Here is a 534,707-nt window from a genome sequence, read left to right as displayed (position 1 = left end):
TTTTTCATAGCCCTCCTGTCAGCTCGAGTTGTGTTTTGTCATAAAAGTGTGTTTTTCCTCAGCATTTGTCACCTGCAATTTGTAAGTTCTGTTCTGCCATGCACGGCCTTTTTACTCATTATTTTTCCATTCAGGTTTTTTGGCTTTTCTTTATTTTTCATGGCCTTTCTAGGCTTTGGGCAGCCAGCCTGCTAATTTTTTCCACTATTGAGTTGTTTGATTTTGCTGCGGCTATTTTTCCCAACAGAAAGAAACCAGTGGCTTTCTGAGTTGACCCAGTGCAATAGGACCATGTCCATTACAGACACCCATAACTGATGCCTGCAATGTCTTGGACATAATCAGGATTCGTCCTCTTGTAAACTCTGCAAATGTCAAGGAGAAGCATCAAAGGTCATAAGATGCAGCGAAAGAGGATTTTCAGCACTGCAAAGTTTGATCCATCGACATCGGCTTCAGTCTCCATGGCTTTGGGATCTGCATTGGACACTGGGGACACATCAACATCAAGAAGGCCTCAACTTCCCTTGACATGAGATGTCAGTAGAGACTGTCAGGATTGGGCATCCTCCAATTTCCTCACCATCCCGTAAGGAAGAGGAAGTATTTATATTCGTCAGCACCAAGGGATGCTGTTGCAAATCGTTGAACCAGAAACTTATAATGAAAATCCGTGATCCCTCTGGTACCACTAAAATGATGAAATACAAATAACCAGAAAATGAAAGTCATCAAAAAATAGTACATAAATAGTGAAATATGAGAAGCCCTCAGATATTGCTCTTGCCCATAACGCGGTGCATAAACACATAACTGTCAATTGGGTGTATTGTTTGCTTTTCTTTCATCAGGCTATTCTCCAAACAAGTGCAAAGTGCAATTACTACTACCAGTCATACCACTAATCATTTCTATAGCACTACCAACACTGTACACATTATATACAAGTATTTTCTCTGTCCCTAGTGGGCTCACATTCTAAGTTCCAGTCAACATTATAATCTTAAAGAATCTTTCCAAATTCTTTCAAATTGTAAATATTGATAATAAAGAGTTCACTTATTTGTTGCAATCACAAAGCCTCAGCTGCAATATGTGGAGAAATAAAAAGGCAACTCCCCTAAATAAACACCCAACACTTTGAGTTTCATCATGGTGATTTCTTCAGGGAGTCGAGTGAGTATCCTCTCTCCGATAGACATCAGCTGTATAGGCTCCAACTGGAAGTAACTTTCTTTTAAATGGCTCCAGGCAAAGAAAACATCTCCTAAAAATGACATCATCACATTTTATTAGTATACCGACAAAACTCAAATGAGAGAGAGAAAAAAATGTTTAAATAGAAAATATATAAGCACAGATGTTACTGAGAACAGCAATAACAAACTCAAAACATAATTCATGGAATTCAAAAAAAAAATCCCACCACCCTGACCCTAAGCATTTAAATGATGGAATTCTCATTACCATGTCTCCGTCCCTTTTGTTCCATGTAAACCACATTGAACCTACTAACAGGTGAGAAAATGTGGGATACAAATGCAATAAATAAATAAACCCTGAGGAGAAACAGATCTTGAAAAACATGTTGTCCTTGAAGGCAATGTGCCTCCAAGGGTGCAGTATTAGTATGCAAACGACTCTTATGTTCCACTAAACATGTCTTCATTCTTCTACTAGTGTGTCCAACATAAGACTGCAAGGGCATTGGATGACATAAACCACATAAGAGGAAGCACAATCTGTAGAATGATGTAAAGAATAAATATTCAATGTCCCAGGATTTTTCCATTCACTACAAATAAAGGTTAAAATTGACATTGGCCACAGGGGCGATGCCCCCTAGATTGACTAGGAACTTCTGGCTGAGTTACTGTGACCGAATGTAGCATGTGATCTCTTACATTGCGCTCCCGGTTATAGGTAATAATACATAGATGATGTTGAAACACTGATTGAAAAGTCAGCATTTGCCAGTGTTAAAAAATCAGATGAGCAATCTGAGGAGCCATAGTTGAATAACTTAAGACACATATAAAATTGTCCAAAAGTAAGAAAGATCTCTGAGCGTACCAAGCCCATTTATACACACGATGAATAATTGCATATGGATATCCCCATTTCAGCAATGTAGTGGTCAGGATGCAAAACGTTGAGCCAAGGCAAAGGTGCACAGGCATCGTTTCCTCTTGAAGCATGGCAGGCACTGAGTGCCTCAAGACACTGAAATCACAGGCGCCCTTAAATCGCCTCCAGTATGAAGGTAGCTTGCCTTCCATGGCATTGGACAGGGCACGATAGCCTCTGAGAAACCAAGACCTACCCCTGATATACCCTTCTTTGTGTGGTTAGAAGCTGTGGCACCAAAACTGGAAAGTGGTTCACCCCATCCTGGAGGCCCACACACTGCCTGCGGAATGTTATGTATTATTAGGAAAGGAATGGAAAACAAAAATGAGGACGTTATAATGCCTTTGTATCACTCTATGGTGTGACTGCATCTCAAATATTGTGTGCAATTCTGGTCACTGCATCTCAAAACAGATACAGTGGAATTAGAAAAGGTACAGAGAAGGGTGATGAAAATGATAAAGGGGATGTGACAATTTCCCTATGAGGAAAGGCTAAAGTGACTAGGGCTCTTCAACTTGGAGAAAAGACGGCTGGGGGAGATATGATAGAGGTCTATAAAATAATGAATGGAGAGAAATGGGTAGATGTGAATTGCTTGTTTACTCTTTCGAAAAATGCTAGCACTAGGGGGAACGCAATGAGGCTACAAAGTAGAAAATTTAAAACTAATTGGAGAAAATATTTCTTCACTCAACGTGTAATTAAACTCTGGAATTCATTGCCAGAGAATGTAGTATGAACAGTTAGCTTAGTGGAGTTAAAAAAAAAAAAAAAAGGGTTGGATAGCTTCCTAAAATAAAAAGTCCATAAGCCATTATTAAGATGGACTTGGGGGGGGGGGGGGGGGATTCACTGCTTAGTTCTAGGATAAGCAGCATAGAATGTATTGTACTGTTTTGGGATCTTACCAGGTACTTGTAACCTGGATTGGCCACTGTTTGAAACAGGATGCTGGGCTTGATGAACCTTTGGTCTGTCCTAGTATGGCAATAGTTATGTACTTATGTTGATAATGCAGCAACGCTTAGGCCTCGGGGTATTTGGGTTGGTGCACACTGTGCAGTGTCTATCTCTAGCCCATTGAAGGAAGAAGCTTCCCTTACACAAGGGATCCTTGGTGCCTCGTGGCCGAGGCACAGGCCTGACCATGGTGTTCAGTTGTTCCAAACAGGCAGAGATGTCTCTGGGGAGACCTTCTACAAGTCAGATTCAGAGCACTGCTGGGCATCTGAGGAGGCACCAGAGGTCTTCTCAGAAGGTAGTCCCTTGGTTTTGCTTCAGATTTCTCCTCAGTACATGAGAGGCGAAAGTCTCCCTCTGAGGAGCTCTCCTTTTTTGTATTTTGTAAGGGAGGTGGTCAAGTGTATCTCATTTGGAAACTGAGGATTAGCTCAAGGCTAAGACATTGAACATCCTCCAGGTTGATGATCCCCCAAAGGAGGCTGTGACAGAATCCATGATCTCATACAGATGAAAATGTGAGATACCACCTAGGCGAAAGTCTCCCTCTGAGGAACTCTCCTTCTTTATGTTTTGTAAAGGAGGTGGTCAAGTGTATCTCATTTGGAAACTGAGGATTAGCTCAAGGCTAAGACATTGGACATCCTCCAGGTTGATGATCCCCCAAAGGAGGCTGTGACAGAATCCATAATCTCATGCAGATGAAAATGTGAGAGACCCCCCCCCCCCCCCCCCCACCCTCTCCATACAGCAGTTCAAGAAGGTTGACTCTATAAAAATCCAGAAAACTCCAGGATTCAAGAAGCTTCAGTTTTTGCACCATTCTATAGTGCTTGAATCTGCTCTCAAAAGGACCCAGAATATGAGGCCTCACTTCTTCGGGCCCCCACAAGAGGAGAGGTGAGGACCTTGGAGTCTTTTGGGAAAAGGTGTTTCAGAATGCAATGCTTACATCCTGCATAGCTTCTTACCAGCTCTTAATGTGCCTGCACTTGTAGAACGCTGTGTACAGTGTAGCAGAGTTCACTGGCACTCTCCTCTGGAAGAAGGTTTAAAAGCTCCATCAGCTAGTAGCCAAAGAACAAGAATGCAGAAAATACATGATCAAGGTGTCCGATGATATTTCAATATGGCACCCAGGGCTTCCCTTTCCCTTTTTTCTCTGCCTCAACCTCTATATCCTGGTTTTTGAGTGTTCAGGATGATTGTTCTTTCAACTTTCCAGTCCCAAGATTGTAGTTGTTTTAGTTTTGTAAATTGTCTTGTTCTGCTGGTTAGTAAAGGCAGTATAGCAAGTTTAAATTATAAATTATCTGTAGATTCACCTGTCTGCAGGCATCTGATCTCCATCTAGATGTACAAGAGACGCTGGTGGACATTCTATGCCATGGAGATCATCACGGAAACCACGGACCTTATCAAGAAGCACTAGGATTTGATCAGATCACTCTCCAGTCCCCACTCCCAATTTGGACAGCTCATCCAGGAGGTATTTTGGCAGAGGGCAAAAGAGGTCCTATTACTCTTACTCTCCCACTCTTCCCAGATGATTCAGGGACTTGGCTGTTGCCCAGCAGAGGACCCCAGCTGGCTCCCCCAGTCAAAACAAGGGGTGAGTTTTTGACTGTCTTCAGGAGCGCATGGCCTCAATCTCAGTAACTGTCCTAGGCGATTTACTGGTAGGAGGCAACAGAATTTTTTTACAGACAAGATGGACCTTTATAACCTGGACAAGTTACAGTCTACAGTTGGAAAGGATTCAACCAGTTTGTCCTCTAAGAGCATGAGAGTTAAGCTTTCAGCATCAGGAATTGCTTACCAAGGCACCTCCCTTCCCTCTTATAGGTGAGTGAGGTCGAACCTGTTCCACCAGGGGAAAGAGAGAGGAGATTTTACACCAAGCACTTCCTGGTCACAAGGGATTGGGGGGGGGGGGGGGGAGATTTCAGACCATCCTAGACCTGAGGGCCTTGAACAAACATGGATGGTTTCCTTGGGCACTCTGCTTCCCCATGGCTTAGAGAATAGATTAGCAATTCTCTCTGGAATTGAAGGATGCTTTTACCCACATACAGGTACATCCAAGCCACAGGAAGTATCTGAGATTCTGAGCAGGGGAAACCTCTACCAGTATTGTGTACTGCCAGTTGGCCTTGCATTAGTGCCCATGGTATTCACAAACTGGCTGATGTTCAGCCGGCAGCTAGTGTTTGTATGTCCGCTGCCGGTTGTATTCCTGGATATTCAGTGTCAGACCATGTCTGGGCACTGGCATTGAATATCTAGTTCTGGGTTCGCTGCTAAAGCTTATGTAGTTAAGTGCAGTATTCAGCTCTTGACCGCATAAGCTGAACCACTTAAAGATAGAACTGCTATTTATGCAGCCCAATATAAGCAGTTGTCTTTTGCAGTCAGGGGCTCAATATCAGCATTTAAATACATGTGCAAACTCTGCCCTCAAGTTAGCCAGTTTCGGTGCAGATGCTAACCGCGAATATTCTTTAGCACTAACCGGTTAAGTGCTGCTGAATATCAGCAGTTAGGTGGCCCTAGGTGATTGAAGCAGGCAGGAGCCTCTCCTGCCTGATTAAATTGCTTTGAATATTGACCAGAAAGTGTTTAGCAGTTGTCACAATATCTCTGTACAGGCTGTTTCCCTACTTAGATGATTGATCAGTCAAGAAAATATCAGAAGAACGGATGAAAGAATTACTGTGCATGATAATTCAGGTGCTAGAACTACTAGGGTTCATCATAAAGCATCCCAAATCCCAACTTGGCTCAAAATTGGAGCTCATAGGAACCCTGCTAGATGCAACTCATAGAATGTCTGACTTCATTAGTTGCAAAAAAGCAGCAGAATTAGCAGGTGTGAGCTCAGCAGATGTTGAGGATACTAGGCCACATGGCCTCCACTGTCTACACACCTCCCACGGCACACCTCAATTTAAGGTAAACTAAATAGGCCCTGTGTTCCTAGTGGTAGCAGGCCAAAGGGAACCTGTAGGATGGTAATAATCTCTCATGGCTCCTCTCAAGGAGAGTCTCTCTTGGTGGTTAGTTCACACTGATCTGACGGGTTTCCCTTCCAGATGCCTCAAATTCAGAAGACATTGATACATCCAACCTGGGATGGGGAGCTTATGGGTGGACTCCACACCCTGGTCTGTGGTCTGCTCAGGAGAAACATTGCCAGATAAAACTTTGGAGCTATGGGCAATCTAGAGTGTGCCAAGGGATTTCAGCAATTGGTTGGCAAACCAAATTATTCTATTTCAGACAGCTTGGTAGTGATGTACTAAGTCAATAAGCAAAGTGGCATGGGTTGTACCTCATGTCAGGAAGTGGTCAGGATGTGGAAATGGGTCATATTCCAAAGGATGTTGCTCAGGACCTCTTACCTGCTGGGAAAAGACAACTGTCCTGGGGAGGCTGAGTTGGGTCTTGCAACCTCGCAAATGGTTTCTGGACATGGGTATAGCCCAGATCTTTCCAGAATGGGGCACCCCTTACATTAGAGCTTTATGCCACTCACTTCAACAAGAAAGTTACTCAGTTCTGCTCCAGACTAGGATCTCATGGCAGATGTTTCAGATGCCTTCCTCCTGCACTGGGGGAAGAGTCTTAATTATGCATATCCTCCTATACTTCTCATAGCGAAAACTCTCCTGAAACTCAATTAGGATCAAGGAACCATAATTCTGATCTCAACTTACTGTCTGAGGCAGCTCTGGTTCCCACTTCTGGAGCTCGCCTGCAAAGATCCGTGGAGACTTGACTGCTTCCCAACTCTCATCACACAGGACAGGAGATCCCTTCTGCATCCTGAACTCCAGTCCATAGCCCTTATGGCTTGGATGTTGAGAGGGTAGTAGTGGATTCAATGAATCTGCAGGAGAGTCTCTCTCAAGTCCTGCTGACGTCCAGGCGAAATTTTACTAGGAGGTCTTATGGATTCAGGTGAAAGAGGTTTGCCATCTAGTGTGAGGGCAAAGCCCCGGATCCTTTTTCCTGTCCTACACAAAAAAACTACTTGAATACCTTCTACATCTTTCAGCCAAGTCTCAAGATCAGCTCTGTTAGGGTTCATCTCAGTGAAGTAGGTGCCTACTGTCATCACATAGAAGGTAAATCCATCTCTGTTGAGCCCTTTAGTTGTTTGATTGCGTGTGTTGAAGCCTCCTGTTAAACCCCCAGCAGTGTAATGGGATCTCAACATCATTCTAACCCAGCTCATGAAAACTGCTTTTGAGCTTCTGGACACTTGCCAACTGAAATACCTGACCTGGAAGGTCCTATTTTTTGTGGCAGTCACTTTAGCCTGCAGGGTCAGTGAGCGCCAGATTCTAGTAGCTGATCCACCTTACACTAAGATTTTCAGCAACAGAGTGGTCTTGTGCACCCATTCTAAATTTCTAAGGTGGTGTCGGAGTTAATCTTCACCAGCTAATTGTTCCACAAACATTTTTTCCAAATCTCATGCCCACAGAGTTTGAAAGCACAATGCACACTTTGGACTGCAGGAGAGCCTTGGCCTTATTTCTGGCTGGACTAAAGCCCATAGAAGATCCACCCATCTTTTTGTTTTGTTTGACCCAAACAGGGTAGGGGTTTTCATCAGCAATTGCGCTCTTTCAAATTGGCTAACGGACTGCATTTCCCTTTACATATGTTCAGGCTTGACTGATTTTGGAGAGTTATGTCACTGCTCATAATGTCAGAGCCCTGGCAGTGTTGATTGTCCAGGAAATCATCCTCCATAGAGGAGATTTGCAGGGCTGCAGCATGGACTTCAATATACACATTCACATCTTACTAATGTTTGGAACATGACTCCTGATATGACAGTCGGTCAGATGTTCCTTCAGAATCTATTTGGGGTGTAGAATCCAATTCCACCGCCTAGGCCTATTTCTTTCTATTCCAGGCTGGCTAAAAAAATAAATAAATATGAGAATAAATATTGTTTCAGAACTCCATAGGCCCTAATTGTTGCAGGCTGTGTTAGGGTTCTTTAATTTTGTTTAAGGCAGCCTAGGTATCTAGGGATTCAATCTGTAAGAATATATCATCCTGCTTTTCCTTGGAGAAAACAAAGTTACTTGTAGCAGGTGTTCTCTGAGGGCAGCAGATATATATTCTTGCATATATATAAGCTATAAGCTGTACATATTAAACTGATCAGGTCCTTCAAACCACAGCAGGTGGAAAAACGTATACATGCATGGTGCAATGTTCCAAAAAGCTTCCAGAAAATGAGCTGGAAGCATTCCTGTGTGAGTTCCATTGGATGACACCACCCATCCTGCTGCCCTTGGAGAAAACCTGCTAGAGGTGGATGACATTCTCTGCAGATGTGGCAACACAGCAGTTCTAGGAGTAAGGAGGTGACACAGATAAGATTTAAGTGTGAATTATAGTTTTGTTGTTTGGTGTAGTAGCTCAAGTAAGTGATGGCCTTTGCGTTAAGCAATCAATTCTTAAATGACAAATGGTAACTTAAATGACAAATGGTAAGGGATACCAAGGATAAGGGCGCACTGTGCAGGTCTTTTGTTGTCTGTTTATACTAGTTAAAAACCTTAGTGTGCTGGAATGCTATGTGGAAGCTTGTGGTTTCTCCCACTACATACTTAGCATCCATTCTGTGTATGCCTAGAAACTTATGCTCATTAACTCTGTTGATAGATTTCTTTTGTTTGTTTGACTTGGTACTGTCCTCTTTTTTTATTCTTCCCCCTGTGTCTTATATTCCTGTTTTTAAGTTATTACAGTGATGCTCCTCAGCCAAGGATCACATAACCAGTTTCCCTATAGAGTATTCAGTTGGTTTCCAAGCTTATCTCCTAGTTATCAGTGTTGAGCAATTACTGAGAAGGGGTGGGGGCAGCTTATGAGTACTGCTTCGGTGGTTTCCACAACCCCAGCTGACCTAGAGAGCAGATTCTTGGTCCAGAAATCAAACTCATGTCACAATGCATGACAGTGCATCTCCCTACTACCACTCAGCCATTGGACTGGCTCAGGTAGTTTCCTTTAATTTGTTTCAAAGTGCACTGCAGAACCTAATAGAATTGTTACTACTACTACTAAACAAAGGAGTACATCAATATTGTATATAGGATTGTGTTCTTTAGCCAGTTTAAGATAGCACCTTTGTCACCGTACTATAACAGTCATGCCTATTTGAAAATATATTTAATGAACCAAATTTAATGGCATTGTTCCTTTCAGACCACACCACCTTGATGCAGAGGAAGTCAAGCATATAAGAAAGCAAAGGTGTTGCCCATAAGAGCATTACTTATCATTCCAGCATATCCACTCCATTGAGAATAAAATACATTTTTAACAAGTTGCATAATATACTTAGTGTAGGACAAAGCTGCACAGCTCCTCCCAATGGCTGAAAACAGTAAAACTAAAATTAATAATAAATAGATTGTAATGAAGATCCACAAAGGAACAGAAGGAATTAAATTTTTATTTAGCTTACCACCACAATTGAAGCTAGCTTTCAAGAGTTATAAGATCAATGCAAAATGAGAAATCTGAGCATACAAAACACTATACAAGGAAATTGTAGGCTGAGATGCAGCTTGAAGAATTGACTTTTGAAGTTGCAAAGCATAACTTCTAGTCACAAGTATATTAAGTCAGCCAGTAAAGCGATCCAACCTATAACTTGTTGGTTCACCTTTAGGTTTGTGTATTCAAGTGCAGGATCAAGATTAATCACATTGCTTCTAAAATTAAATAATATTTATATGAAAAATGTGGCCAAGGCTGATGTGCAAGAAACACAGGTTCAAGGACTAGCAGAGATCGGGCATACTGCAGAAGTGATGTTCTCAGTCCTGAGAGGGAGGGAGAAAAGAAAGACCATTGAATTCTGATACTGAGGATGTGTCAAATAATTCCCTCCAGTCCTTTTAACCAGTGAGAGCATGTGCCATCTATGTATGCCATGTAGACGAGGGAGGTGCACAAAAGCCTGAAAAATGTTAGCTAAAACTTTTAGGGCCCTGTTTACTAAACCACGTTATAGGCACGTTAGCGTTTTTAAAGCGCATTAACCATGTATGCGCCTATAATATCCCTCTAGGCGCCTACACGGCTAGCACACGTTAATTGTAGGTGTGTTAAAAATGCTAACATGCCAAAGGGGCCTTAATTTGAAATTGTTTTTTATCTTTTCACATAATGCTGCAGGTTTCGTAGCCTCTGGAAAGCAACTCTTTAAGACAAAGCTGAACTAAATTCAATTCAATAATGAAGGATGTGAGCCAGCAAAATGGTTACTCATCCTTTTTCATAACAAGTTAATGTTTTCAGTGACCAATTAGATCTTGTACAGTTTATCTACCCTTTTTTTACCTCCTTTTTCTCCAAATTTCTGAGGTTTTTAAAAATTTTATTTCAGTTGCTTTACATATTCATTTTTCTTTCACATAATGGCTCTTTAGCAAGAATTTACACATTAGAAATAGAAAATTCTGCAGATGTTCATAAATATGATGAGTTTGCATAATCAGGTCTCAGGAGACAACCTGCATGCTACCCAGATCCCTGCTATTTCTCTTTCACAGGATACATGTTAGTGTAAGAAAACTGTGGAACAAATTGCTAAAAATATCCTGGATATAAGTTCTGACATGAGAGTTTGAGCTCCTTCCATTTCAGTACATGACATCAGACTATGAATTTAAAATGTCCTACCATCAACAAACATAAAACATGACCATTTTTACATGTTTTAAAAATATTCATTTTTATTATTCAGTTGCTGTCTCACAACATTAATTTTCAGAATTCCAAAACAACTGCTTGTGGTATAATAGCCATGTTGCCCTGCAGGGGTATCTGGCTGTGAAATTCAAACATGTATCTTGTTAACCATTTTCTTTCAATAATATTTTTATGGTCCATGCAGATGTTTATGACTTTCAGTCACTCCCACCCTAGCCTCAACCCACCTTATCCCTTATCTAGCTTTTTTATACAGTCTTCCCAATACATATGTTCTTCAATCAAGTGACAATCTTGTAATCTTGCTGTTTAGTATTCATTTTGTCCTAGTACAGCTGTTCTCACCTATTACTATCAAGCATCATGACTTTCATTCAGTTAATTCAGTGCAGTAGCTGTTTTGCTCTAGTCCTAAGGAGACCATCGGGAGGGCTGTGGCTTGTGTCATCTGTCTGCAATGAAGGAGGATCTCGCCAAACTCTAAAGGGAATTGGATGCAATTAAAGGAGCATCCAGGATTATACAGCATCCAGGCAATTACTCTCACTGTCATAGAAAATAAAACAAACCAGGAATAAACTCAGATCACAAACTGTGACAGAGAGGTGGTATCCACCCTCTCAATTGTTGCTCTTTTAAGATTCTTTTATTGTATTAGAGCACTGTGATGCTCATGATATAAAATCTGAGGGGGGCCAGAAATAAAGAGAAACACTTGCTGCAAAAGACACTTTCAAAGTGCTGGCAATATATCTTAAACCAGAAAATTCTTACTGCTAGGAGACTCCATTATTAGGGGCATTAACTTGGGTGCACAATCCATGGACCCCACAACAAAGTGAAATGCCTTCTAGGATTCACAGCAGAAAAACAAACCAAATACTGAGTGTGACAAGAGAAGAGTAAAGATTCTAAAATAGATGTTGTAATCCACTGGGGACAAATGGCCTGGCCAAAAATAGTACACCTGTATCAGAGAGATTTTCAGGAGTTGGGCAAGGGGCTAAACCCCTTGGTAAGGACTGTAGCTTCTTTTGAAGTGCTACCTATGTATGGAAAGGAAGCGGAAAGGCCTGTGTCATACAGAGAATTTCAAGTGGCTCAAAACCTGGTGTCAGCAAGAATGTTTTAGATATATATTAGAAGATGGGGCAATATATGGAAGAAAAAAGGTTGTAATGTAACGTGTTACGTTTATCTGTGACAGGAAAGAGGATCCTTAGAAATTTGAATATATTTATAGGCATTTAAAGTAGAGATTGGGGGTGGCACATTCGAACAGGTGCGCTCAGGATGTCACCCCCAGCATAAGCATGATAGGAATAAGGAAAATGACAAAATAACCCATCTTAGCAACTTTATCAGCATCAAAATAGAAGAGGATAGGTAAAACACTATACAGGAAAGCCAATAAAATATAACTAGAAAGCAATGAGTACAAGTGCTCACAGCATTAGCAACAAAGTTCCAGATCTACAAGCCCTAATGCTAGAAGCAGACTTAGATATTCTCCGAGGACAAGCAGGCTGCTTGTTCTCACGTATGGGTGACGTCCACGGCATACCAGGTCTGGAAAACCTTCCTAGCAACAAAGGTTGCTAAAGCCTTCGGTTGTACGTACCGCGCATGCGTGGCCATCTTCCCACCCGTAGCGTGAGAGTCGCGCTTCAGTCTTCTTTTTCCACGGTCAAGAGCGGCTGTTTACGGCGGTTCTGTGCCCCAGAAAAGAAGAGCCTTCGTTTTTAGTCGGCTTTTTGCCGGTTTTTTCTTCTTCATCGTGCTCGTGCACGAGCTCTTTAGTTTTTCTTTAAAAAAGAGTTTTTCCCTTAGTTTCTTAGTTTTTTGCCCACAAGTTTCCTTTCGTCATCATGTGCGGCTGTTTGGGCCGCCCGTACAATTTTTCCCCCTTTTTTTGTGCTCGTCCTTTGGCACCATCGCGAATTTTGATTTCACCGCCACTATTTTTCCATCGATGACATCGAGGCTCACCAGCGGCTTCAAGAACTGTACTCTGTGCAACCGGGCAATCTCAGGCACCAACCCTCACGCGTGGTGTATCCAGTGCCTTGGGCCCGACCATCGCCCAGACGCATGTAAGTTGTGTCTTAGCCTTAAAAAGCGGACACAAGCATTGAGACAAGCTCAGCGGGAACACCTGTTTGGAGCTTTGCCCGGTACTTTGACGTCGGCAGCGGTACTGAGGTCGGCGGCGGTGTCGATATCGGCACTGGAGAGTGCATCGATTTCGGGAACGCAGGTATTGGCTTTCCAGAGACCATCACATGCTGGCAGCAGTGAACCATCGAGTGGGTCTCCACCTGCCTTGAGGGCTCCTGTGGTACAGGCCCATTGGGACCGACCCCTTTCGGACCCGACCCCGAGGAGGCGTGTCGGTACCGAGCAGTACCAGTGACGTGCCTCGAGCGAAGGCAAAGAAGCACCGTCATCGGTCCCATTCTCGTCACGATACCGAGAGCTCCGGGGCGTTGAGGGAATCGGCCCCCCATGAAGCGTTGATGCCGGGAGGATCGCTCACCCTCTATACAAGAGGTGTCGATGCGCCGGTCTCTGGACAGCCCGGTACCGCCTATTTCTTCTCGGCAGATTCTAGCATCGACTCCTGTACCAACGCCACAGCTTTTCTCGACAGACAGTATTGACGAGCGCCTCAGTGCCATTCTTCCAGGGATCCTGGAAAGGCTGCTGCGATCGTCTGTTCCGGTACTGAAGGTGCTTACGCCGACAGTACCGTCAATAGATGCGGCGGCTGGCTCCCCGCCTGTGGTGAGGCCCTCGACGTCAGTGCCGCCTGTGGCATCGGCCTCGGCTGCCCCCCGGGTTGACTCAACGTCGATGGAGGGAGCTTCATTGCAGCCGGCACGGGAGTCAACTTCTCGGCATCGCCATCGAGGACATAGCTCCTCTGCGTCGAGACAGGCTCGGCTTCGGACCGCAGTCAGGGAACTCCTGTCCGATACCGAAGGGGAGGCAGAGGAGGACCCAAAATATTTCTCTTCTGAGGAGTCTTGTGGCCTTCCCTCTGATCCTACTCCTTGGCCGGAGAGAAAGCTTTCTCCCCCGGAGAGTTTGTCTTTCTCGTCCTTTGGCCAGGAAATGTCTATGGCCATTCCCTTTCCGGTGGTAACTGAGGATGAGCCCAGGACTGAGATGTTCGAGGTCCTGGACTATCCTTCACCACCTAAGGAGTCATCCACTGTTCCTATAAATAATGTCCTTAAGCAGACACTGTTGAGGAATTGGATGAAACCACTATCTAACCCCACCATTCCTAAGAAGGTTGAGTCCCAGTATAGGATTCACGGGGACCCAGAGTTAATGAAGGCCCAGTTGCCTCATGACTCGGGGGTTGTGGATTCTGCTCTCAAGAGAGCCAAAAGTACGAGAGACGGGAGACTCGGACTTTGGACTCTTTTGGGAAGAAGGCTTACCAGTCAGCTATGCTCATTTCCAAAATCCAGTCCTACCAGCTCTACACGAGCATTCACTTGCGGAGTAATGTGAAGCAACAGGCGGACCTGGTCGATCAGCTCCCTTCGGAGCAGGCTAAGCCTTTTCAGGAGGTGGTCAGGCAGCTGAAGGTGTGTCATAAATTCCTGTCCAGGGGTACTTACGATTCTTTTGATGTGGCGTCCAGAGCTGCTGCTCAGGGTATAGTGATGCACAGACTCTCATGGCTGTGTGCCTCTGACTTAGACAATCGAGTCCAGCAGCGGCTTGTGGATGCTTCTTGCCGGGGGGGATAATATTTTTAGCGAGAAAGTCGAAAAGGTGGTAGAGCAGCTCCACCAGCGGGACACCGCTTTCGACAAACTCTCCCGCTGGGCACCTTCAGCATCTACCTCATCAGGTAGACGTTTTTACGGGGGTAGGAGGAATGCTCCCTATGCTTACAATAAGCGTAGGTACAATCCACCTTCCCGCCAGCCTGCTTAGGCTCAACCCCAGCACGCTTGTTCACGTCAATAGCGTGCACCTCGTCAGGCCCCTGCAGCACCCCAGCAAAACCAAGGGACGGGCTTTTGACTGGCTCCAGGCGAGCATAGCCGCAATAAAAGTGTCCGTGCCGGACAATCTACCGGTCGGGGGAGGTTAAAATTTTTTCACCAAAGGTGGCCTCTTGTAACCTCCGATCGGTGGGTTCTCCAAATAGTCCGGCGGGGATACTCCTCAATTTGATCTCCAAACCTCCAAATTCCCCACCGGGAGCTCAGTCCTTCAGCTTCCAGCACAGGCAGGTCCTTGCAGAGGAACTCTCCGCCCTTCTCAGCGCCAATGCGGTCGAGCCCGTACCACCGGGGCAAGAAGGGCTGGGATTCTATTCCAGGTACTTCCTTGTGCAAAAGAAAACAGGGGGGATGCGTCCCATCCTAGACATAAGGGCCCTGAACAAATATCTGATTCGATAAAAGTTCAGGATGCTTTCCCTGGGCACCCTTCTTCCCATGATTCAGAAAAACGACTGGCTATGCTCCCTGGACTTGAAGGATGCGTATATTCACATCCCGATACTGCCAGCTCACAGGCAGTATCTTCGATTCCGTCTGGGAACACAGCACTTTCAGTATTGTGTGCTGCCCTTTGGGCTCGCCTCTGCGCCCCGGGTGTTCACCAAATGCCTGGCGGTCATTGCAGCGTCGCTACACAGGCTGGGAGTGCATGTGTTCCCTTATCTCGAAGATTGGCTGGTGAAGAACACCTCGGAGGCAGGAGCTCTACAGTCCATGCAGATGACTCTCGAACTCCTGGAGCTACTCGGGTTTGTTATAAATTACCCAGAGTCCCATCTCCTTCCAGTTCAATGACTAGAATTCATAGGAGCTCTGCTGGTTTCTCAGACAGCGCGGGCCTATCTTTCCGACACGAGGGCGGACAACCTTCTGTCCCTGGTTTCTTGGCCAGAGCGTCTCAGCAGATCACAGCTCGGAAGATGTTGAGACTTCTGGGCCATATGGCCTCCACAGTTCATGTTACTCCCATGGCACGCCTTCACATGAGATCTGCTCAGTGGACCCTAGCTTCCCAGTGGTATGAAGCTGCAGGGGATCTAGAAGATGCAATCCTGTTGTCCACCGCTTTTCACAACTCCCTTCAATGGTGGACAGTTCGATCCAATTTGACCTTGGGACGTCCCTTCCAAATTCCTCAGCCTCAAAAAGTGCTGACTACGGATGCATCTCTCCTGGGGTGGGGAGCTCATGTGGATGGGCTCCACACTCAGGGAGCTTGGTCCCTTCAGGAATCAGGTCTTCAGATCGATCTCCTGGAGTTGTGAGCGATCTGGAACGCTCTAAAGGCTTTCAGAGATCGACTGTCCAATCAAATTGTTCAAATTCAGACAGACAACCAGGTTGCCATGTACTATGTCAACAAGCAGGGGGACACCGGATCTCGCCCCCTGTGCCGGGAAGCTGTCCAGATGTGGCTTTGGGCCCGCCGTCACGGAATGTTTCTCCAGGCCCACGTATCTGGCAGGCGTAAACAACAGTCTGGCCGACAGGTTGAGCAGGATAATGCAACCTCACGAGTGATCTCTCAACAGGGCAGTTGTCCGCAAGATCTTCCGAGCGTGGGGCACCCCCTCGGTGGATCTTTTTCCCACTCAGATCAATCACAAGGTCCCTCAGTTCAGTTCCAGAGTTCAGGCCTAAGACAGGCTAACCTCGGATGCCTTTCTCCTACATTGAGGGTCAGGCCTTCTGTATGTGTATCCTCCCATACTTCTGGTGGGGAAGACTTTGCTGAAACTACAGCAAGACTACGGAACCATGATTCTGATTGCGCCCTTTTGGCTGCATCAGATTTGGTTCCCTCTTCTTCTGGAGTTGTCCTCCGAAGAACCGTGGAGATTGGAGTGTTTTCCAACCCTCATCACTCAGAACGAGGGGGCGCTTCTGCATCCCAACCTCCAGGCTCTGGCTCTCATGGCCTGGATGTGGAGGGCGTAGATTTCGCCTTGGGTCTTTCTGAGGGTGTCTCCCGAGTCTTGCTCGCTTCCAGGAAAGATTCCACGAAGAGGTGTTACACTTTTAAATGGAGGAGGTTTGCCATCTGGTGTGATAGCAAGGCCCTAGATTCTCGCTCTTGTCCTACACAGACCCTGCTTGAATACCTTCTGCACTTGTCAGAGTCTGGTCTCAAGACCAACTCCATAAGGGTTCATCTTAGTGCTATTAGTACTTTCCATTATCGTGTAGAGGGTAAGCCTATCTCTGGACAGCCTTTAGTTCGATTCATGAGAGGTTTGCTTTTGTCAAAGCCCCCTGTCAAACCTCCACCAGCGTCATGGGATCTCAACATTGTCCTCACTCAGCTGATGAAACCTCCTTTTGAGCCACAGGATTCCTGCCATATGAAGTACTTGACCTGGAAGTTCATTTTCTTGGTGGCTGTTACGTCAGCTCGTAGAGTCAGTGAGCTTCAAGCCTTGGTAGCCCATGCTCCTTATACTAAATTTCATCATAACAGAGTAGTCCTCCGTACACACCCTAAGTTCTTGCCGAAGGTGGTGTTGGAGTTCCATTTTAACCAGTCAATTGTCTTGGCAACATTCTTTCCCCATCTTCATACCCGCCCTGCTGAATGTCAGTTGCCTACATTGGACTGCAAGAGAGCATTGGCCTTCTATGTGGAGCGGACAAGCCCCTTCAGACAGTCTGACCAACTGTTTGTTTCTTTCGACCCCAACAGAAGGGGAGTGGCTGTCGGGAAACGCACCATTTCCAATTGGCTAGCAGATTGCATTTCCTTGACTTACGCCCAAGCTGGGCTGACTCTCGAGGGTCATGTCACGGCTCATAGTGTTAGAGCCATGGCAGCGTCAGTGGCCCACTTGAAGTCAGCCACTATTGAAGAGATTTGCAAGGCTGCGATGTGGTCATCAGTCCACACATTCACATCTCATTACTGCCTTCAGCAGGATAGCCAACGCGACAGTCGGTTTGGGCAGTCGGTGCTGCAGAATCTGTTTGGGGTTTAGAATCCAACTCCACCCTCCTAGGCCCATTTTTATTTTGTTCCAGGCTGCACTCTCAGATGTTTCTTCGTAGGTCAATTTTTTGTTCTGTCCTCGCCGTTGCAAGGCTCAATTGACCCTGTTTGTTGTTTTGAGTGAGCCTGGGGGCTAGGGATACCCATATGTGAGAACAAGCAGCCTGCTTGTCCTCGGAGAAAGCAAAGTTACATACCTGTAGCAGGTATTCTCCGAGGACAGCAGGCTGATTGTTCTCACCAACCCTCCTGCCTCCCCTTTGGAGTTGTTCTTTTCTTTGTTTTTGCTTCATAAGTTGACTGAAGCGGGATTCTCGTGCTACGGGCGGGAAGATGGCCGCGCATGGGCGGTGCACGCACTTGCGCGCTCGAAGGCTTTAGCAACCTTTGTTGCTAGGAAGATTTTCCGGACCTGGGGCTGCCATGGACGTCACCCATATGTGAGAACAATCAGCCTGCTGTCCTCGAAGAATACCTGCTACAGGTAAGTAACTTTGCTTTATTGCTATTTATAGAGACTTGGTTCAATGGGTCCCATGAATGGAATACAGCCACACTAGGCTATAATCTCATCAGGAGGGATAGAGGTGCCTGAAAATTTGGAGGAGTAGCCCTTTATGTGAAACCATATAATGATTGGGGAAAGGAGGAAGCAATATGGATCACCTTGAAGGGGGGGGGGGGGAGGGAATGATGGAACTTCCATCTTGAGAATGAAGGGGGGGGGGGGGGAGTGCTGTTGCTAGAAGATTTCAACCTGCCATAGAAGCTGACCTAAACTTTTTTCAAAGTTTTGGCTAAAACCAAAACTGCAGCCAAAACTTACATGGATTTGGCTGGACTAAAGTTTGGAGGTGTGAATGCAAACCAATGAGGTCCACTGGGGATTCTTAGAGCTTGCAGTCGTCAGCCCTCTGCTAAACCCCTAGTACCAGAAGCTGACAACTAGGAGAGCTGTTTTAACAAGAACTTCTCAACAAGTCTGGCATGTTAGGTTCCCAAGTCAATGCAGATGTAGTGAAATATCTTCTGAGAGAGGAACTTTGTGAGCGCTGAAAACATAAATCATGCTGGGTGATATTAAAAATTACATAAGCGAGCAGGAGAGGCTCCTACCTGCTTAAATTGCTTGTCTGTGGTAACCACCTATAATCAGTGGCACATAACCGGTTGGCGCCACTGAATATTCTTGGTTAGTGACTATGCCAGAGCCGCTTAACTTGTGAGCGTTCAGGGAGGTGAAATTGGCACTTACATGGTTAAGTGCCAATATTCAGCCCTTGACTGCATAAAATAACCGCTTAAATTGGGCCACAGAAATAGCAATCCTATCTTTTAAGCGGTTCAACTTACATAGTCAAGGGCTGAATATTGCACTTAACTGCATAAGCTTTAGCAACCAACCTAAAACCGGATATTCAGTGCTGGTGCCCAGACATGGCCCAGCATTAAATGTCCGTGAATTCAGCCAGCAGTGGATCTATCTGAATATTGGCTGGATGATTATCAGCATTTTATGCTTACCCAAACTGCATAAGTAACAAGAGAAAGCAGCATTGAGAAGTTTCCTGCTTTGTATTTAGTTATAAAACTTATTAAGGTCAACCATGCTATAGATTCTTCTTACAATAGGGTAGAGGGAGTCCAGACACTGGTCTTACAGCCATTATACCTGCCTGATGCACAATTCTGAATAAAAAAAAAAGCCCATTGATGTTACTGAATGTGAGGACTATATGCAGCATCATCTTCATACCTAACAGATCCTGGAAATTCCTTAGAATTATCCAAATAGTATCCAAGACAGAAATACATAATTTAAATAATGAAAGCAAACCTCCAAGCAAAATAACCTCTGCACACATGGACCTCACATAATGAAATCTGAAACCAAAAGTCATAGTGCTTTTACAATGGCTGACTTTGTGCCACATTTTGAGTGATAGCTGATATCATATCTCCACAAAGAGGCTTAATTCCTTAGGTGCTTATCCCAGATTTACAAATTTCTTGCTAAACTTTTATATCATAAGCATTTATTTGGAGCACTCTTACCATATAAACTACTAGGCAAGATCATAACTATATTACATTAAATCACATTACATGTGCACAAAAAAAGAATGCCCCCCCCCCCCCAAGACTGTTTTACAATCCCTGGTGGTCTAGCGGTGTGGTCAGGGCAGGAGTGATCCCCAGACATTCTTGCCTATGTCAGTTCTACTCTCAAAATGGCCGCTTTGACCTCTTGCAGCAGTCTCGCAAGATTGCCACTAGAGATTATGGCAGCCATTTTGAGAGCAGAGACAGTATGGGCAGGAATGACTGGGGATCACTCTTGCCCTGACTACACCCCTAGACCACCAGGGATTGTAAGATAGGCCCAAGAGGGGGGATCTATAGGTGGGGGGAGGCAACTCCTGTTCAGAGCAAAGGGGGAGGGAGGTAGGACAAAGCACAAATTTTCTGCTTCCATCAGAAATGCACAGTTTTAACCAAAACTGTGACCATAATTAAGTACATAAGTATTACCATACTGGGACATACCGAAGATCCATCAAGCCCAGCATCCTGTTTCCAACAGTGGCCAATCTAAACCTTTTTTTAAACCCCACTAAGCTAAATGCTTTTACTACATTCTCTGGCAACGAATTCCAGAGTTTAATTACACGTTGAGTGAAGAAATATTTTCTCTGATTCGTTTTAAATTTAGTACTTTGTAGCTTCATTGCGTGCCACCTAGTCCTAGTATTTTTGGAAAGAGTAAACAAACGATTCATGTCCACTTGTTCCATTCCACTCATTATTTTATAGACCTCTATCATATCTCCCCTCAGCCATCTTTTCTCCTAGTCACTTTAGCCTTTCATCATAGGGAATTCATCCCATCTCCTTTATTATTTTTGTTGCCCTTCTCTGTACCTTTTCTAATTCCACTATATCTTTTTTGAGATGTGGTGATCAGAATTGCACACAGTATTCAAGGTGCGGTTGCACCATGGAGTGATACAAAGGCATTATAACATCCTCATTTTTGTTTTCCATTCCTTTCCTAGAATACCTAACTTTGTATTTGTATTCTTAGCTGCTGCTGCACATTGAGCAGAGTGTTTCAACGTATCATCAACGATAACACCTAGATTCAGCAAAAACCAAAACCAGGCAGAAAAAGGATTCTGGGCCAAAAGGCACTATAACTGAAACCAAAATTGGTCAGCTTCTAACCTGCCAGGTGTGGATTGGATTGTTCCATCTGCAAAATCGGAAAGAAGTACAGAGATTATGTATGCCTGGCACCAAAACAAAGCAGGACTTATAGGCACTCTCGCTTGAGTGCCACACTGCAGACAGCATCTTTTGGGCGCCCAATTGAGATGTGTCTAAAAGTCCTTCCCCCTCCCCTGTCCTGACTGCAGTCTGAGTTGTGGGCCATCTGAGCCAGCAGAGGCACAGTGCTCCATGCAAGGCGGTTCTCAAAACATGAGATGTTAGCTGCCCCAAGCAGTGCTTGTGTGAGAGGATAGAACATCCAACATTACCCCCCTCACAGGCACTGCCTGGGACAGCTATGATCTCCTTTTTAACAGCAGTCCTCAGAGCAGAAGGGAGATCATAGCTGCCACAGGCAGTGCCTATGAGGGAGGATGTTGCTTGTTCCATCCTCTCAGGGCACTGCCTGGGGCAGCTATGATCTCCCTTATGCTCCGAGGACTGCACCACCCATAGCACTGTGCTTCTACCGGCCCAGATCACGGTCAATATGGGCAATGGGAGAGGACTTTTAGATGTTGCCTGTTTAGGTGCCCAGAATTTATGGGTGCCAATACAGCAGTGCTGAAAAGTCATGGTTCCCATTTCAAGATGCTCTGCTCAGGCAAATGTTGATGGAATCCATGAGGGAAGGGGCATTGCTGAATGTAGTTCTCACAAATGGTTAGGACAGCTGGTGTAGTTGGTGATTCGATCATTAAGCATGTAAATAACTGGATGGCTGGTGGATGTGAGGATCGCCTGATCACTTATCTGCCTGGTGCGATGGTGGTGTACCTCACACATCATCTAGACAGGATTTTAGTGCTAGGGAGGAGCCAGCTGTCTTGGTACATGTGGGTACCAATGATAAAGGAATATATGGGAGGAAGGTTTTGGAAGCCAAATTTAGGCTCTTAAGTAGAAAGCTGAAATTCAGATCCTCCAAGGTAGCATTTTTGGAAACGCTCCCGTTTCATGCATAGGATCCAAGAGGCAGGCAGAACTTTGAAGTCTCAATGCATGGTTGAGACAATGGTACAGAGTTGAGGGATTTAGATTTGTTAGGAACTGGGCAACATTCTGAGAAAGGGGGAGCCTATTCAAAAAGGATGGACTGCACCTTAACCAGGATGGAACCAGACTGCTGGCACTAACTGTAGCATCAGGGCATGCTAGGGAGATAAAATTCCTTGACAAAATCAAGGACTGCTTTATGGAGCAGCTGGTACAGGAGCTGACGAGAGAAGGAAAAATTCTAGACCTAGTCCTTAGTGGAGCACATGATCTGGTGAGGGAGGTAATGGTGCTGGGGCCGCTTGATAACAGTGATCATAATATGATCATCAGATTGATATTAGATTTGAAGTAAGTATACACAGGAAATTCAATACATTAAATTTTATCTTTAAAAAAGGAGACTATGGTAAAATGAGAAGAATGGTGAAAAAATCTTACAGGAGCTGCTGCGAGGGTCAAAAATTTATATCTGGCATGGATACTGTTCAAAAACACCATCCTGGAAGCTTAGGATAAGGTAGTATTGTAGCTGTGTTAATAAATGTTTATAAATAGAACATAGAAATACGGTAATCTTTTTATTGGACTAATTTTAATACATTTTGACTAACTTTCAGAGAACAAAATCCAAATCCTCAGGTCAGGATTGGATACTGTAACAACACTATACTGTATTGACCTGAGGAAGGAGGTTTTGGCCTCTGAAAGCTAAATGTATTAGTCCAATAAAATGGTATTATTTTATTTTCTATATTTGTTTTATTTCTATTTGTTAATTTGTAAAGTGGTGATTGGTACTTGTTAGTTTTTTCAAATTTACATCTGCTGTCTTTATATTTTGCACGGTACTAGGGGACATTTTCTGTTTCTGTGGCGTTGCATTGTATGCAGAGTCTGGCATTGGGGGTTCAGTTTAATTTTTGTCTAAATAGAAAGTTTATGATTACTTATTCTATAGTGGATTAGGGTGTATCTGTGTTTGTGAAAAAGACATGGCTTTCAGTTGGCATTGACTGTGCAGGATCGACGATCTGTACTATTCTGTCTGGTTTTGTTTTACAATAGGTGAATTGATGTTCTAGTGCTCACTGTACTGTTTAAGATGCTTTCCTTTTCCTTGTGTGACTTGTAGAACTTTACTGTTCATGGTATGGTAAAATTGCTCTATGGGTCCTCAGTGTTTTGTATTCTCGGTATGCCAAGTACTGGATATTGGAGGGGGGTGTTAAAAAATGACCGGCCCCGGGTGTCTACCCTAGGTATGCCACTACTTAACTGATTCAGTCTTTCCTGAAGAGGTGCCATAGATTGCCAATGCGCATGTGTAATGTTTACAAGATGGCTGAATAGGAAGAAGATTTTGAGACCCTTCAGCTATGGTCCGCTATAAATTTGATAAAATTTGCTGCTTGGTGAGTTCTTATGTGATAAAAAATTTTTCTTTGAAAATTGATGTATGTAGTGTTGTGCGTATGATGTTAATACTCTATGCACAGGTAGACAGCTCCTGAGGACGCCCTGGAGGCGAAACACAAATTTGTGTTGAGCTGGAAAATATCTCTAACAACGGAAGACATTGGAGATATCTGAAAGATTGAGAGTATTGTTTGGATTGAAGGTGCTGCATATAAGTCATGATCTTCGGATCAATGATGTAAAAGAGAGAGATATTTACGTTGAATATAATCATTGGAAGTACATTATCCTAGCCAACTAAAGAACTGGTTTGTTATAGTTAAAATGACATTTGAACCTAGATTCGGCTATGGGCTGAAATTGAAAGGACTATTTTATTTTAATTATTTTCTAAGGGGAAGTTCAATGCACTTTTTATATGTTTAAATGTAATAAAGTTGTGATTTATATGCAGTGCGCTTTTCTAGCAAAAAAGGTGCTGGTACTCAAATGCCAGGCCGCCCTTCAGGGGTGGGGTGATCACTGAGGGGCCCACCCCACAATAGCCAAGCCCTCTGCAACCAGTCACAGAATCTATGACAAGGCAGAATTGGTGTGTAGAGTGTGAGCTCTTTCATTAAAACTTGGGGACCATGGGTCATTTTTAGCAGACAGTGGAAAAGGTGCCGGTACTCAGTACCCCCTCAAAAAAAGCCCTGTTTATATGTGAATTGACTACGGACTAAATTTAATTATATAGAACTTCTTATATATTTTGAATTACAAATGAGGAAGTTGTTAATGTTTAGATTTCTAATATATATATATATTGGGGTTTATTGTAATAAATTCATGCTAGAGCCAGTGTCCACAAGCCTAGTTACGAGTCTGATTCACAGTTACTGGGGTGTGATACTGTTGCAGAAACCCATCTGCTTCCTTGCTTGACGAATGACCAGTAACTTTTTATTCTGCAGCTACTGCATAGGCCTCTTCCATGGGGCTGAACTGCCCACGAAAGCTGCCTGTTTCGGTGCAGGAACTTGAATGCTCTTTAGTGCAACCTGCTTTGAAATGTCCAGTATACCCACCCTGATAACAAGGACGTTCATGCCTGGAGTTTTTAGGTTTGGGGGGGAAAACTGGAAGGTTTGCTGACTGTTTTTGAGGTTGCAGGAATGTTCGACTTAGGGTCCTGACTGCCCTTAGATCCTTGCTATTGTGGATACAGATGGCTTCACTTCACCAGCCAGTGTCAGTTAGCCACAAAGATGTCAACCAACTCAGCTGCCTTCTCCAGAGTACAGAGCTGGTAATCTTGAATATGCTCCCTCACCTCTGGATGACAGCGCTTCAGAAACTGCTCTAGGACCATCAGGTTTTGGCAGTTCTCCAGGGTGTTAATCTGTCGTCCATTAAGCCACAGATGGTGCTGGTATCTTAGCTGGATCCCAAACTTGCTGTGGGTATCACCCCCTTTTGCAAAGTCCAAAACTTTAGTCTGTAGGTTTCCACACCTGCCAAGACTCCCACATTCAGCAGGAGACTCCCGTTTGGCGGTCATCTCCCGCACTCCTGCCAAAGCAGGAAAGTCTCCCACTGAGACACTACAGCAGTAAAACAACTCCTCCCTCCCACTCAGCTCCCCCTTCCACTCAGTATTCATTTCCTGGCCACTGCTGCTTCTCCTGTTGGGCAGCAGTGACTGCGACAAGGAAAAAGCAAGCAAGTGTGGGTCCGCAGCAGCCTTCAGGCATGCGCTGTCGGCTCTGCCACTCCTCTGTCTGCCCCTGGAGCAGGAAGTTGACGTCAACTTCCTGCTCCAGGGACAGAGAGAGGACAGCAGAGCAACAGCCTATGCCTGAAGGCTGCTGCCGCCCCGCGCCTGTTTTTTCTTTGTGTGTTAGCTGTTTTTTTTTTTGTTTGTTTTTTTGTCGTCGCTGCTGCCCAACAGGAGAAGCAGCAGTGGCCAGGAAATAGATATCCGGTGGAAGGGGGAGCGGGAGGCAGGAGGTTGAATGGAGAGAGTGGAAAGATGGGGAGAGAAGGAGGGGTCATGAAAAAGGGCTGGAGAGAGAGAGAGAAGGATGGGGAGAAAGGGGGGATCCTGGAAGGAAGAGGTAGGGATAGAAACAGGAGAGACATTGAAGAATGGGGAGAGAGAGGACATGAATGGAAAAGGGTAGAGAGAGAGAGACACGATGGAAGGATCGGGAGAGGGGGCTAGACGGATGGAAGGATGAGGAGAGAAAGGGAAGACGCTGGACAGGATAGGGAGAGAGAGGGGAGATGGATGAAAGGATGCAGAGAGAAAGGGAGAAACTGGAAGGATATGGAGAGAGAGAGGGGACACTGAACAGAAATGGGTAGAGAGATAGACACTGGATAGAAGTGAGAGAGAGACACACACACAGTAGATGGAAGGATCGGGAGAGAAAGAGGGAAGACGCTGGATGGAAGGGTAGGGAGAAAAAGAGAGGAGACACTGGATGGAAGGATGCAGAAAGAAAGAGGGGAGACACTGGAAGGATGGGGAGAAAAAGAGGGGAGCTGCTGGATGGAAAGGGGGAGAGGACAGGACAGAGTTGTGAAAGACTGGAGAATAAGAGGAAGGGTCATGGGGAGAACAAGGGTGAGGAAAAGATGAAAAGCCATAGGTAGATGAAGTAAAAAGAGGAAAATTAAAGAATGGTTAGTAAGAATGAATTAAATCTGGACAGAGAGAGAGAGTCAGAAAAATATTGAAGAAAACAAAGAAAAAGGAGAGAAAAATGACAAATGGACAGGAAACCCTGGCAAGAAAGTTAAGAGAAGAAGAAGGACATCAGAATCAAGAGACTGGGAGCAACACAATTAAAAAAAAGTAAATGGCCAGACAACAGAGGTACAGAAAATAATTTTATTTTTAATTTAGTATAAAGTAATGTAGTAGCTGTGTTAATAAAGGTTATTAAATGTAAATAAAACAAAATGGAAAATAAGGTGATACCTTCACTGATTTTAAAACATTTTTGATTAGCTTTCAAAGACCAGTACTTCCTTCCTCAGGTCAGGAGAGGATACCATAACAGCATTATACTGATCTGACCTGAGGCAGGAGGTTTTGGCCTCTGAAAGCTAATTAAAAAGGGTATTAGGCTATTAAATAAAATATTTTTTGAAATGGCTGTGGGTTTAAGGTGTACCAGGGGCGGAGCCATGTAGAGTGGGTGGAGCTAATGCAAAGTGGGATGGGGCTGAGGTGTACTAAAATCTCCCTCTCAAAAATTGGGACCCCTTGGCAGCTCTGGGTTTCAAGGGTAATGGCTTAACGGTTCAACAAAGCTTTGCACACCTCCTCAAACTGGGAGCATGTCTCTATGGACAGTCCTTGGAATGCCTCAAGTGCTTGACCAGTGAACCTTTCCTTCCAAATTGTGCACCCAGTCTTTCTTGGGAATCTTCTCAAAGGCAGTTGGATAGCCATCAGTGTCACCTCGGTTATCATCAAACTGAGCAAAAACATTGTGCCCGATCCGGGTAGTGGACTCTGCCTCTGGCCTCAGCACACAGGATGGACTGGAGCTTTGGATATGAGCCACTTCATCTCCATCTTCACTTTCTGTAGCTGGAATTCACACTCCTCATGCTGCTCTTCCCGCTCCTCTCATCACTGTTGCTCTACCATGGGTTTCTGCCAGGTACTTGTGATCTGGCTTGGCCACTGTTGGAAACAGAATACTGGGCTAGATGGACCACGGTCTGACCCGGTATGGCTACTCTTTTGTTCTTATGTTAATCTGCTGGATTTCAGCTGGTGAGGCATCCGGCCCTGGTAGCTCATGGGCCTCTGCCCACAGGGAGTCTGGTCTCCCCCCAGTAGAACTCATAACAGGCATGACCTGCAGCTCCTCACTGAGGTCATCTGGTTGCTGTCATGTTAGATCAGGCATATCTGGTGTCTGACGGCCGCTGCTAGTCGCCATCAGCATGCAGCTAATCTCCTAACACTACCCAAAAATACTGAATGGATAAAGGGACCCTGTTGTGGCACTCATTCACTCTGTTCTGTGTCTGGAAGTTGCAGATGAAAAAAAATAAAGCTCTTAACCACTCTGCCACCAAAAAAGAAAGTGTCACATAATGCCTGAGCATTACCCCTAGCACCCACCTGGGGTTAACTCTGTGGCCACCTGAAGGGTCCTACCCAGCACTGCCGAGGCCTACCTACACATGTGCCTATGCTGGCATACCCTCCACCTGCCTGCTGGGTCTTGCTTGCCTCTGGATGAATCTTCCACCCGCAAGTTATTTCCCCAGTGGTTTCTAGGGGCACTGGGGCCACAATCCTAGGGGTGCCCAGGAAACCACTCACAAACCAAGAATACAAACTGCCAGGATTCTTAGTCAGTCCAGGACAACAGAGCTAATAAACTAATAGGTTTATTATCAAAACTACAACAGTGAATGGTAAAAGTGGTAAACAGCAAACAGACACAGGTAAAATAACAGACTCAGTATTAAAGCTAACTAAACACCTTTTCACTACCTAAGTAGTACCTGGGGAGATAAGAAAAAGAAACTCTCACAGGAATTGAACAGGACCTTAGTGCAGAGGTCTATTCCCTCCACACGTCTAAATCTGAGACTAAGATGTAGCACATTCTGGGCTAGGTCTTTGGCTTCAGGGCACAGAGCATTAGCAGTGAGGATGTTTGACCAATGGCACTGCAGGTTACTTTTCCCCTCAGGGGTTTTCCTCTTTTCTTTGGGAAAAGATAAGTTACAAAGAAAACAGACCTCTGCTACAGCTTTAATACATAGAGCAGACACCACCTGCTGGCCAAACAAGGGAAATACACTGAAAGAAAGAATGGTGTCTTAGGGCAACATTACAAATCACAAGCATGAAATTCCCCTGTTTTCCCACTGTTGTGTCTTATTTATTTATTGTGTACATTTGATATACTGCACAAAGGCCTACACTGGTCCCACGCCTGAGCTCTGGCCATGAATGCACCCATATATGCGCATTGGGGGCACTGCCTCAAAGTTTTAAAGTGACAGTACTCTATAACACTGTTACGTCCTCTCCTTCTTGCCCTGGTCATCTAATGCCTTGACTATTGTAGTTCTCTCTTTGCTGGTTTTCCCCTTCATAGCATCAAATGCTTACAGTTAATTCAGTTCACTGCAGTCAAACTCTTACCCGATGCCCACTGGTTTGATCATGTCCCCCCTCTGCTATGGAAAGAACATTGGCTCCCCATCTCAGCCCAAATTAAATTTAAAATACTCTTATTGGTCTATAAATCCAGGTTCCCTGCTGCCCCCTTATCCTAACAGTCTTTTCATCTATTACTCCCTTCTTCACTGCCTCAGCTCCACTGATAACAAATCTCACTCTGCCACCACCCTCACTCCTCCGCTTCAACAGTACTTGTGAGTCTGCCTTTAGCTACCTTGGACTCAGACTATGGAACGACCTTCCATGCCACATTCAAGATCAACCAATAGAAATCAAACAAAATAAAACATGGAAAAGAAAATAAGATGATACCTTTTTTATTGGACATAACTTAATACATTTCTTGATTAGCTTTCGAAGGTTGCCCTTCTTCGTCAGATCGGAAATAAGCAAATGTGCTAGCTGACAGTGTATATAAGTGAAAACATTCAAGCATTACTATGACAGGGTGGGAGGATGGGGGTGGGTCGGAGGTATGCATGGGGACATCAAAGCATATCATTGATATTCTAACAGGATATTCTAACACCCAACAGAAAGGACTTAACAAGGATCTGGGGTTCCTAGCCCATTATAAACCATAAAACTGTATGTCTCTGTTGATCACCCCACCCCTCACCTATCCACACCCATCCTGTTAGAATATCAATGATATGCTGTGATGTCCCCATGCATACCTCCTACCCACTCCCACCCTGTCAGACTGTCATAGTAATGCTTGAATGTTTTCACTTATATACACTGTCAGCTAGCACATTTGCTTATTTCCGATCTGACGAAGAAGGGCAACCTTCGAAAGCTAATCAAGAAATGTATTAAGTTATGTCCAATAAAAAAGGTATCATCTTATTTTCTTTTCCATGTTTTATTTAGTTTGATTTCTGTTGATAACCTTAAGAGTGGACTAACACGGCTACCACACTCCTCTACTTAAGATCAACCAACAATTTCCACCTTCAAGCATGTGATTAAGACGCGCCTCTTAGACTTTATTACCTCCTTCCCTCCATCATTGCTTCTTCCTCTTGCATGCTCTTATACTCCCCTTTATCTATCTACCTGTGCCATTGCTTCCCTTTCCTTAAATAGACTTCTATTGTGTAAACCGCTTTAATACCTATTTGAAGACCCTTAGCGGTATATCAATTTTGGTGAAATAAATAAGCAAGCCAACAAGAACAGCATTACAGTAATCAATACAAGGTATAAAAGGAGCCTGGCTCAGGGAAGATGAATCTGTGGTGAGGGTGGCAAATATAACAGATGCTGAGCAAAATGCAGAGCTTAGAAATCTGTGAACCAAAGGAAAGAGGAACAAAACTATATCAAAATATTGGAAGAACTGAAAGGTGTGGAGTTGATCCTGAGAGGGCAAGGGATGGAAGACTTGGTGGAAAAGAAAAGAGCTTCAGTTTCTGAGGCAGTCAAGGGAAGAAACTGTGCGTAAGTACTTAAGTATTGCAGTACTGGGACAGACCAAAAGTCCATCAAGCCCAGCACCCTGTTTCCAACAGTGGCCAATCCTGGCAATGCCTGGCAAGATCCCAAAAAAGTACAAAACATTTTATACTGCTAATCCCAGAAACAGTGGATTTCCCCCAAATCCAATTTAATAATGGTCTATGGACTTTTCCTTTAGGAAGCCGCCCAAACCTTTTAAAAACTCTGCTAAGCTAACTGCCTTTACCACATTCTCTGACAACGAATTCCAGAGTTTAATTACACGTTGAGTGAAGAAGCTACCAATGAAACAAGAATAGAAAGATGTGGAAACGAGGAGGCGGATCTTTTTATTTTCTGTGTAGATCTTTTTATTTTCTGTGTAGATATTTCTATGAGCTTTACATAGTTATGTGACAGACTGAAGCTTGAAACATGTCCCATTTGGAAATAATACACTTCAGAATTTTTGGACTGTACGTTTGTGGGGAACAGGAAGCACGTGACAGCCTATGAATTCTTGAAATCAGTTTGCAGTACTTGTTATAAAAAGTGTTGCTATACTGAAGGGCCACTTAGTAGGAATCTCATGCAGGGCCAGCATGCTGAAGTAACTGAGACTTCCATTGTTTTCTGAGTGCAGAATCCCAGTCAAATACTCAGTGTTATCATGCCAGGTTTGAACTGGTTTCTCAGAGACTTCTGGATGATGCATTAATCTATATAAAAGTCTAAAAATAATTGAGGGGAGTAAATTAATGCAAGCAAATGCTACCAAGAGAATGGGGCAGCTCATTTTGTTTCCTATCTATAGTTCCTGAAAAACAGTTGCCTTCACCCTCTACCCATCTCCACTGCTGTACCAACCATTAAGTGGCTGTTAAGTTCAGGGATGCTGGTATTGCAGCAGCCCCCCCCCCCCCCCCACCTCCTCATATGGTTTACAAGAAGTCAGTGGTGAGAAGGTCAGACAGTCTGCTCACATTCACTCCAGGAGAACCGCCACCTGAAACTGAACATGGCCAAGACCGAGCTTATTGTCTTCCCACCCAAACCCACTTCTCCTCTCCCTCTACTCTCTATCTCAGTTGATAACACACTCATCGTCCCCGTCTCATCTGCCCGCAACCTCAGAGTCATCTTCGATTCCTCCCTCTCCTTCTCTGTGCGTATCCAGCAGATAGCCAAGACCTGTCGCTTCTTCCTCTATAACATTAGCAAAATTCGCCCTTTGCTCTCTGAGCACACCACCCGAACTCTCATTCACTCTCACCTTGACTACTGCAACCTACTCCTCACTGGCCTCCCACTTTGCCATCTATCCCCCCTTCAGTACGTTCAGAACTCTGCTGCACGTCTTATCTTCCGCCTGGACCGATATACTCATATCACCCCTCTCCTCAAATCACTTCACTGGCTTCCGTTCAGGTACCGCATACAGTTCAAGCTTCTCCTACTAACCTACAAATGCACTCAATCTGCAGCCCCTCCTTACCTCTTTACCCTCATCTCCCCTTACGTTCCTACCCGTAACCTCCGCTCTCAAGACAAATCCCTCCTTTCAGTACCCTTCTCCACCACTGCCAACTCCAGGCTCCGCCCCATGCTTGGAATAAACTCCCTGAGCCCATACGCCAGGCCCCCTCCCTGCCCATCTTCAAATCCTTGCTCAAAGCCCACCTCTTCAATGTCGCCTTCGGCACCTAACCACTATACCTCTATTCAAAAAATCTAGACTGCCCCAACTTGACATTTTGTCCTTTAGATTGTAAGCTCCTTTGAGCAGGGACTATCCTTTTTTGTTAAACTGTACAGCGCTGCGTAACCCTAGTAGCGCTGTAGAAATGTTAAGTAGTAGTAGTAGAGAAAAGGGTTAAGTGAACTTGCAATGATCACCACTGCCTGCCTCAGCAAGCAACATTGATCAGCTTCACTTTTTTCTCCTGTTAACTTCTTTTTAATTTCTATCCATTCTCTTTTTTCCTATCTCTTTCAATGCAGTTCAGGAAACTTTCTTGGCAAACAAATTTGTACTTGTTTTGACAAAGTAATATACCGACTTGTGAAAAGCTAAAAATAGTTCCTGGGGTCTGTTGATATTCAGCATGGTGTCTGTTCTAGTGGTTGTTTCTTTAGGGATTAGGACTCACTGAGATTTTCCTGCTTGTTTGATGTGACATCTTTTATTTGTCAGCTGTGAGAAATGTAAATTTCTCATGTCTTTTGCATTTGATTGTTACATTTCTATTTCTCCAGCATTGCACTGCATGCAGAGTTTGGCTACTTGGGATTTCCAGTTAAGTTTTTGGCTGCATATTTCTAAATATTGATCAGATTCTTCTGAACTTTGTAAGGATCCATGTTTTGTGTGGGTGTCGGAGGTGAAGTTGTTTTTTAGAATATAGGTTTTAATATGGATCGATAACAATCCAGCTTTCTTTGTTTTCCACATTGCTCCTCCAAATAGATGTATTGGTCAAAAACATCAAACCAAAATTGAGATGTGGGGCCACTGTGTAGCAGCTACAGACTGAGTTAAAATCTTTGCTATAATTGCAATTCTTCACTGCACTAAGGATGAACAAAAGGGATGCTCTGACCCCTGTACAAAAGAGAGACTGAACTGGGATTACAACATTCCATGTTTCACCGAATCTCAGCAACCCAAGGGCGTTTTTGATTATCAAAGGAAATTTGCACATCAAAGAATCAGGCAGTTGATACACTGGCAAAGACAAGGAGATCTTTGATCTTTCAGACCTGACTTTAATGAAGCCTACAAAGACCTTTACTTTCAGTCCTACTGCACCATCTGATGACTGGTTGCTGAATAGCATCTGGCTTATTCTAAAAACCAGAACATTTGGCAACCACCAGTGACCTCTAGTGATTATTGGAATGCATTGGAAGTGATATTGATTTGCATAATAGTGTTTTCATACCACTCACATGTGTTTATATTCTAAGCCTAATGATTTGAACAGGGAAAACCTTATTCAAATGTTTGTGGTCTTGGCAAGTCACTTAACCTTCTATTGCCTCATATACAAACTCAGATTTTGAGTCCTTCAGAGACAGGGAAATACCTACTGTGTCTGAATGTAATACATTTTGTGCAAAATCCAACTTTAATACGTGTTATGCACTGTGGTGGTCTCCAGGAACCACTATCAGATCTGCCTAACCTTGCAAAGTGTATAGGGAGGTTGTATATTATTATGGCTATGCCAGCCATGGTACTGATAATTCCTTCCCCATAAAACATGTTCAGAGAAACCACTCTTTCTGCTTCAAACAAGGCCAAGTTTTTTTTTCAAAATAAAACTCAGACTTAAGCAGTGGAGTTAGCTCAGCAGTATCCAGGATAATACATTCACCAGCAGGTAGTCTTCTTCTCTTTATGGACATGATATTCACCCACTTCTGGAATAGCTTTTTAAGGTCGGGTTACCCTTCTGGGCTGCCATGCCTCATGTCAACTTCTGCTCTTGTGGGGCCTTTACAGAAGCATAGAGGAAGGCTCCTTTACTCTCTCTCTCTGGGAATCCTCCTCATTGCCTTAGGCAGAAACAAATACAGGCTTCCTCTTGCCTTGGTATTTCAAACCACAGTCCAAGATTAACTTTAAGCACTACTCCTACTCTCAGTGTATCTTGCCCAACAAACAAATATCTCAACACATTTCAGGGAATACTCAACTCTGGTCCAGTTGGTACTTTGGGGTCCTCACTGCCCGGAATAGGTAGCCCACTTGCACTCTCACTGGCCAGCTCTTAGGGAGTTCCCTCCTCCTTTCTCTCTCTGTATCTCTTTTTCTGTTTGTCTGAAGAAACCCTTTTTCTAGGGCTGAAGACTGCCAGGTGCTTTCCAAACCCGCCTTTCTGTCTCAGGGAGATAACATCATCAGCCCTATTCTATGGGGAACAGGGCTAGACTACAATTCCCAGAAGACCTAGCGTCATTCCCAAGGCTCTAGCTACTGTCGCGTTCTGAAAATCTATTCACCCCTCCCCCATTGATTCCAGACATACAGCTTTCTCCTTTAACATGAGCACTCCCTTGCTGCTGTCCCAGGCAGAAACCCTTGTACCTGGGCTCTGGTCGGCTAGCCCCAATTTCCGTTCACCACGTGACTGCTCCTGTGACCCCTTAGGTGTCACAATATATTATACATTTTTTTTCTTCCAGCAACACCCCATTACTTTTGCTGGGAAGGAGCAAGAATGTGGAATTAATTATGAAGAACAGCAAAGGGAGCTAGATCCAGGGGTGTAGCCAGACACCCAATTTTGGGTGGGCCTGGGTCCAAGATGGGTGGGCAGAAGAACTCTGCCCTGGGCCACAAGTGATTTGGTCTCTCCCTTTCTCGCCTGCATACCATATGGTCTCTCAAACATCCCCCTCCCCCCATACCTTTTAAATAGCAGTTTTTCACTGGAAGCGAGCAGATAATAATACACACCGCTCATGTTGGCCCCACAGCCTTCCCTCTGATGTAACTTCCTGTTTTCGAATAGGCGGGAATACATTAGAGGGAAGGCTGGTATGCAGGAAGGACAGTTGTTGGGAATTTTCGGCTGGTGGGGCTTGGGGAACCCTGCCAGACACTTCATAAGTGTGCTACTACTGGGTGAGCCTGAGTCCAAAGTGGGTGGGCCTGGGCCCACCCAGGCCCACCCTTGGCTACGCCACTGGCTAGATCTGGTCATCAGCAGTGGAGCAAAAACTAGTAGAACCTCAAAGACAACGGATGAAGAGTGTGGTGGTAGAAAGCTGGAGCATAAGTGGACTACACCCATAAAAGACAGTCTCTTCTCTACACAGTTTGCAGTCTAGTCAAGATTCACAGACACATGAGAGCTGTTAATGACAGAACCGAGGACAGGAACTGTAGCTCCTCTATCTCTCCCCACATTCCCTCAAACGTTGTGAGGTTTTTCAGCTGTAGCAAGTTCTAGAGGTTCTGGAAATAGTAGTGTAGTTCTTTTACAAAGCTATTTTGAACGCCTGTAGTTTCTGCGATGGCCACAGCAATGACCACAAAATCCATCCCTTTCCATGGAATTCCTTCTGTGAAGAAGGAGGGTGCCAAATGTATTTAGTCCAATAAAAAGATATCACATTATTTTTTTTGTTTGTATTTGTTAATTTTAAATGTAGTGATTGGACTGTCAGCTTTTGGAAATTGCAGCAGTTTTGTACAGTACACCTAAGCAAGACTACTGCCATCCTACTATGCCTCCCTGGCAGTAATTTTAGATTTGGCGGACACCCATAATGCCTGGAAGATTTATTTATTTTCCTCCCGTGCATGTCATTTCCAGCAGTAACTGGCACTTGGTGTGCGCTGACCGGTCACCGCACGTGTATTGTGTGAGTCTTTACCTCTAGATCAATGAGTGGCGTGAACTACTACTACTACTTAGCATTTCTATAGCGCTGCCAGAGTTACGCAGCGCTGTACAAGTTTAAACATGGGGAAGGACTCAGGCCACTTATGGATGTGTGCCAGTTTCAGTTTTAACGCATGCCCTTTTCCTGTCCCATTTAAAAAAAAAAGCTCTTTTTTTTGCAAATGAGTTAAAAACTGCCACTTTTGGGGAGGAAGTGACGTCACCAGACCGCATGGACGCTTGAGAGTGAAGCTCCCGCGATCCCACGGAGAAAACGAGCGATAAACCGGAGTTCACCGGGGCTGGAGAGTCAAAAAACGGCTAGGGGAGTGCCCAAAAAGCAGAGCAATAGCACCATATGAGCGCAGCTCGAAAATCAGCGGACCTCTCGCGATTTGCTTTCTCCGGTGGTGCGGTAGCGGCTAAAAACAAAATGGCGGAGGTTCGGAAACCGAGAGACTCGGTAAACGGAGAAAAATCCAAACTTTCAGAGCAACAGGTGGAACAGCCGAACGATAAGATATCAGATGGGGGAGAGTCTCCAAATATACAAACCTGGCTGCAAGATATTAGCGCGGACTTGAAAGCCCTACGGGCCGAAGTGGCGACGCTGGGAACTGACTTACGAGGAGAGATACGGGAGTTGGGCTTGCGTCTTGAGGATACAGAGTCCCAGGTAGAAGTCCATAGCGAAACGCTGGGAGCACTGGATCACCAAATTTCGGAGATGCAGGGTGAGCAACAACAACTACTGGACAAACTTGAGGACTTAGAAAATAGGGGCCGCCGCAGCAATCTAAGATTTCGTGGCATCCCGGAAACCCCTACTTATCAAAATTGTGAACAAGTAATCCAAAAAGTAGTTTGTGAATTGCTTTCGGCAAGCGGAGAAGTCATGGAGCCGAAATCGGTGCATTTAGACCGAGTGCACAGGGCGCTGGGTACTGGGCGCAATAATACACCTAAGGACATTATTGCTTGTTTCTCCAACTACAAGTTAAAGGAAAAGGTGTTAAATATGGCGCGCCAGACTCAGGAATTTAAGTGGGACTCATATGCCGTTGAAATATATCAAGACTTGGCAGCAGCTACTCTCAGACGCAGAGGAGAACTGAAGCCCTTCACCAGACACCTGAGAGACCTTAAAATACAATACAGATGGAAACATCCGTTTGCACTAGTCTTTTACAAAGATGGGAAACAACACCAAGTAAGATCAATTTCTGAGGCCCGAGTGATTTGCCCGGAGGCTGTGGAGCCAGAAGCCCGGACAGAGGCCGGCCCGAACAGAAAGATCAACCAACGCTCTCTCCCACCAAAATGGCAGAGAGTAGGAAAAGGCCAGAAAAGGCTACAACGTCAACGATCTACTACACAGATTACATGAACTAACTAAAACTCAGGTGGTGAGACTGTTACTTTTATCACAAATATTGTTAATGTTGGTTTCAGATACTGCACATGTTAAGCAACTCTCCAGCCTTGAACGCAAGGCAGTTTGAGATATGTGTTACTTAAGGGATACGTGGGAAGCAGAAAAGCGGTTCCTTCCTCACACTTAAACACTTACTGGTATATACAGGGGTGTTCTGTAAGAAATTGGGGTTGATGTGGGAGGGGGGAGGGTTATATATGGGGGAGAAGGGGATGGGAGGGAAGGGAATTGGTATGAAGCAAGATGACCATAAGCAGAGGGATGATGTCCAGTGTGTAAACAGGGGCTTAAAATGGCACCTAAAACATTAAGTACTAATGGGAGACATTAAGTGTATGCTACTCAATGCACGAGGGCTAAATGTGCCTAGGAAGCGGCAATTGCTGTTTAGAGAGATGCAGAGGCTCAAAATAGATATAGGTCTGGTACAGGAGACTCACCTTAAAGCCCGATATGAATATCTGTGCAAACATAAGCAATATCCTTCTATATACTTTGCTTCTAGTATTGACAACACGAAAAGTAAAGGAGTGCTGATAGCATTCCACGGGTCTAAACCCTGGGAGGTCAAGAAGGTGGTTAAAGATAAGGGGGGGAGGTATTTGTTAATTGTTTTTGCACTGGCAGGCAGAGTATATACTTTGATAAATGTATATGGTCCCAACACAAACCAAGGAGATTTCTTTGCAGAGCTAGATAAGGTACTCACGAGAAATATCGAAGGGTCCCTACTGATAGGAGGGGATTTTAATCTTACCCTCAATCCAACATTAGACAATACTTCTACTGACACAAACTATGCCAGACAAGATAGGCGGAAATTCCATGACTTTATAACACGCTGGCAATTAATAGACTACTGGAGACGCGAGAACCCTACACAGCGTGCTTACACTCACTTTTCTGCAGTACACCACTCCTCATCCAGAATTGATATGTGGCTAGGTGATACCTCAATGTTGAATATAGTGGGGGACCATCTTATCAATCCATGCACTTGGTCGGATCATTCCACAGTGCTTTTACAGCTTAAGGGACAGGGACATGTCAGACGGCAACATAATTGGCGCTTAGATGACGCCTTGCTCACTGACCCCAATATTGTTAACCAGTTGGAGCAACACATTAAAGATTATATTTTTTTCAACGACAACGGGGAGGTCTCCCCTACTACTGTTTGGGAGGGTTTTAAGGCAGTGGTGCGAGGTCACCTGATAGCCCTGCGGTCTCAGGCGTGGAAGACACGCTGTGCCAAGGAGACCGAGTTACGCCAGCAGTTAGCACAGACAGAGGCGCTTATGCAACAGGAGACTGTTCAGAACACCTCGAGCACTAGGCTGCGGGTGACTGACCTCCGCAACCAATTACACGAATTAGAATTAGCAGATGTGGCAGAAAAACTACTAAGAGCGCGCCAATCGCACTTTGAATTTGGCAATAAGCCTAGCAGGCTCTTGGCCCATAAACTAAAACAACAGGTTAGCAGGAATATGATAGGGGGTATACGAGACGCAGGGGGAACTGTGCACTCTGACCATGAATTTCTTGAATTGGCGTTCAGGGAATATTACATGGAGCTATATAGATCAGAATCTGAAGGTGGGATGGAAGAGGTTACAAATTTTCTGGCAGGCATTGAGCTACCTAGGCTCCCTGAGGTCCTAGTCAACACCCTAGGGGCCCCTATTCTGTTAGAAGAGGTGGAGCAGACGATTAAAGGTTTATCCCCTAATAAGGCCCCGGGTCCTGACGGATATACGAACAAATTCTATAAAATGTTTGGGAAATTAATAGCTCCCCTTTTAGTCAAGGTCTTCAATTCGATAGATGAGACTACGGGCCTGCCACCGACATGGAACTTGGCGACGATCACGGTCCTGCCTAAACCGGGCAAGGATCCTCAACTATGCAGCTCATACAGGCCTATTTCACTATTAGGAGTAGACTATAAGATATTTTCAAAAATTATGGCCACTAGACTGCAGAAATATCTCCCAATGCTCATACATGAAGATCAGGCAGGGTTTGTGCAAAATCGCCAGACCTTTGATAATATAAGGCGTACTTTACAAGTGATACAAGGGGCACAAATAACTAAAACCCCGCTATGTATATTATCCCTAGACGCAGAAAAAGCTTTTGATCGGGTCAGCTGGCCATTTCTTTTTGCGATTCTGGAGAAGGCTGGTATAGGAGGGCGATTCGCAGAGTGGCTGCAAATAATATATAAGACCCCAACAGCAGCGGTACGGATAAACGGGACTTTAACTCGCCCCTTTTCCCTTTATAGAGGTACTAGACAAGGATGTGCGCTATCCCCCTTGCTGTTTGCTCTGGTGATGGAGCCGCTGGCAGCCAGGATTAGAGCAAACTTGAACATACAGGGCCTAAAGGGAGGTGGGATTGAAACCAAAATACTCCTGTTTGCAGATGACATCCTGTTAATCCTCAAGGATCCCCTGACAGCTTTTCCAATTATTGGGGAAGAAATCTTAGCCTATGGGGCAGTCTCAGGATTTAAAATTAATTTCAATAAATCAGAGGCACTTGATATACAATTACCCAGTGCGCAGTTAGAGTTGCTGAAGGCACAGTTCCCATATAAATGGGCTCGTAAATACATTAGATACCTAGGGGTTAATATACCTCGTCAATTAGAAGATATTTTTGACACCAATTTTCCTCATAAAATGCGAGAGATCTTTCAGGAACTGGAGAGGTGGGAGGGCTTGACCCTGTCATGGGCGGGTAGGGTTAATGCCATTAAAATGATAGTTCTCCCAAAGCTGTTATACCTGTTTATGGCCCTACCTATTGCCATACCAGATACCTTTTTCAGGGGCTTACAGGGTAGAGTGTTCTCGTTTGTCTGGAGGAGGAGGCCACCACGGGTTAGACGAGAGGTGATGTACCAATTTAGAGACAGAGGAGGGATGGGGGTTCCTTCCTTTTATACATACTATATAGCTGCACACCTGCGAATTTTGGCTATCTGGCTGAGGGACGCAGGAAAAATTTGGACATGTATAGAACAGAGCTGGCTGGAACCCTATCCGCTCAGAGCAGTACCATGGTTGCCAAAGCACACACTCAGAGAGCTTACCAAAAGGAGTCCCCCAATTCTCCAGTGGCCATTACATACTTGGTGTAAGACACGGGAGCAATTCTTCCCAGAGCGGAAATACTTTAAACACTCATTTCTTAGATTTGCCCCTCAGTTTGGACCCGGAGTAGTGGACTTGGCATATAGAGACTGGGAGGACATGGGTCTTTGTGAATTGGGGCAGATGTGTGAGGAAGGTCAGGTCCCTTCCTTCCAAGACCTATGTCAGGAGCATGAGCTTTCCCCTCTGCAAGCTTTTCAGTATTACCAGGCACGAGACTTTATCCGTCGCAGAGCCATGGAGGAGCTTAGTCTAACAGAAACACAACTGGAGAAGGGATTGATGGGTGGTGGAGGAAGGGGGGGTATCTCCAGAATATACAAAGCGTTGTTGGCCCGCACCCACCCGGTAGAATTCTACACACAAAGATGGGAGCGAGCAATGGAGAACACATACGAGCCATTACAATGGGCTAGAGCGTTTAGGTCCCTGCTTAGAGTGTCAATATCCAGTGCAATGGTAGAAAATGGGCACAAGATATTATATAGTTGGTATTATACGCCCAGCCGCTTGTTCAAGATATACCACTCGGGATCAGCTCTATGTTGGCGGGACTGTGGTGAGGTAGGGGATATGCAGCACATATGGTGGTCTTGTGTACATGCCCGCCGATACTGGGAAAAAATTGTGGACTTTGTGCATTTGGTAACTGCTACAAAATACCAGCTGAAAATAGACTATTGTCTCCTTCATTTTCGCCCGCCAGAGGCCAAAAAACATATTCACCAATTTGCTACGCAGGTATTTGTCGCTGGCAAGCTGGTGCTGGCGGCATCATGGAAGCGACCTCGGCTACCAGAATTATCGGCCGTGTTGGAAAGACTGAAACACATCCAACTGATGTCGAAGCTCACTGCACTACGCAATGGACATATAATACAACATCAGAGAATATGGGACTTGTACAATACCTGGTCATCTGCTAACGCAAGCCAATAAAGACACATAGTACTTAGCTCAAGAGGGGAAGGGGGAGGGGAGGGTGGGAGAGTCGGGGGACCTGGGACATGGTTAATACTTATTGTTAATAATTATAGCAGTTAAGCTTTCAGAAGAGTTATTCAGTTACAAATACCTGTTGATGACATTTGTTTGATGGTATTGACTCTGTATGGCAATGAAAAATGACTAAATAAAAATAAAGCTGAAAAAAAAAAAAAACTGCCACTTTTTACCATGGCTTAATAGAAGGACCCCTGAATGTGTAGGATTGATCTGTAATAATCCAGCTCGTTTAGTGTTTCCAAAAGGTGAATTGATGCTCTAACACCTACTGCAATATTAACAGTGTTTCATTTTCCTAGGTAGGCCCATGTTGTGTGATTCCTGGAAGTTAGTGGTCTAATTGTAAGGTAGAGTTGCTCTATTGGTCCCGAGTGACCTTTTATAGGGTTTTGTATTATTTCATGGTATGCCTGGTACTGGATTTTGGATTTGGATTTAGCTCACACCTTTCACAATAGTAGCTGAAGGTGAGTTACTTACATTCACGTACAGTAGGTATTTTTCTGACCCTGGAGGGTTTCCCTTGTTCTCAACTTGTGCTCTAACCATTAGGTACAGGTAATACATATTCCAAATATGTTTGGTAGGCCAACAATAAACTAAAGGCCAGCAGATCTGAAACTTGGTGGCCATTTGGCAACTTACCAAAGTATGTGATAGGCAAATAATTTTATGTTTGCGAGTAACCACAGGATTTCTGTTACAGTGCTGCTTGAACATCACTGTTCACGTGTCCAACAGGAAGATGCCGGACTGGGGACTAGGATTGTCTGTATTTCCAGAATACTGAAAACATTGTTCTGTTTAATATGTTGTATTATGTTGGTGTGCAGTATGTTGATTTTTTGGTACGTAAATTCCTGGAATGTATTCCATATGCATAATACCATCTGTAATAGATATACTAAGGGTAGATAGCTGGTGCATATGCACCAATAACACCGTGAAGGGGTTCTTCACTGCTGTGTTAAAAACTGCCCCTTTCTTGCTGATATAGGTGCTGCCCTCTCCCCGAGGATTTTAGCTAGCCCTGCCCCACTCCCACCCTAGACCCAGTGGCGTAGCAAGGGCGGGGCGGTGGGGGCGGTCCGCCTCGGATGTCAATGGGTGGGGGGGTGCATCTGTCCACCCCCCCCCCCGGTGCAGCGCCTCCCCCCGACACGGTCCCCACCTGTCTACGAGCTCCATCCATCTGCAGCGCTGCTGTAAAAATCGCTTCGTCGGCCCTTCCCTCACTCACTGTATCCTGCCCTTGAGGAAATAGGAAGTTACGTCAGAGGGCGGGACACAGTGAGTGAGGGAAGGGCCGATGAAGCGATTTTTACAGCAGCGCTGCAGATGGATGGAGCTCGTAGACAGGTGGGGACCGTGTCGGGGTGGCGCTATGCCGGTGGGGGGGGTGTCGTGTTGGTCTGCACCCGGGGGGGTGCAGCGGCGATCTGCCCTGGGTGGCAGCCGCCCCCGCTACGCCACTGCCTAGACCAACCCCACTCCCACCCTAGACCAGCCCCACTATAGGTTCCCCAACTGATTGCCTATGAATTCTGCTATCTGTAGATTTTTCAACCCTTACCCATATAGGGGTGGGCTGAAAATCTATCTAATTGCTCTGCCACTGTATAACAGAGGGATGGAGTTAGGCTGCATCAAGAGTGGCCACCCAAACTTGTTTAGTGGTGATATTCAGGCATGATACAGATAGGTTATGGTGCTTATTTTAGAAACCCCATTCAACATTTTTATGTCCAAGACCAGCAAATAGATGTCTATCATGCATAAACATCCAATTTTACAAAACCGGGATATGATTGTCTAAAACTGAAGAATGTCCAAATGGCAGAAGGGGCATGTGTTGAGTGGACCCAAAAAATAGACGTTTGTTATCCATTTCAGAAGGGGAATGAATATGTTCAAAAAGATGGATATTGAGAGTTTTTTATTTATTTATGTATTATTTTTTTTTTGTTACATTTGTACCCCGCGCCTGCTACCTGGCTTGTCTAGCTTTCAAAAAAGTGCTTCTATTGAACAGTGCTCCACTGGAGGCATTAGGGAAGGTCACCTCCATCACCCAGTGGTTGGTGTCCCCCCCCCCCCCCCCAAAAAAAAGCATAATTGTCAGCTTTTGGAGAAATATATGTCTGAGGCCCTTTTAGTAAAGCTTAGCACACGATAATAGGATTAGTGAGTGCTAAATATGTTAAGAAGCCCATTTTATGTATGCTAATTCTTTTCCAGCACATAAACGTTTATGTTTCCATTTCATAACGTAGATGTTCATATGCTGCAACAGAGTCATTTATATTCCTGTGATGCCCCATTGATAGTTTACAGAAGACAAGCCGACAGTGAAACCGACAAAATCCCAAAGGTTAAATAAAAACTCATCAAGCAGTGCATCAGAGATCCACACAGGTGGCAGAACTGACATGTAGCAAGCAGCTTTTCATCCACAAACATTGGCTCACACTTTTAAGCCCTTCCTGTCATGGGGTCATAGTGCAATAGATCAAAAATGCTAAAAAAAATATATGTTCGGCAAATAGTATTTATTTATTGCATTTGTATCCCACATTTTCCCACCTATTTGCAGGCTCAATGTGGCTTACATAGTTTTGTTATGACATTGTCATTCCAGGATATCAGATACAATTAGTGATGTGCAGAGATTAAGTAAGGGAAGAAAGAAGGTAGTGATTAGGGGATTGGTATAGAAGGTGGACTTTCATAACTGGGTGGGTTGGTGAAGTGGATTAGTGAGGCTATAGGTTCTCTTTGTAGGCCTTGTTGAAGAAATATGTCTTCAGAGCTTTGCGAAAGTTAGTTATTTCGTCGATTGTTTTCAGGTCTGTAGGTAGTGCATTCCATAACTGCGTGCTCACGTAAGAGAAGGTAGTATCTGGTATCTTCACCAGTTAATAGAGAACAAATGGCTACCATTTGAATCCTTAATTTCCAAGTTCATTGGAACACATTGGAATGCATATGCACTCCAGTTAGAGCACACAACATTTTTTTTTAGTTCCCATGGGGCCCTTTTACTAAGCCGCGTGAGCGTCTCGCCAAAATGGAGTTACCGCCTGGTTACCACGTGGCTGTTGCGGTAATTTTATTTTTGGCGTGCGTCCGATACGCACAGCTGAAAAATAATTTTTATTTTCAGACACGTGTATTGGACGCGTGCCAAGGTATTTGACCACGCGTAGGTCATTACTACCCGGTTATCGCATGAGACTTTACTGCTAGGTCAATGGCTGGTGGTAAGGTCACAGACCCAAAATGGACGTGCAGCAATTTTGATTTTGCAGCACGTCCATTTTCGGCAAAAATTTTAAAAGGACTTTTTTTTACAGGCGCGCTGAAATATGGATTGGTGCGCGCCCAAAACCCGCGCCTACACCACCGCAAGCCATTTTTCAGCGCACCTTAGTAAAAGGACACCTAAGTCCTAAGAGCATTTTTTAGAATGCCATTTGAAATGTTTGTATGGTTTTAAAAATGAAGATTTTGTTAGGATTGTTTTTAATGTTATGTGTGAGTGTCTTAAGAATTGTGTGTAATTGTTGTAAGGTTTGGGGTTGGGTTTTTTTTTTTAGTATTTATGAGCACCCTCATCCAACCTCACTCAGGGGCCCTTTCCAAAGTGTCGGTAAGCCCAACGTGGCCTTACCAAACGCTAACCCGGAACCTGGCGGTAGTTCTGCCTTGAGCGTGCACAATTTCTGTTTATGTTAAGTGCTGTTGTCTCTTCATCTGGCGCTGATATATAGAGTCTGACTTGAATATAAGAAGCGAGCACAAATGCTTTGAATGTTGAATTGAATTAAAATATCAAACATATATATCAGTAAGCAAAAAGCAATAAGGAGTTTTTTTCCCCGATGATAGAAGCTTATGGCAAAAGAGTCCTGCCATTGTAAACCTAGAATTTGTGCAAATCCAAAAGGTTTCTGAGGGACAGTGGCGTTCCTAGCCTGGATGGCACCCGGGGCGGATCGCCGATGCGCCCCCCCCCCTGTCGACTCCGAGTTCGCTAACTTCGCTTGTTCGCTGCAGCTCCCTCTGCCCTGGAACAGGAAGTAACCTGTTCCGGGGCAGAGGGAGCTGCAGCGAACGAGCGAAGTTAGCAAACTCGGAGCAGGTGCGCGCCGCAGCACCCCCCCCAGCGGCGTGCACCCGGGGCGGATCACCCCCACTGCCACCCCCCCTTGGTATGCCACTGCTGAGGGATTTTCTCCTTGCAAAATATCACATGAGTTTGGACAGCTCAGTATTGATTAGTGTTGAAACGTGTTTGTATAGATTTACCTAACCATTACACTACTCACTACTGCACAATTTTGCATAGTGTTGATCCCTTACCACCACCTCAATGGGTAGTGGTAAGTGCTCACCCCGCATGGTCACGCATTAAGAGTAATCTTACCACATGGCCATATTTTTAGGGGCTTTTCACCCATTGTGGTAAAACAGTCCCCACTGCTATTGCAGGGCCCTTTTTCCCACAGCTTAGTAAAAGGACCCCTCAAAGAACTGTAAATTAAAGTATTAAAAGTAGGTACTATTGAAAACAACAAACCCCAACAATCCCCCTCCCCAGTTCCCCCCAGCAAACAGTACAATAGGTGGTCCATAAAACTCTGAACTTGCACCCAACTATGCACCCACCTGCCCTCCACTGAACCCCTCCACCCCCACCCGAGGACTAGGAAACACCCGAACAACCTATGAAATCATGGAACATTTATTTAAGACATGGCTACGAGCTCTAAGAGATGTATATATATGCACCCAACACCTCAAGAAACTGTTTTTGTTGCTTTGGGGAAAGATGGGCCCCTTGAGATTTCCATAGCCTGATTCTCTAGTATCAGATGGACGGTGGATAGGACTGCAACCAATGGTTGAGAATGCACTTCTTCCCCAGGATACAGGACTAGCTCACAAAAAGCTTTTCCTCAAGTGATCTCCCTTCCAGGCTGGTGACTAAGCTAAGCAGTAACCCAGTTGCGTTGGCCCAAAACTGATTAGAGAAAAGAAAAAAAATAACAGCCCAAAAGGTCTTAATCAGATGACATTGCCACAGACCCTGGAAAAAGGAATTCTCTGCCAACTTAATTTAAGGCAACTGGAGGTATCTACACTGACCACAAAAAAGTCTGTTTTGAGAAAAATAGGCTCTATGCACAGTCCTAAATTGACTTGCCTGCAACTCTGTATTATAGACCAGCTGAGGGATCCCTCGAATGGACGCCAAGAATATCTCAAGCCTAACAGGCCATCCCAGATTTTGTTTCCACCATCCTGCTACATCATCAAAGTCTAAAACAGGAGAGTGTTTGGCAAGCTCCTTATGGAACCAGGAAATTGAGACCCAGCCAAAGGAGTTCCCTTCTAGAAACTCTTGAAGGTGAACATCATAGCTCAATGCCAAATGTTGTTTAGACAAAGTAGACAAATAATGAGAATGTTGAAGATAAGCAAGTCACATCATTGCTGCAGATCCTTAAAGGTTCAAAATGACCCATCCTCCTTAACCAGATGCTCCAATAAGAAAACACCCTTGCTGTCCCATTGCCCAAAAGCCCCATTATCTATCTCAGGAGAGAACTCTGCATTGCCACCTATCAGTAGTAAAATGTTTCAAGAGTGCTCCTGCCACCACACAGAGAGAGAATCTTTCTCCCCAAATGCGCCGAAATAACACTCTTTGACAGAGCTGAATTGGAATTTTCACCAGTTTGGCATGGAGAAGATAGTTAAGGTACCAAGGTTAAAAATACTCTCTCTCCAAAATCAGATCAGTAAAGGTTATGAACCCAAGAGCCAATCCCAGAGATGACGTAAGAGACAAGCTTGATTATATATATATTTTTTATATCTGGTACCCTCATTCCTCCTTGGCCCCAAGAACCCAAAAGAGATCGCCATTGAAGTTTGGGTTTCTTTCCTCCCCAGAAAAACCTCACCAAAAGCTTGCCTAAGGTATGAAGGTCATGATGAAAGAAGTGGAGTGGCAAGGCCTGGAGAACATATAACCAGTGTGGAAAAAGCACCATACGATATAAATTCATCCTCCCTAACAACGATAAAGGTAAGGAATGCCACTGCTCCAATTGCATTTTCATGTCCTGCAGCAGTTTGTCCACACCGAGCCTACAGAGAAGAGCTGGGCCCAGAGACAACTGAATACCAAGGCAAGGGAAAGATGTCTGTGCCTACCGTAGAGGGAAGATCACAACACAACACAATGAGTCAGAGCTTGCTAAAACCTCAGACTTGGTTAAATTAAGTTGAAATCCTGAGAAGTCTCCATGCTCATGAAGACTTTCCATAAGAATTGGTAATGACGAACAGGGTTCCATGATAAGAACTAATAAATTCTGCAAAGGCCGCCGTTTTAAAATCAGTAGATGCAATCCGAACCCCTCGAATCTCCATATTATTTTGAATTTCCTGAATGAGAGGGTCAAGCATCAGTACAAAAATTAGGGAAGAGAGGGGACAGCCCTGATTGTACCCCGACTAATACTAAAAAGGGCAGAGAGAATACTGTTAGCACTAACCCTGGCCTATGGGTCCATATATAAGGCTCGGACCATCTGAACAAAAAAAAAAAAACTCTTGAATACCATATGCCTCCAGTATGCATCAGAGAAACCCCCACTCCACCCTGTCAAAAGCTTTTTCAGTATCAAAGCTGATCAATAAGGTGGGGGTACCGCCCAACTGCAGCGGCTAGGGTGCTGCCAATATACATCTCATATTCTTAGAGATTACCCGGACAAAAGTGAACCCAACTTGTGGTTCTGCAAGCAAAGAAGGAAGAATCCTAGACAACCGATTGGTCATGATTTTTGCCAGAAACTTCATTTCATAGTTTAACAAGGAGATGGGATGGTACAACTCCAGCCTATCTGAGAGCTTATCAGGTATCAATAAAACTATAATCAAACAGAATGCTAGAAATCATTAGGAAAGGAAACTAGAATAAAACAGAATATCATAATGCCTCTGTATCACTCCATGGTGAAACCACGTCTTGAGTATTGTGTACAATTCTGGTCACCACATCTCAAAAAAGATGCAATAGAACTGGAAAAGGTTCAAAGAAGGGCAACCAAAATGGCTGAGGGGTCAGAATAGCTCTCATATGATTTGTATACACTGCTTCCATTATATGCAAATTTCTTTCATGCATATTCATTGTGGATATCCTGAAAACCTGACTTTGCAAGGGGTACTCCAGGACTGGAATTGGGAAACACTGGTCTAGAGGACACTCTATGAAGTTACATACCGTGTTTCCCCAAAAATAAGACACTGTCTTATATTAATTTTTGCCCCCCAAAATGCACTAGGTCTTATTTTCAGGGGCTGTCTTATTTTACATCAGGGTTGGATCGGGGTTGGCCCGCCCGCCCTCCGTCGCTCCCGGAACTAACCTTAAATGTCTCCTTTCACCTTCGCAGCAAGCAGCAGCAGGGCAGGCCACTCCTTCCTTCCGTGTCCCGCCCTCGCCTGATGTAACGTCCGTGAGGGTGGGGCACAGAAGGAAGGAGAGGTCTGCCCTGCTGCTGCTTGCTGCTAGGTCTTACTTTCGGGGGAGGCCTTATATCTAGCAATTCAGGAAATCCTCTACTAGGTCTTATTTTCGGAGGATGTCTTACTTTCGGGGAAACAGGGTAGTAGCATATTTAAAACAAATAGGAGAAAATATTTTTTCACTCAATGTATAGTTAAACTCTGGAACTCATTGTCGGAGCAAGTGGTAAAAGCAGTTAATGTAGCTGTGTTTAAAAAAGGTTTGGACAAATTCCTGGAGGAAAAGTCCATAAACCATTATTACGGTAGACCTGGGGAAAGCTACTACTTATCCCTGAGCTTAAGTAACCTGGAATCTTGCTACTTTTTGGAACTCTGCCAGATACTGTCCTGGCCACTGTTAGAACAGGATATTGGACAAGATGGACCCTTGGTGTGACCCAGTATGACAACTCTTATATTCTTGGAAAACAAAAGGGCAGACGATCTGCAAACTCCAAGGTGGAAAAATGACAAAGCAGATCGATATAAGACAAACAATAGTTTATTATTGTAAACCTAATGTACAGATCAGCCCGACTCAGGCCATGTTTCGCCCAGCTTCAGGGGCTACACAATGATCTTTTACTGCCAAAATATGGTGAATATGTATTGATGAAAACAAATGTACAGAAAACTGCAACCATTGGTCTTCTAAAATATGTTGAAAAAGCTCGATTGAATAAACGAAAAGGAGTGGTAACATGAATGCCGTTCAAACACTCTCTTCACTCCGATAGCGCCAAAAAAGACCAATGGTTGCAGTTTTCTGTACATTTGTTTTCATCAATACATATTCACCATATTTTGGCAGTAAAAGATCATTGTGTAGCCCCTGAAGCAGCCCTGTTGGGCGAAACACGGCCTGTGTCGGGCTGATCTGTACATTAGAATTACAATAATAAACTATTGTTTGTCTTATATCGATCTGCTTTGTCATTTTTCCAACTCTTATATTCTTATCTTCTGTTATGACTTGCCTCTAGTGAAACGATGTTGCCTCCTCGGGTCCTGCAATCCAGTGGATTTCAGAAACCTCACTATTCTCTGTTTTAGAAGCATTTCAATTAATTTACTCACCAAAGAAGTCAGACCAGGGGTTTAGCCAGACATCCAATTTTGGGGGGCTTGAACCTCAAGTGGGTGGGCACGGACATCTCTCCCCCCCCCCCCCCCCCACACACACACTCCCCAGGTGATCCGGCATCGTTTAACTTCACTCCCCCCCCCAACCCTCCTGTACTTTTTAAATCCTTCAGTGCTGGACCGGCAGTGAGCAGCAACTTATACTGGCTTCTCACACCAGCCCTCCCTCTGATGCAGCTTCCTGATCTCCCATTTGTAACATCTATATATATAAAACTCACCCTCAACGTTCTATTGGCTGCTGATGTCACTGAAGCCCAGGTTCGTATGTTCGAAGCTCTGAAGCCTCGAAAATCACAGTCTCTGGGCCCTGCCCTCGCGTCAAACGTTATGACGTAGAGGGCGGAGGCGGAGCAATTCACCGCCCTCGCGTCAAACGTTATGACGTTGAGGGCGGAGGCGGAGCAATTCACCCACATCGACGACGGGTAGGGGGGGGGGCCACAGGAAAGCCTTGCTAGTGCCCGTTTCATTGGCTCCAGAAATGGGCCTTTTTTTTACTAGTAAGAACATAATATGCCATAATACAATTTGTATATGTTTGGTCCCACATTCTGGAACAGGCTCCCTAACCATCTCTGGCTTGAATAATCTTATCAAACCTTTCTTGGACACATTTGGTCCAGAGTAAACCATTACCTATGGCTGTAGGACCTAGGACATACAGCAGGTATATCATTTTTAATTGATCTTTCCTTTATATGATATTGTTGGGGTTTTTTTACTAGCATTTTAGATTTTATTTGTAAACTATGATGACATACCATCTGAGGCTATATCAAGTTTTAAATAAACTGTAAATACGAAGCCCAGTATGGCCCTATGCTGTGTGGGTTCCATCACCAATTACTTTTAGACGACCCCGCAAAACGGATGCCCCAATAAACATCTGGCATATTAAAATCACCTATTACTAGTACTTTCCCTTTCATGGCTGTATTTTGAATGTCTTCAATTAAATCTCTGCCAACTACTTCTGCCTGTGAAGGGGAAGAAATACCCAGCTTAAAATGAACTGTACACATGGAAGGTGAAAGTAACTGATGTAGGGACAATGGAAAATCTTTTAACTTGATGACAGGGCCAAATAAACCAAGCTCTGTCCCTGCCTCCATCTCCCTGGCTACTAATGCTGTGTGGGGCAAAGATTTGGTAGGCCCATAGCCCCTGTGGCCTACCACTTTCCACTGTCTATGAACTGATGCAATGATAAGAGGAACTGATTTAAATTAGAAATTAAACTTGGTCAAACAAACGTTTTGCTAATATGACATTAAGGAAATCTGTTTCAGACCCATACTAAGCAGGGTATAGACATGTACGCAAAAGCCTCATGAAATTGGCACTGACTAATGTAAAGGTAGTTGGCCAAGAAGTGATAATTGTGGACAAGATGAACACCAGGTAAGGGCTGCATGGAAGCCACAGGTAGTCAGGCAGGTATGTAGTGGACAGGAGACGTATTTGTAAAAACAAGCTTCCTTCCGTAAACTACTGAAGACTCACCTGTTTGAAAAAACTTACGGAAAGAGCCAAAACACATAGAGTCCACACTCACTGTTCATCAATGCAACATACATCCACTTCTGATCCCTCATCCCGTAATCCAGTCAATCATACATTTATTCACGGAACTATGTACACCATATGTCTTTGTGTCTAACACTGCCCTTTTAGCTTCCCATTGTCTCCTTCCAATGTTTCTATGTTGATGTCCCATTGTTATATTCCTAATGATATTCGAATGTCTCGCATAACTCTGTACAATGTAATCCATAACCAAGTTGTAACAAATGTATTTCCATTATTCATATCTTATTGTAAGCCACACTGAGCCCGCAAAAAGGTGGGAAAATGTGGGATACAAATGCAATAAATAAATAAATAAATAAATATTAATACAGATCATCCAGGCCAGAGCTTCAAGGTGCCAGGAAAATTTGTGTCCATGAGAGAGGAAGCAAGAACAGATGAAATGAAATGAAAGCTCATCTGAGATGCCTATTTATGATTAGGATAACAAATCTGCAAAGCAGCCAGTTTACTTAGCTAAGTAAGCATTTAAAAAAAAAAATGTGAGCACCAACATCTCTGCAGGAACAAAACAAACGTCAGAATGAAGAAAGGAATTTTAACGATTTTGCTTGCCACAAACTTCTGCCAGGTGCATGAGCGAAGCAGCAGCCCATCAATATTTTATTTTCAGAGAACAATTATAGGTATGTAATCATCTAAACAGCTGAGGCAACAGATGTGGAGTGAGAAGAGGGAAACTGACAGTCACATAGGGGTAATAATGATCTGGGTGGGTACCCTTGCAATTACATTGAACCCAGTGTATGGGGTTCAGATCAATTGACAGATAATGAATAATTGGACCCATCTAGTTTGCTCAATTTTACTCCTTAGTACAGTGCAAAAACTGCAGCTGGTGTCTGGGAAAGGGGGAGCCTATTCCAAAAGGATGGACTCCACCTTAACCGGAATGGAACCAGGCTGCTGGCACTAACTTTTAAAAAGGGAAGAGAGAGAGAGAGAGAGAGAGAACAGCTTTCAACTAAAATGTGTGTGTGTGGGGTGGGGGGGGGGGGAAGCACATGATTTGGTGTGGAGTATTTATTTTATTTGTTGCATTTGTACGCCACATTTTACCACTTATTTGCAGGCTCAATGTGGCTTACATAGTACCATCAAAGGCGTTTGCCCAGTCTGTTGATATCAAGTACAAGGTTAAAAAGTGATCATATGAGGTATATGTGGAGGATCGGGACGGATGAAGATTGTGTGTTGTCCAGTACGGTCAAAGTCATGCTGTATTGCTGGGTGACGAGGTTTACGTGGGGTCGTTGGGATAGGCCTATCCTTGAGGATACTATTGAAACAGGACATTTAGGGAATCCCAATAGAAAGGTTTCAACAATGGTGGAAGAAAGGCAAGAGAGAGCAGGGTAAAGGGTGCACATTATCCCCATCAACTTGTAAGCAGCTTGTATATACGTACAAGGAAAAAACACAGTTTGAAGTGTATGTATACAAAAGCTAGAAGCCTAAAATATAAGATGGGAGAGTTAGAGTATATAGCTCTAAATGAGGAGGTAGATAAAATAGGCATCTCAGAGACTTGGTGGAAGGAAGACAATCAATGGGACACTGTTAACAAGGTACAAATTATATCATAATGATAGAGGGGGATCAAATTGGAGGGGGTGGGGTTGTGCTATATGTTGAAGGGGGAATTGAGTCAAACAAAATAAACATTCTACAGGAAACAGCAGTGTGGAATCAATATGGATAGGAATTCTTGTAGGGCTGTACTACCATCTGCCAGGACAGAATGAACAGACAGATGAAGAAATATTTACAGAAATTAGGAAAGCTGGCAAGCTGGGCAACAGTATAATAATGGGTGATTTCAATTACCCCACACTTAAAGAATCTGTGGAGTTGAAAATCACAATTCACCAACAAACCTCCACACTCTTATTTAATATCTCAAGAAGGGTCATGTAGAGCAATACTATCAAGGATATCAAAAAGTGGAGAAAAAAGACTTCAGAAACGATGAGACACACATCCACTTGTAAGGCAAACCTTCATATATGTGGGTGGCTCTCCCCAATCATTAGTCATAAAAAAAATTCCATCTTGTTATCAATTTCCTACAAAATGACTAAAACACTTTTAGAGATACAGAATTTTAAATTTGGAAAACTTCAAAAATATAATAACTTCTGGTTAAATAAGAAGTACTTATCTTGGGAGCGATAGACTGTGTTCTTGGAATCAGCTTCACTAATCCTGACAGGAGTTCCCTGTTTCACCACCATAGGCTGCTTCTGAGGAAATACTTTTTTACATAACCTCCTTCCAAGATATCAACTCCATTCAAGATAGTTTGCCGTCAAAGACTTTCAAAAATCAAACTTTTCGTGCATGACTTCTCACAAAATGGCGACGGGCTTCTTCAAAAATGATAACAAGGTGGAGGTTTTTTTATGACTAATGATTGGGGAGAGCCACCCACATATATGAAGGTTTGCCTTATAAGTGGATATGTGTCTCGTTGTTTCTGAAGTCTTTTTTTCTCCACTTTTTGATATCCTTGATAGTATTGCTCTGCATGACCCTTCTTCAGATACAGAATAAGAGTGTGGAGGTTTGTTGGTGAATTGTGATTTCAATTATCCCAATATTGACTGGGTAAATGTTACATCATGGAGCACTAGGGAGATACATTCTTAGAGGTATTAATTGACTGCTTCTTAGAGCGACTGGTTCAAGAACCGACAAAAGGTGGAGCCATTTTAAATCTAGTCCTTAGCGGAGTGCAGGGCATAGTATGAGAGGTAATTTATTTTTATTTATTTATTTTTTGTTACATTTGTACCCCGCGCTTTCCCACTCATGGCAGGCTCAATGCGGCTTGGTGTTGGATCTGCTGGATAACAGTGATCATAACATGATCAAGTATGAGCTACTATCTGGAGTGAAGCCACAAAGGAAATCTACTGTAGAAGCATTTAATTTTCGAAAAGGCGACTATAATAAAATGAGGAAATGGTTAAAAAGAAACTAAAAGGGTTGGATGTAAAGGTTAGGGCATTATTTAAAAACACCATCTTGGAAGCCTAGACCAGATGCATTCCACATAGTTACAAAGGTGGAAAGAAGAAAAAAACGACAGCCAGCATAGTTAAAAGGTGAAGTACAAGAGGCTATTAGAGCCAAAAGAATGTCTTTCAAAGAATGGAAAAAGGACCCAAATGAAGAAAATAAGAAGCAACATAAACATTGTCAAGTTAGATGCAAAGCATTGATAAAGACGTTAAAAGAAAATTCAATTCAGATCTTACATACTGCTAATATCCCCTGTTCAGGGTCAAGTGGGACGCATGTTGGATACAATATTATAGGTAGAACATTGGTTGAATACAATCTTATATAGCCTGGATGGACCGTATAGGTCTTTATCTGCCGTCATCTATTATGTCATGTTACTACAGAGTGTGAGAGTAGTAAATGATAGTCCTGTGGACAGTTAAGGGACATTCTTTTTACGACTTTGTAATTCTTTATATTGTTACTGTGTAAGCCGCATTGAGCCTGCCATGTGTGGGAAAGCGTGGGGCACAAATGTAATAAATAAAGAAAGAAGTAGTGGTTGTTAGGTAGCAGCCTTTGGGAAGAGAAAAGCTTTTTTTTTTTTTTTAATTATTTCTTTATTCATGTATTTCCATATATCATCACAATACGTGAATATGCAATCGGCATTTATACAAAAGGCAAAAATAAAGAGAAATATCATTAACAGCCTTTCTGTCCACAAGTTTAGAAAATTTTGGAATCCAAGAATTTAGAATTTAAAGTAAAACATATAGCAATAATTACGGACTAGTGGTTGCAACCTCTGGTTCAGACCCCAGCCTGCATTTAGGGAGGGCACACAACATTCAATTCCACTCTAGCATCTAGAAATTGTTTTAACTGTTTTGGGTCTACAAATTGAAACTGTTTACCCTCAAGCATTACATTACAATAACAAGGAAAATGTAATATAAAAGTTGCTCCCAGTGCCACCACCCTAGGGCGGAGTTCCAAAAAGGCCCTCCGTCTCGTCTGTGTAGGCCTTGAGAGATCAGGAAAAATACGAATTTTTGAGCCCAAAAACAGATTTTCTAAGTGTCTCAAGGAAAGCCTTAATACGGCATTCCTATCAGGCTCCAGCACAAAAGTAACAAGCAGAGTCAACCTCTGAGTAATTATCTTCAATGAACTTTCAAGGAAAGAAGTAAGATCCATTCCTTCCCCTGCTATCGGGGGATTTTCTTCCACCACTCCACCACTCCTGATGTAATAAGCCCGAGTAAGGGGAGGCAGTGAGTCCTTATCCATTCCAAGAATATCAATCATATATTTTTTAACCATGTCCAAAGGGGAAATTAAAGGCGATTTGGGAAAATTAAGAAACCTGAGGTTTAAACTTCTAGTCTGGTTTTCTAGGTACTCCAATCTTTTATGTAGGAAATTATTATCCTTAACCAAAGCCGTTTCTACAGATCCCATTTCTTGAATTTTAATATTCACAGTCTCCAAATCTAAGGTTTGCTGTGCAGTCTTTTGCGCCTGAAGCAGGGCAGCCTCAGAAAGAGTCTTTATGTCAGAAGTATTCATTTTTAAAGTAGTTTGCATAGAAGTGTGAATGCTGTAAACCATATCCCATAGTGACTCTAATGTCACAGTTGCTGGTCTATTCACACCACTAATGGCTAGAGAAGGGTGAGGTTGATCTTCAACACAAGCAAGTTTAGAAACTATATCCTGAGGCAATACCTTTGAAGCTGATTGTAGCAATAGTTCTCAGCTTTGAGATTCAGCCTCCGTTACTGCAGACACTCCCTCAAACAGGTGGGGCTGAGACGCTTCCTTCCCTCCAGGCTGGGGTGGAGCAACTCGTTCCACGGGGCTCAGGGAAGCCCTGTTTCCATTCTCAATCGACACCGAAGTGCCGAGAGTTGCAGAGGGGGTCGAAAAGCCCTGAGGACCTGGTTGCTGTCTGAAAAATTGCAAAGTTGTCTGCCTCGTGGCTGAAGAAGTCACAGGAGCTGAGGGATGTTCCTTCACTTTTCCCCTCCGTTTCCCCATGCTTAATGAGGCGACAGAGGTGCTGTAGAGGACCTACAAACAGAGCAACTTCCAGGAGCTAACACAGGTGCGTCCATTCACAACGCCATCTTGGAATGTCCCAAGCTTTTAACCTTTCCCGGAAATTGAGGTAGTTAGTCTCTGATCTAATGGCAAGAGGGAGTGAGTTCCATAATGAGATTCCTAATACAGGGAAGAATGAGCTACAGATCTTCTGAAATCGGATTTCCTTATAGAACAGTGGTGCTAAAATCAACTGTTCTTTCAGTCTGCTGGAATGAACGATACAAACAGATGATATATTAATCAACAATTCAGATGTGACACCTTGTAGAATTTGAAAAACTACATTTTAAACCTAATTTTTTTCAGCTATGGGTAGCCAATGTAGTTTACCAAGATATGATGAAACGCTTGTACATCTATTCAGTTTGAAATTAGTCTTGTCATTGGGTTCTGTATGATCTGCAGGTTTTTTTTTTTCTGATATTGGCGCTTAATACCAAAAAATAAGACATTACAATAGTCCAGATGTGGTAGGATCAGCATTTGGACAAGCAGCACAAAGGCTTTTTGATCAAAGAATGACCTAACTAGACATAGTTGTCTCATTTTAAACAGTGTTTTCCTCCATAATTGGTTAATATGGGAGGAAAATGTTAGGGAAGAGTCAAGCTAGGTTCTGATTCTGCTGCAAAGGTTCAATCATTGGATAGAGTTATTGGTTGGGACCTCAACTCCTTGATTCCAGAACCATAGTATCTTAGTCTTTTGTGCATTCAGTTTTAGTTTATTTGCCAAAGCCCAGGTCTGAATAACATTCATCCCAGTTGATACAGATTGGATTAGATCCCGATGTGAAGATGTCAGCAGTAGGAGGAGCATGATGTCAGCATATGATAACAGTGGCTCACCTAATCCCAGGTGTATTGAGCTGAAGGAAGACATAAAGAAGTTAAATAAAATAGGAGAAAGCGGGGATCCCTGGGGGACAGGTTTGAGGGACCAATAGTTGGAAAGTTCTTTGTTTTGTTTAACAGAATAACTTCGATTTGAAAGGAATTCATTGAACCACTTAAAGACAGGTCCTGTTCTGATTCAGTCGTTCAAGTAGTAGTATGTGATCCATTGTATCAAATGCTGCTGAAATGTCAAACTGAAGTAATAGAACCTGATTCCCCTTATCAGTGGCGTACCAAGGGGAGGGCAGTGAGTGCGGTCCGCCCCAGGTGCACGCCGCTGGGGGGGTGCTGCGCGCCTGTCGGCTCCACTCGTACCGTGCTCCCTCTGCCCCAGAGCAGGTTACTTCCTGTTCTGGGGCAGAGGGAGCATGGAATGAGTGAAGCCGACAGGCGTGCGGCACCCCCCCAGCAGGTAAAAATGCACCCGGGGGGGTGTCCTTTCGCCGGGGGGGGAGGTGTCCTTTTGCCGGGGGGGGGGGGTCACTGCACCTGGGGGGGGGGGGGCGCATCAGCGATCTGCCCCGGGTGTCAGCCCTAGGAACGCCACTGCCCCTTATGCAGATATTGTTTGACATATGTAGTTAGAACTAGGAGCAGGGTTTCGGTACTGTGTTCAGTTCTGAATCTGAATTGGGACCAGTGTAAAGTAGAAACTTTGTCCAAATATTTGGAAAATTGTTTGCTAACATAGGATTCCAGCATTTTCGTAAAGAGGGGTATTCTAGCCACCAGGCGATAGTTTGCTGTAGAGGTTATATCTAACCCATAACCCTTCAATAGGGGTGTAAGAACAATTTTGCCCACATCTAAAGGAAGAGAACCTGATTCTAGTAGCTCATTAAGGCAATCTGTTAGCCATTGAACAACCTCAGCTGGAATGGCTTGGAACAGGAATTCCAGACAATGATCAAGGAAGCAATGCAAATGTGAACATTTCAGTAACAGTGATTTGACGTCTTCAATTGATAATGATTGAAAAACATCCCATATCTGATCTGCTTTAATTCCCTGAACTGGGCAAGAGCCAGAGCCTTCTCCCGAATCAGAGACTTTTTCCATTGCTGGATTACTTTTAGCTAGGTCAGACCTGATTTGATTGATCTTGTTCACGAAATAGTCAGCTAGTTCTTGAGCAGAGGGACATGCTTGATGTATATTATTGACAGAGTTGGTAGAGGTTAGACTTCTAACTAAGGTGAATATTTTTTTTTTATTGTCAAGGATATCTTGGCCTACTAAGCTGCTGTAGTATTTTTGATTGGGAATCAGCTATCTTCAGTTTATAGTGACGAAAGGCGAGTTTTCAGTTGGATTTATCAGCAGTAGCTTTGCTTTTTCTCAATTGTTTTTCACGGCATCGACAGTCCACTTTCAGCTGAGATAGCTCTTCAGAGAACCAAGAAGATTTTTGAACTGCCTTGACCTTTTTGGTAGTAATTGGAGCAATTTTATCCAACACAGATTTTTAGTGTCCCAAACAGATTTTACTGATTCTTGCATAGGGGTTCTGGTGGTAAAGGAGGCTTTTATCTCGGTCCAGAAACTGGACTCATTGATTTTCCCACTGAAGGATATCAGCTTAAAAGGTTGATGCTTGGATAGACTAGACAGACGGATATCAATAGTAGAGTCTAGTTGGAAGTGATCAGACCAAGGAATAGGCTTCCACTCAAATGAGCTAATCAAGCTAGTGGGATAGGAAGTAAGGAAGTCCAAAGCATGACCTTGTTCATGAGTTGCACCTTCTGCAAACATGGTGAGTTCACTCATCTTCAAGAACAATTTAAAGTTATGAACATTGGTATTAGCTTCGTTCTCTAAGAGAAACTTGCCACAGAGGCAAAAACTCACAGTAACAACTTTTTCAGGTACATCAGAAACACAAAGCTTGCCATTAGATTATGAAGGAGTATGGCTTGGAACAGGAAGGGGCACTCAGGGAGGACAAGGCCATAGTGGAGAGACTGAATGAATTCTTTGCTTTGGTCTTTAAGGAAGAAGATGTAAGAGATCTTCCTGTATCAGAAATGATTTTCAAGGGTGACGATGTGGAGGAAATGAAGGAAATCTCGGTGAACCTAGAAGATGTATTGAACTAAATCCACAAATTAAAAAGTAGTATATCACCTGGTCTGGATGGCATGCATCCAAGGGTACTGAAAGAACTCAAACATGAAATTGCTGATCTGCTTTTAGTAATTTGTAACCTGTCATTAAAATCATCCATAGTACCTGATTTCTTAGCGGATATTGTGAACTGCTTAGAACTTTGTAGTTATAGCAGTAAACAAATACCACTGTTATGTTATGATATGTCACCCATTTCTCTGCACATAAATAAAGTGATTTTTCTTTTCACATTTAAACCTCTGTGTGTTTGTGGTTTTTCAAGGCTCTAGGCCTGCTCTCGCTCACTATACTACAGTTACCTTAAGGAATACGAGGGCCCATAGGGTGCTGGTTGCCTCACCAGGAGCCCTTCTTAAACATTGGCACTATGATTCATACTCGAGACTGGCTTCTGTGACAAATATTTCCTCATCTGGACTTCATATGAAAGCAGTTTCTGCCTCTGAGGAATAGTTTACACCAAAAAAAGGAATCCACTTACTGCTGTGACTGTACTGTTAAGAATTAACCCTTTGTGCATCTCTCCATTAGTAACTTCCAGAGTCACATGGAAGAGGCTAGTGAGTCAAAAATGTAATGCTTTGACCTACTGAACATGTACATGATCTCAGGAGCCAACTTTTCACAATGATTGGGGGTGCTAAACCCAATGGAAATCACCCCTCCCTGGAGGCAATAAAAGAGTTTGCTCAATATTGGCGGGGGTGCTACAGCACCCACAACACCTACATGCATGGCATTTGCTGATCTAGCTACCCCGGGAACAGAAGAAAATCTCTCCAGATAACAGTTGTTTTTTCTGTACAGCAATACATTTTCCAAGTATACTTCAGCTGTATAATGTGTGGTTATTTGCCTTCCTACTTTTATACTAAAAGCAGGTAGTAGGTAACAGGTATTGCTAGGGTGCTCCTCCATGGTTCCTGCTGCCCTTAGCACAAAGGAAGATAATCCCTCACCACTACTACTACTACTACTATTTAGCATTTCTATAGCGCTACAAGGCGTACGCAGCGCTGCCCAAACATAGAAGAAAGACAGTCCCTGCTCAAAGAACTTACAATCTAATAGACAAAAAATAAATAAAGTAAGCAAATCAAATCAATTAATGTGAACGGGAAGGAAGAGAGGAGGGTAGGTGGAGGTGAGTGGTTACAAGTGGTTACGAGTCAAAAGCAATGTTAAAGAGGTGGGCTTTCAGTCTAGATTTAAAGGTGGCCAAGGATGGGGCAAGACGTAGGGGCTCAGGAAGTTTATTCCAGGCGTAGGGGGGAGTGGCCTAGTGGTTAGGGTGGTGGACTTTGGTCCTGAGGAACTGAGTTCAATTCCCACTTCAGGCACAGGCAACTCCTTGTGACTCTGGGCAAGTCACTTAACCCTCCATTGCCCCATGTAAGCCGCATTGAGCCTGCCATGAGTGGGAAAGCGCAGGGTACAAATGTAACAAAAAAAAAAAAAAAGGCGTGAAGTCTGGAGTTGGCAGTAGTGGAGAAGGGAACAGATAAGAAGAATTTATCCATGGAGCAGAGTGCACGGGAAGGGGTGTAGGGAAGGACGAGTGTGGAGAGATACTGGGGAGCAGCAGAGTGAGTACATTTATAGGTTAGTAGAAGAAGTTTGAACAGGATGCGAAAACGGATAGGGAGCCAGTGAAGGGTCTTGAGGAGAGGGGTAGTATGAGTAAAGCGACCCTGGCGGAAGATGAGACGGGCAGCAGAGTTTTGAACCCACAATAGTTGTGGGGGAACCTGATAGACTGAGAATCAATAATCTAGTGTAATACAGCTGCAGGTTGTGCTTTTGTGGACTTCTCTGACACTGAAGACTGCCCAAGCTATAGAGTTCATTCTTTCTGCCTGGGATCCCCCCCGACCCTGGCGGAAGATGAGACGGGCAGCAGAGTTTTGAACCCACAATAGTTGTGGGGGAACCTGATAGACTGAGAATTAATAATCTAGTGTAATACAGCTGCAGGCTGTGCTTTTGTGGACTTCTCTGACACTGAAGACTGCCCAAGCTATAGAGTTCATTCTTTCTGCCTGGGATCCCCCCCCCCCGACCCTGGCGGAAGATGAGACGGGCAGCAGAGTTTTGAACCCACAATAGTTGTGGGGGAACCTGATAGACTGAGAATCAATAATCTAGTGTAATACAGCTGCAGGCTGTGCTTTTGTGGACTTCTCTGACACTGAAGACTGCCCAAGCTATAGAGTTCATTCTTTCTGCCTGGGATCCCCCCCCCCCCCCCCCCCCCCCCCCCACTCACTTTCTGTTAGTGACTGAAGGGCTCTTAAACTGTAGTTTGCAGAAATTCTCTACTTGCCACAGTAGTTCCAACACTAATCAGCTTCCAAGAAGCGATTCTCTAGTCCTGAGCGTGTAGAAATCCCCTGTCATTCCAAAAGAAACTAGCACTGCAGTCAGGAGGAAGGAAGGTAGGATCACACAGCGAGCCAGCCAGCGAGAGGAGAGCGAATGTGAGATACTGGAAAATCTGCCTGCATCAGCAGCATTGCAGTGGCAGGCTGCATGCAGGTCAGTTGCTGGCTGTACATTGAGACAGGCTACTGGGGAACAGGAGAGAGACGCTTAAAGACCCTGGAATGCAAATAGCCATGGCCACTCTCCATGTCAGCAGCAGCAGCAGGCATCAATTAAGGAGAATGATTTGACTTCCCATCGCTGGCAGGCTGCATTGACGGACCAGGAAGGGAAGGAAAGGGACAAGCAGAGCTCTGGCCAGGATTCCTGCCCTAGAAGCATGTCAGGAAAGGATGTAGCCGTGTAGACACCAACAGCATCCCCAGACTTGAGCTCGGGGGGCCGCTGCATCCAGGGATATCGTAGCTGGGGGGGGGGAAAGAATTCTTGGACATCAGCCACAAGCCACAGTCATCGTCTTTTCAGGACAGATGCTCTCTACTAAGTCGTCTTAGCATTATTGTGCTTTTTTTGGTCCGTCCTCCCTCCTACGGTTCCCTGGTCTCCAGGTGAAGGTGGGGAGAGGAAGGACACTGACTGCAGCTGGCCAGAGGGGACTGCGCTGGGTGAAACTGCGGCTCCTCGTCTGCTATGGCTCAGGCAGCCAAGCAACTGAAGAAAATCAAAGACATCGAGGCTCAGGCCATCCAAGATCAGAAAGAGAAGGAAGAATCGAAGAAAAAACGGCGGAGTCGCTCACGGGATCGCAAAAAGAAGGTAAGAAGCTGCAGCCTAAGGCTGTGGAAGGGACTGTGCAGTTGCCTTGAAAGGCTGCCCCAGGTCTTGCAAAAGTCCTGATGTTTTGCCAGGTTCATTCTTTACCTGCATGATTTTGAAAAACTCATTGAGCTATCCGTTTCAGTCATGTTTGATGCTGCTATTTAAGCATGCACCTGCTAGACTCGAGCAATGTAAGATCCCATTGCAGCAACCAGGAGATAGATGAATACCACAATGATATAATATACCTCCCCCATACTAAACGTAAGTACCTCCTCCTCCCCCTTCCAGCCTACACGTGCCTTAATCTTTTTTTTCATCCAGGTAATATGTTTCTTCCTCTTTCGCAGATATATATATACCTCAGGCTCACACAGTTCCCATCCTAGGGAGGGGTACCTCAGACCATTGACAGCCCATGTTCAAACCTGAGCCAAGTTCCTGATCGGTCTAAGCTTCTTTCCCTTTAGAATTCACACCAGTCGTATAATTCCTCGGTGCTTTGATTGAATCGGGAGCAAGTGGGGTTCATCATTTTGTTTGGGGGGGAGGGGGTTGGGTAGGAGAGTGCAGAAAACTTTGGTTGTTTTTTTTTGTATGTTTCATTTCATTTTGTAATAGCATGGGCTGTTACAAAACCAAAAGAAATGATAACGAGATTACTTGACCCTAGCTGGGAAGAGGGGGAACAAAATAATATAATAAACCTCTGCAGGGTCCTTGATGTTGAGCAAACTGGTGATTGGGGCCATGGCCCTTCCAGCCCACTCCCTTCTGCTATCTATGGTTTGTTCCTTTTGGGGGGTCAGCTGTTCTCTCCCCCTTTTTGGAGTTCCAGTCAAGAAAAACCCAGCCTGTGTGATTCCATCAGCCTTTTATTTGCAAAATCTGGGATTTGTGTCCTTTGTTATATCTCTTTCTCCCCCCCCCCCCCCCCCCCCCCCCCCCCAGCTCAGCCTTTGCAGTGAAGAAGGCCACATACTGCAGCTCCTTCTGGAACCTGGCAAACACAGACTAGTCTAGCCACTAGGTGCTACTGTTGGACAATAACTGAGAATCTCCCCCCCCCCCCCCTCCCCGGGCTGTTAAAGCCATCTCTGCATCACTACCAGCCCAGGGCACAGACCATCTGACCCAGGAATGGACCAAAACAGAGCCACTGAGCCTGTCCAGCTCAACCTTCTTGTTTACACAGTTCATTAAAAAGAAAAGTGGAGGGCACACAAAAAGCCCAAATGGGCTGGCAATTGAGAGGAACAATTTCTCTATGTTCCAAAAAAACCTGTTCCTGACCTATAGTGTTTGACGAGCAACATAATTGTCAAGTTGTTCGGTGAGAGGAACTCCGAGCAGTCGGCAGAAAGACGGGCAATAGCAGTGTGCTTGTGTCCCAGGGAGGACAGGGTGGCACTTTTGGTGTTGCCCTCTGCAGGCGTTCAGGGTTAGGGATGCTTTGGCTCTCCTGTTCTTACCCAGCTGACCGCTGCATGTGCATTGCTGTCTCACTGCTCTAGTTCCTGCCCAGGGCCTTGCCGATGCGGTAAGCGGGGTAAGCACCGCAGGGGGGCGCCATCCTCTGGGGGGCGCCGCCGCTGCGTGCTTACCTTGCCCCTCCCGCTCCCATGTAGGAACTGCCCGCCCTCTTCTCCCCCCCAAGATTTCTTTCCTTTTTTTTTCTTTTAAGTTTACCTTCCTCCGGCAGCGCAGCGTCAGTGAAGGAGGCGGCGCTCCCAGTCCCGACGTCTCTAGCCTTCCATTCGTTCGCTCAGTGTCCCGCCTTCTTCTGACGTCATCCTGTTCCTGCCCCAGCCTCATGGGGATCATCCTTTGCAGGATGGTATCTGGATACCTCTGTACCAAAAAAGTGCTACTTCTAGAAGAAAGTGAAAACAAGGCCATTGAGACCTTTTACAAGAATATCTACCCACTCTAGAGTGCAAAATTTCTCAAATTCAGATGGTGTGGGGTATCACAGCATAGGATACTGCTGTGCCCCGAATTTCACTTTCAAGGTATGCATGGAAACAAAGGTGATACTTTCTAATGGACTAAATACATTTTTCGACAAGTTCTCAGGCATTAACATTCCTTCATCAGGTCCATCCAGAAAAGGAATGTAAATTCCTGAAAGCTAGCCACGAAATGTATTACATTAGCCCAATAAAAAAGTGCCGCCTTCTATTTTATCTTATCTTTCTTTTTCTGTGAGTGTGAGTGAATTAACATGACAGCCACACTCCTTTAAAACTTATAAATTCTGAAATTCTCTAACAGGACAACAGCAAAACCAAAATTCCGTTTCTTAAATATTGGTAGCTAGTAGAATTGCTTTCATTGGGAGATATTTTCACACTTGTTCCCAAGGAAGATCCTTAAAATGGTGTTACTGAGTTCGATTCCCGGCACAGGCAGCTCCTTGTGACTCTGGGCAAGTCACTTCTCTCCATTGCCCCATGTAAGCTGCATTGAGCCTGCCATGAGTGGGAAAGCGCGGGGTACAAATGTAACAAAAATAAAATAGATACTATTGGAGATTCTACATGGAATGTTGCTACTATTGGAGATTCTACACGGAATGTTGCTATTCCACTAGCAACATTCCATGTAGAAGCCTGCGCGGCCACGTTGGTGATCTGCAAGGGCCGACTTCTACATGGAATGTTGCTAGTGGAATAGCAACACCAGATGCTCTGCTGCTATGCATAGGGAACCAGTGCATTATCCATCTTAAATTGGATTGGATCAAGCGCCTTATCAAGAAGAAAAAATTGGCACAGCATTGAAAAAAATATTCGGCAATACTGGGCAAGATAAGTGAATCAGTTCTATGTTTTTTGATACGTTCAATAAGTTTTTAAGTCTGAAAAAGACGCTGATATATTGTAATTATAATTAAAACAAAAAAAGAAAATATAAAAATTGAGGGTTTTGAGTCGGTGATGACTTTTTCTTTGAGCTATATAATGAACACCTATGTGTGAAAATAGCCATAGCAGTTGAGACTTTTCCCTCATTTGCAATAAAATCTCTGCTATAGGTGTTATTAGATTAGCTAGTGGAATAGCAACATTCCATGTAGAATCTCAAATAGTAGCACCACTGGAGGGAGGAGTGGCCTAGTGGTTAGGGTGGTGGACTTTGGTCCTGAGGAACTGAGTTCAATTCCCACTTCAGGCACAGGCAGCTCCTTGTGACTCTGGGCAAGTCACTTAACCCTTCATTGCCCCATGTAAGCTGCATTGAGCCTGCCATGAGTGGGAAAGCGTGGGGTACAAATGTAACAAAAATAAAAAAATAAAATAAATTCCATGCAAGAAGTCCCTGTATTTATGTGTGTTTTGGGGGTGGGGGGCAAGAGCACCAGGGGCTCAAGGATCCTCCACCCAGGACCTGCCAAACAGGTTCATCTCTCCATGGTGGTCTTACAGCAGCAGTGAGAAAAAGAAAGTTAGTGCAGGGCTTTTGTGCCAGCATACACAGAAGCCTAGCTGAAGCCTTCCCCCTGCAGGGGGTCCTAAGTAACAGGAAGCACATGCAGGAGAAAGGGGGGGGGGGGGAGGCATAATAGGGCCTTGGAGAGCACGCCCTAAATCACAAGCCCTGCACTGCTCATTGGCACTGAAAGATCATCCTGTGAATTCATTTTGAACTACAAATGAAAAGGCAGAAGCAAAATTCCTACTACTACTACTTATCGTTTCTATAGCGCTACTAGACGTACGCAGCGCTGTGCACTTGAACATGAAGAGACAGTCCCTGCTCGACAGAGCTTACAATCTAATTAGGACAGATAAACAGGACAAACAAGAGATGAGGACAAAGAGTAGCAAGATTCCGGAGTCCTAAACAATAGCAAGATTCTGGAATCCCAAAGACTACTACTACTACTCATCATTTCTATAGCGCTACTAGACATACGCAGCGCTGTACACTTGAACATGTAGAGACAGTCCCTGCTCGACAGAGCTTACAATCTAATTCCCCCAAAATAAAATATAATGGCACAAGTTCAAATTCGAGTCCCCCAAGCAAAAATTGTGGAGAGGCCCCTTGCCAGTCAGGTTTTCAGGATATCCACAATGAATATGCGTGAACTTGATTTACGTACACTGCCTCCATTATATGCAAATCTCTTTCATGCATATTCATTGTGGATATCCTGAAAACCTGACTGGCAAGGGGTACTCCAGGACCGGACTTGGAAAACACTGCTGTAGATATTCCTCTGTCCCCAGAAAGCGTACAATCTAAGTTTGTACTTCAGGCAACAGACAATGAAGTGAGTGGCTGAAAGTCACAAGGGACGCTGACAGGATTTGAACCCTGGCTTCCTGTTCCTCTAACCATTAGGCTTAAAATATGTGAATTATCAACATACTATACAAATATATATAAACCCAACACAATGGTGGAGGAGTAGCCTAGTGGTTAGAGCACCAGTCTTGCTTTCTAGAGGTGGCCAGTTCAAATCCCACTGCTGTTCCTTGTGATCTTGGGCAAGTCACTTAACCCTCCATTGCCTCAGATACAAAATTAGATTGAGAGCCCTCCTGGGACAGAGAAATATCCAATGTACTGAAAAAGGTGTGAGCAAAATCTAAATAAATAAATAAAGATTCTAGCATTCTAAAGAATAACAAGATTCCATGCAGAATTTCAAAGTGTAGCAACATTCCATGTAGAACCCCAAAGAGTAACAAGATTCTTTGGGGTGGAGGAGTGGCCTAGTGGTTAGAGCACTGGTCTTGCAATCCAGAGGTGGCCAGTTCAAATCCCAATACTACTCCTTGTGATCTTGGGCAAGTCACTTAACCCTCCATTGCCTCAGGTACAAACTTAAGATTGTGAGCCCTCCTGGGACAGAGAAATATCCAGTGTACCTGAATGTAACTCACCTTGAGCTACTACTGAAAAAGGTGTGAGCAAAATCTAAATAAATAAAATGTAAACATTTTCTAAGGAAGATGAATTAAAACCTGTAGCAGTAGTTCTAGAAACTGTTTTTAATTTTGTAAAAAAATGTTGTTATTGTCCTTTTTTTTTTAAATTTTATTTTTAATTACATATTCTTAATAGTACATTCATAATTAACAAATGCAAGAAATTAGAAAATCATTACAAGGCAAAAACATATTTCCCAAATAGGGAGGTTTTTAAACTTTTATAACATTGACCACAATTGTTGGAGACAAGATATAGGAAATTATAAAAAAGAAAAAGAAGTTATTGTCCTTTAAAGCAGTGCTCCCCAAACATGTCCTGGGAACATCAGAGTCAGTTGGGCTTTCAGGGTATCCAGAATAAATAGGCATGAGATCAACCTGCATACCTTGAATCTCCAGTGCATGCAACTCATGCATGTGGTCCCTCCCTGTTACAGGTTTGGGAAGTCCTGCTTTAAAGTAATTGTTTTTATCAAAGGAACAGCTAACACAGGAGTTGACTGTGGCTGTCCTTCTCGACAGGACAGCTTGGCTCAGACGTTTTTTTTATTTTATTCACAGAGGCATTGGACATTTATACATCTTGTATAAGTTAAAACTAAACTCTGACCCCTGAGGCAGGCGTTACTTAACGCTGAAACACGGCCCGTGTCGGGTCAGTTTTCAATAAAATACTCCTGTTGTCCCAACCTTGAAGGCCCAGTGTTGCTTTTTTTTTTGGTCGTGCATTTTTATAAAGATCCATTATGGCATATACAGCAGGCTTTACACATAGTAAAGGCCTTATAAAATTACCCCCTTACCTAGATTCGAACCATTCTGATATGCTTTTCTGGACTGCTTCTGCTCTATCTTTATCAAAATTCTGGTGCACTACTTATCTTCCCCCAGCATTGCTACACTCACATTTTTATTTTTGTTACATTTGTACCCCGCACTTTCCCCACTCATGGCAGGCTCAATGCGGCTTACATGGGGCAATGGAGGATTAAGTGACTTGCCCAGAATCACAAGGAGCTGCCTGTGCTGGGAATTGAACTCAGTTCCTCAGGACCAAAGTCCACCACCCTAACCACTAGGCAACTCCTCCACTGTTGCTACTATTTGAGATTCTACATGGAATGTTGCTATTTCACCAATGTGGCCGCACAGGCTTCTGCTTCTGTGAGTCTGACGTCCTGCATGTACGTGCAGGACGTCAGACTCACAGAAACAGAAGCCTGCGCAGCCTTCTACATGGAATGTTGCTAGTGGAATAGCAACATTCCATGTAGAATCTCCAATAGTATCTATTTTATTTTTGTTACATTTGTACCCCGCGCTTTCCCCACTCATGGCAGGCTCAATGCGGCTTACATGGGGCAATGGAGGGTTAAGTGACTTGCCCAGAGTCACAAGGAGCTGCCTGTGCCTGAAGTGGGAATCAAACTCAGTTCCTCAGGACCAGAGTCCACCACCCTAACCACTAGGCCACTCCTCCACTCTTAACCCCTATCCTCTATCCATTACCACACACAGTTCAAACTCCTCTTACTGACTTACAAGTGCTTTCATTTTGCAGCTCCTCAGTACCTCTCCTCTCTTATGTCTTCCTACACCCTTCCCCAGGAACTCCATTCATCAGGTAAGCTATTCTTGTTTATAGCCTTCTGTCAACTCCAAACTCCATTCCTTCCATCTTGCTGTTCTGTTCGCCTGAAACGCACTTCTCTCTGGCCCTATTCAAACCCAGACTAAAATCCTACTTTCTGAGGCTGGTTTTCATTCTTAACCCCTATCCACCCACCTATTCTATACCATGTTATTTTAATCATTCCCAAAATAAATGTTCTCCCTAATCCCTTCTTGGTCTTGTTTGCTTGCATAAATGTATGTTTTGGCCTAGTGGCCATAGGTAAAGCAAGGGTTAAATGAGAAAGTATTACAAGAAAAGAAAATAGTTAGAATTAGACCTGTTAATGTAGCTTTTGTATTTAGATATGTCAAGGTTACTGCAGTGTCAAGATAAATGTGATTAATAGGATAGGAGTGATATCCTCTCCTGCTCAAGGATCAAAGCAAACTAGATTAGATTAAATAAAAATTAAAACAGTATAAAGTAAACTACAGCTGTGTCTGTTTGGAAATATATAAATAACAAACCTTTTCTTGGTGTCTTCAGAGACTGCATGGGACTTTGCCTGTGGTATGTTGACATACAATAAAGTTGAATCATGCAACTGACACTAGACACTTTAAATTTATATCTAACTAGTAAAAAAGGCCCGTTTTCGGTATGAAATGAAACGGGCACTAGCAAGGTTATCCCTCTCTCCCTCCCTCGCTGTCTCCCTCTGTCCCCTCCAAGTCCCACGGCCCCCTTTCTTCCCTTCCGATTTTCAGGCCCTCCCTCCCTCCTTCTCTCTCCCTCACTCCCTCTCTCTCCCCTTCCCTCTGTCCCTCCCCCGAGTTCCAGCCCCCCCTCCTCTCTGTCTCACAGACACGTCCTTGCGATGCCTCCACCCACGGCCCTCCCCTCCCCGACACTGGCCCCACCCATCCCCCCACTGCTACCCTCCCCTCCTCCTCTTACCGGGGTCCCGGCGGCAGCAGTGAAGAGCCTTGTAAGTCTGCTGCCTTCCCTTCTCTTTGCTCTCAGCTCTGACTCTGGTCCCGTCCTCATTTCCTGTTTCCGCAAGGGCAGGACCAGAGTCAGAGCTGAGAGCTAAGAGAAGGGAAGGCAGCAGACTCGTGAGGCTCTTCACTGCTGCCACCGGGACCCCGGTAAGAGGGGGGGGAGGGGAGGGTAGCAGAGGGGGTTGGCGATTTTGGAGGGGGGGCGACGTTCACGTAGGGACGTCTCTGCCCGTTCCCGCTGTTCTTCAACGCGCGTCTCTCACTGGGATCGTAACCCCCTGCTGACGTCAGGCAAGCAGGGTTCTACTGCTGGCCAGTGACATCAGCAGGTGGTTACAATCCCAGTGAGACACTTTAGAATGTTCACATAGCAAATTATTATATTACATTAACATTTGTTTTGAATAGATTGTAGGCTCTGTCGAACAGGGGCGGTCTCTTAAGTGTTTGTGTACAGTGCTGTGTACATCATTCAGTGCTATAGAAATGATGAGTAGTAGTATATTCTCTTGGGAACATAGTCTGCTGAATTAGATACAGTATTCCAGATAAGTCTCACCAGCACCCTGTATGGAGGCATTATTTCCATTTTTTTTCTGTTCTTGATACATTTCCATCTGCCATGTTGCAGTATGTTACTACCTTGAGATCATCCTATATACCACAGAAAGCCAGTATATCATAGTAACGTGTAGTAACATAGTAGATGATGGCAGAGAAAAATCTGTACGGTCCATCCAGTCTGCCCAACAAGATAAACTCATATGTGCTACTTTATGTGTATACTTGACCTTGATTTGTATCTGCCATTTTCAAGGCACAGACCATAGAAGTCTGCCCAGCACTAGCCCCGCCTCCCACCACCGGCTCTGCCACCCAATCTCCGCTAAGCCTCTGAGGATCCATTCCTTCTGAACAGGATTCCTTTAAGTTTATCCCAAGCATTTTTGAACTCCGTTACCTTTTTCATCTCCACCACCTCCCGCGGGAGGGCATTCCAAGTATCCACCACTCATGAACGTCCTGAGGCATGACTCCAGTTTGGTGCACAGCAGTGCCTTCACCTTATCATTCATTCATATGTTGGCTTTCTCTGCCCCAAATTCACAACTCAGCACTATTATTGCATTAGATTAAATTTTCCACATTATTGACAACTACTCAAGCTTCCTTTTTTTCCCCTCTCTGCGCTTCCTAATTTCTTTTGTACTCTTGAGTGTATCCATTCTGTTGGAGATCTCAATATCATTTGCAAAAACATGGACCTTTCTCTCTAATCCAATGCACAATTTCACTTATGAAAATAATGAATAAAACTGGCCCTAATAATCATCCACTTTTACGCATGCAGCAGGGGAAGATCTAGTGTAGAATGTTTAGGTTCTGTGCTAAACACTCTGGGGTCGATATTCAGCATGGTTTAAGTGGGCAGCAGTGATGTAGTTGGGGGGGGGGGTGGGCTGGGGCCCCTTTCAATCTCACAGCACCAGATGCATTGCAGGCGGGGGTCATGTCCCGCCAGCCAAAGAGATTCATCGCTGGAGCCCCCGCCCATGTTTGCTTGAGCAGCAGGAAGTCGGCAAGATGCTTCGGCCACCGATGCTGGCACTTCTGCACATGCTCAGTTCACGTATTAAACTGAGCGTGTGCAGAAGTATCGGTGTCGGAGGCTAGAGCACCCGCCAGCTTCCTCCCTGCTCAGGCAGCAGCTCCAGCAGCCAATCTCTTTGGCCGGCAGGGCTTGCACATCCCCCACCAGCAAAAGTATTATGTGTTGGTGGTGGCAGTTGGGAGGGAGGGGAAAAAAATGCTTGGCCTCCCCCCGGTCTACCCCGGGCCCTGCTTGCTTAAACCGTGCTGAGCAGGCCACCTGGCACTTAACCGGCTAGTGCTGCTGAATATCAAATCTGCCAGGGCAGTTTGGGGCAAAGTCAGTTAAGGAGCCAGCAGTTATACAGGCACCAGCCATATTCAATGCCTGTGCCTGCATAGCTAAGTGGACAGAAAGGACCACAAAAAAAGCTGCCCTATCTTTACCCACTTAGCCATGAGGTTGCCAGCATTGAATATTGACCGCTACCTGCATAGCTTCTGGGTCTGTGCCTGGCACCGGCTAGTCAATGCCAATGCCTGGGCATGGCCCAGAATTAACTATCTGGGTTTACTTCTGCCTATAGCTGTCAGCTTCTTAAAAAACGCTGATTGCCATAGGCTAAATATTGGCCCCTCCCTTGTTAGTTGTGTCTGTCTGGATCTACAGCTCTTATTCTAATAGGATGCTGCTAGTGCCGTACCAAGTACTGTTTGAGCACTGTGACCCTAATGGGTGCAAATATGGAGGAGGGGGTGCAAACATTGCTCCCAGTCCACCATCTCCTCTCATTTGGTGGTAGCAAAGAAAGTCACACAGAGTGCAACTCCATACGCCAAGCCCCCTCCCTACCCATCTTCAAATCCTTACTCAAAGCCCACCTCTTCAATGTTGTTTTTGGCACCTAACCTTTTACCTTTCAGGAAATCTAGACTGCCCCAGTTTGACGACCCCTGCTTGTCTGATTGTACATTTGTCCTTTAGATTGTAAGCTCTTTGAGCAGGGACTATCTTTCTATGTTAAATTGTACAGCGCTGCGTAACCCTAGTAGCGCTTTAGAAATGTTAAATAGTAGTAGTAGTAGTAGTAACTCCAGAACAGTACAGTCCTGGGTGCTGGTTTGTAAGAATCTGCTGACTCCACTGAATATTCTGGACTTTTTTTTCTAGTGACAAAGGATGAGATCCTGCTGCTGTTGATGTGTGCAAAGAGCAGGAGAGTGTACAGTTCTTGATCAGAGAGTCAGTCTGGCACAATTACCCAGCACTCAGAGGGCAGGGCCGTACTTAGAAATCAAAGCAACACTTTCGCTTACATCTATGACCGCTGCGGGTCGCATAAATGTGGAACTCTTCATGCAAAATGACTGTCATTCTGTTTGGGAGCAAATAAAACTGAGATCCCTGAATCGAAATGGACTCTTCTAGCGAATACATGCTATCACGTGTTCGCTTATTTTTCCAGTATTGCCATACATTAAGATGGAGGAGGAGGAGTTTATAGGCTCATTTTTTACCTATTCCATCAGTCAAAGTGCAGAGGTTTCAGTTCCACAAGCAATCGGGGGATGTACTGAGAGCATTGTCACCTCTACAGCTGAGCCGTGCGGAATCACAGAGCCTTGTAAATGTGGCGAATTCCTAAAAACATGCTAGTCTGTGGGGTACAAAATGAAGCACTTCAGCACTTTTCTCCTTGCTGAGTCAAATCTGACCCTTGCAACAGCACAGGAAAAGGCTTTGGTAGCTGAAATGGTGCTGAGGCACACATAAGAAATCTGGATAACAGCAACTTTGTCACCACAGTAAGAAAGTCACTCAGCAGCTAACCCAAGCGGCTTTGTTTCTAAAGTCAGTCAATGCTTCATATGTAGATTTAAAGGGGTAGTTTCATTTTTTGAAAAATAAATAAAACAAAATTTGCAGACCAAATCTCAGTGGTGAGAAGCATGGGGAAAAAAATGAGGAATCTGATTCTCAAACTAATATGCTTAATGCAGAAAACGTGTGGTGAGATTGGGAAGCTATATCACATTCAGACTGAGTAGACTATGGAACTACATAAATTGGAAGAGTTACAACCGTCCATATCAGTGGCCATGAAAGCTCACTCTCAATCTGGGGGTCTCAGTTTTCAGTGAAGACTCTTTCAAGGAGTTGTTTTCTATTCATAATCCTCCCAAGTTGTCCATCCCATAGCGCAGCCTCCCTGATCACAACAGACAGAACATTGAGTTCACGGGAAGCTAGGTTGTATGTGCTTGGTATGACTCTTCAGGAGTTGCTGCCATTCACAGTCTAGAACCTCTTAGGAAGAACCTGGTAGCATATCTTTAGGAATTAGTATCCAAGGCATCCATATTGTCATGATGGAAATCTCAAGTGCATCTTGAGCTTTACAACGGGCCAATGACATCGCTCCACCTAGACCCAGCCGTTCCATTCACATCAAGGCTAGGAATATGCTTTTTTTGTAATGTGCTAAGACCAAGGTACAGTATGAACATCTCATAGCACAGGACATATTAAAACCAGTTAGACATGAAAATGGGTCACACCATTGGTACAAGTGCTAAAGCAACATAAGAATGTGTGGATCTGTGGAGATTATAAGTGCACTGCTGGATGGAAAGCCTTTATAAAACCTTGTAAAACCTGACCTTGCACAAGTCTTCCAGCAACTGATTGTGCATGCAGTTACTATTATACTATGGTTGAATTTATGTTGTCGTGTTTGCTGTGTCTATGCTGGTGAGCTCTCTTTATTTTTATTATATGCTCCCTGTAGGTGTCTCTTTACTGTCAGTTTTTGGTGCAGCCTTTATATTGTCATTGTTCTTTTCCTATTTTCTCTGGTTTTAATATTACTTTGTTGGTATATACAGTACATAATAACCAGGGCTGGTCTTAGGCATGGGCGACCGAACAGGGACTCGCTCTCACAGGGGCCCCGCGGCCAGTCGTGTCCAGGCCATTGTGTTGCGATTGAAGTTGAACTCCGCTGCCTCACCCTCCACTCCTACTGCAAGTTTTGCTGTTTGACTCTGTGCATATCTTCTTCTGCCAGGTTCCCTGGCCCGCCAGCCACCTCGACACCTCGCCACCTCACCCCATTCTACTACTACTTAGCATTTCTATAGTGCTGCCAGGGTTACGCAGCGCTGTACAAGTTTAACATGGGGAAGGACCGTCCCTGCTCAAAAGAGCTTACAATCTAAAGGTTACAAACTATGTAGTCAGTGTAGGTATCATGAGTGGGGAAGGTGGTTATGCGCCAAAAGCAAGGGAGAAGAGATGGGCTTTGAGTAAGGACTTGAAGATGGGCAGGGAGGGCGCATGACGTATGGGCTCGGGAAGGCTGTTCCAGGCATATGGTGATGCGAGGCAGAAGGGGCGGCCACCACAATGTCTGCGGTTTCTTTTCTGCCAGCCAGGCAGATTCCCCAGACAGCACAGTCACTTGTCGGTCCTGACGCTCACCTGGTCCACTGACGCCGGAACTTCTGTTTGCCGTGGCCCACCCCCTTCTGATGTAACTTCCTTCTTCCTCAAGGGCGGGCCGCGGCAGAGAAGTTCCATCTAGGCAGCATCATTTCAGCAGAACAGGACTGAATCCTGAAGAGTAAGTACTAACTTTGGGAGTGGGGGGGGGGGGGGGTTGAAGAACAGAGCACAAGAAGCCTTTTTTTTACACAAAACTGGTTATGCAAATGTCTTTATTTGAAATTTCATAAATAAAAAATTTAAATAAAAATCTTGTCAATGGTGGCTGGGCTAGGGTAGGGGCCCCACCAAACCGGTCTGCACAGAGCCAAGGCGGGAGCCCCACCAAACTGATCTGCACAGGGCCCCGCACTTGCTAAGACCAGCCCTGATAATAACATAGTATATGATGGTAGATGAAGGCTGGCATGAGTCATCTAAGGATGGGGACAGTGGGAAACCCATGAGAATCCATGGGGATGGGACAAAAAGGGGATGGATCAAAAGTGAATGGGAAGTGGAGGAGATAGATTGGAAGTGAATGGAAATGGGAATTGGAATGGGAAGGGGACCAGGTTTATGTCCCAGTGCACACCTCAACTTGGAAACTTGACACCAACACCTCAGCTTAAAAAAAAAATTGAAAAGAGGAGCTCACCTTGATGAAAACTGGTGCATATATTCAGCAATTCTGGCAACAAAGGAGACCACTGATAAACTGGTGAGAATCATAACTACTGGCGTTGCCGGAGTGGAGGAGTGGCCTAGTGATTAGGGTGGTGGACTTTGGTCCTGAGGAACTGAGTTCAATTCCCACTTCAGGCACAGGCAGCTCCTTGTGACTCTGGGCAAGTCACTTAACCCTCCATTGCCCCATGTAAGCTGCATTGAGCCTGCCATGAGTGGGAAAGTGTGGGGTACAAATGTAACAAAAAAATAAATCAAAGCCCACTCCAGCCTACCCAAATCCATGTTACCATGTTATCATTTGCAGGACAAAGACTGTAAAAGTCTGCCTGGCACTGTCCTCATGTTCCAAATTACTGGAAATTCTGTCAAAGCTCTCTCCATCCCATCCTAAACTGGATTGCTATATGAGGGACTCAGACTGTACAAGCCATACCAGCACCGGCTTTAGTTGATGTAGCCAGAGTCACCATCTAAGCACCATTTGACATGCAACCCTTTAAGTTTTGTTTTTTATATCATTCATTTTCCAATTAGAGATCCTCTGTGTCATTGAAGAGGTCGGACAGCGGAGCCACCAGAACTTCTCCGAGTTCCTTGAGCACCCTCGCCTTGTCTACTTTTAGTTTAGCCAGCTCCTTACGAAACACAGTCTTCTGAGAATCGGTCTCTGTCTACCATACATCCATCCTCATTAGCATTTGTTCTCTGCAGTCCCGCCCCCGGTCTTTCATCCCTGAACACAGAACAGAAATATTTGTTAAGCAGCTCAGCTTTACCCTTATCATCCTCTACATACTCCTCCCCCTCAGCCTTGAGCCTCACAATGCTATTATGGCACTTCCTCCTGTCACTTACATATCTAAAATATGTCTTGTCCCCCAATTTTACTGTATCAGCTATTTTTTCTTCCATTTGCTTCTTCGCATTCCTGACAGCTTTTCCAACTTCTCATAGCTTTTTCGGCTATTTTTGCCTGTCCTCCTCTTTCTGAGTCATCTTGTAACATACGAAGGCTAACCTTCTTTCCCTTACCTTTTCAGCTACTACGTTTGAGAACCAGAGCAGCCTTCTTTTCCTCTTACTTTTATGTCATTTGCTAACAAAGGTTTATTGCCTTTAAGATAGCTCCTTTCAATCTCACCCACAGCTGTTCTGCTTCCTTCAGCTGTTCACATCCAATTAACTCTCTTTCTTGAGAAATTCCTCCATCTTGTCAAAGTTAGTTCTTTTGAAATCTAGGACCTTAAATTTCGAGTGAGCTCTCTCCTCCTTTGTCTTAATATTGAAATATGCCGTACTAGATGCCAAATAATCTCCCATCTTAACATCACAAACATTCTCCCCATTTGTGAGCACCAGATCTAGAATAGCTCCATCTCGTGTCAGTTCCATTACCCACTGCTGAACCAATTCTTCCTGTAGAGAATCCAAGATCTCTTTGCTTCTTGTCGACCTTGCAGCAGGGACGCTTCAATAGACATCCAGCATGTTAAAAATCACTTATCAGTAGTACTTGAGTGGATCAGTAGCCTGGTGGTTAGTGCAGTAGATTTTGATCCTGGGGAACTGGGTTCAATTCCCACTATAGCTTCTTGTGACTCTGGGCAAGTCACTTAACCCCCCACGCCCCAGGCACAAATAAGTACCTGTATATACTATGTAAACTGCTTTGAATGTAGTTGCAAAAATCACATAAAGTGGTATATCAAGTCCTATTTCCCTTTCCTAGCTATTTTGTGGATGTCTTCAATTAAGTCTCTGTCCCATTTGTTCTGACTGTGAAGGTGGCCTGTATATTACACCAATGCAAATACCTTTAACCCAGAGCGCTTCTTCCTTACCCTGTATGTCCTGCACTTCTGCCACTTTAATATTATTCTTAACATATAATTTATTTTATGTATTTATTTATTGCATTTGTATCCCACATTTTCCCACCTCTTTGCAGGCTTACAATGCATCATAGATAGTGGAAATGAGAAGAGAATAGACATTTGGTATTACAGAAGGATTTTGGGTTGCATGGTAATGGAATACATGATAGTGATATAATAGAAGGCATTCTTAACATTTCTAGATAAAGCTAATCCTCCTCCTTTTTTTCCTATCCTGTCCTTCCTGAATAGATTATAGCCAGGTATAGCTATATCCCAGTCGTGGCTCTCCGTGAACCATGTCTCCATGCCCACCACTAAGTTCAAGTCAGCTTCAATCACTGTAGCCTCTAGGTCTGTAAATTTGTTACCCATACTATGGGGAATTGGTGTACAAGGATCTCCAGATGTTACTCTTTTTACCCTTTTCTATAAGGGTATTTCATGTCTTACCTTCCGGAGGGTTTTTAATGACTTTGGGGCTTTTCTCATCCATCCCCAGCAAATTTAGTTAAAAGCCATCTTTAATACATTAGCCAGTCTGTTACTGAAGACACGTTGTCCCTTCCTTGAAAGGTTTTAAAAAGGTTTGGACAAGTTCCTGGAGGAAAGGTCCATAGTCTGTTATTGAGATGGACATGGGGGAAGCCACTGCTTGCCCTGGGATCAGTAGCATGGATCTTGCTACTATTTTGGATTCTGTCAGGTATTTGTGACCTGAATTGGCCACTGCTAGATGGACCATTGGTCTGACCCAGTATGGTTCTTCTTATGTAACAAATTACGAGAAGAAAAGTCCATAAACTGTTATTAAGGTAGATCTGGGGAAAACCACTACTTATCTCTGGGGATAAGTAACATGGAATCTTGCTACTTTTTGGGATCTTGCCTGATATTTGTGACCTGGATTGGCCATCGTTGGATTCTGTGCTAGATGGACTTTTGTCTGACCTGGTAAGGCAAGTCTTCAGGGCTGGTCTTAGCAAGTGCGGGGCCCTATGCAGACCAATTTGGTGGGACAATGCAAATGTCTTATAATTTTTATCTTACTTTTGCATATTATCCTTTGAATCAAGCATGATATATGTTTTTATGATATATGTGTTGTATTTTTGTTTTGTTTTAGACCCCTGAAGAAGGCCTCCTTGGCCGAAACACGGACCGTGTAGGGTCTTAATAAATGAATTTGGCTTTTTTACATTTGTGATTTTAGTTTGGTCTTTCTGTACATCTTCCGTTCTTGTTGTTTTCTGACCAATTTGGTGGGGCCCCACCCTAGCCCCGCCCCACCCTAGCTCCACCCCATTGATAAGATTATTCCATTTTTGAAAATTTTTTTTATTTATGAAATTTCAAATAAAGACTTTATTTTAAGTCGCACTTGCACCAGCGATGGTTCACCTCCTGCACAAATGAACCACCAGATCATCACTTTAATGTAAGGTTCCATTCGCAAATCAACAAGAGTAAGACCACTTTAATTTAACAAGGTTACTAATTCCTTATAAGCAAAGCTATCATACCTTCTTTGAATGGCAGGTTTAGAGGCTGGAGGAGGGGCTATTGTCTGAAATCAGGATGACACAGCTCAGGCGAGAATCATGACTGTAGCCCGCCTGCGGCCTTGCTGCCTGAGACAGACTAGCTCTCTTGGAGCTGGCTTCTCCTTTGCTGCAACACTGCACTACATGAGCTGATGTACTTTTTAAATGCCATGGTTACCCTACCTGAACTTGTGCCACCCTAGGCAACTGGCAACTGCCTAGCTCACTTAGTGGTTGGGCTAGCCCGCCCTGTTCAGGTGCAGGTATAGATTTTTTTTCCCCTAAACAACAGAATTTCTGCCTTACATTACATACATTCAGTTTTAGTATGTTAACCAATCACTGATCACCTGAAGGCAAAGTTGTTTTTCTTTAAATTTCGTACCCAAAGTACAACAAATCTCATTCTCAATATCATCAGCTATCAATCATTATTCATACCTTGCCTTTGATGAATGGCACTGGCACTGTGGCACAAACTTGCTCCAGGCTGAGGCGGCAGGCGCTCCACGACCACTTGACTTTCTTTATTTTAAGTCGCACGGCACTGCTGCTGGCACCAGCGATGGCTGCTCACCTCCGACCTCGCTCCAGCTCCTTTTCCCTTCCCGCTCATGACTCCCGCCCGCCCTCGCGGAAACAGGAAGTACCTCATCATCAGAAGGCGGGACATTGAGCGGGAAGGCAGAAGGGAAAGGCTGGGGTGAGCGGAGCTGTCGTGCCTGGCTGCAACTGTCTGTCGGGTCAGGGCCGGGCTGTCGCTACTCGCTGCAAGTTGCAACTGTCGTCATCGTTGTCCTAGGACTGGGAGGCGGGAGCTGTTGGCGGGCTCAGCGGGGGGGGGGGGCGGAGGCGGGAGCGGAGCGAGTGATCATGATGCGGTCTGGAGTGACAAGCGAGCAGTGGGATCATGATGCGGTTGCGGTCCGAGTGAGCGGGAGTCGGAGAAGCAGAGTTGAGGCATGCCGCGCGGGGCCCTATGCGGCCGCCTTGGTTGCCTCTGCCTAAGACCGGCCCTGCAAGTCTTCTTATGTTCTTCTGTAATGCTCACTACTCTGAAATGTCAGCATTTTCTTTCTCTCATCCAGCTGTCACATCTGTATTTGAGAAGATTTCATCCTCACCAGTGTCATCCTTTCTCTGCTTTTATTCTCTTAGCCAGAGATAGCAATCCCAAACCTAGCCCTCCATTGCAGTGTTTTTTTAAAAATCTTATATTATTTAGTAATCTTATTGTTGATTTTAAGTCTTTTTAATTTTTATGTAATAAATTGTGGATGTTACCTGTACAGCACTTAAAATGATTTACATCAGTTTTGCAGTTTTAAGTCCAATTTATAAATAGCCTTTGTGCAGCTTCCTTCGGGTGCTGGTGCCCAGCTTTGAGGAAACTTAGTGTCCTGGCATGTTGGATTCTTAATAGCCCTGCGAAGCCCCCCCTGAAAATTCTTTTTTATAACTGATGTTAAATCTTAAATCCTTGCTTTCCTTAATTAACGCCTTGTAAACTTTAACTATGACTCTTATTTAGCTTGTCTGTACATAAGTACATAAGTAATGCCATACTGGGAAAAGACCAAAGGTCCATCGAGCCCAGCATCCTGTCCCCGACAGCGGCCAATCCAGGTCAAGGGCACCTGGCAAGCTACCCAAATGTACAAACATTTTATACAAGTTATTCCCGAAATTGTGGATTTTTCCCAAGACCATTTAGTAGCGGTCTATGGACTTGTCCTTTAGGAAACCGTCCAACCCCTTTTTAAACTCTGCCAAGCTAACCGCCTTCACTACGTTCTCCGGCAACGAATTCCAGAGTTTAATTACATGTTGGGTGAAGAAACATTTTCTCCTATTTGTTTTAAATTTACTACACTGTAGTTTCATCGCATGCCCCCTAGTCCTAGTATTTTTAGAAAGCGTGAACAGACGCTTCACATCCACCTGTTCCACTCCACTCATTATTTTATATACCTCTATCATGTCTGTATCTTGATATGATTGATATGATTGTAAACGCCACAGAGCAGGGATGGTCTATTATAATGTATTTATAGTACTGTATGTGTCCAATACCACTGTAGAAACTTTAAGTAGTATTAATAGTCCTTTTCTTGCTTGCTGCTTTGTATATTCACATATAGGTACCTGACTGTATGAATTACTTATATACACCTATCTTCATCCTGCCTCTGTGCTCTTGTATATTTATTTATTTATTAGGATTTATTTACTGCCTTTTGGTAGGAATTCACTCATGGTGGTGTACAGCAAGAATAAGTCAAACATAAGCAATAGACAATTAGGGATCCTTTTACAAAGGTGCACCAGCGATCCTAGAACATGCATTAAATATGCATGTGTTAAACGCTAAAGGCGCCCATATATTCCTGTGGGTGTCTTTAGCAATCAGGGCATGCCAAAAATGCTAGCACACCTTTGCAAAAGGACCCCTTACAGCAGTGAAAATATTCATGTATATGCTGGAAGAGAGGTGGGAGAGAAGGGGATATGATAGAGACGTTTAAATACCTCAGTGGCGTTTAATGTACAGGAGGTGAGTCTCTTTCAAATGAAGGAAACTTACTACTACTACTAGTCATTTCTATAGCACTACTAGACGTACGCAGCGCTGTACACTTGAACATGATGAGACAGTCCCTTACAATCTAATTAGGAAAGACAAACAGGACAAACAAGAGATAAGGGAATATTAAAGTGAGGATGCGGAAAAGCTTTTAATAGAGTAGCATGGTCATTTATGTTTAAAGTTCTTGAGACATATGGAATTCAGGGTAGCTTTTTTGATGCGATCTGTGCTCTGTATCATGACCTGAGGGCAAGGCTCTGGAATGAAAGGGCATAAGATGAAGTTAAGAGGAAATAGGCTTAGGAGGAATCTGAGAAAATTGGTGGATATGTGGAATGGCCTCCCGGTGGAGGTTTTGGAGATGAAGACTGTGCCACAATTTAAGATAGCGTAGGACAGACACGTGGGATCTCTTAGGAAAAGGAGTTAGTGGTTACTGGGGATGGGCAGACTGGATGGGCCATTCGGCCCTTATCTGCTGTCATGTTTCTGTGTTTCATCCCATGCCTTTTTGAATTCTGCCAGTTTTTTTTTCCAGCTGCATTAATCACATAGTTGACACCTTAGCTCTACTAAGCTACTGTCATCTATGTGATTGATAATGCAGCTAATATGAAAGCATCATTTCAAGATGAGGTCTGGATAGATTGCATAGGTCATAATCTCAACCTTCTACTCTCTCATGGAATCCAGCCATCAAAAACTGAAGTTGATCTGAATGACCTCCCCAGTGAGGTAAGCAAGCTTATAACATTTATTTTTGTTACATTTGTACCCCACACTTTCCCACTCAAGGCAGGCTCTATGGGGCAGGCAATGGAGGGTTAAGTGACTTGCCCAGAGTCACAAGGAGCTGCCTGTGCCAGGAATCAAACTCAGTTCCTCAGGACCAAAGTCCACCACCCTAACCACTAGGCCACTCCTCCACATTGTGCAAGTAGTGGTTATGCTGACTAAAAGTGAACAAACGTCAACTATTCATTGAAGAAAATGCTCAAGCAGTGCATGTCAACTCGGTGGAACAGTGTTTTACTAACATTGAAATCTGTGCCAGAGAATATGGAGGAGCTGCATGCAATTGCCACTGAACCAGGCCCAAACAAGCAGTTCCTGACCAAATTGTGCGCAACTGATGACCCTGAAAAAAAGGGGGAATGAAGGGATATATTTGGGGAATTACATTAACCTGCGCTGTATGGTTTAAGGATGTGCTCAGAACATAAAGACCAGATATTTACCTTTAAAATGTTTATTTATAATACAGGTAATGCAATAATATTAAAAAGACAGGTTTTAGGGATTTTACACAAGGGAAATGTGCCACAAGATAAATATTGTTAGAGAGTCTGAATTATTAATTAGGCTGTATTAATAGTAACTCACTTTGATGGAAGCTGCTGGTTGGAGTGGTGAAGGAGGTCCTTGTTGGAAATAAAGTCTTTTTATTGCAGAGTTGTTACTGGAGCCTGGAGAAAGTCTTATCTTAGATGTGTGTGAAGTCCAGCAAGGCCCAGGGATTCAGTGAAGGTCCAGAGAGGTGCACATCATTCAACAGGCAGGGTCCAGGGAGAAGAGAGGAAAGGAAGAAGCATCACGACTGACTGTGAATGTTCCAGGGTTTTATAATTTCTTGTTGGACCATAGGCTGAAGTCAGGTGGGGTGTATTTGATCCAATGAAAACTCAGAGGTAGCTGAAAACTAGTGCCATCTAGTTTTGAGATGGAGCATGGTGACTGGTCACATGTTTAAATGACATCATAAAAGTTCCTGGCTGGCTATCTGCTGTGATATACACCCAGAAGGTATTTGACAGGATTAAAAGAGTCATTGTCGAGTAGATGGGCCTTCTTTTATCAGATGGTCTGGAAGATTCGCTGTCTTTTGTTAACTCCAGTGTCTGTGATTGCTGTCAATATGCAGATTTTTGTTCTTTGGAGATGTGGCAATTGACTTTTTAAGTATCTACCCGGCTAGCCTTTGTTACACTGGTATCAGTGGTCATCAGGGGGATAGTGAAGGTTGGCCCATTTTTCTGATACTGCTCAAAGAAGCCTTTGCAACTATATATATATATCTTCCAGCAAAATCAATAATTCTGACAATAAAACTCATATCATGCTACACATTAAGTTCTAAGTTGTGGGACAATCTAGAGTATAGAACTTATCAAACCCCTTGCTGGTAGAAGTTGTGGTGGTGTTGGAATCATTTGACAGGGCTCCAAAAGAACTGTCGACAAATACTAAGCCTTCACTACATCTGGTGGTCCCAATAAAATATTAGTTAAAATGGCACCTGACAATTGCAAGCTCAGACTGCCATGTGATAGCATCCAGAATCATCTTGCAGATCACCTGGATCGCTATTTTACAGTGACAAAGACACACTTGGCAGCAATATAGTTGGATCCAAGGCTGAAGGGTTGTTTAGATCTGATGACAGTTGAAGGGCAGAACAGTGCCATAAACAGACTGTGATTACTGACTGCAGGTCAAGCTGTAGTCGAGGTGTAGCCAATTGCTGAACTGCCAATAAAATTTCCAAAACGAGAAGAATTTTTTTTTGGGGGGGGAGACTTGAAGAGCCAGGAAACAGTTCAATGATTGATAAAGTGGATACATACATATCGAGCTTGGACAAGGAATTCTGCTTGTCTCTTACTACTTACTGGCAGCAGAAGTCCCATGAGTGGCTGAAACTGTTGCCTGTTCCCTGCTTGCAACTCCCACCACCAGCAACGTTCTTTTTCAGTTACAGGAGAGGAGTGTGGTAGCCGTGTTAGTCCACTCTTAAGGTTATCAATAGAAATCAAACAAAATAAAACATGGAAAAGAAAATAAGATGATACCTTTTTTATTGGACATAACTTAATACATTTCTTGATTAGCTTTCGAAGGTTGCCCTTCTTCCCAACAGAAAGGACTTAACAAGGATCTGGGGTTCCTAGCCCATTATAAACCATAAAGCTGTATGTCTCTGTTGATCACCCTCCCCTCACCTATCCACACCCACCCTGTTAGAATATCAATGATATGCTTTGATGTCCCCATGCATACTTCCTACCCACCCCCCTCCTCCCACCCTGTCAGACTGTCATAGTAATGCTTGAATGTTTTCACTTATATACACTGTCAGCTAGCACATTTGCTTATTTCCGTTCTGACAAAGAAGGGCAACCTTCGAAAGCTAATCAAGAAATGTATTAAGTTATGTCCAATAAAAAAGGTATCATCTTATTTTCTTTTCCATGTTTTATTTTGTTTGATTTCTATCAGTTACAGGATAAACAGTTGAACATAGAACAAACTGAACTCTGGCTCTATAGATGGTTTGTCATTTTTACATAGTTTGAAATGATTTGTGTTCTCACAGTCCATAATAATAAAACTGTTTTTCATGCATATTTAATTAAGTTTTACTACTACTACTACTACTTAACATTTCTAGAGCGCTACAAGGGTTACGCAGCGCTGTACAAATTAACGAATAAGGACGGTCCCTGCTCAGAAGAGCTTACAATCTAAAAGAACTCTCTTTCCCCCTCATCCACCAGGAAAAGTGCATTCTTTTTTGTTGCCCCATACTTATGGGAACAGCTTACCTTTATTTGTGGTGAATTATCCCTGAAAAGCTTTGTTGGGGTTAAAAACAAAGCTCTTGCAACAAGCCTATTCCACCTAAATCCAAGCACTGCCCTTAACTCTAGTTGTTCTACTGTATTTACTCATTTTACTTTAGTTGTCTTATTGTTCGCTATTGAATTTTTATTTTATGTTCGGAGCGAATGGGTTTTCTTTCCCATTTGATTGGAGTTCTTTGCCTTTATGCTTTAGTCTGTAAACTGCTTTGGCCTACTGAAGTCAGATTGAATGGTATAGTAAATCATGAATAAATAAAGAAATAAATTTTATAACAGGGTACCTAAATTTAGGTGCCATATATGCACTGAAATATATAGAATACTAGCATTTACAGGGATGGTGAATGTACAATTATGCATGTAAGTGATAGCACAGCACACAGCTCTATTCTAGAAAGTATTTACAAAAATACTTTAGCATATAAATGCAAGGGGGAGGAGTATGGGAAAAAGCACAGGATACTGTAAGTTATGCGCTAGACTAGAGTGCTGCATTTAGGGTCTTTTTTTTAATCAAACCTCATTAGCAGTCCCTGATGCGGTAACGCAGGCAAAGCCCAGTCACTTTGAATGAGCTTCATCGGCATCGCTGCACAGGAACCGCTAGTACAGCTTGATAAAACAGGCCCTTAGGCATGCGTGTTTATGTCAGCCAGGCTGTGGGCACGCTTAAATGTAGGTACATTGATGCCAACTTATGCTGGTATACTATAACATCATGGCAGCAAAAGTGCTGTTGTAAAAATTGGTGTTCAGGATCATTGGAGCCAACTTTTCAAAATGATTGGGAGATGCTAAACCCAACAGAAATTATCCTTCCCTGGACACACTGAAGGAGATTTGCTCAATAGTGGGGGTGCTCAAGCACCCATGGCACCCACAGAGCTGGCTCCTATGCTCAGGACATGGCATCAACACACCTAACTGGAGGCACCCACTTGTAGAATTGCCTTCTATACTTTTATTATATCTTCGTGGCTTATAGGGAACCTCTGTCTTTATTCTACATCCTGATGTTGCTTTTCAGTTTCCCTCCTTGCAAATTCATTTATGTCCTCTAGTTCTAGAGCCTCTCCTTAATGGGGAAAGGTGATATTTGCAGGCTCATTTTCGAAAGAGAAGGATGTCCATCTTTTGACATAAATCGGAAGATGGACATCCTTCTCCCAGAGACGTCCAAATCGGTATAATCGAAAGCTGATTTTGGACATCTCCAACTGCAGTCCATCGCAAGGGCGTCCAAATTTCAAGGGGGCGTGTCGGAGGTGTAGCGAAGGCGGGACTTGGACGTGCCTAACACTTGGACGTCTTTGACCCATAATCGAAAAAAGCAAGGACGTCCTTGACAAACACTTGGACGTTTTCACCCGGACGTGTTTTTTTTTACGAATAAGGCACAAAAAGGTGTCCAAAATGACCAGATGACCACCTGAGGGAATCAGGGATGACCTCCCGTTACTCCCCCAGTGGTCACTAACCCCCTCCCACATCAAGAAACATCTTTAAAAATATGTCGTGCCAGTCTTTATGCCAGCCTCAGATGCCATACTCAGGTCCGTGACAGCGCATGCAGGTCCCAGGAGCAGTTTTAGTGGGTACTGCAATGCACTTCAGACAGGTGGACCCAGGCCCATACCCTCCCCCTACCTGTTATATTTGTGGAGGAAACAGCAAGCTCTCCAAAACCCACCACAAACCCACTGTACCTATATATAGGTGCTCTCCTTCACCCGTAAGGGCTATGGTAGTGGTGTAGAGTTGTGGGCAGTGGGTTTTGGGGGGCTCAGCACACAAGGTAAGAGAGCTATGTTCCTGGGAGCATTTTATGAAGTCCACTGCAGTGCCCCCTAGGGTGCCTGGTTGGTGTCCTGGCATGTCAGGGGGAACAGTGCACTACAAATGCTGGCTCCTCCCATGACCAAATGGCTTGCATTTGGCCGGTTTTGACATGGATGTCTTTAGTTTCGAAAAGTGCCAAAAGTCAAAGACGTCCATGTCTAGGGACGTCCAAATTTAAGGATTTGGACATCTCTGACAGTATTTTCGAAACGAAAGATGGATGTCCATCTTTTTTCGAAAATACGGGTTTCCCTGCCCCTGGATTTGGACGTTTTGTAAAGACGTCCAAATCGCAACTTGGACGTTTCTTTCGAAAATGCCCCTCTTTGTTCCTCAATATCTTTCAAGAATATAAATGTTTGTATAACATCTTCACTGTCTCTATTAAAGTCCAAGTATCTTGTCATATATCTGGTGCAAACCCCATGCCACCATTTTCATCACTTTCCTGTGAACAACTTTGAGACTTTTTATGTCCATGGCAAGATTTGGCCTCCAAAACTGAACACAGTATTCCAAATGTGGTCTCACCAATTACTTTATTTAATTTTTATTACACTTATAACCCACTAAGCGGGTAACAGTAAAAACATACACTGTAAAAATACAAACAGACACATATAACAACATAATAGTATAAACCTGCCATCCTCACCCCACTTCATATCAAACATAAATTTGTACAAAAAGGTATTTTTTTTTAGCTTTTTCTTAAATTCACCTAAAGATGATAAGCGCAAATTGCTGGGTAATTTGTTCCGTAGTAGAGGCCCAATGGAGATTGCACTATCGCAGATATCAGCTCTGCAGATATTAGAAAAATGAACTGTTGTCAATGATGGAAGCACCAATTGCCTTGTCTCCACTGATCTCAAGGAGCGGGCCAGGTCATAGAATTTCAGGGCTTGCTTAAAATATTGTGGAGCTACACTGGTCAGAGTTTGAAAAAAATAAGCATCAACAATTTAAATTGTGCCTTAAACCACACTGTAAAGCTTTCATTGAGCAACTGACTTGGTCAGTTCTGTCTAAGCCTACTATCAATTGCACTGCAGCATGTTCTATCACCTGTAAAGCCCTGCAGTATAACTGAGACATTATCACCTTCTTTAATCTGTTGGTTATGTCCCTCTCTATGCAGCCAAGCATCCTTCTGGCCTTGGCCACTGCCTTGTCACAATGTTTCACTATCACCCGGACGTCTATTTCCTGGTCCATGGTCATCAGCCTCTCACCACTTATCACATAACTGCTTCTTTGTATTTCTGCACCCCAAATGCATCACCCTACATTTCTTCCAGTCATTAGCCCAAGCTTCTAATTTTTGTTGATCACTTCTCATGCATTCTACTCTCGCTTCGGTGTCCATTCTATTGACAATCTTTATGCCATCCACAGGAAGGCATATTTTTCTTTCTAACCCTTTGGCAATATCATTTACAAATATTTTGAACAGTATTAGCCCCAGAACAGATCCTGAACCTCCACTACTCACCTTTTATTCCTTTAAGCAAATTCCATTTACCACCACCCTCTGCCACCTATCAGTCAACCAATTTCTAATCCAATTTACCATCTCTGGTCCCATCTGCAGCTGTTCAGCTTATTCATGAACCTCCTATATGGAACAGTTTCAAAGCCTTTGCTGAAATCTAAGTATACCACATCCAGCTCGTACCCTTTTGTGAACCAGTCAAAGAAATCAATCAAGATTTGTTTGACATGATTTGTCTTTGATACAGTCAACTTATCCTTTCCTTCAGCAACATCTCCATTCCCATTCCCACCAATGAGGTAAGGCTCACCAATCTGTAGTTTCCCTCCTCTTTTCTGTTACTGATTTTATGAAGAGGGACCACAGCCTTTCTCCAATCCTGTGACACTTCTGTGGTCTTCAAGGATCTATCAAAAACATTCTTTAGAGGACCCAGCAAACCTCTCTAAGCTCCCTTGGTATCCTTGCATATCATCTGGTCCCATCCATGTTCAGTTTAACAAGTTGATCAATGAATACTTTAATCTGTGAATGATATGGTATCTGTGCCATCCCCATATGTATTTTTGTCAATCTTCTACATACGTGTCAGGCTTCCTGTGAAACCACTGGGTTAGTGAGCTCTTGGGCCCCTGCCGAGGAACATCAGCGTTAGGAGAATCACCCAAAACACAAGACAAGGCAGACCTCTGACAGAAAACCGCTGGACTTCACCTGCACTTGACAACCCTTCCCCAGGTGTTGAGCCCATGGGTGCAGGCAGCCGGCAGGACTTACCAGACAGGGCAGGAACAGGATACCAACAAGGAGACAAGCCGGGTCCTGGGCGGGCAACAGCCAGTAGCATAAACCAAGAGATAAGCCGGGTCTTGGGCAGGCGGCAGACAGTAGAATAAACTAGGAGATAAGCCGGGTCTTGGGCAGACAGCAGACAGTAGAGTAAACCAGGAGATAAGCAGGGTCAAAGCTGAAACCGGAAAATAGTACAGACGCACTGCAACAACTCTCGCCGAGGGAAACTCCTCTGAGGACCTCTGTTGCAAGGCAAACTAGAAAGCATCCAGGTGGTTAATGAAGGCAAAGTACAAGGGAGGTCACCAGGTACGGGTGCTGCTCAGTTCCAAAACCTCCCAAGACAGACCGGAGGGCTGGAAGATCCAGACCGGAGTACCTTCTGGAACATGGGAAACAGCCAGCAGTCAATCCATAGCAGCCACCAGGTCTAGCCACCAGGTGGCGAGATGAATGAGAGCATGAAACATGGGCCAAATCGTAACAATACCTTCAACAGGTTTTTCTTTTGTGAGTAGAAATAATTTTTGAGGAATTCTGCTTTTCCCTTATCACTATCTACATACTGTTTCTCAATAATGTTGAGTTACTCTGGCCTTCCTTCTTTTGCCAATATACCTGAAAAGTCTTGTCACCTCACGTTACATCTTTTGCCATTTATTCTTCTGCCTGTGCTTTTGCTTTCCTGATTTCTTTCATCATCTCTCTCTGCTTTATGTGGTATTCTTTTTTGTATTCCTCTTTTTATGAACTTCTGTATTTTGTGAACAATACCTTTTTTCCCTTTATTTGTGCACTCACTTCATTGGAGAACCATATATAGGCATCCTTTTCCTCTTCCTTTTAATTATTTTCCTTACATAAAGATCTGTTGCCCTTTTTATAGCCCCTTTCAGTTTAACCCACTGTCCTTCCACTTCCTTTATCTACTCCCATCCTGCCAGCAGCTCCTTCAAGTACCTCTATGGATAGAAAACGAACTTGCATACGTACTTGTCTTAAAGGTGTTTTCATTGGAACTGTGTTTTAACCTGTGCCATGGTTAATCTGGTGACATTGAATCTGGTGTCTGTTTTCATTAGAATTGTGTGTTGAATCTACACTGCCAGAGACTTAATTCAATCAATTTTGGTTACATAGCATCTGGTGATTCATAGCTCTGGAGGAGGGGCAATTTTGTTTTGAGCTGGGTAGTAGAACCTAAGTTTACCTTGTGAGCTGGGAGCTGCGATGGGCATTTTCAGACTTGGTTTGATTGGTAACACAAATACATGAAGACGATAAAGTGGGATTGACCACAGCAACACTAAAAGTAACATTTATCTTACAACCTGATAGAGACTGGATACTCAAATAATATTTTCTTCATAGAGAACAAAATTTCCTGGACTGTAAAATAAAAATGTATCCAGACGTCTCAAAGACTACACAAAAGAAAAGACAAGAGTTCCTTAAATTACGCCCGAAAGCTTTGCAATTGGGCGCTTTATTTTGGTTGAATTTTCCCTGCAAATGTGTCCTAAAGTTAAACTCTTATCAAATACGTATTTTTTGATTCTAAACAGTTACTCTTTTTTGGAAGTTAAACTAGCTGAATCACCTATGCTACAACCAAGGAATATAACAACTTCAGCTCCGTAATAAGTACTACTATCACTGGGCCTTCTTCTCATTCGCCTTTTTCTGTAACAGAAGATATTATTCTATGTTATTTCAAGTTTTCCTTAAGTATTATGTAATGCCTCCAAGTTATGGACTAAAGATGAGTAATAGATCAATCTTGAAACAACTTTATAATTGTTAATTTTCCTTAGAATTTATTTTGACTTAAAATCGTCTTTTCTCTTTCAAGAATTGTACTTGAAGTAAATTGTAAATTCAATAAATAAAAATTAAAAAAAAAGGTTTGGACGGCTTCCTAAAGGAAAAGTCCATAGACCATTATTAAATGGACTTGGGGAAAATCCACTATTTCTGGGATAAGCAGTATAAAATGTTTTGTACTTTTTGGGATCTTGCCAGGTATTTGTGACCTGCATTGGCCACGGTTGGAAACAGGATGTTGGGCTTGATGGACCTTTGATCTTTCCCAGTATGGCAATACTTATGTACTTGTGCTTATCTCTTCAGTGCTCAAATTTTGAGTTTTGGAGTTTGGTTCCATAACTGGCTCCGTTTAGATGTGCAGTTTTGCAAAGTCGCCACTAGTTACATGTACAGGTTCCGAGTATTGCTGCTCATTTTAAAGTTTTTTTAAATTAAAATGTCTGTTTCCACTGTGCATGCCACCAAATATACATATTTTTTCTGCAAACTTATATGTATTTTACAAAAGATTCGATGTTCAGCAAGCTTTTTGTTGCAAAATTAACAACCTGAATTTGGACTATCCTTTTCCGATCTAAACAACCTATATGAAAATTGGGCTTCAATTGCCTGAAAATAGTTTTGATATTACAGAGCTGCTCTTGATGCACCTCCTGCTTAAAACCCAAAAAGTAAGAAGGATTGTGAGGTTCTGCTTTCACAGTCCGTATATTCATACTGGAAATCCAGATCAAGCAAGCTTTTGCCCTTCTTCTCCATGGGAGGTTTCTGTTCTCCCTGAGCTTCCGTTAGGACACTTGCATTAGTTTGGCAGATGCGCAGCTCCCAGGGGGAGGGGAGGGAATAAGGTATACACATGGGTGGACCATGGGCGGATCCCACATTTAACTTATAGAATATTTAACTTATAGAAATGCAACATGTACATGTTAACTTTTTTTTTTTGCATTTTCAATATTGCATCAATAAAGATTGAATCAGGATATTGAGCTAATACCGATAAACAGTACAACTAAAGAAATAAGAAGAGTTTAGCACATATAGTCCACACTAGAGGGGGAGACAAGAATCCCAACTTTCTGAGGAAGCAGAAAATCATAAGAAAATAGTATACAAATAACTCAGCATTGAACATCCAATAATCATAACAACCCAGAAAAACTAAGGAGACTCAGTCTCCAGTAGTAACAGTTCCTTTGCCTTCAAGAAAAAACTGCAATTGAGATGCTTCCTAGAATACATAGGTATGACTATCTAATTGAACAATACACTTACAACTGAAACTTAGCACCCACATACAGAACTCTTTGATGAAGGCTCAAGAACTGCTGACATCTGGCTTGGGTGGATTTGGCCACATCGGGAAATATTGAAACTTTAACCTCAAAAAAGTTTAAGTCTTTAGTCTTAAAATAAAGTCACAATAAAGCTTCTTTGTCTTGCTTAAAGACAAAAGTCACCAATATGTTTGTTCTCAGTACAAGCTCCTCTTCTGATTTCTCCAAAATATCTGTTGAGGTTCAAACTGTCTGAAGAAACGACCACCACAGATGACTCTGTCTCAGGAGTAGTAGATTGTTTGTTTTTTGTGGACTGGCAAATAATTTATTTTATGCAATGGAGGAAGCACCTCAGTAAAATATTTAAACACCTCTTGAAGGTATTTATAAAAAAAATTCTTTAGGTGTCAATGACAAAAGCTGAGGAAAATTTAACAAGCGGAGATTTAAAAATCTAGTATAATTCTCAAAGTTCTAAATTTTTCTCTGAAATAGCAGTTGATCATGCATAAGAGAAACTTGAGAGTTCTTAACCTGAGATACTTGGCCTATTAGGTCTTCCAGCTTCCCTCCATAAATTTTCAGAGTCTCATCAAGCTGCTGAACCTTAGTATCATTTTCAGCCACCACTGGAAGCACTGAGGAGCATACCTTCTGCTCCGCTCATTCTGCCTTGCCTCACCCTATGCCTAGAACAATCTTCCTCAACCCCTAGGCCAAGCCCCCTCCCTACCCATCTTCAAATCTCTGCTTAAAACTCACCTCTTCAATGCTGCTTTCGGCACCTAACCTTTCGAGAAATATAGTATGCCCTATCAGATCGACTCTACACTTGTCTTTTAGATTGAACACTTGTCTCTAGATTTACACCTGTCTTTTAGATTGTACACTTGTCTTTAGATTGTACACCTGTCTTTTAGATTGTAAGCTCCTTGAGCAGGGACTGTCCTTCCATTTAAAATTGTACAGCGCTGCGTAACCCTAGTAGCGCTTTAGAAATGTTAAGTAGTAGTAGTAGTAGTAGTACCTTACAGATGGATTCCAACCCAACCCAACCCAGATGGAATCAAGAGTCACCTCCACTGGCTTATTTTGGGGATGGATCATCAACTTCCTCCCTGGAACCTCCTTAGATCCTCCAGTTGCTGCCATCACTGAAGTCTGGCTCAGAGATGGTAAAGGTTCCAGTATAGAGGGCTAAGCCTGCCCTCATGCAGAAACTGAAAGCGATGTTGAGAATCCTGATGCTGACAGCGTCTCAAGCATTACCGTATTCCGGAGCACCAGAGGAATCACTGAGCCTATTGGGCTGAGCGACGCCTCACTCTGTAGTGCAGGGCTCTTCCTCCCTCCCTACCCTCCCTGAACTGAGTGATTTCCTTGTGCCGCAAAGGAAGACCAATGGTGCTGGAGGGAGTCTGAAGCTTGCCTTTCCATTTCGGCATTCCAGAAAAGCAGTAAGTACAATTATTAAGAGGAAAAAAACCGGAGTGCTGATGCAGGGCCACCAAGAGACTGAGCCGGGCCAGGGGCAGGCTGCCGCCCTCCCAGGATAGCCACTATTGCCACCCCCCTCTCAACTACAAATACCTTGGCTGACGGGGATCCCGAGGCCCCGCCAGCAGAAGTCTTCCTCCAGCGCCGTTCTTCACGCTGCCGCAATTGCCTGCCCTGCCCCTGCTTTTTCTCTCGTGTCACGCATGCTCGGTTTCAAAACCGAGCATGTGCAGCCTGAGGGAAAAAGCAGCCATTTGGCAGGCAATGCGTCAGAGTGAAGAGCAGCGCTGGAGGAAGACCTCTTCTGCTGGCGGGGCCTGGGGTGGATCCTCACCAGTCAAACCAGATGCTCTGGCCCGAAGCCCTGCTGTGTCCACTCCTCCCCAGCCTCTAAGGGGGGGGGGGCCCAGTGCCGGAGTTTTCTTCAGAGTAGCCTAGTGGTTAGTGCAGTGGACTTTGATCCTGGGGAACTAAGTTCAGTTCCCACTGCAGCTCCTTGTGACTCTGGACAAGTCACTTAAACCTCCATTGCCCCTGGTACAAAATAAGTACCTGAATATATGTAAACCGCTTTGAATGTAGTTGCAAAAACCTCAGAAAAGCAATACATCAAGTCCCAATTCCCTTCCCCTCCCCCCCCCTCAGGAGCAGGAGCTAGAGAGAGAGAGAGACCCTGGTGTCGAGGCCAGGCCTGGGGAATTTTGCCCCTCTGTCCCCCCCCTCTCAGCGGGAGCTCAGCTCACACCATCCTACCAACCGCCATCTTTCTCCCCCTCCAACCATACTTGCTAACATTTATGTCTGCCTTTTACATTGTATGATAGCGCCAAAATGTTTGCTGAAAATGTCAACTTATGCTCTATTCTATAAGGGAATCTGAGCACCCAGATGCTGTTACAGAATTTATGCTCAGTGCATTGCAGTTTAGCACCACATTTGGGTGACCTGTATAGAATTGATCCTTATGGTTCCCTGGCCTGGTATGAATAAGCTTCCTGAATGGTTGCTCAGGACAAGTGGGCAGCTGCAATACTGCATTTTACCTGTGTTTTAGTTCATGTCCAGTCCTGACAGCCTTATGTACTCACAGGCAATTAGCAGAAGGAGAATTTTCTATTTCTATTGTGACAGATTAGTCTTCCTGCTGTTCCTGGTTCACAATGTTTGCTTCGCTGAACAATTTAACAAAAGAGAAATAAATGGCCCACCTGATTTGATTAGTGGCATTGGAATGACTTTCTCACTACGCACATTCAAAGCTAAGCAGAAGCCAAACGAGTCTCATTAAAATGGATGTTGCACCTGATAAAAGACATCCCCCAGAATCAAATCGGTGTCTAGTGCAGCTGCTCAATGAACAATGCACCGTGCAGCAGAAACAGATTGACAAAAACATCTGTATTGAACATAAAAGGACAGAGCAAGTCGCTTTATCTCCCTCCCTCCAGTTCTTGCTTCCCTCCTCCCCTTCCACGAGGTAATACATTTGGCCAGGTACAGAAAAGGATTTTTCCCCATTTAATATCTATGGGAAAAAGTCCAGCACCAGTGGCCCCTTTTCTTCTTTGCTCCACATTAGTGACTTCCCAATCAAAATGATTTTTGAGCTTCTAATTTAAGACTGTTCACCTGAGGGGTACGAGTGGGGACAGGGGGCAGAAGAGGTGCTGATCATGAATGACATGTAATTAGGATTTTGAAGTCAGTCCAGGATTTATCAGACAATGGACGAGACTGAAAGTTGATTTGATAAATTTTTATGTGCATAGAGTTTTATGAGCTTTAAAGTCAATGGAGAGAATGGCGAGCGAAGATGAATGAAGTGCTGTGAAATGGTTTTTCTAGGATACCGCAGTGTGTTGCTTTTTCTTTGGTCTCAGGTTTCCAGCTGACTCCAGATTTGCTTCACAGGTTGATACAGAGACCGATGCAGGCTGGGACTTGTAGTGCTGGTTTCTCCATTGCAGTCCCTAAGAAAAGGAAGTCTACAAGCCCTTGCATGCAAATGGGGGAAATGCAGAACTGGATCAACGTACCCCACAAATCTGGAGCCAGGTGGCAGTTTGGGTTCTTTTTTTGTTTGTTTGTTTTTGTCTCTGGAATAGCAGTGTGATTTCCTTTAATTCATGCCCAACATTAACAGGCCAGTTATAGGTGATACTTGTTACTGAACAAACTGCTAATCAAACATATAAATGACAAGTGACCATACTCACTTGCAAATGCTCAGTACAGACTTCCCTCTCTGTCCCGCCCTCGCGTCAAGACGTCATGACGTCAGAGGGCAGAACAGAGAGGGAAATGGAGTCGAATTGTCTGATGCCACCGCTGCTGCCTGGAAAGGAACATCGCGTGAAACAACCTCCACCCTCCCCCCCATCCCCGCCACCACTCCCACCCCCCTCCGTATCGGGCCCACTGCACTGACCTGACAGCGCCTCTCACCTCCGTGTGGAAGCGCTGCAGGCAGCAGCAGAGCGATCTGCTGCTGCCTGTAGCGTTTCACACGGAGTTGAGAGGTGCTGTCAGGTCAGTGCAGGGGGCCCGGTACGGAGGGGGAAGGGAGCGGCGGCGATGAGGGTAGTTGGACATGGGGGGAGGGCAGGTGGGAGAGGCCATGGTTGCTGGACTTGGGGTGAGAGCAGGGCACAGAGGAGGGCTGCTGGGGAGGGGGGAGGCCAAGGGAAAGAGGAGGGTCACTGGATGGGGGGGGGGGGGGATTGGTGGACGGGGTGAGGCCAGGGGAGAGAGGAGGGCTGCAATACTTGCCCGTTTTTATGGGCTTAATGGCTAGTCTTTTAGAAAATGTTGCTGGCGAAGCAAAGCCCCTTTGATCATATTCCAGTGGTTTCCAAACCTGATCCTGGAGGCACCCCAGCCAGTCAGGTTTTCAGGATATCCACAATGAATATTCATGAGAGAGATTTGCATAACAAGGAGGCAGTACATGCAAATCTCTCTCATGAATATTCATTGTGGATATCCAGAACACCTGACAGGCTGGGGTGCCTCCAGGACCAGGTTTGGGAACCACTGGCATATTCATTGGTGGTTGAATGACAGCACTATGTGTCTCTCACAAACGTCTCAAAAACTATTTAGAGTTAGTCCATTGGGCAGCAGCATCTGTAACTTGCTGATTTTCAACTCTGCAGTGTTCTGGAAAATAAAAATGTATTAATCATTTGCATAAACCAGGTTTAATTAGAAGGTTACAGAAATGTATTTGTGTGGATGTTCCTAATTAAAACATGCGGGCCTATATTCAAAGGGAGTTATGTCTTGACCATGGATGAGGCAACACACAATTCTACTAAACGACTGAATATTTTCTAGATAAAAAGGGGCCAGGGAGGAGTGGACGTCGTGCTGGGAGTTATCCAAATAATGGTGATCCTGATAAATCCGCTCAAAATCTATCTAAATAGCTCCAGCATGGTCAACGACCAGCACATATATTCAGCAGCTCTAAATATCTGGTAGCAACACTGAATATACGTATTAAGTGCCAACGCTCAACTTAGGGGCGTACTTATTTACCTGGGCTACCGTTAAAACGTGTTATTTTACTTTTAACCCAGCTTATTAGTAACAAGGTCCCATTGCATAACATGCTAAAACAGCATGAGTTAGTGATGAAATAGCACAACCTAACAGTAGCCCAAAGTATTATTATTATTATTCACCCTTCGGAGGGGGGAGGGATTTATCAAAATGTTATTTAACTGTTAACTCCAGTTATTAGTAACTAGGTTTCATTGCATAAAATGGGGCTTTGGTAAAATGGCAAGTGTTAATGGTAAAATAAGCCATCTTAATCGTAGCCCACATTGATAACTTCCCCCCTCAATCTCCTAACTGTGCCATTTGAGATCTGGCCCAGAAGATCATTAGATAGGATCAGAGGCATAGCTACAGGAGGGCCTCAGGGGCCCAAGAAAGTGAGAGAATGGACCAGAGAGGGTGAGAAATCCTAGACCCACAGTGAGGGAAGTGGGAAGTGGAGGAAAAGAGAGAGCAGACCAGGAGATGTAGGGAAAGAAATGTAAGACACTGGACCTATGGAGGGAGGGAGGGAGAAAAAAATGGTGGACTGCAAGGTGGGGCCAAGGGAAAGATGCTGGCCTAGGGTGGGGAATATGTAGGAGGGGAGGAGAAAAGGGATACACTGGACAAGGGATGGGACAGGGACACAGAGAAAAGATGCTGGCATGCAGAGAGCAAAGGAACAGGGACACAGAGGGGTGATGCTTGACATGGAGGGTTAGGGACACTGAGAAGGTAGATGAGGAACATGTGAGGAGGAGAAATGCTGAATAGGACAAATAAGGGATTCAGGAGTGGCCTAGTGGTTAGGGTGGTGGACTCTGGTCCTGGGGAATTGAGGAACTGAGTTTGATTCCCACCTCAGGCCCAGGCAGCTCCTTGTGACTCTGGGCAAGTCACTTAACCCTCCATTGCCCCATGTAAGCTGCATTGAGCCTGCCGTGAGTGGGAAAGCACGGGGTACAAATGTAACTAAAGAAAAAAGATGGGTGGTAGACATGGAGTGAGAAGACATGTCAAGTGGACAGGAAATTCTGGGAAGAGAATTAAAAATAAAAAGCAGAAAAGAAACACTGGGACCAAAGCAAATGAAAAAAAATAATTCTCAGAGAACAAAGTTAATAAAAATATTTTATTTTCTTATTAATTGGAATATGTCAGCTTTGGCAAATGTGCATCTCTGATATCTTGCATATCAGTTTCTATATCTCTAGTATTGCTGTATACACGGAGTCTGACTTGTTGAGGTTTCCAGTTTTAGGCCTTTATATCCCTATTACTGATGTGTGGTACTTTGTTTCATAGTTGTTCAGGGTCTGTTGGTGTTTTGCCCATGTGACAAAGGTGCGATTTTCTCCTAGCATGTAGTTTCCAATGAGGTATTCTGCTTAGTAGGGATCTGTAGCTGTCTGACTTGAACTGGAAGTATATTTGTACTCCAGGTTGCTGCCCTTTTATGGGTAGAATTAGTGCTATTTCAGTCCTGGACATTAATGCTGCTTTATTATGACAGGTTTCATTGTATAGTCTGTCAATAGAAATCAAACAAAATAAAACATGGAAAAGAAAATAAGATGATACCTTTTTTATTGGACATAACTTAATACATTTCTTAGCTTTCGAAGGTTGCCCTTCTTTGTCAGATCAGAAATAAGCAAATGTGCTAGCTGACAGTGTATATAAGTGAAAACATTCAAGCATTACTATGACAGTATGACAGGGTGGGCCTCAGTCCTTTGGGAATGATGTCATTCTTCTTGCAGATTGTCAGAAAGTAAAGATGACTGTTCACTTTTGTTTCTTTTTCCAAAAGTTTGTTCATTTGCTTTTTCATGCGGCTGTATGCGGTATCTTCCATCTTAAGTAGAGGACTGTGGTAGCCGTGTTAGTCCACTCTTAAGGTTATCAATAGAAATCAAACAAAATAAAACATGGAAAAGAAAATAAGATGATACCTTTTTTATTGGACATAACTTAATACATTTCTTGATTAGCTTTCGAAGGTTGCCCTTCTTCGTCTGGAATGTGTTTTGTTGTTTGCAGGATTTGGTTACTGGAGCTCTGTTCCTGTTATGTAAAGTTTGTGAAGTAATCATAGAACATAGGTACATGTGACCGTTTTTTTTTTCTTTTGAGATGGCAATCCTAGTGCAGGCGGTTGGTTATAGAGGGGCGGGGCGGTGAAGGGTACTACAGTAAGTGTGGCAAGGGACTCGTGTCCATTTACTCACTTATACGCTAGTATGCTGTCTAACTGCTATTCGGCAAATACCCGCCTAACGTACAAGACACATCTTTGCAGAATACATTTAAATACTGTGACTAGAGACACTCCAGCCAATATTCAGCTCTGTTTAACTGGCCAGGAGTGGCTCCTGGCCAGTTAAATAGAATTTAGCCAGCTAACCACTAAAATTCAGCAGGAAAGAACTAGTTATCTCAGCTGAATATCCGCAGTTAGTGAATAGCAGCTAATCATCAATACTTTGTGATATAGCCGGCTATCTGCAAATATTCAAGCACTGGCCAGCTAAATTTAGCGGGCAAATCGGACCCCCTAAATAGCAGTCCTATCTTTGGCCACTATAAACTTAACTGGCCAGTGCTGAATATTCACTTAGCCTGTTAAGTTTGAGCCAGCCAAAACAAAAAACAAACAAACCAGATGTTCAATCCCGGTCACCGGAAATGGCCTGGCGTTGAATATCCAGGGTCAGCGCCTATCGCAACGCTTATGCAGGCTGCCTCCTGCGGTCTGAATGTTGGGCCCACTGTGTCCCACAAGGTTTTAACATTTCATGGGCATCCAGATAATTTATTTGTGGGTTTTATTTTGGGGTAGAAAGTGATCTTGCATTTTGCTTCCTACAGTAGACAATGCATTTTTATTTTTTTTTTCCTCATGTGCTGTACTGCTTATAGAGAATGTGATTTTCTCAGGGTTTCCTTTTCCAATTTTTGGTCCTTTGTTCTGTAATTGGTGAGGATTGGTCTGTGCTATGTGCGTGACTGAAGTAAGAGATTTAAAAATGTCAGCGTTTCCAAAGTTTCTATTAGGAAATCAATCAGAAAGTTCACTCTAAGGTGTTATTTGGTATACTCCTAAATACTAGTCACACCTAATACGCCTCTCCGGATGACTAGCCAAGGTCTTTCCGTTGACCCAACCGTAAAAACATGATAATGCTGTAATCTGTACCTTAAGAGAAGCAAGTGCTAAGCCGTTCTCAAAATCCTAATGTAAACGCGAATGAAGCATCATGAGAATCATTTTGGCAAAGTAACCTATCAACCACGCCCTTTCAAGAGCCAAGCGTAAGACAAAATTGAGCCAATCTGAAAGAACTACGGACCCTGGGATCAGAAGGCTGGGAAACTCTGGAAGCTTCAAGCAGAATGTCCACTAGAAGACGCCCCCTCCAAAATGTTATGTCTGGCTACACCCCTGGATAGTATATGCCTGCTTATTTTCGAAGGAGATCGCCGGCCATCTTCCGACACAAATCAGGAGATGGCTGGCGATCTCCTGAACCCGGCCTAATCGGTATAATCGAAAGCCGATTTTGGCCGGCACCAACTGCTTTCCGTCAAGGAGCCGGCCAAACTTCAAGGGGGTGTTTTGACAGGGTACGGAAGGCAGTACGGGGGTGTGGTTACAAGATGGCCGGCTTCGCCCGATAATGGAAAAATCAAAGCCGGCTCTGACGAGCATTTCGCCGGCTTCACTTGGTCCCTTTTTTTTCAGGACCAAGCTTCAAAAAGGTGTCCCAACTGACCAGATGACCACCGGAGGGAATCGGGGATCACCTCCCCTTACTCCCCCAGTGGTCACCAACCCCCCCCCCCCCCAAAATTATTTTTTTGCTAGCCTCTATGCCAGCCTGAAATGTCATACCCAGCTTCCTGACAGCAGTATGCAGGTCCCTGGAGCAGTTTTTAGTGGGTGCTGTGCACTTCAGGCAGGTGGACCCAGGCCCATCCCCCCTACTTGTTACACTTGTGGTGTTAAATGGGACCCCTCCAACCCCCCCCCCCCAAAACCCACTGTACCCACATGTAGGTGCCCCCTTCATCCCTTAGGGCTATGGTAGTTGTGTAGAGTTGTGGAGAATGGGTTTTGGAGGGGATTTGGGGGGCTCAGCACCCAAGGTAAGGGAGCCATGCACCTGGGAGCAATTTTTGAAGTCCACTGCAGTGCCCCCTAGGGTGCCCGGTTGGTGTCCTGGCATGTCAAGGGGGCCAGTGCACTACAAATGCTGGCTCCTCCCACGACCATAGGGCGTGCATTTGGCCGGGTTTGAGATCGCCAGCATTAGTTTCCATTATCGCCGGAAACTGATGCCGGCCATCTCTAAAGCTGGTGCAAATGCTGAGATTTGGCCAGCTCTGACCGTATTATCGAAACGAAAGATAGCCGGCTATCTTATTTTGATAATACGGTCGGGGTGCCGCTTTACGGCGCCGGCCATATAGATGGTCGGCCATATAGATGGCCGACGCTGTTCGATTATGCCCCTCATAGTGAGTCAGATCCAGATCAAATCCTTGTCTCCAACCGTGGCTAGTCTTTCCCACAGTGCGTTTCTAGAGGTGAACTCTCCCAAGTTTACTTGACTAATAATTTTTTTTAATGTATTTATCTCCAAAGAACTTGACCAAACCTCTTTTGCACCTTGCGTTATTAGGGCCCCTTTTACTAAGCCGCGTATGCGTCTACGCATGCCAAAATGGATTTATTTATTTATTATATTTGTATCCCGCACTTTCCCACTAAAAGCATGCTCAATGCGGCTTACATAGTAATAGGTAACAGAATTTTGTTATGTAAAGTAGGAAATTAAGCATAGCATAATAGAAGGATGGATGGGTAGTAAATGGATGGGTAGGTAGGTAGAGACAGGTGACAGAGAGAGGAGGGTAAGATGGGAGATAGATTCTGCGTCAATGTCGTTTTCTCTTACCACCCGACTACCGTGTGGCTCTTGCAGTAATTTCATTTTTGGGGGTGCGTCCGCTACGCGTGTCTAAAAAATATTTTTTTTTATTTTCTGGCACACGTAGCGGATGCACACAGGTCATTACCGCACAAATTCTTTACCGCTAGCTCTAGGCTGCCGGTAAGGTCTGAGACCCAAAATGGACGCGCGGCAATTTTGATTTTGGCACACGTCCATTTTCAGGGGGGGAGGGGGGTGGGAAGAGGCCTTTCTTACAGGCGCGCTGAAAAATAATTCTGCGTGCGCCCATAACCCGCGCCTACACTACCGCAGGCCACTTTTTACCGCGGCTTAGTAAAAGGACCCCTTAGTTTCCTTGGCCATGCTGTGTGAAAAGACAGCTTTCTACAATTTTTTTCAGTCTGCTGTTAATAGCCTTCTGGGCTCAGGAAGGAATGTTTTAACCAGGTGCTGGACTTGGTATAATGTCTCAGAAGTGCACAGTTCATCATGGGAGGTATTTAAGTTATGATCTTTAAATTTTTCTAGTCCTGCAGTTCCTCTGCATTTGTGGGATCACAGGAATCATCTGTCGAGCCTTTGTGATCATCATTAGTGACACCTGTCTTCGAGAAGTCAAATCAATATTGCGGTGTGTAATGCACTGAGGCTTGGGACTCAAACACTGAGCTCAGAGAGGCTGAGGAGAGTAGCAGAGGGCGCCAGTGGCAAAGGGATTCTATTTTTAGAGCATCATTATTTGATGGAAGAAAACCGTGAACCGCACTCTCAGGAAAACAAAGGATAAAAGGAAAAGCTATTTCCTGTTTTTAATGTGGTGATGGTACTACTCTAGTCCTCCCTCTCCCCCCCCCCCCCCCCCAAAAAAAAATAATTTGGTTATACAAGTACCTTGCATGCAAGTACCTTCTGTCTGTACAGTATTAATATGTTACTAGTGTGCTGGGAGCCTGTGAGTAGCATTGATGCGTCCTTGTTTTAAGCATATACCATATGCAATAGAAACATATGTACTGTATCTAGAATGTGGCATGGCAAGGTATTCATACAAACAACTGTGTCTATCTATCTATCTATCTATCTATCTATCTATCTATCTATGTTACATGCCAGTGCTTTGATTCCAAAGAACTTTAGAATGTTCCATATATAATAAATCTTTTTATCTATAATTTTTTTTTGCGTATAGAGTGCCCTCTTATCAGGTATTTGCAGTAGCCTATTTTTGGAGCTACTGCTAGGATAAGGCACCTATCTTGGATATATAAATATTCTGTTTATTTGGATTTTGCTCACACCTTTTTCAAGATGAGCTACATTCAAGTATGCTAGGCATTTCATGGTCCCTGAAGGGCCCACAATTTAATGTTGTATCTGAGGAAATGGAGTGCTAAGGGGTCCTTATACTAAGCTGCAGGAAAAAGGGCCCCGTGGTAGCGTCAGGGGCCATTTTTCCTATGTGCCAGGGTCCTTTTTACCGCAGCCGGTGATTCCCAATTACCGCCGGGTTACTGCTGCGCTAGAAAAAAATTACAATTTTTTTGGAGTGCTGGATATGGCGTACGCGCCACTTGGATCTACCACAGATTTAGTGTGACTTGCCCAAATTTACAGGGTGCGGCATTGGGATTTGAACCTTACACCCAGTTGCCTATCAAGGTTAGGGTTAATTTTAAGCTAGCATGTATGATCTTTAAAGTTTTTGAGGGAACAAGTCCAGAATATCTGATAATCCCTTTTCTTATAGAAACTAAAAGCCTATTTATTTAGAAAATACCTACTATAGTTTTTATTGCTGTTATGTAGATGTTTGACTATGTTTTACTTCGTTTATTAAATAAATGTTGTTACTATCTATAGCTGGTTTGCAGCTATTTATTGTGATCCACTTTGGGCCCTTTTAAGGGAGTTGAAGGATAATAAGTGCCATATAACATAATATATAACATATAATATAACATAACATAACCCCTGGATATCAAGCCAAGTGCTCTAACTACTAGGCATCTTCCACTCTGAAAAATGCAGTTGAGGTCCAGGATATAGGAACAGTGGGGGCAATATTCAGTCTGCAGTGGTCAGCGATTTTATAGACACTGACTGCTGCGGGCTGAATTAGGCCCGGATACTTAGTGCTGTCCAGGAACTGGCACTGAATATCTGGGTGATTGAACGTGCCCAGAAATTATTTAGGTACAGCCGGTACCCCAGATAGCTAACCAGACATAGGGGCCCTTTTACTAAGATGCGGTAGGCCTAATGCGGGCCTACTGTGCGGTAAAAGGGCACTACTGCGGGATGAATTTGAAGCATCTCGTGGTAGTTTGGCCAGCAGCATGCGCTACTCCAGTAAAAAATATTTTTTTGCCCTAGGAGGTGTGCCTGTGCTAATTGGGTAGCGCAGACATGTTGCCTTGTGATAGCCAATTAGCACAGGAGTAGCGCAGGAGCCTGTACCACCTCCTAAATACAGTAGGTGGCGGTAATGGTGACGCACCAATGGGGAAATTAGCACATGACCATTTAAAAAATACCTGACTGTGGCCATTCTTCAGCCACGTTAGTAGAAGGTGGTCATAGCGCACGGCAAACCCATGCGCTAGTCACAGCTCTGGCCACTTTCTAGCATGCCTTAGCAAAAGGGACCCCAAAGTTAGGACAGCATTATACAAAGTCCAACATGCACAGTTACCTGTCCGGATATCGACACTGATTATCTTTCATACCCGATAATGTGATGTTATAATTTCAACAGTAAAAGTAAGAAAACAGGTAACCTGAAAGTTGAAAAACAAAAAAACAGCCCAAAAGAGATTTTGTTTTTCCTTGTTATAGCAAACCGGACGGAGAAAAGACATCAAACCAAGTATGTAAGAAAGGCATAGGGTTTGAAATGACTGGGTCTATAAGAGGCCCCATGGCTTTGTTACACACTTGGTATGATGTTTTTTCTTTCTCTGGTTTGCTATAACGAAGACAAAAATCTCTTCTGAACTGTTTTTTTGTTTTTCAACTTTGAGGTTACCTGTTTTTCTGACTTTTCCTGTTGTTATTATTTAGAGTAATATATATGTTCCCCTTTTTTTCTTTTTTGTAGCTGGATAATTTCCCACTCTGCCCCCCCCCCCAGACCACCCTGGCACTAACTGGATAGGGGGCAAATCTATAATGGGGCAGTTAGATATAGGTGCCCCAATGAAGCACAGGGAGCACCTAATCTATAATAGCATCTGGGCACCCAGGTTCAATTATAGAATACTAGTGTAGCCCGGCATCGGTGCATCTAAATGTATTTACGCCCACTCAAACCGGGTCTATGGCAGGCGTTAGTGGGCACGCCTAAATGCAGCAAGGAGCATGTGTAAATAACAGTATTCTATAAATTGCAAAAGTGAGAGACACACCCATGCTAAGCTCATTTGCATGCCCCCCCTCGAAGGTTACACACCATGGACTGGATTCTATATATGGCACCTGAAAAATCTGTGTGGTAAAATTTATGCCTAAGTGTATTTATTTAGATTTTGCTCATATCTTTTTCAGTAGTAGCTCAAGGTGAGTTACATTCAGGTACTCTGGATATTTCTCTGTTGCAGGAGGGCTCACAATCTAAGTTTGTACCTGAGGCAATGGAGGGTTAAGTGATTTGCCCAAGATCACAAGGAGTAGCATTGGGATTTGAACTGGCCACCTCTGGATTGCAAGACCAGTGCTCTAACCACTAGGCCACTCCTCCACCCCAAAGAATCTTGTTACTCTTTGGGGTTCTACATGGAATGTTGCTACACTTTGAAATTCTGCATGGAATCTTGTTCTTTAGAATTCTAGAATCTTTATTTATTTATTTAGATTTTCCTCACACCTTTTTCAGTAGTAGCTCAAGATCACAAGGAGCAACAGCGAGATTTGAACCAGCCACCTCTGGATTGCAAGACCGGTGCTCTAACCACTAGGCCACTCCTCCACTCCTAGTTTGGTGCTTAGTTTTAGGCATGGTATGTAGAATACGCCTAGCTGAGATCACAGTGCCTAAAACTACGCACATCCATTTACACCAACAGATATGTGGTGTAAATGCTGCTGCATAGATTTAGGTGCACTGGGCCATATTCCATAACAGTGCACATAAATTTTGGAATGCCCATGAAATGCCCAGTTCCCTGGCCATAACCACGCCCCTTTTGGCTGCGCACATTAGAATTTAGGCACAGTGCGTTACAGAATAAGCTTAGCAAGTTATGTGTGTAAATTCTAATTATTGCCAATTAGTGCTCATTATTGCTTATTAAATGCTGTCAATAACACTGATTGGCTTGTTAAGTCAATTAAGTTATGCGCATTGTTACAGAATATGCTTGGATTTTGGCACAGAGTGATAGGCTTGCTATATAGAATCCTGGGGTATGCCACTTACATCGTCACTGAATAACACTTAGGACACTTGTGCATGCAAGTGGAAAGACAGGATAGCCCTCAGTCGAGTCCAATATCGTAGACATGAAGAATCCTGGGAAAGATTCTGGAAGGCAGGGGAATTCAAGGAAGAGGAATGCAGAAAGACATACCGACTCAAGCCTGGATTCCTGAGTATCATTGTTCTCTGTCCTAATATTCAGAACTATCCTTTCATTACGCTTGCCAAAGTCTGAAACCATGGTCTAGTACTAGCGAGACCTGATTGTCTTGGAAAGACACTCCTCTACGACATCCTTTGCTGCTGCGTTCACGGGACAGGCTCCTGTCTGCTTTCCCGTTTCTGGGAGCTGAAGCTGCTGATGCAATCAATGCCAATGCAATCAGAAGGTAACGTTCCTTGACTTCCTTTGATCACAGCCTGCAGCTTTATGACTGTCAGGAAAGGTGGAATTCATCCTCCTCATTTGAGGAAACATATTTCTTCTGTGTACATGCCCATCTTCATACAGACAGTAGAACTGCTGTCTTGGTTGTTTCCAGAATGAAGACAATCACATTTTACTTCCTTTATGTGCGCAAGACGCATGAAACTGTGGGCACGCAGTTAAAGAATGCAAATATTCAACAGCACCGTCTGGTCCAGTGTCCATTGAATACTGGAGGTTGGGAAAGCCAGCATGATTTAACCAGAAGGAGCCTCTCTAACTTATGTCAGGGGGTGATAGGTACTCGATGACAGGTGTATTTAGAAAGTTCTGCCACTGTTCCAGGCTTTAGTTTTTCTCATTTTAGCTTTTCTTCAGGATGGGCTGGAAAACACAGATGTATTCTGTAATAATGCTGACTCTGGGATAAACTTCCTTTTGAGCTTAGAAGTTAATTGAATCTGCTGGCTTTTCATAAGAAATTAAAAGCCAATTATTTGCAGGATAATGTGTTTTCTCAGGGGTAGTGCCTCCAAATGGGTTCGTTTTGTGCATACCATGAACCTCACTCCTAAGCTAGGGTATTTGATCTCAATTTCTCAAACTTAATGCCAATGCTCACCGTAGTACTTGTGCGTTGCCAAAGAGAACATTCATAGGATGTAATATGTATAAGCAACTTATCAAGGTGTGTTTGGAAACGGCTTTTAATTGAGCTTGTGACACTCAGCATGATGAGAAATATTTCAGTATCTTCTGCCACATTTTCTTGGTGTGTTCTGCATTTTGTTTGGTGCTATTTACAGGTTGAGCTATTTAAGATCATATTTCCAATACAAAAATAGAGGTCAGAGGAGACGGGATCCTTTTACTAAGCTGCGCTGAAAAGTGGCCTGCGCTGTTGTAGGTGCTTGTATTGGACGCACGCAGGTCCATTTTTCAGCACGCCTGCAAAAAAGGCCCTTTTTTTGGTTGAAAATGGACATGCAGCCAAATAAAAATTGACGCGCGTCTATTTCGGGCCTGAGACCTTACCACCACCCATTCACTTAGCGGTAAGGTCTCGCATGTTAACCGGGCAGTAATTGGCAGCGCACGTTACCGCCCTGTTAGCGCCATGCACCGGAAAGTAAAATTTATTTTCTAGCACATGTAGTGGGCTCATGTAAAAAATGAAATTACTGCCCGGTTGGGGGGAGAGGTAAAAAGGGAATGGAGGGGTTGGGGGGGGGGGGAGGGGGGGAAGGAGGGATAAAAGGGTTTGAAGGAAACTGTTAAGATAAAAGATAAGTTGTAATTTGTTCAGAGACAGAGGCTCTATGTTGTACTTGAGATGATGTTTCAATAAAATTTATAAGTTAAAAAAAAAGAAATCACTGCCCGGGCCAGGCGGTAGCCAGGAGGTAGTTCTGAATTGGCACGCATTGGGCGTGTGTAGGCACCTACGTGGCTTAGTAAAAGGGCCCCTCTAATAGTCTTACATACATTCTTCTTAATCACCAGCTTTTATCACCTTGGCTTGAATTATAGTGCTAAATTGAGCACCGGAGTACGCTCAAAAAGGGAGAAAAAAGCCTCAGAACCTTTGTTCCACCCTAAATCCACCTGTTAAAGTGGCAGCGTTATAGGGTATTTTTAAGATCATCGGCAAAAAACCTACAAACAAAAAGCATTAAAACTTGGTGCAATGCCAATCTTCACTGGTAACCCAATAAACATGACTTAAAAATTAAAAAAAAAACAACTTAGCTTTTTCAAATTCAGGTTTAGGAAATTTCATTCTGTGATCATATTTCACCAGGTTGTTCATTGCTTTGCTTACTGCTTCACGTGCGTTAATCAGTTCAAGAATATATTCTGCATACTTGCTAAGTCTCACATTTCATGGGTCATCTCTTAATTTTTAGGAGCTGGAATGCATCAGCTTTCGGAAAAGTGGATCTTGCTATTTTTGTATTTTGTAGCATACAGAAAGAAACACATTTCTGTTTCTCATTTATTGGTACTGCACTGCTCATAGAGTCTGGCTTCCTTAGATGTTTGCATTTAATTTTTGTCTTTCTGTTTCTTTCTAACTTATGATCTCTTATTCTGTATTGGATGAGGTCTGTCCTTGCTCTACATGTAGTTCCTGCTTAGGGACCTGCAACGGTTCAGCTTCTCTAGTTTCCCAGTAGTACTGTAGCTGTATTGGTACTCTGGTATAATATTTACAATGTTGTCCTGCATCCTAAGACAGGGAAAGTGACTGATAGGGAATCTAAGGTAAAAGAAGAGTTATGAGAGGGAGAATTGGAGAGATGGTTATCTGGTGTCACCAGGTAAGTAAGGTATTTTCTTGAATGACCATGGGATTGAGGTGGGGCAAAAGGTGCAGCCAGAGGGTGGAATGAGAGGGGCTGGGGATGGAGTGGGGCAGGGCTAGGGGGCATATGCTAAAATCTTTCTCTTAAAAATTAACATAAGAACATAAGAATAGCCATACTGGGTCAGACAGATGGTCTGTCTTAGGCCAGTATCTTTCTTCCAATAGTGGTCAATCCAGTTCACAAGTACCTGGCAGAATCCCAGATAGTAGCAAGATTCCATGCTACTGATCCCAGAGATAAATAATGACTTACCCCATGTCTATCTTAATAGCAGATTATGCAGCTCACGCTTTCTTTGGGACGTAAGGAGCCTGCGCCCTTGTAGCGTTTGTCAACTTTCAGAAATATCTTTTCACTAAGTATGAGGAATATAGTACTAATAATGATCAGCATATGGACACCCCTGGTTCATTTTGGGAAGCGGGCATAGCAGTGCTGCAGGGAGAGATTCTTTTGTATTTACATCATCGCAAAAAGCAGCTCAATCGTAGCATTCTGCTAAAACTTTCACTAGAAAGAATAGGGAGCAGTTCTTTCAGCTGCAGTTTCAGCAGCGTTTATTTAAATATGGCAACAGGATGGGCGCCTGTTTGGCCTGTTTGTTGCGGGCAGAAGTGGGCTCTCACTTTATCTCCTTTATTAGGGACCCAAGTGGCAGGCCCATAGCCGATAACTCCTTCATTTGTAAAATCCAATTATTACAAAACGCTATACCAGGTTTTGGTTGGCTCCTCAGACACTTTCTTTCAACATCTGCATTTACTTAAGTTAACAGCAGAAGACTTAGAGTTACTGAATGCCCCCCCCCCCCCCTTCATGGGAGGAAAATACTACATGCTATTAAGATCATGGCCTCTTTAAAAAGCCAGGGCCCTGATGGGCTCTCGCTTGAATTTTATAAATTCCTGGTCCTACAGGTCACACCAACACTCTTGGCAGTGTATACAAAGGTCATGCAGAAAGGTGTCTTCCCAGAAACCCTGAAGGGGGCGCTGGTGGTCCCTATTTTAAAGCCAGAGTGGGTCTCTCAATTCACTCTCAATCTTCTTATAGGCCGATTTCCCTACTAAATGTGGACATCGAGCTCTATGCCAAGGTTTTGGCTTTGGAAATTGTCCCCTGTTTAGTGGGTCAGCACCAGGCTGACTTTGTGAAAGGGCGCAATGCAGTGGCCAGTATGCGCTGTCTATTGTGTGTTATGGAGGTGGCACAAATTCATCAGAAACCAGCAATGTTGGTGGATTTTGATACTGAGAAAGCCTTTGATACGATTGCCTGGCACTACCTTTGGGGGGGAGGTTACAACCTTTTGGGTTTGTTGACCCAATCCTATCAATGAACCAATTACTTTATCAGGATCCAGGGGTCCAATGGATTACTTTCTCCCAGGTTTGCTATGCAAAAGGGTACATGACAAGGTTGTCCCTTGTCCCCCACTTTGTTCATTTTAGGCATAGAGTTCCTGGCCCTTAAATTAGCAGGTGACCCAGTGGGCACAGGTATTAGGGTGGGTCAGTGAGAATTCGAATTGGCCTTGTTTGCTGATGATTTATTAGTATCACTTATGGATCCACAACGAGCTCTACCATGAGTCTTGACCATCCTGGAGGAGTATGGTTTCCTCTCAGGCTTGTGGATTAATTGGGACATGTTGGAGGCATTACCCTTCCTCTGGAATTTGGCTAAGACCTGGCCTGGGCCTTTTCCACTCTGATGGGCAGGGAATACATTGAAATATCTAGGATTACAATTGACCATAGACGTCACCCATTTATATTCACGTAACATTCCTACTCATAAGAAAATCACTAGTTCTTTATGTACAAAGTAGGCACCTTTGTCTCTATCCTTAGAAGGTAGAATCCAGCTCCTGAAAATGAACCTTTTACCAAAAGGGATTTACACTTGACAGCATTTTCCACTTATTCTCAAACCAAAGGACTTGCGCAATTGGAATGGGCTGATTAGCAAGTGTATATGGGGGTGGAGAAATGACCCCCATATCTCTCTCTGCTAATTGAACTTTTTCCGACAGGAGGGAGGATTGGGACTTCCGGATTTATGAGCTTATAATATTGCCTGCCACCTCCATTATGCTAGCGATTGCATTTATCATACCAGTGAGTTTTGTGATGTGGCATTTGAACATGAAATTGGGGCTCCTTATCACTTGGCTTATGTTCTTTGGCTGGTGCGGTGTGCTGGACTTGGGGTCAGTTTTGTAAGCGATTTGGCCTCCATGCCCATTGCTCCAAATATCTACCTATTGGTTTCAATGCCGATTTCTCTCCGGGTCAATGCCTGGGGAGTTTTCAGGCATGGGCGGAGCGGGGTATGGAGCTCATTCAACGTGGTGGAAGAAGAGCCCAAAATGTTATTGTTGGAGGCTCTCAAACAGGCTTATTCTTGCTCTCTTTGGATTGGTACTCGTATAGATAATTTCATCATCATGTCCAGACTTTATTTCAAGTAACTAAATTACTGTTAGAGAACTGAAGAGACCATTCAATTCTAAATATCAAAAACTCTTCGATGTCTTAAATCAACTCTGAGTACTTGATTTTCAACAGAGTCCAAGGAGTATGATCAAAGAAAAGTCCATAAGCCATTATTAAAATGGATTTGGGGAAAATCCACTGCTTATTTCTAGGATAAGCAGCATAAAATGTATCGTACTGTTTTGGGATCTTGCCAGGTAGTTATAACCTGGATTGGCCACTGTTGGAAACAGGATGCTGGACTTGATGGACCTTCAGTCTATCCCAGTACGGCAATACTTGTGTACTTATGCACCCTTGGTCGCCCTTCTTTAAACCTTTTCTAGTTCTGCTATACCTTCTTTGAGATATCAAATCACTTCACTGGCTTCCGATCAGGTACTGCATACAGTTCAAGCTTCTCCTCCTAACCTGCAAATGCACTCGATCTGCAGCCCCTCCCTACCTCTCTACCCTCATCTCCCCTTACGTTCCTACCCGTAACCTCCGCTCTCAAGGCAAATCCCTCCTTTCAGTACCCTTCTCCACCACCGCCAACTCCATGCTCCGCCCTTTCTGCCTCGCCTCACCCCATGCTTGGAATAATCTCCCTGAGCCCATACGCCAGGCCCCTGCCCATCTTCAAATCCCTGCTAAAAGCCCATCTCTTCAATGTCGCCTTCGGCACCTAACCACTATTCAAGAAATCTAGACTACCCCAACTTGTCATTTCGTCCTTTAGATTGTAAGCTCCTTTGAGCAGGGACTGCCCCCCTTTTTTGTTAAATTGTACAGCGCTGCGTAACCCTAGTAGCGCTATAGAAATGTCAAGTAGTAGTAATAGTAGTAGTAGTAGATACGGTGACCCCTTGGAATCTCTGTATTTTGTGTAATGTGCATTTGTTTATGTTAATACTGAATTTGTTTTCTTTTTATTGTAAACTGTATTAAATTATTTTTCAGAGGTTGTGATATGTAAACCTTCCAATACATTTTTTAAAAACCCAGATAAATAAGGTTCAGGTTTTGGCTATCCCTTGATACAGGGGCTCTGCAGAGAGATTCCCTTTCGGCATACCCAGATATTTCTCTTTTTGTTTAACGGACTGAACCACATCTACCCTCTGTTAGGAGCAGTTATTCCAGCCTGGGATCTGAATTTAGTGCTAAAAACATTGGTAGTGCCTCAGTTCAAGCTGTTTTTGGTTGCAGTCTGTTCTGTATGAAGAAGTTCAGAACAATAGCCTGTCTCCTGCAGGGAGCCTTTTTTGAGGGTGGGGGGGGGGGGGGAGAGGTAGTTATTTGGACAATTCCATCTTTTCTTCCCAAGGTGGTATCTCCCTTTCTTATCAACTGGTGGGGTCTCTCTCCCATCATTCTACAGGTAGGATTCACTTGGGAATTCCAAGGAATTTCATCTGTTGAACATTCACAGGGCTCTAGTTACTAAGAGATTACTAATCCTTGAAGAAGACATGCCACTTCATTGTGTTTGGGGGTCAAAGGAAAAGAGGTGAGTACACAATATCTCATTGGATCGAGGAGGTTATTGGATCAGCTTGTGTCTCTAGGGGTTGGGAATTCCAAAAGCTCTTTGGGCTCACTCAACCCAGTCACAAACTTCTTCATGATTGGAATTGATACTTATCCCATTCCCACCTGTGAAAAATTTGCAGTGTAGCCACTTGGTTGTCTCTGCATTCATTTAGCTAGCCTTACTACCTGAATGTACAAGCCAAGGAGGGTGTTCCGAGAATGGGACTTGCAAGGTCCTACCTGATATAAATAGAAGGTTGGGTATGTCCCGTTGATCTAAATTGGTCTGATGGAAGAATAAAAAAAGAAAAATATAGTCTTGCATGATGATTTTCTTTCCTTGAGTCTAACCAGACTAGTCCAGAACCCTATTTGCTCAGTCTGTTTGCTATAGATAAGGTATAGTTGTTTTGTTCTAGTTCCTTATGTGCCATTGTTGAGCCTCACTTTCGGTTTGGAAGACCAGAAGTACGAGTTACAGCTCACAAGTCCTTAATTCAAGCAGGGGAAGGATCAACACATATTTTAACTTGCATTTTTATAGGACTTTTCTGTGATGATCATGATTGTTGAGTTTAATTATCAAAATCTTGGGGTGGGGGGGAGGGACTGAAAACCAGTGAGGAGTGTAAGGCTGAAGATTTGCCTAGGGTGCCCACTACACTTGCATCAGCTCTGACAGGGACTGAGAGTAGGAGGAGACCTGGGGATCAAAGGCAGTTATAGGGATTCAAAGAAGGTTCAGGGATTATCGTGGGGGAGGAGTGTGGGAGGAGGGACAGAACCATAAGGGTCTTGCTTGAAGAAGCTTGGGGGACAGGATGAATGTTCAGTTATGGTCTTTGCTAGAAGTGGCAACCCTACACCAAGAGTCACTGTATGAAATTATGTGAAAGAAAGCCAGAGAAGCATTCTAGTTACCTTAGATCAGGGATAGGCAATTCCAGTCCTCAAGAGCCCCAGGCCAGTCAGGTTTTCAGGACATCCACAATAAATATGTAGGCGATAAATTTGCATACCAAGGAGGCAGTTCATACAAATCTATCTCCCGCATATGCATTGTGGATATCCTGAAAACCTTGACCTGCCTGGGGTTCTTGAGGATAGGAACTGCCTTCCCTGCCTTAGATGGACCTTAAGATCCTTATGTGCTATCAGGCTCTAGGTTTGCTCCATTAATTCCTGCATGCCACTAGACATGTCTTTGCAAACAAGTTATGATAGAACATGATCAACCAAGAATGGATCTCTTCCTTCGGAACTACAAGAAACAGGATGCTGGGCTCAGTAGGTTACAAGTCAGGTCAGCACAGCACTTTTTATGCTGTATCATTTCGTCACTTTTTCTATAATTTCTTTTGCTGAACTGACTTACTTTTTTTTTTTTTTTTTACTGATTCTTTTCCGTATGCGGACTTGGGTCTTAATATGCTGGCAAAGCAGGGAACAAGAACAGTGTGTCTACAATTCCCACACTGCATCCATAGGAATCATTTTCCGCTGCTAAGGTATTTTTGTGCACTCAGTAAATAGACTGAGTAGTGATCATAGATCGTCAGTTGATCAGAATTTCTTATATAATTCTAATTAGATCTTGTATGTATTTCATAGGTCGGATATGAATGAGGAATCAGGGCAGGACAAATACCTTCCATATTATCACATCATTGGGTCGGTGATATTTACTATGTCACCCTTCTATGATCAGCTTAGGCAGCTTACAGTCTCTGGACAGAAACTGGGGGAAGGTTTCTGTCCTGAGCTGCCTCCCCCCCCCCAAAAAAAATGTCAGTCCTGCAAATCATACAAAGGAAAGTATAGCATGCAGAAGGGATACGCATGAAGTGATGATGGAAAGAAGAGAGAGGCAGACAGATGGGATGAAAGGAAAGACAAGAACTTGGCTTCCACTGATTTTTTTTTTTTCTGCAAACGGCAGCTGATGTTTGGTTTTTTGCTCCAGATCTGCACTGCTGCTCTGCAGAATGTTACATTATTAATGGAACAGTGGCTGGACTCCTCCCCCTCTGAATGCAGCAAAAGGGTTTAAAACTTCCAAACTGCATTCGGTTATCTGGCCCAGCTCTGGGACTCCTCTGCAGTCTGGCGGAATCAGGATCTGCACCTGATCGCTAGCTGACAAGCAGTTAGAATTCTTCTGTGTCTTCCAAAACCCTTCAGATATTTAGTTAATACACTTGCTTAAATGCCAGGTTTTCCCTACATTAGCAGGGTAGCTTTAAATAGTTAATCTGACTGTTATTTTTGTTCATGTTAATGAGAACTGTAAGTGTATCTAACAATCCTGGAATCAATTCCTTCTGCAGAATTAATGCAGAAATAAACTCCCCGATACTCAGCTTGTGGCAGTCGGTGTTTTTGTAGCCACCATGGACTTTTTCATATTCCTTTATTTTCAGCACCAGAATCCAGATACCGGCCAGTGCTGAATATTCGCATATAACTTGAGCACTGCTCCTTATCCGGTTACCAGCGATATCCAGGTACTGGTCTGAATAAGCAACTGGACAAAATTAGGACAACCTTTTTCCTTTCCTAATTTTATACAGGCAGTTTCCCAGTTAACGGACTGAACATTGCTGCTGACTGGGCGCCAGAAGCTTAAAAGTCCCTGTTAAATAGTGCGTGCATTTATATCCCCTGGTGAACTTACCGACTTTGAAACAGCGATCGATGCTCAAAGGAAATCACATGCAAATGAGATGCGTGGAAATTCTGCCAGCAGCTCAGTAGAGAAAGCGTCTAGCACATGCGCAGAACAGTCTCTCATTAAGCGTTAATATTCTGCACATGGTCAGGAAAAAAGGCAACAACCGCGTAAAAGACCTGCTTCAAGTGATATCATATAGAGTGGTGGGAGGGGGGAACAGAGGGTTGGGGCTGGAGAGTTCCCATGGGAGCATAGGCAGTATGAGTTAAAGCATAACACAAAGGAAGAGAGGGTGGAGAAACCTTTCCCTCTCTAGCCTGTATGTATGACCCAAGGAATATGGAGGAAGACCTGAAGACAGAACTTGCAGGAGAACCACTCAGGAGAGAAATGAGAGATGTTGAAATGGAATTCCTGGATCTGAAACATTTAACAGACAACTTGTCACGAATTGTGTGGCCAGGCCAAGACTGCTGTAGTAAACTCAGCAATAACAGAAAGAGGTGATAGAGTATCTGATACCCTAGGTCAACCTTCAACTGTGCCCCTTCTGTGTCCCCCTCCCTCTCTGTCTTGGTCCAGCATCTCCCCTTCATTTCTCTGCCTTCCCTTCTTTTCTCTCTCTCTCTCTCCCCCCCCCCCCCAAGGTGTCCAGTATCTCCTCTTTCCCTCCCTACCCTCCTTCAGGTGGACAGCATTTTCCCATGCCCCCTGAGGTGATTGAAATCTCCCTTTCCCTGCCTAGATGTCCAGTATCTCCTCTTCCCCTCCCTACACCCCCTCAGGTGGTCAGCATCTTCCCTTGTCCCCCAAGGTGGACAAAATCTCCTCTTCTCCCTCCTCTCCCTAGCTGTCCAGCGTCTCATCTCCTATTCCCTAGCCCATCCATGCCTAGCATCTCCTTTCTCTTCTTTTTCTCCTACCCCTGCCACTAAGCTAGGCCAAGACTGCTCCAGTAAACTCAGTGCAGTGCAGGCCCACAATCAAGTGCTGACACAAACTTCCTGTGAGAGGGAGTGCGAAAAGACAGGGCTTGAGTGGGAGTGGGATGTGGTTGTGTCACACATCTCTGTATTATGTTTTGCATCTCTAACTTTTGGCTGTTATGTTGCTGTACTGTTTGCACTTTCTGAATAAACAGAGTTTAGAAAAAAAAAAAACCCTGCTCACTGCTGGCCCAGAGCTGTGCTGTCGGCCCTCAAATCCCTTACTGTAACTTACTGTATTCTGTAATTTTCATGTGTAAGTGAGATAGCACTTAAATAATTGGGGTTAGCCACATTGGCAGAGCATGGGAAGAATATGGCTGTCACTTACACATGCAGCTTACAGAATGCAGTAAGTTACGTGCGCTCTTGCCGCATTTAAGTTCCCGCAGTTGCACCAGGTTGGTGTAACTGCAGGTTCGTAAGTGAAGGGCACACTGAGACCAGGTTAAGCTGTTATTCTATAACAGTATCTGGGCACCCAGTTACTGCTATAGAATAGTGCTCATTAGAACATAAGAACAGCCATGCTGGGTCAGAACAATGGTCCATCTAGCCCAGTATCCTGTTTCCAACAGGGCCAATCCAGGTCACAAGTACCTGGCAGAAACCCAATTAGTAGCAACATTCTATGCTACCAATCCCAGGGACAGCAGTGGCTTCCCCCATTTCTATCTCCATAGCAGACTATGGACTTTTCCTTCAGAAACTTGTCTAAACCTTTTTAAACCCAGATACGCTAACCACTGTTACCACATCCTCTGGAAATGAGTTCCAGAGCTGAACTATAGAATTGCCTCCATTCTGTTTCTATGGCATTAAGAATACAGACATGATGCTTAGTTGTAGGATGTTAGGGAGAACGCCAAAGTCAGTCAAGACCTGTGGTATTGCAGTAGGCAGTAAAAATGGATAGAATAGAAGGGTTCTGAAATCTTTTCCTTATAATCTGTGTCTTAACACCCCTTTTCCAACTAATAGTGTATCAAGTGCAGGAATGTACTGAGCCAGAATCATGCCGTGTACAACATACCTCTTTGACAGAGCCACACAAACTCAAAGAATCACGAGGGTGTACTTTACCTACAAGGAGCTTGGGCAGTTGTAAAATAGCCCATTTATCCAATGAAATGGCTTTTGGAAATTGTCCTCCTTTTGTGTGTATATAAATTCTATGGAACAGAAATGGTCTCATGTAAATATATGCTACTTATGTCTAGAATAAGTACATAAGTATTGCCTCACTGGGACAGACCAAAGGTCCATCAAGCCCAGCATCCTGTTTCCAACAGTGGCCAATCCAGGTTATAACTACCTGGCAAGATCCCAAAACAATACAATACATTTTATGCTGCTTATCCTAGAAATAAGCAGTGGATTTTCCCCAAATCCATTTTAATAATGGCTTATGGACTTTTCTTTGATCATACTCCTTGGACTCTGTTGAAAATCAAGTACTCAGAGTTGATTTAAGACATCGAAGAGTTTTTTTATATTTAGAATTGAATGGTCTCTTCAGTTCTCTAACAGTAATTTAGTTACTTGAAATAAAGTCTGGACATGATGATAAAATTATCTATACGAGTACCAATTCAAAGAGAGCAAAGAAGAAGCCTGTGTTACGATTCTGACCATGTTTCCGGCTCTCAGTCATCTCGCTACCTAGTGGCCAGACCTGGTGGCTGCATTGAACTGGCTGGTTTGTCACCCGTTCCAGATTTCAGCACTGTCTGGCCCAGATCTTCCGGGCTGCCAGACTTGCTTGCTTTGGTTGAACCTACACAGCACCAGTAGTTGCCTGGTGATTGGAATAGAAATGGTCTCTTATGTAAATATATGCTACTTATGTCTAGAATAAGTACATAAGTATTGCCACACTGGGACAGATCAAAGGTCCATCAAGCCCAGCATCCTGTTTCCAACAGTGGCCAATCCAGGTCACAAAAACCTGGCAAGATCCCCTTAAATTTCAATACATTTTATGCTGCTTATCCCAGAAATAAGCAGTGGATTTTCCCCAAGTCATTTTTATAATGGTCTATGGCAAAATAGTAGTATAAATAGAGTGTGAGTGTGTGTGTACTATGTGTGTGTATGTATGTGTATATATCTATATAGATATATACATACAATTTTCAATTTAGATTCAGACCAAAATATTCGACAGAGACCATTTTAATCTATTTGTGTGACAGCAGTAGAGCTCGTTTAGACTGTGGGATGAGATATCTAATGGTTACTTTAGATATTACTGCAGAGGAACAGGGGGAGTGGCCAAGATGGCAGCACGATTCTAGTGAGCTGAGACTGATGTTTGTTGCTGCTCTACTTTTCCACTGTGAATTTGTCTTTTTAATGCCTTACACCAAGAGAAAGGGGGTAGTGAAGGCTTCAAGATTTCCCCAGGGTTCAGGACTGTCTACTGTCTTGTTTATATTGATCTGACTAGTACATAAATTTGTGCACACAAGGTCAGTTGCACACATAACTTAATGTAGTAATGAGCCAATTTTTGCATGTGTAACTGCCTTTGGTCAGTATTCTATGAACTGTATGCTGAAAATCCAGAGCATGTAACATCAAGGGGCGTGGAACTGGGAGGGGCATGTGTGGAGGGTGGATCGGAGGTGTGTCAGGCAGCTGCACACATGCATTATAGAATACTAGCATTTACACGCCTAACTGCCTACAGTTAGGCACGAGCATTTACATCAACACTAGTATTCTCTAACAACAGTTGTGCACAGAATTGCCATTGTAGAATACGCACTTAGCGTGCAAAATCCTGGCACCTAACTTGAGGTGATCTACAGAAAATTACCCCATTTATGCAGATGACCTTCAGGTTTTTTCCCTGATCAAGGGATTTTCAGGTGCAATTGAGTTTTTAAAATTGTGTCTATCTGCTATCAAATCTTGGATGACAGCCAACAGACAAATTAAGTATGTCTAAAACAGAAATTTGTTCTTATCAGGACAAAATGAATCTTGTTTGATGTTAGAATCCCTTTCGTTAGAGAAGTGCGGTACTTAGGAGTGATATTACACTCTGTTTTATATTTTCATGCACATTTGAACATGGTTATGAAAAGTATTGTTAAACTAAAGGTACTCAGAAAGCTGCAAGACAAGCTATCATTGAAGAGTTTTAGGATGGTAATTCAGACTATGGTTACACCATATTTTGACTATTGTAAATAGTTATTTTGGGGGTTGCCTTGACAGATCTTTGCAGGTAGCTCAGAATGCCACAGCTCAATTGTTTGTTAAATGGTCTATCTAAGTTTCAGCATATTGCACCAATATTGCAGAAACTGGATTGGCTGCCTGTTCAATGCTATGTTCATTTTAAAGTATTGATGCTCATTTATAGAGCCATTAATACTGATGTTCCTCTATCATTAGATGCTACCCTACGTTTTCATTGTCCATCTCATACATTACACTCATCAACAAACTACTGATGGATATTACCTCCTTCCACCATTTTAGCCTGGAGGAATATCAATTGAATATGTTTTATGTTGCAAGTTCAAGTTTATGGAACTCTTTCTCATTTGACTTGCAAAGTACTGCCAGTTTTCTTCGGTTTCGGAAATGATTAAAGTCCCACTTGTTTGCCGCTTACTGCAGCTTAGTAAAAGGTCCTCAGTGTTTTTAAAAAGCCGGTTGTGGTATTTAAATATTTGAAGAATACAAAGGAGAGGGAATCCAATAGCACAAAAGCAAATAGACAAAAAAGCACAAGATGCCTTCAAGAATGGGGGCGTCTCAACTTTATTGGTCAATAGAGTGAAGTTGAGATGCCCCCATTCTTGAAGGTTTCTTTTGCTTTTTTGTCTATTTGTATTTAAGTACTTTACATAGATTTAACGCTGTTATCCATAGAAGTGGTGATGCTGAGAAGTTCTGATATGTGGGAGCCGAGCTGGCACTAAAGAAGTTTTGAGGGGATGGTCCTTGAAACAACCCTGGGAGACGAAATATGATCGTGTCGGATGATTTATCCCGCATCTGACTTATGCTCTGCTCAAGATAAGAGCACATTATAAGATATTTATAGTTAAAGTCTGCTTCAACACAAGATTTATATGAAAACGATATTATCTATGGGGAAATTTTAGAGGTTTAGAAACTAATATACAAATTTAGTATAAATTGACGTTTGAACCTCTTGAGAACCGATGACGAAGTGGGTGCAGTAAATCCTTACATTGAAAATTATCTATATGTAAGGTGCACCACTGAGGTTTTCGGGCCTCAGTTAAATTTTGAGTGGGACAAGACGGATGTTACGAGTACTGATTAAGCTTTTCCCACTTTATTTGATAGCCTATTTTTGAGTATTGTTACAGGAATATACGTATACAACAGTGATCACCACTGCTATACGGATAGGCAGAGATATTCATCTATACATCTAAGTGGTTTAATTTAGTGCAGCCTTTTTTCCCCAAAATTAAACTGCATAGCTATACAGATATCAGAAATATCACTCACGCTCTGCCCTCTTTCTATCCAGATAATACCAGAGCAGTTTATAAAATTTTCAATGGCACTATCTGGAGAGTTCTGCTGAAAATTGACAGAGCATTTATACATTTTGTGGCTGCTGCTAAAGATATAAGCCTTGAATCTCCAGTGATCCATGATGTCATCCACAAACAGCATCTTGACATTTTAGGAATAAGTGAAAACTGGCTAGATGAAAACGGGGGTTTACCACTGGCTGAACTATGTCCAACAGGTTTAAACATCCAACATCAACCAAGACCAGGAAGACGGGGTAGAGGGGTAGCAGCCCTGATTTGGGATACAATTAAACTGCACAGAATCACCATTCCCCAGTGCAGAGGTGAGATAGCCATGTTAGTCCACTTTTAAAGGTAATCAATAGAAATCAAACAAATAAAACATGGAAAAGAAAATAAGATGATACCTTTTTTATTGGACATAACTTAATACATTTCTTGATTAGCTTTCGAAGGTTGCCCTTCTTCGTCAGATCGGAAATAAGCAAATGTGGTAGATGACAGTATATATAAGCCATCTACCACATTTGCCTATCTCTGATCTGACGAAGAAGAGCAACCTTCGAAAGCTAATCAAGAAATGTATTAAGTTATGTCCAATAAAAAAGGTATCATCTTATTTTCTTTTCCATGTTTTATTTTGTTTGATTTCTATTGATTACCTTTAAAAGTGGACTAACACGGCTATCACACCGCTCTACTTTCATATGAGGAAAGGCTATAGAGGTTAGGGCTCTTCAGCTTGAAAAGAGATAGCTGAGGGGAGATATGATTGAGGTTTACAAAATCCTGAGTGGTGTAGAACGAGTAGAAGTGAATTCATTTTTTATGCTTTCAAAAAGTACAAAGACCAGGGGGACACTCAATGAGGCTACATGGAAATACTTTTAAACAAATAGATGGAAATATTTTTTCACTCAATTAATAGTTAAACTCTGGAACTTGTTGCCGAAGGATGTGGTAGCAGTGGTTATCATATCTGGGTTTTAAAAAGGTTTGGACAAGTTCCTGGAAGAAATCCATAGACTGCTTTTGAGATAGATATGAGGAAGCCACTGCTTGCCCTGGGATTGGTAGCATAGAATCTTGCTACTATTTGGGTTTCTACCAGGTACTTGTGACTGGATTGGCCACTGTTGGAAACAAGATACTGGGCTAGATGGGCCATTGGTCTGACCCAGCATGGCTATTCTTATGTTCTTAAGTTCTCTTAAAAGTTGACTCTTTTGGTATAGATTTGAAATAAAGTAAAAACATTTAGATCTTCTCAAACTGAAAATGAACAAACTGATTAGTGATGAGGCTGCTGTGATTAAAGTTAATGGGTTTTTTTCATTGAAAATTGGAGACTTTAGAAAATGTAGCTTTGAAGAAAACACTTTGCCTTATTAATTTTCAAAGATTGTTAAGATTTCTCCTAAGGAGCTCTTTAAAAATATTGTTTGAAAATTTCCTCGGAAGCTATTCTGCCTTTGGTATCTGCTTCTAATATTCCATCCTCTAGGATGGCTCAGCAAAATGAAAGACAATTGGACATATCTCAGATAGATTCAAAAAGTCTGGACTTAACTGATATGTTAGAATCCTCTGCTAGGATGATTGGGAAAGCTATGATGGTGGTCACTTTTCTTTTTTGAACTGGATAGGAAATTGATACTTAGGGATATTTCTACTACAGGGTGCTGGGAAATGGACTTAGCACATGCTAACATGGCACTTTTCCATACACTAAGCCCATTTCTAGCGCACCTAATATATAGGCATTTTCAATTATTTTTTTTCAGGTCACGCGGTGTTTGCATTACTTGAAAAAAACCAACAAAGAAGCATTTACTGCTTCCTATTTAGAAGGTGCATGTTAAGCCAGCATTAACCACTTAGCGTATCCACATTAGCGTGCGCTATCTGACTAACACTTCCCCGCCCATTCCTTGCCCATGTCACGGCTCCAGAAAAAAATAATCAGAAAAAAAATAAGTAACATGCGCTTAGCATGCACTAAACAGTTATTTACCAAAAAATGCTTTAATGTGTCTCGTAGTAAGTGTTTTCAAGCAGGCTTGCAGGCTTATTTTCGAAAGAGAAGGGCGCCCATCTTTCGACACAAATTGGGAGATGGGCGTCCTTCTCCCAGGGTCGCCAAAATCGGCATAATCGAAAGCCAATTTTGGGCGTTCTCAACTGCTTTCCGTCATGGGGATGACCAAAGTACACGGGGGCGTGTCGGAAGCATAGCGAAAGCGGAACTGGGGCGTGCTTAACACATGGGCATCCTTGTCCGATAATGGATAAATCTCTGTTCTGTGGATAAATCTCTCTTGTCTGTCCCCTTCTCCTCTACTGCTAATTCCAGACTCCGTTCCTTTTATCTCGCTGCACCTCATGCCTGGAATAGACTTCCCGAGCCTGTACGTCTAGCCCCGTCTTTGGCCGTTTTCAAATCCAGGCTAAAAGCCCACCTCTTTAACGCTGCTTTTGACTCCTAACCACTACTCACTGGCCCTGTACCCTTTTATCCCCACCTCTTTAATTCCCTTACCTCTTAGTTATTCTGTCTGTTTGCCTGTCCTATTTAGATTGTGAGCTCTTTGAGCAGGGACTGTCTTTTCATGTACAGTGTACAGCACTGCGTATGCCTTGTAGCACTATAGAAGTGATAAGTAGTAGTAGTAGAAAAAAGAAGGGCGTCCCTGACGAACACTTGGCCAACTTTACTTGGTCCTTTTTCTTTACGACCAAGCCACAAAAAGGTGCCCTAAATGACCAGATGCCCACCGGAGGGAATCGGGGATGACCCCCCCCCTCCTACTCCCCCAGTGGTCACTAACCCCCTCCCACCCTAAAAACATATTTTAAAAATATTTTTTCCAGCCTCTATGCCAGCCTCAAACATCATACCCAGCTTCATGACAGCAGTATGCAGGTACCTGGAGCAGTTTTAGTGGGTACTGCAGTGCACTTCAGGCAGGCGGACCCAGGCCCATCTCCACCTACCTGTTAAACTTGTGGTGGTAAATGTGACCCCTCTAAAACCCACCAGAAACCCACTTGACCCACATCTAAGTGCCCCCCTTCATCCCTAAGGGCTTTGATAGTGGTGTACAGTTGTGGGGAGTGGGTTTTGGGGGGGGGGGATGTTGGGGGACTCAGTACACAAGGTAAGGGAGCTATGTACCTGGGAGCTTTTTCTGAAGTCAACTGCAGTGCCCCCTAGGGTGCCCGGTTGGTGTTCTGGCATGTCAGGGGGACCAGTGTACTTTGAATGCTGGCTCCTACCACAACCAAAGTGCTTGGATTTGGTCGTTTCTGAGATGGGTGTCCTCAGTTTCCATTATCGCCGAAAATCGGGGACCACCATCTCTAGGGATGACCATTTCTAAGGTTAACCTAAATGTTGAGATTTGGGCGTCCCCGACCGTATTATCAAAACGAAAGATGGCTGCCCATCTTGTTTCGATAATACAAGTTTCCCCGCCCCTTCACGGGGACGTCCTGCGAGGACGCCCTCAGGAAAATTTGGGCGCCCCGTTCGATTATGCCCCTCCACGTGTACATTACGGCTTAATTCCCTACCTCTTAGGGGCCCTTTTACTAAACTACATTAAGCACTAATGCATTCATAACGCAGGGAACAAGGCTTACTGCAAAATGAGTTAAAACATTTTGCAGTCATTTGCCTGTTTTCTTGAAAGACTGATGATTGGAGTTACCGCTATAGTTGAAGCTACATTGTTTTGCTGAGGTCTCTTTTCTTCTTCCTCCTTTCCTTTCCTTGCTTTATGTGACAGCAGTATATTTATGTTTCTATGCATGTGGCCAATGTAATACAAATACTGGTTAAAATGAGAAAAATAATACTCACAAGAGTACTAATAGCAGTCATTAAAATGACAGGGTAATAATTTGGGTATAGTTTCTAGTACTGTTTTGGATTGCCCCTGTCACAGCATACAGGACTAGCACCCCAGCTCTATAAGCCAGTGCCGCTGCTTCAAGGTCTGTTCAGCCCCTGTCCTCCAAGGCAGCTGGAGGGAAGGATAAGACTGGAGCAGACAAGAAATACTTTCTAACCCAGCCCTTTCCTTCCTGTAATGTCCCAGGGTTTGATGCCAGGGCCACCGAGAGACAGAGCCGGGCTTGGGGCAGGGCTGCCGCTGCTGGACCCCTCCCCCCACACACATACACACACTCGGGATGCAGCTGCTGGGTCCAACTCAGAATGCAGCCTCCGCTGCTGCCCCTCACTCACTTTCGGGCCGCCACCAGATCCCGGCACCAGTCCCCCCCCCCTGGAAGCCGGGAAGGAGAAGATGCACTGACGTGGGGGGCCCCCTGGCCTCCAAGGGGGGGCCCAGCGCCACAGTCTGTCTCTCATCTGCCCCAGTGTGCCAGGACCAGTTCCCAATAGAAGCAGGAGAAAGACATTCCCTGAGGCCCAGTGCTGGGCCCCCCTTGGAGGCCATCCCATAGAATTTAGCCCCCCTGCCCCCCTCTCTCGGCAGCCCTATCTGATGCAGAGGGGAAAAGTTGCTAATACTTAGTACCAAAAAATCCCTGAGCATGCCTCATTTTAAAATTATTGCTTGCGAGTACCACAGGCACATACTGCTTGACGTGTAACTCAGGGGTCCTTTTACTAAGCTGTGGCAAAAGGGGGCCTGTGCTAGCATCAGCGCAGTTTTTTGACGCGTGTTGAGGCCCCCTTTTACTGCAGCGGGTAAAAGGCAGTCTTTTTTTTCCTGAAAAGAATTGGCTGTGTGGCCATTTCCGGGGGGGGGGGGGGGGTGCACTTACTGCCACAAGGGCTCCCATGCAAATCTGGCGGTAACTGGGCAGTGCATGACTCTGCCCGATTATCACCAGATAAGTAATGGCACTACAAAATAGAAAATATTTTTGTAGCACCAGTAATGGTTCATGCTTCTTGGGGGTGGGAACCACTACCCAGCTCCTGGTTGGTTAAATAGCACTAGATATCGGCCGACATGTCTATAACTCTACTAGACATACACAGTGGCGTATAGATGCACATGAAAGACAGTTCCTGCTCTATAGAACTTATGGTCTAGTCAAGACATACAAAGTAATTAAAATGTTGAAAGCTCATTTTGGGGTACGCGGTGTAAATATACATCGGCATCATTTTTCAGGCCGTTGGCAACTTTATTCCTGGATATTCAAGGATGGGCCACGTCCAGGAACCGGCGCTGAATATCCAGGAATACATGGCCAGCTAATATTCAGCAATATTCAGCACTTAACTGCATAAATGCCAACTCCACCCCTGGACCTGGCGCTAACCAGGTAACTGCTGCTTAAATATCTGCATATCCTGGCCATTTACATCACTTTGAATATCGGCCCAATATACTTATCATGAGGAATATGGTTAAAATTGAGACGGTTGCAATTTGGAAGAACCAATGTTAAGATCTGAGAGCAACGTTTAAAAGGTGCGGATTTTAAACACTGGCTGCTGCAAGCTTTTTATACCTGGATATATCCATCTTGAGTAGAGAGGTGTGGTAGCCGTGTTAGTCCACTTTTAAAGGTAATCAATAGAAATAAAACATGGAAAAGAAAATAAGATGATACCTTTTATATTGGACATAACTTAATACATTTCTTGATTAGCTTTCGAAGGTTGCCCTTCTTTGTCAGATCGGAAAAAAAGAAAAGAATGGCACACATCCTTGCAATATATCCAGCTGCAAACTATGCCAAAATATCTCACAGGACCCCACTGTCATTCACAAAGGAAAAATATTCAACATTAAGGAATCTTTCACATGCTCATCTTCCAATGTGGTAAATATCATTCAATGTAAAAAATGCGATGAAGGCTGCTACATTGGAGAAACAAGTCAGATGCTAAAGAAGAGATTTGATTTACATAGACACCATATGAAAAATGCCAGTACCAACACAGATGTCACACCTGTGGGACAGCACTTTACAAAACCAGAACACTGTATCAGTGATTTCATGGTAAGGATCCTGAAAGGGAACTGTAAAACAATACAGGAACGTAAGACCTTTGAAGTCAGAATGATTAAATATTTTGACACCAACCAGACAGGACTTAACAAAGATCTGGGTTTTCTAGCCCATTATAAAGCATAAAATTGTATTGCTTTGTAAATTATATTGCTCTGTCACCTTCCTGTCTCCCTGACTTACACCTATCCACCCCCATCTTGTTAGACTGTCATTGAAATGCTGTGATGTTTCACTCATATATACTGTCATCTACCAACATTTGCTTATATCCGATCTGATGAAGAAGGGCAACCTTCGAAAGCTAATCAAGAAATGTATTAAGTTATGTCCAATAAAAAAGGTATCTTATTTTCTTTTCCATGTTTTATTTTGTTTCATTTCTATGGATATATCCAGATATCAGCATTGAATATTGGAGTATAATTCAGCCTCCAAGACTTAGCCAAGTACCAGCGATTATTCAGACCAGTACCCAAATAACTACCTGAATAATTAGGGCAACCATTTTGCTTCCTTTCCGCAATATTTTGTGGATTCTTTGCTCATGTATGAACCACAATGGGATTTATGTTCTGTGGCAAAGAAACAGCTAGATGTATGTGCCTGTCTGTCGTTTATCAGAAACAAGGAATCATGCTTTATTGGTAGCGGGGGGGGGGGGGGGGGGGGGGAGGGAATCTTGTGGAATCACCTGACGTGTTATTTAACACTTTGTACAGATAATCAACAATTCAAGAAATTGTTTGAAATTTTTTTTTATTTTGTAAAACTGTTTATTGATGGGTGAAGATTAGCAGCTCTTTCTAGTATGATTATGGCGCTTAAGATTTATGAGTTTATATGTCTGTTAATGTCTGATGGATGTATTTTATATTCTGAATGCTTTGATTTTAAAGCGGGATATAAAACCATGAAATAACATAAATACATTTGGATAACTACCTGCTTAGCAGATTGAATATTGCTGCTAACCACGTAACTCCCAGCTTCACTTAGACCGCCCCCAGACTGCCCTGGCACTGTCCAGATAATGCTGATGCAGTCTGAGTGGATTTTTAGTGGCACAGTCTGGGTAAGTCCTGCTGCTACCTGGATAAATCCTGCTGAATATTGGGTACGCATGTTTTTAGACAGGGTTTGAACAGGCCAGAGAGGGAAGGTGCAAAGTCAGGAGCTGGCATTGAAGGAGAAGGGTGCCGGTGCAGATAAGAGCAGCTTGCCTGATAAACAGAAGTCACAAGGAGGGGTGTAGGGAGAGATAACAGAGAAGAAGTAATGGGAAGATGCAGAGTGAAGACACTTGTAGAAGAAGCTTGAACTGTATTTATGTGGAAGAGCATGAGGAGTCAATGCGGTGACATGAGAGGGAGGGTCACAGGATCAATATTCTGGTGGTGACAGAGACAGCACCAGGGCCACTGAGAAGGGTGGCAAGATTCCCCGGGCCTAACCGCCAAGGGGGGCTCGGTGCCAGAAGGTTCTGCTTCCTCGGTCTGTCTCTCTCCTGCTCCTTTGCGTTGGGACCCGTGTGATTGTGTTAATGCGCTAACCCGGTTCCTGGCACACAGGAGCAGGAGAGTGACAGATCGAGGGAGAAGCAGACACAGGGAGGGATGGTGGCGGCTGCGCAAGCCCTGTTCCGGGCCTGGCTCTGTCTCTCAGCTGGCCCTGGACAGCACTGCACCAGTACAGATACCACTGGTTTATGCAAGCTGGCAGCATTTTAGTACTTCTTAAGGGTGGGATTTCAAGGCACTTTAGCTGGCTAGACCCAACATTTACATCTCTCTCCACCTGATTTTTCTAGATGGCTATATTTAGATGCTCAAAAATGGCTGGTTTCAGGTTGAGGAGAGGTTACATGACTAATGCTGATTTTCACTGCTAGCCAGCCAGTGGTGTGCTGGTAAATTTTTAACAACAGGCTCTCTCCCCGGTCCACCTCGGCGCCCCCCCCCCCCCCCCCGCCCACCTCGGCACCCCCGTCCACCTCGGCGCCCCCCCCGTCCACCACTGCACCCCCCACCCACATCTGCACCCCCCCCCAAAAAAATTGCAGAGCTGGCTGTACCCGGGGGGGGGGGGGGGGGGGCGGCCAACACATTACTCTCTCCAGGAAAATAAAATTAAATGATCCCAGGTTCCAATCTAATTCATGTTTAATATGGGATAAAATGCCATAAATAAGTAAATAAACATAAACTTTTAACATTCAGCACCTGATTCTCAAAGTGGACATATTCCAAACACTATAATGAAAATAAAATTATTTTTTTTCTACCTTTGTTGTCTGGTGACTTTGTTTCTCTGATCATGCTGGTCCAGTATCTGATTCTGCTGCTCTCTATCTGTTCCTTTGGCTCCGTTTCCAGGGCTTCCTTTCCATTTATTTCTTTTCTTTCCTCCTTTCTTCTTCATTTCTGGTCCTCCGCATACTTGACTGTAGAATGGATCCAGCTTCTGCCTATTTTCTCCATCCATGTGCAGGTTCTCTCCTCACTTCCTTTTCCCTCATCTAATCTCCTTCCTCTATCTTCCCTCCATGTCCAGAATTTCTCTTGCTCTCCCCGCCATCCATGTCCTGAAACTCTCCTCTCTCCTCTGCCCCCCCCTGCCCATCCATGCCCAGCAATTCTCTCCCCTGCCTCCCTCTGCCCATCCAAGCCCAGCAATTCTTTCCTCTGCCCATCCATGCCCAGCAATTCTCTCCCCTGCCCCCCTCTGCCCATCCATGCCCAGCAGTTCTCCTCCCTCCCCTGCCCTCCCGCTCCTATCCAGGTCTAGCGATGTCCTTCGCCCCCCCCCATCCTCCCCTGCCGCTCCATCCGTCAGTTTCAATTACCTGCCTCCAAGCGCCGCATTATTTAAGGCCTGCCTGCTGCCCGTCTCCAGCTGCCTTCCCTGCTTGCTTCTCAGGAGTTCGGTTCGCGCCCTTAGTCCCGCCGCGGGAAAAGGAAATGACGTCAGAATGACGTCAGAAGGCGGGACTAAGAGGGTGAACCGAACTCCTGAGAAGCAAGCAGGGAAGGCAGCTGGAGACGGGCAGCAGGGCTTTAAATAAGGCGGCGCTTCGAGGCAGGTATTTGAAACTGACGGAGGGAGCGGCAGGGGAGGATGGGGGAGCGAAGGACATCGCTACACATGGATGGGAGCGGGAGGGGAGGTAAGCATGGCGCCCTCCTGCCATGCTTCTCCTGCAATGGAGCCGGCTCGCCCCGTACAACAACCGGCTCGCAAGAGCTGTCAAAATTTAACAAGTGGCTCTTGCAAGCTGGCTCCAGCACACCACTGTACCCAGCTAACTCTGGGCTACGTTGAGTGCAGTGGCTTAAATCTAGCCAGCTAGTCTGCAGCTGAAAATTCACTTCAGTTAAACTGGCTAACAGACAGCTGACCAAGTCAGATACTCCAAGCGGCTTTGAAAATCCACCCCTTAAATAATAATGGAATATGCACAGGTCACATATAGGGCTAGATTCTGTTTACGGTGTTGAAAAAAATGAGCACTAAATGCTATTCTGCAAATGACACTCCGAGTCGGGCGCCGTTTATACAATAGCGTTCGGTGCTGGGATCTGCGCTGAATTTTAGGTGCAAGGATTTATATCAACTGAATCCTGGTGTAAATCCTCACACCTAAATTAGGCGCAGGTCTGCCATTTTCTGTAACACTGGGTGTAAATTCATGGAACAGCCCGGTCCCACCCTTCCATGGCCATGCCCCCTTTTTGGATTTGTGCACCGGTTCCCAAACTGTGTACTGCAGCGAACTCTCAGGGGTGCTGCAGCACATCGCTCCCTACTTTCCCCTCACACAGGTCCGGCATCTGCCACTTCCTGCTTCTTCTACTACTACTACTACTTAACATTTCTAGAGCGCTACTAGGGTTACGCAGCGCTGTACAAATTAAACAAAGAAGGACGGTCCCTTCCCCTGCTGCCGCTGCAGTGTACATAACAGGGGGGTCCAGAGCCGAGGTGAGGGGGCACATTTTAGCCCCCCCCCGGCGCCGCCGCCCCCCGGCGCCATTGCCGCCACCCCCCCCCCCCCGCCGCCAGAACCACATCCAACTGTCGCCCGACCCTCTCGACCCCTCCGCCCGCTGTCGCTTACCTGTGCTGGCGGGGGACCCCAACCCCCGCCAGCCGAAGCCGTCGTCCTTCGTTCGTTTGTTCTTTCTGAGTCTGACTCGTCTCTGACGTCCTGCACACATCCTGCACGTTGTGTATGTGCAGGACATCAGAGACGTGTCACACTCAGAAAGAACAAAACGAAGGACGACGGCTTCGGCTGGCGGGGGTTGGGGTCCCCCGCCAGCACAGGTAGGCGACGGCAGGTTGGCGGCGGGCGGGGGGGTTGCGAAGGCCGTTGGTAGGGGGGTCCAGGGCCAAATCTACGGGGGCCCTGGCCCCCATGGCCCCATTACAGATACGCCCCTGGTACATAAGTACATAAGTATTGCCATACTGGGAAAGACCAAAGGTCCATTGAGCCCAGCATCCTGTTTCCAACAGTGGCCAATGCAGGTCACAAATGCCCAGCAAGATCCCAAAAATGTACAAAACATTATATACTGCTTATCCCAGAAATAGTGGATTTTCCCCAAGTCCATTTAATAACGGTCTATGGACTTATCCTTTAGGAAGCCGTCCAAACCTTTTTAAAACTCCGCTAAGTTAACCGCCTTTACCACATTCTCTGTCAACGAATTCCAAAGTTTAATTACACGTTGAGTGAAGAAAAATTTTCTCTGATTCGTTTTAAATTTACTACATTGTAGCTTCATCGCATGCCCCCTAGTCCTAGTATTTTTGGAAAGCGTGTGCTTGAAGTTTACATTTTCAGGCCATCTGCGATTCACACAGGCATTGCGGGGACTTCCCTCTGCCACGTCTGGCCCTCACAACAGGAAGTTGCATCAGAGAGGGCCAGATGCGGCAAACTGTGAAGGTCCTGGAGTGCCTATGTGAATTGCGGATGTCCAGAAAATGTAAGCTGCAAGCACTGCAGCGGCGGCGGGGGGAAAGTGAAGGAAGCGACAGCAATCCTAGAACTGCAGTAAGGAAGGTAGCGAGCGATATTGGATTTGGGGAAGGCAGAGGGCTGCAGAGAAAGGGTGACCTATGTGGCTGGGGTGGTGCGGAGACCCATGTGGTCAGGGGTGCCATGGAGACCCATGTGGCTGGGGGGCGCTGTGAACCAAAAAAGTTTAAGAACCCCTGGATTTGTGTATAAAACTTTACGTGTGCATCTGTATAGAATAACGACTGTAAAGATGTGCATGTGAATTCTAATTATTGCCAATTACCACCAATAATTATTAGCACCCAATTATTGGTGCAAATTGGCTCAATAAGCAATTAAATTGCGCATGCAAATTTCAGAAGGATAGTGTACCGAGTCTCCAGCAAAACAGAAGGAAGAAAACTTGAACGTGCTTGTTGCTGTGTCTGCTCGCCGGGGAAGCTTGTGGTGCATATGGCAGAGCCTTCAGCACACCATGCTTTTCCCACCTCCATTGGCACGCCGAAGCAATGCCATGGAAACGGAACTACAGCAGTCACAGCTCTCAAACTGTAGCTGTGCTAATACCTTGTTCTTCTGGTGCTGTCTAAACACACGCGCTCAATCGCAAAAGGAAATTCAGCCAACAGCTGCAGACACTTATTTCCCTTAGTAACCATGGATAGAAAAGTCAAGAATGTGGCATTCAGAGAGAACAGATTGCTCTGAGTAAGAAGAATGAGGAGACAATTGTAAGGCACATCTCAGCAAGGCTTTAAAATCTGGAGAAAGACCTGTGCAGCCACTTCCAGGATGGAGAATCCAGCACTCTCTCTTGCTCGCTGCATGGCAGCTTGTGGCAGAGAGGAGGACTTTGAGTGAATGGCAATATTATTACAGGAAGGGGAAAGATTAGTTGTCTCAGTAGACACTGTTGAGAAGATAGCAAACGTTTTTACCTGTGCAGATGATGTCCGGCGGTCAGAGAGCTTGCCTTCCAGGATACTGCAGACTTCTTTATAGTCTGACTAGTAAAACATGCCCGTTTCTTGCGCAAATGAAACGGGCGCTAGCACGGTTTCCTTCTGAACCTCCCCCCTCCCTACTCACCCCTTCGGCATTCTGAAGGCACTGACCGCCATTGTTGCGGACCTCGGCACACCACCTTCAATCTGCTGTTTCGTTGGTTGTGAAGCCACTGACGCCATTGCTCCGCCCTCGACGTCATAATGTTTGACGCGAGGGCGGGGCCCCAACACAGTGGTTTTGGTGGCTTCACCATCACGAAGGCTTCGAAGCGGAAGGAAGTGCCCGGAGGACCTGACAGTGACGTCAGTGTCCTCAGAACGTTGAGGGTGAGTTTTATTATATAGGATGAGTCCTATATTACTATTGATTATTAACAGAGAGGACCTTTTACTAAGCTGTGGTAAAAATAGACCTTAGTGTGCCCTTACACAGGTCTTTCACGCATGCTAAGGTCATATTGACCACAGCCTTAAATACCCGAATTTTTCTATTTTTTGCATTAATGTTTCCCCCCCCCCCCCCCCCCCCACCACCACCACCACCACCACCACCATCTCGGGCTCTGGTCCCTTCCCTCCGTGAGGTCTGGCTACACCCCTGCTATAGGTAACAGTTTATTTTATTTACACTGATTAGTCAGTCTTACAAAAGCTCAAAATAATTTACAAATAGCTTTAAGTAGAGGAGTGTGGTAGCCGTGTTAGTCCACTCTTAAGGTTATCAATAGAAATCAAACAAAATAAAACATGGAAAAGAAAATAAGATGATACCTTTTTTATTGGACATAACTTAATACATTTCTTGATTAGCTTTCGAAGGTTGCCCTTCTTCCTCAGATCGGAAATAAGCAAATGTGCTAGCTGACAGTGCATATAAGTGAAAACATTCAAGCATTACTATGACAGTAAAATAGATACCATTGGAGATTCTACATGGAATGTTGCTACTATTGGAGATTCTACATGGAATGTTGCTATTCCACTATCAACATTCCATGTAGAAGGCTGCGCAGGCTTCTGTTTCTGTGAGTCTGACGTCCTGCACGTACGTGCAGGACGTCAGACTCACAGAAGCAGAAGCCTGCGCGGCCACATTGGTGATCCGCAAGGGCCGACTTCTACGTGGAATGTTGCTAGTGGAATAGCAACATTCCATGTAGAATCTATAGAAATCAAACAAAATAAAACATGGAAAAGAAAATAAGATGATACCTTTTTTATTGGACATAACTTAATACATTTCTTGATTAGCTTTCGAAGGTTGCCCTTCTTCGTCAGATCGGAAACACTTGCTTATTTCCGATCTGACGAAGAAGGGCAACCTTCGAAAGCTAATCAAGAAATAGCTTTTAAAATTGCTAAAATATAGCTTAAAATAAATGACCCCATGTTAATTACCAAACTGTCAAAACATAAAGCAAATTGTACAGCACGTAGCTTAGTCAAACATACTGAATCATAAATTATGTCAAGCCCAATGCCTAACATGATCAAACATATTAAATAAAGCACCATGCAAAACTGAAAGTGGACAAAGCCGTGGGGCTGGATGAGATACATTCCAGGATACTGAGAGAGCGCAGAGAGGTTCAGTTGGGTCCTCTTAAAGGTTTAATAAATCCTTAGAGATGGGAGAGGTTTTGAGGGATTGGAGACGATTGGAAGCAGTACATGCAAATCAATCTCATGCATATTCATGGGGGACATCTTGAAAACCTGACTGGGTTGAGGCCCTCAAGGACCATGGTTGCCCAACCCTGTCCTGGAGGAAAGGAGGAATAGGAGAGATTTGATACAGACATTTACATTCACGAAAGGTATTAATGTACAAACAAATCTTTTTCAGAGATGGGGAAGCTGTAGAACTAGAGGACATAAACTGGGGTCGCAGGGTAGTAAACTTAGGAGTAACAGCAGAAAAATGTTTTCACAGAGAGCATGGTGGATGCCTGGAATATCCTCCCAGTGGAGGTGGTAGGACATAAACAACGACAGAATTCAAAAACATGTGGTATAAACACCGAGGATTCCTAGATAGAAAGAGGGTGGAAACAAAGCAAAGCTTAAATGACCTCACATTTAACAGAGCATAGAGTGGTGTGACCTGCAAGGAGCAGCAGGTACAACTCTGGCCCCCTTGATGGGCAGACTGGATAGACCCCTTATCTGCCATCAGTTACTGTGTTACTATATTATAAAAACAAAACATAATATGCAAAATATGATTATTGCATAAATATCAAATAATCAAAAACAATTTTTTTGACTGCATAGAGCAGTTACTATAGAAACTTTGAAAATATAATTCTGCTCTAATTATCAGATACTAGTTCCGCACTTGAGCCAGCAGTCACAATTTGTTGTTAATAATTAGCCTCATTAGCCCAGGGTACCTTATAATTAGGAAACCAACTGTACTACTACTACTTATCATTTCTATAGCGCTACTAGACGTACGCAGCGCTGTACACTTGAACATGAAGAGACAGTCCTTGCTCGACAGAGCTTACAATCTAATTAGGACAGACAAACAGGACAAACAAGAGATAAGGGAATATTAAAGTGAGGATGATAAAATAAGGGTTCTGAACAAGTGAATAAGGGTTAGGAGTTAAAAGCAGCATAAAAAGGTGGGCTTTTAGCTTAGATTTTAAGACGGCCAGAGATGGAGCTTGACGTACCAGCTCAGGAAGTCTATTCCAGGCATATGGTGCAGCAGGGTAAAAGGAACGGAGTCTGGAGTTAGCGGTGGAGGAGAAGGGTGCAGATAAGAGAGATTTACCCAGTGCACGGAGTTCCCGGGGAGGAATGTAGGGAGAGATGAGAGTGGAGAGGTACTGAGGAGCTGCAGAGTGAATGCACTTATAGGTCAATAAGTGGAGTTTGAACTGTATGTGGAAACGGATAGGAAGCCAGTGAAGTGACTTGAGGAGAGGGCTAATATGAGCATAATGACCCTGGTGGAATATTAGTCGTGCAGCAGAATTTTGAACAGATTGAAGAGGAGAGAGATGGCTAAGTGGGAGACCTGTGAGAAGCAAGTTGCAATAGTCTAAGCGAGAGGTGAAAAGAGCTTGGATGAGGGTTCTGGTAGTGTGCACAGAAAGGAAAGGGCGAATTTTGCTGATATTATAGAGAAAGAAACGACAGGTTTTTAGCAGTCTGTTGAATATGTGCAGAGAAGGAGAGGGAAGAGTCGAAGATGACCTCAAGGTTACGAGCTGATGAGACAGGAAGGATGAGAGTGTTATCCACAGAAATAGAGAATGGGGGAGGAGGAGAGGTTGGTTTAGGGGAAAAGATAAGAAGCTCAGTCTTGGTCATGTTTAGTTTCAGATGGCGCTGAGACATCCAGGCAGCGATGTCAGATAGGCTATCATCATTGGCTCCACCACCAACCAAAAAAATCATATCATATAATAACAATAATATTGCAATGCAGTGGCGTAGGAAGGGGGGGGCGGGAGGGGCGGTCCGCCCCGGGTGCACGCGCTCAGGGGGTGCCGGCCCCGCTGGCTCCCTGCTCCCTCTGCCCCGGAACAGGTTACTTCCTGTTCCGGGGCAGAGAGAGCAGGGAACCAGCGGGGCCGACGCAGTTCCGAGTAACGTGCACTCGGGGCGGATCGGCCCTCCCGCAAGTAAGAATGCGGTCCGGGGGGGGGGTTCGCTCCGGAGGGGGGTGCACCGCAGAGGAGGGGGGGGGGGTCGTGCCGTGCTGCACCCGGGGGGGGGGTGCGTAGCGGCGACCCGCCCCGGGTGTCATTAGCCCTCGCTACGGCACTGTTGCAATGAAAAGTCAGCTCATGAATTATTATACAGGGGCCCATTCTAGGACTCAGATAACCAATAACCTCCTAAACTACATACTCTATAGTCAGGATCCTAACCTACCCAAGTGAGCCAAAGGTCAGAAATGCTACAACTTCAAATTTCTGTACCTCTGCTAGGTTAAATGCCTGACACACTGCTGCTCTTATTACTTAGTTGAAAGGAAGTATGGGGGCAGATGCTGGGGGTAGGAGTGGGATATGGAGAGGGAAGATGCTGAGAAAGAAGCATTTGTGGAGAGAATTAAGAGGTTGGGAGGGAGGGGAATAGATGCTGTGAAAAGAGCAGAGACAGAGAGAGTGAATACTGGGAACAGAAGCAGGGGCAGAGGCTGGGAAGGGGAGAGGCATGGGGAATAGATACTGGAGAAGAAGACATGAGAGCAACATGAGGATAGCGGGCGAGCAAGGGCTCAGAGCTAAGTGTGGAGATCAGGGAAGGCACAGAGATTTGGTGGGAGAACACAAGAGCACAGATTCTGAGATTGCGAAAGGGATTGGGAAGAGCCTAGGAGAGTGGGGATTCAGGGATTAAGTGGGGGAGAGTGGAGATTCCGGGATTAGGAGGACAGTGGGAAGTAAGTGATTTGGAAGGAGGTTTGAGTAGAAGTGTATTGGATGGGTTGCGGGATATGAGACTATGTAAACAAAGTTGAGGAGGGACAGGGAAATAGTATGAATGACCTGAAGGGATTAGGGAGGATTTGGAAGGCAGTAGAAAGGGGCAGGAGACTACTGAGTGAATGGTTGATAGAGGAAAAGGATGGGTCCTTGAAGGAGGCAAATGAAAGTGGAAATGAAGAAGATAAAAAGGGACCTGCGAGTCTGGATAGAGGGTAACAGACAGAAGAAAGGAGATGCTGGCAGGGGAGAGAATGAGTGATTAAAGGAACTAAGAGGCAGAGGAAGGAAGATCTGATGGAGGGGTGAGTACAGTGGGTGGCAATGGGGAACATAAGAGAGGGTGAAAGAGAGGAATAGAAGATTTGGGGAGGAGTAAAAGGGGGAATGAGAGAACTGGAGAAGTGAGAATGGGAGATGGAAAGCTCGAAAGTAGGTGAAAATTTTTAAAAATTGTAAAAGAAGGGGAGAAGTAGTAAAATTTACCTGAAGGTGAGAGAAATGGAGAAAAGAAAGGATAAAAGGGAAGAATCATTATCAGAGAGAGAGATGTAGGGGATGAAGGAAGAAGACAGGGAGAGAGAAGAAACAGAAAATGGAAAATATAACCCAGAAAAGGACTTAGGAAAAGAATGACAAAGGGAAAGTGGGAAAAGGAGTCCAAGAACAGCTCAATCAAAATAAGTAAATAAATAAATAAAATTAGATAACAAAGGTACAAAAAAGGCATTTTATTTTCAGGTTTTAGTCATTGGAGTACATCAGCTTTGAGGATGTACATTTCTCATATCTTTGTATTTTGTCTCAGTAAGAAAAGAAATGCTTTTCTTTCTTTCTCTAGTGTTAGACTATGTACAGAGCCTGACTCAGGGACAAGGTCTCCAAATGGATTAGTTTTGTGCATAGTACAACAATAACGAACCTCATTCTTAAGCCAGAGTATCATGTGACGAGTGATCTCAGTATCTCAAATGCATTGCTAATGCTCACCGTATGACTTTTGAAGGTTTCCAGTTCAGTTGTCTGCATGTATCAATTTCTAATGTGTAGTCCCTTGTTTCGTATTTAGTTAGGGTCTGTCTGAGTCTGAGAGATCTGCTTGTGTGATCACGCTTATGTTCTTAAGAGTTCTGTTAGCCTGTAAGTTTGTCTTAATCCTGCTTCTCTTTTTTTCTCATTTGAACGTGTGTTGATAGACTTTGGCCAGGTCTAATACTTGCAGTACTGTGTGAGTGCTGGGAATTAGGGCTGTTTTGGTATGGCATATTTTCTATATAGGTACCATGTATTTTTTGCAGAATTCAGAAATTGCTTTGGTTGTCGCCACAGCAGTGCATATAAACATATGTCAACATAAAAATAACAGTTTAACCTTAACATACTGTACTTTGAATATCTTTTTATTAGTATGTTGTCGTTGAGTGCCTTTCAAGTTAGTGTCAACTCATGGTGAACTAAGTCTGGTCTTCAGTTAGGTGGCTAATCATTGAAAGAGTGGCATCCATAGCTGTTGTATCGATCCATTAAATTGCTGGTCTTCTTGTTTTGCATTGATGCTCATCCTTGTCAAGTATGATGGCTTTTCTCTAAAGATTTTTCTCTTTGTATGATTTGTCCAAAATATGAAGGTCAAAATCTTGTCATTTGAGCTTCCAAATAAAGTTAGGTTTGAAGTCCTCCAGTACCAATTCTCTCAACATAACAAGAACAAATTCACCGCCATTAACACACCAAATCTGAACCTTCCAATTTCGGACACCCTAAATATTCTTGGAGTTACCATCGATCGACACCTAACACTCGAGAGCCACGCGAAAAACACAACCAAGAAGATGTTCCACTCCATGTGGAAATTAAAAAGAGTAAGACCTTTCTTCCCAAGGACTGTTTTCCATAACCTGGTACAATCAATGGTGCTCAGCCATCTAGACTACTGCAATGCACTCTATGCCGGCTGTAAAGAGCAAATAATCAAGAAACTTCAGACAGCCCAGAACACTGCAGCGAGACTCATATTCGGTAAAACAAAATATGAAAGTGCTAAACCCCTATGGCTCCCACTTAATGAACCCATCACGTTCAAAATATGCTCCCTAGTTCACAAAATCATTCACAGAGATGCACTAGCCTACATGTCAGACCTGATAGACTTACCACCCAGGAATGCCAAAAGATCATCCTGCACATTCCTTAATCTGCACTTCCCTAACTGCAAAGGGCTGAAATACAAACCTTTACCTACTTGAGCACACAGTTATGGAATGCATTGCCGCACAACTTAAAAACGATTTACGAATTAACAAACTTCCGCAAACTACTGAAGACCCACCTCTTTAACAAGGCATACCACAAAGATCAACCAATGTGATTATACACAACTCCTCCACATATATTCAGAACTGTCTTACAATATCTGCTTGTTATACCACTATCATGTTTTATCATTATCACGTTGCCCAAGATCCTTCTGTAACACTAAATGTCTATTTCTAATATATTTCCACCATTCATGATGATTGTAAGCCACATTGAGCCTGCAAAAAGGTGGGAAAATGTGGGATACAAATGCAATAAATAAATAAATACATTTGTTCTTTGGGCAGTCCACCATATACGCAATACTCTTGTCTAGCACAATAATTCAAAAGCGTCAATTTTCTTTCTGCCCTGCTTCTTCACTGTCCAACTTTGCATCCATTATTCAGTTGAAAATACCATGGCTTGGACAAGTCAAACCCTTGTGTGCTATTTTAAAATATCCAGTTATATTCTCCTGTTTCATTTAAATGCAGAGTATATATTCATATTAATGCCAAATTTAAATTTCACAAAGTTATTAGTATGTATGTGGGGGTGGAGGTGGGGCACAAGGCAGGAAGTTCACCTAGAATGCCTAATACTCTTACACTGACCCTGTTCAGAAAACTATTCCAAAGGAGTGAGGCTGTCACTGAAAATACTCTATTTCTTGGCCATTGTAAATGGGCCTTTTGAGTGAACATCACAATCTTTGCACCAGTTGGTAAAGTACCTCACTGCAGTGGGGGGGCTGGCACCCGGGGCGGATCGCCGATGCGCCCCGCCCCCCGGGTGCAGCCCCCCCCCCGGGTGCAGCCCCCCCGATGCAGCGCGGACCCCCCCCCGGCAAAAGGACACCCCTGTGAAGGAACTCCCCCCCGCCGGGTGCACGTCGCTGGGGGGGGGTGCCGCGCGCGCCTGTCCTCCGTTGTTCCATGCTTCTTCTCTGCCCCGGAACAGGAAGTAACCTGTTCCGGGGCAGAGAAGAAGCATGGAACAACGGAGGACAGGCGCGCGTGGCAACCCCCCAGCGGCGTGCACCCGGGGCGGACCGCACCCACCGCCCCCCCCCCCAGGAACGCCACTGCCTCACTGTATGCTGAATACATTGGACCCAGTCCATTCATCACTTCAAAAACCAACAGTAAAGTTTTAAATTTACAGCAGAAATCCACTGGTAATCAATAAAACCTTTTTAGTAAGGATGAGGCATGATTTCTGTGACTGAGTCTCCCTATTATCCTGACTGCCATATTTGCCAAATGGTTTGAGGAAGGTTGATATATACCAAGTTCAGGGGTCCTTTGACTAAGGTGCGCCAAAAAATGGCCAGTGCTGGTGTAGACACATGTATTGGACATGTGCAGGTCCATTTTTCAGCGCACATGCAAAAAAGGCCCTTTTTTTTGGCCAAAAATGGACATGCAGCAAAATAAAAATTGGCTCACATCCATTTTGGGCCTGAGACCTTACCACCACCCATTGACCTAGCGGTAAGGTCTCACGTGTTAACTGGGCGGTAATGGTCTACACACATACAATGCCGATTACCGCCCGGTTAGCACCACGCACCGGTAAATTTCCAGAGCACTTAGTGGATGCGCATAAAAAATGAAATTACTGCCCAGGCCACGGGGTAGCCAGGTGGTAGTTCAAAACTGATGCACGTAGGACACACGGATGCACGTACACGGCTTAGTAACAGGGCCCCTCAGTGTTCCCTCTAAGCTGTGCAGGAGTCCTCAACCTACATTCCTGCCAGTGGCGATGCTGTTTCAGTATCAAATTTTCAATTGCAAGGGGTGGGCCTGCCTGCCTGTAGTGACTGAAAACACAGTATTGAAGCATCACCTCCAACTGGGAGGAATGCAGTTGGAAAACTCCCACAGAGCTTAGAGGAAACATTGATCAAGTTTAAGTTTTCCAGACATTTTTTTTATACCTTCCATAGAAATAATTCAGTAATTCAGTCTTGATAATACTGAAGCCTGGGTTACAGCTGCAAGATATTTCAAAATCAGATACTATTCCAGTTGGCATACCGTACAAAGATACCCAGAAATAGACTTAACTAACTCAGATTTGAATATCAAGTGATTAAACTGTAATCAAACCAAATACCAAGATTTTGCATTGACTTGCACAGAGGTATCATATTACACACAAGCTGTTCATCATGATTTGAAAATCTGAATGTACTACCTCATTCCTAATCCACAACATTTCTGTTTTGTTAATGGTTAAGTTTATGGTCCCTGATCTATTTTTTTTTTTTTTGTTACATTTGTACCCCGTGCTTTCCCCACTCATGGCAGGCTCAATGCAGCTTACATGGGGCAATGGAGGGTTAAGTGACTTGCCCAGAGTCACAAGGAGCTGCCTGTGCCTGAAGTGGGAATCGAACTCAGTTCCTCAGGACCAAAATCCACCACCCTAACCACTAGGCAACTCCTCCACTGTTGCTACTATTTGAGATTCTACATGGAATGTTGCTATTTCACCAATGTGGCCGCGCAGGCTTCTGCTTCTGTGAGTCTGACGTCCTGCACGTACGTGCAGGACGTCAGACTCACAGAAACAGAAGCCTGCGCAGCCTTCTACATGGAATGTTGCTAGTGGAATAGGAACATTCCATGTAGAATCTCCAATAGTATCTATTTTATTTTTGTTACATTTGTACCCCGCACTTTCCCCACTCATGGCAGGCTCAATGCGGCTTACATGGGGCAATGGAGGGTTAAGTGACTTGCCCAGAGTCACAAGGAGCTGCCTGTGCCTGAAGTGGGAATCGAACTCAGTTCCTCAGGACCAAAGTCCACCACCCTAACCACTAGGCCACTCCTCCACATCACCTTCATCACCACTGTCTATTAATCCCCACTTAACTTCTGGAAGGAAAAACTGAAAATCATCAGCAAAACGAGAACGGTATTCCAATTCTGCCAATCTAATAAGCTTGCACAGTGGTGCCATATATAGAGCCTTGTAAATTATTCACATCCTTGTACATTTTTCACAGTCTGCTGTCTAAAGAATAGAGTACAAAACGCATTAAAGCAGGAGTTTGTTTCAGTGACGTACACAAAATACTTTACAACTTCAACATGAAAAATCAATTATAGAAACGTTCAAAAAGTAAATAGCAATAAAAACAAAAAGTGTCAACCACATAAGACTTGACTCACTACTTGGTGGAAACCTGTTTTGCAGCAATAATAGCCATTAGTCATTTAGCTAAATGTCTACCATCTTTGTACAGTGGGATGGTGCAGTGTTTTATTTATTTATTAGGATTTATTTGCCGCCTTTTGGAAGGAATTCACTCAAGGCGGTGTACAGTAAGAATAAATCAAACATGAGAAACAGACAATTACAGCAGTAAAAATATTCAAATAACAATACAAAGTATGGCATAGTATATACTACTTACAATGTCAACAGAATACGTAATAGAAGATTTTAATAGACAGTGTAGGGTAGAAGCAAAGATGGAACATATAGATAGGTAAGAGAGTAAGAGGAGTTAGAAAATAAGGCGACTAATTTAGAGAAAGGTGCCCATGAGGTCAGAGAGATGGTTAAATATTTTTTATTATTTTAATATTTGCCCATTCTTCTCAGCAGAATAGCTCAAGATTTTTCAAGTGGACTGAAAATCATCCGTGTATACTGCAGTTCTTCAAATCTTGCCACAGATTTTGTATTGAACTCAGTTCTGGGCTTTGTCTGGGCCACTCCAGGACATTCACTTTCTTGCTTTGTGCTTAGGATACTGTCCCACTTGAAAGGAGAGTCTCCTCCCCAGTCCCAAGTCTAAGGCACACTGAAACACGATCCGTCTGTGCTCCAGGCCACCCATCTTTCCCTGGGTCCTCAAAGCTTCCCTGTCCCCACTGCTGCAAAGCATTCTCACAACATAATGCTGCTCAGGGGCGTAGCTAGGTGGGGCCACGGGGGCATGGGCCCCCACAGATTAAGCTCTGGCCCCCTCTACTTTTGACACCCCCCCCCCAGCCACTGACCCCACCACTTTGGACTCCCGCCGGCACTGACCCTCCCCCATTGCCGCTGCCGGGTACCTTTACCGGTGGGGGTCCCCAACCCCGCCAGCCAAAGTCTTCTTCAGCGCCGGTCAACTCGGCGCCTTCGTTGATGATCTGTTTCTGACTCCTGACGTCCTGCATGCATGTCCTGCATGGGGCTACATACAGGATGTGCACGCAGTACGTCGGAGTTAGAAACAGATCATCAGCGAAGGCGCCGGAGTCGACCGGCACTAAAGAAGACTTTGGCTGGGGGGGTTGGGGACACCCATCAGCAAAGGTACCTGGCGGCGGCGGCGACGACGGGGGAGGGTTGACAGCGGTGGGGGAGGGGCTGTGGCGGTGGCAGTGGGGGGTCAGCAACTGAGGAAAGTGGGCTAAACTGTGCCCCCCCACCTCGAGCTCTGGACCCCCCTCCCAGCATGCTTTCCTGTGGAGATGGCATTAGCCAACACATGTGCTGTTTGTTTTATGCCACCACGTATATCAGTTAGCATTAACAGCATGAAGTTTCTCTGTGGTCTCATCATACCACAACATCTTTTTTCCAAATGTGTGTAGTATCCCCCAGGTGTAAACACTATGCAACACATCATATGAGATTTCCTCAGCAGTGGCTTCCTTCTTGCCACTCTCCCATGTTTGTGGAATAATTCTGGTAATAAACAGAAATAAAGAAAATACAGTAATACCTCGGCTTTCTTTGACTTCGGTTATCGTCGATTTTTTTCCACGAAAAATTTGTCTAAGATTTCGTTGGCATGCCCACGTGACCTCGCTGCTAATTTTGCGAAAACAAAGAGCGACCCACGCGTTCTCCTGCACAGTGTGGCGTTGTTTCTTGTTGTGTGAGCATCACCCCGCGCGTCTAGCCAAACAATTCCATTGCTTACCAGTGTTTTTGTGCTTTTTTTTTTTATTGATTGCGAGTGCTAATACACAGTGTTACTAGGCACGGCGAAGGTGCGAGTTCGGACAAGTCTAGGGGAGAAAAATTTGTGTCTCAATTCACTGCCAGGACATAAGCCTATGCAAGATAGGCCAACTCTTTTGTTGTGTGGTAATGCTAGTGGTGATTGTAAAGTGAAGCCCTTACTGGTGTACCATTCATAAGAGAGAGTTTGAAGGGTTTGAGCCTTCCCCTGATGACCCTACACGTGTGGTGCAGTCAATTGTTGATTTGGGGAAGTCCATGGGTTTGGAGATGAGAACCATGTTAAATGTTCATTTATTCTTTACATTAGTCTTTTATATTCATTTTATATTAATTTCTTATTGTTTTTTGTATCAAACACTATATTTATTCTCTATGAAATGTGTTTTTGGTATGTATTTTGGAGTGTCTAGAACGAATTAATTGGATTTACATTGATTCATATGGAAATAATTGCCTCGGTTTTCATCAGTTTCGGATTTCACCAATTGTTTTGGACGGACTGTCGACTAAAACCAAGGTATCACTTTAAGATGATACCTGAACAATCCTGAAATTGTTGATCAGTCACCACTTTTCCCCAGTCTCATTCACAGACTTCTGCAGTTCTTTTAATGTAATCTAGGCCTTTCAGTGACTCTTCTTCAGCAGCTTTCTTAAACCAGGGCTACTAACTTTAGAGGGACAATTTGACTGAGGCAGTGTTTTGCCAGTGCCAGACTGTTCCCATTTTACAATGATCGACCTGACAGTGCCCCAAGGGATAGTCAAACACGATGACATTTTATAATAGTCTTCCACCAGAGTTCTTTTGGCAGTTTAGTGCTCAGCATGTTTAGACCTTTGCTTCAGGTTTATTCAGTACAACAGAAACAACTTGATTCTTCATCCTGGAATATTCAAATCAGCTCAGCTGATTTTTCCTGGTGCCCGAATTTGCACACCATTTACTGAATCTAGTCCTAAATTCCCAGCATTATACATATAATGTCAGCAAATTTTTTAAAAATGGCATTATGGGCTAGATTCTATATATTGTGCCTCAATTTCCTCGTGGAAATCAAAGCGTATTCTAAAAAGTATGTTTTAGTTTACGCATACGTTATAGGATAAGTCAAGTGCTGCTTTGTGCGACTAAATTTAGTCACGGTCAATTACGCCAACTAAAACCTGGTGTAAATCTCGATCCATAAATTAGGCATGGAGTGAGTGTATTCTGTAACAATGCGCATAGATTTTAGAAACGTCCATGACCCGCCCATTCCACTCCCATAAGCATAACCACTTTTCAAGTATATGACTTAGAATTTACACACACCACATTACAGAATACGCTTAGCGAGTTGTGCGTATAAATCTTAATGCCAATTAGTGTAGATAATTGATTGGTAACATCCAATTAACAGCATTGGTTAGCTAGTTAACCAGTTATGAGCATTGTTACAGAATACGCTTTGATTTCCACGCAGAAATTAAGGCGCCATATATCGACTCCCGGGGTTTATGCTCAATGCCATGCCGAATGTATAAGTGTCTTTCAAAAATTGAGCTAACCATCTTTTCTTTTGAATTATTTCTTTTCAAATGCCTCAGAAATGGAATAGTTTTATCTATCAGTTTTCCATTTTTAGCTGTTTTGCGGCTATAAATTTTTATCACAGATACTGACTCTTCATTGTACACAGTATGGACTTTGCTCCTGGCAGCTCTAACAATTTTAAATTAGATCATCTGGACACTTTCAACAGCTTGCCAGCCTGCTTGACCCCCCTCAGGCAACCTTGGCTTGTTCCTTTCCACCTGTACCAAAAAGTATAGTTTTCCCAGGAGACACTGGCCAAGAACTTTCCGGCTGTTAGAACAGAAGGATTCTGGGCTTACCGTACGCTCATAGACAATCAGGAACATTACCTTTCAAAAATCAAAGATTATGGAAGGTCACAGTAGTTTGTTAAAGTGTCATCTTAAATTGTACAGTCAGTAGAAAAGCTGAAATGTTTGCTGCATTTAATGATCATTTAAGAGCGCCATTCTCTTCAAGAACAGTGATAGACTTTGTAGGAATCTGTTAAGCGCTTGGTGGGAAGGGTACAAAGGTGTAGCTGACAATTCTCACAAATCTTTTACTTATTTAACAGACGCACTGCAGGAGCTGAAAGTGGATTGTATAATCAATATTAAACGGTGCTGATGTGATGAACTGGCAACACTTTGCTACAAGCCCGTTATGTGCTCGCAAATGGCAGTAATGCTCTCTTATAATCCTGGGTGCCTGACACAGCTGCAGTCCTGAGGTAGCTCTTACAAATATCTCTTTCACCCAAAGGCTGCGGTACAAGTGCAGCTTCTTCTCTATACTCTTGTGTGTCTCTGATTACAAATTGTAATCCTTGACCTCCACGTCTTCTAGATAGTACTTTGGTAAGCAAAAGAGGTCGAATAAGGTGCATGTGTCTTTAAGGAATGGTGGATATAAATTGTGAGACTCATAGTAGGTTGCATCTTCTATTTTTTTGTGGTTGCTTTTTTGCTTGCTAGTGCATAAACTAGAGAAGGTACAAGTTTGATCCTAGGCCTATGGCTTTTCTTTTTCTGATGAACCCCTGGGAGGACATTTGAGACACCAGAAGGAAGCAGCCTGTGTTGGCAGTCTCATCATTTATCTCGTTATTAACCTTGAGGAATTAGAGCTGATTTTTCTGATGGGACTGTACTGGATGTGTCAGGAGATTAATTCATTGTGTTGAAGGGAGTTATGTGCTGCTGTTATACTGTGCTGCTGCCTGCCTAAATTAAAGGGTATCAACAAATTTCCTGTTATTAGTGACAACAAAAAGTTCCTACAGAATGGTGATGCCAAATTGGGGGGAGAGGTTGATGATATGCTCCAAGGGGGGAGAAGTGTTAGGGGAGAGGTATATATTTAACTCATCTATTGGATGTGTTTCTTGTCCTTCTCCGCTCTTCCTGGGGTGTGCTGGGACTCAGAGGGGAGGGGCTAGGCACAAGACAGTGGACCCCTAGGGCTTGGAATCATGGACCAACAAAAACCTAATGTGAGGAGATTGAACCCAGGGTTCCAATCCCACTGCTGCTCTATGTGACCTTGGTAAAGTCACTTAACCTTCCATTGCCTTAGGTAGATTGTAAGCCTTTCAGGAACAGGGAAATATCTAGTGTTCTTATGTAATTCACCTTGATGTACTACTGAAAAGGTATGAACTAAATCCAAATAAAAAATATTTTTTAAAAACTTTGACAAATTATTCAATGTATGAGTAATACTTACTTTATAAAAACTTGATGACACACTTTACCAAAAATTCCAAAATGTGATACAAATTCAAATATAGCAAAATGCAAAAACGGCATAATACTAATAACATTCAGATAAAATTGTGAATAAGAGCTAGACTAGTTTAACAGAGAGTCAGCCTCGTGGAGAAGCTGGTCTTGGTCCAGAAAGGAACATGTTGGATAGTCCTTGCTCAGGTGTGTATCCCAACCTGCTAGGAAACTGGATCAGGGTCTTCTAGGGAAGAGAAAATCAGAGAATCTGGTTCCTTCAATCTTAAGATTCAAGAACTGAATTGTATCCAGAATAATTTGGATTGATTTGTGATTTGTGCAGCTGGATTTTTTTTTTGTTACATTTGTACCCCGCGCTTTCCCACTCATGGCAGGCTCAATGCGGCTTACATGGGGCAATGGAGGGTTAAGTGACTTGCCCAGAGTCACAATTGGTTTTCCCAATAACTTTTGAATACCCAAACCTATGTCATTGTGTATTTTTCTACTTTCTGACCCTCTGCTTATAAAGTAGTGTTGGCAAAAGCCACAGATTTGGGTCCCTGAAAGAGTGCTTCATCCTATCCAGCAATGACTCTAGGAACATGGAGTGCAAAATGACCACTTATACTCCCACTTAGACCCTATTCCACAGAAAGGGGCAAGACCAGTCTTAGCAATTGCTGTGCAGACCAGTTCAGTGGCCCCCCCCTGCTCACGCAACACGCCCCCTGCCCACCCGTGCTCACCACCATAAGCCGTAATTTATCAGTTTAAAAGGAGGTTTAGAGCTCTCGGAATCCTACCTCACCCCATACCTTGATATGCATCCACCACATTTCAGTAGACAGCGGCAGCGATTTTCATATCCTGTCAGCTGCTGAGTCCAGAGCCTTCTCGTTGCTGCATCCTGTCCTTGTAGAAGCAGGAAGTGACATCAAAAGGGGGCAGGACACAGCAGTGAGGAGGCTCTGTACTGAAATGTGGATGCATATTAAGGTACGGAACAGGGAGGTATTCTGAGACAGGAGAACAGATGTGCCAGAGATTTGGGGCCCCTAGGAATGTGTATCAGCAAAGCTGTAAGGGTGTGCATTCATTATTGTGTATCTGCTTCGTTCATGTGCCGTGAAAAATGTTGTGCTTGCTAAATTGATTTTAACACATTAACCTACAAATTAACGTGTATTGTCTATTAGCACACATTTAGCATCTCTCGATATAAAACGCACCTCCAACGTTCTAATGAAGCCTCCACAAGTCCCAATGTTCTAAATCCATGGTGGTGTAGATTAAAATTTGCCCATGAGTGTTTGCCCCACCCTTGCGTCAAATATGATGACGTCGAGGGTGGAGCAATGGCACTCAACCAATCGCATCACTACGCCCTTGACGTCATCACGTTTGACGCGAGGGCGGGGCAGACAACGATCTACACCACTATACAAACATTGGAACTTTCGGAGGCTTCAAAAGAACGCTGGAGGTGCGTTTTAAATAGAGAGAAGAGAGATGAGGAAAACCGATAGGTGACTGAAGGGGGGGCAGGGGAGAGAGCACAATCGCTGAGTGGATGCAGAGGAGGAAGATGGGGGGGGCAGGGGCACAGCACAATCGCTGGGTGGCTGCAAGGGGGGCAGGGAAGAGAGCAGATTCGCTGGGTGGCTGCAAGGGGGGCAGGGGAGACAGCAGAATCGCTGAGGGGGGGCAGGGGACAGACCAGAATCGCTGGATGGCTGAAGGGGGGGCAAGGGAAACAACAGAATCGATGGGTGGCTGTAGGGGGGGGCAGGGAAGAGAACAGATTTACTGGGTGACTGGGGGGGGCAGAAGAGAGAGCAGAAACGCTGGGTGGCTGCAGGGGGCAGGGGGAGACAGCAGAATCGCACACACTCTCTGCCTCATACACACACTATCTGTCTCACAGACACTCTCTCTGTCACACACACACACTCGCACGGTGCTGCAAACCACGCAGAGGGGGGGGGGGGGTAGAGGCAGGGAGACCTGAAACTACAGGGGGGGGGGAAGGGGGAGGGGGTCCTCAGACCTCAAAGGGGGGAGGGGGTCCAGAGACCACAGAGGGAGGGGGAGGTATCTCTGTCACACACACACACACACTCTCTATGTCACACACACTCACAGTCAGTGTCTTTCTCTCTCTCACACAGTCTCTCACACTATGTCTCACACTGAATCACATTCACTCTCTATGTGTCACACAGTCGGTCTCACACACACTCTCGGTCTCACACACTCGCTCAAATACACTCTCTTGGACTCACAGAGAGTCTGTGTATTGCACACATACTCTCGCACACTCTCTCTTACACACACTCTCTCTCACAGAGAACATCGAATGAACCAAAAAAAAAGTCTGAACACTGGGGAAAGGGTCCAAATTAACCCCACATTATTGGCTTCTACACATCTCTAGCAAACAGGTTCAGGCCATGTACTCCACAAACATTAGCAAAGCCTTGATTGGTTGGGGGTGGGTGCGTAGGAGCCAACTTTACAAAATGATTGAGGATGCTCAGCAGCACAAATTACCAATTCCTTATACAGGAAATTAAAGCATAAACATAGTAAGTTGTGAACATGTCTGGTCAGGCTGTCTTTAAATGAAGAGCACAGCAGGTGGTGCACATACAGGGAGGACTTGTAGATAAAGGAAGTGCTAGAGTGGATGAGTAGCCTAATGGTTAGTATAGTAGACCTTGATCCTGGGGAACTGGGTTCAATGCCCACTGCAGCTTCTTGTGACTCTGGGCAAGTCATTTAACCCTCCATTGCCCCAGGTATAAATAAGTACCTGTATATACTATGCAAACCACTTTGAAGGTAGTTGCAAAAACCACAGAAAGGTGGTAAATTTATTGATTTATTTGTTGCATTTGTATCCCACATTTTCCCACCTATTTGCAGGCTCACAAGTGGCTTACATTGTTCCGTCATGGCGATCACCATTTCCGGAGTGAGAGACACAAAACATAGTAACATAGTAAATGACGGCAGAAAAAGACCTGCATGGTCCATCCAGTCTGCCCAACAAGACAAACTCATATGTGCTACTTTTTGTGTATACCCTACTTTGATTTGTACCTGTCCTTTTCAGGGCACAGACCGTATAAGTCTGTCCAGCACTATCCCCGCCTCCCAACCACCAGCCCCCGCCTCCCACCACTGGCTCTGGCACAGACCGTATAAGTCTGCCCAGCACTATCCTCGCCTCCCACCACCGGCTGGCTCTGCCACCCAATCTCGGCTAAGCTCCTTAGGATCCATTCCTTCTGAATAGGATTCCTTTATGTTTATCATTTCCACCACCTCCCGCGGGAGGGCATTCCAAGCATCCACTACTCTCTCCATGAAAAAGTACTTCCTGACATTTTTCTTGAGTCTGCCCCCCTTCAATCTCATTTCATGTCCTCTTGTTCTACTGCCTTCGCACCTCCGGAAAAGGTTCGTTTGCGGATTAATACTTTTCAAATATTTGAACGTCTGTATCATATCACCCCTGTTTCTCCTTTCTTCCAGAGTATACATGTTCAGGTCATCAAGTCTCTCCTCATACGTCTTGTAACGCAAATCCCTTACCATTCTCGTAGCTTTTCTTTGCACCGCTTCAATTCTTTTTACATCCTTCGCAAGGTACGGCCTCCAAAGCTGAACACAATACTCTAGGTGGGGCCTCACCAACGACTTATACAGGGGCATCAACACCTCCTTTCTTCTGCTGGTCAAGTGGTATTATATTAGAGATCATGAATGGCAAAGTAGATTAAACAGTCAAGTATATAAAGAGTTCATATTCGGAATTAGAGATAGAGTGGTATTGCGTTAGAGTTCATTCGTGGTAGAGTAGACTTTGGTAGTCAAGTATAGAGAGTTGGGATTTTTTCTAGTTCAGGCTTGAGTTTCGTTGTCTGGTAGTTAGGCTGTATCATTGTGGTATGCCTTTTTGAACAGGCTGGTCTTCAGTGATCTCCGAAAGTTAGTAAGGTCGCGGATTTTTCTCACTGCAAGTGGTAATGCATTCCATAGCTGCGTGCTTATATAGGGGAAGCTGGATGCATATGTTAATTTATATTTTAGACCTTTGCAGCTAGGATAGCGGAGATTCAGGAATGTGCATGCTGATCTTTTAGTGTTCCTGGGTGGTAAGTCTATGAGGTCTGACGTGTAGACTGGGGCCTCTCCATAAATGATTTTATGAACTAGAGTGCAGATTTTGAACGTAATACGTTCTTTTAGGGGTTTAGCACTTTCATATTTCGTTTTTCCAAATATGAGTCTGGCTGCTGTGTTTTGGGCTGTTTGGAGCTTCTTGATGATTTGTTCTTTACATCCGGCATAGAGTGCATTGCAGTAATCTAGGTGACTTAGCACCATTGATTGTACCAGGTTGCGAAATATTTCCCTTGGGAAGAAAGGTTTTACTCTTTTGAGTTTCCACATTGCTTGGAGCATTTTCTTTGTTGTATTTTTCGCATGGCTCTCTAGTATATCAAGTCCCATTTCCCTTTCTTTATTTGAGATTCTTCATGGAATGTTGCTACTAATTCAGATTCTACATAGAATGTTGCTAGTGGAGGAGTAGCCTAGTGGTTAGTGCAGCGGACTTTGATCCTGGGGAACTGGGTTCAATTCCCACTGCAGCTCTCTGTGACTCTGGGCAAGTCACTTAACCCTCCCTTGCTCTAGGTACAAATAAGTACCTCTTTATACTATATAAACTGCTTAATGTAGAAAGCTCAAAGTTGACTGCCTTCGTTGGTGCCCAGACTCATTGTGTAGTTTCATCTGACTCATAAGTGCCCTACCCTATCTGCCAATATTCAGTGATACTTATCTAGATAGTGCCACTCAGTATTCTTACAGACCACCTTGGCACTATCCAGACAGCAACGGGGTGGAGAGTGGGTGTTCTGCCTCGGTCTAATCTATCTGCATAGCTATAAGGATAAGCAAGCCAGCAGAAAGGCTGTCCTGGATTAAACTGTGTAGCTACACAGACTGCAACTGAATATCATCACTGTCCACAGAATTAGCAGCGGTCACCACTCTCCAGGTCTATTCGGAGCTCCTCACTATCCAGATAGTAGTGCAGGATGTTTGAATATTAACCTGAGTGTTGTTAAAGCAACCAAGTAAGTCTAAAATCTCTCTTGTTAGGACAAGATCAATGGATCCAGCAGAGATCAATAAAAGTGATCAATTGCTTGCAAACTGATGAGAGGCTCAGCAAGCCTTTCGGTTTGGCAGTTGCCCAAAAGAAAGCAGAAACCTGCACCATAAGCAGCAATTAAGAAGTGATTTGCATTTGGGCCAGGTTGCTGGGATTGGGCCAGTGTGTGCAAATTCCTGGAGGTGGAGACTATGAGGAAGCAAGTGAAACGCTTTCTGCTTCCCTCCAGCAGTAGAATGAGACCAACAAGGATGAGAAGGATTCAGGGGACATAAAGGAAAAATGTTCTGCTGGGAAAACTGCTTCTGTATGAGATATGAGACAGGCTTCATTTAACTTTCACTTATTGGGTTTCAATTGCATATTCTATTACATTTGAAATGGAAAAGAAGAAGCAACTTCATAGCTCTGCAGGCAAAGCGACCAAGGAGACAGAGAGAGAAACAGAAGAACACCAACAATGCAAATCTGAATGGAGATACGAAAGTTGCACTCCAGCAACAGTATCTTGAGACCCAATATCAGCTACAACATTGGGGTCTCATTCAACTGCTTATCCTCCAAATCTATTGCCTTCCATTATCTGCCAGCGTACCTACATTAGACAAATAGGTGTCAAGTTATTGCTTTTAAGGTTGCTTCGGGGCTGAGAAGGGTTGAGTCACTCAGATTGAGCTAAGCAAGGCTGAGAAGCACTAGGGTTACCATATAGCTCCAGAAAAAGGAGGGCATATTGAGCCAGTCTGGGTTTTACTTCCATTCCATCAATGGAAGCAAAATGGATCAATGTGTCCTCCTTTTTATGGAGCCATATGGTAACCCTAAGAAGTACCCAGAAATCAGGAGCTGTACTGAGCTAGATAGAAGCCTGCATCTGGAACTGACAAGCAGCAAGAGCTGGAACAGAACTGGAGTCACGACTTCTGATCTGGGAGACAGAGGCCCAGATCTGGAACTTATAGGTAGTAAGAACTGGCACATAATTGGAGTCGAACAACTGCAAGCCTAGCACTGGATTCAGCAGATGGTTCAGAAGCTGGAGCAAGGGCTGGAAGTGAACCAGACCTGGACTTGGAGTTGGAGCTGGGTTTTCAGGATATCCACAATGATTATGCATGAGAGAAATTTACAGGCAATGGAGACAATGCATGCAAATCTTTATTCTGAATATTCATTTTGAATATCTTGAAAACATGACTGGCTAAAAAATGCCAGGTCATATATATGGTGGATATGTTGAACAGCTTTCCAGACGGGGTGGTGGAACAAGGAGAGTATCTGAATTTAAGAAGGCATGGGAGAAGCACAGAGGATCTCTGAGGGAGAGGAAGGGATTGTAGAGCTGAACAGCTGGTATGGAGGAACACACTGGAAAGGTCATAAGAATATATGCATTGCCATACTGGGACAGACTGAAGGTACATCAAGCTCATTATCTTGTTTCCAACAGTGGCCAATCTAGGTCACAGGTACCTCGCAAGATCCCAAGATCCCAATACAGTAAAACAGATTTTATGATGCTTATCCTAGAAATAAGCAGTGGATTTTCCCAAGTCCATCTTAATACTACTACTACTACTACTACTATTTAGCATTTCTATAGCGCTACAAGGCGTACGCAGCGCTGCACAAACATAGAAGAAAGACAGTCCCTGTTCAAAGAGCTTACAATCTAATAGACAAAAAATAAAGTAAGCAAATCAAATCAATTAATGTGTACAGGAAGGAGGAGAGGAGGGTAGGTGGAGGCGAGTGGTTACAAGTCAAAAGCAATGTTAAAGAGGTGGGCTTTAATAGCTTATGGATTTTTGTTTTAGAAAATTAGCCAAACTTTTTAAAACCCTGCTAAGCTAACTGCTTTTACCACATTCTCTGGCAATGAATTCCAGTGATTAATTACATGTCGAGTGAAGAAATATCTTTTACAGTTTGTTTTAAATGTACTACTTAGCAGCTTCATTGGGTGCCCCCTAGTCCTAGTATTTTTCAAAAGAGTAAACAAGTGATTCATGACTACCCGTTCCACTCCACTCAGTACTTTATAGACCTCTATCATTTCTTTCCTCAGCCGTTTATTCTCCAAGCTAAAGAGCCTTGGTCACTTTAGCCTTTCCTCATAGAGAAATCATCCCATCCTCTTTATCATTTTCGTTGCCTTTCTCTGCACCTTTTCTAATTCTGCTATATCTTTTTTGAGATGCGTCGACCAGAATTGCACACAGTATTCGAGGTGCGGTCACACCATGGAGCGATACAAAAGCATTATAACATTCTCATTTTTGTTTTCCATTCCTTTCCTAATAATTCCTAACATTCTATTTGCTGTCTTAGCCACCACTGCACACTGAGCAGAGGGTTTCAACACATCATCAACGATGACATCTAAGTCCTTTTACAGTTTACAGTTTATTAAGACTTTCTATACCGCCCTTACTGACAAGCAGAACAGGGTGGTGAACAATGTATAAATTTTAAAAAGGTGAGTTTACTAGAAACCAGAAGAAAGGAACTACAATCAACATAGGATAGTAAAGCATTCATACAAAACAAAAATAATGGATATCAAGTAACAACAAAGAAAAAAAATAAGAGTTAAAAAATGAAAATACATTTCCAGGAGATAAGAGAGTGCTCATGATTCAAAAACTATGCTTGAATAACCAAGTTTATAGGGTTCTTTTAAAATCTTGGATGCCAGTAATATCCCTAATATCCTGTGGTATGTTGTTCCATGAGTCAGGGGCGGTAAAATAAAAAGCGTGGTGCCTTGTTGACTCAAGATGCGCTTGTTTTGGTCCAGGAAGGACTAATCTATAGTCATTTTTTTATTGCAATACTCTTTCTGGAGTATATGGGATTGTACGAGTGGCCAAATAATCCGGAATGTCCATCTTAAATGCTTTGAATGTAAGTAGTAACAACTTGTAAGTAATGCTTTGCTCAACTGGTAGCCCAATGCTTTTCTCTCAACAAAGGAGTAACGTGACTCCTAATGTGGAACCTTCCAGCTCATTTTCGAAAGTGATCGCCGGCCATCTTCCGACACAAATCAGAAGATGGCCGGCGATCTCCTGAAACCGGTCAAATCGGTATAATCGAAATCTGATTTTGGCCGGCTTCAACTGCTTTCCATCGCGGAGCCGGTGAAATTTCAAGGGGGCGTGTCGGTAGGGTAGTGAAGGCGGGATGGGGGCGTGCTGACGAGATGGCTGGCTTCGCCCGATAATGGAAAAAAAAAGCCAGGCTTGATGAGCATTTCACCGGCTTTACTTTCCCTTTTTTTTCATGACCAAACTTCAAAAAGGAGCCCAACTGACCAAATGACCATCCGAGGGAATCAGGGATGACCTCCCCTTACTCCCCCAGTGGTCACCAATCCCCTCCCACCCAAAAAAAAATCCAAATGCTCGGGACATCCTAAATCAAAATTATTTTTGCATGGCTTTTTCAGTAGTACCAGTGGAATTTGAACTGGACACCTCTGGACTACAAGACCAGTGCTCTAACCACTTGGCCACAGCTCCACTTACTTGGTTGATCTGTGAGTGGCTGAAAGAGACTCCTGTCTGTGATTGGCTGAGAGCAACCTGAAGGGGCATAATCAAAAGGGAGGGACATCCAAGCAAATGGAGCTGTGGCCAAGTGGTTAGGGGACCAGGCATATGATCCAGAGGTGGCTGGTTCAAATCCCCCTGGTACTACTGAAAAAGCCTAAGCACTTGGATTTTTTCCCACTTTTTTTGAAGCAGGCAATCTGTAAACCTGGGGATGTCAACATTTGGCCTAAATGTTGAGATTTAGCCGGCCCCAACCGTATTATCGCAAGAAAAGAAGGCCGGACATCTTTTTCAATAATACGGTTGGCACCGCCCCTTTGCAGAGCCGGCCCCGTTCAATTATGCCCCTCCTTGTATCATGTAGCTATAGTTTGGGTTCCTCTTTCCCACATGCATCACTTTGCACTTGCTCACATTAAACATCATCTGCCATTTGGATGCCCAGTCTCCCAGGGGCTGATGCACAGCGGCTTCTGTTAAATATGGGTGCAGCGGTAAAAATTACCGAGTCCCAAACAGTGACCAATGCACAAAGAGGATCGCATGCAAATAAGATGCATGGATCCCCCTTTGTGCATCTGTCGCTGTTTGGGATTCCAAGCTCTCAAATGCATTTGACAGCTTGCTTGCCGAGAATTCCTGGTGGTCTGGTGGACCTTCTCCAGGGTGCCCCCTCCTCCCACCCCCCCCCCAAATATTTTTAAAATGTTCCCTGGTGGTCCAGTGTACCACAACCAATTCCCCCCACACACCCCTCCTGCCCTCCATGCAAAATTGCCATGGTGGTTCAGTGGACTAGGCCCCCTCGCAGACCTGACCCCTCATCCCCCCCCCCCCCAGACCCAACTTACTTCCTGCACCTCATCCCTGACCAACAAACATATACCTGGTGGTCTAGTGACCCAACCCTCGCCCCCGTACCTGAACAAGTTGGAGGTAGGAGGGCAGGAGCAGCACCTCCTCACTCATGCCTCGTGCCCACCTGTAACAAAATGGTGGTGCCCAGCCCCTGCCCAGTGCATTCTGGGATGCACTGTACAGGGCTAAGCACCATATAAGGAGTTTTTCTCCTTATATGGTGTTTAGTCCAGCCCAGTGCATCCCAGAATGCACCGGGCAGAGGCTGAGCACTGCTATTTTGTTTCGGACGGACAGGAGGGAGGAGGTGTTGCTCCTGCCCTCCTGCCTCCAACTTGTTCAGGTACAGGGGGGTTGGGTTCAGGAGGGGATCAGGTCACTAGACCACCAGATATATGTTTGTTGGTATGGGAGGGGGTTCGGGATGGGAGTCAGGACTGGGAGGATTGCGTCTGGGAGGGAGGTTCAGTCCATTGGACCACCAGGGCGATTTTGCATGGGGGGCTAGATGTAGTAGATTGGTGAGGCAAGATTTCCCTTCTCTATATGTTGGCTTTGTCTCATTAATCCATGCTTATTTATTTATTAGGATTTATTTACCTCCTTTTTGAAAGAATTCACTCAAGGCAGTGTACAGTAAGAATAAATCAAACATAATTAATAGACAATTACAGCAGTAAAAATGTTCAAATAATAATAAAAAGTACAGCACAGTACACTACGTACAATGTCAATACAGTATGTAATAGAACATTTTACTTGACAGCATAGGGTATAAGCAAAGAAGGAGCATATAGATAGGTAAGAGAATAAGAGGAGTTGGAAAATAAGGTGACTGATTTGAAGAAAGTTGCACATGAGGTCAAAGAGATGATAAAATATTATCTCAGCTAGGGTAGAAGTGGATAAACATGTCCTGCTGCAATATGTGCAGCCTGTGTATATGTGTATGTGCTTATGTATATGCTCTGTAATTTTGTTCTTCATGATAGTCTACAATTCTACCTGGCACCGATTTCAGACTCACCGGTCTATAGTTTCCCAGATCACCTCTGGAACCAGCGTTACACTGGCCACCCTCTTTTAATTATCATTTTCTATGTTTCTAAATTTTAACCAAGCCCCTATCAATCCCTGATGCCTAAGGATGTGGTCTTAATGTTTGATATACTAAGCTTCTCTAATTATGCCATCAGCAGGTCCATTGGTTAGGACTCCTGTCGTAATCAGAAAGAAGTAGGGAGATTGTGGATGCCTGTCAAAGTGCCTTGCTCAGACAAATGGTGACGGAACCCACAAGGGAAGGGTCAATGCTGGATCTAGTGCTCACGAATGGAGGAAGTGTTTCTAATATCTGAGTGGGGGCCCACCTATGTAATAGTGATCATCACACGATATGGTTTGATATAAGGGTGAAGGTGGAGTGTGGACGCACAAAACTAAAAGTACTGGATTTCAGATGTACTGATTTTGATAAAATGGGGGAATACCTGAAAAAGGAGCTGTTGGAGTGGGAAGGCGTAGAAGAAGTGAAACATCAGTGGTCAGCTGAAAGCTGCTATAAATATGATGACTGATCTTTACGCGAGGAAAGTAAACAAAAACAAGAGAAACAGGAAGCCTATATGGTTCTCCAACCAAGTAGCTGAAAAAATTAGAGCAAAAGAGGCGGTTGGCTGCCGAAGGAATATCTGGGAATGGCGTGGATACTGCACCGTTTACGGAAGAAAGAGTTTATAAAAAGCTGGAGAATCTGAAGGTGGACAAAGCTATGGGGCCAGATGGGATACATCACAGGATACTGAGGGAGTTCAGGGAGGTCCTGGCAGGACCTCTTAAAGATTTATTTAATAGATCTTTAGAGACGGGAGAGGTTCTGCGAGATTGGAGATGAGCAGATGTGGTCCCTCTTTACAAAAGTGGAGACAGGGAAGAAGTGGGAAACAACAGACCGGTAAGTCTCACATCGATGGTAGAAAAAGTAATGGAATCGCTGCTGAAAGAAAGGATAGTTAACTTTCTAGAAGACAACTGGTTACAGGACCTGAGGCAACATGGCTTTACCAAAGAAAAATCCTGCCAAACGAATCTCATTGACGTCTTTGACTGGGTGGCAAAAGAAATGGATGAAGGCAATGCGCTAGATGTAATCTACTTGGATTTCAGCAAAGCTTTGATACGGTCCCCCACAGAAGACTCGTGAATAAGCTGAAAGGGCTGAACTTAGGACCAAAAGTAGTGAACTGAATAGAAAACTGGTTGACCGACAGGTGGCAGAGGGTGGTGGTAAATGGTATCTGCTTGGAGGAGAGGGTGGTGAGCAGTGGGGTTCCTCAGGGGTCGGTGCTGGGGCCCATTTTGTTTAATATATTTCTGAGAGATATTGTTGAAGGGTTGGAAGGAAAGGTTTGCCTTTTTGCAGATGACACGAAGATAGCCAATAGATTGGATACTCTGGAGGGAGTAGAAATGATGAGAAGGGATCTCCAAAAGTTAGAATAATGGTCAAGGGTCTGGCAGTTAAAATTGAATAAATTCAATAAATTTCTGGAAGAAATCAAAATAACATCCTGAGTCTAACTATTATCCAATACTATAGCTCAGAACTTACCCAATTACCAATAAACTCAAACTAACCTCAAATTAACCTCACAAAGTGATAAAATTAATGTGCTCAGTCCATACCCATTCCAACCATTATATCCCCAAAAGGAATATGTGGCAGTGTCACAGGTGGAACCATCATAGCACATTAGGAGTTCCGCCTCCTTGAGTAACATAAATATGCAATGTGCCATGTATAATGAATATTGATGAGCATTGGTATAAATGAGTATATTTAAAATCAATTTCAATATATATCTTTGTATACATGTGCACATAGGGTTTGGGGATAAAACTAATTAGAATTGATTACTATCAGAGTAGCCATGGTAGGCTTTGCTGTATGTACATACACAACTTAAGGAGGCGGAACTCCTAATGTGCTATGATGGTTCCACCTGTGACACTGCCACATATTCCTTTTGGGGATATAATGGTTGGAATGGGTATAGACTGAGCACATTAATATTATCACTTTGTGAGGTTAATTTGAGGTTAGTTTGAGTTTATTGGTAATTGGGTAAGTTCTGAGTTAAAATTTAATGGCAAGAAGTGCAGAGTGATGCATTTGGGGTGTAGAAACCCAAAAGAGAGATACCGAATAGGAGGGAAGAGATTAGTAAGCTTGACTCAGGAGACAGACCTTGGGGTGTTGGTGTCGGAGGATATGAAGGTGAAGAAACAAAGTGACAAGGTGGCGGCCGTGGCCAGAAGAATGCTAGGCTGCATAGAGAGGGGTATAACCAGCAGAAGAAAGGAGGTGTTGATGCCCCTCTACAAGTCGTTGGTGAGGCCCTACTTGGAGTATTATGTTCAGTTTTGGAGGCCGTATCTTGCTAAAGATGTAAAAAGACTGGAAGCGGTACAAAGAAAAGCTACGAAAATGGTATGGGATTTGCGTTGCAAACCATACGAAGAGAGACTTGCCAACCTGAACATGTATACCTTGGAGAAACGGGGTGACATGATACAGACGTTCAAATATTTGAAAGGTATTAATCTGCAAATGAATCTTTTCCGGAGACGGGAAGGTGGTAGAACAAGAGGACATGAATTGAAGTTGAAGGGGAGCAGACTCAGGAGTAATGTCAGGAAGTATTTTTTCACGGAGAGGGTGGTAAAGACATGGAATGCCCTCCAGCAGGAGGTGGTGGAGATGAAAACAGTAATGGAATTCAAACATGCGTAGGATAAACACAAAGGAATCATGTTTAGAAGGAATGGATCTATGGAATCTTAGCAGAGATTGGGTGGCAATGCCGGTATTTGGAGAGAAAAACCAGTGCAGGGCGGACTTCTATGGTTTGTGCCCTGATCGTGACTGGATAGATTTGAATGGGCTGGAGTGTAAATTTTAAGGGTCTTCGACGTTATCTTCAGAATTCTTAGTACAGGAACAGTGCTGGGCAGACTTTTACGGTCTGTGCCTGAGAAAGGCAGGGACAAATCAAACTCGGGTATATATATGAAGTATTACATACCATATAAAATGAGTTTATCTTGTTGGGCAGACTGGATGGACCATTTAGGTCTTTATCTGCTGTCATTTACTATGTTACTATCAGGCTTATTTTCAAAAGAGAAGGGCGGCCATCTTTCGACACAAATCGGAAGATGGGCGTCCTTCTCCCAGGGTTGCCCAAATCAGCATAATCAAAAGCCGATTTTGGGTGCCCTCAACTGCTTTCCGTCGTGGGGACAACCAAAGTTCACAGGGGCGTGTCAGAAGCATAGCGAAGGCTGGACGGAGGCATGCTTAACACATGGGCGTCCTCAGCCAATAATGGAAAAAAGAACGGCGTCCCTGACGAACACTTGGCAAACTTTACTTGGTCCATTTTTTCTTACGACCAAGCCTCAAAAAGGTGCCTGAACTGACCAGATGACATATGGAGGGAATCGGGGATGACCTCCCCCTACTCCCCACATTGGTCACTAACCCCCTCCCACCCTAAAAAAAACCTTTTTAAATATTTTTTGCCAGCCTCTATGCCCGCCTCAAATGTCATACCCAGCTCCCTGACAACAGTATTCAGGCCCTGGAGCAGTTTTAGTGGGTGCAGTGCACTTCAGGCAGACGGACCCAGGCCCATCCCCCCCCTACTTGTTACACTTGTGGTGGTAAATGTGAGCCCTTCAAAACTCACCAGAAACCCACTGTACCCACATGTAGGTGCCCCCTTCACCCCTTAGAGCTATGGTAGTGATGTACAGTTGTGGGTAGTGGGTTTGGGGGGGCTCAGCACCCAAGGTAAGGGAGCTATGCACCTGGGAGCAATTTCTGAAGTCCACTGCAGTTCCCCCTAGGGTGCCTAGTTGGTGTCCTGGCATGTCAGGGGGACCAGTGCACTACGAATGCTGGCTCCTTCCACGACCAAAGGACTTGGATTTGGTTGTTTCTGAGATGGGCATCCCTGGTTTCCGTTATCGCCAAAAACCGGGGACGACCCTCTCTAAGGTCGACCTAAACATTGAGATTTGGGCGTCCCCGACCGTATTATCAAAATGAAAGATGGACGCCCATCTTGTTTTGATAATATGGGTTTCCCCGCCCCTTCGCTGGGACGTCCTGTGAGGACGTCCTCAGGAAAACTTGGGCACCCCTTTCGATTATGCCCCTCTAAGTAAACTCCCAGACCAACCCTGTTTCATGCCCCCGACATGGTGTTGCCCTATCAATAGGTCCATCCCTACAAACAGGAATGCATAAGTTCAAATCTGACATCATCAGAATTAACAACATTCAGAAACCAGTAGGGGAACATTTCAGGTGCTTTTCACTAATCTTAGGATTGCTGTATTATGAGAAAGGAATTTAAAGGGACAATCCACCAGGCAACTGAGCTGTGGCTCATAAGTTAAAAATGTGTTACTTCCACTGCTTTTTGGTAACTGATAGGTTAGAAACCATTACCCTGGGCCTGAATAAGCCTAGAGCCCTCATGACTCACTACAAATGTTAATTTACTTAACTGTACTAACATTATCACCTCAGTGATTTCCTGACCCACTACAAGTGTTAATTAGGTTAACAGGGCTGATTATCTTGTCCTTTCCATGCACTGCTGAACTATGCCAAGATAATAATGCCATCTTGGAACAATAATGACAGAAGCAGTGGGCACTTTATTAACTAAACAGTTTACTGAGGCATGACCTTCTAAGGGCCAGAGTTCACTTCAGAAGCAATGACTGTAGAGGATTTTTTTATTATTTTTATTTTAACTCCTTTAGAGGTAATATCTTGTGTTTGCACTTAGATAGGAAAGAGATTTCCATCTGTATGAGCAAATTTCTTCACAAGGTTGATGGATTTCCACTTTATACAGCTGAATCTGGTGTCTTCCACATTAAAAACATTAAAAGGGATAGCCGTGTTTATCTAGCATAATTAAAATGACAGAAGCAGTACTTCTGGTAATGTGCAGATGCGTGTAACAGTGTGCCCTCTTTTCTGTGCTTAACCTCTTATTTTATTTATTTATTAAATCATTTATATTCTGCACTATCACCTCAGTTCTAGGCAGATTACAGAATGTTTAGCGCGCCCACAATTATAGCGCACGCTAAAAACGTGAGTGTGCCTTAGTAAAAGACATCCCTAATAAGCAAGCAACAGAACATTCAAGTAACATAGATATGATGTTATTGTTTTTCTATCTAGCTGAGGGGCCAAGTGCAGATATATAGATTTAAACATATTCTCAAGTTCACCTGTCAACACAAAACAACCTCTTTTGGCAAATAACTAAGGTGTATCCTGATCTTAGTGCTGAAACCATGAGAATGAGGAGGGATTTGTAGAAATACAAACAGGTTTTGGCAGAGAGGCGTCTGCAAGCTGGAATCTGGAACCCTGAGAGATGAGTGATAACAGTAGAGGGTAAGTGCCACTTTCTGCATACTGTCAAGGATATTGAGGCATTTGAAAAATCATTAGACTGCACTCAGACCATGAAAGGACCCCATCTGGACTTCCGGAGGAGGGCAGTCACTATGTTTGTTGATTAACACAGGATCCAGATTTCAGAAGCAACATCAGAGTCGACGGCAGAGGTCTCTAGAACCCATTGGGGAGCTGTCTACTGTCCATCAACACTCCACCCCTGCTAAACTTCAGATTCAGTCAGTTGGAATGAGAGTTCCAAAGCTTTGCATACCAACTCTCCAGCTAGGAGGAATGGTGAATGTATGAACATAAGAGTAGCCATACTGGGTCAGACCAATGGTCTATCTAGCCCAGTATCCTGTTTTCCAAACAGTGGCCAAGCCAGGTCACAAGCACTTGTCAGAAACCCAAATCGTGGCAACACTCCATGCTACCAATCCCAGGGCAAGCAGTTACTTCCCACGTCTGTCTGAATAGCAGACTATGGACTTTCCCTTCAGGAATTTGTCCAAACCTTTTTAAATCCCAGATACACTAACCAATGTTACCACATCCTCCAGCAAAGAGTTCCAGAGCTTAACTATTCATTGAGTGAAAAAAATATTCCTTCCTATTTGTTTTAAAAGTATTTCCATGTAACTTCCTTGAGTGTCCCCCTAGTCTTTGTATTTTTGGAATGAGTAAAAAATCAATGTACTTCTACTCGTTCTATACCACTCAGTATTTTTTAGACCTCAATCATATCTCCCCTCATCCATCTCTTTTCCAAGCTGAAGAGCCCTAACCTCTTTAGCCTTTCCTCATACGAAAGGAGTTCCATCCCCTTTATCATTTTGGTCAGCTCGTATGCTTCCCCAGGGTCTCTTAGTGGAGATCCTCATGATGAAGATGACCACAGCCAGAAGGGCCCCCTTTATAGGGGTGCAGAGACCACTGCAAACTGAACCGTTGGATTCGGACTGTTAACAGAGTGCATTAAATTGAGGGAGTTGGTGTGTGTGGGGGGGGGGGGGGGGGGGGGCAGTATTTTTTGAAAATAGGTGGAGAAGGGGCCAATGTAGAATGTTTAGAAAAATGTTTAAAAAACAGAGAAGCATGAACTATGAAAGTACCTCTGATGTTATGGCAGAGATACTTAACAACGAGATTGTTGTTGAAGTTCTGACTGTAAAATCCTTGTAATATCTAAATAAAACGTGAAAATCACTTTATACATTTGCATGTAACAACCACCATATGGAATATATTTAAACATAAGTGGAATTGCAGTGCGCTGTCTCTGTATGAAAAGGAGGTTAAAACAAAACGTTGCAAGAAAACCAAAATAGGACACATTGAGGGGCATTTTCAAAAGGGATGTCCTTGCATAACGGCAAAATCCAGGGGCGGGGAAACCCGTATTTTTGAAACAAGATGGACGTCCATCTTTCATTTCGAAAATACCGTCAGGGACATCCAAATCCTTAAATTTGGATGTCCCTAGATTTGGTCGTCACTAGACATGGACGTTTCTGACTTTCGGCGATTTTCGAAACCAAAGACGTCCATGTCAAAAACGACCAAATGCAAGCCATTTGGTCATGGGAGGAGCCAGCATTTGTACTGCACTGGTCCCCCTGACATGCCAGGACACCAACCGGGACTTCATAAATTGCTCCCAGGAACATAGCTCCCTTACCTTGTGTGCTGAGCCTCCCAACTCCCCCCCAAAACCCACTACCCAGAACTGTACACCACTATCATATCCCTTACGGGTTAAGGGGGGCACCTATATATGGGTACAGTGGGCTTGTGGAGGGTTTTGGAGAGCTCGCTGTTTCTTCCACAAATGTAACAGGTGGGGGGGGGGGGGGGTATGGGCCTAGGTCTGCCTGTCTGAAGTACACTGCAGTACCCACTAAAACTGCTCCAGGGACCTGCATGCGCTGTCATGGACCTGAGTACGACATCTGAGGCTGGCATAGAGGCTGGCACAACATATTTTGAAAGATGTTTTTTTAGGGTGGGAGGGGGTTAGTGACCACTGGGGGAGTAACGGGAGGTCATCCCTGATTCTCTCCGGTGGTCATCTGGTCATTTCGGGCACCTTTTTGTACCATAGTCAAAAGAAAAACAGGTCCAGGTGAAAACGATTATGGGTCAAGGATGTCCAAGTGTTAGGCACGCTAAAGTCCCGCCTTCGCTACGCCTCCAAAACGCCCCCTTGACCTTTGGCCATCCTTGCGACGGTGTGCAGTTGGAGACGTGCTAAATCGGGTTTCGATTATACTCCCTGGGAGAAGGACGTCCATCTTACGAATTACGTTGAAAGATGGACGTCCTTCTCTTTTGAAAATGAGCCCCACTATGGAACAGTGTCTGTGACGTGGAGAGAGATGCAGTGATGCGACTGATGTGCTGAAGAGAACATATTTTTTTAAAATAAAGAAATAAATAATTAATAAAGTGTGTGATACAACCAACTGGAAAAAGTATGTGGACATAATAAAAGAACGTGAAAAGTGAAGTAGGGGGATATAATGCGGCAATGAACAGTTGACAGTGTATAGTGTGCTTACGTTATAGAATTTTAAAAATGGCGCCAAAGGACCGTTTCTAAAAGTCCAAGGAATGCAGTCTGTAAACAAAGTTTGTGCATGTGGAGGGGCATTTTTGATATGACGTCTAAGTCTGACTTTGGACGTTTTGCAAAAAATGTCCAAAATCTGAATAGCAAATAAGATCATTTTCAAAAAAGAAAAACGTCTATCTTTTGTTTTCAAAAATAGAAGGTTTTGTGATTTGAATGTTTTATTTTTTGGTTCATTTTTGAAAAAAAAAAGTCCAAGTACAAAACGAACAAAATGAAGCCATTGGGATGTAGGAGGAGCCAGCATTTTTAGTACACTGGTCCCCCTGACATCCCAGAAAAGCAATAGGGCACCCTAGAGGGCACTGCAGTGGACTTCATAAAATGCTAAGCAGACCAAGGGTGGACCCCCTTGTTTTCTGCTTCATAAAATGCTCCCAGGTACACATCTGACCATTGCTCCCTTACCTTGTCTGCTGAGCCCCCCCAAACACCACCCCCCATAACCCACTACCCACAACTGTACACCACTACCATAGCCCTTACGGGTGAAGGGGGCACCTTTCTGTGGTTACAGTGGGTTTCTGGTGAGTCTTGGAGGGGTCACAGTTTCCTCCACAAGTGTAACAGAAATGTTAAATAGTAGTAGTAGTAGTAGTAACAGGTAGGGGGAGGTAGAAGCCTGGGTCTACCTGGCTGCAGTCACTGCACCCACCACTAGATTACTCCAGGGACCTGCATGCTGTTCTGATGGACCTGAGTATAACTTCTGAGGCTGGCACAGAGGCCAGCAAGTAATGTTTTTCATCACATTTTTGGGGGGTGGGAGGAGGTTGGTGACCACTGGGGAAATAAGGGGAGGTCATCCCTGGTTATTTAGGACACCTATTTGTGCCTTATTCGTTATAAAAACAGGTCTAGCTCAAAACATCTTAGTTTTAGTCCTGGATGTTTTTGTTTTCCTCCATTATGGCTGAATAAGTCTCAGGAATGCCCAAGTCCCACCCTGAACATGCCCCTGATAAGCCCCCTTGAGATTTGGACGCACTTCTGATGGACTTCAAAGAAAAATGGCTAAAAATTGGTTTCGAAAATACTGATTTAGACGTTTTTGTGAGAAAAACATCCAAATGCTGCTTTATGCCACTTTTTAGACATTTTTCTGTTTTGAAAATGAGCCCAATATGCACAAACACAGTGCCGGTGAAAGACCAGTAAAGCATAGAGATTAACAGATGTGTATCTGAACGTGATGAAAGAGGCTAAAGAACGCTGTGAGGACCTGCATCTAGCAAACTGCTTGAAAAAAATATCGGTGTGCTTAAAATTAAAACTAGACGTCCATAAAGTACTTACCCTCAACGGGACAAAAGCGCTAAAAAGCAGTGGCCGTCCAAACGGCGAGAATCAGCAGCACTGTGGCATTAGTTTTTTCCTTACTTTTATTCACTGGCATCGCTTGTTCCTTACCTTCACTTATTGCCATCAGTTTCATGCAGTGCCTTTCACCACATATTGGGTGGCTTGCCAAATCACGCTTCCTATCACTCCATTTTCACAGATGTTTATGAAATTCTTCTAACAATGGCTATATGCACAATCTTTGTTCACAGTCTGCATTCCCTGGACTTCCTTACTTCACTTTTCAGCTGAGGGGAGATATGATAGAGGCATATAAAATAATGAGTGGAGTGGAATGGGTAGACATGAATTGCTTGTTCACTGTTTTCAAAATTACTAGGACTAGAGGTACGCAATGAAGCTACAAAGTAGTAAATTTAATACAAATCGGAGAATATATTTGTTCACTCAGCGTGTAATTAAACTCTGAAATTCATTGCCAGAGAATATGGTAAAAGCAGTTAGCTTAGCGGGATTTAAAAAAAGGTTTGGCTAGCTTCCTAAAAGAAAAGTCCATAAGTCATTATTAAAATGGATTTGGGAAAATCCACTGCTTGGTTCTAGGATAAACAGCATAATATGTATTGTATTGTTTTGGGATCTTACCAGGTGCTTGTGACCTGGATTGGCCACTGTTGGAAACAGGATACTGAGCTTGATGGACGTTCGGTCTGTCCCAGTACGGCAACACTTATGTACTTCCAGGGGCATTAGGGTCAGGAACAGCTAGCATTAGACATGGAGGGCCCCAGGGAAGAAACTGAGGAGGGGGATCCCAAACCTACCATTAGGCCAGGGGTTCTCAATCTAGTCCTTGAGACACACCCAGCCATTCAGATTTTCAGAATACTTACATCAATATGGATGAGAGAGATTTGCATGCACTCAGTGCCGTAGCGAGGGCGGCTGACACATGGGGCGGGTCGCCACTGCGCACTCCCCCTCGTCTTGCACCCCCCCTCCGGCGCGCACCCTCCACCCCCCCCCCCCCCGGAGCGCATTGTTACTTACTTTAGAAGCGAGGGGCGGGCGGGAGGGCCGATCCGCCCCCGAGTCCACGTCGCTGGGAGCTGCGTCGGCTCTATTGGTTCCTTGTTCTCTCTGCCCTGGAACAGGAAGTAACCTGTTCCGGGGCAGAGGGAGCAAGGAACCAACGGAGACGACACCCCCCCAGCGGCGTCCACCCTGGGTGGACCGCCCCACCGCCCCCCTTCCTACGCCACTGCATGCACTACCTGAAAACCTGACTGGTTGGGTGTGTCCCAAGGACTAGGCTGAAAACCCCTACTTTAGGCTATCAAGGATTAAAATGAAAAACATTTATTTGTTATTTTGAATTTCTGAAGAAGCAGCGAAACAGATGGGTCCCTATACTGTCGAGAAATTGAGAGATATATTTTGAGAATTATACTTTGAGAGAAGACACATAAACCCGGTTGGGGATCAAAGTAAATTGAAGATTAGAACATTTTTGGACTGTTCACCATTGACAGCAACAGTGCAAATAACGTAGTTTTCATCTCCACTCAAAGCTAAGTAAAACAAGTCGTGGGTCTTGCTCTGTGAGTAACTGTGAGATGTACATTAAGAAATGACAGATTTAAGTGGTTGATGATTGAAGTAAATTAAAGTTCTAGATAGATCTAAACACTATACTATCTAGTATATGAGTAAAACAATACATGTTTGTACTCCCACCGAAAAGTTGAATATAAAAAATGGTGTGGTTCCTGTTCTGACATCTTCTTAATATTTTAACACTGATATGGGTTTTTCAATTTCAAAACTAGCATATATGGTTGATATTTTGAGCACTTCAATTTGTTATAGTCACTACCCCTCTCCCGTTTTTTACTGCAGACTTTTTCTTCCTATATCATGTACCGACTTTATCATAACCTTACTCTGTAAGCCACATTGAGCCTGCAAAAAGGTGGAATAATGTGGGGTACAAATGCAATAAATAATAATAATATATTAAAATACTTAGGGAGTTTTTATTCTGTAGGTGTTTTCGGGAGGTGGAGGAGCCTATGATGTTAGCCATTACAGTTGGTGTCCTAATTTAAAGGTACCCTTTTTGAGGCTATGTTTTTTTTTTTTTTATATAGAATTGATATAAGTGCCAAATTAACAACTGAAATTCAGGGTATTAGTTTACAATTAATAAGTAGTATACCATGCCATACTTTGTATTGTCGTTTGAATATTTTTTATTGCTCTAATTGCCTACTGCTCATGTTTGATCTATTCTTACTGTACACCGCCTTGAGTGAATTCCTTCAAAAAGGCGGTAAATAAATCCTAATAAATAAATACATAGGTAAAGAATTCCACAACACAGGCCTATAAACTGCAAAGAGGTGCACTGCAGTCTAACAGTCCCAGTCACACGGAGCAAAAACTGTTGTAATGATCTCACCCTTTTGTGGGTTGAGAAGGAGGGGAGTCCCTATTGGAATCCTCAAAGGGGACCCCCTTGAAAATACCGAGGCATAAAAGGTTGCCTACTTCCTCCTCTACACTTTATGTATCTGGTAAAGTAGACTTTTAACTTTGAAAGTTCATGCCTCAGTAAATCTGTGTACATAGAAACATAGAAAAATGAGGGATACAGTCTTCATGTCCACCATCGACCGGAAGGCTGTTCCACAATTTCACCATCTTTTCCATGAAGAAATATTTCCTCAGGTGATTCCTGAGTCTGTCCCCTTTCACCTTCATCCTATGCCCCCTCATTCCAGAGCTTCCTTTCAATTGAAAGAGACTCACTTCCTGTGCATTTATGCCATGGAGGTTTGTATTATATCTCACGTGGGACCATCCTGTAAGCCTTCTTGGGGGGGTCAGCATCATACCAACACAGTAACTCACGATGGACTGTCCAAAAAAAAAGCTCATAAGTCCACATTCTTTATGATCCATTCAAAATAATATTTAGCAAGGTTAAGAAAGGAGAATGTGAATTTAATTTCCATTTAAAATTTATCATAAACTTAGATTACTTTGAATTGTGCCTGCATTTAGATCAAATTTACAATATTTTGACTCTGTCCCAGCTTGGGCAGCTTCGCAAATGCAAGGCGTTTCCCTGGAGGAGGGAAAATTCCCTTGTTGACTGCTGCTGGGTCTTCTGTGCAGCTGTGAACTTTCCCATTGGTGGAGGTTCACTAATCTCCAGTCCCCAGACTGGACTCTTCTCCTGTGCACACAAACATCGCAGAGTAAGATATAGGAGTTACTGCGCCTGATAAAGGTCCTGTGTACTCAGCTCTCCTCAAAACTTTCAGCAATACAGCCACTACAGATTCAGCTGTGCTTGTTGTGACCTGACTGAACAATTCCAGATGCAGGATGCTGTGTGGAAAAGTAAGTTCTTTGTTGAATGTGTAAATGCTGGGAATAAAGGGGTAGAGGAAAGGAAAATGGACATTTTATGAAATAAACCAAGTTGCAACAGTTGTCAAACCATGAGCTCTGTGCTTGTGGTATGTGTATTTGGACTGTGTATATATATATATTGTGTTGTGGTGTGCACATACAAGCATGGAAGCATGTACATGAATGCCTTGTGTCACGGTGCAAGAATATTAGTCATGTCAGTAATACCTGAATGTACTTGGAGTAGAGGAGTGGCCTAATTGTTAAGAGGATCAGGCTGAGAATCAGGAGAACCTGGTTCAAATCCTGCTGCTGCTGCTCCTCCTTGTGATCTTGGGCAAGTCACTGAACTCTCTATTGCTTCAGGTATATAAACTCAGACTACGAGCACTCCAGGGTCAGGATAATTCCTGCTTCAATAGTTTTGGGCTTGCAGGCAGTATATAAGAAATAAAAATCTTTAGCTGACTGCGATAGCCCACATTTCCAATCTCTCCTCTCTAGGAATGAATGTAAATAAAGACACAGCTGGCAAACACTGCAGAGTCCTGGGGAAACACCAGCCCCTGCTCTATTGCAGGTATGTGCAGCCAGCATCAGGCCTCAGCACTTTTCTTTTGTGTATTTCACCTGCCAATACTTGTGACCTGGATTGGCCACTGCTGGAAGCAGAATACTGGGCCAGGCAGACCCAGTATGGCTATTCTTATGTTTTTATGTTCTTACATAATGTCACCCCCTGTCTGTTGTAAGACTTTACACAGTATCAAAATGCCTCTGATATGTAGTCGCGTCAGCCGAGGAACTAACTGTGTTCAGCTCACAAGAGACAGAGTGAACATAAAATAAAACATCATCCTTAAAAGATAATACCGGATGAATGCATAAAGGTGAATATGAATTCCTGTGAATGGAATCAATTTGATTTCTTTTGTGTATTTCACCTGCCAGTACTTGTGACCTGGATTGGCCACTGCTGGAAGCAGGATACTGGGCCAGGCAACCCCAGTATGGCTATTCTTATGTTTTTATGCTCTTGCATAACATTACATGTTTATCTACTGAGGGCTGAAATGTCTATACTGTTGTTTTTTTCCTAGCGAAAGTTTCACATCTCCAGTCCTTCTCAAACCTGCTTGCAAAATGTTAAGTGTTTCTAGGGCTATAAATCAAATGTCTGGATTATTTTATGCAGAAAAAAGTGTTGTTCTCTTCTGATAATCAAGGACGTTTCCAGAACATACTAGTTCAGTTCTTAAAGAAAAGCCTTAAGTCTAGGAAGATTCCACTTTTCACTGCTGTACCCCAGGATCCGAGGGCTTTTTTTTTTTAATAACTTTATTTTTGTTTGAAGCCAAACAACCTACATTGTGAGATGTAATATAGCATCTCGACATCTTACATTACAGCCAGTATCCAAATAGTTACATAGCATGCCTTCATGCATTTTAACTACTTATTTTTATCTCTCATTTCTCCTCCCTTCTTCCTCTTCCAGCTAAGAGGTGACCCAGTGCGTTTTTTTCTAGCAAAAAAGGTGCCAGTACTCAAATGCTAGGCCACTCTTCAGGAGTGGGGTGTTCACTGAGGGACCAGTCCCATAATAGCCAGGCCCCCTGCAACCAGTCACAGAATCTATGACAAGACTGAATTGGTGTGTAGAGCCTGAGCTCTTTCATTAAAACATTGAAAGCAATGGAAGTAAAACCCAGACTGGCTCAATCTGTCCTTCTTTTTCTGGAGCCATATGGTAACCCTACCCATGGGTCAATTTTAGCAGACAATGGAAAAAGCTGTGGGTGCTCAGTACCTCCAAGTACCCCTTCAAAAAAACCTGATTGTACCAATAGTTCAGTGGCAAAAAGGGAAGGAAAAAAGTCTGCCTGTTTCCGGTGTGAGGAGATTCCTCTTTCACTACTCCACTCTGTTGCTTTGCCTGTTCGATAAAAGCTTTATTTTATTAGTAGATTCTTGATATGCCCCCTTTCTGTGGTACAACAAAGCGGTTTACATATAGATACTTTCTCTATCCCTGTTTGGGTTCACAATCTATGCTTTGTACCTGGGGCAGTAAAGGGTTCAGGGCCTCTTTTACTAAACTGCTCTAGCGATTCTTAGCACGGCAGATGTGTGGGCTGCATCGCATTTGCCACATGGGAATCGCTAGCGCAGGTTACTACAAGTGGCCCCAAGTCAGTGTTTCCCACATCCAGTCCTGGAGTACCTCTTGCTGGTCGGATTTTCAGGATACCCACAATGAATATGCATGAAAGAGATTTGCATATAATGGAGGCAGCGTATGTAAATGAAGTTCATGCATATTCATTGTGGATATCCTGAAAACCTGACTGACAAGGGGTACTCTAGGACTGGACTTGGGAAACACTGCCCTAAGTGACTTGCCCAGGGTCACAAGGAGCCACTGCTTCTTATCCCACTATAATAACCATTAGGCTACTCCTCCACCCTCCTAGGGTACATAAGTACATAAGTAATGCCACACTGGGAAAAGACCAAGTCCATCGAGCCCAGCATCCTGTCCACGACAGCGGCCAATCCAGGCCAAGGGCACCTGGCGAGCTTCCCAAACGTACAAACATTCTATACATGTTATTCCTGGAATTGTGGATTTTTCCCAAGTCCATTTAGCAGTGGTTTATGGACTTGTCCTTTAGAAAACCGTCTAACCCCTTTTTAAACTCTGCTAAGCTAACCGCCTTCACCACGTTCTCCGGCAATGAATTCCAGAGTTTAATTATGCATTGGGTGAAGAAAAATTTTCTCCGATTTGTTTTAAATTTACTACACTGTAGTTTCATCGCATGCCCCCTAGTCCTAGTATTTTTGGAAAGCATGAACAGACGCTTCACATCCACCTGTTCCACTCCACTCAATATTTTGTATACCTCTATCATGTCTCCCCTCAGCCGTCTCTTCTCCAAGCTGAAAAGCCCTAGCCTCCTTAGTCTTTCTTCATAGGGAAGTCGTCCCATCCCCGCTATCATTTTAGTCGCCCTTCGCTGCACCTTTTCCAATTGTACTATATCTTTCTTGAGATGCGGCGACCAGAATTGAGCACAGTACTCAAGGTGCGGTCGCACCATGGAGCGATACAACGGCATTATAACATCCCTGGATATAGGACCCTTGTAAATGGCACCTGATGAGAAACTGGCATAGCATAGCTGGGGCTTCGTCCAGGTTATTCTGCCTTGCATTAATTTATAGGTCCATTTGCAGACATCAGTTTTCGTAGGAGTCTTTCATACATCAGCAAAAGATGCTATGGAAATAACTGTATTGTGCTCTGTACATTTAGAAGCAAAGGCATCTGGGTGACAGTGGCAGTCGCACAAGGCCTTGCGCTTCCAGGGGTCCCGTGGCGCTCACTCCTCCTCCCTGCTATTGCCACAATCTGACTCTTTCCTTTCCTTCCCCGAGCCATAGGGTACCCTCCTGGCACATACCTGAAGCCACCCTGGTGGTCTAGTGGAGTCTTCGGGGCAGGAAAGATCCCCAGTCTTTCCTGCCCGCTGCCGACTCTAACCCCCTTGCTGCCACATCGCTCTTTAAAAATGGCTACTGAGATTTTCAGAGCTAGGTGGGACAGGGACGGGGGGAGGGCACTGAACTGGTCTGCACAGGGCCCCGCAATTGCTAAGGTTGGCCCTGGGCACCTGTATGTGATAACTTGACCAAAACATTTTTAGCAGTAAATACTACTACTACTACTACTTATCATTTCTATAGCACTACTAGATGTACGCAGCGCTGTACACTTGAACATGAAGAGACAGTCCCTGCTCAACAGAGCTTACAATCTAATTAGGACAAACAGGACAAATAAGAGATAAGGGAATATTAAAGTGAGGATGATAAAATAAGGGTTCTGAACAAGGGTTAGTAGTTAAAAGCAGCATCAAAAAGGTGGGCTTTTAGTTCAGATTTGAAGACGGCCAGAGATGGAGCTTGACGTACCGGCTCAGGAAGTCTATTCCAGGCATATGGTGCAGCAAGATAAAAGGAATGGAGTCTGGAGTTAGCGGTGGAGGAGATGGGTGCAGATAAGAGAGATTTACCCAGTGAACGGAGTTCCCGGGGAGGAGTGTAGGAAGAGATGAGAGTGGAGAGGTACTGAGGAGCTGCAGAGTGAATGCACTTATAAGTCAATAAGAGGAGTTTGAACTGTATGCGGAAACAGATTTGTTGAATGTTATCTAGAAATGAATGTGTTCTGTTAGCCAATGCCATTTTATATCAATTATTCTCAAAAAGTAGATCAGTCATTGGCAAATAGTTTTATAATACATACTAGTACTTTTTTTAACTTAAAGAGTAGACATTTTATTGTTTCGAGTGAGTGCATAGTACAAGACGGCACATCATGTGCACACAGGATCGAGCTTTCTTTGTGACGGCACCCAGATCATGGAATTCATACCGGCAAGGTTCAGTTTCAGGCTGATTATGTGATGTACAGAAAAGGCATTTAGACATGGATTTTCCAGCAGATTTATGTTATATGAATGGGGGGGCCCCTGTATCGCTCCTCACCTTGAGTATTGTGTTCAATTCTGATCGCTGTATCTCAAAAAGGATATAGTAGAATTAGAAAAAGTTCAAAGAACGACCAAAATGATTAAAGGGATGGAACTCCTTTCATATGAGGAAAGGCTCAAAAGGTTAGGGCTCATCAGCTTGAAAAAGAGATGGCTGAGGGGAGATATGATTGAGTTCTACAAAATCCTGAGTGGTGTAGAACGGGTAAAAGTGAATTGATTTTTCACTCTTTCAAAAAGTAAAAAGACCAGGGGACACTCAAAAAAATTACATGGAAATACTTTTGAAACAAATAGGAAGAAATATTTTTTCACTCAAAAAATAGTTAAACTCTGGACCTCACTGCCAGAGGATATGGTAACAGTGGTTACCGTATCTGGGTTTGAAAAAGGTTTGTACAAATTCCTGGAGGAAAAGTCCATAGTCTGCTATTGAGTTAGACATGGGGAAGCCACTGCTTGCCATGAGATTTCTAGCATGGACTGTTGCTACTACTTGGGTTTCTGTCAGGTACTTGTGACCTGCATTGACCACTGTTGGAAGCAGGATACTGGGCTAGATGGACCATTGGTCTGACCTAGTATGGCTATTCTTATTATTATTTATTTATTACATTTGTACCCCGCTCTTTCCCACATACAGCATCTTACATGGTAAAGAATACAGTAAAAACAAGGAAATGTAGGAACAGTATTATAAATTGTGATGATCATAACTACTTACATTATGAAAGGCATTACAAAGGACATGTGAAAAGAACGTAATGAACTAGAATAGGGAAGGTAGACAAGGATATGATAGGTGAAAGGGAAGGAGAATGGGAGGGAAATGGTAAAGGATGGAGGGAAGAAGATGAGGGATTGAGTATAACATTGTTATGTTCTTATGGGGGGTTGAAAGGAAAGAATTATGAAACCTTTTTTTTTATTGTTGTGCTTGACATTTTGAGTGTTATCCACTTTTCACTAAGGGGCTAAGGGTAGCTCCAGACCTACTACTTTTATAAAGCAGTAGAAAAAACAGGACAGTAAAAAATTAAGGCTCTTGGTGGGAAAAAGAAAAACTAGTTTACATCACTCGGGTATCATTATGATAAATACCTTCATATGGTGACCCTCTAAAATGAAGTATATATAGAGGGGCATAATCGAATGGCGCTGGCCAAATTGATGGGCGGCCATCTTCGGGGCCGGCTCCGTGAAGGGGAGGAGCCAAGCCAAATCGCTCGCCAGGGTTAGATAAGATGGCCGACTCCGATTTTCAGCCATAATGGAAACCGGAGCCGGCCATCTCAAATCCGGCAAAATGTAAGGCATTTGGGCGTGGGAGGAGCCAGCATTTCTAGTGCACTGGCCCCCCTGACATGCCAGGACACCAACCGGGCACCCTAGGGGGCACTTAAAAAAATTAATAAAAAAAACAAAATTAGCTTCCAGGTGCATAGCACCCTTCCCTTGTGTGCTGAGCCCCCCAAAACCTCCCCAAAACCCACTGCTCACAACTCTACACTATTACCATAGCCCTAAGGGGTGAAGGGGGGCACCTACATGTCGGTACAGTGGATTTGGGGGTTTTTTGGAGTGCTCCAGCACAAGTGTAACAGGTAGGGGGGATGGGCCTTGGTCCACCTGCCTCAAGTGCACTGCACCCACTACAAACTGCTCCAGGGACCTGCATATTGCTGTCAGGGAGCTGGGTATGACATCTGAGGCTGGCATACAGGCTTGCAAAAAATGTCTGATTTGTTTTGTGTGTGTGTGGGAGGGGATTGGTGACCACTGGGGGAGTAAGGGGAGGTGATCCCCGCTTCCTTCCGGTGGTCATCTGGTCAGTTGGGGCACTTTTTTGGGACTTGGACCTAAAAAAAGGGTCCGAATAAAACGGACCAAATTCTCCTGACGGCCGGCTTTCTTTTTTCCATTACCGGGCGAAGCCGGCCATCTCAACACACGCCCCCGTCCCGCCTTCGCTACCATGCTGACACGCCCCCTTTCAACTTTCGCCGGCCCCGCGACGGAACGCAGTTGAAGCCGCCCAAAATCGGCTTTCGATTATGCCGATTTGGGCGGATTCAGGAGATCGCCGCCTATCTCTCAATTTGTGTCGGAAGATGAGCGGCGATCACTTTCGAAAATCAGCTGGATAGTATAACAACTAAGCAAAAGAACAAGAGGAAAAAAAAAAAAGATAAAACTCAAAATCCAAGAGGGAGTCCTTGTTTTGGGTCCTTAGACTTAACTAGGATTCCGTTCAGGGGTTCTCAACCCAGTCCTCCGGATACACCCAGCCAGCCTGGTTTTCAAGATATTCACAATGGGCCCAATATTCAAAGGATTTATGCTCCTAACTTTTGGGCCCTTTTACTAAGCTGCGGTAAAGGGGCCCTGCGCTAGTGGCAGCGTGTGCTTTTGCCGCACACCAGGTCCCCTTTTACCACAGCGGGTAAAAAGACTGAAAAAAAAAATAGCTGTGCGGTAAGTTCGCACTTGTCGTGCAGCCATTTTGGGGGAAGCACTTACCATCACCCATTGAGTTGGTGGTAAGGGCTCCAGCACTAACCCGGTGGTTACTGCCGGGTAACCCCCCCCCCCCCCCCGGAAATATTTAAAAAATATTTCCACTAGCGCCTCAAATGGCATGCACTGGGGGGGGGGGGGTGGAACTAATACCAGCACCTGTGTTGGGCTGGCGGTACTTCTGGGTTAAACAAGATATCTGGACAAATGGGAGATTCTATGAATAGAGTATCGGCATATCAAACTATGACACTATTATTCCCCCGCTCTGACGTTTCAGAGGAAAAAGGCCTCAAGAAGCTAGGCTCTTAAATTTGTGCCCTAATTTCAGCCAGACTTAAGAGCTGGCTACGCGGTGAGATAACTTTTACCGCGTGGCCATGTGGCAGGGAGCCCTTACTGCCACCCAATTGAGGTGGTGATAAGGAATCCCACGTTAACACGGCAGTAACCGGGCAGCGCGCAACGATGCCCGATGACCACCGGGTTGGCGTCGTGCAAGCCATTTCCGGGGTTTTCATTTTCCCCCAGAAATGGCGTGCACTTGGGGTGGAATTACCTCCGGCAGCCACGTTGGGCTGGCAGTAGCCCGGAAGAGCAAGCGGTAAGCCCGCATTGGGCTTACCACTGCTCTGTCAAAGGGCCCTTAGTGCGTGCTAAATCTGTTAGTGCACCTTAGTAAGAGGACCCCTCAGGAACATACATTTAGGAGCTCAACTATTTTGAATATTGAAGTCTATGAATATGCATAAGATAAACTTGCATGCACTTCCTCCATTGTATGCAAATCTATCTCATGCATATTCATTGTAGGTATCCTGAAAATCTGACTGGTTTATCTATTGTCAAGTGCTCTGCATCTGAAGAGAAAAACAAATTCAAAATCTCTGTCTTTTTTATCTCCTAGAGGGAGGTACAAAGGGGGAAGTCACTCTCCTCCTTAAGATGGTGAAAAAACAGGATTTTCTTTCAGTCAGAATATCAATAGAAATCAAACAAAATAAAACATGGAAAAGAAAATAAGATGATACCTTTTTTATTGGACATAACTTAATACATTTCTTGACCAGGACACTGTACCAGTGACTTCACAGTGAGAATCCTGAAAGGTAACTTTAAAACCATACAAGAATGTAAGACCTTTGAAGTCAGAATGATTGAATATTTTAACACCCAACAGAAAGGACTTAACAAGGATCTGGGGTTCCTAGCCCATTATAAACCATAAAGCTGTATGTCTCTGTTGATCACCCCACCCCTCACTTATCCACACCCATCCTGTTAGAATATCAATGATATGCTTTGATGTCCCCATGCATACCTCCTACCCACTCCCACCCTGTCAGACTGTCATAGTAATGCTTGAATGTTTTCACTTATATACACTGTCAGCTAGCACATTTGCTTATTTCCGATCTGACGAAGAAGGGCAACCTTCGAAAGCTAATCAAGAAATGTATTAAGTTATGTCCAATAAAAAAGGTATCATCTTAATTTCTTTTCCATGTTTTATTTTGTTTGATTTCTATAGATTCTACATGGAATGTTGCTATTCCACTAGCAACATTCCATGTAGAAGTCGGCCCTTGCAGATCACCAATGTGGCCGCGCAGGCTTCTGCTTCTGTGAGTCTGACGTCCTGCACGTACGTGCAGGACGTCAGACTCACAGAAACAGAAGCCTGCGCAGCCTTCTACATGGAATGTTGCTAGTGGAATAGCAACATTCCATGTAGAATCTCCAATAGTAGCAACATTCCATGTAGAATCTCCAATGGTATCTATTTTACTGTCATAGTAATGCTTGAATGTTTTCACTTATATACACTGTCAGCTAGCACATTTGCTTATTTCCGATCTGACGAAGAAGGGCAACCTTCGAAAGCTAATCAAGAAATGTATTAAGTTATGTCCAATAAAAAAGGTATCATCTTATTTTCTTTTCCATGTTTTATTTTGTTTGATTTCTATTGATAACCTTAAGAGTGGACTAACACGGCTACCACACTCCTCTACTTAAGATGGAAGATACTAGTCAGAATATCAAACTGCTCCCGCCAGTGTGTTCAGCCTGCACCGGGGAGACCTGTCTCTCACACCAGGGTATTGTGATCACTCACTGAGCTGGGATGCACCTCTTCAGTCTCCATCATCTTCCTGAGGGAAGCAAAATAAATAAAATCTCTGATGCAGCTTGACTACTCTGGTACCAATGTTGTGCCATTAAGGGATTCAGTGAATTCCCAGCCCTACTGCCGTGTTTGTTTGGGGTTTTTTTTTTTTAACCTTCATTGCAGTAGCAGCAGACTGGTTTAAGTGGAACAGCTGCTACAAGGGGCACATGCAGGCCAGGGAGAGTTATTTCATGCCTTTGCTCCTCATGCTATTGTGTCACACTGTCATTATTCATGGCACTGAGCAGAGTTCCGCAGCATGCCTGCTGTGTTGTGAAAAGGCCAGAGGTACAGAATCACTAGGCTTCCCTGTCTCTGAACCACAAGTCACCGTACTTGCGATGCTGGGCTATAATCCACCAGGGCTGCTCTATTCTACTTGCCACTATCCGCCTGAAGCCTATCTGCCTATTCATTGTAGGAGCACCAGTGCAGAGAAAACAGAGAAGGGTCAGAGAGATGTAATTGAGTTGTGACTCATGCATTTGATGTATTGCCTTTCCATGGTTCAACCAAAATGGTGTACATATTATAGACAGATGCTTTCTCTGTCCATAATGAGCTCATAATTTAAGTTTTTTTTTTTTTTTTTACGTGGGCAGTGGAGGTTAAACAACTTGCCCAGAGTACAAGGAGCTGCGATACGAACTGAACCTAGCTTCCCTGGTTCTCACAGACCTACCTGCCAAGTCTCCCGCTTTGGCAGGTTATCTCCCACACGCCTGCCAAAGCAAGAAATTCTCCCGCTGAGCCACTACCACCGCTACCGCTTCTCTGGATGAGCAGCAGCTGCGGGAAAACAATATAAAGCAGGTGCAGGGCCCCAGTCTTCAGGTATGCGCTGACAGCTCTGCCGGTCCCCTGCCCCCTCTGATGTCAGCTTCCTGTTCCAGGGCAGGAGACTGGCAGAGCTGACAGTGCACGCCTGAAGACTGGGGCCCCGTGCCTGCTTTTTATTGCTTTACTACTGCTGCTGCTCATTGGGAGAAGCAGCAGTGGCCTGCAGGAAACAGAAGACACCGCATGGAGGGAAGGAGGAGGGGGATGAGAAGAGGGGAGATGCTGGGTGGAAGAGGGTTAGAGACAGAAGATGAGTGGAAAGATGGGGAGAGAAAGAGGGGACATGCTGGCTGGAAAAGGGCTGGAAAGAGAAGATGCTGATGGAGAGAGAAAGAAGGGAGATGCTGGAAGGATGGTGACAGAAAGAGGGGAAGTACTGGATGAAAGGAGGGAGAGAAAGAAAGAAAGAAGGGAAACACTGAAAGGATGGGGACAGAAAGAGGTGAGATGTTGGATGGAAGGGTAAGAAGAGAAAGATAAGAGAAGCTGGATGGAAAGGTAGAGAGAGAAATGAATTAAATCTGGACAGATAGGCAGAAAAATAAATTGAAAAAAATTGAAAGAAAAAAAGAGGAGAGAAAAATTACAAATGGACAAGAAACCCTGGCAAGAGAGTTAAGAGAAGATGAAGGAAAGCAGAAATCAGTGTCTGGGACCAACCCAACTAGAAAAAGAAAATCGCCAGACATCAAAGGTACAAAAATTATTTTTTAATTTAGGATGAAGTAATGTTGTAGCTGTGTTAATAAAGTTTGATAATGTAAATAAAACACAAAATGGAAAATAAGGTTACACTTTTATATTGGACTAATTTTAATTCATTTTTGATTAGCTTTCAGAGACCAACACTTCCTTCCTCAGGTCAGGAGAGGACACCATAACAGCAGTATACTGCCCTGACCTGGCCTGAAGCAGGAGGTTTGGGCCTCTGAAAGCTAATCAAACAATGTATTAAGCTAGGCCAATAAAAAGGTAAATTTCATTTCCAAGTGCCTGAACTGAGCTTACACAGGAGTGCCAGCATTGTCAAATTCCACATAGCCAAATAGCACAGTAGGTTGGGGGGGGGGGGGGGCAGGGGAGACGAGGTGGAGTTGGCAGGACTGGGGCATGTACTAAAATCTCCCTCTCAAAAACTGTGCCCCCTTGGCAGCTCTGCTCTCAGTCCACTGTACTAACCATTAGGCCACTCTTAATAAGAGAGAGGAGATGATGGGGGAGGTTGAGGGTACAGAGGGGAGAGTTTGGAGTAGCAAGAGCGGAAGGGGCAGGATGGGAAGAGAGAATGGAATGGGGGTATAGTAAAAGGAGAGGGAGGATGGGCAGAATGGAATGAGAAAAGTAAGTATGGTGACAGAGTGAAGGAAGTTTGGGGCACAAGAAAGAAACACAGAAGGGATGGGGCAAAGAGGGGAGTATGGAGTAGGTTTCAGGATAAAGTGGGGCAAAAGGAAAGGAAGAGACAGGAGTGGGGGCGAGAGGATGGGGAAGGGAGGAGGTACGGGAAGAGCAAGATAAGAGAGAGCAAAGTGTGAGATGAAAAGATGGAAGTCAAGAGTGAGAAAAATGCAAGAAGTGAGAGAAAGAGAGGAGGAAGCTGCTAAGCATAATATGCAAGAAGAAAAGAAGATTGGGAAGGACTATGGGAGTGGGAGATGGTATGTTGGGTACTTGAGCTCCTCTTGTTGCACTTGCCTTATTTGGTAGATTGACTTATGTGGTACATTGAGGTGTAGTGTTAGGGGTCAGGTGCTGCCATTTTAGACAATGGTGGCTCTGGAGGCAGGAGCGAGTGAGCATTGCTCCTCCCTTGAAACCTGTGGAGGTGGGTGAGAAGGGTCCAGGTGCCAAACACAATACAAATGACCTCTCCATGTATACAATGAATAGGTTTGCTCAAAATTAGGGGTGCTCAGCATCCAGTGGCACCCAGAGAGCTAACTCCTAGGCCCGGGTCCTGAGAAAAGGACCATGGAAGGGACGAAATTTCCACTAGACCGCCAGGGATTTTGTTTTGGGTGTTTAGGGGGAGAGAGGGTCCACTTCAGATGACCCTTGCTTTGCTCCTGGCTGCATCTTTATGCCAGCCCCGAGCTCGCGAAAAGGTTCAGCAGAGCTGCCAGGTTGCCCATTGCAGGAGGGAGACTTTTTGACAGTCTTGGATTTCTACCCAACTTCATCCTGGTGTATTATGGGACCAACCACACAGGGTGGAGGAACACACTATCCCTACATGCATCAGCAAGATAGAGTACAGGAATCATGGTCTACAAATACTACGCTGTTTTGGGATATAAGTTTATAACCAGGGCTGGCCAAAAACTCTCCTTCCTGGAATGGGTAACTTGGCAGCTCTGGTTCAGTGCCGGGAAAAGCGTAAACAACTGAGCTAGGTATTAGTGCAGTTTAACATCAGGAAGCAATTTTGAAATCAGCAATTTATATGTGTTTTGCATGCCCAATGCTCTATGTTTTAGTGCTGTTGTTTTAAGCTGATTTTCCCACACTATCTTTTTCCTACATTGGGGATGGGGGGGGATACGATTAGCATGGGGAAACCAAGAGTAAACCATCTTGCTAATGGCTAGCACAACTTACTACATCAGCCCTGTGCTCAACTTATCTTCGTTAATCTTTAAAAGTAATTTTAATAGCGTGCAGGAAAAAAGGACAGGGGACATGAAATATGTTTGATTATAAAACAAATAGATCGATCCTTGACATTGGATTCATGATATACTGTACTTTCTACAGCCTTCTGCTGTCAGTCCTGATGAGTTGTTATTACCTTAACATGCTCTCTGCTCAACAATTCGAACACCCCAGTGAGAAACCTCTGCTAATTAACTCTAAATGATTCTAATCTAAGCTCCACTGGCAGAGATGCCAAGATACTCAGTTTCGGGCTGGAGATTTTGGGACAGTCCTGGATTTCTGCCCACCTCATCCTGGTGCATTACCATTATGGGACTTGCAGCAATGATTTCAATGGGCAGGATCAGGCACTACAAACTGTTTGGGATGTAAGTTTAAAACCATGAAACTATAAACTGGTGAGCCTGGCGTTAGTGCCGGGCAAAATGGTAGAGACAATTATAAAGAACAAAATTACAGCGCATATATGTAAGCATGGATTAATGAGACAAAGCCAACATAGATTTAGTCAAGGGAAATCTTGCCTCACCAATCTACTACATTTCTTTGAAGGCGTGAATAAACACGTGGATAAAGGTCAGCCGGTCGATATTGTGTATCTGGATTTTCAAAAGACTCCTGAAGAAATTAGAAAGTCATGGGACAGGAGTAATTGTGGATTAAAAACTGTTTAAAAGACAGAAAACAGAGAATAGAGTTAAATGGTCAGTATTCTCAATGGAGAATGGGTAGACAGTGGAGTTCCCTGGGGGGTCTGTGCTGGGACTGCTGCTTTTTAACATATTTACAAATTATCTGGAGATGGGAATGACTAGTGAGGTATTTAAATTTGCTGATGACACAAAGTTATTCAACTTGTTAAACCACAAGAGGATTGTGAAAAATTGCATGAGCCACTGGGGGACTGGGCATCCAAACGGCAGATGATGATACATTGAAACCCTCTGCTCAGTGTGCAGCGGCATCTAAGAAAGCAAATAGGAATTATTAGGAAAGGAATGAAAAACAAAAATGAAAATGTTATAATGCCTTTGTATTGCTCCATGGTGCAATCACACCTTAACCACTGTGTGCAATTCTGGTCACCGCAAACGATAAAGGGGATGGGATGACTTCCCTATGAGGAAAGGCTAAAGTTTGGACAAGAGACGGCTGAAGGGAGATATGACGAGGTCTATAAAATACTGAGTGGAGTGGAACAGGTAGACATGAATTGCTTCTTTACTCTTTTTCCAAAAATACTAAGACTAGGGGACACGCAATGAAGCTATTAAGTAGTACATTCAAAACAAATTGAAGAAAATATTTTTTCACTCAACGTGTAATTAAACTCTAGAATTCATTGCCAGAGAATGCAGTAAAAGCAGTTAGCTTAGCAGGGTTTAAAAAAGGTTTGGCTAATTTCCTAAAAGACAAGTCCAAAAGCTATTCTTAAGACAGACTTGGGAAAATCCACTGCTCATTTCTAGGATAAGCAGCATAAAATCTATTTTACTGTGCTGGGATCTTGCCAGGCATTTGTGACCTGGATTGGCTGGCCACTGTTGGAAACAGAATACTGGGCTTGATGGACCTTCACCTGTATGGCAACGCTTATGTTCTTATGATCAGGACTGGCCAAAAAGTCTCCAACTGGACCTGGGTAACTTGGCATCTCTGTACTGGACAGTGATGACCTCTTCTGTGGGAATTTCCAGCTTCTAGTATATATCATCAGATTAAAAGTTTCTTTCTGGTAGCTCTGCAGTCACATTTGAAGATCCTTGAGAAATCAAACTCATAGTTTTTGGCAGTCTTGATGGCATCTCAGAACAGATTACTGATACTAGTAGTTCCAATATTCTACAGTTTTGATCTTCCGAATCATATTAAATATGTGCTTTTTGGAGTGAATGACCCCTGAGGCAGACAGGTGTTTTCAGTCGAAACATGGCCCCGTTTCGGGTCTGTTGAATGAGTGTGCCTAATAAAGATTTGTACTCTACCCATTTGGCTGCAGGTGTCTACTTGGTTCACCCCTACTTCTTGGTTCGACTGTTGTACACGTAGCGGCAGGGGAGGCCCAACCATTAGGCCACCTGAGGCGGGGGCCTCAGGCAGCATGCATTAGGAGCGGCATCTCGGGAGGGGGGCAGCTTCGCAGCATTTTACCTGATCACGGCGACTTTCTAAACCCGGCAGCGATTCCCATACGCTGCCCTGCTGCCGCTGGCACCCGCCTCTTCCCTTTACTGCGGCCATCTGAAGTAACTTCCTGTTTCGTTCAGGCAGCTGCAGTACAGGGAAGAGGTGGGTGGCAGCAGCAGGGCAGCGTATGGGAATCGCTGCTGCTGCTGCCAGGCTTGGAAGGTCGCCGTAACCAGGTAAAACACCGGGGGGGGGGGGGGGGGGGGCCGCATGCAAGCTCCACCTCGGGCGACATCTTGCCTTGGACCGGCTCTGCACGTAGGGGTTCCTTTTCCTTTTTGGTTTTGCTAAACTTGTGCTGTACAATATCTGAGTTATGTTCATAACGAATATGCAGAAATAGAGGTCAGTAATAAAAAAAAGACATAAAATGATGCTTTTTAATTGGTCTAGGACAGGAATCCTCAACCCAGTCCTTGGGACACACCCAGCCAGTCAGGTTTTCAGAATATCCATAATAAATATGCATGAGATAAATTTGCATACACTACTTTTATTGTTTGCAGATCTATCTCATGCAATTCATTGTAGGTATCCTGATAACCTGCCTGGCTAGGGCTGTCCCGCAGACTGAGTTGAGAACCATTGGTCTAACAGTGGTTCTCAACCAGTGTGTCCCCAAGAGATGGGAGGTTTGTCACAAAAAAATATGGTATAGACAGCAAGCCTGTGTCTCCTTTACAACCATCATTACCTGCAAGCTGGGAAGACCAGCAATCTTAAGAGTCAGGTTCTTGAGATCCCCATAACTGATCCCTATTTCTGCTTCCCCACTACCCTCAGTAATAACTGTCGCAGGTCTGCTGTCCATAGATTCCGTTTAAGAAGCATATTTGCAGGTTTTTGTGTTGCTTCACAGTACATGGCAGTGGAGGGATTTTGTGTTGCAGTTACTGAGGTGACACTAGAATTTGAATGTATATTTGTTTTGTTGTATGTCAAATGAGAAATCGGGGACTGATGTGTTGCATACACCTTTTTGATATGGGATAGGCAAATTCATACCAAAATTACAGTTAAACAATGCAGTTTAGAAATACTTTGTTCAGCTGTGAATTTATTAACGTTGTCTATCAGGTGTGTCACAACAGAAAAAGGTTGAGAACCACTGGTCTAACAATATGTTTTTGATAACACTTCCATTCTCAGGTCAAAGCAAAAGATATTAGTACCTGAACATGCAAGTGAATCTCAGATTGTATTACAATGATGGTGGGGAAAAAGATGACTAGACATTAAAATTGTCTGGTACTTAGTCAACAAGTCCTTGTGTGTTGGTTTTGAAGTGCTTTGAGCTTTTTTTTTTTTTTACATTTGTACCCTGTGCTTTCCCACTCATGGCAGGCTCAATGCGGTTTACATGGGGCAATGGAGGGTTAAGTGACTTGCCCAGAGTCACAAGGAGCTGCCTGTGCTTAAAGTGGGAATCGAACTCAGTTCCTCAAGACCAAAGTCCACCACCCTAACCACTATAGGACACTCCTCCACTGTTGCTACTATTTGAGATTCTACATGGAATGTTGCTATTCCACTAGCAACATTCCATGTAGAAGTCGGCCCTTGCCGATCACCAATGTGGCCGCACAGGCTTCTGCTTCTGTGAGTCTGACGTCCTGCACGTCAGACTCACAGAGACAGAATCCTGCGCAGCCTTCTACATGGAATGTTGCTAGTGGAATAGCAACATTCCATGTAGAATCTCCAACAGTATCTATTTTTTTTTGTTGTTACATTTGTACCCTGCGCTTTCCCACTCATGGCAGGCTCAATGCGACTTACATGGGGCAATGGAGGGTTAAGTGACTTGCCCAGAGTCACAAGGAGCTGCCTGTGCCTGAAGTGGGAATTGAACTCAGTTCCTCAAGACCAAAGTCCACCACCCTAACCACTAGGACACTCCTCCACTCCAAGTTTAACTTCAGACTGAATAATACGCAGTATTGTCCTCAGCTTCTTTTCTCTGAGCTATGAGCAGAGATCTGGCCTTTCTTGGCTTTTTGGTTGAGATGAGAACTTGAACAATATTTGGGGGGGGGGGGGGGAGATTACCATTCTACTACCAACCCCTTTAGGTACAGAATGATGTGCCAGCCAGTGCCAAAACAAGATTAAACCTTCTGCAAAATAATTTTTCTGTTAGTTCTTTAAAAAGGCAACACCATTTACCAAAACTCTCCAGTCATAGAATGGTGTTCAGTAGAATGTTGTAGGAAAATGTCTCTGCTTATATACAGTATATTATGAGTGTATTATTCAGTGTGTGCAATTCGAGCCTTGCAGGTCCCAATGGAATACACTAGTGGCTTGAATCAGTGCTGCAGGCCACTTTGAAGCGCTGAGTCCTGAGTATCACATAAAGCTTGCTTATTAGCTATGGGGGTGACTAGGTTTTAGGCTGGCTCTGGGCTCCCACCTCTCTAAGAAGCTTCAGTAAGCAGGCAACACCTGCTCAGTGGTGAACACCCTCCAAATGGGGAGTTGGGAGGGCTCTTCCATTTCTTATCTGCAAAGAGGCCAGTCGGGGTTTATTTGATAACTGGAAGAAGGATAAGAGCTCAGAAGCCTTTCTGACCCTGCAGTTGTGTTAGCAGCTAGCAGGTCACGTGTAGAAGTGTTAAGAAGCAGCCCATATTGTCATGTTTTTCTGTCCTGTGTAATGATGAAGTGAATTTGTTGCTCTGCAGCCCATAGTACCAGGGTCAGACAAAGTGACACCTTCCAAACTGCAAAGTGATCATTGCATGTATGAACGATTCATTGGTATACACTAAAAAGAAGATTGGGACTAGAGACCCTCCCATCTGCTGTTTCCAAATCTCATCCTTGGTAATCTGAAGGATATGAGAGCTGCTATGGATATTTTTATTTCTAAAGTTGCATGTGAGGAGTTGGGTTGTGTATGTATGTGCATTTTGTGTGTGTGTGTGTGTGTGTGTGTGCGTGCACATGTGCGCAAGTTTCTATGAAAGGTACTCCTATCTGAGCAGAGCATATGACCCATGTACTTCTGCTTCTGCCACCACTGTGACAATGATCAACCCCTCCCTGATGCAACTTTGAGCAAGTAGCTGTGCACAAGGTAAAACAATGGAGTCTACCTATGTGTGTGTGAATATTTGTGTAAAGATTTGTGCATAGTTGAGGTATCAAGAATATATGCCCCCACCACACACACACACACCCTCAATACTGGTAATCTACCCAGCTTCTAATTTAATCTTCCTACCCGAGGTGGCAGGGATAGCAATGAAAGGATGGTGCTGTTACATGGCTGCTGTCAGGCTGTGTCTCTGAACACTGCATGGTTCTGATAATCTAGGGACCACACCCACTTCCAAGAACTACACAGGATTGATAACTGTGTGAGGCTGCAGATGCAGACCTAGTTGACGGTGTAATTTCTGTGAATATCATTTCTTGCAACATCTCACGCCCACTCCACAGAGCACACAACCTCCAGGAAATGCTGGTGTAGCTAGACTGGAGGATTATGAAGGCAAAATGATTCCCCTGTGGGGTGAGAACAGGTGTTAATGCTTCTCTAGAGACCATGCTTTCCCTCTTTCGAGAGGATCATATTTATCAAGTCCAGTCAATACGTGGACCAGAGTGTGATTCAGATCCTTTACGCAAACCTGCTACTGTCAGTCTTTAACACAGCTCCATGGAGGAGACATTTCAGACACAGATGTCACATTTCAGGACTGGGATTGGAATGATCCTAATGAAACAGAAGATTTTCTGGCCCTTGCTCAGGTGACACTGTGAGTCTGACCCCTGTTCTGTGTGACTTGAGCAGGCACAAGCTCTTTCGGTCTGTTTCTTCTTCTCGTTTTGGGAGGTTTTAATTTTACTATCCATTTTTGTTTATATTATTTTGTGGTATTACTGTCCATTTTCGTGAATATTGTTTATATTATTTTATGGTGTTTTTTATTAGATTGGTATGCTTGTATAGAGTATGTACTGTTGTGATCTGCGTAATTATAATATGCATAATATAAATATAGATAAAATTTCCTTTTCACCCTTGTACTTCTCTGCCTCAGGTGTTAGACCTCAATGAAAGACACACAGAAACGCAGAAAACAGTGGTAGAAAAGGACCGTCTTGGCGCTCCCAGTCTGCCCTTTTGTACCTACCTGCTGGTTCTGTCACAGGTCTTACTAGTTTATTAGGCCCCTCAACCTCACCCATGAGAGAGAATAGTGAAGATCTTATGTTGACATGAGACACAGCAGGATATGATTTTCTGCACCATAGGGCAGGAGCGATTGGGTATCGTTTCTGCTCCTGAAGACCTTACTGTGCCCTGGGGTAAAGGGGTAAGTAGGGAGACCTAGAGCTTTGTTCTGGGATTGAAGGAGAGAGGAGTTTTGATGGGGGAAGGCCAAAGGAAAGATGAGATTTTACCCTGTTGTTTATGGCATTAGTGTGGCATATTGGTGATACTCAGGTGCATGCAGGAAAATAATCTTTTGGCTATTTTAACTGGAAGACATCCTAACTGAATTAGGCCTCTGGCCATATGAGGGAGTCTATACAGCTGGTGCTGGACCTTAGCTACCTATAGGCAAAGGAAACATACCTCAACTTAATAAAGGTGTAACCTAATGGTTAGTGCAGTAGGCTTTGATCCTGGCAACCTGGGTTCAGTTTCCACTGCAGCTCCTTGTGACCTTGGACAAGTCACTTAACCCTCAATTGCCCAAGGTACAAAAACTTAGATTGTGAGCCCTCTAGGGACAGAGAAAGTACCTGCATTTAATGTGTACAGAGCTGCGTATGTCTAGTAGCACTATAGAAATGATCAGTAGTAGTAATCTAAGCAAAATAATCAATACAGTAGTCCTTACCAGGGCTGTGCAAAAATATTAGGTGCCTAAGCAAACCTTTAATCTTGTGCCTCCCAAACCCTCTCCCCTGCAACCCAGCATCTTCCTGCCCCCCTCCCCCCAATGGATTGGCGATCTCTTCTCTTTCCTGTATCCTGTGTCCCCCTTTCCTAGTGGTCCTGCATCTCCCCCTTTTCTTCCATGTGTCTTGACACTGTGGCCACAATGGGTGGAACAGTGGGAACAAGCAGGCAAGCTGGCAGCTAAACAAGGAAACACAGGCTGTCAGCGCAGGGCACATGTTGAAGAACGTCATGCCCCTGCCCATTCCATAACAGGAAGTCTGCATCAGAGTGGGCGGGGACACAGCCAGACTTCAGCACACACATGTGCTGAGGCCCAGCGCCCCCTTGTGGCTTAGGTGCCAGATTGACTGCGCTTTCCTGCTGTTCCACCAGCTGCTGATTGAGTGGAGTAATTGGATACTTACCTGGGCTGCCTGCTATTTTGCCATCCTTCTAAATCTTGGCACATTAGGCCAGTGTTTCTCAACCAAGCCCTCAGGGCACACCTAGCCAGTCAGGGTTTCAGGATATTCACAATAAATATGCATAATATAGATTTGCATGCCAAGGAAGCAATGTATGCATATCTGTCTCATGCACATTCATTTGAATATCCTGAAAATCTGACTGGCTGGGTGTGCCCCAAGGACTAGGTTGAGATGCACTGTTCTAGGTAACTACTTAATTCACCTAGTAGAAGCACTGCGCTGGTCCTTACTCTCTGGTTCATGGCTGTCGCAAATCAGCTGCTTGATTTTTTTCCTAGCAGCGGTATAAAAATTTCAGGGCCAAGCTGATGTTAATTCAGCACAATTCCAAACTCATCTAGATTCGGGAAACAAGTGGACCCCAAACTCTTTGATTTTTGCAGGCTTGAAACTGGGATGAGTTGGCAAACTATCTAGCCCCTCATTTTCAGCAGTTGTCACACTGAAAGAAGAGGGACAGTGAGCTAAGGGGGCAGGCACCCTTTGCGTTCTTCTCTGCCTTTTCTGCATTCAGTTCCAGCAGTTCAGAGATGTGAGACATAGGACCTGCACCAGTAAGACCTTGACAATAAAAAATAAAAAAGTATGTCTGGAAAATGCAAATATTTGTAACTTGAAATTTCATATAGTGTTACACTGTCTAGTTCACTCTGTGTGGTCTGTCGTATGGGGGTGATCATATCTGATGATTTTAAGGTGGCCAAACAGGTAGAAAATATGATGGTCAAAGCCAGAAGGATAATCAGGTGCATAGGGAGAGGATTGGCCAGCTGGAAAAACGAGGTGATAATGCCCTTGTATAAGTCTCTGGTTAGGCTCCATTTAGAATGCTGTGCGCAATTCTGGAGATCCATCTACAAAAAGATATAAACAGGATAGAGTCGGTCCAGAGGGCGGCTACAGAATTGGCCAGTTGTCTCTGTCATAGAGCGTATGAGGACAGACTTACAGACCTCAATAGGTATACCCTGGAAGAAAGGCGGGAGAGAGAGGATATGATTGAGACATTTAAATATCTCCGGGCCATTAAAGTACAGGAGCTGAGCCTTTTTCAAATGAAGGAAAACTCTGGAATGAGAGGGCATAGGATGAAGTTAAGACATTGTAGGCTCAGGAGTAATCTAAAGAAAAACTTTTTCACACATTGGCCTAGGTTTAAACGCAAGAAGAAGAAGTACCTGTTTTGATTTAAACCTGCGGCGGTGCTGGTGGCTGTGCAGAGAAAGTGCACAGCGGTGAGCACACTCTCACCGCTATGACAGCTGAGCCAGCGAGGCAGGCCTTTGGCACCCTGAGCCAGTACCTCATCTGATTCATGTCTTGAGCCGGCCCTGCTGGAGTGCTCCGACTTTTGCCAATATCGTAGGAATTACATCGAACTAGTGCTGTCAGGGTGTGATCATGGGCCTGTTGTAGAGAAAGCAAGCTGGTGCTGTTCTGAAGGACTGATATTCATGGCTATTGTATGAAATGTGTTTTTCATTTATTTATTTATTTTGTCCAAGACGTTTTCTTGGATTTTAATAATATAAGGTAGAACTTTACAAGAAATGGACACAGAACCGAAAAAGAAAACATCAACAGAGACATAAGGATCCTTTTACTAAAGTGCGCTAATGGATTTCACACGCACTAACAATTAACTAAATGCTAAAAAGCCCATAGGAATAAAATGGACTGCTTAGGTTGTAGCGTATGCTAATCGTTAGTGCTTGCTTAATCCATTAGCACACCTTATTAAAAGGAGCCCACAGACTATTTTTTTGAATAATGAAAAATTGCAAGATAATAACGTAGACATTCAGAGGGCATTCGAGTGTTAATGATATTTTTTGACATCATGGATAGCACCAGTCAGAACAGTTTCTAAGTTGGACCATCTCTTCTATTTACATAAAGTAATTCCAAGTTTATCTGCAAGAGACATTTCACATTTAAAAATTTGCTACCAGAAATGGACATTTTAAAAATGATTATTTTTCCAATTAGGTAAAGTCATCTTTAATGCAATTGTAATTGTGTGGAGGGAGTAATTCTTACATAGTAACATAGTAGGTGACGGCAGAAAAAGACCTGTACGGTCCATCCAGTCTGCCCAACAAGATAAACTCATATGTGCTACTTTATATGTATACCTGACCTTGATTTGTATCTGCCATTTTCAGGACACAGACCCTAGAAGTCTGCCCAGTACTAGCCACGCCTCCCAACCACTAGCCCCACCTCCTAACCACCGGTGCAGCCACCCAATCTCCGCTAAGCTTCTGAGGATCCATTCCTTCTGAACAGGATTCCTTTATGTTTATCCCACGCATTTTTGAATTCCGTTACCGTTTTCATCTCCACCACCTCCCTCGGGAGGGCATTCCAAGTATCCACCACTCTCTCCGTGAAAAAAATACTTCCTGACATTTTTCTTGAGTCTGCCCCCCTTCAATCTCATTTCATGTCCTCTCGTTCTACCGCCGTCCCCTCTCCGGAAAAGGTTCATTTGCGGATTAATACCTTTCAAATATTTGAACATCTGTATCATATCACCCCTGTTTCTCCTTTCCTCCAGGGTATCTGCAAGTCTCTCCTCATACGTAAGGTGTGTTTTTACTAAGCTGTAGTAAGCGCTAGTGCATGCTCACCACAACTTAAAATGACTTACTGTGGGACACGGTCAGGCGTCCTGCACTAAGGGGCAGTGGCATAGCAATGGGTGGGCCCGGGTGGGCAAAGACCCACCCACTTTGGACTCAGACCAACACAGCAGTGGTACAGCAGTGATGTGGCTGGTGGGGGATCACCAAGCCCTGCCAGCTGGAGATTTCCGGCATCTCTTCTTCTACATCATCGGGATCACTTAACTCCACTCTCTTAACCCCCCCCCCCCCCTTTTACCTTTAAATCCTTTAGTTCTTCACTGGCAGCAAGCAGCAACACATCCCCACTGCTCACACCGGCTCCGATCCTTCCCTCTGATGCAACTTCCTGCTTGTGGGACCAGGAAGTTGCATCAGAGGAAAGGCTTAGAGCTGGTGCAAGCAAGGGTAATGAGTTGCTGTTCGCTGCTGACGAAGACCTAAAGAATTTAAAGGTACCGGGAGGGTGGGGGAGTATAGTTAAGTGACCCTCCAGATTGCCTGAGGGGAGAAAGAAATGTTGGGGGGGGGGGGGCAGGGTTGTCATGCCAACGCATTTTGGGCTCAGGCCCACCCAAAATTGGGTGTCTGACTATGCCCCTGCTAAGGGGCCCTTTTACAAAGCGGCAGTAAACCCAACACAGGCTTACCGTGTGCTAATCTGGAGCTACCACCGGCCCAGCATGGACACCAGCGGTATTTCCGGCCCCAGCATGTGCCATTTCCCGCGCTGGGGAAAATAGGGCTGTAATTTTTAGCGTGGTGCTAACCCAGCGGTAACTGGACAGTGCTGCATGTTACTTGGTTACCGCCGGGTTAGCATGGGGACCCTTACCACCACCTCAGTGGGTGGTGGTAAATGCTCCTCCTCGCATGGCCACATGGTAAACGCAACCTTACCGTATGGCCATAGCTATTTTCAGCCTCTTTTACCCACTGCAGTAAAAAGGGCTGCCACGTGCGGCAAAAATGGCCCCATCCGCTAGTGCAGGGCCCTTTTTACCGCAGCTTGGTAAAAGGACCCCTTAGGTCCTAATCTGCGCATGCTACCCTCATACTAAAAAATATTTTTCAGTTTTGCGCAGAGGGGGCATGTCTAGGGACAGAGAGTACAAAAACCAACAAAGAGTGGAGAAACAGGATCCACTTCGTGGATAAAAATAAAAAAAACAGCAAAAAAAGTAGCGAGATCAACCTGACACTCCCAAGACACCGTGGGTACGAGTAATAAAATGTTTAATTAGATGAGAATTAAAAATGACCACACGGAGCCGTGTTTCGGCGAAAAACGCCTGCTTCAGGAGTCTACAAGTCCAGAGAGGTATACAATTATAATACATTCAAATAAATAGAACCTAGAACAGTCATATAAATAGCAGTACACAAAAATGTATAAAACTTAGAACAATCTGTATGGGGGGGGAGGGGGGTTTACATGTGAGATGTATTTGCTTTGTTGTTGGATGACATTTCTATGCTTCTGTGTTGTTTCTCAAAACCTAATAAAGACTTCTATAAATTAAAAAAAACAAAAAACAAACTTAGAACAATCGTATAAATGGTAATGACTTGACTTGTAGACTCCTGAAGCAGGCGCTTTTCGCCGAAACACGGCTCCGTGTCGAGTCTTTTTTCATTCTTATCTAATTAAACACTTTATTACTCGTACCCACGGTGTCTTGGGAGTGTCGTGTTGATCTCGCTACTTTTTAGGGACAGAGAGTAGACATTTCTGCACTAACCCGTTAGCACAGCTACATTACCGCGCAATAGCATGATAGAGGTATATAAAATATTGAGTGGAGTGGAACAGGTGGATGTGAAGTGTCTGTTCACGCTTTCCAAAAATGCTAGGACTAGGGGGCATGCGTTGAAACTACAGTGTAGTAAATTTAAAGCAAATCGGAGAAAAGTTTTCTTCACCCAACGCATAATTAAACTCTGGAATTCGTTGCCGGAGAACGTGGTGAAGGCGGTTAGCTTAGCAGAGTTTAAAAAGGGGTTAGACGGTTTCCTAAAGGACAAGTCCATAAACCACTACTAAATGGACTTGGGAAAAATCCACAATTCCAGGAATAACATGTATAGAATGTTTGTACGTTTGGGAAGCTCGCCAGGTGCCCTTGGCCTGGATTGGCCGCTGTCGTGGACAGGATGCTGGGCTCGGTGGCCCTTTGGTCTTTTCCCAGTGTGGCATTACTTATGTACTGTGTGAGCCCTTACCACCTACAAAACAGGGGACGGTAAATGCGGTCATTTTTTTAAATGGCTGTGTACCAATACAAAAAAAGGGAAAATCAGCCATTTTACTGCGAAAGTAAAAATGGCCTTAGCGTGTGGGAAAAACCCACCTATGTGCGCACAAAAAGCACTTTATACCACAGCTTAGTAAAAGAACCCCTAAGAGCATTGCCTCTTGAGTACCTTAATACTTCTTACATTTGGCAGCAGTTTCTCTTTTCCTGGAGGCAGCCTGGTGTTGCATATTCTGCCTGTACAGTAATGGACAGAAAATGAACAAATTCCATTAAGAGCCTGGCGAGAGCAGTGCACTCCCTGGTACACTAGCATTGAGAAGCTGGTATTTTTAGCCAGTGTAAATTACAGAAGCCAGGCAGGAAAGTGTGACTCGGGTGTGGAGCTTGGATTTCAACTGGGATTGCCGGGCTATGGCAGCAAAACAGATCAGGTCCGGTCTGAGCGGCGTGAGTATATAACACGCTTTGTTTGTGTCTAATGAAGGCTTCCTATAGCTGCAGGGTCTGAATCCTGACTGAATTTCAGTCACTTCTGCTGAAGCCCCTGTATTTTTTGTTTTCCAGTTTAAACTTTGTAGCTCAGTTTTATTTATAGATTATAGAAGCTGACTGTCCTGACCTCTGTAACTTCGAAGGGGTTTATGCAAAAGGTCTTGTACTAGACAGGAAATCAATACACAGGGCAGTTATAGGAGATGCTAATGTAGGAAGAGGTAGCAGTGGTGCTTGTTGTTGATGGAGGTGCTACTGGGTGGTGCTCATGATACTAGTGGTGGTATTTACTGCTGGTTCTGTCACTGGAGCTGGTTTCTGCAGACACCCATAGTGTTGCTTCTATCGGTGTTGCTGCCAGTTATACCACTTGTAGTGGTTATGCAGACGCCGGTAGGCAGGGCTGGTGTTAGACATTCAGGAGCAGAAACCGGGGAGGAGCCCCGAAAGCTGGTCTTTAGCCTATGCCTCCTTCAGCATGAGGCAAGCTGGTGGCCCCCTATGATATGGGGACCCAGGGCAGTTGCCCTGTTTGCCTCCCCCTAACGCTGGCCCTGCTGGTACATTGTTTCTTGTTGTTTTGCTGGTGCTAGTGTTGATATTGGTGGTCGTATTGGTCTTTCGGAGGCTGGTAGTGCTTGTGCTGTGGTGTTGATGATGCTGGTTGTGGTTCTGCTGCTAATTATACCGTAATTTTACTGTAGATGGTTATGCAAATGCTAGTAGTGTTTGTTTGTTTGTTTGTTTTTGTGTTGATGTTGCTCAGCGTCAGCATACCCTTTAGGCAAACTACGTGGCTACCTAGGGTTGGATCTTCTGGGGCAGCAAAAAGAGGCTGCACCAAAAGCAAAATATATTCTGACCAGCTGCACAAATTCAGAGAACCACCAACCTGTGCTTTTAACGCTTTAATATTTAAAAGTGTGAAGTCCAATTATGGGTCTTTACAGGATCATTTTGGGAGGGATAATGGGAAGGAATCCTGTTCAGAAGGAATAGATCCTCAGAAGCTTAGCCGAGATTGGGTGGCAGAGCCGGTGGGGGGAGGCGGGGCTGGTGGTTGGGAGGCGGGGCTAGTGCTGGGCAAGACTTCTACAGTCTGTGCCCTGAAAATGGCAGATACAAATCAAGGTAAGGTATACACAAAAAGTAGCACACATGAATTTATCTTGTTGGGCAGACTGCATGGAACGTGCAGGTCTTTTTCTGCCGTCATCTACTATGTTACTATAATAGGGAAGTCATGATTGTTGAATTTAATTATGAGAATCTTGTGGAAGTAGTGCTAGGAACCTGAAAGGTAATGGGGGAGAGGGGAGTAAGCGAAAACCGGAGGGTTTAGCTAGGGTACCTAGTGCCTTTACACCAGCCTGGTATGCTGATATCCGTGGGATTTGGGGATTTTTACTGGTGGTGGTGCACTTGCTGCTGAAAATATTGGTGATGTTCATTGGAATGTAAGATGTGTCATGCTAGATCAGACCAAAGGTTCATTGGGACCAGTGCAGAATTCTAGAGAGTAGATGCAGCGGCGTACCGAGGGCGGGGCGGTGGGGGTGGTCCGCCCTGGGTGCACGCTGCAGGGGGGTGCAGGGAGCAGCTGCGCGGCTGTTGGCTCCTTCCTTGCTCCTTCTGATGTTACTTCCTGTTCCGGGGCAGAGGGAGCAGGGAACTGGCGGAGCTGACAGCCGCGCAGCTGTTCTCAGCACCCGAGGAGGTAAGAACAATGCACTGGGTGGGGGGGGGGGGGGGTTTGAGGCGATGCACCATGGGGATGACGCTGCACCCAGGGGGAAGGGACGCTGCACACAGGAGGAGTGCGCAGTGGCGACCAAGGAACACCACTGAGTACATGCATTCCTCATTTAACAGCCATGGATAAGTGCTGACTTCCTCGAGTCTATCTGATTATTTATTTATTTATTGGGGTTTTAGTAACCGCCTTTATGAAGAGATTCACCCAAAGCAGTGTACAGCAGGTACAGTTTAACATAAAACTTACAATTTTGTTAACAACATAACAATAGTAAAATAACCAAGAATAAACATAAATGAGGTAAACTTGAAAACAGGAAATTGAACTATTGTGAAACAGTATCAAAAATATACACATTTAACAGCATTGGAATTCAAATATCAGAGATATATTACAATGTTAGCATAATACTAATGATCCACCTAATAAGCATGCATTAGAACATTCAACTAAAGATTTTCTACAATACGGCCTACCATATAGGCAAGGGACCAAGAGCAGATATGTGATGGGAACAAGATGTGTGGTGCAGAGTCAGTTGGGATAATTTGACGGTTAGCTAAACTCAAGGCACGTTCTTTGTATAGTTAAGCAAAAGACAAGGAATTGATCTAAGCTCCAGTGTGTGTAGCAAGCTAGTGCAGGTACAGAATGCGTGTATAGTCAGTCACCCTACGTATTAAAGGCCTACCAAATCTTCTTCCAGGAACTTGTCCAAACCCATTTTAAACTTAATTCATTGTACTACAGTGTCCAGAACATGGCGTATGAGTGGTTTTCTTCTTTTTTTAAGAGGCCACTTGTAATGTGTTAGGTGGGGTTCTGCAATTTGAAGTCAGGTGCACCCCAGGGATCACTGCTACCTCCCATCTTTTTTAATGTATATGTGAGCCTTTTGGCATATCTCAGGGGGTCTTTTACTAAGGCGCACTCACGTTTTTAGCGCACGCTAAAAATAGGTACGCGGTAAACATTAGAGACGTCAATGCATTCCTACGGGCGTCTAACATTTAGTGCGTGCCCAATTTTAGCGCGCGCTAAAAACATGAGCGCGCCTTAGTAAAAGACCTCCTAGGTGAGGAGGCACATCGTCCCCCAGATTATATAAAATTGTGCGCAGATCTCAGATTGGTGCCCAAACTAATTAGTTAATGGGCTCCAATGATTTAATTATTGGAGCTAACAAGCATTTAATTGACACTAATTATTATATTATCTTTTCCATGAGAATTTTATTGTGTTTTTGTAAATACAAAAGGAAGGAAAATACATGAAAATGCAGATGCTGTTCTGTAACAGTGGGCCCCTAAATTGGATTGTGTGCAACTCATAAGGGGGCATGGCTGTGGGAGGGGCATGGGTGGGTCACGGACGTTCACAAAAGACGTGCGTGTTGTTACAGAATAGCGGGGATCCAAACCCAATTTGCATGCCAGGATTTACACCAGGTTTCAGTTCGCGTAAGTCCCTCATGCCCAAAGTTGCTGTTTTATCAAGAGTGCTCAACCCGACACGCCCTTTATAGAATACTAGTAAAAAAGGCCCGTTTCTGGCTGAAATGAAACGGGCGCTAGCAAGGTTTTGCGCGGAGTGTGTATGTTTGAGAGAGTGTCTGTGAGAGTGACTGTGTGAGAGTGAGAATGTGCAAGTGTGTGTGTGTGAGTGACAGAGAGAGCGTGTGTGTATGTGAGAATGAGTGTGTGCGAGTGCTTATGTGAGACAGTGAGTGTCCTTCCCTGTCCCCCCTGTCAGGTGTCAGGACTGGGGGGACTGTGGACAGTCAAGAAGGCAGCCCCTACCAAAATAATGAAAGCAAGACTATTTGTATAATAATCACTGCATTCCAGAGAACAAAATGGAGCAAGTTCCCACATGCTATCTTTTGCTTTCTGTATTCAGTAGCTGACAGGCTTGCTAGACTGACCTAAGTGGCTGCAGCTGCAATACACTGAAAAGAAAGCAAGGAAACCTATGAGACGTAGATACGGCCGTCCCCTTGGCCTCTTGACGCTCCTCCCTTCTTCTATTTGACTTCCCTCTGATAGGTCCGTCATTCGGTGTGACGCTCCTCCCTTTTCCTGTTTCAGTTCCCTTTGATAGGTCAGAGCGGTGCAGCAGTGACACTCCTCCCTTCTCTGATAGGTCAGGGCGGGGCAGAGATGTAGTGTGCTTAAAAATGGTTACAGAGCTTCGAACATATGAACTGTTGAAGCCTCAGAGTGTGCTTTAGAACGTTGAGGGTGCTTTTTATGTGCAGATGGGGCGTGGCCTACGGCCCAGATGGGCGTGGCTGAGACTGAGGGTGAGTAGTCCGAATAGCCTAGCCTACCAGGAGGACAGGAGTTCAGGACAGATGGAGTGAGCTTCAGAACGTCTGAGGGGGATTTTATTTATATAGATGCTGAGCAGCAAATTTTATTGGAATCATTTATATAATCTGGCTTTATATGCAGATGATATTCAATTGCACTGCAAATTAAGGAAAGAGCAAGATAAAGCGGTGTGTCGACTGAGTGCTTGTTTGGAAAAGCAGAGTCATGGCTTACCGCCAATAAATTGAATCATACTAAATTGAAATGTTACGGCTTAGAAGAGCAGAGATAACTTATTTTTGTCCTCAGAATTGTTTGGGGTTCTCAAATTGGAGGTCTTGTTTGATTTTTTATTTGGGTTTGTCCTTTCGGAAAGGTCCCTTTCATTAAAGCTAAGGCTTCTTTCAAGCTTTGTGCCTTCATCTGTCCAATGCTACATGGTTTGGCTTCTGATTATATGCTTATAACAAATCAATAAGCTGAAAAAACTATTATATTTTCAAATCAAGTACTTGATTTTTTAAAAAACAAGTTCAAGATATTTGAAAAAGATACAGTGCACGATATACATACAAAATAAATAAATAAAAAATTCACCTTTTGGAGGTTTTTTTTTAGACCAGTGATAAGATCGGAGTCCAGTATGTGCTGGCACTAAAGATATTATACTTGCTGCCAAGCCGAGACTTTGAGGTCTTTTTCCTCCAAGTAGTTATAAAGTTCAAGAGTACCTGGAACATAATATTGAATGGAAATGAATACACGAAAGATTTGAAAATATAATGGTTTTTTCAGCTTATTGATTTGTTATAAACCTTTAGTTTTTGCTGAAATATAGTCTTAGTGTAAGTCTTGACTATATGCACCATCTTGTAGAATTACCCTCACGTAATGCCCTTCCTGGCACTAGGCGTTACCTTAGACTCTACCCTCCAAATTGTAAAAATATTACCTACAAATCAGTACTTTCAGCACACTTCTGTATATCTTGGCACTAAACGCTGGAACTCTCTCCCCAAATTATTATTATTATTTATTGCATTTGTATCCCACATTATCCCACCTATTTGCAGGCTCAATGTGGCTTACATAGTTTTGTTAACACAGTTAATCCTGGATGTCAAGTACAGTTATTATTGTGCAGAGATTAATTAAGGGAAGAAAGTAGAGAGAAGAAGAAGGAATTTATTAAGTATAGTAGAAGGTGAGTTTTCAAAAGTGGATTAGTGAGGTTCTGGGTTTTCATTGTATGCTTTGTTGAAGAAATATGTCTTGAGGGATTTGCAGAAGATAGTTGTTTCGTTGATTGTTTTCAGGTCTCTAGGTAGTGCGTTCCATAACTTCGTGCTCATGTAAGAGAAGGTGGTAGCATGCATCAGCTTGTATTTTAGTCCTTTGCAGCTGGGGAAGTGCAGGTTGAGAAATTTGCAAGATGATTTTGTGGCGTTTCTGGGAGGTAGGTCCACGAGGTTTAGCATGTAGATTGGGGCGTCTGCGTGAATGATTTTGTGTACCATCGTACAGATCTTGAATGCAGACTCCATCATAACTACATGCAATTCCATAAGATGCTTAAAACTTATGCCTTTAGGGTGCAGATTAAGATTAATCCAAGATGGCGACGTGAACGGTTGTGAGGCTCAGTAGCTCCCGAGAATCAACATTGCTCTTGTGAGAGGATCACTTACCCGACTTCGCGATGGGTAAGAGAAAGGGGAAGATGGCGGTTCCTTCCTCCACGGTACCGCCTCCGTTACCCACCTCCCGCCAGATGACTATGGAGAACTTTGGTGTTCGAGCCCTTGGAGAGCGGGTGCCCACTTCGGCGAACTCGGCCATTTTGGGCCTTGAGTGCAGCATAGAAGGAGCGACATTGAGCCCTCCTTCCCACACTGCTCCTCCGCGACCCGGAGACGATTTGCTGAACATGGGGTCACAGCTTCCCGAGGATGAAAACCCGGTGTTGGCTGTGGAAGGAGGACCTATGGGCACCTCGACCCCGGGAAAGGAAACATCTATGCTGGATATTGTTCCATCAACCCGGGAGATCATAGCAGTGAGTACCGGAGGAATTGTAAGACCTTCAGTGGTGTCGTTAGACACACTATGGGACGCCATACAAGGTGTGAATAGTACCTTATTATTAATGAATGCCTCAGGTAAAGGTGAAATACTTGAGATAAAAAAGTCTAATAAGGGTTTATCTGAACAAACTCAAGAACAGAACGTGAAAATTATTAAAATGTCAGGAGAAATTGAAGAACTAAAAAACTTAACCACGATTTTGATTAAAGAAAGAGAAATCCAAGAAAGAAAACTGAAATATCTGGAAAATAATGGACGCAGGAATAATTTAAGGTTTCTGAATTTCCCTAAGTCGCCTCTTATTTCCTCTTTGGACATGCTTAAGAAATATTTTTGTGACGTACTGGGAATACCCGTTGAGGGATATCCCCCCATAACGAGGGCCCAGTACATAACTGGGATAACTAAGGTGCCTAAAGAACAACCTCAGCCTGCTCCTAATCCTGATCTAAACTTGACAGAATTCTTGGAGAGTTCTCTTGAATTAATAACTGAAAGAAGAACACTACTAGTCACCTTCGCTCTTGAACCTGATAGAAACAATATTCTTCGCTCATACTTTCGCCATATTAATGATTTTTTCTTGGGGCAAAAGATACAGGTTTTTCCTGATATGGCGCGAAACACACAAAAAAGGAGAAAAGAATTCTTGATGTATAAATCAAGAGTTCTTAAATTAGGTGGAACATTCATTCTAAAATTTCCTTGTAAATGTTATATCTCCTTTGCAAAAGTGAATTTTGTGTTCTTTAAACCCAAGAAATTATTGGAGTTCATTGAATTAAAAGAATAAGATGTTTCACCTGTAGAGACTCCCATAGTTAATGCTGTTTAAGCCGGCTGTGATCATCTGTTTTTCCCTTCCGTTTGTAATAGTTATACTATGTTATTGTATTACTTAGTAGAAATTTCTTAGTATCTTGATCTATTTCTTCTTATTGAGGACAAATAATAATGTTTATTTCAAGATTATATCAGTTTGATATAATGTATTATACTGTTATTATAATTTCTGATATTTCGAATACATTTATGTTGGTGGATATAAATGTAAAAATTTAATAAATAAAAAAATTTAAAAAAAACAAACCTTATGCCTTTACAAATTCATATAAAAAAATCTGTGTATTTCAGGTCTAATTAACATGTTGCTTATCCCGTCTTTTCGCCTATAAGTATCCCTCCCGTCTTCTCTCTCAGATCCAATGCCCCTGCATTGTGGTGCTGCTCACGGTTCTGTCCTTTCTCCGTTGCTCTTTAATGTTTTTCTTAGCCCCCTGGCATCTCTTATCCAGGAGTTATACGTGAAATGCCATATTTATGCTGATGATTCTCTCTTAGTTTCCCCCAGAATCCTCAATGCGGTTTCCTCTTGGCTTGTTTCTCACCGTCTCCACCTGAATCAACAGAAAACTTCAGCAATCTGGCTCCCTGGTCATTGCTCTGCACCTTCTTGTATTCCTACCATTGATGGTGTTCCCATCTGCTTAGTTGATACTATGATATATCTTGGAGTTCTCTTCGATAATGCGCTAACTTTTTCTACTCATATTTCTGTAACTGCCAGGAAATGTTTCAGCTCTTTGTGTCTGAATCACTCCCTCTGTTCTCACTAACAGGAGCTGTGCCACTTTGCTTTATGCACTGGTTGCTACTAAACTACTGGATCATTGCAATGTGATATATGCTGATGTCTCTCTTCATAAATTGCAGACAGTACAGAACACTTCCATTCGCATTCTTTCACACATTTGTCGTTATGATCATGTAACACCATTCTTGAAAGAAAATCATTGGCTTCTTATCCATGTACTGGATAATTTATAAGCTTCTGACCATTACTTTTAAAGCCTTATGCTTGGGTTCTCCTCCATATCTAGCCAATCATATTACTCCCTACTGTCCTGCATGTGAGCTTCATTCCACATTTCTTAATTATTATTTATATTTTGCTCACACCTTTTTCAGTAGTAGCTAAAGGTGAGTTACATTCAGGTACCCTGGATATTTCTCTGTCCCAGGAGGGCTCACAATCTAAGTTTGTACCTGAGGCAAAGGAGGGTTAAGTGACTTGCCCAAGATCACAAGGAGCAGCAGCGGGATTTGAACCAGCCACCTCTGGATTTTAAGATCAGTCCTCTAACCACTAGGCCAGTGCTCCACTCCATTTGATTTCTGTCCATCAGCACCATTTGTTCACTGTGCCCGTCTTAGCTCCACACATGCTTCTAAATTCTTCTGTTTGGCCCCCTTCTTCTGGAATTCTTTACCCCCTCCTTTGAAGACTGAGTTCTCGTTATCTTGTTTTCTCTGGTGTTTCCTTAACTCTTAACTTATTATTTTCTCCTCTAGGTGCCAGGTATTGGCAGGCAGTTGGCTGTCTCTGTTCCTCTGCCCATCTTAATCTATTCTCTCTCTTTTTGGTGCTAATCTGTTTTATTTCCTCTGTCCTATTGATATTGGCGTTCCTTTCATACTCTGGTTTTTGTACACTGCTTTGATTTTTTGTGAAAGGCGGTATATATGGAGGGGCATAATCGAACAGGGCGCCCAAGGTTTCCTGAGGGTGTCCTCGCAGGACGGCCCCGTGAAGGGGTGGGGAAACCCATATCGAAACAAGATGGGCGTCCATCTTTCGTTTCGATAATACGGTTGAGGATGCCCAAATCTCAACATTTAGGTCGACATTAGAGATGGTCGACCTAAATGTTGAGATGGTCGACCTTAGAGATGGTCGTCCTCGATTTTCAGTGATAATGGAAACCGAGGACGCCCATCTCAGAAACGACCAAATCCAAGCCATTTGGTCATGGGAGGAGCCAGCATTTGTAGTGCATTCGTCCCCCTCACATGCCAGGACACCAACCGGGCACCCTAGGAGGTTCTGCAGTGGACTTCAGAAATTGTTCCCAGGTGCATAGCTCCCTTACCTTGGGTGCTGAGCCCCCCAACCCCCCCCCCCAAACCCACTCCCCACAACTATACACCACTACCATAGCACTAAGGGGTGAAGGAGGGCACCTAGATGTGGGTACAGTAGGTTTCTGGTGGGTTTTGGAGGGCTCATATTTACCACCACAAGTGTAACAGGTGTGTGTGTGGGGGGGGGGGGGGGTGGGCCTGGGTCCATCTGCCTGACGTGCACTGCACCCACTAAAACTGCTCCAGGGACCTGCATACTGCTGCGATGGACCTGAGTATGACATTTGAGGCTGGCATAGAGGCTGGCAAAAAATATTTTTAAAGTTTTTTTTTTAGGGTGGGAGGGGGTTAGTGACCACTGGGAGAGTAAGGGGAGATCATCCCCGATTCCCTCCGGTGGTCTTTTGGTCAGTTTGGGCACCTTTTCGAGGCTTGGTTGCAAGAAAAAATAGACCAAGTAATGTCGGCCAAATGCTTGTCAGGGACGCCTTAAAATCGGCCAAGGACGCCCATGTGTTAAGCATGCTCCAGTCCCGCCTTCGCTATGCTTCCGACACGCCTCCGTGAACTTTGGTCGTCCCCGCGACGGAAAGCAGTTGAGGACACCCAAAATCGGCTTCCGATTATGCTGATTTGGGTGACTCTGAGAGAAGGACACCCATCTCCCGATTTGTGTCAGAAAATGGGCGCCCTTCTCTTTCGAAAGTAAGCCTGCAAGTCTCCAATAAACATAAACATATAATATGATTATCAATCTGAACATTGCTACTTATGTTAGTTCCCTACTGCTAATTCCCTATTAATGATCTTACTGTACTTCAATTGCTCTTAATTTAATTGTAAGCCACATTGAACTTGAGTTTTCCTGGGATAATGTGGGATATAAATGACATAACTAAATAAATGTGTGAGCCCAAGTTCTTTTCATGGGTGAGCCCAAGAATATGGAATGCCCTCCTGCATAAATTAAAACTGGAAGGGAGTATTATCCTGTTTCATAAGCCTGAACAGATTTTTACTGGAAGTTAATTTTTATTTCCTGTGTTTAAATTTGCATTTGCATTTATTTGCATTTGCATTTATTCATTTAATCGCATTTTTATGTTGGCCAGTTGAAAACTGCTTTGTAGCAGCTCTGTGGGAAAAGTGATATAAGCCTGTAAATAAGCAAAAATAAATAAATGTTATGCTAGTGAGTGAAAAATACTTTGCCAATTTGTTGATTTACAAGTGTTAATTTCATGGCCATCCCCCTGTCTTGGTACTGTTTGAATAGATAAGTAACCATTCCCTGTTTATCCCTGTTTCATCCAACACAGGCAGCCATATTCCCACTCAGTTGCCTATTCTTAAAGATAAAGAAACTTAACCTGTTTAAACTATCTTTATAGGTGAGCTGTTCCATCCTCTATATCATTTCGGATACCCTTCTAGGCACCTCTTTTAGTTTTTCTAAATAAGAACATAAGAATAGCCATACTGGGACAGACCAATGGTCCATCTAGCCCAGTATCCTGCTTCCAACAGTGGCCAATCCAGGTCACAAGTACCTGGCAGAAACCCAAATTCAGTAGTAGCAACATTCCATGCTACCAATCTCAGGGCAAGCAGTGGCATCCCTGTGTCTATCTTTTTGTAATGGGGCAACCAAAACTGGGCACAGTAATCAAGGTGTGGTTGCACCAAGGACCAATTAAAATGCATCGTGATATTTCCTGTTTTTATTCTCCATTATTCTCATTCTACTTACTTCAAGATCCTTTTCCTGGTTAGTGAATCGTGATGTGAAACCTAGCACTGAGTACTATAATTAGGATTATTTTTCCCTCTGTGCATCCCTTTACACCTCTCCATATTAATTTTATCTGTTCTTTAGACACCCGGTCTGACAAGGTTTTCCTGCAACTTTTCACAATCTGCTTGTGTTTTAACAACTCTGACTCATCGAGGATGCTGTGATACCTTGTAATGCTGATGATACTGGTGGTGATCATGTTCGTATTACTACTACTACTACTACTATTATTTATCATTTCTAGAGTGCTACTAGACATACGTGATGCTGTACAAATATACATACGACACAGTCCTTTCTCCATAGAGCTTACAATGTATTCAAGATAGACACACAGGACAAATAAGAGAATGAGGGAGTTTCATTTATTATAGGAAATGGTTAAGAACAACAGTTAGTGCAGGCTTGCCTACTGTCCGCCAATGTACTGTACTGGAAAACAAAAAATATTTTCCAGCTGTGGGATTAGCTTGCAGTGAGCGGGAAATTACCACAGGATGCCTTAGCACATCCTGTGGTAATATCCGTTTAGCACACAGTAGGCCCACGGTAGGCCTACTGCGCCTTAGTAAAAGGGCCCCATAGTTAGGATAGAAAAAAGTCTGAATATAACCGGTACCAGGAAAAGTACCACTTTAAACCTGGATGTCCAGCACCAGTATCTGGGTATGGTCCAGCACTGAAGATCCAGGATTTAAAAAAAAACAACCCCCCCCCCCCCCCCCCCCCCCCCCGTAGCAGTTATCATTTCAAAAAATACTGATCAACGCAAGCTGAATATTGCCCTCTCACGTTTATGGGTCAAAAGCGGGGCCAGATTTATGTGTATTGTGGTCCCTAAGCTGTAACATTTAAGAGGCCTCCCTCAATTAAGTAGGAAGTAACTTTTAGGGTTGATAGTTTTCCATGCTACTGAAGTATGAGGCTCCTTATAGTGTAAGACCCTAAACTGCAGCTTGTCTAGTTTAAATGAAAATCTGACCTTGCTTCAACAGTTTGGATATTTCCAGATTTTTGTGAAAGACACAACAGAGACTTAGGTTGTTTTTACAGATGTGTCAAGAAGTTATATCTTAAGGTGTTGAGCTTTTATTTTATTTTAATTTTTTTTTTGCGATCCTGCTAAGTGTCTGATTACATTTTCTGATGATGGATATACTTTGCTTGAACCTACGCTCTTAGGTCATTTCTACTCATAGATGAGAAGTTTTCAGAATAATGTAACAGTCCCAGTGTTGGGAGATATTTAATTGGCTGTTGGTAGGTGAGTTTGACCTCAGACATTTTGCTTTAATTGATTGAACATTTTTCCTTTTCTGTGTTTTGTATCATTTTTCCCCAATCACTGTTGGTTCTCTTCCTATTTTGGAGGCCTTGATTGATGAGGGATGCATACTGTATATTCTGGTGATTAGTCACCAGTGATACATATAAAGGAAAAAAGCATATATAATAAAATCAGTTACATCACTGGTGAAAATTAAAATAACAGCAAGGCCCTACTGGGCCCAGCCTCGAAGGGAGGCCCAACGCAGACAAGACTTCCGGTGGCAGGCAGACAGGCACATAGGCAGAAGATTCTGCTCCCTTGGTCTGTCTCTCTCCTGCTCCTGTGTGCCAGGACCTGGGTTATTGCTGTAATGCGTTAATGCAGCTCTGCCACTACAGTTTCTTCTTCTGCCTCATCCCACCTCCTCCTGTATGAAGTACTTCCTGTTTCTGCATAGATGGGAGGGGACGCGGTATAAGAAGGACCTGTGGTGGCAGAGCTGTGTTAATGAGATATCCCGGGTCCCAGCACACAGGAGCAGGAGAAAGACAAAGTGGGGGAGAGAGCAGATGCAGTAAATGACTGGGGGGAGGGGCTGCAGCAGTGGGGAGGCAACAGCGTCAGTGATGATGGCGGTGGTCTAGTGGGGGCAGCGGCCCAGGTGGGGGGCTGCCTTGATCTGGGCCTGACTATCCAGTTCATTTTCAAAAGAGAAAGACGCCCATATTCCGACCCAAATCGGGAGATGGGCGTCTTTCTCCCTTGGGCGCCCAAATCGGTATAATCGAAAGCCGATTTTGGGCGCCTCCAACTGCAATCTGTCACGGGAATGGACAAAGTTGACGGAGGAGTGTCGGAGGCTTGGTGAAGGCGGGACTGGGGCATGGTTATTGGCCGAGCAGAGATAGGCTCCTTCAGCCAATAATTGAAAAAAATGGGCGTTTTTAGCGAGAATTTAGGTCACTGCTTTTTTTTCATGAACAAGTCCCAAAAAAGTGCCCTAAATGACCAGATGACCACTGGAGGGAATCAGGGATGACCACCCCTGACTCCCCTAGTGGTCACTAACCCCCTCCCACCAAAAAAAAAAAAAAAAAAAACTTTAACAACTTTTTTTGCCAGCCTGTATGCCAGCCTCAAATGCCATACCCAGCTCCATGACAGCAGTATGCAGGTCCCTGGAGCAGTTGTTAGTGGGTGCAGTAGACTTCAGCCAGGTGGACCCAGGCCCATCCCCCCCACCTGTTACACTTGTGCTGCTAAATGGGAGCCCTCCAAACCACCCCCAAAACCCACAGTACCCACATCTTGGTGCCCCCCTTCAGCCATAAGTGCTATGGTAATGGTGTAGAGTTGTGGGCAGTGGGTTTGGGGGGGATTTAGGGGGGCTCAGCACCCAAGGGAAGGGAGCTATGGACTTGGGAGGTATTATACTTTTTGTTTTAATTGTTACAAGTGCCCCCTAGGTTGCCCGGTTGGTGTCCTGGCATGTGAGGGGGACCAGTGCACTACGAATCCTGGCCCCTCCCACGACCAAATGCCTTGGATTTGTTTGTTTTTGAGCTGGGCGCCTTCAGCTCCCATTATCGCTGAAAAGCAAAACTGCCCAGCTCAAATCCGCACAAATCCGATGCATTTGCCTGGCACAAACCGTATTATCGAAAAAAAAAGATGGGCGCCCATCTTTTTCGAAAATACGGTCTGTCCTGCCCCTTCACGTACCCGTTCTTGGAGATAGACGCCCATGGAGATGGGTGGTCACGTTCGATTATGCCCCTCTATGTTTCTCAGTGTCCCTGGGCCCTACCTCAGACCCACCCCAATCTCCTGGAAAGATCTATCACAGGCAAGCATCATTGATTTAGGAATTCTCACAGGGGTGACCATAGTACTGAAATATGAGCCATCTCATCACTGTGCTTAGTCATGGCAGATTTATTATAATGAACCAAGCGCAGGGGCCCATTTACTAAGCTGATGAAAGTTCTAACGCATGCTTGCTGTGGCTTGAAATGGCTTACTGTGGGATGCCCTCAGGCATCCAGGCATTAAGTTCCTAATTGGCGCGTGCTAATCACACGCTAAAAAATGTTTTTACATTTTTGTTGGAGGGGGCATGTCAGAGGGGGTGAAGAATAGGCATTCTTGCTCTAATCAGTTAGCACGTCCACATTACTGTGCATTAACTGGTTAGCACAGGATTACCACATGTGCCCTTACTGCCTACAAAATAGGTGTCGGTAAGCGCTCAAGTGGTCATTTTGTTTAATGGTCGCGTGCTAATGGCAACATTAGCCCATGCAATTAATTCAAAAATAGAAAAATCGACCATTTTACTGCTGTGGTAAAAATGGCCTTAGCATGAGGGGAAAACCTGTGCAAGGGTGTGCTAAGGCCAATTTTTACCGCAGCTTAGTAAAAGGACCCTATAGTGTTCTCCACCGTAAGTTCTCATTAAGTAATTCAAAATGCTTCCAATGTTGCACCATCAACCTGAGTGCAACAGAAATCATACTAGTCAGTAGCTTGTGTTCCAGTTTGCCCAGGGATTTAGAAGGAGCCAGAGCCTTCGACATCCAAATTAAATCCCTATACATTAAGGCAAAATGAGCTGCATTGTAGATCATATCTGTGTCCAGTATGGTTCTAAATTAATACAATATTATAACAAATGCAAAAATGTACTGGGCTCCAACCCACAAGACCAACATTTATCACTACTCCTAGCATCTATCGCTTGACTTTACTTCAGTGTTCAGCCCATGGCAGTCAAATTTTTGTTAAGACATCAACCACCGTGGATAAAATAACAACCAGATATTCTGTGCTTGTAGCCAGATAATGGCCTGCCAAATTCAGTGCACACTGGTAGTGCTATTCGGTGAGCAGCGATATTTAGACCAGTGCCCAGATAGCTGACTGGATAAAGTTAGGACCACTGCCAGGGGTGTGCTGGTAAATTTCTAACAACGGGCTCTCTCTCCGGGCATAGCCGGCCCTGAAATGTGTGTGTGTGTGGGGGGGGGGGGGGGGAATACATGTCTCTCTCTCCCCTCCCTTGTGCAGGCACGCTAGGCATACCTTTGCCGAGCCCCACCAGCCAATAAATGGACTGCCACCATTCTCTGCTGCTTGTTTCTGGCTCTGAGCAGCATGATGGAACCTTCTTGCGCTTGCATGAAAAGTCCCAGCCTGATGCTCAGAGTCAGAAACAAGGAGCAGGGAGCAGCAGCAGTCTATTTACTTGGCTGGTGGGGCCAGCATCACTAAAAGCAAAGTAAAAGAGAATTCAGGAGGGGGCCCAAGCCCACATTTTGGGAGTCAGTTGTTAAAGTAGCCATGGGGAGGCCTACTTTAACAACCGGCTCCCAAAATTCTTAAAAACTTAACAAAGGGCTCTCGCGAGCCCACTGACCACTGCACTGTCTGAGCTGAACAGGAGTCCTCCACCTCTGTCCAGCCAGTGGATGGTGCAGTTTCATTATCACATTTTCAATACTGAGGGACAGGGAAGTTCTGCAGGACTCATCTCTAGCCATTGAAAACACAATATTCAGATGGCACCAACCACTGGCAGCAGTGCAGTTTGAGGGCTCCTGCTCAACTTAGAGGGAACAGTGCTTAGGACAGCCTCTTAACTTTATCTGGTTGGCTATCTGGTTAGGGGTCTCAATGTCGGACCTACCTAGATAAGCTCCAACTCCATCCACGGACTTCCTCGGCACTGTCCAGAGAGTACTAGGGTGGTCAGAGGACATTTTAAGCAGCACTGTCCAGTTAGTGCTACTGAATATCTCTTGTGCCAGCACATATCTGGTTATCAGCACCTACTGACTGGAGAAGTTCCTTTGACTACTGGCCATTAAGTTTGTTATAGCAAAAAATATCAACCATAGTTCTTAGTCAGGGCCGATCTTAGCAATTGTGGAGCCCTGTGCAGACCAGTTCAGTGGGCCCCCCCCCCCCCCGCCCACGCCCCCAACCCCCCACCCGCACCCACCACCACCATAAGCCATAATTTATCAGTTTAAAAGGAGGTTTAGAGCTCTCGGAACCCCATCTCACCCCATACCTTGATATGCATCCACCACGTTTCAGTAGACAGCGGCAGACAGAGTCAGGGATTTTCATATCCTGTCAGCTGATGAGCTCAGACCTCCTCGTTGCTGCATCCCGCCCTTGCAGAAGCAGGAAGTGACATCAAAAGGGGGCGGGACGCAGCAGTGCGGAGGCTCTGGGCTCGGCAGCTGACGGGATATGAAAATCGCTGCCGCTGCCTGATGCTCTCTACTGAAATGTGAATGCACATTAAGGTACGGAGCAGGGAGGTATTCCGAGACAGGAGGACAGACATGCCAGTGAAGTGGGGCACCTAGGAGCGCGAGGCCCTGTGCAACCGTCCCTGTCGCCCCTGCCTAAGACTGGCCCTGTTCTTAGTTCTGGCATAGTTGAAGCTGCTGTTATTGACTTAGTGTGGAGGCAGAGAGCAGTGTTGGGATGATGGGATGATTCCTGATGAATTTCATTCTTTAATTTGCTTCTCAAATGGCAAAAGAACAAAAAGGTTGAAACAAAATTGCAACTTGATTTTTTCCTTCTTTCAAAGCCGTTCACGTGAAGAGTTTTTTTAATAGAAAAGTCATTTTCCTACAAAGCTATTCAATTATGGGTTACTTTATCTCTTTCTTTAAAGACATCTGGCTCATATTGCTTATTTCACAAATTGTTAAAAACCAATCTTTTTCAGAGATTTCTAAATTGTGTTTGACTGACTTTTTGCTCTTTTTTTCTAATTTTATTTGTTAACTGCTTTGGGTCCATTAAAATGCATGAAGCCCAAATTTCAACTCACTTTAATAAAAGGGCCCAACTATCTGTTGAGGTTATTGAGGTTTGAAATATATTTTAACATCTTGATACTTAAATATTTACCAGGAAAAATAAACCTCCCATTTGCAATACACCTGGCATAAGTAACAAAATCTGTCGCCTTTTCTTAGTAGGCTTCATAACATCTGGCTACAGCCTAACTTTACAATTCATAAACATGGAATCCTGAGCTCTAAAATGTTTTTTTAAATTATCCAGTCTGTCAGGATCAGGTTCATAGGTTATCAGTAAGGTCAGTGTTCCCACTGAGTTCATTTCTGATTGATCCAAATATTCCATCAACGCCAAACTATCCATCATGAACTGAGGATGGGCTATGCTCGTCACTTACCATCTTCTTAGCTTGAGGCGAATAATGTGCCCTAGACCAGTGGTTCCCAAACCTGGTCCTGGAGGCACCACAATGAATATCCATGAGAAATATTTGCATGCTCAGGCACAATCCTCCCGCGCTTTTACCCTGTGATCAGAGATAATAGCGTGCATAAATTTGCATGCTATTATCTCTGATCATAGGGGTGGTAAAAGCCCACGTTGTTCCAGCACTATTTTTAGAGCATTGTTTGGAACAGCTTGGGGGTTTTGATAATCTGGGCATTAATTCTGTTGAGCTTCCCTGAATGTTTCTTCCAGTGGCGTACCAAGGGGGGGCGGTGGGGGCGGTCCGCCGCTGGGGGGGTGCCGCGCGCCTGTTGTCTCCGAGTCTGCTTGTTCCCTCCCTGCTGCTCCCTCTGCGCGGAACAGGTTACTTCCTGTTCCGGGGCAGAGAGAGCAGCAGGGAACGAGTGGACTCGGAGCTGACAGGCGCGCGGCACCCCCCCCCCCCCTCCTAAGCAGGTAAAAATGCACCCGGGGGGGTCGTGCTGCACCCGTGGGGGGGGGGTATAATTTCGCCGGGGGGGGTCGCACTGGACCCCTGGGGGGGGGGGCTGTAATTTCGCCTGGGGGGGGCGCATCAGCGATCCGCCCCGGGTGTCAGCCAGCCTAGGAACGCCACTGGTTTCTTCCACATTGACACCCAGACTCTCCTGCTGAAAAACTCTCTCCTCTTTCACTCTAGTATCACTAATAGAATAGAGGACAGAGAATCCAACTTCTTTCTCCCCCACCATCCACTCCCTATCCTTCCAGACTTCTGTTCTACTCCACCTGACCCCTCCTCTTCAATAAAATACCAAAAAGTCACTGCACATGGGAAGATCCCTTCTAATCCACTCTGCACAACTGCTATTTTAACACCCCCATATAATGGGATTTTCTTGTGCCCTCAAAGGTGAGACACTGTTTTAGTAAAGTAGATCTGCAGGTACCTGGTCTTTATATACGTTAGCTCACTGGAGTCTCAGGGCCAGATGCACTAAACCTAACGAGCCCATAACTTGCGTTTTAAACTGGTTCCAGCCAGTTTAAAACGCAAGTAGTTTACCGGGGGCATGCACTAAGGGCATTTTCCCTGCCACGGTAGCAGGCAACGAAAACGGAATGCAAATTATTCAAAAGCTATTATAATGAGCTGCACTACCGTTGTAGCCCATTATAATGAGATGCACTACCGTTTTTCCGATTCCCGTACCGTAGTAACCCTAACGGGAGGTCTGCACCTCTCGTTAGGGCTCCTGTGAGGGAATCGAAAAGGAAAAGGGCCCCCCAAAAAAGGTAAAAAAGAAAAAAAAAAGCAGGGAGCGCTTGTGAGGGGCGTCCTTTATGGATGTACTCTCCCTGCGCTTGTGAGAGACGTCTTTTTTTTTCGCCGTTTTTCGCTCTGCCGGCGCTCGTGTTTTTTTCCCCCTTCTATTTTGTCTTCGCCGCGCCATTTACCCCTCCACAGCAAAATGTTTCTATTTTTCTGGTTGCCGGAGAATCAGGACATCACTTTCGATTATGCACCTCTTCCTGGTCTCCAGCCAATCAGAGCGCGTTTCGCTGACAACAGCCAGCTAAACCCGCTTTGATTGGCTGAAGAGACCAGGAAGAGGTGCATAATCGAAAGGGACATCCCGATTTTCCGACTGGCAACCGAGGAAAATAGCAAATGCAAGTGAGCTACAACGAGTAGCTCATTTGCATTCCCTATCGTTGATGCATTCCCATTCCCTACCGATTCGCTATGGAATCGGTAGGGAACAGGATTTATCGACGACTTTAGTGCATCTACTACTACTACTACTACTTAGCATTTCTATAGCGCTGCCATCTGGCTCTCAATGCAGAAAGACAATATTTTGCTCTGGGTTTACTTCTATTTTTTTTTCTCTTCCACAGGCAGATGCAGTAACCAGTTTCCTGCGGGCTGCAAGATCTGGAAATTTGGACAAAGCCTTAGATCACCTTAGGAATGGGGTAGATATTAACACCTGTAACCAGGTCAGTGAAGCACATCTCTGCTTTTTAGCGGGTCATACAGAAACTCTGCTTGTATCTCTCTGTGAAAGGAGCGATGAAGTTCTCATTGCTGTAATATCACATTCCAGTGCTGGGCTTTTGGGAGAATTGTCTTAGGCAGTGATGGACTGTCTGCGCTGGATGACTCACTGGAGAGCTCAGAGATGACTGCAGAGATACAGAACCTATCATTCTAACATCATGCATTTCCGCCTAATTCTATAAACTCTCGCACATAGTGTTACGCTTAGCATGCAATGTTGCATGTGCAAGTTATAGAATCTAACTATTTAAATGAGAGGTGACCGACTCACCCGCAAATGCGCAGTAGAGAGCAGCTGTCATCAACGTTCCACGCATGCGTTGGACTCACGGAACAGCTGTCAAGGGGAGAGCAACAGCAAACAAGCACCCCTCGCACACAACCGCAGACTCCAGCAAATAGGAAGGGGGAGGAGAGCCTGGAACACATGGAAGGGGAGGGAAGGAGGGGGGCGTGCAAATCTGAGCACCAGACTTCAGGGACGGAGGGGAGGAGCCCTGGAAGATAACTCGCTGCGGAGCAGGACACTTAAGGGGACAGCAACACAGCAGACAAGCACTCCTCCCACAAAACCGCAGAGTCCAGCACGCCGTGAAGGGTAAGTGCACACACGACCTCTGCATTCAACATCTACCGGCAGACAAAAACAGAGAACCCACGGCGCTCTTTCCCCCACGTCCAAAGCAAATACAAAAGTTTAAAATAATGTTGACTCTCTATGATGCGGAGGAGGTCAAAATCACGAAGCGCGAGCACAGCACACAAATCACGCACACAGAATTCCACCACACACACCCCTCCCCCCTTTACCTCACCAAGCCGCGTTCGCACCTGCTACCAACGGACTGCCACACAGGGGAAACACTGAAGGACCCACAAGACACACAGAGACAGGGAAGAAGGCTGCAGACCGTTTATCCAAAGATTATTACTCTAATAAACAACACATTTAAAACATCTTTCACCTACACTGTGTTGTTCAACAGGGATGTAACGGTGAGACTCATAACCCACTGTTTTTCAAATTTTGAATAAAAAACAAACACATACTAAAAAACCTAACAACACAGCTCAGCTGCACTGATTTATGCCCACTCATCATTAACGCCTCTCAACATTGCGTACAGGCAACAAACACACACCCCACTGCTACTTCAAATAACAAATATGCCACGCAGAAAAATAGAAACCACAGGAAATGACCAGGCAGCTCATGAGTTACAATTGAAGAGGAGGAAAGCGCAAAGGGATAGAATTAGACGTGAAAATAGAACACAAAAGCAAACACATGCAGAGAAGGAAAGGCTACGCAATTACAGAATAAATCGCAGTGAAGAACAAAGACATGAAGAAAGACACAGACGTAAACAATCCAGAATTAACAAACGCTTAATGGACCTTCAGATGTCAACACACAAAGCTTTAGCAAAATTACACGAGTTTCAGGAAAGTAATATCACCAGTAGCAACCTTGGCCATTTTAGCGAAAGATGTGAACATTGTAATGCAAAACATTTAAAAAATGAGAGACCAACAGATAAGAAGTTTAATGTCTGTTGTAATAAAGGATCTATACAGTTACCACCTATAAGTACAACTGAATACATTATGAAGTTGATGACTGCACAAGATCCTGATTCAAAAACATTTATGCAAAATATAAGATCATATAATAGTGCTTTAGCATTTGTATCAGTGGGAGCAAATATTAATGTACCAAGAGGTTTTGGTCCATATTGTACAGACATCAGAACAAGGAAAATTGATTCAAGGATCAAATTCTATTTACACAAAAAACATAGTATATAAAAGTGTACTGTAGATATCAACTCACAAATGTTGCTTACACTCTTTCATTACATTTTTGAAAACAAAAAACTCGCCCATTTTAACGGGCTTAACGGCTAGTAGTTAATAATTAGCTGGAGACCACATGATGCCGTGAGCGAGGCAGGACGTGTCTTTGACCTGCTCATAGGCCTCCTGTGGAATCTACCTGCATCCTTGCTAGTTACTGGCATTGCTGGCTTCAGACTTGACTACAAAACTCTCTTAGTTGCATGGAAAAGTTTGCTATGAAATCTAGAGAAAGCAGGTCCACCAAATCAGCTAAAAAAGACAAAGATCAAGGGAAGCCGAGGGAAGACAAGATGGCGGAGGTGTCACCCGGATCCATGGCATGGTTGGTTTCAGACCTCACAGCAGCGGTGTGTGCGCTTGAGCTGCGTTTGGAGAAACTGTCGGGATAAATTACATCTTTGGAGAAATTGATTGCAGAGATAAATACCCACACTGGTGAGCTGGAGACCCGTGTCTTCACGGTGGGGGACGACTCACAGGCCTGCCAGGCTGAACTCTTCACTCTTCATGAGCAAGTAGAAGTGCAAGCAGATAAGTTGGAAGACCTAAAATATAGGTCCCTTCGCGGCAACCTTCGTATATTGGGCATCCCAGAAAGTATTCTGGAATATTGCCTGTTGCCCCACTTTTCTGATGTGCGAGGGATTGGGGACTGCACACCTAGGATCGAAAATGTGCAGCCTCCCATAGTAATTGTTAAGTTTCACAATTATATTCACAAAGTGGAGGTTTTGAAGGCCTACAAAGCTATTTGGGATCAACTCACCCATGATGGAGAGCCTGTGCATCTCTTTCAAGACTACTTAGCTGTGTTGATGGAAAAAGGCCACAAATTCCACCCACTATGTTCTAAACTAGTGTTAAATATATGTTTCTTTACCTAGCATTACTTAAGATTTACAATGATGGCAGATGGCAGTTGTATGACTCGCACTCACGGGCTCAAGATTTTGTCAACAATTGCACAACGTCTTTGTCCTCGAGCTCATGAGTGGAGTGGGGATAATGGCGCACAGGACCTTGCTACCTTTAGGTGCAGAATCACCAATTATAGATATTTTTCTGTTTAGTGGTTAGTACTGTGTACTTGGTTTTCTCACTGTTATTTTCACATTTGCATTGGACAGGTTCTGATGCTCACATTTTGTCATCTTAGCGGGTGGGGTTCACAAGGGTGCTTCTTAGCACATAAATGTGGACTTACACCAATCCGGAGTGTTGTTATCCTGTGATATGGCTTTTCGTGATTTGGGGGTGTAAACTGGGGGGTGGGAAGAAGATGGGCGGTTGCTGATACAGAACAGTATTTTTGTTTCCTGGATGTTTCCATTTCTGGGTTTTTTTTTTATTACATTTGTACCCCGCACTTTCCCACTCATGGCAGGCTCAATGCAGCTTACATATTATATACAGGTACTTATTTGTACCTGGGGCAATGGAGGGTTAAGTGACTTGCCCAGAGTCACAAGGAGCTGCCTGTGCCTGAAATAGGAATCAAACTCAGTTCCTCAGTTCCCCAGGACCAGAGTCCACCACCCTAACCACTAGGCCACTCCTGTAGCTAGGATGCTGGAAGGAACTTGATTACGGGTGCAGAGGGGTGGGAGTGTTCTGGATGTGTTGTTGAGGGATATTTTGGTCCTCAGGGAGGCTGGGTTCCTGGGGCCTCATATTATATGGATGGTATCTGAAGAACTAGCCATTATCCTCCAGATTCTATATAGCACGACATAAGTTGCATATGCAAATCCAGTCATATTCTGGATTTGCACGCACAACTTAATTAGTTAACAAGCCAATCAGCACCAACAAATGCCACGTAACAAGCAATTATTAACAATAATTGACATAATTTACGTGCAAAACTGTCTAAGTGTATTCTATAACATGATGCGTGGCCATGGGTGTGGAATGGGTGGGTTGTGTGCATTTCTAAAATCTGTGCACGTTGTTATAGAATGCACCTGGTTTGTGCATGATTTAGGCGTTGGCATTTACACCAAGTTTTACTTGGCATAACTGCCCGTGACTAAATTTAATCGTGTGGATGGGTACTCAACGTATTCTATAAACCACATGGAAATTTAGGCTTATTCTATAAAGTACACCTAGGCATATTATAGAATACGCCTAGGCATATTTAATTTTGGTGCCAGTTTTTTAGGTGAGATATATAGAATCTAGTGCTATATGTATTCCCTTATGAGTCTCCTGCATAACAGACTGCTTTCTTGGAATATAGGAGTATTACTTCTTCTATAAAGAGAGCCAAGATTTTGACTACCTTCCGTCACCTTAAACTCTGGCGTGGTTGGGCGGGGGAGGCTTTCTTTGTATCCTCTGGTGGGTGACAAGGAGGAGTGGCACCTTTGGTAAGGAAATCATTGCAATATCAGGGGACAGTGTTGGCCAAAGCACCTGATGGTCGCTATCTGCGTTTGCGACTCAACCTTCAAGGTCGAGAGTTAATACTATTAGTGCTTTATGGGCCCAATATTTATGATGTACACTTTTTTTTACAAACTTGATTCAATTATGTACACCATATGTAGAGCACTCTCATTTTGTGATGGAGGATTTTAATGTTGTTGCAGATTCTAACATAGACAAGTCCACCTTTCCCCGTACTCTTGGGGATAGAGGCAAGGGCATGCCTTTGGTGTGTCAAGTGTTGCGATAAGTTGACCCCAGCACTTATTAAATCTGAAGGCCAGAGATAATATGCACCTGACACAGGTTCATGGGTCCTTCTCAAGGTTGGACTATATCCTGAGATCAGCCACTTTTTCCCGTAATATATTAGATGCTGGTATTGGTTCTATAGTAATATCCAATCATGCTCCCTCCCATTTGGGTATATGCACTGGCTGAGCCTTAATACCAGTTTTGGAGAAGTTGGAGATTTCCATCATACCTAGCTCAAGACGAAGCGTTTCAATCCTATTGAATTCAAGAATGGGAGGAGCAACACATAGAGAACCCCTCTCCCCTTATTTTGGGAAACAGCTAAATCAGTCCCCTGAGGCGACATCATCTATTACTAGTGCCAGAAACAAGAAATCACACAAGGCATAATGACTCTGGAGAGGACGTTACATAAAGCTAAAGGAACCTATTCCTGACATCTGACCCTCGCTAATAGGGAGACTTACCTGACTACGCAAGCAGCCCTGAATACCCTGCTTCATGCTTGCACCCACAAAATGCTGCTCTATCGAAAATATCACCTTTGTAGGTTTGGGAACAAGCCAGGCAAATTATTGGCTCAATTAACCAAGACATGGGGTGGGAGGCAGCAGGTGTTATCTTTAAAATGCCCCGATGGTGCAGTGGAGATAGCCCAGCTGTTCCTTGAATTTTATAGCAACATGTACAGGGCTGATGTTGAGTTCTCCGAGAGCAGTTCTTGGAACATCTACAGCAGCCTGGTGTTCCAAGGCTTTCAGAGGATGCTGTTGCTAACCTTAATAGCCTTTTACAGGCCAAACAGTTTCAATCTGCGATAAAAAAGCTTAAAATAATTTTACTACTCTGGGGCAGGGAGGCTTTTTGACTGAATTTTCTAAACTACTGAACATTCAGCGTTGTGGGCCTCTATTAGCTTATTGTAATGTGGTGAAAGCCAAGGAGAAATTACTCCACTATGCCAATGAGGCTTTGATCACCCTGTTGTTGAAGCCAGGGAAGCGGAGGAGGGGAGCATTTAGACTCATACCATCCCATTTCAATGATAAACATAGATGTGAAGCTTCTCTCCCTTGTACTAGCAGATAGGTTATCTGGTTATTTACCATCTGTAATTGGGGGGGGGGGGGGGGGAGGAGGGAATCAAGCTGGCTTTGTTAAGGGCCGGCTATCTGTCATCAATGTTTGTAAAGTCCTTTTGGCCTTGGCAAATATGGTATTCTTGTTATTCTGGCTTTGTTGGTTAGTTTATATGCTGCCAAGGCTTTTGATAGAGCCAGCTAGCCCTTCCTTTTTTATACCCTATCTCATGTCAGAATTACGGGGTGGTTTTGAAAGGCTATAAAAACATTGTATGCATACCCTCGAGCTTTTTTGCTGGTGAGTGGAGTTTGCATGGAGTCCTTCACAAGTGAAAAAGGTACAAGGCAAAGGTGATCCCTTCCCCCTTTTATATGTTCTAACATTAGAGCCTTTGTTAAGCACCTTGAGGGGCACAGAGGGCGTGGCAGGTCTTCATTTGGGCCAAAACTATTAGCGATTGCAGATGACTTGCTTTTAATCCTCACTCAACTGCAGCGATCACTCCCATTGGCGATTGGATCGATAGAGGAATATGGCTTTTTGTCTGAAGTTGCCTTAAATTTGGACAAGTCTCTAGCTCTTCCAACCCTTCCTTTAATTCGGATAAGTGGGCCTTTCCCATTTCAGTGGGCAGAGGTCATCTTAAATATCTGGGAGTATTAATTCCCTCAGATCCTCTTGTCCTCGACTTCATGAATGTTCATCTGTTGTTGTCTGATACTGAATCCAAGTTGCAAGTGTGGCAGGCATACCCGCTTTCCTTAATGGACAGGGTTAAGCTGATTATATCCTGTTGGTTATGTTTTTCAAATGCTACAACTATATTTAAAAGTCAAAGATGAAAGTTTTTGCACAGAATGATACAGGTATTTTTATGTCAACGGAAATAACCTCTCCTCTCTATGAAAACGATTATGCTACTGAGGGACAAAGGAGGACTGTGGGTTACAGCATGCAACACATCAACAACTGGTTTCGGGGCACTTCTTACTTTTCCAGTACCTCTATAGAACTGTCAATATTACGAAAAACTCATTTTAACTTTTACCTACATGCAGACCCTACGCACCTCCCTATATTATATTCTGAACAAACCATTATGTTCAGCTTGGAAGTGGATTTGTAAATTTCATCACATTGATGCTTTCGTGACTCCCCTGTTACCGATTTGAAATAATTCAAACTTTCAGCTGGGGGGTGGACTCCCCCATTTCTCTGGCACAGGAAAGAAGGTGCTTGCAATATTTGCAGGAAGCTTTATCGGGAGGAGAAGCCTAATGGTTAGTGCAGCGGACTGAGATCCTGGGGAGCTGGGTTCAATTTCCACTGCAGCTCCTTGTGATCCTGGGCAAGTCACTTAAACCTCCATTGCCCCAGGTAAAGAAAACTTAGATTGTGAGCCCACTAGGGACAGAAAAAGTACCTGCGTATAATATGTACAGTGTTGCACACATCTAGTAGCGCTGTAGAAATGATGATTAATAGTAGTAGGTAACCTGAAAGCCTTTGCTACTCTCTGTGAGGAGTTTGACCTCTTGCATTGAGAGGTCTGTGCTTATATGTAGCTCCAGCATTTATGTGACCACTCTGCACTCCGGAGCTCTAACCTTGGAGATTCAGGAGACACTTTCTACCTCATTTACCTTGGGATCTCAATTAAAAGTTCCCTTAAAATTTCATCATCAGCATCTGAAGGATTAAACTCCTATGTTTGGATTTACTAGACTGGAGCAGGCTTGGGTGTTGGACTTGGGTGTGCCTATATGTGAGGACCTGCTATTGGCTGGCATCAAGCAAGTCTGCTCCATCTCGGACTATATGTCTCTGTGGGAAATGAAATATAAAATCAATATGTGTCTCTGTATTTCACCAAAGCGGGTGCAGTTGCTTGGACTTTGTCCCACTACATCTTGTTCTAAATATGGATTTCTGGATGCCTCTTTGGGCCATCTGTTTTGGAAGTGCTCATTTATACAGCCATTTTGGCATCATTTAATAACTTTTGTATCCAATATCTGGTCTGTACAGATTCGCGTTACTCCAACGTTCCTTCTGGATTCTGTATCTTCACCTTTTCTGCGGAGAAAGGGGGACCTTTCATTTCTCAAGTGGACTGTGTTGATGGCATTGAAATCGATTTTGATTTTATGGATATCCAAGGATGCTCCAACAAAACATCAGTGGCAGTTGTAAATGATATCAGTGCTTACTATGGAATACCGGACTTTCGGATATGGCCTCAGCTGTACGGCTGCAATTTCAGGCAATATGGGAGACCTTCTGGAACACTCTTACCCCAGCAGCGCGGAGCAGAATTCTCAATTGTTGATTCATATGATGTGATTTCCTGTAAAACTGGCTTGGAACACCTAAGGAGGTTTTTTTTAGTGGGGGGAGGGGGGGAATTGGGGGAGGGGGAATTTAGTAGGGTTTGAGGATTAGAGGTGGGCAGTGGGAGGGGGGAAGATATCAGGATTAGGAATAGTTTCTGGAGGAGATCCTTGTACGAAGTCTTTGTTTATGATCTTGATATTTTTGTTGTATTTTTGGAATATGTTAATAAAAATTATTTTACAATAATTAGCTGCTAATTGGTGCTAACAACCAATTATTGACTATAATTGGTACTAATTAGCAGTTGGGATGCTAGAAATTGAGCATTCAAAATCCATACCATGCAACTGGAAGGGGAGTGTGAACCTCTGAGGGGAATGGGCAGGTCAGGGGTGAGCCTAACACTTAACATGTGGATTATAGAATCAGTTACAGCTAGAGTGGAGGAGTAGCCTAGTGGTTAGTGCAGTGGACTTTGATCCTGGGAAACTGAGTTTGAGTCCCACTGCAGCTCCTTGTGACTCTGGACAAGTCACTTAACCCTCCATTGCCCCTGGTACAAAATAAGTATCTGAATATATGTAAACCACTTTGAATGTAGTTGCAAAAACCGCAGAAAGGTGGTATATCAAGTCTCATTTCCCTTTCCTTATTTGAGATTCTAAATGGAATGTTGAGATTCTGTTGCTACTATTGGAGATTCTACATGGAATGTTGCTATTCAACTAGCAACATTCCATTTAGAAGCCTGCCCTTGCAGATCAGCAACGCAGCTGTGCAGGCTTCTGTTTCTGTGAGTCTGACGTGCCGTCAGACTCACAGAAACAGAAGCTTGCGTGGCCGCATTGCTGATCTGCAAGGGCAGGCTTCTACATGGAATATTGCTAGTGAGAGAGTAGCCTAGTGGTTAGTGCAGTGGACTTTGATCCTGGGGAACTGAGTTCAAGTCCCACTGCAGCTCCTTGTGACTCTGGACAAGTCACTTAACCCTCCATTGCCCCTGGTACAAAATAAGTACCTGAATATATGTAAACCACTTTGAATGTAGTTGCAAAAACCTCAGAAAGGCGGTCTATCAAATTCCATTTTCCTTTCCCTTTCAGCTGGTATAAGTTAGGCACATAAGTGCATAATAGCAATTTAACACTTAGTTGCTGATGTAGAATCTGTGCTTAGTCCGCAGCATCCTAGCACCTAACCTTGGGCACCTTGTGAAAATTACCCCCTTAGAGGCCAGATGAATATTGCTGTCTTTGGAAGTCATTTTATAAGGCACTGGAATGCGTAAAACATTCTTTTGTGTGCTTAGCTGGGCTGTTATAAAATTGTACAAAGTAGATGCACGGTTTCATAGCACTGCCTCTAGGCATTCTCAGCTGTGAAGAACAGGTGGACTGCGGGTGGGAGACTTATGCATGTGTTTTGTAAAATACACTTATAGCCAATGTTCCCTTGCTCATACATTTTAGGAGTGTCACTCACAGATTTTACATGGTTGCTCACAAAAATATTTTGTGCCATATACAGAAATGCATTGCTACTACTGGTGCTCAGAAATTGTCAGTTTTTAAAACTTGCTGCTCACACACACACACAAAAAATTGCACACACCAGGCCACTCCTTAGAGGAAACATTGCTCATGTCTCCCTAATTCTAAACATGTAAAGTTGTGCATGAAAGTCATAGAATACGAGTGTAACTTGATTGATTAACAATCTGCTAATTGGTGTTAAAAACAATTAGTCTCACACATACACACACACACACACACACACACACAAGGAGTGACACAGGCTAGGACATGTTTATCCACTGCTACCCTAGCTGAGATAATATTTAACCATCTCTCTGACCTCATGTGCACCTTTCTTTAAATTAGTCCCCTTATTTTCTAACTCCTCTTACTCTTTTACCTATCTGTGTTCCACCTTGGCTTATACCCTACGCTGTCTATTAAAATGTTTTATTACGTATCATTGTAAGTAGTATACTATGCCATGCTTTGTATTGTTATTTGAATAGTTTTACTGCTGTAATTATCTATTGCTCATGCTTGATTTATTCTTACTGTACACTGCCTTGAGTGAATTCCTTCAAAAAGGCGGTAGATAAATCCTAATAAATAAATTATTGGCTGCAATTGGTATAAATTGGTACTAATAAGCAGTTATGTGCAGAACTGCCTAAGGGGTTCTTTTACTAAGGTGGGCTAATGGATTTAATGTGCGCTGAATGATAAGATGCGCATTATATTCCTATGGGCGTCTTATTTAGCACATGCTACATCTTAACACTTCTTAGTATAAGGGGCCCCTAAATCCGGGATTCTATAACCTGTGCAAACAGAATCCAAAATGTAAGTGTAAGGGGGGCATGGACCTGGGAGGGGCATGGGTTGGGCAGAGGCATGTCAGGCAGTTACACACATGCATTATAGAATACTAGCATTTATGCACCTAATTGCCTACAGTTAGGCACGAATTAAGGAAATAATCCCAGCAACCTCACCATAAGTAATTCATGTCACCATCGGTCACAAACATTCTTAAAGATTATATAGGGGTCTTCAGGTATCACAGCACAGATTCTGCATTTCCATAGCACCAGAAATGGTGCAAGCTCGAGGCGGAACTACTACCAGCGGCCATGTTGGGCAGACTCAGGAGTAATGTCGGAAGTATTTTTTCATGGAGAGGGTGGTGGATACATGGAATGCCCTTCCACGGGAGGTGGTGGAGATGAAAACGGTAATGGAATTCAAACATGCATGGGATAAACACAAAGGAATCCTTTTTAGAAAGAATGGATCTATGGAATCTTAGCGGACATTGGGTGGCAACGCCGGTATTTGGAGAACAAAACCAGTGCAGGGCGGACTTCTACGGTCTGTGCCCTGAGAAAGGCAGGGACAAACTCGGATATACATATAAAGTATTACATACCATGTAAAATGAGTTTATCTTGTTGGGCATACTGGATGGACCGTTCAGGTCTTTATCTGCCGTCATTTACTATGTTAGGGGGCAGAGAGTGGGTGTTCCTGTGCTAACGAGCATGTGGTAATGTAGCTGCACTGACTAGTTAGCACAGAAATACCGAATGAGCCCTTACCGCCTGCAAAATGAGTGGCAGTAAGGGCTCATGTGGTAAGTTTTTTTCGTGGTTGCTCGCTAAGAGCCATTTTTACAGCTGCAAGAAAAATGGCCTTAGCAGATGTGAAAACCCCACATAAGGGTGCGCTAAAGCCACTTTTTTACCACAGCTTAGTAAAAGGACCCCATAGAGATTTACTCAGCAGCAAAGGGGTCCTTTTACTAAGCCATGCTAAAAAAGTGGCTGGCAGTCGTTTTAGCGTGTGGGTTTCCTGCGCACTTTGGCCACTTTTTTTTACTGCGGCCGTAAAAACCTTTGCTTTCAGTGGAGGCAGTAAATGGCCTTGCGCTTATAAAAACATTGGCATGCGGGCATTTACTACCTGAGCACTTGTTGCATCCTATTTAGTAGGCGGTAAGGGCTCACAGTCTTCACGCGGTAATCAGGTGGTGCGCAGCAACAACCGTATGCTGCCCATTAACGCTGGGCATGCCCCACCCCCCATGCTAGAAAATAACATTTATTTTCTGGGCGCGTGAAACGTCGCATGCTGAACACAGTACTAGCACAGGGGGCCTGGAGGTAGTGCTATTTCCTGCGCACTACCCGCGCCTGTAGCCCTACCGCCCTTTATTAAAAGGCCCCATAATTCAAATCCTGCCATTACCTGCAGCTCTGGAATTCTTTCACTACTGCCAGCCCTTTTCAAAAATCTCTCTAAAATATAAATATCAATTTGATTTGAATCAATCCTGAAGCAGTGATGAGACAGGATCTACTACTGTGGGGAAGAAATCTGCATTATGAATATGTGTCCGTTAAGCCTTAAAACTTTGGGGAAATGGAGATTTGGGTTTTCCCGGCTGTCTCGTGAGCAGCCATCCGCTAACCTGAGGAATTCAGGCTTTTATAAATTTGCACGTATGCCTCTGAAATCTCAGTGCTAGATGCACTGATACATTCCTGCAGATCTCTGTGGACCAGATCTCTTGCTGAGGACTTAGGAAGTGAGAAGCTCTGAGCTGTGCTGGGTAGGCAGCACGATGCATGTGCAGTTTCCGTGACCTCTGAGAATCGGCCTGATAGGAATGTGTCAGCATCCCTGCACGGCAGCCACTGAGAAATCTCAAAAAAAAAAAAAAAAGCACCGAGAGACTTTTACCAATCTTTAGAAAAGAAGAACTGTGCCAGCCAGCATCCTCTCCCTCGCTGCAGGTTCGTGTGCAGTGTTTCATCATTTCGCCATGGTTAGCTGGCACATTTTGGTATCCTTCCTGGAGAATATCAGACTTGTGGGAAAGGTCCAACCTCACATGTCCTGTATAAAATAAGGAGGGATATATGTGGTCAGACCTGTCCCACAGGCCTTGTATTCTTATATAGACATGGAAACCTTAACATGCCATCTGATCTTCAGTGTCTCTTCGGAAGTGTTCTTAACCGATAACAGCACAAACTGCACAACCAGGCCTCGGCGGCATCTCCACCCTCTTCATCACATTCCCTTTTCTGGAGGAAGAGACGTAAGGAAGGAGGAAATCCATGAGGCAGGGCCATAGCTTCTCAGCCAGGAATTCAGCCAAAGTTAGGCAGGCTGAGGGCCAAAGATCTACCTCAGACAATTAGAAGATATTTCTATAAGTGGGCAGCTCCATTTAGATACCCTATTGCCATGCGGTGAGAGTCTATGCTATACCAGTAACAGGGTGCCCAGATTTCATTAACGGGCTCATTTTCAAAAGAGAAGGACGCCCATCTTTCGACACAAATCGGAAGATGGGTGTCCTTCTCACAGAAACGTCCAAATAGGTATAATCGAAAGCCGATTTTGGACGTCCCCAACTGCTTTCCGTCGCAGGGACGGCCAAAGTTCACAGGGGCGTGTTGGAGGTGTAGCGAAGGCGGGACTTGGGCGTGCCTAACACTTGGACGTCCTTCAACCATAATCGAAAAAAGAGGGACGTCCCTGACGAACACTTGGATGACTTTACCTGATCGTGTTTTTCTTACGACAAAGGCACAAAAAGGTGTCCGAAATGACCAGATGACCACCGGAGGGAATTGGGGATGACCTCCCCTTACCCCCCCAGTGGTCAGTAACCCCCTCCCACCCTCAAACAATATTTCAAAATATTGATTGCCATCCTCAATGCCAGCCTCAGATGTCATACTCAGGTCCATGACAGCAGTATGCAGGTCCCTGGAGCAGTTTTAGTGGGTGCAGTGCACTTCAGGCAGGCGGACCCAGGCCCATACCCCCTACCTGTTACGTTTGTGGAGGAAACAGCGAGCCCTCCAAAACCCACCACAAACCCACCACAAACCCACTGTACCCACATCTAGGTGTCCCCCTTCACCCGTAAGGGCTATGGTAGTGATGTACAGTTGTGGGTAGTGGTTTTTGGGAGGCTCAGCACACAAGGTAAGGGAGCTATGTATCTGGGAGCAATTTATGAAGTCTAGTACAGTGCCCCCTAGGGTGCCCGATTGGTGTCCTGGCATGTCAGAGGGACCAGTGCACTACAAATGCTGGCTCCTCCCATGACCAAATGGCTTGCATTTGGTCGTTTCTGAGATGGATGTCCTTGGTTTCGAAAATCGCTGAAAATCAGAAACATCCATGTCTAGGGATGACTATCTCTAAGGACGATCAAATTTCAGGATTTGGACGTCCCTGACCGTATTATCGAAACAAAATATGGACGTCCATCTTGTTTCGAAAATACGGTTTCCCCGCCCATGGGCCAGGAGGTTTTGTGAGGACATTCTAATCAAAACTTGGACGCCCCTTTCGAAAATGCCCCTCCACGAATACTAGTGTAGCCTGCTACCGATGTGCCTTATAATTAGGCACTCTCACTTCATTTTTATTCATGTTTAAGAATAAGGGAGGATAAAGACCTCATACGACTGGGGCAAACGTCATAAAGAAAGGGATTACTGAATCAGCGAATCCACATGCACACAGTTAAAAATAGTAATTGTAGGTCAAAAAAACTCCTTTTACCTTAATATGCAATCCAAAATAAAATGTGCTGTTAAAAAATGAAAAAGTGTCTAATATTCCTCAAAATCTTCACACTGGTGCCATACAACAAACTTATCTTTGTGGTAATCATATCCCAGTGGATGGTCGCTCAGTCTCAACAGGATGAAGTGAATAACAGTGTGGTCCCGACGGACCCGTTTCGCTTCCAGCTTCTTCTGGAGACCTCACTGTACTCCGAATTAACGGATTGTTTTCTCAACTGTGAGACAGCAAGCTAACTATTTTTAACTGTGTACATGTGGATTCGCTGATTCAGTGATCCCTTTCTTTATGACGTTTGCCGCAGTCTTATGAGGTCGTTTTCCTCCCGTATTCTTAAACATGAATAAAAATTAAGTGAGAGTTTTTGAATCGAGATTCACTGTGTTATGGAGGTTACCTTACAGGTTTGAGTAGTGAATCAGATCTATGTTCGATCCTTACGTTTAGGTAGCCATAGTTACATAGGCCATAACGGTGTGTGTAACTTGCCGCAAGGCCCTTTTACAAAGCCCAGCCGAAATCTGGGCTTAGAATGTCTTTTAACATAGGATTTTCCTATGTGCTAAGCCCGATGAGATGTAACACAGCATATTTTGTAGGCTTTTGTTTTTGTTCTTTTACTGATTGTGCACTAATGTTTCCATAAAGCACATTTTATCAGCAAAAAATTTATGCGGGAGCATTTATTGCCTCCTATATAGAAGGAGCTAAGTGTTCCCGTGTTCAGTTTTCATTATTATTTAATGCAGGCTAATATGAACGCTATAGTTGAATAACTCTCCCACGCCCATGCCACACCACGACCCCTCCAAAACTATTTGTTTGTAAATAACGCAGGCTTAGCGTGCATTAATAGGCAAATTACTTTTTTTTCGTGATAAGTGCGCATTAGCGCTTAACGTGGCTTTGTAAAAGGGCCCTTAAATTCTGTAAGTTGTGTGTGTAAGTGGCAGCCCTGCTTATGTCCCTCCCATGTAAACACCCTCTTGCATTTCTTGCAGTTCCAGGCTGGAGATTTTTTGGCCAGTCCTTGTTTGAAAGCACAACAGGATTTGTAGCGCCTGCCCATTGAAATCAGTCTTGCATGTCCAATAATGTACCATGGGGATGGGGAGGTCAGAAATCCAGGGCTGGCCAAAAATCTCCAGCCTGGAACTGTGCAACTTGGCATCTCTAGTTCATGCACTATTCCACTTAGGTGTGCCTTTAGAAAATAGCACTTTTATTAGCTCTTTTACAAAGCGACGGTAAGTCCATTGTGGGCTTACCACGCGCCAATCTGGAGTTACCACTGGCCCAACGCAGGCACCAGCAGTAGTTCCACCCCCAGCGCACGGCACTTCCAGCACTAGCAGAAATATTCGAAAAACATTTCTACAGGCGCTAACTCAGCGGTAATCGGGCAGCCTCACGTGCTATCTGGTTACTGCTGGGTTAGCTTGGGAGCTCTTATCGCCACCTCAATGGGTGGCGGTAAGTGCTCCCCTCCCCCCCCTCCCGCATGGCCACACAGTAAGTGAAATGTTACCTCATGGTTATTTCTTTCTTCAGCCTTTTTACCTGCTGCAGCAAAAAGAGCCTCAGCACATGACAAAAATGGCTCCCACCACCAGTGGCGTAGCTACGTGGGGCCACAGGGGCCTGGGCCCCCGTAGATTTGGCCCTGGACCCCCCCTGCCGATGACCCTCTTGAGGGTTGGTGGCAGGAGGGGGGATCGAGAGGGGCGGCGGCAGGGGGAGGGTCAAAGTTGGTGGTGGTGCTGGGGGGGGGGGTCGGCAATGGCGGGGGGGGGGGGGGGCGGCGGCACCGGGGGGGGGGGGCTAAAATGTGCCCCCTCACCTCGGGCTCTGGATCCCCCTCCTGCCGAAGTCTGGCTTTGCCCCTGCCCACCACTAGCGCAGGGCCCCTTTTACTGCTGCTTGGTAAAAGGACCCCTCAGTCAATTTGCTGCCACTTGTGTACCTAACTTCCACATTTCTGTACTTTTATGCAAGTGGAGTATAACTGGAAGTACTGTGTTATAGAATTTCCTTTCTAAGGGTTATTTTATCAACTTTTTCACAAAGATAAACTCTGTTTTACCTGCAAAAAAAAGGCTTTTATAAAATTACCCCCAGGGTTCTGCGCATATGAACTAGGCAGGAAAGCGTTCACGCATACTGCTATGTGATGCTAGTGTAGGTGTGTTTGAGGGAGGTGTTTGGCTGCAGAAGAGGCAGAATTGCAAAGTGTTCATATTTTATAAAATATGTGTGGATATTTAAAACAAGTTCAAACAGGTTTGGGATCTTGCATCTTGACCTGGATTGGCCACTGTTGGAAACAGGATGCTGGGATTGATGGAACTTCGGTCTGTCCCAGTATGGCAATACTTATGTACTTATGTAGGTTTAAATGTTGGTTGTCGATTTTTACCCACGATTGATGCAGGTTTTGTTTGACTCTTTTAAAAATATACATAAGGGATCACGTGATGCTATGCACAGGAGCAGACGCTAGACGAATTGCTCCTGCCTTCTCCTCAGGAATCGCGTTGAAAAACTCACCCTAAAATCGCCTATTTGATTGTTATCGGCAAGAGGAAGCCTTTGGAAGCGACAGAGGACTTATATATTATCGACTCAGTAGCTAATGGCGACTAAATCAACCAGAAAAGAGAAAGATAAGAGTCAGCTGGTTGAGGACAAGATGGCGGCGCCGGCGAGCCCGGGAACTTCAGCGGTTGGATCCGCATGGGCCGCCGAGATAGTAGGCGAAGTCACTCAAGCCCTGGAAGCTATTTTGGAGAAAAAACTCAGCTCATTGGACACTAAACTAGAATCGCTACATAGCAGTGTAAATCAAATTCAGCTAGATATGGTGACTTATCAACAGCGAGCCAGTGATACTGAAGATCCCGTTGGTGCTTTAGAATTAGAAGTAAATCAGAGGGGAAAGATGGTGACCTGAAGCTCGTACACTCAATGGCCCAGCTGTCCTCTGAAGTTCAGTTTTTGTTCACTTGAAATTTCCTCTCTGCATTACAGTTGCCTTAACAGAGGAAGGGGACAATGGGGGGTCAGCCGCCGATGACCAGTGTTTTGTCCCCTGTGCAGCAAGTGTGGGACCGCTGTGTGACGAGCTGCCCATAGATGACTGGGTTGATGAGTCCTTTGATTAGCGCCGACGAAGGAGCGTCAATGCTCTTGGACCTGGAAACAACTTCATCGCTCAAAAATCATTTAACCACCATGCCCAAAGGGGTGGAGGAGTGTATGCTGAAACGGAAGTCGTTTACAGCTGAACCTGTGTCGGCGGTGCTACTCCTAAACCCTTAAGAGTTATCAGCTTGGAGTTTTTGGCTCCCGTGGAGGTTGCATTGAATGTCATCTGGAGGGTGCTCCAGGACCTGACGGTGGTAGAGAAAGACTTTGCTTCAGATATGGTCTTGTTAATGAGCCACATCGATAATCTAATCAAATCCTTTGAGAATATACAGCAAATGAAGTTTTACTGAAGTAGGAAATGGTTAAGATTTGAAAATGATAAACGACCAGAAAAATTTGAACAAAATGAATATTGTTACAGATGATTAATATCTAGATTGTTGTTTTCCCAGAGTTCCGGGTATGACTCCTAATGTTTTTTTCCTCTGAAATGATTCCTCTTAATATATTAATTCAAAAGGAGTGGAGCCTATGAGACTGGGATTACTTTAATCAGCGGGAATTGGATTGGAGATTCAAGGGTTTGTATTGTTAAACAATTTCTGGTTTTAAAAGGGAAAAAAATGAAATCAGGTGTATTACTTTCACTAATATTGGACAATAAGTATGTTTCCAATGAAATTGACGGGCTATGCACCGTTATGGTCTTGAAGAAATCAACCAGATGATCAATGTGGAATAATGATTTAGATAAATATTAACTGGGGATAATCGGGTTAATACCACGTTTTATTTGTTTGGTGTTGTTTAAATTGATCTCCTTGTCTTGTTTCACTCTCCCTATTTATTTTGTGGTCTAAGAAAGAGAAAGATTGTATAAAATCCATTTATCTTGTTGAGATTGTTTTCTTCTAATATTGTTTTAATGTACAATCATCTCTGTTTTACTATTTTGCAAGTGATCCTTGTAAAATGAAAAAAAATTATAAATAAATGATTAAAAACAAAACAAAAAAAAAACCACTCGCCTCATATGAAGAAAAACTTGAGGATTTAGAAAACAGATCAAGACGAAATAATCTTCGTATGGTTGGTCTGGCAGAGGGGCAAGGAGATCGAGACTTAAGTAGATACTTGGAAACATGGCTAGCAGAGGAACTTGAACTACCGGAGTCTCTGGGCCCGCTGAAAATTGAAAGAGCCCACCGTTTAGGCCAAAAGCAGACGGCGGAAGGCAGACCACGAGTGGTCATATGCAAAATTCTAAACTTTGCCCATAAAAATGCGATTTTACAGGCCTTAAGGAATGGAAAAGAGCTGCACAGTGGGAATCGCAAAGTGTTATGCTTTCAAGATTACTCGGCAGCAGTGGCAGCACAAAGGAAAAAGTTTTCGCCAGTCTGTTCTGAACTCGTCAGCCGGAAAGTTAAATTTGCACTGCTATACCCGGCGAAATTGAGAGTTAATCACCACTCGGGAATAAAACTGTTTGACTCAGTGGACGAAGCAAAACTTTTTGTACAACAGATGGAAATTGGACAATAATGTGGCGACATGCTGTGACGCTATAAAATCTGAGACTGAGAATTATTTGCAGGGGGATTGACCACGGATAATAGACGCATCAAGGAATCATATAAAGCTTGCATATAGCTTTTTACGATATGTCCCATTGGGGAAACTAAGTGGGAAGAGAGATTCAATATGTGAGACTGTACTAAATAACTAATGAGAAGATCGCAGAGACCAGGTATATGACATTGCTGATAAACGATGCTGGAACCTGGACTAATTTAACAAACCTCAATAATTGAAGACGGCATTACTACTCATCAACCTGGTAAAAATAGACAGAAGTAAAAGTGAACTGTTTACCACTGCTTCATGTATCGTATAATGAAGGGGAGATAACCTACTAGATAGAGACTGATACGAGATAATCAGAGGAGAAAAGATAGATAATTCAATTGATAAGAAAGATTAAACTCGGTAAAGAAATGTGTGATAGAATGGATAAGATAGCATGATGGAAACATAGATTAATATGGTTAGATGAGGAATGAAAATCAGTAATGTTGAAGTGTCAACGGGTGAGTAACCATATAGAGGACAATTATTATGAGGGGAGGAGGGGTGTCGGAAGTGATCCATTTCCTTAGGGAACAGAAGGGGTAAAGAGGGGGAACTGGGAGGGAACGGGAGGAGGGAGGATATTGGGCTAAGAAAGGGGAGGGGTGGGTGGGGATTAACTCAATTTGTACTAAATGTGCGACTATCACAACTTGTAGGAGACCGGTACTCACGAGAGAGAGGTTGGAGGCTGGGCTGGCCTCTCTCAAAAAGAGAAGATGAACCTGATACAGATTGGCGGGACTCTGGAGGGTAAAAAATTAAGGTAGCCTCATGGAACGTAGGAGGTATACACTCCCCTATTAAGCGCTCCAAGATTTTGCGACAGCTTAAACGTCTTGGAACAGATATAGCGCTGTTACAAGAAACGCACTTATCAGATGTTGAGCACACCAAATTGGCTAAGTGGTGGGTTGCTGTAACACTAGGGGGCGCTGTGCTTATGACAACACAAAAGCCACCAGACACAATATGCGGTATATCGCTTTTATTGGTGATACATATGTGAACACATACACCAAGATACTTACAGCACCCGCAATTCAGTCAGCATCTGGGAAGACCACTAGGGAAGCACTAGCTCTTCCTCAGAGATTGCGGGGACATACTCTTCACTGAACAAGGCGTCCCTTACGTTCAGGCAAGCTTCTAAAGAAGGTCCGTGCTCCACCCTCTTTTATAGTGTGAAACAGAGGTGCCTTTCCCAGACTTGCACAAGCTGGCATCCCTTAAACAACCAGCCTGTTTCCCATAACAGAGAATAACTCTCCCAGACCTGCACAGGTTGAAGGTGCCTTTCCTAGAGGTGAAGGTGCCTTTCCCAGAGGTGCTGGCATCCCTTAAACAACTAGCCTGTTTCCCTGTTTCCCATAACAGAGAATATCAACACATAATTACAGCCAAAACATTCCACTCATTCCATCCCCAGCTGACTTTCAATCCCATGTATTACAGTTGCGGACTGTGTGGCAACGGCGGCCTTGGGCCGGAAAGGGGGGGTGGCAATACTTTTTAGAAAAGGAATAGCTGTCCAGGTGCACAAAATGATAAAAGATCCGGAAGGCTGGTTTGTACACTGCATTGCCACATTAAATAGACAAAAAATAATTTTGGGTAGTATTTATGCTCCTAACACGCTAGATTTAAAATTTTATAAAAGATTGCTTAGGCAGATCACTCAACTAGAGCCATTGCCCATATTGCTGGGAGGCGATTTTAATATGACTTGGGACCCAGTACTGGATAGATCACATCCCCCGGCCGATTTAAGGCGGATTAGTACTAGAGGATTGCCGGATCTATGTACAACACTCGGGCTAATAGATATTTGGAGGACACTGCACCCACTAGACAAAGAATATACACATCAATCTAGAGCACATGGCACCTCTGCCAGAATTGACTATTTGCTAGCTTCCCACACACTAGTAACAGATATTACTGAGGCACATATAGATCCTTGTGTTATATCGGATCATTCAGTGATTAGAATGTGCTGGACTGGGGGAGGGGAAGAAGAGAAGTTAAATAGTTGGACGTTTCCGGCATACTTGTTCAGAGACACACGATTTGGGGAATACTTACAAGCTAAATGGACTGAATATAAGTACTTTAACGAGGGCACGGTTGCTAGCTCCACCAACTTCTGGGAAGCTGCGAAAGCAGTATTAAGAGGGGAAATAATAAGCTATGTGGCAAAATATAAACGTGCGAGAGACAGGGAAATTGTGCGGCTTGAAAAGCGACTAGTTAAGTTGAATAGACAATATAGTCTAACCCCATGTAATAAGATTAGACAAGAGGTGATGGAATTACAAACAACTTTGAACTCCCTGATACATGATAGAGAACTGAAATCTCAAGCCTATTATCGCTTTCAATTATATAAGCATGGAAATAAAGAAGGCAAATTTCTGGCTAGACTCATCCAAAAATATAACAGCTATTAAAAACAAAGAGGGGAAATATCTTCATACTAATAGAGAGATTAGATCAGCGTTCCAGACATATTATCAAAGCCTTTATAAGGCGTCGGATCAAGAGGGACTTCCGGGTGAGCTATTTTTAGATGGGGTTCAGACCCCTAAATTACAAGCTAGAGATAGCACTCAACTGAATGCAAAAATTAGTGTCGATGAGGTGACATGGGTAATAGCTCAAAGCAAAATGGGTAAGGCCCCTGGTCCGGATGGATATAAAGCAGAATTTTATAAGCTGATGGGTGACTCGGTGGTCCCTACATTGGTTAAAGTGTTTAATGAATGGATGGAGAATGGTAGGATGCCAGACCAATTAAATTTGGCTAGGATAGTTGTGTTTCCTAAGCCTAAAAGGGATGAAAAACTGGTAACCTCCTATAGACCTATTTCATTAATTAACCAAGAAGCAAAATTATTTGCAAAAATTCTAGCAAATAGATTGGGGCGAGTGCTACCTCATCTTATTCATACAGCTCAGGTAGGATTTGTACAAGGTAGATCTGTTTCCAAAAATCTGAGGAGTATTCTGGCAGCATTGGAAGGATTGGGCCACTCCCATGCACAGGCATTAATGATAAGTTTCGACGCTGAGAAAGCATTTGATAGAGTGGAGTGGCCCTTTCTGTACTCTGTGCTGGAAAGATATGGATTTCAGGGTAGATTCGTGCAGGCGATCAGGGCACTGTATCACCTACCTAGAGCACAGGTGATGGTAAATGGAAATATATCGGGGGAGATCCAGATTAGTAGAGGTACTAGACAAGGGTGTCCACTGTCACCTCTACTTTTTGCACTGCAATTAGACCCTTTAATTAGAGACATATATGATTGTGCGGCGATTCCTGGGGTACAACTTAAAAATCAAGAATTTAAGCTTGCCGCGTTCGCGGATGACCTATTGATGGTTATAACGAAACCGAAGGAGACCCTGCACAATCTACTAGAGATAATTCAAGAATATGGAGACTACTCGGGCTTTAAATTAAACATAGACAAATCTGAAGCTCTTGAGATAAACTTAGACATTCAATCTAATTGGCCGGAAGGATTTCCTTTGAAACAAACAAACAAGTCCTTTACATATCTAGGGATTCAGTTACCGGCTAATTTGAAGGAGCTTTATACTTTAAATGTCACAAACCTGTTGGAACAGACAACTCAACAGTTAGATTCATGGGGCACTCTAACATTATCTTTAATGGGGAGGATTAGTCTTATTAAAATGGTGATTTTGCCAAGATGGCTATACACATTACAGGTCCTGCCCATAGTGTTATTGCAAAAAGATATCAAACGCTTATATCGATTGATATCCAGATTCTGCTGGGCAAAAAAACGTGCTAAGATGCAGTTGAAATATATGTTGGGGGGATGGAGGCAAGGGGGCTTGGGAATACCTAATATTAAATTTTACAATATGGCATGTCTCCTGTGCCAGACACGAGATTGGCTATTCCAATCCCAGGAACATACACCTCTAGAGATGGAAGAAGTGCTATATAGCCCATATCATGGGATAACATTGGCACATTTACAGAAAAAGGAGATTCCGCATAGATTTAGGCATAATGTGCTGATTTTATCACTCAGAGCAGCGTGGAGATTCTTAGGGGAACTATTGGGTGGAGATCCAAGAGTAACTGAGTATCTAAACATCAAGGGAAATCCGGCTTTCGTGCCCGGGCTGGAAAATAAAACTTTTGATAGATGGGCACAGGCAGGAGTGACTTGTATAGCAGATGTACTGGGAGAGAGCGGGGACATACTGCCGCTGCCACAACTATTGGCTCAGAGGGAGCAGGTTTGGGGTGATGTGTACGTGCATTGTCAACTTAAACATTATGTACAAACATTAGATAAAGCAGCATTGAAGTGTAAACTGGGTAACAAAATCAAAAAATTCTTTGATGAGATATCTGAAAATACCCCATCCATATCCCAGATACATCGGAAGATGTGGGAGCTGGCTCCGTTGAAGGAGACGACCACGGTTAGACAGAGATGGGAAAAGGATATGAGCTGCAATTTGGAATCTTGGGATATTACTGCGCAGATAAAAGATATACCAAGAATAATTGGGGGTGCAGATTACAGGGAATGCGCGTACAGGATAATTCACAGAGCTTACTTTACTCAGGTACAATTATATAAGTCAGGGGGTATAGAGACAGCGCTCTGTTTGAAATGTAATAGATATGATAATACTTTATACCATGCGGTGTGGGGATGTGTAGCACTACAGAGATATTGGAGACAAATAGTTACTTACTTGTCTCATGTTTTGGGTAGTAGAATAGACATGAATCCACGACAGTTGATACTAGATCTGAAAGATGCACCTTTAAGACTCAATGCGGACAAAACATTATTATATCGAAAACTCTGTTTGGTAGCGAAGAAATGTATTATGCAATATTGGACTGCAGCCACTTCACCACCTTATTGGCATTGGCGTAACAGGGTGCATCAATTGTTAGTGTGGGAGGCGAAAGAAGTTAAAGGACAGTACAAAAGGAAAATACGGTTTCTTAAAATATGGGGAAGTTACCTGAAAAAAATGACACAGAGAGGCCGAAGTTTGGTCATCAGTACTTTATAAAGGAGCCATGTATCTTTATAATATTGGGATGTATCAATATGAGTTAATCAAGAGGGTTGGGGGTGGGGGGTTAGTAGGGAATATTGGGAGGAGGGTGTAGGAGAGGGGATTGAGGAATAGAAGTTCTGTATTAAATTGGAGCGATAAGTTGATCACGTTACATCACAGTAGAATAGTAGTTGTTTCATAATTGTACACTTGCCAAATCAAAGGTTCTGTTGTATCGTTGTAATGCTATGACTTTATTTAACAATTGTTGAAATATAAAGATGCAAGGAGGGGAGGGGGTTGGGAAAAGAGAAATTGGAGTCAGTGACTGAAGCAGATACATATGTTATTGCAATGCTGATTTTAAAAACTGAACCTTGTTGTATGAAGTCTCTAAGTTGCATTGTACTGTGCATTTCGTTAATAAAAAAGTTTAAACATAAAAATATACATAAGTGCCTAAGCTGTTTTCCTAAATAGCGCAAAAATAAGTGCCCAGTTGCATTTCCTGCCTAGATGACCTGTGGAAAAAAGTACCCTCCATATGTGCATTAAAGTGACGGGAGATACAACAAGCCTATTTTGAGAGAAATTCATTGGCTACCAGTGAAAGCGTGGGGTGGATTTTAAAGTGGCTTGTCTAGTTTATAAGATTTTTCACAGGTAATTATCCACTTTCTCACAGTCAGTGTATTAACTTACCCATCTAGTAGACTGACATGATAGTTCTTTTGCTTATCAATCTTGCAATATCTGGAATATTATTCCTGTCTTTATTCGAACAATTCCAAATTATTTAAAGTTTAGGAAGGTTTTGAAGTTCTTGTCTGTTTGATAGGTATTAAAAATGGTTTTTATTAACTTAGTATATCCTTTTGGAAACCACTTTGATTCCTTGGTTGATTTATGTGGTTTATAAGCAATGGAATTGAACGGAATGGAACAAGCTGTTTCTCTCACCTTTTGTTATGCCTGGATTTGGTGCTGTCTGTGCAGCTAAGCAGAGAAATCTGATTCCTAAAGCAGATAGAGAAAAGTTGTTCTGGAAGCAGAAAAGAGAATCCAAAGAGAGTTCACAATTCTTTTGACTTTACATGTAGTTATTTATTCCACTTGATCTGCCACCCAATATGTCCAAAAAATAAAGAGGATGAAAGTTCATATGAATATTCACTCGAAATAATCTCTCAATAAACAAGCTTAAACTACTCTATCATCAACAAACCACTCATGGAGTATAATAAATTTGAAAAGGAAAAAGCCTCAGTGCCCTCACCTCTACCCCTTTAGACTTGTAAGGCAACTCCATCTCTACCTGTTTTCAAATCTATGCTGAAAACCCACCTTTTCACTGCTGCTTTTTAGCTCCTAGCCGTTACTGAATTGCCCTTCCCTTGTCCCTTCCTTCCTTCTCACCCATTACTTCCCTCACCCTTAACTGTCTTGTCTGTCTGTATTATTTAGATTGTAAGCTGTTTTGAGCAGGGACTATCTCTTTGTATCAGATGTTCAGCGCTGCGTGCGTCTGGTAGCGCTATACAAATGCTAATAATAATAAGGATTTAAGCAAAGGTCTATTTTGTCACAGGCACTTAAAAAATCCTTAAAAAAAAACAAATTCCATTCATGTTCAATTTCACTGGATCCACAAAACTTTTATGTGGCTCAAGAGAAAGAGAGACAAAATACTTGGGCCCTGTTTATTAAGGTGCACTAGCGTTTTTACGATGCGCTAAAAATTATCACGTGCTAATGGGTGTCTCTAGCATTGGCATGTGATCATTTTTAGGGCGAGCTAAAAATGTGCACCTACAGCACGGCTTAGTAATTAGTGCCCTTAGCTTTCAAGAAACAAGTGCTCTTCAGCTTTAAATATCAATCACACCAACTATGGCCAGAGTCTCGCTGCAAAGCTGTGTCAAGGTGTGACCAAAGAACTCTAAAAAAGAAAAAAACGTACTAAAAAATCCACCAAGTGAGCAAAGTAACAACACATCTTTGCAATAAAAATCCATGAATTGAAACAAACTTAACACATTGATTAAAACACAAGTACTTGCCAGCCAGCATTTTCAAACACAAATTTCTCCTTGTCACTAGGATCCCTTAAACATGGAGGCGGGATCACTTCCTTAAAGCTTATCTCTAAAACCAGATGTCACTTCCTGTTTTGTGCCACAAGAAAAGATCTTTATTTGATTCCTAGGATCATTTCACTCTTCTAAATAATAAACTGAAGATCTTTATCACAGAAGATCTTTCAGATAGGGCTACAAAAATATTTACTTCAACTTCAATGAAATAGAGCGTCACTTCTGGGATAGCGCAAAGAAATATCTCTCAGAAAAAACTTTTCCATTCAAGTTTATAGTTCAACCCAGTTGGCTCTTCCATTTTCAAAGTAAAAATCCAATACTGCTCCCTCTGTAATTGCAATGTAACCCATAAGTACATAAGTATTGCCATACTGGGAAAGACCAAAGGTCTATCAAGCCCAGCATCCTGTTTCCAACAGTAGCCAATCCAGGTCACAAATACCTGGCAAGATCCCAAAAAAATACAAAGCATTCTATACTGCTAATCTCAGCAATAGTGGATTCTCCCCATTTAATAATGGTCTATGGACTTTTTCTTTAGGAAGCTATCCAAATTGAACTCCGCTAAGCTAACCGCCTTTACCACATTCTCTGGCAACAAATTCCAGAGTTTAATTACACGTTGAGTGAAGAAATATTTTCTCTGATTCGTTTTAAATGTACTACATTGTAGCTTCATCGCATGCCCCCTAGTCCTAGTATTTTTGGAAAGCGTAAACAGACGCTTCACATCTACCCGTTCCACTCCACTCATTATTTTATAGACCTCTTTCATATCTCCCCTCAGCCATCTTTTCTCCAAGCTGAAGAGCCTCTCGTTTTTGTCACTGTAGACACAGCCCTTATGTTCAGTCAGACAAATATGTAATAAATGTATGGTTTTTCCCACATGAATTTAGGTAGACCACATAGTCAGAGCTACAGGTAGTGTTTATATCTCAAAAATATTTCTTTTTCGTAATTGGATGAACAAAATAAGGGCCCTGTTTACTAAGGTGCACTAGCGTTTTTAGCATGTGCTAAAAATTAGGATGTGCTAACTGTGTAGATGCCCATAGGAATATTATGGGCATCTACACGGTTAGCACATGCTAATGCTTAGCGTGCACTAGAAACGCTAGCGCGCCTCTAGCACAGCTTAAACAGGGCCCTAAGGGGTCCTTTTACAAAGGTGCACTGAAAATGGCTTGCGGTAGTGTAGGCACGGGTTTTGGGCGCGCGCCAATCCATTTTTTAGCACACCTGTAAAAAAGGCCTTTTTTTGCCAAAAATGGATGTGCGGCAAAATGATAATTGCCGTGTGTCCATTTTGGGTCTGAAACCTTACCGCCAGCCATTGACCTAGCGGTAACGACTCATGCGGTAACAGGGTGGTAATGACCTATGAACGCCAAATGCTACTTGGCGCGTGTCCATTGCGTGCCCAGAAAATAAAAATATTTTTCAGACGCACATATTGGGTGCGCGCCAAAAATTAAATTACCGCAAGGGCCACGTGGTAACCAGACGGTAACTCCATTTTGGCACACGTTGTGCGCACGTAGGCGCCTACATGGCATAATAAAAGGGCCCCTTAGTTATCTAACTCCAAGGTAACATCATAAATCTGACACTTCAGATGTCGTCCACTCACTATAAACTTCTGACCAGTTCTTTGAATATCAGAAGGGCTCATAAATTCCTTTAAATCAGAGTTTCTACTAAAGGCTATCTTCAAATGCATGTCAGTAAACGCGGGTGTACTGGAAATAATACCCCAATGTCATATGGAGGGGCATTTTCGAAAGGGACGTCCAAGTTGCGATTTGGATGTCCTTGCAAAATGGCGAAATCCAGGGGCGGGGAAACCCGTATTTTCGAAACAAGATGGATGTCCATCTTTCGTTTTGAAAATACCGTCAGAGATGTCCAAATCCTTAAATTTGGACGTCCCTAGATTTGGTTGTCCCTAGACATGGATGTTTCTGACTTTTGGCGATTTTCGAAACCAAAGACGTCCATGTCAAAAACGGCCAAATGCAAGCCATTTGGTCATGGGAGGAGCTAGCATTTGTAGTGCACTGTTCCCGCTGACATGCCAAGACACCAACCGGGCACCCTAGGGGGCACTGCAGTGGACTTCATAAATTGCTCCCAGGAACATAGCTCCCTTACCTTGTGTTCTGAGCCCCCCAAAACCTACTACCCACAACTGTACACCACTACCATAGCCCTTACGGGTGAAGGGGGCACCTATATTTGGATACAGTGAGTTTGTGGTGGGTTTTGGAGAGCTCGCTGTTCCCTCCACAAATGTAATAGGCTGCACAGGCTTCTTTCCGCTTCTAAAAGATGACAAAACCGGCAGTTTGAAGTGAAAAATTCTAAAGAAATCCTCTCCTCAAAACCTTCAACGCCACCCCGAAGATGGCGGTAAGTTTCCAGCAGTAAAGGCAGCATTTGTTTCTGCGCTGTTCTCTGAGCATTGGGAGGGAATATCAAAGGACCTCATTAACATCTGTTTGAGTACATTTAAATACAATTTGTGACCATCTTTGATATGCATGTTGTTTCCCACGCTAGAGCCCTCTGAACATTCTGCGCATATTAATGTGCGAGCTAGTCCGGAGCTAATTGCCACTAATGCCGGCATTAGGTTTTGAGCATCAGTCCCTCAGAGTATGAATGGCGCAACAAGTAGACCTGTGTAAAATGCTTCACATGTCAAAATGAACATCTTAAACTTAGCTTTACCAGAGCATGGTAACCAGTGTGCTTCTTTGGGTTTCACGTGTTTTGTTTTTTTCTTATAACCAAGAAAACTCAAATAAGAGCTAAAAAGCCTGTGTTGCACATATCTTCTACTACTTATCATTTCTATAGTGCTACAAGGCATACGCAGCGCTGTACACCATACACAAAAGACAGTCCCTGCTCAAAGAGCTTACAATCTAGAAAGACAGGTAAACGGACAGGACAATTAAGGGTAAAGGAATAAAGAGGTGAGGATAAAGGACAGGGCAAGTAACATACATAACATAGTAACATAAGTGAGTTAGGAGTCAAAAGCAGCGGTAAAGAGGTGGGCAGTGGCGTACCAAGGGGGGGGGGCGGTGGGGGCGGTCCGCCCCAGGTACACGCCGCTGGGGGGTGCCGCGGCGCGCGCCTGCTCTGAGTTTGCTGACTTCGCACGTTCGCTGCAGCTCCCTCTGCCCTGGAACAGGTTACTTCCTGTTCCAGGTCAGAGGGAGCTCCAGCGAACATGCGAAGTCAGGGAACTCTGAGCAGGCGCGCGCTGCGGCACCCCCCCCAGCGGCGTGCACCCAGGGGGGGTTCCGCGCTGCATCAGGGGGGGGCTGCACCTGGGGGGGGGGTCCGCGCTGCATCAGGAGGGGTGCTGCACCCGGGGGGCGGGGCGCCGTCCCGGGTGTCCGCCCCCCCTAGGAACACCACTGGAGGTGGGTTTTGAGTCTGGACTTGAAAACGGCCACAGACGGGTCTAGTCGTATAGGCTCGGGAAGTCTATTCCAGGCGTGAGGTGCAGCGAGATAAAAGGAACGGAGTCTTGAATTAGCAGTAGAGAAGAAAGGGACAGATAAGAGAGATTTATCTACAGAACAGAGTCTTCGAGGGGGGATATAGGGAGAGATAAGAGTGGAGAGGCACTGGGGAGCAGCAGAGTGGATGCACTTATAGGTCAATAGGAGAAGTTTGAATTGAATACAGAAACGGATAGGGAGCCAGTGAAGTGAGTTAAGGAGAGGGCTAATGTGGGCATAGCGATTTTGGCGGAAGATGAGTCGCGCAACAGAGTTTTGGCTTGATTGAAGAGGAGAGAGATGGCTAAGAGGGAGGCCGGTGAAAAGTAGGTTACAATAATCAAGACGAGAGGTGATAAGAGTGTGGATAAGGGTTCTGGCAGAGTACTCAGAGATGAAGAGACAGATTTTGCTAATGTTGTAGAGAAGGAAACGACAGGTTTTAGCAATCTGCTGAATGTGAGGAGAGAAGGAGAGAGAGGAGTCAAAGATGACCCCAAGGTTACGAGCAGATGAAACAGGGAGAATGAGAGTGCCATCCACCGAAATAGAGAAAGGGGAGGTAGGTTTAGGGGGAAAGATGAGAAGCTCGGTTTTGGCCATGTTGAGTTTCAGATGACGCTGAGACATCCAGGCAGCAATATCTGGATTATGCTTCCAGTTGCTGTCACAATGCACAGTTTCTGTGAGACTGGAGAGGATTCTGATGTTGCCTGAATCTAGTGGGGTGGGGTGAGGGGTAGGAGAGAGAGAATCCAGTGTAACTCTGCTGCTATTTCGTTTCAAGCAATGCCAGCACCCTGAGTGAGCATGATCAGACTTCACGAGCCAGCTCTGCTGCTGTTCAGATGCACAAGGTCAGCAAAAACGGGCTGCAAATTCTGAAAATGCTCTATCACAGTGCCAGCATTGTGATAGGAGTGGAGCAGGATCAGCTCTATCATTGAGCAAACTGTGCTCTTCACACGGGTTCTGCTTTTCTGCCCTGTTTTTACAGCTTCTATTGATTTATGCTAATTAAGTCCCACAATGAGACTGTGCACATGGTCCAGCATCCGTCTGCACCCCCCGCAGGCCACTCCTGGGAAGCAGTGGTGCTGCTGCAGGACTGAACAGTGGGACCTCCATTAAAGTGTCCCAATTGCATTCAGTTATGTACTCTCAAAGTAGTTTGAGGCATGATTTCCAGCAGGAAGGGAGGTGTGGATAGAAAGGTGGGATAGCAGGAGAGTGGGTGCAGGAGGTAGCAGGCTGAGCTGGATTAACATTATTATGTGTGGACACCAACAACAGGCTCCATTTAATTCTTTTATCACCCCCCCCCCCCCCCCTCAGTTACATTCATTGTTTCTCTGTCCTCTCCCCCTGGGATCTTTGTTCAAAGCCTTCACCTCCCCCCTCCCTAGCTAGCAGCAGTGAGCACACTTCACCTCTGCAGAAACAGTATGGGAAACACTGCAGTGCTGAATTCTGGGTGCTACGGAAGTAGCAGGCTGGAAGTGTGCATGGAGTGTGTGCAAACACATCCTTTGAAAAGTGCAGTACAGTGGTAAGAACAGTGGATGAAAACCAGGGAAGCTGAGCAAGACATTTTCACCCTCCTTTGTCTTTCGTACAAACCACAGATGCCATATGCCAAGAGTAGACTGCCCCAAAGAATGAGATTAATGGGCAATGGGCTAGAGTCTATATGTGGCACTTGAAAATTCCATGTAGAAAAAAAAATGCCTAGGCGTATTCTGTAAAGTATGCTTAATCAGGGGCATAGCCAGACCTCGGCGGGAGGGGGGTCCAGAGCCTGAGGTGAGGGGGCACATTTTAGCCCCCCTGGCGCCACCAACCCCCCCCCCTCCGCCGCCAGATACCTTTGCTGGCGGAGGTCCCCAAACCCTGCCAGCCGAAGTCCTCTTCAGCGCCGGTCTCCTCTCCAGTGCGTTCGCTGGTCTGTTTCTGTGAGTCCTGACTCCTGACATCCTGCACGACGTGCAGGACGTCAGGAGGCAAGACTTACAGAAACAGATCAGCGAACGCACCAGTGACCAGCGCTAAAGAGGACTTCGGCTGGCGGGGCCCCCACAGCAAAGGCACCTGGCGGCGGCAGCAGCGGGGGCGGGGTCAAAAGTGGCAGGGGGTGGTCAAAAGTAGAGGGGGCCAGGGCTAAATCTTTGGGGGCCTATGCCCCCGTGGCCCCACCTAGCTATGCCCCTGGCTTAAATGATATAGAATAGGCTTAAATTTCCACATGGTATATAGAATAACACCGAGCGCCTCTCTGTGCAACCAAATGTAGTAGTGGCTATTTATGTCATGTTTTACTTGGCATAAACCCTGACGCCTAAATTAGGCACAGAGCGGGTGTATTCTATAACAATAGATTTTAGAAATGCCTACACCCTGCCCATGGCCATGCCTCCTTTTCAACTATGCAACTTACAATTTAGGTGCACCACATTATAGGATACACCTAGTGATTTGTGCACATAAATCATAATTAATGCCAATTAGTGCTGATAATTGCTTGTTAACATCAAATTAACAGCGCTATTTAGCTAGTTAACCAATTAAGTTGCGTGCATTGTTATAGAATACGCTACAATTTCCACATGGAAATTAAGGCACCATATATAGAATCCATGGGAAAGTGTCTGACATATAAATTGCTTAAGTCAAAGTTTAAAGTACAGGGAAGTACATAAAAAAACATTTTATTTACGTGAAAGTAAAAACATTTAATTGCCTATTATAATACTTTACCTTTTGAATAAAACTAAAAAATATTGAGACTATGATGAATGCAACTACTGTTAACGTTTTTATCCCAACAACTTTATTATTGTAAAATTCAATCCCTTTATTCGCCTTTAGTAAAACTAAATTCTGAAAATGACTGTCACTCATACTGGCACATAAAACACTGCTGTCAACTTCCAGTACAGTGGCAGCGTTCTTACTTTTAAATTTGACAGTTCTTGTAGTGTGACAATGATTGACAGCACAGTGAGATCAAATTTAAAAAAATAAAATAAAACTAAAAACAACAGAAACCCTAGGCCAGTACCCTTCACGTTTGACACACTCCAGGAAACGATGCACTAAGGACCCCCTGCTTATATTACATTTGTTACACATATCTGTATCCCACAAACCCTTTGCCTTCCCTTTGCATCTAGTAATATACGCATTATGCAATATTCTATACTGAATCTCATGTAAACCTACGTTTGGTGTTCATTTTATATTACTGGCGCTATTGTTGGCTAGGAAGGTCATTTTGCAGCAATGGATAAGCCATTTATCGCCGCCCATTGAACAATGGTATAGACATCTACAGCAGATGGCTGACTGGGAGATCCAAAGAACAGCTAACCTGGGAAATAGGGCAACTAAGGAGTATAATGGTATATGGAAGCGCTGCTTGGAATGTATTCCAACTCGTCCTATAATTAGTGCCTTTGTTGGAATTTCTGCGATGGGTGCTAAAAGGTCTTTTTGAATGAGCAATTCTGGACGGGAGGGGGGAGGGAGGTATAAAGGAAACGGGTACAGTGGGATGGCTGGGAATGGGGGGGGGGGGAATAAAACTGAAAAAATGACAAGCACGAGCCCAGAACATAACAATGTACCTTGATGGGATAATTGGGGATGGCTCGACATAATACTTATGGAGTGAATAATATGTGTACTGTATCCTATAGTTACTTTCATGTTAGTATTACTGTTTACAATTGTTATATGTTTGTATTGGAAAGCTCTGATTGTTCTCAATAAAAAAAAGATTAAAAAAAAAAAAAAAACAACAGAAACCCATTTAATATGGGCCCTTTTTGTTTTTTTAAAGGGGGAGAAGTACCTCCTAAAATGAAATAAAGTAAAAAATGATTTTAAAAAGTGGATTTTTACCTATCCTATATAATAAAACGCACCTTCAACATTCTGAAGCTGACTGCATGGTTGAGGCATTCCTGCTCTCTGTATCCATCTCCTGCAGGGCCGTGCCTAGGGTCTTTGACGCCCCCATGCAGACTATCAGTTGGCGCGCGCGTGTGCGCCCCCCCCCCCCCGGTCCTGCTTGGCTCCAAGGCACGTCTGGGGCACGAAGGAGGAAATGGCTGGGTTTGGCCTGAGCCTCCTCCATTCCATCCCCGATTCCCCGGCGCTTTAAATTTACCTCTCTCCGCCTCCGGCTCCGACGTCTGCGCAGCATCAGTGAAAGTGCTGCCTGTCTGACGTCTCTCCACCAGCCTACCCTTCGCTCGTTCGTTCCCTCTGAGTCCCGCCTTCTTCTGACGTCATTTCCTTGAGGGCAGGACACAGAGGGAACAAACGAGCGAAGGGAAGGCTAGTGGAGAGACGTCAGACAGGCAGCGCTTTCGCTGACGCTGCACAGACGTCGGAGGCGGAGCGAGGTAAATTTAAAGCGCCGGGGAATCGGGGATGGAGTGGTTGAGTAAGTTTTTTTTTAAAAAATACAGCTCGACGGTGCGGCACCCTTGAAGGCAGGCGCCCCCCTGCGGCGCTTACCGCACTTACTGTGTTGGCACGGCCCTGATCTCCTGAATTGACATCACGTACTTCCGGGTTCGTCACAAGCAGAAGTGACCAACCACACGAGGTTTCTCGGCTTCAGAATGTTGGAGGTATTAAATAGGATTGGTCAGTTCCTTGAAGCACAGCCAGAGCTCAGCGTCCTGCACAGTAACGCTCTTACACCAGAGAGAGGGAGGGAGGGGGGGGGGCTGACACCAGAGAGGGGGGGTATCTCTGACACACACACACTCTCTCACACACTCTCTCTCTCACAGTCAATGTCTTTCTCTCTCTCACTCACACACTGTCTCTCACACACTCTATGTCTCACACGGTATCACATTCACTCTCTATGTGTCACACAGTCACTCACACACTCTCTTGGTCTCATACACTCAGTCTCACAGAGAGTCTGTGCCTCACACACACTCTCTCTCTCGCACACACTGTATCTGTGTGAAACACACTCTCTCTCTCACACTGTGTCTCACATACGCACTTGCACACACACTCTCTCTCTCACAGACACACTCGCACCCAGACTCACTCTCTCTCTCTCACACACACACTCGCACATTCACTCTCTCTCACACACAGTCACTCTCACATACACTCTCTCAAACATACACACCCGAGGAAAACATTGCTAGCGCCCGTTTCATTTGTGTGAGAAACTGGCCTTTTTTTTACTAGTAATACTTATACAAGAATAGATCATAAACAAAGGTTTTGTTTGTTGTACATAGTTAGTTTATTTTGTTTGATATATTTATTTTATTGTATGTGTTGCTTTTTACTCCGCTCTATAAGAGTGGTCAGCGGAATATACATTTTAATAAATGAAAAGTCCTCAGACCGAAGAGCTCACAGTAAGTTATTTGAAGCTGGTCTTGAAAAATTCTTTTAACAACAGAGCTTCTCACACTTTGGGTCGGGACCTCAAATATGGTCACAAAACCTGCATTTAGGGTCACAACCTGAGTGGGCTTTCCATAGGTGCATTGTTATTCTGCACCTCCAAAGGATCACACAAGTTTGTTTGATCACAAAAAAGATTTGTAAGCACTGACCCCACTTGTCCCAGGATTCAGCGTGCAGGGTCAGGCACCGCCATTTAACTACTACTACTACTACTACTTAACATTTCTAAAGCGCTACTAGAAGGACAGTCCCTGCTCAAAGAGCTTACAATCTAAAAGACAAGTGAACGATCAGTCCGATAGGGGCAGTCAAATTGGGGCCGTCTGGATTTGCTGAACGGTAGGAGTTAGGTGCCGAACGCAGCATTGAAGAGGTGGGTTTTAAGCAAAGACTTGAAGATGGGCAGGGAGGGGGCTTGGCGTATGGGCTCAGGAAGGTTGTTCCAAGCATAGGGTGAGGCGAAGCAGAATGAGCGGAGCCTGGAGTTGGCGGTGGTGGAGAAGGGTACTGAGAGGAGGGATTTGTCCTGTAAACGGAGGTTACGGGCGGGAACGTAAGGGGAGATGAGGGTAGAAAGGTAGTGAGGGGCAGCAGACTGAGTGCATTTGTAGGTAAGAAGGAGAAGCTTGAATTGAATGCGGTATCTGATTGGAAGCCAGTGAAGTGACCTGAGGAGAGGGGTGATATGAGTATATCGGTTCTGGCGGAATATAAGACGTGCAGCAGAGTTCTGAACAGATTGAAGGGGGGATAGATGGCTAAGTGGGAGGCCGGTGAGGAGTAAGTTGCAGTAGTCAAGGCGAGAGGTAATGACAGCGTGGACGAGAGTTCGGGTGGTGTGTTCAGAGAGGAAAGGGCGAATTTTGCTGATGTTAAAGAGGAAGAAGCGACAGGTCTTGGCTATCTGCTGGATATGCGCAGAGAAGGAGAGGGAGGAGTCAAAGATGACTCTGAGGTTGCGGGCAGATGAGACGGGGAGGATGAGGGTGTTATCGACTGAGATAGAAAGTGGAGGAAGAGGAGAAGTGGGTTTTGGTGGAAAGACGATGAGCTCGGTCTTGGACATGTTCAGTTTCAGGTGGCGGTTGGACATCCAGGCAGCAATGTCGTGTAAGCAGGCTGATACCTTTGCCTGGGTCGCCGCGGTGATGTCTGGTGTGGAGAGATACAGCTGGGTGTCATCAGCATAGAGATGATACTGGAAACCATGAGATGAGATCAGGGAGCCCAGGGAAGAGGTGTAGATTGAGAAGAGAAGGGGTCCAAGGACAGATCCCTGGGGAACACCAACAGATAGGGGGATGGGGGTGGAGGAAGATCCATGAGAATGAACTCTGAAGGTGTGGTGGGAGAGATAGGAGGAGAACCAGGAGAGGACAGAGCCCTGGAACCCAAATGAGGACAGAGTGGCAAGAAGTAAGTCATGATTGACAGTGTCAAAAGCGGCGGATAGATTGAGGAGGATGAGGATGGAGTAGTGACCTCTGGATTTGGCAAGGAATAGGTCGTTACAGACTTTAGAGAGTGCCGTTTCTGTCGAGTGTAGAGGGCGAAAACCGGATTGAAGTGGATCGAGGATGGCATGAGAGGAGAGAAAATCAAGGCAGCGGCTGTGAACGGCACGCTCAAGTATTTTGGAGAGGAAGGGTAGGAGGGAGATGGGGTGGTAGTTGGAGGGACAGGTAGGGTCAAGTGATGGTTTTTTGAGGAGAGGTGTGACTATGGCGTGCTTGAAGGTGTCAGGGACAGTTGCAGTGGAGAGAGAGAGGTTGAGGATAAGGCAGATGGAGGGGGTGACAGTATGAGAGATGATGTTAAGTAAGTTGGTGGGGATGGGATCAGAAGAGCAGGTGGTGCATTTTGAGGAGGAAAGAATGCGAGCGGTTTCCTCATCGGTGATGACAGGAAAGGAGGAGAAAGAGGCCTGGGTTGGTTTGTTGAGAGAGAGGGTTGAAGGGTGAAGAGGAGGAGATGGCTTGGTAGAGAACTCAAGGTTGATCTTTTGCACCTTGTCGCGGAAGTAATCAGCCAGTGATTGAGGATAGAGCGGGGGTGGGGGGTGGGAGCGGAGGGCACTTTGAGGAGGGAGTTAAGGGTGGCGAAGAGACAACGGGGGTTGGAGCTAAGAGAATTGGTCAATTGGGTGTAATAGTCTTGTTTGGCAAGGAATAGGGAGGACTGGAAGGAGGATAGCATGAATTTGTAGTGGAGGAAGTCTGAAAGGGTGCGAGATTTCCTCCAGAGGCGTTCAGCAGATCAGGCGCAGGAGCGAAGGTAACGGATGCAAGGGGTCAGCCAAGGCTGGGGATTAGTACGCTTAGTGGGACGGGAGGTGGATGGTGCGAGGGTGTCCAGAGCAGAGGAGAGAGTGGCATTGTAAGCGGAGACAGCCTTGTCGACAGACTCGGAGGACATGATGGAGGGGAGGAGATTAGAATTACTAGAGGATAGGGTGGGAGGGTCAATAGCCTGGAGATTCCTGGAGGTAGTGGTTAAGGTTGGACGGGGCTGAGGGGGGGGGGTGAAGAAGTGTGAAGGTGATTAGGTGATGATTGGAGAGAGGAAGGGCTGAAGCGAGGAAATTGGAGGGAGAGCCGGAAGAGGAGAGGACGAGGTCAAGACAATGGCCGTCTCGGTGAGTAGGGGTGGTGGAGCATAGCTGGAGGTTGAAGGAGGATGCTAGAATGAGGAACTGAGAAGCGTGAGGGTCGGATTGGTCATCAACGTGTATGTTAAAGTCTCCGAGAATGAGGGACGGAGATGAGGGTTCAAGAAAAACGGAAAGCCAGGCATCGAAGTCGGTGAGGAAGGAAGAGACCCCAATACTAGCAGGTTTGAGCTGGGATGTCATAGGGATACAGCAAAGAACTAACAGAAAGCTCTCCCCTCCCCCATCACACACTATCTAGCATTGTTTATTGCTTGGTTCAAAAGTTAGAAAGGTGCAACTCCGCCCTATGGTTAGGTTTGTATGAATTTGCATATTGGCAAGGAAGAGCAAACACAAGAACACCAGCTGTATTGTTTAAAGTCCAAAACAATAGACTGCAATGGGGAAGAATCCATTGCTATCTGCTCTACATTTGAATAAAGCAATGCGATCATTCCTTATTAGGTGTTCAGCGCTGCGTGTGTCTGGTAAAGCTATACAAATGCTAATAATAATAATAATAAATCCACTTGTCTGCAGAAAAATAAAGGCGAACAGACTTGTTTGTTTATTTATTTACAAGTTCACGCTATACCGAAAGGGCCATTATGGTTTCTATGCGGTTTACAATGATAAACAAGCAAAGAAGAGAAAAAAAGGGTAAGAGAAAGATAGTGCTGGTGAGATAACAGATCAATATGTTAGGCTTTGGGGAAGGCTTCAGTGAAGAGATGGATTTTGAGAGTTGAGGTGATACCTTTTATTGGACTTACTAGGCTACGGTTCTGAATAGCTTTTGTTGAAAGGAGCATGTCTCCAAAAAACAAGTTGCACATGTATCAACTTACTTGTTAATCTTGTATTTATTTATTTATTGTGCTTGTAGCCCGCTTATTAACTAAAAGAGTAACAATAAAAAAAATACACACTAAAAATAGAAACACATATAACAACATTTGATCCTTTCTTCAAAGTATAACACTAAAGTGTCAAGTATTCTTTTCATTTCTGCTATTCAAAGTCTACTATACGAGAAGTCTTCTGTATGAGAAATTATAGATAGTATTAATTATAAAAACCCGTGAGCCTTCAGGGCTGCATCCCACCTACAAAGACCAGCAGCCTGCAAAGCCTTACAGTGGTTTTGTGTTTCGAATACAATATTCATGTACAGCAGCCAGTGGCGTACCAAAGGGGGGGGGTGGGGGCGGTCCGCCCCGGGTGCATGCCGCTGGGGGGTGCCACAGCGCGCACTTGTGGGCTCCGACTTCGCAAACTTCGCTCGTTCGCTGCAGCTCCCTCTGCCCCCGAACAGGTTACTTCCTGTTCCGGGGCAGAGGGAGCTGCAGCGAACGAGCGAATGAGTGAAGTCGGAGCCCACAGGCGCGCACCACGGCACCCCCCCAGCAGTGTGCACCCGAGGGGGGGTGTCATTTCGCCGGGGAGGGAGGAAGGTGTCATTTCGCAGGCGGGGGGTGGGCGCACTGCACCGGGGGGGGGGGGGGGCGCATCGGCGATCCGCCCCGGGTGCCATCCACGCTAGGAACGCCACTGACAGCAGCAGAGCAGAATGGCGCAGGTCCCTGGGTGAAGAGATGCCCGAGAGCTGGACTCAGCACTGAGAAGCATTTGTGAATGAAGAGCCAGCTCACAGATCACAGAGCTGAGCTCACTACAGGGATCCGCTCCAATGTGCCATTTGCTCTATCAGCTCAGTTCCAATGTGGTGTCCATCAGCACCTGCCAATTCCACACACAGGGGCCGATGTAGAAAGGTATGTCAGGGCAGGGGGTGGGTGATCGGGAGGGGTCCAGGGGGGCTTATTAGATTTCCTGCCCCAATTCAGAGGTAAGCTAACACTTGTCTGCTACCTCAGACCTGGTGATAATTTTCTCACATTGTGCTCACATGGTCCCTTAAATATTTCTCTACATCAGGGTGGAATAGATAATAGTCTACTAAGAATTTATTTAAATACTAGTAAAAAAGCCCCGTTTCTGATGCAAATGAAACGGGGGCTAGCAAGGTTTTCTTCTGTGTGCATGTGGGAGTGTGTGTGTCCCTGCCCTCTGCCCTCTCTCCCTTCCCCTATGCTGTGTGCCCCCTCCCCCCTCGGAGTCCAGTCCTTCAGTGTTAAGTTTCTTGCTGTGCTGTTTGTGTTACAGAGATAGTGAGGGCTTCTGCCCTCTCTCCCCTCCCCCCTCTGAGTCCTTCACTGTTACAGAGAGAGCGATTTGATTTCGTGCTTTGCTATGTTTTCCTTCACTGTTTGTGTTACAGAGAGAGCGAGGGCGGGGCAGACACTCATGGGGAAACAGGATATCTCTCCCCCGTCACACTTCCGGCTGGAGGCTTCATTTAGAATGTTGGAGGTGTATATAAAAGGCATGCTGTGCACAGATCGAGCTATCTCCTGCGCTGTACCTATTTCTGCTTCGTATGGCCAGTAACCTGTGCCCACACCTGACATTAACCCCACAATAGTTCTCTGCATCGGTCCCAGATTCAGTTAATATGTGTCACAAACAGGATTGTGTACTAGTATTTCAATTTTTAGAAAGGCTCTGAAAGATTTGTAATGTGATGCATTTCCTAGTGTTAAAGGGACTTTACCTTTGACCTAGGGTCACGTATGAATCTACTGTGGACTCCAACAGCTTTTTGAAGTTTTAAGGTCATAACAAATGGACAGATGGAACTGAATTTGTGTATGATAAAGACTCTTATTCCCTCACCAGCAGGATGTGGGCCTGAGCTTGCAATCTTCCCTCTTAAAGAGACCTGAAACCCTTGTTTTTAAAAGTTAAAATTGCTTATGGAGTCAGGCTGAATTTGTCACAAGTAAGCAAATGCATTTTATTATATGGTAACACTCATACTTGATAAACTGTCACTCATTAGAGCTTTCAGCATTAAACAAGACTGGGCAATCACTAAAATCAACACAGTCAGAACCAAGCATATGCTTTTTACCTACAAGAAGGGTGGCAATTCTCAAATAGGCTAACATAAGTGTTGCCATAATAGGACAGACTGAAGGTCCATCAAGCCCAGTATCCTGTTTCCAACAGTGGCCAATCCAGGTCACAAGTACCTGACAAGATCCCAAAACAGTAAAACAGATCTTGTCCTAGAAATAAGCAGTGGATTTTCCCAAGCCCATCTTAACGACTTATGGACTTTATTTTAAGAATTTATCCAAACTTTTTTTAAACCCTGCTAAGATAACTGCTTTTATCACATTCTTTGGCAACGAACTCCAGAGTTTAATTGCACGTTGAGTGAAGAAACATGTTCTCTGATTTGTTTTAAATTTACTACTTAGTAGCTTCATTGCATGCCCCCTAGTACTAGTATTTTTAGAAATAGTAAACAAGCGATTCACGTCTATCTTTTCCACTCAAACTCAGTATTTTATATACCTGTATCATACCTTCCCTCGGTTGTCTTTTCTCCAAGCTGAAGAAACCTAGCCAGTTTAGCCTTTCCTCATAAGGAAGTTGTCCCATCCCCTTTATCATTTTTGTCACCCTTCTTTGTACCTTTTCTAGTTCTGCTATATCTTTTTTGAGTCAGAATTGCGCACAGCATTCGAGGTATGGTCGCACCATGGAGCAATACAAAGGCATTATAACATTCTCACTTTTGTTTTCCATTCCTTTCCTAATAATTCCTAGGATTCTGTTTGCTTTCTTAGCCACCACTGCACATTGAACAGAGGGTTTCAACATATCATCTACTATGACACCTAGACTCTTTTCCTGGGCAGATTCCTAATGTGGAAACTTGAATCATGTAGCTATAATTTGGGTTCTTCTTTCCTACATGCATCACTGTGCACTTGCTCACATTAAATGTCATTTGCCATCGGGATGCCTAGTCTCCCAGTCTCATAAGGTCCTCCTTCAATTTTTCACAATTCTCTTGTGATTTAACAACTTTGAATAACTTTGTGTCATCAGCAAATATAATTACCTCACTAATTATTCTCATCTCTAGATCATTTATAAATATGCTAAAAAGCAGCGGCCCCATTACAGACCCCTGGAGATCTCCATGAGCAGTGGCTATCGGTCACTCGCTGCCAGTGAAGAATTGAAAGGTTTAAAAGGTACAGAGGGGTGAGGAGGGGAGAAGAACTGAGAGACCCCGATAGCCTGGAGGGGTGAGGGGATAGATGCTAGGCAGGGGGTCTGGGTTCTCATGCCCACTCAAAATTGAGTGTTTGATTATGCCCCTGGTGACAGTCAGAGCTGGGGAGGCAAAGAATCAAAGACGATGCCACGAAACACCAAGAGCCCACCTGAGGCCACCTAAATGGTCTGTCCCAGCATTGCTCAGGTCTGCTACCACCTGCGCACGTGCTCTACAGTGGCATACCTTTCCACTCGCCTGCTGGGTCCCACTTGCCTCTGAGCGAGTCTCCCACCTGCAAGTTATTTCTCTGGTGGTTTCTAAGGACACTGGGGCCACAATCCCAGGGGTCCCACAGTTCTCAGAAAGCACCCACAGACCAAAACACAAACCACCAGGATTCTTAGTCCAGGACAGCAGAGTCAATAAACTAATAAGGTCTATTGTCAAGAAATTGAACAGTGAACGGTAAGAAGAAAAATGGTGAAAATATAGTAACAATAACAGGTAAATCAAACAGGTATCAATATTAAAACTAACTAAACATTTGTTTACTACCTGAGTAGTACCTGGGACGCTCAGGAAATATAGCTGCTCATGGGTTATAAAATATAACTGCTCACAGGGCCTCAGTGGAAAGATCTTTCTCTCTCCTCTCCCTATCTGAGACTAAAAATTACCTCACAGCTTGTACAGGAAAACACTGTCACTTCTGTAACAGCTTTACAAAAAAAAGACAGTCACCATCTGCTGGCCAAACAAGGGAAATGCACTTCATAAAATAATTAATGCAGTTTACAGGCTTGGAAACCCACTGTTTCACCACAGACGGTTAAGCCAAAGTGAAACAAGGTTCATACTTGAAGGAGTTTTCTACCAACTTGTTTGCTGCCTCATAATCAGAGAGGAGGAACTACAGTCTTGATATTACAATCATCTTGTTCTTCCTCTTTTCTGGAAGAGGCTTGAAAGTACAATGACTGAAAAGCATTTTGCCTAGCAACCACTGATGTCACAAGGTAAAACAATACTGCTTGAAGTAGAGGCTCTGGAAATCTATGCAAGCACCCATACTGCAATATTCCACCTGCTCTATAAGTAAACAAGTAACTTAGGGGCCCTTTTACAAAGTGGCGATAAGCCCACCGCGGGCTTACTGCACACCAATCTGTAGCTACAATTGGCTGAACGGCATTTCCAGTGCTAGCAGAAATATTTCCACAGACGCTAACCCAGTGGTAATCAGACAGTGCCACTCACTACCCAGTTACTGCTGGATTAGCACGGGAGTCCTTACCACCATCTCAATGGATGGCAGTGAGTGCTCCCCCTCCCTCCCCCCCCCCCCCCCCCCCCGGATGGCCATTTCTTTTTTCGGCCTTTTTACCCGCTGTGGTAAAAAGGGCCTTAGTGTGTGGCAAAAAAACAGCCCCCGCTGCTAGTGCAGGCCCCCTTTTACCGCAGCTTGGTAAAAGGACTCCTTACTGCAGTAGCTGAAATAAGAGGGTAGAATGTATCTTTGTCAACTGGATGCTGAATTAACTGACAGCCAGATTGAGGAGATGGATGTTGAATTTCAGAATGGATGGATGTTGAACTTCAGGAAAAAAGATGTGGAACACCTGGGTAAAAGAAAAATGCTTTTCCAAGGATGTTGAGGCAGAGGAGAAAGAGGCTGTAGGTTGCCTGACATGGAGAAGAATTCTGTCCTGTAGCAAGGTGTGCAGAGAATACCCACAAGTAAAGAGGGCTATGGATTGACCAATGGGGTCAGAGGATGCATCTTGGGCTGAAGCCTGAACCTGGCAGGTCTCTCGGTAATTGGAGAAAATGGGTCACATGCAACAGTTGACCTATGAGAACAGAGATGACAAGTTCTAGCAGGAAGTTACTGTTATCTTTGGCTTACATGCTGCAACTACAACTACAAAATAAATGTAAACATACGCTCATAACTGTGGGGGTAGGACATGCTGCAGGTTAGTCATGGCGGTTCATGTCAACCGAGGCATTTGGCCTGGATTGGGAGCAGACAGGCAAGCACCAGCTAGGCAAGTGCAATATACTCTCCCTCCACTTGCTTCCAGTATGCCTACGGAAAAAAAGGGAGGTGCATTTGTCCTGGTCTAAGAGCAGGTCAGGGGGGCAGGTGCAATCTGTGGAGGTTTAGCACTCAGCCAAAAGTGAACCTGGAGAAGTTCCCCAGATTGAGCTGTGACCCATGCGGTGCACATGGAATAAGGCCTGGTTAGCACTTCTTTATTGATAGGATCAGCATTCATTCTACTGCCATTTAGCACCAAAAATACATAAGTGAAGCATCATGGGCCCTCCTTTTACAAAGAAATGGGGACGCTTTTGAAGGCTACATGTCTATTCTCAGGCATGGCCCAGCCTGCACAGCTCCAGTTCTCTAACAGCGGGCAACCTCACATTCATACTGAAGCTCCTCTCTTCTCCTCCTTCCTTTCCTTCCCAACTAGGGATGTAATAGTGGGAGAAGGCTGCAGAACCGGCTCTCTGCCCCCCCCCCCCCCACTATAAAATTGAAGCTTCCTAGAGTGCCTTTAGGGCCAGATTAGGTTTATGATGCATGAAATATTGCTGCAGCCTAAGAGTAATTAAAAAGTATAGTTAATAAAAGAGAGAAAAGAAATCCTTCAGCAGCACCTTCAGGTTTCATTTTAAGTCCTTCCTAGCCCTATTCTGTGGTTCTGCATGGAAGGAACCACAAGTTGACCCTGGAAATGTTTGGGGTGCAAGATCCTTCCACTAACTGGGACAAGAGGGAGATGAGCTTGCCAGAGGGAGACTACCATCTCAGAAGCAGATAATGACTTAGTAGGGTTGTTGTTTGAGAAAAAGAAGCTAGTGGCCCTTGTTTTCTACGCTTGATCTTTGGGTAGCTCTCAAATGGGCCATGAAACAGAAACCAGTAGGGAGATCTTATATTCCTGGATGGTCATAGCCCTCCCCTCTCCTCTCCTCTCAACACCATCCTCCACATGCTTCCTGATACATATGATAGCTGGAGATGGGATCTCCTTAGGCTGAGATGCCGAATTATAGCCGTAAGATGGCTAAGATGGAGGCTTTTATATTCCCTTTCTGTTAAAGAGAAGGATATGGTGTTGGTTCACCTAAGGGGTTTTATTCTTATTTTGTAGAAGCACAAAATTCAGGGACCTCAAAGGAAGATTTAAATCTCTGTTTAAACAATCTTTCTTTTAGTCTCTCTTTCCAGACAGCTATATGCATTGGTCCACAACTCAAGTCCTTCTGGGTTGGGTTCAGCATTCCCTGGATGGGACCATGGTGATATGCCTGCAGGTACCAGTGTGCAGATAAGGGAGTTCTCAAATATCCCTATGTGGGACCTAACAGCTCCCAGACAAACAGCTAGTGAGTCTTGCATGGTGGAAGTAAGTGACGCTAGGGGCTTTTTTGTTGCCTGGTCAAAGCTAGTTCACAACAGAGTCAAAGTATTTGCAGCCATGCTTCTCAGGAGCTCCCACACAGAGTGACAGATATATGCAGTTTCACCCTCTCCAAGAGGTAACAGTCTTTTGGAGAAGTCTTGGAATCATAGGGACCAGAATTCAGAGGCTAGCTGAAAGTACTTATGAGAAGCTCTTCCTCACCTTCTGGGTCTTCCAACCCCCCAACCCCCAACCCTCAATAACTGGTTTTGGTGGGTCCAGATTCAGGGGCCATGAGCAATACTATTTAGTCAGCTCCCCTCCTTTCCTCATTAAAGTAGTCCTGGACATTTGGTTTAACCAGGATGGATCCCTCCTTACTGCAGGCTGCTGTGTCCAGGGTGTGCTCCTTCACAGAAACACTTGAAATCTCACTGGATGGCCAGACACTACTCAAGGGAATTTCCTTTCACCTTCAGTGTAGACTTCAAAGGCAACATTAGGCTCGTGCAGTGAGCCACAAGATTTTGGGTTCAAAAGAGGGCTTTGAGCCTAGTTGTTCTTGAGGTTCCCATGCAGAATGGAAGACATGGATATATAGGGATATTCACTCCAAAGGTGACCACTAGATATTTCTCAGATTCGAAATCCTCAATCCCTCACCAACAGCTTCAGGTTGTCTCCCCTTATGCTAACCATGGCCTCATCTAGCTGTCTTTCAAGGAATAGTAAATTCAGATGGCTGGCTATTTAGCGCAGATTCAGCGGAGAAGAGTTCAGCTGTAGCCAGGGTTCTACAAGTGTGGAAACCCTACACTGACAATTAGCCTGAAAAAAAAAACAATTTAATCATGGTTTCTGAAGAATGTTGTCTTATGGCTTTGGACACCAGTGGCTCAAGACATCTTACCCAGTGTCCAGATCTCACATTTCCATGTCCTCCCTGAGGATGGTCCTTTATGCAGGTTCTAGACTCCTTGGCAATGGACCTGTATGTTGTACTAGACCCAGTTCAGACTCCTTTCAGTGTGACCTCTATTAGCCCAGTGTCACAAGGCTACTCGCTGTCTCTCAAGGGAGGCTAGAAGGAGCTTGGGCAAGTGACTTTTCACAGTTGTCTCTGGCATGAAATGAATTGGGAGTCCCCTCCATGGTTATTTTGCACCATAGAGGTAAACCTGATAGGCTGGGAAGGGAGTTGCGGTCTGGGGCAGCTGAAGCAGTGACAGTGGTCCTGTTGGAGAACCAATAGGTCCAAGTCTAGGCCTAGGACCAGAGCCAGCCATCTAGCACTCCAGTAGTCCTGGCCTTAAGCTTAGAAGAAGATAGTCCAAGTGGTGGCAGGGAAGACAATGCTATTTGATGATGGAAATATGCTGAAGGAAACTAGTAACCCACAGATAGCCTTGTAAGTGTGCCAGATTTGGTCTGAAACAGAGTTCACCTGCAGGACCTGGCACCATTATCATTCAGAGGAATTTTCTGATCCAACCCCTTGGAACCCTGAAGTATAAGGATTGGAAGAAGCAGCTGTGGATCTGCTAGGGGTCAGTTGGGGCACCTCCATGAGTGGACCTCAGATTGTACTACTACTACTACTTATCATTTCTATAGCACTACTAGACATACGCAGTGCTGTACACTTGAACATGAAGAGACAGTCCCTGCTCGAAAGAGCTTACAATCTAATTAGGACAGACAAACAGGACAAACAAGAGATAAGGGAATATTAAGGTGAGGATGATAAAATAAGGGTTCTGAAGTGAACAAGTGAATAAGGGTTAGGAGTTAAAAGCAGCATCAAAAAGGTGGGCTTTTAGCTTAGATTTGAAGACGGCCAGAGATGGCTGAAAAGTAAGTTCAGCCAAAGAAAGAAAAGCAGGAGCCAGGGGGCTGGATTTCCAGATAGAACCAGGACTGACATCTAGTCTCCTGCACATGTCCTTGCTGGGAGCCTGGGTATTCCCTGGTTCAGTTTCTGAAGAGACCAGTCAGGAGTAGCATATAGCAAAGACAGTTAATGTCAGGTGACACAATCTTTGGTGGTACAAAGAGGGCCACACACTGGACTTATGTTAGATTTTGAAGATTCTGTAAGTTCAGTTTTTGGCAAGACACTATTTTCCTTGAGAGATTTATTTCTTCAGTCTTCTTCCACAGGAGATAGGGGTGAAGACAAACTCATGACTCTTACAGAGGGCAGAGACTGGATCTAGGACACAGACACAAAACTACTACTACTACTATTACTACTACTACTTATCGTTCCTATAGTGCTACTAGATGTAAGCAGCGCTGTACACTAAACATGTAAGACAGTCCCTGCTCAACAGAGCTTACAATCTAATCAAGAAAGACAAACAGGACAAATAAGGGATAAGGGAATTACATAAGGTGGAAATAATAAAACAGACGTGGGTACTGAACAAGTGAATAGGAGTTAGGAATTAAAAGCAGCCTCAAAAAGGTGGTCTTTTAGCCTAGATTTGAAGACAGCCAGAGCTGGAGCTAGACGTACTGACTCAGGAGTCTATTCCAGGTGTATGGTACAGCAAGATCAAAGGAATGGAGTCTGGAGTTGTCAGTAGAGGAGAAGGGTACAAATAAGAGAGATTTACCCAATGAATAGAATTCCTGGGGAGGAGTGTAGGGAGAGATAAGAGTGGAGAGGTACTGAGGAGCTGCAGAGTGAAGGCGTTTGTACGTCAATAAGAGGAGTTTGAACTGTATGCAGAAACAGATAGGGAGCCAATGAAGTGACTTGAGGAGAGGCCTAATATGAGCATAGCGACACTGGCAGAATATAAATCATGCAGCAGAATTTTGAACAGATTGAAAGGGAGAGAGAGGGCTTAGTGGGAGACCTGTGAGAAGCAAGTTCCTACATGGGATACTCTCCTCTGGGGAGTCAAGCATGCAAGTCCATTCTTTGGAACCTGATTTTAGTCTTGAGCACTCAGTCCTCCCTTCATCTCAAGTCTTTCAGGGTAGTATCTCTTTAGGTCTTGGTGCAGGATTTGGTCTCCTTGGGTAATTTTAAAGGAAAAAGTATCTCTGTACCCAATACCCTTCTTTTGAGGGTAGTGTTTCAATTCTAGTGGAATCAGGCTTTTTCTTTTCTGATGGTCAGATGATGTAGGTCAGGGCAGATTCTAATTCTAAATTTATTCTTAAGTCAGTAGTCCACCTTTAAGATGTCTGTAAGTGTTCAGTTCTTTCTGAATTTTGGATAGACATTTGGTCTATTGATTACTACTACTATAAATCACTTTTATTTATGTGTCTTAATAAGGCACAGTGATCTTTCAGTCATGAATTTCAGAAGAAGTCAAATATATGATCACTTCAGATCACATCAGCAAGAGTTGGTAAGTCCCAGAGGCACTCAACTACAGCACAGGAGTCCTTGTAGGAAAAGTTAGAATCTGTCTTCCAGACCACACTAGCAAGAGTTGGCAAGTCCCAGAGGCTGGGGAGCCCACGTGACTAAGCAAGAGTCCTTGTAGGAAAAGTTAGAATCTATCTTTCCAGAACATAATGGAAGGACTTTAATCCTGGGGAACTGGGCTTGATTCCCACTGCAGCTGCTTGTGATTCTGGGCAAGTCACTTAACCCTCCATTGCCCCAGGTACAAATAAAGTTCCTGTATATACTATGTAAACCACTTTGAATGTAGTTGCAAAAAAACACAGAAAGGCAGTATATCAAGTCCCATTTCCCTTCCCTTCCTCCCTTGCATCCATTTCTTCCCTAAGTAGTTCAGCATGAGCATGCAGGTCTGGAAAGTCTACACCTTAGATGAAGGAGTTCCGAGAGCTTTCATGACTTCCTCCCACATGGTCTGGATAGAGCTTGGTTACATTCAACTAGTCTGAACTGGTCTGGCATGGATTATAAGGAAGGGGAAATTTAGACTTACTTGTCAGTTTCTTTTCCTTGAGTCCTGCTAGACCAATCCAAAACCCACCCATGGAAATCAAGGGCTTTTAGTCTGACAAATTCAGAAAGCTAATAATGAACATTTGTAGCTCATAGGCCTTGTATGGAATAATCTCATTCCTGGGTTAGTGACCATGAATGATGTTTTTGCCCGTATTAGGTTTGGCACTGGTGGTGAATTGGAAACTGAAAACATAATTGATTTTAGTTATCTTAGGTTTAACATAGGATACTGAGGAGCTGAAGGCAGCACCAACAACCTATATGGGGGAGTGAGACCCTCTCTTCTGAACTGGTCTGGCAGAACTTAAGGAAAGAAAATTAACAGGTAAGTCCAAATTTTACCTTTCCCATTCTGTGACTTTTTCTTGACTAAAGCCCATAGAAGCAAAAACATAATTGTGCCACTATGTTTTTGACTTGGCTCACACCTTTCCAATAGTAGACCAACCTGAATTACATTCAGCTACAGTAGGTATTTCCTTGTCCCCAGAAGGCTTACACTCTTAGGTTTGTACCTCTAGTAATAAATGGTTAAGTGACTTGCCCAAAGTCACAAGTACTGGTAGCAGGATTTGAATTCTGATTTCCCTGGTTCTCAGTCCTCTGCTCTAGCCACTAGGCCACTCCTCTGCTCCCAAATGCCAGAATGAAGAATGAAGAGGCAATAGGTGTTTAGAGCTGCTATATATGTTGACTGAATGCTAGTATTTTTTATGGGAGCTGAGACCAGTGGTTTGGGAGTCAAAGCAGTGGCGTAGCCACAGGTGGGCCTGGGTGGGCCAGGGCCCACCCACTTAGGGCTCAGGCCCACCCAACAGTAGCACACGTTTAGTGGTAACTGTGGGATCCCAAGCTCGGCCAGCTGAAGACTTCCTCCAGATGGTAACGAAACTGCTACTCTCCATGATACCGGCACCTGCGTATGTTCAGTTTTCAGTGCATGCCTGCTGCAGACTGCCAAGGTGGAAAGAAGCGTTTTCCCACCAGCTGACATATTTTTTTGGGTGGTGGTTGGGGGGGGGGGGGGAAGAACAATTGGTGCCTACCCACTTCTTCCCTAAGCCCACCCAAAATCTGTTGTCTGGCTACGCCCCTGAGTCAAAGTGACAGAAGTATGAATTTGGGCTGTTCAAAATATATCTGTCATCAATTGTAACATGCTTCATATCTCTCTGTCTATAAGTTGTTGATTTCTGTACTTTCTGTTGGACAGATTCCAGTCTCCAGCACTAATAAATAATTCCTTTGAAATGTATAGCAATTGGGTCCATCAGACCAGCTAGAATGCCTGAACAAATATGGATCTGACAAATATATTGTGACATCACTGTGTCCTCTTTCTAGAATGGGCTGAACGCTTTACATCTGGCCTCCAAGGAAGGCCATGTGAAGATGGTGATTGAACTGCTGCACAAGGAAATCATTTTAGAAACAACAACAAAGGTACACAGTAGAGGGGCTGGGGCATTACAGAAAGATCGATGGCAGATGGGATGGGCTCTAGAGGCAGAACTGAACCAATGGCAGTACAGGGGCTGGGGCATTACATAGAGCACTGTGCCCACAGAACCAACTGAACCAGAATACAGATCCCTGCATGTCAACCCAAATACAAAGGCAAGAAACACATACAGCATACCTGATTTTAATTTGTGTTCGGTGTGACTCTCCTTTTTTTTTCACGGACTCTTTCAGAAAGGAAACACTGCCTTGCATATTGCCGCTCTAGCAGGACAGGAGGAGGTGATCCGAGAACTTGTCAACTATGGAGCAGATGTAAATGCCCAGTCGCAGGTACATAGGGCAGAGAAGCTGGTGAAAGTTTTGGGTATGGGACAGCTGTCAGTGTGTGTTTTTGTGTTGGGTGAGATGCTAGTGTGTTTTGGTTTAGCAAGAGAGGCTAGAGAAGAATGATGGTGCAGTAAAGATACTGATATGAGTTTTGATTTGGGCGAGAACATCATTCCCTCTAAGAAGTTTTAAGCTGTGTGGGAGTCCATTGGTGTTTCTGCTGGAGGAGGGGTTGGTGCAATGGTATGAGGGACAGGCAGGTCTATAACTTTTTTTACTTAAGTATGGGAAGCCATTTAAAAGATACTTGGTTTCAGTGTCTCCTGCAAACCAAAATTTAATTCAAAATTTATTAGATTTGCTCATCATGTACTGGATAAATGGACACCTTGGTTCAGTAGGAAAAAGCTGCTCATTGACCATCATGTTTTCTCCTGCTTGTAGCAAGCAATGCGATTCTCAATGTAATGGTTCCAAACTTCTGAAACTAATGCAAATTTATGTCTTCAACTGAACCAATCTTGTTGACTTTATATCAAACTACACATATTGTAAAATTTCCTGGAATCTATTTCGTGGCAGTGAAAAATCTGGGTTCCCAAACAGTTGACCAAAGACTTTCCACAGAAAGATCATTTGTGTTGTAAGTGCCATGGGCATATGCAATCACCAGTGGTGGCCATGCCATTAGGCCACTTGAGGCGGGGCCTCAGGTGGCACTCTTCCTGAAGTGGCATCTCCCCCTTCCTTCCTCCACGCCCTTCCCCAAGTTTATCTTCTTTTTCCATTTTCCAAAAGGCAGTGGCGTCAGCGATTCCCATATGCTTCTCTTCCACCGGCTCCGACCTCTTCTCTTTACTATGGCCCGCCTCTCTGATGTAACTTCCTGTTTTCTCAGAGGCAGGCCGCAGTAGAGAAGAGGCTGCTGATGGAGGAGAGATACTGGCACATAGCATACCCAGTTTCAGGAGGAAGACTTTTTGACTAAATCTGATTTTCACTTACATTCCAAAGCAGTGTGTGGTATTTTTAGTCTCGATAAAATAGTCTGGCTTACCACGGGAGTTGGCAGAATTGTGAGTAGTGAGGTGCAACCCATTGAAAATGAAACTGCAGGACCTATAATGCATCTGAACATGGTTGCCACAGAACCAGGACTGCTCTCTGTACTGGAACTGAGTAACTTAGCAGCCTGCTGGAGTACATTTTGATGTGGGAGAGAGGCTGGGGAGGAGGCTGCTGCAAGAGAGATGCTGTCCTGTATTTTGGTTTGGGGAGAGGCTGTGGAGGGGTAATGCAGGAGAGATAGTGGTGTCTGTTTTGTTTTGGGAGAGATGCTGGGCAGGGGCACTGGTGAGGGAGAGATGCTAGCTTGTATTTTGGTTTAGAGGGTAGAGTGGGGAGGAGTACTGATGCAGGAGAGATACTGGAGTGTAGTTTGATTTGGGAGAGAAGTTGGGGAGGGGTGCTGATGCAGAAGAGATAGTGGTGTCTGTTTTGCTTTAGGAGGGGTGCTGATGCAGGAGATATGCTGGCCTGTATTTTTGGTATAGGAAAGAGACTGGAAAGGGGTGCTGGTGCCAGGGAGTTGCTGGTGTCTAGTTTGATTTAGGAGAGAAGTTGGGGAGAGGTGTTGATGCAGAAGAGATAGTGGTGTCTGTTTTGTTTTGGGTGGGGTGCTGGGGAGGGAGTGCTGATGCAGGAGAGATTCTGGCCTGTATTTTGGTATGGGGGAGAGACTGGGGAGGGGTGCTTGTTATGTTATGTTATCAGGTATTTATAACCCGGAAACCCGCCAATTCTCCCACAATGGGATTCAAGGCACGGTAACAAATTATGAAATCACTGAACAGTGCAGAAGAGTTGCTGGTGTTTAGTTTGATTTGGGAGAGAAGTTAGTAGGGAACACTGGTGTGGGAAGATTGTGGTTTATATTTTTGCACAGGAGAGTCAATGTTGGAGGGATGCTGGAGTATGTTTGGAGTTCTCAATTTTACAGTACAGGTCTAAAGAATTAATCTTCCCTAGCACAGTGTAAGCCTGATGGGCTGTTTCTGTTCTATTTGTGTTCAGAAAGGATTCACACCTCTGTATATGGCAGCCCAGGAGAATCACCTGGAAGTTGTTAAATTTCTGCTTGAGAACGGAGCGAACCAGAATATTGCAACAGAAGTAAGTCAAGCTACGGACATGGTCAGTGTCAACTCTGTCCTGTTTAAGCAAAGTCAGATTAAGCCCTCAATTTGCTAGTGTCATTTTAATTCTCATGGGCATTGTTTCCATGATATCACTCTCCATTCCTCTGACAATTCTGGAAACCGCACCTTCAAAAAGATAGAAACAGGATGGAGGATGGCTACTAAAATGATCAGTGGTCTTCTTCATAAAGCATAGTAAAGATCTCCATATGTATACTTTGGAAGAAAAGTGGGAGAGGGGAGATATGATAGAGACTTTTAAATACCTCCGTGGCATAAATGCAGTCAGGAGGCAAGTATCTGTCAATTGAAAGGAAGTTCTGGAATGAGAGAGCATAGATTTTCTGGGACCTTCCCAGTTACTTGTGACCTGAATTGGCCACTTAGAAACAGGATACTGGGCTTGATCGACCTTTGGTCTGACCCAGTATGGCATCGCTTATGTTCTTATGAAGGTGAAAGGGGGACAGACTCAGGAGTAACCTGAGGAAATACTTCACAGAAAGGGTAGTGAATTCGTGAAAAGACCTCCCGGAGGAGGTGTTGGAGACAAAGACTGTATCTGAATTCAAGCAAGCTTGAGACAGGCACATAGAATCTCTAAGGGAGAGGAAGAGATAGTAGATGGCATGAACAGGCAGACTGGATAAGCCATATGGTCTTTATATGCTTTCATTTTTCTATCAGCCCAATATTCAGTCTGCCAATCCATAGCATCCACTATCTCCGCCTCTCCCTAAAAGATCCCACATACCTTTCCCATGCTTTCCTGAATTCAGATATAGTCCTTGATTCCACCATCTCCACTGGGAGGCTATTCCACGCATCTACTGCCCTTTCCATAAAAAAGTATTTCCTTTGATTACCCCTGAGCCTATAACCACTTAACATCATCCTATGCCCTCTGCTTCTAGAGTTTTCCTTCATTTGGAAAAAAAACTCACCTCCTGCACATTTAATTCCACTTCTCTATCATATCCCCTCTCTCCTGCTTTTCTTCCAGAGTATACATATTGAGGTCTAAAAGTTCTGTCTCCATATACTTTGACACAGACCACTGAACAATTTTGAAGCCACCCTCTGGACCAACTCCATCCTGTTTATATCATTTTAAAAGTGCGGTCTCCTGAATTCCAGACAGTATTCTAAATGGAGCCTCACCAGAGACTTATACAAGAGCATTATCCTTATTTCCTCCTGGCCATTCCTCTCCCTATGCATATTGCCTTTCCTACCTGTTTGGCCACCATAAGCTCATCAGATATGATCACACCCAGGTACCGTTCTTTCATACACAGAAGTACTTCACTGCTAATACTATTCTGTTCCCTTGGATTTTTGCAGTCCAAGTGCATGACCCTGCATTTTTTAGCATTAAATTTTAGTTGTCAATTTATGGACCAAGCTTCACTAGATCCCTGCTTATGCTATCCACACCCTCTTGGGTGTCAACCATATTACAGAGTTTGGTATCACCTGCAAAAAAACAAACCTTACCAGACAGTCCTTCCACAATACCACTTTCAAAGATGTTAAAAAGAGCCAGCCAAAGGATAGATACCTGAGGCACACCACTGATAACATCCTTCCATTTACCACTACCCTCTGTCTCCTCCCACTTAATCAATTTTTAACCCAGTAAGAGGGGCATAATCGAACGCGAATGCCCATCTCCATGGGCGTCTATGTCCGAAAACGGGTATGTGAAGAGGCGGGACAGACTGTATTATTGAAAAAGATGGGCGTTCATCGTTCGTTTCGAAAATACGGTTTGGACGGACCAAATGCCATAGATTTGGTCCCTTCTGAGATGGGCGTTTTATTTCTTTTGGCGATAATGGAAACTAAAAACGCTCAGCTCAGAAACGTCCCAATCCAAGCCATTTGGTCATGGGAGGGAGAAATGTACAACACTACCATAGCTCTTAGGGGTGAAGGGGGCAACTACATGTGGATACAGTGGATTTTAGAGGCCTCCCATTTACCACCACAAGTGTTACGGGTGGGGGGATGGGCCTGGGTCTGCCTGCCTGAAGTGCACTGCAGTACCCACTAAAAGTGCTCCAGGGACAGGACTTGTTGCTGGTGTATAACCTTGGCACAGCAGTTGGCACCTGAAGATTAATCTCACTGAAAACGTCCTTTATTTGAATAAGCACCTTTACTCACAGTTAACTGTAGATCAGAGGTTGTGCCTCACTGGCAACGAGTCTCGCTGGTACTGAGATTCCAAGCTGGCAGAATGGTGTACAATGCCCTCTTTCAGCAACATTCAAGGTAAGAACTAAGTGCTGTAACGTGGCTAACACATGAAAGGGATCTAAAAGTGTCTTACACAAATGGCTACTACCTCATGGACTACTGGAAACAAAACAGGGCACACTCTGACCCAGTAAGCAGAAGGAAAAGCACCATGGGAGTAGAGCCTACCAACTACCAACATCGTGAGCATTTAACACAAGCTAGTGGAATCACGGAGCCCAATACCCTACACCCACCACAATGCAGATGTGACTCTGCAGTGCCTTTAACAGAAAAGGTGTCAAACTCACCCGAGACCCACATCAGAACCAGGGAAAGGCTGTCAGAGGATAGAACACATTCTGCTGTCATGGAGGTGGGTACAGCATTTGAGGCTGGCATACAGGCTGGGAAAAAAATTTGTAAAGTGGGATTTTTTTGGTGGGAGGGGGTTAGTGACCACTGGGGGAGTCAGGGGAGGTCATCCCCTATTTCCTCCGGTGGTCATCTGGTCAGTTGGGGCACTTTTTTGGGACTTGGACCTGAAAAAAAAGGGTCCAAATAAAGCGGACCAAATTCTCGTCAAAAACGCCCTTCTTGTTTCGATTATCAGCTAAAGACGCCCATCTCTCCTTGGCCGATAACCACGCCCCAGTCCTGCCTTCACCACACCTCCGACACGCCCCCATCTCCATGACGGACTGCAGTTGAGGACGCCAAAAATCGGGTTTCGATTATACCGATTTGGGCGCCCACGGGAAATGGACGCCCATCTCCCGATTTAGGTCGAAATATGGGCGTCTTTCTCTTACGAAAATAAGCTGGTAAGTCACTTTAGGGCCCATACTGAGGGCACTCAGTTTATTTATCAGTTGCCTATGTGGAACCGTGTCAAAGACTTTGCTAAAATCCAAGTACACCACATTTCACGCCCCTCCCATATCCAACTATTTGGTCACCCAGTCAAAGAAATCAGTCAGGTTTGTCTCACAAGACCTGCCTCTAGTAAAAAACCATGCTGCCTCTGGTCCTGCAGTTCATTCGATTCTAGAAACCTCACAGTCCTCTGCTTTAGAAGCAATTCAATTAGTTTATTCACCACTGAGGTCAGACAAACAGGCCTATAATTCTCAATCTTCTCCTTACTTCTGCTCTTGTGCAGAGGGTCTACATCCACCCTTCTCCAGGACTCTGTTACCACTCCAGACTCTAAAGAATCATTGTAAAGGCCAGACAATGGAGCCACCAGAACTTCTCTGAGCTCCTTGAGTACTCTCAGATATATCCCATCAAGCTCCTTTGCTTTGTCTATTTATAGTTTAGCTAGCTCTTCGTGAACACAACCTTCTGAGAATTGGTCCTGGTCTACCACATATCCATTCCCATTAGCATTTGTTTTCTGTAGTCCTACACCCGGCCTTTCATCCATGAACACAAAACAGAAATAATTGTTAAGCAGTTCAGCTTTATCCTTATCAGCTTCTACATATCCCTCCCCTTCACCCTTGAGCCTCACAGTGCCATTTTGGCACATCCTCCTGAGGCTCATTTTCAAGGCACATAGACTTCCAAAGTTACATAAGTTACTATCCAGCTTATTTTCGAAGGAGATCGCCGGCCATCTTCTGACACAAATCGGGAGATAGCCGGCCATCTCCTGAAGCCGGCCAAATCGGTATAATTGAAAGCCAATTTTGGCCAGCTCCAACTGCTTTCCGTTGCCGGGACGGCCAAAGTTCCCAGGGGCATGTCGGAAGGGTAGCAAAGGCGGGACAGGGGTGTGCCGGGGCGTGCTTAAGAGATGGGCGCCCTCGGCCGATAATGGAAAAAAGAAGGGTGTCCCTGGCGAGAATTTGGTCCACTTTATTTGGTCCCTTTTTTTTCAGGTCCAAGTCCCAAAAAAGTGCCCGAACTGACCAGATGGCCACCGCAGGGAATTGGGGATCACTTCCCCTGACTCCCCTAGTGGTCACTAACCCCCTCCCACCCTCAAAAAAACAATTTTAAAAACTTTTTTGCCAGCCTCTATGCCAGCCTCAAATGTCATACTCAGCTCCATTGCAGCAGTATACAGGTCCCTGGAGCAGTTTTAGTGGGTGCAGTGGACTTCAGGCAGGTGGACCCAGGCCCATCCCCCCCTACCTGTTACACTTGTGGTGGAAAATGGGAGCCCTCCAAAACCCACCCAAAACCCACTGTACCCACATGTAGGTGCCCCCCTTCATCCATAAGGGCTATGGTAATGGTATAGAGTTGTGGGGAGTGGGGTTTGGGGGGATTTGGGGGGCTCAGCACCCAAGGTAAGGGAGCTATGCACCTGGGAGCTATTTTTTTTTTTTTTTAATTTTAGAAGTGCCCCCTAGGGTGCCCGATTAGTGTCCTGGGATGTCAGGGGGAACCAGTGCACTACAAATGCTGGCTCCTCCCATGACCAAATGCCTTGGATTTGGCCGGGTTTGAGATGGCCGGCCTCGGTTTCCATTGTCGGCAAAAACCGAAGCCGACCATCTCAAACCCGGCCATCTCTGACATTTGGGCACCCCCAACCGTATTATCGAAATGAAAGATGGACACCCATCTCGTTCGAAAATATGGTCGGCCCCACCCCTTCACGGCGCCATCCTCGGAGATGGGCGCCCTTAGAGATAGGCGTCCCCTGTCGAAAATGCCCCTCCACATAGATTTGTAAGTCTATGTGCTTTGAAAATGAGCACTCCTATCACTTACATATCTAAAAAATGTCTTGTTCCCAGGTTTTACCATATTGGTTATCTTTTCCTCAATTTATGCTTTCCTGTCAACTTTTCCAGCTTCTCTTAGCTTTTCCAGATTTTTTTTTTTTGCCTTTCTTCCTCTTCTTGCAATGTCTTGTAATTTATGAAGGCTAATCTTTTCTCCATATCTTTTCAGCTACTACTACATTTGAGAACCAAAGCAGTCTTCTATTCTTACTTTTACATACTTTTCTAAAATAAAGGCTTGTTGCTTTTAAAATAGCTTCTTTCAGTTTTGCCTACAGCTGTTCGTCTTCAGTTGTTCCCATCCAATTAACTCCTCCTTGAAGTATTCCCCCATCTTGACAAAGTTAGTTCTTTTTGAAGTCTAGAACCTTCAATCTTGAATAAGCCCTCACACATCATTCAGTGATCACTAGATGCCAAATGATCACCCACCGTGACATCAGAAATACTCTCCCCATTTTTAAGCACCAGGTCCAGAATAGATCCATCCTGCATGGGTTCCATTACCAACTGCTGGAACAGTTTTTCCTGTAGCAAATTCAAGATCCCCTTGCTTTTAGATGACCCTGCAGCAGGGACGCTCTAATCAACATCCGGCATATTAAAATTACCTATTAGTAGAACTTCCCCCTTCATAGCTATCTTGTGAATGTCTTCAATTAAATCTCTGTCCAGTTCTAACTGTGAAGGAGGCCTGTATATCACACTAATGTAAATACATTTTCCGTTCCCTCTTTCCAGATTGACCCACAGTGCCTCTTCCTTACCCCATATGTCCTGCAAGTCTGTCACTTTAATATTATTCTTAACATATAATGCCACTCCATCCTTTTCTCCTACCCTGTCCTTCCTGAATAGATTATAGACAGGTATAACTATATCCCAGTCACGATTCTCTGTGAACCACGTCTCCGTGACCACCACTAAATCCAAGTTGGCTTCTACCATTACATTAATGTGACAAAGTCAGAAGCATTAAGTGTAAATCTTCCCAAAGCCTAGTTGACTAGTGTTTCAGCTTTTTTTTCCTGTCATTGGACAAATCAAGGCCTGAGGTATCTGGGAATTATTATATCATCAAGAAGGGTGGATTTGGTGAAGCTCAATTATGAACCATTGGTGAAATCATTAGTGGGTGAATTCAATAAATGGATATGTTTCAACTTGTCTTGATTGAGCTGGGTAGCAACAGCGAAGAGGATAATTTCCATTATATCTCTTCCTGATGTTTCCGGAGCTGCTGCTGCTGGAAGCGTTTATTAAACTAGAAAAGAGGAAGATATTTAGCTGAATATAGAGAAAGTGCCCCTCATGGGTAGCTAGGGAGGTTCTTTATCCGCCAAAAGATAGGGTGGTTTAGGGGTGCCAAATATCAGAAGGTGCTATATGGCAGGTCAATTGAGGCTTGTCCTGCAGTGGATGATCCCCAACATCAAACAGCAGGTGAGGATTGAACAAATGTCTTTGTTATCTGGAATTTCCTTTTGTATTACTATTATTACTGTTCTCACAATGGTTTTCTGTAAGGGATTTCTCCTGTACTATTCTTAAAATGCAATTAAAAAAAAGAATTGAACAAATCTCATTCCCAGACATTCCAGTGCACTATCTACCATGGCTACCTAGGGTCAGAAAGATGAGCAGAAAATCATTTATACTACACACTCCAAAGTTTTGGAAGGCATGCCATAGGATCCTTAAGGTCAGAAATGACTCCTGGCTGTTAAATTTTTCGTGCGGTGCTATCCACTGATATTCAGCAGCGTTTAACTGGTTAATGCCACCGAATATACCACAGACCGCTAAACTGAAGGCTGGCTATTTTGTGGGCAGTCTAGGGCAGAGTCGGCACTTATGCAGTTAAGTACTGCTACTACTACTACTACTATTTATCATTTCTATAGCGCTACAAAGCATATGCAGCGCTTTACACCATACACAAAAAGAGACAGTCCCTGCTCAAAGAGCTTACAATCTAGATAAGACAGGAAAACAGACAGAACAAAGGGGTAAGGGAACAGAGAGGTGAGGATAAAGGACAGGACAAATGAGTAATGGTTAGGAGTCAAAAGCAGTGGTAAAGAGGTGGGCTTTAAGTCTGGACTTGAAAACGGTCAAAGACGGGGCTAGACGTACAGGCTCGGGAAGTCTATTCCAGGAGTGAGGTGCAGCAAGACAAAAGGAACGGAGTCTAGAATTAGCAGTAGGGGAGAAGGGTACGGATAAGAGAGATTTTTCTACAGAACGGAGTACTCGGGGGGGGGGGGGAGGCGTAGGGAGATACGAGAGTGGAGAGGTACTGGGGAGCGGCAGAATGAATGCACTTATAAGTTAATAGGAGAAGTTTGAATTGAATACAGAAACGGATAGGGAGCCAGTGGAGTGACTTAAGGAGAGGGCTAATGTGGGCATAGCGACTTTGGCAGAAGATGAGTCACGCAGCAGAATTTTGGATTGATTGAAGAGGAGAGAGATGGCTAAGAGGGAGGCCGGTGAAAAGTAGGTTACAATAGTCAAGACGAAAGGTGATAAGAGTGTGGGTAAGGGTTCTGGTAGAGTGCTCAGAGATGAAGGGACGGATTTTACTAATGTTGTAGAGAAAGAAACAACAGGTTTTGGCAATCTGCTGAATGTGATCAGAGAAGGAGAGAGAGGAGTCAAAGATGACCCCAAGGTTACGAGCAGATGAGACAGGGAGAATGAGAGTGCCTTCCACCGTAATAGAGAAAGGGGGGAGAGGGGAGGTAGGTTTAGGGGGAAAGATGAGAAGCTCGGTTTTGGCCATGTTGAGCTTCAGATGACGTTGAGACATCCATGCAGCGATGTCAGATAGGCAGGCTGAAACTTTGGTCTGGATGTCGGTTGAGACGTCGGGGGTAGAGAGGTAGATCTGGGAGTCGTTAGCGTAGAGATGGTACTGAAAGCCATGGGAAGAAATCAGAGAGCCAAGGGAAGAAGTGTAGATGGAAAACAGGAAAGGACTGAGAACAGAGCCTTGAGGTACACCGATAGGTAGAGGGATAGAAGTGGAAGAGGATCCACCAGAGTGTACACTAAAGGTACGAAGTGAGAGGTAGGAGGAGAACCAGGAAAGAACAGAGCCATGGAATCCAAATGTACTGATATTCATCCTAAGGGGCCAATGCAGAAAGCAGCATTTTAGAGCCGCTAAGTGCACACGGGGTTCCTGCAGGATGCAATAATCAATGAGTATGAGTCGTGATGGATCAGGCACTGACAGAAAAGGTGACATTTTTTTTTAAAAAGGTGTCAGTGGTCTGCACCAGTCCCAATCTGGCTCCCTTCCCACCCGACTGATCTCGCTGCCTCCCCAATATTAAATAATTTCCCTGGTGTCTTGTGGCCCTCCCCCCCCCCCCCCCCCCCCATCAGTACCGATTGGCACCCACTCTCTCCTTCCCCATTTAAAAATATCTCCATTGTGTCTAGCACTACCCCTCTGTCCCTCCCCTCACCCCTACCTAACCAGAATTAAAAAAAAAAAGTCTGTGGTGCCTAGTGGCACCTCCCATCCTCCTGGGATGCACAGAGTGAGGCCAGTCTGCCATATAAGAGGCCGCTATTTTGAAGATGATGGATAGGAGGCAGGAGCAACTGATAATTGCTCCTGCCTCTTCAAGGTACTTAGTTCTGGGGAACCACCAACTAATATGTATCCCAATGTTCTCTACTTTTCATCATATTTTAGAAGCTAATAGTTTTATTTTATTGTAACTGAGGTGTAAACCAGGTCCTTGAGGGTTGCAAACAGGCCAGGTTTTCAGGATATTCCTAATGAAAATGCATGAGAGATCTGTATGTTTACTACCTCCATTGAAGTCAAGCCTGGTGTAATCCTTACCCCTAAATAAGTAACCAATATTTACTAAGCAACAGTTTAACATGACATAGTGCAGTACCTTCAGGGCTAAATACACAGGAAGCAGGCCTCTTTCGATTGAAAGGAAGCTCTGGAATGAGGGGGCATAGGATGAAGGTAAATGTAGATGCACTCAGGAAATACTTCTATACGGTAAGGGTGATGGATGCATGGAACCTCCTTCCAATGGAGATGAGAATTGTATCTGAATTCAAGAAAACATGGGACAGGTACAGAGGATCTTTAAGGTAGAGGAAAGGATAGCAGAGATTAGTAGATGGTTTTGATGGGCACAGTGGCGGCCCTACCATCAGGCCACCTGAAGCGGAGGCCTCAGGCAGCACTCTTCTGAGTTGGCATCTCCCCCCTTCCATTCCTTCCTCAACCCCCTTCCTTGAGAGAAGGGGCTAGGACCGGCAGTAGGGCAGCCTATGGGAATCGCTGCTGCCGCTGTTGCCACCACCTTCTAAAAAACAAACAAATAAGAGGTAAGTTTGAGGAAGGGGGTTGGGGAAGGAACAGAATGGGGGGAGATGTCAGATTGTGGCAGGGGCAGCAGAGGAGGATCTGGGGTGGCAGCTCATTCCTTGCCTCAGGCAGTATATTGCCTTGGTCCGCCCCTGGATGGGCAAACTGGATAGGCCACGTGTTCTTTATCTATATTTTCAAACTAGTGAGGAACGGAGCTTTATCACAATGTAAATGCCACAAAAAAAATCACTCCAGTCTATATCATACAACAGAAGCCAGTTAGTTATCAGTTCCAGAAGGAAAAGTCTCAGAACTCACTTTGGTTCTCTAACCCCCCAGATTCTATATATGGTGCCCAAAGTTGTGCACTTCCAAGATGTGTATGCAAATAAATTGGATGATGAGCTCGAGGCCATCAATAATTGTGTGATAACAACCAATTATTGATGTTAATTGGCACCCATTAAAATATGTGCACGAATCTGGATGCACGCTATTCTCTAAGGCATGGCGCTAACTCACATGGCTCGTATCTCAAAAGGGGGTGTGTCTAGGAGCATTTCAAAACGTGACGTACTGAATTACAGAATACCGCTTAACTGCGCCTAACTTGGGCGCCGGCATTTACAACAGGTTTTAGCAGGAGTAAGTTCAGCGCCCAAAAGTTAGGTGTGGGATTTGTGCTAAATGCTGTGTCCTTTAAACAGTAGCACTTAGTGCTGAATTTTTCCGCCGCTGATTATTAAATACCCTCCTAAGCGCTCAGGTGTTTTCTGTCATTGGCATTAAAACTTTCTGGTTTTGTTCATTTAAATTTCTATACAAAAATCTTTTATTTCAAATCCTATTTTCTCTTTAGGTATATGGAATAGTGAAACCAACTTATCTCTTGGTGTTCAACCAGCAAAATTATCTATATTTACCATTTGACCTCTTTTCCTTTCTGCCTGTCTTTCAGGATGGCTTCACACCTTTAGCCGTTGCTCTACAACAAGGCCATGAGAATGTGGTTGCCTACTTAATTAATTATGGGACTAAGGGGAAAGTGCGTCTACCTGCCCTGCACATCGCTGCCCGCAATGACGACACGCGAACAGCGGCAGTGCTGCTGCAGAATGACCCCAATGCTGATGTTCTCTCTAAGGTAGGTACAGCCTGATTCTCTGCTGGAGGGATTCATGATGTTATTTACCCTCCAAGGTAAAGGCTGGCCAGCATTCTGCCTAGGTTAATAAACATGCAGGGGCCCAAGACCCACAAGCTTTAGTTTCAAGCAGGCTTGGAACAACCTGTGGTCTGGGGGCTCAGGGCAATTGCCGTAGTTCCATCCTTCCAAGCTTCCAAGTTCCAGGAGGGAGATTTCAGACAGTCCTGAATTTCTGACAAACCCGTCTTGATGCATTATGGGACCTGTAGCACTGATGTCAATGGGTAGAATCAGGAACTACAAATACCACACTGCTTTGGGATGCGAGTTTAACGCCACAACTAGCCAAAACGTCTCCCTCCTGGAACTGGGTAAGTTGGTAGCTCTGAACTCAGGCCCTGTATTCTACAGAAGTGGCTTGTGCTTGGGTAACCATGAAGCATGAAGCTCACACTTTGCATTGCTTGGACTTGTGAAAACTCATCTCACTTGCTAATCCAAGAACATTTTGCTCTGGGAGTGAACAGTTTCTTTTCGGTTGCAGACAGGATTTACACCCCTCCATATTGCTGCTCACTATGAGAACCTGAATGTGGCTCAGTTACTTCTCAACCGGGGAGCAAATGTAAACTTTACACCACAGGTACGTGTGCCAGAAACTGGATCTTTCTGCTTGGGGAGGTGGTGGTGGGGGGGGGGGGGGTTAGTCTTGGACATACAAATCCACCTGCAAACTGCACCAATTCAGCAGCTTAACTTTCCTGCTTCACTAAATAAATCACAGAGGAAGGAACTCAGGGGACCTTTTACAGAGTGACGGAAAGCCCAATGCGGGCTTACCGCTCGCTCTTCCGGGACTACCGGCTGCCGGCGGTAGTCCCGCCCTAAGCGTGTGCCATTTCCGGGGGAAAAATAAAACCCCGAAATTGGCTTGCGTGGCGATAACCTGGCGGTAATCGGGCATCGTGCTGCCTGGTTACCGACGAGTTAGCGCGGGATCCTTTATCACCACCTCAGTGGGTGGTGGTAAGGGCTCCCTGCTACGTGACCATGAGGTAAGAGTTCTCTCACCACATACATGGCCATGTGTGCTGGGGGCTTTTTTACCCACTGTGGTAAAAAGGGCCCTGGCGCACAGGGAAAACAGGGCTCTTTTTCCCGCAGCTTGGTAAAAGGGCCCCTCAGACCTCTACTCATCAGAAACTCAGATCCACTCCAGGTTTTTGAATTCCTTATTATAAGCCAGGCTTGTCCAAGTACAGTCCTCGATGGCTGCAAGCAGGCCAAACAGGCCAGATTTTCAGAACACTCCTAAAAGTTACATTCAGTAAGGAATGTAACTTTTCATTTGATATATTTATCTTATAACTCTATTATTTTTTTTATCAGTATAAAAGGCATTGATGGTCATCCAGAAAGCAGTATATCAAAAATAAACCTGAAACTTGAATGTGCATGAGAGAGATTTGCTTGCCCATTACTTCCACTCTATACAAATAACTCATGCATATTCATTGGGGATATCCTGACAGTCTGGCTTGTTTGGGCCCTGGAGGACTCACCTTGGACAAGCCTGCTCTAAGCATTCTGAGTTTAACAGTAACAGTATGAAGTAAAATCAGGACCAGATGGACCACAGTTAGGTGAGAATTGTGCATCATAGCAAGATTTGACACATTTACAGTGTGGGAATGCTGAAAAGCATAATCCGTCTTTAAATAACCTGAAAAACCAGTCTTGAGACCTAACAAACCAACGTACAGTATCTCCAGCTGCAATGTTTCCTGTAGTCTGTATCAGTGATGTCTGAGTAGCTCTTTGCCTCTTTCTTGGGACTTTAACCTTCTTCCTCTGGGGATTTCATCTTAGAAATGTGATTAATTCTGCACTGATGAGTTATTTTCCATCTTGTTCTTTTTTTCACCTCAACCCCTGCAGAATGGTATCACACCCCTTCATATTGCCTCCCGCAGAGGAAATGTAATCATGGTGCGTCTGCTGCTGGACCGAGGAGCTCAGATAGATGCAAGGACCAAAGTAAGTGAGCTGCAGTCCACCTTAACATCTGCCAAGGGTGCATTAGCTCACCCCCAGACACACACAAATTGTTTCCTGTGACTAGAACATGCAGCCACTGCTGATGCCTGCAGCTCACTACCAGAATGGACAATCACTGTCAGAATATGCAGTCATTGCCAGACACATAAACTATAGGCCACGAGGTTATTATTATTATTTGTATCCCACATTTTCCCACCTCTTTTCGGGCTCAATGTGGCTTAACATCATGAATAATGAGAATGCATGAGAAAGTATACATTTAGTAATAGCAGAAGAATTTTGGGTAACATAGTAACATAGTAGATGACGGCAGAAAAAGACCTGCATGGTCCATCCAGTCTGCCCAAGACAAACTCATATGTGTATACCTTACCTTGAATTTGTACCTGTCCTTTTCAGGGCACAGACCATATAAGTCTGCCCAGCAGTATTTCCCGCCTCCCATCACCGGCTCTGGTACAGACCGTATAAGTCTGCCCTCCCCTATCCTCCGCCACCCAATTTCAGCTAAGCTTCTGAGGATCCATTCCTTCTGCACAGGATTCCTCTATGCATATCCCACGCATATCCCATGCATATCCCACGCATGTAGTATGATAATGATAGAGCATGGTATTATTTAACAAGCAAACATAGTAATAGAAATTAGCAGTGAACATGTGCAGTCATCACAACCACACATTCCCAAACAATTCTGCAGACAGACTCCCAGAAGGCTCTGAAATGAAAAATGGAACCCCAGGGTAGCCTGAAGGTGGCTATGAAGATTCAAGGCAGCTTTAGTCATTCAGTAGCATGTCTTTTATTTGGTGTAGGATGAACTGACTCCTCTTCACTGTGCAGCGAGAAATGGCCATGTGCGAATCTCTGAGATTCTTCTGGACCACGGAGCTCCTATCCAGGCTAAAACTAAGGTAGGACTTGAGTCATGTCAGCTGTGCTTGTTCACCATCCACTTCCGTCTGACCCAACATCAGTGAAGCACAGAGTCCCTCAGACATCTGGCGATAACTTACACATCTTACTTTTTATGGTACTGCCAGTTCTAACAACAACTAGGGGTGTGCAGCCCAAACATTTTGGCCTCGTGTTGTTTTCTGTGTCATTTCCAGGAATTTTTGTTTGTTTTTTTCCCCCCCATTTTTTTCATGCCAGGAGCAATATCGTTGGTAATATGCACTCTGTTGAAAAGAGTGTGTCACTCTTTTGGAAGAGTATGCGTAGGGAAAAAAAAATTCAGGTTTTTTTCCTGGTCATAGCAAAGTCTCAGATACATGGGAGAAAGCTGCATACATATTAGAGAATGACACGGGAACGGGGCGGGGACAGATTTTGGGTGGGCCTAGGCAAGAAGTGGGTGGGCACCAAGTGTTCTCCCCCCCCCCCCCCCCCCACCAAAAAAATATCTCAGCTGGCTGGAAAACGCTTCATTCCACCTTGGCAGTCTGCAGCAGGCATGCATTGAAAACTGAGCATGCGCAGGTGCCAGTATCATTGACAGTAGCGTTTTCATTACCATCAGGGGGAAGTTTTCAACTGGCGGAGCTTGGGATCACCACCAGCTACCGCTAAATGTGTGCTACTGTTAGGTGGGCCTGAGCTCTAAGTGGATGGGCCCTGGCCCACCCAGGCCCACCTGTGGCTACGCCACTGTCCCAATTCACAACAGAACATTGCCTCCTATCCCATGGCTTTTTAATTTTCTTAGGAGTCTCTCATGAGCTTTCTGAAAATCTAGATATACTACATCAACTGGCTCCCCTTTATCCATTTGTTTATTTATGTCCTTCCTGGTCCACATTTTGAAACTGTTCAGCTCTATGCTTTCAATCTCAATGACCTCTGGATGGCACCATCCAGGTGGTTCTCGGGGGGGGGGGGGGGGGGGGGGGGGGGGGGGGGGAGCTCAAAACCAACTTATTCAAACCACCCTAGTCTGAGGCTAAATTTCTGGAGTTCCAGTTCCTGGAGTTTTGCTGTGCTGTTCTCCTTATTATACTGACTCTCTACGGAGCTATCAAATACCCAAATCCAAAAGGAAGATTTTAGGACAGTCCTGGCTTTTTGAGAAGCCTATCGTGATGCATTGTGGAACCTGTAGCCTGGATTTCAGTGGGTAAAATCAGGGGTTATAAAGCCTGCACTGCTTTGGGATATAAGTTCAAAACCATGATTGGCTAAAAAAGTGGACCTAGGTAACTCAGCACCTCTGTCTGTACAATAACCTTTTTACTTTTAATATCTATAAGGCACCCTGGCTAGGAGCCAAGTACAGTAAAATAGCAAATACATAATTAACAGCACTTGGATCTGGGGAGGAAGAGGCGATGCATATTTTATATTCAGTGAGAGGAAACTGTATGTAATATTTATTTAGATTTATTATCCATCTTTATGAAGAAATTCACCCAAGGTAGTAAATAACAAGTATATCTTGACATAAACAACCTACATTGTATTAACGTAACAATAGGAACATAACCGTCAGGGTGAAAACAATGAGGTAAACTTGGAAATAGAAAAATTAAATCTTAGTCACAGCAATAATATGAAACAGTATCAGTAATGTACACATTAAAACAGCACAGTAGAACATTTATATAACAGAAATATGATAAATGTAATCTGTGCTCCTAAGTGCTGCTATGCATAACTTGGGGGTATGTTTTCAAATGGACATCAAGCAAAAATTTCCAAATCTGACTGGCTAGATGTAAACCTGCTGTCTTTTTTCATAGAAGGTTGGCTGGCTAGTGCTGAAATGCAGGGCTAGTCAACTAACTTGCATCTGTCTAACTTGTGCACACTTCTGAGGTCACCCATTTCTCAAGCAGCTAAATGTTGCTGCCTAGTGAACTTAGAAGTGTAAATTTAACAGCTTATGGGGAAGGCAATGAGCAGAATTTTCAAAAGCAGAGATGTAGCTGGCTAATTACCTACATTGGCTGGCAAAATCCTTGCAAGCTATGAGAGGAGGCTCTAGAAATTTGCAGTTTGAGGGAGGGGAATGATATGTGTTCTGAACTTTGTATGGGTAGGGGGATGATATGTACTCCAAACTTTATACAGGGAGCGTAGGGGAAAGGGGATGTGACTTGATAAGCTGCCTTTCTGTGGCTACAATCAAAGCAGTTTACATATTATATCCAGGTACTTATTTTGTACCTGGGGCAATGGAGGGTTAAGTGACTTGCCTAGAGTCACAAGGAGCTGCAGTAGGAATAGAACCCAGTTCCTCAGGTTCTCACGCTGTTGCAGTGGCATTCCTAGGGGGGCTGACACCTGGGCGGATCGCCAATGCGCCCCGCCCCCTGGGTGCAGCGCCCCCCCCCAGGAACAGCGCGACGCCTCCCCCCCCCGGTGAAAGAACCCCCGATCCCCCGGCAAAAGAACCCCCCCCCGGGTGCACGCCGCTGGGGGGGGTGCCACGCGCCTGCCGGCTCTTCGTTTTCATGCTCCCTCTGCCCCGGAACAGGAAGTAACCTGTTCCGGGGCAAAGGGAGCATGAAAACGAAGAGCCAACAGGCACGCGGCACCCCCCCTGCGGTGTGCACCCGGGGCGGACCGCCCCCTTGGTACGCCACTGTGCTGTTGTACTAACCACTAGGCTATTCCTCCATTCCATAATTTGTACCCTGCATTAATGGGATGGAGAGGCTGTGAGTGATCTGAAGTACTTGGTGGACTGGGGGTTATAGACAGCTTTTTCCCCCAGTTTAAATTAGTTTGCAGGGAACTGTTTTGAGGTTGAGAAATTATAGCCAGTTAAAGATAAATGATGCCACCTCTTGTTGAAGGAGTTATAAAAAGTTCTCATTCTCTAGAAAGCAATGACTGCTGACACTGCAGCAGCTGCCTCTCGGATATAAGGCACCAGTGCCAGCTCTCATCCTGCTGGCCTACTCCACATCTGTCCTCGGCATGAATTCTCTTGCTTTTTTTTTATGTCTGAATGCAGAATGGTTTGTCACCGATTCACATGGCAGCACAGGGAGACCACCTAGACAGTGTTCGCCTTCTGCTTCAGTACAATGCTGAAATCGATGACATCACACTTGACCACCTGACCCCACTACATGTAGCTGCCCACTGTGGTCATCACCGTGTGGCCAAAGTCCTGCTCGATAAAGGGGCCAAACCAAGCGCCAGAGCACTGGTCAGTATGAGCATGTATCAGCAAATATGAATTCTGTAGAAGACAGGATGAGTCTAATTTTAGTTATTTGTATATTTCTGATGAATAACGATGTATTTATTTCTATATTTGTACCCCACATTTTTCCATTAATAACTTGGTTCAAATATATGTGATTAATATTAGAACTGAGACAGGAAGGAGCTGCCAACAGTGTGAAGGCGCATGCAATGCAGTTCTGTTCTCATGAGCTGTCTTCTTCTCTGTAGAATGGATTCACTCCCCTTCATATCGCCTGTAAGAAGAATCATATTCGTGTGATGGATCTCCTTCTGAAGATGGGAGCCTGCATTGATGCGGTCACTGAGGTACAGTGCAAGTTTTGGTATCTTCTCATTTCCCACATGAAGCACAGATGATAAGAGGCGATTTAATAGTCCCACCTTTCATAGCAGTCTGTCACTCGCTCGTCTAGGGGCAAATTCAAGAAAAGATGCCAAAATTTAGATCATGAGAAGATGGCAGTTCCGTGGGGAATTGACATTGAAGGATACTAGTGTAAGTCCGCTTTAGGCACGAACACTTACGGCTGCATTTATGTGAATAACTGATAGTATTCGGTAACCCACACGTAACTCCTAGGCATGCCCCCCCACCCCAGGTCCATGTCCCCCTTACAGTTCCACACTATGGAAATTGCATGCAATTTATAGAATACTAGCTAAGGGAGGTTACATGGGTAACTGCCAGATAGAGCCAATTAGTGCTAATTAATACCAATAACTGACAATTATTATTATTATTAGCATTTGTATAGCGCTACCAGACGCATGCAGCGCTGAACACCTGATACAAAGAGACAGTCCCTGCTCAAAAGAGCTTACAATCTAAGTAATACAGACATTAAACCATCATCTCATTCAACCATCAAGTTAAGTGTGTAACTGACTTTATTCTATTTGTGCACTAAATATAATGTTGGGTGCCCAACTTTAGAGAATTTGGGGATTAGCTTCATGGATGCAGGAGATCACTTGCATGTCTGAGCAGCTTTTCAGCTACAGGTCAGAGCTCAGTTCCTGCCCAAGCAAAGAGTGCTGGGTGACAGCAGGTCAGTTCAGGCCACGAGTTCAGACCCGCAAACAGGCTAGGTTTTCAGGCTATCCTTCATACATAAGCATGAGATAGATAAGATCAGTGGCATAGCTACATGGGGCCACGGGGGCCTGGGCCCCTGTAGATTTGGCCCTGGACCCCCTGCTGATGACCCTCTCAACCCCTCCCTTCCGCCGCCAACCCTCCCCCGCTGCTGCCGTCATCGCTGTCGCCTATCTCTTGCCCATTCATTAGTGATAGCTGAAAAACCTGACTTGATTGTGGCACTTGAGGCCTGAAATCCTGTTAACATAAAGATACACAAAAAATGTCTTGGGGAGAATTAATATTTAAGGTTGATTTAGCTTTTCCTTACTCATGTGAGCAAACTGTAGTTGAAATGTGCTAGCCTTGGTGAGATAAGTGATTACTAGCTGTGTAATCTGGTGTCTGTGTCTTGCAGTCTGGCCTAACTCCTCTGCATGTGGCTGCTTTCATGGGACATCTGCCCATCGTGAAGACCCTGCTGCAGCGTGGAGCCTCTCCCAATGTTTTCAATGTGGTGAGTGTAATCTCTGTGCCTTTCAGGAGCTCTAGGATTCTGTAAGCCCCTCTCTCCAGGGGTGTGTGGGAGATTTCAAACCCATTACCTTGGTTCTGAATGAGAGTAGCCCATCTTCCAAGGCTCTGGAAGAGTATCAATACCACAGAACCAAACCCTCCTCTGCCACACATGTGATGGGGCATAAGGGATCAGAAACCATTGCAAATAAGCAGGGGTGAATGAAAGACTACCTTTAATGACTAACATAAGGAGCTTGAAGCGGATACAGAAAGACAGGTAACCAGTGTTCAAGACGAAGGAGCAGTGTGACATGATCAAAACGATGTGCATGATGAATGATTTTAACAGCTGTAGATTCACAACAGATTCAGCTGTGTGGGTGCCTTGGTAAGGTAGTAACATGTTCAAATCCCCACTTGGAAGAAAAACTTTTGATTTCTTAGAGGTAAATTGAGGGTCATTATCTGAGATCCCTTGATCAAGTTAGCTTTAATGTGCAAGCTGTACCTTGCAACACTTGATTGACTTCAATAGACAAGTCTGGGAGAGGTTCAGTTTCTTTCCCAGCAAAGTTAAATGAGTCCATGCTGACCATCTGCCAAGGTTGCACTGTGTCATGTCCCCTACCTCAACGCAAGCGGCGTCCTCAGGCTGCACAGGGTCCCGTCAACACACACACTTGACTGGCACAGCCCTGAGCCATGTATGTGTAGTTCTTCTCTGGCTGCAGGCTCCTTGATTGCTTTGCTTCCATGCACCTGGCTCTGCTCTCTCTCTGCCTGGCTTCCAGGCTCCTTGATTGCTTTGCTTCCACCCACCTGGATCTGCTCTTCATCTGCCTGGCTTCCCTTGCTTCTCTCCTATTAGTCTTCCGATTGCTCCTTCCCCTGCTCTTGTCCTATGGCTGTGCCCCTTCTCCCTGCTGATGTCAGACACCAGCACTTTATCAGCTGAGCTCTCCCTAGACTCCTTGCTTCGGCTTCTACTTTGGTAGGTGTTACTTGCTCAGTAGTGTGCTTCTCCTCTACTTTGTTCTTCGTTGCTGACTTAGCCTGTACCTGGATTACTCTCGTGTCTGCTGCCTGCCTACTGACCTTGCCTGTACCTGGATTACTCTTGTGTCTGCTGCCTGCCTCCTGACCTTGCCTGTACCTGGATTACTGTTGTGTCTGCTGCCTGCCTCCTGACCTTGCCTGTACCTGGATTACTCTCTTGACCTGCTGCCTGCCTACTGACTCTGCCTGTACCTGGATCACTCTCTTGCCTGCTGCCTGTCTGGCCGTCCCGTTCATCACCCCACTTCCTGCTCCATCTCGTAAGCCCTGCAGGCCGCCCACACCTAGGGGCTCAATCTCTGGGGAATGGCGGTCAGCGCAGGTGAAACCTGGGGTTGTCCAGCCGCCAAGCACAACCTGGTCTGAGTTCCGGGCTCGGCAGCACTCTACTTGGTACAAGAACTCACAGGTCTGACACACTAGTATGTCATGTGACATTATTGTTTCTTTCTGCTGCTCAGGGCATATTCATTGCAGGTGGAACAAGTGCTCACAAAGTCTTTGATCTCATCTTCCATACTAGGCCAGTAAAAGGTATCACAGGTCAGCCAGTAACACCTTTCACCAATGAGGCTTGAGTGTATGTGCTGTAGCATGTCTGACTGCAGTGATTTGAGTATAATAACCCTGGACCCTTTGTATAAAATGCCAGTCGGTATGATGATTTCATCCCTGAAAAACCAGTATTCCCTAATTTCAGCTGGCGTTTCCTCTTTTGAGTCTGGCCATGCAGCCAGGACAACAGATTTCAGTACTTGCAAGGTTCATCTCTTGAGGTGCGCTGTTTGATCTGATGCAGCCTCCGGTCTGTGACATTCAGATAATCTGCCTAATTGATTTGTGCAATTCAGTTTGTTCTTGTTGCACAAAAGAAATTGTGCTGTGTGTATCACTAATAAACATCTCAGGGCTTAGTTCATAAACAACACTGAAGCTGTAATGTTGCAACATTGACAACATGCTCTGAAGTCGCCTGGTTGGGGTGCACACAGTAGGGGGCTTTTTGAAGACTGCTATCAGAGTCTTGTGGTCAGTTTCCGCTGTAATTATATCTCAGTCATAGAGGTCATGATGAAAGCGTTGGCAGGTAAACACAACTATGGAATGGGCTCCCAAAAGCTGTGAAAACAATCCACGACCACTTGAACTTCAGGAAATCACTAAAAACCAACCTCTTCAAAAAGGCCTACCCCAACGACCCCACGTAACCCTCTTCACCTACCAACACAGCATGACTATGATCGAACAGGACATCACGCAATCTTCATCCATTCCGACCCTCCACTTATACCTCATACGATCACTATACAACTTTGTATTTGTTATCCACCGACTGGGCAAACGCCTTTGACGGTACTATGTAAGCCACATTGAGCCTGCAAATAGGTGGGAAAATGTGGGGTACAAATGCAACAAATAAATAAATAAATATTGAGACATTCTTTTACAATTTGTGCATAATTTTGCTTGGCTGAGCTATGCACCTTGAATGCAAAAGCCATTGCCTGAGCTTGCATTAAACAGCAGCCAAAACCATTTTTGCTAGATTCAATCGGTATTGGTACCTCGGAACAAGGGCAACATTGACCAAGCACCAGTGGCGTTCCTAGGGGGCTGACACCAAGGGCGGATCACCGATGCGCCCCCCCCCCCCCGGGTGCAGCGCCCCCCCCCCCCCCCCCCCCCCGGCGAAAGGACACCCCCCACCCCAGTGAAGGAATGCCCCCACCGCCCCCCACCCTTGGTACGCCAATGCCAAGCACTTTATTTCCTGCACTGTCTGGTCATACTTTGGAAGCGAGTACCAAACTACATCCTTTTCCAGAAGCCTTTTTAAGGGCTCATATCTCTCGGACAGATATGGTATGAATTTCACTAGGTAAGTTACAAACCTAATGAAGTGCTGTACTGAGTTTATATCTGCAGGTAGTGGCCTATCCTGCGTGGTTTTAAACTTCCACAGGTCTGCGTTTAGGCCCTGCAAAGACAGGGTATGTCCATGGAAGCAGACTTCTTCGCACTGAGCTGTAACTTTATTCACTTGCAGCAGGGCTAAGAGCTTGCTATGGTGGTCATGCTCTATTTCTTCATCAGAATTGCCACAGCCAATAAAGAGAATGGCATCTGCTATTGACTCAATACCACTGAGCCCAACCGTGGGCTCATGCTGCTTCTACTGAATACCTCTGGTGCTATGGAAACGCCAAACGGTGACTTGAGCCATTTTTTCCTGCCCCGTGGGGTCCAGAATGCGGTCATGAGACTGTTTTTCTCATCTAACTTACATTGCAGGAATGCAACACGAGCATCAACAAGTGATAACAAACAAGCGATGGGTAGTTTGTATACCTTCCAGTTTTTGGCATGTTATGTTATGTTATATTATGCTTATATACTGCCTTCCTTAAACCAAAGTTCAACTCAAGGCAGTTTACAAAGCAATCATATTTAAAATATATAGTTATAATCACTTTTATAAGTTAACTTTATTTAATAAATGCATTCTGTAGATGATTTTGGGGTCCCCGGGCCAGCAGGAGTAGTCCCAACTCTCACCCACACTCACTCTGGTGGAAGATAACCCTCCCCCACTCTCACCCTTGTGGGGGGGGGGGGGGGGGATAACCTTACATAACACTTACACAACCAGTTGACAAGTTCAGCATCAATGTTCTTTATTTTCCTCTTACTTAATTCAGCAATCAGTTCTCATAAGTTATAGCAGTCAGAGTGTGGCTAATAAAACAAGAAAAGAGAAGAGATTAGAAGTAGGAGCTAGGAGCAAACTCAGCTTCCCAACTCTTCACCTAGAACTCCCCTGAACTACTGATTGTACTTCCCTTTTATTGGTGTTGCTACTCTGCAAACACCCCTTCACCATGAACTGACATCTATGTCAGGCTGTTTGTGGTTGGCTAGCACATCCTGTTTCCAACTGTCAGCACTTCTGGTCTTAACTGTTTTTCAGACAGGTTGTACAAAAAAAAAATACAATTATTTCAGAAAATGGACCCTACCTATACATGTCTATCCCAAGCTGCTGCTTCTTGGTATACTTACCAGCTCATTTTCGAAAGAGAAGGGCGCCGATATTCTGACCCAAATCAGGAGAAGGGCGCCCAAATTGGTATAATCGAAAGCCGATTTTGGGCGCCTCCAACTGCAATCTGTCGCGGGAATGGACAAAGTTGACGGGGGCGTGCTGGAGGCGTGGTGAAGGCGGGACTGGGGCGTGTTTATCGGGCGAGGAGAGATAAGCGCCCTCGGCCAATAATGGAAAAAAGAAGGGTGGCAGTAGTGAGAATTTGTGCTGCTTTTTTTGGACCCTTTTTTTTCACGAACAAGTACCCAAAAAGTGCCCCAACTGCCCAGATCACCATTGGAGGGAATCGGGGATGACCTTCCCTGACTCCCCCAGTGGTCACTAACCCCCTCCCACCAAAAAAAAAGAACTTTAAAAACTTTTTTGCCAGCCTGTATGCCAGCCTCAAATGTCATACCCAGCTCCATGACAGCAGTATGCAGGTCCCTGGAGCAGTTGTTAGTGGGTGCAGTGCACTACAGGCAGGTGGACCCAGGCCCACCCCACCCCCCTACCTGTTACACTTGTGGTGGTAAATGGGAGCCCTCCAACCCCCCCCCCCAAAGCCCACTGTACCCACATGTAGGTGCCCTCCTTCACCCATAAGTGCTATGGTAATGGTGTAGAGTTGTGGGGAGTGGGTTTTGGGGGGGATTTGGGCGGCTCAGCACCCAAGGGAAGGGAGCTATGGACTTGGGAGATATTTTAATGTTTTTTTTTTACTTTTTACAAGTGCCCCCTAGGGTGCCCAGTCGGTGTCCTGGCACATGAGAGGGACCAGTGCACTATGAATCCTGGCCCCTCCCATGACCAAATGCCTTGGATGTGTTCGTTTTTGAGCTGGGCGGCTTCGGTTTCCATTATCACTGAAAACCGAAACCGCCCATCTCAAATCCGCCTAAATCCGATGCATTTGCCCGGCACCAACCGTATTATTGAAACAAAAGATGGACGCCCATCTTTTTCGAAAATACGGTCTGTCCCACCCCTTCAGGTACCCGTCCTTGGAGATAGATGCCCATGGAGATGGGCGTTTGCGTTCGATTATGCCCCTCTTAGGCTCCTGTTGTGTTCACACAATTCTTATCTTTTATATGTTCTATTAATTTTGAAGAATTAACATTTTTTCAAAAAGCTTGGGGGTAAATATTCAGTCAGCGGTGGTGTGCCTCCTTATGATATAGTGAGATCCCTTCAGTGCAAGGTCTAGAAACTTTGGATCAATACAAATGTTTAACTTCTCAGGTTTGGGTTTTTTTTTTTTTTGTACTTTAACCATATTGCTAATCCAGTCAGTTGATTCAGTCACAGGTGCTTTCTGCATTTCTAATTAGGCTTTCATGTCTGGCTTTATGCAACTGGTACAGTTTGTGGAGCACATTGTACTGGTAAAGCACTGGGGTCAGGTTCAAAATTGGCTTTTCCTGAAGCAGAGTCCACAAGGCCATGGATGATATGATCATAGGTATAACTAACTGTTGTCTTGACAGAGGTTTGGTGCACTGATGTTCTATGCAGTTCAGCTCTGTGGGAATGATGAATTGGATCAGCCTAAGGCACTCACATGTTGAACCAGACAGCATTATCTCAAATTCAAGCTATTGAGTGCACCCACATATCTACTTACATTGCATTTTTAAAATGTCTAAAGAATGGCATGAGCTCCCCTGAATATAGCTTCATTTTGGCTGCAGGGATGCCTTTGGTACTACCCTCGTTTTGGCTTTCAGACACACGACAGAGTCCATTTGTTTGGATTTTGGATTGGAATGGATTTATTAATTTGATATACCGTTCAATACTAGTGTGTCGGAGTGGTTTACAACCAAAACGTATACATCATACATCAATAAATCATACAAAGCTGTAGCACTGAAAGTTTTAAAAATACATCATGCAGTTTAAAAGTCAACTGAAATGTTGCTGAAATAAGAGTCTTCAACACTTTCCGAAAACCATGATATGAAGAACAGTCAGAAAAACAATGCAACCGTGAATTCCACAACACTAGTCCACTGTAAGAAAAAGCCTGTTGTCGAGTCGTAGTTAATCTAACAGTATCCAAACCAAGCAATTTTAAGAAGTCCTTTCTGAGAGGACGGGAACTCACGTAAACCTCTTAGACAAATACTCAGGACTATTGAAATGCAATGCTTTGAAAACAAAGCACAGCATCTTAAATTGTATCCATTTTAGGTAACCAATGTAATTTGTATAGTATTGGCGTAATATGATTTGATTTTTTTTACTCCTGTTAACAATCTTTCTGCGGTATTTTGTACCAGTTGTAAATGTTTTAAACTGACTTTACTTGAATCAATCAATAAAGAATTACAGTAGTCTAACCTACTGGTAATGAATGCATGGACTGATTTAGTCAAATTCTCTTTAGTAAGAATTGATTTCAGTTGTTTTAACATGTGTAAGTAATAAAAGCATGACTTCACTACATGGTTATTCAATCTGAAATTCACAAACCAGTTTTGTTCTTTTGTTCACAAAGTACCAGGGCACTCTTTCAAGAAAATTTCATCAGTACTCAGCAAGTTGACCTCCTTTGATTCTGTTATCTCTTCCAACCTCTGTAGCTTACTGTGTTTTGCTTCCTACTTGATTGGCATACCCTTGCAAAATGATGTGGGCCACCGCAGAGCTGACATCTTTTCCATATGCTGGATGGTGTTCTTTCACTTGCTTATGTGCATTGTCACAGTACTTACATTCTATAGATTTGATTGCTCTGCTGTTGCTTGTTGCTGTGACTTTCCACATTTCACCGATGCTTGTTTGTTGCATTAACACTGTCAGCCTGCAGGTCTTGTTTTTTAGTTCTCAGTTGCAAGTCAGTGAGTTCTGCAGTACAACGTTACAATGGCTGCATTCAGAGTTACGTTCTCTTAAGAAACGGTGACACGTGCACTCATTGACATTGTCAAGGGCTATTTTTTCCTGAATGAGTTCATCTTTCAGTGGGCCATACTTACATGCTTTCTTTCTCAAATGCATGACAAAGTTGTCAATAGATACACCCTTGTTTGGAGCTGCCCAGCATACATCTTTCATATGTTACATTTTTGGTGGGTTTGAAATAGGCTTCTAATGCATCAAAGATAATTTTGGTGTCCTCCCTCTGCTCCTCTGTGCAATCTGTTTGTAAACGTTGTGGCATTCGGTACCCATCACTCTCCTCAAAACCGCACTGAACCCTGGAAAGGGGATATTAGTGGTATACAAGAATTGAATATAGCTGCCTGCACTTCAACTGGCTTCTCATTTAAGCCTGTTGCTAGAGAATAGTCTTTAATCTACATTAAGTACATAAGTATTGCCATACTGGGACAGACCGAAGGTCCATCAAGCCCAGCATCCTGTTTCCAACAGTGGCCAATCCAGGTCACAAGCACCTGACAAGATCCCAAAACAGTACAGGCAAGATCCCAATTGCCAGGAAGTTACCACTGACTTTCATGCTCTTTGGGCATGGAATGCTGCTAGCAACTTCCACAGCGCTGTAATGCTTTTAGGTGTTTCTGAAGTAAAGGCTGATCAATGTCACTGAAGCCTTGCTGTGCATTCGCAGGTCTGCAACCCACCATTCAGGAAACTCACTCCGTTATAGGGAGAAAAACAGCACAGGTTAAGAAACTTCTGGCACCATGTTTCAGAATTAAAAATAAAGACACACTAAACACAGTTGTACACAGAAACCATGCTGTATTCCAAATAGAGGATAAAGGTGACATCAGAAAATAGGAAAACATCGAGATATAGGCAACGGCGTACGTTAACATGTGTAACACAGTGGTCCTCCAGAGCAAGTTTATGATTCACTGTAGGGAGCAGAGAGCTGACTGAGAGGGTCTTTGGAATCAGATAATTTTCAGGCTTCAAGAGGGGCAGTTGACTTGGTTGAGATAAGGCATGTAACTGGTACCTGGGTAGAGAGAAAGTGCAAGATGTGAACGGTATCAATTGGAGCTACAATAATCTTGCTTGCTTTTAATGATAAACAAGTTTAATGTCATAGCATGAATCTAATAAATTGTTTGTTTGTGTTATAGAAAGTGGAGACTCCATTGCACATGGCAGCAAGAGCTGGACACACTGAGGTGGCAAAATTTTTACTCCAAAATAAAGCCAAAGTGAATGCAAAGGCCAAGGTAAGCATGGGGAAATCGGGACATTTATACTTTTTTACTACAGCCTGAAACCCTTTTTAATAAGCCAGAACATATAAACTGACATAGATCTATTTCTTCCTGTACCATTTATCTACATATGTGCTATAGCAGGAGCACCCTAATGGGGGAAGGGAAAACCAAAGTAGAGAGGAAGTGAAGGAAAGGCCAGGAAAGGACATGAGGGGGTAGAGTAGAGAATACAGAGAAGAGAGGATGGAATGAAGTAGGAGGGATAGAGTAAAAGACTGAAAACAGGAAATTCTGTATGATGTCAAAATTACCCAGACACTTCACTCAAATGTATCTGTTCAAGTTGAGAAGGGGCTGGGGGTGCTCTGATGTCAGGGCCTAAATTTATCCAGAGTGGTACTATTCAGCCATTATTCAGATATATAGCAGGCCTAAATTTCTATAGATAATTCATCTGTATGTTTTATGACCACATATTCAGCGGCTCAACATAAGCATAAATTTGCTGAAAATTTGCAGAAAGATATCTATATAATGCCTATGGATATATTTATGCTTCAGCCATCCTATAAAATATGGCCCTCTATGGAGGTCTTTTTTTCCCCAGCAATTTTCAATTTACATAACCAAACCACTTTTAAAGATTGGCCATATATATAAAAAATGAATAAGAAAAACATTTTAAAAAAGAAACAACCAAGGCAATTAGCTACAAGTCCACAATCCAATAAAGAAAAGCACAAGAAACAGCTTTGTTAAAAGGAAAATATTAGAGTCCCTTACCCTTTCCTCAGATATTATTTAAATTAGCGAATCTCGGTGGAAGAAGGCACAGTATTTGTAGGTCTTCTATTGATAAAAGCAGAGATAGGATGGATCAAAAACTGACATATTTGACTGCATTCAACTTAATTATACGTTTGCAAGAAATTTTTAAAAAGAGCAGGACTCCCAGTTGAAGAACTCCCGGCCTAAGAATGCAGAAATTCTTCTTCCTCTTCTGTGTCTCCCTTCCAACATCAGAAAACATTCCTAATATTCCACTTCATAAAGGAATGTTTAAAATACAATCCAAGAAGCCAATCCCTGTCCATGGACAAAGCAATAGATACAAAGCAGCTGGAGTAACATTTATGAAATCCTGAAGTACGCAATATTGCAGACACATCTAATGAAATATCAGGAACCCCTTGAGGAGGGCCTTCATCCTTATTAATAAAAGGCAAAAATCAGAGGTACTCAGAAAGTTCCTTTAGATATTCAAAATGAGATTTTTGAAAACCTATCTCAAAGTGTAAAGAGAGGAGATTGGAAAATGTATCAGTCTAAGATTCGTACTGATGATGACATTTTCCAGCGTTTCAGGTTTATGTGGATTAGGAATTGGTTATTGGACAGAAAACAGAGGGTATGGTTAAATGGCCATTTTTCTCAATGGAGGAGGGTGAATAGTGGAGTGCTGCAGGGGTCTGTACTGGAGCTAATTCTATTTTACGTTTATAAATGATCTGGAGATCGGAATGACGAGTAAGGTGATTAAATTTACAGATGACACAAAACTATTCAAAGTTGTCAAAATGCATGCAGATTGTGAAAAATTGCAGGAAGACTGGGCATCCAAATGGCCGATGAAATTTAATGTGGACAAATGCAAAGTGAGCACACTGGGAAGAATAATCTGAATCATAGTAACCTGATGCTAGGGTCCACCTTAGGAGTCGGCACTCAAGAAAAAGATCTAGGTGTCATTATAGACAATACTCTGAAATCTTCTGCCCGGTGTGTGGCGGTGGCCAAAAAAGCAAAGGGGATGCTAGAAATTATTAGGAAAGGGATGCAAAAGAAGACCAAGAATATTATAATGCCTCTGTATCGCTCCATGGTGCCACCTTACCTTGAGTATTGAGTTCAGTTCTGGTCACCGCATCTCAAAAAAGATGTAGCAGAATTAGAAAAGTTTCACAGTAGAGCAACCAAAATGAGAAAGGGGATGGAATGGAACTCCTCCCATTTGAGGAAAGGCTAAAGAGGTTAGTGCTCTTCAGCATAGAAAAGAGACGGCTGAGGGGGGATATGATTGAGGTCTATAAAATTCTGAGTGGTATAGTACACGTAAAAGTGAATCAATTTTTCACTCTTTCAAAAAGTACGAAGACCAGGGGACACTCAAAATTACTTGGAAATACTTTTAAAAAATAGGAGGAAACAATTTTCACTTAAACAATAGTGAAGCTCTGGAACTCATTGCCGAAGGATGTGGTAACAGCGGCTCGTGTATCTGGGTTTAAAAAAGGTTTGAACAAGTTCCTGGAGGAAAAATCCATAGTCTGATATTGAGATGGACATGGGGGAAGCCACTGCTTGCCCCGGGAGTGGTGGCTTGGAATTTTGCTACTAATTAGATTTCTAAATAGAACAAAGGGGAAGCAGTAGCAAGTGGCAGTACACATAACAAATGTAACAACTAATATAGATTTCCGAAAAGCACGAAGAAGCATCAGATAAAGTTAGAACAGGCTATGGGATCTCTTATAGCCCCAGGTATTTCAAATCCAAGCTCCTTTTCAATTCATCAATCATGTGCCTCCAAGTATCCATTACTTTGTACAAGACTGAATCATAATAAAAAAATAAACAATAAAAAGATAGCGGCTACTTATCTTAAAACCGCAACAGATAATAGATTAGTAATTCCGTCACCTCTGAGGGCTAGATGGGAATCTACGCGAGCATCAGCTTTCTTTTTCTTATCCCCCACACTTTGAAATTGCCTCCCAAAAGATTAGAGGAATCATATACCCGCTTCTGTAAAACCTTAAAAACATACTTTTTCCACAATACGTTTGAAAACAACTCATGATAAAGGGATAACAGACGCAATGGATGTGCTATTTTCAACCTGCAGCATTATAATCTTGGTTTTTTTGTATGAATGTTACTGTACTTGTTTCGATAATAAAGGTTTCCCCGCCCCTTCGCCGGAACGTCCTTAGAGACGGACGCCCTTAGATATGGTCGTCCCCGTTCGATTATGCCCCTCCACGCCATACTTTGTATTGTTATTTGAATATTTTTACTGCTATAATTGCCTATATTGCTCATGTTTCATCTATTCTTACTGTACACCACCTTGAGTGAATTCCTTCAAAAGGGCGGTAAATAAATCCTAATAAATAAATAAAATTATCTGATGGTTCTTTGTATTTTGGTGCTTTTTGGAAATCTATATTGGTTGTTACACTTGTGTGTGTTCTGCCACTTGCTATTGCTTCCCCTTTGTTCTATTTATATACATTTATATTTCTTTTGTTCAACACTCCCTGCGTTTTTTTTTTTTTTATTAGGACATTTGTATCCCACATTATCCCAAACAGAATTCAGGTTCAATGTGGCTTACAATCCAGTTATAAGCAGGTACTATCTCTGTCCCTAGAAGGCTCCCAATCTTGTTTTTTTTTTTTATACCTGAGGCAATGGAGGGTTAAGTGACTTGCCCAGGGTCACAAGGAGCTGTAGTGGGAATTGAACCCAGGATGCTGGGATCAAAGTCTGCTGCACTCTTCTGTTTGCCTTGGACTTCACGTACAGGTGTTCTCCTGTGGACTCTGGTTTTCTCCCCTGTCATAGTTGTGAGCCTAATTGCAGATTTCATGACCCTCTTTGGGGGTCAGAGCCCACAGTTTCGGAAATGATAGATTTAAGGCTTTGATCATGATCATAGTGCTAGCTTCTGCCTTCATGGCATTCAGATTTCAAGCTAACTTTAGTGTACAGCTGAATTGTCTGGAGAAATGGATTTCACTTAGGGACAGGGAGAAAGAAAAGTGAGATCGCTGGAGGGTGTTGTCGGCATTTCTGATAGTTTTTCTCTTTGCAGGATGACCAAATCCCACTTCACTGTGCAGCTCGTACCGGTCACACCAGCATGGTAAAACTACTTCTGGAACATGATGCAAATCCAAACCTGGCCACCACTGCAGGTCATACTCCACTGCACATTGCCACACGAGAGGGCCATGCGGAAACAGCCCTGGCTCTTCTGGAGAAGAATGCCTCCCAGGCATGCATGACCAAGGTGAATGGCTGCCCTTTAGATAAAGATTTAGCATGTGTAGAGGGAGAAAACAGGCCTGCCTGCAAGGGACAACAATTAATGCATTTCATGCATTGCAGGGGCTCCCAGGAGTCCTATGTTAAATTAGTTTAAAGAGAGAGAGACAGAGCATCTCTCCCTCAGTTGAGCTACTGGCCAGAGCTCTATGGTAAGATATCAGTAGTGCATTACTGAATTTATACCCGGCACTTTGCTTACTATATAGAGATATTTCACTGTCAAAAACAATTATTATTTAGACTTCGTAAATTCACAAGAATACATACAAAAATGGAAAATAAAGAAAACTCCTATTCTGTTGTATTTGAATGACCTAATTTGGTTAGACTCGAACTGTCAACAGCCTACTTTTCATGTCATTATGTGCATGAAGAGAGCTAAAGTTTCAGGATCCCGTCAGGTGATCATATTATTGTATGGATATGGTCTGGTTCCAGTGCAAGGCTTAAAGGAGCTTAGATAGTATCTAATAGATATTTATGTGGTGCAGACGAACCTCCATCCTGGAGAAAAATGTAAATCTTATCACCTTAGCTTAGGTTGACTGTGCATGCATTAGGCATTGCATAAAAGCCAAAACTAAGGAGTTGATATTCAGCATTCCGCCTGGTAATTCAACGCTGGGCCATGTCTGGGCTCTGGCATTGAATTTCTGGGTTTAAGGAGCTGGTGAAACTATAGCCTGTTAAGGGATCCTTTTTACTAAGGTGCACTGATAAATGGCCTGCGCTGGTGTAGATGTGTGTATTGGACGCACACAGGCCCATTTTTCAGCACGCCTGCAAAGAAGGCTTTTTTTTGGCCGAAAAAGGACGTGAGGCAAAATAAAAATCAGCGCGCATCCATTTTGGACCTGAGACCTTACTGCCACCCATTGACTTAGCAGTAAGGTCTCATGCGTTAACCGGGCGGTAATCATCAGCATGCATTACCCCCCCCCCCCCCCGGTTAGCGCCACTCGGTAGAAAATAAAAAATATTTTCTGCCGCACGTATCGTACGTGCATGAAAAATGGAATGAACCACCCGGGGCACGAGGTAGCCAGGCGGTAATTCCAAATTGACGCACGTTGGATGCGCGTAGGCGCCTACGAGCTTTAGTAATAGGGCTCCTTAGTGCAATATTCAGCAATTAACCAGCTATGGCAAACTGCATAATGATAGGACAGTCTTTTATGATGTCCTATTTATGCAGTTACATTGGCCGGGTAAGTGCTGAGTATTAGCACAACTGTAAATTCAAAGATCAGATTCACTTATTCATTCAGTTGTCAAACAAAATATAACGTGAATTACCTGGCTGCTGGTTTTACACGCTGGAGGACAACAGCTCTCGATGGACGATAGTGAGGACTCTTGAAGAAGCCTGCACGAAACGGGTCCGTCGGGACCTCACCCCACATGAGAGCAGTACCATAACAGCTGGTGCAGTAGCACTATTACACACAATACAGATAAGTGAACTCTTGAATCGTTCTGTACTTTTGCTGATAACTTTTTGAGGTTAAATAAAGAGAGTTTTTTCAGCTCATGATTACTTTTTCACCGTAGTGCTCTAAAATTAGAAACAATTCCGGTTATCATACCGAGTGGAGCAACGGTAGTATGAAGCTCTTTCCTCTCATTTCTACAGAAACATTAGTCGTGGTTTATCAATGTGGTTTTTGATTCACGTTATATTTTATTAGCACAACTAGCCAAGTGCTGACTCCATCCCTGGAAAGCCCCCAAAGTAGCCAGTTTCAAACTGAACGCTTACCAGACAGTGCTGCTGAAAGTATCTGGATAAATGCCACTAAATATGATTGGTTATCCCCGAACAAGTGATTTAACTGGCCAGGAGCCATTTCTGGCCAGTTATATTGCTTTGAATATCAATCTCTTGCATATCAATATGACTAGCACCTGCATATCATATGCCCCATAGCTACTGATACACCTGCCTTCCTTTCTGGTGCGAGACCTAAAATCCTCACACCCCTCCCCTCTGGTGTTAGATCTAACTTCCCATGGTTTCTTCTTCCTTCTAGTGTTCCTTGTCTGCTCTCCTCTGAGGCACTATTTATTTGTGTTTCTCCACAGAAAGGATTTACCCCTCTACATGTAGCTGCCAAATATGGGAAACTGAATATGGCAGAGCTGCTACTGATGCACGATGCTCACCCCAATGCCACAGGAAAGGTGAGAATGCTGAAAAGTGAATTAATACATTTTGTGGGAAGACATGTTAACTTGTTTTTTATCAAGACAATGGAGACCAGCAGTGACTCTGACCACTTAGTACACTCCCCAGTCACCCTTGGATTCCCAGGAGGGTGTTATGGACTGGGAAAAAGCTTTGAAAATTGCAACGTGAAAGAGTTCTTCAATATCCTTTGGCAGTTCTGTGCAGTCTTTTACCCTACCTTTTCTCAGTCTGTTGGCCATGTGCTGTATATGTATCTATAGTCCTAGGATAGTTGGACTGGTTATTTCAAAGATTCAAAAAATTTTAATTGCACCTGCACGTTATTCCTGGGGGAATACTAGGCAAAAAAAAAAAAAAAAAGAAAAGAAAGAGAGAGAAAAATTAAGTCTGTGCATGTTTTTTTGGGGGGGGGGGAAATACTGCAAAATTCTGCACTAGTAATTGTTATTATTTTGAATAGAATTCCTCCATCATAAAAGCCTGAGTCCTCAGCTTTCTTCCTGCTCAGGTTAGCCTCCTCCCCCCACCCCCTAGCTTAGATTGAAACTCTATTTAGGTTTGATATATCTCCTCCTGCAGGTTCAACCCTCAGTTTTCTTTGTCCCCTCTCCAGAGGTGGAAACCCCCCAGCAAGACCCCCAGTTCTTTCTAAATCCCTTGCTTCCTCAGACACACTCTTGGCACACACATCCTAACAGCTTTCCCTAGAACGTTTTCTCTAAACCTCCATCCCCACATCCCTTCAGTTCCTGCCCCACACCCAATTCCCACAGCACTCTCTCAAATCCTGCCTAGGACGTACCCTGACCCCTAGAGTTCTCGTATAAGTCCCAAGGCTCTCACCCCCAGCATATGTCTTTCAGACCCCCGTCTCTCTTTTTAACACCCTCCTGTATAAATGCCACGCACTCACTCGACCACCCATAGCTTTTTTCCCCTGAATTCTGCTACACCACTCCCCAGCTATCTCTTCCTCCCTCTCCTACATCTACTCCAAGCTTCTGCATCTACTCCAAGCTTGGTCTCTGCCGCAAGGCACACTTTTCCTGCTCTTCACTATAGAGTTGCTCGGGGACAGAAATTTCACCCATCTCCGCCCATCCTCACTGGAATCTAACCCATACCCATTAAGATCCATTCCATTTCCACCCATCCCCGTAATTAATCTCCTACATCCCCACCCGTACTCACAGGAGTTGTTGACACCATTACTCTCAGCTCTCTGTTTCCTCCCGACCTCAACAATCTCTCATGGTTTTTTAGGTCATATTCACTATTCAACCAATTGTTGTTCCAAGCCTCAGTCTGGTGTTATGGCTTCTTCTCTGGGCATTACAAGCCTCATTCTGGTGCTTCAGTTGCCTCTCTGTGTTTTTCAAGCTTCATTCTGGTGCTCCAATGGCTTCTCTCAATGCTTTCCAAGCCTCATTCTGGCAATGCATTCCAAGCCTCATTCTGGCATTTCCAGAGATTTTGACTACACTCCTGCAGGAATCCCTTGGCAACTTATTCCATCCCTGTGGGAATCCTGTGACAAGTTTTTCCATCCATGGGACATAATTCTTCTAATATTTGCCCTTATCCCTGGAGCCTAGTAAAAGCAGATGAGGAGGAAAGCAGCTGCGTGTCAGGCTGTGTCTTCCTCCTCCACCGCTCAGGATTTAAGTATTTGAACTGCATGGCACTCTGTAGAGTCCCCGCAGTTCAAATACTACAGACGACGCTGAGCAATGGAAGAGGGAGATGCAGCCTGACACGCAACTGTTTGCCACCTCACCTGCTTTTACAGATTGGGCTCTGGGGGGTAAGGCAAATATTATAAACTGTGTGTCCCATGGTGGGGGTCCTGTTGGGCTAAGGAAATAAGGGTTAAAGCTTTGGGTGTATACCTCCTTGTTTTGTGCGGGCACAGCATTGCAAGGAGTAGCAGGCATGGGGCTACAGTGCTAGGACACGCGCTGTTGTCTCTGCCGATCCCCTGCCCCGGAACAGGTAGTTGACATCAGAAGGGCAGGGGATCCGCAGAGCCAACAGCGTGTGTCTGAGCAGTGTGGCCTCACACCTTTATCTTCTTGATTTTCCCACCACTGCTGCTGGAGTTGCTGGATGGGGTGAGAGGAGGCAGGGAGAGAAATACTGGATGGGGAGGAGAGGGGTCAAAGGGAAGAAATACTAGATGGGGAGAGAGGGGGCAAGGGGAGAAATACTGGATGGGGAGAGAGGGGACAAGCGGAGAAATGCTGGAAGATTGAATAGTAAGGAAGAACTAAAAGACAGAACATAAAATCAAAGAAAGCTGAAAGGAAAAGAAGGAGAGAAAAATGACAAACAGAAAATCCTGGCAATAGAGTTAAAAGAAGATGAGGAAAGTAGGAACCAGAGACTGGGACCAACACAAATGAAAAGAAGTACATGGCCAGACAACAAAGGTAGAAAAAAGAATTTTATTTTTATTTTAAGATAAACCAGCTTATTTTCGAAAGAGATCGCCGCCCATCTTCCGACACAAATCGGGAGATGGGCGTCGATCTCCTGAATCCGGCCAAATCGGCATAATCAAAAGCCGATTTTGGGCGGCTTCAACTGTGTTGCGTCACGGGGCCGGTGAAAGTTCAAAGGGGGCATGCCGGCATGGTAGCAAAGGCGGGACGGGGGCACGCGTTGAGATGGCCGGCTTCGCCCAATAATGGAAAAAAGAAAGCCGGCCGTCACGAGAATTTGGTCTGCTTTATTTGGACCTTTTTTTTCAGGTCCAAGTCCCAAAAAAGTGCCCCAACTGACCAGATGACCTCCCCTGACTCCCCCAGTGGTCACTAACCCCCTCCCACCCTCAAAACAACAAATTTAAAAACTTTTTTTGCCAGCCTGTATGCCAGCCTCAAATGTCATACCCACATCCCTGACAGCAATATGCAGGTCCCTGGAGCATTTTGTAGTGGGTGCAGTGCACTTCAGGCAAGAGGACCGAGGCCCATTCCCTCCCTACCTGTTCCACTTGTGATGGTAAATGGGAGCCCTCCAAAACCCCCCAAAACCCACTGTACCCACTTGTAGGTGCGCCCCTTCAGCCCTTAGGGCTATGGTAATGCTGTAGAGTTGTGGCCAGTGGGTTTTGGGGGGGATTTGGGGGGTTCAGCACCCAAGGGAAGGGTGCTATGCACCTGGAAGCTAATTGTTTTATTTTTTAAATTTTTTAAAAGTGCCCCCTAGGGGACTTCCAGATTTCAGGCCCTCCATAACCCTGACCAAAGCACACCCACAACATGCATCCTTGTTATTTGGACATATTGCAATGTTGGACATCCCTTTCCTGCTTTTTGCAAAATTGGTACTTGGACATTTCAATCACATGGACATCCATTTCAGCCTTTTGAGACATCCATATGCTTTGAAAATGAACGCCTTAGTATTAACTTTTATGTATGTTATGTTGTAACTTGCTTAGATGTGTTATGATAGTTGAGACCTACTATTTTAATAATAATGAGCCCAATATTCAAAATGACTTGTGGGCACTGGGCAGGAAAGGCTCCTGCCCATTTAAATCATGCTGAGCTGGTTGGAATGGTCTATTTAGCAGTGCTTACTCAGATGGTGCTGCTGAATATCCCCTCTGACCACAGAGGTGGTCTGGAGGCAGAGTACAGGTGCCCTAAGAGGGTAACTTCATAAGACAGTGCTTTCAGGCACTTATTTTAAACAAATTTTATAAAGACAAGTCAGCACCTTGTGGTGTGGCAGAAATCACACCTAATTTGCCGGTATGGACATTCACACCTGTAGTTTGTATGTATTTGCATAGGTAAGCATATTTTATAATTTACACATTTACATGCTCTGCTCCACCCCTTTATGTGCCTGATGGCAAAGTACCCACCATCCAAGTGCATACTTTTTACATAGGTTGGAATTCTGTAAGAGGCCATTTACATGCAGATGTGGCCACATACATGCATATACACACATGTGGGCACCAGCGATATTCTGTGTTCAAATAGCAGTTCTTATTTTGCCTGGTTAACTATCCTGCTTATTTTCAAAGGAGAAGGGCGGCCATCTTCCGACACAAATCGGGAGATGGCCGGCCTTCTCCTATGGCCAGCCAAATCGGTATAATCGAAAGCCGATTTTGGCCGGCTTCAACTGCTTTCCGTCGCAGGGCCAGTCAAAGTTCAAGGGGGCGTGTTGGCAGCGTACCGAAGGCGGGACAGGGGCGTGGTTAAGAAATGGTCGGCCTCGGCCAATAATGAAAAAAAGAAGGCCGGCTCTGACGAGCATTTGGCCGACTTTACTTGGTCCTTTTTTGTTCACGACCAACCCTTGAAAAGGTGCCTAAACTGACCAGATGACCACTGAAGGGAATCGGGGATGACCTCCCCTTACTCCCCCAGTGGTCACCGGTAACCCCCTCCCACCCAAAAAAAAAATTTAAATACATTTTTTTTTGCCAGCCTCTATGCCAGCCTCAAATGTCATACCCAGCTCCATCACAGCACTATGCAGGTCCCTGGAGCAGTTTTTAGTAGGTACTGCAGTGCACTTCAGGCAGGTGGGCCCAGGCCCCCCATCCCCCCTACCTGTTACACTTGTGGTGGTAAATGGGAGCCCTCCAAAACCCACCACAAACCCACTGTACCCACATCTAGGTGTCCCCCCGTTACCCTTTAAGGGCTATGGTAGTGATGTACAGTTGTGGGTAGTCGGTTTTGGGGGGGTTTGGGGGGCTCAGCACACAAGGTAAGGGAGCTATGCGCCTGGGATCAATTTGTGAAGTCCACTGCAGTGCCTCCTAGGGTGCCCAGTTGGTGTCCTGGCATGTGAGGGGGACCAGTGCACTACAAATGCTGGCTCCTCTCATGACCAAATGGCTTGGATTTGGCTAGGTTTGAGATGGCCGCCATTAGTTTCCATTATCGGCGAAAACCAATGGCGGCGATCTCTAAGGCAGGCCCAGATGTTGAGATTTGGCCGGCCCCAACCGTATTATCAAAACGAAAGATGGCCGGCCATCTTGTTTCGATAATACGGTCGGGTACGCCACTTTACGGGCCGTCATTAGAGATGGCCACCCTTATAGATGGCCGGCCTCGTTCGATTATGCCCCTCCACGCGCATACAGTAACTGCATATCAGCAGCACCTGCATAACTTCCAGGTGCTGCCAAATACCCAGATATTGAATATCCAGGTCTATTTTAGCCAGTGACAGTCAGTATTTTTTTTAAACACTGACCACTGCCAAATGAATATTGACCCAAATAATAATAATAAGCACCCATGTACTTTTAAAATAGCACTCCCCCCCCCCCCCCCCCCCAAATAAAAGCTGCCTCACAAAGATAAACCTGTCCAAAGCAGGAGTAACCTTGTGTGTGTTTCTGTCATTAAGAATCGGTGCTTATGCATCTGTTTTATAGGACACAAGAATAAGTGCTGATCTGAGCTCGACTTCACCCATTCTCCAGACCCCTTAGAATATCTACATATATGTAGCATAATTCACACTAACCAGGTACAGTGATACCTCGGTTTATGTTGATAATCCGTCCGAAAACAATCAACGAAAACTGAAACAGATGAAAACCGAGGCAATTATTTCCATATGAATCAATGTAAATCCATTGAGCAGGAGAACGTGTGGGTTGCCCTTTGTTTTCGCAAAATTAGCAGCGAAAACCGAGGCAACCAATGAAATCTGAGACAAAATTTTCACTGAAAAAATCAACGAAAACCGAAACCGACGATAACCGAAGTCAACGAAAACTGAGGTTTCACTGTAATTCCTGGATCGGCCTTAGCTCCACCCCCAAACCTCCGCACAGTATCCAGAAAGCGCAGGGGCAGTCAGCGACATTACCTGAAAATTAGTGGCTGGCCAAGAGGGCAGCACTTATCTGGCTGGGAGTGGCTCCTAGCCAGATAGTGCTGCTGAACTCTCTAAGGGGATCATTTTAACCATCCACACTGGCAAAATGTTTGTGCATGCTTTTCAATCCACTGACTTTGTAGAATTGTTGCTTTTTTTCATCTTGTGTGCGTAATTGAATACTTTTCTATCAAATACTGTAGTTCTTTTCCTGATTTTGATAACTGAGTTGTAAACTGCTTTGATCTGTGATGCAGTAATAGCGGTATATTATGAATAAATAACCTAATCTAACCTTTTCTGTAGAATGGTCTGACGCCTCTACATGTTGCCGTCCATCACAATAACCTGGACATTGTGAAGCTGCTGCTGTCCAAAGGAGGGAGCCCACATAGCTTTGCTCGGGTAAGACAATATGCTCAGGCGACCTGAGCTCAGTGTGGATAAGGTAATCCAAAAGAAACTTCTAGATTTATGTAGGATGAGCATATAATGCAGTAGCTTACCTAGCTTGCTTGCCATCTGGGGCAGGTCATCTCTGTGCCTCCTCCCCCCCACCCCCAAGGTGCGTCACACACACATAACCCCCCCCCCCCCCCAAGGCACATCACCCCCACCACCCTTCCTCCTAGCAAGGAGGTGCATGGAGCAGTCGCACGGCTGTCGACTCTGCTTGTCCCCTGCCCTGGAACAGGAAGTAACGTCAGAGGGCCAGGGAGGGAACCAGCGGAGCCGACAGCCACATGACTGCTTTGTGCACCTCCTTGCTGCCCTGCCCTTGGTACACTACTGCATATATGATTGCAAGCTGCTTAGTCCTTCTCTCAAACTCTTAAATTATAACATAGCGTCCTGTGCAGTTCTGTTTGGATCTGTGGTTATGTAAGTGTCTCTTATAAGGGTCAAATTGCTATCTTTTGCAGTGATCCACAGAAGGTAAAGGGCCCCCTTCATCACTCTCCAGCTCTCATTTAGGGTGTGTTTTCGATTTTTCCTGGCCCATGGGCTCATCTGGATACAACTGCTGCAGGTACCCATGAGAGACACAACTCGTGGGTTTCCCTGTGAGACATTTTAGGTAGGCAAAAAGTGCACATCTTGAACCCTGGCTTTCAGGACATGGTATCGTTCTGCTGTAGTTAGCTCTGTTACTTCACAAGCTTAGTCTTTTTTAAGTAGAGTCTCTCTCTTTTCTCACAATATAGTAGTCCAATCAGTACTCTTCATCGGGCTGGCCCCTAGCCAGGCCCAAACACTGTGACAACTAATGCCATATCAGGGCCGTTCTGGACACACGTCAAATTCATATACTTTAGGAATATTGTGCAAGATTCTCTCCTACCTTGGCAGTCTTCTTTCCACATGTACAAACAACTCCTGGAGGCTGACTTGACTGATTACAGTTTCCTAGCCCAGGAAAACTCTTACACTCCGGCTAATCCTTTTCCCTCAGGACTGTAGGCTTCTCTCTCTGTGTATCATTTGCAAGGAAGTCCTCTCTGGGCTGCTTCCTTGAGGCTTCTTGACTCTGGCCTCTCTTGTTACTCCCTTGGAGACCTCTTGCCTCAGGGCCTCCTTGGTTTGTTCTACTGCTCTGCCTGACCCCACCCCTCTGACTCAGCATGTATAACTCCTCCTATCCTAAAGTGGCTCACTCTCAGTGATCCTATGGGAACCTAGCCATGTACCACTCCTTCACATACCCTCTTCCTCAACTCAACCTGGGCCACCTACTAGGACATCCCAGCTTCCCCCAACACCCAGGTTACTTTAACCTGTCCTTGGGCCAAAACCAGACTCCTGTCCTGGACAGGCAATTCTGTCATCACGCAGTATGGGCACACAGACTGCGCACAGTATGCTGAGCCACCATCGGGCCCTGTCATACTGCTAGTGATATGCAACTTATCCTTAAAATCGAGCGTGGTACCGGAAGATTGGAGGGCGGCCAATGTAACGCCGATTTTTTAAAAAGGCTCCAGGGGAGATCCGGGAAATTATAGACCGGTGAGTTTGACGTCAGTGCCGGGGAAAATGGTAGAGGCTATTATTAAAAACAAAATTACAGAGCACATCCTAGGACATGGATTACTGAGACCAAGTCAGCACGGCTTTTGTGTGGGGAAATCTTGCCTGACCAATTTACTTCAATTCTTTGAAGGAGTAAACAAACATGTGGACAAAGGGGAACCGGTTGATATTGTGTATCTGGATTTTCAAAAGGCGTTTGACAAGGTACCTCATGAAAGGCTACAGAGGAAATTGGAGGGTCATGGGCTAGGAGGAAATGTCCTATTGTGGATTAAAAACTGGTTGAAGGATAGGAAACAGAGAGTGGGGTTAAATGGGCAGTATTCACAATGGAGAAGGGTAGTTAGTGGGGTTCCTCAGGGGTCTGTGCTAGGACCGCTGCTTTTTAATATATTTATAAATGATTTAGAGATGGGAGTAACTAGCGAGGTAATTAAATTTGCTGATGACACAAAGTTATTAAATCGTGACAGGATTGTGAAAAATTACAAGAGGTCCTTATGAGACTGGGAGACTGGGTGGCTAAATGGCAGATGACGTTTAATGTGAGCAAGTGCAAGGTGATGCATGTGGGGAAAAAGAACCCGAATTATAGCTACGTCATGCAAGGTTCCACGTTAGGAGTTACGGACCAAGAAAGGGATCTGGGTGTCGTCGTCGATAATACACTGAAATGTTCTACTCAGTGTGCTGCTGCGACTAGGAAAGCGAATAGAATGTTGGATATGATTAGGAAAGGTATGGAAAACAGGTGTGAGGATGTTATAATGCCGTTATATCGCTCCATGGTGCGACCGCACCTTGAGTATTGTGTTCAATTCTGGTCGCCGCATCTCAAGAAAGATATAGTAGAATTGGAAAAGGTGCAGCGAAGGGCGACTAAAATGATAGCGGGGATGGGACGACTTCCCTGTGAAGAAAGATTAAGGAGGCTAGGGCTATTCAGCTTGGAGAAGAGACGGCTGAAGGGAGACATGATAGAGGTATATAAAATAATGAGTGGAGTGGAACAGGTGGATGTGAAGCGTCTGTTCACGCTTTCCAAAAATACTAGGACTAGGGGGCATACGATGAAACTACAGTGTAGTAAATTTAAAACAAATCGGAGAAAAGTTTTCTTCACCCAACGTATAATTAAACTCTGGAATTCGTTGCCGGAGAAAGTGGTGAAGGCGGTTAGCTTAGCAGAGTTTAAAAAGGGGTTGGACGATTTCCTAAAGGACAAGTCCATAAACCGCTACTAAATGGACTTGGGAAAAATCCACAATTCCAGGAATAACATGTATAGAATGTTTGTACGTTTGGGAAGCTTGCCAGGTGCCCTTAGCCTGGATTGGCCGCTGTCGTGGACAGGATGCTGGGCTCGATGGACCCTTGGTCTTTTCCCAGTATGGCATTACTTATGTACCTATGTACTTATGTAAATCAGCTAGATCTTGGGCACAAGGACACCATTTTTTGCCATCTGCATCCGAGCTTGACCATCTCTGTTCCATCTTGGCGACATATCTTCAAGCGACCACCACTCCAAGACTTTCTGGTTCCTACCAAGGGACCCTCTTAGACCGCACTGTCTCTTCCTGAGGTGTCCCCGTCTGAGATGTTTCAGCTCCTTCTGAGCCTACTCCTTTCTTTTCACTGTAGGAACTTCCCTATAGGATGGATCTTTGTCACAGAGCACTTTGTCCAATTCTACAACTGAAGACTCCAGTTCAATCACAGGACTCTCTGACTTCACCCCATCGTCCACGGGATGTTGAAGCTTTGCCAGTACATCCGGATGTAAGGGCAGCCTACTGCTTTCCACTTTTTTCTGGCCCGCAGAAGCTTTGTAAAATTCAGATTCCTCTGGCAGGATCCCTGCTTCCCCACCACTACTCGTTTAACTGCAAGTTTGAGCCACGTGGTGCTGGAAGTTCAGGTTGTTCCTGTGGTTTCAAGTCTTGTGAGACTTGATACCGCAAAACCTGGAAGTGTCGTGATTTGTGGCTGCATACTGGGTCGTGGAGGAAGAGAAAGAGAGCACGACAGAGCCGGCAGGGAGGTCAGCGAAATGAGCCACGGCAGAAGACAAAGAGCCAAGCCGGCTCTTCTCACCCGTGAACCCAGAAGTGCTGCAAACTGTGATTCGTGATGGCACTCCAGGTCATGGGGGGAGCTCCTGCAGCATTGGGGAAGCTTGGAGGAAGGCCCCTGGAGCGGGCTAGAAGGGAGAGAGCCGGGCTAGCAACCCCCACGAACCCAGCAGTGCTGTAGCTGCATGCTGGGTCACAAAAGAAGGGGAAAGAGAGAAGCGAGCAGACAATCAGTGGCCAGAAAAAGGCAGGAGCCCTGGATTGGCGCAAAATATGAGCCAATCCAGGTGCAGGAGAGGTGGGCTGGCCCAGGATACTGCCAAGGCACCACTCAGGTGCTGAGGGAGCCAGGGCCAATCAGGAGGATGCCCAAGGGTGAGTCGGAGGTAGGTAGCCAATAGGGAGGCAGGAGACAGTCTATCTCTTGGACTGGCATGAATTTCAAGCCACTCCAGGGGACAGAAGGGGTGGAGCAGCTCAGAGAGACTAGAAACACAGAGACAACTTGGGAAGAAGAAGGGCAAGCCTGGGCAGAGAAGCAGCAGTTGCAGCCATGCTCTAAGAAGAGAGAAAAAAGAAGATCTAGTCTGGGCAGGAGCATGCTGCAAGTAGAGAGAAGTCCTGGCAAAAGTAAGCAACTGCAGGCTGGAGGAGAAGAGGATCAAGCCCGAGCAGGACTGTGCTACAGGATGGAAGGGAAGGATCCGCTAACGAACCCTGAAAGAAGAGAGAGAGAGAGCTGGTGAATCCTGTGAAGGACTGGGGGAGGACAAGAAGGGGTCTAGAGTAAGCCTGTGACAGGAGCCGAGCTGCAAGGGGACAGGCAGATTGGGGCCGAGGAGAGGAGCTGTAGCAGAAGCAACAGAGGCCAGCCCCGGACAGGGAGCGGAGTGGAGAAGAAAGAGGGACCACACCGAGGACCTGGGACGTGTTGGAAGCAGCACAGAGCTGAACAGGGAGCTGTGTGGGAAGGGCTCTGAACCCCCGAGAAGTACGCTCTGTGCATTCCTTTGTGTGTATGTGTGTGTGTGTTTGTGGGTGTGTGTGTGTGTGTGTGTCTGTCCAGAGAAGGAAAGGCCAGCCATGTGACTGCCTATCCGGAAAGGGAGGAAGTCCCCAGGGAAGAGAGAGAGAGGCCCTCCCTCCTCCAAACCAAGAGTCCAGACTCCAAAGGAACTGATTTTAGAGTGTCTGCCAATGTGAGTGCCTGCCTGCAAGAAGATCCAGTGTAACAGCCTGCCGGTTTAAGTGTCCATGCCTAAAAGAGCCTGCCTTGGGGAAGGAACTGCCCAGCCTAAGCCTTGAGCCCTGTGAGTGCCTGCAGTTAGGGGCCTGCGGGGCCTGCCTTTACATAGTAAAAATGATGGCAGATAAAGACCTGTACAGTCCATCCAGTCTACCCAACAAGATAAGCTCATTTACATGGTATGTGATACTTTATATGTATACCCAAGTTGGATTTGTCCTTGCCTTTCTCAGGGCACAGACCTTTAGGGGGTTTAGTTTAACTGTTCATCAGTTCGAGTAGTGGGTGTAGAACGGATACATAGGGAAACAATAAAAGAAAAAGGGTTATGTTTTGGGAGGGTTAGATAGGAATTCCCCTGGCTTATCTTTTTATTTGAATTTAGTTAGTCTACAAGGCTCTTTTCCAAAGAAATTACTAACTGAGTCTAGGGGGCACACACACTGAGTTCAGGGAGGCAGGGTTTTTCTTTTTTGAGTTCTTTTGTGTCAGGATTGTAGATACACTGGAGTTCCTGAGTCGGTGAGCTGACCCCACCAACTGAGGAGATGTGGACGTGAAGATGACCAAGGTACCCAATGCAAGACAGTGGGGATGCTAGCGAAGAACTGATATACCAGTAACATCCTTGTGTGCACACAAATTGATCCTAAAAAGAAAAAAATCTCAGATCTGAGTACACTAACTGTCATTACACACTCACTGAAACATACTTATCTGAAGGGAGCCTAGGTGTATGTGAATCTGTGGAAACCTGTAAGAGAAATTTTAGACTTGGGGACAAAGGGTCGGGTCCCAGGGGAACAGAATTGATGTTGCATTAAGGGGAATGGAGTAGATGGGTATATTTGGCTGATGCTTATTGCTGAGTAACTGTGAATATTTATCCTTGAAGTATTTATTGTAAAGTGACTGAGTTTTAATAGCAGAGGTAGTGAAGGAGCGAAGTAATAATTGAGCTTGTGTACATTTTTAGGATGTTTTGTGTTACTGCAGAAGTGGTTTCAGAGTCTTGGTAACTGTAATTGTAATTTTGAACATTTTATTGCCTTTGTAACTCATTTCAAAGTATTTAACACCTTGCACTATTAAACGCTCTGCAGCTCAGTATGCTTGTAGCACTGTTGCTGACAACTTTTGTTGCAGTTGCTTCACTTCAGCATCCACAGCCTTTACTTTAGCCTGGTAGACCTTGGTCTGAACTGTCAATACTGGTCCTTCAGCATCTTGACCTTGTGTTGCTGCTTCACCAACTGTTCATCCCTGGCTTCCAGCAGCTTAACTTTCTTCACCACTTCACTGGTCAATAGACTTTTCATTTCCTGGAACTGATCAGCTGAAACACTCCTTTCCAACTGTTTTTGTAGTTCTTGCAACGTGCAGGTTATTCTCCCAATGGATTTTCTCCACCACCAGCAACTGGCAACTTATCTTCAGCTGAACCTCCTCACAGCGCAGTTCTTCCACCTGAAGTTCCAGCCATCTACACTGGTCACATGATTACCTGACTTCAACCAAGGCATTCTTCTGTTGCCCCTCTGCAATCTGGGTGAGCTCCATTGCTTCCATCAGGTCAGCAAGCAGCCCCTCTGTCTGCTTCTGCAACGTCTCCATGGAGGACTTCATAAGGGTTACCTGTTCCTGCAGCTGGGTAATCTCCTGTCTTATGTTTCAGAAAGCTTATCAACTCTGTAACCTCCTGTTTTCTGTCGCTGGTTTGAGACATGAGTTCCTGGGCCTTAGCCTTCAGTTGGGCCTTCAGCCATGCATTCAGGTTCTGTGACCACTTTCTCTCCAACTGCTCCTCTCAGTAGCTCAGAGAGATTTCCTAGGCCTGGAGCTCCTCTAGCCTTGATTGTATTCTTGTCTCTGCAGGGCCCCTTCCTAGGGACTTGGCATTCAGTTGCCTTATCAACTCAGTCTGCTGTTCAAGGATACTCATTAACTCTATTTTCTGTTTCCAAGTGCTGTAGCTGCCCCTCATATTCTGTCATTCTGTGGCTCTAACTTTACAACTGGCCCTTAACCTGTACCAGTTGATTGTGGAGAGATTTCTTCTCCTCTTGTAGGCCACATGTATACGTAGCTGCAATTCCTCTTTCAGGACTTCAATCCAGTGTTTGGCTTCTTCCAACTCAGTATCACTGTCCTTGAAGTGTGTCCTCAACCTCTACCTGGTGATCTTCGAGGGGTTCCTGCTGTCCCCCTGGTTGAGAAACACCATGGCAGACAAACAATCCAGGTCTCCAGTCACTTTTGGACTCAGGCGGTTGACTTTCAACCTCTTGGGCTGCACATGAGGTGTACACCCCACACCTAAATTAGACATGGATCCCCCTTATTCTATAGCAATGTGCCTAAATTGCAGGAACTCCCCTAATCTGCCGATGACCCTCCCATGACCGTGCCCCCTTTTTTCATCAGTGCATAAAATTTATGAGCATAGATTTTAATTCCAATTGGCTCATTATTCAATTAAATTGCGTGCATACCCAAAATTGCACACACAATTTAAAGTGCCATTTATAGAATATGGGGGTAAGTATGTGAACTGATATTTTTATAGACCCCAGACACAGGCGATACATGCCGAAACACAGCCATATTGGGTCTTTCAACTATTTCCTTGAATGAACTTTGAATTTGATTCGGATTCCCTGGCTGTTTCAACTCCTTATTCGATTGTCATCGCTGTTTATCTCACTTGATACATCATTGTGTAGTTGTTGCTCCTTTTTGTTTCCACGTTTGCAATCCAAGAGAAACAACATTGTTATTTTGATTACCTTGAATCGTAACTTGTGTGACAAAACTGACTTTGATGCCTTCCTGTATTTCCTTCAGTTAATCTATCATCAATCTTATTATTTTCACATATTCATGGCTGGGTGATTTACTCCTGTTTTGAAGAAACTGTCTTTAGACGTGACAGCTTTTCAATTTCAGCTAAACTCATTGAAAAAGTGGTCATGGTTCAGTTGACTGACTCAATTGAAGATCTGGGGGTTTCGATCTTTGTCAGACTAGATTTCATGCCAAACCTCAGCACTGCATCTTTGACTGATGATATTATTCACCATTTGGATAAGAGTAAGCACGTTTCTGTTGTTTTGTTTGGTCTTTCCAGCATATTTGATCTTGTTAATCATTCTATCCTGTTGGAGATATGTAAGTCGTTTGGAATTACTTATCTGGGCCTGAAATAGATTGCTCTTTTTTTTTTAATTGGACAGATTGTTTTTAATTTTGAAGAAGGGTGTATTATCTGTACCTTGGTGACTGTTCATCAGCCTTGCTCTTGATTATTTTTATGTGGCCTTTGGGAAGTTTCAGTCACTCGCTATGTTTGTTCAAATATATAGATGCAGATGATATCCAACTTGTTGTCTTGTTGGGAAGAGCAGCTTCCACTGCAGTCCATCAGCTGAATGAGAGATTATTGGTCATTTCCATATCATCAAGCTGATCAATCCATAGACTGGTGGGTTGTGTCCATCTACCAGCAGGTGGAGATAGAGAGCAAACTTTTGCCTCCCTATATGTGGTCATGTGCTGCCGGAAACTCCTCAGTATGTTCTCTATCTCAGCAGGTGGTGGTCACACACAGCAGCAGCAGCTCTGGCTAGGCCTCCAAGCCTAATTTTTAGGTTTTGTTGAGTGCCTGGGGTTGAGGGCTCTTTTGAGCAAGTGCAAACCTGGTGGTGCCAGGTCCCTCCTTTTCTCCCCCCTCCCGCTGGCTCCGTTAAAAAAAAAAAAAAAAAAAAAAAAAAAATTTTAAACGTCTTTAAAGGCGTTTATTTCGACGTTTATTTAAGCGTCTATTGCAGCTACTCACTGGGACACCAGGTCGTTACAACTCGGAGCGGACAGCAGGTAATTTTACCTTTTTATAGCGGGCGGGGGTTCCCCGATTCTTCTCCTCGTGGCACATGGCGTCGGAGGGCGAGGGCGCAAAGGGTCGCTCCCCGGGTCGCTTGAGCGCTTCTAGAGGGGATGCGGGGGTCTTAAAGCCTGATTCGCCCTTGTTGGGTGGCAGTTTCGTGACCGATGAATGTCCCGGTCCTTCCTCCGGCGTGGCGGTTTTTCCCGCCATAAACGCCCATCCCCCGCTCCTCGCCTCCGCCATTTTGGCCGGCCACGCGGCTCGGACGGCTTCTTCTTGGGCCGCCCTTGAGGTTGGAGACATTAATGCCATGAACGCCCTTAATTTGGGCGACGGCACAGAAGCGGCTAAAGTTAAGAGCCGTTCTTCCCGCGCGGCTCCTTCGCGGAGTTTCGCGCCGGACGCCATTTTGGATGCGCAGCAGGCCTCTCCCCCGCTGTTGCGAGCGCCGGTTGAGAGTGCGCCTAGGGCTGTTGCCCAGGCTGCGGAAGTGCACAGTCTGGGGGGTTTCTCCCCCGAGTTTGTTTTGCTGCTGCATCAGGCCTTCCTCATGCACAACGCTGCCCCCGCTCCCTCGTCTGGTAAAGAGGTTGAGGTTCCCAGAGGTAAACGCCCTCGGGTTGATTCCCAGGCCTTGGAGGAATTTGTCTCCTCCGATGTAGATGAGGGCAGCGTGTCTGAGGTCTCCCAACGGTCCTTTGCGGATTCCTTGGAGGAGACGGATCCCCGCTCGGATGGAGCGGATGACCCCTCTGCAGCGCGGCTTTTTCGCCCAGAGGATTTGCCCAACCTGTTGTTACAGGCCATGGACACTTTGAAGATTTCCTCTCCGGAGGACGTCTCTCCCTCAGCCCCTGTTGGCTCTGCCATTATGCTGGGGACGAAGCGCCCGCCTAGAACCTTCCACGTGCATGATGCCATGCACACCTTAATTTCGGCTCAATGGGATGTCCCAGAAGCGAGCCTTAAAGTGGCTAGGGCTATGTCCCGCCTCTATCCTTTGGCTGTGAGTGAACGTGAGGCCTATCTGTGGCCTACCGTGGATTCTTTAATCACTGCGGTGACTAAGAAAACGGCATTGCCGGTGGAAGGTGGCACGGCCCTAAAGGACGCCCAAGACAGGAGATTGGAGGCGGCCTTAAGGTCGTCCTTTGAGGCGGCTGCTTTAAGTTTGCAGGCCTCAGTTTGCGGCTCCTATGTGGCCAGGGCGTGCCTGACTATGGTGCAGCGGGCTTCCCCCTCGGATCATTCCTTGAGGGATGATTGGCCAGCCCTGGAATCGGGCTTAGCCTATGTGGCAGACTTGCTGTATGATGTCTTGAGAGCCTCAGCTAAAGGCATGGCTCAGACAGTCTCTGCGCGGCGGTGGCTTTGGCTGAAACATTGGTCTGCTGACCACGCCTCTAAATCCCGCCTGGCTAGGTTGCCTTTTAAAGGCAAGCTGCTCTTTGGGGTCGAGCTGGACAAAATCGTGACCGATCTCGGCACATCTAAGGGCAAGAAGTTACCAGAGGTCAGGGCTCGGGCTAGTGCTCGTCCCGGTACCTCCAGAGGACGGTTTCAGGAAGCCCGTCGGTACCGCCCGGGCAGGTCGGGTTCTTCTGCCCCCTCTTCCTTTAAGAGGCATTTCTCCCCCAAGCAGCGTTCCTTTCGCAGAGACCGCCGTCCCGGAGGTGCTCCCTCCGGTCCTCCCCCAGGGTCTCGTACCCAATGACGGGGTCTTGGTCCACGCCCCAGTGCAGATTGGAGGACGGCTGTCCTCGTTTCTGGGCGAGTGGACCACAATAACTTCAGACGCTTGGGTGCTGGAAGTCATCAGAGACGGCTACAAGCTAGAGTTCTGCCGACCCTTAAGAGACGGGTTTGTACTCTCTCCCTGCAAGTCTCCGGTCAAAGCTGTGGCAGTGCAGCAGACTTTGGACAATCTGATCCGCCTGGGTGCGGTCGTTCCGGTGCCAGAAAGTCAGCTTGGCAAGGGGCGTTACTCCATTTACTTTGTGGTACCAAAGAAAGGAGGTTCTGTCCGGCCTATCCTCGGCCTCAAAGGGGTCAATCGGGCCTTGAAAGTGCGGCACTTTCGCATGGAGACTCTCCGCTCTGTTATAGCGGCAGTGAAGGCAGGGGAGTACCTGGCTTCCTTGGACATCAAGGAAGCGTACCTGCATATTCCCATCTGGCCTCCTCATCAACGCTTTCTGCGTTTTGCAGTCCTGGGCCGACACTTCCAGTTCAGAGCCCTCCCGTTCGGGTTGGCTACTGCTCCGCGGACCTTTTCCAAAGTAATGGTGGTCATAGCGGCCTTCCTGCGAAAGGAAGGAGTACAAGTCCATCCTTATCTGGACGACTGGTTGATCCGAGCCCCCTCTTATGCAGAGTGCGGCAAAGCTGTGGACCGGGTAGTTGCTCTTTTGAGCTCCCTGGGATGGATCATCAACTGGGAGAAGAGCCAGCTGCGCCCGACTCAGTCCCTGGAGTATCTGGGAGTTCGATTCGACACCCAAGTGGGCAGAGTGTTCCTGCCAGACAATCGGATTGTCAAACTTCAGGCTCAGGTGGACCAGTTCCTGGTAGCCTCTCCTCTTCGGGCTTGGGACTATGTGCAGCTGTTGGGCTCTATGACGGCCACGATGGAAGTAGTGCCCTGGGCCAGGGCTCATATGAGACCACTACAACACTCTCTGCTGCAGCGCTGGACTCCGATGTCGGAGGATTATGCGGTGCGTCTTCCCTTGGATCCAGCAGTGCGCAAGGCGCTGAGCTGGTGGATGCAGGCAGACAAGTTGTCTGCAGGAATGCCTCTGGTGACCCCAGAGTGGATTGTCGTCACGACGGACGCCTCATTGTCGGGCTGGGGAGCCCACTGCTTGGGAAGGACAGCGCAGGGGCTCTGGTCTCCTGCAGAGGCGAAGTGGTCTATCAACCTCCTGGAACTCAGAGCCATTCGGTTGGCGCTTTTGGAGTTCATCCCGGTACTGGTGCTGAAGCCTGTACGGGTACTGTCGGACAATGCCACGGCTGTGGCCTATGTCAACCGCCAGGGAGGTACCAAGAGCGCCCCTCTAGCCAAGGAGGCTATGAGTCTATGCCAGTGGGCGGAAGCGAACCTGGAACAGCTGTCAGCGGCCCACATTGCCGGAGTCATGAATGTCAAGGCGGACTTTTTCAGTCGCCATACCTTGGAGCCCGGAGAGTGGCAGCTATCTGCTCAGGCGTTCTTGGACATCACGAAGCGCTGGGGCCAGCCGAGCCTAGATCTGATGGCGTCATCGGCCAATTGCCAAGTGCCGCGCTTCTTCAGCAGAGGACGGGACCCTCGATCCCTGGGAGTAGATGCTCTTCTCCAACAATGGCCGACACAAGAGCTTCTCTATGTGTTCCCACCCTGGCCCATGTTGGGCAGGGTCCTAGACCGGGTGGCAAGACATCCCGGCAGGATAATCCTGGTGGGTCCGGATTGGCCCAGACGTCCCTGGTATGCGGACTTGATCAGGCTCTCAATCGACGATCCTCTGCGGCTGCCAGTGGAGCAGGGCCTGTTACATCAGGGTCCCGTGGTGATGGAGGATCCCTCCCCCTTTGGTCTTACGGCCTGGCTATTGAGCGGCAGCGTCTGAGGAAGAAGGGCTTCTCAGACAAGGTCATCGCCACTATGCTGAGAGCGAGGAAACGCTCTACTTCTACTGCTTACGCCAGGGTTTGGCGTATCTTTGCAGCGTGGTGTGAAGCAGGCTCACTTTCTCCCTTCACTGCTCCAATTTCTTCAGTGTTGGCGTTCCTGCAAGAAGGTCTGGACAAAGGCCTGTCGCTCAGTTCCCTTAAGGTCCAGGTAGCGGCTCTGGCTTGCTTCAGGGGCCGCCTGAAGGGTGCTTCCCTGGCTTCCCAGCCAGATGTGGTGCGCTTTCTCAAGGGAGTTAATCACCTGCGCCCTCCTCTGCACTCAGTGGTGCCTGCGTGGAATCTCAACCTGGTGCTAAGAGCATTGCAGAAGCCGCCGTTTGAACCCTTGTCGAGGGCATCTCTGAAAGACCTGACGTTGAAAGCAGTCTTTTTGGTGGCTATCACTTCAGCCAGAAGAGTTTCCGAGCTCCAGGCGCTCTCATGTCGAGAGCCTTTTCTGCAGTTCACTGAGGCAGGAGTGACTATTCGCACAGTGCCTTCCTTTCTGCCCAAGATTGTTTCTCGCTTCCATGTGAATCAGCAGCTCTGTCTCCCTTCCTTTCGTAGGGAGGACTACCCAGAGGAGTACTCTGCTCTTAAATATCTGGATGTGAGACGAGTCATCATCAGATTCTTGGAAGTGACCAATGATTTCCGGAAATCGGATCATTTGTTTGTCCTGTTTGCAGGTCCTCGTAGGGGTCTGCAGGCTGCTAAGCCTACAGTGGCAAGATGGGTCAAGGAAGCCATTGCAGCGGCTTATGTGGCCGCAGGGAAGGTGCCGCCTATCCAGCTGAAGGCTCACTCCACAAGAGCTCAGGCGGCCTCGATGGCAGAGGCCGGTTCCGTCTCCTTGGAAGAGATATGCAAGGCGGCAACTTGGGCTTCGGCCCATACATTCTCCAAGCATTACCGCTTGACTGTGGCTGCTCGGGCGGAGGCCCGGTTTGGAGCTTCAGTGTTGCGGTCAGGGATTTCTATGTCCCGCCCTGGGTGAGTACTGCTTCGGTACATCCCACCAGTCTATGGATTGATCAGCTTGATGATATGGAAGGTAAAATTATGTATAATCATACCTGATAATTTTCTTTCCATTAATCATAGCTGATCAATCCATAGCCCCTCCCAGATATCTGTATTGTTTTATTCTGGTTGCATTTCAGGTTCAAGTTTACTCTTCAGTTACTTCAGAAAGACTTCGTGTTCAAGTTTTTTCACTTGGATTCTTCAAGAGTTAAGACGAGTTTGTGTTACAGTGAGCTGCTGCATTCCTCTCCCCTCCGTTTTACGGGGCTGGATTGAGACTTATAATTCTGCCGGCACTCCCTCCCGCTTCGTGCGGCTGTAGGGCAGTTTTGTACCCCTCCCGCTTCGGCGGTGTTCGGGTCAGTCAGCTCCTCCCGCGGTTGCGGTTGCAGGATAAGCCAGATCCCCCCGCATCGGCGGGTGTGGTGTCCCTCCCCCGCTCCGCGGGGATGAGCTGGACGGATTCCCCTCCCCCACTTGTGTGGGGATGAGCTGGGTTAATTCCCCTCCCCCGTTTCGGCGGTGGTGAGCTGGGCAGAGTGTCCCTTCGTGGGTGTAATTCTCTAAGTGCTGAGTCCTGCGGATGGAGCTTTGATATCGACATACTGAGGAGTTTCCGGCAGCACATGACCACATATAGGGAGGCAAAAGTTTGCTCTCTATCTCCACCTGCTGGTAGATGGACACAACCCACCAGTCTATGGATTGATCAGCTATGATTAATGGAAAGAAAATTATCAGGTATGATTATACATAATTTTACCTTCTAGCTGCTTATTGATGAGTGAATTGTCATTTACCCCCGGATTCTATATAGATCACCCAAAGTTGGGCGCAAAGCCCAGATACATGCATAAACTAACTAGTTAATTGGGTGTGAACAACCAATTATTGGTGTTAATTGGAATTAATTGGCTCTAATTTGGATTTGCTTGCGCATCTGTCTACATGCTATTCTATAATGCTGTGCGGTCACAATATCTCGCACGCAACCCAACAGGGGGCATAGTCATGGGAAGGGCACGGGCAGGTCAGGGGTGTTCCAGTTATTTAGGTGCAGTGATATAGGACAGTGTGTCCCAAGTCAGTCCTGGAGTACTCCCTTGTCAGTCAGGTTTTCAGGATATCCACAATGAATACGTATGAGATTTAATTGCATACACTGCCTCCATTGTATGCAAGTCTCTTTCATGCATATTCATTGTGGATACCCTGAAAATCTGACCGGCAAGGGGTACTTCAGGACCTACTTGGGAAAAACGTATAGAATACCGGGATTACGCACCCAGCTTGTGCTGCCACCGGTGACCAACAGAAACTTTATGGAGTGAGAAAGGTGAGGGAGCAGTGCCGGACCCACAGGGTGGAGGACCGAGGAGGGGAGAAGAAAGACTGGATTGGGAAGGGAAAGGCAAGAGATGCCAAACCCATGGGGGAAGGGAGAAGGAGGGAGGGGGTGCTAGAATTGATGCGATGGGGAGGGGTCATGGCCAAAGCAAGTTGGCTCAGGGCACCACTATCCTTTGAGCCAGCCCTGCCAATATCCTATCCAAATTGACATATTTTCCTCCAGTATCTCTGGATAACCCCAAAGCCTCAAAACAAATGTCCTAAGGTTCCTTCTTCCTCCCAATATATCAAACACCTACCACCTTGAGTTACCCTAGCCCTAACCCCTTGCTTTAATGAAATGAATGCATGCATTATAAATTTGTATTGCTGCTCCTACAATGCCACTGAGGGGATCTTAGCTAGAGCTTGAACCACCCGATTTTCACTTAATTGTAGCCTTACCTCGAAGCTCTATATAGTCACCAACCCAGATAATTCTACAAAACTTATATTGTACACCAGCATCGTATAAAAGTAGGAAATTCAACGTGCTCCCACCTGGTCTATCAACAAGTATTCTACGCATCCTTCTCTAATACTTTCCACTAGGTCTTTTTGCAGATGGGACTGTGCAAGAGGTCTAGCTTGCAAATATACAAAAACATTTCTGCCAATACTTGAAACTGCAAAACCTCTCCCTCTCCTCAAATCCACCAAATCGTCAGACCTCCTCAATCTTTTCTCAGTCCACCATCTGAATAATTTACTCTCCGTTCCCATCAGAGAATCCCCATTACTTTTCAGCATCACAGAGTTACCTGAGAGGTATACTTCTTCCATCTACTTAGTCAACTCCAGGTATGCCTGCGAGGTTTAATGACCATACTTCTCTTGAGCATTGGTGAAAGACAACCTGCCTCTGCACGCAGAACAAACATAGGTCCCAAGGGCTTAATATGCTGTATCTCCCATTTTACTGGGCTATAAGTTGAGACATTTTGAAACCAGTTTTCCAAGTGACATATATTATATGCCATATTATACAATACTATACAATATCATGCTAGAATGACTAGCAGAAACAGGTATCAATGGCACAGTACCTGCCCGGTTTAGATCCTATCTATCAGATAGGCAACAGTCCATACTGTTCGATACTGTTCAGCAGCACCTCATCGCCACCATGGGCACTGACCTGCAGGGTACTGTAAGAATTGATACTGTTGCCTACTCTGTTTAATTTTTCAAGCTGCTAGGCGAGTTGATACACAGTTGTACATCTACACGGGTGATGTGAAGCTAATCATACCCATTGAACCAAACTTACCTATAGCACTATCCTTACGTTCCAACTACTAGAGTTGCTGACAAAGCCCACTCCAGCCTATCCAGATCCATCTTGTCATGTGCAGGACAAAGACCGTAAAAGTCTGCCTGGCACTTTTCTCACGTTCCAAAGCACTGGAGTTTCTGTCGAAGCTCTCTCCAGCCCACCCTAAACCGGTTTGCCATATGAAAGACTCAGACCGTACAACCCAGCCCAGCAGTGACCTCAGTTGATGCAGCCAGAGTTGCCATCTAAGCACCACTTCACATGCAAACACATATGCAACCCTTTAAGTTTTGCTTTTTATATCATTTATTTTCTAATTAGAGATCCCACGTGTTCATCCAATTAGAAATTAAATTATATAAAAAACAAAGGTTAAAACGTTGCATATGTGTTCGCCTGTGACATGGTGCTTAGATGGCAACTATGTCAATATGACATTTGCAAACAAGCCTTCTCCGGAGTAGCCCCCCCACACCCTGAAACGCACTCCCTGAAAGGCTTTACTCAATGCAAAACTATCTCTACTTCAGGAAGCAAATGAAAGCTTGGCTCTTCTCCCAAATCTTTAGTGGAAGAAGCCATGTCTTATGCAGACAACCAATCTGCACTTCATTGCTCTGCATCATTAGCAGAGTTTTATTGCGCTTCACTGGGATCCAATGCCCGATATATTCCAAGAAGCTATTCTAATCCCAACTCCACTCATACAACAATATTATCTGCAGCCACACATCATGCATACCATTTCCCTCCACATAGAAGACAAAGAGGGGCATAATTGAACGAAAACGTCTATGTCCATGGGCGTTTATCTCCGAGAACGGGTCCGTGAAGGGGCGGACCGAACCGTATTTTCGAAAAAAATAGACGTCCATGTTTTATTCGACAATTTGTGAGCTGGGCGTTTTTGTTTTTCAGTGATAATGGAAAATGAAAGCATCCAGCTCAAAAACGAATAAATCCAAGGCATTTGTTCATGGGAGGGGCCAGGAGTCGTAGTGCACTGGTCCCCCTCACATGCCAGAACACCAACTGGGCACCCTAGGGGGCACTTTTACAAAAACAAAAAAAAAGGTTAAAGAGTTCCCAGGTGCATAGCACCCTTCCCTTGTGTGTTGAGCCCCCCAAATCCCCCTCAAAACCCACTGCCCACAAGTCTACACCATTACTATAGCCCTAAGGGGTGAAGGGGGGCACCTACATGTGGGTATAGTGGGTTTGGGGGGGTTGGACGACTAAGCATTAAGCAGCACAATTGTAACAGGTAGGGGGGGGATGGGCCTGGGTCCATCTGCCTGAAGTCCACTGCACCCCCTAACAACTGCTCCAGGGACCTGCATACTGCTGCCAGGGAGGTGGGTATGACATTTGAGGGTGAAAATAAAAAGTTGTGAAACATCATGTTTTGTGGTGGGAGGGGGTTAGTGACCACTGGGGGAGTCAGGGGAGGTCATCCCCGATTCCCTCTGGTGGTAATCTGGTCATTTAGGGCACTTTTAGGGGCCTTATTCGTGAAAAAACAGGGTCCAGGAAAAGTGCCCTAAATTCTAGCTACAAACGTATACTTTTTTTCCATTATCGGCGAAAGGCGCCCATCTCTCCTCGGCCGATAACCACGCCCCAGTTCCACCTTCGCCATGCCTCCGACACGCCCCCGTCAACTTTGTACGCTTCCGCAATGGAGTGCAGTTGAAAACGTCCAAAATCGGCTTTCCATTATACTGATTTATTCGTTTTTGTGAGATAAACGTCTATCTCCTGGTTTGGTTGAAATCTAGGCGTTTTTCTCTTTCAATTATAAGGTGGAAAGGTGCCCAGCCACCACCCACATCTCTGTTCCTTCCCTTTAATATTCTCTTTCCTGAGGGTAGCTCCACCACCACAGAGGCCTACCTTTCTCTTTCCCCCTTCCCCTTTTGCTTTGCCCTTCTCTCCCACTCCTTCTCCCCCACAGTGCAAAAGCCTCTCTATTTCTTACCTTCACACATTTGTCCAAAGAATTCACATGTTCAGACACAACTATCATAGCCACAGTCCACCATCCCCCTCACAACTACCACCCCAGAACTATTCCTCCCCCCAACAAAGTTAACATCATTTCAGTTTCTACCACCATCGCCAAGTGGCCCATGAATTGTAAATTACTCCTGCCTGATCTATATTGAAGATCATTGATTTTTGCCTTATAGTCTTAGTTGGACCTGCACCCCTTGCACGTTATCCTCTGCCTCAGACACTCTCCACTCAGCTTCTGTAACTTGCTGTGTATTCTCACTTGGCATCTGCAACACCACAGAAATTTGGCCCGAGAATCATTCAAATTTGTCCTCCAATGTATGAACTACTGAGGATGTAAGCTGTTCTCTCTGTCCTTCACTGAGTAATAAACTATCATTCAGGGCATCTGCTCTCTTGCTATTCCCTGGCTTGCCATGGTCTTAGTTGTTCTGGAATTTAGATGCCATTTTCATGCTGTATTTCAGCATATACGTGTCCGTACGCTCTCTACAGGATGACTCTCCAACTCCAGACCTGACAGCAGTGGGATTTCTCGGTGACTGGAGACAAGCCTTAGGGTGGCAAGTAGTGGCCAGGCAAACATGTACTCCCATGCTCAGCACGTTATGAAACCTGCCAGGGTAGTGATTAAGGGCCCTGTTTACTAAGGCACATTAGCATTTTTAACTCACCCACAATTAGCACACGTGCTAATTGTGTAGACGCCTATAGGGATATTGTAGGTGCGTACATGGTTAACGTGCGTTAAAAATACTAACGTGCCTATAACATGGCTTAGTAAGGGCCCTAAGTGTCTTATGTGCTCTTCTTCAGCACCGCTGCTTTGTTCTTTACATTGGCTCCCAATTCAGGCTCAAGCTAAGTTCACAATTTTGGCTCGGTGTTTAGGACATAAATAAAGATGGACATTTTTCTGCTGTAATGGAACAAAGCGAAAAACGTTCAGGTCCAAAAGGTAGATATTTTGGTCTAGACCCAGTTCAATCACAACTAAGTCACATAAGGGTGCCCTTAATGATCAGATGACCACTGGAAGGATTAAGGAATGGCCCTCCTTACTCACCTACTGGTCACTGAACTCCTCCCACCCCCGAAAGATTTTATCATCAGTCCTGTTAGAGCATCAAGCAGGTTCCTGGAGTAGCCTAATGCTTGGTGCAGTGCACTATAGAGAAGGGGACCCAGGTCTATAACCCACTCTAGCTGTTACATTTGTGGTGGAAAATGAGAGCCCTCCAAAAACCTACTGTACCCACAATAAGTGATACCTGCAGCCATAAGGGCTATTGTAATGGTGTACAGTTGGGTAAAGAAAGTTTTTGGTGGGTTTTGAGGGCTCTCCATACAATATAAAGGAGTAATAGTGAGATGTGTACCTGGGACCTTTTATGTGAAGTTCACTGCATCTCCCCCTAGGGTGGTCCACTGTTCTGCTGGGATGTCTGTGTGGCCAGTCTACTATGAATGCTGGTCCCAATGGCTTGTTTTTGTGTGTTTTTTTTTCCCTTGGATTCTTTTTTTTTAATGGTCCCTAAAGAAAAACATCTAGGGAAATGGCCATTTTCAAAACAAAAAGATAGACTTTTTTGTGGTTTGAAAATCTCTATGTTCACCACTTGATTTTTGGACATTTTATTTATTTATTTATTTTAGTGCATTTCTATCCCACATTTTCCCACTAATGCAGGCACAATGTGGCGTACAGTAACTCAAGAAAAATTACAATGAAAGAAAGGTAGAGACATAGGATGACAGAGTGAGGTTGAATTCACAGGAAAGACATGGGAATGAAAAACAGTCCAACAAGTGCATTTGGGATAGAGTCCCACTTCAAACTACAACGGGAGAGTCGATGGAGGGGTTCGTTAAGGAATAGGCTTTCACAAATAGGAATGTCTTTAAGAACTTCTTAAATAATTGGTGGTCTAATATCCCTTTTAATTGCCTCGGCAGTTCATTCCAAGTCTTAGCACTGGTATATGGGAAAGACGAAGCAAACATATGTTTGTATCTGATTTTTCTGCAGCTGGGATAGTGAAGACAGAGAAAATTGCGCAATGTTGACAAAACATATAGAGGCTTATTTTCAAAGCACTTAGCCTCCCAAAGTTCCATAGAAACCTATGGAACTTAGCCTCCCAAAGTGCTTTGAAAATATGCCTCATAGTAACATAGTAGATGACGGCAGATAAAGACCTGCATGGTCCATCCAGTCTGCCCATGACAAACTCGTATGTGTATACCTTACCTTGTATTTGTACCTGTCCTTTTCAGGGCGCAGACCATATAAGTCTGCCCAGCAGTATTTCCCGCCTCCCAACCACCAGTCCTGCCTCCCATCACCGGCTCTGTTACAGACCGTATAAGTCTGCCCTCCCCTATCCTCGCCTCCCCACCACCACCCCCTCTTCCCCGCAATTGCTCCGCCACCCAATTTCAGCTAAGCTTCTGAGGATCCATTCCTTCTGCACAGGATTCCTCTATGCATATCCCACGCATGTTTGAACTCCGTTACTGTTTTCATCTCCACCACCTCCCGCGGGAGGGCATTCCAAGCGTCCACCACCCTCTCCGTGAAGAAATACTTCCTGACATCTTTCCTGAGTCTGCCCCCCTTCAATCTCATTTCATGTCCTCTCGTTCTACCGCCTTCCCATCTCCGGAAAAGATTCGTTTGCGGATTAATACCTTTCAAATATTTGAACGTCTGTATCATATCACCCCTGTTCCTCCTTTCCTCCAGGGTGTACATGTTCAGGTCAGCAAGCCTCTCTTCATACGTCTTGGAACGTAAATCCCATACCATCCTCGTAGCTTTTCTTTGCACCGCTTCCATTTTTTTAACATCCTTCGCAAGATACGGCCTCCAAAACTGAACACAATACTCCAGGTGGGGCCTCACCAACGTCTTATACAGGGGCATTAAAACCTCCTTTCTTCTGCTGGTCACTCCTCTCTCTATACAGCCTAGCAATCTTCTAGCTACTGCCACCGCCTTGTCGCACTGTTTCGTCGCCTTCAGGTCCTCAGATACTATCACCCCAAGATCCCTCTCCCCGTCCGTGCCTATCAGACTCTCCCCGCCTAACACATACGTCTCCCTTGGATTTCTACTCCCTAAGTGCATCACTTTGCATTTCTTTGCATTGAATTTTAATTGCCAAACGTTAGACCATTCATCTAGCTTCTTCAGATCTTTTTTCATGTTTTCCACACCCTCTGTTGGAAATCTTGGTGTCATCCGCAAAAAGGCAAACTTTACCTTGTAACCCTTCGGCAATGTCACTCACAAATATATTGAACAGAATGGGTCCCAGCACCGATCCCTGAGGCACTCCACTACTCACCTTTCCTTCCTCCGAGCGAACTCCATTCACCACCACCCTCTGGCGTCTGTCCTTCAACCAGTTCCTAATCCAGTTCACCACTTCGGGTCCTATTTTCAGGCCGTCTAGTTTATTTAAGAGTCTCCTGTGGGGAACCATTTCTTGGAGGCAGATCAATTAGGTCGAGCATGTATTCAGGGGCCTCTCCATATACGATCTTGTGCGTTAAAGAGCAGACTTTGAAGATGATGCGATCTTTGACTGGGAGCCAGTGCAGGTCGAAACGCAATGGTTGTGCACGGCCAAAGCACAATTTGCCTAGTACTACTACTACTACTACTTAACATTTCTAGAGCGCTACTAAGGTTACGCAGTGCTGTACAAATTAACAATTAAGGACGGTCCCTGCTCAGAAGAGCTTACAATCTAAAGGACGAAATGTCAAGTTGGGGTAGTTAAGATTTCCTGAGAAGGGGTGTAGTGATTAGGTGCCGAAGGCGACATTGAAGAGGTGGGCTTTGAGCATTGATTTGAAGATGGGTAGGGAGGGGGCCCGGCGTATGGGCTCAGGGAGTTTGTTCCAGGCATGGGGTGAGGCGAGACAGAAAGGGCAGAACCTGGAGTTGGAGGTGGTGGAGAAGGGTACTGACAGGAGGGATTTGTCTTGAGAGCTGAGGTTACGGGTAGGGACGTAAGGGCAGATGAGGGTAGAGAGGTAAGGAGGGGCTGCAGATCGAGTGCATTTGTAGGTAAGAGAAGCTTGAACTGTATGCGGTATCTGATTGGGAGCCAGTGAAGTGACTTGAGGAGAGGGGTGATATGAGTATATCGGTTAAGGCGGAAGATAAGACGTGCGGCAGAGTTCTGGATGGACTGAAGGGGGGATAGATGGCTAAGTGGGAGGCCGGTGAGGAGTAGGTTGCAGTAGTCAAGGCGAGAGGTAATGAGAGAGTGGATGAGAGTTCGGGTGGTGTGCTCGGAGAGGAAGGGGCGAATTTTGCTAATGTTATAGAGGAAGAAGCGACAGGTTTTGGCTATCTGCTGGATATGCGCAGAGGAGAGGGAGGAGTCGAAGATGACACAGAGGTTGCGGGCAGATGAGACGGGGACGATGAGGGTGTTATCAACTGAGATAGAGAGTGAAGGGAGAGGGGAAGTGGGTTTGGGTGGGAAAACAATAAGTTCAGTCTTAGACATGTTCAGTTTCAGGTGGCGGTTGGACATCCAAGCAGCAATGTCGGATAAGCAGGCCGATACTTTGGCCTGAGTTTCCGCAGTGATTTCTGGTGTGGAGAGATAAAGTATTAATATTAGTATTAATCAAGCAGCCGTGTTCTGTGCTGTCTGGAGTTTCCGAAGTAAATAGTCATGACAACCAGCATATATCCCGCTACAGTAGTCCAGGTGAGAAAGGACCAGCCAGTGAACGAGAGTGCAGAAGAGATCTCTAGGTAGGCAATTTCTGATACGCTTCAGCCGCCACATTGCAAAAAACATTCTCTTTGTGACAATCTTCACTTGATGGTCCAGAAGCAAGTGATTGTCTAGCTCGACCCCAAGGATTTTCAGGCTATTTAAGATTGGTAGCTTAAAGTCATTGACATCAAATTGGATTTAGACGTCTTATCGAAAATGCCCCTCCATGTCTTGTAGTCCAGATTAGGAATATTTGCTAATACTGAAGGGCAGACGGGGGGGGGGGGGGTGGGGGGGGGGAGCAGTCTGCTGAAGCAATGTCTGTTTCATGGGGCCTGTGGTGTGCTACTGCATGTTGTGGTTATTGAAAGTGGGTAGAGTCTACGACATTATGGTCACAAATGGGTGGTCCATTGTGGTGGTATGTATTTTGTCCTTTGGTTTTGTGTTATGTTTTCTTCATTTCTTGTTTTATATATTTTTTTAATGCATTGTAGTTTTTGTTTTAAATTTTGTATGATGCTTTGGGCAATCCCCGTTAAAGGTACCAATAATGCAGTATTGGTACTTCACACTATAACTACAGAAACTCTAGGGCCTGCATCTGGAAGTGATAATGGCAAAATGTTGGAGGGTGTGTGAAATTGATGAATTTTGGTATGTTTGACTTTAAATATTAAGGTAATAATTCAGCTGTTGATACACTCTCTATAGAATGGCTACACCCCATTGCACATTGCTGCCAAACAGAACCAGCTGGAGGTGGCCAGCAGCTTGCTACAGTATGGAGCATCTGCAAATGCCGAATCTCTACAAGGGGTGACGCCACTGCATCTTGCTGCACAGGAAGGCCTTACTGACATGGTCTCTCTCCTCGTCTCCAAGCAAGCCAATGTTAACCTGGGAAACAAGGTACCAGTCACATTGCTTTGTTATCCATCATTTCAGAGGCACTGCGACATGTATACTGGGGTGGAATTTTGGCAGAGTATGGGCAGAGCATACCAGTATGTGTATAGATTATAAAAAATGATAATTTATGCATGTAGCTGACAAATATTGGTGGTATCAGCTGTAGGGCTGGTGTAAATATCTGTGCCTGCCACTTACGCTAGTATTTTATAAGCACAAGTAGGTGCCACATGCCATCATCAAATAGGCTTTAACTAGGTGATCCCTTATAAAATTACCCTCAAGCCTCTAATAATATAAAGTAAGACGACCAATTTATAGAATAAGGTCAGTGGTGCGCTCAACTTAATTGAATAAATGGCTGTTAATTGGAGTTAACAGTCAATTATTGGCTTAAAGTGGTGTTAATTGTCAGTTGCGCACGCAACGGACCTGAGTCATTATTCTAGAAGCTGTGCGCTCATTGGAGGGGCATGGGCATGCCAGGGTGTGCAAGTTGTGGTACACGCCTAACTGCCAACAGTTAGGCGTGAGCACTTACACAAGCCTTTGACACAATGTAAGTGCTTGACTTACACTAGTATTCTGTAATGGCAGCTATACATGGAACAGCTGTTTTTAGAATTCATGCTCGGTGTGCATCACCCCAAATTTACCCCAAAATGCCTTATGTAGCCATTTCAGGTTAGAGCAAAAAAAAAAAAAAAAAAGAAGTGGATCACAGGTGAAAAACGAAATATCCAATTTCTTCATCATACATGTAGAAGTAAATCATAAATAGAGATCCCGACTAGATCTTGTTTCGCCCTGACCAGGGCTGCATCAGGGGCTACGATAACAACCTGAAGGTGGTCCCACAGAGTATCACCTACAGGTTAAACAGCTTCACTTCCTGAGAAGCACCACTGCACTTTTTGCTGCTTCTCAGGAATTGAAGCCTTTTAACCTGTAGGTCAGTGGTTCCCAAACCTGGTCCTGGAGGCACCCCAGCCAGTCAGGTTTTCAGGACATCCACAATGAATATTCATGAGAGATATTTGCATACCAAGGAGACAGTGCATGCAAATCTCTCTCATGAATATACATTGTGGATATCCTGAAAACCTGGCTGGCTGGGGTGCCTCCAGGACCAGGTTTGGGAACCACCTGGTGATACACTGTGGAACCACTTTCAGGTTGTTATTGTAGCCCCTGATGAAGCCCTGGTTAGGGCGAAACAAGATCTTGTCGGGCTCTCTACTTACGATTTACTTTTACATGTGTGGTGAATAAATTGGACATTTTGAGGGGCATAATCGAAAGGGGTGCCCAGGTTTTCTTGAGGACGTCCTCTTAGGACGTCCTGGCGAAGGGGTGGGGAAACCCATATTATCGAAACAAGATGGGTGTCCATCTTTTGTTTTGATAATAAGGTCGGGGACGCCCACATTTTGACATTTAGGTCATCCCTACAGGTGGTCATCCTTAGACTTGGTCATTTCTGATTTTCGGCGATAATGGAAACCAAGGACGCCCATCTCAGAAACAAAATGTAAGCCCTTTGGTCATGGGAGGAGCCAGCATTCCTAGTGCACGGGTCCCCCTGACATGCCAGGACACTAACCGGGCACTCTAGGGGGCACTGCAGTGGACTTCATAAATTGCTCCCAGGTGCATAGCTCCCTTACCTTGTGTGCTGAGCCCCCCCAAATCCCCCCAAAACCCACTACCCACAACTGTACACCACTACCATAGCCCTTATGGGTGAATGGGGGCACCTAGATGTGGGTACAGTGGGTTTCTGGTGGGTTTTGAAGGGCTCCCATTTACCACCACAAGTGTAACAGGTAGGGGGGATGGGCCTGGGTCTGCCTGCCTGAAGTGCACTGCACCCACTAAAACTGCTCCAGGGACCTGCATACTGCTATCATGGAGCTGGGTATGATATTTGAGGCTGGCATAGAGACTGGAAAAAAATACTTTAAAAAATGTTTTTTGAGGGTGGAAGGGGGTTAGTGACCACTGGAGGAGTAAGTGGAGGTCATCCCTAATTCCCTCTGGCAGTCAACTGGTCATTTTGGGCACCTTTTTGTGGCTTTGTCGTAAGAAAAAAAGGACCAGGTAAAGTTGTCCAAGTGTTCGTCAGGGATGCCCTTTTTTTTCCATTATGGGTCGAGGACGCCCATGTGTTAGGCACGCCCAAGTCCTGCCTTCGCTACGCCTCTGACACGCCCCGGGAACTTTGGTCATCCCCACGATGGAAAGCAGTTGGGGGACACCCAAAATCGGCTTTGCTTTATACCGATTTGGGCGACCCTGGGAGAAGGACGCCCATCTTGCGATTTGTGTCGAAAGATGAGCGTCCTTCTCTTTCGAAAATAAGCCTGTTTGTTTCTTCACCTGTGATCCGCTTCTTTTTTGCTCCAGTCTGGATATTATGAATCGCTTGCCTGTCTGTTTCCTTGGACATTTCAGGTTATACATTCATTCAGTTTGTCTGAAGTTTCAAATTATATGTTGACAGCGTGGCTGAATACTGATCTATATGGTACAAAGTTAAACCCAACATCTTCCTGCACATTTTAATGCACAATTACTATGTATTTGCTGATTTTAACAGATTGAAAGTACTAACATATGAATATGGCAGGTGCAAAATTTTAGACACCCTTCCAGTCGGTAATTTTTACACCTCCTTTGGCAGCAATAACAGCTTCAAACTGTTTTCTTTAGCTAGCTTTCTGTTGTAGCTTTTGAAATTTTTCCCACTCTTCCTTGCAGAGCTCTTACACGTCAGAAATATTCTTAGGTCTCCTTGTATGCGCTGTATGTCTGAGATCTCCCCACAGATTTTCAATAATAATCAAGTCTGGGGCCTCTGAGGGCCACTCCAATTCCTTCATCTTTCTTTTCCTGTAAGTACTACATGGTTGATTTTTGAGGTATGTTTCAGATCATTATCTTGCTGAAATATCCAACCTCTTTTCAGCTTCAGTTTCTTCACTTACTGTGAGACATTAGCTTAGCTTGTAAGATCTGTTGATATATATTTAAATCTTCTCTTCATTCTACTCGTACAATAATTTTTATGCCACTGGCTGCCACAGTATCCCAAAGCATAACAGATTCACCTCTGTGCTCATGTGATTCTGGCCAAACAGTTCATTTTTTGTTTCACCAGTCCAAAGCACTTTGTTCCAAAATGTTTCAAGTGTATCAAGGTTTTCTTATGCATACTTTAGACAACAATTTTTATGATGAATTTAGGAAACAGAAAAATGTAGGCAGATAAAAACAATATGGCCTATCCAGTATGCCCATCCATGTCATCTACTCTCCCTATCACTCCCTTAGAGATTCTGTGTACTTGTCTCAAGCTCTCTTGAAGGTTTCCTTCTGATAATTCTCCCATGCAAAACATTGTTATGTAAGCAACGTTGTGTTATAGACCTGTGGATAACTCTTCCTGTATCAGCTAAATAGGTTTTGTTTTGTAGATCTTGCCAGTTTTCAGGCAGTTCTATAAGAGATTTGATCTTCTAGAGCTTGCCTTGGTTTCAACAGTTTCATGTAACTTCCATTTCTTAATACTACTGATGACAGTTGAAATTGTTACCTGGAAGTGTTAAGAGATTTTTGTAGCTTTCCCCTGCTTTGTCAGAGTGAATTATCTTAATTTTTAAATGATTGGACAGCTGCTTAGAGAAACTCATGGTTGTTGAAAGTAGACAGAACAACAAAGAGGGTGGAACGGTCAGGGCATATGTTCAAGCATGGAATTGCCTTCATTGGCTTTTTAAAAACGTGATAGTGAATGGCAGATGTTGCACCTTCCATATTCACTTTTTATTCATTTTTAATCTGTTAAACTGTACAAATAAGTAATAATTATATGTTAACATGTAGAAAAATGTGGTGTTGAATATTTGTGGTTGAAGAATATTTGTAGTTTCACTACTGTTTCACTCAGTGTTTAACTTTGTACCATTTAGATATTGTGTCAACTTTTGTTCCCTTACAGGCTTATTTTCAAAAGAGAAGGACACCCATCTTTCGACACAAATTGCAAGATGGGTGTCCTTCTCCCAGGGTCGCCCAAATCAGTATAATGGAAAGCCGATTTTGGGCGTCCCCCAACTGCTTTCTGTCGCGGGGATGACCAAAGTTCCCGGGGGAATGTCGGAGGCGTAACGAAGGCGAGACTTGGGTGTGCCAAAACACATGGGCGTCATCGACCCATACTGGAAAAAAAAGGGCATCCCTGACGAACACTTGGATGACTTTACCTGGTCCTTTTTTTCTTACAACCAAGCCACAAAAAGGTGCCCAAAATGACCAGGTGACCACCAGAGGGAATCGGGAATGACCTCCCCTTACTCCCCCAGTGGTCACTAACCCCCTCCCACCTCAATAAACGTTTTAAAAATATTTTTTGCCAGCCTCCATATCAAGCTCCATGACAGCAGTATGCAGGTCCCTGGAGCAGTTTTAGTGGGTGCAGTGCACTTCAGGCAGGCGGACCCAGGCCCATCCCCCCCCCCCCCACCTGTTACACTTGTGGTGGTAAATGTGAGTCCTCAAAAACCCATCAGAAACCCACTGTACCCACATCTAGGTGCCCCCATTCATCCGTAAGGGTTATGGTAGTGGTGTACAGTTGTGGGTATTGGGTTTTGGGGAGATTTGGGGGGGCTCAGCACACAAGGTAAGGGAGCTATGTACCTGGGAGCTTTTTCTGAAGTTCACTGCAGTGCCCCCTAGGGTGCCCGGTTGGTGTTCTGGCATGTTAGGGGGACCAGTGCACTAGGAATGCAGGCTCCTCCCATGACCAAAGGGCTTGCATTTGGTCGACGTCCTTGGTTTCCATTATCGCTGAAAATCAGAAACGACCAAGTCTAAGGACGACCATCTGTAGGGATGACGTAAATGTCAAGATTTGGGTGTCCCTGACCATATTATCGAAACGAAAGATGGACGCCCATCTTGTTTCGACAATATGGGTTTCCCCACCCATTCACCAGGACGTCCTGCGAGGACGTCCTCAGGAAAACGGGCACCCCTTTCAATTATGGCCCTCTTAGGGGCCCTTTTACCAAGATGCGGTAAAAAGGACCCTGCAGTAGGGGCAGCACGTGTTTTTGCCACGCGCTGAGGCCTCTTTTACCACAGAGGGTAAAAAGGCTGAAAAAAGAAATGACCATTGAGGTAGTGGTAAAGGCTCCCGAGTTAACCTGGTAGTAACTGAGCAGTGAGCGGCACTGCCCAATTAGTAAAAATACAGAAATAAATTTCTATAATGCTGGAAATGGTGCGCACTGGGAGTGGAATTACCACCGGGCTGCTGCAGTAGCCCAGCAGTAGTTCCGGATTGGCGTGCGGCAAGCCTATTGCTATGCACCAACCCTTTAGTAAAAGGGCCCCTTAGAGAGTCAGTGAAACCTACAGGGACCCTTTTACTAAGGCACGCCGAAAAATGGCCTGCGCTGGGGTAGGTCGCAGGTCCATTTTTCAGCGTGCCTGCAAAAAAAAGGCCTTTTTTTTGTGTGGCTGAAAATGGATGTACGGCAAAATTAAAACCAACGCACATCCATTTTTGGCCTGAGACCTTATCGCCACCCATTGACTTAGTGGTAAAGTCTCACATATTAACTGGGCAGTAATCAGCGTGTGTACACTGCTGATTATTGCCGGATAAGCACCATACGGTAGAAAATCTCTACAATTTGTACGCGTGTCAAAAATTGAATTACTGCCTGGGGCATGATGTAGCCAGGCATTAGTTCCAATTTGACATGCATTGGAAGCACTTAGATGCCTTCGCACCTTACTAAAAGGGCCCACCAGTTTGAGCAGGGTTGGCTAAACCTTTGTACACAACTAAATCAACCATTAGGGGCAGTAGTTATCTCTAAAGTGCTTACCTCATGGATCCCTGCACTGACCTACCACTAAGAAAAGAGGTCAGTCGAACAAGATCAAAAAAGTAATTTAACATTGTATTATATCATACGTTTACAAGGGTATTTAAAAATAATCATACTACCCAGTTATAAAACTCTGAGATGCAGAAAGAGAAGTAGACATCCTTTTTTTGTGTAACTCTAGCTACATTAAGAAAAAAATTGGGGGTTGATATCTAAATCTAGTTATCTGGGTGTTGCCAGGGCAGTCTGTGTGTGAAGCTAAGGAGAATCTGCCCCAGGGAACTACTGATATTCAGCCCCAGTATGCGGATAACTATCTGGCCAAGTTAATCAGCACAATTACCTGAAATCTCTTCAGCACTGAATATCAACAATACCCGATAGCTTCTGGCAACTGCTGAACACTCGGATATTCATCGCTGCTATCTGGATATGGCCTGATGTTGGCCCATGATAGCCAACATTAATAAATAAATAACACTGACTACTGCAGCTTTACTATTTCTCCCTTTAACTTTAAATTATAAATCATATCTACCCTATGCTAACCCCCCCCCCCCCCCCCCCCCCCCCACACACACACACACACAGGATCTAGTCTCTGTCTGGCTCATGGACAAAATAGCCATCATGAGTGATGGAGCCTACTGCAAAACTTTCCAAGAATGCTGAAAGTTTTAAATTAATAGAAGAAATGTCCCTTAGATCGCTGTCATTAACGTCAATGTACTTCAGTAGAGACAAGAAAAAAGCCACGGAGATTGGAGATAATGATTCATTAGGCACTTTTATGATTCCAAGAAGATATTTCTATAAACATCTGAATTGGTGAAAGTCTCTACAGTCTTAGGAAAATTAATATGATGATATTTCCCCCTTTCTAGCCACAGCCTCTAGATTTTCCAATTTATTATGTACTACAATATTATCCTAAGCCAATAAACTCATCCATACAAACTTTATCCATCTTCTCTTCCACATTAGTCACCCTATATTTAAACAAAATTAATTTTTTTTCTTGAATGGTAACTTTCTTAGACAACCCTTGAATTTGAAAACAAATTTGAGCTAGCTGCCCAGTAGGGATTAGCCCTGCCTTCCATCATAGTCATAATTGCTTTTAAAGAGAATGGGTCCGATATTCAAACCACGAGAGGTAGCCAGGCTGCCTCCCATGGTCAGAGCTGAACCTGGATTTTCAATGACCGGCATTGAATAATCTGATTTAAATTTGACTGGTTTTAACTTAACTGGCCAAGCTGATATTCAGCGCTGACCGCTGAAAATTGGAACCGGCCAAAGTTATTCCACCTATTGATGCAACCAAAGATGGCTGCCAAACTTAGCTGGCTTCACGCTGAAAATTGATGGATAGCCAGCTATATCGCCCACTATAACCAGCTATCTGCTAGGTGCTAAATGGCAATATTAAGCCGGGGATAGCCAACAATCCCCGGCTGAATATCGCTGGATAGCCAACTAAGTGCCATTTAGGTGGCTAAATTGTTCTGAATATCGACCGGAATATCTTTGGTTTCTCTAATTGGAACATCAGTGGTATCTGACCTGGCAGTAGAACCTCTACCAATGGTAGGCTGACTCCTTCCCATAGGCCTATACCTGGAGACTTGGGAAGAGAAGCCATCTTTTCCAAAGACACTTTATTTGATCATTGGGAAACAATGGGCTATAACGTTTGAAAAGAAATAAATCATTAAGTGGTGCCTGTGTTGAAAACACAGGTCTAGACATTTGGCAGGGAGCTCCCCAGGAATTCTCTGCTCTTCTATGTGCAACAATATCTCACCAGCTGGGGAACGTGGCTGCGCACCTTCTCCTACCACTTCTTCCAGGGGCCCCACACTTTAGACTCCTGATGCCATGGCTCCGCATCTGACTTTACCAATCTATTCAACCCATCACAGAAGATGGTACTGTGTCCACTGGGAAATCACAAATCTACTTTCCTTTCTATCATATGGATTAAGGTGAAAAAATGAAGGAAATGTCATGGAGCAGTACACAAGGGGGTGACTCTGACAAGCAGCTGTCATCCTGCTTCACCCCCATGGTTGGGATGCTAGGTTTTGAAAAGGTTGCATAAAACTTAAGTAGCAATTTTTAGGCTGCCAGCATAAGAATAAAGATTGTATGCACTTTATATCCCCAGGCCTTGGACCAATTTTCAAAGAAAAACTATGCATGTACTTTCACACTCAATCTTGCTGTAGGTACAAAGTATGTAGGATCACTTTCACCTGCTTCTCGGTAAATAAAATTTTGAATAGATAGAGAAACAAAGTCTGTGTGATCTGCCCTACAACAACACTGTGCAATGATAGAATCCATAGTATTTCGAATGACCAAGCAGTGTCCTTCAAGATTTCATCTCTATTCATGCTGAAGATGTTCAATATCTTTATCACCTAGGCACTGTTGTACCCAACTGAAGCACAATTTTCCAACTAAGTCATGAGCTGCTTTAGAATCAGAAGAGATAATCTAGAAGCATGTAGAGACATAAATCTTTGTCCTGTGAAAGAGTAGAAGATAAGAGGAAAACGGAAAAGAGAAGACAGCAATATTCAGACAGGGAGGCTTTTTGGATTGGTCTAGTAGGTCTAAAGGAAAGAAAATTATCACGTAAGACAACATTTTTCCATCCTTATCATCCATACCAGACCAATCCAGAACAAGTGGGATGTAGCAAAGTAGTTTCCCCAACTAGAGTGAGAGTTCATGTCTATGGACAAATAGCGCCAAACCCAAGGGGAGAAGGCTTGAGGAAGACAAAAGATCCAAAGAAGCTGTAAAGCTAATAGAAAACTAGAAAAGAACATGAGGAATTGTAATTTGTCTTCAAGTCCCACAGATGGAGGAACCAAAAGAAAATAATGTCTCCCACAATCATATAGAAAAGCAAAGGTCTGAAACAGGCAAGTTATCAACAATCATAAAATAATAAAGGTGGAGACCAAGCTTGTTGTTACAACCTACCAAGAACAGCTAACCACAAGTCTTTGGAAATTTCTAGTCATAACAATTCATTATCTTGTGACATGTGCATGTGTGATATGTCAGAACTGTAATAATACTGTATACTGTGGCTGTGATATCTCCAGGGAACTGAGATGTCCATGTCTGAAGTATATTCTAGCTATGCTATCTGCCTTTCTCTCTAATACTTCTGAAAATCTTCTTTTGCCAGAGTGGCCTTACTCCCCTTCACCTGGCAGCTCAGGAGGGACACGTTGCTACCGCAGATGTTCTGGTGAATCACGGCGCTAATGTGGACGCAACAACACGGGTAACACAGCTGCAGCCACATCCTAGAAAATTTACACATTTTATTTTCCTTCTCTGACCTTAATATACCTCTGGGACCACTGCCTCGAAGCCTGGCCAAAAAATGTGCATTAAAGAAGACAAAAAAAAAAATGCGATCAGCACCATAGACTTTCACTTATAGCCAGATGTGGGGGGGAGGGGTGGCAGTTTGTAGATACTTAATTTACTCATATAATTGGCTTTGAAAATAACCATCTGTACTCACAAACACAAATATGCACAAATACTGCACATCAGACTGTGTAGAAGACAAGGGAACACAAATGCACAATGTTTTCTTGTGTTCTATTACAGCCACATAATATTGTACCTGATAGACCAAGTCTGTTTTGCTTATAAAATGTTTGGAAGCACCACAGTATAATTATAGAATAAGTACATTCATCTATTTTCCAAGAATAGGAAAAGTGCAGGGAAGAATAGGGCTAGGGATAAGGCAGAGACAGACAGTTCTGGAGACTGAAAGCCTCTATATACTCCCATCACAGGGACAGAGCAAGATGGAGCAGTTCTGGGACAGGAAATGGACTGACAGTTCTGGAGTCAGCTGAGGAGAGATATGATAGAGGTCTATAAAATACTGAGTGACGTGGACTGGGTAGACATGAATTGTTTGTTTACTCTTTCCAAAAATACAAGGACTAGGGGGCACAAAATGAAACTACTAAGTTGTAAATTTAAAACAATCGGAGAAAATATGTCTTCACTCAACATGTAATTAAACTCTATAATTCATTGCCAGAGAATGTGGTAAAAGCAGTTAGCTTAGCAGGGTTTTAAAAAGATTTGGATAATTTCCTAAAAGAAAAGTCCATAAGCCATTCTTAAGACACACTTGGGAAAATTCAGTGCTTATTTCTAGGATAAGTACCATAAACTCTGTTTTACTTTTTTGGGATCTTTCAAGGTACTTGTGACCTGGATTGGCCACTTTTGGAAACAGGATACTGGGCTTGATGAACCTTCAGTCTGTCCCAGTATGGCAACGCTTATGTTCTTATGAGCCTGAAACCCCTTCATATATCCCAACATAAGAACACGAGATGGTAGAAAACTATCTATGCATCCTCACCATGAGGATAGGGCAGGATGGAGCAGAGCTGGGACACTGGAGACTGAAAACCATCTCTATAAATTGTGCTGGAGACTGAAGCCCCTCTATATGCCGGGCCAGCTAACCTATTTGCAGACTAAGCTGTCAGTTATGGCAGCAGCTTCTGGGGGTGGCAAGAGGAAGTCAAAGTAAAATAGGTTCTAACAGCCGTACAAACTGAAAAAAACATTAGCATGCACATCTATTCCCAGGGAGGGTGGGCAATTTCAAATAGCTCATGTACCTAGGTAATGCATTTTGGAAATTGTCTTCATTTTATATAGACAGTATAAATATAAAATACATATGATTATTCAGCTTAATTATCAAATTTTGGAGGAGAGAGGTGCCTAGAGATCTGAAAGTTAATTGTGTGGCGGGAGGGGGGGGAGGGGACAAGGCTGAAATCATTCTTGAGTGTCACGGTTCAGACCTACTGTTTCTCTGTATCTAGCTCTGTGACCTCTCCAGTCTGCCTTTTTCCCTATTGTTGTTCTTCCTGTAAGCCAAGCCTCGCTTTGGTCTCCCTGCTTCTGTTTCATTTCCTGTTGTTGTTCTTCCTGTTAGCCAAGCCTCGCTTTGGTCTCCCTGCTTCTGCTTCATTTCCTACTTGTGACATCATCAGCAAGTCCTTTATAAGCACCAGGGAACTATCATGTTTTGCCTTTGCAAGAGGTCTCTTAATCTTGTGTTATCTGTTTAGATTATTTCCTTACTTGACTTTGTTCCTGAAGGTCTGTTCTGTGTTTCTTTGAGTCTTGTGTTTCAATGCTTTGCTTTGTTTCTTTGTGTTTGCTTTTGTACCTTGATCCTGAAAGCCTGGCTCTAGAGCCACACCCTGCCCTTGGTGTCTGTATCTGTTTGACTTGCCTTGGCTTCTGCTTTTAGTCTAGCCCTGCTTTTGACTCTTGCTATAGTTAAGCTCTGTGTTTAAGCCAATCTCTGTGTTTAGCCAAGCTCTGTTCCTGTTTTCTGTATTCCCTGTTCTGTTTCCTGTGTGTGTGGTTCTTCTCTGTTTATTCTGAGTCTGTAGAAGCCAGCATCATACCTGATTACTTCACTGCTATCCAGCTGTGAGTGCTGGTAAGCACATTGCTTCTTTGTTTGTTTATTTGTTTGTCTTCCCTTAGTCTGCTTAATCCTTTGCCTGCCATGTTTGCTTCCTGGCTCTTGAGCTCTGTTTCTGGCAAGTTCTGTTCCTGTGTGTGTTTGAGCCAAGTTCTGCTCCTGCTCAATGTTTGAGCTAGTTCTGTCCCAGTTCCCTGCTAAGCCAAGCCAAGTCCCTTTCAGTACCTAGTTCCAGCCAAGCCAAGTCCCTTTCAGTATCCGGTTCCAGCCAAGCTCATTCCAGAATCCTGTTCCAGCCAAGCCTCTTTGAGAATCCTAAATCCTGTTCCAGCCAAGCCTGTTTGAGAATCCTGAATCTTGTTCCAGAATCCTGAATCCTGTTCCAGCCAAGCCTGTTTGAGAATCCTGTTCCAGAATCCTGAATCATATTCCAGCCAAGCCTGTTTGAGAATCCTGAATCCTGTTCCAGCCAAGCCTGTTTGAGAATCCTGAATCCTGTTCCAGAATCCTGTCCCAGCCAAGCCTGTTTGAGAATTCTGAATCTTGTTCCAGAATCCTGAATCCTGTCCCAGCCAAGCCTGTTTGAGAATACTGAATCTTGTTCCAGAATCCTGTTCCAGCCAAGCCTGTTTGAGAATCCTGAATCCTGTTTCTGCCTTGTTTATTGTCTTGCTTCTGTTATTTTGTTACCTATCTCCTGCCCTATCTTGCCTGTCTAGTTGTGCTTTGTCTTGTCTCTTTCAGTCTAGTCCTTGCCTTGCCCTTTTCTGGACCCAGTTTTAATCTACTTCCGTGTTTTGCCTTGTCTTGCATTTCTGGGTCCCAGTCCCAGTTTTAATCCAGTCCTGCCTATATACCCCTAGCACAGGGACAAAAGTGGTAGGAGCAGGGATAGGATGACAGAAGGGCTGAAACCCTTCTATATACATTCAGCACAGGAGCAGGGCTGGGGATAAATGAAATACTGACCACACTAGAGAATTAAGCCTCTGTTTATACCTCCAGCACAGGGATTGTGAGAGAATTTATTATTGTTATTCATTAATTTTATATATTTTCACACAGATGGGTTATACTCCACTGCATGTGGCCAGTCACTATGGGAATATCAAAATGGTGAAGTTCCTCCAACAGCACCAAGCCAACGTGAATGCAAAGACCAAGGTAAGGAACAGCTGATATGATTCCTTTCTTCAAGTTAACTGGAGAAAGCTGATTGTGATCCCTCGTTTCTGAGTGTGAACCTTTTCTCTGAGCCTATCTCCAGTCAACTGTACTTAGGACTTCCCTCCTACACATGTCCTGGTTGGCTACACCCTTCACGCAGATCTGTACACCTGTATCTACATAACTGTCTGCTACAGAACTGCTTACCATATTCTATTTTATATGGCTGATTTACTCCTTGTTCTGGGAGATGGCTCTCTTGACATTATTCCTACTCCCTCTCTTAGGAGACAACTCTTCTAAAACACACCCTGCTCCTTATAGTTGGAGGGCTTTCCTGGCACACCCCCTTCTCCCTGGCCTGGGAGATGTCTCTAGAGAGAAGATTCATTTATGCATGGTGGATACTGACTGCCCATCCCATATTTCACCAGAGCAGCAGTACCACCCTGGAAGTTCACACCTCAGTCAATTTAAGGCTGTCATTTTAGTTTCCTTTCTCTGTAGGATACTGTAATGGCATATCAGACCTTTCTTTTGAGCTCTGAAGTCCATAATTGAAAATATTACGTGTACAATAATATAGTTTTATGAGAAATTGAGTCTTATGGAGTGCAGTATGATGAATCATACCTCAAATATGACAGAAATGAATGAAAGTCTGAAACAGAAAAGCAAAGTAACTTCTGTGCTTATATAAAACAACAAAAAATCATGAGGACGAAATCTCATCTGGTCAGAAGAAATTATAACACTCCCTTCTAATAGGAAGTTCTGAAACGCAGGCTTACCTGCAGGAAATGCCATATATCTGTTATTTCTGCTGGTTTTTGTATAGTCATCATTGATGTCATCAGAATGAAACAGTTTAATCCTTTTTTGGGATTGAGGTATAGTAGTAAAATACTAGACTTTTAACTTAAAAAATTAATTTGTAACTGAGGACATATTCTTTGAAATAGAAATAGATGTTAGTCTTTTCTGGACCTACACTCTGCCTAAGGGAAAAATAACTGACCAGGCTCTGGACCTGCTGTCTATTTAGAGCAAAATAACTGATCTGTTTCTGGACCTACTCTCTCTGCCTAGGGGGGAATGATCGATTGAGTTCTGGGCATTGTCTAGGGGAGAATGACTGACTAGGTTCTCAGACAAACTGTCTACTTGAGGGAGAATGACCAACCAGGTTCTGGACCTGCTGTCTGCCTAGGGAAACATGACTGACTGGGTTCTGGAGATAGGCTGTGTCTATAGTAGAGTTAATAGATTCTGGAAATACCCTCTGCCACTATTTATCTCACTACAGCTGGGATACACTCCTTTGCACCAGGCAGCTCAGCAGGGACATACGGACATTGTAACACTGCTACTGAAGCATGGTGCTTCCCCCAACACAACTTGCGTGGTGAGTCAGAAATCTTAGAAATGTATTCCATTGAACCTTTCTTATAGGCTTGCGTTTCTCCTCTCATGTTCAGTGACTGTGTCACTGATGAGCTTTGACCTGTCCACTTCACTTATTAGGTAGGCCTTCCCCTTCCTCATGAGCTACAATCTTATTCTGTATCCTTCTCTTTTTAGCATAAACCAATTTTTATTGGTGAATCAACAGTACAACTGATACAATTCAATAGAACCACATCAGATACAATCCTTCTTTAGTAACTGGTTATTGCAGATTTCAAACCAACACAATCACCCCCCCCCCCCCTGAACATTACTATGAACCCACATTGGTATTTGTCACCATAAAACCAAACCCCATAAACTAATGATTACCACATCCCAAACCCAATATATTCCAATATCTTGCCTCTCTCTCTCCTTCACCGGCCCTTATTAATGTGGTCATCACTATGATCTTATGCTCATTTCCTAATATAGCAAGATAAGGGAAGGGCTCTCCATTTATAGACTATGACTCAGAACTGCAGTCATAGGGTATGATCCCACTGTAGCTCCTTGTCAACCCTGGGCCTGCAGTCAGAGGGTGAAATGCCACTGTAGTACCTCCTCAACACTCCAGTGAGATCAGTGCTGGGATCTGCTATGCTGAATGCTCAGTTAAAGCATCACTTTATACTCCTTGTGAGATAAACTGACTTGTCTCCCTGCAGTGGAGAACTCTGCATTTGCAACCCACCAGCATGGTTCTGTAAGGAAAACCTGACCAAATATAAAACATTCAAAAAATGTCTTTATGTGTGTGTGATGTACTTCAATCCACCTTGAGTATATCTCTTTCATCATCTCTTTCAGAATGGTAGCACACCACTGGCTATTGCCCAGCGTCTTGGCTATATATCGGTAACAGATGTACTCAAAATTGTTACAGAGGAAACGAGCATCACAGTAAGTCTTTATGGAGATACCTATTGTTTCCCCATCCCAGAAGTCATCTCTCTGGACTCATTCCCTGTTCCCTGTCCCAGGAGATATCTCATCTGAGATATCTCTTCTGACACCTGCTGCTCCAAGGAGACATCTCTCCTGACATCCCATTCTTCCTATCCTGGATGACATCTCTACCGACATACCCCTTGCCTACCATTTCGGGAGACATCTTTCCTGTCACTCCCTTGCTCTCTGTCCCAGGAGACTTCCCCTGAGAGAATCTGTCTAGTGAGAAGCTTGAAGTGGAGTTTGGGAAGGATGCCTTATGATTGTCTCTTCTCATATAGACTGTCAGCGAGAAGCACCGTATGAGCTTTCCTGAAACTGTGGATGAGATCCTGGATGTTTCTGAAGATGAAGGTAAGAGGAGATGTCTATGATCAATAACTCTATCTCTAGTGTTGCAGTTACATTAGAATAGCCAGGACATGGATGCATTTCACATTTGCTCCCTTGTCGTGTTGGTACATCCATCTGGCATCCTAAAGAGCATGTTTCTGTGATATGAGCAGTGTTGAGTCCCAGGCTGAGACTGACTAAGTCCCCAGTCTCAGCTTTGTATTTGAGGAGACATTGATATCCCGAGTCAGTTCCTGTGATCCTTTTGAAAGCTGCCTGCTAGTATCGCTCAGTGTGGCTTTAGCCTTGTCAGTATGTGTGACACAGTGAAGCCATGACTTGGATCTTGTTGCCGTGTGGCTTGGGTGATTAAATCTGCTTTTTTACCTTCTAGGAACTTCTCGTGTCCCTGTAACGGGTATGGAATTCTGTTTGTGTTCATCAGCTCCCTGAATCACTAACTCATGTTCCACTTCTCATTAGTCTCATGAACCCCAGTGTGGGCACTAAAATTGAAGCCTGTAGTGTCACATAGCCATAAAGCCATTTTGTTTTTGCAGGTCTTTCTATTACTTTGTCTGTGTCCATACTGCTGTCTTTGTGGTAGCTGCATGCTTTGTAATTGCTGCATCTCATTCTTGTCTACCCAAGATCACAACAGAAAAGGGGAATGCAGTTTAGAGCAAGGTCCCTGTTTCCAACTTCATCTACATCTTTGTCCCCAAATCCTGGCACAGCAAACGTGACCTACACAACCATCAAATGAAAGGTGTACCCTAGCTCTGTGTCTGAAAGGATATATACTCCACATCATATCCTTTCCAATTTCCTCATTACTGTGAAAAAAAGGAGAAAGTCTGAAGTTGTATATTGGGATAAGTGATAGGTCCTTAGCCCATCTCAGCCTCTCCTGGAGGGACCATCCTCACCCAGGGTTAGTGGAGATTCCTTCCTAACTGTTCCCTAGCACTGTCTTCCTTCTCCCTTGACAGAAAACTTAAATGCCAGTCAGTCAAGTTTTCAAGATGTCAATAGTGAATATGCATGAGCCAGATTTGCATGTACTGCCTCTCCTGTACGCATATCTGCCTCGCATATAAATTCATTGTGAATATTCTGAAACCCAAATGCTTTGGTGTACCCCCTGCTCTAGAAAGACTTGCCTATCTTGAGGTGGGAAGTTAGCCTAATACAGCAAGAGAGACGTTTGTTTTCTCTAAGTTATTCAAATCAGCCTTTGAAATAGCTGGTCACATGTCTGTAAATATCTTTTCTTGCTTTTGATACTGAAGGATAAAATGGTAGCAATCACAGATACAACATGAAGAGACTGAAATTCATTAGTGATTCTTTCATAATATTGTTCCATAAAAAAAGCTGTTTTTGTGGGATCTGGGGATAGGTAAGACCAAAGAGTTGTGGACAAGTGTGACAGATTGGGAAATCTGGGTGAACCAGAGCCCATTCAGTTTTGCCTCAGGCCCACCCAGCAGCCAGACACACAGTCATGTAGCTGGTGGGAATCCCTAGGCCCCACCAGCTGAAGAAACTGGGAGCCACCTGGAGTCTTCAAAATCATAGCAGTTAGCAGCATCAGGTAGAGTCTCTGGTGCAGGCAACGGGAGCATGCTCCATTCTCATGCACGCTCGCAATGCCAGCATCAGGGGGTGAATATGCTGCCGCCAACTGCCATGATTTAGCAGTCTCTGGGCCACTCCAGACTTCTTCAGCTGATGGGGCTTAGGGATCCCTGCCAGCTAAGGCAGTTTTAATTTTATATTTTGGAGGGGTGGGGGAGAGCAAGAGGGAAGAGTAAAGGGGGGAGCCAGAAGAAATGGGGTGCCTAGTGCCCACCCAAACCAACTATTGGCCCACCCCGAAACTTGGCTCTGGCTATGCCACTGCTGGATAGACGAGACAGACCATACAAAGAGAAAAACTCGCATCAAATAAGATAAACATAGCAAAATACTGGACAAGAAGAGCCTTAAAAACAAAAAGAGAAATGAACTGAATATATGTGAACTAGAGTAAAAGGTGGAAATGGTTTTATTGTCTCAAAGAAAACGTGTTAGATCCTAGAGGGCCAGCTTTCAGGTGCTATTCCAAAGGAGATCTCAGAAAATGCTGCAGCAAAAGCCACTAGGCTCAAGAGTTAAAAAGCATTATCTGGATGGCATCACCTGCTGTCCAACTGAGTGCTGCAGGTCGGGTTTATCCAGATAAGTGCTCCTGGATGAGTCTTTCTAATGATTTCTCTGGATAAGAGCTGCTGGATTGGTCTTTCTAATGATTTATCCGAATAAGAGCTGCTGGATGAGTCTTTCTAATGATTTGTCCGGATAAGTGCTGCAGGATGAGTCTTTGTAATGATTTGTCCGGATAAGTGCTGCAGGATGAGTCTTTGTAATGATTTGTCTGGATAAGAGCTGCTGGCTGGGTCTTTCTAAGCATTTATCCGGATAAGAGCTGGTGGATGAGTCTTTCTAATGATTGGTCCGGATAAGTGCTGCAGGATGAGTCTTTGTAATGATTTGTCTGGATAAGTGCTGCTGGATGAGTCTTTCTAATGATTTGTCCGGATAAGTGCTGCAGGATGAGTCTTTCTAATGATTTGTCTGGATAAGTGCTGCTGGATGAGTCTTTCTAATGATTTATCTGGATAAGTGCTGCAGGATGAGTCTTTCTAATGATTTGTCTGGATAAGTGCTGCTGGATGAGTCTTTCTAATGATTTGTCTGGATAAGAGCTGCTGGATGAGTCTTTCTAATGATTTGTCCGGATAAGTGCTGCAGGATGAGTCTTTGTAATGATTTGTCCGGATAAGTGCTGCAGGATGAGTCTTTGTAATGATTTGTCTGGATAAGTGCTGCTGGATGAGTCTTTCTAATGATTTGTCCGGATAAGTGCTGCAGGATGAGTCTTTCTAATGATTTGTCTGGATAAGTGCTGCTGGATGAGTCTTTCTAATGATTTATCTGGATAAGTGCTCCTGGCTGGGTCTTTCTAATGATTTATCTGGATAAGAGCTGCTGGCTGGGTCTTTCTAAGCAGTTATCCGGATAAGTGCTGTTGAATGAGTCTTTCTAATGATTTGTCCGGATAAGAGCTGGTGGATGAGTCTTTCTAATGATTTGTCCGGATAAGTGCTGCAGGATGAGTCTTTGTAATGATTTGTCTGGATAAGTGCTGCTGGATGAGTCTTTCTAATGATTTGTCCGGATAAGTGCTGCAGGATGAGTCTTTCTAATGATTTGTCTGGATAAGTGCTGCTGGATGAGTCTTTCTAATGATTTATCTGGATAAGTGCTCCTGGCTGGGTCTTTCTAATGATTTATCTGGATAAGAGCTGCTGGCTGGGTCTTTCTAAGCAGTTATCCGGATAAGTGCTGTTGAATGAGTCTTTCTAATGATTTGTCCGGATAAGAGCTGGTGGATGAGTCTTTCTAATGATTTGTCCGGATAAGTGCTGCTGGATGAGTCTTTCTAATGATTTATCTGGATAAGTGCTGCAGGATGAGTCTTTCTAATGATTTGTCTGGATAAGTGCTGCTGGATGAGTCTTTCTAATGATTTGTCTGGATAAGAGCTGCTGGATGAGTCTTTCTAATGATTTGTCCGGATAAGTGCTGCAGGATGAGTCTTTGTAATGATTTGTCCGGATAAGTGCTGCAGGATGAGTCTTTGTAATGATTTGTCTGGATAAGTGCTGCTGGATGAGTCTTTCTAATGATTTGTCCGGATAAGTGCTGCAGGATGAGTCTTTCTAATGATTTATCTGGATAAGTGCTCCTGGCTGGGTCTTTCTAATGATTTATCTGGATAAGAGCTGCTGGCTGGGTCTTTCTAAGCATTTATCCGGATAAGTGCTGCTGGATGAGTCTTTCTAATGATTTATCTGGATAAGTGCTGCAGGATGAGTCTTTCTAATGATTTGTCTGGATAAGTGCTGCTGGATGAGTCTTTCTAATGATTTGTCTGGATAAGAGCTGCTGGATGAGTCTTTCTAATGATTTGTCCGGATAAGTGCTGCAGGATGAGTCTTTGTAATGATTTGTCCGGATAAGTGCTGCAGGATGAGTCTTTGTAATGATTTGTCTGGATAAGTGCTGCTGGATGAGTCTTTCTAATGATTTGTCCGGATAAGTGCTGCAGGATGAGTCTTTCTAATGATTTGTCTGGATAAGTGCTGCTGGATGAGTCTTTCTAATGATTTATCTGGATAAGTGCTCCTGGCTGGGTCTTTCTAATGATTTATCTGGATAAGAGCTGCTGGCTGGGTCTTTCTAAGCAGTTATCCGGATAAGTGCTGTTGAATGAGTCTTTCTAATGATTTGTCCGGATAAGAGCTGGTGGATGAGTCTTTCTAATGATTTGTCCGGATAAGTGCTGCAGGATGAGTCTTTGTAATGATTTGTCTGGATAAGTGCTGCTGGATGAGTCTTTCTAATGATTTGTCCGGATAAGTGCTGCAGGATGAGTCTTTCTAATGATTTGTCTGGATAAGTGCTGCTGGATGAGTCTTTCTAATGATTTATCTGGATAAGTGCTCCTGGCTGGGTCTTTCTAATGATTTATCTGGATAAGAGCTGCTGGCTGGGTCTTTCTAAGCAGTTATCCGGATAAGTGCTGTTGAATGAGTCTTTCTAATGATTTGTCCGGATAAGAGCTGGTGGATGAGTCTTTCTAATGATTTGTCCGGATAAGTGCTGCTGGATGAGTCTTTGTAATGATTTGTCTGGATAAGTGCTCCTGGCTGGGTCTTTCTAAGCATTTATCCGGATAAGTGCTGCTGGATGAGTCTGTCTAATGATTTGTCCGGATAAGTGCTGCAGGATGAGTCTTTATAATGATTTGTCCGGATAAGTGCTCCTGGCTGGGTCTTTCTAATGATTTATCTGGATAAGAGCTGCTGGCTAGGTCTTTCTAAGCAGTTATCCGGATAAGTGCTGTTGAATGAGTCTTTCTAATGATTTGTCCGGATAAGAGCTGGTGGATGAGTCTTTCTAATGATTTGTCCGGATAAGTGCTGCTGGCTGGGTCTAATTAGTGATTTATCCTGTCGCTAGCTGGTCTTTCTAGTGATTTATTCGGATAAGTGCTGCTAGCTGTTTCTTTAATGATTTATCTGGATAAGTTCTGCTGGTCGGGTTATCCAGCGATTTATATGGATAAGTGCTGTGTCTGGTGCTTAGAGCAATGTGTCTTTTGAATGCAGAAATGCTTTTTCTATGAGAAGAAATGGTATAACATTTTCATAGAAGAAAGTCTCACACACATTTTCTTGTTCATTTATTAATATTAATATGCACTAACACCATTACTACGTGTTATCTGCCTCAGGGCAAATTGCATAAAATGGGCCCTGGAGCAGATAATGCACAATAATGGCGTTAGCCCATACTGTTAGTAAATGACCCCCCCCCCCCCCCCCCCACACACACACACACACACACACACTTTGTGGAAGTAATTCTCTCCTTTAAGTTCAGCATTTCTAGATTGATGTATAATTTAGTTAATCCGCATGGTAAGCCCCCATATAATACACATTATTTAAAAAATTATAGTGAAGTGTATCTTTAAAATATCTTTAAACTGGTATGATTGCTAAAAGATCATTGTTTACTATTAGCTACATGTCAAGTAGCCAAATCCATCAAAATTTCACAGGAGGATCACAGTCAACCCTCTTGCTCCTTCTAACTCTCAGCACTAAGCATCTATACCCAACCCAACCCAACGTCTTCCTCCTCGCCCCTTCCTATTATTTCTGTTGATCCCTGCTTATCTCTTTGACCCCGCTCTTCTGGTCCTCACTGCACAGTGGCTGTCCACACATGGCTGTGCTGTGAGGGGAACATTTCCGCAGTAGAGTGAATGTGCTGCAAGAGAAGCCCCTGCTATTTGTTGATAGTCAGATATCATCCTCCCATAGGCACAGAGCATTCAAAATGAGAGTTTCTAGAAGCCACCTAAATTTTGCTTCCTCCTTTTTATAAACCTGCCTCCCCCCATCCTCTAAACCCAGAATTGTGGATCTAAGGTTGAATTTAATCTCCTTTCATGGGTAACATCTTCTTGTGTTCAGTAGAAGCACGATATAAGATCAGCCATTCCCCTTTATCCCTTTCCTTATAGTGACAGCGCTGCCACATTCACTCTGTGGTATGTCTCATTAGACTGGCAGAGAGAACCTGTTCCGCTGTCTGTCTGTTTCTTTATCTTTCTAGTCTTCTGTTACCTTCAAATTGTGTTGATTTCAGGAGAAGACCTGCTTGGACCTTCCCACGAGAGACAAGAATCCCAAGAACGAGATGAAGAGAAGGAAATGCTGGAATTTGTACCTAAACTGGACCAAGTGTAAGATGCTCAAAGGGTCATAGGCATCCAGCACATGATGTATAGGAGGGAAGAAATGTGTCTTGGGCACAGAGGGGCTCGTAGTGCATGAGCAGGGCAGGAGTCATGCATAAGCAAACTAGGCAAACGCCTAAGGTCCAGGTCAAGAAGGGGTCCGCATACCAGCTGTGTCTCCCACATGAAAATGATAGATGTGGGAAACTAGGGATCAGAAAGGTTGTCAACCTTTGGTTTTGATTAAGGGAGGCCAGTGGCTGTCAGACCCCTTAAATCAATATAATTGGCAATAATCTGCATACCGACATGCTGTGCTCCTCTTTTCCCCTTTCCATGGCGCCAGTCTCTCCCCAGGCCTCTGAATCCTCATCTTCCCTCATTACCTGCATGCCTCTCTTCCCTCTCCCATCCTTTCTGTATGGATCTCCACTCTCCCTCTAGTCCCTCCCTTCAGCTCATCTCTCCAAGGCAACCCAGGGAAGGCGCAGGGGCTGTGCTTAAGTAAAGTAACTAAATCAGTGTGCACGCTTGCAAAATGGGGTTGGCCATTGGGACCATGGGCCTACCCATCAGCAACTAGACAGCTTGGAGGCATAGACTGGAGATTGGTTTGTTTGGCTTCTCCAACCAAAATGCCCTTCTGCTGTCCCTGCTCCTGCTATGGTGTCTGTGCAGATTTTCAGGTCCAAGCTTAAGGTGAGTTACAAACTCAGTTACAGTTGAAACATCCATGCCCTAAGAGACCTATTCACTGACCTACAGAAAAATAGTGCGTTCCGCACATTCACATTCTACCACAAGAAAATTACTGCAGGATTCACTAATCCGCAGTACCGCTGTGAAACCCACAGTAAAAAAAAATTTTGTATTGCTGCAGCTGGGAACATTATCGGCCACTGTAATGTGAGATAGTAGGCTCCAGATGTGCCAGCATATTTCTTTGTGACTGGTCTATTGCTTTAAACATGCCTCCTGGCTGAAATTAGTGGTGGGGTAGTAATGAGGGGCATATCCACCTTCTAGCATTTCCGAGAATATATAATATAAACCCAAGCCCCACTTCTTTGTTGTAAATATTACAGACCCCTTTCTTGCTTCTCCTGGCATCTACTGCCTGTGCCTGTGGTCTAGTGCGGGGGAGGAGCGATCAGCAATCTCTGCTGCTCCAGTGACTCCATTTTCAAAAAGTCTTGCAGTACTTTCACTAAAGGACAAAGGCTAGTGGTAGTACCGCAAGACAGCCACTAAGGGCCCGATATTCAGCCACTGGTGATCAGCGTCTTGCTGACCGTGGCCAGCATGAAACCCAGAAATTCAATGCCGGATACTACTACTACTATTTAGCATTTCTATAGCGCTACAAGGCGTTTGCAGCACTGCAAAAACATAGAAGAAAGACAGTCCCTGCTCAAAGAGCTTACAAACTAATAGACAAAAAATAAATAAAGTAAGCAAATCAAATCAATTAATGTGAACGGGAAGGAAGAGAGGAGGGTAGGTGGAGGCGAATGGTTACAAGTCAAAAGCAATATTAAAGAGGTGGGCTTTCAGTCTAGATTTAAAGGTGGCCAAGGATGGAGCAAGACGTAGGGGCTCAGGAAGTTTATTCCAGGCGTAGGGTGCAGCGAGACAGAAGGCGCAAAGTCTGGAGTTGGCAGTAGTGGAGAAGGGAACAGATAAGAAGGATTTATCCATGGAGCGGAGTGCACGGGAAGGGGTGTAGGGAAGGACGAGTGTGGAGAGATACTGGGGAGCAGCAGAGTGAGTACATTTATAGGTTAGTAGAAGAAGTTTGAACAGGATGCGAAAACGGATAGGGAGCCAGTGAAGGGTCTTGAGGAGAGGGGTAGTATGAGTAAAGCGACCCTGGCGGAAGACGAGACGGGCAGCAGAGTTTTGAACCGACTGGAGAGGGGAGAGGTGACTAAGTGGGAGGCCAGCAAGAAGCAGATTGCAGTAGTCTAAACGAGAGGTGACAAGGGTGTGGATGAGGGTTTTGGTAGAGTGCCCGGAAAGAAAAGGGCGGATTTTACGGATGTTGTAAAGAAAGAAACGACAGGTCTTGGCAATCTGCTGGATATGAGCAGAGAAGGAGAGAGAAGAGTCAAAGATGACCCCAAGGTTTCGAGCTGAGGAGACAGGGAGAATGAGGGAGCCATCAACAGAAATAGAAAACGGGGGGAGCGGGGAGGTGGGTTTGGGGGGGAAAATGAGAAGCTCGGTTTTGGTCATATTTAATTTCAGGTGGCGTTGAGACATCCAGACAGCAATGTCAGACAAGCACCAGTATGGAATTTCCAGGTTTCTGGAACCAGCTAATGCAGAGCTGGTTACATGCGATATTCAGCAGTTAACCAGCTATGGGTTACCACATAAATATAGGACTGACTTTTATGCAGTCCTGGTTATGCGGTTAACCTTGCTGGTTTAGTGCTGAATATTGGCACTTAACTGCCAAGTGCTGACTCTGCCCCTATATTGCCCCCCAACTAGCCAGATTTCAGTTTGGCGTTAACCAGTTATTTTCAGCGGTACTAACCAATTAAGTGCTGCTGAAAATTAGTGGTTAGCCCTGAACGGGCGACTTAACTGGCCAGGAGCCATTTAAATCGCTTTGAATATCAACCCCCTAAGGGCTCAGATGGCACCATAGGAATTTGAGAGGAAGTAAGGTAAGGGTTCTCTCATAGCTCCTGTATTCTATGTATGCTGATCTATAGGCCGGGATGTGCCAGCCAGGGTCTCCTTTCAGCCCTGATCCCAGTGGCAGCAATAGCAAGAATTTAATGTAAGCCTATGAGCAAGTGTGTTCTCTCAGGCTACTACTACTACTACTTATCATTTCTATAGCGCTACAAGGCATACGCAGCGCTGTACACCATACACAAAAAGACAGTCACTGCTCAAAGAGCTTACAATCTAGATAAGACAGGTAAAACAGACAGAACAATTAAGGGTAAGGGAATAAAGAGGTGAGGATAAGAGGACAGGAATAAAGAGGTGAGGATAAAAGGACAGGGCAAGTGAGTCCCCCTCCTCCAGAAGAGCTTCCTATTACTAAGGAAATCTGTGTATGTGTGCATTCTTCTTTCCAATAAATCACCACAGCTCCATGACTTTTGTATGCTGGGTGTCTCTCTCCTCTTACCCGCCCCCCCCCCCCCCCCCCAAGCTGCTTTCAAGTGATTCCCAAATCATGGGATCAGAGAGAGCTGAGTCCTTTCTACTGTGGATCTTCCCATCCTGTTTCTCCCTAACTAGCAGCCTGTTGAAACAAGAGAAGCGGTGTGGGGGGGGGGGGGGGGGGAGGTAGGGTTAGAGTGATAGTGGAGCAGACACGTCAGAACAAAAAACGATTGAAGGACTTATTTCCAAAATTCTAAATCCAATGCTTCCAATATGGATTTCGCAGGTTTTGGACATAAGGCTTTCAATTGCCCTGTTCTTGTAGTCCATTCCCACTTGTTTCCCCCGCAGGTTGCCTAAAGGTGGGGCGGGGGGGGGGGGGGGGGGCGGGAGAAAGAGGTTGGATTCACATGCAGCAGGGCTTTCCTGTGTATTTCCTAGGTGAAACGTGACAGTTCCCAGGTACAGGAGACAGAGAGCTCCTTCAAAATCTGAATCTGGAGGGACTGCCTAGGTTATTGTAAACTGGGCCAGCTAGTGGTATCTGTTATTGCAATCAAGAAAATACAGGCAGTGAGCATCTGTGACGCATATTACTGTAGTAAAAAAAATACAGGCGGTGAGCACCAGCTGTACACATTACTGCAAAAATATGTATCATTGATGCACATGGCTTGCACATTTCATTTTAGAAGTAATTTATAGTTACTTCTGCATTTTCTCAGCTCTTTTGAGGTTCTTTTGGTGTGAGCATTACCAGCAATAGAAAGGAGGTGTGGATTAATGGCGAACACGTGATTTTCAAATCAGGAGGGCTCCTGGGATACTGCAAGTGACATCTATCCTGCTCTGTGTGTCCCTGTAATAATCACCCTGTTCCCTCCCTCTGGGTTGCTGCTGAGTCAGGGGAGGCTGCAGTTGTGTTTTCTAATCTGTGAGGAAAATTACTGTTATATAATTATTAGCTGCTCTAGAACGAGTCTTGGCAAGAGTTAAGTCCTGGCACTAAATCTTTATCCTATACTATCCTTCCTCCGATTTGTCCCTGAAATAGAACAGAAGAGTGCATGTTTCCACCTGTTGATGTGTTATAAACGTGCCATTCTCCATGTTGCATGCTACTACTTCACCTTAGGCCTTTTCTCTTGTGCCGGGTCACTTCTTCTTCTGATTGCCTCTCTTGATTGTGGGCAGGGAGAAATCACCAGCCATCCCCAGAATCCCGTGCGTCACACCAGAGATTGTCGCAATCAAGCCAGAGGAGCGAGAGCAGGTACACCGTGCTGTCACACCATGCTGCTCCCTGTGCTCCTGTTCCCTCTCTTTATCATCCTCTATAATCTTTTCTCCTACACTTTCAATTCATCACCCCTAGAATACTGCAATTCTACTCTGTTATACCCTCAGTATCATACTCTGTAAGCCTGTCCTCTTCTAATACTCTGTAATACTTTCTTTCCTCTTTATTGTATACAAGAATATTCTATACCTTTTTCATACCGTGTAACACTCTGCTTCATCTGTATCAAAACCTATCAATATTTCCTCTTTTTACTATAACCTGTAATACTTTACTGCAGCTTATTATTTTTTCCAATACTCAATTCCCTGTTTATTACTTCTGCAGTGCTCTGTTCTGTATTTATCATACTTGTAATGATTTGGTCTACTTTTATTACACTCTGTGCAGCATACGGTGTAGGGTGTAACTGTGAATTTGGTCTTTTAGGTTCATCTATACAAGGAGTTTGATGAGGATTCTCTAATTCCCAGTAGCCCTGCTACCGAGACCTCTGATAATGTGAGCCCTGTGAGCAGCCCTGTGCACACTGGGTGAGTATCTAACTCTGATAATGTGAATCCCATGAGCAGCCCTGTTCACACTGAGTATAGAGGATGACCAAAACTGGACTTTTCAGTTTCATCCAAAACCAACTGTGCCCCCCCCCCCCCCCTCCCCGGCAGAAAGCAGGCCCTCCGGGCTGTCCACACCCCCAACCACAAACCCTGCCCTCTCCGGGCCTACCTTAGAAGTCCTGGTAGTCTAATGGCCTCTTCGGACCCCGAGTCGCTCTTGCCCATGCTAGTCCTGCAATCAAAATGGCTGCCATGACTGCATGCTACAGCCTCACATGACTGCCGCTGGAGGTTGCAGCAGCCATTTTGAAATTGGAACTGGCACTATCTGAACTGGAAGTTATCTGGTTAGCAGTGATATTCCACCAACTAACTGGATAACTGTCTATTTAATAGTCGGAATACTACTGCTAACAGCTAGCCCAACCGGTCATCATTGACCCTGGATATTGAAAAGCAACCCCTATCTAGAAACAGTGGCTGAATATCCAGATCTATTTTAGCTGCATTGTTAAGTGTTTCTTTCCAGCACCATCTTCTGCCCATATCAACGGATCTCAGAAATTTCTCTTGCACAGCTGGGTTTATAACAAAAAAAACCCCACAGTACTGATTCCTCACAAGACCCAATGAAAAAGGGTAGAAATTGGGAAGGATAAATCCCCAGTGGATAACAGCCCATGGTTAAGATCTGTGGGGATATTCTGCAGAATGACCTTGTCTCACAGTCACTCTCACTTTTCATTATATAGCAGGAGTGCAGACACAAAACATATCCTATAGATTCACAACATGTTCATGTTACATTCAAGGTGTGCATGGTATGGTGACTAGGGTTACCATATGGCTCCAGAAAAAAGAGGCCAGATTGAGCCAGTCCAGATTTTACTTCCATTGAAACTATGCTGTGAAACTTATGAAGGGGTTCATGGTGGCACAAGTTGTAGCCTCTATTGTACCAAGGGTGGGGTAGTGAGGACAGTCCACCCTGGGTGCAGGCAGCAAGAGGGTGCGATAAGCAGTCGCGAAGCTATCGGCTCTGCTGGTCCCTTTTTCCAGAACAGGAAGTTGATGTCAGAGGAGGCAGGGGACCGGCAGAGCCGACAGCCGTGTGACTGCTCAGCGTACCCCCCCTTAGTCGGAGGAGGGGGTGCTCCACCCCATGTGGCAGCTATGGTCGGTACAAAAAAAGGAGTAGTGTGACCAGCAAGGCACCACCAATGACAATAGGAAGACGGAGCTTATAGTAGAAAAAAAAGCTTTATTAGTAATGCCCGACATGGCACCGTGTTTCGGCTACGTGCCTGCCTCAGGAGCTTTAGTGTGACTGTATAAGCTTGGGGATTTGAAGCACTTGCTGTCTTAGTATAAATATGGGGATTTGAAGCACTTGCTGTCTTAAAAAAGATGGTCAGTGCAGGAGAAAGGTAGTAAATGAAGATCTAAAGCAGGTGATCGCTGTATAGGTTTCTGAGAAATTTTGTAGCGTTTCCTCTTGCTTTGCTCCTCCTTCTCCTTCGATTTACTAATGTCAGGGGGTGTAATGATTTCTATGAAAGCCTGACAGATCTTTATCCCTTTAGGTTTTTGGTGAGCTTTATGGTGGATGCACGGGGCGGATCTATGAGAGGAAGTCGACACAATGGCCTGCGAGTTATTATTCCACCCAGAACCTGTGCTGCCCCCACTCGGATCACCTGTCGCTTAGTCAAACCGCAGAAATTAGCAACTCCACCAGCACTGGCTGAGGAAGAGGGTTTAGCCAGCAGGATTATTGCACTGGGTCCTGCTGGAGCTCAGTTCCTGAGGTAATTAAGAAAGAAACAGTCTCAGTTTTTGCTGGCTGCATTCTGGAGATGTGTGTCCGAAAGAGAATTAGCAAAAGCAATGAGGCCACAGACATCAGTAATTATGAAAATAGTAATAACACAGAAATAAAACAGTGGATCTACATACAGTTAAATCCTGACATGGCCATTTTTTGGCAAATCCTATATCAGGGTATATAGAAAGCAAATACAATTCTAAATCCATTGTTCCAGGTATCTATAAAATAATAAAACATTTTATTTATTTATTGCATTTGTATCCCACATTTTCCCACCTATTGGCAGGTTCAATGTGGCTTACATGGAACAAAGGGGTGGTAACAAAGTATTGAGCGGGATTAACAGTTTGATAGCTTTCTTGCAGGGAGTATTGAGCCAGGGTTAAGTACATTGGTAGGTTCAATGTGGTTTACATGGAACAAAGGGGTGGTAACAAGGTATTGAGCGGGATTAACAGTTTGATAGCGACAGTGAGACTCTTTAAGCTTTCTTGCAGGGAGTATTGAGCCATGGTTAAGTACATAGGGGATTCTATGGGTATTACATGACTATAATTAGAAAGTTATAAGAAAAGAGTTGAAGAACACTACATGGTCGAATAGGGTTACATCCTTGGTCAGGCATGTTCCAGATCCGGTGGACAGTGGGTACATAGTCTGTAAGATGTTTGGGTTATGGGTCTTGGTAGGGGGCATTAAATGTTTGGCTCCTGATTGGTCATTGTAAATTTGTGCCTCTTCCATTTGGACTATTGGATTTATGGGTAGAGTTCGATTGGTCCGCTGGATGGTTAGGTTAGTTCAACGGGGATGTGTTTTCTGAATAGGTGGGCCTTTAGGTGTTTTCGAAAGTTAGGTGGTTGTCATTCAATTTTAGGTCCTTTGGGAGTGTGCAGATTTGCAATTTCCCAGTAAAAATATTGAGGCCGATATTAAGCTTGTGGGAGACAGCCCACCTAAGTGCCGTCATCGGCACGGACACCAGTTATTCAATGCCAGCGCTGACCCCAGATATTTCCAGTGACTGGCATTGAATATCCAGGGGTTTTTTTTTGGCTGGCTCAAACTTAACAGTCTATGCCAATATTCAGCGCTGGCTGGTTAAACTTATAGCGGCCAAAGATAGGACTGCTATTTAGACGGTCCGATTTGGCCACTAAATTTAGCTGGTCAGCGCTGAATATTGCTGGTTATTGCACAATATAGCTGGTTATTTTTTTGGCACTAACCGGCAGTATTCAGTGAAGATGACTGGATATCTCACGCTGAATATTAGCGGTTAGGTGCCGAAACGCTATTTAACTGGTCAACAACCATTACTGACTGGTTAAATAGCGCTGAATATTGGCCAGATTGTACATAACATTTTACCATTAGAAAATAAACCCTTTCATAACACAGACCAGATTTAGAGTATTGTGTCATCAAAGACAAAGGTGTATTTCTGAAGCAATGCTGCTTGTGTAATCGATGGACAGATCAATAGGTACTCTGCAGTGGTTCCCAAACCTGATCCTAGAGGCACCCCAGCTAGTCAGGTTTTCAGGATATCCACAATGAATATTCATGAGATAGATTTGCATGCTTAACAATTGAGACTGCATCTGGGTGATATTGTACTATGCTTACAGTATTAGGTTTAAACAGCATGCTAATCATTCTGGCAGTGAAGTAGCAGAACAGTGATAAAGGCTTGCCTAAGATAACAATATCATACATATTCATTGTGGAAATCCTGAAAACCAGGCTGGGTTGTGGACCTCGAGGACTGGATTTGAGGATCCCTGCTTTAAACTCTGTGATAGGCCTGTGCCCTGTGCCCTTAATACAGGGGTTCTCAAACCTGCCCTGCCGGGACCCTCAGTCAGTTCAGTTTTCACACAGGTGAGACCAAGTGTATGAAAATGACTCATGGTACAGTTCCCATTCTTAAACCTTTCTCAAATATGCTTCTATCCTTCAGTCCTGTGATTGTGGAAATCCCTCACTTTGCATCTCTGGGCCGTGGTGACCGGGAGCTGGTTGTGTTGCGTAGTGAAAATGGTTCTGCATGGAAGGAACACCAGAACCGTTATGGAGACAAGGACCTGAACCAGGCCCTGGTTGGAATGGATGAAGGTAAGTGATGCAAAAAGACCTCCTGTAATATCTGCTTCATATTCAATCACTATCACAACACACACAAAGCTATTTTAGAGTGCAGGAAGATATGAAGAAAAAAAAAATCTGGATCTCTACAGCAACAAAGAAAGTTACTAAGAGAGAGAATACATCACCCAAGGGCACAGGTACTCTTGACGAGGAGTGGAAGACCTCTAGCACTATAGAGTGGATGAGGGTTCCCTGGGATGTCTCTGCCCAAGGGTTACCATATGGCTCCAGAAAAAGGAGGACGGATTAAGCCAGCCGGGTTTTACTTCCATTGCTTTCCATTGAAAGCAATGGAAGTAAAACCCGGCTGGCTCAATTACTTCCATTGAAAGCAATGGAAGTAAAACTCGGCTGGCTCAATCCATCCTCCTTTTTCTGGAGCCATATGGTAACCCTTCTGCACCCCTTGTCCTCTTCATCCCTGATCTCCTGTCTTCTGCCCACCTGGCCTGTGGCAGCAATGGAAAGAAATTAGCATGAGAGGTGAAGAGATGTTTACATTCACAGACCCTGGTGCAGCAGGCTCACCCACTCTTCTGCAAGAGTTTCTGTTACTAAGGAACTCAAGTTCTGGGCTGGTGACGGAAATGGGACCCCAGCACTCTCTTTTTCCCCTCTGCCTCCTATAACTAACAGCTCTCTGACTTGTGCTCTCTCCTTCTTCCCTCACTCTGCCCTCAGCTGTTCACAGGGAGCTGCAGCCTGAGCTGGGCCTATTTTAACACATCTCATCCTGTTTCTGCCCACAGACTGCCTCCTGTAATACAAAGAGAAGGGGTAAGGGAGAAAACAGTTGCTCAGCTTATTTTCCAGCTCTCCCTCTCCTATTTCTCCTAGTTAAACCTGCTTCACAGTATACAACCCTGCTTCACCCCCTTCCATCCAGTACATTGCAAACCAAAAAGCAGCTTTGCTCACTTCCTCTGCCCCTCCTCTCCAGTTTTCTACACCTTGCTTGAAGGAGTTAGGGCTGGAGTAGTAAAGAGCAGTTCCCAGGTATGGGGATCAGATGGTGCCTTCATAATTTGTCACCAGAGATACCTATATATGATGTTGCCTATGCCCAGATCTAGACCTGGCAGAAATTGGACATTTATAAGACTTTCCACCTAAGTGTGGATGCATTCACATGTGTACTGCCTATCGGCACATAATCTTACCCCGTTTAAGGAGGCATTATCTGGGGTGATGTTTTCCTTCAAACTTATAACTTGTACCTCTACATTTACAGAAGTATGCATATGCAGAAAAATGATGCATTAAATAGCCGTTGTAAATGTGTTTTCATTATTTTCCAGGAGTAATTTTCAAAATGAATAAGCATGTTATTTTCCCTAATACGGGCAGTTAGATTCTTATTAGATTCTTGATATATTACCTTTCTACGGTACGACCAAATATGATCACAATCTATGTTTTGTACCTGGGACAATGGAGGGTTTTGCTGAAAAGAAAATCGGTTGTGGAGGAGTGGCCTAGTGGTTAGAGTGGTGGACTTTGGTCCTGAGGAACTGAATTCAATTCCCACTTCAGACATAGGCAGCTCCTTGTGACTCTGGGCAAGTCACTTAACCCTCCATTTCCCCAGGTACAAATAAGTACCTGTATACAATATGTAAGCCACATTGAGCCTGCCATGAGTGGGAAGGCACGGGGTACAAATGTAACAACAACAAAAAAAGTTGCCTCTTTTATCTTCATGTCCTAACAAAATATTTATAAACAGAAAATAAGTTAGTGGGATAGTGGCTGATGGCATCTCACTCACTATTCTATGACCTTACGCTACAATTTTTTGCTTAGAATGCAAAGTTACGCATGCCAGTTATAGACTAGTCAGTTACACATATAACTTAATTGCTTAATTAGCTGCTATTTGTCATTAACAATCAATAATTGTCTGTGGTAGCGTGGATTAGCAGCTGGCTGCAGGAACGCAGTAAATGTGGCATACACAAGTTGTAGTTAACACAGTAAATGACAGCAGATAAAGACCTGCATGGTCCATCCAGTCTGCCCAACAAGCCAGCCAGAGACTCACCCACCACTCTGTGCAGGTTATAGTTGATCATGCTTAAACACTGGTTGGCAATTTGCCATCATGCCAACCACATATAGGCAGTTGAATATGATGGAGTCTTGGGACATTGCTATTGCATTGCTAACAGTATTTAATTTGCTAGTTAAGATGTCTTCCCCTTTCCCCTTGATTTGTACAGCACCCTCACTTGCATCATATGATGATAAAGTGATATACAATACTGAAGTTGCCAAATCCTTATCTGTCTTTTGCCTTTTTCGGGGTGTAGACCGTAGAAGTCTGTCCAGCATCGGCCTTAGTTCCCACTACTCTTGCCCTACACCAGCCATGTGGTGTTTCCATCCTCTTTCTATTTAGGTATCCCCTGTGTTTATCCCACACATTTTTTAATTCCCTGTTTTTGGCTCCATGACCTCTCCTAGTAGGACATTCCAGGTAAAAGTCAAAGCACTTTATTTATGCACACAAAGGGAAATAGTTCCAATAAAGTCTAATAAAGTCTCTTCTAACACAGTCACAGTTCCAGTAGCCTGTCCCTGACATGGCTCCACACTTCAAAATACAATAAGCTTTTTCAAGCATAATCACAGTTCCAATAGCCTGTCCCTGATATGGCTCCACACTTCAATATGAGAGGAAATCCGCTGGCAAGCGGAGAACTCAAACGCCCCACAGTAAAGACAACAAAGCACAAAAAAGTGGGAGAGCGACCAAGGCTACCAGAAACAGGAAGATGTTCTTTAATTAATTAAAAGTTTGTTTTGACGAGACCACCCAATTATTTTCAGAATAGTCTTTTTCAAGACTACTACACCATTGTTTGAAGAACCATCTTTATCATCATCCAGTCATAGTCTGTGCAAGAGACTGTTGTGACATCTTCAAAGGATCTTTCATCATCACTCTTCTGCAACATCCTGCACAGCAGACTCAGGCCTTACAGCCGAAACATGACGTTGTGTCGAGTCTTCAAACCTCCAATAAACTTTTAATTAAAGAACATCTTCCAGTTTCTGGTATCCTTGGTCGCCCTCCCACTTTTTTGTGCTTTCCACACTTCAATATGCAATAAGCTTTCTCAAGCATAATCACAGTTCCACAGTTCAAGGAATAATTGGCCTTCCTAGGCAAGCAGTCCTAGTAACCTCTCACACAATCCGTGGAAGCATAGACGTGAGGCTTCTTACAACACAGGATGCAAGCATCTGAGCTAAGGCCACTCCTCTTTCCTGGAACTCCCCTCAGGTACTGCAACCAAGCCAGAACACCTTGGGAGGATCCTTGCTTGGGGCTTCCCTGTCCTGTTCTGCCAGAAGGTTTTTGGTTTCCTGCTCTCTGCTTGAGCCCCGCCCTCCTGGCCAGACAAGCTAACATCCCTATGGCTCTGCTTCAATGAGGAGTGTTCTTAAGGAAACCCTGCCTTGTACCACCCACTCCTTCATATGGTGTTAATTTGCTCTAATTGGCCTTAATTTGCAGTTACCTGTATAACTGCCCTTAGTCGGGATTCTATAAATTATGTGCGCAAAATCCAAAGTGTGCAACTGGAAGTGGGCCTTATAGAGGCATGGGCAGGTCAGGGGCGTGTCTAGTACTTACGTGCACTGGTTATAGAATACCATTAACAGTCAACAGTTAGACGCAAGCATTTCCACCAGCCTTTCAGTTGGCATTAGTGCTTGCACCTAGAATTAGGTGTGTAATTGCGGACATACATGAATATTCCAAAAAAACAACAAGGCACACGATCTGCAAATTCCAACGTGGAAAACAAACCAGCAGATCAATATAACATCCAAAGATTTTATTAATGATACCATATACCAGAAAATTGCCCGACACAGGCCGTGTTTCGCCCAAAGGGGCTGCGTCAGGGGCTAAAATGGAAACCTTCCGATAGGAACAATTACAATACTCAAAAGAGAAAAACCAGCACACCCAGCAAGTCCCTTTTTAAATAGACTGTTACAATCCTGGCGCTGTTAATACCTGTCCCCTTCCGGATCTTTAGACTGTCTAGTTGTTCATTTCTGTGCATAGTTAATGCATGCTGTATTAAACCTCACTGAAAGTACACTGCCAGTCAGCTGGTGTATGGTATCATTAATAAAATCTTTGGATGTTATGAATATTCTACAACTTTAGGCTATCTATAGAGAATTACCCCCTATGTTACTATGCTTCAGAATTCTATTCTGCAAGATATTCCATCCATGTGTTTGGAAAGTAGGAGGGCAGCAGTCAAGTACAGAGTGCAGTCTCACTAGTTCTGACAATATTTCTAATATAGTATTGGAGTTACTGTAGCTCTGAGTCTGAAGTTGGCTTCAGAGTATTCTCTGTCTGCCACTCATTGGTATTTGATGAGGGTGCCGTGACCTGTGATTGAGGTGCCCTGGCACAACATAGCATTGCAGGAAAGACAGCAGATCGTGTATAGTAGATAAAAGATCCTTTTATTAAAGGAACTGCAGATCTCATATAAAATGACCCAACGTGGCCATGTTTCGCCCAATGGGCTGTATCAGGGATAACTATCCGGAGCTCAGATTTCTTTAAGCACAACACTAATATATAAAAAGCAAGTGGAATAAATGTGATCACTTTTTCAGCAGCATCAGGTATTAGGAACAGTAGTGGCACGGAGAATGGGGATCTCGCATGCAGCTCTATCGGGGATCAATGAGTAGGAGTAGAGATGAGTATGGAGATGGATAGGGAGAGGATACAGGGCTCTCACACACAGCTCTGATGGAGTCCATTGGCAAAGGAAGTGGGGGTCTCACAATCAGAGGAAGTGAGGGGTTGAGCTGGCAAATGGAGCAAGGGTTTCATACAAAGCTCAGGATATTGGGACACTCTCAGCCTCATTAACCCAGGGCTTCTTTGTTTGCACAGAGTTGGAGAGTGAAGACGAACTAGAAAAGAAGAGAGTCTGCCGGATCGTCACCACAGACTTCCCCCTGTACTTTGTGGTCATGTCTCGAATCTGTCAGGACAGTGACCTTATCGACCCAGAGGGAGGGGTTCTCAAGAGCAGGCTTGTGCCCATGGTTCAGGGCACCTTCCCTGAAACAGCAGTCACAAAGAAGGTTAAACTGTCTCTGCAGGTACAATGCATTGTCCTTAAAACCAACAAAAGTGTATACGAGTATTACCACTACTGCATATAAGGCATGTATAGTTATGCAAAGACTGCACCACTCTGAAACTGAGAATTCTGCTAATAGGCCAAGATTTCCACCTCTGAGTATGCTGGTAGATTAATTTTGTAATGGATTAAAATGGTGACACAGTATGAATAACTCTGTTTTCCCATTAACAAGCAGGATAAATCATCAACGCAGGTGGGTGACATCTTCTGATGGCGCTAAGACAGACAACTCTCAGAGCATTCTTGGGCCTGATATTCAGCCGGCAGTGGTCAGTGTTTTTATGTCCGCTGCCAGCTGTATTCCCAGATATTCAATGCCAGACTATGTCCAGGCACTGGAATTGAATATCCAGTTATAGGTTGGCCACCAAAACTTTTGTGGTTGTGCAATATTCAGCCCTTAACCGCATAAACTGAACCACTTAAAGATAGAACTTCTCTTTCTGTGGCCCAGTTTAAGCTTTTAGCTTCAAATCTAAGCTAAAAGCCCACCTTTTTGATGCTGCTTTTAACTCCTAACCCTTATTCACTTGTTCAGAACCCTTATTTTATCATCGTCACTTTAATATTCCCTTATCTCTTGTTTGTCCTGTTTGTCCTAATTAGATTGTAAGCTCTGTCGGGCAGGTAAGCTCTGTCGGGCAGGGACGGTCTCTTCATGTTCAAGTGTACAGCGCTGCGTACATCTAGTAGCGCTACAGAAATGATAAGTAGTAGTAGTTATGCGGTCAAGGGCTGAATATCAGCAGTTAGCTGCATAAGTGCCAATTCCACAAGTTAGCCAGTTTCAGCTCAGGCGCTAACCGCAAATACTCAGCGGTGCTAACTAGTTAACTGTTGCTGAATATTCACAGTTAGCCACAGACAAGCAATTTAAGAGGGCAGGATCCCCTCCTTCCCACTTAATTTGCTTTTGAATATTGGCCGGCTCGTCTTTATCCTGCTGAGATTCCTCAGTCTTTTTTATCTATGCTACTACCTGGATATATTTAGTCTCTTTCATTATTGTGTAAGCAGTGAAAAAAAAACCCCACATAGGTAGAATTAAAATCAATTAGAAAAGAAAAATAAGAGCTATATATATCAAGAAGGAATTTGATCTCACAGACTGTCTTCATCCTGGCGAGGTTCAAGCATTGCCACTGTAGACAAAAGATTGGCAGCAGTTGATTCTCATACCAGATACCTCAGCCATTTGTGTGATGTAAAGAAAAATATCATCCATAGCTCAAAAGTAGAGAGTGCTGGAAACAAAAGAATTTCAATTTTCCACATCAGATTTGCCAGTGCTTCTCAAACACTTACAAAGTGAGAAGATTCTGTGTCCAAGAATTCTGAATATTCTGGGTGTCATCCTGCTGAGAAAGTCCACCTCCACATTCAAGGACCCAGTGATGTGAGCTGCTGACAAGTATAGATTGTTCTCTGCCCAACTTTTGAGAGAAGCCCCCTCCATCACCATTGGATGACTGTGGATCCCACCTTGCTTGCTGATATAAGCCACTGCTGTCGCATTGGTGGAGAAAACTCAGACTGGAGCCCCCGCCAGAAAGGGAGCGATGTCACATAAGACATTCTGTACTGCCCTGAGCTCCAAGTGATTTATCAACCACTGAGACTTCTGTTTTGTCCAGGTGCCCTGTGCCAGATGAAACTTGTAATGAGCTCCCCAGCCTGACGTGCTGGCATCCATTGTCACCACCTCCCATTGTGTTATCGGAAAGGGAGCTATGACAGTCAAATTGCTGGGCGACAACCTCCATTGGATACTCCATCTGGCAACCAGCATCTAAGGAAGATGAAGGTTGTACTTCTGTGGCACTGGACACCAATGGCTGAGAAGACTCTTGTAGCAGTCACATATGAGCCCTTACCCATGGCACCACTTCCATCAACACCATCATTGACCCCAGAGCCTGAGCATAGACCCAGACCAAGGAGAAGATGAATCTGTAGAACCAGTGAGGAAGATCCTCTCCTTTGCTGTGTCAAATAGAATGCCCAGATATTCTAGTGTCTGCAATGGAGTTAGTCTGCTCTTCTCAAAATTGATCACCCAACCCAATGACTGCAGAAGACGGACAGCTTTGTCCATCACCACAACACTGTCTGAATAGGACAACACATGAATGAACCAGTCATCGAGATACAGGCGGACTCTTATTCCCTGGCACCGAAGGAATGCCACCACTACCACCATAACCTTGGTAAACATTCTTGGAGTTGTGGTGAGTGTGAACTGGAAGTGAAAATGTAGAAACCTCTGATGTGGTGGCAATAGGGTATATGCAAGTATACCTTCTTATCGAGAGCAGTGAGAAACTCTCCCACTTGAACCAAGGCTATGACTGCTCTTTGTGTCTCCATGCGAAAGCGGGACACACAAAGGCAGCGGTTTAGACCTTTGAGATAGAAGGCCAGATGAAAGGTTTCTTCCTTCAGGACAGTGAAGTATATAGAGTATCTGCCTTGTCCCTGTTCGGCCTAGGGAACTGGAACAATGGCCCGGAGTGCCAGCAAAGTGGCCTGAACCTCGACTGCCTTGGTTCTCTTTCAACAAGGAGACCACAAAAAGAGAGTAGTGACCGGGCAGGAGAACTCCAACTTAAAATCTTCTGTAAGAATATCCAGAACCCACTTGTCTGATGTGATTTTGGCCCACTCCTCTTGAAACTCCTAAATAGAGGTCTTCCCATCAGAGAAAGAGAAGAGTAGACCTGCCTCGCATCATTGCGAAGCCCTGGAGGCATTGGGTGCTGTAACTGACTGAGAGAAAGATTTCCTGTCCACACGAGAGGAAGATTGGTGTGTGCCTGAAAGTGGAACATCTAACCATATTGCTGACAACCAGGTTGGTACCATCTGCTGTCCTCAAATCGAGATTGAGAGCCCCCTGAAGATGGATGACCAGCGGCTTTCGGCTTATCCTGTCAACCACTGTGACTTAGTTTCCCTCAGTTCTTTTCCCAAGTTACTGAGATCTTTTCCAAATAGCCATTTGCCCTGAAAGGGCAGTTTAACTAGACTTTGATGCTGCATCTGCTGCCCAATGCCACAAACAGGGTTGCCGACGTGCCATGACAGCCAAAGACATACTGTGAGCCGTAACCTGTAATATGTCATAAATAGCATCCACCAAGTATGCCAACCCCACTTCCAGATGGGCGTTATGGTACCGTTTTGTGTTGCCGACTGCTGAAGCCACTTCAGGCATGCTCTTGCCACGAATGAGCTGCACACTGTCACTTGAAGGCCCAAAGAGGCCACTTCAAAGGCTGTTTCAGTGAGCCTTCTAGCTTCTTATCCTGTAGGTTTTTTTAGGGCAATGCCCCCTTCCAGTAACAAGGTGGTCTTCTTAGTCACCGCCATAACCAGGGAGCCCACCCTGAAAAGCTGCAATTTATGTTTCTCCTCTGGAGCTAACAGGTAGAGGTGAGACATTGCTCTTCCCACTCTCAAGCAATCCAATAAGAAGGCAGAAAACACATCTTAAATGTGGTATGAGGTATGCTAACACCATCCAGCCAGGGGCATGGAGATGACCCCATCTCGCTCCAGACAGCTCTATCCGGCTGAAAATCCCTGTAACGAACCTGGATTTTTTACCCTGTAAATATCTCCTTCCAAATGAGATATTGCACATTGCAGTCACCCAGCTTTGGACTATTTCTACCTGTTCAACTACCTTCTCCTCCCCCTGCAATACAACTACCTCTCTTCAGATCTCCACCTCCCACAGCCTCCAGATTAAGAAGTCTCTGTATCCTGAACATCTATCTTTCGCCTGATCCAGCCAACTTGTTCCAGCCACCCAATCCAGTTTCTCCCTGTTGTTCCAGTCCACCTGATCCAGCTTATTCCTGCGTCCTCCAGTCCGCATGACCAGGCTTCTTCCAGCTTGCTCCAGTCCGCCTGATCCAGCTTCCTCCTGCTTGCTCCAGTCCGCATGATCCGGTTTCCTCCAGCCTGCTCCAGTCCTCTTGATCCAGCTTCTTCCAGCTTGTTCCAGCCCGCCTGATCCAGCTTCTTCCTGCCTGCCCCAGTCCGCATGTTCCGGCTTCTTCCTGCCTGCTCCAGTTCGCCTGACCCAGCTTCTTCCTGCCTGCTCCAGTTCGCCTGACCCAGCTTCTTCCTGCCTGCTCCAATCCGCCTGATCTAGCTTCTTCCTGCTTGCTCCAGTCCGCCTGACCCAGCTTCTTCCTGCCTGTTCCAGTCTGCCTGATCCAACTTGTCCCAGTCCACCTGATCCAGCTTGTTCCAGTCCGCCCAATCCGGCTCTCCCTGCTTGCTCCAGTTCGCCTGATCCAGCCAACTTGTTCCAGTCCGCCAATCCAGCCTCTTCCTTCTTGCTCCAGTCCGCCTGATCCAGCTTCTTCCAGCTTGTTCCAGCCCGCCTGATCCAGCTTCTTCCTGCCTGCCCCAGTCCGCATGTTCCGGCTTCTTCCTGCCTGCTCCAGTTCGCCTGACCCAGCTTCTTCCTGCCTGCTCCAATCCGCCTGATCCAGCTTCTTCCTGCGTGCTCCAGTCCGCCTGACCTAGCTTCTTCCTGCTTGCTCCAGTCCGCCTGACCCAGCTTCTTCCTGCTTGCTCCAGTCCGCCTGATCCGGCTTCTTCCTGCCTGCTCCAGTTCGCCTGACCCAGCTTCTTCCTGCGTGCTCCAGTTCGCCTGACCCAGCTTCTTCCTGCTTGCTCCAGTCCGCCTGACCCAGCTTCTTCCTGCCTGTTCCAGTCTGCCTGATCCAACTTGTCCCAGTCCACCTGATCCAGCTTGTTCCAGTCCGCCCGATCCGGCTCTCCCTGCTTGCTCCAGTTCGCCTGATCCAGCCAACTTGTTCCAGTCCGCCGATCCAGCCTCTTCCTGCTTGCTCCAGTCCGCCTGATCCAGCTTCTTCCAGCTTGTTCCAGTCCGCCTGTTCCAGCTTCTCCCTGCTTGCTCCAGTCATCCTGCTCCACCTTGTTCCAGTCCGCCTGATCCAGCCTCCCTGCTTGCTCCTGACCTCCTGCTCCAGCCAGCTTGCTCCCGACTGCCTGACCCAGCCTGTTCCAGCTTCTCCCTGATTGCTCCAGTCATCCTGCTCCACCTTGTTCCAGTCCGCCTGATCCAGCCTACCTGCTTGCTCCTGACCTCCTGCTCCAGCCAGCTTGCTCCAGATTGCCTGACTCAGCCTGCTCCCGACTGCCTGACCCAGCCTGCTCCAGACTGCCTGATTCAGCCTGTTCCAGCCCATCTGCATCAGCTTATTCTAGATTGTCTAGCCTGTTCCAGTCTGTCTGCTTCAGCTTGTGTAGTCCGCCAGCTCCTGCTTCAAACCATTCCAGCTTGTTCCAGCACTACTGCCGTGCCCTCCACCCCACTCACCGCCTGTTACCCAATCCACCCCGAAACCTGTCCGCACTCACCTGCTCCTTCCTGCCTGATACCCAATCCACCTGCTCCTGCCACTCAACCTGCTTACTAGCCACTCACCTGACAGAATACCACCTCCCAGCCCATCTCCCCACCAGCTCATCACTCCCTTCCCCGACTGATCACTCTCACCACCTGCCTGTCTCCCAGCCCACCGACCTGCCCTGTGAACACCTCAGTCACTACCCATGGCCCCCATCCACATCCTATTCCTTGCCCTGTCCCTCCCCAATCTTTTCCCCCTCCAACCGCCATCTACCACATGATCTCACTACCCATCCCTGTCCTCTTCCGTCCTCCTCGCTACTCCAATACCCTACCTACCCCTGTCCCCCACCACCTCACCATCCCTACTGTCTTCCTCCTCCTTCCTAGCTCTCAACCTTCAACACCTCCTTCCTGCCATGAACCCTTCCCCTTTCTTCCTAAGCACATCCCGTCTTCGTCGCCTTCGTCGACCTTCCTCTCCCACCCTTCTCCGCACTGTCTTGCTCCTTCTCCTGCTATCCGCGGGAGACATCAATCCCAACCCAGGTCCCCCACACTTGTCCTCGCCCTCACCTCATCTAAGCAACCGTTCCCGCGATAGCTCCAATCTCATCTCTATCCCCTCCTCCCCCCCTCCTCCCTCCCCTTCTCGTGCGCCCTGTGGAACGCCCACTCCATCTGCAACAAACTTCCCTTTATCCACGATCTCTTCATCTCCCATTCCCTTCAACTGCTTGCCCTAACTGAAACCTGGCTCACCCCGACAATTCTGCCTCAATCGCAGCCCTATGCCACGGTGGATATCTTTTCTCCCATTCGCCCCGCCCAGCTGACCGCGGTGGCGGCGTCGGGCTACTACTTTCGCCCTCCTGCAGTTTTCAACCTCTCCCCCTACCTCAGTCTCACTGCTTCTCATCCTTTGAAGTTCACTCCATCCGTCTATTCCACCCACTGCCACTCAGAGTTGCAGTCATATACCGCCCCCCCCCTATAAATCCCTCCATTCCTTCCTTACCGACTTCGATGCCTGGCTCACCGTTTTTCTCGAGCCCTCATCCCCATCCCTCATTCTTGGTGACTTCAATATTCACACTGATAACCCATCCGACTCATATGTTTCTCAGTTCCTCACTCTTACCTCCTCCTTCAACCTCCAACTGAGCCCCACCACCCCTACTCATAAATCTGGCCACTGTCTTGATCTCGTCCTCTCTTCCACTTGCTCTCCCTCCAATTTCTGCATTTCAACTCTTCCTCTCTCTGACCATCACCTAATCACATTCACACTTCAGCACCCTCCCCCTCAATCTCGCCCCACACTAACTACTACGTCCAGAAATCTCCAGGCTGTTGACCCCCCCACCTTATCCTCTTGTATCTCTGACCTCCTCCCTTCCATCTTGTCCTCCAAATCTATTGACAAAGCTGTCTCCACTTACAATGCCACTCTCTCCTCTGCTCTTGACACCCTTGCACCGCCCATCTCCCGTCCCACAAGGCGTACCAATCCCCAGCCCTGGCTGACCCCTTGCACCCGATACCTTCGCTCCTGCACCCGTTCGGCTGAACGCCACTGGAGGAAATCTCGCGCCCATAATGACTTCATTCATTTCAAATTCATGCTATCCTCCTTCCAATCCTCCCTATTCCTCGCTAAACAGGACTATTACACCCAATTGACTAATTCCCTCAGCTCTAACCCTCGTCGTCTCTTTGCCACCCTCAACTCCCTCCTCAAAGTGCCCTCCGCTCCCACTCCTCCCTCACTTTCTCCGCAATCTCTGGCCAACTACTTCCGTGACAAGGTCCAGAAGATCAACCTTGAATTCACCACTAAACCTTCTCCTCCTCCTATAACCCACTCTCTCAACCAACCTACCCAGGCCTCCTTCTCTTCTTTTCCTGCTATCACCGAAGAGGAAACCGCCCATCTCCTCTCCTCCTCGAAATCCATCACCTGTTCCTCAGACCCCATCCCCACCAACTTACTTAACACCGTCACTCCTACTATCACCCCCACCATCTGTCATATCCTCAACCTCTCTCTCTCTCCACTGCAACTGTCCCAGACACCTTCAAGCTTGCCGTGGTTACACCACTCCTCAAAAAACCATCACTTGACCCTACCTGTCCCTCCAACTACCGCCCCATTTCCCTCCTATCCTTCCTCTCCGAGATACTTGAACGCGCCATTCGCAGCCGCTGCATTGATTTCCTCTCCTCTCATGCCATCCTCGATCCGCTTCAATCCGGCTTTCGCCCCCTACACTCGACAGAAACAGCACTATCTAAAGTCTGCAATGACCTGTTCCTCGCCAAATCTAAAGGTCACTATTCAATCCTCATCCTCCTCAACCTATCCGCCGCTTTTGACACTGTCAATCACAACCTACTTCTCGACACACTGTCCTCCTTTGGGTTCCAGGGCTCTGTCCTCTCCTGGTTCTCCTCTTATCTCTCCCATCGTACCTTCAGAGTGCACTCTCATGGCTCATCCTCCTCCCCTATCCCGCTCTCTGTTGGAGTTCCCCAGGGTTCTGTCCTTGGGCCCCTTCTTTTTTCAAACTACACCTCTTCCTTAGGCTCCCTAATCTCTTCTCATGGTTTCCACTATCATCTTTATGCTGACGACACCCAGCTTTATCTCTCCACACCAGAAATCACTGCGGAAACCCAGGCCAAAGTACTGGCCTGCCTATCCGACATTGCTGCCTGGATGTCCAACCGTCACTTGAAACTAAACATGGCCAAGACGGAACTTATTGTGTTCCCACCCAAACCCACTTCTCCTCTCCCTTCACTCTCTATCTCAATTGATAACACCCTCATCGTCCCTGTCTCATCTGCCCGCAACCTTGGTGTCATCTTCGACTCCTCCCTCTCCTTCTCTGCGCATATCCAGCAGATAGCCAAGACCTGTCGCTTCTTCCTCTATAACATTAGCAAAATTCGCCCCCTCCTCTCCGAGCACACCACTCGAACTCTCATCCACTCTCTCATTACCTCTCGCCTTGACTACTGCAACCTACTCCTCACCGGCCTCCCACTTAGCCATCTATTCCCCCTTCAGTCCATCCAGAACTCGGCCGCACGTCTTATCTTCCGCCTCAACCGATATACTCATATCACCCCTCTCCTCAAGTCACTTCACTGGCTTCCGATCAGATACCGCATACAGTTCAAGCTTCTCCTACTCACCTACAAATGCACTCTATCTGTAGCCCCTCCTTATCTCTCTACTCTCATCTCCCCTTATGTCCCCACCCGTAACCTCCGCTCTCTTGACAAATCCCTCCTTTCAGTACCCTTCTCCACCACCGCCAACTCTAGGCTTCGCCCTTTCTGCCTCGCTTCACCCCATGCTTGGAACAAACTCCCTGAGCCCATACGCCGGGCCCCCTCCCTACCCATCTTCAAATCATTGCTCAAAGCCCACCTCTTCAATGTCGCCTTCGGCACCTAATCACTACACCTTTTCTCAGGAAATCTAAACTACCCCAACTTGACATTTCGTCCTTTAGATTGTAAGCTCTTCTGAGCAGGGACTGTCCTTATTTGTTAATTTGTACAGCGCTGCGTAACCCTAGTAGCGCTCTAGAAATGTTAAGTAGTAGTAGTAGTAGTAGAGCTTTATTCCAACAGATTCAAGGTATCACCCATTCTAATGCAATTAGGTCCTGAATGTCTGGATGCATCGAAAAGGCCTCTGAAGGACCTCTAAGCCCTAAGCTGAAGCAGAAGGCTCCTCAATGGAAAACATCGGCAGAGCCTCAGAAATAAAGAGTACTGTGCTCCTCTTTATGAAACAACCTCAGTATTTTCTGATCATCCCCCTTCTCAGGAGGGAGATCTCCCTCCTCTAACGGCTCCTTCAACAGTAGCTCCTCTGAATAGGCCAAGGCCATATCAGATAAGGAGGAAGAACCAGAGATACATGGAAATACTTTTAAAACAAATAGGATGACGTATGTTTTCACTCAAAAAATAGTTAAGCTCTTGAACTCGCAGCCGGAGGATATGGTAACAGCGGCTAGCATACCTGAGTTTAAAAAAGGTTTGGACAAGTTCCTGGAGGAAACGTCCATAGTCTGTTATTGAAATGGACATGGAGGAAGCCACTGCTTGCACCGGGATTGCAGTATGTCTCTACCACAACAGACTGCTTATCTCGTGGGAAATTTTACATTGGGGTGACTGTCCACTGGATTGATAAGAGTCTTTAGAGAGGAAGTTTGCTTGTCTGGCCTTAAGACTGAAAGGTTTCCACACATTTGATATTCTTGCATCAGTTCTTGAAGATATTTAGAGTTTGCCATCAGACGAAAAATTGTTAGAACAACACAATGATTGCAACTTTGTGAAAGCCTTCTTTGTAACCGAACAGCATGATAATGATAACAAAGATAAAGATGAAGATGCAAGTGATGAATTAGACAGCACCACTTCTAATGCTGATGGTAATGACAATAATGGTGATAAACTACTACTACTACTTAACATTTCTAAAATACTCTTTGCTATATAGAAGTCAAATGTTTCATATAGATAGAGATTCCCTTGATCATAACCTGCAGATCAGTTAGAAGACATCAGTAATATTGTAACCTGATCTAATTTGAAGGAATTTTTATTTTTATCAGACTGAACAATCCACATTCTGCTAGTGCAGTTGAATCTTTTTAGCTGTGCTGGATTATGAGTGACAGTCATTTTCAAAAATGTAGTTATACTGAAAGCAAAGTGGATTGAATTGTAGAGCAACGAAGTTGTTGGATAAAAATATTAACAATAGTTGCATTCATTGTAGTTGCAGTACTTTTACTTTTTACTCAAAAAGTGTTATATTAAGCAATAACATTTTTACTTTTACTTATGTAGATTTTTTAAAATGTGTCCTTCACTGTACTTTTACTTAAGTATTAAAATATATGTTTATTTTTACTTTTACTTAAGTACTTTAACCTAGTACTTTGAACAACACTGTGGGATTGGTAGCATGGATTGTTGCTACTAATTGGGTTTCTGCCAGATACTTGTGACCTGGATTGGCCACTGTGGGAAGCAGGATACTGGGCTAGATGGACCATTGGTCTGACCCAGTATGGCTATTCTTATGTTCTTCTTTGCCTACTCCTGGAGATCTAAACAAGATCTCTTAGGAGCCAGAGGGGCAGTGGGGCGAGAAACTGAAGCACCTTGCAGCAACTCTGATGGTCCCTGCTTCAGTAAATAGGCATGGTGTAAGAGTAATATAAACTCCAGAGAAAACAAAGATCCCCGATGTAGCTGAATGCTCTGTCGTACCCTGAGGTTGTAAAATGGCAGCTGTGACCTGTGCATGATGAGACAGAGGCTGCTCCTCACTACCAGTCGACCCTGACAAAATGGCGCCCATTCCCACACTCTGATGCATACCAGCCCTGCTGGAGAACCCAAATACCCCAGCATATTTGGATGCTGCGCCAAATCCAAAGATGTGCTGCCGATGACTGTTTCCTCCATGTCCCGCAGGATTCCTGGCTTGCATGCACTTAAATGCCACAACACCGGCCAGTGGGTCCCACAGTGGGAACACTGTTTAACTTCCTCCGCAGGAGTCGCCATTCACCCCGTCTGACACCAGCGCAGCACAACGTGTCCCCTGTGGTGAGTCAGGATCCCTCCCCTGCACCAAGTAGAACTTGCAGCCCTCCAAGCAGTTCTGAGTCAAACTTTACTTGGACTTACCACTGCCGTCTGCTCCACTCAAGCTCACAATCTCCGCAAGTCTTGCCACAGATGAGAGAGGCTCAGGACTGATATTCTGTATCACGCTTTCCAGCAAACCTCTTTCCTTCTCCTTTTTTTTTTCTTAATGTATGGAAAAGAGAGCTCGACCGGAAACAGGGAAGAGGTGAAGGGAGGAAAGAAGTAAATTTGCGGGGTTACCAGAGACAGGGATCTGAAGACCTCCAGATATGACTATGCAGACTCAAGCCACCCGCAAATCTCAACTGGGGACCAGTTGACCAACTGGACCAGGGGCAATTCACTCAGAACCAGAAGCTGATAAGTGCGTCCATTCACCTGCTAGAGATAGAAAATACTGAGAAGCTGGACTGGATGCCAAGAGAGATGTGTTTCAGCTCAGTTTTCACCTGCTGGTTGATGGACACAAGTATTCCACAGGTTCTGGAATAGTGGGAAGCTACGTAATGGAAATAAAGATTAAGAAATTATGTCCTGAAAAAGGGGGGGTTTAGCTCCCATAAACTAATTAGAAAATATATTACATTAATCCACTGAAATACTATGGGGCTCTTTTTTACTAAAGCTTAATGTGCACTAACAGACATGTGGCCAAGAGGTATAAAATAGGATATGCAGCATTTAGCGCACACTAATGTCTGTCAGCGCACACTAAGCTTTATTCAACATAATTTTTTTTCTTATGAATATGATGTAGTAGTTAATAGCAACCATGAATTTCATTAAAAAGATATCATCACCTATATTTTGTGCATATTTATTAATTTTTGTATGTGCATGCAGATTTATCTCATACATATTCATTATGGATATCGTGAAAACCCAACTGGGGTGCCGATGAACAAAGCTTACCATGCTAGGAACGTCCGATTTTGACTGGTTCAATCCAGTTTAGCATGCATGTCATTCAGTGAGTAATGCACAAAGGGGTTCTGCATAGGTTTTACCGTTTGCGGCAGTGGCGTAGCTACGTGGGGCCTGAGGGGGCCGGGGCCCCCGCAGATTCACCCCAGGACCCCCCTCCCGGCGAACCCGCCCCGCCGCCGCCTACCTTTTACTTTTGCTGGCGGGGGATCCCACTCCCCGCCAGCCGACGTCTTCTCAGTCCTTCCTGCTCTTCAATTTGTTTGCTGACGTCCTGCACATAATTGTACGTGCAGGACGTCAGACTCAGAGAACAGTTCTGGTGTTTTATGAAGGAATTTCCTGCTGCTGCTGAACAGGGAGGCCACTCAGCAGAAGATCCCAGTTTCTCGGCATGAGTGCGGGAGATGTGGGGTGGGGGAGAATGTGTCCCTGAGGTCAACAGATTTGCTGGATCCAATGGAGAGGTTCCTGGGGGCCATGGAGGCCACACAGGAGGATCTCCTGAGTGTGAAGGAGGTCTTGGAGAAGATGCCTTGATGGTGAAGAAATTCCAAAGGGATAATCTCTTCTTTATAACTTTACAGGTACTGTCAGCACTGAAGATATCAGAGGAGAATCCAGTGGAGGCTGCTGGGTCTAGGGACCCACTCCTGCCTTTCTTTCAAAGTATACATATTGAGATCTTTAAGTCTCTTCCCATATGTTTTATGATGAAGACTAATGACTATTTTAGTAGCCACCCTCTCGACCAACTCCATCCTGTTTATATCTTTTTGATGGTGCGGTTTCTAGAATTGTACACAATATTCTAAATGAGGTCTCACCAGAGACTTATACATGGACATCATCACCCCCTTTTTCCTACTGGCCATTCCTCTCCCTATGTGCTCAAGCATCCTTCTAGCTTCCATGTCTCTTCAGTCAATGGAAGGAATGATGGTTAGTGGACATTGACACCCTAGTACACCCGTGGCCAAGCTCCAGCCTGCTTTTTCTCCATGGCCCCTGATGTTATTCAGAAAGTAGAGAGCCATCCAGGCTTGGTGGTCCTGGTGGTTCTGGATTGGCTTTTAGGTTTTTGGTAGGTGATTCTCTGGTATTTTTAGAGGCTTAGCTATTGAGAGGGTGAGGCAGTGGCGTAGCCACAGGTGGGCTCGGGTGGACCAGGGCCCACCCATTTATGGCTCAGGCCCACCCAACAGTAGCACATGTTTAGTGCTAACTGGTGGGAATCCCAAGCTCTGCCACCTGAAGATTTCCCCCTGATGGTAACGAATATGCTACTCTCCACAATACCGGCACCTGCGCATGCTCAGTTTTCAGTGCATGCCTGCTGCCAAGGTGGGAAGAAGCGTTTTCCCACCATCTGAGATAAATGTTTTTTGGAAGGGAGGAGAGAACACTTGGTGCCCACCCAATTCTTGCACAGGCCCACCCAAAGTCTGTTGTCTGGCTACGCCCCTGGGGTGAGGCTGAGGAAGTGAGTTTATTCTGTCTGGATCATTGATACCCTTTTGTGTTCTCACAAGACCTCAACCTTACTGACCTATGTTAGAGTCTGGAGAGTTTTTAAGGCTAGCACCAGGAACAGAAAGTAGTTCTGTTGCACTCCTCTGTGGGAGAAATTTTGGACTTCTTACAGGATGGTCTGGACTGGTGTCATTTTGAGTTCAGCTAGCAGCCATAGCATGTTACAGGGGCTCAGTATAGGGCTGCACCTTGGCTGTCTACTCAGATGTATCTAATTTTCTGAAAGGAGTTAAGCACTTGAGGCCCACTTGGAGGGCAGTGGTGCCTCCTAAGATCTGAACTTCTTGCTTTCAGTGCTAATTCAAACACAATAGGTCTGGTTTCCTTTTGGGACCTAATACTGAAACGGCATTCCTAGTGGCCATCTGTTCTGCTAGGAGAATTTCGGAGTTGTAGGCCCTTTCCTGTCGGGAACATTTTCTGATAATATCTTGGGGAAAGGTAGTACTTTATTAGGTTCCTTCTAATACCACAGTGGCTCCATGGATCTGCTTATATTATCAGGGGACAGCTGGTGCCTACAGCTCTGAGGGGGCATTCTACTTGGTGCAAACAGTGTCATAGTTAAAACATAGCCTTATTCCTCCACAAGATATTTGCAAGGCTTCCATATGGTTGTCCCTTCATTCTATTGTGCATCACTATCAACTGGATGTACAGACTCCCTAGGATGCAGCCTTCAGGGCTAGAGTGCTGAGGTTCGGCTTGTCTGGCTCCCACCCCCATTGGGTACTGCATCTGGACTGTCTGGAGGGATGGTAAGAAAGCTGAAATGTTTCTTTTCTTGAGTCTTTCCAGACCAGTCCAAAACATGATCGTGTGTCAGCCTAGGAGGTCGAGAAAAATAGAACCAGAGTTAAAGGTTAAGGAACTTGGATCGTTCTAGTTCCAAGTACTACAGGCTGTACAAATCTTGTTTATTGGACAGATTCTTTTGATTGCTTCTTGTCTCTGTTTTATGAGGGGATTAGCTGATTGGTTATTTATGAGTGGGAAAGCGCGGGGTACAAATGTAATAAAAAATAAATAAAAAATTTGGTTCACTGCTTTGGTAAGGAATACTGACTAGGGCTATATTGCAAAAGAAAGCTTTCATCTAGTGGTTCTCAGTCTTCATCTGCTGGCAGGAGAAGGTAAAACCACACATCTGGACTGGTCTGGAAAGGCTTGAGGACAGAAAAATAGTAGGTTTGATCCAATTTCACCTTTGCATACACTGCTTCCATTATATGCAAATATCTCATGCATTGTTCATTAGGAATATCCTGAAAACCAGACTGGTTTGTGACCCTCTAGAATTGCAGTTTGACACCCCTGGGTTATGGTATGTACAATGGGGAATAAGACCCCTGTTTATAAAGAACCTAAGCACATGTTTGGTGTCGTGAATTGGTGAGGATCTATTTAATCATCATTGTATAATCCAGAAACTTGATGTGGGCACTAGGTACTAAACTTTTTCTACCCTTTTGTGTCTGGGAGGAAAATGCATAGTGCATCTGATTTATGGTGTCCTGTGACACTTCTGTGTTTCATGCAAAGTAACCAGAGTTGTCCAGCAGACCAATGTGCCATGTAGTAATGTGAGTCATGTGACTGTACACTGAGATAATGTGACACATTACAGGGCATCCTGGTGAATATTATGTTGTAATGCTGCATCAATCAGTCACTACTTATTCTGTCCTGAACTCAAAATTTCATAGGTTATTCATTTTACAGATATACATTTGTAAAGAAGAAGTTTTTAATCCAGTCCTCAAGGCATACCAAGCTGGTTGGGGTTTTCAGGATATCTCCATTGAATTTGGGATATCCTGAAATCCTGACTGATTGTGTGTGCCCTGAGGACTGGGTTGAAAACCTCTGATATAATGTCTCAGATACCCAGCTTCCTTTAGTCCTTCAGTTCCTATAGAGAGCAGCAACCATTAGTTGGGAATTATTGATAATTTAGAAGCCTTATATGCTAGTCAAGAAATTTTAAGAGCCAGTGAAATATTTTCTTTTTGACTCTCTTATGTTATTGCTATTTTGCCTATTTTTTTGGTTTATTTTTATTATTTTGCTGTTGTTTAGCTTAGTGCTTTTATTTTATTTTATTTTATTTTTTGCTTGCTTGCTTTTTCGTTTTCTTTTTTGCTTTTCTGAATTTTAGGCATCTACATGACGGTTCCCAGAATTTTTCCAGCTCTGACATAATGGGTGTAGCCATGAATGAAGAGAACAAAATCCCACACTCTGGCCAATTCTGCCCATCTGACCTTTAACATCAAGCAATTCTCCCAGACTCTGAAAACTTAGAAACCCCATAATGTCACCTCACTCCAAATCAAGTGAACCACCTGAGCTGGTACGCATGGAGTTCTGGTTGATTTTATTAGGTAAATTAGTGTGAAAATCAAAACAACACCTCCATATAGGGGGCAAAACAGGATCAGTCTATTGGTCCTGTCACCTCACTCCAAGTTAGTCAGCCATCATGTTTTATTTCTATTAAGATTCCTCAGATAACTAAAATTATTGACTATAATCACTGATCTGCACCTGAGGGAAAAGGAGTAGATGTGAACTGGCACTTCTTCTACCCCTTCTGCTGGGGGCTGACTTGTGTTTTGAGCCATGCCAGCACTAGAGTGCCCTGCATGTTTCCCTCACTTCCAGCATGATTGGTTGGGTGCAATCTGCTGCTGGGTTTTGGGGGTAAAAGAGAGAGGATCAGAGGGTTAGGAAGATGAGGACAAATTGGGAAGCATATGAGACAAGAGCAAAAGATTGACTAGAGGGATGTAAGGGAGTGAGAGAGGGTCAGAAAGGGGATCAGTAAGGAGAGAGGGGTTAGAATGATAAAGACAGACCTGGGGCCTTGTGAAAACATAGAAGTAGAGGGAAGAAGAAGATGGGCAGAGTGAATGAGACTATCACAGTTTTGGTGGCTCAGGGGAAAGGAGAGACTGAGGGAATGTGGAGAGTGTGAAGGGAGAAAGTAACTGAACAGCAGTGAGGAAATTGGAAGGCGTGCAAGGAGAGTGTACGGATGAAAGTGACTGAGGGACGGCGAAGGGTTAGGAGGAGGGCAATGTAATTAAGGAGTCCAGGTGGTGTTTAACAGTGGATCCTGAATGGCCATCATCTTGTTCCTTGATGTCTTGTCTTTCTCCTACCCTTATTCCACTTCCTTCTCCTTGTGATTCTTCCTCCCTCTGCTCTCTGATCGCTTAAAAAAAAAAGGTAGCTGTAATTTGAAGTGCACCTGGTTTTAATAACAAAAATTGCGCTGTTGGGTATCTCTTGACACATCAGAAAATAACTGAATCTTGAAGCCTAAAAAGGGTTTCTCTCTATTTTTAAAGTACATCCTCAATAACCATGCCTTGTCTGGTGTTAGAGCCACTGTGGCTATCAAAGTAGATGCAGTGGCTACTTCTGAGTCGAAAGTCTCTAATACTGCATAAACATCCTGTTGTCCCAAAAGTTTATCCAGAAAATAATAAACTTGTGAAAAAAAAGAGGAATCTTATCCTCAGGTATTCTCAATAGTTCCATCAAATAACCATTCAACATAACCCTAATCTTTCTTATTTAATTGCTAGTTTTGTGTTGTTCTGCAAGCGGAAGGGAAGGGGAAGGGAAATGGGACCTGATATTCCGCCTTTCTGAGGTTTTTGCAACTACATTCAAAGCGGTTTACATATATTCAGTTTTAGAGGCAGAAGGTGTCTAATCAAAACTGAAAGTGAAAGCACACAGCTGCGCCAATGTTCTGCGCTTAAATATGACGCTCTTAAAAATTTCAAGTGCAAACAATTTGTGCAAAGCTCATATTTAGGTGCAGGAAAGTTTTGGTTTGGCCATGCGCACAAGAAGCCGCACTTGCTGCGAAACCTTGTACGCATGTGTCCAGTTTATTCCCCTCAGATTTGCCGCAGGTTTTCCACACATAAAATCAACTACTACTACTACTTAACATTTCTAAAGCACTACTAGGGTTACGCAGCGCTGTACAATCAAACATATAAACAGCGAGTGACCGTACTCACTCGCAAATGCGCAGTAGAGACCTTCTCTGCCCCGCCCCCACGTCAATACGTGATGATGGGGGGCGGAACACAGAGGGTCTGTACTGCGCATTGCTGAGGGAGGGACACCGCCGTCTAACGCTCCCCCCACCCGAGTCGCCGCCGCCACCCACCTTCTACCCGGTCGGGCCCTCGCTCCACTATTGAAACAGCGAGGGTCCGGGAACGCAGCACTGAGCTCTGCTGAGCTGCCGACATCGCCCTTCCTTCTTCTTCTCTGCCTCTGTCCCGCCCTCGACGACATTACGTCACACGAGGGCGGGACAGGCAGAGAAGAAGAACGAAGGCCGACGTCGGCAGCTCAGCAGAGCTCAGTGCTGCGTTCCCGGACCCTCGCTGTTTCAATAGCGGAGCGAGGGCCCGGCCGGGTGGAAGGTGGGTGGTGACGGCTCGGTGGGGGGGCGCGAACTCGGAGGGGGAGGGGCAGCGGTGAACTCGGCGGTGGGGGCGGGCCTTTCAACCCCCCCTTCCTATAATAGCCCGTTTTTACGGGCTCAAAGTCTAGTTTAACATAAAAGGACAGTCCCTGCTCAAAGAGCTTACAATCTAAAGGACAAGTGAACAGTCAGTCCGATAGGGGCAGTCAAATTGGGGCAGTCTGGATTTCCTGAAAGGTAAGAGTTAGGTGCCGAAAGCAGCATTGAAGAGGTGGGCTTTAAGCAAAGACTTGAAGATGGGCAGGGAGGGGGCTTGGCTATTAGCTTCTTGTCAGAATTTGGCAAGCCCACCAGCAAATCACCATAATCCAGTTGCAAAGTACAGACCCAAACAAAAATTATCTGCTGGAAGGAACTGTTTCGTTCTATGCAAAAGCTGCAGCAATGCATTCATTTCTTTACAAGCTTCTAACATGAGATTTCAATGTTAATTTGTATCTATACTGACTCCCAAAGTACTGCACTTCATGACAAATCTGTACTAACTGCTCAGGGATGTCGAATGTTAAACCACATCCAGAGAACTAGTATCTATCCTTAACCATTCACAGTATTCCAATATCCACTTCTACCCTAGCTGAGATCATATTCTTGCACCTTTCTGACTTCATGTGCAGCTTTTTATTTAAATGAGTCCCCTTCTTTTCAACCTGACTTCTGTTCCTGTATCTTATCTGCCTGTGAGTTCCACCTCCTCTTTTATTAAGATGTTTTATTGGGTATTGTAAGTAGCATATTATGCCATACTACATGAATATACTGTTATTTTAACTTATTTATTTCTGTAATTGTCTGTGGCCTATATTTGACTTATTCTTGCTGTACATTGCCTTGGGTGAATTTCTTTAAGAAGACAGTAAATAAACCTTAATAAATAAAAATATTAGCCTGGTAGGGAGTAAAATCATAATGTCATTGACATACATTCAAAAGGGTAATACCAAGTTTAAAGTAATTCATTTAGACAAAAAAAAGAATTGCAATAGGCTGTTTCAGAGAAAAAGTAGACTTAAATGAGATAACAAATGCTGCATTATTTGATTATCTGAGTGGAGGAGTAGCTTAATGGTTAGTGCAGCGGCCTGAGAACCAAGGGAACTGGGCTCAGTTCCTACTGCAGCTCCTTGTGACTCTGGGCAAGTCACTTAACCCTCCATTGGCCCAGGTACAAAATAAGACATATATGTAACATGTTAACCACTTTGATTGTAACCACAGAAAGGTGGTATATCAAATCCCATCCCCCTTTCCTTTCCTGTAGATTCAGCACTGAATATGTCTAGTGCAGTAGAAATGATAAATAGAAGACTGAAGAAAACAGATTTCAGCTGTAGTCTGTACCTGGGAATTCATAGATAATCTAGATTCTAGAAGTACCACCAGGCTGGGAACTTGACATAAGAGGTACTTCATCAAGGTTTACATTACCTTTCAAATCCTCCAAGATTTCATTTCCCACCTGCAATAATAGCTCAGTCATGGTAGCATAGCCTAAACCAGGATTCTCAATCCAGTCCTCGAAATACACCAAGCCAGTCAGTTTTTCAGGATATTCATATGAATATTCATGAGATAAATTTACATGCTCTACCTTCATTCTGTTCAAGTCTGTCTCATAGATATTCATTATGGATATGCTGAAAAACTGACAGGCTTCATGTATCCCGAGGACTGTGTTGAGAACTCCTTGCCTAAACCAGTCAGTCCTGAGCCAAGAGACAATTTTCTCCAAATATTGAGCTACTTAATACCTACTCATGGATCAGTGTCTGATTTCATTAGTCGCAAATTATAAGAACATAAGAGTAACCATAGTGGGTCACATCAATAGTCCATCTAGCCCAGTATCCTGCTGCCAACAGTGGCCAAGCCAGGTCACAAGTACCTGGCAGAAACCCAAATCGTGGCAGCATTCCTTGCTACAAATCCCATGGCAAGCAGTTGCTCCCCCATGCCTGTCTCACTACCAGACTATGGACTATGTCCAAACCTTTTTTAAACCCAGACACACTAACCGGATCTTATATAGATGTTTAAAAAAATAATGGAGCTCCACAATCCAAAATCAATGAACTGGAACAAGTCTTCCATAGCTACTCTCTTAGTTCTAGTGACTCCCGCCATTTCAGGACTACTGGGCCTCTATCACCCTGAACATGCAGCTGCTGCAGCAGCCATTTTGTATGATCCAGAATTCCAGTGGCCACAGTCAAACCAAGTAGCACCAGTACAATGGAACATTCTCCATCAAGATTCTGATGCAAATTGACAAGCAGAGCCAGTATGTATTCCCTGCAGAATCCCAATTTCAGGGGTCATGGAAGTCATTTGAATCTAGTTTCAATGATACAATAATCTTACCAATAAAGAGAAGAGAAATGATTGCATGCTTACAACCTGATGGACATGAGAGGTGCTTAATTTAAATGAAACAGGTAGATGCACTATTCATGTTTTGGACATCTGGAAACGAGCACTTAGACATCCATATTCCATAGACGTCCAGATCCCGCTTTTATAAAGCCAGGATATGGACATCTAACACTGCAGTATATCCTTATAGTGAAGAAGCACGGTCTGGGCATATTTTGGACGGGACTAGGAGGCCAAAATATGGACTCCAGCTCTGATTTCAGAAGGGAAAGGGACATTCCAAAAAAATGAACAATTTTATTTAGACCTGGTACCTGGCACATCAGGGCTACAGAAATGTGCTCCAATTGAGCATCTTTCCACTGGGGTTTCTTTACAGCCTGGTGCCACATCTCCTTTCTACAATTTCCTATTAAACTTCAAAAATCCATGAAGACAACATTCAGAAACTTATGCCTCAGTACTGAAGGAATATGTTCTGCTGCTAACCTTTTGTTTCACTCTCTATTCCTTTCCTCTGTCCCTTATGACAAGACTCCTCCTTGCTCAGTGAGTAGGGACACAACAGGGAAAGGAGCAGGAAAGGGCATAGGGGTGAGGAAGGATGGTTGAGGGGCACAGAGCCAGAGGGAGTATTTGGGAAAAGGAGGTTTGAACAGGAGACAGCATAATGTCACAAAGCTGAAGCCGGTCCATCCAAGGAGGTTTTCATTCTCCCCAATGCAGTCACCACCATCTTGGTACACCTAAAACAATGTAATTGATAGGGCAACAAGCTCTGCCTACTGGCTTCAGCCCACACAATGGGCCAGATAGGTTCATGCCATCTCCTGTCATCAAACCTCCTTAATTTGTGAGACACAGAGAGGTGGCGGGAGTATTTGAGGGATGCAAGAACAAGGGAGGAGTGTTTAAGAGTCATGAGGGAAGGAAGATAAGTGTGTGAGAGTCACAGAGTTGAATAACCAGATGTCTCCAGGTCAGTATTCAGCCAGCAGCGATCAGCATTTTTTTTAAGCACTGACAGCCACCAGCTAAATTAGATCTGGATATTCAATGCCAAGCCATGTCAGGGCACTGGCACTGAATATCCAGGTCTTCGGTGAAGCCAGAAGTTATGTGGGTGCTGGCTGATAATCATTGTCAGTATCTGCCTAACTGGACAAAGCAGAACTGCATTTTATGTGGTCCTAACTGCCCAGTTACCTATGAGGGCACATCACTGAATTCCACCCTGACTCTGCTCCCATGCCATCTCAACACTGCCCAAATTGTACTGTGGCATTCAGATCCAATATACAGCAATTAAGTGCTACTGAATATTGGTAGCCGGCCAGCTCAGCGCCTCTTCTACCTGCTTAAACCATACTAAATATTGACCCCATAGTGTTTTTGTACATGTTTGCTGAAAGGAAAACTTCCTTTAAGATAAATTGTGGTAATAAGGAAGCAGCAGGTCTGTCCTCTTCTGCTCCTGTATGCCACCCAGGAGCCGGATGATTGCATTAGCACGATATGGCTTTAATGGAATCATCCAGATTCGGCATAGACAGAAGCAGGAGAGGACAGACCTGGAAGCAGGCAGGCAGGCCCGTGGAATTTTGTCCCTCCCCCCAGTGGCCCTGCTGCTTCCTTATTACAGAAATCTCTCTCATGCATACCCATTGTGGATATCCTGAAAACCCGACTGACTGGGTGTGCCCTGAGGACTGGATTGAGAAACCCTGATTTAGAAAATATTAGGTGATGATATATTCTGCTGTATAGCTTAGCTCTCTGAGGCATGGGGAGACTTATTTTTTATAAGCATGTGGAAAATAGTGTACTCTGAGATTTAGGAAAGATGCCCTGGGTAGGATTTGATAATGCAGGCAACACTGTATTGATGGAATTGTGTGATGTGTTGTTGATTATAAAATAATGCATTGTATGGGTTGCAATATGACTATCTCCCTGATATTCAGCACTATTTAACCAGCCAAAATGGCTGCTGACTGGTTAAAGAGTGCTTATTTTATTTTTGTTACATTTGTACCCCCTGCTTTCCCACTCATGGCAGGCTCAATGTGGCTTATATTGGGCAATGGAGGGTTAGGTGACTTGCCCAGAGTCACAAGGAGCTGCCTGAAGCAGGAATTGAACTCACTTCCCCAGGACCAAATGCCACCACCCTAACCACTAGGCCACTCCTTATCCATCTATACACCGATATTCAGTGGGGGATAACTGGCTATTCCCTGCTGAATATCCCCGGTTAGCGGCTAGCAGATAGCTGGTTATATCACCTGATATAACCGGCAATTTGCCGATTTTTAAAGCCAGTTTAATGGCCATATTTGGCCATATGAAAATGTGGGATATCTTTGGCCAGTTTACAGATAACTGGCTAAATCTGAATATTGACTTAGCCGGTTATCTTTATACCGGTCAAAAAATAAACCAAATATTCAATGTCGGTCACCGGAAATGGCCTGGTATTGAATATCCGAGCTCAGTGCTGACAACAGGAGTTAGGCAGTCAATTCCTGTGGTCTGAATATCGGTCCCTATATAATCTAGTATACTGGTCATATGATCCACTATAATATTTACCCTGAGACCTGGGAAAGTAGTGACTGTAGGTCCCTCACTAAATAAATCTTAATGGTACACAGAACAGTTTGAACTTAAACCTTGTATTTGAATAGGCTCATTTTCAAAGCACTTAGCCTCCCAAAGTTCCATAGAAACCTATGGAACTTAGCCTCCCAAAGTGCTTTGAAAATATGCCTCATATATATGTCTCTTTAAATTTCACCCATTGCTGAATTACATCATACAGTGGGGAAAAAGTGAGCAGGGCTATGGACAGTTGTTGACAGAATAAGGCTTCACTTGAGATCTGGTGCCTGCACTGGACTCGGGAGGGGTAATTTTTCCATGACTTGAGTGCAAACAATTGTCCCAGTTAGGAGCAGATAAGCGTGTGCTGTTGACCCACATATGTGCTTTTATGTGGTATATGCATACATATTCTAGTGGCAGAATGTGGGCACAGTTGTGAGATATACACACATGTTGTAAAATACACGCTTATCCTCTTTTACTTAGGCGGGTCATGTGCACCTGCCTCGGAGCAGATGTGAGTGCCTGCACCTGCTGTCCGATGGGATAATTTGTTAAGGGCACATAAGAGTGCATGTTGCATTTTATAAAATAGTCATAATATATTTGCTTATGTGCCTTGTCTGCCTAGGTGCCCTCTTACAAACTTACCTTCACAGTATGTACATCTCACTGCGTTATGACCAGAATCTTTTTTTCTTCACAGGCTCAACCTGTGCCAGATGAACTTGTTTCAAAGCTGCTGGGTAACCAGGCCACATTCAGCCCAATCGTAACTGTTGAACCCCGACGGAGGAAGTTCCATCGCCCCATAGGGCTGCGCATCCCTCTGCCTCCATCTTGGAAGGACAACCCGCGGGATAGTGGGGAGGGAGATACCACGAGCCTCCGCCTGCTCTGTAGTGTCATTGGTGAGATGCGCCTCTTTATCTGTCAAGAAAAGCTCAGTGTCTTAGGTCCATAACTTGCACCCCAGGGCTCAGAGAGACATCACCCTCACTGTAGGACTGTTGTTTACAAATCAAGGCCAACAGACATTTCTCGGTTTAGAATAGAGTTACTTCTTTTTAAGGCCCAGATTGTTCTCTCTCTCTGTTTCCTCTCCCCATTTCTTTCTGCCCTCTCTATCACCAGCTCCAACCCCTTCCAGTTTTTTAGGTGTGTTTCATCCAAGTGATAGCACCTATTCGGGAAGGTGCATCCATCTGTGTGTCTGTTTGTATGCATTGGCACAAAGGTACACACACATGTACACAAATGCACACAAGAACACACCATTACACAGACACACATATACAAATACACAACACATGCATGTGCACACAGATACATAAAGAAACACAGACAGGGACACACACACAGACACCAGTGGCGTTCCTAGGCTGCCTGACACCTGGGGCAGATCACCAATGCGCCCCCCCCCCCCCGGGTGCATTTTTACCTGCTGGGGAGGGGGTGCCGCGCGCCTGTTGGCCGAGTCCGCTCGTTCCCTCCCTGCTGCTCCCTCTGCCCCGGAACAGGAAGTAACCTGTTTCGTGCAGAGGGAGCAGCAGGGAGGGAACGAGCGGACTCGGCCAACAGGCGCGCGGCACCCCCCCCCCCCCCAGCGACGTGCACCCGGGGCGGACCGCCCCCCCTTTGGTACGCCACTGACAGACACACACACCCGTGCCTCATACAGCCCCTGCGTCCCTAATGAAACACACTTTACATGTCTTTTCACATCCAGGCCTCAAACAGACATGCATGAGTTTGCAAATGGAGAAAGGGGAATTGTGCCATTTTGTCACACACTGTCTGTACTTTTTAGCTTGTCTGTGCCTTCTCTGCCTTCCTGTACTGTTCTCAGGTACAAAACAAGTACCTGCATTTAATATGTAAACCACTTTGATTGTAACCACAGAAAGTATATTGAATCCCATCCCCTTCCCCTTTCCCCTTAATGCCTTCTCTGTTTCCCTCTGCATAAAGCTGCTTCTGTTTGATTGTTACTCTAATTAACCTGGGGTAATATCCCAAGCTAATTAGAATAAAGTGCTTTGCACTGATTTCACAATGCGTGTCAGCTAGCTAAACCAAGCTAACATCCAAAGAAAGACTCACTTTTTAAATTTTCAACTGTTTGTTGCAAATAGTGAACTAGGGACCTCTTTTCCAAAGCCATGCTGCCGATTCTTGGTGCAGCAAATGAGAGGGAGCCCATTCAATTCCTATGGGCTTCCTCTCATTTGCCGAGTGGGAATCAGTAGTGCGGCTCTGTAAAAAAAAAGCTCTAGATAACATACTGTATACTGATAGTTGAAAAGCAAGTGTTCTGCCTGGGCAGGATGAGTTCTTGAAGATGGATGCTGATCAATTGGATGACAGATTGCCAGAATGAAAGAGTGAAAGATGAGTGATTGGAATAATGGATTCTGAATTATCGCAGAAGTTAAACTTTAGTGAAAAAAAGGCCACCTGGTTCAATGCAGGAAGGATGTTGGGTCTTGTAAATGAATATTTTCCTCTTTGGAGATGATATTGACTACTTTGTTGAAAAAGAGAGTGCATTCTCCAGAGGAGAGAGAGTGGGACAGAGAGCTGAGGACAACTTGCTCTAGAACCCAAGATGGAGGATTCTGCTCTGTAGGGAGAGGTGCAGAGAATACCCATAAGACAAGGGGGCTCAGGAAATGACCAATAGGATCAGAGATGTTCTTGGGGGAATAAAGCCAGAACCTGTCAGGTTTCTCAGTGACTGGAGGAAATGTGTCACATGTAAGGGGTGACCTATGAAAACAGAGATTACAAAGTCCTACCAGGAAGTTAATGCTACCTTGAATTACATATTGCAATTGCAAAGACAATTAAATGAGGCTGTCCCTTGTCAGGTAATGGTCAGAGGTGGGAGAGGTTCCAAAGACAATTTTCTCCCTTATATGGTATAGAAGCCCCGCCCAGCACATCCCAGGATGCACTGGACAGAGCACTGCCATTTTGGAGTCGATGCTGGAAGGAGGAGGGAGCACTACTTCCTCCTCAAGCATCAGAAGGTACGAAAGAGCTTTTGGGGAGCATAGACCACCACGGGAGGGTTGGAGGTCCAGCCCTCTATTCTGTCAGGCTGTTCTGTTGGGGGGGGGGGTTGTGTCAGGCTTTTCTGTGACAGGTCCGTGCTGAGGATTTTGCCTTGGGCACATGCCCAGGCACAGTCCTCCTGCAGAAGTACCCCAATGATCAGAGCTAATAGCGTGCATAAATTTACATGCTATTAGTTTTGATTATAGGGGTGTTATTGCCCCACGCTGTTCCGGTGTTAATTTTAGAGCGCTGTTTGGAACTGCCCAGGGTTTTTGATCATCTGCAACTTGATGCACTATTAGGAACAGCAAGTGGAAAAAATCTACTACTACTAGATGTATGCAGTGCTGTACACATAATATGCAGCTACTTTTTCTGTTCCTAGAGGGTTCACAATCTAATTTCTTTTGTACCTGGGTTAAGTGACTTGCCCAAGGTCACAAGGAGCTGCAGTAGGAATCAAACTCAGGTTGCCAGGATCAAAGCCTGCTGCACTAACCATTAGGCTACTCCTCCACTCCATACATACATACATACAGCCCTACACTGTATATTTTCCCTTACTGTTACACAATAAATGTAAGCATGCACACACACAACTCTGGGGGCAGAACATTCTAATCATGGCAATGGGAAACCAAGGGCTATCATATACAAGGATAACATGAGAAGAATTTCCTGATTTGTGTGAAAGGAGTATGATAATCCACTCTCAGACTGGAGGAGATTGCCTGATTTGTGTATGTATGCATGCATGCATGTATCAGAGGGGGTGTGCGTGGGGGGGGGGGGGGGGGGAGGAAAGATGTTAGAAAAAGCATCTCAGCCTCTGAAGCCTTAGCTTAGAAAGTTCCAGAACATATTTTTGAATACAGAGAAAATTTCACAAGGAAGAGAACAAGGAGGGAAGAAACCTGTTATGCTGTGTCAGACTCACAGTGGTAATGAACGTAAACCTAATCTACTTGTTCTTTAAGGGGGAACAGCCCAAGCCCAGTGGGAAGATATAACAGGAACAACCAAACTGGTGTATGCCAATGAATGTGCTAACTTTACAACCAATGTATCTGCAAGGTAAGATACACAAGTGTTCATACAAATAGCCACATGAGTAAAGCCAGAATGGAGCAGATATAAATAGTTATTCAAGATAACCACACCAAACTCAGGGGGTCTTTTACAAAGATGCACTAGCGATTTTTAGCATGCGCTAAATGCTAGAGACACCCATAGGAATATATGGGCGTCTCTAGCATTTAGCACACTCATATTTAATGCACTCACTAAAAACGCTAGCGAGCCTTTGAAAAATGACACCTTAGAGCACTAGTCAAACCCTGGATGGCAGAGAAGGAGTTTTGTTTTAAATTTACTACACTGTAGTTTCATCACATGCCCCCTAGTCCTACTGTTTAAACAATTGTGTTTTGAGTGCCTTCTTAAACTGATTTAATACCCTAATATTTGAAGGCAAAGAATTCCACTGTTTATAACGGTTATGCTCCTAAATTTATGCTCCTAAATTATAGCATAATCTATGCTCCAAAATAGCTTCAAAAACTATATGAATAAACATCACCAAAACTCTACAACTGAACACAAAAGCTACCACTACCTTTTCCTCTTCAAATCTATCTCTTCAAAAACTTTACGAATAACCACATGAACTATAAATGCCCTCTCCAAATTGCACAACACTATTGTAATGCTACAAAAATGTAAATTGTAAGCCACTTTGAACCAAAAACGTGTTTTGGGATAATAGTGGGATACAAGAATGCATAAATAAATTAATTAAATTAAGCTCATAATTTGGGAGCATAAATTTAGGAGTATAACCTTTATAGAATAAGGCCCTTAATGCTTAGGACTAAATTCAGTAAATGGCGCCCAAATTTAGGCACCAAAAACAATCAGCGTGAAGCACTATTCTATAAACGGCACAACAACTAGTGCACCGTTTATAGAATAGTGCTTAGAACTGATTTCCACGCTAAACTTTGGGCACGAGGATTTACACCAACCAGAACCTGATGTAAATCCTGGTGTGTAAGTTGGGTGCAGATCCTGATATTCAGTAATACTGTGCGCATCTTCTGTGACTGCCCCTGACCCTCCCATAGCCACGCCCCCTTTTGAGTTGCACACTATAAAATTCACATGCAGATCTTTATAGAATAGTGCCTGGCAAGATGCACACGCAAATCCTAATTGGAGCCAATTAACTACAGTAATTGCTTGTTAGTACCCAATTATGGCTAGTTAGCAGCTCCTTAGGCTCAAGTTACATGTGCGACTTGGGCACGCAATTTTGGGCACCATATATAGAATCTGGGGTTAGTGCCCAAATGTTTGGCAGCTAACTTTAGCTGGCCTTTCTTGAATTTACCCCACAGTGTACGCATATATTTGGGTTAGTTTTATTAGTGCATTTTCCACCCAATTCTATATATGACACCTTAAGTTGTGCGTGCTGATTTGACCGCAGGGTTTCTATGGTGATTTCTAGTGTCTTTAATTAGGGCCGCCGAGAGACTGAGCCGGGCCCAGGGCAAGGCCGCCCCCTGGGCCCTCGCCGCTGCCTCCCCCAGGGCCTCCACCTCCGCCGCCCCCCCCCCCAATTGCTACTACTGTCACCTCCCCCTCCTGCTCCCAGGCTGCCGGCGCTGCAGTCCACAGTCTCCACCCGCCCACCCCCAGCCCCTTCGACAGCCCCTCTCCATCCGCCACCGGGCTCCCTGCATTCAAATCAGCAGCGCAGCACCAGTGAGCAGCGCCTCACCTCCATGTGAAAGCAGCAGATCGCCTCCCTTTGGGCCCTCCCTCTCTGTGCCCCACCCTCGCGGAAACAGGGAGTTGCATCAGACTAGGGCGGGACACAGTGAGGGAAGGCCCGAGGCGATCCGCCGAAACAGACGCGAGGCGCTGCACTGCCAACTAGAAACTCTCCCTTTTCCAAATGCAGGGGGCCCGGTGGCAGACAGAAGGGGGCCGCTGATGAAGCTGAGGGCAGGCAGGTGGAGACCGGGGACTGCAGCGCCAGCAGCCTGGGAGCAGGAGAAGGAGAGAAACCCCGGCACCGGGCCCCCCTTGGAGGCCCAGGGAATTTTGTCCCTCTTGTCCCCCCCTCTCAGTGGATCTGTCTTTAATTCTTTGTGGAGATTGAAAAGACTGAGGTCTTTCTTTTCTAACTCGCTTTTTCACTCTTTAATTCAGTCTTTAGTGCTATCCAAATTTGATTACTGTAATGCTGTTTACTCAGGCCTAAAAATCTCTCTTGTCAAACAAACAGCTCATAATACTGTGGCTGATCTTATATGTAAAGTCCCTCGATTCATCAAGTTAGCTCCTCTTTTAATCAAACTGCACTGGCTTCCTTTAAACTATGTGTACTTGTTTATCTAATTTGATTTGGCCTTTTACCTGACTGTATGCAATACTTGTTAGAATTATCTTTACGTAATGCTCAACCGAGGTCGAGAGACTATCTTCTTCTCCATTTTCCGTGTTGTAAAAATCTTCATTACAGATTTATTCATGATGCAAGCTTCATACTGTATACCAAGCTACGAGGAATGGAATTCCCTACCAAAGTCACTCAGATATGTTACTGACTATTTTGAAATGTTATAAATTGTTGAAAGCATTCTTATTTAGGGGCCCTTTTACAAAGGTGCGGGAGGGCTAACGTGCGGGTAGCATGCACCCAATTGGCACTACCACCAGGGTACCACGTGTGGCAGCGGTAATTCTGACTTTGATGTGCGCCGAATTCCACAGTAGAATACACACAGAATGTTGAGTATTAAGGGATGGAAAACAAACACAAGGATGTTATAATGCCGTTGTATCACTCCATGGTGCGACCGCACCTCAAATATTGTGTCCAATTCTGGTCGCCACATCTCAAAAAAGATATAAAGGAATCGGAGAAGGTGCAGAGAAGGGCGATGAAAATGATAAAAGGGATGGAACGACTTCCCTATGAGGAAAGGCTAAGAAGATTAGGGCTCTTCAGCTTGGAGAAAAGGCGGCTGAGGGATGGTATGATAGAAGTCTACAAGATAATGAGCAGAGTAGAGCGGACAGATGTGAAGCGTTTGTTTACACTTTCAAACAACAACAAAACCAGGGGACACAATATGAAGCTAGAATATGGTAGATTTAAAACAAATAGGAGAAAGTTTTTCTTTACTCAGTGTGTAGTTGGACTCTGGAACTCGTTGCCGGAGAATGTAGTGACAGCAGCTGGCCTTACGGAATTTAAGGGAGGTTTGGACAGATCCCTGAAGGAAAGTCCATTGAACATTATTAAAAAATTATTATTTTGGGGGGGGGGGGGGTTGCCGGCTTCTTGAAACCTGGATTGGCCACTGTCGGAGACAGGATGCTGGGCTTGATGGACCCTTGGTCTTTTCCCAGTATGGCGGTGCTTATGTGCTTATGATTTTCTATTTTCTACTGCGGGGGCGTTCCCAGCGGTAACCAGCAGCGCACTCACATTGGCGCGCACTGCATGGTTACTTTGTGGGTAGCATGTGAGCCCTTACTGCTAGGTTAATGGGTGGCGGTAAGGGCTCAGGCCATAAATAGGCACACACTAGTTTTAATATTAGCGGAGGCTCATTTTCCGGCCCATTAAAAAATAGCCTTTTCCCCAGCCGCGGTAAAAAATGGCCCAGCGCATGCCTAAGAGACACTCCTTCACTACCGCAGGCCACATTTTACCGTGCCTTTGTAAAAGGACCCTTTAGTGAATTCCTCTCCACTGTTGGTGAGTGTTATTCTTTCAATTTGTTATTTCAAAATGAGTTGTCTTACTGCTTGGATTATTTTTTACCTATTATTGTTTTATATTTTTGTTATGGTTCTCTTACTGTAATTTACTTTAAAAGTTTGATGTAAGCCACATTGAACCTGAACTTGTTTGGGATAATATGGGGTACAAATGCCATAAATGGGTGCGCCTAAATCGTAGGCATAAGAACAGCCACTAAGCGTATTCTTTAAACTACGCCTAACTTTAGATGTAGTTTTAGAATCACGCTAAGCATGTGGTTTTTCGGCGCAATATATAGAATTTGGCCCTTTGTGGCACAAAACAGCATTTCAGTGCAGAAAGTGGTACTTAAAAAATTGTCCAGGGATAAGCAGGCATAAAAAGTACATGTTAATGATACATATCTCATCTTTTCTGTAGTATAATGCATAGGGATGAAGGTTGGAAACAGCCAGGGCAGAGTTGTGTAGGTTACAAAACATGGACATATCTGTGCTAGCTTAGGCAGAAAAGGCCTTCCTGCCTCGAAGCAGGAGCTTTTGGGAAAGTTGTTTTATGAAGGTACTTAGGTTCATATATTGCCTGTATAAAATAGGCCCAAGATAAGTATGTAGATGCCCTGTTACAAAATTAAACTGATTAGGTACAGAGTTAATGACAGACTTGGTAGTAACTTGTTATGTCTTTCTAGATTTTGGTTGGCGGATTGTCCACGGACAGCAGAAGCTGTGAACTTTGCCACCTTGCTGTACAGAGAGCTGACGGCAGTGCCATATATGGCAAAGTTTGTAGTATTTGCCAAGATGAATGAAACTCGGGAAGGCCGTCTGCGGTGCTACTGTTTAACTGATGACAAAGTGGACAAGACCCTAGAGCAACATGAGAACTTCAGCGAGGTGGCCCGGAGCCGGGACATAGAGGTATAGACTAAACAATTTTACCCTTCATAGCCCACACTGTAGAGATAACCTATTAGTTTAGTGCAGTTGTTCCCAAACTGTAGGTTGGAAGCCAAAATGAAGTCATAGAAACAGGGCAGCTCCCTCTCCCTCTGGACCTCCACTGTGACCTTCGTCCAGTAGTGGGAGTTGGTCTTGAGCCTATGAGTCAGTTACGTGTTCACAGGCCCTGCTCCCTCCTCCTGTTATACTGGAAACCCACGCAGAGCACTGGAGTCTATGAGCGCACACAGGGCCAGGGGCGGGCCCAAGGCAATCTGCTGCCTGAGGCGAAGGATGACATGGCGCCCCCTTCCCCACCGCCCCCAGCTCCTCATCAAAACTACAGTCGGGGAGATCTGAATGAAACAAAATATTTATTTTTACTTTGACTTATAAAACCACTTGTCCCTGAAACATGTTCAAGACGGAATAATCCATTTGTGCATCGAAAATTTAAACTTCTACAAAACAGCTGCAGATGTGATTCCATGTGCCCCAATGAAAGGAGAGTTAATTTTACTTCCATTTAATTTCGTATGTTCCATGTTTATAACACCAGGCTTCCCAAGGGCAGGTTACAACAGTTAAGATGAACCCATCAATTAACAGGATATCCTCACTGAAATTTGGCCATCTGTATTGTATAGAACAGTGTAGAAAAATGAGCACAAGATGCAGAGTTTATAACTGCTATTATTATTATTATTATTATTATTATTATTATTATTATTATTATTATTTATTGCATTTGTATCCCACATTTTCCCACCTCTTTGCAGGCTCAATGTGGCTTACAATGTGTCATTGTTAGTAGATAGTAGATTAAGAGATAACAGTTAGTGTTACATAGAAAGTGGCATAATTGAAATTTAAACAGGTAATTATAATTAAGAGATATTACTGATAGTAGGTAAGGTGGAGATGTCATAGAAAATAGAGTGATCAAAATTCAAACAAATAAATATCCGCAAGAATATTGTTGGTAATAGGCGAGGTTGTGATATATTATATTTGTAGTTGCTGCTCTTGTTGGTATGCCCTGTTGAATAGGTGGGTCTTCAGGGATTTGCGAAAGTTAGTTAGTTCATAAGTAGTTTTTAGGCTGCGCGGCAGTGCGTTCCACAACTGTGTACTCAGGTAAGAGAAGCTAGACGCATGCGTTAGTTTGTATTTGAGGCCTTTACAACTGGGGAAGTGCAGATTAAGGAATGTTTGAGATGACCTTATAGCGTTCCTGGGCGGCAAGTCTACCAGATCTGACATGTAGGCTGGGGCATTTCCGTGGATGATTTTATGAACTAGAGAGCATATCTTGAACGTGATGCGCTCTTTAAGTGGAAGCCAGTGTAGTTTCTGCCTCAGGGGCTTAGCACTTTCATATTTAGTTTTTCCGTATATGAGTCTGGCTGCGGTGTTCTGGGCGGTTTGCAATCTCTTGATGATTTGTTCTTTACAGCCGGCGTAAAGTGCATTACAGTAATCTAAGTGACTAAGCACTAGTGATTGTACTAGGTTGCGAAAGATGGTCCTTGGGAAGAAAGGTCGAATCCTTTTTAGTTTCCACTGCTGTTTGACAGGGCCTTGTTTTGATTATTGCTACTGTTGCCACCACTGCTGCCTTCATGCTTTGGATGAGTAGGGGGAGGAGGAAGTGGATGAGGAAGGGGATAGTGTGAAGATCTAATATTTTGCTTTCGTCATCATCTGGGGTAACATGAATGTTTCAATGTTAAAATAGGGTCCTACTGGATAGAAGTTGGGAAGCAGTGCATTAATATGTTATCCTGCAGCATTTTCTACAGAGACAAGGAGAGTTGCACAGACCCATTAATGTATCACAATGCTGCCTCTTCAATACAGGCAGGAAGATATACATGGGACACTCATTAATGTATCCCACCGCTGCCACTTTTGTATGGATAGTGAAATATGCACAGATAACTTATTCATGTAAAACCGTGCAGCCTATACAAGTAGGGATTTATTCACAGATAACCCATTCATTTTATTGTGAATGTTTTGTTTGTTAGCTGCCGAGTATTTTAGGGTCCTGCAGGTTATAAATATTGTACATTAATTAATTAAATGGGCTGTAACAAGGGATCAATGAGAGAGGCAGCTGCACAAGATGTTAAGCCCTCTGAGGGCAGAATAATAAGTAAAATGCAAGTCAAGTGGGCAGAATGCTAAAAGCCCTGAAGAGTGTCGCTGTTCTAACACTCAGAAGGGGGAAGAAGGGAGAAAGCAAACAAGTATTAGGGATGAGAGTGGGAAGGAGGTGGCGGGAGTAAGCAGCAAGGATCAGCTTTTGGACAGGGGTCACAAAAACGCCTTCCTGCCCTAGGGCTAAAATGTCTGTCTGTGACTCTGACCATTAATGTTTCACAGAACAATGTTTCCTATGGAAATATGCAGAAATAATGCATTAGTATATCACACTGAGTGGAGTGGAGTGGAGTGGAGCGGGTAGATGTGAATCACTTGTTTACTCTTTCCAAAAATACTAGTACTAGGGGGCACACAATGAAGCTACAAAGTAGTAAATTTAAAACGAATTGGAGAAAATATTTCTTCATTCAACGTGTAATTATACTCTGGAATTTTTTGCCAGAGAATGTGATAAAAGCAGTTAGCTTAGCGGGGTTTAAAAAAAGATTTGGATCACTTCCTAAAAGAAAAGTCCATAAGCCATTATTAAAATGGACTTGGGAAAATCCACTGCTTATTTCTGGGATAAGCAGCATAAAATGTATTGTACTGTTTTGGGATCTTGCCAGGCACTTGTGACCTGGATTGGCCACTATTGGAGACAGGATGCTGGGCTTGATGGACCTTCGGTCTGTCCCAGTATGGCAATACTTATGTACTTATATATTCATTCCACTCCCCAGAGTAGGCAGGAAAACTACACCAGAAGTCCTGACACTAGACATAGAACTTAAACATTGAATGTAATGGGAAGAGAGTAATCAATGCGAATGCCCAGCAGTTAGAACTCTATACATATTAGTACTGAAAGAAGATTTCAGTCTCTGTTTTGGCACTTGTTGCTTGGGCTAGCCAGACTGGGAATGCTACTCGGCAAGCAGAGGAGCAGCACTGGAATTTGCTGTGAAGTTGGTTGCATCTGGCATTCACCCATGGGAACTGGATGTCCTGCGCAAGGCAGATGAATAAACGGGGGGTGGGGGGTGGGATAAGGTATTATTTCATGAACGTTGAATAAACACAAGTCAGGCAAAGGAGGAGAAATGCATAATTTAATTCTGTTTTCTTCTTTTAAGTTTATTATTTCTTTCTGTGGTCTCTGTTATAAATACATGGAAGCCTTCTGCTGGTATTTCCCATCTAGGTGCTGGAAGGGATGCCGCTGTACACAGAGCTTTCTGGGAACCTGCTACCTTTGAAGAAAGCAGCACAGCAGCGCAGCTTCATCTTCCAGGCCTTCCGTGAGAACCGCCTTGCCATACCTGTGAAGGTGAAAGAGCACATGCCAAAGTCTGTCCGGTGTAGAGAATTATTACTGCACTTGAAACACTGAAGAATGTAAAAGGTTTATTAAATTAAAACCTGATGCGGCCACGCTGCGCCCTAAGGCTGCATCAGGGGTAAGACACATCAATAAAGACAAACATAATAACATACAGTAAAATATCAAAATAAAGGTCATTCAAAGAAATCAACTTCATAAAAATCGACTTCACAAAATGTGAAGTACAAAAATGTGAAAATGAACAAACTCACACATACAAATACACATGCGGATGTGTGTTACAAATTCTTAAAAACACAATCTAAATATCACTGCATCTTCTAACACCTCTAAGGATTTGTGTAATCCTGCTGTAATGATGACTCTGTGAGTAATACTTTAAAATACAATTATCAGACTAATGAATCTAGTCAAGCATTAAATGAGGTCTTTCATTCCTTATTCTTGCTGTAACAGTCTTTCTGCAATGCAAAATTCAATCTAAGATTCACCAGTAGTGTAATCCATTTAAGTAGCCACTCATTCATCTATCAAAACAATGTACTCATAAAATTATGTGTTTGCTGGTTAAATCGAATTTTTAAAAAGCACCTGTCAAAATACTTCAAACATAAGAAACAAAAATACTTAGGAGAAAAAAAGCAATTGCCATCAGTCCATAATCTATATATATAAAAGGCAACCCCAACGTTCTATGAAGCCTCCAGCCGGAAGTGTGAAGCGCCAGAGATATCCGGTTTCCCCATGAGTGAAGGAAAACAGCACAGCACAAAATCCCTCTCTCTGTAACAGTGAAGGACTCAGAGGGGGGAGGAGAGAGATGCCCTCACTCTCTCTGTAACACAAACACAGCACAGCAGGAAACTTAACACTGAAGGACTGGACTCGGAGGGGGGAGGGGGAGGGAGAGAGGGCAGAGGGCAGGGACACTCCCACATGCACACTCTGAAGAAAACCTTGCTAGCCCCCCGTTTCATTTGCATCAGAAACGGGGCTTTTTTACTGGTATTTATATAATGTACCCTGAGAACTTGTAGTAATAAAATCTGAATAGGAGTATAATTATAGTGGATATTATGCTGCATGATTATGTTGCAAGGAAGAACTACTGATGTGATATCACAGAGCCCCGCATGATGATTGGCATAGGAACTTGTTGAGAGCTGTTCATTCAAAGTCTATTTACCGCACTTGAGATAATGATTTTCCAATTGGTGGACACACAAAAGGTTGTTGAATTATAAGAGGAGTTTAATCATCTTTGATCATTGCAGCTCCTTAGTGTGCTCGTATGGTCTTCAGGGGCATTTGTTTATGGTATTACATTCCTATTCCTTTGTGTCCTTACAAGATCAGTCCAGAACATTTGGATTGTGCCCATCAGCCAGCAGATGTGGAGACAAGTGATTCTAGACTTCTGGGCTCTACTGGCTCTATCCTATAAGGCTAATGTGAAGCCTCAGGTGTTCAGCATTTCTCTGTCTGCAGCAGATAGTGACAGGCTAATTGTTCAGCTTCTGGACTGGTTTGTCATAGATGCTCCTGGGTTGGATGGAGATTATCCCAGTTGAGCAGAGTCTGTTCAGCTTGAAAAAAAGAAAGAAGACATTTTTGAAACAGAGCTGAGGGGATAACTCAGAGGAATCTGCATTCCTTCCCCCTCCCCCCCCGCACTTCATTCCTTCTTTGGTGGAATTTCATCTCAAGTCTTAAAGATAATTTACTATTTTGACATCAGTTGAGAGCTTACATATGCTTACACAAATGAGAGGAAAGTCCATTGTTACGATGGACCTGAGGGAGTTTTGGGCATTCAAACATCACTTTTGCTAGAGAAATTCCATCGGAAGGGCATTTATTCTCTACACCGGGCTGGTTATGGTGACTCCTGAATAGGGCTTAACCTGCGCTTTCTGTCGGTGGCAATACTTTCCAGGGAGCACTTAAACTGAAGCTATGGTTTCTTATTCAGATGTGCCTGGAAACTCCAGCATTGTGGTGCTGTTCTGGATGGACAAGTACTGTAACTCCCTGAAGGGATTTATCCTGAAACAGGTACCTTGCTATAATTGGTCCCGAGGGAGTTCGGGTTAAAGCCGCAAATTTTTCTGGGAGAAATTCATGCCCTGGCCAGCAGTTGGGCCATAATAGGATCAGAGTAGTTGGTCCTGAGGGAACTCAGCAGCTTATGCGCATCTGTTGCTAACAGATTGGTCTTGCTACCCAACATCCTGAGGTAATCTTTAGGTTTCTTGTTGACGGTACTCATAGTAGTTTACCTTGTAGAACAGTCAACTCTTCTTGCATTTGCAGGGTCCAGTAGTCATTTACAGAGCACATGCAAAACCAGCACCCAAAGTTGATCTTAACTGGAGGACCAAAGAAAAAGGCTTTAGCAGTGCCTGTGTGCACCCACAGTTTGTGGGTTGGACAGCGGAGAAGTTAAGCAATTTTAATCTCATTCTCACTGATGCTTCTAGCTTCTCAGCTTTCTTCCTGGTTATTAAAGGGATGAATGGTAGTATTTTCATCCAGTGTGGGGAGAGCCTTGGGAGCAGGGGTTTCTTCCTGTTATAGCACCCTTGGGGACCTCCTTATTCGGAAGTACATCCTTAATCAAAGTTCAATAGTTTCAGTTGCTGCTGACAGTTTTTTTGTTTACTGCAACAGTGTGAGCTCAGAATAATAGTCCTATAAGCAACACCAGGCCAGAGGGAATATGAGGCTACACAGTTCTTCCTGGAATGTGTTTGCCTCTCAATCTAAATAAATTATACTTTCAAAGCTGACATAGGCACACAGTTCAAGAAAGAAAGAGGTACTTAGTCACTGAAGGGGATGGCAACGACTTGTGGATTTCCTTGAGTGAATTCATATGGAATGTTGTGGTAAGCAGGATCTGTGAACGTTGCCCCTAGCAAATTTTGAAACAACATGTGTATACTGCCATTCTCCTGGTATCACTGGCTCTTTTGTGTTCTTTGAGTTATTGCCCAGAGGAGTAGCAAGTACATTGCTTACCTAGAGTGCCTACATTCTGGCTTGGATGTTCTGCATCTCTGGTCAACACAACTATCATTTATATGCAGCTTAGGCATAAGAACTTGCATGGTTCTCTTCAGGTAGAGTTAGTTCCACAAAGGGTGAGGCTTACCCTAAAACCTTATAAATATGCCTAGTTTCTGTTTTGGTAGAGCTGGCCTTTATTCAAGCCTTTATTCAAGTACAGCAAGCTTACAAGGACCTTGAATCTCAGTCATTCCAATGATTGATTAAGAGTTCTTCTTTGCAAGCATTCCCTGGTGACAATTTTTGTTCTATTGTCCAAGGGGTTGTTTTTCTTCCAGTGTACTTTGTCTTAAAGCATGTCCGGTCTGGTGTGGCTCTACTAGCTACTCTAAAAAATCCTAGCCATAGACTTTCAGATCTCCTGCTGAGTAACGGATCAAAGCAAAGTGACAACACAAAGATGGGGGCGGCGAAACTTGATAGTGAAGAAAGGCAAGCTGAGTAGGAGGTCGGGAAATACTCTTTTTTTCTATACCAGAGTAAGAATTGGTTGGTTATCCATTTCAGGATTTGCTAAAGCCCTTAGGCCGGTGCTTTGGCAATATGGCAGTACTGGATATTAGAGAAACTTCTCTTCATATTCCATTTTTACATCCGCAAATTCAACTCTGGAGCGATCCATACTAGATCATATTCTATTTAGAGTGAGGCCTTCTCTTTGCCAGATGCTCCCAAGAAATTCTGGACCAAATCATAATGGAAGATAGGACCAGTCTTTCTTCTCTATCAAGTTTCACTGCCCCCCCCCCCCCCCCCCATCTTTGTGTTGGCAGTTCGATTTGATCAGTTACTCAAAGGAAGATCTGAAAGTCTGAGGCTAGGATTATATACCCTTACTATTCCTCAGCTAGATGCTGTAGAAGACAGCTTTATTCTATCTCAGAGCTGACACAGTTGGGAGATGAGATTCAGCTCAAAATCAGGAAACTTCCTTTCAAAAAGAAAAAAAAAGGTTAAAGTAATACAGAAATTCTCCAAAGAATGTGAACTATGCTCAAAAGGAACATTATAGATTGTGTCAATGTAGAAATTGTGCATGTTAGCCTTCAGTGGAAGCATCTGCAGTTAGCTATTGTAAAAAGCGAACTGATAAGCAATGAATGCAAGATGCCATGTGGGCTGGCAATTGAAGGGCATACACTCAGTCCTCTTAAAGAAATGCTCTTGCTACTTTTGGTGTCTAAGTGGGTCCCAAAGAAGAGCAGTAGGATGGAGGAGAGAATAGCCAGTCACCTACTTATATGTAATACCATGTAATGGCTTGTCCAGCAGAGATTTGTGGCAACTACAGCCCAAGAGCTTGTGAAGACTCAGGGTACTGAAGTTAGGTTGAAAGGAAGAACCTTGTAGTAGAAGTGGTGGCTTAGAAAATGAATCACGGGAATCAACTTTCCTGATCCAGAAAACAAGAAGGCCCCTTTTCTTGATTCTGTGCCTACTTCACATGCTCCAAGACTGCAGGAGTAACCAACACCACTCCACTGCTAAATCCATCTTCGGAGAAACCGAGATTAACACTGATGACCCAGCGTAATAAGCAATCTGCTTTTGACTACAGACCAAGGAGTCCTAGGAAGCCTAAATGTTGAGGAGACCTGTGACAATTTCTCTGACTCTGAACCTTAAAACAAGCAAGGAAATTGAACGGTAGGGGGTTGGGGATCTGCGGTAGCAGGTTGTTTATATAAATTGGGATCATGCATTTTTCCTGTACTCTGCTTTATGGTGTTTTTTCCATTGTTGTATTGTTCAATCTTATGATTCCTTGGTGATTGACTGTTACATTTTTTTTCTTTGCTATTATTCAGCAGTTTGTTGTATGGTTCTTTTGATCCTGAATAAAAATCATTTAAACATTTAAAAAAACAAAAAAAAAACAAGCAAGGAAGGAACCATGACATAGTTTGCAATTGACACCTTAGCCAAACCATTTATAGTTTATGGTTTATTCTTTATTTGATACTTATTTATATAATTGGGATTTGTTAACCAACTTTATGAAGAGAATTATCCAAGGCGGTGTACAGCAGGTATAGTTTAACATAAAACTTACAATTTTGTTAACAGCATAACAATAGTAAGATAACCGAGTATAAGCTTAAATACAAAAAGGGGGTTGTTTACTAAAGCTTAGCTCGAGTTATCTGCAGCAGGGCCCATAGGAATAAAATGGGTCCTGCTGCAAATAACTCGAACTAAGCTTTAGTAAACAACCCCCTAAATGAGGTAAACTTGAAAACAGTAAATTGAAACCTAATAATAGAACTACCGTGAAACAGGATCAAAAATATACACATTTAACGGCACTGGAATTCAAATATCAGAGATATACCGCTTTCGCAAAAGGCCTTTGGTCACAGTGTTTTACAATAAAAACAATCAACAAATAAAATTCCTATAAAAGAATGCCATTTATATACAGGAAAGTAAAACAATCACACGGGGAGAAAAGGGGAATCTGAGGAGCCTGTTTGCTGAAGTTGATCCCAAATCAGGCTAAGATATTGGTAGACATGCTGAATTTACATAGCTGTAGGAAGACACTTCCATTACCCTTGAGAAGGCAGAAGATAAAAAGAAAAAGAGGGGCAAACAACCACTGACTGCTTAGGAAAATTTGAGATGGCTTCGTGAGATATGAGGCCAAGGACATAATCTATGGATGCTGCCAAAGAATCCAGAACCTGCATATCATCATGCCTGAAATCCCAGTGGAAGAAAGCAAGATGATCTTAAAATAGATCTTCTTCCTCTGGTAGAGAGGATGGATTGATTTGGTGCTCGAAGCTAACAAGAGTCAACCTTATGGTTTTCCATTAGGCTGGTTTCAATTGAACTATTTTTTTCAAAAGGAGAGCCTTTTATTTACTAGCTTTTTTGCATTGTTCCTTTCTCCATTTAGCAAAAACAAGCATCATCTTTGCCACAGCCGTCCTTTCTTCCAGGCTTAGTGTTTTCTCTCTATGAATTATTTATCCTTATTCCTCTTCTTCAGTTATGGAAAGTGTAGAGCAACATTAGGGCTTCCTTTCCTTGTCATTTACCCAGAAGCTCTTCAAGTTCCTAGCTACATCCAGCGATTTGTGTTACGCTGATAGTCTACTCTAGTTCCGTGATAATCCCATATTGTAGAGAGCAGTCTAACAAGCTGCAACGGTAACTTTGCTGAAGAAGATGTTTTGTCGGCTATTTTCCTGACAGAAACAGTCTCCTGAGATTTTGACAGCAGTATTTAGAGCGGTTCCTTTTTTTGTAAAGGAAACACCAAGTATTTTCTCTAAGGACTTAGGTTGGTTACTGACATGCTTGTCACTTTATACTTTGTAGGCTAAATTCAGCTTACTATAGGAGTCTAAGGTGAGACATAGATCCTGACCGATCCTGTGGATGCGGATTTGAAATCCTACCCATCTTGCGGACTGCTATGCTACATCTCACACTTTCTGGACTGGCCTGGTAAAACCCATAAGGAAGGAGAAATTATGTCTTACCTGATCATTTTCTTTTCTTTGGTTCTACCAGACCAGTCCAGAGGCCCTTCCTATTTGAATATTAATGGCTGTTCTTCTATTGCTGGAATATTGTTCCTGGGCTTATCGTTTTCACATGCAATACCTTTATCCTATCGGATAGGTTTCTGAGGCAGCTCTTGTCCCTGTTGAAGAACTGTGTGTCAGTAGAGCAGAAGAGTGCCTCATTTATTAAAGATAATGGATGGATATGACAGCTGAACAGAAGTAAGAATGTGAACACCATTGCTTTGTCAGTCGAAATGCTGAACATCTGAGGCTACACGGTGCCCTTATAGGGTAGGGCCCAGACCTGTAGAAATCTCTGTCTCCACATCTGCTGGCTGATGGGCACAGTCCACACATTCTGAACTGGTCCGATAGAACTAAAGGAAATAAATTATCAGGTACGACTTAGTTTCTCCTTTAGATTTGTCTTTTCAGTGTACTGATGTGTCTTACCCCAATGCAGCCTGAGGGTGAATTATGGCCACATTGGATTTTAATCAAATAAATGTTTTATATTCTCCAGTGTTTCAAGTATGGCAATACTTACATCTTGGTTTTGGACTTTTTGTATTACCCAGTCTCTCTTTTTTCTATCCTGTCCATTCCCTCTCTCATTGCAATGTAAAGCACAGGAGTGCCTGTGCTATACATTGCAATGAGAGAGGGGATGGTCAGGACAGCCAAACTTAAAAGTAAAAAAAAGTGGACAGCATTATCTGTTCTTCACATTCCTGTATCTCTGCAATACTGTACGAAAGCATGTGACAGTTTCTGACCTCTGTAATAGTACTGAGAGAGCAGATGGCAGTATCCGACCTCCTTGCTGCAGTAGGAAGCAAATAGCACTTTCTGAAATTCGCACTGCATTAAGAGAGGGTATGATAGTGTCTGGCTTCTGCTCTGAAATCAGACCACATGTGGTAGTGTTTCTCATCTGCACTGTAGTAAGAGCACATTGCAATGTCTGACATCTGTGCTGCAGTAACAATATGGCAGTGTTTGGCATCAGCAGCACTGCAGTAAGAAGAAATCCTGTCTGTTCTCCACAGTGAAATAAGAGAGCAGGGGCGCCGAGAGACATAGCTGGTCCCGGGGCAGGACTGCTGACTGCCCCCCTCCCCTTGGGCCTCCCCCACATTTGGGCCCTCACCCACCTCCTTAACTTCCTGTGTCTGACTGCTCCTCCCTCAGTCTGTCATCTCCTGCTCCTGTGTGCTGGGACCCAGATGATTGCATTAACGAAAAAACCCGGGTGACCCAGGTTATTGCGTTAATGCAATCATCTGGGTGCTAGCACACAGGAGCAGGAGAGAGACAGACCTGGAAGCAGGCAGGCAGGAAGAAGCTTGTCAACAGCGGGCTCCCCTTGGAGGCCGGGCCCAGGGAATTTTGCCCCCCCCCCCCCCTCTCTGCGGCCCTGTAAGAGAGATTAGCAGTATCTGCCCTTTGCACCACAGTAAATGAGTGAACAGCACTGTCTATTACATTCGTTACAGAATGAGTGCTTGCAGTACTGTCTGTTCTTCATCTCTATATTGTGTGCACTGCCATAAGAGAGCATGTAGCAGTGTCTGACACTGCATGATAGTAAGAGCTTGTTGCAGTGTGTAAATTTTACCTCTATGGCACTGTGACCTCTGCACTGCAGTAAGAGGACATGAGGCAGAATCTGGCATCTACACTGCAGTAAGTGTGGCAGGGTCTGGGCTACACAAAGGACCAGTTCAGCCTACGGACCAGGTGAGGCACTGGCTCCGGGTGCTGCTGATAAAGAGCACTACAATCCTGATTTGGCATCTCTCCTTCTCTACCCCCCCCCCCCCCCTTCATCTTCAAACTCCTAGACAGCACTGGCAACAGCAGTGATTCACACATACTGCCGGTATCTGACCCTGAGCCTTCCCTCTGCCGTATCCTGCCTCCTCTGACACAACTTCCTCTTTTCTGACAGAGTGGCACATGGCAGAGAGAAGGCCCAGAGCCTGCAGCATGTGTGAATAGCTGCAGTTGCCAGCACCCACTAGGAGTTTGAAGGTAGACCAGGGGGTTTGAGAGGGGAGATTCTGGACAGTGGGCCAGGGGGGGGGGGAGAGATGGAGGGGGAAGGGAAGAGAGATGTAGAGATGCCATATGGGATTTTAGTGCCCTTTATCACCAGTAAGGGTGGAGGACTTAAATGGAGGAGTGGAAAGAAAGAGAGAGAGGAGAGGAGAGAGATACTAGATCACGAGTGGGGAAGAGGGGCTCCAAGTTGGATTAGGGCACCACACTGCAGCAGAAGAGCAAGTTACAGTGTCTGTTCTCTTCAATGCAGAAAGGAAGTGTAGCTAGGGTTACCATATGTCCGGATTTACCCGGACATATCCTCTTTTTGAGGACATGTCTGGGTGTCCAGACAGGTTTTGCCAGTCCGCCCGTTTGTCCGGATTTCTGGACAAACGGGCGGACAGGTGGCGGGCCTATCCTAGCCTCCCCTTCCCTTACTTACTATCTACTGCCCTGGTGGTCTAGTGACCTCTTCGGGGCAGGAAAGAGCCCCCTCTTTCCTGCCCGGAGCGCTGCCCTTGCCCTGCATCCTGTTGCTGTGACGGTCTCGGGATTCAAAATGGCCGCCGAGAGTTGAAGCGGTCTCGTGAGACTTCAACTCTCTGCGGCCATTTTGAATCCCGAGACCATCACAGCAACAGGATACAGGGCAAGGACAGAGCTCCAGGCAGGAAAGAGGGGGCTCTTTCCTGCCCGGAAGATGTCACTAGACCACCAGGGCAGTAGATAGTAAGGGGAAGGGAGGTGACCCGGGGGAGGAGAGGTGACGGGGGGGCAGGGGAGGGGAATATGTGACCCGGGGTGGAGGGGAATATGTGACAGGGGCGGGGCGAAGATGTGAAAGGGGTGGGGCATGGGTGGGGCAGGACATGTGTCCTCTTTTTGAGAGGACAAAATATGGTAAACCTAAATGTAGCAGTGTCTGGCCTCCCTCCATACTGCAGGAGGAGAGTGGACGGCAGTGTCTATCCTAGGTATCACAGTTAAAGGGAGAGCCACAGTGTCTATCATGTGAACAGCAGTAAGAGACTGTGTGGCAATGCCTGACCTCTGTAGTCTATTTCTTCTGTGTCCTTAAACATCTCAGGTGTGTGTGAAAGAGAGGCTGGGAGCTGAGAGGGTATGTGTGAACCCTCCCAAGACCGATGGTGTGGGGAAGGAGAGAGGAAATTTGTTCAGATTATGTGTAATTCTGACTGTGTTCTCTGCTTCTGGTGTTTGAATCTTGCCCCCTTTTTTGACGATTTAGTCTCCTTTTGCAGGTGAGGGATAGCAGCAAAGAAGCATGTGGATCTCTCTCTTTCCTGCGAAAGGCCATGAAATATGATGATACTCAGCATCTTCTCTGCCACCTAAACATCAGCATGCCACAGTGCACCAAGGTATCCTGACCTCACACTACTGCTCTTCAGATCCACACTTACTTTTACCTGTGATCACAGCGGCTTTTTTTACTTTTAATTTCTTGTTGCACCCTTCTTCCTCCAAAATGGTCCTGACTTTAATAGGTAGGGAACAGCCTCTTCCTTGCTTTGTCTTCAAGTTTAATTTTTCATGTGTGTGGCAAAAACTTGTGTTTTCCACTTTGCCTGTCAGAATAACTAAAGATGGAAACTGTCGTGAATATACTGTGCTTAGAGTCCCCCGTCAGTTGCATAATATTAACAGTGATGCACTGCATGTGGCACTCACGCCCATGCCACAGTGATATAGCTCATGTACAGCTCACACCCATGCTGCGCTCATCATCCACTCACTCCCACACTGCACTGCAATGATGCAGTCCATGCAGCACTCACACAGTGTAGCAATGATACAGTTCTCACACCTGCACTGCAGCTTCCACAGCATTCACACCCATGCTGCAGTGATGCCGCTCATGGACCACTCACAACCCCACTGTAGTGAACTCACATCTGCATTGTAGTGATGCAGCCCATGGAGCACTCAAAAATCCTTTGGCCTAACTTAAGCTGCGTGCCTTGATTGCTGACTACTTGGTAGTTCGTACTCCCTACCTGTACCCCCCTTGTCCAGCTTATTATTTGATTCCCTTTTCCTGCCTTGTTTATATGTTCTTTGCCCATATCAGTTTGCCTGGTTTGATTGTTTTTGTTGAGACTGCAGTCTCTTTCCTATCATGACATTGTAGTTCCTTTCGAGTTATTTGTGTTTTTGTGTTTGTTTGGGTTTTTATTATTACTCTGTAAACCGCTTGGATCTGCCAGTTAGGCTAGGCGATATAACAAATCCTGAATAAACAAAAGCAGAAACACTCTCACAGTGTAGCAGTAATCCAGCTCTCATACCTGCACTGCAGCTTGCACAGCGTTCACACCCATGCTGCAGTAATGCATCATAGTGATGCAGTGATCTGGTTCCGGCTGTTGTGGGTATATAATAATGATGCCTTCTGCCAGTTTTTTGGTCACTGCGCTAAGTCTTCAAAAAATGTTGGTCTCTGCTCCCTCAGACTTAAGACGCTGTCTTTTACCTTGCCTCTTTCCTCTCAAAATATTGCACCTGGGCTCACGAAGAGAAGAGGCCAGTCATACAAATGTGTTTTGGTTCTTTTTGTTTCAGGGGATTGGCAGTGAAGAGAGGAGAAGGACCCTGACTCCACTGGCCCTGAGGGAAAAATACAGTATACTGAATGAAACTTCTCTTGGTATGAACTGGCAATCTTTTGGCAGATTCTGGAGAGCACAACAGAAGGCACAGGGACTCTGAATGGTGTGGGTTCAGCAGTAGAGAAGCTTTGCCATGCATGAGTCATCACAAAATTCAGTCCTTGGTTTGCTGGTTTTTAATGGATTATTGATTTGTAAGCAAGCAGAGAAGTTGATACAGAAAGCTACCGCAAGCCTAACCACACAGTTACCATAGCTTGCATGCACACTTTACTGGCCAAGCAATGTAGAGAGAGGTTGAGCCCCACTGTTAACTAGTGAGGAAGACATAGGCACACACAGCATTAAAATGAATGATAATCAGACCATTACATAAGGATAGCCAAACTGGGTCAGATCAATGGTTCATCTAGCCCAGTATCCTGCTTCCAACAGTGGCCAATCCAGGTACCTTGCAGAAACCCAAATAGTAGCAACATTCCATGCTACCAATCCCAGGGCAAGCAGGGCTTCCCCATGTCTGTCTCAATAGCTGACTATGCACTTTTCCTTCTGGAGCTTGCCCAAACCTTTTTTAAACCCAGATACGCTCACTTCTGTTACTGCATCCTCCGGCAAAGAGTTCCAGAGCTGAACTATTCATTGAGTGAAAAAAATATTTCTTTCTATTTGTTTTAAAAGTATTTCCATGTAACTTCATTGAGTGTCCCCTGGTCTTTGTACTTTTTGAAAGAATTACAAATCGATTCACTTCTACTCATTCTACACCACTGAGGAGTTTGCAGACCTCAATCATATCTCTCCTTGGCCGTCTCTTTTCCAGGCTGAAGAGCCCTAACCTCTTTAGCCTTTCCTCATATGAGAGGAGTTCCATCCCCTTGATCATTTTGGTCGCTCTTATTTGAACCTTTTCTTATTCCTCTATATCCTTTTTGAGATATGGCAGCCAGAAATGAATGCAGTACTCAAGGTGAGGTCCCACCATGGAGCGATACAAAGGCATTTAAGTATTCTCGGTCTTATTTACCATCCCTTTCCTAATGATTCCTAGCATTCTGTTTCTTGTTTTGGCTGCTGTCGCCGCACAATGTGCAGAAGATTTCAGTGTATTTCCTGCAATGACACCTAGGTCTTTTTCTTATGGACCCTAGCGTCAGGTAACTATGATTCAGATTATTCTTTCCAATGTGCATCACTTTGCAATTGTCCATATTAAAATTAAACTGCCATTTGGATGCCCAGTGTTCCAATTTCCTAACGTCTTCCTGCAATTTTTCATAGTCCGCATGTGTTTTATCAATCTTGAACAGTTTTGTGTCATCTGCAAATTCCATCTGCAAATTTAATTATTTCACTTGTTCTGATTTCCAGATCATTTATAAATATGTTAAATAGCACCAGCCATAGTACAGATCCCTGCGGCATTCCACTATTCACCCTCCTCCATTGAGAGAAATGGCCATTTAACCCTACCCTCTGTTTTCTCTCCAATAACCAATTTCAAATCCACAACAGAACATTGCCTCCTATCCCATGATTCTTTAATTTTTCTCACAAGTCTCTCATGAGGAACGTTGTCAAAAGCTTTCTGAAAATCTAGATACACTACATCAACCGGCTCATCTTTATCCACTTGTTTATTCACACCTTCAAAGAAATGAAGCAAATTGGTGAGGCAAGACTTCCCTTGGCTGAAACCATGCTGACTCTATCTCATTAAACCATGTTTATTTATGTGTTCTGTAATTGTATTCTTTATAATAGTTTCCACTATTTTACCAGGCATTGATGTCAAGCTTACTGGCCTGTAATTTCCCGGATCACCCCTGGAACCCATTTTAAAAATCGGCGTCACATTGGCCACCCTCCAATCTTCAAGTACTATGGATGACTTTAACAACAGGTTACAGATCAACAATTTCATGTTTGAGTTCTTTCAGTACCCTTGGATACATGCCATCCAGTCCAGGTGATTTACTACTCTTTATTTTGTCAATTTGGCTCAATACATCTTCCAGGTTCACCGAGATTTCTTTCAGTTCCTCCACATCATCACCCTTGAAAACCATTTCTGGTACAGGTAGATCTCTTACATCTTCTTCCATAAAGACCGAAGCAGAGAATTCATTCAGTTTCTCTCATTGTATCATAGACGCCCTTTCAAAAATGATATGCTCCTTTGTGGCTTCATTCCAGATAGTAGCTGAAACTTGATCATGTTATGATCACTGTTTCCCAGTTGACCCAACACTGTTTCCTCTTATACTATGCCCTGCACGCCACCAAGGACTAGATCTAAAATGGCTCCTCCTCTTATCGGTTCCTACTTGTTTACAGATTGGATTTTACCTTTACACACTATTTGAAGTCGGGATTGGGAGCGTGATGATTGCAGCAGTGCTTTTGGATACAGCAAGTTTTGTACGGGATAGTTTGATTAACAGAAGTGACAGTGTTTAGTTGATGTGGTTTTATATCATCTAGAGGACTCCAGGCAACGGCATTTTTTGGCTGCAGCCTCATGACTTTCATAGTTAAGATTTTGGACACTTTTTTTTGCACTTTTTTGTTACTTCACTGAAGACTTTTTGATTTTTTGACTACACGTTTTTATGGTGGTCGTTCATCACATTTGCCAAGCAGCTGAAGCACCATTGAGCTCCTCAATCAGATAAGTGGTATTTTCTTAAGAATAAATAATTTTAAGTTTAACTGAAGGTGTAATGATTGAGTGAGGGGTTACCAGCTTTTCAAGCTCTACCAGCTATGACCACCGTAGGAAACTGAACACCTAATTTTCACATTATTATTTAATAATTGAAGTTTTGCATGGCATTTAGTCATGCTTTATTTTAGCGTGTACATATCCTTTATTGATTAATAATAATATATTTTGATCTCTTATTAAACTGATTAGTCATTCAAAAAATATGATCATGTCACCTCCCCCCCCCTGCAAAAGTTCCGTTGGCTTCCCTTAGATCAGCAAATTATCTTCAAGTTTCTAATACTCACTTTCTGAGATTTTAGATTAGGTCTGCCTGACTATTTAACTTCTTCAACTATTCCACGATTCGGTTACTGTGTTCCACCAATGACTTCCGTTGATTCTTCCAGGCCCAAGAACTGCCCAACTTGAGTTCATTCGCCGTCTGGCTTTTTTCTTTATTGCTCCAATTTTTCTGGAATGCTCTCCTAATTTCAATCAGGGCAGAATCATCTTTCAAAAATTTCAAGATTGCCACAAAAACCTGTATTTTCTAACACGCCTATAACATGACCACCTAAGTGTGGGAGCACTCATTGGGTTGTCACTAGTCTCCTGACCTCCCGGTTCCTATATTCCTTGTGTAACCTACCCTTTTTGCCCTTACCTGTTTTAACTTTTGCTTCGCTACCCTTTTATAGTACGACTGTGGCGTTTCTATCTTGTTCTTATGGAATGAATGTTGTGTATCTTTCCTATTTTATATTGTAGTTCCTTTCCATCTTTTATATTTTTATTGTACACCGCTTAGATCTGCCAGAGTAGTATATTAAATCTTAATGAACATAAACATTGTGGAGTAGTGACACCTTGTGGCCATACTTAGAGCTCATCACCGCAGGGTTCCTGGAGAAGCCTTCATGCATAGATCTCAGTTGAGGACTGTCACTACAATGACTGTGCTACACTATGTTATGATGGAATATAAAGAGGGAAATAGGGTAAAAATCCCCAGATAGTTCTGAAGGAAGGCTTGTGGCCCCCGGTCCCAGTCCTTAGCTGGAAGTCCAAAAAAGCAGGAGGAAAACTGACAGGTCCAAGAAAGCAGAATGCTTAGTCTTGTTGGATCTGCTTGTTAATGTGTGAAGAGCTCTGGGTTGCTGGAGGACCTATTCGTTGCTACAGTGGTATAATCTATTACTTTTATGTTTCACTGTTTGTAGGTCCCAGAGATTACTCTTGTCTGTTTTTGTGTAGGCAACCTTGGACCAAATCAGGGACATGGCGGGTTGTATGTACACAGATAGATTACATTGGATATCTGTGACTAAAAGTATGTATTAGGTTTTACATAGTTCCCCATTCAGTAGTCATTTAGGTTGGAAAATTTCATGAGCTAATATTTAGCCAGGACAGTCAGCGTTTTTGTTTTTTGGGGGGTGGGATGGGGGGGTTGTTTTTATTTAATTAAAACACCAGAACCTAAAGAAATGAAGCCCTGGGAATATGATCTCTTTTACATTCCCTTTCTCTCCCAACATTTTTAGCTGATACAGATCGGGCAGATATGAAGCTGGCTGTTATATCTGAGCATCTGGGTCTCAGCTGGGCAGGTGAGTGTTAAAAATTTCATCTGATTCATGATCTGATGTGTAAATGCTTATAGCTGATCATCTTATCTTTTGTAATCCATAGCACCTGCATTTTCACTGTCCTGTGTGGTCAGAAGAATTTCAGAGGTTCATTATTTTGTTATCGTTGATCAGTAAAAGTATTATCCTTAGGCAGCATCAGTTCAGGCTTAAATGCCATGCCGTTTCTTGCTTCTAGTCTAGTTTAACTTTATTACATTTAATGTACTGTCCTTAAAACAGTAATGCCATAGGGGTTTACAAACAAGAAAGGCTGGAAACAGGAGATATAGAGCATTGGTAGACAGGCTGCCAGCAGATCCCGCATCAGCCAAGATATACTTAACTTCTGAAGAATCACAAAATGAAACTTTCTGCAGAATTAAATTGTGTATCAGTTTTCCATATTCCATATGTATGCACTTATAGAAAGATATGTGCACATCTTTGTACTGTCCAGGGGGTATGCATATGAGAGATACCATAATGTGCACACATAGGGCTGGATTCTATATAAGACACGGCGAGTGGCATGCGTTAAATTGTGCATATGGCCAATTTACATGCACTACTCAATTGAGTAACAAGCTAATTAGTCATGATAATTAGCTGATAACAACCAGTTATCATCACTAATTGGCAATAATTGGAATTTACGTGCGCTTCTTTTTAGGCATATTCTAAAAAGAGGCACAAGTAAATTTCAACGAGTGTAACTGAAAAGGGGGTGCAGTCATGGGAGGAGAGTAGGTGTGTTGTGGGCATCAATCAAATTTACACATGTTGTTATAGAATTCGGGGGATGCATGTACGTTTAGGCGTGGGCATTTATACCAGGTGTTCTGTGGCGTAAATTGCAGCACCTAAATGTATGCGCATTCTCCCAGCCTATGTGCTATTCTAAACTGTGTCTTACTGTAGGCACAGTATATAGAATAGCACTACGTGCGTTATTCTGACATCTCTACATTTTAGATACCATATACAGAATCTTAGCCCATTGAGGGCAATTCTATAAAGGTCACCTAGTTAGGTGCTAAGCACTAGTTCTATATTGGCAATTAAGCATCTAATTTGCATTATAGAATGCTAAGATAAGTTGGCATTTTGGCACCTAAGTTTACTTGTGAGCACATGTCATATGAATGCCTAGTGTATATGCACAAAACTGACAGTATTTTATAAACATTGTGGGGCATTTTCAAAAGGACGTCCAAGTCAGAATAAAATCGTCCAGCTCAGCTCATGACATTCAAAATGAACGTCCATCTTGCATGTATTTTCCAACAGGAAATACATTGGGATTTCCTGTTTGAAAATATGTCAGATAGACCCCTGTGTGCTGAGGATGTCCAGCATGGACACCCAATGTCCAACATACAAATGGCAAAAAAAGCAGGGACAATGACATCTGTCTGGCAGCATTCTTAGAAGAATGGCCACACAGATGTCCCTGCACAGCAAAAGGACAGCCTAGTGATTAATGCAATGGACTTTAAATCAAAGGACCCAGGCTCAAATCCCACCTTAACTCTTTTATTTTGTAATTGTGAGCCCTTCAGGAACAGAAAAACACCTGCTATACCCTAGGTACATTAGGTATTTTTCTGTTCCTGGATGGCACACAATTTTTAAAACATTAAAAAAGAGTTAAAGTGGGATTTGAACCTGAGTCTTTTGGTTTACAGTCCAATGTAGTAACCACTAGGCTGCCCCTACTCAGATGTGCATTCTGCTCTGTTCCGAATGCCCATGATACCTGAAACTGTCACAGAGTCAGGTATTCCTTTCTAGTTTCACTTTCAGGGAATGATTTTAAATGTGCTAGCTTTCTGTATAACAAACTCAAACTTCATACCTGAGAGAAAATTACATACTTGAGGTGCTGATAACGGGTGTTCCACAATACACATCTAGCATTGGCTGAATATTACACTTGTACAAATAATTGCATACAAAAATATGGCAGTGCAATGAAAATATTTACTTTTCTGTTTCCATGCTAAACAAAAATACTGAATGTTGAACAAATCTTATTACCAAAGTTCTTAATGCTTAGGTGTCACCTCATGAATGTTATACACATTTTCGTTACTATGTGTTTTAACTCTCTTTCTATCGGGCATATTAAATGATCTTGATCTAAACGCTTATTACGTCATTGATTATAATAGTCCCTAGGGTTATCCAAACATTTTACATGATAGAACAACTAAAAGTGAAACTGACAGAATTCTATTCGCTGTAATGAAAATTGTATATTGACAACATGAAAGCCCTGTGGCGGTGCTTATGTACTTATGTACGTGTGCTACTGTTGGGTGGGCCTGAGCCCTAAGTGGGTGGGCCCCGGCCCACCCAGGCCCACCTGTGGCTACGCCACTGGCTGAAAATCTAGATATTAAATAAACTGTGTGGTAATAAAATCCAATGAAAAAGACTTTTAAAAAACTTTATTGAAGTGTATACTAAAATGGGCAGTTGTTAATGAAACACTCTCTACTAGATCCACATGCTTATTTGTGGCATATAAACAGGTGCATGTCTAACTCAAGGTCAAGTATAAAGTTATAAAAACTGGCTGCATAATGTACATCTAAAATGATGTGACATCCCTGAATCTAAACCTAAAAAATACAAGTGCATGGCTCATTGTATCTCATTTTAAACATAGTCAATGTCCTAAATAAAAACACAGGAATCCTCCTATGGAGCCTATGATAATAATAAAAATCTCACATAAACTTCTCTTATATAGTCAAAACTAAATTGCACTGTCTTCTCTGTTGCCGTTTATGATGCTATTACAGAAATGGTGTTAAATCCAGTTCAGCATTAAGACCTTTAAGAGAAACTGTGTTCAAATTATAAATCAGACGTTGTTCCTCCTTATAAAGGTTTTCAAAAATGTTGTATAAAGGCAACTTTCTTAACATCCTGCTAGACCAGTCCAGATGTGCAGGTTTATGCCACCCTGCCAGCAGATGGAGACAGAGTGCCACAACTTTTCCAGTGATATCATCACTGCTAGGTTTCCAGAAATATCTCTAGTAGCACACAACTGCTGTTGCACAGTTTTCGTCTGTTCCAAGACAAGTGCATCTATGTGTGTGTACCCTATACATGTACATATGTGCTTAATAAAATACACATGTAGCTTGCAATGCTGTCCAAGCATCAACTCTAGGAAAACCTACATGCAGCTGCATAACAGTAAATGTGTGTTCTTGTCAACAGGTGAATTTGTACACATGTATTCACCTGCATAATTTTATAATAACCATTTTCAGAGTGAAAACATGATTTACATGCAGAAAATGCTTTATAAAATTACCCCGACTGGCATCATTCCATGCCATGTCTGACGCAAAATTCTTCAAAGTAATGTAAAACTAACAATTGCCCTCAACAGTAACTTGAAGTGTTGAAATGAAAACGGTAATGGAATTCAAACATGCGTGGGATAAGCATAAAGGAATCCTGTGCAGAAGGAATGGATCCTCAGGAGCTTAGTCGAGATCGGGTGGCAGAGCCGTTGGTGGGAGGCGTGGCTGGTGGTTGGGAGGCAGGGATAGTGCTGGGCAGACTTATACGGTTTGTGCCAGAGCCGGTGGTGGGAGGCAGGGATAGGGCTGGGCAGACTTATAACGGTCTGTGCCAGAGCCGGTGGTGGGAAGCGGGGCTGGTGGTTGGGAGGCGGGGATAGTGCTGGGCAGACTTATACGATCTGTGCCCTGAAGAGGACAGGTACAAATCAAAGTAGGGTACACACAAAAAGTAGCACATATGAGTTATCTTGTTGGGCAGACTGGATGGACCGTGCAGGTTTTTTTCTGCCGTCATCTACTATGTTACTATGTTACTGTGTAGACTGGAACAAGAGGAAACTGAAGGTTTGATCGTATATCTAGTATTTCTCTACAGTTCCACTTCCTGGTTAGTTCTTGTAGATGTGAATCAGAGCAGACAAGGGAAGTTCCCTCATTGCCTTGGACTAAGTTGCTGTACATCTGGTTGTTGCTCTTTGTTGTGTTTAAGAGTTGGCCCGGGAGCTACAATTCGGGGTGGATGATATTAACAAGATTCGAGTGGAGAATCCCAATTCACTCCTGGAGCAAAGCGCTGCACTGTTGAACCTATGGATCACCCGCGAGGGCAAGAAAGCAAAGAGTAGGTACAGTATGATCAACGTAGACCAGAGTACTTCATTTTAAGGCCTCACCAAATTAACGGAGAGGATGATATAATTTTATTTCTCTGGGAGAAACCTTCTAAAATTAATCACTGACACATATTCCCACAGAGTATTGTTTCAAGTAACACAACTTCACTGAATTCCACATCCAAAATATAGATATAGATAGTTTGTGTTCATAGGCTTTTCAGGACTGTTACAGACCATCAGGTCTAATTTGTTGTCCACCGTTTAATCATTGCATACTAGTACATTTTCTTTAATTGTGCTAAATTCCATGCTCAAAAAACAATGTCCAAGAAAATTTACAAGCTGAGTATTTTTAAACACTTTAAATATTGTTTTTTCTGCACGGAGTTTGGCACTATTAAAGGAAATGAAGTAGAGTGCAATGATTAAATGGTGAGACAAAGAATTAGGTCTGTGACAGTCCTAAGAAAGCCTATGAGCAAACTATCTATCTATATATCTATATATATCTATATATATTTATCTATATATCTATATCTATCTATATATATATAGACAGTGCAATCCGCTTAAGTGCAAGAGTCTGGGACCAAAGAAATACATGCAGTTAACCGGAGCGTGCACTTAACCATTGTGACCCAAAGAAGCTTGACATCTGATAAACATATGTACAGTACTGTTTATTATATGTACAGTGTACAGTCTCTGTTAACTGACGTTAGGCTTACTTGAAGTAATCAGTCATAGTCCTCTGTACACTCTTGTGTCTGTGAGTTCCATAGACTACGTCTGCCAGACGGTAAAAGCTGTCATAGCACTGACATCCATGGCCTCCAGATAGGCCCGCATGGTGTTGAGACTCTCCAGCGCTCTTGCAAAATTGACAGGAGGTTGTTGAATTTCGTCAGCATGTGCTCCCATTGACCCTAAGTGCAGCTCTGAGACTCTTTTCACCAGTTTACACTCTTTCCGTACCTTCCACAGAGGCTTGTTTCTCACATCACCCCTGGAACTTCTGTTCTCTTTTCTTCCAGTACCACACAACTTTCAGCAAGTTTGAACTGTGCAGTGCCTGATCTCATGTACTATTCACAAGAGACTGTAAGAATACCATGTCAGTTCAGGCACTGTGTAGCTCAAACTCACTGAGTGCCACCTGGTCCTGAAAGAACATAAGAGCTGTGGCAATGCTGGCAGCAAACCTGTGGAAAAGGTATGGGAGGATTAACAAACTGTAGGGAAAGTTGGGATGGAGGGGATAATGTTGGGGACAGGATGATGGTAATTGAGACTTATTGGAATGGGTTTGTGGGGCAACTTGGTCTGGAAGAAAGGGATGTAGAGTAGATGGACTGGAAGAGGGGGATCTGGAGTAGATGGGCTGGAAGAGGGGGTGTAGAGTAGATGGGAAATGGGCTGGAAGGGGGCGATGGGCTGGACGATGAGGACTTGGAGAAGACAGAAGATGAACTGGAAAGGGAGGTGTAGAGTAGATGGGAGATGAGCTAGAAGAGGGAGATATAGAGTAGATGGGATATGGGATGAAAGAGGGGGATGTACAGTAGATGGGATATGGGATAAGTACATATGTATTGCCATACTGGGACAGACCAAAGGTCCATCAAGCCCAGTATCCTGTTTCCAACAGTGGCCCATCCAGGTCCCAAAAAAGTACAAAACATTTTATGCTGCTTATCCCAGAAATATAAAGTGGATTTTCCCCAAGTCCATTTTAAGAATAGTCTATGGACTTTTCCTTTAGGAAGCCATCCAAACCTTTTTAAAACCCCGCTAAGCTAACCGCCTTTACCACATTCTCTGGCAATGAATTCCAGAGTTTAATTACACATTGAGTGAAGAATTATTTTTTCCGATTCATTTTAAATTTACTACTTTGTAGCTTCATTGAATGCTCCCTAGTCCTAGTATTTTTGGAAAGAGTAAACAGACATTTCATGTCTACCCTTTCCACTCCACTCATTATTTTATAAACCTCTATCATATCTCCCCTCAGCCGTCTTTTCTCCAAGCTGAAGAGCCTTAGCTGCTTTAGCCTTTCCTCATAGGGAAGTTGTCTCATCTCCTTTATCATGAAAGAGGGGGCTATAGAGGAGATGGGAGTTGGGCTGGATGAGGGGGGGTATAGAGGAGATGGGCTAGGGGTATAGGGTAGATGAGCTGGAAGAGGGGGTATAGAGTAGATAGGAGATGAGCTGGAGGAGGGAGTGGATGTTATGATTCTGCTAAACAGATAAGGGAATAGCTGGAACCCGCTCTGCTAACAGGCAGGGGAATGGCTGGAGCTCACTTCTCATTGGCCTGTCAGGGATTGAGCTGATGTCTGTAGCTGCAGACGTCAGAAGCCACGATCTACTTAACCTTACCTCTCCCTACAGCCTTTGCTTTAGCGTTTGATTGCTGTCATCTGAAGCCTGCTTACTCTCTCTCTCTCTGTTTGTGCTAGGGCACTTTCTGTAGTTGGAGTTTTTGCTTACTCTCCTCATAGCTTGTTGATTCTGTGTGTGTGTGTGTGTGCTGGGTATTCCCAGCATGAGCTTGATTGCCTCACTATACTGCACCTGTGTTTGTTCCCTGCTTGTCTGGTGTTGTGCTGTCTGTGGTAAGCTTGTGCCTTGTATCGTTCTTGTTTGTTTAAGTTTTCTTTCTTTCTGTGTTCCCTTTTTGTGCTAAGCTTAGGCTCTACTCCCTGTGGTTCTGCCTCTGTTGGCAGCCTCCCTGTCCTTGTATTTGCTCTTGTTTGTTTGTTTGTTTGTTTCCCTTTGCTTGCTTCACCTTTGTCTGCCATGTAAGCCCTGCTTCCTGCAGTTCGGTATTTCAGGAGCAGCCTTTTCCTTAGCCTGTTTTCCCCCTTTTGTTTGCTGAGTCTGTCTCCTGATTCTGGTGAGCAGTGCTCCTTATCTGATCTGTGTATGTTAAGGCAACTTTCTCCGTTTGTTTATTCTTCCCTTTACCCTTGAGTGCTATGTGGCACAGGCTTGTGTATCCCTATAAGTAGTTCCCTTGTATGTTGTGGGGCCAGCCTTGTGCATTCTTGTGTGTGGATTCCCTTTTCCCTAGTGCGCTGTGTGGCACAGCCTTGTGTATTCTTATAGGTGGCTCCCCCTTACCTTTGTGTGCTGTATGGTACAACCTAGAGTGTTCCCTTGAGTGGCTTCCTTTATCCTTGACTGCCCTGTGGCACAGCCTTGTGTATTCCTATAGAAGCTTCTATCTGTTGCTCTTTCCCTTGTGTCTCTAGCTAGCGCTGTGTGCGTTGCTTGTGCTCCAGTCCCTTTGGGAATCCCTCGGTGTTCGTTCTTCCTTCCCTGACTCGGTTCCTGTTCGGCCGTGAGACCCGCACGCTTGGACTCTCTACGAGTGGGTTCCCGATAGGCCGTGAGGCCCGCCTGAATGCTCTATCTCCCATTTTCTGGTGGTGCTAGTTGTTTGTACTGTGTGTGCGGGGCTTGATGGCTGGGGTGTGCGTAGTGCCTGTTCGGCCTGGGCTCACAATCAGATTAACAGTGTAGAGCAGATGGAAGATTTGAACAAGAAGAGGGAGACTTAAAGTAGATGGGATATGAGCTGGAAGAGGTTAGGGTGTAAAGTAGATGGGAGATGGGTTGAGTAGGGGAAGAGTGTCTGTAGAGGGGGAACATGGGCTGAAGGAAAGAGACAAAATGTGGGGGAGCAGATTTTGTTTGCAATACACCATTTATTCTGAGTGTACCTGAGCAACTGGGCTGGCCACATTGAAAGATGTCTGATGATAGTCCTGACTCTCACATTGAAGTTCAGTTTTGCCAAAGTGACCCCATTTGAAAAATATTACTGACATAGACAGTAGGACACACACACACACACAAACCCAGTCAGTATTACTGCTCTCTAATATAGAAGTACACACAGGCAGCACTAATGTGGCCATAGCAGGTGATTATCTAGCTCCATTTCTTCACATCTCCGCAGAGAAGGAGATACAGGTCCTGTTCCTCTGGCTCGGTTCCTGAGAGTGGGTAACAGCAGTTTTACTGTACAGTGGTCATTGGGACATGTGTGAGGGGGCTGCTCCCAGCTACAATATTATCCTCTCTTCCTTCTGAGACTGAAGACAGTATGGGCACAGATGCAGGGTTGGCAGAATGTTTTTACTATTGGAGTCATAAGAACAGGATATTTATAGGTGTTGCAACGTTTCACACTAACTCTTAGCATGGGTCTTTTTTCTCTCCTCCTCCAATAGTGGAGAGTTTATATACAGCCTTGAGGAACATCGACAGAAATGAGATTGTGACTATGCTGGAGAGTTCTGGACAGAGAAGCAGCCTGAAGGGAGACCGGCGGTACACTGAGCAAGATTACTCCCTGTCACCTTCCCAAATGAATGGTAGGTCTGCTTTGTCTCATCTGCACGGGACCATCAGCCCCCTCCTGTCCCTCTCATACTTGCACATCCACCAATCCCCTGCTGTCCCTCTCACACCTGTGCAGGCCACCAGTCCTCCCCTGTCGCTCTCATGTGTACACAAGACCAGCAGTGCCCTCCTGGCCCTCTCACATCTACATAGGGTCCACAGTCCTGTCCTATCCCTCTCACATCTGTATAGAGTTGACTGTCTCCTCCTGTCTCTCACACACTTCGGTACATCTGACAGTTCCTTTCTGTCCCTCTCACACTTGTACAAAGCCAGCAGTCCCCTCCTATCCCTCCCACACCCATACAGGGCTGGCACTTTCTACATATAAAGATGCCAACTTCTCAAAACTATTGGGGGCGCTAAGCTCAATGCAAATTATCCCTCCTTGGACAGAATAAAGATGTTTGTTTATTAATGGGAGTGCTGAAGCACCCACAGCACCCACTGAGCTGACATCTATGTCTGCAAGGATTATATTTGAAGATCAAATGGTTAAGTGGGTAAAATGTATGTAACTTCAGCTCGCCTCAATGAGAACGTAAAGGACAGGCATTGAGCCTGCGGGAATGGTTCGGAAACATTTATGTACACACACACAGGTTCTGCCCCTACAAATGCATTGCTTCTGAATATACAAAAATTGTACATCTTTTAGCTGGCAAAGAATTTGGCCATTCTTCCCATGAGGCCTTTGATTTTAGCCACATAGTTGCCAGTAGCTGCTTTTAGTTTACAGATACCACTTTGAGCAGTTAAATTAAGGGGCCCTTTTAGTAAGCTGCATAAGCGCCTACATGTTCCAATTATGAGTTACCGCCCAGCTCCCACTTGGCCTAGGCAATAATTTCATTTTTGGTGCACATCCACTACACGCACCAGAAAATAATTTTTATTTTCTGGTGCACGGCGCTACTGTGCGGTAAATGGCATTTGACCTGCATTGACCATTAACACGTGAGACCTTACCGCTAAGTCAGTGGGTGGTGGTAAGGTCTCAGACCCAAAATGGACGCGTATCAATTTTCATTGTGACAAATATCTATTTTTGGTCAAAATTTTAAAAAGGCATTTTTACAGGTGCGCTGAAAAATGGATCTGCGCGTGTACAAAACACATGCTTACACTACCCCGGGCCATTTTTCAGTGCATCTTAGTAAAAGGACCCCTAAGGTTTCTCTCAGTAAAACACAGATGAAATATCCATTCCTGCAGATGTCCTGGGTGCTCATAAGCTGGCTCGGTTTCTCACTTAATAGCCCTCAATTTTTCACTCACACCAGTCTGTGGCACAGACAGACCTTTCCATGGCTCTGAAGACCCAGCCTCCTGCTCACCCCGCCCTCCCCCTAGAAGACATCCACTGCTGCCTTCATTCCAGCATGCCGCATTCCTACACAACTATGCTTGATTGATGGCGAGATTCCCAGGATGCTGACAAAGGTCCCCGGGCACAGGCATTTAAATGTTGTGAGAGGCCGGGTACAAGTTGATAAAAGCTAGAAGAATATATGGTGTCGAAGCAAAGGAGATACTTGTGCAAAGACGTCCATGGAGTTTTTAAGTTACAGAATGCAGGAGGTACAAACCATGTGACATATATTATAAAGTATATATAAAGTGTTTATTAGTCAATTAATGGCAAATTGCTGCTTAGCAAGTGTGACAGAAGAAACCCTGAAATTTTCCAATTCACACATCCATTAAAAAGTAACTTTCTTCCATTCACATACACCCTTCTGTGTCGCCACCACCACCCCCCCCCCCCCCCCCCCCCATGGGCCTGAGTCCACCCACTTTGGGCTCAGACCCACCCAAAATTCTGGCACCGTTGTTATGGCTGGTGGGGATCCCCAAACTCTGCCAGCTGGAAGAGGTCCTCTGGGAGCCAGAACAGCTCATTCTCTTGCTTGCTGCAGCCAGCGGCACTGTCCACACATTTCTGCTACGCTGCCCCTCCCCCCATATACATGAAAATTGAGTATGTGCAAGAGGGGAGAGACCGACCCAGCAGCATGAGGGCAATTCTGCCAGCTGCAGCAAGCAAGAGAAAGCTGTTCTGGCAGCTGGAGGACCTCTTCCAGCTTGCGGGGCTTGGAGATCCCTGCCAGCTCATCAGGTAATTATTTGGTGGGGGTTGCTGGTACAAGAGTAGGGTTGGGGGCAGAAAGCATGGAGCGGGGGGGGGGATTGTGTGCCCACCCACTTTGGGCTCTAGCCCAAACAAAATATCGTTTGACTATGCCTCTGCTTCCCCCCCCCCCCCCTCCCCAATTTTCCTATATTCCACTTTTTTCAGCTCCTAACATCCAGGAGATCAATGACAGAAAAGCTTCTCTGTCTCACCTCTGTCATATACTCACCTCAGGATGTCTAGTAACAAAATGTTATATTATAGTCATCAGAACCCTGGTTCAATGTATATTCTAAATCACTACTGGGTAGCATTTGGAATGGCTCTGTAATTGCGTCAGCTTTGATCTGTAGGGGAACCAGCCTCTTTGCATACTCGCAGTCTCAGGCAACTGTACCAGCCTTCCCTTCTTGGTCTACTATGTCTGCTTTTTCCCTCCCTGGCTCTGTTGGAATTGGTTAACTCTTAAAACTATAGCAGTGTGTCTGTGCCACTGAGCCCCAGGAGTTATCTCCCTGCCCAATGGTAGAAGTTCTGATGAAGAGCCCTTTAAGCAAAATATCAGAGAGGGCTCCCAGAGTAGGGGAGACCCAGGCAGATACAGGAGTGGCTATAAGTGAACCCTTTCCCACTGCAGGAGCTGCTTGGGTGGAAGTCAATCCGCTACCCTTGCCCCCACACAAGTGCCTTATCCAGTCACGGTTGCTTCCTTATGTCTAGGGTTACCATATTTGCTCCCCCAAAAAAGAGGACACATGCCCTACCCCACCACACCCCCACCCATGCCCTGCTCCCACCCCTCCCCCTTTCACACCCCACCCCATCCCTTGTCACATACCGCCCCACCCCTTTCACACCCCCGCCCTTCCCCCTGTCACACACCCCCTAAGGGTGTCCTATCCTCCTTTACCTTACTGTAGTGCCCTGGTGGTCTAGTGACCCCTTCGGGGCAGGAAAGAGCCCCCTCTTTCCTGCCTGGAGTGCCTGCATACTGCTCCTTGCTGACTCCGGTCCCGGCACTGATTCAAAATGGCCGCTGAGAGTTGAAACGGCCTCATGATGATTGTTCACTAGGCCCGCCTGCCAGCCTGCCCGTTTGTCCAGAAATCCAGACAAATGGGCAAGCTAGCAAAACCCGCCCAGTTGCCTGGCCATATCCTCAAAAAGAGGACATTTCCGGGTAAAACCGGACATATGGTAACCCTACTTATGTCACCTGCTGATGGGTTGTTTTTTAGGCGTTGCTATTATTGGCAGGGGGATGTGTGTTAAGGTGCTAGAGATGTATCACCTACCCAGACTGAGAATGTTTAGTTCTATCTTATATCTCTTTCTGAATGATGGGTATTCTTTCTCTTTTTCCTTTTTGTGATGTTTTCTTTTCAATGTACCAGTTTGTGCTGAACAGGCCTCTTCCTGTGCTGCAGGAAGCTCCACAACTTCACCTTTCTGCTCTGACCTCTGACCGCATCTTGTTCTCTCATCCTCCTCCACCACCTGTCTCCACTGTTTCCACCTCAGCCAGGTTCTGTGAGTGCTGCCTGTGCGACAGACATATCCCCTGCGTGTGAACCTCTGTGTGTGCATGTACTAATGTGTATCCATATACACTTCCAAGAATAACAACACTTGTGTCTTTAATTGTCCATTTTTTTTTTTTGGCTTTCATACCCTACCTTATAAAGCTGTTCTTAAGGGATATCTCACTACGAAGCCTATCTCGCAATATCGATTTTCTTTACTTGATTTTTTGTTTTCTTAGCACAGGGAAGTTACAGTGAATTGTAGCTTTGACCTTTCAGATCTGGCAAATCATTTAAATGGTAATAATAAAGACCAATAGATTGCTGAAAAAAAAAATCTCCCACTCACTCTGTCTTATGAGCTAAAATAAGATGCATACATGCGACCAACTGTCAGACCCACCCCTCATCCGTGAAGCTGGGTGACAGGGCCAAAGAACAAAGAAACAGAGGAACCAAATGGGTAAGAGACAAGTAAGCTGCACCAAATTCATATGCGCTTTGTGTCTGAATACCGGATTTTGGGTGCAATTCTGTAACTGGCTGCCTACACTTAAGTGTCCAGAGGGAGTTTGGTTTTTTTTTTCTTATTTCTATTGCAATTTAATAAAGCATCACAAAAGAAAATAAGAAACTAAGTTGCAGTAAAAAGTGGCCTCAACACACCCTTACACGGATTTTTACCAGACACTACGGCCATTTTTACGGTAGCTGTAAAAATGGCCTCTTTATGTGTTTTATATTAATTAATTCCTTTATGAAGGAATTCACCAAGGTGGTGTATAGCAAAAATAAGTCAAACATAAGCAATAAACAATTACAGCAGTAAAAATATTAAAATAACAGTACAAGTGTGGCATAGTATAGTTCATTACAATGACAACACAATACACAATAAAACATTTTAGTAGATAGCTTAGAGTATAAGCAAAGATGGAACATATAGGTAGATAAGATAGAGTAACAGGAGTAAGAAAATGAAGGACTAATTTAAAGAAAGTTGCAAATGAGGTCAGAAAGGTGCTTTGAATGGACTGTGTTGGCATTGCCACGCAACTTTGTAAAAAGGGGCCTAAGTTGTTTGGGATCAAAAAGCATGAAGGAAGTAGCCCTCAAAGTTAAAATGTCCTTGTTTATGTGGTAGGAGCCTATACTATAAAGGAAAGTAAGCGCCCCCTCCGAAGGGACACCACCTTGGTGGTGGTGGAGGGGCTTCTGTGTTTCAGTGACTCAGAGGGCTATGCTGAAGGGTTACCCATATCAGACAAGCCTCTGAGGAGAAACCAGACAAAGAGTGTCCCAAACTGAGAGAGTGGTAAGATGATGACCTGAAGTTCGTATGCCCAACGGCCCAGCTGCCCTCTGAAGTTTCGTCTTCGTTACGTAAATTTCCTCTCTGCAATTGCAGTTACCTTAACTGAGAGGAAGGGGACAACCGGCGGTCAGCCGCCGATGGCCAGCGTTTTATCCCCTGAGCAGCAAGTGCGAGACTGCTGCATGACGAACTGCCCACAGATGAAAGGGTTGGTGAGTCCTTTGATTAGCACCGGCAAAGGAGTGTCGACGCTCTTGGACCTGGAAAAACAACTCCATCGCTCCCGAATTATTCAACCACCATGTCCAAAGGACTGGAGGAGTGAGTTAGAGGTATATGCTGAAACGGAGGACGTTTACAGCAGAACCGAATCGGCGGAACCACTCCTAAACACCTATGAGAAATCAACTTGGAGTTTTTGGCTCCAGTGGAGGTTACATTGAATACCATCTGGAAGGCGCTTCGGAACCTAACGGTGGCAGTAAATAATTTTGTTTCAGATATAATTTTATTAGAGAGTTACATGGACAATTCAACTGAACCCTTTGAGAGTAAAAAATTGATATAACAAATGATTCTACATGAGCAAGAAATGGTTATGATAATAGACCAGAAATTTGAATAATAAAAAGGAAAGTAAGCGCCTACTTTCCTATATACAATACTAGCAGTCTGTATTTGTAGAGACATTAATTTTTTAATATATTTTTTATTATTATTAATTTATTTATCAATTTTAAATAACATTCAAGTATATACTTGTACAGAAAAGTTTGTTCGGTTTCATTATACAATATATAGAATCAAAATCTTACATATTTAATAAGAAAATATTTTCCCCAAACAAATCTCAAGTCCACAATTGGAGATTCATGATGTTACATATATGGATATTTATTTCAGGTAACTAAACAAGGATTTGCTAATTCCCTTAAACGGTTTCATTTATATTTACACTGAACTATTCTCACCCCTCCTAATGAGCTCCTTAGGAGTTAAAAAAGCAGTGAGTTGTGGTGGATCAAAGAAAACATACTTATTAGCTTGGTATTTAACAACGCACTTGCAAGGATATCTTAGAAAAAATGTCGCGCCTATATGAAGAACTCTAGATTTCATCGTAAGAAATTGTTGCCTACGCTTCTGGGTATCTTTAGTAATGTCTGGAAAAACTCTTCTTTTCAGTCCAAGGAAACTTTTTTCCCTATTCTGAAAGAATAGTCTCATTAACCAGTTTTTATCTGGCGTTAATGCCACAGTTGCAAGTAAAGTTGATGGTGTCACCGTCTCACTTTCTGACGACTCTAAGATCTCTGAAACATCAAGTTCTTGGTTTTGACTTTCTCTATTTTTTGTTGGCAAATAGTATATTTGTGAAAACGGGGGAATTGCCTCCTTGGCTACTCCCAGTATATCTCTTATGTATTTTCTTAACATATCCCTTGGAGATGTCGTAAATTGTTGAGGAAAATTCAAAAAACGCAGATTATTATTTCTTACAGCATTTTCCAGGGATTCAGTTTTTCTTCTAAGAAATATCAAGTCTCTAGTCATAGATTCCTGAAATAATTGTGTCTTTTTAGCTTCATTTTCATATTCCTTATTTTTATTTACTATTGTATCCACTTTAAGTTCAATATCTTTTGTCTTTTGGTCTAAGATTGATAAGTCTTGAGTCAATTTTTTAATCTGTGGTGACATTACTTTTCCCAGTTCTACAATCAGTGACCATAAACTGTCCAGTGTTACTTCACTTGGCTTCTCAAGTAATATAGGAAAAGAAGTCGTTGTTACCTCTATATTGGTAGCGGCAAGTCCATGTTCCTCCCTCACAGCTGGAGTCTCTTTCGATGTTTCAAAAGTAGGTAAAATTACTCTTTCAGTCTGGTTATTTAGATCTCCCTCGGTCTGGGTTTCACCGGTTAGTTGCACCGCCAAACACTCTACCCTCGTATCGCTTCTGGATTCTGGGATCGAGGACGCCATCCGAGGGGTACTACTACCAGATGGTTGAGGGGGAGGAGTTCTCGCATCGGGGCTGAGCGAAAGCTCTAGCCCAGGGAGCGCTATGGGGTCTCCATTCATCCCAGAGTGGACCAGCGGGCCACTCTCCGGCGTCTCTGGAACCGCGTTCCTCCGAAAAAGAGTCTGCAAAGTTGGCTGGTTAGAGGGAAGGCTTTGCCGCTGAGGAGCCGTGGAGGAGGGCCGGCCCCTTCTCTTCGGCATCGCTAATAGTAGAAGCGGAGGTTCAGAGGAGCAGCAGGTACGTCTGACTCATACAGCGGCCATCTTGAATCTCCCGATTTATTTTTATATTAAGTTTTAATTTTTATGTAGGTTCGACGGAATGCCCTTGTGTATTTTCTTGTAAGCCAAAAAACAAAACAGCGAAGATGACTAAAAGTAAACAGAAGACGCTACAGATAAAAATCCAAAGTTTATTGATCGGTGAGCAAGACTCGGCACAGCTGTGTTTCGGCCTACAGGGCCTGCATCAGGAGTTCGTCAAACAGTTGTGGATCTCATTGTGGAGCTGCAATGTTTCTTACGTTTGAATAAAATAGTGCTCTGGAAAGCTTTCAGTACGGGTCCATACTCGAGATTGTACTTGCAGGACGTCAGACTCAGAAACAGAACGAAGCCTTGCGCCGGAAGAAGAGGACCTCGGCTGGCGGGGGTTGGGGTCCCCTGCCAGCAAAGGTAGGCGACAGCGACAGCGGGTTGGCAGCGGGAGGGGGGTCGAGAGGGTCATCGGCAGGGGGAGGTCAAAGTTGGTGGTGGCGGCGGCGGGGGGGGGGTTGGCAATGGCGGAGGGGTTGGCGGCACCAGGGGGGGCTAAAATATGCCCCCTCACCTCGGGTTCTGGACCCCCCCTCCCGCTGAAGTCTGGCTATGCCCCTGGTTTGGTGCACACTGAAAACCCACAGTAGAAAATAATTTTCTACTTCATACCGCAGGGGGCATTCCCGACGGTAATTGACAGTTGGCGCGCACTGGACGGTTACCACACGGGTAATGCATGAGCCTTTACCACTAAGTCAGTAGGTGGCATTAAGGGCTTAGGCCGTAAATAGATGCGCACTGGTTTTAATTTTGCAACACGTTCATTTCCCGGCCCCAAGAAAAACCTCTTTTTTCCAGACATGGTGGAGAAATGGTCAAGTGAGCATCCAATACACGCGCCCACACTACCGCAGGTCAATTTTTGGCGTGCCTTTGTAAAAGGGCCCCTTAGTCTTTTCCATATTTAGCCTCAATTTAAATGCAAATGCCCAAGATTCCAAACACATCAGTTAGGCAGGAATTTTCAGAATAGTGCTCAGGCGGCGTGCTGACATATACACATGTAAGTTCACACGCACGCATATGCTAGTTACCGTGCATGTAAATGTTAGCACCTCGTTTATAGAATTACTCCGTATGTGGCTAAAAGTACACATAGAGGCATATTTTCAAAGCACCTAGACTTAAATTCCATAGTAACCTATAGAACTTTGTATGTCTAAGTGCTTTGAAAATGAGCCTCACAACCTTACACATTTCAGAATGATGGCAGAATTTAGCAGTGTCCAGAAAGTCTACACATTTTTTGGAAAGTAAGAAGTTGATTGTGCAAGCCATAGATAGCTACCCGAGTAATTTGGCTTCTCTGAAGACTGGCTTCTTTAGATAAAAGTATTTCTCCGAGGCAGGGGCGTATCTGGACTCCGGCGGTAGGGGGGGCCAGAGCCAGAGGGAGGGGGCACATTTTAGCCCCCCCCCCCCCCGCCGCCGCCGAGCCCCCACCGCCGAGCCCCCACCGCCACCAATGACTCTCTCCACCCCCCTCCCGCCGCCAACCCTCCCCCGCTGCCGTTCTTACTTTTGCTGGCGGGGGACCCCAACCCCCGCCAGCCGAGGTCTGCTTCCACCTGCCGCTGCCGTAAAAACTTCTTCTTCAGCCGGCGGGGGACCCAAAACCCCCGCCAGCCGCCCCGCGGTGTTTAAAATTCATCTTCGGCCTCCGTGGCCGTGCTGCTGTGATAGGCGCTGTTGAAATCCACTTCGGAGTCAATTTTCTGTTGTACCCTCGCCGTTGCGAGGTTCAATTGACCTGGGTTCTTGTTTTGAGTGAGCCTGAGAGCTAGGGATACCCCAGTCGTGAGAACAAGCAGCCTGCTTGTCCTCGGAGAAAGTGAATGATACATACCTGTAGCAGGTGTTCTCTGAGGACAGCAGGCTGATTGTTCTCACCTACCCTCCCTCCTCCCCTTTGGAGTTGCGTTTTCATGTTGTTTCTTGCTTGTCATTCAACTGGCGGGAACGGTCACGCACGGGCGGGAGGACAGCCGCGCATGCGCGGTGGGCGTGCCCTGCGTGCGGACCGCCCGCGAAGCTTCTTCCGGTTGGTGGGGGCTGCCGCGGACGTCACCCAGTCGTGAGAACAATCAGCCTGCTGTCCTCGGAGAACACCTGCTACAGGTATGTATCATTCACTATACAGAGGTTTCATAGCATATGTACTTCTAACCAGATTAACAGGAGGCCTTCCCAGGCTATGTTTAAAATAAAGAGAAAGGGGATGGGATTTGATATACTGCTGTTCTGTGGTTATAATCAAAGTGGTTTACATATTATATACAGGTACTTAGTTTGTACTTTGGGGTAATGGAGGGTTAAGTGACTTGCCCATAGTCACAAGGAGCTGCCCAACAAACATAGGTTGAATTTTCAAATGTATCTGTGTAAAAAGCTTTTGTACCCGTGGGAATTTTCACAGGGTAATTAGCAGGTGTAACCCACACTGCATACATCTTGTAGTTCTATTGGAAAGTTTTATAGCTGTAACGTAATGTAGTTTCCCTATGAAAACTAGGTAGATGGTGTGCAGGTAAACTTTGTGTCTAGGAGAGCAGGCTGAAAATTGTCCTTGAAATGCACCTTCATATTTTCTCCCTTCTCAGTCCGCACTCAACAGTGGCACCTAGTGGCTTGACTTGGAGTCCATGTTAGCTGAATTCAGGGGGGAACCATGGATTGTAGTTTCTGCCTAAGGACTGTCACTGTGATGGCTGGGCTAAATTGGATAAAGATATTAATGTAGGGGTAAGAATAATTGCAGGCAGTTGTACATTACTCCTGGAGGGATTCAAAGCTACTGTGCATTGCAGAATTTGCCCAGAATTCCTGTTTGTGCTTTGCCACACAGAATAGTGCACAGGGACCAAGGAGGCAGCATTGATTCTATTGTTGCATGACCCCCTCCCCCCCCCATCATACACACATATAAATCCCCAGAACTTAACCACTCTGTCTCCAGCAGATGGTCACCAACACATATGCAGCTTCTGGTCTGTTTACTGTGACAACTGCATGCCCAATTGGCAGCTGGGATTCATTGAGCATAGGATGTACCTTTCTAAAAGGTTTGAGCTCCTTAAGGATTTGAAGAAGTTTGCCTGGCGCAGTGTTGTAATTTGGAGATTTCTAAGTCCTCCCACCCCCATCACCACCCCCTTCTTTTTGCCATGAAAGAGCATGACTGGGCCCTAAAAGGGGAGAGTCTCAGTGGACTCTTGGGGATGTAGAGCTAAGAGATTTCTTTAATTGTGGACTCCATATATTCACACTCTCCTATGCGTCTGACCTCTGCATTTTGGAATACTTTAAATTTGTGACTTTAAGAAAGAGCTATCAACTTATACCTTCTAAGACTGGATGATCCAGACGCCATCTCTTAACTCATGGGAATTTTAGTCACGGGGGACCGGGGAGAGGGGGAGGGATGGGTGAGTTTATTGTGCATGGCGGGATTGCTCAGTTTGGATGCATGATTGTTGTTGTCTTTTAGCATTTTACTGTTAGCGCTTTCTTTTTTTTAAATCAATTTTCAAAGTATACATTTACATATAATAAATGTAGGAAATTTAGGAAAATATATAGGACAAATCGTTATCCGTTAAGTCAAAAAAAAGAAACCAATAAGAAATAGCATTGTTACATGTCCACATTATATTGATCAAGATACAAGGAAAATTTATAAAGCAAATTTAAGAGTTTACTCTTTAAACAAACATTTTGTGAGGGTAGATCCCATTCCCTGCCAGCGGTTTCAGCTCCCTACCGGGGCAACCACAGCCGATTCACCTCCACTTCCTTCAGCAATTATAAATTACCTCAATTTTTCTGGATCAAAAAATACATAGTATGCATTATTGAAAGAGATTATACATCTACAGGCAAATTTCAACTTGTAAGTACCACCCAGGGAGAGAACCCGGGACCGAAGTCCCAGAAATTCTCTTCTCCTCCTTTGAGTAGATTTACTGAGATCGGGAAACATTTGTATCTTTGATCCCAGAAATTGAGTTGAAATAAATCTGAAGTATAGGCTGAAAACAAGATTTCTATCGGATTCAAATGCAAAGGAAGCAAGAAGAGTCGTGCGTTCCGTGATTGTTTCTAGAGATCATTCCAAAAATTGTGTCTGTTAGCGCTTTCTAATTGCAATCTCTTATTAGTTGTACTGCGTTTACCTATCAGTTTAAATCCCTAATAAAAAATATTTTCACATAAAAGGAGCGAGGCTGCTAACCCGAGGGTAGTAATCCTCTACCTGCTGAATTTTACTCAAAAACCAGAAATATTTTGCTCTCTTGTGTGCGGTTAAGGCAGCTGACCAATCGTTTGTTTCCAGCATTACTCAGCCAGGGTGGCAGCACAGAAGAAGGAGTTTGGACCTTTCTGTTATCAATAGAAATCAAACAAAATAAAACATGGAAAAGAAAATAAGATGATACCTTTTTTATTGGACATAACTTAATACATTTCTTGATTAGCTTTCGAAGGTTGCCCTTCTTCGTCAGATCGGAAATAAGCAAATGTGCTAGCTGACAGTGTATATAAGTGAAAACATTCAAGCATTACTATGACAGTAAAATAGATACCATTGGAGATTCTACATGGAATGTTGCTACTATTGGAGATTCTACATGGAATGTTGCTATTCCACTAGCAACATTCCATGTAGAAGGCTGCGCAGGCTTCTGTTTCTGTGAGTCTGACGTCCTGCACGTACGTGCAGGACGTCAGACTCACAGAAGCAGAAGCCTGCGCGGCCACATTGGTGATCCGCAAGGGCCGACTTCTACGTGGAATGTTGCTAGTGGAATAGCAACATTCCATGTAGAATCTATAGAAATCAAACAAAATAAAACATGGAAAAGAAAATAAGATGATACCTTTTTTATTGGACATAACTTAATACATTTCTTGATTAGCTTTCGAAGGTTGCCCTTCTTCCTCAGATCGGCATGTTTTATTTTGTTTGATTTCTATTGATAACCTTAAGAGTGGACCTGTCTGTTCTAACCTCTTTTGATTTAAAAAAAAAAAAAAATCAAGTTTGCGCTGCTGTTCCTGGCAAAACTTTGTGTAGGCCACGTGGGGAAAACGCTTTATTTAGAAACTGTGCAAGCAGCAAGGGATTTTGTTGTATCGGCATTCGTGCAAGCCAGAACTCCTAAGTTTTTTTTATAATAAAGGCTGCAAGCTAGTGCCATGACTGGAATGGCAGCTTTCTTTAGTGGAAACTTTGAGCAGGTTTGACTGGATGTAGTGATTTTCTGAGCCAGAAGATTGCTTATGGGCCAGATGTGATTTATAATACGCCAGTAATCTCTGGTCTGGCTGTGAAGAGCTTTTAGGAGCCTTCAGACACATATTTTTCTTGTAATTGTATCGGTTGACAAGTTTTAGACAAAAGTGAAACTTGAACTTTTGTTTCATATGTAGAAGTTAATGGAACTGTTTCGCCTATCACAATTTTGTTTTTCTGCTGATTGCACTGGTAGATGTTCTGAAATTATTTTCACTGCAGGACATCTGTGACGTAAACGGATGTCTGCTAAATGCTAGTCCCTTTTAATTTAGAACATTTTTCCTAATTCTCTTTTATGTTTTCAGTTTAGCCAGCAATGACTTTTAAATTAGTATAATTGAAATTTACAATCTTTTGGTTTATTGTTTATACAGATTTAAGTAAAGTCTTTTGCAGGGGCCCTTTTATAATTTTATTTCTGTGTTATTTTTCTACTTATTGAGGAGTTTAAGAGAGGTAGTTCTTCTGATGCAGTATTATCATGGGTACTTCAATTGGTACTTTATTGGTTGGGCTGCTGCATTTCTAGAAGGACGTATCTAAGTGATATAATGATGGGAAGCGGGAGCATAAGGCTTAAGTGAACTCCTACTCAGGATATACACGTGGGAGGGCAAGAGGAATTAGTGTTGGATGAGTGATTGATTCCTTGGGATCGATCTGAGTTGAAACTTGGGGTAAAGGGATCATGTACTTCATGGGGGTATGGAGTTTGAGGACTGGGCAAAGAAGAAGGAAGGCTAAGGGTTTAGCTTGGGAGGGACAGGGTTGGAAGTGGATGGATCTTAGTCCAGAGAAGAGGTTGGTACTAGATATGGGAGAGGATTGTAGGCTGGGGCAACCCTTCTTAATATTGTGGAAACTTTTATGGAGTTGGTGCTGTCAATGTCCAAGTATTATTTGATCCAGTGAAGGTTAGATCTTGGAACATGGGAGGCATTCTTCTCCAATCAAGTGAACAAAAATGTTACAAGCTTTACAAAGACAGAAAGTAACAGTTGCCTTTCTCCAAGAAATGCATGTTCGTTAGAACATGACAAATTAAAGAGATGTGGGTGATGTCATGTTATGAGGCCCCAGCAGTGGGGGAAAAGGCAGGTGTAATGATATTGGTCAGAAAACGTTTGACCTATACACTACACAAACTGATTAAAGATGATGGGGGTAGATTTGTTAAGGCATATGTAACTTGTAACATCTATGGACCCATTAAATACAACAAAAAATTTGAGGATTTTGATAAATCATCTGATGAGTTTTGGAAATAAAGTTGTCATTATGGAGGGAGACTTCAATATGGTGGCAGACCCTGTCCTGGATAGATCATATAATACACAGGAAGAGGGACCTGTTTTTACTTGAGATACACCCTTGATCTGCAATATACTTGATTTAATTGATACGTGGAGAGTTCTACACCCCTTAGAGAAGGATTATACCCATTTGTCGAGGGCTCACGCTACTCAGTCTCAGATCAACTATATATTAATCTCTAGCATGCTGATGACGGTCACCATAGCTGCTTAAATAGGATCCTGGGGTTACAAACCAATTGCCAATAAGGGGTAATGTTACTTTCTCCCCTGGAATGGATAATGTGACTTTTACTGATTGGGAACAGGCTGGACTTAATAGAACATATTCTTCATGAAGATGGCTCAACTAAGACACTAGCAGAGATACCGCAGGTAGCTCCAGGAAAAGTGAGCACTTATTTTGCTTATCAACAACTTTTGCACTACATTCAAACTAAAGGTATATCTAATCTTCAAATTCCTATAGTGCATAAGTTGAAGTAACTGTGCCTTGTAGATCAAGATGTTCACATAACAATTTCAGGACTGCATAAATCTTTGCAAACATTATAGGGCCAGAAAAATTGCAGTCTTTTACAACAAGCTTGAGAAAAAGAGTTAGATTGCACTCTGAGATCATTTGATGTTTTACTTATCATTAGTGTTGTCCCTTCTGTAGTTCATGGTGCAGACCTAAGAGACTGCCATTACAGGGACACTATCACCACCCAACCCACCTAAGAATTAAAATACACCCAACACCACCCTATATAACCCTTCCTTCTCTTATCCCTCTTACATCTTCTGCTTAATATTGATTGTATCTAGATCCTGTCATGACGATGTCATAACAACACTCTGTAAACCACATTGAGCCTGCAAATAGGTGGGATAATGTGGGTACAAATGCAATAAATAATAATAATAATAATTACTCGCAGGATTTACTGGTCACAAATTCGTGCATAAAAAGCAAACCTTGTTGACTTGCCTTTGTGTATAAAATGTAAAAGAACTGAGGGCACCTTGACTCGTGCATTTTGGGCTTGTCATTTTATATAACTATTTTGGAATAAGGTGCTGAACTATTTAAGCCAGTTATTGGAGGTTCAGGTTACAGCTTCCATGGAGTTAATAATATGTGATTATTTGATTGATAATGAGATAAGAAAGAAAGAGAACATAAATTGTTGATCAGGAAAGCTATTTAGTAGGGAACAAATGTGTACTCTAGATGTGGGTGCAGATTTATACCCCTTTGTTTTGGCGATGGAGAAACCAGTGTCACACGCTCATGCTCTGAAAAGCCAAAGAAGCGCATCTCACTTTTAAACAAAAGGAAGCGTTTTCTTTTGATCTGAACTCCTTATGTCAAATTGTCCTCAAGAACTCAAAGCTTGATTTTAAATAAGCTACAATTATGAAGGTTATTTGACTCTGTAAGTGAATATACAAGTTTGAGGTTAGGGAGAGCAGGTTAGGCTGAGAAGAAAGACTGTGAGGGGAGGAAGGAGGGTGTGTTTCAAGGGATGAGTGGCTAGAAGAGTAAGGCCACTTTTCCTGAGATATTTTGTTTAGTGTAGTTTCTTTATGATAAAACTTAAATTTATGTTGTTTGGATATTTACCTGTGTCAGTAAATACAGGTAAAGCAACACCTGTATTTACTGATTATTGAATATCTGCTCTTGTTGATTTGTGATAATGAAAAGACTATACATTAAAAAAAAACTCTACTGTGGGCAGACTCTGCCTTGGAGCTCAGTGGCATTGGAAGAGCCATACCTGTCGCAAGGTTCAAGTTTTAGTTTATTTGATAGACTGCTTAAGGACAACCATTAAAGCGGGTTACAACATTTAAAATAACATAATGCAAACAAGAGAAAAAACACCAACCAATAAGAAAGAAAATAAACAAGAAGAAAGAGAAAAACAAACTGAAAACACAAACAAAGGCCTGCTGTGTCACCAGAGCCCCAGACCCTGGGACACCACACCACCATCACTATCGACTGAAAAAAAGAGGAAAAAACGACTCAGAAAATTAGAGGAAGACCTACTGGAAGAAGTGCAATTTAAGCATCCTCTTAAAGGTCAATAAAGCGGTTTCCAACCTCAAAGAGGTCGGTAGCTGAGGACGCATCACATTAAACGTGAAAGTCCACTTTGACATCAAGGAGGGCTGGAAGGAAGGCACTACCAACTTGCACAAGTGAGCTGATCGAAGAGCTCTAGAGGGGACATAAGAAAAATGACAGGAGGCCAGTTTGATGGATTTTAAATACTAGCATCAAAACCTTAAATGTGAAACCTCACTGGCAACCAGTGTTCTGACATCAATAAAGGGGGGGACTAACATTCAATACATACTAACAAAATGTCCCAAACATTTAAATTTGCACCACAGATTTTCTATAACTGCAATAACACCCCAGTTTATTCAATTTTTTATGGGGATCATCAGATCTAATGCATCTCACACCATATCCCAGGAATAACATGTATAGAGTGTTTGTACGTTTGGGAAGCTTGCCAGGTGCCCTTGGCCTGGATTGGCCGCTGTCGTGGACAAGATGCTGGGCTCGATGGACCCTTGGTCTTTTCCCAGTATGGCATTACTTATGTACTTATGTACTTATATGAACAGCCTTGTTCTTTCTTCACAGAAAAAAAATGGTTGTGGTGCAAATCTTCATAAGATCACCCTTCTTTTCTAAATTTCTCTTTACTTTTGTTGTTATTTTACATATTTTGACTGTGCAGTATAACAGCATTGTTTTGCTATAACAAAAATGCATTTTAGCACAAACTTATCTTTGAAAAACGGCAGCTTTCAAGCGCAGGAGAACCTCCACCGACATGGCCAGGTTTCGCAATAAGCTTTTTCAAGGAAGAGGCTCTCATAACATGCTTCAGATACTCCTGCAAAAAGTATCTTTACAAAAGTAAAGAGAAATTTAGAAAAGAAGGGCGATCTTATGAAGATTTGCACCAAAACCATTTTTTTTTCCTGTGAAGAAAGAACAAGGCTGTTCATATGGTGTGAGATGCATTAGATCTGATGATCCCCATAAAAAATTGAATAAACTGAGGTGTTATTGCAGTTATAGAAAATCTGTGGTGCAAATTTAAATGTTTGGGACATTTTGTTAGTATGTATTGAATGTTAGTCCCCACATTGTTTCATTTGGTGGGCTACAATTAGATCAATAAAGGGGGGGTCACATGATCAAACTTACGTGCCACGAAAAGAAGCTTTATTGCAGTGCTCTGCATCAACTGAAGCCTTTTGATTTCCCTTTGATTAATACCCAAAAACAAAGAATGGGCTTGTCTTTATATAACTGATCTCCAGCCAGTGAAATACAATTTGTTGTTATTTTATTCTTAGCAGCATTTTTTCTAAAGCTCACTGATACAGCTATGCTTTCCTTGAATCAGCAGCTACTGAGAAGTATCGAGTTTCTGCATTGTTTCCTAGACGAGTTACTTGTTAGTGGTTGGTTCCATCATCTTCAGTTTCAATCAGACAGGAATGTGCCTTTCCCTTGGGTTACAAGCAAGTCTCTCTTACTCTCTCTCTCTATCTTCTCTTATGCTAGAGTGTGTAGAGCTATTCATAATGCCGGTGTGAGGGGTATACAGAACACTGCCCCTCACCCTTAAGGATAGTCCCTCAGATAGCCTGAGCCACCTTAAACCCATTAGTCCTGCCCAGGGATGAATTGAGATGGGAGTGGTGGAGCAGAAGATACAGGAAGGAGAAAGTATAAAAAGGAGGGCCAGACTGGGGTTAAGGAGGCCCAGAGAAGGAAGAAGCTCACCACAGGCCTCTACAACTTATGTCTCTTGACCGTGACTTGGCTGAGGTAAGCCACTTTTGATGAGAATATTTGAGACTTGTAAGCCTTGCTCTGAGGTCTGGCTAGAGCCGGACCTGGTACAAAGAAAAGAGCTTACAGGCTGTGTTTGGGGCGTGGCAGCCAACAGCCTTAGACTGTGTTTGGGTCCTGTCAGCCGCAGACCCTGGATAAGACTGTATTCATTAATCCATAGACACTTTTTACCTTGTGTTCCTGGCCCTGTGACGTAACAGGCCTCAGGTTTTCCATTAATACTTATTTTCAGTTTTACACCTTTGTCTGGCTGTGTTATTGTGCAGGCCTACCCCCCAGACCTCACTCACGGTATCACATGTGTCAGAAGTGGTATCTAGAGCTTATCCTTCCCAAGGAAGCCAGATCCTTGAACTCCAAGGCTCTGGGCCTATCAACGATACTATGCTGGGACTTTAGGCAAAAAGGGTTAGCCCTGCCCTAGTCAGGGGTGGGGGAGGGGGGTGGAGGGGACATATAGTTAGTGCCAGACAGGCAGGTTTTATTTTTATTTTTCTCACGCAGTACGCATTTCTGGCCGAGGCTGCAACAGCAGAAATATGGTGAGGCTACTCCAGGTTTTGGTGGAGGGTTAGAAGCAACAGTTTATACAGGTGCATTTTGAGCAACAGCAGCAATCACAAGTCTAGCAGCAAATGTTGCAGAAGCTGGTAGAGCTAAAACAGAGCTCTCAGGCCCAAGCAGGAAGGGCTGTCCAGGCACCCAGCCTGCAAGCCAGCGGTTTCAGTATTAAAGAAAATGGTACCAGAGGATGAGCCAGACTATTTCTTAAGGAACTTTGAGTGGACCATTCGGTTATCTGGCTGGCCAGATGCATCATGGACTGATTATCTAGGGAACCTTTTGATTGGGAGTAGCCAGGCTGCCTTCCAACATGTTAACCCTAGTAGAACAGCCACCTATGTGGAAGTGAAGACCACCATTCTGGAGAGGGCCGGCTGCAACCAAGAGACCTACCAACAACGGTTCCAGAAGGGGACTCTGCAAGTCAAGGAGAACCCCCAGGGTTTCTTCTATCGACTCAAGCAGATGGCTTGGAGGTGTCTGCAACCAGAAAAGAAGACGGGCTCAGAGATAGCAGGACTTGTATTTTTGGAGCAGTTCTTTGAAGGGTTACCCTTACCAATGAAACAGTGGATAAAGCGATACTCTAAACTGACCCCAAAGAGCACTTTAGAAGCAGCTGAGGCCTTCTCTGAAGCCCACCAGAGTCAGAACTTTACAAAGAGAGGAAACAGGCTGGGAGTCCTGGGAGGAAAAGAGAGAAGACAAGAGTGGAGAATCTGAGGGATCAGAATCCACCTTTCCACCCTGGCTCTCCAAGGAAAGTGTCTGAGAGATGAAGACCCTGGTCCCCATGAACATACTGCAACCCACAGACCTGGGAGGGATCCTTGCAGCTCTAATTGTTTCCAGTGTGGGGAAAAAGTTATATAGCCTGGGACTGCCAAGATTTAGCTAAAGATGCTGTGGCCCCACACAACTGCAATTTTGTGGAAGCTTCCCCTCCAGGAAGCAGAAATTGTATGTTACAAGTTGAACTGTAAGACCAATCCTACCAACTTGCCCTAGTGGACTCTGGAAGTGTCAAGACCCTTGTTCGGAGAGAATAGTCTGTAGTTGAATTATGAGCGGACTATGACCCTGGCATGCACACATGGTGACGAGGCAGTACCCAACAGATCGAGTAACCTTTAAAACACCTGTAGGGCAAGCTCAGCTAGAAGTAGCAGTCTTGCCTTGGCTTCTTTACCCGATAATTTTGGTGAGGATTTCTCAAATTTCGGTGCCTTTTGGGCCCAGCTGATCGCTGCCCTAAAGAAAGAGGAGGAGTCTTTCCCTTAAATCCTCCCTCTGGAGGATCCTGACTTGTATACCGAAAACTCACAGTTGCCTAAACCCCACCACCAAAAACTACATTGCTCTCTGAATCTTGGAGCTGCAGTGGATGGAGGTCCAGACCTGGGGGAAGACGGAGGTCCAGACACCTCGGTCCTTTAGATAGCCTACCCAAATGGAGTAATGAGAGAGCTACAGGGAGTTTTAAAAGGACATAATCAGAGAATGAGTCCCTTAGAGCAGCACAAGATAGGGTTGTTGCAGTAGATGGGAAGCCTGTGGGCAACCAGGACCCCTCTAAGGTAGCACTTCCATATTTTATAATAAAGAATGACTTATATAGGGTGGCCAAGGGAACACTGGAGAGGAAAGAGGTAGTACAATTGTTGGTTCCTCAACCCTATCATAGGGTTAGGAGGTCTCCTGAGGGAGGAGAAGAACTGGGAGCAGATTTTTGGCTCAGTTTTTCTGGCCAGGTGTATTCAAGCAAGTTCAGCTCTTTTGTCAGTCCTACCCAACCTGCCAGCTGAGTATTCCTGTGAGGGTTCCACCTGCGCCTCTTGTGCCCATACCCATTGTCAACACCCCGTTCGAGAGAGTAGCAATGGACTTCATGGGACCCCTAGAATGCACCACCCACTGCAACTAATATATCCTGGTTATTTTGGATTATGCCACTCGCTATCATATGTAATATGAAGATTACCATGGTGGTGAATGCTCTGTGGGAAGTTTTCTCCCAGATGGGGATCCCTGCTGAGATATTGACTGACCAAGAGTTATGAAGCAAGTGTGTGCCCTGTTAAAAATCTTGCAGACATTTGTTTATTATCCATAGACAGATGGTCTAGTGAAACGCTTCAACAAGATTCTCAAGCAAATGCTGAAGAAGCTTGTAGCTGAAGATGTGAAAAACTGGGATTCTCTATGCCTGTATGTACTGTTTGAAATCTTGGAGGTGCCCCAAAGTTCAACAGGATTCTCTCCATTTGAACTGTTATATGGGAGGAGACTTAGAGGAATCCTAGATGTGGTTTGGGAAGAAGAAACCAGCCTGGGAAGGAACCTGCTGGGCAGACTTATATGGTCTGTGCCCTGAAAAGGACAGGTACAAATTCAAGGTAAGGTATACACATATGAGTTTGTCTTGGGCAGACTGGATGGACCATGCAGGTCTTTTTCTGCCGTCATCTACTATGTTACTATGTTACTATGTTACTATGTAACCTGGCCACATATGTGCTCACCATGCAGGAGAGGCTGAAGAAAGCCGGTGATGCAGCCAAGCTCTGCTTGGAAAAGGCTCAGGAAGGTCAAGCCCAAGCTTACAATCTGAAAGTACTACAGAGAACCTTCCAGCCAGGTGATAGAGTCTAAGTTCTCTTACCCTCTTCAGAGAGTAAACTATTATGTAAGTGGCAAGGTCCATATGAAGTTGTAGAAAAGACGGGATCAGTTAATTATAAGGTGGCCCAACTGGACAAGAGGGACAAAGTGAAGATCTTCCACATTAATTTGATGAAGAAACGGGGCCTGTACGTATTCTGTAATTGTATTCTTTATAATAGTTTCCACTATTTTGCCCAGCACTGAAGTCAGGCTTAATTTCCCAGATCACCCCGAAACCCTTTTTAAAAATCGGCATCACTTTGGCCACCCTCCAGTTTTCAGGTAGTATGGACGATTTCAATGACAATATTTAAGGTTTGTAAGCCTCACTTGTGTTGGTTGTGTACGTGCATGTGTACCAAAGGGTTATGAGACAGTGATAAGAGATACACAGAATTCTCCAGTTCTGAGTGAAGGCACCTCCCTCAATGAAACTGATTTATAGAGAAATGAGAAGATGCTGACTCTTGGTTTCTGACCTTCTGTATTGCTCAATTGTGTGACCTCACCTTGAGTATTGCGTTCAGTTCTGGTCGCCATATCTCAAAAAGATATAGTGGAATTAGAAAATGTCAAAGAAGAGCGTCCAAAATGATAAAGGGGATGGAACTCCGAAGAGGTGCTTGGAAAAGAGACAGCTAAGGGAAAATATGATTGAGTTCTATAAAATCCTGAGTGGTGTAGAACGGGTAATAGTGAATTGATTTTTCACTCTTTCAAAAAGTACAAATACCAGGGGATACTCAAGGAAGTTACATGGAAATACTTTTTAAACAAATAGGAGGAAGTATTTTTTTCACTCAATGAATAGTTAAGCTCTGGAACTCCTTGCCAGAGGTTGTAGTAACAGCAGTTAGCGTTTCTGGGTTTAAAAAAGGTTTGGACAAGTTCCTGGAGGAAAAGTCCATTGTCTGCTATTGAGACAGATATGGGAAAGCAACTGCTTGCCCTGGAATTGGTAGCATGGAATGTTGCCATGATTTGGGCTTCTGCCAGGTACGTGTGCCCTGTCTTGGCCACTGTTGGAAACAGGATACTGGGCTAGATGGACCATTGGTCTGAGGAAAGGGGGAGTAACATAGTAACATAGTAGATGACAGCAGAAAAAGACCTGCATGGTCCATCCAGTCTGCCCAAGACAAACTCATATGTGTATACATTACCTTGAATTTGTACCTGTCCTTTTCAGGGCACAGACCATATAAGTCTGCCCAGCAGTATTTCCTGCCTCCCAACCACCAGTCCCGCCTCCCATCACCGGCTCTGGTACAGACCGTATAAGTCTGCCCTCCCCTATCCTCGCCTCCCAACCACCACCCCCTCTTCCCCCAACTGCTCCGCCACCCAATTTCAGCTAAGCTTCTGAGGATCCATTCCTTCTGCACAGGATTCCTCTATGCATATAGAGTAGGAGGAGTAGGCTCTTGAACAACACCAGTAGGCGACGTAGATAGGAACAATCTCTTTATTAAATTATACACTCGACTCATTGGTCTGACCCAGTATAGCTACTCTTATGTTCTTATGTGCTTATGCACTCAGTTAAGCTGATCACAGGATCATGCAGGGAGTAAGCTGCTCTGTATGATAAGCAGTCAACCTCAGTGTTCTGATCTTTTAACCATTATCGAAGTACCCAGTCAGATCTCTGTGAAGTTCAGTTTTAAGCAGACTGGAAGAATCTGAAAGGAGGGGAAAGCAATCCTATATAATAATTCTCACCTCCAACGTTCTGACTTGCCTGGGATCGTGGCTCATTCCGAGTTGGTCTGCTAGGCTCTGTAGATCAGGCTGACATCACCGTAGCCATTTTGATGTCAACTTCAGAACCCAGGGGGGAAAAAAAACATGCCTCACAGCTGATCCATGTCCAGAGGAGGGTCGCTGGACATGGGTGGCTGGAGGGGGGGCAGGGGAGAGAGGAGGGTCACTGGACATGGGTGGCTGCGGGGGGGCAGGGTGTCGCTGGACATGAGTGGCTGCAGGGGGGGCAGGGGAGAGAGGAGGGTCGCTGGGCATGGGTGGCTGCAGTGGGCGCAGGGGGAGAGGAGGGTCGCTGGGCATGGGTGGCTGCAGGGGGAGAGGAGGGTCGCTGGACAAGGGTGGCTGCAGGGGAGCCGAGGAAAACCTTACTAGCGCCTGTTTCATTTGTGTCAGAAGCGGGCCTTTTTTACTAGTCATAAATAAAAAGACTGGAAATGGGCTTGACTGAAATGAAAGGATGTCCATGAAGGACTTCCCTTAACCACACCTATCCAGGGCTATTTAGCAGCACTAATGAGAGAGTGCGACTATCCTTACAGACTGCCTCAGTCTGGATAGTGCCAGGGCAGTGCATGTGTGGACTGTGAGCCCTCTAAGGACAGAGAAAGTACCTGCATATAGGGTCCCTTTTACAAAGGCATGTAAGGGCCTATGCATGTCTAGCATGTGCCAAATTGGTGTTACCGCCCGGCTACCGCATGCCCCAGGAGGTAATTCTGAATTTGGCACATGCCGAAAGCATGTGGTAGAAAATATTTTCTACCACGTGGCGCTTACGAGGCGGTAAATGGCAGTGGGTTCGCTCTGCATACCTGCTGCCCAAGTAGCGCATGAGACCTTACTGCTAAGTCAGTGGGTGGCAGTAAGGTCTTGGGCCAAAAATGGAAGGGTGCTGGTTTTTATTTTGCCACACGTCCATATTCCGACCCCTTAAAAAAAGGCCCTTTTTTCCAGGATGCAGTAAAAACTGGCCTGGCGCACGCCCAAAGACACGCTCACACTGCCGCAGGCCTCTTTTTGCTGCGGCTTAGTAAAAGGGGCCCATAATGTGTATAGCGCTGTGTATGTCTAGTAGTGCTATAGAAATGATTAGTAGTAGTAGGATCATGGGCAGTCTGGTTAGCACTGCTAATCAGACTGCTAATCAGATAACTATCCAGATAAAGTTAGGATGGAAAAATTGCTGTTCTGCTGTAACTTTATCCACTCACTGGATAAAGTTACAGTAGAACAGTATTTGAATATTCAGTGCTGGCCAGAATCCAGATACCGGTATTGACTATCCAGATTTTATTTAAGCCCGACAGTCAGCATTTTAAAAACCACTGACTGCAATGGCTGAATATCAGGTTGAAGGTTACTGTGAATCATATGTGTTCTCAAGTGAAAACTTCTCAAACAGCAGTATCTAAAGACAGACTGGCAGGATTCTATCATCACCTGCCTCACAGTTCATGAAAGTTCTAGGAAAAAAAGATTCACAGTTTTCAGGTTTTGGGGTGCAACCGCACATTTCTGTCTCTGACTAAAGTTTTCTTTTTTTCCTTTATGCACAAATAGATTTAATTTTCAGGCAAAAAGGTACTAACTTTCTTCAAGTCAGGTCGCACAGTTTAGAAACAGAAATCGCAGCAAGATAAAAAATAAAATCCAGAGATATATTTGTGCTAAGAAAAAGTGGTGCAGAAAAGCACCACAGGGCTTTTGCTGAAAAAAGTGAATTATAGAAACAGAGCAAAAACTGTACAGGGGATTTTTACCACTTTTATACATGCATAAATTTTTTTATCTAGGATTTTTCTTCTCCACAGGCTATATGGAATGAAAATTGAGCAACATATGATTTAAAAACTGACTGGTAGACTTTAAGTTTTGCATAAAGGAAGTTTTCAAACTTGTCTTATTGATACGTATACCATATTCATGCTTGTGCAGATAAACATCTATGCTCATCCATGTCAACACACATTCATACTTGTAGACATGCTGTTATCTTTGCTTTCTCTTCCTCTCCTATTTCTTTGCTGAACCATAATGGGCTCTTCAGTCACACATAAAACACATCTGCACACACACCCTGTGAAACTGGACAATAGAGTCACTGGGCCCGATATTCAAACCGATTTATGCAGACTGGAGAGGCTCCGGCCCGCTTAAGTTTCGGCGAGCTGCCCAATCGCTGATATTCAGTGGCACTAAACCAGGCAGTGCAACTGAATATTGTCTCTGACCCAGGGGCGTAGCCAGACCTCACAGTGGGAGGGGGCCAGAGCCCGAGGTGGAGGGGCACATTTTGGTCTGCCGCCCCGCCTCTCCCCACCGCCTCACCTCTGCAAATACCTTGGCTGGCGGGGGTCCCCAACCCCTGCCAGCTGAAGCCTTCGTCCAGTTCATGTCTCCGGCGTCACCGCATTGCCTGTCCTGCTCTCTCTTCCCCGCACGTCCTGCACGCTCCTTTTACTGAAATTGAGCATGCTCAGTTTCACTAAAAGGAGCATGCCGGACGTGAGGGGAAGAGAAAGCAGGGCAGGTAACGTGGCGGCACCGGAGACCGGCGCTCAATGAAGACTTCAGCTGGCGGGGGTTGGGGACCCCTGCCAGCAAAACCAGGGACCCACCTAGCTACGCCACTGCTCTGAGCGCCCATGTTAAAAGTGGGCAGGTCAAGGGCAGTACAAGGAGTGACACTGGGAAGGAGCTAGCGTTTATGCAGGTGCTGGCAATATTCAGTGCTGGAACCTGCATAGTTAAGCGGGTGAATGTAGGACAGCTCAAAAGCTGTCCTAAATTCACCCACTTAGCTAGGCAGGCCCTGGAACTGAATATCAGCCAGGAGTTGCATAACTAGTTTTTAATTTGTAAGTCCCCCCAGCCCCTCTCCTTCCTTCCCCTCCTCCCCCAGCCTACTAGACTCAACATCCTCCTCTCTTTGGAATGGACCCCCCCACCCCCAAGCGTCCCCACTAGGCCTTCCTCCTGGTGGCCCTAGTGGGGGCGATAGGGGTAGGAGTGAAGCACCCTCGCTCCTGCCCTTTGCGATTGGAAATCAGCTGCTGTGATCTCTCATGGCAGACTCACGGTACTAAGTACCTCGAGCTGTCACTGAATATTGGCCAAGACCTGCATAAGCTCCGGTAGCCAGCCTCACAAGATTTAGCCCTTAATATTCCGTGCCCATAATGCGGACATAGCCCAGCACTCAATATCCATGGCTATTCTAGCCGGCAACAGTCAATGATTTAAAAAAAAAAACGCTGACTGCTACCACCAGCTTTCACTTTCTTTACAGGGACATCTTCTCAGTGGTTGGATGCAGATCAAAAGGTTTTACATAGCTGCTCAGATTCAGCTGTGCTTCTTTTAAAGCAGTTAGAGGTGAGGAATGCTGGAAGGGTCTTTCAGAAATTCTGCACCCTGCTAACTCAGCACCTTCAGTCCCACCCAGTTATAGAGCTGGTTTCAGTCCCCTTCCCCAAGTGCTGCTCACGGCCAAGCACAGAGGAATGTGCCACTATCCTTTTGTCCAGGAACAGGGGAAAGGATAATAGAATGATAGTACAAACCCCCTTCAAACCTGCAGAGTTTCAATCACAGTCTAAAGGTTTCTTACTAGTGTTTTTTATACAGAGCAGTATAAATTAGAATGTTGACTGTCTTTTAACTCAACTTCTTCCTCTTTGCATCTTATTCCTAGGTGTCCTTTCTGTGACTGTTATATCTCAGACTTAAAACATTGTAACATTAAGTTCTGCTTATATTTTGATCTGTATGTACTAGGGGAGGGCAACAATTTTTAATGCAATCAACCGTGCGATTAAAAAATGTGATTGCACAATTGAGCGTGCTTTATCACAGCATACATTTTGGGCACGTGTTTTTCAATTTTTTTAATGCTGACCCAAACATCCTTTTAAACAAGTTCTCAGCGTGGCTGATTATTCTACACATGCTTTTGAATTATTTTTTAACGTTGACCCAAACATCCTTTTGAACAGATGCTCAGCGTGGTTGATTGTCCTGCACAACATGCTATTTAATTATGGGTGGGCAACAATGAAAAATGTTAATCAAAATTAATCAAGGTAGTAAACATTTTAATCACATGATTAATCGCACCACTGGACTGGATGGCTTGGTACTGGTAAATTCCCACTGCATGGAAATTTCTTAAACCTGCTGAATATAATGAAAAGTTGCACACACACACACACACACACACTTCCTTCCCACAACACATTGCTCCCCCTCCCCTCCATACAGGTACTGTGCCTACCTTTCTGCTCTCCTTCTGCATCCTTCCCCTGTACTACACCCAAGTATCTGCTGCTAAACCTGTTTCTCTCCTCTCCTGTTGCTGACCCCCCCCCCCCCCCAGCATACAGGTCCAAGCATCTCTCCCCCCACCACCCCCCCCCACACACACATATTTATCTTAACATTTATCTGGCTCTTCATAGGGTCTCCGGCAGCAATTCCCACATGCTTCTGATGCCGATGCCTTCCCTCTGCTACGTTACACCAAAAATGAAACAGGATAGGCAAGGGAGAGAAAGCAATGCTGGACAACAGAGGAGAGTTAAAAGTTTTGATCAGGATTTTACAAAATTAATCCTAGTTAATAGTGAACTAAATGCCCATCCCTACTATGTACTAAGTTGCTAATGCTGGGAATGCATGGGATTATTTACATCGATGGACTAAAGACCTAATGATATACAGAGCATTAGAGTACTGCCATAGTAACATAGTAGATGATGGCAGAAAAAGACCTGCACGGTCCATCCAGTCTGCCCAACAAGATAAACTCACATGTGCTACTTTTTGTGTAAACCTTACCCTTGATTTGTACCTGTCCTTTTCAGGGCACAGACCGTATAAGTCTGCCCAACACTATCCCCGCCTCCCAACCACCAGCCCCGCCTCCCACCACCGGCTCTGGCACAGACCATATAAGTCTGCCCAGCATCATCTCCACCTCCCACCACCGGCTCTGCCACCCAATCTCGGCTAAGCTCCTTAGGATCCATTCCTTCTGAACAGGATTCCTTTATGTTTATCCCACGCATGTTTGAATTCCGTTACCATTTTTGTTTCCACCAGCCATGGCTGCATAAAGATGCTGCTGTGTTCTGCAGCTGTCCGAAAGCAGAAGTACCAGTTAATGCAGGGAACCTCCCTTCCCCCCCAACACATATAAAATCCATCCTTGAGCCTCTGGGTCCAGCACCTCCACTGGGTTCCCTCTGCTGACAGCAGCATAAAAATAGCATTGTTGATGATTTGGCCTGAATGCCAAAGCATGTAGTAAGGGACATGGTATTGGGGAACAGACTCTTAGAGGCCCTGTCATTTTCAGAGGCTAGATTTTGGAGGCCCAGTGGTGTTTTGCGGGGAGGTGGAGTCAAGAGCCTAGACACTCATTGTGTTGGGCATAGGATCAGGTGTTTTTTTGGGAAGGGTGAACTAAGTGATCACATTAATGAGGGCCGCCAACAAGAAACTTAATGCCATGTCCTGAGCGCTAGTTAAGTTGCTTGTTTTAGGTGGCATGTGCTAATCCTCATAGGTATTCATAATAGATAGTATCATTCCCAGGAATGTATTTTCCTGATTTTTTGGCATGTAAATGTTACCAGTGGTTCCCTGATGGTAACATATAGCACGCAACGTCTATGTTAGGGTACCTAATACATGGTCATCACTAAACATATGTATTGATGTGTTAACTTGTCAGTGCCTTAAACATTTTTCTTTCATGCACTTCTGTACTTTTTAAAGTATAGAGCAAATATAGTATATAAAAACATTATCTCCTACACATTTTCCTCCCTTAAGGCCCGACTTCAGCTTTCTATGCTTTATTCATGCTTCATGTTTAATCAGTGTGATGTCTGTGTGGTGTTCTGATGAAGATCTGCTCTTCAGCTGTCTGTGCTGTATTTCTGCTTTACCTGTATCAGTATGATGTTTGCATAGAGCTCTGCTAAAGATCCGCTCTTCAGCTGTCTGTATTGTATTCATGCTTTGTGTATCAGCATGATACCTGCATGGACACTGATGGATGTCCATTGGTTGGCCCTCCATGCTGTATTCATGCTTCACATGTATCAGTATGACACTGTATGAGACTCTGAAGATCCACTTTTCAGCTTTCCATGCTGTACCCATGCTTTAAGTATATCAAAGTGAATTCTGATGGAGATTATTTTAGTTCTGTGCCTTCCATGTTGCCCTTTCCTGTCCCATGTGCATTCTGTGCTCCTCAGGTTCCTGGAATTTTAGAACTGATTTTTTTTATATATATATCTGTACCCACTTTCTGCCTTTCTTACCCCATAGCTGCTTGCTAGACAGAAGGACAGAAATGAAAAAGGTTATACAGTGATACTTTTATTCAGCTAATTTAGTACCTTTGGGAGCTGATGGCCTGATATTCAACCATAATGGTCAGTGTTTGTTTTAAACTCCAGATGCTATAGTTCAGTCATACCCGGATATTCAACATCAGTATCTGGATATGAAGTGGCACTGAATATCCAGGTATAACGGGCAGAGCTGGGAGTTACCTGGATAACAGTGATATTCAGTGCTGTTACCCAATAAATTATCCGGATCACCTGCTACTCAGGTAAGTGCAACTGAATATCAGGCATAGCATTCCTTTCTCAGTTCAGAAAAGAATGAGCAGAGCATTAACATTACCAGGAAATAGAAATGGATGGAGGAAGGCTCAGTGGATATGAAAGGAAATACTTCTTGAGAGGAGGGGGGGGGGGGAGTTATCAATGTGAGTTACTGTTACAACGAGCTATTTTACTGTTAATCCCAGTTATTTTTAATTAGGTCTCACTGCATAAAATGGGAGTTGTGCTAAAATAGCATGAGTTAGTGATAGAATAACCCTTCTTAACGGTAGCCCATGTTGATAACTTCCCCTTAGTGTGAAGAGAACTGATATTATGATGTCATAATGCCTCATTCCACCAATGCCTAAGAGCCAACCTCATCAGTGATGTCACAATGGCTTAATTGCCCTATACTTGGCTCACTTTTATTACATAAATACCAAAAAAAAAATGACCAACAGTTCAAAAAAAACTCAATCCAAAACATAATTATAATAAAGATGCTCATAGGATTGAAGAAAAAAGATAATAAAAAACAACTAATAATATTCAAATAATAATTAAGTTCAAATAAATAATAAACAATTTAAATCATATGAAATTTATCTGTAAATTGTAAGGAGGAAAAACTGGGTGCTCAAGCCCCCATCACTCTAACCCTTTCAACCAATTGATTGCTTGGTTCATATCACAATTGGAAAAAACCTCCATATGCAAATCTCAATTAAGATGCGCAGTTTTAAATAAATTATTGTTGATATATATGAAAACACTTTGGGCCCTGTTTACTAAGTCGCGCTAGAGGTGCATTAGAGTTTTTAGTGCACGCTGAGTAGGTACCCACAATATTCCTATGGGCACCTACACAGCCCATGCTAATTTTGTGCATGTGTTAAAAATCCTAGCGGACCTTAGTAAACAGGGCTCTTTATCTACTGTTTCAATGGGGGAGATGGCTTATCGAAAAAAAAACACCTCCATCGATGTATCACCCCATTTAATCCAATGGAAGCCAGTGAAGATGACACCAATATTTATTTATTTGTTAATACTCCACAGCAATATATTGTGCACTCCATACTCCTACAGCACTGAGTTTTGCCATATCCAACAGCTTCATCAAGGACGAGATAATCAAAACAACTGCAAACTCAAAGACAATATATAATTTCAAAGAGCCTGTGCACCCACACCCAAGCTCCATAGTGAAAAACGTCATGGAAAATAAACTGAAAAGAGCATTGCCAATTTTGGTGTCACTGTATCCATCTGGTGCTTAGGGATTTTCCTGCCAACATTTTTGCTGCCTTGCTGTTCTCCATGTGCCTTGGGGTCTTCCTGCCAATGTTTTCTTGCTTTGCATCTCTCCTTGTATCTTGGGGTCTTCATTCCACTGTTTGTGCCTCATCACCTTCTCACTCTTTGCCCCTCTTTTGTAATCTTTTTGCTACTCTTGATAACGGGTAATACTGTTGCCTCTGTCACAAATGCCTGCTAACAAAATTTTAAAAATATTTGGATTTTGCTCACACCCTTTAGAAAAAGAGTGAAGACTTTTATTTGTTTGCTCAGGGTTTTTACAGGAAAGATACTAAAGGGCGTTAAGCCATAATACGCGGTTAGCACACCAAAAAAAGGATTACTGCAAAATGTGGAGTTATTTGCCTGCTAGCAAACATTAAATCAAAAATTTTAATTTTTTTGGCGGAGGCATGCCATGGGGGTGGAAACATTCGCATTCTGATTGGCATGTGCTAACTGGATAAGTGCTCCCATGTTAATTTTTTGCAAGTCCCGCACAATAATTAGCATAGGACCTGCAAAAACAATTATTTAAAAAGCCCTAAATTCTGCCACAGAAAATCTGGGCCTAATGCTTGGGAAAGTCACGTGCTAAAATGCATTAAGCCCAGATCTTAATACCTTTTAGTAAAAGGAGCCCTAAGAAGTCCTTTTACTAATCTGCAGCAAAACGTTGCCTTAGCATGACTTTTGCAGGTCTTTCCCATGCCCTAAAACCATTTGTATCACAGCCGTAAAATGGCCAAGTTTCTATTTCCCCTATTGAGGGCCACGTGCAAATGTAGTGTGGTTTGTGCAGGAATGCCCCCTCAAAAAAAAAAAAACATTTTAGCTGTAGTTATCGTGTGCACATTTTGGAGTTACTGCAGGACACCTGAGCTTGTCCCATGGTACTCCATTTTTAGCTGTGTTAGGTGTGCATTACCATCTAATGCTGCTTAGTAAAATGGCCCCGAATTTGCTTTTCTGAGTGTATTTTGAGGATTTATAAGATTATTTGATTGCAGTTTTTAATTGGTTAGGTTACTTTTTATTGTGTTTTTTTATGTTATTTTAATATTTCTTGTGTATTTTTGTAATATCACTTAGAACTATCAGTGATTTGTGGGCTATAAATGTTTTTAAATAAATTCTAATTTTGTGCCTGACACAACAGAGCATGAGTGAGTGTTGAATCCTGGCTTCCCTTGGTCCCAGCCTGCTGCACTAACTAGTGAGCTAGTTCTCCTCCCTAGTTTTAAGTTTGAAAATGAATGTAAAACCCCTTGGTTAGAGTACGAAATTCCTCACGCCATAGACTTTAATGGAAACAAATGAAAAAAAAAATCATTTGATATCCAAAAACAAATCAAATGGGTGATTAATCCAAAAACGAACTGAAGCAACATTTTTTCTTGTGCATATCCCTGCAAAATACTTCCATTTCATTTCCATATCTACCTCTAGACTGTATCACTGTCCTCAGCTCCAGAACCATTTGTCACTCGGAATGTACAATTCATAACACTTATACAATCCATAGTACACTGAAATCCACAGATTTAAAATACATTGCCAGAAACAATAAGGTTAGTATTAGCTTTACCTGTAGTCTCTTTCTTCTCACCAGGACATCCTCACAGCAGTTGCTCTCCCAGTGTCCATTCCCTCCCCTACAAAAATGTCTCCAATATTTATTTTTCTTCCCCAAAAAAGCCCATCATCGCCAATCTGTATCTTTTTCGCTTTCCCTTGCCTCAAATGCTTGTCCTCATGCTTGATACCTTCCTAGTTCTGTCTTCTCCCAGGCTCAACTGCCTCATCCAATGTCTCCCCACCTCTTTCTGCCAAAGTACCAACTCCCACTCAGTTATCTCTCTTTCCAGATCTCTCCTATTAGTCTTAACTCCACTGCCCTCCCCATTCTTGCTTTGAGTCACAATCCCTCTCTCCTTCCCCAACTAGTCTCCAAGCCACTGCATTTGATCACTCTCCTCTCCCCACCACAGCCATTGATCTTTCCCCAGACATGATCTTAACTGCAGCAGAAACTCCCCTGCCAACTCCTTTTCACTCTCTACTGTTTCTTGCTCTGTGCTGGCATTCATTCTCCCGAGCCGCAGTCCCTCTTTTCAGGTGTGCACACACGCACGTGTACACAACTACTCTCTACCATGCCAGAAGCCTCTCCACCAGACTCAGTGCCATGTTGGACCTGTTCTGCCCCACCACTTAGGCTCCATCGACAGCCCTGGCACAATCCAACTGCCTCTCTCTCCACTCTGCTGACTCTTCCTGCTGTATCACTGCACACTGCCAAGCTTTGCTGCCACTCATCATTATTCTGGGACCCAAAGTGAAGAGTTCTCCCACTTCCTCTCCTGAGGAAGCCTGTCTTCTTATATTCTATGGTACCATAGGGTACCCTATGGAATGGGGTGCTCCTAATCACTAATGAGCCTATATGCATCACAGCTCTGGAAAAACAGACTCAATTTCCCCTGCCCGTTTTCTATGTATAAGTATACTTAACTGTGCAATAATATAATGAAGGGGTGAATCAGATGGGCTTGACTGTTCACTTTCAAAATGGATGTTTTCAAAGCCAGTATGTTGGCAAACTTTGAGTTGGTCTAATGATGAGTGGCAATAGAATCTAACCATCAGAACTTCCAGAGTACATGAGGTAACCCAATCTTAATGTATTCAGTAATGTGGGGATTGAATTTTAATCATTAAAGCAAGCTAGTAGAATGGGAATAAATTTTCTCAGGATTTATGGTGGTCAGTGGGATGAAGGAGGGATTTCTCTAGGATTAATGGTAGTCAGTGAGGGAGGGAGGGAGGGGGATTTCCCCAGCATTATTGGGAGTCAGTGGAATGAGAAAGGGATTTTCTCGGGATTAATGGGAGTCAGCAGGATGGGTTAAGAGGTTTTGTAAGGATTAATGTGTGTCTGTGGATGGGGAGATGTTCAGCATGAAGAACAGTAATTGAGGCGGGCTGCACTGTGAAGCGGGAAGGGGTTTTTCAGCTGTTAAACATCCACAGGGGTTGGGGAATAGTTGGCAGTTAATGCTGAGAGTTGAGATGAAATGAAATTGCTGGAGATAATTCAGCATGTCACTAATGGATTTCGACCAGAGCATGAGGATGACAGTGAGAGTGGCATCACTGAATGGCCTATTGGTGTACATAACTTGTGTATCCTAAAAGTCTTAGGAGATATAGGAGCATTCTACACATGCAATTATTAGCATCTACATGAATGGAATGGCTACCTGTGCAAGCAGCAATTTCAGAGATGTCCTATTTACATGTGAAAGTGAATGGGGCAGAGATTAAGGGGACTTGGGTTGGGCAGGGCAAAATAGTAGATAGGTATTTCCCATTCTACAATAGGAATACACAGGGCTTTTTTGAGGGGGTACTTGGGGGTACTGAGCACCTTTTCAATAGTCTCCTAAAATTGACCCAACACACCAATTCTGCCTTGTCATAGATTCTGTGACTGGTTGCAGGGGGCCTGGCTATGGTGGGATGAGTCCCTCAGTGATCACCCCACCCCTGAAGTGTGGCCTAGCATTTGCGTACTGGCACCTTTTTGCTAGAAAAAGCGCACTGGGAATACATGTATATTTTTTTTCCCCCTTGCCTTTTGCATCAGCTTCAAGGCACATAGGTTTTATCAAGGTGCTTGTTTTGGCCAGGCTTTGAAATACAGACAGGAGTAACTATGCTTTTTTTTTTGTTGTTGTTGTTGTTGTTGTTGTTGTTGTTGTTGTTACATTTGTAAAATATAGAACAGGAAAAGTTCTCTACGATAACGAATCACAGAAGGCAACAGTAGAGACTAATAGACGATTCACCACTGGAGACGTGAGTCCAACAGTCTTTATTATATCAGAGATAACGACCCGACACAGGCCGTGTTTCGACGCTAAAAAGCGTCTGCATCAGGGGTCAATAAATACACCAAGTAATGAATGCAAAACGAAGAGTCCTACTTGTATATGTGTTGTCAACTCGCTGATCACGTAGCACCAAACAGAATATGCTGGATACAAACTATCATATTCTGTTTGGTGCTAAGTGATCAGTGAGTTGACAACACATATACAAGTAGGACTCTTCGTTTTGCATTCATTACTTGGTGTATTTATTGACCCCTGATGCAGACGCTTTTTAGCGTCGAAACACGGCCTGTGTCGGGTCGTTATCTCTGATATAATAAAGACTGTTGGACTCACGTCTCCAGTGGTGAATCGTCTATTAGTCTCTACTGTTGCCTTCCGTTGTTACATTTGTACCCTGTGCTTTCCCACTCATGGCAGGCTCAATGCGGCTTACTTCCTGGTGTTTTTCATTAGGGTTCAAGATCTTACATTTCAGTTTCTGGGGCTTCGCTTTTTAACTGGCATCACCCAGGGCTGGCTCAAGGCATGAACTGTTGTCACAGGCTGGTTTTTGAATTACGCTTTCAATGACTGTAGCATTACTGTTTGATTGCCTTCTCTCTTGCTTTTATTATTGTCTGTGGTCTGATTTTGTGTGGAACATTTTTTATGTATGTTATTTAGTACTCTGCTTTGGACAAAAACAGATTATAAATTGAAATAAATGAAATGAACTAGGACAGGCACTGGCTCAGGGCAGCAAAACTCACAGGGCACCAGAAGCCTGCCTCACTGACTCAGCTTTCACGAGAGTGTGTTTTGCTCTCACTATTGTGCTCTCTTCTCTGCATGGCCACTGGCAGGTCCACATGCTTAGACATGAGAACAGGTACTTCCTGATCTTGCATTTAAACCTAGGGTGGTGCTGGCAGCTGAGCGTAGAGGACAGCACAGTGGTGAAAGGAAAGCGATTTGCTCAATCCACTGTAAAAGAGCAACCGGTGGGGGCAGGGGTCAGGGTGGTCACTGATGGAAGGGAGCTGCCAGTGCAAATGGGGCGGGGGAGGAAGGAAGAAGGTGCCAGAGCAAAAGTTGGCTTAGGGTGTCACAGCCCTTTAAATCATCACTGGCATCACCTCTGCATTTATTTTTCTGAAATGGGGCCCCTGTACATACAGTTTCTGTCACTTGTACATGTATTGAGAATCAGCATTTTCATGTACAATTGCTGATTATAAAGCTGTAAAAGATGCAGAGCGGGGCTGCTCTTTTTGTACAATAGCTGCTGTCCTAAACATGCCCATAAATATACACATATTTGCCAGTGTCTTCATTCAACCGAGCCTTTTGTAAAATACCAGGGCAATTGTGAATGTCGCGACCTGGACTTTCCAATTCCTACTTTGACTTGCTGTGCAAAATGGGGCTTATAAGCTATGTACACCAATAGGGCTGTAATAATAATAATTAGAAAGAACTTCATGTCTTGAAGTGATATTTCATGAAAGGAAATTGAGTGAGATGAAGAGCTTTTAAGGGCCTGGGGAACTGCGAAGGTTGGGCAGCCCCTCTTCCTTCATTGTGCTGGTCTGTGTGAAAACAGCTGCTGGAGCTTGTCCTCTGTCTACCCATCCAGGTAACGCTTCAATGCAGGATGAACTGCTTTCCCCTGTGTCCCTGCACTACACCCTGCCATCACCACTGCGCCTTGACCAGTACTGGAATGAGGTTGCCATCATGGACGCCATCCCTATGGCAACCACAGAGCAGGACGGCCTGATGGAAATATCCGACATACAGGTGTGGTCCTCCGGAATCACACCCTCTCTGGTAACAGCAGAGGATTCCTCTCTTGAATGCAGCAGGGCCGAGGACTCAGATGCTACTACAGAAGGAAAATTACCAGAAAAGTGTTTTGAGGATTCCCCTGGCCCTGACTATTCAGGCTCTCTTGACCTCGCTGAGGACTATTCAGTGGATTCAGATGCTGTGAATGGCCTTAGTGACTTGCTTGACCAGGATGAAGGTCAGAGGTCAGAGTTGACTATGCCGGTCTGTGAGAGCCAGGACATGATGGCCGTGGGTGACGAAAATGAGCAAAATGAAGTTTCTTTTGTTTCAGGCAAGCAGAGAGTCCAGTTGAGAATCAACTCCTCACCGACTCAACGCATAATGGAAAAGAATAGAGACAGGTAATGTTCCCATCCACCGATGCTCAACACCTGAACAGCAAGCCCAGCTTAAAGAGTAACAGGCATCCCACCTAGTCATTGACTGCACAGTTTTAATAGAATTTTATTTAATTCTGTGATGTTTAAAAACATGTGAGGTTTAGTAGAGCCACACAGTCCTAGGCCCACATGTAGCCCTTGAGCCATAAGTTTATCATCACTTTTGCAAAGAATAATTCCAGTGTATTGTCATGTCCTCTATTGAGTTCTTAGCCTCTTAGCTCCCATAGGTTCTGAGAGGCTAAAAAGCATTTCTGTGCAAAAATCAGTATTTTACACGCAGAAATAGGCTTGAATCCTGATGAGTGGGCAATCTATAAATGGTTTAAATACATACATACCTAAGTTCGTAAAGTTATGTGTGTACAACCTGTACATGTGTAACATTACTAAATTGATCAGAGGTATTTCCAGGGGTGAGGCTGGGGAGGAGTTTGCACTTATATGCAGCGTTTTCAAAATATATGGGTATGCACATAAATTAAGTCAGAAATATATGCATGGTGAAGAATTGGTGTACATGTAAGTACATACACTCCCTAGCACAAATCATGCATACTTTTGTTTTGATAATTCACCGGTTCCTGCATAAGGGAAAGCATGTGCATAGTATTTACATGTGCACATGCCACAAACTGGTAAGATACCTACATGTATGGATACATTTTAGATAAGATAGAAGAACAGACATGATCTTTTTTCTTATGGATGAAAGTTGGGTGGACTAAGAAGAGAGCTGTGTGTACAGACAGGTGGATTGCTGAACTGAGAAATGACTCGGGCAGTCCAGAGGCAGGACCAGCTATGGGAGAGGGTGGGGCACACAGATGACACAATCAGTCAACGACCCAGGTCCTCCTTTGAATGAGCATCTGCCACTATAGTTGTGGTATGGAATGCTGGCATCTCACCTTTGACAAGTTACAATGGTGGGCCTGGGACCTTAAGCAGTTGCCCTCTGTGCAAAGCTCTGTGTACACGGTGTATTACGGGGAGAGTTCCTACAGTAGATAAGTGTACAGAGCTTTGTATGTTTGCTGCACTAAATGATGCAGGCCCCCTGGGATAGGGTGTGTATTAAGAGCTGCTAAAGGAAAGGGGCCCAGATGCACTAAACAATCGTTAGAGCCTTTCCCTTGCCAATTCCCTTAGCGAATCGGTAAGGAACGGGCATGCATCAAGGAATAGGAATGCAAATGAGCTGCTCGTTGTAGCTCACTTGCATTCTCTATTCCATCGTTAAACACTCAGCCAGTCGGCTGGTTGAGCATGCGCAGAGCAGCCAAGCGTTATGCTGGCTGCTCTGCGCATGCCAAATACGCCTCCCTGTGCCGCCCGAAGACGCCGCGCCACTCACCCCCTCCGATGCAGCTCAGTGCAGTTGAGGACGCCCATCAAAAAAAACGTCCATTTTGGCCGTCATTGCCCCCCTCCCCCGAAGACGCCACGCCACTCACCCCCTCCGATGCGGCTCAGTGCAGTTGAGGACGCCCATCAAAAAAAATGTCCATTTTGGCAGTCATTCCCCCCACCCCCACCCTTGCAATAATAAAAACGTAGTTTTTGGCCATACTTCACTCAGCTGAGAAACCCGGAAGTCCCTGAGCCAATCATAACGCATTAAATGCGTTGTGATTGGCTCAGGGACTTCCGGGTCTCTCAGCTGAGTGAAGCACGGCCAAAAAAGACGTTTTTATTATTGTAGGGGGGGAAATGACGGCCAAAATGGACATTTTGTTTGGATGATCGTCCTCAACTGCACTGTCCTCTGCATTGAGCCGCATCAGAGGGAATGAGCAGCGCGGCGTCTTCGGGGGGGGGGGGGATGACGGCCAAAATAGACGTCTTTTTTGAAGCGGGGCGTCCTTGACGAGCACTTGACTTTTTTTTCCCCCGATTTTTGTTTTTGTTACTTTTGTAACAGTTTTTCAATCCCTCGCAGCCCCGAGACCTCTCGTTAGATTTTACTACTACTACTACAAATCATTCTATAGCGCTACCAGTCGTACGCAGCGCTTCACAGCTGAACATGAAGAAAAGACAGTCCCTGCTCAAAAGAGCTTACAATCTAAATCAGGATTTTCCAGATTTTCCAGCGTTAAGGCAATCGGAAAAGGTTAGTGCATCTCATCACAATAGGGTCTCTACACAATTTGCTCCTCTGCATTCCATTTTTCTTAGCTGCTACCGTCGTCAGAAAAAAGTCTTTAGTGCATGCCAGGGTTTACTACTTGCTCGTTAATGGCTCGTTAAGTTTAGTGCATCTGGCCCAGGGTGCGTGAGTGTACAGAGCTCGTTGCACTGACTGCATTATGGGTTTGTGCTCTTAGTTATGCAAGTCTAGGGGGCAGATTATCATGAAATGATGATATACATGCTTTCCACATCACGGTATTCCTATAGCTGGGAAAGATAATCTGTAATGTGATGTACCTGAGTAAACTGGCTTGGCTAAAAATTGTGCTCCACTGCCCTGCTAAAGATATGTGTGCATTCCTATAGCATACTTGCAGTCAGGTTACAAAGAGCTATTCTTTTGAGCCCGTATTGTATGTGAATGGGGGGGGGGGGGGGGGGGGAACAGTCAGGGGCAAAATTCCCTGGGCCTAGCCTCCAAGGGGGGGCTGGCCTTGGGCCCAGCGCAGGCAAGCTTCTTCCTGCCTGCTTCCAGGGCGGGTCTCTCTCCTGCTTCTGCTGCGTGCCGCCCAGTACCCGGATGATTGTATTAACGCAATATCGTGGGTCCTGGGCAGCATAAGGACAGCAGCAGTTGGTAAGAGGGTGGGCAGCACAAGTTGGTAGTACGGTGGCGGTCTGAGTGTGGGGGCGCAGCACAAGTGGGGGTGGTGGTGCAGCGGCTGTGGCGGTGGCCCGAGTGGGGGAGGGGGGTGAACCCAGTGGTCCGGTCCTATCCCGGGCCCAGCTGTGTCTCTCAGTGGCCCTGGGAATAATTTATGTATATAAGAGTTTCAAATATATGCATGCTGAGTCCACTGTCTCCTTTCTCCCAAGGAGCAGAATCAATAGCATGTGTCCAGTGTTAGACATGAAGGGGCCCAGAGCAGAAATTAAAGAGGGGGTCTGCTAATTTCTTTCCTCACTGCCTCCTCCCCTGATTTCCTCACACATCATTACTACCGCTCATAAAACAACTTTAAATGACAGAAATTAAGGAAGGGGCTCCCCAATTTCTCTCCTCCCTGCCCCCTCACCATTACTACCACACATAAAACAACTTTAAATGACTTCTCCACACACAAAACACAGACAGACCTTCACTAAATACAGAATAAGGGATTACAAATTACAAATATGAACACCAAAAGTGAACTGGGTACCCCAAGAAGTTAAACTGCAACACTGGAGAAATAAAAACACAAATGCACTCCATTTTGTATTGAACACAATCAGTGATGTAACCACAAGGGGGGCAGAGCTTGGAGAGTCCTGGGTGCCAGATTGGAGAAGGTCTTCCGTTGGTGGGGCCTAGGGATCCCCACTAGCTCAGGTATTTGTATTTTGCATTCAGGTGAAGAGAAAATTTAGTGCCCACCCATTTTGGACTGAAGGACCCCCCCTTCAAATCAGCCATCTGGCTATGCCATTGAATACAACACAAAAACATATGTGATGCCCATATCCTAAAGCTAACATATTCCAGTTAATAAATTAAAAATAAAACACTTTTTCTATCTTTGTTGTCTGAACATTTTGCTTTTTCATCATCTTACCAGTTTCTCTTTTCTGCTTTGTTGTCTGTCTTCTGCTAATCCTCTTTCCTGTGTCTGCTGTCCATTTTTCTTTTCTTCTCTCTTCTCGTTCCAGTCCCTCACTACGCCTGTCTCTAACATATTGATTTTTCCCTTTCAGCTCTTTCCTCTCTTTTTTTTCTTTTCTGCCTCTGTCCACTCAAATTTCACCCTCTTTCTCACCCTTCTCCTTCTTTTTATTTTTCATCTACCAATCAACTTTCCACCTCTCTCAGTCCCTAGCTCTCACATTTCCTATATCACTCATTTCCCAGCGTCTTATTCCCTTCCATCTACTCCCCATTACATTTCTACCTCTGTACTCACTATCTTCCTCTCACTTGTCTTCTTGCCACCCAATTTTGACCTCTCCCACATGGTTCCACCATTTCCAGTAACCCCCTCCCTCTCTTGTAGCCTACCTCACCTCTCCCTCATTGCTTGACATCTCCATGTCCCTTTTCCTTCACCCCCTAGAATCTTCCTATCTCACTTCTTTTCCCTCCTGCTCCCCATGGGTCCATCTCTCCTCCTCTCTCCCTCCAACCCTATGGTCCAACATTACTCCCTCTCTTTTCTGTTCTTCTTCCTCCCCCCCCCCCCCACCCTTGATGCAACATCTTTCTCTTTCCTTCCTCCATCCCATTATGCAGCATCTCACTCTCCTACCCCAGATTCAACATTTCTTCCTCTCTCTTCCCTCCCTTCCATCCCCAAGTCCAGCATCTCTCTCTTTCTTCCAGATTGCCCTCTCATTCAACATCTCTCTCTCTCTCTCTCTCTCTCTCTCTCTCTCTCTCTCTCTCTCCCCCCCCCCCCCCCCTCGGGTCCACCATCTCTCCCTTTCACTTCCTAACTGTCCTCTCATTCCGTATCTCTCCCTGTAAACCACCCCAGGGTTCAACTTCTCTGCCTTTCTCCTCCCTCCCTCCATCCCATTATCCATCATCTCTCCTTCTCCTCTGTTTCCATGCTCATCATTTCTTCCTCTTCACCTCCCCCTACCCCGGTCTGGCATTGCCCCCCTCTGAACCCCTCCCCCCTACGGTCTACTTTGAAATCAGCTGCTCCAGGGGGCCCTGCATGGGCCAGCATATCTTTCCCTTCTCACTCTGGTCCAACGCCTCCCTCACCTTCCCAGTACCTTTTAAAATGCATTTTTCTTCACAAGGGGTTCACTGGCATGACAGTGATGCTCAGGTGCTTCATGCAGCCTCCCCAGCTTGTCCCTCTGCCACATTCCACCTAGGCTGCAACAGAACGTTGTGTCAGAGGGAGGTGGACTGTGGCAGAGAGACAATGCCAGGGAGGCTTCAGGCAGCACCTGAGAAGTGCTGCCATGCCGACAACCCCCTGCGAAGAAAAATGCATTTTAAACGGTAGACCGGGACGGTGAGGGAGGCGTCAGATCGGGGTGGGGAGAAGGGAAGACATGCCGGCCCACGGGGGGGCCTCCTAGAGCTGGGTTTGCCCCCCACCAACACCAGCCTTCATGTGGCCCTTTTAGGATTTTGTGGCTCTGTGACTCTAATCTTCAAAGAGTACAGCACAGGTAGTTTTCCTTTGAATGCAATGTCCACAGGGTAAAAGTACCCATGTAAATTGTTGTCTCCCACTAACAATTGGTAGCAGAATTCAGCAGGTCACTTGTACAACCGATCAAAACTCATAGCGCTAGCAGAGTCAGTGTGCTAGTAATCAGAGCAACAGTAAGGCTAACTCACATGAGGCACAAGGTAGGAGGGAAGGAGCTGAGAGACAGGGTGGTAAAGGAGGAGCCGAGGTACAGATGGCAATGCAGAAGGTGAAAGTGAAAGTGGTAGGGAGGCTGGGAAGAACAATACAATTTTAAAAGGGCGATTTAGATTAGATTTAGATTTATTATTTATAATCTACTCTTACCCAGGACGGAGCACAATAAAACATACATAAAAATATACGTACACTTCACATCTTCAACAGCTATTCAACAGTAGAACAATATCAGCTGGCATAGTTCAAAAATACCACCAGGCAGGTTCAGGACAGTCCTCACCAAGTAGATGCACAATAGGCCAGGCACAGTTTAAACATAAGCTGCTGAGACTCATTGTTTTTATCCTAAGAGGCAGTTTGTTCCATTCAATTGGTGCAATAGCAGATTGCGCCCTTTATTGTCTATCCAAGCACAGGCACTGCAATGGAGGCATAATTGTCCCATGTTTATGCTGGTTTTTAGAAAGGCATGTCTGCATGTTCTTCTGCAAATATATACACACACACACACACAGACCTGAGTACATGGTTGTTAAACTTAAAAGTATTGCTCACAAAAAATAGATTCAGCTAGAATTTTTCACTTTCTCTTCCTTTTGTTTGTTGGTAAGGGTGAGAGACTGGAACACCAGTGGCTCATTAGATTTAGCTGAGAGATCTTGGACGGAGGAGATCAGCAGAAGTCCCCACATCAAGCACCAAACAGTCACAGTGGTCTCATCAGGTAGAGGTCTAGAGGCCAGCACCAGCCATCAATATGAAAGGCAATTGCCTACCACAGAAAGAGCTAGCATAGAAGCACAAGACAGAGAATGGAGAACTGAGTCGACAGTGTGGCTGGAGGAGAGGGACAGAAGCTTCTTCGGGATTCAGCAGGTAATAATAATAATAATGAAATGTATTTATAATCCATGTTATCCACACGTTCTAAGCAGAGAACAATGTACTACTACTACTACTACTTAACATTTCTAGAGCGCTACTAGGGTTACGCAGCGCTGTACAGATTAAGAAAAAGGACAGTCCCTGCTCCAAGGAGCTTACAATCTAATGGGCGAAATGTCAAGTAGGGGCAGTCCAGAGTTCCTGAATAGAGGTATGGTGGTTAGGTGCCGAAGGCGACATTGAAGAGGTGGGCTTTTAGCAAGGCTTTGAAGATGGGCAGGGAGGGGGCCTGGCGTATGGGTTCAGGGAGTTTGTTCCAGGCATGGGGTGAGGCGAGGCAGAAAGGGCGGAGCCTGGAGTTGGCGGTGGTGGAGAAGGGTACCGACAGGAGGGATTTATCTTGGACCGTACATACATAATAAAAATTTAAACAAAAAACTGTATAAAATTGACAAATATTATAATGCCATCATCACAGCACAAAACACAAACATTACAGGTATTCATAATGTCCACATAATATAGTATCCCCATCATTTTTCCAGCCCACACACTTGGCAAAAGAAAAAGGTTTTTAGTTCTTTCTTAAATTGTTCCATGTTTTTCAATACATGAAGCTGAGCTGGCAAAGTATTTCACAGTTTAGGCCCAATAATGGAGAAAATAAATGATCTGTATTATTCCAATCGCACCATACAGTAAAATGGTACATCAAGCAATAGCTTACATAGTAGATGGCAGCAGATAAAGACCTGTACGGTCCATCCAGTCTGCCAAACAAGATAAACTCATTGTATGTGCTACTTTATATGTATATCTGACCTTGATTTGTCCTTGGCATTTTCAGGGCACAGACTATAGAAGTCTGCCCAGCACTAGCTTTTCTTCCCAATTATCGGTGTTGCCACCCAGTCTCCACTAAGCTTCTGTGGATCCATTCCTTCTGAACAGGATTCCTTTGTGTTTATCCCATGCATTTTTTGATTCCGTTACCATTTTCATCTCCACCACCTCCTAAGATTGTGCAGGAGAAGTGTACATTAACACAGCACAGAAGGACAGCAAAGGAGAAGCATGCAGTAATGGATATATGAAATACAGTGCAGAGCAGACACATGGTAAGACAGTTCAGGAGAGGCATAGAGTAACAGCACAGGAAGATTGTACAGGAGAGACATACAATAACACAGAGCAGGAAGACATCACAGGAGTGAAGTAAAATAACACAGTACTGGAAGTAAAATAACACAGTACGGGAAGACAGGACAGCAGAGGCATGCAGTAATGGATATATGAAAAACAGTGCAGAGCGGGCACATGGTAAGACAGTTCAGAGAGGCATGTAGTAACTGCACAGGAAGATTGTGCAGGAGAGGCATTCAATAACACAGGACAGGAAGACAGCAAAGGAGAGGCATGCAGTAACACAGCACAGGAAGACTGTGCAGGAGAGGCATACAATAACACGGGACAGGAAGACAGCAAAGGAGAGGCATGCAGTAACACAGCACAGGAAGACTGTGCAGGAGTAAAGTACAATAACACAGCACAGGAAGACTGTGCAGGAGAGGCATACAATAACACGGGACAGGAAGACAGCAAAGGAGAGGCATGCAGTAACACAGCACAGGAAGACTGTGCAGGAGTAAAGTACAATAACACAGCACAGGAAGACTGTGCAGGAGAGGCATACAATAACACGGGACAGGAAGACAGCAAAGGAGAGGCATGCAGTAACACAGCACAGGAAGACTGTGCAGGAGTAAAGTACAATAACACAGTACAGGGAGACAGTGCAGGAGAGGCATGCAGTAATGGATAGATGAAATTCAGTGCCAGAGCAGGCACATAGTAAAGACAGTTCAGGAGAGGCATGTACAGGAATGCAGTAACAGAATAGGAAGATAGCGCAGGAGTGGCATAGAGTAACACAGTACAGGATGACTGCGCAGCAGAGGCATGCAATAACAGCACAGGAAGATTATGCATGAGAGGAATGCAGTAACAGAATAGGAAAATAGCGCAGGAGTGGCATACAGTAACAGTACAGGAGAGGCATGCAGTAACACAGTACAGGAAGACAGCACAGGAGAGGAATGCAGTAAGAATAGGAAGACAGTGCAGGAGTGGCAAACAGTAGCACAACACAGGAAGACAGCACAGGAAACAAGTTAAAATCTCAGTTTATAAAACTAAAGACATCTTTTGGAAAGCTTAGGAGAGCTGATAACAAAGTCTCAAGTTTGTAAGTGCTATAGGAGCTCCTCTGCTGCCTCTTGTAGCTTGGGAAAAATGTCACTTTTAGAGGACAGATGGCCCTGGTATTTATTCTGAGCTCATAGTACAAGCTCTGCATTCTGTGTGAGTGGCTGCAGCCGCTGGAATGCAGAAGCTACAATTATAGCAGTTTGCAGGGCAGACCCAAAGAGAGCTCAGAGCTGCAAGAGACTGTGCAGGACACAGCAAGGTGAAGGTGTTGCAGGAAATTTCAACCACATAGACGGAGAGTGGACAAAGAGAGACGAGGCATGGGGAAAAGTACATAAACTGGTGCACACAAGGTGTGGAAGCAGGGTCACAGACCGCCAGAGGGAAGGAGCTCTGCATTGCTTCCTGTTCATGAGATCGGCGCAAGGTCTAGGGAGATGTTTGGGTTTCTGACAGAGTTGTTGATCAGCCTGGTTTTGTTGGGCTTCTTCCTGGTCAGCTGCCAGAACGTGTTACAGATTTTGAAGGGTTCAGTCCGCTTTCTGCTCAAACACGTCCATCAGGAACTGGACAAAGAACTGGGGGAAAATGAAGGAGTCACAGACGATGAGGACACAGTTACCACCAGGGTGGTGCGACGACGAGTGATAGTTAAGGTAAGGGAGGGAAGTGATGGTCTGGACGGCATAACATGTCAAGTGTAAGAGAAGAGGCACAAGATAGGCAGAGCAATCAGAGATTGTAAGAGAGGAGGCACAGGACAAGCACATCGCATACATGGAATGTAAGACAGGAGGCACAAAACAGGCAGAGCAAAGTGTAAGAGAGGAGGCACGAGACAGGCAGAGAGCATACAGAGAATGTAAGAGAGGAGGCACTGGACAGGCTAAGCATGCAGAGAGCATAAGAGAGAAGGCATGGGATAGGCAAAGTAAACAGAGAGTGTAAGAGAGTAGGCATTAGATAGAGTGTAAGAGAAGATGCACTAGACAGGCCTAGCTATTATAGAAGGTCAAACAGGAGGCACGAGACAGTGAGAGCATGCAAAGAGCAGGCAGAACAAACAGAGAGAGTAAGAGGGGAGGCACGGAACAGGCAGAGCAGAGAGGATTAGAGAGGAGGCACAGGACAAGTAGACAGCATACATGGAATGTAAGAGAGGAGGCACAAAACAGGCAGAGCAAACAGTGTAAGAGAAGAGGCATGGGACAGGCAGATAGCATACATGGAATGTAAGAGAGGAGGCACAAAACAGGCAGAGCAAACAGTGTAAGAGAAGAGGCATGGGACAGGCAGATAGCATACATGGAATGTAAGAGAGGAGGCACAAAACAGGCAGAGCAAACAGTGTAAGAGAAGAGGCATGGGACAGGCAGATAGCATACATAGAATGTAAGAGAGAGGAGGCACAGGACAGGCTAAGCATGCAGAGAGCCTACCAGAGAAAGCATGGGACGGACAAAGTAAACAGCGAGTGTAAGAGAGTAGGCATTGGACAGAGTGTAAGAGAGGAAGCACTGGACAGGCCTAACTATTATAGAAGGTCAAAAAGGAGGCACGAGAACAGGCAGAACAAACAGTGAATAAGAGGGGAGGCACGGAGCAGGCAGAGCAGAGAGGATAAGAGAAGAGGCACAGGACAGACAGAGCAAACAGAGGGTAAGAGAGGCAGGGAACAGGGAGAGCAATCAGAGAATGTGAGGAAGGAGGCGCAGGACAGGCAGAGCAAACAGAGAGGGTAAGAGAGGAGGCAGGGAACAGGGAGAGCAATCAGTGAGTGTAAGAGAGAAGCCTCAGTCTGTCTCCTTTGAGACCAGAAGTTCTCTGTGTGATCATTCTTGTATTCGTGGAGGAATTCTGCACAACTGTACTCCTGCTTTACTGTGCAGAATTCTGCACAGGCAGCGGCAGAACCTGCAAGGTGGATTGGCTTGGTGACTCAGCCTCCCTCATGGTTTCCCTCCCAGTCCCACCCTGCAGTGATCAAGAGGAAGAAGTACACAGCAGCACATTGGGCTGTGTCTCCCTCCTCTTCCACTTTGACCCCAACTGTTCTACAAACTGTGTGGCTGTACTGAGGCCTGTGCGGTTCAAAGGAAGAGACAGGCCCAGGATGGCAAAGGAGGAGGCAAAGCCCAATATGCAACCTGGAACCTCCTCACATGATCAAGGGGGATACAGAGGATGGAGAAAGCTGCAGGGGGTGTGTGCCATTGAGGAGGGGCTGGAGGGGGTGTGTGCCATTGAGGGACTAGATAAAGCTGAGTGGATCAGTGTGCTGTTGGGTAGAGGCTGACAAGATAGGGGTGTGTATGCCACAGAGCAAGGGGGACAGAAAACTGGAGGTCTGTGCCAGGGAGGAAGAGCTGCAGGAGGGAAGGGGTTGGAGAAAGCTGGAAGGGGCCTGTGCTAGTTTTTTTTTTTGGGGGGGGGGAGGCTGGAGAAAGCTGCAGTGTAGATGTGCCATGGGGGTTAGAGAAAAGAGATGAGATGACAAAAAGGAGAAATGTGAGGCATGTGCCTGAAGAGTAGGAGAAATAAGGAGGGAGGGAGTATTTGTATGGGGACTGGGTCAGGAAATAAGGAGAGGTGAGGGTATGTGCTTGGGGGGGTGGGCCTTGGAGAAGGATAAAACCTGGGGATCTTGCTGGGAGTTAAGGAGAGAGGACTGGGGGGCACTGAATGCTGAGAGGGTGGAGAGAGAGAACTGTGAAAGGCACAGAGCTGCTAGAGGGTAGAAAACAGGTGACCACAACAGAGAAGGGGACAAGGCAGCAAGAGAGAGCTGGGGATAAACCTACTGGGGGGGAGGAGAAGAGGTTCAAGCTAAGAGAGCTTGTGATGGTGGAACCCGATGAAGGAAAAAATGGGGGAGGGGATTCGGCCCTTATGATGAGGGAGTTCTGCACAAAAAACTACTCTGCAGAATGTTCAACTTAGGTATAATATTGGATACTACATTATCTTTTGACAAACATATAATGCAACTGGTAAAAAGGGTCTTCTTATATTTACAACGACTATGAAGAATTCGTAGTTGTTTTGATCACTCAGTTTAAGCTTGTCACACAGCTGCTGATTCTGAGTGGACTGGACTATTGTCATTCTCTTTATGTAGGCTGCAGCAAATCTCTTCTGAAGAAACTTCAAACACTGCAAAATATGGCAGTTTGATTTTTTTTTTCCTTCTCGAAAGTTTGATAGAGTAACTGCTCTTTTGATTAATGTTCACTGGTTGCCTATTCAAGCCAGAGTAACATTCAAAATTAGCACAATCATCCTATATAATAATTCTCACCTCCAACATTCTGAGGCTGCCTGGAACCATTGTTTCCGCTGGAGGTGGTGTCCCTCATGTAGTAGGTAATAGTGATGTCACACATCCCACACCAGATTGGCCAGTAGAAGGGAGAGGGGCGGAGCCACGATACAGGGAGCAGCGAATCAGCACAACACTGGGAATGCACAGCACACAGGAACAGAAGCAGTGTTGCCAGGTGGGCGGTTTTACCACCCAATTGGGCGGTTTTCCGCGATCTGCCGCGGGAAATTTTTGCCCGCAGCGGGTTGTGGTTTTTTGGGCTTGTTTGTGGTCTTTTGGCCGGTTTTTAAGCGTTTTTTTTGGCCGCGGGGGACGGGGTTAGTGACGTTTTGGGCGGGGTTATTGACGTTCTGGGTGGGGCCAATGACGTGGGAGGCGAGGCTGATGACGTGAGAGGCGGGACCGATGACGGGGGAGGCGGGGTTGATGGCGGCGGGGGCGGGGTTGATGACAGCGGGGGCGGGGTGATGACGCGGGGGTGGGGGTGTCAGGGGCGGGGTTTTACTTTGGGCGGGTTTTGGGCTGGATTTGGGCTCGTTTGGGTGGGAAAAAAATTTTCCACCTGGCAACCCTGAACAGAAGCCTCTCTCACACAGTTACTTTCACATACACTCTCTCAAACATACACACTCAGAGGAAAACCTTGCTAGCGCCCGTTTCCTTTCAAACAGAAACGGGCCTTTTTTACTAGTGTTTAATATATTATACGATGTTACTCCACAATATATACTGTCTTTAACAAGCCATCCTTCTACTGAAATGCTGGCTAAATTGCGTGACCCTGTGGTCCATCATTTTTTTCCATCGAAAGAGATTAAATATTTAACTATCTTTAAATCATCACTCACTTATATGTTAGCAAGTGTTTGGAATAGTCTACCTAAAGATCACAGAAGTCTATCAATCTATCCGAGGTTAGAAAACATTTAAAGACATGGGGCCCTGTTTACTAAGCCAATCTAGAGGCGTGTTAACATTTTTGGCGCACGCTAACCGTGTAGACACCCATAATATTCCTTTGGGGGCATCTACACGGTTAGCGCATGCTAAAAACACTAGCGTACCTTCGTAAACAGGGCCTATGGTTATGTAAACATTTATCTAATCTAAATTTATTTGTTTTCTAACTGGTTTCCTGATCTGTTATTTTGTTATATGAATTGTAATTCCCTGGACTATTCCCAGTTTTTCCTTGTAATCATGTGATCCGCGTTGAACTTACAAGGCATAGATGGAATACAGGTATAAATGTAAATGTAAATATTGTGCTCAAAATATTCAAAATTTTGCACCAAACTTTCATTTTTTTTTTTGTGCAGAATTCCTCCCGGAGTAACTGCACCACTAGTGAAATAACATATAGATTACGGGGGGGGGGGGGGGCCTGAAACTACTGACTCTACATTCTGGAACTCAGCTGGGTTTAAATAAGATTTGGACAAGTTCTTGGAGGTAAAGTCCATAAACCATTAGGAAGATAGACAAACAGAAAGCCTCTGCGTACCTGGGAGTAGGTAACTTGGAATCTTGCTACTCCTTGGGATTCTGCCAGGTACATGTGACTTGACTTGGCCGGTTTGAAGCACAATACTGGGCTAGACAGACATTTGGTCTGACTCAGTATGTCAATTCTTATGCTTCAGTTTTACTACTACTTACTACTTAACATTTCTAGAGCGCTACTAGGGTTATGCAGCGCTGTACAGTTTAACAAAAAAGGACAGTCCTTGCTCAAAAAAGCTTACAATCTAATGAGCGAAATGTCGAGTTGGAGCAGTCTAGATTTCCTGAATAGAAGTATGGTGGTTAGGTGCCGAAGGCGACATTGAAGAGGTGGGCTTTGAGTAAGGATTTGAAGATGGGCAGGGAGGGGGCCTGGTGTATGGGCTCAGGGAGTTTATTCCAGGCATGGGGTGAGGCATTATTATTCAGTTTTGCATTATCAGGCTGTGGTCACAAGAGTGATATTTTTGGTTCTCCTTGACTCTCTTGGATGCTCATTTCCCTTGCATGGATGGATGCACCTTTCCTCTTATATTGATTTTTTACAAGTTGTCTTGTCATAACCATGTGCATAGGAGGAAACATCAGTGTTTTGCATGCTTTAGCCCTGACATTAATTTTTTTTATTGTTTCCCTCCCAGGGGAATGAGATTCAGGACATTCCCAAGGAACAGGTAACTGAGGAGCAGTTTACAGATGAACAAGGCAACATTGTGACTAAAAAGGTAACTGAAGAACAGAACAGAGAGGGTTCAAAGCACAAAACACAGTCCAAAGCTAAAAAAGAAGTACCAAGAGCTTTCAAAAACGGGACAAGTCCTTTTATTTCACAACGTAGATCAACCTTGTACATCAGGAGCCTCAATCTTGTACATCATAGACCCGACATGGGCCATGTTTCGATGCACAGCGCCTGCGTCAGAGGTCATTTAATATCAAAAATCCAATGTGAACGTGCCCACCATCCAGATTTAAGGGCAAGAAATGGGACCTTGCCCCAGCACTATTCGGAGTGTCCCTACGTAAACAAACATGTCCTCCCTTGCTCTCCACCCCTGTCTGGCATCTCCCTCACCTTCCCTGTCTAACTTTAAAATGCATTTTGTTTTGCAGGGGATCACCTGCATGGCAGCAATTCTGACATGCTACCTTGGCACTTTCCCTTTGCGTCGGTCTGCCCCACCTCTTATGCAATGTCCTGTTTCCGCCTGGGCGGACCACAGCAGAGGGAAAGTTCCGAGGAGGTCACAGGCAGCTTGTCAGAATCACTGCCACACCAACGAGCCCCTGCGAAGCAAAATGCATTTTTAAGTTTTAACAGTTTTTATTCAGGATCAGAATAACAATACAGCAATCTGCATAACAATATTACAATACAAAGTCTACAAAGAATTGTATGACACCAACGAAGCATTTACATATGAGAGAACAAAACATCATAATGCAGAAGATACAAAAGGACCTTATGATCCTAATTTTATAAACAACCTGCTACTGCCCAGCCCCTTTTCCCCTACATAAATACAACTACCATGGCTCTTTGTCTGGCAAAATATATTTTAAAGTTAGACTGGAAATGTGAGGGATGGAGAGAAGGGGAAGACATGTAGGCCCATGGGAGGCCCCCTGGAGCAGCTGTTTTTGATGTAGATTGGGGGGGGGGGGAGGGGATTCAAAGAGAGGGGAAAATGCCAGACTGGGGGAAGGTGAAGGGAAGAAATGATGGGCCTGGAAACAGAGGAGAGGGAGAAAGATGGTGGACAATGGGATGAAGGGAGGGAATAAAAAGGGGAGAAGTTGGACCGGGGGGGGGGGGGGGAAGAACAAAGATACTGGATGGGAGGGCAGTTGAGAAAGGGAGAGATGGTGGCCCTGGGGGTGGTACAGAGAGAGGGAGACAGAAATACTGGATGGAAGGGCAGTTGGAAAGACAAAAGGAGAGAGATGGTGGACCTAGGGGTGGTAGGGAGGGATAGATACCTTATGGGAGGGCAGTCTGGAAGAAAGAGAACAAAGTTGGACCTGGGGATGGGAGGGATGGAAGAGAAAGGGAGAAATGTTGGATCTGGGGGAGGAAGGGAGGGAGAGATTCTGAACAATGGGATGGAGGGAGGAAAGAGATACCACATCAAGGGGGTAAGGAAGAACAACAACAAAAAAGAGAGGGAGTGATGTTGGATCATGGGGGTGGAGAGAGAGAGGAGGAAAGATGGACCCCTGAGGGGAGGCAGAAGGGAAGAGAGGTGGGACAGGAAGATGCTAGGGGGTGGAGGGAAAGGGACAGGGGAGATGTAAGACAATGAGACTGGGATGGACTACAAGAGTGGAAAGAGGGAAAGGAGATTCTGGAAGTGGAACCATGTGGGAGAGGTCAAAAGGGGGTGGCAAGAAGATGACTGAGAGGAGAATAGTGAGTACAGAGGTAGAGATGTGGTAATGGAGAGTAGATGGAAGGAAATAGGAGGCTGGGAAAGGAGGGAGATGGGAAATGGGAGAGCTAGGGACTGAGAGGAAATGAAAAATTGATAGGTAGCTGAAAATTAATAAGAAGGAGAAGGGTATGAGAGAGGGTGAAATCTGAGTGGACAGAGGCAGAAAAGAAAAAAAAGGAGGAAATAGCTGAAAGGGAAAAACAGTATGTTAAAGACAGGCGTAGTGAGAGAATAGAAGAAGAGAGGAGAAAAGAACAGAAGACACTAGAAAGAGAATTAGCAAAAGACAGACAAAAAAACACAAAAGATAAACTGGAACCAAGATGATGGAAAAGCAAAATGTCCAGACAACAAAGGTAGAAAAAAGTGTTGTTGTTTTTTAAATGTATTAACTGGAATGTGTTAGCTTTGGGATATGTGTATTACAGATGGTTTTTGTATTACATTCAGTGGCATAGCCAGATGGCTAATTTGGGGGGAGGGGAGGGTACTTGAGGCCAAAACGGGTGGGCACCAAATTTTCTGCCACCCCAAATGCAAAATTAAATACTTGAGCTGATAGGGATTCCCAAGCCCCACCAATTGAAGAATTTCTGTTTCAGTCTAGCAGCCAGAAATCTCCGAGATCTAGTGGCAGTATCCCTGAGTTGCCACTGCTGCCCGCCTCCTTGTTTTGGTTTTCATGTATGTGTGAAATCTGAGCAGGTATGGGGGGGGGGGCAGGGAGGAGAGGGGATTGGGGGTCCCCTCCTTAATTTCTGCCCTGGACCCCAGCATGTCTAACACCAGCCCTGTCAACGCTTTTTCAGCTAGATTCTTTCAAGGATTCTGGTTCCGTGTCCTGACCCATCTTTGCAGTATTCTATGTTAATCTGATAATAGGTATCTTGAACCAGGGCTGGATTTAATTCTTGGCATTCATAGGCACTTAGGAGGGGGGGAGGGTTCTCAGGAGATATTCAGAGGGAGGCTCCTTCCACATTTTCCCCTCACTAGGTGGTTCCACCTCACCACCTAGTCCCTGGCTACTTGTCCTGGCCAGTCCTGGTCCCACTGCATCATGAAATCTGATAATAAAAATGTGAGCAAGACTTGCAAGCCCCTCCTCCTCTGACTAGTCCTGCAAGGCACTGCCCTTTCTTCTGGACAGACTTCCTGCCATCAGTACATGAGGGCTCACAAGCCCTACACAGAATTATTTTCATTCACATTGCAGCCCAGGCAGAGGCGTAGCCAGACACCCAATTTTGGGTGGGCCTGGGCCCAAGATGGGTGGGCAGAAGAACCCCACCCCATCCCATAGGTGATTTGGTCTCTCCTCTCGCCTGTATGCCATATGGTCTCTCAAATATCCCTCCTCCCCTGCACACCTTTTAAATTTCAGATTTTCAGTGAGGAGCAACTAATACACACTACTCATGTAGGCCCCACATCCTTCCCACTGATACAGCTTCCTGTTTCCACATAGGCGGGAATATGTCAGAGGGAAGGCTGTGGGGCCGGTGTTAGCAGTATGTATCAGTCGCTGCTTCCTGCAGGCGAAGATCTGCTATTTATAAGGTATGCAGGAGGGATAGTTGTTGGGAGTTTTCAGCTTGGGAATCTCTGCTGGCCACATCATAGGTGTGCTGCTACTGGTGGGCCTGAGCTCAAAGGTGGTGGGCCTGGGCCCACCCAAGCCCACCCTTGGCTACGCCACTGAGCCCAGGTGTCTAGGCTGACCACTGTATGGGACAAGTGACCCCACAGCAGCAGGTCCAGCCTGAGACAGCAGCATCAGACTTAATGAAATTCCTCCCCTTATTCAGCATAATCCTTCCATCCCACCAGGGGCGTAGCTATGGGTGGGCCTGGATGGGCCCAGGCCCACCCAATTTCGGCCCAGGCCCGCCCACCCAGCGCGCACACAACTGCAGCAGCAGCAGCCTAGCTGCCTAGCGTGACGGCAGAGACGGCACCCGACCCGCGAGGCTCTGGCAGTGGCAGCTGATCTCTCCAGGCTCCGAGTTCAGCTCAGGCCCGCCCACCACCCAAGCGCACACACACACTGCATGCAGCAGCCTAGCCGCCCTAGCATACGTCGCGGGCACCCGCGCTCAGGGCAGGCTCCTCAGACATCAGCCCACGCCCACCTACCTTCCGGCTTTAGAGAGAGGCAGAGTGGCAGTTGGCTCGGCGCTGAATGCACTTGCAGTGCATCGTGGTTGTTGTTTGCATTCGCATCCATCCTAGTGGGCGGTAGAGGTATGACCCGGGCGTGGCTGTGCGCAGCGGCGTGCCTCGCTCTCGCTCCACTCGGCTCTGTCGTCCGCTCGCTCGTGATGTGGGATCTGAGGGAGGGCAGGCTAAGGCTAAGCTGCACATGGCCACACATGCACGCACGCAGGGTTCAGCCTGGCCCTTCCCTCCCTGGCCTGGAAATGTGGGAAATTGAATTGGGAAAGAAACTGAAAGGTCTGGTCTTCAAAGTTCAAATTGAGAACTTGAGATCATTGAGAATCGACTCGAGTTCCTGTCTCGGCCCCAGGTAATTTTACTCCAAGCAGCAGCTGCCAGCCCAGCCCAGCCTAGCCCAGCAGCAGGTAATAAAATTGTAAATGCTTTTTGGTTTTTTTTACATCTTATTTTTAACATCATCATGTAATTTGTTTTTAAAATTAAGCTAGCTGGGACCTGGTGGGCACTATTAAAATTTATTGTTGTGGAATTTCTGGGTGGGGTAAGCACTTCACTGCCTAGAGCAAAAAATGTATATATTTAATGATTAAAATATACCTTTTTTTGCCCTGCAGTGAAGAGCCCACCCCCACCTAGAAGCCCACCACCATGACCTGCCAGCATTTTGATTACTCTTTTGTTATCAAAATGATGGCTGTGGTCTGGTAGTGGACTTCTACTAGTGGGCACTACTCATGTGTGTCTCTCTTTCTATATATATATATAGATATAGATATATATATAGATACAGTGCCCACCCATATTAGCTCTGGGCCCACCCAAAATGTCAGGTCTGGCTACGCCACTGCATCCCACCTTGCTCGTGAGCGGAGACAACTTTTCAGAATGATTGTAGGTGCTAAACTCATCACAAATTACCGTTCCTTAGACAAAGTAAATACCTTCAGCTTGAGCTAATACTTTTTTTTTTTCAGTACATTTCTTCCCACCTTGCTAGTCAGCAATAAGAACAAGCTTTCTCTTTTACAGGATACATTATCCAGTTTGTTTCTGCCACGTAATTTTATTTTGAAACAGGGCTGATGAAACTGTAATCCACCGTGCTCAAGCATAACACACCTTATTACATCGGCCCCACAGTTGTTTAAACTTGCGTTTTCATATGATGCTTTTTGCCTCACCAGCAGGGATTATTGTTATTATTAGCATTTGTATAGTGCTACCAGATGCACGCAGCGCTGAACACCTGACACAGAGAGACAGTCCCTGCTCAGTAGAGCTTACAATCTAAAAATACAGACAGACAAGACAATTAAGGGCGAGGGAAGTACTGGGTGAGAAAGGAACAAGGGGAGGGCAATTGAGTAGTGGCTAGGAGCCAAAAGCAGTGGTGAAAAGGTGGGTTTTCAGCATAGATTTGAAAACAGGTAGAGATGGAGCTAGACGTACAGGCTCAGGAAGTCTATTCCAGGCATAAGGTGCCGCAAGGGGAAAGGAACGAAGTCTGGAGTTAGCAGTGGCGGAGAAGGGGGACGTCAAGAGAGATTTGTCCAGTGAGCGGAGTTCACGGGGAGGAATGTAGGGAGTGATCCAGACTGATTGCAAGCTAGTGGTGTCAGACCCAGTCTCACTGCTGGAGATTCCCAAAAGCAGGTCACAGGTTTGCAAACTGGTCATCTTTTATCAAGCTGTATGTCCAGTACATGGGATACTTGTAGGGTTACACCTTACACATTAGAGACTTGTTAAGCAGAAAGCTTGTGTATGTGTCAAGCAGACAGAAGTTATTTCCATGCCATAAAACTGTTCTCATATGAGGATTGTTTCCTGTCAGATCATTCGGAAGGTGGTGCGCAGGATTGACCCCTCTGGTAGCAATGAGTCCCAGGAGCAGGAAGAGGTGATCATCGAGGGATCCTTGCAAGAGCCTATTGAGCTGGAAGAAGAGGCTGATCACTACATGAAATACGCCATCCTGCAGCGAGACAGCCCAGTCATGCAGGTATAATGCAAGACAACTACATCACCTAAGTGTGCAGTGAGACGGCTCAAGGACTTAAATAACTAGCAACCTGTGTAGGGAGAATCAGCCACAGCACAGAGGGATACAGTATAACAGCCTAGATCATAGGTGCACAGTGAGACAGCCCCATCACATAGATATGTAAAGAGACTGTGTCAGTACATAACAGGAGACACAGTATGGAGTAATTCAGTCTTATTGAGACTGCCTTGCTGTACGAAGACTGGGTCATGAAGTGTTTGGAGCCCAGCGGCAGAGACTGAAGGACAGTTTCTATTCCTCGGTCTTTAAGGATATTTCTTCTCTAGAGAAAACTGTTGAGGTCTCTTGTTTCACTGTTGGTTAGGGCACTATATATACTCTGATCTCGTTTTTCATGTTACTAGAAGGGAGGGCAACTCAGTTTCCTCTATTCTGGCTTTTCGCATCTGCTGTAGTACCCTCTGATTCTCCACTCCAATTCTTCTTGTCCTCCGTGTTTGTTTGTGTGCTGCCCTCCTGTATCTGGGGCTTAGGCGGACGAGACTGTCTGGCCCCTGAAGTCGGAGCTCATGGACGGAAGAAAAGGGGCTCAGATAGTGAAAAGAGCCAGCATGAAAAGGGCCAAACAGTGACCCTCTCCCAAAACGGCCTCCTGCGAGGTAACCCGGCATTTCTTGTTACTAACTGTTTGTTGAAATGCTTGTTCCATTACATGACAGAGAGAGGAATGAGGCAGGGGACTGGCCTGGAACATGTCAAATCAAATCAATTCTTGTATACCGCTAATATCCCCTTTCCAGGGTTCAGTGCGGTTTACATTCTAGGTGAGACAAAAGCCGATAATGTTAGTGTGAGGTATGAGAATAATTAGAGACCATTGGTGTAATGCATGAGACCAAAAACATTATAGGAAAGGATAATGGATGATACTAGGAGGTAGAGGTCAATGGATTGTTATGAAGCAGTCTTTGAGAAGAGAAAGGTTTTTAGCCTCTTCCTGAAGCTAAGGTAGCTGTTTTCTGTTCTGGGCGTCCGATGACATATGTCTACCATATGTGCCGCTCCCTTGCTCATGTTACTTGGAAGCTGGGGCTTTCTTTGCTTTGCTGCTATATATAGTATATTGGGGCTTCAGCTATGCCTGTGCCGAGCTGCTAATCATGCCGGGACCTTAGGTCTCTCATTTGAACAAGGGGGACTGTTGTACAGGAGCAGGAAGCAGCTGCCTTCAGAGCAGAGCCCTTTCTGCTCTGTTTCAGTCCCAGCCATTCTCCCTCCCAGGCCTGAAGGAGGTGTTGCTGCTTTCAAACCTAAAAAGAGCTGGAGGGATCTCCCTGTAAATATTTGAACAAAAACTCGTGGGTATGTTAGATTAAAATCAGAACACGGGTTATTGAATTGACTGGTCACTTATAAACCTGTAACTTGGAAAGTAACATAGCAGTGGCGTACCAAGGGGGGGCGGTGGGGGCGGTCCGCCCCGGGTGCACGCCGCTGGGGGTTGCCGCGGCGTGTGCCTGCTGCGAGAGTTCGCTAACTTCTCTCGTTCGCTGCAGCTCCCTCCTCTGCCCCGGAACAGGTTACTTCCTGTTCCGGGGCAGAGGGAGCTGCAGCGAACGAGCAAAGTTAGTAAACTCGCAGCAGGTGCGCGCTGCGGCACCCCCCCCCCCCCCCCAGCGGCATGCACCCGGGGGGGGCTGTTTCGCGGGGGGGGGGGGTCCACACTGCATCGGGGGGGGGCGCTGCACCCGGGGGGCGGGGCGCCGCCCCGGGTGTCCGCCCCCCTAGGAACGCCACTGTAACATAGGCAAGCATTAGGAGACTTTCGAAGAGCAAAAGGGATTATTTTTGGTTACTGTTTCCCATTTTGTCAGAAGCTCTGTCTTCTCCTACTACCAGGAGAAATTTTATGAGGCCATGTCAAAGGAAGGTCTTCACCTCTGGGGCCTATGACAGAGACTGAAGAAGAGGCCGGCAAGAGAAAATCTCTTCTATTCGTCTTCCAGTAGCAGCACTAGCACCTTCTCTCTTTTTTTGTGGTCTTCTCTGAGTGTCCTTTCCAGTAATAAACTTTTACATTTTTCTGCTTTATTTAAATAAATTCCACATATCCAATGAATACTACGCTCTTGATTCTATGGTCAGAAATCACTATTGTCTAACTGCCCATGCCATATTCATGTATTTTATTTTATTTATTTATTAGGATTTATTTACTGCCTTTTTGAAGGAATTCACTCAAGGCGGTATACAGTAAGAATAGATCAAACATGAGCAGTAGGCAATTAGAGCAGTAAAAATATTCCAATAACACTACAAAGTATAGCATAGTATACTACTTACAATGTCACCACAATACGTAATAGAACATTATAATTGATAGTGAAGGGTAAGGCAAAGTTGTAACATATAGATGGGTAAGAGAGTAGTAAGAGTTAGAAAATAAGGTGACTGATTTGTAGAAAGTTGCACATGAGGTCAGAGAGATGGTTAAATATTACCTCAGCTAAGGTAGGAGTGGATAAACATGTCCCACTGCAGTATGTGCAGCCCAAGTCACTCCTTGTGTGTGTGTGTGAGTGAGACTAACAAGTTAGTTACTTCTTCCATTAAAGGCCTGGTTGAAGAGCCAAGCTTTCACCTGTGTGATCCCTGCATGGAGTTTTGATGAAGATCCATTTTTTAGCTGTCCGTGCTGTATTCATGCTTTACATTTATCAGTGTGACACTTGCATTGGGTGTCTGATGAATATCCAGTATTTGGCTCTGCTCTGTGCTGTATTCATGTTTGTCATGTATCAGTGTGATGACTGCATGAGGATCTCATGAAGATCTGCTTTTCATCCATTGGTGCTGAATTCGTGACATATATGAGTCTGATGACAGCATGGGCGTCTGATGACACTGTATTAATTTGACCTTACTAGCTAAGTGAAAAGTAACATATTGAACAGACAGAGCAACCACAATCATTTTCACAGGTTCCAAAAACTACATTAATTTGTCACAAAAACTAGATTGAACAATTAATTCTAATTAAGGGGGTCTTTTACTAAACCGTAGTATTCCTATGGGCGTTTCAGCGTTTACCGTCAACTGATTTCTACCGCAAACTAAAAACACTACCGTGGCTTAGTAAAAGACCCCCCAAATGCCTCAAATGAAATAAATTAAGGAAAAACAAGAACAATTGTTCAACCACAATTTATGTTTTCAGTGTGGATAAACCTATTAAATATGCAAATGAGATAATGTCAATAGGAACTATTTTGTTTGGGCAACAATATAATGAATATCAATAAGAGAGCAAAATGTAGTCTTGAGCTTGTACCAGTGGCATAGTTACGTGGGGCCATGGGGGCCTGGGCCCCCGTAGATTTGGCCCTGGACCCCCCTGCCAACGACCCTCTCGACCCCCCCCCCCCCCGCCGCCACCGTTGGCTACCTTTGCTGGCAGGGGACCCCAACCCCCGCCAGCCGAGGTCCTCTTCTTCCGGCGTAAGGCTTTGTTCTGTTTCTGTGAGTCTGACGTCCTGCACGGCGGCGGTGGGGGAGGGTTGGCGGCGGGAGGGGGGTCGAGAGGGTCGTCAGCAGGGGGGGGGTCAAAGTTGGTGGTGGTGGCGGTGGCTGGTCAAAAATGGCAGGGGGGGCTAAAATATGCCCCATCACCTCGGGCTCTGGACCCCCCTCCCGCCGAAGTCTGGATACGCCCCTGGCTTGTACCACCCTAATCTGGGACAGTGCTTAATTCTGACAAACTCATCTGGCTCCTGGTTACCCTCTCCCTCTCCTCTCCACTCCCTGCTGTTTCCTAACACTTTGGCCTGTGCTTCTTGTACTCCCAGCTCCTCTCTTCAGGCTCAGGCACAATTTCAGGCCCTGTGCAAAATAAAGGAAATGGCATAATGAGCTCTCTGGAAAGGAAATTTGACAAACCACAGTTCACCACCTGTCTAAAATCAAGCAATTCTTGCCTTCATTTTGTTTAAACTAATTCACAAGTGTTGTCCACAAATGTAATTTCCTGAAACATTTTGCACTTTTGTATCCACACCTGTGATTTATAGAAAATCTCTCAAGTATTGCCCTCAACCCCAAGATTTGTGCATACATAAAAAGAGCTTTTTTTTTTTTGTCTCTTTGGAATCATATTTTAACATAGCAAAAAAAAGAGAATAATTTTTCCTAATTTTTTAGTGAGCCTCAGTTCCTCTACTGTCCTTGAAGTGTTTTCGTCCAGGCAGGTGTCATATGTTTCCCCAGAAATGCTGAAAATCCAAAGTAAGCCATCTTGGGCTGCTCTTATCCTGTTTATTCCTGTCTTCTATCTGCAGAAAATAAATTATAATTTCCAACTTGCAGTGTTTCTGAAGTATAAAATATTTTGTTAAGAATCTATCGTTTGTTTTTTTTCTAGGATTTTACATCAACTCCTCATCACTAAGTCCAGAGCGTCCCTTCCACACTGATGCACCCAGGGAATAGACACAGCTGATGGAAGCAGGGCTGACTGTACATGATTCTATAGGCTAATGGCATGATTTCTGTAAGAGTCCTATCGCATGATGAACCGACCGCTGCCGCATGACCTACATCTCTCTGACTCTGGAAATTTCCATTTGGCAGAACAAGTGCGGGACTTCAGACCTTTTCACGTGGCATTGTGGGAGAGGCATGTGCTGGAGATGAGCAGCACCCTACTCTCCCCCTCCCACCCGCAATGTGCAGGCAGGGTCTAGGGCTGTAAGAATTGCTAAAACTGGGTCAAGCCAAAGTCCATCTAACCCAGAATCCTGTCTCTGAGAGCAGCAGGGATGACTTATGTAAGAAACAGGCTGTGTTCAGTTGCCTATGGCCGTTGGTGTCCTAGTCCCAGCATGTCAAAATGTTGGCAGTTATTGGGGTTCAAGCAAGGCCCCTATATTTAAGGGTCAATTTAGGGAACGTATGTCTCAGACATAGGCAAAACATGCACAGCCTGACCTTCCAGCATCATGCCTCGTGTGGTTTAGTTCTGCAAGGGGAAAGTGTTAGGTCTACTCTTGGAGCAATGACCCTTTTCTATCTCTCAGAGGTTACCCAGCTTGTTTAAGCATGTCTTACTAGCAAAAGACACTTAGTTTTTGTAATCAAATCAGCACTTACCTCCTGGTTTATGTTAGCAGACTAACCTGTACAGTCATTGGCCTTGTGTATAAGAACAACTACTATGCAAACCAGTGGATCACCATAGGACTGTATAATGAATCCTCAATCCCTCTGCAGGATGAGGGGAAGAGCGCTGCCTTTGTGACTGCCACCTGGCTCTTCAGTGTTAATCATTTTTCTGAAATTCCAGAGAATGCTGGGGGTGAATGACATCTCTTCTGCAGCTCTGCTGAGCTAATAGGTGCTTACCTTTCATGTAATTAATGCTTGCTCTGGAGGCATGAAAACAAAACAGGTTTAACATTCTCTCTGTGACCACCTTTACCTCCCACCTTTTATCAGGGCCAGCCCTATCAATGAGCAATTGTCACATGCGGCTCTGCTTTTCAGCTCCTACTGTCTCATGCCAATGAGACCCCCACATTGAGTCTCTGCGCATGGCCCTGCATTGCCCATGGGTTCCCCCGTCTGACCTTCTTGACACTTCACTCATGTTCTCTCTATCAGCAGCCAAATTAACAGGAGTAGATCAGTCTCCACTACCTACGTTGTCTGGCACTTTTGTTGCAGGGGCGTAGCCAGACAACAGATTTTGGGTGGGCCTAGGCAAGAATTGGGTGGGCACCAAGTGTTCTCCCCCCCCCCCCCCCCCAAAAAAAAAAAAAATCTCAGCTGGTGGGAAAACGCTTCTTTCCACCTTGGCAGCAGGAATGCACTGAAAACTGAGCATGCGCAGGTGCCGAAGTTGTGGAGAGTAGCGTTTTCATTACCATCAGGGGGAAATCTTCAGCTGGCGGAGCTTGGGATTCCCACCAGTTACCACTAAACATGTGCTACTGTTGGGTGGGCCTCAGCCATAAATGGGTGGGCCCTGGCCCACCCAAGCCCACCTGTGGCTACGCCACTGTTTTGTTGGTCTAGTTTAACTTGTCGAGAGCTGCTTCTCTGTTACCAGAAGTTTCCATACATGAAGTATTGCTTTCTTTTCCCACAAAAAAAATGCACAAAATGTCCAGCACTCAGCCAGGGGGAGGGCAGTTTTCAAAACCCTCTATGGGGGGGAAAAAAACACAGGAGTTGTTCAACACGTGAACTTTCACCTGCATACTGCAAAGTCATTCTCGTGCTCAGGTTTGGGGTGGGGGGAAACAAAGGCATAGATTTGGAATTTTAGAACCCTGTTTGTTGTTTTAGTTGGAAGAGGTACCCACAGAACAAGCAGGCACATATATCACTGTAGGTGCTTTTCCCTAGGACAGTAATCAAAGTGAAACTACTTGCTTTGATTTTTGTTGCAAACGCTGTAGTTAAAAAGTACTCATTGAGTTTACATCATTGCAGTTTGATTATTGCTCCCCAAAAATAACAGACAGCCCAGGCTTGTGGAGCAGTGTTCTTGTCAGGAGACTAAAGTGAAAGCCTCTCCAATGTAGGCGCACATCAAAACCAGAAGCGTAGCCAGGTTTTGATGTCAGGGGAAGCAAACCTTTTGTAAAAGGGTGCCAGTGTGAGGCTGAAGAGCCAATCCTTAAAGGCGCCATTTCATTCAAAATCCATTTGGGGGAACAGCCACTCCCCTTGCACACATAGGAGCCGACTCTGTGGGTGCTTGAGCACCCCCAATATTGAGAAAATTCCTTGTATGTGTTGAGGGAGGGGTTATTTCCATTGGGCTTAGCACCCCCAATAATTACGAAAAGTTGGCTCCTATGCGTTGCACACACATCCCTTACCTATGCCTCTGCCTCAAAAGTTACTCTGTCCTTTGACCCCCCCCCCCACTGGGTGTGTAGGGAGGGGTGATTTATATTGTGTTTGGCACTTCTGCCCATCATTCCTGTGTCACCATCAGTCCCTCTGAATCTGAAAGTTCCAAACCACTGGAAACAGATCTGTTCTTCATGTAACAAATCTAGCGCTGCAGATTTTGTCTCCATTAATCATCATTCTTTGTAGATCAGGGCAGTATACCTGCTGCTTCCATACTGCCTCAGAAATGAATCCAGAACAGCAGAATTCTTGCTTTCTGACAGCCCTTGCTGCTATTTAAGCTGCTGCTGTTACTCTACTCTTTGCCACGTCCTGGATCTTTGTACCCTGGACAGCTCATTTATTATCTTGTCCAGAAACAAGAAAATGTCATTCTATGTGTGTGTTTCATTTGCTCACAAAATGTTGACACTTTTTTTTTTACTGGAAGCCTATATAGTTATATTGCAAAAATGAAAAGCCAGGTACTATTCACTGCTATAAGACAAAACACAACTAGAAATAGAGATCTTACAACTGGTTTTCATTTCCACTGCGACTCCTTGTGACTCTGGGCAAGGCACTAAACACTCTGTTGGCCCAGGTGCAAAAAACTTAGATTGTGAGACCACCAGGGACAGAGAAAAAGTACCTGTGTATAATATGTAGTGGTTGAAAGCCGGTATATCAAATGCACAACCCTTACCCCATCAGAAGCCAAATAGAATTATGCCCAAGTTTGAGTTTACACCCACTGTGGATGCTCCATGTATGCGTGTCTGAGCATTGTTAGAGGCTAAGGGGTATGTTTATTAAGGTGCATTACCGTTTTTAATGCGCCTCTACAGTTAAGGCACATTGAACACTAACACGCCTATACATTTCTATGGGCGCATTAGTGTTTAACGTGCATAAACCATTAATGTGCGTTAAAACTGCTAATGCGCTACAGCGCACCTTAGTTAACATTGGTCTAAGAGAGGGGCCATTTATTATAATAGGTGCATTTCTGGTACAGTGAAAACAACCAAAATGTCACAGTCAAGAATATATACTTAAGAATGGTGAAAGCGCAGAGCAACCCTGTGGAAGCACAGAACTCCTACACAGGAGGTAACCAGCAGAAATGTTTGCTGTATTCTCGGGGATTTCTTGCGTGTTCTTCTGTATTGGTTCTCTTTGTTATATTCAGTGATATTTATATGGTGCTGTACTTGGCTTTGATTGCCCTGCAGTTGCTGGGTTGGCAGTCTTTGTTACGTGAGGCTCATTTAAATCTTCTGAATATCAGACATTTCTTTCTAAATTGGAGGCTGGGCAGTATTGCATGGAGCTGCAGCTGGACGTCTGCACAATTACAGCTACAAGTCATTTTGTGTGGGTGGAGGAATGCAAACTTTTTCCACCTCCCGAGAACAGAACCAGGGCCAGCAGGAGCTCCCACCTTCCCCTTCTCCTGTCGCCTTGTTGCACTTTCACAAGGACTCACCATCTCCCTGCAGAGAGAATACACAAGAATCCAAGCTATGGTTTTCCTCAAAGAAATAAAAAGTGTAGGTAAAATGAACTGTATGTAATCCTACTAACAAACCATGTATCCCTGTAATGAGTATTAGGGTACAGTATGAATTTTCTCTTTGTAAAATAATGCAACATGAAGCATAATACAGCTGACTGGAGCAGCACATTGGTCCATGTTAGTGCGAGAGCTCCAGCTCCGACTCTCGCACTAGCACCATTAGAATTAGGAAATACATTTCACCTGCATATGCACCTGGTCTGTAGCCCTGTGTGCTTTTGCTTGCTAGAGGGTGTTGTCAGTACTGGGGGAGTGCCCTAACCTTACAGCACCTTGAGAATGCTACAGGCTGCAATTAGAAGCTTTCTAGAGGTTTTAAAATGACTATATTTTTTTCCTTTTTTTATTGTAATGAAAATGAGCCTCTTGGATCTTCTCCAGTTCTTGTGTACTTGAGCGACCTAGAGAGATTGTTCTCTTGTATACAAGCTGGACAGATGACAGATTAATAAAGAAATATATACAATTCTTGAGTTTAACTGTGTTCATGGCAGAGCTGTAGGAATAATGACCCTACTGGCAGTGTGGGGGTGAGGGCTCTTCTTAGATCGTCCTCTAAACTACGGCAGTAATATCATTTTTCTTCCTCCACCCCCAAAAGAAATATTGAAGCAGCTGCACCTACACAGGGACTACTGGTCATTAGGTTTGACACAAGATTTTTCCTGCACACATGATCTCCAGTCAGATCTGCTTTCATTTCATCGCTTTCCTAAAGGTCACCATACAAGAGTGAGCACACTGGGACTGAGTTATCAAACAACCCAGTTCCTGGATCCAGACTCCAGCTGCCACTGTTCCCCACATGAACCTCAAAGAAAGTCACAAGTATTTCCAATGTCTCTGCAGGAGCTATAAAGTAAATTTCACATAAGCACACCCCATTTCAAACACACCTTCCTAAGATCTTTGGTGACAAAGACATGCCAGGAGCCCCTATGCCACACAGCCGATCACTGCATTTCTAGTGATTGCTGCAAATGCCTTTCTGCTGAATTCTGCAATTTATTTATTCATTCAGGGGTCCTTGTACTAAGTTGCCCTGGAAAATGGCCTGTAGTAATGTAGGCCCGGGTTTTGGGCGTGCACAGATCCATTTCTTAGCGTGCCTGTAAAAAAGGCCTTTTTAAAAAATTCTTGCCGAAAATGGACGTGCAGCAAAATCAAAATTGGCGCGCATCCATTTTGGGTCTCAGACCTTCCTGCCAGCCATTGACTTAGCTGTAAGGTCTCACACGGTAACCAGGCAGTAATGACCTACACGCGTCAAATGCCACGACGCACACCAGAAAATAAAAAATATTTTTTGGAGGCGCATAGCAGATGAACGCCAAAAATGAAATTACCACAAGGGCGCTTGGTAGTAACTCAGAATTTGCACATGTTGGCGCTTACGCAGCTTAGTAAAAGGGCCCCTCATTTTTTTGGTGTTTATTCACAATTTCTCTCCAGTAGTCTTTGCCTTTCTACCCTCCCAAGATGACAAGGTTGGTGAGCTCAAGGGATCCTAATTATCATAATAATAATAATTATTATTATTATTATTAAAATATACTGATGCCATACCCCAAGAGGCAATTGAAACTGAGTACATCAAATAAAAATAAAACAAAACACTCAACCCCAATCGTAGCTAGCCAAACCCAACCCAATTAAAACTAAAAACACAATGATAAAATAATTGGCTCAAAGGCTAGGAGGCACTGACTCCAGGAGCTGTCACAGTAACACCAGCTGTCTTCCATCTTTGGGCTTGAGTGCACTCCCTCACTGATGTGACCAGACTGGGCCTGTTGGACAGGGAATCCAAGCCCAGATCTACCATGCAGCAGCACTAGAACTAGTCAAGTTTTTATTATAACTCTACTGCCCTGGTCCTCCTCTCTTGAAATCTGCATCCTCTTTTCTGCCAGATTTCTCACCCCCCTCACTCACTCCTTTCAGAAACCTCCTGTCTTGCTCCCTACCTCAGTCTTTATTATCAAATGTGATAACAATGTTCCTCAAGGTCAGTGTTCTTCAATGCAAGGCCTGCAAATCAATGGCAGCCTCTTAGGACCTCTTTTGACCTCCTCCCATGGACATTTCCCCAATTGCCCCATTACTCCTCCAAACCCCCTCTCTATCTTCATCGAAGGGCAAGAGCACTGACATCTTTCAAAATGCACTGCCTGACCCTAGCAGTAGGTTAGATGCACCAATAGGAGTCAGGCATCATCATTTTGAAAGATGGCGGGCAACAGAGGCAGGAGTAATTGGGCATTACTCCTGCCTTCAGAGGTGGGTGGGGAGTCGGGAAACCTGGAGTTGAGGAAGGGTGTCCGGTGGAGGCAATAGGGAGGGAGAGAGAAATTTTGGACCTGGTGTAGGGGGAGAGGAGGATAAGATATGCTGGACCTGGTAGGAGGGGAGGAAAGGAAGAGAGACTGGTGGCATAAGCCTAGGTAAGTGAAATGTTCAAGAGAGACACAGATTGGTGGAGATGGATGTTATCAGCACACACTGGTTGATGTTGTGTCCCCGCATGGGAAAATATTAGCTCTTCTTCAGCCCTCTTGGGCCCAAAGCGATCTTCACATAAAAATTAGTGAAGACAACTGCTCTAGATCGTCTACAGGGTCTCACAGAAAAAAAAAATTGGTGGATCAAAGCTCTTTAAAGACAGATCGGAGCATAGAATGATGAATGAAGTTATTTATTGAAGACTCTTAATCTTGACTCGAGTCAAGATTAAGTCAAGATTAAGAGTCTTCAGTGAAAGATTTTATTCATCATTCTACGCTCCCTGGTCTGTCTTTGAAGAGCTTTGATCCACCACCTACTTTTTTTTTTTTTATATTATTGCTGTGAGTTTCTTCATGGAACTTTGGTGTTCTTTCCACCTCTGTGGATTGTTTACATTTGGTCTATAGGGTCTGACATAAAATCAGTAAAATAAAATACAAAAGTAGAATAAAACAAAATATAAAATACAGACTATAACTAAAATATTAAATATAAGATATTGAACATAATTGAAGAGGTTTATGTTTATATTTAATGTTTATTAAAATTTGTATATACCACTACACAATACTAGATTGGTGAGGCAAGATTTCCCTTCACTAAATGCATTTTGGCTTTGTCTCATTAATCCATGCTTTTGAATATGCTTTGTAATTTTGTTCTTTTTAATAGTTTCTACCATTTTGCCTGGCACCGACGTCTGGCTCAAAGGTCTATAATTGGATCACATCTGGAGCCTTTTAAAAAAAAAATTGGCAATACATTGGCCACCCTCCAATCTTCCAGTACCATGCTTGATTTTAAAGATAAATTGCATATTACTGAGAATAGTTCTGCAAGTTCATTTTTCAATTCTATTAGTACTCTGGGGTGAATACCATTCGGTTCAGGCGATTTGCTACTCTTCAATTTGTCAAATTGCGCCATTATGTCCTCCAGTTTATAGAGATTTCAGTTTCTCTGACTCATTAGCTTTGAATACCAATTCCGGCAACGGTATCTCTCCCATATCTTCCTTGGTGAAGACCGAAGCAAAGAATTTATCTCTGCTATGACTTTCTCTTCTCTGTTCGCCCGTTGTACCCCTTGGTCACCTGATTCTTTTGCCGGTTTCTTGCTTTTATTTTTTTTTTATATCTTTTTTCAATACACAGCAATAATACAGGCTAACATTGCAATCTATTCTTCCCCCCTTAAACCTCCCTCTGAACTCCCCTCCCTCCCATCCCCCTCAGGATATCTCAGTCAAATAGCCGTCCACTGGTCATACTGTATAAAGCTCAAATTGTGATCTTCAGTCTGTAAGACCCCGCCATTCCACATAGGAGGACCAGGTTTTAATATATCTCACCATTCCCCTTCGCCTTAAGGCGGTAAGTTTATCCATTAATCAACAATAGTCCACTTTAGCAAGCACTTGATCCACAGTGGGTAGTACTGGTTGTTTCCAATGTTTTGCAATTAAAGTCCTAGCTGCTGTAACAATATACATCAATAGTGCAGAGCCGGGACCTCTGGTCTTTTCCAGGGTTGTGTTCAGCAAACACAGGCCAGGATCGAGCACTAGCTGCAGTCCCAGCCCATCCCGCAATCTGGTCTGTAATTCCTGCTAAAAACGCTGTATCATTGGACAGTCCCACCAAACGTGCCTGAATGTCCCATCTGCCCCACATTTACGCCAGCAAACAGCCGTTCCACCTCTAAAAATACGGGCCAACCGGCTGGGGCGGTTTCTTGCTTTTAATATACCTAAAAAAGTTTTTACTATGTGTTCTTTTTTTTTTTTTTAATTTTTATTTATTCAGTTTAATCAATTTACTATGTGTTCTTGCTTCCAACGCCAAAAGTTCCTCTTAGCCTTCCTTCTCAGTGCTTTGCTTTCCTTGTCATTCCTTATGCTGTTACTTATTGTTTTCAGTTGGATGCTTCCATTTTCTGAAGGATTTTCTTTTAGCTCTAATAGCTTTCTTCACCTCACTTTTTAACCATGCTGGTTGTGGCATGGCCTTCCTTCCATCGTTTTTGATCCATGAAATATAACTAGCCTGGGTTTCCAGGATGGTATCTTTGAACAGCATGCTCGCCTGATATAAATTTTTGACCTTTGCGCCTGCCCTTTTTTTTTTTTCACCGTTCTTCTCATTTTATCATAGTCTCCTTTTTGAAAATTAAATGCTAACATATTGGATTTCCTGTGTGTAGTTACTCCAGAGCTTATATCAAATTTGTCATATTATGATCACTGTTAAAAAGCAGCTCCACTTTCAGGATCGACTATATACTAATATCACAATCCTGGTTCTTTAAAGTTCAGGGGGCCAGCATTGGCCCCATGGAGATCTCGGACCATAGTATGTTCTTAGTGGAACTTGACATGGGGGGGGGTAGGGCGAGTAATCAGTGGAGGTTCCCCGCTTACCTGTACCGGGATAAGCAATTACAAGAACACCTGCTGGAAAAGTGGCAGTTGTACGTAGACACAAACTTGGCCTCGTGCGACTCACCTGTGATATTCTGGGAGGCCTCTAAGGCGGTTATGAGAGAGGAAGTGATAGCGTTCCAAAGTGATAGGAAAAAAACACCTAGCAGTTGGTGTACTGAGACTAGAAGCAGCATACGCAAAAGCAAAGAGGGAATACTTGAGTAGCCCAACAAAAACCCATAGGGGTTCGATGTCTGCGGCCCTGGTAGCATTAAATGCTCTTATTCATGAACAAGCTATGAAACACTTAGTGGCGCGGCGCCTAAACTTTCAGCGATTTGGGAACAATCGGGTAAATTGTTGGCAAGGGTAGCCAAGGCCGCAACCTCCCAGCGATTCATCCCCGTGATTGAGAACTCCAGGGGGGACAGGCACACCCAGCTGCAAGGTATAGTAGACACGTTTCACGAGTATTTTAGGGAAATGTACACCCCTCAGGAAAGGATTCAGGGCCCCTTGACTGGGGACTACCTGGAAGATGCAAAAATACCTCGGTTGTCAGTAGCGGCTTGTCAGGCGCTGTCAGCACCACTTCAGACACAGGAAGTGCTTAAAGTATTAAAAGACCTACAGTTAGGATCAGCTCCAGGGCTCGATGGCTTCTCTAATGAATACTATAAAATGTTAGCGCCACAGATCTGCGGGGCCCTGGCGGATTTCTTTGATGCAACAGTGGCGAGCGGGTTCTTTTCGCCCAGGGGGAACGAGGCACTGATTACGCTAATCCCCAAACCAGGCAAACCCAAGGATCAAGTAGAATCATATAGACCCATATCACTAATTAATGTGGACATTAAGATTATGTCCCGAATATTGGCAAACAGATTGATGTCATATATCCCAAAATTGATTGGTGAACATCAGGTGGGGTTCGTTAAAGGTCGACAGGCGGTTCGACAGGTACGGAAGGCCCTTTTGGCAGTGGCGTATGCACAAGTTATGGGAGACCCCCTGCTATTAGTCAGCTTAGACGCGGCTAATGCCTTTGATAAAGTCAATTGGGACTACTTATTTCAAGTGCTTGAATACATCGGGCTGGGCGGATGGTTTTTAGAGGCGACATGCGCGCTTTACAAGAACACTACAGCGCAAATATTGGTCAATGGTACTAGATCTATGCCCTTTCGGGTACAGCGGGGAAGCAGACAGGGCTGTCCGCTGTCTCCCATCTTGTTTCTTTTATATCTAGAGCCTCTTTTACGTACTATTTTGTTAGATCCAGACATACAGGGGGTTACACTGCATGAGAATTTGATAAAAGTGTTAGCCTTTGCTGACGATATGTTCCTCACCCTAACCCAACCGAGGGCCTTAGTTCCGTGTCTGGTAGAAGCTATAGATGAATTTGGATTTTTCTCGGGCCTGCAATTAAACTTGCAAAAATCGATGGCTCTCCCAATACAAGAGGCGATGCAATTGGAATGGGGAGGCCAGTTCCCATTCCAATGGGCTACAGGGCCACTTAAATACTTGGGGTTCTACTTCCCGAGGGATCTTGCACACCTATACAAAGAAAATATGGGCCCCCTGAAAAACCGTACGAAGGAGGCTCTGCAAAGTTGGCAGGATTTGCTCTTGTCATTGAGGGGGAGAATCACTATGTACAGTATGTTCATTTTTCCCAGATGGACGTATGTATTCCAGATCCAGATGATCCCTGCTACACTGGGTTATAGAGAGGAGAGGTGGCTACAAAAAACCCTTACCATTTTCCTGTTGCAGGGCAAGCGAGCACACACTGGCTTAAAGAAACTCATGAGACCCTGTTTAAAAGGTGGACTGTGGCTGCTTGATCTAAAACTCATAACAATGGCATGTTGCATAAGACACCGGTCTGACTGGTTCCGCTCAAGGGAATTCTTTTCCTGTACTGGGTTGGAAACCTCCCTGATGGTACCAATGGGATTTGCTTACTGGCTTCATGCCCCATCCGAGGAGCTACCAGCACTAGGCCCATATGGATTCATTTTGAACCCCATACGGAAAGCATGGAAATGGTTGGGTAGGACATATAAGTGGAACAGTGTAGTTTCCCCATTACTTCCCATAAAGGGCAATCTGGCGTTTCCTGGGGGGGGCAAGTCTGCTTTGTTCAAGAAATGGGACACTTGTGGTATCAAATACTTGTTCCAGGTGGTGTCCGAAACGGGGACTATTAAAACCTTTCAGGCCATGTGTGAAGAATTCGGGCTAGGGCAGCAAGATCATTTTCAGTATATGCTGCTCAAGCATTATGTTAGAACATTGCCTGCATCAGACCTTACACAGGAAACATGGGACTCTGTGTGATTTGCTGGGCCTAGAGGCTCAGTTAAAAGTGCCGCTCCGATATTTCCATCGTCACCTCAGGGATCTGCAGGAGTCACTGGACTATACGCACGTATCGCAACAATGGCAGCAAGAACTGAGGTGGAAACCGGATCTAAGACAGATTCAATTTTGTCTGACGAATGTGTACCAGGTGACAGAGAATGTGGCATGGCAAGAAATACAATACAAATTCGTTATGAGACTGTATATTTCACCACATAGGGCCTATAGAGCGTCCCTGAGGGCCACAGATGATTGCCCAAAATGCGGACAAGGGGGAGCTTCTTTAGGACACATGTTCTGGTTTTGTGCGGTAGTGACCTCTTTTTGGACAAGACTAGGACAGCAGGTCTCACAAATGTGGAAAGTGCAGTGGCAGCCAACACCAGGACAGCTCTTTGATGTTTACAAGGTCCGTGGCAAATCGCCGGAAGGACTTAAAGCTTTTTTTGAAAAAAGCAGTATTGATGGGTAAAAAGATCATACTACCGGGGGGAAGAGGGGTTGGTGGTTGAGAGGCTAGGATAGGGGAGGGCAGACTTATACGGGGTCTGTGCCAGAGCCGGTGATGGGAGGCGGGACTGGTGGTTGGGAGGCGGGAAATACTGCTGGACAGACTTATACGGTCTGTGCCCTGAAAAAGACAGGTACAAATCAAGGTAAGGTATACACATATGAGTTTATCGTGGGCAGACTAGATGGACCGTGCAGGTCTTTTTTCTGCCGTCATCTACTATGTTACTATGTTACTATATGTAAATAATTGATTTAAGCAGTTTACATAAAAACAAGGTGAGTTCCAAACCCAGTTAAGTAGGAAAATGCAATCTTTTATTTTCTAGAATTCAAACCAACATAATTTTTTGGTCAACATCATATACCTTACAAATAAATGCCTTTCAGTGCAAATTTCACAAATCCTATGGCTATCTATAAAGGCATTCTGTTTACATTATTAACTCATTTTTTTAATGCACTTAAAAGGTTTTGTAACTTGCCTCTTCAATTACCCCTACTCTGAAGAGCAATGTTCATATAACAAAGGTAAACAAAACAGCCCTAGAACAGAATGTGATTATGAATAATTCCTGGGACAATTTGTACAAACATCCAGACTTTCACCTGGCTCCAGAATGTTAATATAGTAGATTTTAGACACTAAACCCATGGAAATCTATTCTACAGTGCTGGTGTCCACAGCTAAATGCTAACAGGTCAATATTCAGCTACTGCGGTCAGCATTTCTTTAATCACCAGCAACCATTGCTTTAAAAAAAAATCTGGTTATTCAGCTTCAGTCTCCAGATACTGGTTGACTTTGAATATCCAGGTAGAGTGGAGACTGAAGATATTATCCAGATAATGGTGATATTGAGCCCATTGTCTGGATTGCTGTCCTAACTTTATGCAGTTATCTGGTTGGCAGACTACAACCAGATAGTTTCTGACTCTTCCTTCACTCTGTCCTCCACTATCCAGATAATGCCACTAAGGCATTTATCTGCTTAGCACTACTACTACTACTACTACTATTTAGCATTTCTATAGCGCTACAAGGCTTACGCAGCGCTGCACAAACATAGAAGAAAGACAGTCCCTGCTCAAAGAGCTTACAATCTAATAGACAAAAAATAAAGTAAGCAATATCTACTCTACAGCCACCAATATCTACTCCTGACAGAATTCTCCGTGACTGTGGAGTGCAGAATTTGCACAGAATCCCCCAGTCGTGCATAATTAAATATTTCTGTGCAGATTCTGCACTCTTCCCCCCCTCCCCGCTCAACACTGCTGCTCAACCCTCACACCTGCTGCTGCCTGTTTTCTGCACTCTTCCCTGCCCACTCACCCAACCCTCTACTCGCTGCAGCCTGACCCCCCCCCCTGCCTGCTGCTGCCACTGCCCGCCTGCCCTTGTGGTCTAAGTGACTTCTTCAGGGGCAGGAAAGAACCCCACTCTTTCCTGCCCCACTGCCGCTGCCACTCTTAGTCTCACTGCCGTGCTTTTTCAAACTGGCCACAGAGACTTCAAGCAGTAACCTCGTGAGACTACTGCTTGAAATCTCGGTGGCCATTTGGAAAAAGCACAGCACCAGCAACAGAGCACTGGAAGCAGGGCAGGAAAGAGTGGGGTTCTTTCCTGCCCCAAATAGGTTCTCACAGTGCAGCTCCTCCTACATCACAGGTGAGTAAGGGAGTGGCTGGAAGAGGGGCTGAATAAAAAAGGGGGAACGCTGTGGGTGACTGTAAAAAAAAGGATGCTGTGGGAGGGGGCTGCAATAAAAGCATGCTGTGAGGGAGAGAGGGAGGGGGCTGCAAAGAAAAAGGAGAATGCTATATGTGGGGGGGAGGGACTGTAAAAAAAAAAGTGGGAATTTGTGGGAGGGGGCTGCAAAAAGGGGGAATGCTATGTGTGGGGGAGGGAGAGGCTTTAATAAAAAGGAGGGATGCTGTGGGTGGGAGGAGCTGCAAAAAAGGGGGATGCTGTGAGGGAGGGCGGGAGGAAGCTGCAAAAAAAGAGGAATGTTATGTGTGGGGGAGGGGAGGGCTGTAAAAAGGGGGTGATGCTGTGGGGGCTGATAAAAAGAGATTGGGTGGGAAGGTGCTATAAAAAGGAGAATGCTGGGAGGGAGGGTGGCTGCAAAAAAAAGGGAATGCTATGTGTGGGGGAGGGAGGGGCTGTAAAAAAAATGGGGGGATGCTGTGGGAGGCTGTAAAAAAAGGGATGCTGTGGGTGGGAGGGGGCTGCAAAAAGTATTGGTAATATTGGTTAAATTATGCCAAATTTGCAAACTTTGTGCGCAGAATTTAGAAATTTTTTGCACAGAATTTAGATTTTTTTTTTGGGGGGGGGGGGGGGGGGCACAGGATTCCAGCAGGAGTAATTATCTGAATAAATGCCTTTGAATATCAAGCCATAATGTTCCTCTGGTTCCCAAACTAGCTGAATCAACTAATTTTACCATCCAAAAATTCAATTTCTGATTCATCAGTTTTAGATGTAAACTTTGTGTGTGGATCTACTTGATTTACATAGTCTATAAACTCCTTTAGGACATCTTCTGGACCTGTCCAGACCAATATCATGTCATCTATAAATCTTTTCCACATAAGAATGTGGTCTTTGTACATTGAATTATACACAAAATTCTCTTCAAATTTTGTCATATACAAGGAAGCTATAGATAGTGCTACTGTTGCCCCCATGGTGACCCCCTTCACTTAAACAAAGAAGTCTTTTTCAAATCCAAAATAGTTATTACAAATGACATGATACACCAATTAATCCAACACTTGGATTTTATCCTCTGGAATAGAGGCCATCAAAAAATAATGGTGTGCTGTTTCCAATGCCCTCCACTGTGGCATGTTGGTATACAGTGCAATTACATCTATTGTAACTAGTTTAACATTGTCAAGACCAGAAAACTCTAGATCATCCAGCATTTGAAGAAAATGCATGGAATTCAGAACAAAAGATTACGCCCACTTCACAAAAGGCTTTAAATAACCATCTATATACTGCAACAAAGGTTCCAATACTGAACATCGTCCAGATACAATGGGCCGTCCTGGAGGGTTTTGCATAGATTTGTGTAATTTGGGTATAAAATACATATACCGGATTTTGGGATATTCTCTACACAATACTTTGTTTTCCTTCCGGGTTAAACTCCCCTCTAGGGCTGCTTGAGACACAAGGAGATTGATTTGCTGTTGTAAATCTTCCGTAGGATCGGAATTCAGGGATTTATTTATTTATTTATTTATTTATTTGTTACATTTGTATCCCACATTTTCCCACCTATTTGTAGGCTCAATGTGGCTTACATATTACCAGAGAGGCGTCTGCCAACACCGGTGTGAACAAATACAAAGTGATGTTGTGGTAGGTAAAGTTCGTGTGGCACAGCCACATTAGGGAATCGTACAGCGGGAGAGTTGTGTTATGTCCATTACGTACTTTAGTTTTGTTGTGTTGCAGAGATCAGGCATTTAAGTTGGATTGGTAGGGTATGCCTTTTTAAACAGGTTAGTTTTTAGTGTTTTCCAGAAGTTGAGGTGGTCGTATGTCGAACTCCTTGTCCAGTAATTGCCGCTTAGCTTCAGTCAGATACCCCAAAGTGACTTATTGGAGAAGTATCAACGTGGGGGAGGTTTTGAAATCATCAAGACCTGTGCATTCAATGGGTGGTCACAAACCATGCGGGCATTGTGTTTATTGTAGTTTTGCATTAACTACTAAAAGTATACCAATCCCTGTTAAAAGCACCAGATTTCATTTAAAGAATATAACCACTTGTGAAAGTCATCAGGTGGTATAGTGTATAATTTGCCCATGTCAGCTTTATTACATAGGTCAAACAAAAAGGAAATTATAAGAAAAGATTAGCTGAGCATATCAGTAACATCAAGCATTTGAAAATGGAAGCCCCTTTAGTGGCCCATTGGGTGGACGTTTGACATAGAGTGGATGATTTAAAACCTTTGACACTCATTCAAGTAGCTTTGGATAGAGGCAGGAATATAGCTGAAATCTTAATTAATAAGGAACAAAGGTTCATTTTCCAGTGGAATATGGTGACCCTGTGGGGTTAAATTTAGAGGTGGAGTGGTAACAGCTGACATTAGGGTAGAGGATTTAAGTGATTCCCTTCCAGGGGTTTGAATTAGACCAAAAGTGATGGAGAGAATGACATTTCTTGAAGGAAGGGTTTGGGTATTATTCTCTCCGGTAAGCTGCTAGGGTGAATATTATTATGAGTTGGGTGGTGATAATATATATATTGAATTAAGCTAATATTTGTGAGATATTTGGATGATTTAGATATGTTTGGTATTGTAATATGTTTTGTTTTAGGTATCTGATCTCACATCCTGAAGAAGCAGGTTGCGAAATGCAGCCCCGCATTGTGGAGCACGGTGGAGAAGTACACATAAGTTGATGATCTTCAATATTTGGTTGTTAGAATACATTTCAACAATGGAATCACAGACTTTGATCTGCAATGGTCACAGGAGAATGGACAAATGTTGATCAAAGTTGTCATTGACTGGGTATTTCAACGGGAATAGCACTCAAAACAGAGTTGCGAATCAACACTTGGATTATTTATTTAATAACAACAACAAGAGAAGATATGAGATTTAGCAACCTGTTGACATTGAAAAACAAGTCTTTGGGTGGGTTTTAAAGGAATTAATAGTACCATTTACATTTTGTGAACATTGTGGTTGATAAATCAATGTGAAACTTTGTACAAAAGTATGAGTGATGATGAATGAGTGATGGGGATTGGGTTTGTATTTGATTTTTTTTTGTAAGCATTTAGAATAAAGTAAGCAAATTTTCTATCTAGTTGTATTTAGTTATTGGTTTAGTAATATTTTACTCTAGTTTATATTGAAATTACCCTTACATTGGTTATAATTGATTAAATTTTAACTGCCAGATCCTTGACCATTCTTCTAATATTTATTTATTTTATTTATTTATTTATTTATTTATTTATTGCATTTGTATCCCACATTTTCCCACCTCTTTGCAGGCTCAATATGGCTTACAATACATCATGAATAGTGGAAGTAAGAAGAGAATAGATATTTGGTTTACAGAAGGATTTGGGGTTGCATAGTAATGGAATACATGATAGTAATATAACAGAAGGCATTATTAAACATTTCTGGATATATGTGGGGAGCTTCATATGTGTTGATCTCTGTGGTATACCTTGTCAAAGAGATGGGTCTTCAGTTGTTTTCGGAAGTTGGTCAGTTCATAGATCGCTTTTAGGTTGCGTGGCAACGTGTTCCAGAAATGCGTGCACATATAGGAAAAGGTTGATGCATTGCATTAATTTGTATTTTAGACCTTTGCAATTGGGGAAATGGAGATTAAGGAATGTCCGAGATGATTTTTTACCATTCCTGGGTGGAAGGTCTATCAGGTCTGACATGTAGGCTGGGGCATCGCCATAGATGATTTTGTGAACTAGGGTGCACACCTTGAACGTGATGCGTTCTTTGAGTGGGAGCCAGTGTAGCTTCTCTCGTAGGGGTTTTGCACTTTCGTATTTTGATTTTCCGAATATGAGTCTGGCTTCCGTGTTCTGGACTGTTTGGAGTTTTTTTGAGTATTTGCTCTTTGCAGCCAGCGTAGAGTGAGTTGCAGTAGTCTAGATGACTGAGTACTAATGATTGTACCAGATTACGGAAGACGGTCCTTGGGAAGAATGGTCTTATTCTTTTTAATTTCCACATTGAATGGAACATCTTTTTGGTTGTGTTTGGAGATCCCTTCAGGGACTATCAAGTATCTTTGTGTCATCTACAAAAAGGCAAACTTTCCCTTCTAATCCTTCAGCAATGTCTCGCACAAATATATTAAACAGAATCGGCCCCAGCACAGACCCCTGAGAACTCCACTACTCATCTTCCTTTCCTCAGAGCCGATTCCATTTACCCCCACTATCTGCAGCCTGTCAGTCAATCAGTTTCCAATCCAGTTCACCACTTTGGGTCCTAAGTTCAGCCCTCACAAAACGAGTGTTTTGTGAGGGACCATATCAAAGACTTTGCTGAAATCCAAGTAGATTACATCTATTGCATGTCCCTTATCCAGTTCTTTAGTCACCTAGTCAAAGAAATCAATCAGATTCGTTTGGCAGGATTTTCCTTTGGTAAAGCCATTTTGCGTCAGATCTTGTTGTCTTCTAGAAAGTCAACTATCCTTTACTTTAGCAGCAATTCCATTATTTTTCCTACCACCGATGTGAAGCTTACCGGGAAACTACAGATTAGCGAGCCTGGCATCAGTGCCAGGTAAAATGATAGAAACTATTATAAAGAACAAAATTACTGAACACCTAGGTAGTCATAGTTTAATGGGACATAGCTAATGTACATTTTGCCAAGGGAAGTCTTGCCTCACAAATCTATTTAATTTTTTAAAGGTGTGAATAAACATGGATAAAAGGTGAGCCAGTTTATATACTATATGGATTTGGGGAAAGCATTTAACAAAGTCCTTCATAAGAGACTCCTGAGGAAATTAAAGAGTCATGGAATAGGAGGCAATGTCCTCTTGTAGATTGGGAACTGATTAAAAGATAGAAAACAGATAATAAGGTTAAGTAGTCAATGAACGTCTCCAGCCCATAATGGATAGCAAAACGGTTTTCCCACGGCAGGAAAAAAAAAAGTATGGAACTAGACCCAATATAAAAGCGTCTGTGGTAAGAGCAACGTTCTCTTTAGACCCATTTGTGAATTTGTGGAGTTGAAGAGTGAAGGAATTGCTAGTTTTAAAGAAAGTTGAGAATTGCTGAGTGCTGTGCTACTGTTTGTTTCCCCTAGTCTGAACCTTGTCACCCTTACATTCCCTGACTTCTCTCCTCTGTGTCTCACCTTCTCAGTTCCTTGTCCACTCTCACTAGCCCACACCCCAGCCACAACTACCCCTTCCTCTTTATCTTATACGGTCTGTGCCCTGAGGAACACAGGTACAAATCAAAGTAGGGTATACACAAAAATTATCTTGTTGGGCAGACTGGATGGACCGTGCAGGTCTTTTTCTGCCGTCATCTACTATGTTATATATATGTATCTTCTCCCCCCAAACACTCACTGTCCCCAAGCCCACATACCTTCCATTCTCCTAAGACAAGTAGGAATATAGCTGAAATCTTAATTAATAAGGAACAAAGGTTCATTTTCCAGTGGAATATGGTGACCCTGTGGGGTCATCTGACGGCTCCCATTGGATGGAAATGCTCTCCAATAGCTGAGAGAGATTTTTTTTAATCCCTCTGAGCATGTGCAGTAGATGCCCCTACTGGGCGAGTCTGGGCAACCCCACTTCCTGCCTCAGTCTAAGTTTTCTGCTGTCCCCAACGGTCAGATTTTTCAGCTCTCCACCAACAAACTTTTGATCTGCTCAACAAACTTACAATGAGAAACAGCCTTCAGGATACCAACACCTGGTTGCGGAAGCTCCATATTCAAGAGGTGTATGTCCAAGATATAGGATTAACAGACCTCATCCTATCTATGGTCGCACGTATCAGCACCCACATGCACAGACTGCCTGCTTGCTTTATGGCCACATGTCTTAGCATCCACATGCACAGGTGAGACACTCTCCTGAACGAACAGATACAGACCAGAACCCCTCCTGTTCTGCAACTAGACCTCCTTCTGGTGCCTACCATTGCTGGGGCCGCTGCTAATCAGCCGCCACTTGGCCTTCCCTCTGGGGTTTCAGATCTTGCCATCATGTAGTCCGCTAGAGCCCATCTTGCCCCCCCACAGGAACATCAAAGACCCCTACTGGATGGAGAGTCCCTGCCTTAGTCCCACATTGTCTCCTCAAGTACTCAGCCACTGGGAACCCTGAAATGGTCCCACCCTGAGCAGACAACACATCGGGGCACCTGAGCGGAGGACACATGGGGGTTAGTGATCACTGGGGGAGTAACGGGAGGTCATCTCCGATTCTCTCCGGTGGTCATCTGGTCATTTTGGGCACCTTTTTGGGCCTTGGTTGTAATAAAATCAGATCCGGGTGAAAATGTCCAAGTGCTCGTCAGGGACGTCCTTGTTTTTTTCGATTATGGGTCAAGGACGTCCAAGAGTTAGGCACGCCCAAGTCCCGCCTTCACTACGCCTCTGACACGCCACCTTGAACTTTTGCCGTCCCTGCGATGGAGTGCAGTTGGGGATGTCCAAAATCAGCTTTCGATTATACCGATTTGGATGTTTCTGTGAGGACGTCCATCTTCCGATTTATGTCGAAAGATAGGCATCCTTCTCTTTTGAAAATGAGCCCATTGGTACGCGTCCATTACGTGTGCCTGAAAATAAAAAAATATTTTTCAGGCGTGCATATTGAACGCGCTCCAAAAATGAAATTACCACAACAGCCATGCGGTAGTCAGGTGGTAATTCCATTTTGACGCATGTTGGATGCAGGTAGATGCTTACGCAGCTTAGTAAAAGGGCCCCATAGTGTGTGCAAATCATTTGCACTGACCTGGGGTGCAAAATATTTATTTATTTATTTATTTATTTATTTATTTATTTGGATTTCTTGCATCTTATTTAGCAGTAGCTTAAAGTGACTTTTACTTTTGTGAAATGGGAAATACATAAAAAGATCTCAGGCTCAACCAAGCCCCACTCAAATTTGCCCATATCACACCCCCTTGAAATCTCTACGTTGTGTGAATCTCAAGGTGTAAATAGTAGTTTTCTGAAATCAGTTTTTACATGTGAATGCGATATATTCATGTGAATGCCATATTTACACATGGAAATCGCAAATAGGGCTTCTAAAGAGATAAGCTAGAGTATTCAGTCTCCACCTATCTGGCTGAATGATAACTTCTTTGATTGTTTGGTTTTACAAGTTCTTGTTCATTCTTGGAGAGGCTCCTTTCTTTTATTTATTTCCTCTTTCCTATCCAAATAATGGTGTTCTTTTCACTCTTAAATGCTAGAGATGCCCATATATTCCTATGGGCGTCTCTAGCTTTTAGTGCATGCTTATTTTTAGTGTGTGCTAAAAATGCTAGCATGCCTTTGTAAAAGGATCCCTTAGTCTGTGCAGCGCCTTGCTATGATCTCAAGAAAGGCGGTATATTAAGTTTAATAAACCTTTAAATGACCCCCTAACTCTCACAGTGCATCAAAAAGGCTGTCTCCTCCAAAAGCAGTTTGCATATTACAGCCTGTAATACCTTAAGGTCAGGGCCATGCTGATACGGTAAGCGGGGTAAGCACCGCAGGAGGGCGCCGCTGTGGTGCTTACCCTCGCCGCTTACCTGAGCTCCGCGCCGCCAAGGCCTTTAAATCTTTTACCTCCGGTCGCAGCAGTGTCAGTGAAAGCGCTGCCGACGTCTCCCTTCCCTTCGCGCTGGTTGGTTCCCTCAGTGTTCTGCCTTCTTCTGACGTTAGAAGGAAGGGAAGGGAGACGTCGGCAGCGCTTTCACTGATGCTGCTGCGACCGGAGGTAAAAGATTTAAAGGCCCAGGGCGCGGAGCTGAGGTAAGGGAAGGGCAGAGAGGCATAGATGGGAGGGCATAGAGGCATGGATGGGAGGGCAGGGCCCAGGGAGAGGACAAATTGCTGGAAATGGAGGGGAGAGAGGAGGATTGCTGGCTATGGATGGAGGAGGGAAGGCCAGAGAGGGACAAGGATGGACATGGATGTGAGGGCAGGGCCCAGGGAGAGGACAAATTGCTGGAAATGGAGGGGAGAGAGGAGCATTGCTGGCTATGGATGGAGGAGGGAAGGCCAGAGAGGGACAAGGATGGACATGGATGGGAGGGCAGGACCCAGGGAGAGAGGAGAAATTGCTGGAAATGGATATAGAGCAAGAAATGAAGAAGAAAGGAGGAAAGTAAAGAAATAAATGGAAAGGAAGCCCTGGAAACGGAGTTAAGAGGACAGATAGCAGCAGAATCAGAATGATCAGAAAAAGAAAGTCACCAGACAACAAAGGTAGAAAAAAATCATTTTATTTTCATTTTAGCGTTTGGAATATGTCCACTTTGAGAATTTACATCTGCTATCTTATTTTGCAATGTATAGCAATTTGTTTCTAAGAATATTGCTGACAATTCCTTTCAGTGTGGCAAGTGGTGAGCGATCATTTTCACGAGGAGGGGGGAGGCGCCAACTAATAGTCTGCAGGGGGGCATCAGAGACCCTAGGCATGGCCCTGCTTAAGGTGCAGTCACATGGGCAGTGAATGCTTACTTTAGATCTTGCACTCACTATCCAGGCACAACTAATCCTCAATGGAACTGGATAAATATTCACACAGATAGAAATTCTTCCCAACCAGTCCAAACTTAATTTATATGTTACTAGTAAAAAAGGCCCGTTTCCGAAACAAATGAAACGGGCGCTAGCATGTGGTTTTCTTAAAGTTATTTTTTCTGTTTGATATAAAGGAATGTAAGTGTTTTTGAAAAAGATTTTTTTATTTTCAAGTTGTATTTGTATTTTAATTATTTTTAAAATTTTTTACATTTCATTGTAAAGAATGTTTTTATAATGATTGTTACAATCAGATAAAAGGTTTAGCTGTTGAGGTACATAAATCTGTTTAAGAAATGCATTAGAAAACAAACTATTTAAAAGATAACATACAGATGTTCATGTGTTAGTATTAGTTCTGTAAGTAACATGTGGACTTTTTAAAATGGTTTTGTAATGATTTTTTACATTTGTAACATTTCCTTGTAAACAATATTTTTTGTATAAATTTTGTTACAATCAGGGAAAAGGTGTCCTTGTTGAGGTCCGTCAATCACTTTTACAATTGCATCACAGGAGTTCTTAACTCTTGAAAAGGCAACATACAGTTGTCCATGTGTAAATACTGGTTCTGGAAGGTAAATTCCAACTTTGTCAAAAGTTTGTCCTTGTGACTTGTTAATAGTCATTGCAAAGGCCAGTTTGACAGGGAATTGTCTTCTACATAGTATAAACGGTAAGTCTGTGTTTGATGGTGCAAGGTCAATACGTGGTATGAAAACAGTATTGCCAGCACTTGATCCACTGAGTACTTGACTAATGATAAGATTGTTTCTCAAGTCTTTGACTATTAGGCGAGTTCCATTACACAATCCTTTTTTGGTGTTTAAATTTCTGAGTAGTATAACTATGGCACCAATTTTCAAATCTAGTTTATGTGGTGGCATTCCAGTAGGAGTTTGTTGATGAAGAAATTCTACAGGATATAAGTGTTGTTCTTCTTCTGTAGAGTCATTTATGGAATCCGTACTTAAGTAAGTTTTTGTGTTTCCTTTTAAAATATTTAAAACATTGTTATTTATTTTGTCTGCATGTGTATTTTTTGGGCAAAGAATAGTTTTTTTTTCAAAGTTTGCAACTGTGTCTGCAGTAAGTTTGTTTCCAAAGACAGCTTCAACTATATCTGTGTAACAAATGTGCTGATTAGGTATTTCAATCATATCTTGGAAACCATGTGGACATGGCAGATTCCCATTTGCTAAATCCATGAGCCAGTTGTTGTATTGTGGATCTGTGCAGCGTACATTGTTGTGTAATTTAAGTATTTTAAATTCTTTCCATAGTTTATTAAATTTAATGCTTGATTCAATAATCTTTGTTTGATTAGCATGTGGTACCACTGGTAGAGTTTGTCTGAAATCTCCACCGAGTAGAAGAACTTTTCCCCCAAATGGTTTCTCATTCTTCATGATGTCTTTGAGTAGTGTATCTACAGCTGAAAGTGCCATAGTGGGAGCCATAGTTGATTCATCCCAAATTATAATGTGTGCATCTCTAAGGTTTGAAGCATTATTGGAGTTTAATCTGATAGTTGAGGTTGAGTTTTCAAGTAGAGGAACTGGTAATTTAAATTGTGAATGATAAGTTCGTCCTCCAGGAAGTAAGTTTGCTGCAATTCCTGTTGATGCAACAGGAAGTGCAATTTTTCCTTCTCCTCGGATGGTACTGAGAATAGTTTTATATGTATAAGTTTTGCCACTTCCTGCTGGGCCATCTAAGAAAAAGCAGTTGTTTGTTTGTTGTTTGTCATTGCATGCAGATAGTATAGTTTTGAAAATTTGTAGTTGGTCTTGGTTTAAGTTTTGTTGCATTATTTCTGCGTTATGCTTTTCTTCTGTTGCTATGAATGCAAGGGTTGGATCTTCTATCTTGTGTGTTGTTTTTGGTAAGCCGAAGTGTTGTAGGTTTTTGCCATGTGTTTGAAAAATAGTTTGAATTTTCATCAGGCATAATTGTTCACAAACAGTGCATTCTTCTGTGCATCCATGCATATGTGTAAAATCTTCTTGCATAAAATTTTTATATTTGTGATAAAGTTGTAAAGCATTACATGGTGCTGCAAAAACACAAATGTATGCAAAGACTTCCCGTATTTGCTGGGGCATGCTGCACGTGACTGCGTCGTCTAATGTATTTTCCCACACTGCTTCATCATAAATGAGTCCCATTTTTTTTGCTGCATCTTGGAATGTATTGTAAACAGTATTTTGAACAGTTTTTAAGTCTTGAAAACACTTTGCTCCAGGTTGGTGTAGTAGAATGAGTCTGAGGCAATAACGTTCGGGATCTGTAGCTAAATTAACTGCATACATCCTGCCTATTGTTTTATTATTTTCTGATTTCCTCTTTTTCCACTTTCGTTGTGTTTTGTTGAAGGTATAGTATGTAGGAATATCAATGTATAAAATGCTGTTTGCAGGAGGATATTCAGCATTCAGTTTAAACCATGCTGTTAAAGTAGTATCCTTTGTTTTAGCTGTTTCCACTGCAATGTCAATGTTTTTGGGATGAAACACAATGCTTTGTTCATCTGGCAAGTGTACTTGTAATCTCTGGATACTGTGTGATTGGTGATGCATTTCAAATGCGTTAAGTCGCCATGCAGCTTCTGGAGCAGTAACATATCTTGAGTCTGTGAAGGTTTTAATTTCATCGTGTTGTAAAGTTTTGTGCTCCGTGATGACGACATTAGCACAATCATGTCCTTTATACACATATTTGAAAAGGTATTTCACACTTTTAATAGATGCGCAGACTTCAACATTTATATGTGAATTGTATTTCAGTAGTAAGAAAGGGTTGTAGGGGACTACCCAAGTGTTATTAATAGTTTTTCCACGTACAACTGTAACACCACCATTATCTCTTCGACGGTATTTTGGATATCCATCACAGTTTTGAATGGTTTCTTTTTGAAAGCTTTTTGGAAAGTCTTTTGAACACTTCCCAGATACCATGCAAGGTAAATGTAAGGTGTTGTCATTGCAAGGGCCATGTATCATATGTTTAGTAACAATAGCATGGAGACGTGGGAATTTTTGTATGTCAGGCATTTCTGCACATACGATTTTATCAATTATCTCTGTATTTTTTGGCTTGTGCTCTTCTTTTAAGATGAGTAAAATATGTGCATGAGGTAATCCACGTTTTTGAAATTCTATTACATGTATTTTTGCAAGTGGGATACCAAATATGTGTTCTTTGCATATGTCTTCTAGTAATTGTTTTAGTTTTAAATGAAACACCCTTGCCAATAAGTCTGGGCGAAATTCTGGCGTTTGTCCTTTCTCTAGGTGTTGAGTAATTTCCTCCCATTTAGGGTTGCATGTCATAGTAATAAATAGATCTGGTTTTCCGTATTTTCGAACTATGGCCATTGCATCTTGATAATTTTGGTGCATATTTCTGGGGCTTCCTGAAAATGTTGATGGTAAAATGAATGGCTGTCCAGGTGTAAATTGTGGATCTGTAATTTCAGTGGCAAGGTGGTCCATTAATCCTTTGTATTTTTCTACTCGTAAAATTTTTTGGTTTTGTCTAATATAATTTAGTCTGTTAGCCTCAGTTTTAATGTAGGCATCCACAAAGTACTGTTGGGTTAGTTTTCCAGCTGAAAGGAAAGGATTGAAATCATCTCTTACTGCAAAACGGTATCCATAGTACTGCATTTGTGTAACTCTAATTCTTGTTTTTTTTTCTTTGTTGCACATGTTCCTGAGACATTCAGGTTGTTCAGATAAAGGAATGTTTATCCCCCAGCTCTGATCTCCATATGGGAACAGTAATGGGTATACCATAGGTTCAAGGTTTGGATCCAATACACTTATTATTTCAGTTTTATTTGTTTGATTTTCCATGTTGCGGCAGTGTATTATGAGATCTCGATGTAAAGGAGGTTCGCCTTCTGTGTTTTGGAAAATGTAAGCAACCTCATTGGCTCGTGGTGCACTGTATCGCCTGGGATCATGTTTTCGATCTTGGACAATGGCCATAGAGATTCTTGGTGGTTCTATTGTTAGTCTTTGTGCTTCTGCTATACTTTCATTCTCTACTTCATACAGCATTTTACATGCGTCTGCAAAAGGATTTTCAGATGCCATAAAGTTGCTTAATTTTGTCATTAATGTCTCATGGATGTGTGCATTTGGTTTGATTTGTAGTCTTTGAACAGATGCTTCGTCTGGATCTAGAATATATAATTGTGCAAATTGTCTTTGTTTGTCTTTGTCTGGATGGAGTGATGCTGTTCTATGGTAAATAGTGCCATTGATTCTAAAGCAGTAAGGCCCATATCCAGGTGGTGGTGAAATATTAGCTCCCATAGATGCAAAGGCTAAGGAACTATTAATGGAGCGAATGTTTTCAAAGAAATTTTTTGAATGTTGATGTTCCCCGGAGAGAAGCTGTTTTATAAATTCATTAGATCTAATAGGTGGAAGATGTACTTTTCCCTTACTACAACACTTTGTAAATAAGTTGTCAGAAGGCGTTTCATTGTTAAAATATTTTGCTTTGCAAAATATACATGTAGCATTCATAGGCCCACAATTGTAGTATAGAGTGTTGTTCTCATTTACACTGTCTGTTATTGCAAGTCCTGTGTTTGAAGTTTTTGAATGTGTTTTGACAGTTGTCTTTCGTAATGTTTTATGTGGTAAAGTGGTAGTTTCCCTTCCTGGCTGTTTGTGATGTTGAGGTGGGTTTTTCCTTGTTTTTAAAGCTGCGCGTAGTTTTCGTTGTGCTTCTGTTTTTTTTTGTCGACGGTTAGCCTTTTCCTCATCAGTTCGTGTTTTCTTATTTGTTATCATAGACACTTTGCTTGTACTCGGTTGTTCAGTTGGAGATGCATTTTTGTCCTTGTTATGTACAGGTGTTTTTAAAGCTGCGCGTCTTTTTCGTTGTGCTTCTATTTTCTTTTTTCTTCGGTTAGCCTGTTTCTCATCAGTTTGTATTGTATTTCTTGTTGTATTCTTTTTGCTTATTGTGATGAAGCTTTTGCTTGTTGTGGGTTCTTCAATTGAACATGCATTTTGTCCTCAGTGCTAGTAGTAAGTCTTTTTGTTTGTTTTTTTGTTCTTTTACATTTATATTCTACAACCTGTTCAATAGGTAGTGCTGTTAGATTTTGTAATCTTAATCTTTTCCTTGCAGTTGTTTTTTGAGTTAGATGTACCTTTTGCTCCTTGCTCATAGAGGCACGTCTTTTTCTTTCTGCTTCTGCATTTTTTTCTTTACGTTGTACCAGCTGTTCAGTAGTTAGTGCTGTTAGATTTTGTAATCTTAATCTTTTCCTTGCAGTTGCTTTTTGAGTTAGATGTACCTTTTGCTCCTTGCTCATAGAGGCACGTCTTTTTCTTTCTGCTTCTGCGTTTTTTTTCTTTACGTTGTACCAGCTGTTCAGTAGTTAGTGCTGTTAGATTTTGTAATCCTAATCTTTTCCTTGCAGTTGCTTTTTGAGTTAGATGTACCTTTTGCTCCTTGCTCATAGAGGCACGTCTTTTTCTTTCTGCTTCTGCATTTTTTTCTTTACGTTGTACCAGCTGTTCAGTAGTTAGTGCTGTTAGATTTTGTAATCTTAATCTTTTCCTTGCAGTTGCTTTTTGAGTTAGATGTACCTTTTGCTCCTTGCTCATAGAGGCACGTCTTTTTCTTTCTGCTTCTGCATTTTTTTCTTTACGTTGTACCAGCTGTTCAGTAGTTAGTGCTGTTAGATTTTGTAATCTTAATCTTTTCCTTGCACTTGCTTTTTGAGTTAGATGTACCTTTTGCTCCTTGCTCATAGAGGCACGTCTTTTTCTTTCTGCTTCTGCATTTTTTCTTTAAGTTGTACCAGCTGTTCAGTAGTTAGTGCTGTTAGATTTTGTAATCTTAATCTTTTCCTTGCACTTGCTTTTTGAGTTAGATGTACCTTTTGCTCCTTGCTCATAGAGGCACGTCTTTTTCTTTCTGCTTCTGTTTTTTTTTCTTTACGTTGTACCAGCTGTTCAGTAGTTAGTGCTGTTAGATTTTGTAATCTTAATCTTTTCCTTGCAGTTGCTTTTTGAGTTAGATGTACCTTTTGCTCCTTGCTCATAGAGGCACGTCTTTTTCTTTCTGCTTCTGCGTTTTTTTCTTTACGTTGTACCAGCTGTTCAGTAGTTACTGGTGCTTTATTTTCTAATCTTGACCTTTTCCTTGTTTTTGCTTGTTGACTTAGATATGCCTTTTTTTCCTGGCTCATATAAGCACGTCTTTTTCTTTCATTTGCTGCTGTTTTTTGTTTACATTGTTCCAGTTGTTCAGTACTTAGTATTGTTGTTGTTTTTATTCTGTAACTTTTCCTTGCAGTTGCTTTAATTTTTTTCTCATCTTCTGTTAGAGCTGTACGTCTCTTTTTTTGTGCTTCAATTTTTTTCCGTTTACATGCTGCCACTTCTTCTGGTTTTTGGTTTTCATTCTTTATTTTTCTGCTCCTTTTCTTTGTATTGTCTTGCTTCTTTTGTTCTGCGTGTTCGTCCTCATGCAGTGGTGCATAGTTTTTGCATTGTGGTTCTGCTGTTTGTTGATGTTGTAGCTGCTGTTCATCAGTTGTTGTGGTTATATTTTCTTCATGTACAGGTTTGTTTTCATTGTTATCTGTTTGGTTTTTTTCTTTTCTTTTTGCTTTCTTGAATTTATGTTCTGCATCCTGTTGAGCAGGTGTTACTTTTTCTTGATAGTTGTGATCTGCTTGTAGAGTAGAACTGGTACTGTCTCTGTTTTTTGTATCCATATTGTATGACTGTGTTGTATGGTACTGTGTGTGTTTCAGAGTGTGTGTGACAGATAATTTTAAGTGCGAGACGCACACTTTTTTTATGAGATAGAAATTGTTTGTGTGTCAGAGACTGAGTAATTGAGTCAGTGAGTGAGAAAGAGACAGTGACCAATCTGTCAGGTTTTTTTTTTTTTTGTAAACCACTGTCTTATCTGTGAGCTGTATTTTTGGTTGACACAACAACTGAAATTGTAGTCTCTGTGGATTTCTTTATTTGGCAGTATCCTGTTAGCTATTTGTGTGGCCAGTGTTCTGAAAGGAATGAAAGGGGAAACATGTAAGTTATTATATTATGCCAATTTTTTTAAAGTCAATTTTTAGGACACAGTATCTATGTGAGTGATATAAAATGTGTAAGAGTATGTGTAACACAGTGAGTCACTATGAGGCATATTTTCAAAGCACTTAGCCTTCCAAAGCTCCATAGGTTTCTATGGAACTTTGGAAGGCTAAGTGCTTTGCAAATATGCCTCTATGTGTAATACAGTGAATGAGTATGTGTGAGTCAGAGACTGATTATATATGATACACTGAGGATTTCACAAAGATAGTGAGTATCTGTGAGATTGAATATGAGAGTGTGTGAGATAGACAGATACACATTATGTTTGAGACAGTGTGTAAACATTAGCAATTTGCAGTTCACATGTTTAAATTTCCCTAAGCCATCAATATGTGTGTTCTGTTTTCTGTCCTGCATATGCCACCATCAAGTTCCATACCTGCTAGTACATCTCTATATTCTGGTTCTGCATGTCAGTGTAGTAAGGTGTTCGACGTGTTTCCTGTGAAGTTGTACATTTGTTGGCTCCCAGGTTTTGTCTCTATCTGCTGTTCTGCATGAAAAGATGCAGGGATTTGTGAAATTATCATGTAATCACAGTTATATATGTAACTGAAACTTTATGTTACAAAAGTATGACAGTAACAGAATGTGAGTTTCTGTATCATAGATACTGTGTGTGTCTGTGTGATGGGGAGGAGGTGGTTTGGGGCTTAGAGAGTGGTCTGTGTTTTTTGGGGGGGGGGGGGGGTCTGGTGTTTGTAAGAGTAGTATTAGTACTTTATTTGTTTGGTGTAGTATGTGGTGTAAGGTGAGCTGTAATGAGTGTATCAAAAGTAGGGGGGCACAGCATTGGTGGTGGGGTTATGGAGTCACTACTTAAGCTTGTGATTGAGAGAGAGAGAGGGGAACAGAGAGAGACAGAGAGAGAGAGAGATTGTCTATTTATGTTGATCCTGCATTAGTGTTTGAGTTTTACACAGCATTTAGAATCTGAAACAGAGTGTCTGTGACTCAGAGAGTGTGATAGTGTTGATAGTTACATATGGAAAAGGTTTTTTTTTTTTTTTTAAATATGTAACTTATCATATGATGGCAATTATGTATTCTAGTAAAGTGTTTTCACAAAGTATATGTGTGAGTGTTAGTTTGTGTGAGACAGTTACTATATGTCGTAGAGAGAGTATGTGACAGACATAGTATCAGAGACTGTAAAGATTGTGAAGTTGCAGGTCACAGTTTTAGTGATAAGTTTTATTGTCCCCAACACATCTGTTTCCATCAATGATTCTTTCCCCTTTTGTCCTCTCCAGCTCTCACTACTAAGCTCCATACCTGGTGGTAGATTGTTTAAGGTCAGTTGATGTCCATATTGTGCTTCACAGTGTCAGTGTAGTGAGGTTTGTTTTGTGTTTCCTGTGACCTTGCACATTTGGTGGCTCCGTGGTTGTCTTCTATATCTTGTGTTCTGAAAGAAATGAAGCAGTTAGTTTTGAAATTATCACGTAATGGTACTTATATATGAATTTGAAAGTGTATTAAACAGAAGTATGACAGTGACAGAATTTGAGTATGTGTGACAGACTTAGTGAGTGTGTGTATGTAGTCTCATCTACAACAGTCCTGCCATGACCATGAGGCAGCAGGAGGTGACTCATAGTGTTTCAGTTTCATGCTGTTTCTTTGTTGAAGTTTGCTCATGCTCGTTGTTTAGTCTTGTGCTGCATTTTGTTTTTTTCCTGTAAAGTTACAAATTGAACAATTTAATAAAGCATTCATTTTGTTGCGTGCTATATTATAAAAATAATTTTAATATCATACGGAACAGTCCTTGCATAACCCACAGCCAGCAGAAGGTAGTTCATACTATTTAATTCACATGCCGTTCACTGTGTGAAGTTTGCTGATGCTGCTTGTGTTCCCTTCTGCTGCGCTGCCATTGCTGTAGTGAAGGAAGTAAACTTTAAGAATTAAATTAAGCATTCATGTGCATAGTTGTGGTAGAAAAGATCCCCATCCATTTTGTTGTAGTTTGTATTTATGAATATATATAAATGATATATTACCAACTCACCTGCAAATGTACAGTGGAACTCTGAATCAAGATGGTGAAAGTGCAACCTGTGACTCAACCAGCTCCTGAAAGGAGGAGTAGCCAGAGGCAAGGAACAGAGACTGCATAAAACTGTCTGATGTACGTGCATTGAAGGACACTGCATTGGAAACAGAGGGGGCATGTAAAACAGAAGTAGAAAGTGGATTAATTTTAGGCTCCCCCCTCGGCAACGATGGCGTTGCTGCCCTGTCAGACATTACAACATATACAACTGACACAGCCAAGACCACATACAGAGGAGGGCAGTAGAGTTCTTCACAGAGGGAAGGAGTAGGGGAGAGAAGCGAGAGGATGGGAGTAGGGCAGGGGAGAGAGGACAGTTGGTGGACAGGTTGGCAAGCGCAGGGTATACAGCAGGGTTTGTGCACATGATGGCAGAAGCTAGGGAAAGGTCAGGATTGTATTTCTTTGTTTTATTTTTTTGTTTGTTTTTGTGGACGGGTGGGAGGGTAGGTGATATTTGTGAGTTGTTGGTCATGGGGTCGGAGGAGGGGAGAGAGGAGAAAGGAAGGGAGTAGAGCAGGGGAGACAGCACAGTTGGTGGCCATGGGGGCAAGGGTAGGGTATGCAGTAGGGTTGGTGGACATGAGGGCAGGGGCTAGGAAAAGGTTAGGGTTGTATTTCTTTATGTGCATATATATTTTTTTGTTTTTCTGGATAGGTGGGAGTGTAGGGGAAAGATGAAGGTTGTTTGACATGGGGGGAGGGCAGGAGAGAAAGTAGTGGAGGAGGGTTGGGGAGAGGAGAGAGGAAGGCAGTAGGGCAGGGGAGAGAGAACAGTTGTGGACATGGTGGCAAGGGCAAAGTAGACATCAGGGTTGGTGACCATGAGGTCAGGGGCTAGGAAGAGGTCACGGTTTGTTTTATTTTCTTGGTTCATGGATGGGTGGGAGGGTAGGGGAAAGGTGCGTATGCCTTGTAGCGCTATAGAAATGCTAAATAGTAGTAGTAGTGATGGTTATTGGACATGGGGGGGAGGGCAGGAGAGAAAGGAGTGCAGGAGGGGTGGGTAGTGAGGAGAGAGGAAGGTAGTAGGGCAGATGAGAGAGGACAGTTGTGGACATGGGGGCAAGGGCAGAGTACACAGCAGAATTGGTGGACATGAGGACAGGAGCTAGGTAAAGAGCAGGGTTATTGGTGATCTGGTCAGGGCAAGGGAGAGAGCAGTTTTGCTGCTCATGGGGGTTCAGCAGAGGATTTCTTTATATGGGGGGGATATAAATGGACACAGTACAGTTTGTGGATGGGTTAAAGATTAGTACAGTAAGTGTCATGCATACATTTGTTGTCACGTACATCAGGTGACGCGCTAGTATAAGAATTTTTCAAATTATACACTTTGTAAAATAGTGTTACAATACATGTGTGAGCTGTAGAATCTAAACCTGTTCCTCAGTTGTATTTTAAAATCTTGCCTAGAGAGTGTGTTTGAGTGTGTGTGAGAGAGTGTATGTGCGTCTGTGTGACAGAGAGACTTTGTGACTGTGTGTGTGAGAATGAGAGTATGTGCTAGGGTTCCCCCTCCCTCTCAGTTCCTCTGTCTATCTCTCAGTTGCAGGGGGTCCCCCCCCCCCCCTCCCTGTGCTTGTAAATTTGAATGGACCACTGTTTGTGTTAGAGGGTGGTTACAATGTGTCAGTAAGGTTTTTTTTTTTTGTTTTTTTTTTTTGGGGGGGGGTAGGGGGTTGGGGTATGTGCTCTGCTGGTAAACTGTGATGGTTTGTTGTGTTGCTTTGAGGGTGGTTTTTGTTTCTTGGGTTTTTTTTTTGTTTGTTTGTTTGTGTGGTTTTTTGTGGAGGGGAGGTTTGTGGAGGGGGACTTTTATTGTAAATATGTTTGCAAGGGGGTTAGCCCTTGCTGGTTTTTTTTTTTTTTGTGCTGAAGCTGGTTTTTTTTTTTTTTTATGGTGGTAAGCTTGAGAGGAGCAGATTATCCCCGTCGGGGGATTGATTTTTTTTTTTCCAGAGTAATGCGCCACGGGGGAGCAGCGCCGTATTGTAGTGTGTTTTCGGGGAATTCCCGAGGTCGGGAGATTTTCTGAGGATGGTTGGGCACATCCTCAGCCGGTTCGTTAAAGGGGGCAGAGTGATTTTGAAGAGGAATGCGGTAAGGGGAGTAGCGCCGTAGTGTACTGTGTTTTCGGGGAATCCCCGACGTCGGGAGATTGTCTGAGGATGGTTGGGCACGTTCTCTGCCGGCTCGGTAAAGGAGCCAGAGGAGGAAGGGGGGGGGAGGGTGCCGGTTTGTGTTGAACGGGGGTTTCTGGGTGTGCGGCTGGTGTTTTCCAGCCAGTGTTCAACAATTCGTAGGCAGGTTAGGAGCAGGGAAACACGCGGAGCGTGTTTCCCTACTGTTTTACGTGCTTCGGTCGCTTATTCGTTCTAGTTGGCTGTCGGGTAAGCCTACCAGTTGGGCGGCACCTTCTTCAGGGCTGGCACGTTCCAGATGGTGAGGGGCTGTTTTTGTCGTGCCTCGTGCAAAGTACATATTTTCACACATACCCGTAGGTTGCGGTGGTCGTCTGCTTTCCTTCCTGGACAGATAATCAGCCGTTCGGTCCTTTGTTCTTTTTTATTTTTTTTTCTGATAATGAGTCGTTGTGTTCGTGGTAAGCTCCTCCCTTATTACCTTGTTGTTGTCTCTGATTGGTCCTAGTAACGTCGCGTTTCGTTGCTTGGTAACGTTGGTAGAGTTTGCTTTTTCTGATTGGTTCGTCATGCCTCTTATGTGTTTTACCATTGCTTGGCAACATATCCCTTCCTTCAGCACGTCATAACGTTTGACGTGAGGGCGGGGCAAGGGCGGGGCAGAGACGTGGTTGGCTGCCTGGCTTGCTGGCTTCACAACACGAATGCCACGAACCCCACGAACCCTTCAGTGAGTGTTTTACTGACTTCAGAACGTTGTCCTCATTAGAACGTTCACGGTGCGTTTTATTATATTAGATATTCAATACCCCACATTCTTCAAATCTTCAATACAGTAGCTTTCAGTGTAACAATATACATTTCCCATAAACCTCAGTGATGTGCAATCACCAGCAATTACTCAATCTGGCGATACTCGCAAACATCAACCTCTTCATTGGTTTATTAAAATGATTTTATAATTTTAACATTTTCTTTCAATTTATTAAAGCCCATAATTTAAATTGAACTTATCTTCTTTTCTTTAATTTTATCAGACCCGGGGGTTAGGCTGCCCGACATGCACGTTTCGCTCCGAAATGAGCTGTCTCAAGGACATCCCCTACAATATAAAAGATATTTCATTTTTATCCACACCCCATACATCAGCAGTTAGCCTATGCCTAGAGCGCATATTTATTTAAACCAAAACCCCAAAACTTACCCCATGATCTTACTAGCGCCCGCTCAGCAAAAGTAATTCAATAGCCAAGATGGCGCCAGCGTTTTTTCAAATTAATTAAATACCAGCTGTTCTCTGACGTATCCACAATTAGAGCCCCGCCCCCCATGGCGTTCCACCGGTAGCCTTCCTCCCTTCACTGCTACCGGTGGTAGGTTGGAAATTTTTAAATAAGAGTTGCCCATTCAATTTCTGCATTTAAGCCAATCGGGGTAACCGTCTGTAGCATAAAGATATTAAATTGTTCTCTAAAGTTTAAGAGTTTCTTCATGGACCCTCCCTCCTCCCGAACATCTAAACATTCAATAATCCTCCATCTAATATCTTCAGTCCTATGTTGCTTCTGCAACCAATGGTTCACCAAAGGAGCCTGCATATTCTGCGTTTGTATCCTCGATTTGTGCTCGTTCAAACGAATCTTAATAGGTCGAGCACTCCTGCCAATATATACCAAATCGCAGGGACATACAATTGCATAGACCACATTGCTGCTATCACAGTTAGTCATTGATGTACTTCTCATTATTTTCTCCTTCTGAGGTACTTGCCAGCTGTCCCCCGTGATGGCCGAAGCACACCACTGACAGTGACCACAACTCGTATGACCCCCCTGGGCAGTATTTCTAGCTCTATAATCCAAAAATTTATTTTTACTTAAACGTTCTCCCAATGTTTTGCCCTTAATGAAAGACATCAGGGGAAGCTCTACAAAACAAGTATATAGTTGAAGCACATGCCAGTGACCTTTAATCACTTGGGATATCTTTTTACTAATATCTGTATAAGGTAATATACATGTCAATCGATCTTCTTCTACCTTCTCAGTTTCTTTCAATAAAAGTTGTCTCTGGGCAAACCTAGCTCTAATGTATGCTTTCTTTATGGCTGATCTAGGATATCCTCTCATCAAGAATCTATTTTTTAGATCAGCAGCTTGTCTTTTAAACTCAGCTAGCGTAGAGCAGACTCTCCTAGCTCTTAAAAATTGACTTATTGGAAGATTATATTTTAGATGAAAAGGATGAAAACTGCCAAAATGAAGAAGTGTATTTCTACTCGTTGGTTTACGATATAGGGATGTATGCAATATATTCCCTGCCTTATATATAGACAAATCCAGAAATTCTATAGAAGTACTTTAAACTGTCAAGGTGAAGGCGATATTAACATCAATTGTATTCAGCCAGCTCACGAACTCCAATAGAGCTGGCTTCGAGCCTGTCCACAAGAAGAATATATCGTCCAAAAAACGTCTCCATAACCTAACATATTGAAAATAGGGAGACAAATAAATAGATCTTGATTCCATTTGGGCGATATACAGGGTAGCTACAGATGGAGCGAGTATCGCCAGATTGAGTAATTGCTGGTGATTGCACATCACTGAGGTTTATGGGAAATGTATATTGTTACACTGAAAGCTACTGTATTGAAGATTTGAAGAATGTGGGGTATTGAATATTACTTTAGATCTTGGGCATCACTTAACCCTCCATTGCCTCAGTTACAAACTCAGAATGTGAGCCCCCCCCCCCCCCCCCACCCCAGGGACAGAAAAACTACTGCATCTGAATGTACACCATTTTAATAACTTTTGGGCTTGAAAGCGGTATATAAAATTACTTTTTGAAAGCATTTTAGCAGACTTACATAATGTTTTGACCTAACAGGTAAGAAATACATCTAACATCCATGCATAAAATTCACATGGATTCAAAAGACTAACAAATACTTGACTACACATCTGTGCATCGAGCGTACAAACCAGCCAGTTTCTGTGTTGTGATGTGCTGATTCAGTATTAAAAGATGCCCCCCCCCTCCCCACCACATTAGTCTCAGAAATATTGCTTAAATGTGCAATTATACCACTAATCCACTAGGAAGTGCTGTTGCTCCACACATTTCACAGAGGTTATGTTTAGTAATGCATTAAAGTATCTTGCTGTAGCTCGGTCTCACTGTCTACTTAACATGCAGTAATTCCACCAGCTATGCAAATACACACAAATGGACATGAATAAAAGAGTGTATGTGTACAGATATATATAGACATAAATATAGAGAGACAGATATACACACACACAGATTCAGACATATACACATTCAGCAGGTGTAGAGAACCCCAGTTCTCCCATCTTGTTGGGCAGACTGGATGGACTGTACAGGTCTTTATCTGCCGTCATTTACTATGTTACAATCAGGCTTATTTTCGAAAGTGATCGCTGGCGATCTTCCGACATCAGTCGGGAGATGGCCGGCGATCTCTGAAAAGTGGCAAAATCCGTATAATCGAAAGTGGCTTTTTTGACACCATCGCCGCTTTCCTGTTGCCGCGCTGGTGAAAGTTCAAGGGGGCGTGTCGGCAGCATAGCAAAGACGGGACATGGGTGGGCATGGGCGTGGCTACCAGATGGCCGGCTTTTGCAGATAATGAAAAAAAAGCGGCGTTAAGTAGTATTTCGCTGGGTTTACTTGGTCCTTTTATTTTCACAACCAAGCCTCAAAAAGGTGCCCCAACTGACCAGATGACAACTGAAGGGAATGGGGGATGACCTCCCCGTACTCCCCCAGTGGTCACCAACACCCTCCCACACTAAAAAAATAAAAATAAAACCTTTTTTTTACCAGCCTGTATGCCAGCCTCAAATGTCATACTCAGCTCCCTGACAGCAGTATGCAAGTCCCTGGAGCAGTTTTTAATGGGTGCAGTGCACTTCAGGCAGGCAGACCCAGGTCCATCCCCCCCTACCTGTTACACTTGTGGTGCTAAGTGTTGAGCCCTCCAAACCCCCCCAAAACCCACTGTACCCCATGTAGGTGCCCCCCTTCACCCATAAGGGCTATGGTAATGGTGTAGAGTTGTGGGGAGTGGGTTTGGGGAGGATTTGAGGGGTTAAGCGCCAAAGGTAAGGGAGCTATGCACCTGGGAGCTATTTGTGTATTTTTTAAACATTTTTAGAAGTGCCCCCCCCTAGGGTGCCCGGTTGGTGTTCTGGCATGTCAGGGGGACCAGTGCACTACAAATGCTGGCTCCTCCCATGACCATTTTTTTCCATTATCGCTGAAAAACAAAACCGGCGATCTCAAACCCGGCGAACTCTGGCATTTGGCCGGGCTAAACCCTATTATCGAAAAAAAAGATGGCCGGCCATCTTTTTCGATAATACAGTTCCGGCCAGCTGTTGCGCCGCCGCCAAAATAGATTGCCGGCGATCTATTTTGCCAGCGACGTTCGATTATGCCCCTCCACGTTGCATGAGGTCACTAAAATTTTCAATATAAACCTAAGAGATATATTTGCACAGAACTCTCTCTCTCTCTCTCTCTCTCTCTTGCATCTTTATTAAGATATCTTAAAAATCTGAACAGACTAATGTTTATGAAAATTGGAGGATGCCTTGTCCTGACACACACACATATGCACACAAATACAAGCATACATATTTATGTATATATCTTTTTATTGACGATAACATAAGATAACATGTACAGTTTTCAAAGAGAAAATGTCATCAAACAAAGCTGAAATCACCAAAAAGTTTTACATTTTCTCCCCTCACTCAAACCCCTCCACCAACCAACCCAAACCCCATTCCTATTCTATAGTCCCATATTACATGGGAACTATCACATGAACTTCCCCTGCCAGATCCACCCCATACAAAAAAAAAAATCAACACCATGAGATATATAAAAAATAATATATAATCCTAGCAATTAACAAAATATTCCCAAAAGAATAAGCCAGAAGAGAGGGAAAGTGATCAGCCCAGTCTTCATATGGGTCTAAAATAAAAAAAGGTAAAGATCCAAGATCAAAACCAGTCCAATGTTAAGGGAAGCAGCTATCTAAAGAGTCAGCATTGGCTGGGAGTGCCACAGGGATCAGTACTGAGACCGGTGCTATTTAACATATTTATAAATGATATGGAAATCGGAACGATGAGTGAGGTGATTTAATCTGCAGATGACACAAAACTATTCAAGGTTGTTAAAACATGTGAGGACTGAAATATTGCAGGAAGACCTTAGGAAACTGAAAGGCTAAGCATCCAAATGGCAGATGAAATTTAATGTGAACAAATACAAGGTGATACATATTGGAAAGAATAATTTGAATCATAGTTACCTGATGATAGGGTTGGGGGGTCAGCATTAGATTGTAAGCTCTTTGAGCAGGGACTGTCTCTCTTTGTTAAATTGTACAGCGCTGCGTAACCCTAGTAGCGCTCTAGAAATGTTAAGTAGTAGTAGTAGCATTCAAGAAAAAGATCTAGGTGTCGTTGTAGATAATACGCTGAAATCTTCTGCCCAGTATGTGGCGGCGGCCAAAAAAATAAACAGGATGCTAGGAATTATTAGGAAAGGGATGGTGAATAAGACCAAAAATACTATAATGCCTCTGTATTGCTCCATGGTGCGACCACACCTTAAATATTGCGTTCAGTTCTGGTTGCCGTATCCGTATAGCGGAATTAAAAAAGGTTCAAAGAAAAGTGACCAAATGATAAAGGGGGTGAAACTCCTCTTGTATGAGGAAAGGCTAAAGAGGTTAGAGCTCTTCACCTTGGAAAAGAGATGGGTGAGGTGAGATATGATTGAGGTCTACAAAATCCTGAGTGCTGTAGAACGAGTAGAAGTAAATCAATTTTTTTACTCATTCCAAAAGTACAAAGGCTAGGGGGATACTCAAGGAAGTTACATGGAAATAATTTTAAAACAAATAGGAGAACATATTTTTCCACTCAACGAATAGTTAAGCTCTGGAACTCTTTGCCAGAGGATGTGGTAACAGCGGTTAGCATATCTGGGTTTAAAAAAGGTTTGGACAAGTTCCTGGAGGAAAAGTCCATAGTCTGCTATTGAGACAGACATGGGGAAGCAACTGCTTGCCCTGGGATTTGTAGCATGGAATGTTGCCATGATTTGAGCTTCTGCCAGGTACTTGTGACCTGGCTTGGCCACTATTGGAAACAGGATACTGGGCTAGATGAACCATTGGTCTGACTCAGTATGGCTACTGTTACGTTCTTATGTAGTATGGAAAAAATGATTGCGCTGCTGCCACTGATAAAAAGAAATGGATTTGACCCCCCATATGTGATTTGAAGTCATGCAGGATACAGTAACTCATTAGGAATCTTACGTTCATACAATTGGGTGCAAAGAGGAGCAAAAGTTTTGCTCTGAGTGCGCACTGTGGCGGTACAGACTTGAAAACAAAGTACAATAGAATTATCACATTCCAAGCTTTTCCCACAATGCAGTGCCTCATGTATTGCTCACTTATGATCATAATGGCAAACCTGGAAAACCACAACACAAGGAAGGATAGTAGCATGACTCATAAGTACATAAGTATTACCATACTGGGAAAGACCAAAGGTCCATCAAGCCCAGCATCCTGTTTCCAACAGTGGCCAATCCAGATCACAAATACCTGGCAAGATCCCAAAAAGTACAAAACATTTTATGCTGCTTATCCCAGAAATAGTGGATTTTCCCCAAGTCCATTTAATAACGGTCTATGGACTTTTCTTTTAGGAAGCCGTCCAACCCTTTTTTAAACTCCGCTAAGCTAACTGCCTTTACCACATTCTCTGGCAACAAATTCCAGAGTTTAATTACATGTTAAGTGAAAAAAGTTTTTCTCTGATTCGTTTTAAATTTACTACATTGTAGCTTAATCGCATGCTCCCTAGTCCTAGTATTTTTGGAAAGCGTAAACAGAGGCTTCATATCTACCTGTTCAACTCCACTCATTATTTTATAGACCTCTATCATATCTCCCCTCAGCCACCTTTTCTCCAAGCTGAAGAGCCCTAGCCACTTTAGCCTTTCCTCATAGGGAAGTCGTCCTATCCCCTTAATCATTTTCGTCGCCCTTCTCTGCACCTTTTCTAATTCCACTATATCTTTTTTGAGATACGGCAACCAGAATTGAACACAATATTCGAGGTGCGGTCAAACCATGGAACGATACAAAGGCATTATAACATCCTCATTTTTGTTTTCCATTCCTTTCCTAATAATACCTAACATTCTATTTGCTTTCTTAGCCGCAGCAGCACACTGAGCAGAAGGTTTCAACGTATCATCAACAACGACACCTAGATCCCTTTCTTGGTCTGTGACTCCTAACATGGAACCTTGCATGACGTAGCTATAATTCGGGTTCCTCTTTCCCACATGCATCACTTTGCACTTGCTCACATTAAACATCATCTGCTATTTAGACGCCCAGTCTCCCAGGTCGTAAGGTCCTCTTGTAATTTTTCACAATCCTCCTGCGATTTAACGACTTTGAATAACTTTGTGTCATCAGCAAATTTAATTACCTCACTAGTTACTCCCATCTCTAGGTCATTTATAAATATGTTTAAAAGCAGCAGTCCCAGCACAGACCCCTGGGGAACCTCACTAACTACCCTTCTCCATTGAGAATAATGAGCATTTAACCCTACTCTCTGTTTTCTATCTTTTAACCAGTTTTTAATCCACAATAGAACTTGAACCCATATGATAGGTCCACTCTATTTTAAAAGGTACCTCCAAAGTATCCAACTGCAATGATTATGGAATCCAGCTCTCCAATATATGCAAGAGCTCGGTATCACTCAAAGTTTCAGCAAGGCCCACAAGATGCAAATTATTGCGTCTTACTCTGCCCTCCAAATTATCAAGCTTATGTTCCATTTGCAAAATCGAGCAGTGCAGTTTCTCCACATCACGAGGTGGACTTTGGGCCTGAGTCTCCAACACCCCGACCCAAAGGTGCTGCACATCCAATTAAAAATCAACATTATCCAAAAGCTCGTGAGCAGCCTCCATCCTATCATGTAGTTGCTGCAGTTTAGCATCCAATGCTGCCTCCACCGTAGCTCGCACTTCTGATACAATTTTGGAAGTCCAAACAGTGCTTACTGAGGGACTCAGCAGAGGAGAGGAAAACGCCATCTTGCCTGATGCCCCCTTCTGCATAACTTTACATTTACAAGGCAACTTCGAAGCCATATAAGCAACAATGTCTTCTGAAATCCCACCCCATCAGCCCAACAAAATGAACAAAACAAAGATGCAAAATCCACCCACTTCTAGTGAAATTACAAGAGGAAAATGAGGCTTTATCGGTGAGAAAACAGAGGAGCCGAACAGGCACCTCCGCTTATAGGCGTACATATTTACACACACAGGTATGCACATAAGTAGAAGCAACTATAACTACACACACAAATATGAACATAAATACTGGTATATGTACATATATACTGCTTTCCATCTGCACAGACTCCGGTTTTGACCAATTTCTTATATGAACTTTTTAATCTCATTTCCCTAAAAACAAATCAGGACTCAAGGTTTATGAGGTGGCAGGGCAAGCCCTGACTTGTTCCTGAAGAGAAACCTTAGGCCAATTCTGATGTTTTGAGACACTCTCCAGATTTGTTTTGGTACCTCAAGTGATGATTTCATAAGAGAGAAAGTACAAAGCACAGCTACCACAATGCAGTGGGATGAGATTTCAAAACACAGAATTGATCACCCTCCTGCAACTTAATCATCTGGCACAGCACACATTTCCCCTCCCAGCATTCAGTATGCACTCTATGGGGCCCTTTTACAAAGGCGCGGTGAAAAATGGTCTGCGGTAACATAGACGCATTTTTTGAGTGCATGCAGAATCATTTTTCAGTGCCACCTGTAAAAAAATGACATTTCTTTATTTTTGCCAAAAATGGACATGCGGCAAAATGAAAATTGCCACACATTCATTTTGGGTCTGAGACCTTATGAGCCAGCCATCAACCTAGCAGTAAAGTCTGATGCGGTAACCAGGCGATAATGACCTACGTGCATCAAATGCCACTTGGTGTGCGTCCAATATGTGATTTCGAAAATAAAATTTATCAAACGCACGTATGGGGCATGCACCAAAAATGAAATTACCATAAAAGCCACATGGTAGCCGGGCGGTAACTCCATTTTGGTGTGCGTTGGATACACATAGACGCTTACGCAGCTTAGTAAAAGGGCCCTTATAATTGTATATTATTTTATACTAGTAAAAAAGCCCCGTTTCCGATGCAAATGAAACGGGGGCTAGCAATGTTTTCTTCTGTGTGCATGTGGGAGTGTGTGTGTCCCTGCCTTCTGCCCTCTCTCCCCTCCCCCCTCTGAGTCCTTCACTGTTACAGAGCCAGCGATTTGATTTCGTGCTCTGCTGTTTTCCTTCACTGACTGTGTTACAGAGAGGGCGGGGCAGACACTCATAGGGAAACTGGATATCTCGCCCCCTTCACACTTCCGGCTGGAGGCTTCATAGAACGTTGGTGTTGCCTTTTATATAGAGAGATATATACATATACAAGAATCAATAAGAAAGGTGCATTCTTACAGTTTTGATGCCATACTTATATTTTTATTTATTCATTAGGATTTGCTTAACTTATTTATTGATTTCCACTTATATATATAGGGCATCAATAAACTCTCATTCCTGTAACATCACATCATTCTTACCTTCAATCACAGAAAGATATATATCATATGTTCTTATGCCTTTTTATCGCCCTCTAAGCTCCCATTGTTTCCTTCCAATGTTTCAATGTTTATACTCCAGTGTTACATTCCTTAACGACACCTCAATTGTTTCGCATAATTCTGAAAAATGTAATCCATAACCAATCTGTAACAAATTGTATTTCCAATATTTAACTCATATTGTAAGCCACACTGAACCCGCAAAAAGGTGGGAAAATGTGGGATACAAATGCAATAAATAAATAAATAAAAGTATAGTTTTAAAACTGTAAACAAAATTCACACCTTTTATTGACTTTACCAAATAGCATATTTTACTATTCGGCCGAATACAAACATTGAACAATATTTGGCCAAATATGAATACTGAATATGAATAATGGGTATTGAGCTTTAACTTAACAATTAATGGAAACATCTGATACTGAACATGCAAATGCGGCAACTTTGGTAGCCTCTGTTGCTTTATTGCCAGACAAACAATGGTTGTTTAAAATGTGTTTTTAAACACAAGGACAAAATGTTTCTAGGATTAAAGATATCATTA

The 534,707-nt window shown here is 44.3% G+C and overlaps 1 protein-coding gene across 7 annotated transcripts; it reads left to right on the top strand.

Moving 5' to 3' along the window:
• The first annotated feature begins 172,768 nt into the window (after positions 1 to 172,768).
• Positions 172,769 to 492,164, top strand: ANK1 (ankyrin 1). 7 transcript variants are annotated; one of them, XM_030202061.1, is made up of 45 exons: positions 172,769 to 172,940; positions 173,457 to 173,532; positions 217,941 to 218,042; positions 268,587 to 268,685; positions 268,938 to 269,036; positions 271,107 to 271,205; positions 281,523 to 281,708; positions 282,256 to 282,354; positions 283,650 to 283,748; positions 284,588 to 284,686; positions 287,731 to 287,928; positions 288,177 to 288,275; positions 289,466 to 289,564; positions 297,766 to 297,864; positions 301,733 to 301,930; positions 304,051 to 304,149; positions 310,328 to 310,426; positions 334,080 to 334,277; positions 343,389 to 343,487; positions 346,755 to 346,853; positions 348,163 to 348,261; positions 349,116 to 349,208; positions 349,538 to 349,610; positions 349,984 to 350,007; positions 355,857 to 355,953; positions 360,271 to 360,349; positions 360,806 to 360,909; positions 362,517 to 362,741; positions 364,725 to 364,879; positions 369,852 to 370,063; positions 393,847 to 394,051; positions 397,178 to 397,274; positions 401,672 to 401,900; positions 405,274 to 405,399; positions 415,310 to 415,429; positions 416,631 to 416,715; positions 420,932 to 420,997; positions 425,054 to 425,185; positions 429,424 to 429,567; positions 465,828 to 466,383; positions 472,538 to 472,802; positions 480,486 to 480,569; positions 486,289 to 486,456; positions 486,993 to 487,118; positions 490,877 to 492,164. In XM_030202061.1, exons 4-44 carry the CDS (start codon positions 268,635 to 268,637, stop codon positions 487,089 to 487,091), a joined length of 5,556 nt encoding a protein of 1,851 aa, XP_030057921.1. In that variant the 5' UTR covers positions 172,769 to 172,940; positions 173,457 to 173,532; positions 217,941 to 218,042; positions 268,587 to 268,634; the 3' UTR covers positions 487,092 to 487,118; positions 490,877 to 492,164. The 7 variants fall into 7 exon arrangements, with proteins under 7 accessions (XP_030057921.1, XP_030057918.1, XP_030057919.1 ...); XM_030202058.1 differs by lacking the exon at positions 173,457 to 173,532; XM_030202062.1 differs by lacking the exons at positions 172,769 to 172,940; positions 173,457 to 173,532 and adding an exon at positions 267,457 to 267,567 and having other exon boundaries at positions 218,016 to 218,042.
• The last annotated feature ends 42,543 nt before the right edge of the window (positions 492,165 to 534,707 follow it).

This window comes from Microcaecilia unicolor, chromosome 4 (genome assembly GCF_901765095.1).
Source record: "Microcaecilia unicolor chromosome 4, aMicUni1.1, whole genome shotgun sequence".
Classification (NCBI taxonomy): Eukaryota; Metazoa; Chordata; class Amphibia; order Gymnophiona; family Siphonopidae; genus Microcaecilia; species Microcaecilia unicolor.
This window is presented reverse-complemented; position numbering and strand designations above follow the sequence as displayed.

Excerpts from the sequence above, each read along its gene's own strand:
- ANK1 (XM_030202058.1), top strand. Across the intron at positions 415,430-416,630 it reads GCATGCCACAGTGCACCAAG|GGGATTGGCAGTGAAGAGAG; the intron begins GTATCCTGACCT and ends TTTTTGTTTCAG. Across the intron at positions 480,570-486,288 it reads GCAACATTGTGACTAAAAAG|ATCATTCGGAAGGTGGTGCG; the intron begins GTAACTGAAGAA and ends GTTTCCTGTCAG.